Source organism: Malaclemys terrapin, chromosome 1 (assembly GCF_027887155.1).
Source record: "Malaclemys terrapin pileata isolate rMalTer1 chromosome 1, rMalTer1.hap1, whole genome shotgun sequence".
Lineage (NCBI taxonomy): Eukaryota > Metazoa > Chordata > Testudines > Emydidae > Malaclemys > Malaclemys terrapin.
Genome location: NC_071505.1, coordinates 319,264,784 through 319,841,499, shown reverse-complemented (window position 1 = coordinate 319,841,499; position 576,716 = coordinate 319,264,784). Strand labels below are relative to the sequence as shown.

General features: G+C 42.0%; 5 protein-coding genes and 1 long non-coding RNA gene across 10 annotated transcripts; 3 read left to right on the top strand and 3 right to left on the bottom strand.

The window, feature by feature from the left end:
• Nucleotides 1-46,028: 46,028 nt before the first annotated feature.
• LOC128829994 (collagenase 3-like) lies at nt 46,029-66,704 on the bottom strand. 3 transcript variants are annotated; one of them, XM_054015574.1, is made up of 15 exons: nt 66,634-66,704; nt 65,463-65,590; nt 64,029-64,144; nt 62,835-63,074; nt 62,479-62,582; nt 61,813-61,943; nt 54,444-54,685; nt 53,441-53,589; nt 53,217-53,342; nt 51,841-52,002; nt 51,094-51,211; nt 50,134-50,267; nt 49,611-49,770; nt 48,136-48,239; nt 46,029-47,178 (listed from the first exon to the last, which is right to left on the bottom strand). In XM_054015574.1, exons 7-15 carry the CDS (start codon nt 54,593-54,595, stop codon nt 47,078-47,080), a joined length of 1,206 nt encoding a protein of 401 aa, XP_053871549.1. In that variant the 5' UTR covers nt 54,596-54,685; nt 61,813-61,943; nt 62,479-62,582; nt 62,835-63,074; nt 64,029-64,144; nt 65,463-65,590; nt 66,634-66,704; the 3' UTR covers nt 46,029-47,077. The 3 variants fall into 3 exon arrangements, with proteins under 3 accessions (XP_053871549.1, XP_053871550.1, XP_053871548.1); XM_054015575.1 differs by having other exon boundaries at nt 62,904-63,074; XM_054015573.1 differs by lacking the exons at nt 61,813-61,943; nt 62,479-62,582; nt 62,835-63,074; ... (1 more) ...; nt 65,463-65,590; nt 66,634-66,704 and adding an exon at nt 54,786-60,571.
• LOC128841041 (collagenase 3-like) lies at nt 61,867-88,255 on the bottom strand. The gene is made up of 9 exons (XM_054035751.1): nt 88,127-88,255; nt 72,169-72,410; nt 68,804-68,952; nt 68,498-68,623; nt 67,029-67,190; nt 66,846-66,974; nt 65,463-65,531; nt 62,904-63,074; nt 61,867-61,943 (listed from the first exon to the last, which is right to left on the bottom strand). Exons 1-9 carry the CDS (start codon nt 88,172-88,174, stop codon nt 61,867-61,869), a joined length of 1,173 nt encoding a protein of 390 aa, XP_053891726.1. The 5' UTR covers nt 88,175-88,255.
• Nucleotides 88,256-125,361: 37,106 nt separating this feature from the next.
• DCUN1D5 (defective in cullin neddylation 1 domain containing 5) lies at nt 125,362-143,155 on the bottom strand. 3 transcript variants are annotated; one of them, XM_054015570.1, is made up of 8 exons: nt 142,800-143,153; nt 140,325-140,416; nt 137,351-137,421; nt 136,748-136,839; nt 131,038-131,146; nt 130,850-130,954; nt 129,980-130,082; nt 125,362-129,171 (listed from the first exon to the last, which is right to left on the bottom strand). In XM_054015570.1, the coding sequence occupies exons 1-8, from the start codon at nt 142,877-142,879 to the stop codon at nt 129,116-129,118; spliced, it is 708 nt and encodes a 235-aa protein (XP_053871545.1). In that variant the 5' UTR covers nt 142,880-143,153; the 3' UTR covers nt 125,362-129,115. The 3 variants fall into 3 exon arrangements, with proteins under 3 accessions (XP_053871545.1, XP_053871546.1, XP_053871547.1); XM_054015571.1 differs by lacking the exon at nt 129,980-130,082 and having other exon boundaries at nt 142,800-143,155; XM_054015572.1 differs by lacking the exon at nt 140,325-140,416 and having other exon boundaries at nt 142,800-143,150.
• Nucleotides 143,156-148,350: 5,195 nt separating this feature from the next.
• On the top strand, nt 148,351-540,815 carry DYNC2H1 (dynein cytoplasmic 2 heavy chain 1). Its single transcript, XM_054015569.1, has 89 exons — nt 148,351-148,728; nt 152,385-152,555; nt 153,692-153,827; nt 154,199-154,317; nt 155,150-155,294; nt 157,647-157,879; nt 158,208-158,342; nt 158,438-158,551; nt 158,741-158,852; nt 159,055-159,179; nt 168,606-168,781; nt 170,406-170,601; nt 171,193-171,288; nt 182,613-182,765; nt 182,882-182,980; nt 186,746-186,885; nt 186,972-187,200; nt 187,862-187,989; nt 189,940-190,055; nt 192,347-192,474; nt 194,048-194,197; nt 195,148-195,353; nt 195,982-196,137; nt 196,229-196,343; nt 196,781-196,951; nt 197,136-197,518; nt 200,902-201,034; nt 201,124-201,241; nt 201,663-201,775; nt 201,878-201,997; nt 204,271-204,421; nt 207,109-207,311; nt 208,044-208,226; nt 208,456-208,638; nt 211,559-211,782; nt 213,062-213,177; nt 214,168-214,367; nt 214,661-214,925; nt 215,305-215,512; nt 221,337-221,466; nt 222,570-222,725; nt 224,904-225,163; nt 228,645-228,891; nt 230,292-230,443; nt 231,027-231,171; nt 234,560-234,662; nt 239,228-239,395; nt 239,503-239,633; nt 241,541-241,789; nt 243,010-243,118; nt 255,330-255,443; nt 256,191-256,333; nt 257,935-258,016; nt 259,994-260,148; nt 263,273-263,410; nt 268,808-268,921; nt 276,845-277,005; nt 285,865-285,988; nt 290,960-291,081; nt 291,966-292,052; nt 304,562-304,688; nt 310,580-310,721; nt 312,190-312,299; nt 314,927-315,025; nt 317,358-317,481; nt 318,652-318,815; nt 320,213-320,332; nt 331,098-331,232; nt 332,132-332,275; nt 338,848-338,937; nt 349,372-349,437; nt 354,546-354,596; nt 362,237-362,314; nt 363,243-363,374; nt 371,210-371,282; nt 385,999-386,159; nt 388,817-388,942; nt 389,674-389,784; nt 395,857-396,012; nt 400,509-400,584; nt 402,299-402,510; nt 405,874-405,978; nt 452,472-452,588; nt 461,371-461,580; nt 469,827-469,916; nt 525,980-526,089; nt 526,448-526,529; nt 535,103-535,219; nt 540,217-540,815. Exons 1-89 carry the CDS (start codon nt 148,522-148,524, stop codon nt 540,373-540,375), a joined length of 12,933 nt encoding a protein of 4,310 aa, XP_053871544.1. The 5' UTR covers nt 148,351-148,521; the 3' UTR covers nt 540,376-540,815.
• LOC128829991 (uncharacterized) lies at nt 520,968-522,687 on the top strand. Its single transcript, XR_008443520.1, has 2 exons — nt 520,968-521,006; nt 522,040-522,687. It is a non-coding gene; the product is annotated as an uncharacterized LOC128829991 (long non-coding RNA).
• An 8,138-nt stretch (nt 540,816-548,953) lies between the features above and the next one.
• Nucleotides 548,954-552,746, top strand: LOC128840972 (uncharacterized). The gene is made up of 3 exons (XM_054035623.1): nt 548,954-548,987; nt 549,962-550,448; nt 552,593-552,746. Exons 2-3 carry the CDS (start codon nt 549,973-549,975, stop codon nt 552,744-552,746), a joined length of 630 nt encoding a protein of 209 aa, XP_053891598.1. The 5' UTR covers nt 548,954-548,987; nt 549,962-549,972.
• Nucleotides 552,747-576,716: the final 23,970 nt, after the last annotated feature.

Sequence of the window (576,716 nt, the reverse complement as noted above, 5' to 3'; positions counted from 1 at the left end):
TATGATTCTATGATCATGATCATCTCTGACCGCCTGTACATCACAGGCCACAGAATCTCAGCCACGCAGTTCTGTAATAGACACATAACCTCTGGCTGCATTACTGAACTTATTAAATCTTGGTTTAAAGACTTCAAGTTTCAGAGAATCCACCATTTACTCTAGGTCAAACTAGCAAGTGACCCAGCCCCCCTGCTGCAGAGGAAGGCACAAAAGCTTTGTATAACACTGATAAGAGCAGGTTCCATAGAAAGTTACATTGATTAGGTGCTAGCTGACTTGCATTTATGTAGTGAAATAGCAGCTTAAAAAGCCAGCCTAGGGTCTTAAACTGGGCAATAAAACAGCTGGAGGAAATTAAAGCTAAGCAGTGTGGGAAATCTACAGGCCATATATCATTAAAAATGTAGTTCACACATAATCCCATTAATGTTTTAGTTATTAATTAGGGCTATCAATTAATCGCAGTTAACTCACGCGATTAACTCAAAAAAAGTAATCACGATGAATCGCATTTTTAATCACACTGTTAAAAATTGAATACCAATTGAAATGTATTAAATATTTTGGATGTTTTACTACATTTTCATATATATTGTATTCTATGCTGTAACTGAAATCAGAAAGTGTACAAAAACAAAACAATGTTAAAATCCAGAGCCTACAAGTCTACTCAGTCCTCCTTATTCAGCCAATCAGTAAGACAAAGAAGTTTGTTTACCTTTACAGGAGATAATGCTGCCCTCTTCTTAGAATCATAAAAAATTAGGGTTGGAAGAGACCTCAGGAGGTCATCTAGTCCAACCCCCTGCTCAAAGCAGGACCAACAACAACTAAATCATCCCAGCCAGGGCTTTGTCAAGCCATCCCTCCCTAGGTAACCAATTCTAGTGCTTCACCACCCTCCTAGTGATAATTTTTCCTAATATCCAACGTAGACCTCCCCCACTGTAACTTGAGACCATTGCTCCTTGTTCTGTCATCTGCCACCACTGAGGATAGCCGAGCTCCATCCTCTTTGGAACCCACCCTTTGTACTAGTAGGATTTTATGTTTGTATTTTCTATAATTTAGAATGAAGGATAAAGAATAATAAGATAATAACGTAGCAAGTATTAATGTATGATTTGACCATATCCTGCCAGCCACCCTTTTTGAGTAGTAGAAAGGATTGGCCTAATATGCCATTGGTAGAGATGCATCAGCCAGAATTTCTTTGTGCCTGGACTGATTTCAAGGCATTAACAGACCTTTGAGGATCACCGCTTTGTTGTAGGTTTAGCATTGTAAAATAAGTAAAAGAATGCCACGATTGTTTTTCTTTTGCATGCAATTTGATGTTCCTGTTCAAAATGTTCTGTTTAAATTAATTCTGTTTTGTGTGTGAATGAGGAATGTGTGTTAAGAGATAAGTGTGAAGGCCATCACTGAACCAAATGTTCTAGGGAGGAACTGGAGACAGATGCAAGGGTGCCAGAAGGCTGCAACATGCCCCTATTGAAATGTCAGAGGAGGGCAGATTGAAGTTATAAAAGGGTAGACAGGCACCTATCGATGGGAACATGATAGTTGTGATCAAAACCAGCATGGGATAACTCCCTGAGAGACTTGATGAAAGAACAAGATAAAGGATGAGAAGGGCAATTTAAGAAAACAAGCATTTGTCAAACAATAATTGATTACAGCATGATGGTGCAAAATTCATTGGACCAAATGAAGGAAAATCACTATATAAACAGGGTACTTTGCCATGAAACTTTGGGTTCGTCCTGCCAAGACTTCCCCAGAGCATCGTGTCGCAACTGACAGAACCTGGCTCCTACCTACCCATGATCAACCTAGCTGGCTACTAGATTGATCCGAACTCTGGTCTTGTAACTATAACATCAACTGGCGGGACAGTGTGTGTATGTGTGTGTGTGTGTGTGTGTGATTGAATGCATATGCTAATTGTTGTATCTTCAATAATTGCGGCATATTGCCTTTTCCCCCGAAAAAGAACCCATGTGCTTCTTATAAGTATAACATTTTTGGTGGAGAATTGTGAAAGGGGGAAACTATGCACTGTAACTGTTGAACATGCTGCTGAATATTTCTAAAAAGTATACCATTCGTATGAAGTGATCAATCATTCAGGTGTGTACACCCCCAGTCGTAGAAGTGTTGGGCAATAGGGGGAGGATTAGAGTCCTTGCTCCGACCTGTCTGTCGGGGAAAACTATACACATGATATATGCAAACTATCTAGGTATGTACACCCCCAGTCATAGAAGTGCTGGGCCATAAGGGGGAGGGTTAGAGTCCTCGCTCCTACCTGTCTGTCGGGGGGAAATTGCATAGGTGAATATACCCTCAGTCATAGCAGGATCGAGCCCAAAAGGTAGGGGGCTTAGCGTTTTCCCCTCCTGCTCTGTCAGGCAGAGTTTTTTTAAGTGGGTATAGACTTTTGTGTTTTGTAAGTCCCAGCCCGAGCGTGGGCATGAAAGAGTTATAAACGTAAAAGGGATTCATAAAGAAATATGTTCAGGTGGTATTTTCTACGTGAGACCCAACTCTGAAGGATATAGGAGTGTGGGCAAATAGTGGTAGCCCCTGTGTAAGAAATGTTTAAAAGGAAGCAATCCAAGGTTGATACTTTATTCAAGAGATTACTCCTTTTAAACAAATCTTGCTCTGTTAAACCAAACTCTGAAGGATATAGGAGTTTGGGCAGTGTAATATTTTTTGTGAGTGATATTGTGGTGATTTCACAATTTTGAGAAACGTTTAAGGAAAGGGACCAGGAGAGGTGGGGGATAGTTAAGGAGCACACCTTCCTTGCTAAATTGCTAGTGGAACAAAGCCTGTGTCCATGAAAGGAACGGTTCAGTGAGGAAAGCAGGATCGGGCCCAGACAAGCAGGCAGGCAATAGAAAAAGAGATTGGAAAACAGGTTGGGAGCCCTGTGGGGCATAGTGGCAGGAGTAAGGGAAGCAGTAAGTAGAGGCATGGAGAACTCAGATCCCTGGAACAATACTTGGAATGGTGAAATCTGAGTTAATGAAGGTGTCATTTTGGGAGATAAGCAAGTGATTTAAGGAAAGAGAGGGAGAAGTTAATTCTGCAGAGGCTGGAGGGAATTAAGCAGTTGAATGTTGTAAAAATGTTAAAAAGGAAAAGTGTTATAGAAAGAGAATTCTTGGTTTCTTTGCAGCCATTCTGAAGGGAAAATGGGCCCTTTTCCCAAAGAAATACCTGTAAATAATCCAGGCAAAGAGACAATCTAATTTAAATAATTTGACTATGGACAATTTAGTCAAATTTGCTAAAAGAACATAAGGGGTTTCTATTGGAACTTAACTGCCCCCAAATGTATAAAAGAAGATGTAACCTATGTACAGCTGTGTAAAAATTATTAGACCAGCATAAGGGATGTTGAGGGAAAAAATATCTCTCTCTCTGTGTGTGGTGGAGAATAGAGTTTTAAGGACCTAAATCAATACTCCTGGTTTGTAAAACTCTTGTTTTGTAGGTTTAAAATAAATTGGTTTTGTTTTGTTTTTAAATAATACCACTGCAAATCCATTTGGATCTTATATTCAAAGTTGCAAAACTAACAGACTTTTTGCCAGACATAGGTAGCTAGTGTTGTTTGGCTTTGGTATTTAGCATTTAACCCTTAAGGTACCTCAATGCTCTATAAAGTTCAATATCTTTTTAAAGACCAAAGTCGTGGCTGCAGCAGGGCAGTCAAACCCAGGAGAATGGGGAGATATGTTGGGTCCTTTTTTGTTTGTCTGTTTGTTTGTTTTGTTTGTTTTTGGTAACAAAATAGCAGATAAGAGCTGTAGTAAAGGAATAAAAAATTTAAAAAGACAGTGGCCCTCTGGAGCAACAGCAGGGGTGAGGTGCACAAAACAAAAAGAAGCAATATTAGGAACAGTGAGCCTTAAGGTGGCTCTGAGTAATCAGACTGTCACTTTGATAAGGGTTCTTGAAAACTCTGGGAGCACAAAAGAAACTGTTACACCTTATGTAAAAATTGATATGGCTAATATAATGTTATAAAAGTTAAACTATGAAAGGAATGTGCATTTTTCCCAGAACATGTGCAGTGTATATTGTGGAAGGGGTAAAATAAAAGCAAAAGCATACCATACCATTTAATTAAAATCCTATTAGGGTTCCAAAGGGAGCCACAATAGGTTGTGTTTTCTTTTTCAGATAGCTGTGTGTTTTGGAAGCAGGAGTTGAAAGTGGAAAGAAATCAAAACTCTGGTGAAAGTTAATTGTGCCCCTTTTAAGACAGAGTCTCTGAGCTGCTGATGGCTTTGGATCCAAAAGCAAGCCAGAAAGGGTCTGGGTTGATACAAATTACCTAACTGGTAGAGGAAGGAGAGAACTGCCCATAAACAGCAGCACAAAGGAGTCAAACCTAAGAATAAGAGAGGGATAGATTAACCCTAAGTAGAAAAAAAAAAAAATATATATATATATATATATATATATATATACTTTCTGTGTGTGTATGCAGAGCTGAAATCTGAAGACAGGTACAAAAGGGGTCTGCTTATATGCATGATACCCCTACCTTTTAATTCACCAAAACCCCAAGGATATAATTTCATAAAAAAACCTATGCAAAAATTTCAAGAGAACATTGAACACACTGGCCTCAAAAACAAATAGTCTAAATAAAAACAAACAAACATGGTATAACAAGATACTTTTAATAGATTTGATGTTAATATTAAACATTGGGATAAACTTAATGTTAATAAGTACCCCTGTAACAATGAATAGTGTGTATGATTGGAAAGGATCTTTATGGTCATATGGTAATAATGCTTCTCAGCTATTACCTGTGAATAAACTTAAAGCTTAGCACAGCAGAAAAAAAACATTACAAACTTGGTCTGCTGTATAAGAAGGAAAACTGAGGTACACTACCTCATGAATTTAGTAACTGAACAGTGGGATAATTCACCCTTAAAAGGTAGAAGCCATTGAAACCTGGCCTGCCAATAGAACAAAAACACAGGAAAGTATGGGGGTAATTCCTCTGCTTTGCCTGCAATTAGACTATCCCTTGTAAAGGAAAGGGATAGTCTAAGCAATAATCTGCCACCCCAAAAGGGGTAGAAACATGTTGGTTTTGTCTTTCAGAAAATCGGGAAAAGCTGGTACCAGTTGAAAAGCAACCCAGAATACCGTGAATTTACTGTCGCGACAAAGATTGTGTTTTGTGTTTTATGTTTTGTCTTGTGTTGTTTGGCTTGTTGCTAACATTGTTGTGTGTTGTGTTACAAAAGAAAAAAAAAGAAAATACTGCATTAGGCAGAAAAGGATTAATAAGCGTTTTAACTGTATTTACAGAAACCAATGCTGCAGAAGGGCTGAGGTCAAGGAATGCCAGTCTGTTAACAGGGAAACATCCTTAGGTAGCAGACACCATATTAGGAGGGATTGGTTTTGGAGCAGGGATTATGAATACTGTAGACCTGAAGGTAATTAAGAATAAATTGAGTTCCTTGTTTCAACTGCAAAATAGTCTCATTCGCATACTGTGGACTTGGTACAAATAGGTTTGGGAAATCTAAAAGCAACATGGAATATTGAACATGAACACTACCTCCTGGCTGCTGTATAAACAACAAATAGAGTTAAGAAATAACTGGGAATGTTAGGGTATTAACGCATCTTTTAAAACAAAGAAAGAGGTCCTTGTTTGACACCTACAAATATGAACATATGGATGTAATATGTTTCCAACATGATTAAGCCTGATTTGTTATTAGGTGGGATTATTGTTAAAATTGCTCACCAACAGTCTGTGGAGACAGAAATATGGAAAGTGAGCCTGCTCCTAAAATTGGCCTGGGATCCTTTTGGCTACGCCGGATTATGAGAGAGTGGGTTGGGAAAAAAGAGAAATTATTGGACAGCTGAAGGTGTACGGAGTGGAGCCCTCAGAAATGGGTGTGCTTGTCCCTACCTGTTACCACAGAACCATGCAGCAAGGACACATCATTAGGAACATGTGTATGGGACAAACTAGAAAATGTGACGCGTGTTTTGTACAACAGCCAATGTGTATGTGTTACATCTGGGGAAACAGTATTTTGGGAAAATGCAAGTATCAGCCACCCCCCAGTGGATGAATATGCATGTAATGCCCATGTATTATATACTAGCAATCACACGTTCTATTTACCAAGGACAGAAGAAGCACAGAGCACTATAACCGCCACCCCTGTTAATTTCTCTGTTATTCTTGGCCTGGATTGGCACGATCTAACTGATCACTAGTTGTCAAAAACAAAGCTGACTCAGTTTTTACAACAGACACAGAGGGATATAGGGAAGTGTGTCATTCAAATATTACGTGCAAATGGAGACATGCTAAAAATTGCTAAGCCTGAAAAAGAACTGACAGCCTATCATTGGTACGATGTTTTTACAGCATGGACCCCGACCCCTAAGGGCATATTGTCTATTATGTTTCACCCATTACTAGTTGTGTTAATATTGTCCTGTGTTTGCTTGCTAGGAATGTGTTTTATGTGCTGTTGGACAAAAAGAATTTTTGTTAAATTACAACCACTAGCTCAAATTGTCTCTCAGTATATTGCTATAAAACAATTGTATCAAATATGACCCACTCAAGAATTTTTCTTGAGGGATCAAAAGGGGAACATGAAGTCTTAAAACTTTCAGAAGTCTTAAAACAGCATCACTCCAATGTGGAAACTACAGAACCCGAACCACCAAAAAAGAAAATCAATCTTCTGCTGGTGACATCTGACTCAGATAATGAAAATGAACAGGTGTCGGTCCCCATTGCTTTGGATTGTTATCAAGTAGAACCTGTCATTAGCATGGATGCATTTGCCCTGGAAGGGTGGTTGAAGCATGAAGGGAAATATAAACCTTTATCACATCCTGCACGTAAATATCTTGCGACGCCAGCTACAACAGTGCCATGAGAACGCCTGCTCTCACTGTCAGGTGACATTGTAAACAAGAAGTAGGCAGCATTATCTCCTGCAAATGTAAACAAACTTTTTTGTTGGCGTGATTGGCTGACCAAGAAGTAGGACTGAGTGGACTTGCAGGCTCTACAATTTTACATTGCTTTATTTTTGAATGCAGTTTATTTCGTACATAATTCTACATTCATAAATTCAACTTTCATGGTAAAGAGCTTGCAGTACAGTACTTGTATTAGGTGAATTGCAAAATACTATTTCTTTTGTTTTTTTTACAGTGCAAATACTTGTAATCAAAGATAAATATTTGGTGAGCACTGTACACTTTCTATTCTGTGTTGTAATTGAAATCAATATATTTGAAATGTAGAAAACATCCAAAAATATTTAAATAAATAGTATTCTATTATTGGCTAACAAAGCGATTAATCACGATTGATTTTTTTAATCGCTTGACAGTCCTATTATTAATGTCTTCATTCTGAGATGGGGTTGGAAGAGAGCAATAGACTTTGTCCAGGCTGCTGTTGAGTTAATTCTACCAAAAGGCAAGGAATCCTCCGTACTGGTAGGTTTATGCGAGACCAGTCTTGTGTCCAGCAGCGACAGAAGAATCTTTGGGAAAAGCTTAAACAACGAGGAGTCCTTGTGGCACCTTAGAGACTAACAAATTTATTTGGGCATAAGCTTTCCTGGGCTAGAACCCACTTCATCAGATGCATGGAGAGGAAAGTACAGGAGCAGGTATAAATACATGAAAGGATGGGAGTTGCCTTACCAAGTGTGAAGTGAGTCTAATGAGATAATTCAATTAACAGCAGGATACTAAGGGAGGAAAAATAACTTATGTAGTGGTAATGAGAGTGGCTCATTTCAAACAGTTGATAAGAAGGTGTGAGTAACAATGGGGGAAACTAGTATTGGGGAAATTAGGTTTAGGTTTTGTAATGACAGTATTTTGACCCAATACTTGTGGGACTCGGGCTGCACGGCTACAAATCGCTGTGTAGACATTTGGGCTGAGGCTGGAGCCTGCGCTCTGGGACCTTCCACCCTCATATGGTCCCAGAGCTTGGGCTCCAGCCTGAGCCCAAATGTCTACACAACATTTTTTCAGCCCCAGAGCTGAGCCCCAAGAGCTTGAGTCAGTCGACCTGGACAAACCATGGGATTTTTATCCCTGTGTAGACATTGTCTAAGGCGTCTCTTCATTCCCCGATCCTGCCCATATTAATCCTTCGTCATCACATCCCCTATACTGAGTTGGGGGAATGGGTGGCATAAAACCAACCCTGTCTACACAGTGATTTGTAGCCCTGCAGCCCAAGCCCCACAAGCCTGAGCCATCTGACCTGGGCCAGCCATGGGTCTTTTATCCCTGTGTAGATGAACCCCTAGGGGCCAAAGAACATTCAAATAGAAAGGGTGGAAATGCATTCCATGTTCACTGTAGGATCTTGTTTATATTATAACAATATAGTCTACAATAACAGGGAGGGGCTGATCTTCAATTACTGGAGAAGTGAGTACTGGCCCCAGCTGTGTGACAGGGATATTGTGACTTTAGGGGCTGTTTTTCTCGTGAGACCTGGCAAAAACTTAGAATTTCCGCTTCTCAGGAAATTTTGACATTCTGAAATTTCCCAGAAAGAGGAAATTTTAAAAAAATCCATTTTGAATCACTGACACACAGTGCTTCCAAAACAAATTATGTTTCTCGGGACACCAGCGGCTGCTGCCTGAAACTGACGTGATTCTTTTCAATTTCACTACCGTCAACCAGTCTGCAGGAGCCAGAGAGCCCAAGGATCCCCCCAGATGGGCAGAGCTGCCCCGAGTCACATAGTCTAGAAGACGTGAAGTCCCTGGCGCCAGACCAGAACCTGGCTTGTGATTCAATTAATGTTCATGAAACCCAACTTGTTTCTATGAAATATTTCAGGATTGGTGAACCAGCATTTTCCCAGAAAACAGGGAAAACTTCTGAGCAGCTCTAGTTCTGGTGTACTGGTGACACTGGACCACTGAAGTCAATGGGGGTTTTGCCATTCATTTTTAAGTGGCTCAGGAGCAGGCCCTTATTGGCAGTCTGAGCAGAAGGCATTACTAAACATGGTAAATTAATTCTCACACCACAGATGCTGTGTGCTTATATCCTGATTAGATTCACAGTTTGTTCACACAGAGTCATCAGAGACAGAGGAAGTTAGGCTTGTTCTGTGGTTACAATATACATACAAGGGGATGTTTTCCCAAGGGAAGTGATCTAGCAAATGATTTCAGTAATCAGTTTTTAACAACAAATTACCCGGCTTGGAAACATCAAAAACTGCTCTGATTCTATCATCTCATAGTCCAAACATTATGTTGAATTTATATATAGCGGTGCCATTTCTGTAACTGTTGTTAAGGTTATATAAAACCATTGATCTGGACTGAAGTTTGGTGCATTATGGCCTAATCGGTAAGGTGATGCACGGTTTAATCTCTCAGTGAAACTGAGGGTGCTCAGTTCGTCATAGAATCCAGGCCCAGCTCCTCAAAGGTGTTTAGACCAGTAACTTCCATTGAAATCAACGGTAGTTAGGAGTCTAAATACCTTTCTGGTTCTGGCTTCTGGACCTTAGTTTCCATGGGTGGCGCATATTTTTTTTCAAAAATTGGTTTGGCACTTCTCACCGATGGAGTTTTGCTTCTGTAAGGGTACAAGTGTTGAGAAGCCCAGCATTGGCAAAGCTTGCTAGTGAACACAGCACCCCCATTTTCTCTTGAGGCCACACCTCATCCCTGTGCTGGAGTCTGGACACCCTCTAAATCTGCACATGAACTGGAGCTTATTTCCAAAGGGCTCCACTGCTTGCCATGTGTCCTTTCAGACACGATTATCTTCTTTTCCTCTTCCTTTTCGTGAGAGCATCAAGTCAAAATCCGGTTTCACTGAGCCTCAGTAAGTTTGAGCTATCCTGCCTATGTGTCTGTCTGTCTGTCCAGGAAGTTCTGCCATTTCCTATATCTTTATCATAGTCTTATTTCAGCAAGATAAACCAAGGGATAGAGCCATCAGTATGTTAATGGCCCTGGAAGACACTCTGTCTTTTGTCTTATGGTAATATACACCTACTGTCCTTTTTTTCATTCTGCTTTGTTACATTTCACATAGTGGCTGGATTTTTCTGTTGACTCACCCTATTATCAGGTGTTGGAACCTGCAGGAAGATGCTGATTGGTTCATCTTGGCTCATTGTGGCAAGTGTAGCTGGTTAACTCCATCCCTGATATAAAGGAGGTGGTGTGGATGTCTCAGCAGAGGGAACTAGGCAGTCTGGGATTTATGTTGTGTTCTTAGTTACCTTGTTTGGGAAAAACAGCTGAACCCCAAGAGGTGTGTGAGTTTGACCGTTTACAGCATGCACAAACATTACTGAGAGCAGAGTGGGAATACCACCTGCTTTTACACATGTACACAAGACAGATATATGGTATATGAAATAGCAAGGTTGATATAAGGAAAATGATACTACTCCCTAGGTTGCCCCATAATTTATAAGCAGGCAAAGAAAAAATTCTTGGAGAGCAGAAACTAGGGGAATTGTTCTCTTAAGCCAGTTGGGAATTAATTTCAATTATTTATGGTCACAGAATGTGAAGAAGTTGTCATTTCAGTGGGACAAAAGTATCTAATAAATCCTCTAGTATTCCCACCATGCAGGTACTGAGCTACAGGAAAAAGACCAGCTCTCAATATTTCTATTTCATAATTTCTTACCTGAGACATTAAACAGGCTGTAAACCATGTAAACTCAAACATAAGAATCACAATGCCTAGAAACTGCACACCGCCCTATTTGAGGAGAAATGCCACATGGAAATTTTAACTTTAAGGTGATCACAAAGTCTTTTCTAAAGAAAAATGCAAAACTATTTAGGAAGAGCTAAAATTGTTATTTAAAAACAAATATTTAAAAATCATGTGATCTTCAATTCACTTGCTGAGACCCGAGTTCAGGATTCTATTAGCGGTTTTCTGTATGTAACCCACACACCTCCTGGGTGTGATGCTCTGTCCCATCTAATGACAACAAGACCACTTCTTAGAGATTAATGAGTCTACTACAGCCTTAGCTAAAAGCCATATGTCTTTTAGATAACGCAGTAGAGGCTCAAGCATGAAGTTTCAGAAGTCCGACATTCAATCCTGCCCGCTGACGACTGGGGTCTGTTGGGGTTACATGCTCAACAACCAGTTCCCCATTCTTGCCACATGAAGGATGGCAGAACACTGCCTTACTTAGAGCTACACTTATTTTTCCCTAACAACTCACAGTTCAGTTGCTGTTTTTACTGTCTACTTTAAAAGGTGATAATTAATGTTTAGTATTTATTCCAATTAAGATTGGCATTTATTCCATTCTCTTATTTCCTTACACACAGGTTAAATGTGTCATTGATTTTTAATAAGCCAATAACAAATTCTCTAAGTAATATAGGTCATCTACTTGCCTGTCATTTGTTGATCTGTTATTGTAGATGAGTATCCAGCACCCTGTTCTCCAAGGTAATTTCCTCTCATCAAGTGATATCAACAACAAAGGTTAAAGTCAGTTCCTTAACATATAGCTATTTAGAAACAAACTACAAAGTTATGATGTATAAAGAATGAGGCTGACGATAATATCGGAAATATTATAGGAATGATTCACACTCATCTGGATACTGCGTTTAGTTCTGGTCACAGAATCTCAGTTAAGAGATCAAAAACAGAGGAATCTAAAAGACTGTCAGATAGACATTCTATATGCATCCGAAGAAGTGGGCTGTAGTCCACGAAAGCTTATGCTCTAATAAATTTGTTAGTCTCTAAGGTGCCACAAGTACTCCTGTTCTTCTTTTTGTCAGACAGATAGATAGATAGATATTAGAGGCATGGAAAAAATTTCAGATAATGGAAACAGTTAGATTGGGACAGTTTAGCTTACCGAGGCTGCAAATAAGAGGGGATAGGCTAGAGATATATAAAATAGCAGATAATGTAGAGATAATAGGTGCTCCTACAAGATACTACAAGAACAAGGGAGCATTCAATGAAATAGGACAACAGATTAAAAACTGATAATGGGAATGTATAAATAATCTGTGGGATTCATTGCCACAAGATATTGCATCTATTTGAACTGAGGATACAAAAAGGATGTGGATAATGAAAGCATTGATATTTATTCAAGATAGAAATAAAGAATATAAACCTTGTGCATCAGCAAGCCACGACCAGACAGGTTAGGAAAGAATTTCTCCTATGAACAACTTATTCTCCTATGAGCAACTGTTCATTATGAAGACTTTTGCACCTTACTCTAATTCATCTGGTGGTAGCCACATTCAGGCACAGGTTATTAGTCTAGACACTGGTATAATCTAGTGGGGGCAATTCCTATGTTTCTAAACTTTAATCTTTAGAATTTAGGCTGAAACCGCACACTTCACGCTGTATTGTGCCAAGGTGTATTGTAGCAGCATGACACATAAGTCAATGTTTGGAATCCATCAAAAAATCCAGTGAAGAGAGAACTAAGAATGTGGTGAGACGCAATCTTGGCACTATTATAAATGAGGTTTCCAGGGTTTAAATAATAGAATCATAGAATATCAGGGTTGGAAGGGACCTCAGGAGGTCATCTAGTCCAACCCCCTGTTCATAGCAGGACCAATCCCCAACTAAATCATCCCAGCCAGGGCTTTGTCAAGCCATCCCTTTAAAACCTCTAAGGATGGAGCTTCCACCACCTCCCTACATAACCCATTCCAGTGCTTCACCACTCTCCTAGTGAAAAAGTTTTTCCTAATATCCAACCTAAACCTCCCCCACTGCAACTTGAGACCATTACTCCTTGTTCTGTCATCTGCTACCACTGAGAACAGTCTAGATCCATCCTCTTTGGAACCCCCTTTCAGGTAGTTGAAAGCAGCTATCAAATCCCCTCTCATTCTTCTCTTCTGTAGACTAAGCAATCCCAATTACCTCAGCCTCTCCTCATAAGTCATGTGCTCCAGACCCCTAATCATTTTTGTTGCCCTCCGCTGGACTCTTTCCAATTTTTCCACATCCTTCTTGTAGTGTGGGGCCCAAAACTGGACAGAGTACTCCAGATGAGGCCTCACTAATGTCGAATAGAGGGGAATGATCACGTCCCTCGATCTGCTGGCAATGCCCCTACTTATACAGCCCAAAATGCCTTTTGCCTTCTTGGCAACAAGGACACAGTGTCGACTCATATCCAGCTTCTCGTCCACTGTAACCCCTAGGTTCTTTTCTGCAGAACTGCTGCCTAGCCATTCGGTCCCTAGTCTGTAGCAATGCATGGGATTCTTCCGTCCTAAGTGCAGGACTCTGCACTTGTCCTTGTTGAACCTCCTCAGATTTCTTTTGGCCCAATCCTCTAATTAGTCTAGGTCCCTCTGTATCCTATCTCTACCCTCCAGCATATCTACCACTCCTCCCAGTTTAGTGTCATCTGCAAACTTGCTGAGGGTGCAGTCCATGCCATCCTCCAGATCATTGTGAGCCTGGCTAGCTGCATTTACTTAGGGCTGAGTCCACAGCACTGCATTTGTCAAGACTGATTTTCAGAAAGTATTTCTGTTCTTTAGTTAATGCTTGTGCAGTCTCGTATACACGTGTTAAACCCACATCCGATATTTATTTTGTATGGCATGTGAATCACTTTTGGAGTCTGTAACTCATAATGCTAAGTCCAAAGTACATCATGCAGAAAATTCCCAAATGCAAAGTAGTGAGATATAAGTTTCCTTAGTTGTGTCCAACGTAATGCTGCCAACCTGCCTCTGATTTCATCTGTTGGGGATACTTATATGTCTAATGGGAACAGTGGCATTGCTGCATGGCATGCCAACAAAATCCATACAACCTGGTGACATTCCTCATCAATCTGCTATTAAAGGTGAGGCTGCCCATCTGCAAGGAATGACCTCCCCGTCACTGTCTGCAAGGCTAGCAACCTATTCTCACTCACCACTGAACCAAAGCTCACTGAAGTCAATGAAAAGACCACCCCAGTGACTTCAGTAGGCTTGGAGCAGGCTTATAGATGCCTCCTAGATTATAAGTTCTTGCATAGGGCCTAGAAGGTTAGCTGTTCAGGATAGTCATCACCTTGATCAATCAGTCCTTCAGGCCTCGTATAGATTACGCAGATCATAACTCCTCTTCCACTGCAGGGACGTGCTGGCTGCCGCTTCCCGCAGGTCCCATTGGCTGGGAGCTGTGGGGGGCCATGGCTGTGGATGGTCAATGTAAACAAAATGTCTTATGGCGGCCAGCAGATAATCCTGATGGGCCACGTGCGGCCCGCGGGCTGTAGGTTGCCCACCACTGATTTAGAGCATTTACAATTTAAAAACCAGTGTTGCACCTACCAAATAATAGTAATTACATAGTAATATAATTAATATAACATATGAAGATGATTCTGCCATGGCAGAAGGGTGGGACACTGGCTATGGTTCTAACGTAGGACTTAAGGAACCGAGGTTGAGTTCTGTGTTCTGTTACAAACGTCCTGTGTGACCTTGACCTCATCACATAGGCCCAGATCCTCAAAGATATTTAGGGGCCTGAGTCCCACTTGAATCAATAGCACTAGGCACCTAAATACCTTTTGAAAATCTGGGCTGTAGCCTCTCTGTGCTTCTGTTCCCTGTCTGTAAAATTTAAATTACAGTACTTGGCTATTGTGAGAGAATGAATACAACCAAGATTGCGAGGAGCCCTGATGCTATGGTAATGGGGACAACCTTGGATAGATAGCATATAAGTAAGAAAATGTTTTTCTCAGTTGCCTTGCCTTGAAATATTTCTCTTAGACAAAAATGCTCCTCCATCCAGGGCCGGCTCCAGGCACCACCCTCAAAGCATGTGCTTGGGGCGGCACCTGGAGGGGGGCGGCGCTCACCCGGGGAGAGCGGGGCAGCGGCCAGGCTCGCCGCCCTCCCCCAGCGCTCCGGCCGGCTGGGAAGAGCGGGGCCACCCTCCCCCGGCGCTCCGGCCGGTCGGGGAGAGCGGGGCCGCGGCCGGGCTCTCCGCCCTCCTCCCGGCACTCCGGGAGCGGCAAAAAAGCCAGAGCCGGCCCTGCCTCCATCCATCTTCTGTGTAGAAGGCTGTAAATTAGCGTGAAAGGCCCAGTTAGCATCATTTGTAGAAGATTCTGTAACTTCTGCTCGGCCAATAAAGAGCTGCAAAAGGAATAATGATCTATGCTTCCATGCGTATAGCAGCAATAGGCTGGGTGATGTAAATGTTCTTCTGCTTTATTTTCCAGAGTCTGCTCCCTGGACTGGTTAATTTTAATCTTTTCTGAAGACATGAGGCTTGCAGCCTACACACTCTGCCACACTGTCCTGTAGCCATGGACTTGGAATATTTGTCTGTCTATGGCTAATGGGGTTAAATTCAGAGATTATGATATTCTTGATACTGCTTAGGAAATACATTGTTTACAACTGCCTGGCACTGGTGTTGAAAAAGGAAGGGATATTAATGGATTGAAAAACTAAATGGACTTGCCAGTCCTTTAACGCATCTGACAGCTGCTGCCTAGACATCCCCCCTCATTCCCTCAGACGTCCGCTTGCAGCCCTTCATGTAGATCCACTCTCCAGCAGAATGTAGCCATTATATCATATCCATTGCGGTTGTTTAGTAGCTTCACTAAACTCAGGCAGTTTTCCTTGCTGGAGCCCATAAAAGACCATCTCTCTCTAGGAATGAGCAGTAATTGTCTAATCAGCTGCACCACTCTTACCAACACATGCATTTTATTGGTTTTTACAACACTCCCACTTAGTATTTCTGTGCCTTGTCTGCTGAGAAAAGGTACCACCACTGCCATCTACTGGCTCTTTAGAAGTTTTACATTTAGTACATTAACTGTAAAGACTCCTTTAAATTAAAATTATTTTCTTTCTTAATAACTAGTCCATATATCAGACCACAACTCAGCAGTTACCCAGTTGTTGCCTTTCCAGAATGTTGCTGATTTTCAAAGAGTCCAGTATATTTGTTATATCAGTTCTATTTCTCTCAGTTTTATTTTGTGAGTGGAACTGTGCTGCAAACAGTTATGTTTCTCATGTAATTATCTCTCTCTCTTTTCACTGGCTCTAGTATGCATTAGATCTATAGATATTTGTCTAATGATAAATGGTTTTACAGAATATAGTCACTGTCAAGTCCGAATCCCCACTTTGTCACTTTGAATACAAAAGATGGGGGCCCGCAAGGATTTTAAAAATTAATACTTGCCACTCCAGGCTTGTATTAAACTCCCAAGATTACAGCTTTTCTCTGACCTTGGCTTGGTAAATGTTGCCACCACCCAAATGCAAAAAAAAACTCCTTGGACCCACAAAGGAGCACTTAGAAATTCCTCCCTATGGGGTACCCTCAAGCCCTTTCACCCCCGCTTTTGGGGAAGAGCTGAGAAAGAAAACAAAGGAAATTAGCTGTTGCTACCAGCTAATCGAACAACATGCACAAACCTCTTAGGACATCAAAAATCCAATCCTGTTCTTAAAAATAGTAAATTTTATTAAAAACAAAAGGAAAGGAAATACATCTGAAACATAGGCTTTTGCTAGATTTTAAAAGAGCAATTCCAAAAATTAAGCCCCCAAAATAGCTTTCTTGGGATTTAGCTTAAAGGTTACAAGCAAACAAAAGCATCTGGGGTTAGCACAGAGGAGTCCACAAGCCTTAAAAAATAAACAGAAATAAACCTAATTGCGTCTATTTAAACATGTCCTGTCCAAAGATTTCTTCTAGGTATGGAAGATGAATTCTTATACCTGGTTCAAGTCTCACACACCATTCCTGCTTATAGCATTGCTGCTTCCTGTCTCCTTCTCCAGAGACCAACAGACACAGGGAAAGTTTCTTTCACAATTTTAAAAAATTCTACCTTCCCATTGGCTCTTTTGGTCAGATGCCCACTTTTTTTCTTTACCTGGGGGACTTTTTAACCCTTGTCAAGGCTGTATCCCCACTTTGAACTTTAGGGTACAAATGTAGGGGCCTGCATGAAAACTTCTAAGCTTAACTACCAGCTTAGCTCTGGTCCGCTGCCACCATTTCCCAATTGGATTCCCTCCCTGGGAAGCCTTGAGAAACCTTTCACCAATTCCCTGGTGAATACAGATCCAAACCCCTTGGATCTTAAAACAAGGAGAAATTAACCATCCCCCCTCCTTCCTCCCACCAACTCCGGGTGAATACAGATCCAACCCCCTTGGATCTAAAACAAGGAAAAATCAATCAGGTTCTTAAAAGAAGGCTTTTAATTAAAGAAAAAGGTAAAAATCATCTTTGTAAAATCAGTATGAAAATTAACCTTACAGGGTAATCAAACTTAAAGAGCTCAGAGGACTCCCCTCTAGTCTTGGGTTCAAAGTACAGCAAACAAAGATAAACACTCTAGTAAAAGGTACATTTACAAGTTGAGAAAACAAAGGAAAACTAACACGCCTTGCCTGGCTATTTACTTACAAGTTTGAAATAGGAGAGACTTGTTTAGAAAGATGTGGAGAACCTGGATTGATGTCTGGTCCCTCTCATTCCCCGAGAACGAACACACTCCCAAACAAAGAACACAAACAAAAGCCTTCCCCCCCCAAGATTTGAAAGTATCTTGTCCCCTTATTGGTCCTTTAGGTCAGATGCCAGCCAGGTTACCTGAGCTTCTTAACCCTTTACAGGGAAAAGGATTTTGGAGTCTCTGGCCAGGAGGGATTTTATAGTACTGTACACAGGACAGCTGTTACCCTTCCCTTTATAGTTATGACAACCCTTTACAGGTAAAGCAAGTATAGAACTGCTACTAAGAGGGATTTTACAGCTAACTGGCTGGCTGGGTGTCCATCAAAGAGAGCTACCCCCCACACTTCATTTATCACACTCACCATGAGCCTAACCCTGTTCTATTGACATTGCTACTCTAATAGGTCATTCTATAAGAAGAGTATTTGAGCTTCAATGTTTATGGTGCTAAAGTGATTTCCAGGCCCTATCAAATATTCCCAGTTTGCAGGGTAAAGGATGGTTTTTCTAACTGCAGGACCTGAAAACTCAATGTAACCTTGACTCAATCAGTGAAAGCTGGGTTCTCTCTGGCACATGGATGATGTAACTTGCCCTGGTCTTCCTCTTCACCCAACAATAGCTTGAGCACAGCAGTGGTCCCCCCACGCACAATTTCCCTGGCTACACCCCCAATTCCCCAGGATGGTGTGAGTAGTGGTATCAGAGAGGCAGTGGAATGGCTCTGTGCTATCCAAGGAAGGGTATGAAAGGGGGGATTTCCTTGTACCTCCAATCTTTAGATTTCCTACCTTCTTTACGCTGCCAGAGCAGTACAAAGGGGCCATAGCACTAAGGGGAATCAGGTCATGAAACGCAGCCAACAAGATATGTTCAAAGAGCAGCATCTAACTGGGCCTTGAATGGATCAAGAACCTTTATGACTCAAGAGAACATGTCCTCACTGTCTTTTGAGGTTATTGAGGTGAAATTTAATTATATTAGAAGACTGAAGTCTTTGTATACAGAGCGCTGAATTTTCTCGGAGTGCCATGTTTTGAAAACTTCTCTATGCCATTGTGCACTGCATGAATAAAAATCATGTACCCACACTGACTGCTGAATGTTCTTCATATTTAAGGTGCTTGGGTCATTGTATTTGGTGGATGAGATAATATGCAATTCCTGTGCAGTGCTGCAATGCATTTTGTTCTTTACAGATATTTGTTTGCATAATAGGTCAAATTCAGTGCTAGCTGCAGGTGCAGCTCCAGCCGAATTCACCTGAGGGCTATAATTGGCCCTATGGCTATTATTTTGCAGCTATAAATAGATCAAAAGTGTGGTCTAACGGTTAGCACCGATGGGTGAGTCAAAGCTAATAGGATCTGTGCCCAGAGGAAAAGAAAAAAATCAGCAGCAGCTTCTCCTCTCCCCCCCAAAGCGCTGCTGCGAGCAGGCCAAAAAGCCAGTGGTGGAAATGGCTGGTGGAGTCTGGAGAGAAGCTGCACAGTGCTGGGAGAGAAAGGCCAGAAGCAAGTGAGGCAGCAACTGGCACTAGAAAAGAAGGGACACAGAAGGAGGGCAGTGAATAGGGACCCCGGCAGCTGAGTTGTGGTGTTGGAGAGGCTGAAAGGGAGAAAGTCCATGTCAGAAGGGACAGGAAAAACAGAAATAATAGAAACAGTAGGGATAGTAGGAAAAGGGACTGTAGGTAGAAAGAGGAAAAGCAGTGATATAAGGGAAAAGGGATAAGTTAAAGGAAGAACAGTACAGTTAAACAAGAGAAAAAATAACTAGTGTTTTACATTATATGCAGTGTTGTTGTAGCTGTGTTGGTACCAGGATATTAGAGAGAGAAGGTGGGTGAGGTAATATCTTCTATTGGACCAACTTCTGTTGGTTAGAGAGACAAGCTTTCAAGCATACAGAGAGCTCTTCTTCAATCTGGGAAAGGTAATCAGCGTGTCACAGCTAAATACAAGGTGGAACAGATTTTTTAGCATAATTAGTTAACACATATTTCAAGGAACCATTCAAGGTTAAGTGTTAGTATCAGTTATTTGTTCTTTATTTATCATTCAAGCTAGAAGGAAATAATATACACTTCAGGTAATTTACTAGGAATTGTCATTCTCCACACACAGCGTCCATGCCCAATACGCAGGCGATTAAGTTATTATAGCCCCTAGCTATAGTTTTACCTCAAGCTGTACCAGTTCATGCTTTTAGCTGTGGAGGTCCCCTATTCAGTCTCTCATTTGTTGGTCAAAAGGGATGCTGTCACATATGCAAATTGGAGATTTATCAATTCAGACCTATATACTGCCTGGGACTACAATGTTCTTTTCTTCTTTCCCGTGTATTATTCATTTCATATCTTCTGATCAACTATGCTCAGAAAGTTTTCTCTCTTGCAGTACACTGCTGAATTTCAATAGTTCCCATCTGGATCTTATCCTTGTGGGTGAGACTCATCTATAATCTCAAAATGCGATCCAGGATAGGTCTCCACATACTCATACAGGAAGTTCCTACATTCAGTAGTACACCACTATGATTTTTCATATGAAGCAATAACTGCTAATGCTTCAATCCAGGGTGGTTCATTATCTATCCAATGTCTATGAATGACTATTTTGGCCACCCATTAACAATATTAATATCATCTAGCATTTATATTATTTGTTCAGCCTTGTCAACTGGGGCCCACTGGTATCATCTGTCTAGTTATTACTTCTAAATTATCCTCTAATATTGAATGTGAGTATGTGACCAGGTCTATCAGGCTTTCATAAAATCATAGAATCAGAGAATATTAGGCTTGGAAGAGACCTCAGGAGGTCATCTAGTCCAAGCCCCTGCTCAAAGCAGGACCAACCCCAACTAAATCATCCCAGCCAGGGCTTTATCAAGCTTGACCTTAATAACCTCTAAGGAAGGAGATTCCACCACCTCCTTAGGTAAGACGATCTAGCCAGCTTTCTATCCACCTTATAGTCCATTCATCCAATCCATACGTTTTTAACTTGCTGGCAAGTATACTGTGGGAGACGGTATCAAAAGCTTTGCTAACATCAAGATATATCATGTCCACTGCTTTTCCCATATCCACAAAGCCAGTTATCTCATCATAGAAGGCAATCAGGTTGGTCAGGCATGACTTGCCCTTGGTGAATCCATGTTGACTGTTCCTGATCACCTTCCTCTCCTCCAAGTGCTTCAGTATGGTTTCCTTGAGGACCTGCTCCATGATTTTTCCAGGGACTGAGGTGAGGCTGACCGGTCTGTAGTTCCCCGGGTTCTCCTTCTTCCCTTTTTTAAAGATGGGCACTATATTTGCCTTTTTCCAATTGTCTGGGACCTCCCCCGATTGCCATAAGTTTTCAAAGATAATGGCCAATGGTTCTGCAATCACATCAGCCAATTCCCTCAGCACCCTCGAATGCATTAGATCTGAACCCATGGATTTGTGCATGTCCAGCTTTTCTAAATAGTCCTTAACCTGTTCTTTCACCACTGAGGGCTTCTCACCTCCTCCCCTTACTGTGTTGCCCAGAGCAGCAGTCTGGGAGCTGACCTTGTCTGTGAAGACAAAAAAAGCATTGAGTACTTCAGCTTTTTCCACATCATCTGTCACTAGGTTGCTTCCCCCATTCATTAAGGGTCCTACACTTTCCCTGACCTTTTTCTTGTTGCTAACATACCTGTAGAAACTCTTCTTGTTACCCTTCACATCCCTTGCTAGCTGCAACTCCAGTTGTATTTTGGCCTTCCTGATTACACGCCTGCATGCTCAAACAATATTTTTATACTCCTCCCTAGACATCTGTCCAAGTTTCCACTTCTTGTAAGCTTCCTTTTTGTGTTTAAGCTCATTGAAGATTTCACTGTTAAGCCAAGCTGGTCGCCTGCCATATTTGCTATTCTTTCTGCACATTGGGATGGTTTGTTCCTGCACCATCAATAAGGCTTCTTTAAAATACAGCCAACTTTCCTGGACTCCTTCCCCACTCATGTTAGCCTCCCAGGGGATCCTGCCCATCAATTCCCTAAGGGAGTCTAAGTCTGCTTTTCTGAAGTCCAGGGTCCATATTTTACTACTCTTCTTTCTTCTTTTTATCAGGATCCTGAACTCAACCATCTCATGGTCACTGCTGCCCAGGATGCCACCCACTTCTACTTCCCCTACCAATTCTTCCCTGTTTGTAAGCAGCAGGTCAAGAGGAGAATGGCCCCTGATTGGTTCCTCCAGTAGTTGCACCAGGAAGTTGTCCCCAATGCTCTCCAAAAACTTCCTGGATTGTCTGTGCACTGCTGTATTGATCTCCCAGCAGATGTCAGGGTGCTTGAAGTCCCCCATTAGAACCAGGGCTTGTGTTCTGGAAACAGGGCCAGCTCTAGGATTTTTGCCACCCCAAGCAAAAACAATTTTGGCCGCCGCTCCCCCCCCCCGTTTTTTTCTTACCCCACCCCCGGCCCCGCCTCAACTCCGCCCCTTCCCCAAATCCCCAGCCCTGCCTCCTCCCGCCAGGCTCTCAAGCCTAGGAGGGAGGGAGGGAGGGGGAGATCCCGAGCGGCCGCAGCGTGCGAATCAGCTGTTTCGCGCACCACGGCCGCTTGGGATCTCCCCCTTCCTCCCGGGTTTGAGAGCCTGGGAGGGAGGGCGAGCAGCGGCGTGCGAGCGGCAGCAGTGGAGGTGAGTTAGGGTGGCTGGGACATATTTTTAGGGGCGGCATGGCCCGCACCAGAATGCCGCACCTAAAAATGTGCCGCCCCAAGCACCAGCTTGTTTTGCTGGTGCCTAGAGCCGGCCCTGTCTGGAAACTTCAGTTAATTGTCTAAAGAAAGCCTCGTCTACCTCATCCTTCTGGTCCGGTGGTCTATAGCACAAGCCCACCACGACAGCATCCTTGTTGCTCTCGCTTCTAAACTTAACCCAAAGATTCTCAACAGGCTTTTCTCCAGTTTCATACTGGAGCTTTGAGCAATCATACCACTCTCTTACATACAGTGCAACTCCTCCACCTTTCCTCCCTTGCCTATCCTTCCTGAACAGTTTATACCCATCCATGACAGTGCTCCAGTCATGTGAGCTACCCCACCAAGTCTCTGTTATTCCAATCATACCATAGTTCTTTGACTGTGCCAGGACTTCTAATTCTTTCTGCTTGTTTCTGAGGCTTCTTGCATTTGTGTACATGCACCTAAGATAACTACCCGATAGCCCTGCTTTCTCAGTATGCCTCAGGAGCCCCCCCCCCCCATTGCACCCTCCTCCTTGTGTTTCCTCCTGGTATCCCATTTCCGCACTTACCTCAAGGCTTAGGTCACCATCCCCTGGCAAACCTAGTTTAAAGCCCTCCTCACTAGGTTAGCAAGCCTGCCTGCGAAGATACTCTTCCCTCTCTTTGTTAGGTGGATCCCATCTCATCCTAGCAATCCTTCCCGGAACAACATCCCATGGTCGAAGAATTCAAAACCCTCTCTCCAACACCACCTGCGTAACCACGCATTTACCTCCACAATTCGACAGTGCCTACCTGGGCCTTTTCCAGGGAGGATGGACGAGAACATGACTTGCACCTCAAACTCCTTTATCCTTCTTCCCAGAGCCACGTAGTCTGCAGTGACCCGCTCAAGGTCATTCTATATTCTTTTCCTGTGCCCAGCTTACCAAGAAATCCAGATTGTTCATATCAGTGACCTGTTCTCGTGATTGCCCCAATCTTTGTGTCATCTGCAACTCTGTCAGTATTTATTTATGTCATTTTCCACATTATTGATTTAAAACATTAAATAGCATAAGGCTAAGAGACAATTTGTGAGGAAGCCCAGCTCCTTGGTGATAATTCTCCATTTAGAATTACATATTGAGACTTCTTATTTCACTAGTTTTTAATCCATTTAATATATGCCATGTTGATTTTTGTTTATTAATCATCATTGTCATGCAAGTTAAATGCCTTAAGGAAGTCTAGGTATATAACACTGGCACATTTACCTTTATCAACCAAATGTATAATCTCATAAAAAAAAGATATCAAGTTAAATTTGTCAGGTCCTATTTTCCACATACCCATGGTGATTGGCATTAATTATATTACCATCCTTTAATTTTTTATCAACTGAGTCCTCTATCAGCTGTTCCAGTATTTTGGCTGACAGGCCTGCAGTTGCACAGATCATCCCATTTATCCTTTTCAAATAATAACACAACATTAGTTTGTTTGTTTTTTCCAGTTCTTTGGAACTTCCCTAGTGTTCCAAGACTTAATGAAAAGCAACATTAATGGTCCAGAGAGCTCCTAGGCCAATGTATCATGTCGGAATGTAACATTAAAGATGATAACTAACATGCTCCAAAGTCAAGAAACCAAAAGTTAAGCTCTCTGCCACATCCTGCTAATGCAGCCACAAGCATTTTGGGCTCTTGTTTGCCTTTTGTTATTTCATAGATACCAATGAGTATAAATGCCATGCAGTGTGACTGTGTTAACAACGCAGAAGATACCTTAATTTTTAGAATGTTCTGACTTTGGGTGCTTGATTTCTCAACCTGAATGTGTTGCAGTAGCATTAGTTGGACTGGATGTAGGCCTGATTGTGTCAGGGACCAAAAATTCCCTCTGAAGTCAGTGCCAGGCCTTTACTGTAGATATTGAGCAATGTTCTTCCTTTGTTTCAGAGTAACAGCCGTGTTAGTCTGTATCCGCAAAAAGAAGAACAGGAGTACTTGTGGCACCTTAGAGACTAACAAATTTATTAGAGCATAAATTTGTTAGTCTCTAAGGTGCCACAAGTACTCCTGTTCTTCCTTTGGTTATACACGTGCAACTCCATTGCCAATGTTGTTACATACATGCAAATGAGAGCAGAATTTGGCCCATTTTATTTACTCTAAAGCAGCGGTTGTCAACCTGTGGGTACGGACCCCCCAAAGTGGGTTGCAATCCACTTTTAATGGGGTCACAAGGGGTGGTGTTAGACTTGCTGGGGCCTGTGGCCGAAACCTAAGCCCCACTGCCCGGGGCCAAATCACAAGGGCTTCAGCCCTGGGTGGCAGGGCTCAGGCTTCGGCTTCAGGCCTGGGTGGCGGGGCTCAGGTTACAACCCCCCGGGGCTGAAGCCTTTGGGGTTCTGCTTTGACCACACACCTTCCTCCCCAGCTGGGGCAGTGGGGTTTGGGCAGACTCAGGCTTCAGTCCCCCCTCCTCGGGTGTTGTAGTAATTTTTGTTGTCAGAAGGGGGTCACGGTGGAATGAAATTTGAGAACCCCTGCTCTAGAGGAAAATGTCCCAATTGCCTTTTTCTCTTTAAGACGATGGTTTTTAAGATATAAGTAATTTGTAAAGCACCAGAAATAACTTGCACCATACCTTTCTCACAAAAAATGTACTATGAACAGTCGCCGCTTTCCAGCTGCCCAGCTCTGAAGGCAGCGCTGCCGTCAGCAGTAGCACAGAAGTAAGGGTAGCAGTACTGCAACCTGCCCTAAAATAACCTTGCGACTCCCCCACAGCTCATTTTTGGGTCAGACTCCTACAATTACAACACTGTGCAATTTCAGATTTAAATAGCAGAAATCATGAAATTTATGATTTTTAAAATCCTACAACCGTGAAATTGACTAAAATGGACTAAAATGGACTGTGAATTTGGTAGGGCCCTACAGAGAGCCCTTAATTCAGACCAGGTATGCCAGCCTAGACTGTGTACAATCAACAATTAAGTGTGGGGTTGACTGTACACAGTCCAGGCTGGCATACTGTGCTGGCATATCCTGAAAGAGCTAACCACATGTCCTTGATTGCATATGTGACCTAGATACATTTTAAAAGCCCTGTAGGAACAAAAAATTCTGTACTGCAAGGCTGACTCACTTTTAAATTGATGCTGTTATATTTGTGGTGGAAAACATTGACGTACAGTGCCAGATCTTCAACTGCTCAAAATCAGCATGGACTTCAGTGGAGCCACACTGATTTAGAGCAGCTGAGGATCTGGCCAATAACTGCTCATGGACAGGAAGTGATAGATTCTTGATATGTTTCCCTCTTTGGAACAATTCTCAAGAGGTATTCATCAATGACAGACACTTGAAATACTGTGCTAAATGTACTGAGTAATCACAGTCTTGAACAAACATCCATTTCTTAGCCCTTCCTATGGTTTCCTCTTTTTGTTTTCCTGAGACGGTGTCACAGAGAGTCATGGTAATAATTCAGATGAAAGACAAAAAGAGTACGACTGTTTCTAGGTATACAGTGTCATACTTCATGGAGAAGCTGAGATCTTGAGCATGGCATACCAAGCACTGGAACAGGTTCCTTCTTGTACAGTATTTTATACAAATAACAGAGAAAGTGCCTAAGTTCAGAGTAAATGTATACAGAAAATAGCTTTGCAACCACAGACATAGTCAGTACAGTTAATATCATTTGCCTCTGTTCTCATGTACTGTTGTGTATGGTGCTATTTGTGCCTTAGATTCAGCTATTCTAAAACAGCTTCCTATGGAGTTGTTTTGTATATTGAAAATGGATGGTATGGTAAGAAATGTGAATATAAATATGTATAGGGAATATTTTTCTAATAGAGTTATATGTTCAATCTAGGCCTAATCCCGCAGTCCTTCTTCAAAACTCTGACTGAAGTCAATGAGAATCAACCAGAGTCAGTCTTGCAGATTTGGACGACTGTTGACTTGGTGATGCAAACGATTCATGACTACAGGAAATTACACCTGCTGTGGGAAGTATTTAGTAGCCACTGTTGTTTGCACTATAATAATCACTCATTCATGTGCCATAGCTGTGCTCAGTCTCACCTCACAATCTCACCTGTTTACAAATGGCTACACCCTTCCAAAGAGAAGGGAAGCTCTTGGGATAGTATTGCATCCGGCATCATGATAGTATTGACATTTCTGAACTTCCCGGGTAAAATCCTGGCTCTGTTAAGTTAATGGCAAAACTTCCATTGGCTTCAAAAGCGCCAAGATTTTACCTTATTTTCTCTATACAGAGTCAGGGGACTGAGGGGGTGGGGGAATGTAAACTAAGTGCTAACATTTGGATTGGTTTTCAAAACTGGAGGTTGTAAGCAATTCTGCTGCACTAAGGTGCCAGAGACAGACAAAATCCTTGTTCCTAATATCAAACTCAGTTGATCATCCTGGATTCAGACATTTGACTCTAACTCTAACACTATTGGGTTGGCATCCTGCTAAAAATACACTATGAACAAAATGAACAAAGAGCCAGAAAAAATGGTCCAGAGACTAGGCAGAAAGAACAGATGCAGGGAGACTGTGGCAATAGCTGTAGAGATGGCGAGAGAGAAAATGTAATTAAACAAATAAATACAGCTCCTCAGTCGATGCAACTCAGAGGAGCTCATGAAATGGAGCAATGCCAGTTTACACCAGCTGAGGCTCAGGCCCACTGTGTATAATGTACATGAAGGACCCAGCTGTGGTAGCCTCACTTGGGGGATTCAGCTATTCCCCATCACAAAGCACCTTCTTCTCTTTTGGTAAAAAGACATGGGAGACAGAAGTGCCTAGCAAAAAATTGATTCTCCCTTCAAAAAAATCCCATAAACCAGCCTGATTCTGATCCAGCTTACAACAATGTAAACTATTGCAAAACTGGGTTAACTGAGAAAAGAATTAAACCGTATAGGTTAAACTCACTCCAAAGGTTTTGTAATCAAACGCTGAGAACCCTAGATGTAGTCTGAGAGATTTTACAAACCCTTGAATAGCTTGAGGCTAATCCTCAGTCTTCAGTGTATACCGGGGTCCCCAACACGGTGCCCGTGGGCACCATGGCGCCCACCAGAGCATCCATGTGCACCCACCTACTGGCATCCGGAGAAGCAGCCGCCGAAACGTCAAGAAGCGTTACCGACGAAATGCCGCCAAATTTCGGCAGCATTTCGGCAGCGACGCCTCTTGACGTTGCCGCTTCACAGCAGCATTTTGGCGGCTGCTCGTCCGGCGGCCACAGTCCTCGGCGGCTAGTCGTCAGGCGACCGCCCCATGGAAAATGTTGGGGACCGCTGATGCATAGAAATGTTTTATTTTTTGAAATTATTTGTGAGGGTCCAGTTCAACCAGCATTCCTCACATCAGCTCAAAGGAACTACTCACGGAGTATGGTATTAACTCAGGGCTTATCTACACTACTGCTTCAGTCGATGTCAGTTACATTGCTCACGGGTGTGAAAAGGCCACACACACACACACCCTTGAGTGACATAAATTACATCGATTTAAAGCAGTGGCTTCACCGTACTATGTCGTCGTATTTTTTACCTCCCAGGTGAGAACCTCCATGCTGTAGGCTATTCTTGGGTAGATCTTTCGCAGTCTCTCCGGGTTGAAGCTGATCCACTTTGTACAAAATAGCTTAATATTCATGGGAGCAGGAACTGGAACCTGGGTCTCCCAGGTGAGTGAACTAACCACTTGGCTCTAGAGTAATTTTTACTCTCTCAGCTGGTGAAAATTGAAGTATTTCGTACAAAATGAAACAATTTCAACAGGAGCGAGCAAGTGAGCTCCACCACAGATGACTGGGTATTCACCTTGGAGGTAGGAGACCCAAGTTCAAGTCCCTGCTCTGAAACGGACAGAGTGATGACTTGAATGTGGGTCTCCCACATCCGGGGTGAGTGCTCTGGGCATAAGGGGACACGACCACTCTCACGGCAACAAATTCCGCCAGGATTTAGGAGGCTTTGTGCATGTCCACTGGTAGAAATTTAGGCACCCTGGAACTTTACAGGCAGAAACATAGGTGCCTACAAGGCTAGGTAGCAGCTGAGCAGAAGTTTTGAGGACCTAAATTTTGGACTTAGGCCCTTAAATCCCTTTGTGGATCTACCCCATTGTAGTTGCAGGACAAGAGCAATGTTAAGTCTCCAGAACTCTAAGACAGTGAGTGAAGAATGAGGTGGCTACAGAGCGAAGGGAGGTTATATGTAAAACAGGCCTGGCAAACATGCACCATTATGGTAGTGTCCAGGGACCCCACTCAGGATCAGGATCCTATTCTGTTACACCTTGTCCAAACACAGTTCCTGCCCCAAAAAGCTAAGAATCTAGGGCAGAAAAATGTTCACCCTGAGCAGAGTAGTTATTCTTTCCTCTCAGCACTGAGACGGTCTTATCAGTGTGCTCCCCTAATTGCTGTGCAAGTTTTAGCAAGTGTTGCTTCCTGTTACATAATAGCCTAATGCTCTACTACATCTTTTCTTTTACTGGGTGGTGTCAGGGCTCTCACGGTCCTAGTTCCTTAAACCTTTCCTCTTGAGCAGGGAATAACTGCAAGTGAAGAACACTGACCGTCCTTCCCTGATATCAGATGGGATGCCTTAAAGGTGGTCATTTGAGGGGAATGTTTTTCATTTACATGCCATCTAAAAGAGGATTGCCTGACAAAGTGAATGGCAGGAGATTCCTGGGTTAGCAAGAGACCAAAGAGATGAGAAATGGAAGAGACTGGAACTATAGCAACTTCTAAGCAGCCTGAAGAAAATAACTAATGATTCAAACTAAGGAAGTGGACACATCAATTGGATCATTCTAAACGGATACAACACCCACAGGGACAAAGCTGGGATATTCCCTGCATACAAGTTGAAAGCAATAGTTGCTAATGCAGGTCTCCAGTATTAGAAATCATTTAGGAAAAGTAGAGAGGAATCTACTTGGTGTTTAAGTCTATAAGACTTAGACTCAGAGTGTAAGGCCAGTAAGGACCATCTAGATAATGGATGGTCTAGATAATACTTAGTCCAGCCTAGCTCCATCCTCTTTGGAACCCCCATTCAGGTAGTTGAAAGCTGCTATCAAATCCCCCCTCACTCTTCTCTTCTGCAGCCTAAATAAGCCCAGTTCACTCAGCCTCTCCTCATAAGTCATGTGCCCCAGCCCCCTAATCATTTTCGTTGCCCTCTGCTGGACTCTCTCCAATTTGTCCACATCCTTTCTGTCGTGGGGGGCCCAAAACTGGACGCAATGCTCCAGATGTGGCCTCACCAGTGCCGAATAGAGGAGAATAATCACTTCCCTCAATGCTCCTACTTTTGTAGCTGGCATTGCAAGGTACTTATGTGCCAGATATGCTAAACATCCATTTGCCCCTTTGTGCTTCTGCCACCATTCCAGAGGAAGATGCTTCCATGCTGATGACGCTCATTAAAAAAATAATGCGTTAATTAAATTTGTAACTGAACTCCTTGGGGGAGAATTGTATGTCCCCTGCTCTGTTTTACCTGCATTCTGACATATATTTCATGTTATATATATCATGTTGCCTCTATATAAATACATGGTATGCCCACATCTTGAATACTGTGTGCAGATGTGGTCACCCCATCTCAAAAAAGATATATTGGAATTGGAACAGGTTCAGAAAAGGGCAAAAAAATGATTAGGGGTATGGAACAGCTTCCGTATGAGGAGAGATTAATAAGACAGGGATTTTTCAGCTTGGAAAAGAGACGGCTAAGGCGAGATATGATTGAGGTCTATAAAATCGTAACTGGTGTAGAGAAAGTAGATAAGGAAGTGTTGTTTATTACTTCTCGTAACACAAGAACTAGGGGTCAGCAAATGAAATTAATAGGCAGCAGGTTTAAAACAAATAAAAGGAAGTATTTCTTCATACAATGCACAGTCAACCTGTGGCACTCCTTGCCAGAGGATGTTGTGAAGGCCAAGACTATAACAGGGTTCAAAAAAGAACTAGATAACTTCATGGAGGATAGGTCCATCAATGGCTATTAGCCAGGATAGGCAAGAATGGTGTTCCTAGCCTATGTTTCCCAGAGGCTGGGAATGAGCAACAGGGGATGGATCACTCAATGATTACCTGTTCTATTCATTCCCTCTGGGGCACCTGGCATTGGCCACTGTCGGAAGACAGGATACTGGGCTAGATGGACCTTTGGTCTGACCCAGTAGGGCCATTCTTATGTTCTTACAGCAGTCTCAGATGATGACCCAGCACATGTGGTTCATTTTAAGAACACTTTCACTGCAGAGCTGACAAAACACAAAGAAGGTACCAATGTGAGATTTCTAAAGATAGCTACAGCACACGATCCAAGATTTGAGAATCTCAAGTGCCTTCCAAAATCTAATCAGGACGGGGTCTGGAGCATGTTTTCAGAAGTCTTAAAAGAGCAACACTCCAATATGAAAACTACAGAACCTGAACCACCAAAAAAAGAAAATCAACCTTCTGCTGGTGGCATCTGACTCAGATAATGAAAACAAACATGTATCGGTTCACATTGCTTTAGATTGTTATTGAGTAGAACCCATCTTCAGCATGGACGAATGTGCCCTGGAATGGTGGTTGAAGCATGAAGGAACATATGAAAGTTTAGCACATCTGGCACGTAAATATCTTGCGATGCCGTCTATGACAGTGCAATGAGAACACCTGTTCTCACTTTTAGGTGACATTGTAAACAAGAAATAGGCAGCATTATCTCCCGCAAATGTAAACAAACTTTTTTGTCTGAGCGATTGGATGAACAAGAAGTAGGACTGAGTGGACTTGCAGGCTCTACAATTTTACATTGCATTTATTTTTGAATGCAGTTTATTTTGTACATAAGTCTACATTCATAAGTTCAACTTTCATGGTAAAGAGATTGCACTACAGTACTTGTATTAGGTGAATTGCAAAATACTATTTTTTTTGTTTTTTTACAGTGCAAATACTTGTAATCAAAAATAAATATTAAGTGAGCACTGTACACTTTGTATTCTGTGTTGTAATTGAAATCAATATATTTGAAAATGTAGAAAACATCCAAAAATATTTAAATAAATAGTATTCTATTATTGGTTAATAGTGCGATTAATCAAGATTGATTTTTTTAATTGCTTGACAGCCCTATTATTAATGTCTTCATTCTGGGATGGGGTTGGAAGAGAGCAATAGACTTTGCCCAGGCTGCTGCTGAGTTAATTCTACTGAAAGGCAAGGAATCCTCCATACTGGTAGGTTTATGCGAGACCAGTCTTGTGTCGAGCAGTGACCGAAGAATCTTTGGGAAAAGCTTGTTATCTTAAACTTGAACTAGTAACACCCTTCCTTTGTAAACCACGGAATGCGATTATGGGTAAAGGGACGAAACTGTGCAGTCAACTCATGGAAAAATCCTTCACTTTGTTTTATCACAAAAGTTATCATGCCACCGCCTCTCATCTCCATGCAGGAGAAGATCAGTCAGAATCGTTTCAGGTTTGCCGAATCAGCATTTTCCAATGAATCCATGTTTTATTGGAAAAATCCCAACCAGTTCTAGTTCTGGGATATTGATGACATTGTAGGTAAAATATAATAAAATTATAGATTGGAGGGGGGGGGAAATGTTGGGCCTTGATCCTGGACTGCTGAAGCCTATCAGTGTTTTGCCCTTGATATTAATAGGAGCAGGAGTGGGCTCTTATTGTCAGTCTCAACATGGTGTTATTAAATATGGTAAATTAATTCTCGTACAGCATATGCTTCCTTCTTGTATCCTGATTAGACAGACACACAGTTTGTTGTCACACAGTCATCAGAGACAGAGGAAGAAAGGCTAGTTTTGCAGTTATGGTGTGTATACAAAGGGCTGCTTTGCCAAGGGAAGTGATCTCATGAATGATTTTAGAAATCAGTTCTCAATGACAAATTGCCTTCTTGGAGACATCAGCAACAGTTCTGATTATATCATCTCATCACAGCGCAAGGATGGTGTTGAGTTTATACTGTTGTTCTGATGATGTGTTTAGGGGGTTATAACTCAATGCACTTAAAGATCTGAAAGAATAAGTAGGTGTACTGAGCTGGACAATCTCCATTTTAAAAAAATTCTCTGAGATGAGCCTGATGGCTGTTTTCTTTGTAAAAGGTGCGCTATCATCCTATGCTTTTGCAAAAGAACTCATTCACCAAGTCAGCGTTGACATCAAGTTTTGGGACTATTTTGGTGCACTACCCAGTATGACATGAATTACAGAGAGCTCAGGGCACTCAAACATCTGGTTAGTCACTCCTCCTGCCTTTCATACCCCCTCCTTCGTCCCCTCCCTCTTCCACCGTACCTTTCGCCCCACATTCCCTTTTCTCTAAGGTCCCTCTCACTTCCTTTGTCTTTCTGTCTATCTAATCCCCTCCCAATAAAACCGGATCCAAACATTTTTTTAAATAATCATGACACTACCATGACATTTGCAGGCCATCACTATTCACTTTGTATGTGTGTTATATCTGATTCCCCAATCCTGTGACTGTCATGTCTAATTAGGCTGTAAACTCTTCAGAACAGGGACTGTCTAATGCTCTGTTTGTATAATGGGGGCCCCAATCTTGGTTGGTCCTAGACACTACCATAATCAACTGAGTAAATACATTATGATACCAGTAACTATGAACATGGAATGCATTTCAACCCTTTAGATTTGAATGTTCTTTGGCCCCTAAGGGTTCATCTACACTGGGATAAAAGACCCATGGCTGGCCCAGGTCAGATGACTCAGGCTTGTGGGACTCGGGCTGCAGGGCTACAAATCATTATGGAGATATTTGGGCTCAGGCTGGAGCCTCCGCTCTGGGACCTTCCACCCTCATGTGGTCCCAGAGCTTGGGATCCAGATTGAGCCCAAACGTCTACACAACAATTTTTCAGCCCCACAGCTGAGCCCCAATTGCTTGAATCAGTCGACCTGGGCCAACCATGGGATTTTTATCCCTGTGTAGACATTGTCTAAGGCCTCCAGTCCTTCCCCTGTCATGCCCCTAATAAGCCTTCCTCATCTCATCTGCTACACTAAGTTGGGGGAGTGGGTGGCATAAACCAATCTTGTCTATACAATCCTGCAGCCCAAGCCTCACAAGCCTGAGCCTTCTGACCTGGGCCAGCCATGGATCTTTTATACCTGTGTAGATGAATCCTTAGGGGCCAAAGAACATTCAAATATAAAGGGTGGAAATGCATTCCATGTTCATTGTAGGATCCAGACCTTGTTTATATTATCACAGATATAGTCTACAATAACTGACAGGAGCTGATCTTCAACTACTGGAGTCAGTGAGTACTGGCCCCAGCTGTGTGACAGGGATATTGTGACTTTAGGGGCTGTTTTTCTTGTGAGACCTGGCAAAAACTTAGAATTTCCGCTTCTCAGGAAATTTTGACATTCTGAAATTTCCCAGAAAGAGGAAATTTTAAAAAAATCCATTTTGGAATCAGTGACACACAGTGTTTCCAAAACATATTATGTTCCTCAGGACACCAGCAGCTGCTTCCTGAAATGGACGTGATTCTTTTCAGTTTCACTACTGTCAACCAGTCTGCAGGAGCCAGAGACCAGGGATCCGCCTCCCAGTCATCCCGAGTCACATACTCTAGAAGATGTGAAGTCCCTGGCCCCAGACCAGAACCTGACCTGTGATTCAATTAATGTTCATCAACTGAATTGGGGGAGGGATAGCTCAGTGGTTTGAGCATTGGTCTTCTAAACCCAGGGTTGTGAGTTCACTTCTTAAGGGGGCCATTTAGGGACCTGGGGCAAAAATCTGTCTGGGGATTGGTCCTGCTTTGAGCAGGGGATTAGACTAGATGATCTCTGAAGTCAGAGAATGTAGAGATAGAGTGAGAAAGGCCAAAGGCCGTGTAGAGTTGGACCTAGCGAGGGGAATTAAAAACAATAGTAAGAGGTTTTACAGCCATATAAATAGGAAGAAAGCAAAGAAAGAAGAAGTGGGACCGCTGAAGACTATAGCCAGAGAGGAGATTAAAGATAATCTAGGCATGGCGCAATATCTCAATGAATATTTTGCATCGGTGTTTAATGAGGCCAATGAAGGTATTAGGGATACTAGCACCGTTACAGAGGGGCATACACGATGGGGGATTACCGCATCCGAGGTAGAAACAAAACTTGAATGCCTTAATGGGACTAAGTCGGGAGGACCGGACGATCTTCACCCGAGAATATTGAAGGAATTGGCACGGGAAATAGCAGGCCCATTAGCGATAATATTTAATGAATCTGTAAACTCGGGGGTAGTCCCGTTAGACTGGAGAATAGCCAATGTGGTTCCTATTTTCAAGAAAGGGAAAAAAAGTGATCCGGGTAACTACAGGCCTGTTAGTTTAACATCTGTAGTGTGCAAGGTGCTGGAGAAGATTCTGAAAGAGAAACTAGTTGAGGACCTGGAGGTTAATGGCAATTGCGATAAATTACAGCATGGTTTTACGAAGGGCAGATCGTGCCAAACGAATCTGATCTCCTTCTTCGAGAAAGTAACGGACTTATTAGATAAGGGAAATGCGGTGGACCTAATATACCTGGATTTCAGTAAAGCGTTTGATACTGTACCCCATGAGGAATTATTGGTTAAACTGGAAAACATGGGGATCGATATGAAAATCCAGAGGTGGATAAGGAATTGGTTAATGGGGAGAATGCAGCGGGTCGTATTAAAGGGTGAACTGTCGGGTTGGAGGGAGGTTACTAGTGGAGTCCCTCAAGGGTCGGTTTTGGGACCCATTTTATTTAATCTATTTATCACTGACCTCGGAACCGATTGCAAGAGTGGGCTGATAAAGTTTGCGGATGATACGAAGGTGGGAGGAGTTGCAAATTCGGAGGAGGATAGGGATATTCTGCAGGGAGACTTGAATGAGCTTGTGAATTGGAGTATCAGAAATAAGATGAAATTTAATAGTGAAAAGTGTAAGGTGATGCACTTGGGGATGACTAATAACAATTTTAGTTACAAGATGGGGACGCATTGGTTAGAAGTAACGGAAGAGGAGAAGGACCTAGGGGTCCTTGTAGACCACAGGATGACTATGAGTCGACAATGTGACGTGGCAGTGAAAAAAGCCAATGCGGTCTTGGGATGTATTAGGCGAGGTATATCTAGTAGGGATAAGGAGGTCCTGCTTCCGTTGTATAAGGCGCTGGTGAGACCTCATTTGGAGTACTGTGTGCAGTTCTGGTCTCCCATGTTTAAAAAAGATGAACTCAAACTGGAACGGGTGCAGAGAAGGGCGACCAGGATGATCAGAGGAATGGAAAACCTGTCATATGAAAAGAGATTAGAGGAGCTTGGCTTGTTTAGTCTGACAAAACGAAGGCTGAGGGGGGATATGATTGCTATCTTTAAATATATAAGAGGGATAAATACAAGGGAGGGAGAGGAATTATTCCAGCTTAGTACTAATGTGGACACAAGAACGAATGGATATAAACTGGCCGTGGGGAAGTTCAGGCTTGAAATTAGACGAAGGTTTCTGACCGTCAGAGGGGTGAAATATTGGAACGGCCTTCCGAGGGAAACGGTGGGGGCGACGGACCTGTCTGGTTTTAAGATTAAGTTAGATAAGTTTATGGAGGGAATGGTTTAATGGTAAAACACAGTAGCCAAGGAAAACCAAGCAATGGTACGTAAATAGCATAATGGCCAACAAGGGTCAGGCTAGAGACTCTTGCCTATATGCTCGGGGTATTACTGATCGCCATATTTGGGGTCGGGAAGGAATTTTCCTCCAGGGTAGATTGGCTGAGCCTCTGGAGGTTTTTCGCCTTCCTCCGCAGCATGGGGCAGGGATCACTAGCAGGAGGGTCTCTGCCGATTGAAGTCACTAAAACATAGGATTGGGGACTTCAACGGCAGAGTCCAGGGAAGGGTCTTGTGGCCTGCAGCATTCAGGGGGTCAGACCAGATGATCATAATGGTCCCTTCTGACCTTAAAGTCTATGAGTCTATGAGTCTATGAATCTCCTGAGGTCCCTTCCAACCCTGATATTCTATGATGCTATGAAACATGTTTCTGTGAAATATTTCAGGATTGATGAACCAGCATTTTCCCAGAAAATAGGGAAAACTCTTGAGCAGCTCTAGTTCTGGTGTACTGGTGACACTGGACCACTGAAGTCAATGGGGGTTTTGCCATTCATTTTTAAGTGGCTCAGGAGCAGGCCCTTATTGGCAGTCTGAGCAGAAGGCATTACTAAACATGGTAAATTAATTCTCACACCACAGATGCTGTGTGCTTATATCCTGATTAGATTCACAGTTTGTTCACACGGAGTCATCAGAGACAGAGGAAGTTAGGCTAGTTCTGTGGTTACAATATACATACAAGGGGATGTTTTCCCAAGGGAAGTGATCTAGCAAATGATTTCAGTAATCAGTTTTTAACAACAAATTACCCGACTTGGAAACATCAAAAACTGCTCTGATTCTATCATCTCATAGTCCAAACATTATGTTGAATTTATATATAGCGGTGCCATTTCTGCAACTGTTGTTAAGGTTATATAAAACTATTGATCTGGACTGACGTTTGATGCATCATGGCCTAATCCGGGAGGTGATGCACGGTTTAATCTCTCATTGAAACTGAGGGTTCTCAGTTCTTCATAGAATCCAGGCCCAGCTCCTCAAAAGGTATTTAGACCCCTAACTTCCATTGAAATCAACGGTAGTTAGGAGTCTAAATACCTTTCTGGTTCTGGCTTCTGGACCTTAGTTTCCATGGGTGGCACATATTTTTTTTCAAAAATTGGTTTGGCACTTCTCACCGATGGAGTTTTGCTTCTGTAAGGGTACAAGTATTGTATCAGTTGAGGAGCCCAGCATTGGCAAAGCTTCCTAGGGAACACAGTACCACCATTTCTCCTGAGGCCACACCTCATTCCTGTGCTGCACCCGAAAACCTGCAGTCTGGACACCCTCTAAATTTGCACCCCATCATGAACTAGTGCTTATTTCCAAAGGGCTCCACTGCTTGCCATGTGTCCTTTCTTTTTTTTTCCTTTTCATGGGAGCATCAAGTCAAAATCCGGTTTCACTGAGGCTCAGTAAGTTTGAGCTATCCTGCCTATGTGTCTGTCTGTCTGTCCAGGAAGTTCTGCCATTTCCTATATCTTTATCATATTCTTATTTCAGCAAGATAAACCAAGGGATAGAGCCATCAGTATGTTAATGGCCCTGGAAGACACACTGTCTTTTGTCTTATGGTAATATACACCTACTGTCCTTTTTTCATTCTACTTTGTTACATTTCACATAGTGGCTGGATTTTTCTATTGACTCACCCTATTATCAGGTGTTGGAACCTACAGGAAGATGCTGATTGGTTCATCTTGCCTCACTGTGGCAAGTGTAGCTGGTTAACTCCATCCCGGATATAAAGGGGTGGTGTGGATATCTCAGCAGAGGGAATTAGGCGCCTGGGAATAGAGGGTGGAACAGCCTAGTCTGGGATTTATGTTGTGTTCTTAGTTACCTTGTTTGGAAAAAACAGCTGAACCCCAGGATGTGGGTGAGTTTGACCATTTACAGCATGTGCAGACATTACTGAGAGCAGAGTGGGAATACCACCTGCTTTCACACATACACACAAGATAGATATATGGTATATGAAACAGCATGGTTGATATAAAGAAAATTATACTACTCCCTAGGTTGCCCCACACTTTATAAGCAGGCACACAAAAAATTCTTGGAAAGCAGAAACTAGGGGAATTGTTCTCTTAAGCCAGTTAGGAATTAACTTCAATTATTGATGGTTACAGAATGATAAAGGGAATGTATAAAGCCATGCAAGCCACCACCTGACAGGTTAGGAAAGAATTTCTCCTATGAACAACTTATTCTGCAACTGTTCATTATGAAGACTTTTGCACCTTACTCTATTTCATCTGGTGCTAACCACAGTCAGTCACAGGTTATTAGTCTAGATGGACCACTGGTATAATCTAGTGGGGGCAATTCCTATGTTTCTAAACTTTAATCTTTAGCATTAAGGCTGAAACTGCACACTTCACACTGTATTGTGCCAAGATGTATTGTAGCAGCATGACACATAAGTCAATGTTTGGAATCCATCAAAAAATCCAGTGCAGAGAGAACTAAGAATGTAGTGAGAGGCAATCTTGGCACTATTATAAATGAGGTTTCCAGGGTTTACTTAGGGCTGAGTACACAGCACTGCATTTGTCAAGACTGATTTTCAGAAAGTATTTCTGTTCTTTAGTTAATGCTTGTGCAGTCTCGTATACACGCGTTAAACCCACATCCGATATTTATTTTGTATGGTATGTGAATCACTTTTGGAGTCTGTAACTCATAATGCTAAGTCCAAAGTACATCATGCAGAAAATTCCCAAATGCAAAGTAGTGAGATATAAGTTTCCTTAGTTGTGTCCAACGTAATGCTGCCAACCTGCCTCTGATTTCATCTGTTGGGGATACTTATATGTCTAATGGGAACAGTGGCATTGCTGCATGGCATGCCAACAAAATCCATACAACCTGGTGACATTCCTCATCAATCTGCTGTTAAAGGTGAGGCTGCCCATCTGCAAGGAATGACCTCCCAGTCACAGTCTGCAAGGCCAGCAACCTATTCTCACTCACCACTGAACCAAAACTCACTGAAGTCAATGAAAAGGCCCCACAATGATTTCAGTGGGTTTGTATCAGGCCCATAGATGCCTCCTAGATAATTGGTTTTTGCATAGTGCCTAGAAGGTTAAATGTTCAGGATAGTCATCACCTTGATCCATTGGTCCTTCAGGCCTCGTATAGATTGCGCCAATCACAACACCTCTTCCATTCTTCTTGTATCTTGGCCTTCCTTCTCCATGTGCAGCTAGGTCTTTTCACAATAAAATCTTCCCATCTCTTTGGAGGTTGGCCGAGTGGTCGTTTCAGTGCCCGTGGGTACCACTCAGCGACAGCTGCAGTTCATCAATTGTCAGTGAGCCTTGTTATATGCCTGGCCCATCGCATTTGTCATGCCTGCTCTTTACAACGTCCTGCACTCCACTCTGCTGTCGATCACTTCATTGGGGACTCAGTCGCGGATTGAAATCCCCAGAATTCTTCTTTCCATTGGCCTCTCCATGATAGATAGTTGCTGCGCCTCTGTCTTCGTCAGTGCCCATGTTTCACTGCTATACAACATTGCTAGCAATACTGCTGAGTTGAAGAAGCTGGCGCGTGTTGCCTTGTTGATTTTTTTTTTGAGGACATCCTTGATAGAATTGAATGCGTGCCAACCTGCTTTCTTTCTTTGCAAGAGTTCACCTTCCTGATTGTGGCACATGTTAATTTCTTTGGCCAAAATAGGCATTTTTCTCAACTTCTTCTATTTGTTCTCTCTTGATTGTTATTTGGGCTTTTGGCCAGGTATATGACCACATAAATTTTGACTTGGCTGCTTTTTGTGTCGAGTTCTCGCAGTATTTTCTGTAGTTTGATTGTATTTTCGGCAATCAACCCAATATTGTCCACAAATCTCTACCCTGTCAAATGCTTTTTCATAGTCAATGAAGGCAATACATAAAGGGAATTTGTATTCCCTTGAGCGTTCCAATATATAGATGGTTTATAGAGAAAATATGGTCAATTGTGCTGAAATTCCTTCGAAAGCTTGCCTGCTCGCTTGGCTGCTGCTGGTCCAGACTCTGTGAGAGTCAGTTTGTTATTATTTTGGTGAACATCTTGTAGACATGTGAGAGCAGGCATATTGGATGATAGTTTTTAGATCTTCATGATTGCCCTTCTTATACAGCAGAACGATGTTGGACTCCTTCCAGCTAGATGGTATCTTCTGCATTTCCAAGTAATGGCTAAAGCTCTGAGCAAGGGTTTCCCAGAGGTCTTGGCCTCCAGCTTTTATCATTTTGATTGTCACTCCATCTTTACCAGGGGCTTTTTCTTCCTTCATTTGGTGAACTGCATGTCGAACTTCGCTGACAAGGACTGGGAGTACATGCTCACTGGTCTGTTGAAGTGTTGGTACTGGGACATTTATCTGAGACACGAACAGTTCCATAGCATAATTAATTGAAAATAAACTATCTTAAGTTATTCCCTCCTCTAGGTTTCCCCCCTGTTCACATTTAGATTACAAGCTCTTTGGGGCAGAGACTGCTCTTATTTTGGGGGGGTTTACGTCACTGAGCACATTTATTTAGAGCAGTCATGGGCAACAGGCGGCACATCAGGGTAATCTGCTGGTGAGCCGCAAGATATTTTGTTTACGTTGACCATCCACAGCCACAGCCCCCACAGCTCCCAGTGGCTGCGGTTCACCATACCTGGCCAATGGGAGCTGCAGGAAGAGGTGGGCTGAGGGATGTGCTGGCTGCCACTTCCTGTGGCTCCCATTGGCCAGGAACAGCGAACCATAGCCACAGGGAGCTGCGGGGGAGGGGGGGGGCATGCCTGCAGATGGTCAATGTAAACAAAATGTTCCGTGGCCCGCCAGCAGATTATCCTGAGGGGCCATGTGCGGCCCACGGGCTGCAGGTTGCCCACCATTGATTTAGAGCATTTACAATTTAAAAACCAGTGTTGCACTTACCAAATAATAGTAATATAATTAATATAACATATGAAGATGATTCTGCCATGGCTATAGTTTTAACTTAGGACTTAAGGAACCCAGGTTGAATTCTGTGTTCATCACTAGGCCCAGATCCTCAAAGATATTCAGAGGTCTGACTCCCACTTAAATCAATAGCACTAGGCACCTAAATACCTTTTGAAGATCTGGGCTGTAGCCTCTCTGTGCTTCTGTTCCCTGTCTGTAAAATTCAGATTACAGCACTTGGCTATTGTGAGACAATGAATACAACCAAGATTGCGAGGAGCCCTGATGCTATGGTAATGGGGACATATAAGTACCTTGGATAGATAGCATATAAGTAAGAAAATGACATGTTTTACTCAGTTGCCTTGCCTTGAAATATTTCTCTTAGAGCAAAATACTCCTCCATCCATCTTCTGTGTGGAAGGGTATAAATTAGCGCGAAAGGCCCAGTTAGCATTATTTGTAGAAGATTCTGTAACTTCTGCTCGGCCAATAAAGAGCTGCAAAAGGAATAATGGCCTACGCTTCCATGTGTATAGCAGCAATGGGCTGGGTGATGTAAATTTTGGGAGGGTTTCTCTTAACAGAGCAGTCAATGTCCTTCTGCTCCCTGGACTGGTTAATTTTAATCTTTTCTGTAGACATGAGGCTTGCAGCCTACACACTGTCGCGCCCTCCTGTAGCTATGGACTTGGAACATTTGTCTATGTGTGCGTAATGGGGTTCAATTCAGAGATTATGATATTCCTGATACTACTTAGGAAATACATTGTTTACAACTGCCTGGCACTGGTGTTGAAAAAGGAAGGGATATTAATGGATTGAAAAACTAAATGGACTTGCCAGTCCTTTAACGCGTCTGACAGCTGCTGCCTAGACATCCCCTCTCATTCCCTCAGACGTCCGCTTTCAGCCCTTCATGTAGATCCACTCTCCAGCAGACTGTAGCCACTATATCATATCCATTGTGGTTGTTTAGTAGCTTCACTAAAGACCATCTCTCTCTAGGAATGAGCAGTAATTGTCTAATCAGCTGCACCACTCTTACCAACACATGCATTTTATTGGTTTCACAACACTCCCACTTACTATTTCTGTCCCTTGTCCTCTGAGAAAAAGAACCACCACTGCCATCTACTGGCTCTGTAGCAGTTTTGCATTTAGTATATTAACTGTAAAATCTCCTTTAAATTAAAATTATTTTCTTTCTTAATAACTGGTCCATATATCAGACCACAACTTAGCAGTTACCCAGTTGTTGCCTTTCCAGAACGTTGCTGATTTTCAATGAGTCCAGTATATTTGTTATATCAGTTCTATTTGTCTCAGTTTTATTTTGTGAGTGGAACTGTGCTGCAAACAGTTATGTTTCTCATGTAATTATATCTCTCTGTTCACTGGCTCTAGTATGCATTAGATCTATAGAACAGAACCTTTGTCTAGTGATACATGGTTTTACAGAGTATACTCACTGTCAAGGCTGAATCCCCACTCTGTCACTTTGAGTGCAGAAGTGGGGGGCCCACAAGGATTTTAAAAATTAATACTTGCCACTCCAGGCTTGTATTAAACTCCCAAGATTACAGCTTTTCTCTGACCTTGGCTTGGTAAATGTTGCCACCACCCAAATGCAAAAAAACCCTTGGACCCAGGAAGGAGCACTTGGGAGTTCCACCCTGTGGGGTACCCTCAAGCCCTTTCACTCCGGCTTTTATGGAAGAGCTGAGAAAGAAAACAAAGGAAATTAGCTTTTGCTACCAGCTAATCGAACAACATGCACAAACCACTTAGGACACCAAAAATCCAATCCTGTTCTTTAAAAAAGTAAATTTTATTAAAATCAAAAAGGAAGAAAATACATCTGGAACTTAGGCTTTTGCTAGATTTTAAAAGAGCAATTCCAAAAATTAAGCCCCCAAAATAGCTTTCTTGGGATTTAGCTTAAAGGTTACCAGCAAACAAAAGCATCTGGGGTTAGCACAGAGGAGTCCACAAGCCTTAAAAAATAAACAGAAATAAACCTAATCGCGTCTATTTAAACATGCCCTGTCCAATGATTTCTTCTAGGTATGGAAGATGAATTCTTTTACCTGGTTCAAGTTTTACACAGCATTCCTGCTTATAGTATTGCTGCTCCCTGTCTCCTTCTCCAGAGACAAACAGACAAAGGGAAAGTTTCTTTCCCAATTTTAAAAAGTTCTACCTTCCCATTGGCTCTTTTGGTCAGGTGCCCACTTTTTTTCTTTACCTGGGGGACTTTTTAACCCTTTACAGGTAAAGCAAGTAGAGAATAGCTACCAAGAGGGATTTTACAGCTAACTGGCTGGCTGGGTGTCCATCAAAGGGAACTAAGCACCCCCTCATTCCAGTCTCTTCAGGTGTTGTCATTCTGAATCTTGGCCACTTTTGGGGTTCTCCTTTTAGGGTCCTGTTTCTGAATCATGTCCACCAGTCAGTGTTTTTCCCAAATAAGGAACATTGAGGCACTAATAGGAAGTGATGACTCTATCAAGATGATCTCAACCCTGTGTGCTTAGCTGAACAGCTGAGACTTTTCAGTGGTCTCTTGACTATCAGGGCCTGTCATCTTCCTGGTCACAACTCATGTCCTTTGTCCTTTGACTTACAAAAGTACAAAGTACTTCCTCACCCATTCAGACGTCTCCTTCTTACACTTCCTCAAGATGGACAAGGCCTCTTAAATAATATAAGAATTTGCAGAACTGTCACCGCATCTGGGAACCTGGGTGAAAGGTTACTTCACTCTATCAAGGCTCAAAGTCAAGCTGCATCAAAGCTATTTATTAATACCATTAACATAAAGCTAAAGTTTACACTCAGTGTCTCCATGACTATATAGCTATATGTCCTGCACTGGTCTTCTACGTGGCAGTAAAGAGCATGCTGCTAGGTCACTAGGCCAGGGCAGTCTTTCGTCACATTATCCTAACAACTCTATGGTTGCTGTTAACATGGGGCTATGGTTGTCTCTGATCCTCTCAAGTCATGAACTCCCATTTGTGATTTTTATGGAATGGGGGACAGAGATTTTTATGGGATGGGATGTCCTTAATTGTTTGCTGTTTATTGTAAGCAGTTAACTAGATATCCTTTTTCTAAGGGGGTTTACTGATATTTCAGATTTATGTGGGGGGGACTGATTTTTTTTAACTGAATTTTTTGTTTGTTTTTGGCATCTATCATGCTTCAATCTGATCTTTTCTTGTGCTTCCTTTAAGTATTTGACTTTGTCCTTTTCCCAAGCATTGCTTTTCATATTTAATTCTGGTAAGATTGGGCCTAGTGTGTGGAAAAAGGGCCTGCTCTTCATAGATTCATAGATTTTAAAGTTAGAAAAGACCATTACGTCATCTAATCTGACTTCCTGTACAACACAGGCCATAGAATTTCACCCAGTAACCCCTGTATTGAGCCCAATAACTTGTGTCTGACTAAACTATATCTTCCAGAAAGACATTCCGTCTTGAGATGAAGACTCTCCCACTTCTGTAATGCCCCAGCTGTTCTGGAGGCTGTTGGATCAGGAGAACAAAGGAAGGAAGCAGCATAAATTGGCTGCTCAGAAGCAGCCTTATGGTGTTTACAATGTGTGTGTGGAAGAGGGGGAGTAAAAATGTGGGAAGTCTGAAACAGGTGCTCTGGGAGCAAGGGGTCTGGAGAACTCCAAGGACTCAGAGACTGTTGAAGCAGGCTGAGCTTGAGCCCGGGATGGTTTTGGGGGGAAAGAGGAAAAGAAAAAATCAGCAGCAGCTTCTCCTCTCCCCCCCAAAGTGCTGCTGCGAGCAGGCCAAAAAGCCAGTGGTGGAAATGGCTGGTGGAGTCTGGAGAGAAGCTGCACAGTGCTGGGAGAGAAAGGCCAGAAGCAAGTGAGGCAGCAACTGGCACTAGAAAAGAAGGGACACAGAAGGAGGGCAGTGAATAGGGACCCCGGCAGCTGAGTTGTGGTGTTGGAGAGGCTGAAAGGGAGAAAGTCCATGTCAGAAGGGACAGGAAAAACAAAAATAATAGAAACAGTAGGGATAGTAGGAAAAGGGACTGTAGCTAGAAAGAGGAAAAGCAGTGGTATGAGGGAAAAGGGATAAGTTAAAGGAAGAACAGTACAGTTAAACAAGAGAAAAAATAACTAGTGTTTTACATTATATGCACTGTTGTAGCTGAGTTGATCCCAGTATATTAGAGAGACAAGGTGGGTGAGGTAATATCTTCAATTGCACCAACTTCTGTTGGTGAGAGAGACAAGCTTTCAAGCATTCAGAGAGCTCTTCTTCAATCTGGGAAAGGTAATCAGCATGTCACAGCTAAATACAAGGTGGAACAGATTGTTTAACATGAGTAGTTAACACATATTTCAAGGGACCATTGAAGGTAAAGTGTTAGTAACAGTTATTTGTTCTTTATTTATCATTCAAGCTAGAAGGTAATTTACTAGTAATTGTCATTGCTTGTATTCTGTGCAATCAATCAATTTATACATGGTTCTTGTTCTACTTATTTTGGGGCCAACACTGAATATTTTTTGCACAATAAAGAAAACTGTTTTAATAAATTGTGAAGGGAAAACGGAATTCTACTGAAAAATCAAATTATGGGTAAAAAAAGTAATTATTAAAAACCACAAGTTCTGTTACCTGATTTCTTTTGTAAATTCCCTGTACAGTAGAACCTCAGAGTTACAAACACTTCGGAAATGGAGGTTGTTCATAACTCTGAAATATTCATAACTCCAAACAAAATGTTGTGGTTGTTCTGTCAAAAGTTTATAACTTACTACAGATTTTAAACTTTATTATGAAGAATGCTGCTTTCCCTTTCATTTTTAGTAGTTTACATTTAACAAAATACTGGATTGTATTTGCCTTTTTTTTTTTTTCTTGTCTCTTCTGCTGCCTGGTTTTGTACTTCCAGTTCCAAGTGAGGTGTGTGTTTGACTGGTCAGTTCATAACTGGTGTTCATAACTCCGAGGTTCTACTGTAATACTCTTTTGCCTTTTTTGGCATGCGCTAGTCCATATTACTGAATAAGACTCAAAATTCACTTTAATTCATTCCGTTTATTTAATACCTTTTAAAGTTGAAAAGTAAACATAGTCATGCATTGTTTGTGTTGACTGAAAAAACAGTGGACTCGTAAGGCACTGGAACAATTGAAATAAATATAAAATGGGTGAAAAACTTTGACTTTATAACACCAAAAGGCATCATTTTAACATTATTTTGAAATGGATGGTCATATTCTCAGCTGTTGTAAATCGGCATCACTCCAATGAACATCAGTGGAGCTGCATCAGTTTACAGCAGGGGTGGATCAGGCCTGGGGTGCTCTCAATTGATCTATATTAGTGCTAGATCACAGCCTCCTTCCCTGAGTATCTCATAACTCTTGGTGTTTGCCATCTCTTCCTGGCTTCTACAGTGTCATTCAGGCTAATGGTTTCCTCTGAGCATAGTTTAGGCATCTTGCTGTTTCGCCATCCTCACTCGGGCTTGTTGTAAAGATGCCATGGTCAGTGGTTTCCATGGGGACATGCCAGTATGAAAACATTTTCATATTCCATAACTCCAATATCTTAAGCTGGTGTCTCCACACTCCTGGTATCAATCCTGCTGTCCTGACCCATTCTTTACACCTATGAAATCCCAATGATCTAATGGATTTTTTCCTAAGGTAAGGACTGCAAGATTAGCCCTAATTACTTAAATAGCAGTCACCACTGGTCTGTTCCTGAGAGGTGCCGAGAACCTCTTGCAAGATGCTAAGCACCCTCAAATGATTGGAGTTGTTTGTACTTGCAATCTCACAGGATGCATTCAGCATCTTGTAGGGGGGATCTGGTTTAGTTCTGCATTGATTTTAAATGGTCTAATGTCCCTTGAAATGCTAATCATTTTCTTCTCTCTCCTCCTATTAAATTAATTCAGTTCCAGACTGACATAAGCGATATAGTTCACATATATACAGTATAGCTTTGGTGGTAGATAAACAGAGTTTGTTCACAGAATCATTCTCTATAAATCCCTATTCCCACAATAATATTTCCATTTGCTGTAGGCTGTTCTACAGCCTGCAGCATGGTACCCAAGTAGAAAGCGATTAGCACCAGAACATGGAGTTAGTTTTCAAGACACGAACAATTCTTTTACTCCAGATGCTATATTGAAACTGCAGTGGTCCGTTGAAAAAGTAGATGTAACCTATGGGGGAAAAGACTTGTTAAAAGGAATTGCAATCAGAAATTAATATCATTTGGAGGTTTGTTAAAAGTATTACTTCAAATAAAAAGAAATCCTGGATTTTCAGACTAAATCTATTCAGCTGAATGATTTGCTATTTGAAACTGAGCTAAATTTTCAAATTGGCCTCATTCTGGCTCGTAAATTGGTCCTACCGGTCAATATTTTGGATGCTCAGAAACTCAGTTCTTCTCTTTTTACATAGCATATGCCTGTGAAAATCATGTGGTTACTCATTTATTTAATTCCCTGATTTTCAAATGCTATTTAGAGACAATATAGTCTGGTCTCAGAAACATGGACACATTGTGTAGAGTTATGATGCTGAGTTCTGACCCAGGGTTCTACCAGAGATCTGTTGGGTGGTTCTGGAAAAGATACTTCACCTTCCTTTCTGAGTTTCTCTCTTACAAAATCCTAAAACCTGCCCACCAAACTCACTCTTTTGAATATATTAAAGCACTGTACAATTAAAAAGGAAGAAAACAATTTAAAATATCAGGAAATAATACATGGTGATTACAGCTGGCTGAAAATTTTCAAATGGAACACTTTTCCATCAGAAGATGTTGAATGACTATCACGAGAACATATTGATTGCATTGAAAATTTTGACAGAATCATTGAAACATTTCCTTTCTATAAGATCAAAGTGCTTTGTTTCAACTTTATTGGTCTGATTTTTATATATTATGTTACTTGAAATTTAACGTTTCTATAAGATCAAAATGAAATATTTTTAAACAATATGGGATAAGGTTGTTTCAAAATTTCCAAAATGATTTTTTTTTTCAGAAATTTCATTTCACAGGAAAACTTCAACTTTTTGTTTTGATTTGGGATGGAAGGAAATTTGTATATGCTGGAAATTCTGAATTTGGACCAGCTCTATTGATAGTAATGAAAGGGAAAAAATACCATTTTTTTGGTAGACTGCATCCACTCTATTGCCAATTCCTGGGAATTCTTCCTCTATCAGTCTGGGGTAGCCTTTTTCCATAACTTGGTTTTCTTCATCATAGCTATGTTAAACATGGAAAAAATACAAATTCAATGAACTTGCATGACTTGCAATCTGACAAATGTCCTATCGCCTTTAGGTACTGAAGGGTTAAAATCCATGTGCATTTTATATAACAACCTGGTATATGGATTGGGCCAGCTCTCTTTCAGACCCAAAGTCCAGAGTTTGGTTAAGAGACCAGAGGCCTAGCTAATAGTGATTAGCTAAGAGAAAGCAGAATAAACAAGACAACATTGCCTTTGCTAAGATATGCTTGGTCAGTAAAAATGCCAGATGTTGAAGCAATAACTGAATAATTATGTTTCATCCAATGTTTCAAATTGAACAAAGGATCCCTGTTCCTATTGTGTTTCTCCTGAAGGGAAAACAGTCTTCCCACAGATCCAACCTTGAGTTTATGAAAATTGGCACATCAGTATAATGATATGGCATCCTTCCACCTCCCTTCCCAGTGACCAATGCCCTGCCTTAAGACATAAAGGAGACAATCGGTATTACCATATCCTTTCACTGTTTCTTTGCTTTAACCCCTAGGAATGTACCTGTTGGACAATCAAATGAGTTGCTCCATTCCTATGGACCCCAAATCAGAATTCAACATATATATTTTATACTAATAACATTTATCAAAGTATTAATTAAATGTTAACTTGCTAACTTGAGACCATGGGCGGAGACATTATGTAACCGTTTAAACATTGGCTAATATGCTATCTTGTTTTGCTGCAAAACCTATCCCGGGGTGTGGAACTGCCTACCCCGTCACTTTCCCCCGCCCATGGAAAATCTATATATTTCATTGTAATCAATTGATTGACAGTGTCTCTAAGCCTAATAAGCCAGGTGACACTCCGCCAGCACTGTGTGTAATAAACCCCTATGCTTTGACCTCTACACGGTGTGGATTTATGTCCTTCAGTTTGTTCAAAGATACTCAAGTTGTGAGTGGCTGGAAGTCACTAGATTGTCTATGCCAAATGAAATGGTGAGTATGAGTTCAATTCTCCAGGCTCCTTATACCAGAAACACAACCTCAGCTGGTACAAGAACAATAAAGGTAAATTTTTAAAGGTTGGGTAATAAACTACAGAATTGAAAAGCTAGATTGTACCTAGGTATATAGGGGCGATGGTGCTGCATGTCTGTCATTGGAGCAGGTAGGCAGAAAGTGTCAGGGGATGGATGGAACATTGGCTCTACGCCCGACTCACTGGCCAGCACAAGAAAACTAGAACCAAGTGGGTCAAATCTGCTGCTGGTTTAGGGCAGCAATAACTTACAACCCTTTGCCACACACAAAAATTGGCCCTTTTGTATACAATTAAACTTGGCAGAATTGAAAATAAGAACTAGTAATTCTCTAACATACCTCCAGTACTTGTCTCCAGTAAAAAAGAGAGTCTTGCCAGTGTCTTGAATGTGGACAGCCCCATCTATTGTTTTCATCTCTCTGGGGAATCCCAATTCATATATTTTTTTAGGGTAACCTTCAACTATGTCATAGCCATTCAGAGCCCAGAATTTCTTGCCTGTAAATAATGATGACAAAATGTTAATCTTTTATAAGCATCAATGGAAAGGTATTAGAAGAGTAAACCCCAGCAATAATGATTACATTGTTATTATTTGACATTATTAGTTTTATGTGACTTAGATCATATGGGGCCAGATCCTCACCTGGTGTAAAATGAAGCCATTACACCAGATGAGGACCTAACCTTCTAGTCTAAATTCTGCACTCTCCAGTCCATTGAAGATCTTGTAGTGTTGCGTGGGCTGAAACCAATGGAAGTTTTGCTTGAGTGAGGACTATAGGATTTAACCCTAATTAGCTTTATTAGATTAGACTGATTAAGATACTTCTACTTTTCTGCCATTTGCAAAAGGCTTACCCCTAAATATGAACACATGATCTTTCATGGGGTTTTCATAGGCAGCATCAATCTTGTTTGGAAGTTCTGGCCAAAATGACTTAATTAACACCAGTTCTGCGTCAACCATCTGAGGATGTAGGCGCCAGAAGAACCTAATTTAGAAAGAGAAAATGGACTTTTTATCATCTTCTTCGTGGTATGGCATGGTATTGTTTTCAAAGTGTTTCACAAATATTAACTAATTTGGGGTTCTCAGTTTTTTCTATAATGTGGAGCACATTTTAATTCAAGGAGAATCTTATAGACCTCCATCTCCTCTCTTAGCCATGATGGTTCAAACTACCTAGCTCATTCATAACATGAACACTTTCATAGGAAAGAAAAAACTGATATCTTGATTTCATTTTGTCCAACTTTCTTCCCTTAAGAAGAGAAAATACAGATAAACGTGGCAGTGCACCATGTAAGATTGCTGTGTGCAGTGCAATTTTGCACAGAAAATTAAATCGTTTCTGAATTTTGGCGAAAATCCAGTGCAATCCTATGAAACAGTAAATATGTCTGCTTGATCATGTGGAGACTGACCCCCATTCACACCAGTTTCACATCAATATAACTGCATTGACTTCCAGGAATTCTTGATTTTCACCAGTGTGACAGGGAATCAAGCCCATATTTATGTTATAAAGGCTGCTTAAATGTGATATGCTATATAGCTCTTACAGTCATTTCTGTTGATTTCACAACCTATTTTAGTTGTGCTTAGTAAAAGAGATTAACCTCCAAGGGAGAAAGTTAGCAGATTTCTTGGAAGATAGAAAAAGAACTAATCAATTATATTTTCAGAAACAAATGATAAAGTAATGGAAATTAAAAATGTTGTACCAAGTGTAGTTCTAGTAGTGAGTTGGCTGGGGCCTATACAGCAAAAGAAGCATATGTGTAAACCATACACTGCATCATTTATTGTTGTCTCACCTGTCCTTGAAGATCACCATTTCTCCTCGAAGTTCTGTTATTGCATCAAGTGACAAATTTTCATCACATTTCTCTGGAGTTTTGGGGTGTTTGGGGTTGGGATCTCTGTCTCCTGCGCCTGTAACCATAAATTATAACTTAGCTTTGACTGCTTTTGTACTTCTTCCATGTAAGATAACTCTGTACTAAATGGGACACTGAAGAGTCCACCAGTGCCAGAATGAATACAACCATCAAGGACAAACTGTCTGGACTAATGATATTTGCTTTCCCTTCTTATTCTTCCTCTGGCAAATCATGTCCCTATGTTTTGGGGTTTAGTTATGTTGCAAAGATATCTGTGGTTAAAACTAAATGGGTGCCATTGACACCATGTCTTTAGGGCCTCTGAGAAGATTGCTTCCTCCCAAGGTTTCTCATATGGGCATTTCTGTTTCTCCTACTTCATAGTCTTCAATCATCCTCCCATGGGAGACAGCTCAGGGACCTTAAGTCCACTATAACAGGTAATCAGTTAGCAGCAATCACCTGTGCACTTGACACTGCTTGCTTCAGTTTCTGCCTGACTGTTAAATGTGGGTGTCTTCTGACCCTGAGGCCTGGTTCCCAGGATCCAGGGTTTCTATCTTAATTTACCATGGTACTGACCATTGAGCAATAGGAACACCAGCAGCAGATTGCTAGCCCTAAGCTAAATTGCAGTGCAGCATGTACATTCTAGGATAAAATGGCAAGAGGAAGACAAACCATAGAGAGCTTGGATCCCTTGCACATCATCGTCAGGAAGTAAGAACCCAGTGTTGCCAGTGTAGGTGTAAATAGGGAACATCAGAGCTCCCGGGTCTCTGGAGTGCTCAAGTCCCAAAGAGTGACCAAACTCATGGGCAGCCACAAGAAACAAGTTGTATCCTATAAGAAAGCAAAGCAAAAGCAAAAATACTATATACCTGTATCTGAATGCAGTTTATTGCCTGATCCTCTTTCACAATGGCTTTTTTGCACTGACGATACAAAACAATTATATAGATCTCTGCATCTTCTAAGAAGTGAACATACATGAAATAATTAACCCTAAATATTATTACTCCTTTTTACAGATGGGGATGCTGAGATACACAATCCAATCCCGCTGTCTTCATTCAAGACAATGGGAATTTTGTTTGAGTAAAGACCTAATAGCCTGAGCCCTTTACGTTTTTTCTTACACTAAATTGTATTTGAAAATTTTCCTACTATCACCAACCCCAGTTCAACTCAACCATCTTAGCAATGTTTGAAGTTGTAGGGTGAAATCCTGGTCCAATGAAGTTAATGGAAGTTTTGCCAGGATTCCATCCCTAGTGTAGATAGTCCATTGACCATCAATGCTATTTCCAGCATTGGATCAATTAAATCTGTTCCCAGCAAAGCTAGATGACACGGTGCTGAAAAACAGTGTCTGCAGTTGAAAAAATGTTAGTGACAACTGGATCCATTTTTCAAAAATGGCTCTTTGTGCAGACAAGGGCAAATATTTTCAAACTTCATAAAAGTGGCCTGATTTTCAGATATGGTGAGTATCTACAACTCCCACTGGCTCTACTGGGGGTCACACCATCTGTCTGAGATCCAAGCTGGACACCCTCAAATTGCAAGTGAAACAATGAGATGTTTGAATAGTAAAAAACCCAAACAGCCTTGTTTCTCTAGGTTCATGGGTCATGTGATTCATTATTCTGTTGTATTCAGACAACTGACAGGTATTCTAGAAGAGAGTTGCAAATTCCAAATTTTAACACAAATAATTGTTTTGTCCATAATTCATGCAAGACGTGTACCATGCTCCTATCTACAATATGGGATTAAAAACAGCTCCCTGTGACTTCAGTAACCAGTCACACAACATGAATAATAAAAAACAAATAGGGAGCAGTCAACGCAAACCATTCACAAACAACATATAGGGTGAAAATTATCTATCCAAAGTATCTGGCAAATATTCTGAATAGCAAATACATTTTATGAAATCAGGATGTGATTGTGAATGATTTGCTAACCAAAAGGGACAAAATTCATAACCAATATTATTTGAAACAAATAGTGCACCCAGCTCTAGTTAAAGTGATCTTTAGAACTTATGTTACCTCTGGAATCAGCTGACCAGGTTTCATCATCATCAAAATGGGCATCTCCTCCATAATTTGGTCCAGGAGGAAAAGCATGAGCCAGTAATCCAGAAGGTCCATCAAAGGGATAAAAGTCACCATGTTCTACAAAGCAACATTTAAAATACCGACAGCATTTACATCTAATTTTTAAACAGGTGAAAATATAATTAAATTGCCAAAAAGTAATCTTTCTCTGTTACCTTTAGTTCCAAAGGAAATCATGATATCAGCAGTGCCACTACGAATTCTAGTAAAGTTCAGTGGTGTCACTTCAGACCAAACCTTGAATGCCTTTTTGAATGCTCTGTCCACTTCAGCACGTGTCAGATCTCGAGTGTAATTCACAATTCTATCAATCAGATAAAATATCTTCAATTAACCTTTCTGCAGGACCAAAGAACTTTTCAATGTACCTCCAGGAAAACCTACTTTTGACTGGGAGACAGCCATTTCTCAAAAGCTGGATTATTAATGTATAGTGCTCCAAAAATAAAAATGTACATTTCCATCCATCAGTATCATTCAGAAAGATAATGACCTAATAGTTTGGGATTTTTGTTTGTTTGTTTGTTTGTTGCCATTATTATATGCACTAGAGAAACCCCAGGAAACTAAAAGTATGTTCTTTATTAAGATATTTTGTATAGATAATATGGGACTTTATTCAGTATATTTTTATAAGTATTTTGAAGAGATATGAAATATCTCATGCACCTGACCATTCTGGAGAGACAATACATGATCGAGGGGACATTAAAGAGATACAGTGGTCATCATTAAAAACAATGTTTGTTAACAGCTTACTACATAGCATTATCAGAGATACCACTTTTATTTCCATATTCAATACATAGGGAAAATAGCCCTCTCTCTTTCTCTCTTGTTTACCACTCTTTGGTTTCTGGCAAATAGTGACTTTTTAATGGCATCATAGTGTGATAACTGAGTTCATTAACGAAATTTAGGTAGAGCCTGATCCAAAGCCCACTAAAGTTAATGGTAAGACTCACATTGACTTCTATGAGCTATCTATCAGGGCCATATAGATTTTAAAACTGCAACATGAGATTTTTACAAAGTCTAGACTATCCTTTCTTCTTGCTGAGCTTGTCAACCTAATATACAATATAATGGCTGTTGAACAACTATATAGCAGGATAACTTGAAAATAAGAAACAATAACACTAAATATTATAATTTTACCTGTATGTTAAATTATTTTTTGACCATTTTAGTTTTCTAGGGAAAAAGTTGTATTCCCCCACATCAGGGACACCACATCTTGGCTGTTGCATCAGCTCGTATGTTTCTTCATCTAATATGCCAGTCACCTCCAGCCCAAAAAAAGACTGCATTTCTCGAAGTTTGGCTGCCACTGAGTTGGCATTCTTCTTCCTTATGCCAGCAGGACTGGAACGTAGGTTGTAATGTGTCTTTAGATAGCGCTAGGGAAAAAAATAAAATAATATTTCCAGTTTCCAAACATAAGAACAAAGGCAATCAAACAGCCAACCTTAATATGTGAAGATTGATTTTATACTGTACCTCTGCAAACTGGAGGTCTTCTGTTGTGAATTCATCACTGTCTTCATGGGGAATAGGCAGTGTCAAACAATATGACAAGCCCAGCAAGAAAAGGAAGGCAGCTGCAAGGCTTGGATGCATCATGCTGAATTCTTGGGTTCTGAAACTCTGATTTTTAGAGTGTAAATACCTTTACTTTTATAGACCTAAACTGGTGAGTCATCTCTTGTGGACAAGTCAGAATGTCCTTGTCATTGCAAAGTAAACATGCTTACACAGCTGGTTTATTTCTTCATTCCAAGAAGTCCTGGTTTGGGCATCTGTGGTCCCACTAAGGGCTTAGAAACTATATCTTTATATAAACATGCTCTCAGCATATTTACAGATGCTGTGGGAAGTATTGTGAAGAAGCAACTCAGCATTATTTCATTACTTTGCAATAACTTACACTGACCTACTTTTTTCGCCTTTGATAGGATAATTACTTTCCTTTTATTTTGTCAGAGAAAGCGACACTAAAGGACAAGCTCTGAGAACAGATGGATTGTCTTAAAGTAAAATAATTTTAATGTCTATACTAATTCATTAGCACATCAATTGTTTAGCAAACTTACCATCTTGATTCATAAGACAACAACAATGTGGAGTATATTATTTTACTAACATGTTCCTGTTTTGGGTTTCTTTATTCGTTTTAATTTTTAGTCTAAAACTGTAACAACAATTTTGTTGCTGGGATCGTGATAGTAGTGGGTCTCAGTACAGATCAGAATTATTTACAGACACATTTTCAGAAATGGATTTGGATCCCAGGTTTTGGCTACCAAGTTGAGATGTACCTGAAAACACAGCAACTGAAAACCAGTTGAAAATGCTGGCCTTAGAGAAGTATTTGATCAATGGCAAATATGAGCCTGTAAAATGGCCACTTCATGGAATCTGACTTCCCTTAAAAACAATAAGATAATTCATGTGGGATACCATCATAGGTCCATTAGGCACACAGTTACTACTGTCATGTGGGCGATGTGAAACCTTAAATAGGTAGATTCTGTTTGTATACAAAGCATGATAGAAGCATGTGACTACGATAATTTACAAAGCACAAGATGTAGTGAAACTGGTAATAGGACAGCAGCGAATGCTACGGAATTTTTGAGTTTGAGGCTACTCCTTTTCTCCATAAAGTCAACTCAATCTCAGCTCATTCTGCGCTTTGGAAAATACAGACTGGCTACCATCACTGATTCTGTCCACGTCACACTTGCCTGTATGCCAGATCAAGGTTTTGTCATGTTGAAATTCCCCCACCACCTTCATTTAGTCTGATCTTCCATCAGAGACTTTACACTACACAACATGTCTCAGCCTAATTCAGCCTGTTGATGAAACAGGACCCAGTGAAGCTAAATGGGTAAAAATTCAGCCAGTTGCCCAAATGACAAATAATGTTTTATCAAGAGATGACAAATCGCAAAAATAGATGAAAGTGGGTGGAATTTTGTGCTGGATTATTTGGCCAAGTTTTTAATTTAACTGTAAGTTTGAATCAGTGCTAAATGTAGTCAGAGCAATTAGAAATGGAAAACACCTATTAAATCATCTTGTCCATTCGCCTACAAATGCAGGATTTTCCCTTTCTAATATGCTGATGTGGACACTGAAGCGAGACACATATGTCAGAGTATAGTTAAATGTGGAGGCCTCTGTTTTTTTAAACTATTAGGCAATGAGGAACACCTCCCTGGACTACCCAGCAGGGCTGTTCTAGTGTGGAATTTAGCTGGGCCCTGGATTCTACAAAGCTTAGGATGGGTCTGAGGGCAATTCCCCTTCTACATGCCCAGGCCTGCCCTGGAGGGCAATTAGAGTCCCAACCCATTCCTCTCCTCCATGCTGGAGCTAGGAGAGATGAGCCATGAAGGCTTACTTCCTTACCATGCAATGTTGTGCTCTGAGCCCATTGGGTTACAGAGACCTCACATCAGACCCTTTCTTAACACACCAACCACACTGGAGCTTGCCAACATTGTGACAAATGTAATGTAAATCCCTAAATCAGATGTCCAAGATGCCAGATGGAAGGTGAAAAAATCCCACAGTCATTTCTCAATTTTCCCATATGGGGGAAAAAAAATCCCTTTCAGACCCTCCATAAAAATCTGGTGATCAGTATAGTCCCCAGCAGCCCAACAACTCCAGAAATAAAGGTGTGAAAGGGTGGTGCTGGAACAAAGCTAAAATGGCTACAAGCCAGCAATGGGCAAAAACAACCTCTGCTTCCTTCCCCTGCCTCTGGAAGTGGGAGCCAGTCAGTCGGTCTGTCATGACCCCAGTCATCCAATTGCAGTGGGAACAGGTAGGAGAGGCTCAGGGCTCAGACCTAGTTAAAGCCAAACCCCTGTCCCAGGGAGGGAGGGGGAAGGGAAATCAAGAGGAGCCAAATTCCCCTCCCTTTCTCTCTCTCCCTCTCCCATCACCCACAGGGGAAGGGAAGGCGAGGGGTGTCGGCATCCTCGCCACTCCATGGCTCTCTAGTTACACGCCCCAGTTAGCAGGTGAGTGTTCTCCAGTCCACCTTTAGATCCTTCCACGTGCACTCAGATACAGTGGTGGTAGAAAGGTAAATTCTCATCTCTTCTTAAATTACAGTTCTACTCTGAGAAGGAACTTTGACATAATAGGATTGTGGGGTTTCACGTTCTTGTGTTTCATTCATTCCTTGTCAAACTCATTCAGTTTGCCAATAAAAAGATAATTTTTCTAACTGCAGCATCTGCAAACTCCCCCTGGGTTGTGACAATTACACTAATTTCTTTTCCTCTCATGCATCAACATCCGCAACAAGTAGCTACGTTCTTTTGCTTTGCTCATCCCCTCTCTCCTGCCCCTTCTCACCTGGCTGTGACTGGCAGCTCAGTTCTGGTGCTCTGCCCAGCCCCTACTCCTCACCCTACACTGATGAATCTCAGGTCATTGCTGCATTCCCACTCAGACCGCATATCATATAGCTGGCAACTCAATGCACAGGCAAATCACAGGTAATTACATGGTAAATTCTGGCATATAATCTTTCTAATAATAGATCCAATAATGATTTATTCATCTCCTATTTCCTTCCCTCTAAAAAAAAATGCACCCTGAGTCAGTCAATTCTCAATATTGCATTACTGACATATGTGGTATTGCTTTTAACCGGATTAAATGGTAGTGGCAGATCCTCAGTAAGTATTAATTGTCATAGCTCCACTGCCCTCAGAAGAGCTATGACAATTAACCCCACCTGAATATCTGCCTTGTCATGTTTAAAATAACCTTCCAAAGTAACCCTTTACTAAATTCAATCCCAACTGTTGTTGTGAAGTTCTGAGCATCACTGCTGTGTGGAACAGCAGCAAATCTGAGTCCTAAGCAGTCTCAAAGATGCGTGTTAGTATCCAGGAATAATTTAAACTCCTGTGGGTTTAAGATTTAAACTCCTGTGAATCCCAGATGCGCTGAAATTAGCTTCCTCTAACTAAGGCAGCATGTAATAGAACAGCTAGTGTGTTTGTGCTCCACTGCCCACTACAGGCTGGAATTGTGTGTCTTAGGCTCTATGCTACTAATATCAACTCTTTTCTTACTCAGGTGGTAGGAGCAGTGCTTAATTTGTTTTGAAAGAGTTGCTGGGGCTCAAGCAATTTTTTTACTTTCTTAAGTGACATGGCAAGCCTAGAGGTGCCAGGACTAGGAACTGCCAAACCTAGAGGTGCCAGGGCTCAGCCCCTGCAAGCCCTGGCACAAATCAAGCACTGGGTAGGAGTCTGTGCTTTTGGAATAGAAGGCTACAATTTCTATGCTCATTGTCATAGTGAAGTTCTGAGTGGCCATGGTGTGCAACACAGTGACACCGGGAAATTCCTAGGTGGTCACAGAGTAGGGTGACAAGATAGCAAATGTAAAAAATTGGGACAGGAGGAGGGGGGTAATAGGTGCTTGCATAAGACAAAGCCCCGAATATCAGGCCTGTCCCTATAAAATCAGGACATCTGATCACCCTATCATAGAGTTATTACAATAAGTATAGATTGGCTAAGTGATGATTAAAGGTGAGGATGGATAACCACCTACAAACATTTGAAGGTTATAAACATAGGAGGCAGAGTAATTATTTAGGGACAAATGGGCAAAATTAAGAAAAGGGAACAGTGTTAAGACTGTAGTATCATTCCCCCAAGGAAACGGTTTGAAAGCCCTGAACTTTATTTAAGGTGAGACTAGTCAAAACACCAATAAATATACTGCCAAGGACTGCCCTGCACTAGGAGGAGGATGGACCAGATAGCCAAAAAGTCCTCTTCCATCTCTAAGTTCTATGATTTAATGAGTGTTTTAAAGCTACTGTATTCAGGCTCTTGAGTACCTCGAAGTCCATAATGAAAGCACTCTTCTAAAGCCTCTGTTTGTAGTGTCTTTTCCATAATTACCCTGAGGCCCCATGGCCCAAAGACACAGACATTTTATTTGTAGAAAAAAATTACATTGGGAATGATTTTTTTTTCTAGGCAAACACCTTAACTTATTCAGACATGTATTAAAAGTTAAAGTTAAATATAGAAGGAAAAGGGGTAGCTTTTTGAACTTTAAATGTTAAAAGAAAATAGAAAAACAATCCACCCAACAGAAGATTCTGCATAATAAATGTTGGTCCTTTTCTATTTAAAGGCAATGTCCACAAATGAAAAGCAACTCCAGTAGTTTGTTTGCTGGTGGGTAGAAAGACCTATACCAAAGAAAAAGGATAGGCTGAAAGGTTGTTTGCGTACATAATTATTTTATCACAAACACTAAAGAAAAATTTCTCAAAACATTAAAATAGAAGTTGATTCATGAAAGATCATTTATAAAAGCCACCTTATGTGCAGGTGATGGGCTGAATCCTGCATTCCACACACACCCAGTTGTTTTCATTAGGGAGTTTTGGACATACAAGGAATGCAGGCACGGATTGTATTACTATAATTATTTCTATTACACTCGTGGCTCAAGGCCCCAAGAGAGATGCAGGCCCCTTTTGCTAGACACTAATGGGAAAACACTATCTAAATGAAAAAGGCAGACAAGGGATAGGAGGAACTGGAAGTGAGAATAGAGAGATCACATGACTTAAGCTGAGAGAGAAATTCCATGGCAGAGCTGGGAATTGAACCCAGCTCTCCTGAGTCCCAGGCCAGTTCCTTAACCTGAAACAGCAGTAAAGCATGTAGTTATTAGCTGATGTTTCCAACTGGCAATTATCTGCAATGATACCAAAGCGGTCTGACAATGTCCAATGGTCTGAAGTATGAAATACTATCCACACAGGTTCAGCTGATAACAGATGGCACCACTATTAATGTTAAAAACATCCTGTGCAGAGGATTGTGAAATAAAGCTTAAGCTGGGTACTGAGTGTGTCATAGGCCTTGTGCTGATCCTTTGAACATAGGTAAATTTCACCCAGTACAAACACGCCAGCACAAACTGTTACAGAGACAAACACCTGTCAGGAATGGTCTAGTTTTACTTAGACCTGCCTTGAGTGCAGGGGACTGGACTAGATGACCTGTTGAGGTCCCTTCCAGTCCTACACTTCTGTGATTCTATGATTTTGCAAGTGTGCAAGTCTGCCAAATTGCTGAACAATATGCTAACAACCAATATGCTAACAACAATTTCTGCAATTCTCGTATTTTGGGGTCATGTGTAAGGTAAGTGAAATTGATGGTCATTTTCCAGGGAGCTGAGAGGTAGGAGTTTTCACAAAGAATTTTTCTTCCCCCCAGAAAGACACAGACAGAGAGGAAGAGAGGTGGTGAGAGTGATTAACCCCAAACAAGCACTGAAGTGCTAATCATTCAAAAACAAAGACTGTGCCAAGAAAATGGTTTCAAAACAAAATAAACAAATGAAAATAATTGAAGCTGTGTCATATTTTGATTTATTCCAAACCTTCAGTGCCCAAAATAGCATTAGAAGGCATTTTTTTAATGTGACCCTAAGCTGGCAAACAGTGAACTTTAGAAAATCAAATAGTGAATAGGCCACTTTGTCAATCTCTGCTATAGCAAGTTAACTTTAAAATAGAAACATCTCTAATACTTAGGGATAGCTCACTATAGTCAGTAACACTTTGCTTCTTAACATCCCTGTGCGATAGGAAAGTATTAAAAGGCCTATTTTACAGCTGAATAAAGTAAGAACTGGAGCAGTTAAGTAGCCTGCCCAAGGTCACACATAAGGGCCGTGCTCCTGCAACTATACAGGCAGACAGCTGCATCTGTAACATTTTAATGGGGCTCCACCCACTTCTGGGAATCCAGTTGCAGCACCATGGCCAAGGAAAGTTGGGAATAGAACCAAGGACTCTTGGATTCTAGTGTCCTGGTCTAAGCACTGCATCCTCATTTCACATACCAACAGTTGCCAGGGGTATCTAATAGAGCTGGTTAGGAAACGGTTTTCCTGTCCCTGGCAAACATTTGAGATTTCGAAAAATGTTCCCATCACGAATCAGAACAAAAATTTTTGCACATTGACAAACCATAAACATTTCAGTTTGGATCAATCGAAATGCTTTGTTTCGATCATTTTTGGCCATTTTTTATTTTATACAAGTTATTTTTTTTACTATAATTAATTCCCAGTTCAACACAAGAAGTTGTTTTGAGCTGGGACACCAGAATTTTTCATTCTGAAAATGTCAAAACAGGCTGATTCAACAATTTTGAAACTTTTTTTAAAAAAAAATTGAGTTGAGAAATTCATCAGAACTGACTGTTTTGGTTTAGACAATTTGACTTAAAAAAAAACAGGAAAACAGTTCATCAAAAAATTCCTGTCCATTCTAGTATCTGAGCTACTATGGTTTTTATTTTGCTTCAGCAGTGAAGGTATTGTGCTAGCTATGTGGTATCTCTTGGCCATTGTTGACTTTTTAATGGCAATCACAGTACATACATGTAGACTTTGTCATTAAGAACTAGAACCCATAGGACTAGTAGTTTGACATGTTCAACTGACTCACTTGTCGTGCCTACTGACTGAGATGTGGGTTAACAGCACAATATGCAGTTTGCACTCAAAGTACGAAGAACACGCTTATGGCAGATGATTTATATTCAAATTGCTTTGATCCATGGAAGAAACAGATGGAACCTACAAGAAAAGAAAATCAGTTTAAGAATCATCGCAGCCATCATGTTACTTATTCTTTAAGAAGGTAGAAATATTGTTTTATTTCATTCCAGTAGGTTTATCAGTTTACTAGTTTGAACAATGTAGCTACAAAATATCCAATGATCTCTCTGGCTGTCACAATATTGGAAAACAACCACCTTGTAGTCCAGCCAACCTCAGCTCACCCTTCTTCAAAATGGGAAGGAATTGGTTTGGTTTATAGTATTTTTTTTTTTAAAGGAAAACAAAAAGCCAGAGGATACAGTAATAGTGCAAAACTTAATTTTCTGTATTGTTTTTGAGATTTCTAACACATTACATTTCTATTTTAAAGAATTCTAATATTTACATTAATACAAAAATCTATTTCAACAGTATGTTGGTAGTAGTAGGCCTCTTTTACATAATTACATAATTAGATCTTGTTATGTTTTAATGCACTAATTTCTGTATGTCAGTCTATGGGCACATCCAATCATTATTGCAAAGCATTTTTACAAGCATGAAAATTTACCATTTTCTTGGTATGCTGCATCAATTTTATTTTCAATTCCTGGGAAATCTTTCTCTATTAGTTTTGGATAACAATTTTCCACAGAATGGCGTTGTTCATCCTAGCTGTAATAAAAATAAACAGGAAAAACAAATTGAAACAGATTATCTAATTGATGGTGATTCAACAGTTCTTTTAAGCTGAGACAGCTTAGGGTGGAGACATATTAGTGGGAAGGAAGGGAAAACATTGCACATCTGATGCCTGTGCTGTATCTGTTCTGTGGATAAATTGAGGACTTTGATCTCCAAGTCTATGTATTCTACACCTTCCACAAACTCTAAAATAGAGATATTAAATATAGAGCCAGCACTAACCTTGCTGAACTCAAATATTTGGATTGAATTTACAACACAAGCGGGTCACCCAACTTCTTTATCTCTCACCAATACTATGCCTCCAGTACTTGTCTTCTACGAAAAACTTGGTCTTTCCAGTCTTTGTATCATGAAATGCAGCATCTACCTTCTGGAGGGTTCTTGGAAATCCAAGTTCATAAAGTTTCTTGGGGTAGCCCTCAAGTATGATATGTCCTTTTAGAGCCCAAAATTTCTTTCCTGCATGAAGTATTGATGGAAGGAAAAACACTGTATAAATTTAGTGATACTAAATCAATAGGGGAATTTTCAAAAAAGCAGAGGTGAGCATCGAGAGCAACCCCTACACTTTTCCATCACATCTAAGTTTTTATATCACACATACTATTGCAGAATCTGAGCAACTGAGAGAAGCCTGCCAGGGTGTCACATGATTCTGTCCTTTTTCAAACCAACCTCAGGCACTATGGCCATTAACTCCTCTTGATGGGATGCATTAGATGGTACCAAGGATTCAAGTGGTCTTTGTAAAAATATAAATTCATCTATTTTAATATGAAGAAATTGCCAAAAATAGATTAAGGACACAATCCTGTGGGATCTTGTCCTTAGTCTACTTTTGGAAACTTCTTTGTATTAAAAGAGGTGAGCTTGCACTTGTCTAAATTTAAGCCAGTGGGTAGTGCCACTGGCACTACATACATGCATAAGTGTTTGCAGGATTGTGGTCTTAATTAGGACAGCGGTTTATTCAGGGTAATAGAATTCCTCTACCCTTACCCTCTGCTCCCATAGTCTCAGAGGTGGGAAGCCTTTGTCTGGATCAGCAGGAGAAAGAAAACCCTTGGCCCTTTTAAGGATTGCACCCTCCTTTTTTCCTCCTCTCTTTGTGGGCACTCACCACTACTTGTGGGTTTGAAGGGTGGAGTAAGGAGGCGCTGTGTCTAATTGGTTGGACAGAAGGGTACAGAGAAATCCTATGGCTCCTGCACACAGAAGAGGAGGGTTTATAAGCCCTTCCCACTGCCTCAGGGTGCCATTCTGTGCTGGGAAGAAATACTCCTGTGTCCCTCATGTCTGTTAGGATTGGAGATTTGGGCTTTGCTATGGGTATTCTGCTAGTCACCTTTTCAGGGCTGGGAAGGAATTTTTCCCACACTTTCAGATTGGCCTAGGCAATGTGGGTTTTCTCACCTTCCTCTCAGCAGCACAGGAACAGACATGGTGAGCAGGGTAAGGTTGTAAAATTCATTTGTTGCAACTTAGCAGGTGCCCAGTGCAGATACTTGTTCAGTAGTAAGCCTGATTCCCTGATAAACCAGAATTGGAAGTGGATTAGGAAAAGGCATCTCCTAAAGAAGGTGGGGGATGGGGTTGGGCCTTGTAATGTCAGATACAGCAAGAAGACAAACCCCTTCCCTCCCCACTACCTTTGTATGAGGGTGTTGGGGTGCCAGTGGTTTTGTGGGACCAGATTAACTGTGTGGAGGGGGAGGAAGCTGATGACAGCCCTCCCCCAGGTGGTACAGATGACAGAAGGAAGGATAACCTGCACTGGATGAGTTGTTGCTGGGTAGTTCCCAGGTGTATAACATCATAAAGTTGTGGCCTAATTAAACCACATTCCTGGTGTCTTGTCCTTCATTCTTTGCAGAGCCAAAGCCTGCCATTGACTTCAATGGGAGTTGTGAGGTGCACAAGTAATTCAGGATAATGTCAAAAGATTCTACTGAATCACACTAACATTGAAAATTAAGGCTATCATCAGTGCAGACTGAAGACAACAAGCTGTCCTTAAAAAAAAAAATAAGCTGGAAAAAAGTAGCTGTTGAAGTGAGGGCTACTGTAAATGTTTGTTTTCAGGAATTTTGAGAAACAAGAACAATATTTTGTTAAAGCATTTACATAAAGGAAAAAGAATGGTTCAAGCCTGGTTTTTGTTTGCCAACCACAGTTATGTTGTATATTCAGCCGCTATTTTGAAAATAAACTTTCAACTCCATTGTAAAATCTCTTCAGACAAACATTTTAGGAAGAAAGAAATAGAAATTCTCACAGAACATCTGGTGCATTAAGTTTTCAATGGAAAAATTACAAGCAAGTAGTAAACTTACCATTTAGGATTTTAATTACTGGTAAATTATTGCCCAAATGAGGATTTAAGAAAACTCCTAATGCTGCCTGTAGCGTGAATGTTTTCAGCCTGCAGAGATGATCTTTATCACAGATGGCATACAAATAAGTATTTGATATTTCTCTATCACAGTGAGGAACTGTGTTGAATGTTTATTTACTTTTTCAAAAGTTCAGTCCTTCACATCTTGAAAATAAGTTATTGATCATTTGTATACAAATTACATAGCTAATTTTCCAAGTCAAGAAGGTCTATACAAATCTAAGCAGAGACCCAAGCATTGGACAAATCATTCATATGATTATTTGTTGTTTTTTATGTGGCACCTAACCTTCAGTCATGGACCACTGTGCTAGGAACTGTACAAATATTTAACAAAGAGACAGTCTCTGCTCTGAATGGCCACATTTACACTTTGGATGGTTACATGAATGCAATATAAGAAGTAAAATAAAATATAATTCTAGTCTGAAGGCAATGGAAAAGTTACTTACCTCTAAACATCAACACAATGCCCGGGCATTCGTAAGCTTCATCAATCTGGTTTGGAAGATCTGGCCAAACTGAATTAATAACAGTTGCATTTTCTCCTGTCATCTGAGAGGTTTGATGCCAGAAAAATCTAATTTAAAAAGCAAAAATATATACTTATATCGATATTCATTTATTTATGTAAATGATCTTCAGATTAAAGAGGGAAAAGATAGCGGAAGACATATGCAGAGAATGCAAAAGAGCTTGATACTAACATGACGCCAGGGATAGGTTAAGAGTAAGGAATGTCCTGTGGAATGACAATAACTAGCACTGTGAGAACATTTCCAAGTTCTCTTCATGAAGGGTTTGTGACTATTTTGTGACCATTCATGAACTAGTCTGAATGGGTTTGTTGGCTCTGAAGCTTATAAAGTTTGGGTATGAATGAACCCAGTTTTCCCAGGCTTGAATGTCATTGTAAGCCAAGGTTCAATGGGTTCTTGCATGTTCACACTGGGTTTGATGGTTCATCCTGAACCAGAAGCAGGAATGGTGGCCACACTGAGAGAATGTCATGTGACCTCCTCATGTGACTTCTCCTAGTAAACAAAGTTCAAACTCAAAATTCATTGATGAACAACAGCCCAAGTGTGTCAGTAGCTCTCCAGTTGGGGCCAAATTTGGCACCTAGTTTTTGGTGAACAATTCATGAAAAGTAAAAGGTTCGGATTTACAAATGCAGGTCAAATTTCAACTAATGCTGATTCTGAATAGGTCAGTCTGATTAAGGCCTCTAGGTGTTACCATTGTACAAATAAATAACTAAATAATGATTCAAGCATTTTGCACAGGGCCACTTTAATCTAATGCTATAAAGCACCATACACACCGACAGGATAGTTCTAGTGCAGTTAATGGATTCTGCTATATGTAAATAAAAGTTATAAAAAGATACATTTCCTTCATTCTTCCTTCCCTCTCTTCTTTTACACTCAACACAAAAATAGGTGCATAGGTGCAATAATAAATGGCAGTACTTTGGGGATAAAGTTTGGAAGGCTTTGTTCCCCTCATGGTTCCTCAGTAGGATGTGCTCACCATCTCGTTTTGGGGCCTTAAAAGTAATTAAGCGGATAGCTGTGGAATGAAATGCAAATGGTAGGGATGAATTTCGTTGGCATTACTTACATGTCCTTAACTGATTACACACATAATAGTTGGTATGGCAACACCCATTTTTTTCATGTTCTTTGTGTGTGTATCTATATCTATATCTATATCTATATCTATATCTTCATCTGCTGAGAAGTTTGGATCACCTCCCTGGGGCTTTGGCATTCACAGTTCTTTCTTCTGGACCTGTAAATATTGAGATGTGACATTGTTCACTCAGCCGTTACCTTTGGCACAGTGCTTCTGTTTCATTTCTGTGATAAAGACCATCTGCTGGTAAGCAGGATTAGTTGCGGAGGTTAAGGTGTCATAGAGAAATAGTTTGGAATGATGTTGGTAGGCAGACATGATAGAAACTGCAAAACCAACATGAGCTTCCTCAGAAATGCTAGTTAACTTTCACACAATACCATAAAGAGCTTGGATGCCTTCCATATCGTCTTCAGGAAGAACAAAGTCCCTAGTTCTAGTGTAGGTGTAAATAGGGTACATTAGAGCTTCGGGATTGCTGGAGTGGTCTAGTCCCAAAGCATGGCCAATCTCATGGGCAGCAACTGTAAACACATTAAAGGCTGCAAGACAGCAAAGCCAAATCAGAATTAGTCAAAGCAATTCAGTTTACAATCTATACTACAAAAGTGGCTGGGAGGGTCACTGCCTTTCACTGAATTAGATGTGCTCCCGTCAAAGCACACATACACCTATGCTGAAACACTCCCTCTTTCATAATGGACCCATGAACAAAAACTCTCCTTTTAATTGGCACATAAATGACCTCCACACTCCTCTGTGCTCCTAGATGGGCTCTCTCCAAGATTCCCTGTAAGGGGGTCCTGGCAGCTTCCTCACTTTCTCCTTATTGGGATATTTATGCTGCTCTTTTTTTTCTTTCTTATGCTGTTTCTCCAGGAAACCAGGCAGCACCGGTGCAGTGCACATCAGAACACTGAATTAACAGATCCAACAGAACATAAGAATGACCATACTGGGTCAGATCAAAGTTCCATCTAGCCCAGTATCCAGTCTTACGACAGTGACTAAAGCCAGGTGCCCCAGAGGGAATGAACAGAACAGGTAATCATCAAGTGATCCATCCCCTGTTGCTCATTCCCACCATCTGGCAAACAGAGGCTAGGGACTCCATCCCTGCCCATCCTGGCTAATTGTCATTGATGGACCTATCCTCCATTGTTATAGTCTTGGCCTTCAGAACATCCTCTGGCAAAGAGTTCCACAGGTTGACTGTGCATTGTGTGAAGAAATACTTCCTTTTGTTTGTTTTAAACCTGCTGCCTATTAACTTCATTTGGTGAGCCCTAGTTCTTGTGTTATGAGAAGGAATAAATAACACTTCCTTATTTACTTTCTCTACACCAGTCATGATTTTATAGACCTTTATCATATCACCCCAGTTGTCTCTTTTCCAAGCTGAAAAGTCCCAGTCTTATTAATCTCTCCTCATATGGAAGCCATTCCATACCCCTAATCATTTTTGTTGCCCTTTTCTGAACCTTTTTCCAATTCCAATATATCTTTTTTGAGATAGGGTGACCAGATTGTTGCTCAGTTTGTCAACATCCAGGCACCTGATACTTCCATTAAAGGGCCCAGGCTCACAAAGTGTTAATCAACCTATATCCCCACTGATTCATTAAGGGCACACGACACATTAAAGGCAGCCATTAGCACATCATAATGCAGGGCCCAAGTCACTGAAAGTTGCAAGATTTGGCCAACAGAGTTTGTAAAGTGCTTTAAAACAGAAAATGCTATAAAATGTAAGATGTTATTACTAGATCGCACAATGGGGCCCCAATTCCGACTGGAGCCTCTGGTTGTTATTGTATTATAAATAATAATATTGAATAGTTATTACCACCTCTGGTATCATTAGTCCAGGTTTCATCGTTATCAAAATGGATATCGCCTCCAAAGTTTTCTCTGGGTGAGAAAGCATGAGCCAGTTGATTGAAAGGTCCATCAAAAGGGAAAAAGTCACCATGCTCTATAAAGCAAACAGAATGCCAAATGCCCCATAAAACAGCTGATGAGATTAATGTAATAGGCCAAGTTCTAACCTGACATGTAACCAGGTCAAACCACTCTGGAGTGGTGCAGGGTCTAAATCAAAGCAGAATGTAGCCCATAGAATTTTAAAACACTAATAGCAACTTCCCACAGTCACCTTTTGTTCCAAAAGAGATCGTGATGTCAGCAGTGCCAAAGGAGAGTCTGAAGAAGTTAAGAGGAGTCACGTCAGTCCAGATTTTGAATGCCTCCTGGATTGCTTGGTCCACCTCTTCCTGGGTCAGATCAGGAGTGTATTTCACAATTCTGTTCATTAGCACATGCATGGCTTAGAAAACCTTTCTGTCTACTCATGGCAGAATATTTGAAATGAGTGAGATGCACAGCCTCACAATTTTTCTGATGCTTGTCCTAAAGTGTAAAATATAATGTCCTGAATAAAGGTCATACTGCAAGGAATGTTTACAAGTACAATAAAACCTTTGTTGTCTCTTTGTTTTGCTTCATAGCAAAATTATTTATTAAACGTGTTCAAGGCTGATGAAGAAAGTACTGACTATTAAAAACAGCTGTGATATCATTTAACAACAAGACTATTAAAATTCCAGACATAGATAAATGTTAGAAATAGAGCTTGTTGTAGAAAAAAAATTGAGGGAACAGGGAGAGGGAAGATTTGAAAAAAAAAAAGATGAAAACCAGAGGTGAAAGTAAGCCGGTACGGTACGGTATGGTGTACTGGCAAGAGCTGGTTCACCGTGCTGGACTGGACCGGCTTCTCTGGGGGTGATTTAAAGGCCCCAGGGCTCCAGCCACTGCGGAGAGCCCCGGGCCCTTCAAATCACCGCCGGACCTCCGGCAGCCGGGTTTGGGCGGGGATTTAAAGGGCCCGGAGCTCCGGCCCCTGCAGTGGCCAGAGCACCGGGCCCTTTAAATTCCCATCTGAGCCCTGGGTAGCGGCGGCCAGAGCCCCGAGCCCTCTAATTCGCCCCTGAGCACTGGGGCTCCCAGCCGCCTCTGCAGCTGGTAGATCCGGGGTGATTTAAAGGCCCTGGGGCTCCCAGCCACAGCCGGAGCCCCAGGGCTTTTAAATCTTTAAAGGCCACGCCTCTTCCCGTTGAGGCCATGCCCCCGCTCAGGACTCCGGCGTACCGGTAAGTCCATTAAGTTACTTTCACCCCTGATGAAAACCAAAACCTTTTAGTTTTGTTAAAGATTCTTAACAAAAAAAAAACAAAATAATTTAAGGAAAATGGAGAGTTTCTGTGAAAATTTTGTTGCTCCAAAATAGCTATAAATAAAAAATTTCTGAATGAAAAGTGTTGAACAGTTCCAGTTACACACCATAAAATACATCTATTTCCCTCTCCTCCTGTCCTGGAGGAAAAAGTGTTGTGTCTATGCAATACATTAGTCCACACTGCTTTCCAGTGACAGAAGGCCCAATTCTGCTATCCTTGCTCAAAGTAAGTAGAACCTTACTCTGTGAGTAGGCCAAATAATGTACATCACATGCAATTATTTGACAACCTTAATGGGGTGGTCTTTAAGCTCCCCCCACCTTTTTAAAATTAAAGTAAGTTCTGCTCAGTAAATACAATACCTATGTATCAAAGACAATGTTAGCAATCTGAATATTACAAAGTCAACTTTGACATTTTCAACCCAAAGAAGCCCAAACTGAATTAATCTGGCAACATTTACCATCTAAAAATGATTCCCCCATCTCTAAAGTTTGCCCAACTTCATCAACTTCACCAAAACCTATTAAACATTTTTGTGCTGGGACTCTGCCAATAATTTTAATATATGTATGTACGGCACCTAGCACAATGGGGCCCTGAACTCACTTGGCACCTTTTGGAGCTACCATAATACAATTAATAATACTAATGCATAATGTAAACTGAGATCAGTGGGCTTCAAAGGGACTCTTGCATGTAGTGAACAAACAGGAATGAGTTTCCATTGCAGATAAGTAAAAACCATTTTGAACCTAATTTTGCAGCATTAGACATTCTGAATGACTATGAAGAAAGAGAGAAGAAAGATCTAGGCATAAGAAGATGACAACCTGAGAGATTTTAAGCACATATGTATACAGATGTCATGGTCTGTAATGCTGGAAAGGACCACTGGATCTAGTTTTGAATTTATCGAACTTCAATTTCCACCCACTTATGCCTTGTTCTGTAAGGCTGAAAAGCCTCCCACCTTCAGATATCTTTTCCATGTGTTATTTACCTATACACCAGGGGTGGGCAAACCTTTTGGCCCTAGGGCCACATCGGGTACAGAAATTGTATGGAGGGCTGGGAGGGAAGGCTGGGGGAAGCTATGCCTCCCCAAACAACAAGGCGTGGCCTCTATCCAGCCCCCCAGAACTCCCACCCCCATCCAACCCCCCCTGCTCCCTACCCCTGACTGCCCCCCGGGACTCCCGCATCCTATCCAAACACCCCTGCTCTCTGCCCCCGACCATCCCACCAGGACACCCGTCCCCTATCCAATCCCTCCTGCTCCCCACCCCCGACCACCTCCGGGACTCCCACCCCTATCCAATCTCCCCTGCTCCCTATCCCCGACTGTCCCCCTGGGGCTCCCCTGCCCCTATCTAACCCTCCCTGCTCTCCACGCCCCATGTTACCTGTGGGGTGGGGGGAAGAGGGGCTTAGTCCTTTCCCTGTGTGTTTCCCCTGTTTGTTTGGCTGCTCTCTCTGGCAGTCGGGCAGTGCTCGCTCCCTGTCTGAGCTGGGCTGCTGGGGACAGGGCAAAAGTATGCTGGGAGTGGAGGGGGGCTGAAGGGGAGGGGCCAGGGGCTAGCATCCACCCTGCTCCACTGCGCTGCTGGGGAGTTGGGCTGGCTCCTCCGCAAGCCTGTCCTGACCCCACTCGCTGGCAGGAGCTCGGGGGCCAGAGAGAAGGGTCCTGCGGGCCGGATGTGGCCCGCGGGCCGTAGTTTGCCCCCCTCTGCTATAAACAGTGACTAAGTCATTTTTCAGACTTCTCTTCAATAAGCTGGATAGATTGAGCTCCTTAAGCCTCACATTGTATGGCTTGTTTTCCAGTCCCTGGATCATTTTTGTGGCCCTCCTTTGAACTCTCTCCAGTATTTCCACATCCTTCTTGAAGTGTGGAGAACTGGAGATGGTATTCTAATGGTGGTCTTACCAGTGTAGTATACAGAGGCAAGATCACTTCCCTACTTCTACTTGATATTCCCCTTTTTATATATCCAAGGATGATGTTAGCCCTTTTTGCCACAGCATTGTACTGAGACCTCATGCTCAAGTCATTATCCATAAAAACCTTTAAATATTTTTGGATTATTATAGGTATATTGTAAATATATGCACGCAAATTATATAGCACTGATTTTTAGCAATATCATCAGCAGCAGAGAAGCAAGAGAACCTTTTTTTTTTTTTTTTGAAGAGCTATAGAAATCAATGGAAAGTATTGCCCAGCAAAAACAAAGAACTAAAAGGGGGGGAAATGCAAAATATAGCAGACTCCTTTTACCTGTATGTCAAGTTATAAGATGGCCATTTGATTTTCCTGGGGAAAAAGTTGTACTCTGCCACATCAGGGACACCACATTTTGGTTGTTTCATGAGATCTAAAGTTTCTGAATCCAGCCAGCCATTTATCTCCTGGCCAAAGAATGACTGCATATGCTGGAGTCGACATGCCAGGCAGTCTACGCTTCTTTTCTGCACAACGTCTGGATTAAAGAGAGCTTTGTAGAAGGCATCCAGATAACTCTGAAAGAATATGAGAAACACGGCACTTTGTGAAACAAAAATATGATGAATGAAGAAGAAAGTGGGTTAGATGAGCTAGATACCTCTGCAAAGTCTAGGTCACTATCCGTGATGGCATCAGTTTTGAATGTTGCCATTCTAGGAATTGGCAATGGCAAACAATGTGCCAGACAACAGAGTAGGAAAGTAATGGAAACAGACATCTTCATCTTTATCATGTATGATTACCGAATACTGTTGAGCACCCTTTTATAGGGAAATAGCCTTTTATAATGAAAAATATTGAGCATTTGACTCATCTCCTATCCACATGATACTGGTACATCCTCCCTCTAATTCAAGGACACAAATGGTCTGTATCACATTCTTTTACAAAAAGTCAAAGCCTGTTGTTTAAAAGTTAAAAATAGTGTAATCTCTCTTTTTCCTTCAGGGCTCTGTCTCATGGAAGGTAACTTTTTTTCTACAGAACCGGTGTAACACAAGCAGTGAGTGACAATTGTAAGCACACACAGCGTACCTCATTCTAAACTGGAGAGACCACCTCTACGGTAAAATGATATTAAAGTGCCAGTTCTTCTTTGGTCTCTCTGCTGACTGACCCAGGAAGCCGTTTAGAGTTACACTGAGGTGTGTATTTAGATGAGGACTGACACCACCCACTAATTTCACACAGGACCACTGAACATCTCTGACACCGATCGTTAATTTTAATGACACACCCTGCCCAGATCCCACAACGGATTTTTTGTGGGCGCAGGGATCTGTACAGGAGAAAAGACAGGCAGTGCAGATTAAATAATTAGAGCTTTAAAAAGCTGGACTTGATCATGCTTTTGTGAATAAAAGCATCTCGTTTAGTTTGCTATTATTTATTGGAATCGGGTTATTTGTTACTTCCCAGGATCCACCAAAATGCTCATGAACTCCAAGAGTTCCATGACTTCTGGCACAAATGATTATCCATAATGGAAGTGCATTATTTGTCAGCCATTGTTCACTACTCTTTATTCCCCCATTTATAATATACCAGTCATCCAATAAGGGATGAGAAACAAAACCATATGATTGAAGTGATCGGCCCTATACTTCAAACAGTAAAACACTGCAGTAAACAGCTTCTGAAAGATACATGGGCCTCAGTACAGGAAAGACTTAGGCATGTATGCACAGTGAGTAGTTCTATTGGAAACAGTGGATCTTAGTTTGAAAAGTATTCCTTCAAACTATTTTGTGACACACTGAAACATTTTTAAGAATATCTAGCAAGGTTTGCAAATGATTCACCTTGATCACCTTGATCCATCGGTCTTTCAGCCCTCATTTAGATTGTGTCAATTACAACATATCTTCCATTCTTCTCTTATCTTGGTCTTCCTTCTCTATGTGTGGCCATGCCTCTTCATGATAAAATCTTCCCATCTCTTTGGAGGTCATCCGAGTGGTCATTTCAGTTCCCGTGAGTACCACTTGGTAACAGCTGCAGTCCATCGACTGTCAGTGTTCCTAGCTATATGCCCAGTCCATCGCATTTTATTGTACCTGCTTTCAACAACGACATCCTGCACTCCACTCTGTAGTCTGATCACTTCTTTGGGGACTCCGTCATGGATTGAAATCCTCAGAATTCTTCTTTCCATCGCACTCTCTGGGACAGACAGGTGTTGCTCCTCTATCTTCGTCAGTGCCCAGGTTTCGCTGCCATACATCATTGCCAGCAGTACTGTTGAGTTGAAGAGGTTGGCGCGTGTTGCCTTGTTGGTTTTTCCTTTGAGGACAACCTTGATAGAACTGAATGAACACCAACCTGCTTTCTTTCTTTGCGAGAGTTCACCTTCCTAATCATGGCGCATGTTAATTTCTTGGCCCTAATAGACATATTACTCAACTTCTTCTATTTGTTCTCCCTTGACTATTATTTGCGCTTTTGGAAAGGCATCAGACCATATAAATTTTGTTTTAGAGCAGTTCATTTTCAGTCTGACTTGGCTGATTTTTGGGTCGAGTTCTCGTAGTATTTTCTGTAGTTTGGTAGTTTTTTCGATGATCAACACGATATTGTCCGCGAATCTGAGGTGGTTTAACTGCTCTCCGTTGATACTGATTCCACCCTTCCAGTTCATCTGCCTCATTACCATTTCGAGGCAGGCTGTGAAGAGTTTTGGTGAAACTGTGTTTCCTTGCTTCACGCCTTTTTTGATTCGGATGCAAAGGGGAGTGTCGAACAGAGTTATAGCCATAGTGCAGTGAGAGTTTGCTTCCTTTAGTAGTTTGATGTAGTTTGTAGCATCACTCTCCAAAAAAGGGGTTGAATTTGTAAAGAATGGTATTTGTAACAAATAGTTTGACCAGATCTAGTCTATGTAATAGAGATGAAACCAAACTGCAACATTTGGATCTGTATCCTAGTTTCAAATCTCCAGAGTTTCTGGGGATCTGCGATTGAGATCATTATAGACATAGAGGTCAGCCATGAAATTAAGATCTAGATGTAAATTCAGATGCTATCCTTCCCCCCACCCCCAATATTTGAAGGTGTTCAAGGTCAGTGGGGTTTGGTGTGGGCCAGTTGCTTGTCCAAATGGTAGCAAATTCATAATTTTAGGGATAAAGATTTAAAAAGCATGTAAGTCTCATTTTAGGAGCCAAAGTCTCAGGGCTGGTCTACACTGGGGGGGGGAGGGGTGTCGATGTAAGATACACAACTTCAGCTACGGGAATAGCGTAGCTGAAGTCGACGTATCTTATTTCGACTTACCTTGGGTCCTCCCGGCACGGGATCAACGTCCGCGGCTCCCCGGTCGACTCCACTACCGCCGCTCACCCTGGTGGAGTTCCAGAGTTGACGGGAGCGCGTTCGGGGATTGATATATCGCGTCTAGATGAGACGCGATATATCGATCCCCAATCGATCGATTACTACCCGCCGATTCGGCAGGTACTCTGGACGTACCCTTAGGTGCCTAAGTGCCTAGGGGGCAGATTTTCAAATGTGTTTAGGTGCCTACAGATCCAGAATGGCACCCAGCAGGATTTACAAAAGCCCCTGAGCAGGTTAGGGGCCTAACTCACATTGGAATCTATGAGAGTTAGTCACATAACTTGTTCCGATGCTTTTGTAAATACCATTAGAAGCCTATCTGCATCTTTAGGCGCTGTAAATATCTTTAAAACTCTGGCCCTAAGTCGCTGTTGAAAATGGGACTTATGTTCCTATGTCACTTAGACACACTTGAAAACATTGCCTTAGAAGACTAGATGTCTGACAGAGACAGCACCACTTTAAAAAAAACAGATTGCTATTCAAATTATTATACATAATAACCTGAGCAGGAAAGGAAGAACAGAACACCAAGAATGCAGCTTTCTCCATGCAGTTTCCAAACACAAGGGTTGTTTTACCTTGTTGGGCAATTCTAACTACAGTGTGTCATCATTATCTCTGGCAGGAAAAGAATAAATAACAGGAAGAAGTGATAAATTTCATGCTCAAAGCTGAGACTCCAAAAAAACCATACATGACAAAGTAAACTGTCAATGACTCAATTTACAGGATATATGGTTCAGTGGCCACCAGTTAAGCAACATGCAAGTGTTTGTTGCTTTCTTAGAAATGTTAGTAATAAAACAGTGGGGAAAAAATACTAGTACTTAGCACTTATAGAAGGTCTTACAGCTTCAAAGGGCTTTACAAGCATTAAGTAATCTTCAGACAGCCCAGTCAGCTAATTAAGTGATTATTATTATAGAGAAAAATGTAAAATTTGGAAACCTGAGGTAGTGAGATTAAGGCCCAAAATTTCAAAAGTGGCCTTTATTTTGGGTGCATTAATTTATGGCTGTCCAGCTTTACACATGTCGGGTCTGATTCTCAGAGAAGCTAACCACCCCCAACTCCCTTTGAAGTCATTGCGTGGTTTGGGTGCTGATGCTTTTGTAAATACCATTAGGAGCCTATTTGCATTTTAAGCACCATAAATATCTTTAAAACTCTGGTCTGAAATCAGGCCCCAAAACTGAGCCACCCAAAATTACAGAGCGCTTTTGAAAATGTGAGCCTAAATGACTTGATCAAGGCCTCAGAGAAAGTTAGCTGAAAGCTCAAGGACAAGAACTGGCTTAGTGACTATGGTGGCAAGCTTGCAATCCCAAACAGCTGGCAATTGTCTTCCCTGTTTATAACTAGGCCTGGCAGAATTTTTATTGTTTTATGATTTTCATGGAAAATATCAAAATTAATTTTTTATTGATTTAAATTTTTACAATTGTGGATAATTATGCGGGGGCAGACAATTATTTAATGACAGTAGCCATTCAGATTCAGTAAGTTACAGCTTTAGAACCATTAAAACACAAATTGTCAGCATCACAGATCAAAATACACAAGGTAATTATCCTTAAATAAAACTCTAAGACATTCTCAAGGAGCATTTTTTCTTACTTTGTCTATTTGTAAATTTCAGTTATTGTTAATTAAAATATTTTTTCATCTGTTTGTGTGTGTGTGGTGAAATTGACGTTTATTGACATTTACTGATAAAAATCTAATCCTTCCAAGCCTATTTATAATATTTCTAAAACAAATTAGGGCAAAATGTTCTTTGCAGTCCAATCCCCCAGCCAATACATCTAACAAAGTAATGTCTACTAGCACTGGTCTTCCACACCAAATCACTATCTGATCTCTCCTTGCCACCTGCCTAGGTCCAACCAGATGTCCCCATGATGGCGACCCAATACAGAAAAGAAAAAATGTGTAGGTTCCTTCCTCTTGAACCACAAGCAATGCACAGTAGTGATCAATATGCTTAGAAACAGGAATATGAAGAGGGAGAAAAGTTCCAGGTGATTAAATGACTATCTAATGCTATCTGCAAAATGCTACTTGTAAGAAGCTGAACATTTGATAGTGACTTGGATCTAGTGTTTCAGTTGGGCCCATCTCTAATTCTTTCATTAGGGGATTCAGAGCTACAAGTCAGTACCAAGTCAATAAAAGTAACAAACTGCCTGTGAGACCCCAAACAAGCATTTGTGTTGCATGCAGCTTATGTGCACAGTTGTACAGGATTAATTAATTTTATGCTTACTATGATTGAAGTGAACTAAATCTAATCTCTTATGAACTGATAAGATTCAGTACAAGGCCCTGTGAGTCATATGAATACTGTGAGTCAAGCCCTGGTCTCAAACTCAAACAATACTTGTGGTTTATTAAAGAATGGGAAGACAAATGATGTGGGGAACTTCCTTGTCCTGTTCTCTGGAAAAAGAGAGAGGAAGGTGTTGCATACCTTTCACAAACATTTTAAAGCTGGTATTTTTCAGTGAATCACCATTTCCACAGCTAGTAATAAATAATAGCCCAAAAGCACAAAAACAAACTGTTGGCGTGCAAAATGGTTTCATGTTAAACAAGGGCCAAACTTCATTGCAGAAAGTGAAGAAAACAATTAGAGGGACAGCCATTTTAGACTTGATTCTTGATTCTACATATTTTTAAACACCTATATATATTTGCCACTATATGGCCAAACCCTGCTAGGAAAAATATAGAGGGTATTTCCTCATCTCCCAGTCTTCAGGCACATGATCCATTTTTAATGTATGTTACACTGCTATGAACTTTTGTGCTGCAGCTCTCTTTTACCAGTCACTAACTGCACTGGCCACCTCTTCCAACAACTGCAGCTGGTTCTTTGTAGAGTTAACCACCTCTATTTGAAACATTCTAGTTAATATATTTGACTTGCTTACATCAGTATTTCCACATAACCTATAATGTTTCAAGTTTCTGAATACTGGGTACATATGGTAAAGTGCAACCAGAGTCTTCTAGCCATTAATCTGAATTGCTGTATGCTGCGGGGGCTGGGATAGGTAGAGAAGGTAGTTAAATTCTAATGTAGTGATGACCATCTTGATCACCACCAGGAATTGATGGGACTTCCAGAACTAGAATCATGGGCTGCAACAGCTTGAGCTAGATGTCTAATTCCCAAAACTGATGTTTGTAACCATCCATATCTTCTTTGGAACGGACACTGGGGAGGATGCGTAACACACAGTGAAGTAGGTTACTCCTACATGGCCTGAGTTCATCACATTTTGGACAGCAAATATCTGGGTTTGGAGGAGGGCACAGCTTGCCAGAAGCAGTTAAGATTTCTTCCTAATGAAAAATGACTAACCATGCACCCACATGAAGGAGAATGAAATGGATTTGCATTAAAGCTTAATGTGTCATTTGGATTCCAATTACAGAATAAAATGTTTGTGTATGTCATTTTGTGAACATCCTTATGATTGTTACCGGTGAAAAAGCTGCTGACTGATTCTTGTCTCACTTACACTCCAGTGCAACTCCGTTGAAGTCGGAGGAGCTACGCTGAATTGACACCAGGGTAAATTGATTAAACTCTGGCCCATTATTGTCTTCACATCTTGGAAACAGCAATGTTGTTATGCACCTGAATTATGACAACAAATGAAAAGAAATGTAGTGGCTTTAAACACCTATAGCCAGATTCTTTATACAATGCATTCCTGTTCTCGTTTGCCATACATGTCCCTTCTACCCACAGAATCTGATTCTTGCCTTGGAGACAATGCACTTCTCAGGGGTTGTGGGGTGGGGGAAGAAGGGGAATTCTCACTCCTTGTGGGCACACTGTCAAATTTTCTTAATTCCTGAGATTTACCCTCCTCCAGACATGCCCGATTAATGAAGGATTGTTCCCCACAATTTGATTTCAGGTACTTTGCCCTGACAAGCTTTACACCTCTCAATCAGTGGGGTTTCTGACATTTTCTTCCAGTCAGAGAATCACCTTAAGGAAACTGTTCCTGATATGAATTTTAATTGACCTTAGTTTCATGCTATTATCCCTAGGAATGCAAAGAGGCCCATGAACCCTAACCTGCTCACATCTACCTCCTTATATTAGGGTCTGACCCTGTTAAAGTACATCTACACTGCAATGCAAAACCTGTGGCATCAAGTCTCAGAGCCTGGGTCCACTGACTCGGGTTCACGGGGCTCAGGATGCAGGCCTGAAAACTTCAGTGTAGACATTCAGGCTGCAGGACAAGACTATAACAGGGTTCAAAAAAGAATTAGATAAATTCATGGAGGATAGGTCCATCAATGGCTATTAGCCAGGATGGGCAGGGATGGTGTCCCTAGCCTCTGTTTGCCAGAAGCTGGGAATGGGTGACAGGGGATGGATCACTTGATGATTTCCTGTTCTGTTCATTCCCTCTGGGGCACCTGGCATTGGCCACTGTCGGAAGACAGGATCCTGGGCTAGATGGACCTTTGGTCTGATCCAGTATGGCCGTTCTTATGTTCTCATGCTGGAGCCTTGGCTCTGAGACCCTCCCCCTCACAAGGCTTCAGAGCTTGGGCTCCAGCCCACGTCCAAATGTCTATACAGCCATTTTTAGCCCCGCGAGCCGTACTCAGCTGAGCTTGGCCAGCCATTCCATGACACCGGACTTTTATTGCAGCGTAGAAAATACCCTGAGATTCTGAGTACCAGGTGCAAGGGCGCTGTCTGCTCCGAAAGGGGTCAATGGGTGTGGCGGATTCTCAGCAATTCACAAGATCAGGCTCTTATTGAAAAGAAGAACATTAAAAAATTTGAAAAATTGTAGAACTGACAACACGTGTGCTTAACTTTTCCATTTCTTCACCTAGCCCTTAATTACTCACCCATCCCCTCTTTTGTTTGTAATATGGGGGTTGGACTAGATGACCTCCTGAGGTCCCTTCCAACCCTGATATTCTATGATTCTATGATTCTGTGTTCATTCTGATTCTTCAGGGCAGGGACCTGGTCTCACAGATGTCTATAAGGCACCTGGCATGCTGTGGGAGCTCTGCAAATAAAATAAATAACAGAACTGTCACTGGAACTGTCCAATCTAATCTAATAGTTACCTAATTTCCAATCCAGGCCGAAGCACTGGGTGAAGAGTGACCAGCTATGCAAGTTGAACAGTAACCACCATGTATAACTTCATAGTTTTCCTCACCCTTTTATGAAGGATTACCATGTTCTCCCACATCTCCTCATCATGTTAAGGAAAGGGATGGCATTCCTCCTAATGTCCTCTGGGCATCCCTTCACACCTCTATGCGTCTCACACCTATGCAATGGTAGTCCTGTTCCATCCAGTGTTGCCAACTCTCGTGATTTTATAGCAAGTCTTGTGATGTTCAGTGTTTTTCTCAAAGCTTTTGGAGTCACATGGCTACTCGCATGAGTTAAATTTCTCAGGTGTATAAATCTTTGCAGCATCAAACCCTTACACAGGAATCCTGATGAGACTATACATTTGGGAGGGAGCAAGAAACTTTTTCTTGTATATGCATCATTACTTAATACAGTGTTTATAAACAATATTCTCTAAAGCAGAGCAAAAATGGGGAAGAGCCATGTTTTATATGAGAAAAATACTAAATTGGGAAATATTTTGAAAAATGTACAAAGATACATTTTGCAAACATGTGTTTTCCCCTCATACTGGAAGGAGCTTGTTCTCAGGGACCGAGTAAGGTAGTATCCTTGGATCTGGGCACCATGAGCAAGTTGGTTTCAGATGAAGCAGTGAATCAGAGGTAGAACAATGGAGAAGCACATGCACCAGAATTGGGCCCTCCTCCATTTGTTTTCATAGAGTACTCGAAGATTGGATCTCAGACTCAAATGGTGAATGTGACATTTATACAGCACTGGTTTGATTTGATCAGTCTGTTGCCTTTTCTCAGATTGGTCAGTTGCATCAATTTGGCATTCAGTGTGTGTGCAATATGTGGGTGAATTTAGTGGATGCACATGTCAAATGGGAAGAGCATGTTCGTGTCTTATTTTGCTGTATGTTATGCTACTTTGCCACTTTACATCCATTTTCTGGTCAATTTACATGCAACTTACACTGACATTTATGTCACTGCTGCATTTGGCCCATAGACTTCCGTGGGAGTTGCCTCCTCTCATTCTAGGCTTTCTCCAGAATGAATTTGCATGGAGAGCAGAGAGGCCTTTCCTGCTGTTAGGTTTCCGTCAGGAGTCAAGGTTTGGCCATAAATCCTCTTCTGTACAGTGTGTGGTAAAGCAAAAGAAGTAAGTTTGTGTTGGAACCTTATGAAGGATATGGCTGGCCTTAACCGAAAGTAGGCAAGCAGCTGTATTTATTCTTCTAGCAATGTAACTAAATGGAGAAGCAATTCATAGCTTGACACTTTGTTCCCGAAATTTCTCTTCTTCCTTTGCCCCAACCCCTATTGCTAAAGGACCCACAAATTGCAAGGCTGGCCAGAGTTAAGCAAATTATTTATGCTGCAACTGGGATTCCTGTTGGAGGAGTGCATTAAAATTAAAAGGGAAGTTTCCCTTAGAAAAAAGTATGGGCCTTCCTGAGGCCTAGTTTTCCTTAGTTACATGCATTGTGCCTGGTTTGTAATCCATTTGACTGGAAAAAGAAGGAAGTTAAATGCTTATCCAAGCAACCCCAAAACTTTTCCATACTGGTGAGAACTATAATAGTGTAAAGTTTTACTGTGTTGTACAACTAAAGCCTGAGTAAAGAAGGACTAGTAGCGAGTAGGCGGCAGGTTAGAAATGTGAAGCAGTTAAATTCAGTGAGGAGGTAAAATGCGTGGGTGAAGGAGACTGTGGCTGATAGCAGATGTGGAAAAGTAAATGTATTTGTAATCTTAGCTGTCTCAGGGCTCACCCTCTTGTATTGTAATGTCACAAAAATGATGAATGAAGCCTAATAAACAAAACATCTGAGTCATATTCTGGCATCAAACTCAGACAGCAGCTAATAATTAGGTCAATAAAAGTGTGCAGGGGAATACCTGCTGCTTATCTTGAAGTTTAATTTTTGTACCTGAGAGGGAGAATTTGTACTTCATTGAGGAAATATTTGCTGCCTATTAGCAAACAAGTTCATATGAAATGCTAGATGTGAAATAATAACAATATCTCACACATAACATCATTCATTCCAAAAGATCCCAAAAGAACTTCGGAGATTATAAACAACAAAATAATCCTTTCCTTCATCAATGCAACAGGGCCAGCTTTGACGTGGCACAGCAGCTGTATACTACTGCATGTCAACCCGTGATACGTATGAACATATTTAAAACCTGAGATCTATTTATTTCAACTTCTGCCTTGAATAGCTGTAAACATAATAGATCCTACAGGTGTAAACCACACTCACTCAGTGTGGCACTATGTCCCCCTCTAGTTGTAGCTGAGATATATAGGGGTTGATGAATATGTTTCCTATAGGCAACAGGTGGAAGTCTTTTAGCTCATTCAATAGCGGTTCATACCTCAAGATCCAGAGGTACCAAGTTCACTCCCCCCAGCCAATGACCCACAGTTGTGTTACAAAGACAATAAATAACATATTCTAGAAACGATAAACACTGAAATCCAATACAATAAGAAATTCATGCCAATGCCCTACAGTTAGTTTTATATGTACAGTACTTAACACTAGCCAAAATAAAGATTTCAAAGAAAACCATTTTCTATTTGATTACCTGATGATAAGCTGAAATGTTTATTTTTAAAATACTTACTAATATCATATTTTTATGCCTCCAGGGCAAAAGTTAATACCGACAATAAAACAGAATGAACATTTGCACAAGCCTGAGACCTGTTTTTTCATAGCATTGCACAATACCTGATCTCACTATGTATGTTGTTTCTGTTATTTTAAGTTAGTCATGGATGGAAAATGCCAACTTGCAATTAAAACCACATAGTGTCCAATCCTGTTGGTTTTGTACAGACAAAATTTAGGGCAAGATCTAAAATATAGGATAAGTTCACTACTTATTACACAGATGCCTATTATGTACATTAACTACCAAACGTTAAGAAAAATAAGTTTTATATTTAAATAACACCTTATGCAAAGGATAGGCCACAATGTGGCACTAGGAGAAATTCACACATAATTATTACATGGAAATGTAGTCTTCCCTTTTAGATATAGGTGGCAGATTTTTAGGCTATCCTTTATTTTGTTAACAAAATTAAACAAATATAGAAAGTTATAGTCGCTGTTTGCATTTCTGATATTTGGGATTGAGGGTTTCATATTGGAGTCTGTCTGGATCTGTAATATGAGATAAATAATTGGAGATTTTATAAGAAAAATATCTGTCTGTTGTCATGTTTGTAAGCTAACATTTTGGAATATTTCAGTGAGTCTGGCACTTATTTGTAAATGAGACCTTGAACAAGTTCAGAGAACTACATCAGAACCTGGTCAGGACCATATCCTCCACTTCGAATAGAAGAGTTATTTTCCCCAAAACAGATGAAAAGCTGTGATCATAAGGACTGAGCAAAACACCATAAGATTTTTAGGTCAAATTAATTGCTAGTGTAATTCCATTGGTTGCTATAAAGTTACACAAGAGATGAATTTGGTCCGGTGTTTTGGACTTCTCATCATATAATTATAGGGGCAAAATGAGCATGAGAAGTGGTTTTCTGGCTTTCCCATCAATGTAGTGAGTGATCATTTTGGGAACTAAAACAACAGCAGGCTACATTTATATTGTTGTTTAGTATTTTCTTTTTCATTAAATGCTTAGGCAAATCTTCCCTTTCCTCTGACTCTTTCTTGGCCTGAATAGCTATGAGTGATTTTTGGAAATAATATCCTGAATCAACTGAAATGATTAAAAAAGTCCTGTTCATTGAATCATACTGACAGAACTTTTCCCCACATTCTCCTTGGCTTGTAGAAGCCGTTGAACTTTTACCGTATCCTTTACAGATCTCAGGTGAAACTAAATAAAAAGTACTTGTTTTGGGACAGAACAGCCACATACATAAGAACAGCCATGTTAGTGACCCTGCCAGCAGGTAGGGGATCTTGGGGGACAACTACTGCACTGGTGGGGTGCAAAATAAACTTTATTAAGAAAATGCAAAAACAGGGAAAATTCAATAGTTAGGGGTACGGGGTTTGTTAAGGTAGACAATTGGGGAGGGGTTTCTTTTAGTAAATAGGATAGGGGGCTTCAATAGTTGGGTCCAATACAGTGGGGTCCAATACAGTTGGTAACCAATTAACACTGAAGTATAAATGTAACAGGTAGCTAACAGTTCCTATGTAAACGGTGTGTCACAGCAGCATATAACTAACTAACAGTTATGGGTAAAATGTGTAAAATAACCAACAACTATAGGTAAGTATCAGAGGGGTAGCCGTGTTAGTCTGAATCTGTAAAAAGCAACAGAGGGTCCTGTGGCACCTTTGAGACTAACAGAAGTACTGGGAGCATAAGCTTTCGTGGTTAAGAACCTCACTTCTTCAGATGCAAGTAATGGAAATCTCCAGAGGCAGGTATAAATCAGTGTGGAGATAACGAGGTTAGTTCAATCAGGGAGGGTGAGGTGCTCTGCTAGCAGTTGAGGTGTGAACACCAAGGGAGGAGAAACTGTTTCTGTAGATGGATAGCCATTCACAGTCTTTGTTTAATCCTGATCTGATGGTGTCAAATTTGCAAATGAACTGGAGCTCAGCAGTTTCTCTTTGGAGTCTGGTCCTGAAGTTTTTTTGCTGTAAGATGGCAACCTTTACATCTGCTATTGTGTGGCCAGGGAGGTTGAAGTGTTCTCCTACAGGTTTTTGTGTATTGCCATTCCTGATATCTGACTTGTGTCTATTTATCCTCTTGTGTAGTGACTGTCCAGTTTGGCCAATGTACATAGCAGAGGGGCATTGCTGGCATATGATGGCATATATAACATTGGTGGACGTGCAGGTGAATGAGCCGGTGATGTTGTAGCTGATCTGGTTAGGTCCTGTGATGGTGTTGCTGGTGTAGATATGTGGGCAGAGTTGGCATCGAGGTTTGTTGCATGGGTTGGTTCCTGAGTTAGAGTTGTTATGGTGCAGTGCGTGGTTGCTGGTGAGAATATGCTTAAGGTTGGCAGGTTGTCTGTGGGCGAGGACTGGCCTGCCTCCCGAGGTCTGTGAAAGTGAGGGATCATTGTCCAGGATGGGTTGTAGATCACTGATGATGCGTTGGAGAGGTTTAAGCTGAGGACTGTAGGTGATGGCCAGTGGAGTTCTGTTGGTTTCTCTTCTGGGCCTGTCTTGTAGCAGGAGGCTTCTGGGTACACGTTTGGCTCTGTTGATTTGTTTCTTTATTTCCTTGTGTGGTTATCGTAGTTTTGAGAATGCTTGGTGAAGATCTTGTAGGTGTTGGTCTCTGTCTGAGGGGTTGGAGCAGATGCGATTGTACCTCAGTGCTTGGCTGTAGATGATGGATTGTCTACACCACACAACACCACACGATCCACCTAACCAGATCAGCTACAACATCACCGGCTCATTCACCTGCACGTCCACCAATGTTATATATGCCATCATATACCAGCAATGCCCCTCTGCTATGTACATTGGCCAAACTGGACAGTCACTACGCAAGAGGATAAATGGACACAAGTCAGATATCAGGAATGGCAATACACAAAAACCTGTAGGAGAACACTTCAACCTCCCTGGCCACACAATAGCAGATGTAAAGGTTGCCATCTTACAGCAAAAAAACTTCAGGACCAGACTCCAAAGAGAAACTGCTGAGCTCCAGTTCATTTGCAAATTTGACACCATCAGATCAGGATTAAACAAAGACTGTGAATGGCTATCCATCTACAGAAACAGTTTCTCCTCCCTTGGTGTTCACACCTCAACTGCTAGCAGAGCACCTCACCCTCCCTGATTGAACTAACCTCGTTATCTCCACACTGATTTATACCTGCCTCTGGAGATTTCCATCACTTGCATCTGAAGAAGTGAGGTTCTTACCCACGAAAGCTTATGCTCCCAGTACTTCTGTTAGTCTCAAAGGTGCCACAGGACCCTCTGTTGCTTTTAACTCTAGGTAAAAATATGTCACAGTGGTGTAAATGTAAAATGTGAGGTGTGTTAGAGAGAAAAAGGGTAACCAATGGGGTTTTATGCTAGACTTCAGTAATACAATTGAGGTTTGAGAGCAGCAGGAGCGGGGTGAACACGTGGGGGAAGGGATTAAAAGAGAGAGAGAGAGAGAGAGAAAGACAGTGGTAGAGGAGTGAGGTTGGGGGATGGGGGAAGAGGAGCACGTGGTGGAGCAGAGACCAAAGGCAGAGGCGCTGCGGAGGGAGATTTAAACTCAGGGAGATACAGAGAGCAGACAGGCTGCAAGTTTAAACAGCAGAGAGACTGCAACGAGGGTAGGGATCGGATACAGAGGGACCTAGACAAATTAGAGGATTGGGCCAAAAAAAACCTGATGAGGTTCAACAAGGACAAGTGCAGAGTCCTGCACTTAGGACGGAAGAATCCCATGCACTGCTACAGACTAGGGACTGAATGGCTAGGTAGCAGTTCTGCAGAAAAGGACCTAGGGGTCACAGTGGACGAGAAGCTGGATATGAGTCAACAGTGTGCTCTTGTTGTCAAGAAGGCTAACGGCATTTTGGGCTGTATAAGTAGGGGCATTGCCAGCAGATTGAGGAACGTGATCGTTCCCCTTTATTCGACATTGGTGAGGCCTCATCTGAAATACTGTGTCCAGTTTTGGGCCCCACACTACAAGAAGGATGTGGAAAAATTGGAAAGAGTCCAGCGGAGGACAACAAAAATGATTAGGGGTCTGGAGCACATGACTTATGAGGAGAGGCTGAGGGAACTGGGATTGTTTAGTCTCCAGAAGAGAAGAATGAGGGGGGATTTGATAGCAGCCTTCAACTACCTGAAGGGGGGTTCCAAAGAGGATGGAGCTCGGCTGTTCTCAGTGGAGGCAGATGACAGAACAAGGAGCAATGGTCTCAAGTTGCAGTGGGGGAGGTCCATGTTGGATATTGGGAAACACTATTTCACTAGGAGGGTGGTGAAGCACTGGAATGCATTATCTAGGGAGGTGGTGGAGTCTCCTTCCTTGGAGGTTTTTAAGGCCCGGCTTGACAAAGCCCTGGCTGGGATGATTTAGTTGGGAATTGGTCTTGCTTTGAGCAGGGGGTTGGACTAGATGACCTCCTGAGGTCCCTTCCAACCCTGATATTCTATGACTGGGGAGCTCGGGGGGAGACACGGGCAAGCTCGGGGGGTGGGATTAGGGCAGTGGGAAGACAGACTTAACCACAATTATACAGAACACAGTAAAATCTTATCTATGATCTAACTTAACCAAGACTACACAAATTAGCAAGTAACAGAACACAATGCAACAATTTTTTTAAACCTAACTTACAGAGCACAATACAAACAATTCTTTAAATCTAACTTAACCACAGCTATGCAAAATGAAATTACAATTTATCTAGACTAAGAACCTGATTCTAATAGGTGCACCTTACACTATGCCGCTTCTTTGATTGGGAGGGGGAGCAGTTCCGGAGGGCAGAGTGGTGTGTGCCCAGGGTACAGCCCCGGGCGGGGGGAGAGGGGGGAGTTAACTAGTGGTGGCTGCAGCAGTGGGGTGGCTGCAAGCCAGCAGCCCAGGATACAGTCCAGGAAGGCACAGCCTAGCAGCAGCACAGGCTTATTTCCAGCAGCAAAGGCGCTGCGGAGCAAGAAACAGATTACAGATACAGACCAAGGAGTTAGCTTGGGTCTGTCTGCTAGGGAAACAAGGCCAGCAGCTAGGACAAGGGAAGTTTGCAAGAGGTAGTTCTTACCAATCCCCAGGACAGCAGCAAGCACAGAGACAGGAACGGCAGTAGCATCGGAGGATGGAGAGAGGACTCGATTCGCTTACAATAATCAGGAGATCTCCAGGCACAAATTTGTTGTTCATGGGAGGGGAGTTTAAAAACGGGGGTACGCTCAAAAACAAACAAGAGCAGGGAGTGGGCCCCCCAAAGACCCCTAGCTGATCAGACCAGGTGGCAAAGCAAGGACCTTCTCCGAGGTCTGATCAGAAAATGTCCGTTTCCCACCAATACTTTTGATTGGCTCCTCTTGATACAGGGGAGGACAGAAGGCAAGGAAAGGCTGCAGGTAAGCATAGGCATGCCTGGGCATGTTCTGAGCCACAGGTATGACTTATATGCTTAATTAGTTGGCCACTTCAGATCTTGCATTTCTGGGCAGCGCCCCCCACACCGAGCCCTGGTCTGAACAAAGGAGCCAAACAAAGAAGGAAGAAGCCCCCTCCCTAGGCAGAGCAATGGTTCCAGTTAGTCTGTACAAGCCATTCCTATGAATAGGGCTGTGACTTTAGTTAGCACAATGGCCGGGAGGGGCGGCCACACAGGACAAACAGAAAGGAGAGGGGGAAAAGGAATGCAGCAGGGGACAGCTGTAACAGACAGTTAGATCAGACGAATGGTCCATCTAGCTCAGTATCTTGTCCCTGGCAGTGGCAGTGCCAGATGCTTTTGGCAATTGGAGGTTTAGGACACCTGGAGCATGGATTGCATCCCTGACCGTCTTGGCTAATAGTCATTGATGGATTTATCCTCCATGAATTTACCTATTCTTTTCCGCAGGTTGACAGTGTGGAGAAGCACTTCCTTTTGTTTTTTTAAACCTGCTGCCTATTAATTTCATCAGGCGACTGCTAGTTCTTGTGTAATGTGAAGGGATAAATAACACTTCTCTATTCACTTTCTCCACACCATTCATGATTGTATAGGCGTCTATCATAATCCCCCTTAGTCATCTCTTTTCTAAGCTGAACAGTCCCAGTCTTTTTAATCTCTCCTAGTATAGAAGTTGTTCCATACCCCTAATCATTTTTGTTGCCCTTCTCTGCACCTTTTCCAATTCTAATATATCTTTTTTTGAGATGAGGTGACCAGACCTGCTGCAGTGTACAAGTTGTGGGAGTACCGTGTGTTTATACAGTGGCATTATGATATATTTTGGTTTTTTATCTATCCCTTTCTTAATGGTTCCTAACATTCTCCTAGCTTTTTGACTGCCGCTGCACACTGAGCAGATGTTTTCAGAGAACTTCAGTAGCTATATTAGAATCTGGCTAATTTACACTTGCTACAAATGATGGGAAGTTACAGATCACTAGGGGCTAGATCTTCACTGCCCGTAGGACTTGTGCAAGGGAGTGAGCGGGTGTACAGCACCACCAGTTGTACTCTATCGATTGAGCTACCTGTACTGTGGGTTGCAGCATGGCAGGGCACACAGGCTCTTCCTCACTTCCACTTCCCTCCAACTCACAGGTTGCTTCAACGCATCAAATGGTGTAGCTATGTCATGGTGGCGCGTGATGTACACTCGGTATAGGCACAATGCAGCTTACTTCCTCCCCAAAGTGCAGGGGAGGGGAAGACAGGGAGTTAGACAGTGATTCTCAAATCACAACCTGCATCTCATGCTGCTCCTGGGGCAGTTCAGCGACCCACTGCCTCTTCCTCTGGGCATTTTACAAAGTGACCTTGTATCCCTGAGTAAGTAAAAAAAACAGGTGATGCTGCAACACGAAATGTACCTTATTCATCTATTTGATGAGTGTAACTTATGCCTGATTATTTATGACCCTTCATAGTATCCTATTAAATGCACTGAGGTAGATTTTGTAGAAGTAACAAAGTCTTAGCAGTATGAAACATTGCCAGCGCACTCAGCTAGTAAATCTTGGCTGAGATGTGATGAGCAGCTGCTGATGGCAGCATGTGAATTATAGGGTGTGTGGATTGGTGAAGTCCCACTGCAGTATGCAGTCATCTCAAATTATGGAGAATGAACAATCACTTGTGTTGCCTCAGAGGCTGACCGCCAAAGCTAATTCAGAATCAAATAGATGATTTCCCTGTTTATTTATACACAGGAGTTTTCCCAAGGGAATCGTGACATTGATTATCTCGCAGCATAATCTAACCTTTATTGCCTGTTTATAGTAGGATAATACAATTTTTAGGGCCAGATCTTGCTTGCATTGAAATTGTTTGGGGTTTTACTATTGATTCCCATGAGAGTAATATAGGTCTCCTGGGCCCTGATCCAGCAAAGCACTGAAATGTTCTTAATTTCAAACATTAGTCTTATTGCCATGATTTCAATGGACTTTGAGGGACTTTCCCATTCCCCTCCCCATAAGAGAGGTTCATTTTTGCCTCTGTCACAATAACAGAAGCAAGATATTGCAAAAGTTCTTTCTTCTGGAGGACCTTGCTGCAATATTCCATTTAGCCATTTACTCTCCGAGCTTTTTAACCATGAAACGCTAATGAGCTCTTATTGCATTACTTCACAGCTAGCTGTGTGCAACAGTATTTCCTGTGGACCACAAACAGATTGTTATATTTCAAGTGACGTGGAGTATGATTCTGGTCTCAAATATAAGCCTATGCACCTGACATCTGAATTGACTGAATAATTTCAGGACACTCATAGCAGAGACTGGTCTATTCATCCAAATCAAATATATGACAGTGTTAGGCAATGTACATACAGCAAATCTTAGAATGAAGATAACACTTGATAAAGCTGGATTAATCTGGTTCTTCCAGAATGATATTGTATTTGTCAAAAATGGTTGGTTATTGAAAATTTCAATAAAGTTTTAAAATAGATCAATTAAATTTCAGTTTTGGGAGAAAATGGGGAATATGGGTAGTTATAATAATAATATATAGCACTTATATGGGATTTTTTGTCAGTAGTTCAAAATTCTTTATCTCACCCCCAATTTATAAATGGGGAAACTGAGGCACAGAGGGAGTGGGACTTGCCCAAGGTCACTGAGCAGACCAGTGGCAGAGCAAAGATTAGAACCCAGCTCTTTTGAAGCCCAGGCTAGGGTGTAATCTACCAAAGATGTTATTCTAGTGTAAAGCTAGTGTAGCTGATGTGAGAACAATTGAGCCCAAAGAACATAAGGATGTCACCTGGGCTTCACTCCCTTTCCATATTGTTACACCACATGTTTTAAAAACTAAAAGTCAGGAAAGGGGACAGCCAAGGTTCAAGAAGGAGGAATTTTCAATACGATGAGATGTTACAGGAACTAGCATATACTGTACACTGGACAACATCTGTTAGTCAATGAGGCAAGCAAAGCAGGGCCTCAGCAGTTTTGTGAGAAGCCTGGACCTCAAGCTGCTCAGGCTAGTAAAAAGTCAGACAAAGCCACTCACCACAAACAGCTCGGAATTGAGAGGGGGCCCTAACCAAGGACACAGATATTCCCAATGGACACATCAAGCTCTCTGAGATCTAATTATGTCCTGTGGACAGGGCCAGGCAAAGACAAACTGGAGATTGACCTCTGGCAAACAAGTATTTAATATGATCCAAAGTCTGTGGTCAGCGTGGTTAGGAGACTTACTGCTTCCCAGTAGAGGTGGGTTGTACAGGTTTTACAACACAGGCCATGCCGAGGGCAGGGAGAGCATCCAACACAGAGGCCTCTGGAAGGACAGCAGCCGTGCAGACTAGAAGGGGAGAGGAGAAGGGTCACTGCAGGGGCTGAGCATAATTGCACCACGCCTCAACTATTTGCTTTCATAAGTGCTTGTATGCACAAGACAGCGACCTTTTTTTTTTTACTACACCACAACTCATAAATATATCTTCTACCTGGCTTTCGAGACTCAGCCATGAGCAGCATTTCTCACCACTTTTGTTGTCCAGCACCAGCAACTCTTGAATTGACCATAGTGACCCGCTGCTCTCCCACATTTCTGATTGGCTGTTTATGAACGCTCCAGCATGCCCAGACCACTACTAGCCAGCAATTACTGTATCTCAAGAACAATGTAAGTCAAATTCAGCTTTCTCAAGGTTACCAGCATAATGAATACACCTCATCCAATTGCCATCAGACACAGACCTTTAATATTTATATTCATTAACATCCCTCGGCTGCACTCTCTCCAAGGCAGTAATAGACTTCTAAATAACACAGCTCTCTCCAGAAGGGTCAGTTGGCATTTCTTTACTTTTTAGCTGTTGTTTTACTGTTTGTAGCTGGAGCGGATCTAAATCAGCATAGCCACACTGCTAATCAAATGCTAGTTGTTATTCTGGCTGGAAGTAATTAGTGCCACCTGACATAACTAATGCAGAATATTTAAAACTACAACTAATAAATATTTTTGCTCCACTTAGAAGCCCCAAGGTTCTAGGTGCTGTACATACACTGTCCTGAAAAGCTTACAGTAAAATTACACAAAAGGTGGAAGGGAAATGACTGATATAAGGTCACAGAGTAGGTCAGTAGCACAGACAGGATTAGCACCAACTATCCTGAGTCCCAATTTAGTTCTCTCTCCACTGAACCATGGTGCTGCTGAACATGCACATGATGACTATGTCTTTGATTTTTACATTAGTTTAGTTGGATAGAAGAAGCTTACCAAGGACGAAAAATCCAGAGTTAAACATAAATGTTTGCCATATTGAAATAGCCTGGTTATAGGAACAGTATATTAAGGAAGGTATAGTAAAGAGGTAATCTAGTCTACCCAGAGTACTAGGGCATGTTGGCAGGCTCCACCCCTTCCTACTTCCTGTTTGTTCACGGAAGTCTCCCTCCTCATCAGCTCAGGTTGTGGTGCAGTTGAATAAAGCAGCATGTCTGCAGTCTGGTGAGTATAGTGTTATTTTTGTTGCACTGAGTCTCTTTACAAGGAGAGAAGCAAAACAGAAAGAACTGTTTGCTCTGAACAGTGTAATTAATGCTGAATGTGATTTGCTCCAGTTCTAGCTAGCCCTTTAACTGAAATGTAACCCACAGCTAGGGTGACCAGATAGCAAGTGTAAAAAATCGGGATGGGGGTTGGGGGCATAATAGGTTGCCTATGTAAGACAAAGCCCCTAATATCGGGACATCTGGTCACCCTACCCAGCTCAGTGTGTGTGTTATATCCCCACTCTTTGGCTAATCCATACAGTGGTAGCCACCGCTACTTCTCCCCTGCTAATGGATACGGTCCTTTAGCTCAAACAGCAGAGCTAGTCTGTCTGTGTTGCAATGCTGAAGGTCCCTGGTTCAAAAATCCCTGGTGGCCTATGGGGGAGGATTACTACATGAACATACAATGTAACAAAAGTGAACCCTCATTTCTTAACATAGTCATACACAATAAACTGAGGTTCACACTATAAGTGTCCATCTTTCAGATAAGACATAAAACTGAGGTCCTGGTTTCTAAAGGGTAACAGATGAGGTACTAACCCTCAATGATCTGGCATAAATTCCCCCTGAAGTTGTTTTTGTATGTTCTTCTTTACTTCCCCTCTAAAAGTGGTACATAACAAAGCCATGCACTGTTCAGCAACGTGCCACAATCTCCTCTTAGGTAGGGTGACCCAATAGCAACTGTGAAAAAATGGGACAGGGGGTGGGGGGTAATAGGCGCCTATATAAGAAAAAATCCCCAAAAACGGGACTGTCCCTTTACAAATGGGACATCTGGTCACCCTACTCTTAGGACAGTTTAGCTCTCCCCTTCCTCTTTCTCAGCTCAGTGGTTACCAGACACAATTTACTCTTCTGTGTAAGTAAAAGCAATGACACAGTTTTGAAGTGCAGCTGGAACCAGGCAGATGAAGTCTGATCAGCTGTGACCTATTCACTGGCAGAGTTCTGCCTGAGTTTAGAGAGAGCGTGGAAACCCACAGCTGAAACTGGAACTCCCAGCCGGAGATAGTTTCTGACTATGCCTTTTACCAGACATTTGAATTAATGGTACTATTTGTCAAAATTCACTTAGAAGGTTCTTTCTCCTTCCTGGCTCCTCCCCTTTCCAAAATCACAGTTACTACTATGACTCAAGTTCGGGGTCAATGCTAGAGCACAAAGTGCATTGGTGGGCCCTGATTCTGCAAAGAGGAGACTGCCTCCAGAGCGGGGCAAAGCACCATCACTTGGCACTGAAGTTATTAAGGGAAGGAGGAACACTCTCAGTGCCTCTTGAGACCAGGCTCTTTCATTTAACCATACCGCATAAGAAAGATAAGCATGGGATCCCACTTCACATTCTCTTTCCTATCTCAATTCTAGCAGAATTTTATAGGCATTGGTCCAGATTCTGCTGTCAATTACACTAGTGATATCAGAAGATTTACTCAGATTTGTACTAAGAACATTGACCCATTATGTTTAGACCCCCTTTCCCCCTAACAAAGCAGTTTCAGGACGCCTTTAAGTAGAATCTGCTTGCGTTAGCTGCCTAAGAGCTGTTACACTGGTTAGGGATTGCCAGAGTGCAGGATGTTTCATATGGGGAGAGTCCCTAGCCACCCCATTAGGGCAGTTTTTCATTTCCTTTGCATTGCTGACAAGGCACAAATGGGCTGGCACAGAGGCCAAGATCAGGCCCTCTAACTCTTTATTTCCTGTTTATCATTCTAGAAAATTGTACAACTAATCAGGTTCAGTAGGGCTTTTTTAAATGACAGCACTTGGTTCTTATTAATTTCAGCTCCATACAGCACCGATGCTGTAAAATAAACTAACCTGGGGCTGGCCCTGACAGCTCATTCCCAAAACCGCTGATTTTTGCCAGGAATGGTAACCACAAAAATTGCCATTTGGATTATGAAAGCCGTTGGGACAGACAACAAGTCCCTTCCTTGTTAGAGTGTGGAAAAGGAAACAAGAGGCCTAAGGCTCCATCGGCTAAAAGGTGACATGCTCTGAACTAGCATAGCAGGACAACACAACAGGAAATATAACACTAACAGTGGTTTTGTTGCTGCCCATAAGATTTGAATAGTGAATAAAACACAACATTTTGGAACTGCTGCTGCTTTTTGTTGTTGTTCTTTTTTTGTTTTGTTTTTTTGTTACAGGTCAAGTCTTGCCTCCAAACCAAACCCCCCCTCACACAACTGGTGCCTATAGTAAAACCAATTAGTATTTATGCTTCATAGGTTACACAGCTCTAAACAAGAGACTATAATTCCAGGGAAATGAGGAAGCATGTTTCCCCTGAAAAATATTTGCAACTTTTGATCAAAATGAAGGCAATGTGCAGATATGTACAAGAAAATATTAATGAGCATAACACTGAACTCTGAAATTAGAAACAAAAGGTAGGAGGGGCCAGCACATTTCCCCAAAAATATTTTAAAATAAGAATCACACCAGTTTCAGTTATTTTTGGTCATCTATTTCAAAATACCTGTCAGCAAGTACGTCTGTAACAATACAGACAACAAAAAAGATTCAGAAAATGTTTTTTGACAGATAGATTCCTTACTAGGCATATTAATACAGAACTCTGAGTAATAATTCATTTAAATTAAAATATAGAACCATATTCCTGGCACCCCTCAGAAGCAGTGCAAAGGCTTGGGGGAGTCAGGGGTAATGGAGAAGCTGAGGGAGAGAGAAGTAAATTGCTGGGAAAGAGCCTGGGTGTGAACTTGGAGCAGAGCTGGCTCTAGGCACTAGCGCCCCAAGCATGTTCTTGGAGTGGCACTTTTCAAGGGGCGGCATTTGAGCGCTTGGGGCGGCACTCCGTGATTTGTTAGTTGTTAGGCTTCGGTTAGTCTATAAGGTGCCACAGGACTCTTTGTCGCTTTTTACAGATCCAGACTAACACGGCTACCCCTCTGATACTTCTTTGTTGTTTTTTTGCTTCGGCGGCAGCACTCTGGCTTTTTTTTTTTTGCTTGGGGCGGCAAAAAACCTAGAGCCGGCTCTGACTGAGTGAGTTGCTGGGTATGGGTGGGAAAAGTATGGAACAGGGGTTTTTTTGGGGGGTGGGGCGGGGAGGGATTGTTAGGGAGCTTCCCCCATGCAGATTCTGGCTGACCCCTAGCCTCTCCCTTCAGTCAGGCACATCTGCCCCTGTCCCCATGATTTCCTGCACCCCATGTGTCCTTGTGTAACCCAAACACCTTCTGGGTGTGGTGTTCCATCCCATCTAGTGGCACTGAGACCACTTAGAGAGAGAGCGAGATTAATGAGTTTGCTCTACAGCCTTAGCTAACAGGCAGTTGGCTTTTTGCTCATGCGGTAGAGGCTCATGCACTAAGCTCCAGAAGCCCCTAGGTTCAATCCCGCCTTCCAATGACCAGGGTCTGTCGGCATTACACTTGCACCCCCTGTCCACATGTGTCCCCACTCAGACACCCACTTCCCCAAACACGATATGCCCCTGCACCCCTGTCCCCATGTGGCTCTGTGTCCCCCACCCAGCGTGTCCCTGTACCCCTGCCCCCATGTGTCTCTGTGCCCCCAACCAGCCATGCCCCTATGTGGCTCTGCACCTCCTCCCCCATCACCATGTGGCCCTGCACCTCTCTCCCCTCTGGGGCCCTGTGCCTCCATTCCCATTCAGCCCCTGCCCCAGTCTGTCCTTCCCCACTAGCCTTTATGAGCCCCTCTGCAGGCTCACAGCTGGCTGGGAGCTGTTGTGTTCTATTGCCACAGCGCCTTCTGGTGGGCAAAAGGCAGAACTGCAGCAACATTTTGGCAAAAGCTTTTTTCTGCACACAAAATTAAAAATATGCCCAGCTCATTAATTATGCGCACATGCAGTAGTGCAGAGTAATTACACGTGACATATTCTTGTCAGCATGCCATAGAATGCTAGAGTCCCTTCTGGTTCTTTTGAGCCTAACTTCTTGACAACGGTAAACATGAATTCTTAGAAGGTCTAGCACAAGAGCTACATGGTCTTTGGCTTATAAATAAGGCTCTGTGTTTGTCACAGAGGTCATGGAAGTCATGGATTCCATGACTTTACGTGACCTCCGTGACTTCTGTTGCGGCTGGTGTGCCTGGCACTGGGGCTGCCTTAGCAGCTCGGGCAGCCCCTGGACCAGGCACACCGGCTGCTGATGGGGCAATCTTGGGCCCCCTTGTCCCTCAGCAGCCGGAGTTTGGGGGGGGACTCAAGGCTGGGGATTGGGGTGTGGTCAGTGCTTACCTAGAGGGGGTGGCTCCCCTCCTTCAGCTCCTAGCTCCACGTGCTTCCTTTGCTGGCAGGCACCACCACCGCAGCTCCCATTGGCTGAGGTTCTCAGCCAATGGGAGCTACAGAACTGGGGCTTGGGGCAGAGCAGAGGCAGCATGTGCAGCTCAGGACCTGGGTAGGGAGCCTTCCGCAGCTCTGCCAACCCTCCCCCCAAGCACCCGTGGCGCCCCAGGGCCATCCCCCGAACTCTCCTCCCCCCCCCAAGTTTTAGTCAAGGTTATATAGTAAAAGTCATGGACAGGCCATGGGCTGTGAATTTTTCTTTACTGCCCCTGACCTGTCCATGACTTGTACTAATAATACCCATGACTAAAACATAGCCTTACTTATAAGTGACATCAAATACTTTCTGTAAAACAGAGATTAAATACATTTGGGGTTTTACCATTGCAACCCTAGTCTATGTGTTGGGATAATGTTAGTCCTAGTCAGAGTTATGTTCTGTGTACAGTTGGCTGAGGTAGAATTAAGGAACTTGGTCTGAAAAAGGGACCTTGAGCCAATTACATATGTTTAAATCTAGCCCCAGCTTAGACATAGGGCAAGCTATTGTGGAACACTGACTGTGTGCAGAAGAGTGGGCCTGGAAACCGGATCCAAAATACAGGAGAACCCCATTCATCCAATCTAATTGGGACTGGGGCCAGATCAAATAATCAAAAATTCAGATAATCTGGAGAATGGGAATGTGCAAGGCTGCAGAACCATCTAGTGGCCACAGGAGAGATTGTCCACTTCTGGACCTGTGTGCTCTGATTGTTTGGTTAATACAGAGAGCTGGATAAACGGGTTATACTGTACTGTACTGGCAGAGCTCACAGGCAATGGAGAGTTCTACCTGTGGATCTCCTTACCAAGATGATTTCCCCCTAACTAACTAAACAACCACTTCACCACCTTCTTCAGTATATTACAGAATGATGGAAAATCCTTAGTTTTGCAATTTGTGAATATTCAGAAAGGTATTTGGAGAAGTTCTGATGAAATCATGTGCAGATGCAGTTTGGTTTATTGGATTTTTTAGAAGTCTTTACAAATACTGGCCGCTACTCACAAGTCATCAATTATGTTCAAAAATATGCCCTTACATATCTTGCCAGTATAAACTAAAGACCACATGAAATGATTGCTCTCAAGCTCCACATTTAAATGAACTGAAGGTTATTTGCCATGTTTTTAGAAGCACTCCTCGGCTTCCATTTTCTTGCACTTGCAGTCAGCTCTGTTGCATGATGATCTCAGCAGTCTCTTATTGCAGCATGCTTTCTTTATCTTTCATATTACATTGTGACTTCCACCATGCAAGCCAGAATTTAGCAAAATAATTCCATAACGTAAAATTGCCTTCACTTTCCTTATTGGCCCAGGTTGCATATAAGATTTAATTGATTAAATTACTCACATTAATAAATTCAAATCATATTAACAATCTGGGCCAATTAAAATACATATTGGTTTAGTTTATAATTATCAGTGTGGACTCATTTTTCATTCTTTTTAGAACTTCAGATTTACTGCCACGTACTTCAACAGCTCTTGATTCCTATTCATTGTAAATAAGACATTCTCACTAACCAACCAACCAAATAGACCCTATTAGTCAGGTGAGGGATTCACAAAAGGAACAATCTCATGCAGAGGTCTTCCTTAATATATTTGTATTGTATCTTATGATGATTAGTTATAAAGATGACACATTTATTTGAAATGCAGTATATATAAAATCTTCAGTGATAAACACATTTATAAGCATCTTAATTTGAAATAGCTGAAACGTAGGGTAAAGCAAGAATGGAGAGTTATTTTTTCTCTGAAAAGGATTCTGTGGTGTTATGCAAGTAGGTAAGAATCACATTGAGCCCTATATTTTCAGCACTAGGTGGTGCAAGCAGATTTTACTTTGGCTGTAGCGTGTATCATGTGAGAGCTTTTTTTTGTTCTGTCCCTTCTCTGGAGTACTCCTCCATCACATATTCAAATATTTACTTTCTGAGCAAGTTCAAGCATTACAGAACAACCATTCACCAAGTTTTGACATAAGAATAACACTGAAAAATATTAAAATGTGTTTATAGGATTGCTTAGTGGGCCTAGTATTAATACTATGGCCTATGATGTGAGATTATCAATGAATTCCACAGGAATCCATATGTATGATTCTGTTTGCAGGATCAGTCTCTTAGATGGTAATATCTTTGGATAGTAACAAAGGACCAAATTCTGATCTCATTTACATCAGTATAAAGCTAGAGTAAGTCTATGGAGTTGTTCTGGTTTTACACTGGTGTAACTGAGAGCAAATTCTGGTGCTGTGTTTTACCCTATATGCTATTCCATGTCAAGCAGAAAGTTGGTACTCCACAAATAATAAATAGTATTTATATGTTTTTATTATTAGATTTCAGTAGCAACCACAGTATGATAGGAGCTGTATAAACATGAAGTAAGGTGTACTCCATGCAATGAAGAGTTTATAATCTCAGGCGCCAATCCTGCAATTGATAGTATGGGTAGGTTGTTGTGCCATTACATCTATAAGATTGGGGCCTAGAAAGATAATAGGTACAAGAGTAAGGGGACAATATACAATTCAATTAGTCAAGTGATGAGTGGCCATGCTTTGATAGTATATTTTTTATATTGGATATTCAGTAAATATTGGGGGTCACTAATAATAGAAACTATAAATCCTCCTGCACAAAACAAGAAAAATAGAGCAGTAAATCAGGCATTCTGCCTGATTATATCTACATACAGAAGTGTCATTTGCTGCTATATTGAGTTCAGAAGCTGAATATTTCTCCAATTAAATATGTAAAGACAAGTCAGCTATTAGGCAGTTTCACAATCTTTCTGAAATTTCCAGCCATTCCTAAATTGACACTGGAACTGGCAGGATATCAAGTGGCTACATGCTAGGGTTGCCAACTTTCTAATTGCACAAAACCGAACACCCTTGCCCCACCCCTGCCCTGCCCCTTCTCTCAGCCGCCCCCCCCCCACACACACACTTACTCCAACCTCCCCCCCACACCCCCGTGGTTCACTCTCCCCCAATCTCACTCACTTTCACTGGGCTGGGGCAGAGGTATGATGTGCAGGAGGGGGTGAGAGCTCCAGCTGGGGGTGTGGGCTCCTGGGTGGGGCCAGAAATGAGGGGTTTAGAGTGCAGGAGAGGGCTCAGGGTTGGGGCAGGGGTTTGGGGTGCAGGAGGGGATGCAGGATACAGTCTCCGGGAGGGAGTTAGGGTGCGGTAGAGAGTTCCGACCTAGGGCAGGGGGGTGGGTTGGAGAGAATTAAGAGGTTGCTTAATATATAATGCAGTCTAATGTAGATTTCTCTGAATGGTGAAGTAGGCTACATAAACTTTAATATTTTGAGGTACAAGGAGACCTCTAGTGGTAACAGCTTGGTACATATCATTGTCTTTTGAATTTTAAAACGTGTCATCTAAGTACTATGTTACAGTTTTCTAACTGGGCTCTAAGGGTAATCTTCTGCCTTAGTTGCCTTCACAGGACCTGATTTTTACAATGTTACGAGGCACAATATGTAACTGTGTTTACTGAAAAAATATTCAATACACTTTCAACATTGAACCTCAGATTATAATAACTAATATTAAGTGCTACTAACATGTACTGCTGGAGAAAGAAATAATACTCTCTACAGCAGGAGTTATTGGGTGAAATTCTCTGGTTCCAAATTCTTTGGAATGCTATCACACTGCCTGTGGAGCGATAGGGGCATCAAAATAAGCAGTAAACTAAATGGCTATTGGGCAGTCGTGCTTACAATGCTTCTATATGGTTGTGAGACATAACCAGTTCCATATGTGCTGTCTTCAGTCTGTTTTCAGGGTCAAATAGTGAGACAAGATTCCCAGTATTGAAATCCTTAACTTTGTCGGATGTCTGGCATTCAAAGCATGCTCATAAAAGCTCAGCTTAGGGTTATTACTTAAGGGCTATTAGAAGAGCTCAAGGTGGAGCAATGTGGACCAGGGAGCCATTAAAAGAGCACTTTCACAGTGAGCCACAGTAATGCATTGTGATATACTGTGCTCTACCTGGCCCTGCTGCAGTTTGTGGGCTGTTAGGAATTGTGTGGTGTTTGGTGAACCTATTAATTTTGCAGACTGTACAGAGAAGGACAGAGCTGCCAGGAAGAAAAGCACAGAAAAAGGAGAAGATGCTGCAGATGCTTATGGACCTACAGGTTCAACAATCCTGGGGTTGTCTTCCTTTGCAGTCCAAGGAGAACTTGCATCTGAAGAAGTGAGGTTCTGACCCACGAAAGCTTATGCTCCCAGTACTTCTGTTAGTCTCAAAGGTGCCACAGGACCCTCTGTTGCTTTTTACAGATTCAGACTAACACGGCTACCCCTCTGATATTAATTTTGTGTTGCTTGCTGTACTGATCCTATGAGTTGTGTCACACTGTACAATAACAGGTAAGTGGGTGTTTTCAATACCACTTGGCATTCTGCAGCATATTTGGGGATCTAATGAAGATGAATTATTTTCCAAACAATAGAATTGTATTGAGTAATGAAAACACTTCAGAAATTGTGTGCAAGTTAATAGCAAGGACGTTAAAAACTTAATAAAGTTAAGGAACAGAGCTTAAGAAGGGGAAAGAACATTCATGTCCATTTTAGCTACACATGCATTGACCATGGCTTTCACAAGTCAGTGTATGTGAAGCTGTGCTTGTCCTTACTGTCCCCTGAGGTGAAGTGGTAGGAGTATGTGGCCCCCTGATGCCACGTGGAATGCTGGTGGAGAAGGTGTGAGGGATGCTATGATGGAGTTCTCCTTGGACTGCAAAGGAAGACAACCCCAGGATTGTTGAACCTGTAGGTCCATAAGCATCTGCAGCATCTTCTCTTTTTTCTGTGCCTTTCTTCCTGGCAGCTCTGTCCTTCTCTGTACAGTCTGCAATATTCCCTCTCCAGGCCTTCTGCTCACGGGCCAATGCAGGACTGGCTTGCAGGATCTTGCTGAACATGTCATCCTAAGTCCTCTTCTTTCTCCTCTTTATCTGGCTCAGGCATTCAGCAGGTATGGATGGGGAGCCCCTCAAGGCCACAATGCAGCAGCTACAGATAAAACACACAATGGTGTCATTGTCAGTATAGTCACAACGGAATGGGAAAGTTAAGATTCAGAACTTCCTTCCTTTGCTCCCCTGAAGTTTTACACAAGACCTACTTATTGATTCTTCTGCTTGGGATTGCTTGTGCGCAGCACCACTCACAGCACCAGCCATGGTAAGTATGCCCCTCCGGGGGTGAGGGAAATATGGAGAGAATTGTTCGGTTGCATGAAACTATGAGTATAACACAATGACACTGAATATTGGCAGGCTTTTCCACAGGCAGTGGTGATTTTAGCTGGTATCTCACTCCTGAGGGTAACAAAGATACAAAGAACACAGCTGCTGCTGACATCCCAAAGCCACCCAGGTCAATACACTGCTAGCCTGTTTAGTGCAATGGTCCCTCCCAAAGTTATCACCGACTGGCATGGGCAAGTGTCCTACGGCATAGGAAGAAATAAGACTGCCATCTCTCAAAACTGTTGGCAGAGGATTGCAGAGTGCCTCCAGGAAAGTTTCATTGAGATCTCTGAGGAGGATTCAAGGGACATCCCTGTGTCCATAAACAAACTGCTCTGCAGCCTCCCTCCAGGGCTGTCCTTAGGCATACGCAGCTGCGTAGGGCACCATGAAATTTGGGGCACCAAATTGCCCCAAATTTCATAGTGCCTTAGGCAGCTGCGTGCTACATACCGCCCATGGGCTGCGCCCACTGCAAAGGGCAGAGCCATCCCTAGGGCGGATGTGGGGCCCCGGACAATTCCCTCTGCCCTGCCTTTTACCCTTCCCCCCTGCTCCGCCCCCAGCCCGCCCCCATTCCACCTCTTCTCCCAGCGACCCTGCACTCACCGGCAGCAGCGGGAAGTGGAGCAGCCCAGCCTCAGCCAGCTCTACTCCACCAGCTCCCAGCCATGGCGCTCTGCTTCCAGCTGCCGGCGATTCGGGGGGGACCTTTCCCTAACTTCCCCCCCTGAACGACACGGCCAAGACCGGGGCCAGAGCAAGGGCAAGGGAAGTGGAGTGGGCTGGGGCCGCATCGCTCCGCTTCCCGCCATCGGCGAGTGCAGGGGGCGTCCTTTTCCCAACCTCCCCGCACTCACCGGCGGTGGGAAGCAGAGCGCCATAGCTGGGAGCTGGCGGAGTAGAGCGGGCTGAGGCCTGGTTGCTTCGCTTCCCGCCGCTGCCAGTGAGTGTGTGTGGGGGGAGATCCCTTCCCCCAAGCTCCCTTCCCCGAGCAACATGGCTGGGGCTGGGACAAGGGAAGCGGAGCGGGCTGCTCCCGGCCCCCCTCCCCCACTAATCCCCCAGGCCACTCTGGGCCTGTGGGGCCCCCAAAAGTCCCCTCCCACAGCTCCTGCCTCCCAGACCCTTGGTGCCCCACTCAGCATAGAGCACCCAAATGGCTAGGGATGGCCCTGCCTCCCTCCCCCGCATCTAACTGTACACGTGAAGGAAAAGCAGATAATAAACGCTACCTCTCTGTGTTGTACTGCTACCTCTTCTAGTACAAGTAAATTAATGAGAAATCAAGAGCTGTTTCCTGTTAAGTTGGGGGCACCATCACTGTAATGGGAAATAAATTTACCAGAGGTTCCTTTCCCTGCAGCAAGCTCACCTGTGCTCAACTGCTAGGACTGACTAGACTGCAGTGGAGGCTCAAACAGGTCCAGGCTCATGGCATAGCTAGATTCCCCGGTCACATGTCCCCCCTCCTCCTCCTCACTGTTCACACCAGGGGCCTGTGACTCAGGCTCCTCAGAGGTACCCGCAGTGGTGAGTGGGGTGCTGGTGGAGTCTGCATCAAGAATGGCATGCGGCTCTTTGTAAAAGCGGCAGGTCTGCAGCTTGGCACCAGGTTGACCATTGGCCTCCCTGGCCTTTTGATATGCTTGACGAAGTTCCTTTGCTTTTATGCAGTACTGCTGCTGATCCCCATCATACCCCTTTTCCTACATCCCCATGCAATCTGCTCATAGATGTCCACATTTCTATGGCTGATCCATAGCTTTGCTTGCACTGCCTCTTTTTCCTACAGGCCCAGGAGAGCCAATATCTCCTATCTACTCCAGGCCGCAGTGTGACTGGAACGTGTAGCTTGCATGGTCAGCTGGGCAGTTGCACAGAACAATGGAGAGCTGCTAGGTATGTTCCCCAACATGAACAACCAGAAAAAGGCATTTCAAAAATTTGCAGGGTTTTAAGGCTTGGGAGAGGCTTCTGGCCTCTGTGACCCCTGACCGGTGGAGTTCACAACTGTGACCAGAGTGGTCAGTGTTGGGCACTGTGGGACAGCTGCTGGGGAACTGTTAGTGTCAACATTGGTTGACATTAGTGTCTACATTTGCATTGCGTCAACCTCAGTATATCAACCATTGCTCAACGCCGCTCAGGGAAGTGGTGTTACTATGTTGGCATAATGGAGCACTTACATCGCTGGGAGACATATTTAAGTGCAGACACATACACAGCTAGTTTGACACAGGGTTGACCTAACTTTGGTAGCATTCACCAGGCCTTCGTCTGACCTCCTGTATAACACAGGCCATAGAGTGTCACACTGTGATTTCTGCATTGAGCCCAACAACTTGTGGTTGAGCTAGGCTAGAGCATCTCTTTTGGAAGAATCTGAATATCATATAATAAATTATATGTATTGTATTATTAACATAGCAGACTTTAAATGTTTGTAATAGTATTGTGCCAAGGAGGTATGTTGAAAACTTTTATTATTTAATGTATAAATCTCCTTTCATAATCTTGGAATTTTTTCTCACCAAACCACAACTTTGGGGGTTTTCTGGGCTTGACTATCATTGAGCTGATGCATCATAACCACTTAAACAACACACCCCTTGACATAATATGCAGTAAAAACAAAGGCAGATGTGGCACATCAACACTAAGAAACATCAAGCTGTGGCGGGAAGAGGGGGAAGATGGGGAGGAACGGTTAGTTTGCCAGTAAAACCTCTACAAGTGAAACAGTTTTAATATATTAAATTTAGAAGATTGTATTTAAAATAATACCCAGCATTTAACAAATGATCGTATTTCTTTTTCACAGTGGCCTATTATATATTCTTTAATTTAATTAAGATTTTGTTTTGTTTTGCAGTTTCAGACAAACATTAGTAAAATTCGTAATAGGATGGAGGAATTCTGGAAACCAGCATAAAGTGCAAGTGATCAGGCTTCATGTGGGTATACTGCATGGTGAATGGGAAGATAAGGGAGGAAAGTTCACTCAAAACCCAGTAACAGGCCATCGGACCAGAATAATGGCTGTCACCCCTCCATGCTCAGGGGTTCCTGACCACTGAAGACAGAGGCCCCTACTCCAGCCCTCCAGTGGACTGCATCCAATGCTCTCCTCTACACAGACCAGAAAGAATAAAAATTCACCTCAGTAACAGAAAACTGGAATTTCACTTTAATGTAGCTACTCTGTGGTGTGTTAGAGAGAGAATCCATTATTACCAATAGAGGATAAGCTACTTGTGCTTTCAAAAATTATTTTTGGTGAGGAACATTGTAAGTGAAATGCTCTTAGAGTTTTCAGGAGGGTAAAGGGGGGGTTGACATGAAATCAAAATTCCTTTTACACTGAAATCAGCTCATTACTATTCAATAATATGGGGATGTCATAGGACTATTTATCACATCATCTTACCTGGATAGCAAGTAAAATTCACACTTACCCTGGTTTACTCTCATTATTGTCTTCCATAAGCCATAGAAAAATAAGATAAAGAGCCTGAAGGCTTTTTTTGAATATTTTAAAAAGTATTAGAAAGAGAACTTCACACTGGAATTAAACTTAAAAAGATTAATACAGAGGGAAATGTATCTAGCCAAGCTCTTTTTGCTATTATTAAAAACCCCAATGCCTTCTCCCTAACAGCCTAGCTTCTCCGTCCATTATTCCTGCAGTGCCAGTGTATTGTTTGCTGCCTTAATCTGCTATTCCTGTTTTTATAACAATTTATGAATTCCTACCAGCAATTCTAAAGCCTCAGGCTGTCATCTCTTAAATTACAGTAAACTGTGTTGGGCTGGGCCAGACCTCCAGGAATTCCAGGTGCTTAATGAAGTGACTGTACAGGGCTTTCTTCTGAGTCAGTGCTGACCCAAGGGCTCCGGCCTACTGTGCTCCTAGAGGTGACATCTTTCAGATATATATAAAACTGCTCTCCTGTGTGTGATGTCTCTAAATTCTGGTGAATTTTCAATGTCACTGATTTACATCTTGTCCACTCACTTGAGCAAGAGACTAGATTGAATCAGTCTGTAGTTATCCATATTACTCCTCTTACACATTCTGGGCCACATTAAGAGATGAGTTTAGTTTATAGGGAGTCAAAGTTGAAATTGAAATGAAATTAATGGAGATATCCTATCTCCTAGAACTGGAAGGGACCTTGAAAGGTCATTGAGTCCAGCTCCCTGCCTTCACTAGCAGGACCAAGTACTAATTTTGCCCCAGATCCCCAAGTGGCCCCCTCAAGGATTGAACTCACAACCCTGGGTTTATCAGGCCAATGCGCAAACCACTGAGCTATCCCTGCCCCCCCATTTTCTTATGGTCTCCTCAATGTGAATGTTATGCCAGTTAGGACCATTTCCAGACTCACTTAGATTTACTTAGATACACAGAAACAGATTAGCTGCTGCGCTCAGCATCCCCTGGCGTACAGCAGAGCAGGGGACATCAGGGGCCTGGTAATAGCATCCTGATTCTCTGCCCTAGCCCTTGTCATGGTGCCTTGGGCCTACCTTACTCCAGCTGGCAACTGTCTACCAGCTGCGTATAGCCAGGACTCAGTGTACTCCAGCCACTTCTCTCCCCTCCCCCTCTTGATGTGTTTCCTGTGCTGGGGGCTGTGGGGAGGTAGAGTAGGAAGCTGAGAGACAAAGGGGATGGAGTGGCTCAGAGAATCTGTCCCTTGCATGCTCTTACACTCAGAAAGCCAAATTTGGAGGTGCTATGTTGCCCTTACACTAACTTAGACTCTATAGATCACTTATGTTCATTCTGTTGATGTCTAATAAACCCTACGTTGTTCTAACTTGTCTACCAAGGAACCAGAGGAAGTTGTAAAAATGTTTTGGTTGCAAATACTGCAGGGAAAGATCTTTGTTTCATTTTGTTCTTTTAAATTTTTCCAAGCAGCTATAGCACTATGCAGACAGGACTAGTATTTCAAAGTGGCATCATCTCAGCCTCTACAGATGTACATTCAAATTGGGTACTTAGCCATGATCTGCAGATTTAAAGGCTAATTTTGAAAAATTTCATCCACAACATATCCAGGATTTGTGATTTAATTAAACCTATTTGCTGGTAGCAAGGGTAGGACTTTGTCTGATCTCCTTTGGAAAGAGTGCTAGCTGCTGCTAGCTCTGGTGGCTCCCAGGAGAAGAGACATTCCTGAAGACAGACTGAATCTATTTAATATGGAGATTTGTAGATCAGAACCTTGGTATGAATCCAGTAGTTAATGAGGCCTAATCACAATCATATGGCACCAGAAAAAAATGCAGTGGGACATATCTTGCTGTTCATTCTCAGGCAAAATTCTCATTGAATTAAGTTACTTAATCATTCAATCAATTGGGAAGGGGAAGAGGGTGTTCATTCCAATTTTATCATCAGATTTTTTTGCAGATACTCTAGCTATGTTTGGCTGTTAACGGAGCCTAATCATCCATTTTGGTTAATACTGCGAAGAACCTGTTATGTTTTATTCATCTAAAATATGGACCATTTGTTTTGACTGCATCCATTACAGAAAGAGAAAATATGGAGAGTTATATATAGTTTAGTGCTAGTGTTGGGTTGCACTGATGTCAGAAATAATAAATGCCAGATGCAGAATTCAAGGTAGTAGTATTGGGCCAGATTCCTCCCTTGTGTACCACTGAGTTCACTAGAGTTACACCAAAGATTAGTTTAGCCTCTATGCATAGATTATGAGGCCTAGTTATAATATTTGTCAAAACAAGAGAAATAGTCAAGATTTTTTAAAAGTTGACAGCATTTTGATAAGTGACTTTAATATCCAATGTTAATGCACCAAATGTTGAAGCTGGATTCAAACTAATACATAAGTGTGGCCAAAAAAAAAAATAAAAGGCAACACATTAGTAATGGAAGGGTAAGAATCACCAACTCTGACTCCGCAGTTACTGTAATGAAGTATCATAACATTCTCAAGCAAAATGGCCTGCATTAATAGGCCACAAAATGGGCATTAAGAAACCTAGCTGTTAAAGACTTGTTATTGGAATCTTTTACAATGATGTGAGAGGCATTCAGCTGCTACATCTGTGAGTGCTTTAAGGGGATAATTTTCTGATTGATAGTCTCTCTAGTAACCCAGCTCACACATCCTTTTCAGGAAAGAATGAGGTTTATGTAGACACTCTGGAGGATCTTGTTGATTTGTGCTTTTTCATATACACTCTCTCTCTCTCTGGGTGATTTATTGTGGCTAGGGTTTGTTTTTGATTCATGTTGATTACATCAGAAATTAACTTTTGAACATTATTATTTAAGTGTATTTCATCAAAACTTGCTAAGTGCTATACAGATGAATATAAAACTAGGCCCGTCTCCCAGGATCTTGCCATCTAAGCCCCAATCCTGCAAGCTTCTCCATGCAAGCAGACCCGTTTACAGGATCAGCCCCTAAGGTAGGGTTGCCAGGTGTCCGGTTTTCAGCCAGAACACCCGGTCGAAAAGGGACCCAGGCAGCTCCAGTCAGCACCGCCTACCAGGCTGTTAAAAGTTTGGTCGGCGGTGCAGCAGGGGCCTGGGGCTAAGGCAGGCTCCCTGCCTGCTCTGGCTCCATGCTGCTCCCGGAAGCAGCTGCCACGTCCCTGCAGCCCTTAGGTGCTGGGGCATCCAGGGACTGGGAGGCTCCACACACTGCCCCTGCCCCAAGTATTGGCTCCACAGCTCCCATTGGCCATGAACCGTGACCAATGGGAGCTGCAGGGGGCAGTGCCTGCGGGCGCGAAGGCAGCACACACCAGTCAGAGCTGCCCGGCTGTGCCTTCACCTGGATGCCGCAGGGACCTGTCAGCCACTTCCCCCCGCGGTAAGTGCCACCGGGATCCCACATCCCCCCACACACACCCCAACCCCCTGGCCCAGCCCGGAGCCCTCCCCCTTTACCCCAAACCCCTCATCCCCAGCCCCACCCCCAGCTGGAGACCTCACCCCCCACCGCATCCCAACCCCCTGCCCCAACCCGGAATCCCCTCCCACACCCCAAACCCCTCATCCCTGGCCCCACCCCAAAGCCCACACCCCCAGCCAGAGCCCTCACCTCCTTCCACACCCCACCACCTGCCCCAGCCTGGTGAAAGTGAGTGAGGGTGGGAAAGAGTGAGCAGTGGACAGAGGGGGGATGGAGTGAGCAGGGGGTGCAGCCTCAGAGAAGGGGCGAGGTGGGGGGCCGGGGCAGGGGTGTTCATTTTTTTGTGATTAGAAAGTTGGCAACCCTAAAACAATGTATATGTGGTGTATTGAGAACTGTGTTGGAACTAGAAGAACAGGAGTACTTGTGGCACCTTAGAGACTAACAAATTTATTAGAGCATAAGCTTTCGTGGACTACAGCCCACTTCTTCGGAAGAAGTGGGCTGTAGTCCACGAAAGCTTATGCTCTAATAAATTTGTTAGTCTCTAAGGTGCCACAAGTACTCCTGTTCTTCTTTTTGCAGATACAGACTAACACGGCTGTTACTCTGAAACTTGTGTTGGAACTGCATGCTATCATGTTAAGAGTGGGGGGAGGAGATTTCCTGGGGCCCTGCTTATACACTAGTGGACTCTATTAGGGTGACCAGATGTCCTGATTTTATAGGGACCATCCCAATATTTGGGGCTTTTTTTATATGGGCTCCTATTGCCCCACACCCCTGTCCCGATTTTTCACACTTGCTATCTGGTCACCCTAGACTCTATAGGGAAACGTGCAATCAAAGTCAGTCTGGAGAAAACCAGCTTAGAGTAAGGTGAGTTGAACTGTGCTTCTGTTTTATGGGCCAGTCTGCTTTGTCTCTTTCTTTTTATGGGTTCTTTTGTGTTATTGTTCTGAATTCGAAGAAATAATGTAGTGTTACATTGCAGTCTTCCCGCAAGTGTATTTTATGATTTTATCTAATTTCTCTCTGTGTCCTGTGAACACAACAGCATTGATGAAAGTCAAGAACAAGTGGTGGTGAAGTGTAGCATGAATTGTGTTAGTATCAAAAGTGACAGTTTTGTTTTATTTTCCTTTTTATCATTTACAGTATTTTTTTAGCACTTTGAGGGGACAAAAGTTCATAGGCCTCAAGTGAAAAGTGTGCTGTGAGTAGGGACTTGATGGAGAGGATCTGGAGGAGTGATTCAGGCACTGGGGAAGAAAGGAAGAAGTTATGGAAAGGAGATTGGGATATTAAATGTTCAGGATGGGCTGGTGTGATGAGGTGACATGAGGGATAAAAAGAGATGAGAGCTGGTAGGCAAGAGCTAAACTGTACTACGTTTTGAAGCCAAGGATAAGGAGTTTAAATTTGGTGTGAAAGATGAGGGGAAGCTAATGATGGGGTTTGAAGAGTTTTCAGGCATGGCTGGAGCTGAGTAGCTGAACTGAATGGGGGAGAGGTCAGAGGAAGGAAGGAAGGAAGGTGAAAAGAAAACTAAAAACTAACACAGAAGTTTCTAAATTTATACTGCCTCCTATGTTTGGAACTTGGCTTTTGCTTTCTACTGACCAAGCATCCTCCACATCCTTAAATTATTCGGGTGGAAAGTTTTTCCAGTGAAAAATACAATTTCATCAACATTTTCATGGGAAAATGTCAATTCCAGTGAAAAAAATTCAGATTTCCTGCAGGAAGTTTTTTAAATTAAAACTTTCATTTTGAATCAACATTTTTAAATTTAACAATTTTTTTCTTTTTGTCTTAAAATGTCAGTTCATTTTTTGTTGTTTAAAAACATGAAACCAAATGCCTCTAAGATGAAATGTCATTTGGGAACAAAAAATTATATTTGTTTTAACTTAAAATATCATTTTGTTTCAGTTGTTTTGAAATGATGATTTGGAACAGAAAATTTTGCTTTACATCCATTCAAAATTTCCTTTGTGGAAACTAACAGCTTTTGACTGAAAAGTCTCACATGTAGACTTTCAGTTCAAAATTTCTTGCAGGAAAATTTTTGGTTTTCTCACTTCCTCTACTTAAAACCCACTTCTTTCACTCTGCTTTCCATTTCTGGCTTGCAACAGCTGTCTCTGTTCCCTCACACTTGAGGTATCTTCAGTTAAACTGTATCCATGCAATTTGGATAGAAAATTCCAAGACAAGATTTGTCTGCGATCTTTGGGGCAATACAATCATTTTGTTCTGGATTTGTACTTCTGCAATCGGTTTCTGGGTCACTGAGAAGTAGGAAGAAAAACAGATCTATGCTGAGGTCATGTTTCTGCTGAAACATTTGTTTTTCTTTTCTTCTCTTCCTGCTTTTGTAATTAGTTTGAATTCAGACCTTTACTTACAAGGAATAGGGTATAGTAGGGTCTTCTACTGACTATTTCCTGGTTGGAAACACAACAGAATTTTCCAGATTCTCTTTACATGTCTAACTTTCAATAGAGCTCTACAGCATACTGAAGTGCGATATTGGTTGTAATGTTGTAGCTCTGATTCACTCTGATAACTTTCTGAAGGCTGGTTTGAAAGTACATTATTTTCCAATTGAGTCACATAGTGAAATGATAAACAAAATAAAATCCTCCTGTCATGAGTTGATGTTTCTCTTGTTTCTGCACTTCTTGCGTGCTTCTTTGTTATTTTTTCCATTCTGCTGCAGCTACATATCTGAAAGCTGCAAACATTCTAAAACTTTATATTTTTTTGTATTAATTTCCTGTGTTTTGCAGAATTTTTTTTCCTGTTCTCTGTCTCAAAACTTCAGTAAAAAGAAAGCTTGAATAATAACAGTAGATAATATTGCAAAGCCTCATGTTTAGATTCAAGCATTAATTTACTTTCAGGAAGTAAGTGATATATTTTAACTTTTAAAAAGGTAATATGGATTTTTTTTTTTTTTTTTTTTTTTTTTTGAGAAATCACTAATTCACCAAGGCTGGGACTTTGCAGTGTTTATGCTGGTGACACAAATGTAATGAAATATAATAACAACAATAATAAATATATACTTGGTATCATATTTCACCCAAGGATCTCCAAGTTTAAAGCTCCCATTTACTTTCTGAAGAGATAAGAAGATACATTTAGTGTCGTGGCCCCAATCCCTTCTCAGGTTTCAGAGTAACAGCCGTGTTAGTCTGTATCCGCAAAAAGAAGAACAGGAGTACTTGTGGCACCTTAGAGACTAACAAATTTATTAGAGCATAAGCTTTCGTGGACTACAGCCCACTTCTTCGGATGCATATAGAATGGAACATATATTGAGGAGATATATATACACACATACAGAGAGCATAAACAGGTGGGAGTTGTCTTACCAACTCTGAGAGGCCAATTAATTAAGAGAAAAAAAACTTTTGAAGTGATAATCAAGCTAGCCCAGTACAGACAGTTTTAGTTCCCTTGGCTTTTTGGTGTTGCCTTAAGCATTGCTTCAATCATTTCAAAAGGTCCAGTTGTGCAACTCTTATTCACACTGGTGAGCATTGACAGAATTAGCTTCAGTGGGGTGGCTCACCAACATGAGTTATGGTTTTACAGTAAGGTTAAAACATAAGCTCAAACAAGTTTGACCACTCGTGAGCCACACTCTATGACAAAGACAGTTTTGGACGGATGAATGCATCTGTTTCCCAAAGCATGTATTTCACAGACACTGTCTTGCTAATTGAAGCTCTGAGCACTACATTGTTTACAAAGTGAGTCATAACAGAAACATTTACAGTTAAAACAATTTAGCTAACTTTATAAAAACATAACTACATGGGCAATGTGTACTATAGCTGCTAAATGACAATTTAGACACATAAGCTTGTTAAAGTCTATTAAAACTGGATAAATCTAATCTCTAATCATTCCATCAGGATCTTTAAGCAGCCACATATTCTACGTCCAATTTGAAATGACTTTTGTAATTTTCCCCCTACTGATTAGCTCCAAATGTTAAAGTTTCACATTCCCACACTTTCTGTACACATTCTGGGATGGTTTCTGCTGGGTGCATAGCTCCTTGATTCCCTACCCCAGCCCTGGATCTGGCACTGGTTTAAAGGCTATTCTAAATTCTGCCAGTTGGCTGTAGTCCCCTAGGAACCATATGCCAGCTGGAGGTAGCCGGGGTGTATCATACTCTGGCCACTCCCACTCCATGATCCCTGTAATGGGTTTGCAAGAAGGGAGGTATAGGTGATTGCGCTATTGATCCCACACCCATTGTGGACTCCCTCACACTGGAGAATCTCCAGCAAGGGGCTTGTGAGTGGTATTCCCTTCCTTAGAGCATCCAGAACAGCACAAAATGACTAGAATGGGACAAAGAATGTGCCACTTGAAGTGACTGAACTCATGAGCAGTGGAAGTTAAGAAGAAATTTAAGTATCATTAAGATCAGAAAGAAAGAAATGTAGACCAACATTTTCAAAGGTAACCTCTAGTTATGGATGTCTTAAGCTTTGGGTCCCCAGCTTGAGAGACATGTGACATATTGGAAAAATGTGGATCATTTTTGTAATTTGTGATCCTGATGCCTGATTTTCAGTGGAGCCTCCACCAGTAACCCCAGCTGTAGTCAGTGGGAGTGGCAGGTGCTCAGCACTTCTGACATACAATCCCTAGGTTTAGCACATTGGGCACACAAATACCGAACCACCCAAAATTAGAGGCCACTTTTGAAAATTTGGACCTGACAATTTTGTTGTGAGATTCCAGTCAAAAGTCTAAAAATATCCCAGACACCACTGTAGATTTCCTCACATTTCTTTGCAGCCTGTTATACAAACTACCCCCATCAACTCTAACTCTTTCCAGATGGTTCATATATAGCATGCAGCAATCTTTACTTCCCACTATCCACATTAAAACAAAAAACTGCTCACTTAGCAAAAATACAGCCAAGTTCACAGACTAGGATTTAAAAACTGTATACTAAACAAGTGACATGCACATAGACTGAGAGGGGAAGTATTGCCTTTCAGAGTAATTTTCTCAGGTTACTGGGTGGAGGCTCGAGCCGGTTCTGTGTTGTGTTGATGAAAAGGAGCCCTTAGATATTGAAGCTGGCCCTGGTTGCTGCTGGCTCCACTTGGCAGAAGGGTTACAACAGTCATGCTAGAAGGGCATAATGAGTGGGATCCCACAGGGATCAGTTCTGGGTCTGGTTCTGTTCAATAACTTCATCAATGATTTAGATAATGGCATACAGAGTACACTTATAATCAGGGCCGGCTCTAACTTTTTTGCCACCTCAAGCAAAAAAAAAGAGTGCCGCCCTCCATAACACACACCCTCATCACCGCGATGCCACCCCCCCCCCGCGGAGCACCGCCGAGCACCCCCCCCCCGCAGATTGCTGCGCTGCCAAACCCCCCCAACCCCCCGCGGAGCGCCATGCAGCCGAACAGCCCCCAGACTCCACGGAGCGCCGCCGAACACCCCCCCCCGCAGAGCGCCGCGCCGCCGAACCCCCCCGCCGCCACACACACCTCCCGCTGAGCGCCGCACCGCCAAACATCCCCACCGCCGAGCCGCGCTGCCAAACCCCCACCCCACGGAGCGTACCGCCGTGCTGCCACAGACCCCTCCCCCAGTGCCACTGCCAAATCCCACCCCCCAGTGCCCCCCGCGTGCCCAGCTGATGAAACAAAAACAACCCACCCCCAGCGCTGCCCGACCAACCCCCCCCAAAAAAGCCCTGAGCACCCCCCGCCACCCCAAGATTGGCCGCCCCTTACCAGGTGCCGCCCCAAGCATGTGCTTGGTTGGCTGGTGCCTGGAGCCAACCCTGCTTATAATGTTTGCAGATGATACCAAGCTGAGAGGGATTGCAAGTGCTTTGGAGGATAGGATTAGAATTCAAAATGATCTGGACAAACTGGAGAAATGGTCTGAAGTAAATAGGATGAAATTCAATAAGGACAAATGCAAAGTACTCCATTTAGGAAGGACCAATCAGTTGCACAGAAACAAAATGATGAATGACTGCAAAGGACGGAGTAGTGTGGAAAGGGATCTGGGGGGTCAGAGCGGACTACAAGCTAAATGTGAGTCAACAGTGTAACACTGTTGCAAAAAAAGCAAACATCATTCTGGGAAGTATTATCAGGAATGTTGTAAACAAGATACAAGAAGTAACTCTTCCGCTCTGCTCCACGCTGATTAAGCCTCAACTGGAGTATTGTGTCCAGTTCTGGGCGTCATATTTCAGGAAGGATGTGGACAAATTGGAGAAAGTCCAGAGAAGAGCAACAAAAATGATTAAAGGTCTAGAAAACATGACCTATGAGGGAAGATTGAAAAAATTGGGTTTGTTTAGTCTGGAGAAGAGAAGACTGAGAGGGGACATAATAACAGTTTTCAAGTACATAAAAGGTTGTTAAAAGGAGGAGGAAGAAAAATTGTTCTTCTTAACTGCTGAGGATAGGACAAGAAGCAATGGGAAGTTTAGGTTGGACATCAGGAACAACTTCCTATCTATCAGGGTGCTTAAGCAGTGGAATAAATTGCCTAGGGAGGTTGTGGAATATTCATCATTGGAGATTTTAAGAGCAGGTTAGATAAACACCTAATACATAATAGTCCTGCCTTGCGTGCAGGGGACTGGGCTAGATGACCTCTCAAGGTCCCTTCCAGTCCTATGATTCTATGTTTAAACAGGGGAGCAGTGAGTAGGATTAGGGAATTGACTTTAGCTCTGTCTGTGATATTGGTGAGACCAATATGGGAATACTGTGTCCAGTTCTGGTGTCCACATTTTAAAAAGGATATTGAAAAACTGGAGAGTGTGCAGAAAAGAGCCACAAAAATGATCTTTTACAATATTTTACAGTTAGAGACTTAAAGAGATCAATCTGTTTCATTTATCAAAAGAACATTGGCAGGTGTTTTAATTATGGTGTTTAAGTATCTTAACTGAGAGAAAATACCAGGCAATTTAGGTCTCTTTAATCTAATAGTGAACGGCATATCAAGAACCAATTGCTGGAAGTTAAAGCCAGACAAATTCAAATTGGAAATAAGGCATAAATTTTTAACAGTGAGGGTGGTTAACCATTGGAACAAACCACTAAGGGAAGTAGTGGATTCTCCATCTCTTGCTGTCTTCAAATCAAGACTGGACGGCTTTCCAGAAGATATGCGTTAGTCAAACACAAGTAATTGAGGTCAATACAGGAAAAACGGAATGGAATTGAGTGGCGCTATATAGGAGGCCAGATTAGATGATCTAATGGTTTCTTCTGGCCTCAAAACATATTAATCTATTAATCAGGATCTGTACTTCTCCAGGTTGGGCACGGTGGGCCCAGGGCTCTACAGTTTCACAGAGCATTCTCTGTGTTGGGTGCTTGGCTGCCTGGTTCTTGCTGACTTGTTCAGGGTGTAAATGATTGCCTGTGTGGGGTCAGGAAGGAATTTCCCACCAGGTCAAATAGATAGTGAACATGGGGGTTTGCATCTTTCTCTGCAGCATGTGGGTATGGGTCACTTGCCAGGATTATCTGGGTATATCAACAACAACAATACACTTAGACAGTGGAGATCTGTAGCGCTGAGTGTCCCTGACCACACTGTATGGTCCCCTTCTGACCTCAAGTCCAATCTTCAGAGCTCAAAGTAGGGGGCCTTTGTCTCTAAGGCGGGCAACATGGCCAAAAAGGGCTAGCCAGCAGTGGCCAATGATGACTTCAGTCCTCTCAAGGCTACTTCTCAATGATACATCCCTATTACTGATAAAATCAAACTATCTTATACCCAATAGTCGCTACTAGCAATGCTTTTGAAATGCCTCCAGCCTCCTGATGTGTTGTTTAAGCAACATCCATGTTTCAGATCCATATAAGAAGATCAGAATTATGCAGGTTTGAGAAATGTGTACTACTGAATATAGTTTCACCTTCTTTTGACTCCAGACCCTCTGCAGGTCCTCCATGGCTAAGGCTGCTAAACCAGTTCTCCTTAGGATGTCTGACTGGCCGTTCCTATTTGATGACAGTTTATTCCCTAAATAGATTAAAGCATCCACTATTTATATGGTTTATATGACTCTGGAAGCACTGATGTCTTATACCAGCACTTTTGCACCTACACTCTCTTTTTTATTTTTACCCAAGAAACCCTTAGCCCTGGGGCAGCTACCTTCTGCTGGAAGGTCTCTAGTGTACCTTTGAGATTGCATGTGCCCTGACCAAAGAGAACAACATCTCTCTTACCTTCATGGGTTTATCTCACTTAATCATTTCCCTGCCACTGTGGAGGCCTCAGGCACAGGTGCACCTTAGTTTCTCCTAATCTCTGCCTGCGGCCCATAATTGCCTACTCTCTTGTGAGCTATCTAATTTTGGTTATTGGGTTTAGTGTGCGAGTGCTGGATGATTATGGTGGCCTGTGATATAAAGAGGGTCAGACTATATGGTCTAGTAGTCCCTGCCGGCTTCAAACTCTATGACTAAGAATCTGTTCAGTTGTGCTAGGTGGTTAGGGCACCCCCATGGGAGATCCAGGGTCCAGTCTCCCTGCTCCAGTGACTTTTTATCTATTTATCCACAGTGGAACAGCTTCTGCAGAAGAGACAGAGGGCGCCCCACATAAGAATGTCCCATAGCCCTGTGATTAGAGCAATCTCCCTGTTCAAATCATTTCTTCCCCTCAGGGAGATGAGGGGAATTGAAGCTGGGTCTCCCACATCCAGGCGAATGCTCTACCCAATGAACTAAAAATTATTAGGTGACTGCCGCCCCTGCTACTGCCATTAACACCTACTGTTCCAGCCAAATTTTGAATGGGGCCCAATCTGGTCGTCAGCCTCTGAGCACGCCTACCAGAATGGGCCCTGTATGTGAGAGAGGTGGGTGAGTGCCTGTCATCTCCCAGATTGCAGATTACTCTGGCAATTTGACAGGAGCTAGCAGTCTGATGCCGAGAGTGAGGAAGTGGTGCACATTCCCAGAGGCAGAAACTTAGGCAACTAGGGAAATTTTATCCTGAAAATTTAAGCACCAGGTGAGTGTAGGTGCCTACAGGGTTTGGTGGGGGGTTTGTGGATTGCAATGGCGCCTAAAACTGCAACTTAGGTGCCTAAGCACCTTTTTGAATCCCACCCTAAGCACAGATGCTTTCGTTCCCAAAGGGGAATTTTTTGAAAGTTTTGAGCATGGGAAATCAGGATATTAAACTGACACTGTTTTGTAAACTTAACCTATTTGCTGTTCACACAAGCGGCTAATTACACTGGTCTACAATTTTTGAGAAGTCGTCTGCTTCAGAGATAAAATGTGCTATTTATTATGTATTTTGATGTGCTAAATTCAAATATGACAATTAAAACAACTGATTGGCTACTGTTTCTAAGATAGTTAAGTTTTTACATTTTATGTCTATGTATATTAGTGTAGATAGTAGAGTTTTAATCATAAATTGTAAACCTAGGTCTTTTCATGTGTTTATGGTTGCTTTACATGATAATATTTCACCTGTCCTGTTTATGTAACACTTTAAAAATCAGCAAAAGGGTTATATAAATAAAATTTATTATGAAACAAAAGGCAAAAAACTATTCTGTACATAGTTTAGTCCTATTCAGTGTCTACTCGGCGCTTCTTGGCTTGTCTCTTGTATTCATTAAATGGAGCATCTCTTGTTCACTGTCCAGCAATAGTCTGCAAGCATTAATGAGCTCCATTTGCCTGATAGCATTTCTCCACTGTTGCAATGGCCTGGTGAAATCGCTCGCCGTGCTCATTGCTCACTGCTCCGCAGTTTGGTGGAAAAAAATCTAGATGAGAGTGTAAAAAAATGTATCTTTAGTGACATGTTGCAACCAAGGCTTTTCTATGCCTTGAGGAGGTTTTCCACCAACAACCTGTAGTTATCTGCCTTGTTGTTTCCGAGAAAATTTATTGCCACTAACTGGAAGGCTTTCCATGCTGTCTTTTTCTTGCAATACAGTGCATGGTCAAATGCATCATCTCGAAGAAGTTCACGAATCTGAGGACCAACAAAGACACCTTCCTTTATCTTAGCTTCACTTAACCTTGGAAATTTTCCACGGAGGTACTTGAAAGCTGCTTGTGTTTTGTCAATGGCCTTGACAAAGTTCTTCATCAGACCCAGCTTGATGTGTAAGGGTGGTAACAAAATCTTCCTTGATTCAACAAGTGGTGGATGCTGAACATTTTTCCTCCCAGGCTCCAATGACTGTCGGAATGGCCAAGCTTTCTGGATGTAGTGGGAATCTCTTGCACGACTATCCCATTCGCAGAGAAAACAGCAGTACTTTGTGTATCCAGTCTGCAGACCAAGCAAGAGAGCAACAACCTTCAAATCGCCACAAAGCTGCCACTGATTTTGGTCATAGTTTATGCACCTCAAAAGTTGTTTCATGTTGTCATAGGTTTCCTTCATATGGACTGCATGATCAACTGGAATTGATGGCAAAACATTGCCATTATGTAGTAAAACAGCTTTAAGACTCGTCTTCGATGAATCAATGAACAGTCTCCACTCATCTGGATCGTGAAGGATGTTGAGGGCTGCCATCACACCATCGATGTTGTTGCAGGCTACAAGATCACCTTCCATGAAGACGAATGGGACAAGATCCTTTTGACGGTCACGGAAACCCTAACATCACCTGCCAGGAGATTCCACTGCTGTAGTCTGGAGCCCAACAGCTCTGCCTTACTCTTGGGTAGTTCCAAATCCCTGACAAGGTCATTCGGTTCACCTTGTGTTATGAAGTGTGGTTCAGAGGAGGAGGATGGGAGAAAATGTGGGTCGTGTGACACTGATGGTTCAGGACCAGAAGTGTCATCCTCTTCCTCTTCCTCGTCTGACTCAAGTGAGAATGATTCTGGTGCATCAGGAACCGGCAGTCCTTCTCCGTGGGGTACTGGGCGTATAGCTGATGGAATGTTTGGATAATGCACAGTCCACTTTTTCTTCTTTGACACACCTTTCCCAACTGGAGGCACTATGCAGAAGTAACAATTGCTGGTATGATCTGTTGGCTCTCTCCAAATCATTGGCACTGCAAAAGGCATAGATTTCCTTTTCCTGGTCAACCACTGGCGAAGATTTGTTGCACAAGTGTTGCAGCATATGTGTGGGGCCCACCTCTTGTCCTGATCTCCAATTTTGCAGCCAAAATAGGCTTTCTTAACCATAGTGATTATACTGCGTTTTTGTGATGCAAAAGTCACTTCACCACAAACAAGCAGAAGTTATCTGCACTGTTCACACAAGTACGAGGCATCTCTGCTCACTTTGGCTAAACAGAAATGTGTCCCTTTGCAAAATCAAACACTGACAAATAAGAGAGCACGACACTGTATGATTTCTAGAGCTGATATAGGGCAATTTGTTCAGCAGAGTGATGTAAGCTTCGTTATGATTGCATCATCCATGACTTCTAGGAATAACATGATGCAATTCATATCATGTATGACTCAATACCAGCTTCAGATTGCATCATTCATTGTTTTGCCTAAAAAGCAAGTACTGTCCAAATCCAGTCATAGATTTATTCATAGATCCAGTCAAAGATGTATTTTAGTCATTTCTGGTTTAAATTGAGATCCCTTCCCTTTATAACTCACTTATCCTCCGCCATTCCCAAGTCAAGGGTCGTATATACTGACCTAATAGCATATCTTGAAAACTTGACTACATTTATTTCAGAAGCATTTTGGCTGTAGAGCAGTGTTACTGATCAATTCACTATGGCAATTCAGAAAGCACTTGCAGTATCTTGTTGTGGTTTCTCATTCCCGGAGAGGTTTTCCACTTAGCTACAGCATTGTAGCCACTGTGTTTCAAAACATAGTATACACTGTGTTCTTCACTCCAGTTGCTTTACATTAACACCTGGAGAAAGTTTGTGCCTTTTCTCCTGTGCCCTTTAGTGAGAAAACATGCCCTTGATTTTAAATATATTTAATATAATGCATTTCAGTTTAAAACATGTTTGATTTTAGAGGACATTCACTGTTGTTCTGCGTATGATTAATGTGTGCCCTTACATGAACTATGTCTCTACAAGATCCTATATAGATGTAAGCAGAGTCTGAATGAACTCTGCCCTGACGTAGTGGTGAGCTGTGGAAAAGGACTTCAGGGGCTTATCTCATTTGCATGGACACACCCACCCTGCCTAGGTGCTCGGCATGATGGGATTGCTTGCCCAAATGATCACTTGTGGCTGGTGTTGGATCCCTAGTCTCCTTGTTATCAGGGTAGGAGTAATAAAGAGTTGTTATCCTTGTTGTGTGAACCGAGGGCAGCAGAACTATACTTGGCATGCCCTGATGGAGGGACTCATCCCCAACTGAATGGCACTCGCTAGGCAGGGAACATGGGTTCCAAAGCCCAGTGAGTTGAGAGAGGGTGGGGATGGGTATGTATATGTGGTGACGGTGGCAATGTTTAAGGGTCCTAGACACAATTTCACCCTTTCCATGGTATAATAAAAAAGCTAATTTAGGCTCAATTGAGAATCTTGTTACATGCTGCAGAGCTGAAATCACTGATACTTACTTAGTTCTACTTTGAGAGAGTGTCTCTATTGCAAGAGACTGCCCAGTATGCACCAGCAGTGAGGCTCCCCACTAACAGCTGAAATCACTGAGATTTGTGTTAAGTGATGGGCCCTGAAGATATCTTGGCGAGTGGCCAGTCCAAGGGGGGCTGGTGGAGAGCAAAGCCCTGCAGAGAGCCGTGCCAATTGGTTGGTGGCCCAACGAGCAAGTGCCCAAGCAGTGGAGCATGTAAAGTGCTTCCTTACCCTCCCCATTCCACCCAGGGTGGGAGGTGAACTCTGCGGATGAACCTCTGAACTCTGGGGCTGCACTGGCCAAGGACAGCAATTGTGAGTGGGGTGCAGAGAAGGGACGGGCACGTTAAAGGGACTTTTGGGTTGCTGGACTTAAGACCTGAGGGGAAAAGGACACTGCCCAACTTAGTTGGGGGTTGGTCTTTTGTTCATGGTTTATGTTTATGAAACCTAGTTGTGGTGTTTTCCCAAATTAATGCAGAGTTACTTCCCTCCTTTTAGTAAAAGTTTTTGCTTCACTTAGACTCTGTGCTTGTGAAAGGGGAAGTATTGCCTCTTCGAGGCGCCGAGGGGGTGGTGTATAATTGTCCCAGGTCACTGGGTAGGGGCTCGAGCCAGTTTTGTGTGGTATTGTTGAAAAGGAACCCCTAGATACTGAACCTGGCCCTTGTTGCTGCTGGCTCCACCTGGCAGAAAGGTTACATATATATTTAAAAAAACAACAACCCCCTCAACCCTGGACTAATAAATTCTTTCATGAAGCAGAAACATTGGTAAAGGGCTTTGGCATGTAAATATCTTGGTAGTTCATTCCATGTCAGTAATAATTATTAACTCCCTAAGAGAATTGTTATGTTTGGCATTACTGGTTCCATGGCAACATTTTCCACAGCTCAATGTGTAGTCCTTATATCGGAGAGCCGCATCTGAGCAAAAAAGGCATTTTAAGTCAGGGGTTAGAGAATGAACATCACAAAATACTATCAAAGCCCTAAACCAGATCTTATTACAGAACCATTCAAATACAGGGAAAGTACCATTTTGCATTAAGGGGCAAATGCACAAGGTCCATTTGGGCCCTGGGAAGATCCAGGGGAAGGAATCTCCCTTTCCCTCTCAGGCTACATAGATGGCTAGGGCAGCCTCTGCATCTAGTGTGCTACTTTTATAGGGGGAAGAAGGAACATTCACATAATGCAAATCCCCTGACCTCATTTCTTGCTCTCCCCACCTTCAAACACCCCATGTGTTGTTCCCCTTGCAGCTAAACTCTGTATAGGACAGGGACCGGCAACCTTTGGCATGCAGCTCGCCAGGGTAAGCACCCTGGCAGGCAAGGGCCAGTTTGTTTACTTGCTGCGTCCGCAGCTTCGGCCGATCGCGGCTCCCACTGGCCGCAGTTTGCCACTCCGGGTCAATGGAGGCTGTGGGAAGCGGTGCGGGCCAAGGGATGTGCTGGCCACTGCTTCCCACAGCCCCCATTTATTTTTCATCCCTCCACCCTGGATAGAGCACTTCAGGCTCCTGTGCTATTAGTACTGCACAATGAAAGTTAAACTTCTAAAACCCTAGGACTAAGTTATTCGACCTTGATTTTTGATAGTTTTCCCTACACCATTATACTATTATTTCTACTATTTCTGATACTGTGTCATAGTTTAATGCTGTTTTCAATTAAAATATTTGGTAAATTTAGCTAAATTAAGAAATGTATTGATTAGAGAATTTCTTTCAGTGGTATTGTTTAAAGTTCTTATGTGTTTCACAAAAGGGATAACACTTCCTTTACTAAATTTAGCTGCGAAACAATTCTTTCAGCTGAAATTTCTTGAGTATTGGAGCTGTTTGTGTTCTTTTCACAGTACGAAGCTTCCTGCGAACAGAATTCCACTTTAAAAATTATGTACTTTTTTTTTCCCCCTCAAATCCTTAATAACTACAAACCATACTGGCTGTTGCAATTATTGTACATTTGAATGTTGCTGAATTCAACCTATGGAATAATCCCCATTAGAAGGCTTACCCATATGTAGGAGATGAACAGAAATAAATGCCTCAGTATTATATGAGACAGAATTCAAACCAGCTGGAAATAATATATTCTTTAAATATTTGACTAGATTAAAATTATATATGTTTTCAATTTCCTACCCTCCTTTTTTTGAACATCAATAATTTGAGGGAGAGATGTAGATCCAGTCCAAAAAAAAGAAAAAATATTTAACAAACTTATTTCAAAAAATGTTTACCTGTTGTTTTTTTTAAAATCTGAAATTCAATCAAATGAAAGTTACATGCATGTATTGAAAGAATAATAGATACCCTCCCTACACACACTACATTTTAAATGTAAGAAGCAAATGTTATTCCTCCTCTGGTAATCTTTAACCCTAACATGAATGGCTGAAGAAATACTTCAATTTCAATTTGGATAGGGTGCCAGGGGATGGGAGGCAGTAGTGTACTTGATGCCCACAATTTGTCAAAATTATTGAGCTGTGCAGGATTTTCTCTAAAAGTCAATATATTAGTGTATGTCTAGCCCCAGCCATGTCCTATTACCTTAAGCAATATGCAAGTGTCTATTGTAAGATAGAATGAAGGTGCCAACGTAACATACAGCAGGAATTAATGTGCTAGTCATGCAAGATCTTTGTTGTCCTAAAGGTTGTTTTTGAAACTATATGTACAAATTGGTCAGAATCTTGAGGAGGCAGATAATCAAATGTTTCTAACTCAGCCAGATGGCTGGATCCTTGTTTCAATTCCTCCCTGGAGTAGACACTAAAAGGGTACATGGGAAAGTGCACTGAAAAACATGGCATGATAGAATGGTAATCAGATGAAGTGTTCCTTTTCCAGGGTGGAAGCTGGGGCTGCTTGTTGCAAAAGGTATCTGGTCCAGAAAGTGATACATATGGGATGATTATTAGCAGCACTTGTAGAGACAATAATTGTTGTCTAGTAACAGTTTACTCTGATTAAGTGCCTGCTACAGAAGTTGACATGTCACTTTGGTGCTCTTATTTGAGAGCAAATCTCTATTCTCCAGCAATTCAGGCAGAGACAGAAGTTATTCAGTAAAGCTGTGTTTTAGCACGATGTTGTACATTTGATTTTAAACACAGTGGAATATACACAAATGAATAACTGATAAAGAGGCACCATGACAGAAGCAGGAACAGATTTTCTGCCCTACTACGTAAGTTATCTTTATTCTTTATTTTTAACAAGGCCAAACTTAGACAAGTTTGTACATTTTGCACAAAACTATTCACTAGCTTTGAAAACAAAATACATCAGAAACATTAGTTAAATTTATGGTCCCTGTTGAAAATTGCATGTTGTCATCACTACCAGTAATTCTACTTAAAGACTTTGGAAAGGTGAAACAAGGATATCCAAGAAATAACAAACAGTTCAAATATGGACTATGACATACCCCCTTCTAACAATGTGACCTATAACAAGTTTGTATCTATATTAATCAAATCCTAATGTAAACAATTCCACCATATAAACAAGTGAAATTACAAAGTCATATTAGGAAAGGAGTAGATGCTTAAATGGTAAAGTTAAATACGATACAAAGAGCTAACATAGGTCCCAATTTTGCAAACACATATGCATGTTTAACTTTATGCTTAAGTAAGTGAACTTTATGCACAAGCATAAAGTTAGGCATGTGAATAAGTGTTTGCATTATATGAATATATAGCTAACCCTTTAATTACTAAGACTTTTAAATGGGTCAAATCTTTAAATAGATGAACTATTAACCTCCTCACTCTGAACATTTCTTTTTAAAAAAAAATAAATATGAACTGTTATGAAATAAGAAAATTATACATTACCCACACAAGGCATATAAAAAGGAACTATCTGAAAACATAAGAACTGAGGGGGAGTTTTCTATTTAGAATACCACAGAAGAGACACCATTATCATCAGGTTTTGGAAGACACAATATATTTTATTCCACTTACATTTCTTTGCTTTTATTGTCATAAATGTGACAATGCATTTTACTTGTGAACTCTTTTTTTAATATAATGAAAACATTGTTGTAGATTTTTAATCCATTGATTGAAATGCTCCTGAGCAAAGCAAAACTAAATTCTGAGGCTAAAGCATTCAGATAGACTCAGATTTGGCTTGTGGACATGGACATACAGGTGAGGAAATACATTAGTAGCCTTTTTGGCACTTATCTGCAATAAGATGTAGAGAGGTTTAAGTACTCTCCCCTCCAACAAAACAGATAAAGTGACAAGTCCACATTTAAACTGTGTAAGCCAGTAGTTCACATTTAAAGAACAAGCCCGACTGCAGTTATGAGCACAAAAACATACCTTTAAAAACCTGCTTCTGTTTTATTCAATTTGAAAAATTATACTGATTTTTTTAAAAGTCTAAATACATTCATTCCCAGGCTAAGTAGTTATACATTAATTCATATGATTTTTAATCACACACAATCAAGTTATAAATCCCTGAAATATGGATTTATTAGAGGAATACTGACAAAAACTTCAGAGATATAAAGACACTCTGATATATCAATTTGTATCGCAACATTAAGTATTTAAACACCTGGGCATTGGCAGATGCACCACTCTGTTTCACACTATTACCACCTCCTAGGACCATCTTGTTTAAACAGAATTCACAATAGTTCTCAATTACTTACAAGGATAATTTTTTTTACACTACAAACAGTTAATGTCTTAACCTATATTCCAAGACTTTTGGAAAAAAGAGTTAAATCTTTCTGAGCCTCACAGGGTCTGAACACTCTCCCGGCAATGATATCCTTGCTTAACTTCAAGAATTCATTTCATGTTTTGCTTCTTCCAACAGTTCAAGGCACCCACATAGCAGTTTTTGTTCTTCCTTAGAACTTTTTCTGGTGCATACTGCTCCCACATACCTTATAACTCTTGCTCTGTCAATGCATTCTGGGACTGCTGAAATAACTCTCAAAGGACTTGGCACTGCTTCTCTGCAGGAGATATAGGGTAATTTGCAAACAAAAGGCACGGTGTTGTGGATGAAATTAGAAGTACCAGCAAATACAGAATGTGTGGCTTTCATATTTGGGAGACAACGTTGTAGACTGCACACATCAGCTGGACTTAAGCAAAGGTCTTTTTTCTAAAAGGCCTGAAAAATGCTTAGGACAACTGTAGTGTGTGTGTGGAGATGAGCTACTGTATAAGCATAGCAAGCTCAAAGTGTTTCAATGTCTTTTGCAATGCTTCTTCACTTGGACAGAGCCATAAAAGAAGTGTAAATCTACAGTATAAAGTGACCCCTATAAGACTGCTCATGGGACAGCATTGGCTGTCATTGTCTCCTGCACCTTGAACAATAGGTAAATCTAGAAAGAGTAGTAACATTTCTCTACTGTAGAACAACAAGAACATGGAGACACTATTTCCCCCCCTTTTGTCTACTGTAAATTATTTACTGAAGCCAGGAAAAAAAGTTACATCAGGTATGAGTTTTCCTGGTCTTTCCTGAGCCTGGATAGAATGTGTGCAAAACAGTTATCACTTCCCTGAGGCAAAGATCTTCAAGTCACAGCTAGCGTAGTCCCTGCCCCAAGGAGCACACTATGTTTTTTATTTTTTGCATTTACAGCATTTGGCACAATGGGGCCTTGATCACTGATTGGAGTTGTGTGGTTCTACTACAGTATAAGTAATAATATAATAAGGCAGGGGTCACAAATGCTTCATTCCCTCACTCATCCCAGACTTCCACATTTTCTCACTAAATTCCTCTCCCTCTTCTTCACGAGTATGCCAAGACTTCAATGTGGCATCCATCTTCACTGATAGGAAAGTATAGTGATACCATTCCCCCAGATTTAAATGCTGTGAGCTGGTATCAGATGCCAAAATGAGGCAATGGAAAGCAGTTATAGGGATCAATACAGGAGTAACTGGGGGAAATGTAATGGTTTGCGATATACAGGAGGTCAAATTAGATGATCTAATGGTCCCTTCTGGCCTTAAATATATTTAAAAAAAAACCTTCAGGGAGCAACAGTTAAGAGGATCACCTTTGTGAATGCGTCTAGTCCACTGTATAAGAATCTAAATTAGCCTTGTAGCCAAGTCATCAGGTGTTCCCAGCTTTCCCTTTTAAAATATAAATTGCACTTTTCACTCAAAGCAATCCAGAGACTAAACTGTGGTAAGAATGTCCAGCTGCCTTGTTGTACCAAACAGTATTAACGTTAGTACCGTTTGATATACAAGTGACTATTTTCTAGCTATACAGCATATGGAGCCATGCACATTTGACTTTTTTAAAATGGCCATGCCTTTAAATGATACAGCCCTGACTGAGTAGTGGAGAAAAATGAATTTTTAAGGCCTTTGTCTCCACCTGGAGATGAATGTTGTGGCACAACCCATGTCTGATACTAGTATGCAAACGAATAATACACCACCTGGAGCTTAAGATCAACAGTCATTCCGTCTAACTTGTATCACACAAGACAATCATACCATCAGCATACTACAGTGCCAGTTAAAAAAAACCCACACAACTCAGAGCAAAGGGCATTTCTGAGAAAATAAAATCTGAAAAGTTTTGAATTTCAAAAATAGACACCACACTCATGGGACATCCTTCACTTTTAGGCCTTTGTCACAAATCTGGATCTTTATTGTTCTGAAATAAATGCTATAAACATAAGACTCAAAAACAAACTCCAACTTTCAGTCTCAGAAGAGGTGTGGTTCAATGCCCATATCACATGTAACAAGAAAACTTCCTTTAAAAAAAAAAGGAAAAAAAAAAATCACTGTAAAGTCTTTCATAAGCATGAAAATGCAACCCTTGGTTTTGTCTCATTAGTTTGTATAGAGGTGGGCATCAAAAAATTCTGCATTTTCTTCAAAGTTCTTGCTATGACACTTGACGAACTTTTTGCCACTCAACAAATTCATCAAGGAGAACGGGCCCTGGAAATAGCAATGTTCAAAGTTACACAATGCAAAGCCTTTAAAAACTACTTTTTAGTCTCCTCTTGAACTATAAAGGCTAAATCATTTAGTCTAGGTAGTGTTCAGTGTCAATTATTATGATCAAATGTTTATGAAGAATTTAAGATAACTAAAATTATACCACACCAAAAACTGATGAATGAGAGTTGTATTTAGGGGCTGGAGAAGGTGAAGTTTTGTTTGTTTGTTTTTTAAAATAAAGCATTTGACAGTTTGAGTAGATTTTATTAAATTAGTAAGATGATATTAAATTAACATCTTAATAGAGCTATGCTACAAACCAGGCTAAAGAATTCCCTTTTGCTAAAGATTTCAAAATTGCATGCTGTTGTCTAGAATAAGGAGCAATATGCCTTATTCAATAAAAATGTAATATACTTGACTGTACTTTAGCTCTGGCTGGAAGAAAACCACAGATCATTCCCCAAGGATGGGAAACTATGTTGCCTCAGTTTAACTGGAGCCCAGCATTCATTGGCTCAAAAGAGAGGTTGTGTCCAAACCCTGGTTGTCATGTAGCAGCTGAACACAATGGATCAGATCCTCAGCTCCTGTAAATTGGTACAGCTGCGTGTGCTTCAAGGGAGTTACAGCAATTAACAACTGCTGATGATCTGGCCTGTTGCTTGTAAGCCATTGGGCCAGTTTTTCTTTAGGTTTATTCTAAATTATAAGTTTCCTTTCATGGAATTTAAATTTATTCCTCCATTCTGGGAACTGGAAATATTGAAACTACACCTGAATAAACAATGTTATGAACACTTACATGCACCATCTTCATCGTAGTTGCTAAGATCTGCATGCACAGTTCTGCTGAATTCTAACACATTGTACCACTGATCCTTGTTCATAACTCTATACTTTGATTGCTAAGAAAAATAAAAAAATATTTAATCAGGGAATCTGATAAAAATATGTCTAATTTTTAGTATTTCTAGAGTCGTCTTGAGTTATTTCCCAATGTATGCAATTCCATTACTGGATACTAACATCCATTATTTCATCAATTCACAAGATGCCCATCAAATTGGTATCTAAGGGCATATAACACCAGCTGAAAAAACAAATAGAAGATTAGGGGGGATATATTCTGCAACCCTCTGCAGAAGCCAGAGAGTTTCTCTGAGGAAACTGGTTGTGAATAGTATCCAGAAGATAAAATATCAGGAGAATCTAGTGGCTGTTATTGAGAAGCGTGGACAATAGGGTATATTTTACATCTTGCCCTGAATCAAATTCAACAAGGGATTCTCCTTCCCTCCAGGCTATGAGCTAAAGTAGAGTCCCCAAAGATACTCACTTTGGGTCATGTAGTGGCTTAAGTGGTAGAGAGGCACATTTAACTCCAAGTTTACCTTTTCGATATGAGAAGAAAGAAATTTCAGCTACTTATATTACAGCTCACTTTGGCTTGGGAGGGTGCAGAGGATAGGAAAAAGAAGTTCTCCTTTGAAATATACAGAAGCTATTACTGTTTCATTATGTGTCAATCAAGGTGCAATGGAGGAGCAATATAGCTGTACCCTCACACAGAGGTGCACAATCCTCAAAACCTCTTCTTACAGCAGCACACTGTAATGTCACCCTCCAGACAGCTGAGACAATTTATTTTTTAAAACAATAACAGAGTGCATACCTCCAAGTACTGATAAAATACTGAGAACAGTGGCCATGTTCTTCCAAGCAAAAGCGCTAACATAGATTTTGCAGTATCAATATCAAGACTTCGCTGGTCTTTATCCTAAAATTACAAAGAAAGGAGCACTTAGGAAAAATTGATAAAGGAACTTGTACTCAAATGTTCTAATGATCAGACAGACTTACCCTTGCAAAATCAAAGGCATATCTGTAGATATTCTTAAAGGATGAAATGTCATTCAGTTGTGACCGCAAAAAATCAAACTTACTCTGTAACTTTTCTGTGCAGTCACACCTTAAACAAAACCAAATAAATAATGTTAAATAAATAATAAATAATAAATAATAATAAAAAAAACATTATATGCAAGGGTCAAGTTTGCGCCTATTATAAATATGCTTGCAGAGGGTAATATAGACCTGTTTTTCAGAAGCATTCACCATTCACAAATCACTGACATTCCGGATGCTCAGGCCATGTAAAAGGACTTTCGTTTACCAAGTACACAGTTTAAATTCACTTCTTGTACTATTCAAAGTACAACCTTTTAAATTACCAAGGACCAGATTCTGCCAGCTTACTTGTTTAGTATCATAGAATATCAGGGCTGGAAGGGACCTCAGGAGGTCATCTAGTCCAACCCCCTGCTCAAAGCAGGAATAATCCCCAGACAGATTTTTGCCCCGATCCCTAAGTGGCCCCCTCAAGGATTGAACTCACAACCCTGGGTTTAGCAAGCCAATGCTTACTCTGCAAGTATTTCAAGCCTTATGGAGTAAGGTACCGTTCAGTGTCAGTAAGTGCAAAATCTAGCTGTAAGTAAAGACTTTATGCTGCACAACTTGCATATACAAAATTTTCATTAGTTATACATATGTAAGAGTTGCAGGATTGCTCAAGCACTATGCAAAATATCCTAGAGCCTCTTTTATATGACTTAACTGAAAGCTGAGAGCAAATACCACAGCATGAACTGCTCAGTGCCCATTAAACTGGGACTGGCAGAAAAAAGTGGTTCACAAATTACAGAACAGAATTTACAAGTATAAAAATTATTGCTCATGAAATTGGCTCCGTCAAAAATGGCACAGAATGGGTAATTTTCACCTGTGGATCCCACTGTAGGGATTCACTTCAAAGAAGAGCAGTTGGTTATATTAACTCTGCACTCCATTGGGGTTCTATTGCAGGGGTTATATCTGAAAGAGAGGCCATTAGGAATCTTGCAGTGCATGTTGCTGAGATGATGTGCCTCCTTCCCAACCAGCATCTCCTACTTTGGGTTGTGTTGGCTCACTCTATGCCTCCCAGGGGAAGAATACTGCTGACATTTTGCTCTGTCACAACTTCTACCTGGCAGACTTTTTGCTGCTGGTGGAGGGCACTAGCAACTACACAAAATGGCACAGGCCCTGGGCCAAATCTGTAGAGTGCAAAGAAGATCAGTCCTCACTAAATAATAAAATAATTAAATTGTACATACACATTACAAAAATTATTAGTTTTACACTTAACACTTAACCTCAACCCTGCCTTATTTGTTTTGTAAAATATGGTGAGCCTCTACATAAATAATAACAAGATCTAAATTAGTTCAGTTTTTATTTATCCTCCCAGGAAAGCCTGAACCATGTATTTGTCAACTTTCACTCTGGACACTTGTCCCTAAATTTGAATACAATAGAGTTAAATTTAAAATAAAACCAAGTTGCATACACAACAAGCCTGTCTCTTTCATTGTTGGAACCTTTGTCCTGACATTAACTGAAATATAACAAATATGTCTGCAATACATATAGGTATGCAATATGTAAGCCAATATAATGCCAAGAATGAGTGGTACTTTGACTTCTATTTTGGGGTCTACGTAAGGCAGACTCCACATAGAAAATGCCATAATAATCATTGTCCATCGGCTGAGTATCCTGCCTTTAATGATACCTGATGTGTCAGAGGAAAGTAGACACCTTGCACGGAGATGAGAACCTGGATTTTTGGACAAAAGCAGTCTGTCACCAAGTTCTCATTGGTTACTTATCTACCAGATTTTTTAAAAAAAGAACAAAAAATAAAGCTTTATGCTAGTGTGTCCAGTACTCCCACAAAACGAAATACCACCACCCATATCATAAAACTCCAAGGTTTAAATGGTACTGACATATATATGCTTTATTTGAGACATTTTTTTTCCACCTGCAAGGGAGAGAGAAGGCCTCTCTGCAGCTCCCACCTCCAATTGATGATCAACTCCAATGGCTGATTCAACTGAACAGAAGTGCACTGAGGACTGAATCCATGCTGCCTGTTTCTCCAGTCATGTAAAGAAGCAGTCCCTTCAACTTCTTCCAAATTATTAGTGGGAGTAGCAGAGAAGCACATCTTTGTTGCACTAGAGGTCCCACAATGTCAGATGATCAACTGAATGAAATAACTGGTGGAAGGTTTCATTTACGGTACATTAAACTTACTACTTCCTGTTGGGCTTTAGAAGAAGGGAAGGAGAGGTGATGATGCGGAGGAATTAAGCAGGAAGGAAAGTTAAATGATGCTCATAAGAACATAAGAATGGCCATAATGGGTCAGACCTATTGTCCATCTAGCCCAGTACACAGTACCCTGGCTTCGGACAGTGGCTAGTGCCAGATACTTCAGAGGGAATGAACAGAACAGAGCAATTTCAATTGATCCGTCTTCTGTCATCCAATCCTAGTTTCTGGCAGTTGGAGGTTAAGGGGCACACAGACCATGGGGCTGTCTTGCTGAACCATCTTGACTAATAGCTATTGATGTAGCTATCCTCCATGAACTTAACTAATTTTTTTTTTTAAAACAGTTATACTTTCACAACATCCCCTGGCAATAAATTCCCTAAGTTGACTGTACGTTGTGTGAAGAAGTACTTCCTTATATTTGTTTTAAACCTGCTGCCTATTAATTTCATTTGGTGACCACAGATTCTTATGGTATGTGAAGGGGTAAACAACACTTTTTAATTCATTTTCTCCACACCATTCATGATGTTATAGAGGTCTATCATATCACCCCTTAGTCATATCTTCTCTAGGCTGAAGAGTTCCTGTCTTTTTTCGTCTCTACTCATATGGAAGCTACTCCATACCCCAATCATTTTTGTAGCTCTTCTTTGTACCTTTTCCACTTTTAATATATATATATTTTTGAGATGGAATGATCAGAACTGCACACAGTATTCAGGGTGTGGGTGTATCATGGATTTATATAGTGGCATGATGATATTTTCTGTCTTATTATCTATCCCTTTCCTAATGGCTCCTAACATGCTCTTAGCTTTTTTTGACTGCTGCTGCACACTGAGCGGATGTTTTTAAAGAACTATCCACAATGACTCTAAGATCTCTTTCTTGAGTGGTAACAGCTAATTTAGACCCCCATCATGTTGTAAATTCAGTTGGGATTATGTTTTCCAATGTACATTACTTTGCACTTAACATGGAATTTCCTCTGCCATTTTGTTGCCCAGTCACCCAGTTTTGTGAGATTCCTTTGCAACTCTTTGAAGTCAATTTTGGATTTAACGATCTTGAGTAATTTTGTATCATCTGCAAACTTTGCCATCTCACTGTTTACCTGCTTTTCCAGATCATTTATGAATCTGTTGAACAGTTCAGGTCCCAGTACTGATCCTTGCAGGATGCCACTATTTACCATTTTCCATTGTGAAAACGGACCATTTATTCCTACCCTTTGGATCCTATCTTTTAACCAATTACTGATCCATGAGAGGGCCCTTCCCTCTTATCCCATGACTGCTTAGTTTGCTTAAGAGCCTTCGGTGTAGGACCCTGTCAAAGACTTTCTGAAAGTCCAAGTACACTACATCAACTGGATCACCATTTTCCACATGCTTGTTGACACCCTCAAAGAATTCTAACAGGCATGATTTCTCTTTATAAATTATTAACTCTTCCCCAACATATTTTGTTATCTGGGTCTGATTGTTCAGTTCTTTACTATAGTTTTAACCAATTTTCTTGGTACTGAAATTAGTCTTACTAGCCTATAATTGCCAGGATTGCCCCGGAGCCTTTTTTAAAAATCAGTTTTACATTATCTATCTTCCAATCATCTCGTACAGAGACTGATTTAAGAGATAAGTTACATATCACAGTTAGTAGTTCTGATTACCACCTGGTCCTGGTGACTTCTTATTGTTTTATTTATAAAGGAAAAAAGGAGAACCAACGATTCAAAGGAAAGGAGTTGTCAATAAGTTTCCGTTAAAACAACAATCGAAGTATTAAAAAGGGAAGGACTAAAATAACTATGGTTAAAAACAAAGAAAAGAGACAGAGTTAAAAAGGGTGAAAGTTACATACGGAATTAAATTTAATTAAAATCCCAGATTTTAATTCCTCTTCTTCCATGTAAATTTCTAGGTAGAATATAAGATCTCTGAGGCAAGAAACCGTCGTCTTGCACATCTACAAAGCCCACTTTTGGACAAAATATAAGTAATTGCATACAAAAAACCTAGTATGTTAAAATTATTATTTAGGTTGCATAGTAAATCACTCCAAAGTTAGGAAATGTTAGATGTATAGTTGCACAAGTAACCTTAATTTTGCCCTCTTGTGCGTCCATCCTGTGCACTGACTGAGGCAGAGGTCCTGTGAAAAAAATAGTATGTAATCATGTAATTAAAGACTGTATCAAAATACATATACACAAGGGATTGAATTAAGGTTGAAGAGGCAACTGTAAGTCTGGCATTTCCTAACTTTGGAGTGCTTGACTTTGCAACCTAAATAACATTCTTTTGACAGTTTTTTGTATGTAATTTCTTAAAAAGTTCTTTAAAAAAAATTAAACAAAAAGAGGGGAAGCTAGGGGGGTTCCTGCCCCATGGGATGCCCTTCGAGGTCCAGTGGGAAAATGAGCTGCTGGGTCCAGGTGGATTTACAGAGTGGACCCCCATCTGACTCTCTCTTCCCCAGCACTCACTGGGAAGTGGAGAATCCTGTCCCATGTGACACCCTTGCAGGGAGCATAGGCTACTGGGGTCATGTGCCAGATCAGGGGGGTGAGCCCAGCTTTCTTTTCCCCAAACTACAGCTGCTCTGGCACCTTCCTAGCATCTCCATTACAGTGTGTGCTGTTGTTGCCGTAGCAGCCCAGCCTTAGAATGTTCACATTTAGTTATTATCTTGGCATGTTGTCAAAAGTTTCCTGAGCAACAGAGAGAAAGAAAGGAAACCCTGATTTCACTAGTATCTCGGCAAAAAGCTGGATGGAATTTCATGAGAGAAAGGAAAGACATCTCTAGCCTCAGGATTTTTCCACTGACAATATCAAAGACCTGCGAACAATGGAGATATGAGAGCTTCTCAAAGAATGGTCCCAAGAATCCTTTACAATGGAAAGCATTAGGCAATGTAAACATAGGTGTCATTTCCAGCCCCTCGCCTATAATAATAAAGATGACTGACAGCAATAGAGACTGGATATTGAAATCCTCTATCCACTGAGTTGGTGTAGGATGCAATAATGCAAATTTCCCCATATTGCCCACCAATATACCTCAACACTGGTATATCTCCATATCCACTCACTCGTGTGTCTGCTGACTAGGATGACATTTCAAGGTATGATTTTTGCTAAGTGAACATTAGTTTATTAGGGTCTGAAACAAGACCACCAATTCATTTCAGAGAAATCATTAAATTGCTGATTTGATGGCATATGTCTAGTACTCCCAGGGACTGACTGGGGCCAGGTTTGAATTGGAGACCTATGTGCAAAAGGTGCTATATTTTATCATCAGTCCTGCATACTATCTAGAAATTGAAAGAAGGGCAATTAATAGCTGCTTCCTCAAACACAAATTTGAACATGCTATCATGTATAAAAAACTCTTACTGTAACGAGGTCATCCCCTTTAACCATTCTTCCTTGGTAAAAAATCCCATGCTTTCAGCCTCTAATTTCCAGGCTAAAACTAACATAATAATCTGAGGGAAAAAAGAAAGGAAAATGTTAGTATACAAAGAAGACAATATTTACAACTATAATTTACAAATGGATATCTAGATGTTTATGAAGAACATCTAAAACATTCAAATAATTAAGTGATTGTGCTACAGACTTAAAGGATTCCAAAATGTGAAATGTAGGTAAATTAGTTGAATTCTGTGTGACAATCTTTCCCTAATCCTACATTTCAGAAAATAAAGTATATCTATTCTTTTTAAAATAAACTTAGTTGACACACTTAAAAAAAAACAAACAACAACAAAAAAAACCAAAAAAAAAAAAAAAAAAACCCAAAACAAAACAAAAAAAAAACCAAAAAACCACAAACCTCCCTAATTGTAACCTTGAGAATACAGGAAAAAGCCCCCATAATTAAGAAGCCACAACACTTTCCCCTTTCACTTATTGAAGTTTAAATTTAGTCTTATGCAAAAAAGTTCATCAATTTATTTACTTAAATTTCCATTAATGTTCAGCAGTAAAACCTACGTTTTCAGGTTCAACACCAATGTCTTCACAGAACTTTTCCATTCCCTCTGGCCCTACAACTTCATCAGGACCTTCAAAACCAAAAAGAAATCAGTCTAAGTTATATAACATTCAAATTACAATCATTGCTAATTTTGGTTACATACATAAAAACAAGAGATATTAAATAAAAGATTACATTTGAGAACTGACACAGAATTACAGCATTACTTGTATCTATAGCCTTTGTGGTAGAAAATGACCCTATCTGTATCGCAGGGGGAAGATGAAAAGTAAAGAGTACCAGTTATCACTTACAAAGTATCCTCAAAGGCTATTTGATAACTCAGCCATCTTCAACATGCTTTGACCTACTCAACAAAGCCCTACAACAGCTATTTTGTCAAGGAAAGCATTCACTGAGGCCAAGTAGCTATTGTTTTTATTATTATTTTTTAAGTACTGCTGAGATGGTTTAAGACTAAATTTTCAGGGGAGGAATCAAGTTATATGAAATTAATTATTTACCAATTAATAACTGTCCATAGCCTCAGTTTAGCTGATAATTTAGCATTTTGGATGTAATTTTATAATAAATAACAATAGTGTGATAACATTAAATGTATTACATAGCATCTAAGGATGAACTTGCTGGGATTGTTATGCTTGGTTTTATGCTATATGCTGCCCCTTTGTATAATAAAGCCTCTGACAAGCAGCAAACTTGGCATCGTATTAAAAAAACCACATACAGACATATTCTGGGGTTTATCCATTGCATTGTTGCTATGATCCTCTTCCTGATACTTCAGATATTTCTGATGAGTTTGTTCCAACAATTACTCCAACCGGGCTATTAACAAAGCTGGATGGACACATGTTGTTGGAATGTCTATTTACTTTACATACCATTTTGCTAGGTCCTGGATAATTACTTAGGTATCTGCTAAAACAGCATGTTACCAAACTACAAAAGGGTGCATGTTATGTTTTTGGGACAACTATGGTAATTTTGCAAATTACTACTTTTTGGGGTACACGGTTGGCGTTGGAGGGGATGAGAGAGACCTATACTTTTCCATGCATTATAGCCATCTTAAATTAGCAGTATCATGGCTATGATCCTGAATCAGAACTCATTTTAAAAAACTGGTAATTCTGCTGATTAATGGAATTAGAGCCATAGTCAATTCTGAATATTAAAAGTTATTTCCTTTTCAGGTAATGCGTGCTATTGGCAGACAGGAAAGTGAATCTGGTTTGCAGAGCACAACCACTGGTTTATGGATCTAGTACAAGGTAGCACACTGCTGTCCAAGTACATGGTTTTCTTGAGCATGGAATATATTTAATAGTTGAGCATTCAATCCTGAAACTGTTACAAATATGAGGAACTTTCCTTTACAATTAACAGCCCCATTGACTTCAATGGAACTACTTAGTGTGTTTGCACGATCAGACACTTAGCACTTTGTAAAGGACACTATGTGTGAAATCCATTCAATGGGTTGCAACTTCATTGTTGTTACAGTTTTTTCCTCTCTACATAATATATTTTTAAAAAAGATTACATGTTTAGATTAGAAGAGAAATCATTTAATTGTATCCTTAAAAACATTTAGTCCACTGGTTAATATGCAATGATAAATAAATTAATTTTTTTTAAATATAGAAGATAAATTCACATAGTTCAAGACCCTATAAAATAAAACTGCAAATTGTACATCAATTTAGATTTCATAAAAGCACTATGAATTTAATGACCAAAAGTCCTTGAGATTGAAATCCTCTACTTTTCCACTGGAAAAATGTGGCAGAGCCCAGGCTAATCTGCCTCAAATGTAGTTTGGAGAGGCCACTGCTAGGGGTGAGAAGGTAGTTCACTTCTAAGCTTCTCAGCTGAGACTATCAAAAAAAGTGTTAATTGGTATCAGTTGTGATATGGATACTCGATCCAATTCCTAGTGGACAAAACCAACTCATTTCACATGTGCTAGCGAACAGTAATGACTTAAACCATTTAGGATGAATTTTAATCAGTAATGTAGAGAAGTTGTCAAGTATGGGAGGTAGTTGTGTTAGTCTGTATCCACAAAAACAAGAAGGAGTCTGGTGGCAACTTAAAGACTAACAGATTTATTTGGGAATAAGCTTTCATGGATCTGAAGAAGTGGTTTTTTACCCATGAAAGCTTATGCCCAAATAAATGTTAGTCTTTAAGGTTCCACCGGACTCCTTGTTGTTTTTCTAGAGAAGAAGGGCTCTGTAAACATTAACAATTTCCTAAGGCCCAATTTCTAACTGTTTAGTAGTAAATAAGCAGCAAAAAGTGCTTAACAAATTACACAAAACACACTGAGGTTTTTGTTAAACTGAGTGATCAGCTGCACAGCAGGCTTAATGTATAAAAAGGTAACTTTCTTTAACGTTTAAAACAAATCTTTTCTGTTTGTGGGGTCCGTTTGTTGTCATAAATTAAAGCAAAAATTTAGGGTACAGTATTATGAACTAATGCACAGTGTTACTGAATGACCCTCCCCATTATGTTTTAAACAACAAAATTTAGTCATGCAAAAGATAATTAGATGTTATTTCACTGTCTGGAGAATCTTTTCGTTTTTACTGTGTTTTGTTTTCCCCGAATCAATAGGAAGGACACTTGTTTGGCTTCTGGATAACCACTGTGTACAATGCAACACAGCTGCATTATTTTAAATAAGGCCACAGTAAGTAATAAGCCTTAGGAGTACTGATCAAGTAGAAGAGGAGGAGGAGGAGATGGGAAAGAGATGTGGGTTCTAAAGAAGTTAGAGGGATACTTTTTAGCTGGAAACATAATTGTACAAGAAACACCAATTCATGTGTCTTATGGCCTATTTATTCAGAAAACATTAAATGGGAAAAAACAAGTGTTAATTTTTTAAAATTTATTATTAGCTTGTTAATTTCAAACAAACCCATATGATTTTAAACATGTCTGTAGTTACTTCCATACCTGCATATTCATAAAACCAAGCCAGGCACTTCTTGCTTGAAAAATGCTCCTCTCCACTTATCACTTTACCAGAGGCTTGCGATCTGCAATAGCTTATAAAAATACACATGCCTAAAATGTTACATCCACTGTTCCTCATTTTTTAGAAATGACTATTTTCTATTAAGTTCCAAATACTTTATTACTAGTCAGAACTAAACCAAAAAATGTCTTCATGAACAATCAGCATATATGGAATTTGTTTTAGTGGTAGCAGTTTGATACAGTACTTCACATAAATTCTATGCATTGATAAGAGTTGTAGTTAGTTCTCTCACACTGCCAAATTTATGACAAATATTCCTTGTCCAATATTTAAAAATACTACTAGTTTGCAAGAGCACAAAATATGTGGTCTGTCAAAATATCAATGCAACAGCAATAGCTTTTATGTTGTCAGCCAAATATTTAAACCTGAGTGCCTAGTTAGGCTTCAAAATCCATAATTAAATATCCTAATGTAAGTGGCCTGATTTTTCAGAAGTGTTGAGCACCCACAAATTCCACGTAAGGGGAACCACAGAGTTCCGCACCTTTGAGAGTCACACTATTTTTATTTACATATAGTAATTTGAAAAAATTTGTTCTCTTTTTCTAATGTAAACATGTTTATATCATCACATATCCTATAAATGGGCATGCACAGTGTGTCTGGATGCCAGAGAAAATAATAACAATAAACAATCCATGGTAAATCCATTAATTTTACACACACACAATATGTAGACAGTAAAGATCAGGTTCTGCTCTTGCGTATGTGCACTAAACCCCAATGACTTCATTGTGACGTGCAAATGTGTATGAGGTAAAATCTGTACAGTCCATCATTCTACATAGATTACACTTTATAACCTACATTTCTTTCAATTAAAAGTGGTCACATAATCTTTAACAAACTATAACACCTTTAGAAAGTCTTCTTTCAAACTTAGAAGACATCCTTTTACATTATTAAAATTATTAGTTTATGTACTAATGAGGTAAAAACTGACATTAAAAGAGGATTTGGAATTATGCAATTCCTTCATGGCAACTTTAAAATGAGACGTGTTAAACGAGAAAAGAAGGTTCCAATGCTCTGAGGTGCTGGGCACATTTATCACCTAATAAAACACTGCAAAATTCACTGGGAGTTCAGGACATTCAGCACTTTGTAAATCAGGTCTTAAATGACAAGCTCCATTTAACGCTATGCTGAAGAAAAGCATCTATCAATTTGAGATTAAAAATGTAAATAATTAGGAAGAAACAAAGCCATACAGTGAGTTTTGGTTATTTTCCCCCTAGTTTAATAACTTTTTTAAAACACTGGACCTGATACAGAACATTAGAGCATTCCACTGCTAACCTTTTGCCATGGTGAAAACTGACTACTCCATTCATATTCTTTGTTTTCTGTCTTTTAGCAAATTGCTAATCCATGACAATCCTTTGCTTTTCACCCCATAGCTACTAAATTTCCTCTTGTGAGAAACTTGTCAAAGGCTTCTTGGAAGTCCTGATAACTTCAGTCAGTTGGTTCTCTTCCACTCACTATTTTACTGAAATGCTCAAATAATTCTAACAGATTAGAGAGGCACAATTTCCCTTTACAGAAACTATACTGGTTAGTTCCTATTATATTTTGTTCAGATGGGTGTATTATAACGTTTAATTGTTGCTCTAATCTGTTTATCTGGTAGTGAAGCACAAGTGGCCTTTGAAGCAGATCTCTGGTATATTCATTCATTTTAATGAGATGCTTCTCACTTGTTTTGAGTATTCTAGGCTTCCTTGTTTTGTTGTGAATCCTGCTGCCCTACTCCCATTCTGCTACACATACTGTAACCTAACCTAGAGATTATGGGTACTATGAAACCCAGCCTCCCAGATCTACAGAACAGCAAGTGTGATGCAGTGGGTTTGAACAAGGAGACAGATATTGGGAGCAACCCAAGCTCCATAGTAAATGGCACAGTTATGCAAAATAGAACAGGAAAGAGAGGCAGGGTTGTAAGCTAGTCCCCTCAAGCTTGTTGAACAAGCCAAACATGGAGGCCATGCCACAACATGCAAGATGTGTCTGTGACCCCATTATGTTATGTCAAGCTGTCACTGTACTATGTGCTGCACTGAATGGCTGGGCCGCCCTGCTCCGATACAACACCCCGTATCAGAGCAACAGGACGGCATGTGTCAATATGCCAACACGCCATGACACCATGGGATGTCGCAGCCAACTGATGTCGCGACGTGAGGACACGTGTCGCCAAGCCACAGCACGTTTCAGATCCACTCTGAGCTGTGACAGCAGGTCTCGGTGTCACCCGCCCTGGGGCACCAACACGTGCCCAGGGGCACCGTGCAGCGCTGACACCCCGCTGCCCAGCAACGCCGCCCCCACGCCGCAGCCTAGCGACGCCGCAGCAGGGACCACGGGGGGCGGGGATACGGTACCTGCCCAGTTTACATTTCTTGAGGCCGGTCTCATCCGCTGCCGCCGCCGCCGCGGATTTTCTTTTCTTCTTCACCGGCATCTTCCTGCCTCGGGGAGCGGGAGGGGCCGCCCCGCTGCAGGCAGCCGGGGCCCTCAGGCGCGTCCCCCCAGGGCACAGCCCCAGGCGCCTCGTGGGGACGAGGAGAGGAGCCCCGTGTTCCCCTCCCCGCACAAGCCGCCCGGGCCTCGCCGCTGGCGGCTGCTTCTGCCCCGGCAGGGAAAGTGCGTGTCCCGCTACGGGCGGGTAAGGAGGGACCCGGCGGCGCGACCCGGACGCAGACGGCAGGACGAGAGCAGGAAGTGACAGAATCGCGGGGGGCGGGACTAACAGCGAGGGGCGGGTCCAATGCTGGTGCCTGACACACCCACCCCCGCGCGCACACACTCCTCTTAGCGCCCCACGCGGGCCGGGGCGGGGCGGGGCGGGGCTGAGCGTAGCGAGCTGCGCTGCGGGCGCTATGTCCGCGCGCGCGAAGCTGCATAACTGACCCGTCCGGGCCGCCTTCCCCCGCTGCCCGGCCTCAGAGGTGCTCCCCGCACGCCGGACCCGTGAGACAGTCCCTTTCTCTGGACGTTCCCCGGCCCATGATGAGTCTTTTTGCCTTGTTCACCCTCCCGGCCAGCAGCGGTAGCCAGTTCCATGCATGGACCCCTCCCCTTAAACACACACATCAAGTTCTCCAACAGTCAGCAGGTCCCTGTCCTGAACCCTGAACTGCTTCCCTTTCCCAGGTAGCGTCCCTCCCGGGATCTACCATCCTGCCCTGATACCCAGCAGCGATCTCCTGGAATACTCATCGCCCGGGGCAGCTCCTCCTCAGACAGCTTCCCTGGCTGGACAACTTTCCCACACTCAGGACATCGCCCCACCCTGGGCTGTATGTGTGAGACACCAGACTAGTCGCAGCCTCTGCTTTTCCCTGCATCTATCACCAGCAGCCTGCTGACTCCTTGATGGATAGCGCTGTCAATGGAGCAGTCCCCTGGTGGTTTTGGCTAGCTGGTGGTGCGGCGGAGGGGAGTGGCTGTGCAAGAGAGGTGGGGCAAAGTGGAGACACGTGATGTTGAAGGGGCACAGTAGAATGTAACAGTAAACAGTGGAGTTACATTGTGAGTGGGGGTTAAGAAATAAAGTTGTTCAGTTTCACAGCAACACTCATGTATGTCACAGCCTTATAATATAGGGTCAGAAGTAAACTAAACCTTTCACAAAACCAAAGCAAAGGAAGTTCCTAAATCCTTCAGCCTGGATGGGAGTTGGACAAAGACAGGATAAAATGTTTCCAAACTTTTCTGAAAGCCTATAGAGTTACTGAGAAACTGGAAAGGGTGAAATCCTTCATATTGCTACATGTGATAGCCCTATAGGCACTGGGGGTCTACTAGTGCAGTGGTTTTCAAACTTTGTTTTTATTTGCAGACCCCTAAAAATTTTTGAATGGAGGTGTGGACCTCTTTAGAGATCTTAGCCATAGTCTTCAGATCCTCAGGGGGTCTGCGGACCACAGGTTGAAAACCACTTTTCTGTGGTAACGACAGCCTTTTGCGGACTCCTTAGACCTACTTTCTGGACTTCCAGGAGTCCACAGTCCACAGGTTGAAAACCACTGTGCTAGTGGTAAGATTTAAGGGAATGGGAAACCGCTAGACCAGTGGTTCTAAACCCAATCAGCACACAGCTGAGGCCCATGTGACATTCTCAGGGCCATAGAGGGAGTATATATATTGTGTTGCTCACATAACATATAGAGAGCTGCATATGTGGCCCACAATGGTAAATAGGTTAAGAACCACTAGGTGCTAGACAAAGTCATGCAAAAATTTCAAGAATACTGTGATACATCCAAGAATGTCACAGAGGAAAGTAACATTTTCTTTACAAGAAACTAGTTTCTGGGTCAGATTATACAGTATTATTAATGTATTTACGTTTTAATATGCATGCTTTGATTTATGTCTATGTGGTATCTTGTATTATTTACCTGGAAAATGGTAATGTAAAAATTTGTTAAAATCGCCATCTTGAATGGTGTCTAGTTGTTTGGCAGCCATGTTGACTACTCTTCTCTTTGGAACTTTGGTGCCCTTTTGTTTGAGTTTGGCGATCTTTTGTGGAAAAGCGGGAAAAGGACTGGTCAGGTAGTCACTAATCTGCTTAGAGACTAGAGGATATAAAAGCCCCCCCACAGGCTCTAGGGTGCTGTCCTCCCTAGCGGCAGCCCGCGCTCGCATAGTCAGATCAAGAACCACCATAAGATCTCTGAGAGAAACCACCACAGTTACTTACCTGAGAAGTAATTTTGATGCTGATCCTGATCCTAATCCTGGTTCAGTAGTTATCAAAGGTCCGAGTCCCCCCTGTGCCGCTTGTCATCTCCAAGCGCAGTGGTAGGTCCGGATCCAACATCTCGAGGCTGAGGCAGACAATCAGACAAACTTTGTTCTGTAAAGTATAAATACCTTTGTCCCTCATTTGTAGAGGGTGAGGGTTTGGGGCTTCATACCTATGCAAGCCACTGAGATATTTTGTCCATATACTTACCTTATGTTAAATAAAGCACTTTTTTAGTTTACCTTTTCTTGTCCCTTATCCTTATTTACACTGAGATCAATTAGTTGATAGATCCTAATTCAGGGACAGCCGTACCTGTGATTTCTTAGCAAGGGTCAATAACATCCTTAATTTTTTTCCCCCACATTGATGCACTGTAACAAGATAACAGTTACAGGTCTACATAACAAAGCTAAGTCATGTTAGTATGAATATTTAACACATATGGTTCATTAGAGTCTGAATTATTTGTGGTGTAACTGATAACCAAGTCAAAGCAAGGTTATTGAGATAAATTGACTTTCCATTAGAAAGAAAAGTGGATATTACAGAAATTGTAAAAACTGTGCTTTCCAAAGGAAAGTGTTAGCAAAAAGTGAATAAACAGGAGAGTACCTAATTAAAAATGCATATTAATTGACAATGAAAACATCAGAAGCAGCAGCAAACAGGCTCCAGATGGTGAAAGCATGGTAACAATTGAACAGGCCACTGCAGAAGGCACTGTTTGAACAAGATGAAATGGCCATGTGATCAGAAAGTTATCAAGATTCAGAGACTATCATTCTGAAAAAAAATCGTTTGTGATTTGTATTGTTGTTTATTATAACAGTATTATTAATATTTATTTGTTTGACACCTGCACTGAGAGGCTTCAGTCAAATTCAGAACCCCATTCTGCTGTAAAAATACAGTAAGCAGTCTCTTCCCTGGGAATTTAAGTCTAGATTAAAGACAGGATACAACAGTTGACTGTAGTAGACGGGGATAGGAAGATGAGACCAACATTAATGATAATGAATAATTGCACAAATTAGATATCTACATAATTTGTAGATGTCAAGGAAGATATTTTTAAATCAACAGAAGAAATAAATGTCTCTCTATTTGTCATTTACCTAGCTTAGCCATTATTATTAAATCTCATCACATTTTTCAGAGGTAAAAGTTTTTTTGTTGGAAAATGGAGTTTTGTGAAAAATGAAGGTTATTTTGTTTTTGCAAAAATAAATACATTTCTGTTTTTGTTGAAAACTTATTTTTGTTTTATGAATTTTTTTTCCAACCCTCACCCCCTCATTTTTCTTGTGGAATATTTTAAACAAAAAAATAAAAATGTTTTCATCAGAATTTTTTGCAGGAAAAATATTTCCTAACCAGTTTTATTTTTTTTTAAATATGGTTTTGTGCGTTATTTTTCATTTGAGTAGTAATCACAACATTAACAAAAGTGGGAAGATGTAAAAGTAATGTCATTTGGTGTTAGACAAGATGGGTGAGTTAATATCTTTAATTGACCCAACTTCTGTTGGTGAGAGAGACAAGTTTTCAAGGCACACAGACCTCTTCTTCACATTTGGGAAAGGTACTCCAAGCATCACTGCTAAATGCAAGGTGGAATAGATTGTTTAGCATAAGTAGTTAGCACATATTCTGAGGGACCATTCAAGGCAGAGTGGCCCATTAACACCTCTTCAGTCATCAGACAAAAAGAGAGGATTAATGGGTTACAAAAACGAGGAGGAGTCCAGTGGCACTTTACAGACTAAGGGTATGTCTACACTGGAAACTTCAAAGCGCTGCTGTGGGAACGGTCCCCGGCAGTGCTTTGAACTGGTAGTGTGGTTGCGAGCAAGCACTGGGAGAGAGTTCTCCCAGCGCTCCTGGTAATCCACCTCCACAAGGGGATTATCTCAGAGCCTGTCTACACTAGTGCTTTAAAGCACTCAGACTTGTGCTCAGGAGGGTGATTTTTCACATGCCTGAACCAGCAAGTTAGAGCACTATAAAATGGAAGAAGTGTAGACAAGCCCTAACGGATTTATTTGGGCAGAAGCCGAAGTAAAAAACACACTTCCTCAGGGTTACAGATTGTTGTAATAAGCAGTGTGGCTATGTCTAAGGCTTTGTGTACACTGGCACTTCCTCAGGAAAACTTTTGTCCTTCAAGGGTGTTAAAAAAACATTCCCGCTCCCTCCCAGAACAACAAAAATTATACTGAGGAAAAGTGCCAGTGTGAACAGCTCTTGAAGTTTCCAGTGTACCTTAAGGTATGTCTTTACGGTGTCACCGGACTCCTCCTTGTTTTTGTAACCCACTAACCCTCTCTTTTTGTCTGATAACTGCAGAGGTGTTAATGGGATACTCTACCTTGACTGGTCCCTTAGCATATGCGCTAATTACTTATGCTAAACGATCTGTTCCACCTTGCATTTAACTGTGACAGTCAGGGTATCTTTCCCAGACCTGAAGAAGTGCTCTGTATCGTTCCAAAGTTTGTGTCTCTCACCTAGGGTGACCAGATAGCAACTGTGAAAAAACAGGACAGGGGGTGGGGGGTAACAGGCGCCTATATAAGAAAAAGCCCCCCAAAATGGGACTGTCCCTTTAAAAACGGGACATCTGGTCACCCTACTCTCACCCACAGAACTTGGTCTAATAAAAGATAGTAAAAAGAAGAACAGGAGTACTTGTGGCACCTTAGAGACTAACAAATTTATTAGAGCATAAGCTTTCGTGGAGATAGTAAGTACCTCATCTCCCTAACACCCTGGGACTGACTTGACTTGGTGTTGTTGTAAAACCAAGTCAGGTAGGGTTACAGGGGCTAGGTAATCACTCCTGCACGTAACACTTTTGTGACAGAGGCGCGGGGGCGGTAAGCGGGGGCGGGGGGGAGAGAGCGAGACTGGAGCTAGCGAGACCTCCAAGACCGCCCGGACAGCGGGGCGGCAGATCTACGTGCGCGCGCTGCGCCTGGGTCACAGTAGGGCGAACCCCTCCTCAGGCTCCCCACCCTTGCCCCTCCCGTGAGGAGCCGGGGCGGGGATTGCATCGATGCTAGCGGGGAGTGGCTAGCGAGTGCCTATCTTCTCTTCGATCCTCCCCTTCCCCCAATGGCCACGGCAGGCGCAGCGCGTTCCCGACATCCCAGCCGAGCGCGAGAGCGTTCCGCGGTACCGCGGCCGCCATCTTCGGTCGCCATAGTGACGGCTCCTGGCAACCCGGGGACGCCAGACGGTGTTCGGGCCTTTCACTGAGCCTGTGGATGAGCCCCCCTCAGTTACCTGCCCCCCCGGGGTGAGCTCTCCTGCCCCGAAGCCCCACCCCCGGCGGACACCCCGCCATCATGTCTCTGGCTGGGGAGGGAGACAAGAGGAAACGCTTCATATCGGTCACCGCAGCAAATTATTTCGGCCTGGCAGCGTCGGCCGATCCCACCGACCCGTCCAGTGCGCTCGTTGCCAGCCCCCAACTGGCCAACTTCCTGGACGACGGCAACGAGTTCCTCCTCACTGTGCAGCACTCGGGCACGCAGCTCACCGTGTCCAACAAGGTACGTCCATGGAGTGAGCGTCCATGCAGACCCTGGGGCCTGGTGTGCAATACGCCCTCCTGGTGAGAGTGTCAGACCATGGGCTTTGTGATGTGTGAAGTGCCAGCCTGGTGCCAGAAAGCCTTTGACGAGGTCCCTTATCTCTTAAGCAAACTAAGCTGTCACCCAATAGGATGGAAGGTCCTCTCATGGATCAGTAGTTAAAAGCTAGGAACAAAGGGTAAGAATAAATGGTCAGTTTTCACAATGGAGAGAGGTAAATAGTGGGGACCTGCAAGAATTTGTATTTGGACCTGTGCTGTTCAACATAGTCATAAATTATGTGGAAAAGGAGGTGAACAGTGAGATAGCAAAATTTGCAGACAATAGTTACTCAAGATAGTTAAGATGAAAGCTGACAGCAAGGAATTACAAAAGGATCTTGCTAAACAGGGTGACTGGGTGACAAAATTGCATATGAAATTCAGTGTAGATCACTGCAAAGTAATACATACTGGAAAATATAATCCCAACTATTTATACAAAATTAGTCTAATTTAGCTGTTACCACTCAAGAAAGAAATGTTGGGATCATCCTGGATAGTTCTCTCAAAACATCTGGTCAGAGTGCTGTGGTAGTCATCTCATAAAAGATAACAATAGAATTGGAAAAGGCGCAGAGAAAGAAGGGCAAGAAAAAATATTAAGAGTATGGAACAACTTCCATGTGGGAAGACATTAAAAAGATGGGGACTTTCAGTTTGAAAATGAGATGACAAAAAAGGCGATATGATAGAAGTCTATACAATCATGAATGGTATGGAGAAAGTGAATAGGGAAGTGTTATTTATCCCTTCACATAGCATATGAACGGGGGGTCACCGATGAAATTAATAGGGAGCAGGTTTAAAACAAACAAAAGGAAGTACTTCTTCACACAACGCACAGTCAACCTGTGGAACTAGTTGCCAGGGGATGTTGTGAAGGCCAAAAGTATAACTGGGTTCAAAAAGGAATTAGATAAGTTCACAGAGGATAGGTCTATTGGTGGCAATTAGCCAAGATGATCAGGGATGCAACCACATGCTCTGGGTGTCCCTAACCCTGCAACTCCCAGATGCTGTCACTGGACAACAGAAGATGGATCACTTGAAATTGCCCTGTTCTGCTCATTCCCTCTGAAGCATGTGGCACCAGCCACTGCAGGATACTGGGCTAGATGGACCATTGGTCTGACCCAGTATGGCTGTTCTTATGTTTTTATATTTATATAGACTATGGTCTCTGATATGTGACACACCATTCTGGTGTCTGTGTCCCTGCACACCATGGGCTCTGGTGTGTGACATGCTGCCCCAGTACTAGTGTGTATGGAGACCAGGCGGTCTGGTGTGTTACATGCTATTTCCCTTCGAGTTCTAGCAGAGTCTCAGGTCCTAATGTGTGACATATATACATTCTGTCTCATTGTGAGTGAGTTTGCAAACCACTAGATCTGGTGTGTGACACGCTGTCTCAGTGTGTTCACAAATCATGAGACCCACTGTACAGTGTTCTGTCTCAGAGGAAACATCTACGGCGGGAGGGGCATTTTATTATCTCTGCATAGATCATGGGGCTTGGTATGAAGTGTACTGTCCAGGTGGAAGTGCATGCAGACTCTATGATTCAGTATGCGACTCATTACTCCTACGGCTTGTGTATACCTCTGAGCCCAGTGTGTGGCATGCTAACTAATGGAAAGCAACTGTGCAGACCAGGGTGCCCAGTACATTCTGTGTCCATGTGGTATGGAGAGTGCTCTGTTTTATGTAAATTAGGTGAAGTTCCTGCTAACATTGAACTATTGGTGAATTGTGTTTGTTGTCCTCAGTTGCAGAAAATTTGGGTACCACTGACAGAGCATTTAAAGTTAATTTTATCAAAAACATTGCGCACCATAATATCTTGAGAAATAAGTAACATACATGATTGTGTAAAAAGGGTGTCTGCTGTACTTGAGGAAAATAAAATGGGGTGATATAGAGTTTTCTGCTATATGCAGAATGTCAGTGTTTTGCATGTTATTGCTAACCCTTCATTCTTCAGTTTGATTGTAGACCTTTCCCCCCTGTTCCATGATAAGATTTTAGAATAGACTGTCAGTTTTATCTCTTGTTGTCTTGTTTTGGTTGGATTGATAGAAACTTTATGTTATTTAAACACAGGAGTTTCTGGCAAGTGGGATGGATTGGGGACTTGGGGAAGGTTCTCCTCAGTGCAGAGGGAACCATAGCATGTGAGTTGAAAATTCTAGTTATTAGACAAAAGATTGAACTTACTATAGCCAGAGGCCAACATGAAATATGAGGTGAGGGCCCACTACTGGAGTCCAGAGGCAAACTCCATTTTGTCAGTGGATCCTGCTGAGATGCTCCATTTTTCATTTTAACCTCTGTCTAGTAAGTGTCTGATAAATTTGAAACCTCCTTCCCATGATCCTCCTCTGCCTGTTGGAAGGGAGAAAAAGATTCCTTTTCCCTCCTAAACCTAGGCTCTTGGCCGCTGTGCAGAAGCTGGGATCTCTGCTAGTCTACTTTTCCCCAGCCTCTGTTTTATGTGTCTTCTTCCTTGAATAGCTTCAGTGCTTGCCTCTGCTACTTGTAGTTTTGCCAACAAGCTGCACTGTGAAATTGACATGACTCTTCTGTTTCTACTGCTGCCCATCCCGTACTGGGCCACAACGTTGAAACTGATGAAATTCATATCAATTTCACTCTGCCATTGTTTGAGGTGTCTATGAGCAGCTGCAGAGGTTTTGGAGCTAGCTGTCTGCAGGAGTGGCGCCAGGGTTTTTGCCGCCCTAGGCGGCAGTGCTCCTCCTCTGAGCATTCAGGGGGGCTGTGGTCTTCGGTGGCGGGGGTCCTTCCACTCCGCGTCTTCGGGGTACTTTGGCGGCGGGTCCTGGAGCGAGTGAAGGACCCGCCGCCGAATTTCCGCCGAAGACCCAGAGCAGAAGGAACCCCCGCAGCCGAATTTCCGCCGAGGACGGCAAAATGCCGCCCCCCAAATCCTGCCGCCCTAGGCGACCGCCTAGGGTTGCCTAGTGGAAGCACCGGCCCTGGCCGTCTCCAGACCATGAAGATTGTATAGATTCACATTTGGAAAGTTATCTTCAAAACCTGAAGGGTAGAAACTAATTTTTTAAAATGAAAGCTTAAATTCTGCAGCATGTGATATTTTACACTCCATCACTTGCACTCCACCTGCTTGACCCTGGAAGGTGGGGGAGTGTAATTTTCAATGCCAGCATAGTATAAGTAAAATGGTTACTTGACATTAGAACGGGTTGTGGGTTTTTTGGCAAAATGGTTTTTTATCCACTCAAACCATTTTTTGCCCAGCTCTACTTATAATGCAGAGGCCATTTTAAATATTTGATTTTGTATTACATTTCAGATTCCTATTCAGCCCAATATAAATATCACATGAAGTTTTGAATTTATTACAAATCAGATATGAACAGAATGTTTGTCACAAGTCAAGTAGCATGAAATTTTGTAATTAATTATTTCCTTACTCCAAATTGTATAGAAAGTGCATTTGGGGGGAAAAACATCTTGTGATTTGCAGTATCTTTCTTTCTTTCTTTCTTTCTTTCTTTCTTTCTTTCACCTTGTGTTTTTTTATCATTATAGGTTGAAGCTGGTGATTCAAAAGATAAAGTATTGGTATTCTTTAAACTGCGACCTGATGTTATTACAGAAGATAATCTTCATAGTAATATTCTTGTGTCATCTATGTTAGATTCACCTATTAATACACTTTATCAAGCAGTACGACAGGTATTTGCACCAGTTTTATTAAAGGTGAGTAATACACTATTACAGATATTTTTATACATTAAAAAGTGTGTACTTACAGATTACTTTCCTCTCTTTTCATTATAAATCTTCCCCATCTCATGTTAATTGTTCTCTGAGATTTATTGTAATTTGCTTTTCTGTTAGCTTTAAAATTAAAATATTTATATAGGTTAAGGAATGAACAATTTATTTCATTTTCAAGTTAAAGGAGACACTTTACAGCAACCTTTACATAAGTCTGTGTCATTTTTTCAAATGTGTATCAGATATTGTCTCAACTTCAATGGCAGGACTGCACAAACCAGTATAGCTATTTTATATGGTAAATAGGTGTGCTGGATTCCTAAACTGACTTATTTGACTATGTTTTCCATTGTGCTGATGGGTTTTGCCTGCTTAAATTTCACCGTGTGTCAATAGGAGAATTGATCACAGAGGGCTAAATTCTGAGAGTTTTGCTTAATTGAGGAGTGCAGAATTTGGCACAGGGATTGGAGAGGGTGGCAGTGTATCTTACATGTGAAAATGTAAAAGCTAAACTGAGGATTAATATCTTCTAAAATGATACCTCCTTTTCTTATTTTGTGATAAGGAAGATATTTGCTTTATTCATTTTTTCATGAACAAAATAAAATCATGGCTACATTTCTTTATCTTAGCAAAAGAAATTTCATTGTTTCATAGTTTCCAAGCTCCAATTTATTTTCTGTCATACTTTTAGAGTGATTCCAGAAGATCACAATAACCTTCATTATTCATTTTAACCAGTAATTTTCAGCACTGAAGTAAATTCCATACCTGGTTGCCTTAATAGAGAATAATGAAAGAATATCTGTTTGCAGCATCCTTTTGCAAATATTAATCCATGTCTTGCAATCAATTTTTGAGCTGTAGGCCATGTTGAAATTAGTAAGGAGTTTTTTCAAAAAATTATTGGCCTGATATGGTTCAATGTTTTGATTTATCCAACTTGTAAAAGAATAAGATGCCCTTCCCTGAATTTACAGTACATTCCCTGTTCTCTTCCCCCATCAAATGAATAATTGTTATTCATCAATTATTTATTTTTGAAAAAACAGATAATAGAAAATGATAAAGAGTTCTAACATGATTTTTATTGCTTGGAATCTTTGTTGTAGGATGAGAAATGGAGTAAGGAGTTCGATCCCAAACTCCAGAGTCTTCTGAGTGAGCTACAGATTGGTTTGGGCACTGTCCTCAGAAGATCAGATCCTAATTACTCAGGAACCAAATTCCGTGAAGATGATGTGCGTGGTGTGTACCACAATTATTTCTTTTACAACACAATTTAAATTAAAAATTGAATATTTCATTAGATTTGTGAATTCATGTCTCTATCACTGTGATGTGAGTGGTTGAAGAACTTAAATAAAACAGAATAGACCTTGAAAGGTTGTGAATACTCTTATGAGTTAGGAATTGAGGGCACCCACTGTCTATCAGGATTGAGTGTATGGTGCCTTAATATTAAGCTGATATTACACCTAGACCCAAAAGTTGAAGCAGAATTATATAACCCAAAAGTAAAATTTTCCATTTTGAAGTGTGTTTTGGCTAAAGATGTTTTGTTATTATGCATTGTATCTGAATAATGTATTTAAGTGCTTTCTGTTTTGTATTTGCAGCAATACTTACACCAAATGATGAGTTTCAGTTCTGGATAGAGCGTGCTCATCGTGGAAGTAAATCATGTAGCAAAGAGAGAGCCTCTCATTTTAAAGATCTGTTTGAAGCAATTGCAAGAGTATGTTTTTTCTTTTATTTATTCAGTGATGTATTTATATCAAACATAGTAAAGAATTTACTCAACTTGTGAAATTGTATGAGATGTTCAGAAGTACAAAATCTTGGGCAAAATTCTTCTTGCAGTTTCTCTTCTGCATCTCCCACTGACTTTAATGGGGGTTGCTCAAGTTTGATTCAGAGCAGAATATGGTCCCTTCAATCCTAAAATTAGTCTTAAAGAGATTAATATTTATAAAGGAATGGTAAGAAGATTGTCAGCTGAAAATGGAATGATGATAGTTTATTTTTTTATTATTTAACACACAAGATCAGTGTTCTCAAACTTTTGTACTGGTGACCCCTTTCACATAGCAAACCGCTGAGTGTGACCTCCCCCTTATGAATTGAAAACACTTTTTTATATATTTAACACCATTATAAATGCTCGAGGCAAAGCGGGGTTTGGGGTGGAAGCTGACAGCTCACGACCCCCATGTAATAACCTCACAACCCCCTGAGGGGTTCCCACCGCCAGTTTGAGAACCCCTGCCGACAAGATGATGATTGTGGACTCTGCCCTGCAAAGTATTAAGCACTTGAATCATTTTATTCACATGAATAGTTCCACAGAAGTCAGTGAGACTATTCACATGAATAAAGTTACTCACATCCTTATTTTTTTGGCCGGATTGTGCCTTATATTTTTAAGTGTTAAAATAAAGACCTGACGTATCTGTAAACAAGAAAATGCCTCAGTTAATTAAAATATTTGAATATATTCTAAAGAATTTAAATATTTCTAATCCATCAGTAGCACAATCATGTTATTTTAAAATGTATTTTATTTCTAGGATTATTGCAATTTGGATAGTCTCTCTTTATTTGAAGTTGTGGACTTAGTGGAGACTACTCGGGATACTGTTGACGATGTATGGAGACAAACAGAATATGATCCCTTTCCACAACCACGCATGCAAAATCTTTTGGATGTCATAGGTAAAGCTTCTGGTAGAAATGATCATACATTTTCAAATCAACAGGTCTGGATAACTTGCACCCAGGAGACTTAAAGGAACTAGCTGAGGAGCTCTCTGAACCACTAATGTTAATTTTAACAAACCTTGGAAAATTGGGGAAAATCCAAAGGATTGGAGGACTGGCAAAATAGCTCCACCATTTAAAAAGAGTAAAAGGGATGACCCATGGAACTGTTGACTCATTAATCTGACATCATTCCCAGACAAAATAATCTGGACTATCAACAAAGAATTGCAACAATTTACAGATCCAGACTAACACGGCTACCCCTCTGAACAAAGAATTGGAGGCTAAAAATATAATTAATACCAGTCAATATCTTTTCCTGATATGTAGGTATTGTCAGACCTGTTATCTTGGCAACTGTGTTGATATAGTATACTTGGATTTCTCCAAGGCATTTGACTCAGTATCACATGAAATTTTGACTAAAAAACTTGCATTATATGGAACCAACGGGGCACACATTGGATGGATTAAAACCTGGGTCACTGACAGCTCTCAAAATGTGGTTGTTAATGGGGAGACATCAGTGAGCGGCGCCACTTCTAGTGGGGTCTCTGAGGGATAAGTTCTTGGTCCAATGCTATTTAATATTTTTTATCAAAGATTTAGATGATGATATAAAATCTTTGCTGGTAAACTTTACAGATGACATGAAGACTGGTGGGGTAGTAAATCATGAGAAAGGCAGCTTATGGTTACAGAGTTATCTGAGTCTCCTTAAATGGTCACAGTCCAACAAAATGCATTTTAAAACAGCTAAATGCAAGGTAATACATCTGGGAGCAAAGCATGAAGACAATATCTGCAGGATGGGAGACTGGTTTGGAAAGCAGTGAAGGACTTAGAGAGCATTGTGGATATCCATGTCATCATGAGTTGTTAGTGCAATACTGTGGCAAAAAGGGCTGTTGTGATCATTGGTTTTATAAACAGGAGAATATCAAGTAGAAATAGGAAAGTGACCTTGCCTCTGTACACACAGCATTAGTAAGACCAATACTAGACTACTGTGTTCAGTTCTCCACACTTCAAGAAAGATGTGGAAATATTGGAGAGTCTTACAGAAAAAGGCATAACAAGATCCATTGGGTAGAAGTTGAAGTTAGGCAACTTCAACCTTGAAATAAGTCTCAATTTCCTAACAGGGTAAATAAACATTGGAACAACTTATCCAGGGAAGTGGTGGACTCACCATTGCTTGGAGTCCTTGAAACTAGGGTTACCATATTTAAAAATTAAAAAAAGAGGACACTCCACAGGGCCCTGGCCCCAGCCTCGCCCCTTCCCCGCCTGGCCCCGCCCCAACTCCGCCCCTTCCCCAAATTCTCCGCCCCAACTCAGCCCCTTCTCCTGAGCGCCCCGCATTCCCCCTCCTCCCTCCCAGCCATGCGAAACAGCTGCCCGAGCGCTACCGGCTTCACGGTTTGCCAGGCAGCCCCCAGACCTCCAGACCCTGCGCCCCCGGCCGGGCGCTTCCCCAGCGCAGCCGGAGCCCGAGAGGGGAAGCGCCCAGCCGGGGGCGCAGGGTCTGGAGGTCTGGGGGCTGCTCGGCAAACTGTGTAGCTGGTAGCGCTCGGGCAGCTCGGCTCTTCAGCTACACAAAGCTGAGGTGTCTGGACGGAGCAGCAGCAGCCGCCGCCGCGGGGGAATCCGCCTGCAGCTCGCAGCCTGCTGGAGCCGCTCTAAGGTAAGCAGGGGACTAGTATTTTCCCGGACATGTTTGGCTTTTTGGCAATTCCCCCCGGACGGGGATTTGAGGACCAAAAAGCCGGACACGTCCGGGGAAATCCAGACGTATGGTAACCCTATTGAAACGAGATTAGATATCTTTCTAAAATGTGTGCTTTAATTCAGCTTCTGGGAAAAATTCTATAGCCTGTGCATGTAGGGGGTCAGGCTGGATGGTCATGGTGGTCTCTTTTGGCCTGGCAGTCTATGAATCCTCATTTCATTCCTCCCTTCATAGGCCATGGAGAGGATGGGAAGCTCTGCATTGTCCTCAACATGCTCATAACACATGCAACTGTGTATTAAGACTTTTATTTTTAAATATGTTGTCTTACACAATATGTATATAATTTAATTTATTAAGGATTCCAGTTCTGTAGCTCTTACTTGTGAGCAAAGGATTGCAGAATCAGGCCCTAAGTGAATAGTTGTTTGTTTATGAGATTTGCATTTAGTATCAAAATATCTCCTCAATAGCTTTTAAAAATGTAAATGCACAGTGCTGTGGAATATAAAGAAAGGATTTTAAACATACTTGTTATATTTGGGTCTGTGTATGTTTTTGTGCTGTTTTAGGTGGCTCTCTTGGTAGGTTTGTTCAGAAAAAAATGGGAACTTTGAATCTGTGGGAGGATGCTTTTCACATTGTGAAAGAAAATCTGAAGGCTGGTATCATGATTTGTGAACAGTGGGTAGCTGCCTGTGATCACCTAACTGGACAACTATGGCAACGATATACACCGCATCTATGGAAAAGTGAGAAATATGTTCCTGAATCATTAGACAAACTTGGAAAACGTCTTGATGAGGTATTCGTTTGGTGAATTTTGATTTGTTTTTGTTGGAAACAAAACTACAGAGGATTTTTTTAGTTGTAAATAAAACTGTGTAATATTTTCCCATCATTTTTATAATCAGAGCATGGTTTAATACACATATTTGGGTTCAATGTTTACTTGACTTTAGCTCATTGCTAGGGAAGTATTATTTGTGATGGGGTGGTATGGTACAGATGAGGGAGTTTGTGCTGTGTATTGCATTTCTTGCTTTTAATGTAAGTTATGTGCCCAGGCATCATAATAATGGACACATAAAAATCCCATTACAATAAATAAAAATATTACTTTTTTGTTTTAGGTGCTGACTATTAGAACACTTCATGAAAAACTTGCATATTTTTTACCAGTGGGGGAACAACAAACATTGCACCTTGCTCAGGTGTTTGAACCCTTTGCTGGCCTGAATCCTGTGCACTATAACCCCTACACAGAGGTATAATGTTTATTTTATTTTCTATACATAATTTCTGTGACTTTATTGTGAGTATTAACATATCTCAAACTAACACAGCTGTTCATTATCTCCAGCCTTTATGGAGAGCTGCAGTGTCTCAATATGAGAGAATTGTTGCACCAGTGGAACAGAAAATAGCAAGCAAATTGAAAACATTTATTTCAGAAATTCAAGACAGTCCGCAACAGGTAAAAATATTTTTATATCACAAAGGCTTTACTATGTATCAGGCTGCAGAATTCTCAAATAGTTATTTTAAGTCAAAGAAATAGTTATTTATGATTACATATAGGATTTATGAACAGTGGTGCCTAAGAATGTGTTTCATTTTATTGAGTAGAAATAATCTTTTTTCTTTACATTATTTCTTATGCTAGCTGTTTCAAGCATTTCAGAAATATAAGGAACTGGTAAAACGCCCAAGCATTAGCAAAGAGTTGCTTTTGGAAAGAGAAACTTTGCTAGCAAGACTTCAGGACTCTGTCAAAGGTAAAAGTGAATTATAGACAATTCAAAATCAATTTGGAAATGTTTTAATTGATCTCTACTTTGTCTTTTTTCTTTTGGAAGTAGTATTTTGCAACACATTTTTTTTTTAAAAAGTCTAGTATGTTGTTTGTAGCTATAATTCTTTATTGCTAACTGGTTCTGTTGCTTTGTGGGTCTAATATGAACAGTTTGTTTGATACAGATTTTCGAACAGACTTTGAAGCTCGATGCCATGGTGTTCCTGGTGATGTATCTGGGCCACTTTCAGGCAAAAATCTTTCTGAAGTTGTCAATAATATTGTTTGGGTGCGGCAACTGCAGTTGAAGGTAATAGTTTAAATTCTTGTTGATACACTGCATACTGACTTCCAATTAAAAAATGTGGCATAAAAGACCTCAAAGGTACTCAACATCTGCAACACTTGTTGACTTCACTGGAGTTAAAGGTTAAAAGCTCCTCTTCAGTAGGACTCTTGCTAAATAGTTTTTCATTTATTCAACATGCAAAAATTATCTCTTGGATAAATAATACATTGAAAAATTACTTATGTTAAACGAGGTTTATTAAAAATATTTTAGAGTATTACAAAAACTGGGAAAGACTAGAATTCTACAGTGGTGGTAGACACTCTGGCTTAGATTGCTTCCTCAAGTATGCACATGTGGTTCCCATAAAAGGTTTACAATGAGCCAGATTGTGACCCACTTACTCTCAGTAGCGAGTAGTAACTCATGAGTAGTCCTTCAGAAATCAGTGTATTTCTCATGTGAGTAAGTGCCCACAAGGGCAAGCAAGGGGTTCCCAGTATCATATTAAAAAGCAGAATTGTTGGTTCTTTGTAGTAAAGTTAGGGTGTGGTACATTAGTGTTTTCTGTTTCACAACAGGATGGGTTAAAGGTATTTGCTCAGTTATAATTCCCTGCCTTTGATTAGTTTGTATTCAAACAATAATATCAAACAATATCTGTGCCTTGCTATCATCACATTTATAATTTGTTATATAAATTGGTTTCTGAGATTAAAGAAATGCATGTGAGGTGTACAGTATGTAACATATTTAAGTGTGTGGAATAAGGAAAAGGCAGGTAGAAATGAATTAATTGAATGGAAAGATTTTTACAGATTCATACACTAGATTCACATGTCCTGATGAATTTGACCTTTAGAGGAAACATTTCAAATTTTTAGACATTCTAAAATCCAACTCAGAAGGTAGCATCTGCTATAACATATGCACCATCACTTCTTTATACATACACTTATGTTTGTGCCAATGGCATACTTTTGGTTTTTGAGAAAGGCTTTACTTGCTCTGCTTTCCTTCTAAAAACGCCAGAGGCATTTTAGTATTTTAAACTTTTTACTTAAATTGCAGTTTGTGACAGAGTTATGAGAATAGGCACATTTTTAAACATACATGCCATAAAAAGGTATTTTGAAAAGTGATGGAAAAAGTGTTCAGACCTTCTGAATATTTCCTTATGCTTTTGACATTCAGTTGAAATTCATCTTCTCGTTTTCTTAAGATCCTGGGAGAAACACTGCTTCCTAATATATTTGACTGTATAATAGAGACCTCATTCTGGCTTACTGAGGTGAATCTATCAACATAATTATCTTGAGAGAGAGAATTTATACTGATTTACCAAATTCAGATTAATCAAAGCTTTGTAATGTCCTCTGTGATTGTATTGTAATCTTCTTTGTGCTCCAGGTCCCCCAAGTCTAGGGCACACTAACTAACAAGGCACCAGCTGGCTTCAAAGAGGCTGTGTTCTATTCTAGCCAAAAAGCACAGTAAGGAGGATGCTAGATAGCTTTTTGGACTATCCAGTTGAAGATCTGCTGGCCTATCTCCCCCAACCCAAGAAGGACTCATGCCACACCCAAAAGTCTATTCAGGTCCTTCCTTCAGGGCAGTTTTATTCTTCAAATAAAAAAACTTGCAAAGTTACACACAATTTTTCAAGTATCCTCTGCATAGTGCCATTCCTGGGACTTTTGCTGATTAGTGAAGCAAGATGGTAGAAGCTTCTAGTAGCAGTGCTGGTTAGGTGCCCATGCTCCCTGTTTGGCACTTGAGGGCGTTCTAAGAGCATGAATATATAGGAGCTGTGGTGCCACTGCAGCCTCAGTTCTTTCCAACAGCAACAGCGAAAGGATATGAACCATTGGATCTCAAAGATGTATTGATTGATAGTGCCTTCATATTAGTTCATTGCTGTTAGTAGTTAATATTTTTTATAGTTAGTAGTCTATACTTAGTTTTAGGATAAATTAGGCCAGATTTAGATTACATCATAGTTTTAAGGTATAGTTTTATAATTCAGTACGGATAATCCCAGTATGAAGAAACATGGATTCAGGTGGTGCACATCTTTCCCAGCAATCCTCTTTGCATTTGACATACATATTCAGTGTCTAAAGTGTTTGGGGGAGAACCTTTCACCAGCATGTTGTGTTGCCTGTAATACTTTCACACCTTGGGCCCAGAAGGAAAGACAAAATAGACTTCAGGCCCAGTGCTTAATTTGTAATGAAAGAGGTGCTGTGGCTCAAGTGATTTTTTTACATTCATAACTGATGTGGCAAGTCCAGAGGTGCTGGGGCTATGAACCCTCAAGCCTAGTGGTGCCAGGGCTCAGCCCTGGCAATCCCTGGCACAAATTAAGCACTGTTCAGGCCCTTTTATTACAGGAGGTTTTGTCTGTCAAGCCTCTGGGATCTGAGAACACTGACGGATCTGAAAATAAGGATAGGAGGCCTGAATCAGCTCTGAGTACATCTAGATCCAAGAAAATTGCAACAATGAAGTCTTCCATCTTGGCACTGAGCTCCAGTTCCAGATTGGTGGATCTGACTGTTCCTAAGCCTTTGGATCTGCCTCCAAAATTAATACATTTATTATTAATTGTGGAACCCGTTTCGGACAGTCATCCTAAGGGTCCAAATAACTTATTGGAACTGGCTGCCTCGTTTCAGAGGAAACGGAAAGCTAAATTAAAACATCCCTGGTAGTTCATCAGACTGTTCACATGCGAATCTGAGACCAAAGGATAGTAGATCTGTAGATCCATTCTAGAGATACAGATCCTAAGGAAAGGTCATCAGATCTGAACACATCAGCTCAGCAACATACTTTAACTGTCATGGTACAGATTCACATCTACTAATGGATCTGGCTATTTCTCATGGTTCTTGTGATAAAAGACTGAGATGGGACATGGAGATATTCCAGTATCTCTTCCACCACCTAAGATCCCAATTTTAAGAAGAGGTTTGTCACCATGCTACATGACCCAGATCCCCACAGCGGTCATTTCACCTGCGGCTTCAGTATTGGATCTGGGATGGGATCTGCAATCAGATATAGAGCTGGATCCAACAAGCAAGACTATGACCTGACCATTTACAGATGAGAATTTCCCTCCATGGCACCCTACGTTCCAAACAAGGTATGTAAGACAGGATTGGGGTGACTGGCAGGATTGGCATATACTGCCTTGGATGTCTGGGACATATTGGCCAACTTCTACTTACCATTATCACTCCAGGAAGCATGAGTCTTCGTACCCACTACATCTTTCACAGGAACTGATGGATCTGAGGGTTGCGGATCTGAGGGGTAAGGATCCGACGCTTAGAGAATGTTCCCTATCCTTACTACAGGAGACAATGAGGAGGAGCATCAGAGAACATTTCCTCTACAGGAATTTCAACAACAAAAAATGGAAAATGTGGATGTAGCTACAGCATTTTCTCCTTCTGAGGACACAGTTCAGTTTCATAAGCTAGTGGATAGGATGTCATCAACTTTAATATTGCATCAGTAGCTTTGAAAGAAGCCACATGTGACGTTGCACTCCATATGCTTGGAATGTGAATATAATGTAACTGGAATATGCTTTATGCAAAAAGTCTCTTGTAAGGTATCATTACAAAGCTTATAATCTACTGAGCGTGTTCATCCTATTTGTATGTATGTATCATTCTTGTATCTGAAGTTAGAAATATAAAGTATTACTCTGAAGTCCTATTGTAACTATGCAAAGTGTGGGCCATTAACTAGGACAATTGGTTGTAAATGGCTCTGTTTACTTGTAAGCCTTCCTGTATATGTGGATGCCAGCGAGTAAGTAGTGAAGTCTCACAGGACATGTGAACATGTCACATGATACTGGAATCCATCTTAAAGCTGGTGCTTTTACATTTAGAAGGAAGGGTGGGAACCCAGAGAGAGAGACAGAGGATTCCCGCCTTGTGCCAAAGATATAAAAGGGGGTGGAACAGAACAAAGGAGGCTTCCAGTCATGAGAAATCCCCTAGTTACCACCTGAGCTGGAACTAACAAGAACTGTACCAGGGGAAAGGATTGGGCCCAGACTACGAAGGAGTCTAGTCTGTGAAAGAAGCATATTGGAACATCTCTGAGGGTGAGATTTACCTGTATACAGTTTCTTAATGTGTTAGGCTTAGACTTGTGTGTTTTATTTTGCTTGGTAACTTACTTTGTGGTGTCTGTTATTTCTTGAAACCACTTACATCCTACTTTTTATTCTTAATAAAATCACTTTTGTTTATTATTGAACCCAGAGTAAGGGATTAATACCTGGGCGAGCGAACAGCTGTGCATATCTCTCTATCAGTGTTATAGAGCGTGGACAATTTATAAGTTTACCCTGTATAAGCTTTATACAGAGTAAAACAGATTTATTTGGGGTTTGGATCCCATTGGGAACTGGGTGTCTGGGTGCTGGACATAGGTGACTTGCTGAGCAGTTTTTGGTTAACGTCTGCAGCTTTAGGGGCGTGGACCAGACCTGGGTCTGTGATGCAGCAGACTAGCGTGTCTGGCTCAATAAGGCAGGGTTCTGGAGTCCCAAGCTGGCAGTGGAAAATGGGTTTAGAGGTAATTCCAGCACATCAGGTGACAGTCCCTAAGGGGTCTCTGTGACCGAACCCGTCACACCACACATACAATATTTTGTGTTCTATTGCAAAGAATAAGGTATCATTGCCTATATTGGAAGGTCTCTGGCAACCAGCAAAATCTTCTTGGTCAAATCCATCTTCATTTCAGTCAGTTTAAAAAACGGCAGATAAATTATCTCAGATCCCACAGGAAGGGTTTTTCTGTTTTCATGTGCACCCTCAAACCAATTCTCTTGTGGTAGCAGCATCAGGTCAAAGATCCAGGTCAGGTCTTCAGCACTTGACTCCTTATGACAAAGAAGGAAAAAAGTTGGACTCTCTAAGAAGAATTTTTTTCATCGCTTTCTTTAAATATGTGTATGGTTGATATCAAGCAGTAATGGCCAGATATCAATTTCACTTGTGGGAGAAGATCTGTCTTAACCAAGAACCTCCCAGAGCACCAGAGGAGATTAACAACAGGTCTCATTATGAAAGGCTAACATGTGGCAAAACATGTCCTGAGGCCATCATTTGATGTTTTTGACACCGCATTAAGATCTGTGGTTTTAGCAATCACTCTCCACAGACATACATTTTCTAACCCCCCTAAAAAGAATGGAGGCCTCAGACCAATTCTAGACCTCAGAGCTTTAAACAAGTTCATCAGGAAATTTCAATTCAGGATGGTGAGTATGACATTAATTATTCCCTCCCTGTCCACTTTTGAATTGGTTTGATGATCTCAATCTCAAAGATTCATCTTTCAGTAAGACCCTCACATTGAAAATATCTCTGTTTTTCTGATGGTTCAGACCATTTCCAGTACAGAGTCCTACTGTTTGGCCTTTCAACCACACCCAAAGTCTTTACCAAATGCATGGCTCTGGTTGCAGCATACCTGAGAAGACAGGCATTTTTTGTATTCCTGTACTGAGACAATGGGCTTCTGAAGGCTCCCTCAGAAGAAGAATTACAGAAAGCCATTTTGGTCACTCATTCTTTATTTGGAACCTTTGGTCTTCTCGTAAACTAAAACGAGTCTCTTCTCACACAGTCACAAAAGATTCCATTCATTGGTGTGATTCTCAACTCCATAAAAGGAAGAGACTTTAAAAATTAAAAACTACCATATGCTTCAATATCCCTGTGAAAAGGTAGTTTATTTAATGGCATCCATGACCTATGTGACTCCATATGCCAGGCTCAGAATGAGACCTCTTCAGCACTGACTACTTAGGAATTTCAGACCCATTATGAACAGTATGCAGAAAGTACTCTCTGTTTTGAAGGTTTTTTTCTCTCTAAGATGGTGACTGGAACTTCAAAATGTCCTCCATGGAGTTTTGTTCAACCCACCTTCTCCTTTTTTAATAATACATACACGATGGGGAGCACATCTTTGCAATTTGTACATTCAAGGCCTTTGGAACGACAAAGAATCTCTGTTGTACATAAATGTATTCAAAACTGAGGGCAGTCCGACTCAAAGCAGCATACCATAATCATGTAATTGTCAAATCTGTTTTTACGTATATGCTGGTTAAGAACTTTTTGAAAGGACGTTGAACCTGTGTCCCCCTGTGTGAAACCCTGTTCCTCCATGGAATCGGAATTTAGTTTTGATTCAATTCGTCACAACCATTTTAACCTATAGTGAGCTACTCTTTGTTCCATTTATCTGTGAAGATGGCCTTTATAATAGCAGTTACTTCATCCAGAAGAATTAGTGAACTACATGCATTGGTGATAGATCGCCCTTTTAGTACTTTTTGTAAGGACAAGATGGTTGTGATGGGTTCCCCGTGGTGCAGTCTGGAACTGGGATACTGCTGAGACCTCTGGCTTACCAACCTGGGCTCCCTCTCATACTGATATGTTGTGACAAGCTGCAAACCTCTCCCTAGTACTGCACTCACACAGACACCCACAGGCAGGGATACACCCAGCTGAGTTATTTGAATGCTATCATGAAGCATCAACAGAGAGGCTCCAGCCAGTTTCCCACAGCTCCCCAGCTTAGGGCTCCAGAGCCATACTACTGTCCTACTTTGATCAGAAGTCTGAGAAGTGTAAGTTTGTAACCCAATCCATCTCCCCACCCCCAATGTGGAGAAGACATGCACCAGCTTTTGTTCCTGAGCTGAAGTTTCCCAAGCAAGATATACTGTTTTAAATAAAATATAGAACAGGTTTATTTACTAAAGAAAGATAGATTTTAAGTGGTTAAAAGTGGTAGGCATAAAAGAACAGAGATGGTCACCAAAGAAAATAAAAATGTGCATCTAATCTATATATTAAACAGGATTTGAATCAGGCACTATTCTCACCCCACTGGATGTTATAGTCCTTAATGCACAGACTTCCCTCCTGAAGTCTGGACAAGACTCTTCAGATGATCTTAATCTTCTTGGCATCCCAGTTGTTTCCAGTGTAGGTGGTTAGAGGAGAAAGGGCTCTGTCTGCTTCAACTGTCCTTTATTTTATACCCTTGGCCCATAATATGGAGATATACCTATTTCATAGAACTGAAAGGGACCCTGAAAGGTCATCAAGTCCAGCCTCCTGCCTTCATTAGCAGGACCAAGTACTGATTTTGCCCCAGATCCCCAAGTGGCCCCCTCAAGGATTGAACTCACAACCCTTGGTTTAGCAGGCCAATGCTCAAACCACTGAGCTATCCCTCCCCCATAAAAGAGGCGGCTGCTTCCCACACCGGGAGTCGAACCCGGGCTGCCTGGGTGAAAACCAGGAATCCTAACCGCTAGACACTAGCCCAGGCATGCCCTGGTGGGCTTTGCTGAGTCACAGTGAAAAATGACAAAGTCACAGTGAAAGATCAGTTCCCTTTGTGTGGTGCTTGCATAGTTGAGTCACACAGTGTGGTCAGCACCCCACCTGGGCAGGGATCTTTTGCATGCCACTAGCAAACTTCAGCATATTTCAATAACAACCATACAGCACAATCTCATAACTTTTTATACACACTAATGATATGCATATTGAGACAGAACAAGCAGTTTTATCAGATCATGACCTTTCATATGATACTTTACACGGCATGCTTTGGATGAAATATCACAACCACATATGAATAATGAATATGGGGGTTACAGGGTGTCATTATGAGGTACAGTGTGCCACAGTGGCTCTTAGGCCACACCCTAAATTTTTTCTTAAAATAGTTTCTGAGATTCATGTAAATCAAACTATTAATATACTGGTGTTCTTTCCAAAGCCTCATTCATCTAAAACAGAGGCCAGGTTACATTTGTTGGATGTCAAGACAGTACTATCGTACTACTTAGATAGAACAAAGAGTTTTAAGTCTTCTAAGTTATTTGTTTCATATGCTGGTAACTCAAAGGGAAAGACATTTCATCTCAGTTCCTGTCTAGGTGGATTAGACAGTGCATTGAAGAGTGTTATAGACTGAGGAGCTTCTCTTCCCATTCCTTCTCTGCTTAGAGTTCATTCTACTAGGGCAGTAGCTATATCTACAGCTTTTATAAACACATTCCCTTGAGATATGCAAAGCTGCTAGGTCGATTACTATTTACACATTCGCGAAGCCTTGCACTTTGGATATGGCATCCAAGTTGGATGCCCAGTTTGGTAGAGCGTTACTCTTGTTTAATTAGAACTCTTCACCCCTCCATCCAATTTACTGTACTGCTTGCCAAACTACCCCAAGAGTGGGAATATGCAGAGAATACTCAAAGAAGAAATGAAGGTTACCTATTTGTAACCGGAGTTCTTTGAGATGGACTCTGCATATTCATAGCCCCTCCACCTTCTCTACTCCTCCAGAGTCCAAATTAAAATATCAGTAGTGGAAGAAACTGAGGTGGTAACAGTGCCCACCCCCTTTATACTCATATGCTCAAAACACGCTTGAGTGCTAGACAGGGAGCGTGAGGGAGCATGGTCACCTAGTGGTCACTGCTACTAATTTCTACCATCCTGCTGCACGGGTTGGTGCAGGTCCCCAGAGAGTGAATATGCAGAGTTCACTTGAAGAACTCTGTTACCTTCATTTATTCTCCTGACCAAAACAAGCTGCAGGGGCCCAAAGGCCTTTCCCCTTGTGTCTCATTCCACCTGTTCTAGGACCAGCCCCAGGAACCAAATTTCCTTCCTGAAGCTCCCCTCCAACTACGCCATCTCAGTTCTTTATAGGAATCACCCACCCTTCCTAGATGGATCTGATAATCAATTAGGGGTAGATCACCATGTTCCACCAATATTAAAGGGCTTGTACTAGCCTTCCTTACAGTCTGTCATCTGCACCACTTCACTGTACTCTGTGCTTGGGCCTGTAGTGCAGATTTCAAAGCCTACTGGCAGGTTCCCTTGATTTTGACAAAATCCTGTTCCTTAAGATTTTGAGTGTTCATTGAGGTCTTTAGGTAACTGCAGCTGTGCCCTTTTTTAAAATTTGTAAATGTAAGTTTTGTATGTAGTGTTGATATCTTTTCATGTTTGGTTTTTAATGGTCAGTGTTTGGAGTTTATTCTAGAGTAAGTGACTACAGTATGTTCATGTTAGATTCAAAAAGAACTAATGTAAAGGGTGAAAAGGACCCTGTGGGTACGGACTGTGACATATAATATCTGGCTCTTAAAGAGGGAACACAAATGTTCCTTGAAAACAATGTGCTTTACCAAAAGTTCCCTTTCTTTGAGAACTCAACTTATAACAATTTGTCTTTAGATGTTTTGTGTTTTGCAAATAATGATCTTTGTAGTTATTATGATTATGATATATATTATTTCTAAAATAAAAATACAATCCAGAAGTTATGCCCCTTTCATCGTTGACAAATGGGATTGTGTTTAAGGTTGATGATGCCATCAAGATTGCAGAGGCTCTTCTTTCTGACTTATCTGGATTTCAAACATTCCGTCAAAATGCAGATGATCTTTTAGAACAGTTTAAGGTTTACGAACAAGAACAATTTGATGGTTGGTCCAGGGACATTCAGTCAGGTTTGTCGAATCCCCGGTCAGGACTTTGGTAAGTATAAAATATTGTATGCAGTAAGAACTATTACCAAAGTCTGTATTACAGTGTAATCTAAAAAGAGCTGATGAAGACCTATACAGTGAAGCTCTGGTGTAGAAGAGAGAATAAATAAGAGAAATAAAATAGGGCAGTTCACAGCCACTTCATTGTTGTGGATTGTATCAGACTTGATTGGTAAAGCAAAATGAAATACGTTTGGGAATATTTTATTATTTTTTTTATTTGTTATTTGTATTTCAGTAGTTCTTAGAGACTGAATGAGATTGGAGTCCCATTGTGCTAGCTACTAGACAAATACAGGATAACAGGTCGTCAGTATCCCTTAGAGCTCACAATCTAGATAGACAAGGCAGATAGAAGTTGGATTGAGGAAAGCAGTTAAAATACTCATTCCTGAGATTATCTTTAAAATCATGAGATTTAAAAAAATGTGGGGGTGGGCAGTTCTTTTTATTTACCTTTTGTTTTTTGAACCCTTAAGACACACTTGGATTACTCTTTCAAGCTTTCCTCTGTAAACATGAGGGCTACCAACTTAATCTGAAAAAAAAAATGAAAGATGAGATTCTCACATTTCACATGAGAGTTGGCAACAGTGAAGAGTTACAACAAACAAGCCAAATGAACAATGTGATGCCTGGCAAACATCTTGTTTCTTAGCTTCACAAGGTTTTGCTTTTTGTTAGGCTTTTTTTTTAAATGGGTTTGTTGTGAGAGGATTAGCTAGATTGAAAACGAGAGAGCAGGCATTGAAGAGAGGATGGCAAGGGTAATGAGGCAGAGGAAAGAGGGTGGGAAAAGGAGGAAGGGGAGCATGGAGGGCAAAAGGAATAAAGCTGAAGAGAAATGACCTGAAGCGCGCTGGGAGAGGGTCGATACATACAGCCAGTTAGCACAGGAGTGAGATTATCAAATCCAAAAACTGAAGATAGTCTGATGACATTATTAGTGTCTGAGAGTATGCTGCAAATGCTTCTTCTAGCTTGAGTCTATGCCCCTTGGCTGGTTCTAATAGAATAATAGACTTTCCATGAGCAAAAATGACTGAGGAACCCTTGTGTCCCTAGAGGTGGGGAGTCCTCTCTGCACAGTTCTAGGTGTAGGTGATTTTTTGGGGAAAAATAGATCTCATCTTTTCTTCCCCCATCAGTGTTGCTGTGTCTGATGCAAATGTTCCTGTATCTGCTGCTGCTGGTGCGAGTCTCTGACCCTCAGGCTGGCTCTGCCCTGATGTTTCTCTCTTCCTCCATCTCACATGGTTGAGTGGAGGGGTAGTGTCACATTCAGACGAAGTCCCTTGCATGGTTCTGAATCCAAAGAGTGCTCAGAGTAGCCCTGGCTGGGAACTAAAGAAACAGGGTGTATTATAACATGCCTGACAATCTTCTGAGTAAAAACAAATGTTAAAATGGAGTTCTGTTATGTGTTGCCCTTGTTGCTAGTCTTCAGAAGTTTTGGATAGAGGTTACCGGATTAACACATAGAATCATAGAATGAACAACTTTAAAATAAAAAATAGTCAGAAAAAAAGTAAATGTTATCCAGTATTTTGGAATTTTGGAAAGGATCCTGGACAAATCATACTAGGTAATTTTTAATATTAATTTTGGTTTAGCTTGCAAGCTAGCAGTCCTATTATGGAGCTGGATCATTGTGATGGAGAATTAAAAATACATTATTCAGATCGTTTGGTGACTCTCCTAAGAGAAGTGCGTCAGTTATCTGCACTTGGCTTTGTTATTCCTGCTAAAATACAGCAAGTTGCAAACACTGCACAAAAATTCTGCAAGCAAGCAGTTATCCTCAAGCAGGTATGAGATAATAAACCATAACCACTATCTGTACTGATTTCTATGCATTAATGGTAGAGTATTTCCAGACCATTATATTATCATTATGATTATCAGGCTAATAAGCTTTCTGCTGTTAACCTTTATCTTTATTAAAGCTACAATGTGTTTCTTGAACAATTTAATAACATTGAATGATGATAATATTGGAAATAAATTTAATCCTAAAAACTGAACAAAAATAAAGAAATAGTCACACACAAATGTTTAGCGCAGTATTAAAAATTAACCTGTTTTTGAAATTGACTATGAGATGTTACAATAAAGAGAGCCATTAGCAATTTTCCACTTAAGGTAAATATAAGCTCTTTAGGTACAAACTTATAATTGCTAGGGCCAGCCACTAAAGGGAGACATGATCACATGTTCTAAAATGGCGTATTATATATACTCGTTAAATATCTTATTAACAATCATATTGCTAAAATGTAAGTCTTGAAAATATTGGAATTGGCAATATTCTTAGGAATATATTACAAGTATTAAAAACTATTGGCATATAAATGGAAATATGCTGCTTATATGTAATAGTAAATCCTGTCTGTTTTATAGGTGGCACATTTTTACAATTCAATTGATCAACAAATGATTCAGAGTCAGAAGCCAATGATGTTACAGTCTGCCTTAGCATTTGAACAGATAATTAAGGTAAAGGAATCCTTCTTTGTCGCTTTAAGCTTTGGCAATGTATTTCCTGAGCTGTTATCTTTTTGTGAATATTTATTAGCCTATTGATCTTATAACTGCAGAACATCTCTGCAGAACAGATTTTATAACTGACCGAGAACATCTCTTTCATCTGCATTTAGCTAGACAATTATGACCATTTATTTCAGATACGGTTCTTTCCACAGTTACTTATGCCTCTTTTACCTCCATATTTGATTATTTTAATGTGCTTTTTACCTTTAAAGTCCAGTTGGAAGCTACAGATGGGGCAGAATGTGGCTGTGTGCTTCAGTAATGGTGGTGATATCAAAAATAATACAGTAGTTCTCAGAAATTTTCACTTGTTTCCTATTTATTTTCAGGTGTGTCAGGGTTCCTTCCCCACTCTAAACTCTAGGGTACAGATGGGGGGGACCCACATGAAAGACCCCCTAAGCTTATTTTTACCAGGTTAGGTTAAAACTTTCCCAAGGCACAAATTCCACCTTGTTCTTGAACAGTATGCTGCCACCACCAAGTGAGTTAGACAAAGATTCAGGAAAAGGACCACTTGGACTTCCTGTTTCCCCAAAATATCCCCCCAAGCCCTTCACCCCCTTTCCTGGGGAGGCTTGAGAATACTCTACCAACCAGATAGGTAACAAGGTGAGCAAAGACCAGACCCTTGGGTTTTAGGACACTAAAACACAACCAGATTCTAAAAAAAACAGACTTTATTATAAAGAAAGAAAAGGTAAAAGAATCACCTCTGTAGAATCAGGATGGTAAGTACTTTACAGAATAACAAAAGATTCAAAAACACAGAGGATTTCCCCTCTAGGCAAAACTTTAAAGTTACAAAAGCAGGGATAAACCTCCCTCTTAGCACAGGGAAAATACACAAGCTAAAACAAAAGATAATCTAACACATTTCTTTGCTATTACTTACTATTTCTGCAATACTAGTAAGCATCTTACTTACTAGATGCTTAGTCCAGATATGCTTAAGGAGATGTTTTTTTCCTGCCCTGGTTCCTTGCTGACAAAGACACAAACAAAAACCTTTCCCCACAGATTTGAAAATATCTTCTCCCCTTATTGGTCCTTTTGATCAGGTGCCAACCAGATTATCTGAGCTTCTTAATCTTTTACAGGTAAAAGAGGAAGTAACCCTTTACAGGGTAAAAGGGATTTTTTGCTACCCTTAGCTGTATGTTTATGACAAGGTGCAATTCAAGATTGGTATTGAACTATAAAGCACTACAGTATATTATTTGGGTCCTAGTTTTCCAAGAGGCTCTCTATTTATCACTATGACTATTGAGGTCAACTGGGGACAGGCCACAGATTTGAACATTTTGGGGCTGGAGGCAGATTACTCTTCTTGAAGGGCTCATGAGTGCTCTTCCTCTAAGCACAAAATAGCTTGATTTTGTTTCCCTTTAGGGCATTTTGTCAGGTCCACATAGTTACTGAGGCCTTTGCTTGGTGTGTATGTGTGCGGTGGGCTTGCAGGTGATGCCTATAAGGACCAACTTGGGGTAAATTTGTAATTTGTTATGTCTTGACAAATCATGTATATTATTTTAATTTTTATGAACATATGTCCAGAGAATGCGTGGTATATATTTTACACATATAAAAATAAGTAAGATGTATCTTGTGCATGTCCTTTCAACCTTTTGCTGTTTTTGAGAATAGAGAGATACACACACACACACACACACACACACACACACACACACACACACACACACACAACTAAAATTAATCAATTTAAAGTTTTATTGGGGATAATTACAAGGGGTAAGGGAGCAGCGTTTGATTAGCTAATAGAGTTAATGAAACTTAAAACACACAATGACTAAAATATCTACTAACAATATTTATAAACAAAGATGCAGCATTTAGTAATAACTGATACTTACAAATACAAACCAACGCATAACGACCGCAAACGTAGAAACTCTGTTTGAAACATGTGAGCTGAGAGAGAGGCTTCGAGGTGATCAGGCTCGGTTACGGGTGTACACAGGATACACAGGATTCGTTTTTCTTTCTCCTCTCCCTGCCTGCACATGGCAGGCAGGCCCATAAAGTACCAACTATGACATCATAGAAGTGTCATAGGGGATGGGGCCCAAAACCTGTTTGTGTTTGTTTCTGATTGGCACAAGCAAAGTTTACACCAAGTAGGGGAGCAGGTGCCTCAAAGTCTGGCTTCGCCCCCAAAAGGTAAGGAAATGCATATTGTTTTAGAATGCGTGCAACACTGAATGACAAAAGAAGAGGCCAGGGCAATACTGGTATGGGCAAGTTTTACAGGATGCAGATGGGAACTCATCTCAACATGCCCCCGTGCCCTGGCCGAAATAGTTAGGCCGAAAACCTAAACTTCCGAGTCCGACTCCTCATTCCAACCTACGAGGGGATGTGCTTCGGGGGTGGAAGCGATGTAGGCCGAGGCAACAAACTTGTGAATGCAGGCTTTAATGAAGGTACATCTGAGACAGAGAAGAGCGAGCCCAACTAGAAGGGACACAAACAGGGATTGGAAATAGGATTTGTAGGGCGCAAGGCCAAGCCAATCGAGCCATGACCAAAACTGGAAGGACTCTCGTGACTCTTGGACAGTAGAGCTCAACGTTTGCAGGTCTTTAACAATTGAGGACAAATTAGGAGAAATAGAAGGCAAAGAAACGCAGCATTTATCAGCAAAGTCGGTATATACTTCAGCAAATTTAGTACAAAATGAGGAAGATTGTAACAAATATTGAATCATTAATCTATTTTGAATACTATACTGAACAAGGGAATTTAACTGCTGATTAATTAAGGAGAGGCCCTTGCCCGTAGTATTAGCAAGCATTTCAATAGCAAGGGATTGAAACAGCACTTGATCACGTAACATCATATAACCAACAGGGTTAAAACTACAATAGAGAAGGTGAGGGAGGAAGTTGCTGTTTGCAAACGAGTCCAAAAAGAGTGGGTACTACGATGGTGTCGGTGGCTAGATGGCAAGGTATAAATACCTCCGCCCTGTAGATACAGGGTGCCAATGGTGCATATACCCTGGGGATTGGGAGGAAGCACAGCAAATGCAACATTACCGCAAATTCAAAAATGACCGGATCTTAAGGAAGAAACTGTGGTATGGCTCCACCCATTGTTGGTTACAGAATAAAAGCTGGATGCAGCCTCAGCATGATGCATGTGCTGGGCATGAAACAGATACGGATGTGTTATGGAAGTATAGAAGGTTCCAAAAAAATATTATAATTAAGACGATAAGAACAATTAATGGGAGGGGGATCGGTAAAATTAAGAGTGGGTTTTGTTAGGGAGGTATTAGCATAAGAGAAACTCCACATAGAACAATTAGAATAAGTACCAACCCAAGTAGGGGCTGTGGTTAAACTATTACCAACAAAAACCCAACAATGAGATGCTGGAACTCTAATACTCTCAATTAAAGGAAAGCTATGATCACTTCGACCTGAAGCATTAAGAACAGGAAACACATAAGAATTAAATTGTGAAGAACAATTATTCCAAACACTAGAAGCAGCCCAATGCACATAGGGGGAAGAACAATTCACACTAGAAATATTAAATGAAGAAAAATTATAAACTATTGGTACAAATTGAAAGGGTAATGGATATTTAGGTGAGAACTGAGTGGAGCAAACAAGACAATCTTCTGGACTCAGCGCTGACAGGGACTGGTTTCCGCTGACCTCCTGCACCCAGTAGGCCGCGAACCAGGTTTGTAGTCCACCTTATCCTAAGGGCTCCGTGGGCAAAGATGTTGTGAGGGAGAGCAGCATAACCTGTAAAACAGAATAATACGAGCCCTGCTCAGGGGCATTAGTTAGTTTATTAAGAACTACATTTGCTGAGCCAGTTATGATGAACTAGCTTGTCACCGGGGGTACTTGTAGCCACTAAGTAGGTGTTAGGGTACTTGCCGGCCTGGAGAATGGTGGCTTTTATAGGTTCTCGATGGCCAGAGACTTGGGGTTCTGTAAGCCAAACTAGTTGGCCGGTGTTAAACATGGGGGACCAAGGCGGCTTAGGTGTAGGTGAAATGTGAGGCCAGCCAGAGTAACTTTTGTTGAGTGCGATAATTACCTGCGGTAAAAATGAGCTCCAGTTTTTAAAATCAGGGTTGGGGTTTGCTGTTCGCAGCATAGTCTTAAGGACTGCGATTTTTTGCTCCACCACACCATTGCTTTGAGGATGATATTTAGTATGGATGTGAAGGGAAGCGCCCGATCCAAAAATGAGCTGTTCAATGCTTTTGCTGGTAAAGGGTGGCCCACCATCTGCTTGGACTTCAGTGGGAGTGCCCCAGGCAGCTGCTGTTTGCTTAAGAGCCACAGTGTCAGAAGCAGCATTGGTTTTAGTAAGAGGGACACAAAAAGTTTGCCGAGACCCCAGATCGACAGTAACTAAGGCTTTTGGAAAATGACGAGCACCTGGCAGGGGTCCTATTAAGTCAATTTGCCACGTACTACCTGGGTGCAAAGTGTTCTGCAGCGTATGCAGAGTGCTCATATCGGGGACGATTCATAGTTTTTACCTGCACACACTGCAAGCAGGACTGAACAATGAGCTCGCACTGACTGCGGCTAATGTCAGGCTTTTGGTCGGAAAAGCCAGATAACAGGCCGTACAGTTTTGTGGGTGGTAAGTGTCCCCATTCTTCGTGGAGCCAAGGCAACAGCGGGTCAGCCTGTGGGGCGGGATTTGCCATATGAACTTGGGAGACCTCTCTCATTCTTTGATCAAGACTGAAATGCAGGGGGTTAGAGTCTGGTTGATGAGAGGGACAGTGCGTAACGAACCAAGAGTGAGAGGATTTACCAATTAGGGCAAAAATTTGGTCCCACATTTTAACAAAAGCTGAGGGAGAGGCTTGCTCAATTAAAATATCTAAACAAAATTGAGAATCGATACCTAAAACAACTTGCTTGTTGGCAGAGTGGGCATTAGCAACATGCTGGGCAGCTAAAAGAACGCCCTGCACTTCGCATTCTTGTGCGGAGCAGGAGGGGGGCAGTAACTGCACATTAAAGTAATTACATGTGGAACAAAGAACTCCCGCCCTAGGGGATGGTGAGGTGCCCCCGTCAGACACAACCCAGGGATCATATTTTGCTTCAATGCATAACGGTTGGTGAGATGGGGGGGCTAAATGTTATCGCTGGGAGTTAGGGTCCATGCCTGCCAAGCTACCTTAACCTGGAAACATAGAAGCTGCCAGGTGCGAGTAGTGCCATGAAACTCGGGTGGAGGGGTACTTGTAAGCCACGGGATTAAATGAACACGTGGTCCAGACAAGGTACCTGGGATAGGGACTTGGGACCAGTGACGAGCACTGGACACAGCCAGTAGCATTTTTCCCACCAGACCATAGTTATACTGGGGTCCAGACAGGCGATGGGCCCAATTGTAAATGGCATTACTATGTTGCAATACAGTGAACCCTACAAGGTGTTTTGTGATAAACAAATTAATGTTGAGGGGTTCTTGGGAATTAAAATGGGCGAGGGCGGGGGTTAGAGGCGAACCAGCCAGCTAGCTTCTCTAAGCTTTGTTGTGCTGATGCATTCCACACTTCTTGGGAGCGTTTAGAAGAGAGAGAGCTTTGTAGGATTTCTAGGTTAGAAATTAATTGCACCGGAATATATTGGCGGTGATAATTAAGGAGACCTAGTAGCTGCTGAAGCTCTCGTTTATTTTTTGGAGGGGCTTCTGTCCAAGGGTCTAATACGCTGGCTGGGGCTTGTGTGTGAGTGGTGGGAGTGAAATGGAGTCCCAAGAATGAGAATTGCTGGCTGGCCTGCAGGTGGCTCTTTGTTTTGTTAATTTGCCACCCATCTGCTTCTAATGCATCTATTATCATTTGGGTGGTACTTTGAACTGCTTGTGGATTGGGCCCACAAATGACAATGTCATCTACATAGGCTAACACGGACACATCCTGTAGGGGTTTTACCTTTTGTAATGTGATATTGAGATGGGACGATGCAAGTGCAGGTGAATTACAGAACCCCTGTGGGCAGACTTTCCATTTATATTGGACGCCCTTAAAAGCAAAATTTAAGATTCCTTGTGTGTCCTGGAGTGGGATTTGGTAAAACATATCTTTTAAATCAAGAGTACATGCCCACTGATTACTTGCATCACTTAGTTGCCGCTGTATTTCTGGAATGGTGACAGAGCTGTAAAATGTGATAGGCTTTACACGGCTGTTAGCTTGTCTATAATCAATGACAAGGCGATATTTAGAGGGATCGCCGGGCTTGGGAATACCCCAACCTGCGGACAGAAAGGTGGATGCAGTAACCCTTTCTGTCTTTTTCTCTTCTAGAAGCTGAGTGAGCAAAGCTTCAATAAGGGGAAGTCCTTCAGATTTTGTGGGGATAGGGGAAAATTTCCATGGCTGGGAGTTAACTACTTCGGGGGTATAGGGGGAATGATCGCCTACGGTTATAGGGAGGGCTTGCAGAATTTGATTATGCAGTTTAAATTTTTTAATATCTGAGACACCTAGCAGATATTTTGATCCTAACAAGACTTTTATTTTTCTTACGTATTTTTCATGGACAATTTTAACCCAAACCACGGGATTTTTTTGTACTGCATTGAGGCCTGGAACAAACATAAAGGAGCCAGTAGGACAGTGGGGAACGTTGGGCTCAATAATGCTAACTTGAGTTCCAGTGTCTAATAAAAAGGAGGTGGGGGTGTCACCGTTAACTAACAGGGTGGCGTGGGCGTTCATCGGTGGGATCTTTAATTTGGGCCGGGCAGCATCCGGCCCCTATTCGTTTTTTGACCTAACATAGTCCTCCCAATTTTTCCAGCCTAGCTGTTCAGCTATATTTTGCTGCTTTTGGTCTGACATTTTACGCTGGGCTTCTTTGAGGATTCCTTTGTTAAGAAGGAAGCCAAATCGTGCCCGTTCAGCTTTAGTTCGCTCAGGATATTTTTGGGGATTAAACTGACTCTTCGGAGGGTCTTTTGGTGGCGAATCAACTGGGAGGACAACAGGCGGGGGCGGCAGTGACAACTTAATTTTACTAACTACTTCAAATAACGTTAAGATGGATCTGCGAACAGCCGCATGCAAGTGCAGCATGGCACCGGTGTCAGCTCCAGGGGCAGCTTCTAATGCTAAATCAACTGCCTCTGCTGAGACAGGAATTTGGGTGGGATCAGTAACATGTATAAAGGGTGTGGCCACCAATTGCTGTTGAACAGTTAAATTAAGTGGGTTTTGTAGTGGATCCCACAGGGCTATGGAAGCTCCTGCGATTGCCCATATTAAATCGTGTGGAGTAACTAAGGCTCCTGGGGGGATATACAATCCTTTAAAACTGCCTTGCATTGCTAAAACGGCAACTGCCGGGGTGGTAAGTGGCCAAATGCGATTATTTAATAAAGCATGACCCGGGAAGCCTTGTGCCCAATTGGCCGTTTTGGCTAAGATGCCAGCCTCCTCACGGTCCACCAATTCTGCTTCGTGTTCTAAGGCTAGCCGCCCGACCCAAACCATTGGTGCCTCATCGGCTTTTCGTTGCATTTCCTTTAAAAAATTCTTTAAGTTCGGCCTTAGTTCGTGTTCGCAGTTCAGTAACCTGCGTGGTGTTGCCTGTTTGTGCATCTATTTTAGTTTTAGTTATCGCAATAGGCAAAGCTTCTGCTGCAGTTTCAGATTCAGTACATTCTGGGGCTATTGGCAGAGCTGGATCCACAGGAGTTTTAGGAGCTTCATATGGGGGTGGCAAAATTTTCTGAGAGGGATTTGGGGAGGGGGAGGTAGGGATGGGCTCTACCTTTTCTGTCTTCTCCTCATTATCATCTTTAGGAGAGCCTGGGGCTGCCTGTTTAGCTGCAAACATTGTGCCCCCGTGGAGGACAGAGCACAGATCGAGGGCCTTACATATCATGCTAAACAGGACGGTGGAAACATCCTCAGATTTATATTCATCGGGTCGCAATTTTTTGGTTTTCTTAATTAAATCTAATTCTTTTATCATCTGGCATAATAATCTGTGTGCCGGATCAGCAGGTATTACCCGAGGTGGGGGAATCAATTTGGAAATGGTACCTCCAGTTTTTCTAACAATGCGGCTACACTCTCTCCAAAGCTGAGAGGGATCTGCAGCACCGAGGTTCTCCACAGTCTCCGTGCACTGAGGCTGTAGGGAACAATCGGCTGGCTATCACCTAAAGCTCGGGTGGCACTGAAGGAGGCATCCCGTATCTGCCAGGGTCAATGGTACAGTATAGCCTTTTAGAGTTTTACCTGAGCCAAGGGAACAGATCCATTCTATTTTTGGATCAGTCAAATTTTGGCTAGTAAAACTGCAAATGTTGGAACTGTTCAGTTTCATCATCTGCGCAGTCTGCAGGGTGCCACGGTCATGGCCCAACTCCCTTGCATCCTGTTCGTGACGCCATGTGGATTGCCACGGGCACGCAGGGGCGAAAGAAAATGCAGGCCTGTTATTTACCAGGCTGCACGTGGCAATAGACTATATTGGTAAGGGATGCAAGGAGAGTATGGGTCACGATGCAAACTGCAGACACACACACACACACACACACACACACACACACACACACACACACACACACACAACTAAAATTAATCAATTTAAAGTTTTATTGGGGATAATTACAAGGGGTAAGGGAGCAGCGTTTGATTAGCTAATAGAGTTAATGAAACTTAAAACACACAATGACTAAAATATCTACTAACAATATTTATAAACAAAGATGCAGCATTTAGTAATAACAATAATAATAACAAATACAAACCAACTTATAACGACCAGCAAACGTAGAAACTCTGTTTGAAACACGTGAGCTGAGAGAGAGGCTTCGAGGTGATCAGGCTCGGTTACAGGTGTACACAGGATACACAGGATTCGTTTTTCTTTCTCCTCTCCCTGCCTGCACATGGCAGGCAGGCCCATAAAGTACCAACTATGACATCATAGAAGTGTCATAGGGGACGGGGCCCAAAACCTGCTTGTGTTCGTTTCTGATTGGCACAAGCAAAGTTTACACCAAGTAGGGGAGCAGGTGCCTCAAAGTCTGGCTTCGCCCCCAAAAGGTGAGGAAATGCATATTGTTTTAGAATGCGTGCAACACTGAATGACAAAAGAAGAGGCCAGGGCAATACCGGTATGGGCAAGTTTTATAGGATGCAGACAGGAACTCATCTCAACAGTGCATGTCCTTTCAACCTTTTGCTGTTTTTGAGAATAGAGAGATACGTGAGCCTCTACCTTCTGTGGAGTATTGCAGAATGCAACCCCTTTCTTCTTTAACAGTTTTTGTCTATTTAGTACATATGATACATATATGTGTTATTTATTCTTTAAATGAAATTAATTAAAAGGAATAGTTTAGCTCTTATGTCTCTAAAAACGTAGATCATCAAAAAATGTGGCTTTTGGAATTCTCTCCATCTTTAGGTTTATTATTTCTGAGACTATTTTGGACTGTTTGAAAATAAACAGCTTATAATTTTAGATGAAAAATTAAAAATTCTCTATGTGCATTTCTTTTTTCACGTATGGATACTATTGTTACTGTGGGTTAATGGTCAAAGACTTAAATATTTTTGTTTTGTGAACAAGGTGTTGGTTTACAGTTGTTTAAGAAGAAGCTCACCATTTTTTTAAAGGACGTACTAGAACCTTATTTTAAGGAGTTTGAAATATAGAGAGATTTTTAGAAAGTGTCCAAATTAGTGACATTCATGTATTTTTTTTTCCTTTTCTTCCTTCCCATTCCCTACTTTAAAGGGACATTATCACTTTAAAACTTTACCCTACTCTCTGAATTTATTTAACATAGCACTGGTACAGATAACTCTTGAGATTACTATAAGGGAAAGGCTGAAGAATTTTTTCCTCTATTTTTGCTGTGCATTTACTTTATTCATTGACATGCATTTTGTACGTCATGAGTTTCACTGTTTCCTAGGAATAGTCTGGTATGATCCTCTGTTTTGCTTGGTCCCCTTTATGCTGTGAAAAGGGCCTGAGAGCTGCAAAGAGGCTCTAAGAGCCCCATATCTAATTAAGGAAGGTTCCCCAGTGCAAGCACTGTTGAAGGCAGCTGGAGTGCTGCCTCCAGAGAACCCCTCACAAGCCCTGGCAAAGCTGGGGACGGGAGGGACATGTCAGGGGTGGGGTTACAGCATGAAGTATTGCGGAGATTGGAGGCCACTGTGGCTCATAAGGCAGTCTGGGGAGGCTGCTGTAACTTAGGGTACATCTACACTACAGCAGGGAGTCGATTTAAGATACGCAAATTCAGCTATGTGAATAGCGTAGCTGAATTCGACGTATTGCAGCCGACTTATCCCGTTGTGAGGACGGCGGCAAAATCAACTTCTGCCGCTTTTTGTCGGCGGCGCTTACTACCACCTGCGCTGGTGGAGTTAGAGCGCCGATTCGGGGATCGATTGTCGCGTCCCGACGGGACGCGATAAATCGATCCCCGAGAGGTCGATTTCTACCCGCCGATTCAGGCGGGTAGTATAGACCAGACCTTAGTCTTCCAGGACTAGCTATAGGTTGCACTGGAGGTCTCTCCAGCCCCCAAAATGGCCCAGGATTGGAGGGCACAAAGGTGGCTTAAAGCCATTATGGCCCCCCTTCCCTGGGCTGCAGATCGTGTGCTGCATCTCTTAAGTCAGGAATGTATTCAAAATCTCATGCAAACGTGGCCCTTCTTCTATAATTTTTAAAATATAACCTTAGCAAGACATGTTCCAAAAAACAAGGAAAACTACAAAAATGCCTACATCATCCACGAAAACTGCAAGTCAGATTGTCTGAAAATATAATTTTTTACAATGTACTTTTGGACAGTTACTATTTTCATGGAGAACGTGTAAATTTGGAGAAGTAAGTAGTTGTGGATCAGTTCATGGTTTACTCTGAGCAAAGATGCAAGGGAGCAGAGGGGATGTGTGGCATCTCTGTGGCATTCCAGGCTGGGCATATTGGCTAGGTCCTCCATCTCTGTCAGGCTGCTGGGGAGTGGGCAGAGCCTTGATTCCTCCCCCCTTAAGCCACTCACTAGTTTAGTTACAGTGGTGTGTTACAGAGCATATGCTGCGACAATATACTCCTTCCTGGAGCTGTAGGGAGACAGTGAGAGAGATTGACTCAAAGTCACAATCTCCTTCTGAAGCTGTCCCTTACTATGGGCTAGATTGCAAACTGATGATTTAGCTCTATATTTGTCATTAAACCTTAATATATTTTCTTTTTTCTTTTTTCCTCCAGCATTCGAAAGCTGGCTCTGGGGGAAAGACACAAATAACATGGGATAACCCTAAAGAATTAGAAGCTTATATTCAAAAACTACAAGCTGCTGCTGAACGGCTTTCCACTGAAAACAGAAAACTAAGGAAGTGGCATACTAACTTCATTGAAAAGGTATGTTTTAATAATAAAACTGAAATAACATTTTCTGGACCGTGCTTTCTTCCATTTTCACTGATGACAAATAAATAGTACAATATTTAGCACATTTAAACTTCTTTTTTTTACAGGTTGTAGTTCTCATGAACATTGATCTACTGCGGCAGCAGCAGCGTTGGAAGGATGGACTACAGGAACTTAGAACTGGTTTCGCCAGCCTTGAGTCACAGGCATGGTTTCATTATTGTATTGTAGGCTATGAAGTAATTTTAAATGGAATTTTCAGTAACGAAGAATTAATAATAAAAATGCAAAGGTTCCAAAAATCTCTGATCCCAAGGCAGCATAGGATATATGTGTAGACTTTAAATTTAGACGTGCATTTACTTTTTAAATCAGTGGTCTCCAACCTTTTTACACCCAAGATCATTTTTTGAATTTAAGGACAACCCAGGATCTACTCCGCCCCTTCCCTGAGGCCCTCCCCCTTCCCCAAAGCCCCGCCCCACTCACTCCATCCCCCCCTTTCTCTGTCACTCGCTCTCCCCCACCCTCACTCACTTTCACTGGGCTAGGGTAAGGGTTTGGGGTTTCGGATGGGGTGCGGGCTCTGGGTTGGGGCCGAGGGGTTTGTAGTATGGTAGGGGGCTCTGGGCTGAGCCTGGGCAGGGGGTTGGGGTGCAGGAGGGGGTGAGGGGTACAAGCTCTGGGAGGGAGTTTGGGTGCAGGAGGGGGCTCCGGAGTGGGGCAGTGTTGGGGTGCAGGAGGGGGTACAGGGTGCTGGCTCTGGGAGTGGGATCAGGGCTGGGGCAGGGGGTTGGGTGCATGAGGGGGTATGGGTGCTGGTTCTGGGAGGGGGTCAGGGCTGGGGCTTGGGGTGCAGAAGGGGGCATGGGGTGCTGGCTCCAGGAGGGGTCACAGAATTGATTTGGGGTTCTGGCTCTGGGAGGGGGCTCAGGGCTGGGCTTGGGGTACAGGAAGGCATATGGGGTGCTGGCTCTGGGAAGGGCTCAGGGCTGGGGTGCAGGACGGGATTCAGGGTGCAGGAGGGGGTTCGGGATGCTGGCTCTGGGAGAGGGTTCAGGGCTGGGGGTTGGGGGTGGCCTCTTGCCGGGCAGCACTTACTCCAGCGGCTCCCAGTCAGTGGTGCAGCGTGGCTGCCACTAAGGCAGGCTCCTGCCTACCTTGGCCCCACACCACTCCTGGAAAGTGCCAGCGCGCCCCTGCGGCCCCTGGGAGTGGGCAGGCAGTACATGGATCTGTGCGCTGCCCCTCTCTCAAGCACCATCCCCACAGCTCCCATTCGCCACTACTTCCCATTCCCGGCCAATGGGAGCTGTGGGGGCGGTGCTTAGAGGTAGGAGCAGTGTACTGAGGTGCGGAGGGAGACCCCTGCCTCTCCTCCCCTCCCCCCGGCGGGGCCGTGCTGACTGCTTCTGGGAGTGGCATGGGGCCGAGGCAGGCCAGGAGCCTGTCTTAGTGGCAGCCCCACTGCGCAGCCAGATATCATGATGGACTGGGAGATCCTTCAGGATCGACTAGTCGATCACAATCGACCGGTTGGTGACCACTGTTTTAAATAATGATGAGTTTTTTTTTTTCCTTCCTTACCTGCCAAGTACTAATTACACAGTACTATATTTTAACAATAAGAGTTAGTGACACTGCTATTACATAAGCCAAAGCAAGGAATGCTCTTTTGAGATACCATTTAAGTCAATGGGAGTTTTTCTATTGACATCAGCAGTTATGGGATTATACCCTTAAATGGTTGTGCGCAGTGGGATTCTGGCATCTAGATGTTACCATAATACTAGTAAATAATTAAAATAATCAGAAAGTTCTGGTGACCTCAGCTGCACTAGAGTTCCTCCAGGATATTTGATGGGGGTCCTAAAACCAAACATCATAACAGGATAATGGTGAGACAGGCATATCAGACTCCCCAACTGAGTATCACATGTCAAAATTAATCAGATTGATAGATTAGACCCTTTGGCAGCCTTTTTAGTTGCCATTACCTCCAAAAGACAGGTTTTGAAATTAGTTCAATTATCTATATAAGAGCCAAACTGCTGTTGTCATGAGAAAATGTCTCACCGCTCCAGAAACCTTTCTGCCCAAGGTAAATTCTTCTTTCCACCGTCCCTGGGAAATAGTTTTCCTATCATTTGTTCCAAACGTTGGCACTCTCTTGGAAAGGTTGTGGCATAAATGGGAATTGCTAGAGCTCTAAAGCATACAGAGTATGCACATCAATTTCCCCTGTTCATCTTATTCCATCCAAAATGGCAGGGTCTTAGGGCCTCTATGGAAGCAAGATGTTAAAATCCTGTACCAGTTGACATGCTGTGCATTTGGGAAGCCATTCATGGAGAGAATAGGGATTCCCTTTACAAGGTACTTAATTACATTGTGAGAAGAAATAGTCTGAGCCTCATCCAAGGAAGATTTGCCAAGTGGGTTTCCTTTCCTCTGCAAAACCATCCTTTAGTAGAAAGGTGCTGCAAATAATTCCTTAAATTACAAAGCTTTTGTATCATGTGGGGGGAACTTCCATTTCTGCTTATTATTATGCTGTAATAATAATTACAATTCTGCTTTGTTCTCTCCTTCCACTTCTGTGAATTACTGTTCACTACTTCTCATTTATTATGTATGAGGAGAGTAGCTATGCAGCAGAATGAGAAATTTCTTATCTGATAATAACAAAGAGTCTGGTGGCACCTTAAAGACTAACAGATTTATTTGGGCATAAGCTTTCGTGAGTATAAACCTCACTTCTTCGGATGCATAGAGTGAAAGCTTTCACTCTATGCATCCGAAGAAGTGAGGTTTATACTCACGAAAGCTTATGCCCAAATAAATCTGTTAGTCTTTAAGGTGCCACCAGACTCTTTGTTGTTTTTGTAGATACAGACTAACACGGCTACCCCCTGATACTTATCTGATAATGTTCTTCCGGTTAACAACTCTCCTCATTCACCCCACCCTGGTAGTCTGGTAAATGACCAGAATGCAATTTGTAACATGTGAACATTTTTCTCTAAGGAGGGACTTAAACACAATTGCCTCCTTAAGGTTACCTTATACCATTTTAAATTGGTTTCTTAATTGATGGAGTGTTTCTAGAGCTTTGGAAGAACTCTTCTGGGGGCCTTAGTTCAAGAGCTGGGCTCAGACCTGGAGACTCCAGCAACAACATTAGACTGTCTGAATTCCACAGGTGAGAGGAATAATCCATTTGTGATGAATGAGGAGAGAAACTGCTAACAGAAAAAGAATCATCAGTTAAGAAATTTATCATTCCTTTTGTCCTTTGAAAATTTGCTGCAGTAGTGTAATTGGTTTACAAAGTAACTTTTTACTGATTTTGAACTACATGTTATAGCTGTAGACTTCCTCACAGTGCAATACAACAGATTCCAGTAAAATTCTCTTTAATCACTCCTGCTAATGTGCTTTCATCCTGTAGAGACTGTCTTCAGTGACTAATGTCCTTGCTTTGAGAGACAAGATCTAAAATGTATTTATTAAGTAATACTAATTCTTCAAATCACACAGGATTTTCAAAAACAGGTACCTAAAGATAGGCTTCTAAATCATAGGAACATAGGTATTTTCATACCAGATCAGACCCCTGGCTCATCTAGTCCAGTATCCTGTCTCCAACTGTGGTCAGTACCAGATGCTTCAGAGGAAGGTGCAGGCACTCCACAGTAGACAGATGTGGGACAATCTGCTTCCATAAAGACCTCATCCTAACATGTAATAGAGTTTGTCTTAAGCCCTGAAGCATGAGATATTTTTATCCCTAACAACTCTTTGTTTGCACTAAGTGTTATAACTTTTTCTTATTATCCATATAAACATCTAGTCCCTCTTTGAATCTTACTAAGTTCCTGGGCTCAGTGACATCTTGTGGCACTAGTTCCACAGTCTCATCATGCACTGAGGAAAGATATGTAAATGAAATAAATGTTATTACATTTTAGGGTTTCCTTCCTCGTGATATGAAAGCATGGAGACAACACTGGAATCATCAACTCTATAAAGCTCTGGAGCATCAATATCAAATGGGTTTGGAGGCACTCAATGAGAATCTACCGGAAATAAATATTGATTTAACTTATAAGTAAGATATTTTTTCCTACTGTTAAAATATTGTAGCTGGAAATTGTCTAAAATATTAATTTTTATATGGTTTGTTTCACTTTCTAGACAAGGAAGATTACAATTCAAACCCCCTTTTGAAGAAGTACGAGCTAGATACTACAGAGAAATGAAGAGATTCATCTCCATTCCAAATCAGTTTAGAGGAGTGAGTGAAACAGAAGAAGAGTCCATCTTCACTATTATGACTGAAAGAAATGCACGTGGATTTCTGACTACTTTCAATAAAGCAGAGGATTTGTTCAGAAGACTGGCAGAAGTTTCAAACCAATTTAAGGTTTGTACGGTATTTTGATTGAGTCAGACTTTTTGTTTTAGACCTAATTACAATTATTTTTAGGGATGAATCGTTTTAGAAGAAGAGGAGCATTGATTTTTGTTAGTCTCTGTTGTAGGTGCTGGAACTGCACCCCCTGGCTTGAAGTAGTTTCCATTATATACAGGGTTCACAATGTTGGTCAATGGCTCTCAGCACTCCCACTATAAAAATTGTTCCAGCACCCCTGGTCTCTGAACATTCTGGTCCTGATTTAGCAAAGCACTTAACATATGCTTAATTTTAAGCATATGAGTAAGTCCATGCCTAGTCAACAAAACCCTTAAGCACATGCCTACCTTGAAGCATATTTGTAGTTCCCGTTGAAACCTTAATATTGTAAGAGACCGTCACCCCTTGTTCAAGGTTTGTTTTACGTATCATTAAAAAGTGTGACCATGTTATACCAGTCTATGCCTTCTGATTTGAGCACTGACTAATGTAAAGTATCTTTGTGTGATGAAGAGAACCTCCAGTTATCGTTAAAATGATTGAGTTGAAAGGGTGATAGATTAAGAACATAAAAATAGATTACTCTTTTTATTAATATTAACGTCAAGTAATGCTTCATAATCTTAACATTTTACTTATTTTTTTCATAATCAAATACAATATTGAAAAGGAATGGATTATAATTGGGCAAGTAGATATGGAAACTCTGGTGGAAAAACATCTTTCCAGTGAACAAGATTGGGAAAAAAACTTTAAAGCATTAAAAGGGAAAGGGAAAGAAGTGGAATGCCTTCCAAGGTACAGTTTACCTAAACATTTTTGTGTGTGAACAATGGATGCTTTCACTGGCCAATCACTGTACTGTAAATAGCGTAACAGAAATACACATTCTATATGAAAAAAATCAGGCAGAATTTCAGCAGTGCTTTTTAACATCTGTGTACCTTTATACTTTTTTTAACTCCTCATTCTTCAGATTAGTGTTACAGAACTTTATGACTTTGAGTCCAAACCAACTCCCATTGAAATCAATTGCAAGACTCCCATTGACTTCATGGGAATTGAGTCAGGCCCTTATAGATTAAGGCAGGGGTAGGCAACCTATGGCACATGTGCCAAAGGCGGCACGTGAGCTCATTTTCAGTGGCACTCACACTGCCTGGGTCCTGGCCACCGGTCTGGGGGGCTCTGCATTTTAATTTAATTTTTAAATTAAGCTTCTTAAACATTTTAAAAACCTTATTTACTTTACATACAACAATAGTTTAGTTATATATTCTAGACTTATAGAAAGAGACCTTCTAAAAACGTTAAAATGTATGACTGGCACGCGAAACCTTAAATTAGAGTGAATAAATGAAGACTCGGCACACCACTTCTGAAAGGTTGCCGACCCCTGGATTAAGGCCTGATCAAACACATACACTAGGCATAGTGCTTGCAGCTCTTAACAGTTGAATTGACTAAGTACTGTTCCAGTTAATAAGTACTTGGGACCTTTAGGGCCTGATGTTGCAAACACTTATGCTCATGAGTAATTCATGCCTAAATATTTGTAGGATTGGGCCCTGAGGCCTTGATCCCACATTGCGATATGCCAGTGTGGACCCTTGTACCTGTGAATTCCCATCCACATGGATGTCAGTGCACTGCCAGAGTGCAGAAGTCTGGGTTGCAGATACTGTTGCAGGATCAAGATCTAAAGCTCCAAACCTGCCAGTACTTAAGTATGTACTTTACTTTACTCATGTGTAGTTGATCCTTTGACTTTAGTGACAGTATTCATGTGTAAAGTTAAGTACATGCAGGGTCAGGGTCTTAGTGCTTCCAGTAAAACTGTATATACAGTGATTGTAGTATTTGAACATAATTACATATTGTGACAGACCCAGACCAGAGTCTGGTAGAGGGCAAATATACTGGTCACTGGATGAGTAGTTTTCTGTTCCCTGAGTGACCAGAGCAGGGGCTGCACTAGAGTAATCAGGAACCTGCTAGAACCAGTTAAGGCAGGCAGGCTAATTAGGACACCTGGAGCCAATTAAGAAGAAGCTGCTAGAATCAATTAAGGCAGGCTAATCAGGGCACCTGGGTTTTAAAAGGAGCTGACTTCAGTTTGTGGTGTGAGTGTGAGGAGCTGGGAGCAAGAGGCGCAAGGAGCAGCGAGTGAGAGGGTGTGCTGCTGGAGGACTGAGGAGCACAAGCGTTATCAGACACCAGGAGGAAGATCCTGTGGTGAGAATAAGGACGGTGTTTGGAGGAGGCCATGGGGAAATAGCCCAGGGAGTTGTAGCTGTCATGCAGCTGTTACAGGAGGCACTATAGACAGCTGCAGTCCACAGGGCCCTGGGCTGGAACCCGGAGTAGAGGGTGGGCCCGGGTTCCCCCCAAGCTCCCCAATTTACCTGGACTGTGGGTTCTTCCAGAGGGGAAGGTCTCTGGGCTGTTCCCCAACCCACATGGTGAATCTCTGAAGCAAGAAAATCTGCCAATAAGCGCAGGACCCACCAAGATAGAGGAGGAACTTTGTCACAATATACACACATTAAGCCACATTTATTTGTGCACTTCTATATGAACAATTTTCTGAGTAAAATATTAAACTGAAAATATTAAAGATAATTTATAAAGTATTGAACTGACAGTTTTTAAAGTTTATTATGTAGTATGTATCATAATTAGCATATTGCCGCTACACTTTTCTCTTTTTCTTCTATATTTTGGAATCTTTCATATTGAATCTTGAAGCACCATCAAGATAGATTGTTTAATTGTTAATTGCAATCCTGTGAAGACTGTGATTGATGATCTTATTCAGAAGCTTTATGATGTTCTTGTTCTATCTTTGAGAAAGTCCATACAAGGTAAATAATTTTGAGATACAGTGGTGCCTGGTTGGTGGGCTTTTTGTTTTGGTTTTTTTTGCTTTTGCTTTTGTTGTTTGTTACATATAGTAATCTTTTTATTTAAAAAAAAAATCTTTTATCCTTGGGAATACTGAAGTGCCAAAGTTATTTTGGAGCAAAAGTAGTATGTTTTTAGTTTTCCATTAAGAGCCTGATACAAAACCATTCAAGTCAATGTTTGTCTTTTCCATGTCTTCTTTGAGTTTTGGATAAGATGCTGTAAACTTAATTTGGCCAAAACTATGCTAGAAATAATCACATCTATATTAAATTTCTTGTGTATTCCTCTTCTAGAAAAGATTTCTTGAAAGTTTGAGAGTAGTTGAGGATAGGGAATGGACAGAACTCCTGCTCCATCCTTACAATGGTACAGGGGAATGGTATATGCCAGCAGCAAATTACTGCCCACCGTGGAGCAAGAGGGATGGGAGAGGGAACTGTATCTCGAAGGGATGTCTTTGAGGCACAGTGTCTAATGATGTTGCTCTTACAGACAGTGCTGCTTACACATCACCAAATGCGGAGTACTGTGCCTTAAGGCACAATCTAGCCCAGGGGTTCTCATAACAAATTTTTTGGTGGCCTCAGGGTGCGGTCACCAACCAAATTCAACACCAACTTGGTGGCCACTCTGACAATTTTATATTTATATTTATATACCTAATTAACTTTAGGAAAAACAAATAAATATGCACATACATGTGTCCAAATCATTGTAATTTATTTATGTAGGATTTTTTTGTTTTTATTTGCAGACTCAATAATAAAAATGTACAATTGTCTCTATTCTTTACTGCACCTGAACAGAATAGAAACACAAATAAGGTGCTTTGCACGCTCTTGTCTTTTTTGTTGTTTCTTTTGCTTTTTTGGTTGCTTTTTAAAAAAGACTTGCTAGCTAGTAGAAGTCTCCTTCTGTGAAAAGTGATACTTGTATGTTAACATCACTTTTCACAGCCTCCCAGCTAGCTACTAAGTCTGCTGTGAAAAGTAATATTAACAAGTACAAATACCCCAAATTACAGCAGGTTTACTCAGCCCTGGAAGGCCAGGGACAAATTAAGTCCTGGATGGGGAGGTAGACAACATGGGCCTGGGGAAATGGGGGCAGGGAGTTGCACCTAGGGGACGGAAGCCTGAAGCCCCGTGCCTGGGGGATGGAGCTCAAAGCCCCAGGGCTAAAGCATGACCCCAGCACCTCTGGAAAGGTGGGGAATTCATTGGGCTGCCTGCTTCTCCAGTGTTTGTGTCTCCAGAGGGGGCCTCGGTGGGAGGGGCCACTGCTTTGCCCCCCAGTCACCGCCAGAGGCTGTGGCTGAAAGAAAAGCCTCTGGTGGCTGCATGTGGCTGCAGTGGCCGCATTTGAGAAACACTGATCTAGCCCATAAGTCTGTTGGGATTTATAAACTCTGCAATACCGATATTATGAAGTATGTATTTCGATTGCCAGAGTATCATCGAGCGGTTAGGTTGTCCACAGCGACAGGCTGCAGTCTTTGTAGTTTGCAGTGACACAGACTGGCATAGCCTATTAGCCCTGCTTGGACAGTTTATTTTTTTAAAACAATAATAGACTTAGTTTCCAATTATTCCACCCTGACTCATATTGAGTAGCACCTCACTGTGGGCAAAATTGTATCCTTTAGACACAGCTATAAGTAAAGGGTGCTACATAAACTACACTACCTCAGCAGTACGCCTCTACTGGCAGCAAATTACATGACAGCTTAGCCATGTTGGCTGCTGTGTTTTGGAGGCAGAGCCAAGTCTCTACGCATCTCCCACTCCTTCCTTCTCACCTGCTCTGGGAGAGCAAGGAGTATGTGACTGGACCCATAGTCTAGGTACCTGTGCAGAGGTAATTCTTATTCCCCCTTATTGCCCTGTTATTCATCTATTTATGGTGTTTACATGACTTTTATTGATTTAATATCTGAAAAAACAATGAGGAGTCCTTGTGGCACCTTAGAGACTAACACATTTATTTGGGCATAAGTATCCTCACAACAGCTCTGTGAGGTAGGGAAGTGCTATTGTCCCCATTTTATGGTTGGAAAACTGGAGTACAGAGTAAGTGGAATAGGGAATTAAGCCTGGGTCTCCACGGTCCCAGGTTAATCCTGTAACAACTGGACCATCTTTCATGTAGTCCAAGTGACTGTCTTGCACACATATTTATCTGATTTTAAGCCTGATATCATCGATATTTTTATTTGTAATAAATTTGTTTTCCAATATTCTTTACATAGCTCATCTACATGATATTTCATCGTTTCTTACTGATGCCATGGAAGCATTAATAGTTAGGCCCCAGACTGTAGATGAAATTGGAGAAGATAACTTAAAGTATGGAAATTTACAAGAAAAAAAAGCAGAGGTAGGATTTTATTTGATCATAGTCAGGAAAATATCTAGTCGAAAAGTTTAGTCATGTTTTAGTATGCCTGAGCAAAATACTTTTCAAAGTATTATTAGTAGAGTTTGTTACAACATTTTGTTGTTGTTGCTTTTAATGTTTTTCTTGCTTCTTCCTTGTGTTTTCTGCCATTTATTGTACTATTTGTTATACTGGTTCATAACACCAAACCTTACTAACACAGCAAATTCAAAACCAGAGTGGTTTCCCAGACCTTTAGACTATGATGATAACAATTGGCTTCTATTAAAATGTGGGAGGGGAAGATCTTAAAATCCTTTGATTAAATTTTAGCTTCATCTTTAAAAATCCCTGCTTCTTTAATATGATGCATATTTAGGCCAGGTACCAATGGAAAGCCTAGTGGCAGCTGAGTTTTCTTCTGCAGACCACACTTATGCAGGGAATGAACTCACCAGGAAGGTACCAAGTTGCTGAGAGTCAGAGAGAAAGCAAGTGAACTATATTGCAAGGCATTGCTACTCAAAAAAGAACGTTTTTTAAAAAAAATGATGGGAGGATCACCTCCCATTTACATTTGCTACTGCATCTAAGAACTCTGGATAAATTTGTTTCTGCTGAAGTGATTGTCAGTGAATTAATTACAAATATTTACACTGAATTGTCATTATTAGTCTTCAATACCAAACACTTAATTGCAATGAATGGGCACTTCACCCTTCTCTTACAGCTATTATTTCAGTCACTTTGTCTGCATACTCAGTAAGATAACACTGTATTGGTTTAACTTTGTTGTAACAACTAGAAATGTGTGTGTGTGTATATGTACATATATATTTTTTCAAATGAATGCATAAATTCTGTACAAATTGTTTTGTGGAGGTGGTGGGTATTGGAGGGGATTAAGCCTCCATAATCCACAGAGCAATACTGTGCCTCAGTCTCAGTACATGTTGTCTTCACTTCATTGTGAAAAGAATGCACACAAAACAGGGCATTTTGGGACATATTCTTTAATGTCTTCTTTTACTTCAATTTTTCTGACTTTTGTAGTGTTACTTACTCATAATTTTTGTAGTGATTTTTAACTGATTGGGCTTTTTTAGTGTATGAAAAAATAATCTCTGAAACAATCAGGTGACATAATTTTTTCCCTTATTTTCAGACTCTAAATGCATTCTTCGTCTAATATATCAATAGATTTTCCATTTGTTCTCAACTTCTCTCCTCCTGCTTGCTGTTTTCATACATATATTATTTTTTTTAAAGCTTTGATCCACGTGAGTGGATGCCTGTACCTGTGAGTAGTCCAATTGACTGATTTGGTGTAAGCTCTGACTTGTATTTCACACATTTCAGGATCAAGAGCCCCTATAATTGCTCTGTATGGTCTCCCATGTTTACCTTTGTATAGTTTTACTTTGATAAATATTCAAATAATTAAATATAAATATGAAAATATATAAATATTCTTGATTAATGACCATTGTGTCTTTATTTAAATGTTTGCATAAAAATGCCACATTTTATTGAAATTCTTTCATACATGTATAAAATGTCTTTTCAACTTTAGATTTTTCTCCAGTTTCAAGAAGCTGAAGATAAAAACAAGCTTTTGCGGACCGTGGCTGGTGGGGGTTTAGACACAATCAGCAACCTGAGAGCTATGTGGGATAAATTTGAATTAATGATGGAAAGTCATCAGCTTATGATTAAAGAACAGGTGAGAATCAAGATTTAGTAATTCACTCAAATTCACTGATCTCATTTTGAATTAGTCAGAAGACGCATTTTTTTCTCCTGGATTAACTCCCCCCCCCCCCCCCCCAAGATGTAGCAGTTTAGTATTGGCACCAAGGTTAATGGTGTGAATGAGAGCCTTTATAGAAAGAACATCTAAACTATTGGAAAGATTACTAGCATCAGCTGATACTGCTGTAGGACCCGATCTTGAAATGATCTCTGAGCCCCTACAAAGTACCAGTGAAGTCAGCTAGGGTACTGTGCAGGTGCAGGAGCTCACTCTAGAATCACGACTAGGTTTCACCTCATGTATTTCTTTTTATTAACTGAAATGAAAAGAATATAGTAGTTTAAAAATGAACATTTGTCAACTTTACAATGTTACTACAAATGTTATTAAAATTATTGCATAATATTTTTAATTTTTCTGAAAATGCATGCTAAATATTATGTCCACAATCCTGCAATGGACAACATGCAGGTGAATTGCTGGGGCTCAATGGAGCCAATGCAGCCACAGTACTTTTCCTGTGTGCTGCTGATTCCATGATCATCACCCATATTTTGAACCTGTAGATGGTTTTAAAAATGATAGTCATTGTCTATTTATTACCATTAAGACCTGTAATAAAAGATGTGGGTATAAGGAAAAACTGTTTATCAGACCAAGGTAGCTGACAAACCAGTGAGGAGCAGATGTAAATATTATATGTAACTACAGTGGATATAAAATTATATAAGATCAGGAAATGCATATCCATACCAGATTCTCTTAAAATTTGAAATATTTTAAGGGGAAGAGTAAAAAAATAGTACTCCATTTTGAAAACAAGTGGAAAGCTTGTTGTTTTTTTTTATCTTGATTAGCTATAACTTTGTAGATATGAATTACTGAAGGAATACATTTTATTTTTTTAAACTCGTTTGTAGATTGAAGTGATGAAAGGAAATGTGATGTCACGTGTTAATGTGTATCTTCAAGAACTAGAAAAGTTTAAAGCTCGCTGGGATCAGCTAAAGCCCAGTGATGATATCATCGAAACAGGTCATCAGGATATGCTTGAGAAAAGTGCTCAGACCATAAAGGAAAAGAAAATTGAGTTTGATGAACTTGAAGCCACAAAGAAAAAACTGATGTATGTGTATTTCTTTGTATATAGCACATTATTTTATGGATGTTCTGCAGTAAATCATGCAGCAGCAGCTTTTTGGTGGGTCAGAAAATATGAACAAATAGTTAACTAAATATGAACACAACAGATAATTTAATAAATCTTATTTTAATTGTATTTCAATGTATAGTTTAATCTTCAGGGACTTACTTCATTGTTTTATATAACTTGACTCTTCTGAACTGACACTTGAGAAGTGGAAGTTCTGAAAATCTGTTAGGCTTTGAAGCATCTGAATTTATGCACTAAATGGCAGGTGATTCTATATAGGATACTACTTATAGAGAAACACAATTAAAGATCATTTATTTTTTCCTTTATGTTTTTGGGAGACAAATTAGTACTCTTTTCTTAATACAAAAGAATGGAAAAAAAGAAGAAAGCTGTGAATGCTAGGGAAAGTTATTGCATATAATAATTGTCTCTTATGCTACTTTTTTTTCTGCTTGGGGAATGCAACATAATATGTTCTGCTGGACAGTGAAGTCAATGGACTTCCTCACATTGGTAAAGTTAAGCATGTATGACAGCATGTCCAGGATCATAGCGTCAATATGCAATATTATAACAATGCAATGATCTTTTTATTCAGCGAGGACTGCCATCATTTTGAATTAGAAGAGCCTGATTTCTCTTTGGCAACAGCTGTATGGAGAGATATTGAGAGCTGTGCAGAAGTATGGGCACTATATGAAGAATTTCATCAAGGTTTTCAGGAAAAAGCCAAAGAAGACTGGATTACTTTTAGGTCTGATTTTGTTTTTAAACTTTTATGCATAATTATTGGTTATTGCAGTACTGTGTTATTGTGCTCTTTTTAAAATTTAATTTTTGTATAGGAGTAAGACTTACTTGTTTGAGGAATTCTTGTTGAACTGGCATGACAAGCTTAGGAAGATGGAAGAACACACTGTAATGACTGTGAAGTTGCAAAAAGAAGTGGACAAATACAAAGTAAGATCCTCATTATACAAGGGGAAATCAAAGCAAATGCTTTCTGGTATTACTGGGTAATATGCTTCACTCTTATATTTACATGGAGGTCTGTTTGTGTATTAAAGTGAGCCTTAAGGATATTTTGTGCTCAAAGAATCAAATAATTCATTTCAAAGTACATTTGAGCTTCTTTCAGTGAACAGGACAATCATTACAGTTTTTTCTCAATTTGTTTGAGACACATTTAGTAATAAAACAACCTTAATGGAATTATACCAAATACTAAAATTAGTGTATTGAAAATACAAAGTAGATCTCAATTTAAACAGATTTATTTTCAATACATAGTGGGAAAATGTATTTTTGTTATGTTTTGACAGTACATGACAGTAGGACTGAACAGATATAGTTATTGTAAAAAACTTGGTATATTCCAATTTGCATTATTCCCTTAGATGACACTTCCTGTCCTGAAATATGTTAGAGGAGAACATCTGTCTCCAGATCATTGGCTGGACCTCTTTCGTCTTCTTGGTTTCCCTAGAGGCACTAGTCTAGAGAATTTGTTGTTTGGAGATCTACTCAAAGTGTCAGATGTAATTGTAGAAAAAGCAGCAGCACTTAAGGTATGAATTATTTCACAAGTAATGCTATTAATTTTTTATACCAAGTCATATGTTCTATATGTTTTTATTCCTTTTTCGAAACTGAAGTTGTGTATTTTTCTAATAAAGCTGTTTTCCTCTGTTCATTTATATGTTTTCTATTATATAAGTAGTAATTTTTTGTGTGTTTTATATTTTAAAATAGGATTTGAATAGTCGGGCACAAGGTGAAGTCACAATCAGAGAGGCCTTACGTGAACTTGAGCTCTGGGGTGTTGGAGCAGTCTTCACATTAACAGATTATGAAGACAGCCAGAGCAGGACTATCAAACTAATTAAAGACTGGAAAGACATAGTTAACCAGGTTGGAGATAATCGCTGTCTTCTTCAGTCCCTAAAGGACTCTCCATATTACAAAGGCTTTGAGGATAAAGTGTCTATCTGGGAAAAAAAACTTGCTGAACTGGATGAGTACCTGCAGAATTTAAACCAGATTCAAAGGAAGTGGGTGTATTTGGAACCCATTTTTGGTCGTGGAGCTCTACCCAAAGAGCAGGCACGCTTTAATAGAGTTGATGAAGACTTCAGGTCAGGGTTATTAAACACAACTTTATTTTGTATAACGTCCTTCGCACAGCTGTAAGCCAAGATTCAAAATGAATTGATACAAAACAAACAGGATGTACAGGGAGATGAAGGCATGCATAAGGATTTCAGCAAAGGTTGCATTGAGGCAATGATATAGAAAGAATTAGTGTTGCAAAAGAGATGATTGATGAGAAGATTTATTGATATGGGATATGTAGAAAGAGAAGGAAGGTTCTGAGTCAAGTATGATGGCCAGGGTTATGAACAATGCAGGCAAATAGAAGGTCTTATTTGAGAAAGGAAGTAGAGGAGATGTTGAATTTTGAAAAAATATTTCTTGCCAAAGAAAAGCACTTCTCTTTCCAAAATAATTACACTGAAGGAATTTGAGATGAAACAACTTTACTTGATCAAGACATGCAGAGAGGATTACACTGCTCTAGAGCCAAAATGCTTCTGAAATAAATGTAGTGAAACGTTACTAATTCTGGGTCACTGAGAACAAAAATGATGCTTAAAATTGTTGATTGGCTCTAGTTTTCAAGATATGCTATTGGGTCAGTATATATGACCCTTGACTTGGGAATGGCGGAGGATATGTGAGTTATAAAGGGAAGGGATCTCAATTTAAACCAGAAATGACTAAAATACATCTTTGACTGGATCTATGAATAAATCTATGACTGGGTTTGGACAGTACTTGGTTTTTAGGCAAAACAATGAATGATGCAATCTGAAGCTGGTATTGCATCATACATGATATGAATTGCATCATGTTATTCCTAGAAGTCATGGATGATGCAATCATAACGAAGTTTACATCACTCTGCTGAACAAATTACCCTATATCAGCTCTAGAAATCATACAGTGTCGTGCTCTCTTATTTGTTAGTGTTTGATTTTGCAAAGGGATACATTTCTGTTTAGCCAAAGTGAGCAGAGATGCCTCGTACTTGTGTGAACAGTGCAGATAACTTCTGCTATGTTTGTGGTGAAGTGACTTTTGCATCACAAAAGCACAGTATAAACCACTCCGGTTAAGAGAGCCTATTTTGGCTGCAAAATTGGAGATCAGGACAAGAGGTGGGCCCCACACATATGCTGCAACACTTGTGCAACAAATCTTCACCAGTGGTTGACCAGGAAAAGGAAATCTATGCCTTTTGCAGTGCCAATGATTTGGAGAGAGCCAACAGATCATACCAGCAATTGTTACTTCTGCATGGTGCCTCCAGTTGGGAAAGGTGTGTCAAAGAAGAAAAAGTGGACTGTGCGTTATCCAAACATTCCATCAGCTATACGCCCAGTACCCCACGGAGAAGGACTGCCGGTTCCTGATGCACCAGAATCATTCTAACTTGAGTCAGACGAGGAAGAGGATGAAACTTCTGGTCCTGAACCATCAGTGTCACAGGACCCACATTTTCTCCCATCCTCCTCCTCTGAACCACACCTCATAACACAAGGTGAACTGAATGACCTTGTCAGGGATTTGGAACTACCCAAGAGTAAGGCAGAGCTGTTGGGCTCCAGACTACAGCAGTGGAATCTCCTGGCAGGTGATGTTAGGGTTTCCATGTTCCGTGACCGTCAAAAGGATCTTGTCCCAGTCTTCTTCATGGAAGGTGATCTTGTAGCCTGCAACAACATCGATGGCGTGATGGCAGCCCTCAACATCGTTCACGATCCAGATGAGTGGAGACTGTTCATTGATTCATCGAAGACGAGTCTTAGAGCTGTTTTACTGCATAATGGCAATGTTTTGCTATCAATTCCAGTTGGTCATGCAGTCCATATGAAGGAAACCTATGACAACATGAAACAACTTTTGAGGTGCATAAAGTATGACCAACATCAGTGTCAGCTTTGTGGCGATTTGAAGATTGTTGCTCTCTTGCTTGGTCTGCAGACTGGATACACAAAGTATTGCTGTTTTCTCTGCGAATGGGATAGTCGTGCAAGAGATTCCCACTACATCCAGAAAGCTTGGCCACTCCAACAGTCATTGGAGCCTGGGAGGAAATGTGTTCAGCATCCACCACTTGTTGAATCAAGGAAGATTTTGTTACCACCCTTACACATCAAGCTGGGTCTGATGAAGAACTTTGTCAAGGCCATTGACAAAACACAAGCAGCTTTCAAGTACCTCCGTGGAAAATTTCCAAGGTTAAGTGAAGCTAAGATAAAGGAAGGTGTCTTTGTTGGTCCTCAGATTCGTGAACTTCTTCGAGATGATGCATTTGACCATGCACTGCGTGGCAAGGAGAAGACAGCATGGAAAGCCTTCCAGTAAGTGGCAATAAATTTCCTCAGAAACAACAAGGCAGACAACTACAGGTTGTTGGTGGAAAACCTCCTCAAGGCATACAAAAGCCTTGGTTGCAACATGTCACTAAGGATACATGTTTTGCACTCTTGTCTAGATTTTTTTTCCCACCGAACTGTGGAGCAGTGAGCGATGAGCACGGCGAGCGATTTCACCAGGACATTGCAACAATGGAGAAACGCTATCAGGGCAAATGGAGCCCATCAATGCTTGCAGACTATTGCTGGACAGTGACAAGAGATGCTCCATTTAATGAATACAAGAGACAAGCCAAGAAGCGCCAAGTAGACACTGAATAGGACTAAACTATGTACATAATAGTTTTTTGCCTTTTGTTTCATAATACATTTTATTTATATAAGCCTTTTGCTGATTTTTAAAGTGTTACATAAACAGAACAGGTGAAATATTATCATGTAAAGCAACCATAAACACATGAAAAGACCTAGGTTTACAATTTATGATTAAAACTCTACTATCTACACAATATACATAGACATAAAATGTAAAAACTTAACTATCTTAGAAACAGTAGCCAATCAGTTGTTTTAATTGTCATATTTGAATTCAGCACATCAAAATACATAATAAATAGCACATTTTATCTCTGAAGCAGATGACTTCTCAAAAATTGTAGATCAGTGTTATCAGAGAGTAGATTTTAGAGGTGTCCAAAGATACATACAACTGAGTTTCTTTAGATATGGTAGTTGAGTTTAAAAATAGAGCTGAAATGACAGAGATGGAGGCTCTTAGCAGAAAAAATGGTCAAAATTGTAACTTAATGGGACTTCTTGGATAGAGGGGTCTTGATGTAAAGGAAGAGTCATGATCAGAAACAGTATGATAGGTATAATAAGAGGAGAATCATGACAGATCTAGCTAATGTTTAACTGGAAGAAATTTAACATAAATTTTGCAATTTTTATATTCAGATATTGACTGCTGAATATTACTTATCTGTGTCTTGAGTTTTAATCAGATGTTTAAACGAGATATATTTGGACAAAATGCAGTGGTAGATTTACAAACAATTAAGATTATATTTTTTTTAAAGATCCATAATGATAGATATCAAGAGTGACAATAGAATAACATCACTGAATGCTCGGACAGGAATGAGGAATGCCTTGATTACCCTACTTGACCAGCTTCAGAGATGTCAAAAATCCTTGAATGAATTTCTGGAGGTACAACTGCTTATCTTAATATATAATTTTATAAAAAGGCAATACTTCAGTGCTTAAAACAACAATTTTTTTTTTTTTTTTTAAAACAGGAAAAGCGTTCAGCATTCCCTAGATTCTATTTCATTGGAGATGATGATTTATTAGAAATCTTGGGACAGTCCACTAATCCTTCAGTGATTCAGTCTCACCTTAAGAAACTTTTTGCTGGTAAACTAAATTAGTATTTTCATAATACATTAGTCATCATTTGTAAAATGTACTTATTCAGAAGTACAGTCATTTGATGCTGAAGAACCTATTCTAGAAATTGTTTCTTTACTTTCTGTTACCATAACATAGCTTAGAAAAGGAAAATGTTTTTGATATTTCACCATTTATTTGGCAAAAAAAGAAAAAAATATTTCAAAATATCTCTGACTTTTGAGGGACTTTTTATGTTGAGCTACTTAATTATCATAAATATTGTATTACGTATACAAAAAGAATTGATTTAACTTTTTTGACTATTTCCCAAGTAAATGCTCTATCAAGAAACAAATGTTTAAGAATTCTACAGTAAATCATCTAGATTGTATTTAATCACTTGCTGAGCTTAATTAAAGAGATATTGTTATTTTCTGATTAACAGGCATTAATAGCGTCGGCTTTGATGGGGACTTTAAAAACATAATTGCAATGAAATCTTTAGAGGGAGAAGTTGTGCCTTTTAAAAATAAAATTCTTCTCTCAAATGATGTTGAGGTAAGGGAACCAGGTCCAAATGCATTACCAGCAATTGTGGTAAATATGTTTGCTATGTGATTTGTGATTTTTTTTTTCTTCCCTCTATATTTTATTTGCCAGGTTTGGTTAAATCGTTTGGCTTTGGAGATGAAGGACACATTGAAACAATTATTGCTTGACTGTGTTACTGCTGGAAGACGTTCACAAGGTTCAATTGATCCATCACTCTTTCCTTCCCAGGTAGTGAGTGATACAGTCTCATCTTGATTTAGTCTCAGCATTGAAATATAAGTAACTCAATTTCTGAATGATCCTAAGGACAGGTCTGTTTGGGAAATATATACAGACTTCAAAAACCAGTTGATTTGCTGTATGCCTTGATTTTAGGTAGATAGAAATTATTCAGAATGTGCAATGTTATAAGCATCTGTAGACTGGAACTCTTTGCTCACTTGGGAGATTGATTCAGTGCCCATTTAAATAAATGAGAGTCTTTCCACTGATTTAAATTGATGTTGAATCAGGTCCCTGGCTAATCAGTGATGCAGAAACTGTTTCCTGCTATTGATTCAAAACAGCATTATTAGACTAGTTTCTGAAGTTCATGCATAACTTGGGTAGAAAATGCTAGTGAAAGAGAATGTACTATTGACAGGTTGAAGAAAAATATAATATAAATACTAGCTAACACTATTAATTTGAATTTATATTGCTTGAACCAATCCTTACTTAATAAATATTTGCAAATAATATATACAGTTTTTTAAAATGTAAAAATCATAGACACAGTGAGTTATTATCAATATGACCCTAAGAATGTATATTCATTCAGACTAACCTTTTGTAATGATTTAGGCGTGATCCTGCTGACTGATATGTGTGGGCAGATCCTTGTGTCCATGTGAAACCCCGTTGATGTTAATGGAGTCCATGTGCGTGCAGTGAGCTGCCTGTGTGGGCTTTTTAGTTGAAATAAATCTTCCCTTCATGAGTGTATACCACTGCAATCTACTTCCTTCCTTCATCATGCTGAGAATATGGGAGTGCTGTGCACCACAGTCTGACTCTCTCCTTATGTCATCGATGTTTAACTTTTCCTGCTTTACCTGAATCACATGGCCAAAGCAAAGAGTGGAATTTTGATGAGAAGAGAATTCCTATTCTGTTTAACGTATGGAAGTGGAACCCGTAGTTCAGCATGTGTTATGTGTGAATCCATTACAGCTCTTTTTTCTCAAATGCGGCCACTGTAGCCTCATGCAGCCATCAGGGGCTTTTCTTGCGGCCACAGCCTTCTAGACTGTGATGGGGTTGGGGAGGGAAAGTAGCACCCCCCCCCTTTCCTGTTGCTCCTGGATGCACTGCCTTGGTGTTGGTTGCTGGGGCCACCAGCAGGAGTTTGGCCCTGCCTCCCTCTGCAGTCACCTGGGGCACAATGCTGTAGGACCAGGCAGCCAGTGAGTTCCCCACCTTCCCAGGGACAGTGGGGCTCAGGCTCCGGGCTTCAGCCCTGGCGTAGCAGGGCTGCAGACTCAGGCCACAGGGCTTCAGGCTCCAGCCCCCCATTGCCTATCCTACCCACTCACCCTCATCTCCCCTGGCCCCCATTGCCTCCCCTGACTCTCCATCCAGGGCTTAATTTGTTCCCAGGCTTGGCAGGGCTAAGTAAGTCTGCTGTGAAAAGTGATACCTGTATGTTTGCTAATATCACTTTTGACAACAGACTTACTCGCTAGCAATAAAGAAATTACAATGATTTGGACGTGTATATGTACATATTTATTTGGCTTTCCTAAAGCTAATTAAGTATTTTAGGAAAAAGTGTGAGAGAGGCCACCAGCAAGAATTGGTGGCCGCACTCTGAGGCCACCAAAAAATTTGTCTTGAGAACCCCCATGCTTTTAGTCGAGGAAGTGCCTGGTTTAATACCAAGTTTTGGCCAAGATGTTGATTCTCTATTCTTCTGATTATTACTAAGCTCCTCACTCTGAGCATATGTTCAGAGGACATCGAAATTTGGTGTGAATAAGGGGAGAATATTGTACTGGCAGTGAATAGCTCTCTTTCACCTCTGTCATATTTTTCGGGAGTGGAATCGAAGGGAGGGAAGGAAAGAGATAGACACACCGATTTACAAAGTATTAGTGAAATTGGTGAAACAAATCCACATTTCTTCCTATTCATGAACAGTTGTTCTTCAGTACTGTGGAGATATTGGACCTAAGGGAATAGCTATACTAAATTATTTTGCAGCTGTTTGTTACATTTTAGTAAGTTTTTAAATACAATTATATTTGCTCCGGGGGCACCTTTAGAGTAACTGTGTTTGTTTTTTTTTAAAGGGATAGTGGAGTATTGGCATGATAACATTTAATATGCTAAAATTTAATACACTAAATAAAACAATTTATTTAAACAGTAAGCTTTCATGAGAATTTATAAATGAGTTGAAAATCTTTTGTCCCTCATGGTTACCTATTTTTAAAACTTTACTTTACTCTTTCTGTCAATAGATTCTTTCCTTGGCAGAACAAATTCAGTTCACTGAAGATGTTGAAACTGCTATCAAAGAACATAACCTGCATCAGATAGAGTTAGAACTTATGGCTAAACTGGAACATTATACCAGCATAGATACTAGTATGGAAGATCCAGGGAGAGTAGGTATGAAAAATGATCATAAGTGTATAATTCCTTAAAATAAATTTAAAGTGCTAAGCAATCCAATCCTCTGAGCTAGAAATGATATTGAGTGACCTACCAGTAATGGCCAGGTTGGGGATATTTAAAATTTCACAGTGAATGTCCTTTCTTTTCCAAGTTTCAGAGTAACAGCCGTGTTAGTCTGTATCCGCAAAAAGAAGAACAGGAGTACTTGTGGCACCTTAGAGACTAACAAATTTATTAGAGCATAAGCTTTCGTGGACTACAGCCCACTTCTTCGGATGCATATAGAATGGAACATATAATGAGGAGATATATATACACACATACAGAGAGCATAAACAGGTGGGAGTTGTCTTACTAACTCTGAGAGGCCAATTAATTAAGAGAAAAAAAAAAAAAAAAAAAAAAAAACTTTTGAAGTGATAATCAAGCTAGCCGAGTACAGACAGTGTGATAAGAAGTGTGAGAGTACTTACAAGGGGAGATAGTCAACGTTTGTAATGGCTCAGCCATTCCCAGTCCTTATTCAAACCGGAGTTAATTGTGTCTAGTTTGCATATCAATTCTAGCTCTGCAGTCTCTCTTTGGAGTCTGTTTTTGAAGTTTTTCTGTTGTAATATAGCCACCCGCAGGTCTGTCACTGAATGACCAGACAGGTTAAAGTGTTCTCCCACTGGTTTTTGAGTATTTTGATTCCTGATGTCAGATTTGTGTCCATTAATTCTTTTGCGTAGAGACTGTCCGGTTTGGCCAATGTACATGGCAGAGGGGCATTGCTGGCACATGATGGCATAGATCACATTGGTAGATGTGCAGGTGAACGAGCCCCTGATGGTATGGCTGATGTGATTAGGTCCTATGATGATGTCACTTGAATAGATATGTGGACAGAGTTGGCATCGGGGTTTGTTACAAGGATAGGTTCCTGGGTTAGTGGTTTTGTTCAGTGATGTGTGGTTGCTGGTGAGTATTTGCTTTAGGTTGGGGGGTTGTCTGTAAGCGAGGACAGGTCTGTCTCCCAAGATCTGTGAGAGTAAAGGATCATCTTTCAGGATAGGTTGTAGATCTCTGATGATGCGCTGGAGAGGTTTTAGTTGGGGGCTGAAGGTGACAGCTAGTGGTGTTCTGTTATTTTCTTTGTTGGGCCTGTCTTGTAGGAGGTGACTTCTGGGTACTCGTCTGGCTCTGTCAATCTGTTTTTTCACTTCAGCAGGTGGGTATTGTAGTTTTAAGAATGCTTGATAGAGATCTTGTAGGTGCTTGTCTCTATCCGAGGGATTGGAGCAAATGCGGTTATATCTTAGAGCTTGGCTGTAGACAATGGATCGTGTGGTGTGTCCTGGATGGAAGCTGGAGGCATGTAGGTAAGTGTAGCGGTCAGTAGGTTTCCGGTATAGGGTGGTATTGATGTGACCATCGCTTATTAGCACAGTAGTGTCCAGGAAATGGATTAATGGACACAAATCTGACATCAGGAATCAAAATACTCAAAAACCAGTGGGAGAACACTTTAACCTGTCTGGTCATTCAGTGACAGACCTGCGGGTGGCTATATTACAACAGAAAAACTTCAAAAACAGACTCCAAAGAGAGACTGCAGAGCTAGAATTGATATGCAAACTAGACACAATTAACTCCGGTTTGAATAAGGACTGGGAATGGCTGAGCCATTACAAACGTTGACTATCTCCCCTTGTAAGTACTCTCACACTTCTTATCACACTGTCTGTACTCGGCTAGCTTGATTATCACTTCAAAAGTTTTTTTTTTTTTTTTTTTTTTTTTTTTTTTTTTTCTCTTAATTAATTGGCCTCTCAGAGTTAGTAAGACAACTCCCACCTGTTTATGCTCTCTGTATGTGTGTATATATATCTCCTCATTATATGTTCCATTCTATATGCATCCGAAGAAGTGGGCTGTAGTCCACGAAAGCTTATGCTCTAATAAATTTGTTAGTCTCTAAGGTGCCACAAGTACTCCTGTTCTTCTTTCTTTTCCAGATGTTTATTCTATATTTAACATTATTAGGTAGTCTGAATCTGTTTCCTTTTCAATTTTTATCCACTTCCTTTATCTTGATGTTTTTGTTATTTAATATATTTACTAATAATTTGTCACTACAAAATCTGCTTCTATATTGTTGTCTTCATCTACTGATCTCTAACATTATTTTTCATTGGAACTGGCTAGATACTATTGGATAAACATGGTACTATGGCAACACATTCTCTATAAGTGCAGGTGTTTTTTTCCCCCTGGTAATATGATATTTGATTGGATTCTGGAGTTATTTCTTGACTTAAATGTAACATCACAAACCTATAGAACACCAATATGATGTTCAGATTGTAATGTGTACTGTGCATCAATACTTATCCTTGTGCATCTGGTCACTCTGTTGAATTCTAGATTAAAGTTTATTGGCTGTTAAGCTTTTATCTAGTAACTATATCAACCTCTGATTTGTATGTTGATTGCTTTAGTTTTTTTAGCTATTTCAAAAGGAGGGTGGATAGCCATCTGTCTTGGATGGTTTAGACCCAACCAATCCTGCATCTTGGTAGGGGGTTAGACTAGATGACCCCCTTATGATTCTATGATTGTAAACAGCAACATAAACTACTTGAAAGTGGCTAAAGGCAATCTTCTTTGATGTTTTTGTGAATAATTTTATTTATTTACAGAATCTGGAATCCTTGAGCTCAAGCTTAAAGCACTGATTCTTGATATTATTCATAACATCGATGTGGTGAAGCAGCTAAATCAAGCCCAGATTAATAGTGTTGATGACTGGGCTTGGAAGAAACAACTCAGGTTCTATCTGAAAGACCAAAAATGTTACATTCAAATGGTAGATGCTGAGCTCCAGTATACCTATGAATATCAGGTATGGGTTTTTTAAATTCTATTTTTGTTGGCTTTTAAATGTGTGTGATGCTCACCTTTCAGTTCCGGGATGCAGCTTTATCTCCATAATTGCTTCCACATGGCTTCCATTTTGTCAGTTGCCATTTTACGATCCTGTTTTGCAGAAAATATTGAAAAGTGGTGTAGTGGTGTTTCTTCAATCTTGAGATGCTCCTTATCTCCAAATACCCATGATACTGAGTTTATTGCTGAATTGGTGGATTTATACGGCTTTTATATTAAAGTGCAGAGCATAGTATGATTCTTACTTTCTCATTTATGCCAATGCTAGGTAAAATGCCAAATATGGACAAAATGATAACTTGAAAGAAATTTTGAAATGTATTTAAATTGAATAAAATGTTTTATTAACAATATGGAACAAATTATGCTCTTGGGTATATGAAGGCAATGTTTGTTGAAGTCTATGAGGGAGAGAATATAGCAGGTGTTTCCCTTTATTGAGCCTCTATCTGTGGTGCATAAAGGATTGCGTAACACTTCGGGAGTAGTTCTAACAGATTTTATGAATCTGTATGAATCTATACAAAAAATTGTATGGCCCCAAGTGTAGTCCTCAAACTTGGGCAGCTTGTAATCTGGACTTCTGTGCTTCTGTGTTATATTCATTATGTCCAAACTGAGTGAAATGCTAATTTATTGACCTTATTTCTGTGTATTAATACATACAATATATCTTTTGTTTCTACAGGGTAATTCCCCAAAACTTGTTTATACACCATTGACCGATAAGTGCTACTTAACTCTTACTCAGGCTATGAAGATGGGCCTCGGAGGAAATCCTTATGGCCCAGCTGGAACTGGAAAAACAGAATCAGTAAAGGCTTTGGGTGGACTTCTTGGAAGACAAGTTTTAGTTTTTAATTGCGATGAGGTGAAGTAATGTACATATTTATATATTTTAGGCAATGAGTATCTATGCAATATGGATTTAAAGAACAATTTAAAACAAAACTTTTAGTGTAATTTAACAGAGTTTTTCATTTATAATCAAATAGAAATTTTAGAATCTTTGCAATGGCCTCATAGTGGAACTACGAAGAAAATCTTCATTGATTGATTTCATGGTATTTAACATATAAACAATGTTCTTTTATTTTAAGGGCATTGATGTGAAGTCGATGGGGCGTATTTTTGTTGGTTTGGTGAAGTGTGGTGCCTGGGGATGTTTTGATGAGTTCAATAGACTGGAGGAGGCAGTATTGTCTGCAGTGTCCATGCAAATTCAGACAATTCAGCATGCTTTGAAGAAGCATAGACCTGTATGTGAACTGCTTGGCAAGGAGGTATAGAACAGCATTTTGTTGTTGTTGTTGTTGTTGAAAACTGTTCAAATACTGTCACTAATATCAAGTGTCTTCTAAAAACCCAGTAAACCCTTGTATTATTAACAAGTATACGCCTCTACCCCGATCTAACGTGACCCAATATAACACAAATTCGGATATAACGCGGTAAAACAGTGCTCCGGGGGGGCGGGGCTGCGCACTCTGGTGGATCAAAGCAAGTTCGATATAACGCGGTTTCACCTATAACGCGGTAAGATTTTTTGGCTCCCGAGGACAGCGTTATATCGAGGTAGAGGTGTACCATTTTTAGGTCCAATATATAAATCCCACATACATAAGGAAGATCTTTGCCCAACATTTCTGATATTTTATAGCGAGACAAGGAGGGTAATATCTTTTATTGTACCAACTTCTATTGGTGAGTGAGACAAGCTTTTGAGTTACACAGAGCTCTTCCTGGGAAAGGTACTTAGAGTGTCACAGCTAAATACAAGGTTGAACAGATAGATTAGCAGAAGTAGTTAACACATATTCTAAGGCAGGGTTTCTCAATCTGTGTGTCTGGACCCAAAATTGGGTCGCTAGAATGTTTCAAAGGGTTGCGTGGCAGCTTCTGTGGCTCCTGTCTGACAGGGCTGGGTGGGCTCCCCATCCTGCTCCAAGCACTGCAATAATCTCGGGGGTCCCAGCACCACTCAGGTTTGGCCCAGCCGCCATGAGGATGGAAGTCTGGGTAGGCCAAATTTGTGTGAATGACATTGCAATCGCATGAGCTGGGTCACAACTCCACTCACACAACTTTGGTCCAGTCAAGGGACGGGACCAAACCTGAGCAGTGCTGCAACCCCAGAGAGCCAAGGTCAGTCAGCTCCATAGCACAGGAGCTGCAGGAACTGCCACTGTGGGCTGAGTGTGGGCAGGATCCAACCGAAATCACCCAAGGCAGGGCCATAACCAGAGTGGGGCAGTCACCCAGGGTGCAAAGCCATGGGGGTGGCTCAGGTAAGCCCTGTGAGGCAGGGCTTGGTGAGGCCAGCCCAGCATGGCAGCGCTCAAAGAGGGAGTGCCACCTCCACCCTCTGACTCATCTTAATGGGCTACCCAGCCTGTTTGGGTTGGGAAGCACACCCAAGAAACCTGGCTGGGGGGCATGTGACCCCATGTGATTCTCCCTCTTCCCCCACGTTCCGCCTCTGGTAGGGGGTGCAAATATGCTTGCTTGCCCCGGGAACTAAAATGCCTAGTTATGTCTGTGTCCCAGGGTCTCCATTTATTGGGTCATGACAGGCCATAAGCATTTACAAATGGGTCCTGAGTCCAAAAAGGTTGAGAACCACTGTTCTAAAGGATCATTAAAGGTGAAGTGCCTGTTAACATCCCCGTAATCATAGGATAAATTATTGTAAAAAGCCATGAATCCAGTGTCTTTATTACGACCATGATTTTTAGCGTCTATCAAAGTTATGAATTTAAGCTCCCAGGCTTGTCTTTTTAAATTAAATTAATGGAGATATCCTATCTCCTAGAACTGGAAGGGACCTTGAAAGGTTATCGAATCCAGCCCCCTGCCTTCACTAGCAGGACCAAGTACTGATTTTGCCCCAGATCCCTAAGTGGCCCCCTCAAGGATTGAACTCACAACCCTGGGTTTAACAGGCCAATGCTCAAACCACTGAGCTATCCCTCCCCCCAACACTTTTGAAAGTGTTGTGCAGGTTTCTTTTGAGAATGAGGATGGACAGGTCAGCTATAGAGTGAATGCTTTATGAAGTCGGGGTTGTAGTTGTTTATACACCATACACAAACAAACAACTACAACCCAGACTCGATGGGAACCCCATCCTGAAAGAAATCTTTCCTGAATCCCCTCTTCTGGCCTTCAAACAACCTCCCAGCCTCTCCAACCTCATCAGAAGCAAGCTTCTCATAGACCAGGACACACCAACTCAAACCAGACCCTGCCAGAACAACAGATGCAAAACCTGCAGACATATCTCCACTTCTACAATGATCAACAGCCCCCACAGCACACTTTTCAAGATCCCTGGGTACACATGCCTCATCCAGTGCACTAAATGCCCCAATAACAACTCTGGGTGGAAACAGACAATCACTACGCTCTCAAATGAACTCACATAGGAAAATGATAAAAAGACAAAATACCATATCACTTGTGGGGAAGCACTTTGCTAGACACTAAAAATCATGGTTTTAATAAAGACACTGGATTCATGGCTTATTACAACAGTTTGTAACCCGCTAACCCTCCTTTTTGTCCTATGACTACAGGGATGTTAATTGGCCATTTCACCTTGAATGACCCCTTAGCACATCATCTAACTACTTATGTCAAACTATCTGTTTGATCATATATTTAGCTGTGACACTCTGAGGGCTTGTCTACACTACCTGTCGGATCGGCAGGCAGCGATCGATCCAGCGGGGGTCGATTTATCGCGTCTAGTATAGATGCGATAAATCGACCCTTGAGCGCTCTCCCGTCGACTCCGGTTTTCCACCAGAACGAGAAGCGTAAACGTAGTCGACGGGAGAGCATCAGCTGTCGACTTTCCACAGTGAAGTTATGGCAGTAAGTAGATCCAAGTATGTCGACTTCAGCTACGCTATTCATGTAGCTGAAGAGCGACCCTATGTGGTAGTGTAGACAAGCCATGAGTAACTTTCCTAGACCTGAGGAAGAGCTCTTGACAGTTTGTCTCTCTCAACCAACAGAAGTTGGTCCAATAAAAGATATAACCTCACCCACCTTATCTCTACTATTCTGGGACTGACAAAGCTACACCACCACAGCATACAGTGGTATTTTATAGTGTGCTAATTACATGAGTTATCTCATACCTAAGGACATAAAGATGAAAATATTAACTTTATGACAATATATTTATTTTAATGCCAGGTTGAAATGGATCATAATTCTGGAATTTTCATCACTATGAATCCTGCTGGAAAAGGTTATGGAGGAAGACAAAAACTGCCCGATAACCTCAAACAGCTTTTTAGGCCAGTTGCTATGACTCATCCAGATAATGAACTCATTGCGGAAGTTATTCTGTATTCAGAAGGTTTTAAAGAGGCTAAAACCCTTGGCAGAAAGTTGGTGGCTATTTTTAATCTAGCCAGGTAAGCACATTTTGTTCCATTAATCATGTTTCTGTCAATATATATCTTTTGTCTTTTGCGATCTATAGTACTTCCCCCTCATGTTATGTCACTTTACCTTCCTTCCATTTCAGTCCATTCAATATCAAACCTCGACAAGATTGATATAGAAATCTTTTAAACATTATTCCTGTATGTTTTCTGTGATCTTTATGAAATGGACACTCCAGAAATCACCCTCATAAAGCTATATACCATAAACAACATAGAGCTGCTGTCTCATGGCTGTAGTCTCCTTAAGCTGTTTTACATTGAACAAGAATATCTTATATTTGAATGCTGCCAAACACAGTTCTCCAAAATTAGTAATATGTAAATCTGTCAGAATAAAACACAGGTTGAATTTTATTGAGATGCACTGCTTTGTATTTAAGTAAAAATGTAAGAATACAGGAACTGCAGTTATAATCCCATGATGGGAAAATATTGCTTTCTTAAGACCCTGACTATTTCCTTCCTTTATGTTGGCATCTTGAATATAAATGTAATTTTCTCTTTAATAGGTAAGAAAAGTATTAAAATAAATATTTTCAAGTTCATATATGATACTTTTTATTAATTTCTCTCTGCCACATAGACTTTTATTTTCTTTTTTCTTCTTCTGCTTCCCATTTGTTTGTCTGAATGGGAGCACATAGTTATTTTCCTGAGTGTGGAGCGCCTCCATAAAAATTTTTTTTTTTTGTGGAGATATCCCATCTCCTAGAACTGGAAGGGACCTTGAAAGGTCATCGAGTCCAGCCCCCTGCCTTCACTACAGGACCAAGTACTGATTTTGCCCCAGATCCCCAAGTGGCCCCCTCAAGGATTGAACTCACAACCCTGGGTTTAGCAGGCCAATGCTCAAACCACTGAGCTATCCCTCCCCCCTGAGCTATCCCTCCCCCCGATTTTTTCGGGGAGTAGCTGACATCCAAGTAACCACAATGGCACTTTTTCATTTGTGTGCCTCTTGGAAAAACCAAGGGAGGGAACTATTAGAGGTCCTATTTTAAAAAAAAATATTATTATTATCTAGCTTTTGAAGAAACTGCCTTTCTGAAAGTTTGGAAACATGCAACTTCATGTGTATCTATATCTGAAGTTCAAGAAAAATGGTATTGCACGTGGCCAGTATATTATTTTCTAATGGCTCTGATTTTCAGAAAAATGTATAATGTCAATTCCTCAATGATCAACTACAAGTACTGGAGTTGCAACTGTTACAGCCTATTACAATATTAATATTTTAAAAACATAGGGAGCTTTTGACACCCCAGCAACACTATGACTGGGGCTTAAGAGCACTGAAGACTGCTCTGAGAGGATGTGGCAATCTCCTTCGTCACCTGAAGAAAAATGGAATGAAGGAAAAAAGTAAGATTGACTATGCCAAGGGTTGTTTCGCTTTTGATCAATCAAGATGTTATATTGAAATAAATATCTACAGCCTTCTTGTTCATTCAAGTACCAAGTTATATGTCCTGGAACTGTAGGAAGCCAAACTATTCAAAAGAAGGATAAGCCTCTGTGAAAGCCCTTCTGAATCAAAGCCTTCCCAAATAAAAATAAATAACTAAATAACCCACAGAAACTCAGTGCACATAATTTGTGGAGTTGGCAAGTTGAAGAGAGAGCTCTTGCATATGAAGTCTCAATTTCTCTTGGGCTACCATATCTGATTCTGACTGAGTACTGCTAACTAGAGCACCGATACTGGGTGGTATTTTATGGGATGGGAATGTTGTGTATTATTAAAAAGTGTGTTTGAGTGGGTGGTGATTTTCTCTCTATGTTTGTGGGAGATTTGGGGGCAGAGGTTTAGGGTGGGTGAGGAGTTTAAATGTTTGGGACATGAATATTGCTTCTTTGATGCTTTAAGAAATGACAGATCTGCTCTGACTGTTCCTGGGGTTATTAGAGACAACCCTTGTTTTCCCATTAGATATAAAAAGCAAATAGCTAATAAACAACTCTTAATCGACTTCAGGAATTCATCTGTCAGTTGAAAACACACCGACAACATATTTTAGGGTATATCCCCTTCAAAGTTCCTTCTTAGCTCACTACTATCTAGTCAGGATAGACACACCCTGCATATTAGGACATCTAGAAATTCCCATAGTATATAATCAGTCTGGCATGAATTATCATTTTCAAGAACCCAATTATATACAAAAGTTGTGATGGGTGCACTTAGAGTCTGTCCCTTTGTAACCAAAGACTCAGAAGTTCTATATGCTACTAATGCTAATTTCCCACCTAAAATCATAATCCCTTGTGATTCCAAAAAACAATTCCCATTATGACCTCAGGTGGTGATATCTCAACTGTGGAAATAAATGTAAACTGAACTTTCTTTTGCAGTTAATGAAAGCCATATTGTGGTCCAAGCTTTGCGCCTCAATACCATGTCAAAGCTTACATTTGCAGACTGTGCACGGTTTGATGCATTGGTTAAAGATGTGTTCCCTGGCATTGGTTTTAAGGATGTAGAATATGCTGAATTAACCACTTCTTTACAACAAGTCTTTGAGGAAGCCAATTTGGAAATTATAAACACCCAGGTAAATATGAAATATAAGCATAGACCAAGTTTAGATGTTCTGAATTAAGAGCCTCAGTGAGGCTTGAGTTGCTAATCTATTAATTTTTATTTAGTTACCTTCAACCTTTTAATGGTTATAATGTGAGCCCTTGATTTGCTTGAATACAAACATTTTTTTACTCTTTGCTTCTGCACCTACAAGTCCTAAAACAAATTTAAATTAAGGGAAACAGGAATGTGTGAACTTAGGGTTAGAGAACAAGTTTGATTTAATGCTTAACCTCCTATAACCACTATTTCTTTTTTATGCAGATCAAGAAAGCTTTGGAATTGTATGAACAGCTACGTCAGAGAATGGGTGTGGTTATTGTAGGTCCAAGTGGTGCAGGTAAATCAACACTTTGGCAGATGTTAAGGACAGCGCTTGGTAAAACTGGCAAAGTGGTGAAACAGTATACTATGAATCCCAAAGCTATGCCTCGACATCAGTTACTAGGTCACATTGACATGGATACCAGGGAGTGGTCTGATGGTGTGCTTACAAGCAGTGCTCGACAAGTGGTACGAGAACCGCAAGGTATGTCTATCAAGAAGTCTGTGTTGTGCTCAACATACTGAAATAAACTTTATTTTTGTTGTTCATATTTTGACAATATGCTAATTTAAAATTGTTGAAAGTGGCCAGTGTAAGGTCAAAAAGACTTATGGCAATACCATTGTCAAGAACCTCAGTTTGTAATTTCCAAATCAGTGTAATATGAAAATAAATGGAATGCAAATATGCATCAGAAGGTGAAGAATGTAAGGAATATTTAAAGAGGTTATATGTAAAGCATATAAAACTAATATATTATAATTGTCATAGAGAATGAAAAATGGTTAGAAATTTAGCAAGCCTTCATATTCTTTAAGTTTTTCCAGTAGATTTGTTGTTTTGTATTTTTATTTGTAAGTAGATGTTAACTCATGGATAATCTGTGATGGTGACATCGACCCTGAATGGATTGAGTCTTTGAATTCTGTCTTGGATGACAATCGATTACTCACTATGCCCAGTGGAGAAAGAATTCAGTTTGGCCCAAATGTAAACTTTGTATTTGAAACGCATGATCTGAGTTGTGCCTCTCCTGCCACAATTTCACGAATGGGAATGATCTTCCTGAGGTGAGAGACAAGGGTGAAATTTACATAACTTATTTGTCATCGTGAATAGTTATTAACTTTTTAAAACCCTATTGTGTCAACTGTGTTTGGCTGTGATAGGTTAGTGTATGACTATATATATATATATAGTCCCTTTATAGAGTTTCAGCAACATGCTTAAACTTCTTCCAAATTGTCTTTTTTTTCTTCTAGTTTTGCACCTTTTTGTGCTTATTCATTTGTTTATAGATATTATCATAGAAATGTGGGGTTGGAAGGGACCTCAAGAGGTCATCGAGCCCAACCCCCTGTGCTGAGACAGGACCAAATAGACCTAGACTATCCCTGACAGGTGTTTGTCTAACCTGTTCTTAAAAACCTACATTGATGGGGATTCAGCAACCTCCCTTGAAGCCTATTCCACTACAAATAAAAGTGTTTCCTAATATCTAACCTAAATCTCCTGTGCTGCAGAATAAGCCCATTACTTCATTTCCTAACTCCAGTGGACATGGAAAATGTTTATCCCCATTCTCATTATAACATTCCTTAATATATTTGAAGACTGTTAGGTCCCCCCTCAGTCATCTTTTTTCAAGACTAAATGTGCCAAGTTTTTTTAACCTTTCTTCATATGCCAGGTTTTAAAACCTTTTTATCATTTTTGCCGCTCTCTTCTGGACTCTTTCCAGTTTGTCCACAACTTTCCTAAAGCGTGGCACCCAGAATGAACACAGTACTCGAGCTGAGGTCTCACAAGTACTAAGTAGAGTTCAACAGTTACTTCTCCTGTCTTACATATAACAGTCCTGTTAATGCACCACTGAATAACATTAGCCTTTTTTGCAGCTGCATCACATGGTTGATTCACATTCAATTTGTGATCCATTCCATTATACTCCCAAGATTCTTTTCAGCTGTAGTACCACCTAGCCAGTTATTCCCCATTTTGTAGTTGTGTGTTTGAGTCTTCTTTCTTGAATGTAGTTATTTACACTTATCTTTATTGAATTTCATCTTGTTGATTTCAGTCCAATTTGTCAAAGGACTAATTCTGTCCTCCAAAGTGCTTGCAAGCCCTCCCAGCCTGATGTCATTTGCAAATTTTATAAGCATACACTTCACTCCATTATCCAAGTCATTAATGAAAATATTGAATAGTACCAAACCCAGGACTGATCCCTGCGGGACCCCACTAGATACACTCTCCCAGTTTGACAGCATTAATAATTACTTTTTGAGTATGGTCTTGCAACCAGTTGTGCACCCACATTATAGTAATTTCACCTAGATCACATTTCACTACTTTGTTTATGAGAATGTCATGTGGGACTGCAACAGAGGGTCCTGTTTCAGAGTAACAGCCGTGTTAGTCTGTATCCGCAAAAAGAAGAACAGGAGTACTTGTGGCACCTTAGAGACTAACAAATTTATTAGAGCATAAGCTTTCGTGGACTACAGCCCACTTCTTCGGATGCATATAGAATGGAACATATATTGAGGAGATATATATACACACATACAGAGAGCATAAACAGGTGGGAGTTGTCTTACCAAGTCTGAGAGGCCAATTAATTAAGAGAGAAAAAACTTTTGAAGTGATAATCAAGCTAGCCCAGTACAGACAGTTTGACAATAAGTGTGAGAATACTTACAAGGGGAGATAGAGTCAATGTTTGTAATGGCTCAGCCATTCCCAGTCCTTATTCAAACCGGAGTTGATTGTGTCTAGTTTGCATATCAATTCTAGCTCAGCAGTCTCTCGTTGGAGTCTGTTTTTGAAGTTTTTCTGTTGTAATATAGCCACCCGCAGGTCTGTCACTGAATGACCAGACAGGTTAAAGTGTTCTCCCACTGGTTTTTGAGTATTTTGATTCCTGATGTCAGATTTGTGTCCATTAATTCTTTTGCGTAGAGACTGTCCGGTTTGGCCAATGTACATGGCAGAGGGGCATTGCTGGCACATGATGGCATATATCACATTGGTAGATGTGCAGGTGAACGAGCCCCTGATGGTATGGCTGATGTGATTAGGTCCTATGATGAGGTCACTTGAATAGATATGTGGACAGAGTTGGCATCGGGGTTTGTTACAAGGATAGGTTCCTGGGTTAGCGGTTTTGTTCAGTGATGTGTGGTTGCTGGTGAGTATTTGCTTTAGGTTGGGGGGTTGTCTGTAAGCGAGGACAGGTCTGTCTCCCAAGATCTGTGAGAGTAAAGGATCATCTTTCAGGATAGGTTGTAGATCTCTGATGATGCGCTGGAGAGGTTTTAGTTGGGGGCTGAAGGTGACAGCTAGTGGTGTTCTGTTATTTTCCTTGTTGGGCCTGTCTTGTAGGAGGTGACTTCTGGGTACTCGTCTGGCTCTGTCAATCTGTTTTTTCACTTCAGCAGGTGGGTATTGTGGTTTTAAGAATGCTTGATAGAGATCTTGTAGGTGCTTGTCTCTATCCGAGGGATTGGAGCAAATGCGGTTATATCTTAGAGCTTGGCTGTAGACAATGGATCGTGTGGTGTGTCCTGGATGGAAGCTGGAGGCATGTAGGTAAGTGTAGCGGTCAGTAGGTTTCCGGTATAGAGTGGTATTGATGTGACCATCGTTTATTAGCACAGTAGTGTCCAGGAAATGGACCGCTTGTGTGGATTGATCTAGGCTGAGGTTGATGGTGGGATGGAAATTATTGAAATCATGGTGAAATTCCTCAAGGGCTTCTTTTCCATGGGTCCAGATGATGAAGATGTCATCAATGTAGCGCAAGTAGAGTAGGGGCGTTAGGGGGCGAGAGCTAAGGAAGCGTTGTTCTAAGTCAGCCATAAAAATGTTGGCATATTGTGAGGCCATGCGGGTACCCATAGCAGTGCCGCTGACTTGAAGGTATATATTGTTCCCAAATGTGAAATAGTTGTGGGTGAGGACAAAATCACAAAGTTCAGCCACCTGGTTAGCTGTGACATTATCAGGGATACTGTTCCTGATAGCTTGTAGTCCATCTTTGTGTGGAATATTGGTGTAGAGGGCTTCTACGTCCATAGTGGCCAGGATGGTGTTTTCTGGAAGATCACCGATGGATTGTAGTTTCCTCAGGAAGTCAGTGGTGTCTCGAAGATAGCTGGGGGTGCTGGTAGCGTAGGGTCTGAGGAGAGAGTCTACATAACCAGACAAGCCTGATGTTAGGGTGCCAATGCCTGAGATGATGGGGCGTCCAGGATATCCAGGTTTATGGATCTTGGGTAGCAAATAGAATACCCCTGGTCGGGGTTCTAGGCATGTGTCTGTACGGATTTGTTCCTGTGCTTTGTCAGGGAGTTTTTTTAGCAGGTGGTGTAGTTTCTTTAGGTAATCCTCAGTGGGATCAGAGGATAATGGCCTGTAGAATGTGGTGTTAGAGAGCTGTCTAGCAGCCTCCTGGTCATATTCCAATTTATTCATGATGACGACAGCACCTCCTTTGTCAGCCTTTTTGATTATGATGTCAGGGTTGTTTCTGAGGCTGTAGATGGCGTTGTGTTCAGCATGGCTGAGGTTATGTGGCAAGTGATGTTGCTTTTCCACAATTTCAGCCTTTGCACGTCGACGGAAGCAATCTATGTAGAAATCCAGTCTGTTGTTTCGACCGTCCGGAGGAGTCCATGCAGAATCCTTTTTTTTTTGTAGTGCTGGTAGGGAGGATTCTGTGGGTTAGTATGCTGTTCAGAGGTATGTTGGAAATATTCTTTGAGTCGGAGACGTCGAAAGTAGGATTCTAGGTCACCGCAGAACTGTATCATATTCATGGGTCTGGAGGGACAAAAGGAGAGGCCCCGAGATAGGACAGACTCTTCTGCTGGGCTAAGAGTATAGCTGGAAAGATTAACAATATTGCTGGGTGGGTTAAGGGAACTACTGTTGTGGCTGCTTGTGGCATGTAGCAGTTTAGATAGTGTAGCGGTCAGAGGGTCCTGTGGTACCTTTAAGACTAACAGACAACCTGCCAACCTTAAGCATATTCTCACCAGCAACCACGCACCGCACCATAACAACTCTAACTCAGGAACCAAGCCATGCAACAAACCTCGATGCCAACTCTGTCCACATATCTACACCAGCAACACCATCACAGGACCTAACCAGATCAGCTACAACATCACCAGCTCATTCACCTGCACGTCCACCAATGTTATATATGCCATCATATGCCAGCAATGCCCCTCTGCTATGTACATTGGCCAAACCGGACAATCATTATGCAAGAGGATAAAAGGACACAAGTCAGATATCAGGAATGGCAATATACAAAAACCTGTAGGAGAACACTTCAACCTCCCTGGCCACACAATAGCAGATGTAAAGGTAGCCATCTTACAGCAAAAAAACTTCAGGACCAGACTCCAAAGAGAAACTGCTGAGCTCCAGTTCATTTGCAAATTTGACACCATCAGATCAGGATTAAACAAAGACTGTGAATGGCTATCCAACTACAGAAGCAGTTTCTCTTCCCTTGGTGTTCACACCTCAACTGCTAGCAGAGCACCTCACCCTCCCTGATTGAACTAACCTCGTTATCTCCATACTGATTTATACCTGCCTCTGGAGATTTCCATTACTTGCATCTGAAGAAGTGAGGTTCTTACCCACGAAAGCTTATGCTCCCAATACTTCTGTTAGTCTTAAAGGTGCCACAGGACCCTCTGTTGCTTTTTACAGATTCAGACTAACACGGCTACCCCTCTGATACTTGACATCATGTGGGACTGTATCTGAAGCCTTAATAAAATCAAGCTATATCATGTCTACTGCTTCTCCCCCTATTCTCTAGGCCAGTAACCCAGTCAAAGAAGGAAATGAGGTTGATTTGGCATGATTTGTTCTTGACAAATCCATACTGGGTATTCCTTGTAACCATATAATCCTCATGATGCTTACAGATTGATTGTTTAATGATTTATTCCAGTATATCTTTCCAGGTATAAAAGTTACGCTGACAAGTCTGTAATTTCCTTTTTTAAGTTAATTTTTATGAATGGTATTTTATTTTATTTTATTATTATAAAACTGATGATTTCATTGTAATGCTAACCTCTGAAAATGTTAATTTACTCTGAGTAGGTGGAGTTGTCTGTATAGATGTTACCCGTATTTGCCTATTTATCTCTGAAGTCAAGTTTTTCATCTGTTACCTTGTAACCTACCACTGTACTTGTGACTCCTAAATGTCTCCAGTCAGTCTCTTTGCACTTTACTGACTATGGTCAGTAAAGCCTTGTAGGGAAGGGCTGTTTTTTGCCCTACACCTTTCACCAAGGACCCAATGTCATATCTTTTGCTCCTTTCTTTCTCTCACCAAAGGTCAGAAGTTTGTTTTCCCTGACTCAGAGAATGGATTGCTTTAAATTGCCTCTAAACACTATAAGACCCCCAAATATTTTAAAGAAAGCAAAGTTTATTAGAAAAAATGTAAGAAAATTGCACTGAATCAAAATTAAACCATTGTCCATTTCTTGTAATTACAGAAATCAGAAAGTAAATGCTCACATCTACTCATAGTACTAGAGCCTTATTTTGACATTTGACAGTAATAATAAAGATACTCCATTTCTAGTTTACATCTTTTTTCTACATATCTTAATGCTTTTTATTCAAGAGCATACATTTTCTGACCCCTTTTTTACTGAAAGGCAAATTTAAATATAGAGAGGTTAAATGACTGGCCTAAAGTCATACAGTGGATCATTGGGAGAGCTGAGAACACAACCCAGGCCTCTTAACTCAGTCATCCTGCTTGAGCCTTTAGATCATACCGCATCCATTTGCATGGATACATGACTATTTTGTTTTTGTTTTAATCTGAAGTATGTCTTATTCTAGTGATGAAGATACAGATCTTAATTCTTTGTTAAAATCTTGGCTAAGAAACCAGCCTGAAGAATGCAGACATAATCTTGAAAATTGGATTGGGGACTATTTTGAAAAGGCGTTAAACTGGGTTCTAAAACAGGTGAGTAACTCACAAAGTCTTAATAACTTTCTGGCTTTTATTCAAACTTATGAACTTGGTGTAGATGTCAACCAGAATTTTTAAATGTGGTCTCTAAAGTTAGGCATCTAAATAAGGGGTCTGATTTTTCAGAGATGCCCAGTTCCCAGAGCTTCCATTAACTAATCATGGATTTAGGTATCTAAATTTAGGCTCAGAAAATTTGAAATTTCTGCCCAAAATCCTTATCAAGAAGGCATGTGCTTTGCTAGGTTTGAGGAAAAATTAACAATGTTATAAGTCATTAAATAATTCTATGTTGGCGGGAACCTCTGCAAGCTGTGCTTTACAGACATTTCCCTTCACTTGTGCTATCTGGGGGAAAGGGATGTGTGCAGGATGTCCTGAAAACCCATGGATCCCAGATTGGAGTCTGTTACTATGCATATAGACTGCTTGTGTCTCTGTGCTTGCTTTGTGCTTCCTATGGCTCCAGTACTCCTCCCTGGCTTCATATGCCTCACAATGGAGCCATGCAGGCCTTGTGCAGCTGGGCCTCTGTTCCATGGAACTTCGTTTAAGAGGGATCCCCAGTGCTGAGAGGCAATCTTGTTGTATTTCCTTGGAAAATCTACATAGCCTGATGGGGATTAAGATGTGTTTCTCCCATAGCTGTTTCTTTCCTCCGTGCAGATGTCTACGCTTGTGTGGGATCTAGGAAAAGGGGGACACAGTTGCAGAAGCAGTTGTTTACCCACCCCATTCTATGGGGGAGAGTGAGATCCACACATGGAGGGTCCCTTCTGGGCACATATCTCCATTTGTGCACATTTCTTTGCAGTCAGTAGCCTCATAACCTCTAAAATAGAAGGATGACTGAACATGAGAACTGATAAATAATAAGTAGGTTTGGTATAAGAGTCAAAAGTAAATATTTAAAAAGCATGTGATTGCAAATGGATCACATTTTCTACCAATTTTAAAAGTCTAAAAGTGGCTCCTAATAGCAACAAAACTGCCATATTTACTTGCACCATAACTCATTTATTTTATTGCTAGAAATTTGTTTAAAGTTATATTATTATTATAAATTATTATATACTATTATATATTCCAATTTACAGAATGACTATGTGGTAGAAACAAGTCTAGTTGGCACTGTGATGAATGGGTTGTCTCATCTCCGTGGGTGCACTGATCGTGGACAATTTATTATTAGCTTAATGCGGGGTCTTGGTGGAAATCTCAACATGAAATCACGACTAGAATTTACAAAAGAGGTAATAATCATTTTCTATCTTATCTCAAACTACGAGATGAATGAAACAGAAATTTTGATTTTGCTATGGTTTCAGAGTATAAAAGTACAATAAGAGTTAGTCCCTGCCTCAGTGAGTTTATAATCTAATTTGAGATTAGATGGAGGGAAATAGGTCAACCATAGGGAGGCAGATTTGTGTGTCATTGGTAGATAGATGGTAGTCAAATCCATGAGAGTGGTCAAGATCACTTATAGATAAGGTCCAAAGAGAGAAGGGGACAAAGGATGGAGCCCTGTGGGAAGCCCATGGAAAGGGGGAGAAGGGAAGAGGAGGAGACCTCATCCAATGAGACTTTGAAGGTGCCATCACTAAGGTAGAGTGAGAATTGTGAGAGGATGAGATCACAAAAGCCAAAGGGTTATAGGTTATCAAGAACTAGGGAGTGATCAAGTGTGTTGAATGCCACTGAGAGGTTAAGCAGGATGAGTAAGGAACACAGGTTCTGGAATTTAGCCGTGGATGCACATGAGTAACTTAACTCACGTGAGTTGTCCCATTGGTGTTAATTAGACTACTCATATTATTAAAGCTTCTTATGTGTATAAGGGCTTGCAAAATTGGGCCCTAAATTAATTCTGACGATATCATATTGTTTTGTTACAAATGATGCATTTGTATTTTTTGGAAGATAATGGAAGGTTTTTAGTCAGGAGCATTTTTAGTCAGGAGCATAGGGTATCAGACTGCTGATTAAATACTTCATTCCTCCCAGCCCTTCAACATGTGGAGACAATCATAATTTCTTAAAAAAAAAAAAAAAAAAAAAAGTGGGTATACTGTTGCCTCCCAAAAGTGTTTATTCACATGTACATACTTCAGAACATTCTTAGTCCCATCCCTCCTTAAATTTCCATTTCTTTGATCACAAACGTATTCCATTTTATTATAGGTGGTGCTGGTTCTATCACCTATCCTTAAAGTTGCCTAACATTTTCTATTACAGAACTCAGGTTTCAGTTGTTTTTATCTTTGACAAACATCACCTGTTCATGCTGAAATTTTCAGTATTGGGTGTTTGCCTAAGGCTGATTTCTTTTGGGAAAGTTTCAGCTAAAACAATTTAGTCATTTCTGAGGATATTATGTGTCTTTTTCCACGTTAAAAACATTCTTACAATTGTTTCATTCAGGTCTAATGCCGCTAAACTTACTACTTCCATGACTTGAAATTTGTCAGGAGGCATCACCCTGATGAGATGGATGTGCCTTTTGTCATCCCCATGAAAATTTGCCCAAATTTGGCCAAACTGTAAGCCTCCAAATATCTCAGTTCTCACATGTTCCATAGAGACTTGCTGGAATTTGGCAGATACGTTCTCTGAAGACTCTCTGTACTGGGCATGCTGCAGCCCAAGGCTGTGGCACTAATCAGGACTTCTCTTAATAACCCATAATTTCCCTTGACAGCATAGTTTGTGCAGCCACACTTTTTTAGCCCAGGATAACATGAAGTGATTTAAGATTGTATAAATTCTAAGTAAATCCTCACACACAGTTTCATTCATATCTTAAAAGTGTTAGAAAAAGGAAAAAGATGACTGTGCATGGTAGGTATTCCTACCAGACCACAAAATAGGAAAAAGAAAAAAGTTACTTATAAAGAAAAATACAGTTATCTCTTTAGGCAGCCTTAATTCTGGAATTTCGTAACTTTTAACTTTTGTTTACAGTTGACTACTAATTGTGTGTCCCTCATTTTCTCTCTACTCAGTGTGAGAAGTCTGTGGCTACATTTGTGTGCTCATGAGTGCTACATGAGTGCTCATGACTGTGAGTAGGAGCTGTACTTTGAACCTACTAAGTACTTTGTAAAGTCAGGCCCTCAGTGACTCAAGGAAATGAATGAGGACATTTATTCCATGAGGTCTGGCACCACGCATCGAATGAAAAATAAATATTGGATAACTACCCACTCATTCACTCACTACCCAATGTATTTGCACAACAGGATTGAATTAAAGTTGCATAGGCAACCTTAATTCTTGCATTTCCTAATTTTTGAGTGCTTGACTTTGCAAATTTAATATTCTTTTAACATAGTTTTTTTGGATGTACTTATAATTATAGTTATTGTGTTGTTATTAGGAATGCAGATTTTTAACAGCTTAATTGTTATTCTTTTAAAATTTTTGTAAAGATTTTTAATTGGGCACGAGAATCTCCGCCAGATCCCAGGAAGCCACTGGACACATATTATGACCCTGACACTGGACATTTAATGTCATATCAGCTGAGAAAACCTATACATTTGACTGCTGATGACTTTAGTAATCTCCGAACACTTCCTGTCATTCAAACCCCTGACATGCAGAGAGGTTTAGATTACTTCAGACCATGGCTAGACTTTGACAATAAGCAGCCATTTCTTCTTGTTGGGCCTGAAGGATGTGGAAAGGGGTAAGTTTGTTTTTGTTTTTTATTTTAACTGTTTTAATCTAACTTTTCTAAGTTTGGTGATAAAGTTTTGGAACATTTTTGCATAGTGAAGATTTCTGCTCCATTGATAAAGTTGTTTCTTTAGATGAAATACTAATAGAACCATTTGAAATGTTCTTTGACACATCTGTCACTAAAAAATTAGTAACATCAGTCTCAGTCTGTGTGTGTGTTTGTCCAGCATCTATTACAATGGGATGCTGTTTCTGATTGGAACTTTGGTGCTAATGGAATGCAAATAGTAAATTATACATACTTGTGCTTGGTGGGGGCCCCTTTAGTCACTACCAGAACATTGTTTGAGTTACTTCCTTCTCTGACCCTAACAGAGTCCTTCCTCTGCTCGGGGTGTATTCGGGGTGTGCAAGGGTCTCTCTCTCTCTCTCTCTCTCTCTTTTTCTCTCTAAATAAGAATTCCTTTCCCCTGCTCCTTGTGACTAACAAAACATTATTACCCCTGTTTGTGTATCTCTTTGAGCTCGGTACAGGTGCTCTTTCTCGAGCACAAAGTGTGGATACTGCTTGACCAGATGAGGCTCCATTACTTCCCCTTTACAGAGACCAGTTGGTCATACGCATGGTTCAGTGTAGGGTCACTTTTCTATGCCTGCACAAAATTCCCATCCTGTAGGAGTGCTTCCACATCCAGATAACCTCTTCCTCACTTGCAGGGGCTGACAGTTCTTTTCCTCATGACATTCCCTCCTTAGGGTCTTCCAATTCCCCAAGGTTTACCAGGCTTTCAGGTCATTCTGCAATGATCAACCAGGATGCCTGTTTGCCAAAAAAAATGGCCAGTATCAGTCTCCCATTATGGGATACTCCAATTTCTCCACCAGTGGTACAGCTGTCACCTTGGTACATGTCCCCACAATCAGTTGTAAACATTGGCTGGGATAGGTTTTCACTTTGCCATGTATACACTGTAGATGAAATCAGCCTTTTGGGGGTGTTGTCATCTCTTGTGAAGGAGACTTGGACCACTGTCTAACTACAGACAGAGTCCAAGTCCTTGAACTCTTTTCTCTTGGACCATCACCAGCGCCATCAACTTGGGAAGTGCTGTTTTCCATGCATGGGTTTCTACACTCCAGCCCTGGGCATAATCACATTCGTTAAGAGGGCATTCTTTTTTTTATGGGTTCTGTGTGGCCACAGGAGCAGCAAGTCACTGGGCTGGCACTGACGGTATCTTTTCTAGTTGGGGGCGAACTCAGCTGTGGAGTAGTGGCTGGCCCCTGTTCTGCAGGTCCGACTTCAGTTGCTTGAGATGCTTGGTAGTCCCACTGGTAGTGTCATTGACGTGAGTTTCCTCAGAAATGTCCAAATTGTCCAAGATGGCTGACTTTACTTGTTTATAATTCTTAGACTTCTCCAGGTCTAGGTTATGGTAGGCCATCTGTGCCAGACCCATCAAGTATGGAGCCAAAATCAAAGGCTACTCCATCAGGAGATTAGTGCTCTGCTCTGAAAGGTAATTAAAAAGGCCTTAGGGTATTGTCTGGCCCCATCTTGGTTAAGTTCCTGGGTACTGACAGAAGGTGAGCATAAGGTGAGCACTATCTGTTGTATCATCTCCTTGTGGAACTCCTGCTGGTGGATCATCAACTCCCTCAGCAGCTGTTGCTGTTGTTGCATTGTTTGAACTTGCTAGTGGGTGGTTCACTGCTGCAGCAATTGTTGCTGTAACTGCTGTTGCTGAGTGCTTGCTGCTGCTGCATATCAGCTAGCCATTCACACCACCGCTCAGATACTATAAGAACATACGAATGGTCATACTGAGTAAGACCAATGGTCCACCTTGCCTGATATCCTGTATCTGCCAGTGGACAGTGCCAGATACTTCAGAGGGAATGAACAGGGTGGTTAAATACTGGAATAAACACTGGTTATTCTTGTCAGGGTGGTTAAACACTGGAATAAATTGCCTAGGGAGGTTGTGGAATCTCCATCTCTGGAGATATTTAAGAGTAGGTTAGATAAATGTCTATCAGGGATGGTCTAGACAGTATTTGGTCCTGCCATGCGGGCAGGGGACTGGACTCGATGACTTTGTATCTCTTCTTTTATATGAATTTACACATTACACAAATTGAATGTAAAGCAAATGCAATGTAATGTGTAAATTTAAGAATATATGTTTTTGGATTGGCTTGGTTACTGTGCAGGAACCAATCCCTGTACAGCATGCTCTGTGCATGTCCATGTCCATGTCTGTTCACGTGGAACCTGATCTTTACCTTCAAGGTTTATCTTGTCCATAGTCCTTAGCATTACACCAGCATACTGTTTGGCGACCCCCTATTTACAACTTGACCTTCCATTCACCTTTCCAATTATGCCTACTAAGAAATGAGACAAGTTACTTATGTCAAACCTGGCCTACACACTTATCGACATTGAATTTCATCTGCAACAAAATCCCTTTGTAACTCTTCAAAGTGCTCTTTGGAATTAACTATTTTAGTAATTCTGTATCATTTGCATATCTTGCCACATTCCTGTTCACCCTTTTTTTCCAGATAATTTATTAATATATTGAACAGCACAAGTTCCACTACAGGGAACTCTCCCACTATTGACCTATCTCCATTGTGAAAACAGTTTATTCCTACCCTTTGTTTCCATTCCCATCTTTTAACCAGCTACTGATCAATGAGAGGACCTTCCCCCTTATCACATGACTCCTTACTTTGATTAAGAGCCTTTGGTGAGGGACCTCATCAGAGGCCTTCTTAAAGTCCTAGTGCACTGCATCGACTGAATCACCCTTATCCATATGCTTGTTGATTCCCTCAAAGAGCAAGCCATACAGCTGTGTCTAGTTAGTGCTCGCTGAGCCCTGAAGAGCTCATTAACTTCTCCCTTAATAGGGTGAGGGCATACCCCTCACATAATAATGGTAATAAGTGTGAATCCAGTTTTTTTCCCCTGTGTCTCTGTTGATTTGCAAATAGATTATATTATTTTTTTTACTGGTTTCTTAACAATCTAATGCTATTTCCACTGTTTAAAATTCAGTCATAAATATGATTCCTAAAAAAAAAAAAGATACATAACATTCCTTTTTATTTTCTTTATTCTCATGTGCATAGGCTCTTACCCTGCAATGTATACCGCATGAGAGGACTAATGAATTTTTGCAGAGCCCTATTGACTTCCATTGTCCATATGTTGTAAATAGCTGGTTTGGGGCCATATTTCATTGTTCACTAACTAGCTATTTCTTACACAAATCTGTATAAGTACTTTTCTGGAACTTCATAAATGTGAAATGATACAATTTGATTTTATAATCAAGAATATTTAGTTCAACAAAACTGATCCAGTACATTATATGCAGAACGTTAAACAGTGTGCTGGCAGTTTTAAAGGTGTTCAAATTGTTTTTTAAAAATTTCTGTGTATATAAAATATATATTTATATATTTTATTTTGTTAGAATGTTGCTTCGTTATGCCTTTTCCCAACTCCGATCCACTCAGATTGCTACAGTTCACTGCAGTGCACAAACTACATCTCGACATCTTCTCCAAAAGTTAAATCAGACTTGCATGGTAATTAGTACAAATACTGGGAGAGTATACAGACCGAAAGACTGTGAAAGGCTGGTTTTATACTTAAAGGAGATCAACCTTCCCAAACCTGATAAATGGGGAACCAGCACTCTAGTGGCTTTCCTGCAACAGGTGAACGTATATGGCTTTGATAATAATTATATTTAGAATTATAGACTATAAATGATTTATTATGATTCAGTAAATACATATTAAAGTCCTGTTTCCAATCATTTGATATACAGGCAGAGTATTTTGAATTGAACACCTTACAATATGCTGGTGATCTTAATAGTTAACATCCTACATGTTTATTATCATTATGTTTATGTGTAGTGTGGTAGCATGTAGAGATGCCAACCGGTATCAAGGTTACATTTGTGCTAAGCACTAAACACATGTACAGGGCCGGGTCCAGGCACCAGCGAACCAAGCAGGTGCTTGGGGCAGCCAATGGAAAGGGGTCTTCGGCGGCAATTCGGCAACGGGTCCCTTAGTACCTCTCCTCCTCTTTGAGCTGCCGCCGAAGTGCCGCCGAAGAGGAAGAGGGAGCGAAGGACCCGCCACCGAACTGCCGCAGAAGAAGGAAGCGGCGTAATTGAGCTGCCGCTGAAGTGCCGCCGATCGGCTTTTTTTTTTTTTTTTTTTTTCCTGCTTCGCTGTTTGGGGTGGCCAAAAAGCTGGAGCCGGCCCTGCATATATAATCAAAAGACAGTCCCTGTCCCCAAAAGCTTATAGTGATTAACAAAGTAAGTTTAGGGGTTTGCATAATTCTTCTCTCCTCAAAGATTGGAAATTGAAATGTAATGCTTACAGTATTTTAAAAATAACTTTTTCCTCATTTTTACATTCTGTCCTTCATGCATTCTTTCTCCTTCTCCAAATTCCTTCTTAAAATCCTCTTCCCCACCTTCACCCCACAAATCTGTTGTGTTGTTGGTTGATTTTTAACAATGAATTTACTACATTCTCCCTTTTACTGAAATATTTCCCCCTTTGGTTTAATTTTCTCTTACATTGCAAGCTATCTGGGACAAAGACTGTGGGCTAAGGGCTGCCCTAACTTATTTCAGCTGCTCATGGTCTCTAAGGGACCACTCAGGAGCTGAGAATTGGCAGAGTGAAGCTCCAGTATGCCCCCTTCCACGCCTGATTTGCCCTTTACTCTGGTGGAGGTTATGGAAGGAGCCATCTCTTTTGGCTTTACTGTAGCTGAGAGCTACCTCCCTCCAGGAGGAATTGTCAGCTGTCCAGTTACACCTGGAATGTAGCTCCTTTGTGCTCTTGGTTCACAGAGGAGAATCTGGCCTGATTTATGATTTTATAAAGTGCCATATACATTTTTGTTTATAGTGCTGCACAGTTGCTTAAGTATAATATATTAGACACTTTTGAGGAAAATTTTAGTGATGGGTACATTGTTGGTATTTAACAAATAATAGTAATCAGAGACTCATCATTAATCTATTGTTTTCATTAGGCACCTTGCTATTTTTCACTTAATTTTACTAAAATATTTTGTTTTGTTAAAGATTCTGACGTACCAAGGATTTTACGATGAAAATCTTGAATGGGTTGGTTTAGAAAGTATCCAAATTGTGGCATCCATGTCTGCTGGGGGAACATTAGGAAGGCATAAACTTACATCCAGATTTACTTCTATTGTTCGTCTTTGTGCAATTGAGTAAGTGTCTGCAAGAACCTACTTGACTTTAAGATCTTAGATTCAGATTGCAGGTCTGTTTGCCTCTGCCTGTCCTTCTTGATGTGAGACTTTTGAAAACATGGAATGTGATTGTGTCTGGCAAGACAAGCCTCTAATCTTTCCTAATAATGTAGAATCTTCATATATAGTATCATTGTTGCTACCTTTTGGTGTTTCAAACCAGTTAAAGAGCAATATATAATTATTTTAATGTACCTTGTTGTGCCTATGTATCTGAAATAAAATTTCAAGTAGGATTACTTTGCTTCTAGTAGGTTACAGCTTTACAGCCTTATTTTAAAATGCTGGTTGGCTAGTAGATTAAATACACTGTGAGGAAGGGTTTATAAATTGGAACATATTTAAAGATGCACATGGAAAGTCTCTGAGGATTGCATATTCAGATAAAACCAAAATGTATTTAAGTTACTGCTGGACTAAGGTTCTATGTATTGAAGATTCAGAGTAAATTATAGATATAAATCTAAACCCATTTTTGGTATGGAAATTAAGAATGTTGATACATCACAATTTCCTTGGACTCTTCTTTTTTTTCCTCTAGCTATCCAGAAAGAGACCAACTGCAAACAATTTATAGTGCATATTTAGAGCCTGTGCTTCACAAAAACCTAAAGAATCACTCTGTTTGGGGTTCCTTACCAAAAATACATCAGCTGGCAGGATCTATGGTTCAAGTATATGAGCAGGTACAGTGCTTTGATTTCTTTTTTGGGAAATGGAGATGAAAAATTGAGACGCAGCCATGTCTTTTAATCTCTGACTTTAGACAGTAACAATAGATTATACAGTGTTTCACCATATTTAAAATCTAAATGCAAGTAATTTTTTTATGTTGATCTCAGAATTAAAGTGAAGGGTACATGCATGTGGTTATGGACATGAAAGGATGGTCCAGTGATTAGGGCACTAATCTAGGATTTGTGAGACTTGGGTTCAGTTCCCTGCTGCATCACAGACTTTCTGTGTGTGCTTGGACAAGTCACTTAGGGACTCATGGAATTTAAGGCTAGACGGGACCATCATGATCATCTGGTCTGATCTCCTGCACATTGCAGGCCACAGAACCTCATCAACCCACTCCTATAATAGACCCATAACCTCTGGCTGAGTTACTGAAGTCCTCAAATCATGATTTCAAGTTCCAGAGAATCTATCATTTACACTAGTAAATGGTGGATTCCGCCTCTTTGTGCCTCCATACTCCATCTGTAAAATGAGGATAACTCTGCTTCACACTGAAGATTGCAAGTTGCTCAGATACTATGATTTTGTATGATGATGGGGGCCATACTTAGATAGGACTAAGTATTCCAAATAGTGTGCATATAAAACATGACATTTAGGCACACAAATACATTTTTAACTTCCCACTCAAAATTGTAGGGTCCCAGCCAAGTATGTAATCACTTTAAGCATTTAAGCATAGTCTCACTGGATTTAGTAGGACTGATTACATGGATTAGGACCCAAGTGCTTAACACACATCTAGGTAGAATGATCACATCCTTAAAAGCAGATAGAGCATGGGCACAGCCTCCAACTAGTCACATAATTGAAATCTTCAAAGAAATATGTGCAAGTGTCATTCTGGTAAGGCAAGATTATTAGATGTTCGAAAATCTTGATTAAGGAAACTTAGCTTAGCCAAAAGTTTTCCATTAGTGGAAGGCTGAATCTTTATGATGATAAATGGTTGTGGTGGAGGTAGAGCCAAGTTTACAGAATGTAATAAGTAGGCCATTTCTCACCATGCAGACAATTGTATTATTGATAAACCATTTCAGACCTCAATTGACAGGTTTAATAGAACAAACACACTAAAGAAACACTACTGTGTATTGAATAGTAACAACATTTCTATTCTTTGAAATTCTACACATTTTGAACATCAATAGCTTACATATAGTAGTCTAAGGAGAATCAGATCAAAATATTTGTTATCCTTTTGGTAAACAGTTGCACTCTCATGCCTTGCATGCTTTTCATATGGCTTATTCTTTATCTGTATATTTGTTGAGTTACACCTCTACCCTGTTATAACGTGACCCAATATAACACGAATTCTGATATAATGCGGTAAAGCAGTGCTCTGTGGGGGCGGGGCTGCGCACTCCAGCGGATCAAAGCAAGTTCAATATAACGCGGTTTCACCTATAATGCGGGAAGATTTTTTGGCTCCCGAGGACAGCGTTATATCGAAGTAGAGGTATATTAGTATAAATCTGTGTAGATTGTCTCATCCTCAAAGAGAGCTATGCAGTTATTCCATGAGTTAAAAATCAAGGTGTGTTTTCAGATATAAATAATAGTTAATATTTCCATTATCAGTCGGCCAAATTATGATATGCATTGTTGTTAGTTTATTTTATTCATTATACCTTACATTTATATAGCATCTTCTGTCCAGAAATGTACCTCCGCCCCACACAAATCATGTACCATACATAAGGAACACTATACAAATACAGTCATATTTAATACATGTGATTTGTCTGATCACAGATCCTTTGAAAGCATGTGTTATATACATATCAAATGTGTTTGGGATGTCCTCCTAACCTTGCACAGGCCTTTCACCCTCTTGGTCTATCTGACGTTCCCCTGGTGTTATCTGGATCAGTGATCTGCTAGGTCACTCCAATCATCGACTCAGGGAGGCAGTCTTACCCTGCTCTGCTGTGAGAACCCCCATTCCTGGGCTGTTCACGCACAGCTTCTAGCATGTAAGCTGCTCCCAGCTATGTGAATGAGCACTTTTAGCCAGCTGCTGCTTGGATTGTGCATCCGAATGACACTAGCTAATATCTCTGGTCCCAGACACAACCCTAGGAACCTCCGTCTTGCAGTCTATGCCCCTGGACACTGCAAGCTTATATGAGTTTGTCAATTTAACAAAGAAATTGATATGTATCAGGCTTGTTAACCCAAGGGGAGTCTCTGACAGCTTCAGACAAAATGCGCCGGTTCAGGTAGAATAAACAAACAAATTTATTAACCACAAAAGATAGATTTTAAGTGATTGTAAGTCAAAACACAAGAAGTCAGATTTGGTCAAATGAAATAAAAGCAAAACACATACTAAGCTGATCTTAACACTTTCAGTGCCCTTACAAACTTAGATGCTTTTCACCACAGGCTGACTGTTTGCCATTCAGCCAGGCTCACCACTTTGATCAGTGCTTCAGTTGCCTGGTGGTGGTGTCTGTAGATGTAGGTGGAAGAGAGAGGAAGAGCATGGCAAACGTCTCTCCCTTTTATCATGTTCTTTCTTCCCCCTTGGCTTTGCCCCCCACTTCAGAGTCAGGTGAGCATTACCTAATCGTAGTCCCAAACTGACCAAAGGAAACGGGGTGGCTCACTCCAGAGTCCAACAGATCCTTTGTTGCTGCCTAGGCCAGTGTCATTTGTTCCTGTGAGGCTGGGTTTGTCCCATACATGCCCTGATGGGGTGTGAACTGCCCATCTGCTCCTGGAGAGTTTTGCCTGGGCTTGTTTTAAGCCATGAGGTCACATTTTCAGCCTCATAACTATATACATGAAATTACAACCTATAGCATTACATTACTATAACAACAATGCTCAGTGCATCATGAGCCTGCCAAAGACACCGACATGACAAACTTTGCATTGGATACCACACAAACATATTATAAGGATGAACATGGGGCTGCAGGGTGTTCCCCTGAGGTACAGAGTATCACAGTCTATCCAAAAATTTGGACAAAATTCTTCTCCTGGTGCCAAACTACAAAAATCAACCCACTATAGATGTTTTAGACTGGAAGAGAGATCGTTCCCATGAAAGAAACAGGGAACTAATTTTCCAACATAAACTTTTTCTCAGAAATAATATGGAATAAATATTTTAGAAATGAGATATTTTGCTTTTTTGGTCTGAAAGCAAAATGTAAACAATCCAAGCTGTGTATTTTTCAGATGAATTAACAAAATATATGAACCTGTACAGTTGAAGTAAATCCACTTGGTGAAAGCACAGAAAATTGTTGAACTAAATTGTCAAGAAATCTTTGCAATTAAAATATAAATTGTGTTGTGAATAACTTATGTTTTCAGGTACGAGCAAAATTCACAGTTGATGATCATAGTCATTACCTCTTTACACCATACATTCTTACTCAGTGGGTTCTTGGCTTATTCAGATATGATTTAACAGGAGGTGAGTTACTCTGATTTGTTCCAAAAGAGAAAACATTTTTAGAATGTTCAAATATTTTGTGATGTGTTTCTTATTATTTATCTATCCTGCAAACTCTCCATATCATAGAATATCAGGGTTGGAAGGGACCTCAGGAGATCATCTAGCCCAACCTCCTTCTCAAAGCAGGACCAATCCCCAGGTAGATTTTTGTGCCCCAGATCCCTGAATGGCCCCCTCAAGGATTGCACTCACAACCCTGGGTTTAGCAGGCCAATGCTCAAACCACTGAGCTATCCCTCCCCCCTTGAATCCCCATTGAAACCTGGAAAATCTGTAGGACTGGCCCTAATGTCAGTTGAAAAAAAAAAGTTCCATTGCATGAAAAGTTATGTTTTTAATTTTGAAAAATAGTGTGAAATTTTAAAATATAGATAGTAAATATTCTGAGTTTAAAGAAAATAAATAAGTCTGGGCTGCTCACTTCAGTCATTTTGATTATGAAATCTGTGGACTCCGCTTTCTGCAATTGATCTGGTTTTTGATGAGAATGTCTCAGGGTATGTCTACACTTCAAGGTAAGTGAAGTAGAACTCGAGTTAGCATACCTCAGGTTTGTTTAATGTAGGGCTTGAATGTTTACACTTATTTGTAACCCCAGTTTAGGAATTTTTGAATCTTGGGTCCCAACCTGGGGTGCCAACATTTACACTGCATTATGTGGGCCCAAGTTCAACCACCCATATCCCAGACTTCCTAGTGCCCTCCCAAAATGTGGCAGCTCTAGCCCTTTGTTTATAGTGCAGTGTGGAAAAACTTGACTGTCCACCAAAATTGACTGTCCAGAGGACAAAGAAAGCTGGCCCATAGAATTTTTGGAGTACTTTTGGTGGACTCCCAGAACATGAGTCCTGTGGAGCTGCATCTACACTGAAAAAGCAATAGGACTTGATCTCTGGGTCCATTTCCGGGATGTCCTGGGTCCAAGCCCTGGGCTGGAGTGATTTGCGTATAGATGAAAGGGGGGTTAAGCTTGAACCTGAGTTCGAACCTTGGGCTTACATTGAGGTGTAGACATATCCACAGCAGCTTGCCACAAATTACTTTAGTTGTATCAGTTGCTTAAAGTGTGTGTGTGGGGGGGGGGGGGGAGGAGGGGTGTAGCAGTATTGCCACTACTGAGGGGCATTATTCTTATACTGCTTAACAAAAGAAGGGTGTAACCAATCCTTCTCATGATGTTGAAGTGCTTTCTAATGACCACTTATTCTCAAACTTTTCCTTTTCCTCAAACTTTTCCTTTTTAGCCGAATGGAATTTAGTTTTAGGTACTCTTGGAAACTGACAGCTTAGGCTGGTTTCCAGTCTGACTTTTATCCTTCCTTTGGAGTTGATATTTTACTGGGTCACAATACGATTATTATAAGATTATTCATATTTGTTTTGTGCTAATGATTGTGAACTTTTATGGGATCATTTACAGACCTGTGTTTTTTTTACATGGTCTTCCTGAAAAGTGACAGTTAGGTTTTAAATTGGCATTAGTGGAGATGTAGTCGATTGGCTAAATTTGAGACATGCTTTGGTAGCATTGAACTGATAAGCATCTGTACTCACAATCCACTCATTGGGTTGGATCCTCATGGAGGTGTAAATCAGCATAGCTCCACTTAAGTCAATGAAGGTACACTGACTTACACCAAGTGGGGATTTCTCCCTGTTTAAGGATTCCACTATTATATCTGAAGCTGGTGGATGACTGTGCTTTTTCTGTGATGAGCAATTTGTTCCACCTGAAACCCATCTCATCTTGTCCCTTCTCCACTTGTAAGGAGCAGGTTAAAGCTTTATTTTCCCCAAAGATAACCACTATCTGTTCTTGGATTTATTTTTTGCCTTGGCTAGTTAAACAGAAATTAAAAGGTTTGGTCACAAAAGTGAAATGCATGCAAGCTGCATGGAAACTTTTTAAAAACACCATAATAGAGGCTCAAATTAAATGTATACCCCAAATTAAAAAACCTAGTAAGAGGACCAAAACGTGCCACCATGGCTAAACAACAAAGTAAAAGTAGTGATTAGAGGCAAAAAGGTGTCCTTTAAAAATTGGACATTAAACCCTACTGAGAAAAATAGGAAGGAGCATAAGTGGTAGCAAATCAAGTGTAAATGTATAATTAGGTAGGCCAAAAAAGAATTTTAAGAGCAACTAGCCAAAGACTCAAAAACTAAGCCAAAAAAAAAATCCTTTAAAGCAGGGAGCTTGCCAAACAGCCAGTGGACCACTGGATGATCGAGGTGCTAAAGGAACACTCAAGGAAGATAAGGCTTTGCAGAGATGCTAAATGAATTCTTATGTATTGGTCTTCACTGCAGAGAATGTGAGGGAGATGCCCACACCTGAGCCATTCTTTTTAGGTGACAAATCTGAGGAACTGACCCAGCTTGAGTGGTCAGTAGAGGAGATTTTGGAACAAATTGATAAATTAAACAGTTATAAGTCACCAGAACCAGATGGTATTCACCCAAGAGTTCTGAAGGAGTTCAAATATGAAACAGAACTACTACTGCAGTATGTAACCTTTCCTTTAAATCCGCTTCTGTACCAGACGACTAGAGAATAGCTAATGTGACACCAGTTTTTAAAAAGGCTCCAGAGGTGATCCTGATAATTACAGGCTGGTAAGCTTAACTTCAGTACAGTACCAGACAAATTGGTTGAAACTGTAGTAAAGAACAGAATTCTCTGACACACGATGAACACAATTTGTTGGGAAAGGCTCAACACGGCTTTTCTAAAGGGAAATCATGCCTCACCAGTCTATTAGAATTCTTGCCAGAAAGCATGTGACAAAGGTGATCCAGTGAAAATAGTGTACTTGACTTTCAGAAAGCCTTTGACAAGGTCCCTCACCAAATGCTCTTAAGCAAAGTAAGGAGTCATGGGATAAGAGAGAAAGTCTTCTCATGGATCAGTAACTGGTTAAAAGACAGGAAACAAAGGAAAGGAATAAATGGTCATTTTTCAGAATGGAGAGAGGTAAATAGGGTTCTATACTGGGACCAGTGCCGTTCAACATTTTCATAAATGATCTGGAAAAAGGGGTACACATTGAGTTGGCAAAATGTGCAGATGGTACAAAATTACTCAAGATAGTTGAGTCCAAAGCAGACTGTGAAGTGTTAAAAAGGGATCTCACTAGGCTGGGTGACTGGGCAACACAATGCAGATAAAATTCAATGCTGATAAATGCAAAGTAGTGCACACTGGAAAATATAATCCCAACTATATATACAAAATGATTATCTAAATTAGCTGTTACTACTCAATGAAGAGATCTTGGAGTCATTGTGGATAGTTCTGTGAAAACATGCGCTCAGTGTGACAAAGAACCAACAGTGTTAGGAACCATTAGGAAAGGGATAGAGAATAAGACAGAAAATATCATCATGCCACTATGTAAATCCATGTTACGCCCGCACCTTGAATACTGTGTGCAGTTCTGGTCATCCCATCTCAAAAAAGACATATTAGAATGGGAAAAGGTACAGAGAAGGATAACAAAAATGATTAAGGGTATGGAACAGCTTTCATATGGGGAGAGATAAAAAAGACTGGTGCTTTTTGTCTTAGAAAAGAGACGTCTAAAAGGGAATATGATAGAGGTCTATAAAATCATGAATGGTGTAGAGAAAGTGAATAAGGAAGTGATATGTACTCCTTTGCATAACACAGAAACCAGGGGACACCCAATGAAATTAATAGGCAGCAGGTTTAAAGCAAACAAAAGGAAGTACTTTTTCACACAATGCACTGCCAACCTGTGGAACTTGTTGCCAGGGGATGTTGTGAAGGCCAAAAGAATAATGGGATTAAAAAAATAATTATATAAGTTCCTGGAGGATAGATCCATCAATGGCTATTAGCTAAGATGGTCGGGGATGCAACCCCAGGCTCTGGGTGTCCTTAGCCTCTGATTGCCAGAAGCTGGGGGTGGACGACGGGATGGATCACTCGATGATTGCCTCTTCTGCTCATTCCCTCTGAAGCACCAGGTATTGGCCACTGTCGGAAGGCAAGATACTGGGCTAGAGGATCCATTGGTCTGATCCAGTATGGCCATTCTTATGTTTTTGTGTTTTTTATTACCAGTTCCTTTCTGTTCCCCCTTTAAAACTGGATCTCCAGGTTTTTTTATAGGATTCTATTTTAAAAGGGTAGTATTTTATTATTTTTATTACAACATATTTGTTTTTATTCTGTGTTCAGCACCTTGAGCACACTAAACAATTATTAAACAATAGTGTACTTTGCAGAAAACTTGTTTTTAAAGTATTTATTTCTCTATGTGCTTTTGTAATTTTACCTTGTTTGTACCCATAAGATTTTAAAAAATATTTTATAATGCTTGTTTTTTCTTTTATTTCTTCCCTCTTGATGTGTTCATGCTGGTATGTAATCTGATTTACTCTTTTTCAATTTGGCTGTATTTTGAAATGCAAAATTTCAAATCTTTGAAATTGTTATCTATCTATCTATCCTTTGTTGGGTCATCAACACACACACATTTATATATATTTTGCAGGGTCATCAACACACACACTAGATTACGTTTTGGAAATTGTTGCTTATGAAGCCCGTCGCCTCTTCCGTGACAAGATTGTCGGTGCTAAAGAACTTCTTATGTTTGATAATATTTTAATGAAAGTGTTTCAAGGAGACTGGGGCTCAGATATCTTGGAGAATATGGCAGGTAAAACATATAAAATGTATTACGTGAGATTTGTTGAAATACCTCATAATGTGCTTTATCACTTGAGAATGTAGACTCCTATCACATTTATGGTTATATTTTCACAGATAGCTTCTATGTAACATGGGGAGCTCATCATGAGGTGGGAACATTCAGAGCACCAGAGCAGGCATTACCACCTCATGGGAAGCCACTTGGCAAATTAAATTCAGAAGACCTAAAAGATGTTATCAAAAAGGTGCGTCAACAATAAGGAATAAAAACAAAAGAAAAGACTTTCAAAAGTCTATAGTTATATTTGTACATTGTTTAAAGTAACCAGAACTATGTAGCCAGGCATTTTTCTTTTGGTTAGAATAATAGAATGTAATTTGTATTCTAAAAGGGAGATATAGTTATTTTAGAAACAGAAGTTGGCATGCTTTTAAGCAATAAAGGACAAATCCAGAACATGTGGAGGAAGGGACACTGTTCTGGCTCTGAATTGGTCTAACTGATTTTGAGGATAGTCAGGCCATAGTGGAAGTAAACGTGGCTTGGTTCCACACCTACTTGAGTAGTAGGCTCTGGAGTTGGGAAACTCATGCAAGTCAACTCCCCACAACTCCAAGTAGTCCTCAGTAGCTCTTTCTCCCTTACTCTGCCCATGTGGGGCCCATGAAGAATAGTGAATAGGGACAAGGTTTGGTGGCCTGAGAACTCTGTGAGTTTCTTTGTCAGCTGTGTAGTGCTCCACGACTGCACAGCAATGCTGGATTTCAAAGCTGTGGCCAGCTCAGTACTGTGAAGTATGATGGGGCCAGAATTTAGTTCTAACTTGCAGTCAGATTGGGCTGGGTAGGTGATATAATTTATAGGAGCCTAAAGGCTGTTCTAAGTTATGCCAGTGGCCAATTTGGTCATTGGTGAGGGCCAAGGATCAGATGAGGGAGATAAGGGAGAAAATCTGGGTCCGGTTCTGTTCAATATCTTCATCAATGATTTAGATAATGGCAAACTAATAAAGGTTGCGGATGATACCAAGCTAGGAGGGGTTGTAAGTGCTTTGGAGGATAGGATTAAAATTCAAAATGATCTGGACAAACTGGAGAAATTGTCTGAAGTAAATAGTATGACATTCAATAAGGACAAACGCAAAGTACTCCATTTAGGAAGGAACAATCAGTTGCACTCATTTCCCATTTTGTATGTGTGCCTAGGAAGGAGTACTGCGGAAAGGGATCTGGGGGTCATAGTGGACCACAAGCTAAATATGAGTCAACAATGTAATGCTGTTGCAAAAAAACCAAACATCATTCTGGCATGTATTAGAAGGAGTGTTGTAAGCAAGACATGAGAAGTAATTCTTCTGCTTTGCTCTGTGCAGATTAGGCCTCAACTGGAGTATTGTGCCCAGTTCTGGGTGCCAAAATTCAGGAAGGATGTGGACAAATTGGAGAACGTCTAGAGAAGAGCGACAAAAATGATTAAAGGTCTAGAAAACATGACCTATGAGGGAAGATTGAAAAAATTGGGTTTGTTTAGTATGGAAAAGAGAAGACTGAGGGGGGACAAGATAACAGTTTTCAAGTACTTAAAAGGTTGTTACAAGGAGGAGAGAGAAAAATTGGAGATTTTTAAAAGCAGGTTAGACAAACACCTGTCGGGGATGGTCTAGATAATACTTAGTCCTGCCTTGAGTTCATGGGACTGGACTAGATGATCTCTTAAGGTCCCTTCCAGTCCTATGATTCGATGACTAAAAAAGGTGGCTTGGAGCACAGTTTGGCTGGACCTGTCGCTCTGGCCTATTATGTATTTTAAATTCATCCATTGGTATGTTCTTTTATTCTTGTTTCAATATATTTTAGTCTGTAAGCATTACTCCAGGGTATACCATATTTGGGTCTGTGCTACACTGAACCTTGGGTTTAAGTGACTTCTTTACTAGGACTCTGAAGTCTATCCACTGCTGGAACAGAGACAGCAAGGTAACAAAATTCCACTGCGTTAAATAGTTCAGTTTGTAAAGAACATCAGTGTCATCTCTTAAGTTTTCTTATCCTCTGTTTCTTAACTTTGTAAAATGTTGGACATTATCACATTCTATAGTTACATTTGCATTTATCATTAACACAAATATTAATTTATCTCATTTTTATATAGGGTATTATTCATTATGGACGAGATAACAAGGAAATAGAGATTTTACTTTTCCAAGAAGTCCTCGATTATGTGTCCAGGATAGACAGAGTGCTGAGTTTTCCTGGAGGATCACTTCTTTTAGCAGGACGTAGTGGTGTCGGTCGTCGGACAGTTACCTCTTTAGTTAGTCACATGAATGGATCGATTCTGATTACTCCCAAGATTTCCAGAGGTTATGAACTGAAGCAGTTCAAAAATGATCTTAAACAGGTGTGTCACTCACATTCTTCTATTTTGCAGTTTATTTAAATTAAGTTTGTGTGGAAAAAAATGGAATAGTTAAGGGAACTTTGAAAGACACAAAATAAAAATGTTTCCTGCAGGTAAGACTTTCAGAAGAGTTCAGCACCCATTTAGGAACTTAAATGAAGTAGCCAAAGTTTCAAAAGAGCTCAGCAATCAGTAGCTCCTGTTGTTCTCAGGGAGAGCAGGATGGTGCACAGATTTTTTTGAAAATCTGGCCCCAGTTGTGGTGCTGATCACGTTATATAATCTTTCCTTATTAATTTTATTTTTGACAGTTATATATATTATTCGTATCAGTGCCTCATTGTATGAGGGCTCGCCTTGACTACTGGGGTAAGTCGACCTAAGTTACGTTGCTTAGGTTGACTTATCCTGATGTCTTCACTGCGCTGTGTTGATAGGAGATGTTCTCTGGTCGACTTACTTTACCCTTCTCGGGAAACTGGCATACCAGAGTTGACCAGCGAGCGCTCTGTCATCGATTTAGCGGGTCTTCACTAGACCCGCTAAATTGACACCCGCTGCATTGATTGCAGCAGCATTGATCTCCCCGGTAGTGAAGACAAGCCTTTAGGCACTGTAAAGAGACAGATACAGTCTCCTTCTCAGGTCCAGATCTTGCAAGCTGTTCTCTGTGTGTAGACACCTACACTTACTTAGAGCCCCACTGATTTTTTTAGGGTTCTCTCCAAGTGCAAGTATGGACCATGTGGGCTCATTATAATATGCTTTATCAAGCAAAAATCTTGTGATTTACGAAGATATACACATTAAATTAAAACAGACAACAAAACTTTTAGGGTCAAAATTCCCAAAGTGGCCTCCAAAATTGCACAAGAAAACTCCATGTTATAGTGCACACAACAAAGGGAGTACCAACTGCATAGTTCTGTGGGTACAGTTTGAGGTCCTATTTGGAAAAATTGGTCCTTAATTTCATGTAAGCATCAAAGTATTTGTTAATTGTTTTCTAATTAGAAATCAGTTCTTCCATGTAGACTGTTCCTTAGCTTTATATTTGACAGATGACCAAAATCATTTGTTGAGAATATACAAATGTAGTAATACAGAATGGGGGGGGGGGATAGATAAATATATAAAATAAATTTAAGGATTTATTATTCTATTATAAAAGAATGTACACATTCTGTTCAATTAGATTAAAATTACTTCCCGGCTATTAGGTGATGCAGCTTGCTGGAATTGAAGCACAACAGGTTGTATTGCTGCTCGAAGACTATCAGTTTGTCCATTCCACATTCCTTGAGATGGTCAACAGTCTATTGTCATCAGGTGAGATGAGTACAAAAAACTTATGGGTCCCCAGGACCCTCCCTTAATTCAGGGCATAGGGTGGGCATACAATAGGGCAAAATTGACATTGCAGGGGCAACCATATAACTGCCATTTCCTGATTTTGCAACCTAAATAACTTTCTTTTAAAGAAGTTTTAAGTAGAAGTATGCTATATTATGTTTTCTACTGCAGTGTTTCTCTCCTAATTCATCACAAATGGGTAATGCTTCTTACTTGTGGAATTCAGAAGCAGTCCATTGTTGCTGGGGGCTCCAGGACAACGCCCCATCTTTGAACACAGACCAGCAGAATTTCTGCCTCTAGCGGAAACAAGTTACATTTCAGTTTCTCCCGACCACTTTGTTTTATTCATTTTCATGTAGCAGCGACTTTATTTCAATATCTAGCTTTGCTTTCCTGAGCTGAGGAATCACTGGAGCATTGAGGGACTAACCTCTTGAGTACTTCTCAACTGGGCTTTCTCTGCCCTTCACCACAGCAGCAGAAAAGCTGTGCAAGCTTCAACCCAAGACCAAGAGATGCTATACACAGCTTTTCTGAAGCCTTCCACCACAAGCCACTGTCCCTTGCTCCGGCAGGGCATTGGACTCTCATTTGGCAACATATAGGGTGGGCCTTATCTCACTGACCAAAGCCATTACTTCATTGTAGAAAAGCTCAACTGGGGCATGATGATTCCCAAGGATAGAGGATCCCTTCACAGCCTACTGAGGAGTAAGTCTTGCAAACTCCAGAGGCTTGAGGTTCCAAAAAGAGAGAAGCAAACATCCCCTTTGTAAGGAAGTAATCTGAATGGTTAATGTGTAAGTGGCATAAAAAACAAGGTTTAAACCCTTTCTCCTTTTCCTTCCCACTCTGAGGGAGAACTCTTCAGAATTCTCTGCTTCCAAATGGCACACCTGGCGGACTTCAGGTCTCCCTCTGTAGAAGAGCTTTCACATGGAACTAGGGTTACAATTTTCAAAGCCTTCCTTCCTCTCCCCTCGGCACAGGTCCTCTATACCCACAGCTTGCAGACAAACCAATAACCACAACATAGAAAGTACCCACAAGGTTGTTGATATTTTACAGACATAACAGGCAGAGTTGCACTGCCTGTTTATGAGGCGTTATTAGATCCTGCCAGAATCCTGTGGCAGACTTTAGCTAGCCTCACATTGATGGCAAAAAGACTTGATAGATGCTATAAGTTCCCTTCTCTGTGTTCTGAGTAGTTCTGTTCACATCCCAGCATAGGCTCCCTGCTAGTCACAGGTGTGTGAATGATCACGCCAGGGATGCTTTTGCACCACACCAAAAGAAAAAGAGCCAAAGAAACCAGACTTATTTTGCAGAAAAACATACTCTACTTCAAATTTACAGATACACATTTTCAACCACCCCAGCCACTTCTGTCTAAATACGACTATATCAACTGGTACTCAATGCATAAATTTGTGGACAAGCTCCCAGAAGATATGAAGGATGAATTTAAGACTTTGGTGTCTGAAGGTCATCTTGTAGCTAGATCTAATCTTCAGGTCACTTTGCAGTTAGGATAAGGGCCATAGTGGTCACCCTGAGGAGAGCTTTGTAGCATCAGAACTCTGACATACCTACGGAGGTTGAACAGACTATTGAGGACCTGCACTTCGAGGGATGAAATCTTTTTTTGCTTAAGAAAGAAGGGGCACTGCATTCCCTCATCTCCCTGCTGAAGGAAGCAGTGCAAGCTGCTGCAACAACCATAGCAAAGTTACTATGAGCCTAGATGGCCTGACCCTTCCAAAAAAATAATGTCTCTGAGGAGAAGGCATATCTCTTATGCCTCTTCTAAACAATAGCCATTAGTTTCTAAACAGTCCACTTGACTGCCCATTTGTGAGGAACATTCCAGTTGTGCTAGACCTACCCACTCTTTCCCCTACAATTCCTTGGAGCTTGGGAGTCCATCATCTCAGATCAGTAGGTTCTAAGCCAGGGCCACCCGGGGGAGAGGGGGCAAGTGGGGCAATATGTCGGAGGCTCCCCCCGCCTCCATCTTCCCCCATTCACCGGTGTCTCAGCTGGTAAGGGGGCGGGGCTGCGAGCTGCAGCTGAGCAGTGGGAGCTCAGGCCCCACTGGAAACACCACGCCGCTGCAGCACTGGACACGGCGCGCTGAGGCTCCGGGAGAGGGGGTAAGCGGCATGGTAAGGGGCTGGGGCTGGGCACCCCCCCCCGACCCCATCCCCCACAGCCCTGACCCCAGCTCTGAGCCGGGCACCCCCACAACTCCATCCCCCACAACCCAGACCCCCAGCTCCAAGCCCAGCCCCTCTGAGCTGGGCACCCCCCGACCCCATCCCCCCCACAGCCCTGACCCCCAGCTCTGAACCAGGCACCCCCCGACCCCATCCCCTCCACAGCCCTGACTCCCAGTTCCGAGCCCAGCCCCTCTGAGGCTGGCACCCCCAACCCCATCCCCCCCACAGCCCTGACCCCCAGCTCCGAGCCCAGCCCCTCTGAACCGAACACCCCCCTGATCCCATCTCCCCACAGCCCTGCCCCCCAACTCTGAGCCCAGCCCCTCTGAGCCGGCCACACCCCGACCCCATCTCTCCACCGCCCTGAGCCCAGCCCCTCTGAGCCTGACACCCCCCGATCCCATCCCCCCACAGCCCTGACCCCCAGCTCCGAGCCCAGCCCCTCTGAGCCAGATACCCTTCTGACCCCATCCCCCCACAGCCCTGCCCCCCAGCTCCGAGCCCAGCCCCTCTGAGCCGGACACCTCCTGACCCCATCCCCCCCACAGCCCTGACCCCCAGCTCTGAGCCTAGCCCCTCTGAGCCGGGCACCCCCTGACCCCATCCCCTTACAGCCCTGGCTCCCAGCTCCGAGTCCAGCCCCTGTGAGCCGGACACCCCCCTGATCCCATCCCCCCCACAGCCCTGATCCCTAGCTGCGAGCCCAGCTCCTCTGAGCCGGACACCCCCCGACCCCATCTCCCCACAGCCCTGAGTCCAGCCCCTGTGAGCCGGGCACCCCCCAACCCAGAGCCTAGCTCCCCACCCAGCCCTGGGCAACAGCAGCACGACCCCCATGCAGCGACAGCCCATTGGCACCAACCATCACCATCACCCAGCAACAGCCCGTTATGTAACTGCAAATGTATACATACCATTAAAGCATTTAATGTTTTTAAATAATGTATTTAGTGTATTTTCAAATTATTACAAATTAATTTTTGAATGTATTTCACTAGTTTTTTTTTTTTTACATTTCCAAATACATGTTACTATAGTATTGCAACTTTTTTTTATGGACAGGGCCCCCGAAATTGCTTTGCCGCCTCTGGGCGGCCCTGTTCTAAGCACAGTCCAAGTGGATTATACAATCCAGTTTCAGTCTATACTTTGCCTCCACTCACCTTCCCCATCCCTTTTCAAGGACCCCTCTTATGAGTTTGCACTTAAACAAGAAGAGCAGCTCTTCTTCATATAGAAGCTATGAAAAGTTCCCCTCCATCCCTAGAAAAGGGGTTTTATTCTCACTACTTCCTCATTTTACAAAAGAAGGCAGAGGGGGAAGGAGGTCTAAGGCAGAAGTTAATTTCATCAGAAAGATCAAGTTCTGCATGGTTTCCTTGGCAGCAACCATCCCATCTCTATATCCCAGCAACTGATATGCTGCTCTTGATATCTAGGATGCCTACATTCATGTGGCAATCCACCTGAACCACAGAAAATATCTGAGATTTCTAGTTGTGGACCAGTATTACCAATACATTGTCTTCCTTTTCAACCTGTCGTCTTCCCCAAAGGTGTTTACCAAATGCATTGCAGTGGTAGTGGCTCACCTCAGGAGGGTTGGTATCCAGTTGTTCCTTTACTTGGATGACTGATTGGTCTGTGGTTGTTCTAGGCATCAAGTGGAGATCAGTATTCAGCAGATTCACTCCTTATTTGCTCAGTTGGGCCTAGTAATCGCAGAATCACAGAAATGTAGGGCTGGAAGGGACCTCGAGATGTCATCAAGTCCAGCCTCCTGCACTGTGGCAGGACAAAGTAAACCTATACCATCAGGTGTTAGTCCAACCTATTCTTAAAACCCTCCAGTGATGGAGGTTCCATAACCTCACTTGGAAGCCTACTGCACCTTTACAATTTAGTTAGAAAGTTTTTCCTAATATCGAACCTAAATCTCCCTTGCCACAGATTAAGTCCATTACCTCTTGTCCTACCTTCAGTGGACATAGAGGACAACTGAACATGCAGCTCTTTACATCAACACTTACCAATGGTCAGGGAGGGTGAGGGAAACAATCAGGCAGGTAGAGCCCTTGATTCCAGTGCTTTCCATTAGGGAATCTGTTGTCCCTTCACTGGTGCCTCTGTGAGGACTAGGAGTGAAAGGAGTAACTCTCTGTGATGGCTGGTCTATATTCTATCTTCAGGGCCCTTAGTGGGGAAGGGAGAAGACTGTTTGGATTTTTCCACATTGTCAGCCATCACCTTATCCAACTTTTCTCTGAAAAGGAGGAGCTTGTAAACTTAGCCAAGTATAGGACCTCCTTAGAGTGAGTATCCAGATTTCAGCTACTGAGCTGGAAGCCAGTAGCCTCGTTGCATCCATTAAGATGTCAGCTACAAATGTGGTAGGGAGACCTTCTTTAAAGTGGAGCCAAAGCCTCTACGATGTCCTCCCTGTCCTGGGGGACCTTCTTGACTTAAGTAAATGTAATGGACGCATATCATATCCTCAACAGACCCGTGCCACTGCAGACTTATGAGGTTTTTTTTTACCTCAGGAAACATTATCTGTACTGAACACTCCTGTTTGGCATGTCCTCAGCCTCCAGATTTTTTACAAAAATATTGGTGGTGATAATAGCCAGACACAAGTTACAGGGAACTCACCTATACACTTCCTGGATGACATCCTGATTAGACTCCATCACAGTCAGCAGCGCACAGGGCCATGTCTTGGATGCTGAATCTTCTCCAGGCACACGGTTTCATCATCATTACCAAGAAAAGTTCTCTAGTTCCATCCAAAAACTTATTTTCTTACTCCAAAGCTGCAGGAGGCCTACTATAGCACTATGCCTTCCAACTGCTAGTACTTCAGCTATCCTACATGGGAATCACTGCATGGGCAAAATCACACATCAGAAGTCTTCAAGCCTCCATACTAAACGTGTGGGACCACTCCCCGGAATACATGAACAATCAAGTAGGGGTTCTAATACAGATGTTCAACTACTTAAAATGTTGATCAGCCCACAACAATATCTTGAAAGGCATGCCTATCTGCCTTCCAGATCGTTTAGTTCTCACAACCAATGCCAGCATTGAGGGCTAGGGAGCTAACTTGGAGACCCAAACAACCCAGGGCCTCTGGAGTGAGGAGGAAAAGGCTCACAGTGTAAACGTCCTAGAGTTTAGAGCGATCAAATTAGCTCTGTGAAGGTTGCAGCCCAACCTAAGGGGGAACCATGCCCTGTGTTCAATCAGACAATACAACTATGGTCACATATTTAAACAACCAAAGGGGGAACTAAGGGTCTGGTGCTCCTTGTGGAAGCAGTGTAAATAATGAGGCGGATGAAATGCTCCTCCTTTCTTTCAGAGTGATCCACATCAAAGGGGAGCTGAACCAAAAAGCAGACTGACTCAGCAGGCGCTGGTTCAAGAATGCTGAGTGGTGTCAGAATCAGAAGGTTTTCTATCTCATCATTTAGATGTTCAGTCTCCCTTCAACCGACCTGTTCATGAATTTTACAAATGCAAAGAGGCCAAAATACTTCACAAAGTCTGGCACCCCTTAGAGGTCAGAAGAGATTGAAAAACTATCTCAAGCATACAGAATCCATGAGAAGATTGGGCTCCCTATTTGTGTCCTTCCAAATGAAATGCCAGGAATTCAGAGTTTCCAAGTCCTCCATCACTAGATGGATTAGACTATGTATTGTGGAAGCCTACATATCATCAGAGGTCCTGTCCAAGAGGGCACACTCCATGAGATCCTTAGCAGCCTCATGGGGGGGGGGGGGAGGAATGAGAAAGGGCATCCACTTTGGAAATTTGCAAAGTGGCCATGTCACTGGGCAGCTGCTCTTTATGGGGAGCTAGGGCCACTCTGCCTATGACTGTCTTATGAATGCCTCATGGAGGTGTAATTGATTGCCTCAGCTGGCTGATTAGTTAACAAGTACCTGGACCTAATAAAGGTTACCCAAGCTTAGTTAGGCCATATCTACACTACAGAGTTAAGTTGACTTATGTTGACAATCATAAGTTGCTTTAATAACAGGACAAAACACAATTTTTGGTCAAACAGGAGACATGATAATGAGGAACAGTTTCGCATTTAGGGCTCTCACAGCTGTAACTCCAGCTTTTGTTGGGAAACCAGTGCCTAGGCGTGGAGTGCGCGGGGTACTGTGAGAGACCGGGTACATGCGAGGTCTTCGGTGGGGGCGTTTGAGGATGGCATGGACTGGTGTTCTGTAGTGGCTGCAGGGGGAGTCATGCATGGATATGCTCAGATTGCAGGGTAATGAGGGAGTTCATCATCTCTGTCTGGCCCTAGAGGAGCTTTATCATCCACTCCTGCCCCCGAGTCCTTTCCGGGCTATCCAGTTTCAGTCTTTCATTGATTGTCTCCCTCCATGCTCTTGTTTCTCTATGTGCTGCCTTTGTGCACTGCAGCACTTCACAAAACATATCCTCCTTACCAAAGAAACAAAGAACAGAAACAGTATTGTAAGTGCACTCACAGCTGTGAGTCACAAAAAATTACACACACCTCTTTCTCACTGTCCCTGGGCTAGCACACAGGTTGGCGCGAGGTCCAAATATGATGAGTTCAGCGGCGGTGGTGGCAAAGGCAGTAGGCAAGAAGGGACAAAGGGTGGTTCACGAAGGGGGTTACTACAAGCAGCTAGGGAGACTATTGTGAATATTGGTACCCTTTTCCACAGGATAGGGTAATTGAACCCAATATCTCACTTCTAAGGGTAACCTAGGATGTAAGTGGGCATCTCCTGCACTCATGTGGCTTCAGACCAGCTCTGTATGCTGCTCGCCTGTGTGCTGCTCTGGTCCCTGCAGAAATAATTGCCGGGTGACGCTGCAAAGTTTCCTACAGCCGGGGGAGAAACAAGAACGCTCTGCTAAGGAACCTTCGGCAGAGGATTGCAGAATACCTACTGGAAAGTTTCCTGAGAGAACACTGTAGAGGATTCCAGGGATATCCCCACCAACATTAACAAACTTTTCCGCCGTGGACCCACAGTGTAAATGGACAGGCTCTGATGTTAATTTCTGTCCATTTTCTCTCCTCTACCATATAACAAAATACGTGCTCAAACTCCACTCACCAAAGCAAAATGAGCACTTACCGGAGTTTCCCTCTCCTGCATCCTGTGCACCAGAGCTGGAGTGCTGGGATTGGCTAGACATATCCGGAGTGGAAAAGAGGTCCTGACTCGTCGCACCACCAGTTGACCCTGCCATTTGTTCCACATTGTCCTCCAGATCCACTTCCTCATCACCACTTCATCACTGAGGTTGAGTCCGCTGGCTGCTGCCTTCAGTTGCTGACTGAAGTATCCATGGGGCTCTTGGCAGTGGAGGTGGGGTCGCTGCTGAGGATAGCATGCAGCTCCTTATAGAAATGGCATGTCTTCGGCACTGCACCAGAGCAACGGTTGGCCTCCCTTGTCTTCTGGTACACCTGCCTCAGCTCCTTGATCTAGGCATGACACTGCTGTATGTCCCTCTCATGCCCCTTCTCCTGCATGCCACTAGCAATCAGCCCATAGGTATCCTATGGCTGGAGTGAAGCTGAGACTGCACAGCCTCTTCTCCCCATAGACTCAGCATATCCAAGAGCTCCAGTGTGCTCCATGCGGGACAGCATCTGCTGCAGAAAGTCGGCATGGTCAGCTGGGAAGATGCTGTGTGAATTGTACACACTGAGCAAACAGGAAGAGGAATTTCAAAAATTCCGGTGCCTTTAAATGGGGGCGGAGCGCATACCCGAGTACCTTCAGGGCAGTGGAGTTCAAAGTGCTTACCAGAGTAGTCAGGATGGGCATTGTGGGATACCTACTGGAGACCGCTTAGGGCGAAATAACCAAGTGCAGTGTCAACACTGACGCTGCACCGCTCTAACTGCGTTGCAAAAAGCTCCATGCCGCTCGTCGAGGTGGTTTTATTATGTTGGCAAACGGGAGTCACATCGGCAGGAGGAGCATTTCAGTATGTACACCTCCACTATTTTGTCAATGAAAGGTGACTTTTGTCGACAAAACTGTGTAGTGTAGACAAGGCCTTAGAGGGAACTCCAAAGGGAGACAGGAGGCTCATGTAGAGGGGAGCTCCCAAGCGAAACCAGAGCCTGAACAGGGAATCCAGAAGATAGGTCTCTGGGGTACCTACCAGTACTGAGAGCCTGTAAGAGGAGCTCCTGGAGAGGGCAGCCTTCTAAATAGTAGGCTGCAGCCAGCCGGCATTCAAGAGGACCTGGTCTCAGTCAGAGGTCCCTGAGATACTGGCTAGAAGCCCAGCCTGCAAAGAATCACCCTCTGCCCCTGGAGAAGAGTTTCAGTGGAGAGACCTCTCCAGACCTCAGACTCCAGAGGAGGAAGTACTCCAGTAGGGCAAGAGGCATAACATCAGACTGGAACTAAGAGAACCTTGGAGGAAAAGCCTGAATAGAGGTGAACAGTGGACTCAGAAGGGGACATGAACTAGGAATGACCTAGTCGGCATGCTGTAATGTTGGGGTGAAAGTTTTGTTTATATTCTATTTTGGTTTCTCCATTAATAAAGGAGACCCACCACAAGGAGGTGCTCTTTAGAACTTAACTGGCAGTTTGGACTTGTTGACATCCTGGGCAAGGGAAAATCAAGTAAGGGTTCATTGGCAATACTATGCCTGCCTTCAAGGCGGTGCGTTGGGTCAGACTGGAATGGCGGCAAGCTAATTGGTCTACAGCTAACACCTTCATTGAGCACGACAAGTTGGACCTGTCTTCTACAGAGACCTCCTTTGGCAGGAAGTTGCCACAGGCAGTGGGCAGAAATAATACATACTTGAATAAGTTGACCAAACGGGGGAGAGGGGGTTCTTTCCTACCAAAGTTTTGTTTCATATCCCTCCCTACATCCTGTTCATGGCTTGCTACTTCCAAGATGTGTAGAATTGTGGGAGATGCTGGGCTGCAGAATGGAAATTTCTTACCAATAATTTCCTTTCTGCTAGCAGTGTCTATCACAATTCTTCCCACCCTGAGTGGCTCATGAGTCGGATATTAAGTGGAGATGTTACTATTTGACTGTCTTCCTTGGTCTAATGTACAAAATGCTGATCCACATTCTTGAGCTCCAGAGAGAGGAGAGCAGTCCAGACATCCAGAATTGTGGAAAACACGGCTAGCAGAAAGGAAATTATCAATAAGAATTTTTCCGTTCAAACATACATAGTATGCATGCCAGTTGTACCCTATTCATCTAATTCCATCCAAAAGGCCCAGGGCCTTAGGGCCTCAAAATTGCTGCAGGCAAGATGTTAAAATCTTGCAGAAGTTGCCATATTAAGCATCCAGGAAACCATTCCTGGAGGTAATCAAAGGTCCCTCTACACAGTGGTTCTCAAACTTTTTTTTGTGGACCACTTGAAAATTGCTGAGGGTCTTGGGGGACCACTTAATGATCTTTCCAAATGTTGTTTGTACCGTTAGCTAACTATTGTAAAGTGCTTTGGATAAAAGTGCTATATAAATAAACCTTAATAATAATTAAGTTTTTTTTGTTCTACAAATAAAAGCACACAACTCATATTTTAATATCAGTAGTCTTATCTTTCTAATGCACTGGATGTGCCCTCTCTCCCCCTCCGCGGCAGCCCCCGAACTGGGGCTGGGAAGGAGGGGTGTCTCTCCCTCTCTCCTCCACCGCAGCAGCCCCCGAGCTGGGGCTGGGAAGGAGGGCTCTCTCTTCCCAGCAGCTGCAGTCCTGGAGCTGGGGAAAGTTGCCTCTTTCTCTGGCCGCCGCAGCCCTGCACATCCCAAATTTCCCCCATCCCCACTTCTCACCCCACTGCCCCCTCCCACTTACCCCCATTTCTCCCAAGAGCACCACCTCACCTTACATGTGCGTCTTCTCCAGGGTCCAGGCACCTAATTAGTGGAGCAATGCCTGCGTGGCTCCACTAATTAGGTGGGTGGCCCTTCATTCTCTCGTGTGTGGCCGCCCAGGCACGCACCTTAGAGGGAACTATCTATCCATGGACCACAGTTTGAGAACCTCTGCTCTACAACATACTTAATGGCATTGTAGAAAGAAAAGGTCTGAGCCTCATTTGTAGGGTCCTACCAAATTCACGGCCATGAAAAACATGTCACAGACTGTGAAATCTGGTCTCCCCCTGTGAAATCTGCTCTGGTCTCTTGTGTGCTTTTACCCTATAATATACAGATTTCATGGGGAGCCCAGCATTTCTCAAATTGGGGGTCCTGATCCAAAAGGGTATTCCATGGGAGTCGCAAGGTTATTTTAGGGGGGATCAAGGTATCGCCACCTCTACTTTGCGACCTTCAGAGCTGGGCAGCTGGAGAGTGGCGGCTGTTGGCTGGTCGCTCAGCTCTGAAGGCAGAGCCGCAGCAGTTGCAGCACAGAAGTAAGGGTGGCAATACCATACCATGCCACCCTTAGTTCTGCACTGCTGCCTTCAGAGCTGGGCAGCCAGACAGTGGCGGCTGCTGACTGTGAGGGCCCAGCTCTGCAGGCAGCACTGCAGAAGTAAGGATTGCAATACCATACCATGCCATCCTTATTTCTGTGCTGATGCTGGTGGCGGCTCTGCCTTCAGAGCGGGGCTCCTGGCCAGCAGCTGCCGTTCTCCAGCAGCGCAGAAGTAAGGGTAGCAGTACTGCAACTCCCACTACAATAACCTTGTGATGCCCTCCTCCCCCAATTCTTTTTTGGGTCAGGATCCCTACAATTACATTACTCTGACATTTCAGATTTAAAGCTGAAATAATGAAATTAATGATTTTTAAAAATCCTGTGACCGTGAAATTGACCAAAATGGACTGTGAATTTGTTAGGGCCCTATTCATTTGAGGAACATCTGTAAAGTAGATTCCAATTCCTCTGCAAATGTATCTTTTGGTAGGAAAAATGCTACTGGGTTGGTTCCCAAATAATTCCTTAAATTACAAAACTTTTGCTTTATATAGGTGGAACGTCCATTTTCTACATATCAACTGTAATAATAATTACAATTCTGCATTTTCCTCCCATTCTCTTCCTCCCTGAATTCTGAGACTCACTTCTCACAACTTCCCATTCATTATGAACGAGGAGAGAAGCTGTGCAACAGAATGAGTAATTTTTCACCTGATAATTTTTTTTCTGTTAGTAGCTTCTCTCCTTATTCAACCCATCCTGGTAGTGTGGCAAATGACCAGAAAATGTTAGTGCTAATAATCTGTATGCTAGAGTGTTTCATCATGTTGAGAAGAACTCTTGTTCTGAGTTGAAGGGCAGGGCTTACTCCTGGGGCCTCCAGCAACATTTTTAGACTGTCACTTAATTCCATCCATTTGTGGAGATATTACCCATTTGTGATGAAGGAGAGAAGCTGCTAACAAAAAGAGAATCATCAGGTAAGAAATATCTAATCCTTGTAGCATACAGGGAAATAGCTCTAAGTTTCTCCAGGTGACAGGGTTTCCATCTGGAGGCCTGTATACCACTAGAATTCCTAAGTTTCTCTTGTCCTTTGGCTCACAGATCATATGTATGCACTCAAATATTTTTGTTTCTGAAGTGGATACTCTTCTGTATCTGAGTTGGAGGGGAACAGGATTTGTATTCTGCCTCCTCTTTCTATTTTCTGGTGCGTTCTGGAGTCAGTTTTGGCTTGTGATGTATAGGGTATATACTGTAGTGACTATCTGTGGATAGGATTGGAGGAGGCACCGAATCATGTCTCAGTGATGCAAGCAAGACTGGGTGCTTCATCCAAAATGAGATTGTGAACAGTACTGGTTTTGTTGTTTTGAAAAGGAAGGTCATATAAGTATGTTGATATGTAGATAGATTCTGTATCACTCAAATTCACCAAACAAAATGTTTAGAGGTATTTTATCAATTTTATTTCGATTAATTCATTTTACACATTTTAAAGCTGATTGAAACTGTTCCTGACATAGGTGAGGTTCCTGGACTGTACACTATAGAAGAATTAGAACCATTACTGTCTCCTCTGAAGGATCAAGCTTCCCAAGATGGATTTACAGGACCAGTCTTCAACTATTTTACATACAGTAAGTGAATTGGACTACATAATTTGTAATTGATTAAAGGCTATCAAAGTGAGTAAAATAATAAAAATATGCAAAGGAGTGGTACTTTTCAAGTACATTTTGAATCATGCAGTTATTTAAAAAACAGGAACAATCAGTACTTCGGTTTAATTAAAGGAACACAACATAAAATCACGTTCTGTCTAAAATTGCATTCACACTCATGGTTTCAAATAACATCTAAGAATCCTATAACTGAAAGAGATTACAGGAAAGAAAATGTTTGTCTCATTTTTCAGCTTGTTTACTTTGTGCATATGATAGCACATTCCAGTATTTCCCTTTTTACAGTCAGTTAACTCCAATCTTACAAACACTTATGCACGTGAAGAACTTTCCACACATGAGTGAGTAGTTGTAATAAAGTTCATGTTTGCAAGATAGGGGCTTTAGTTATTAGTTTGTGTGGGTCTTTCACATAGAAACAAGGAAATACAATTGGAAAACATGATTGAAAAAACACCGAAATTGGAAGGCAGACTCCAGGGCACTAAAATTACTTCTGATTTGTTTTAGAATTGGTTACATTTTAAGATAATTGTATCCTTTATGTATTTTGATTGTTATTGTCCCTTTCTGGAAATAGGTCTGTAAGACAATGTATGAAGGACAGTCAAAAATTATACTGTATTGGATCTGCAATAAATTTATCATTGGGTAGTTAGAATTCAATTGGCTTAATTTTTTAATATATTGTATTTCCTTTAGGGATTCAGCAGAACTTGCACATTGTCTTGATTATGGATTCTGCCAATTTAAATTTCACAATAAATTGTGAGAGTAATCCAGCACTGCACAAAAAATGTCAGGTGTTGTGGATGGAAAGCTGGTCTGAAAGCAGTATGAAAAAGGTAGGTATAGGAGACAAACAAAACAAAATTTAAAAGTGAGCATTAATTCATTTATTTTGTAAATGTCATTGTACGGCTTTCCCTCCTGTTCTATAAAGTTATTTTTTGCTTCTTTATCAGACCAAACTGTCATGCTGATGTAATCTTCTCTTAGCCAAATATTCAGTTTTTTATAAAGCCAAGGAAAGCTAGCAATCACATTTTTTCAGTCCAATGTACTTCCCTTGCATCATGTTTGAATAACATTTATTTGTTTAGATTATCAGTAATTCAAAAGTGCTGCATTCGGAAAATGCCATTTGTTCATGTTAAATGACTCAATTCCAAATTACTCAGCTCTAAAAAAGAGACGCAAAGTTGGTTTTAATTAAAGTGTTTAAGGAACCTCTGACATATCTTGCTTTTTTAGATTAATATTTGTACAGTGCTTTAAAAGTACGAAGTGCTTTGGAAAAGTAAAATATTATTATCATTTGATAATTCACCAACAGTAACATGTTAGTATCTCTCTATGGGCTGATCACTCTTCCTTTGATGAAACACAGAATTTAAATTTTGATTTTAGTGGGATTATGCACATGCTTAAGTGCTTTGCTGGATTGAGGCCAGGGAACTGAGCACCTTACAGCATCAAGCTATCCCTATTTCAGAATGTTAGTGGCATCATTTTGAGAAAGATATATAGGACTGTACGTAGAGCTGCCAGAGGATGACAATTCTGTTCTGTCAAACAGAATTGTGTCAAACATCTGTTTTCAGATTAAAGAAACCTCAAGTTTTTGATTCAGGTCTCTCTCTTTTTCATTCCTTTCTGGATCAGAAATTATCAGGGTCCTGGACCTTAAAAATTTTCCAGACAAAAACATTGTCACAATCCATATGTCTCTGCAAAATGTTTCGGCTTTAATGAAACGGCATTTTTTGATGAAATGTTAATTGTCTAAGTTTGAAAAAAAATTTTTTAGGATATTTTTGTGACCTCGGTAGGATTTGTTTGAGTGTGGATTGAATAAGGACCCAGGATTTGGTTCTGTAGTCATATTTCCAAACATACTGTACATATAGTGTTTATTGTCTACCATTGTGAAATTCATGAGATAAACTATCATGCCCACCAGCCATCTGTGACCGTGTAGAAGACTTGAAAATCTTACTGTAGATCAAGGTTAAGAAAGTTTGCACAGCATGAGGGAAGCTCATTCCCATGGTGCCTCCTTAAACAAGGCATTTTATTAGGTCATCTGAATTCATGTTGAATTTTAGAATAAGGCTGTATACCTTGATACTTCCTTGGTATTTATATAAATGTAAAGTTCCTCAGTGATATTATCTGCTGTTTCCTTAGAGTTGGTGAAAGATTGTTCTGCTTGGAGAGAACAGGGAATCATCAGTACTAACAACTGAGATTCATTTATTATTAATTATTATTACTATTTATTATTTATCATTATTCAGTAAAGGGCTCTTGAACAAAGCTGTTGATTTTAAATCCTTTTTACATTTATAACTGATGTTGCCATTTTATTAATAGTTTCTTTGCTTTTATCTTTACTTGAAAGTTCAGTGTATGCACTTTTTGACAAAAATGTTTTTTATTTTAGATACCTGAAATGTTATTTGCTGATTTGGATGAACAAGAAAAGACTGGTACAGCACATAAAGAACCTAAGAAAAAATATTCTGGTAATATTTTGGTGAATTTGATTAAAGTTGTGTTTTTAACATGATTATTTTATTATTATTCATTTGTCTATTTATTTAGTTAGTCTTGTTAATTACTTTGCTCAGCATTGTACAAAGCACAAATAATGGTCTGGATTCTGCAAATAGATCTAGGAACAGGCAAACTTCCGTTCTGTGGAAGAGCTTCATTCATTTCAGTGAGGCTTTGCAAGGGCAGAGCAGAGCACCCCTGCACAATGAATTTCAGGATTGGCATCAAATATACAGTGTGGGAGTGGTGCTGGAGAAAGAAACAAAGAGAATGGTGACACATCATAAGTGGTGCAAGGAGTTGAGGGATACATGAGATGAACAGAGACATAGGTAGGGTGGGGTGGGTGTTTCTTAGAACCTTGAAGGTAAGGATGAAGATCTTAAACTTGATTAGGTGGACAAAGGGGAAAATAGTGGAGGAATTCAAGAAGTGTGAGATGGTGGAAGCATAAAACAGAAAGTGAGTTAAGCTGCTTCATTACTAGATATACTGGAATGGGGCTAAGATGGGAAATTGAAAGTTCAGAGAGAAGGAAGTATGCACTTTAGCTGTCACATTGACATTTAGTGAGAAAGGATCAGATTTTAAATATGTTGTAGATAAAGGAATGGCAGTGACAACCAGGTTTGTGAGAATAGAAGGGAGGAGCCTGGATGATGGGAAGGATGGTGTTTTGTAGACAGCTCTGAAGAAGGCAGGAAGAGGACAGGATTTGGGAAATATAAGAACTAATAGTTTGTATGTTGAGCTTGTAAAGCTTGTTGAGCTAGTAGAACAGCCACGATTGTACATCAGAAAGATGAGTGGTGTTAGCTTTGCCATATTGGAATGAATTGAGTGAAGATGTAAATTTAAGCCACCGCTGTATAAATAAGAATTGAAGTTGTGTAGAGTGGATGAGATAGAGGAGTAAGAGGAAAGAGTCTGGTGGTAAAGAGTTGAGAGAGAGAGAGAGTTGAGAGGAAGAGGAAAAGGAGGAACGGTTATAATATAAGAAGTAGAAAGATTATATAGAACTGCCTGTAATAGTTAAAAATAATATAATGTGTTTTCAGAACAGGAAATTATTAAGTGATTAGATCAGATTATGTGCTAAAACTGCACATTTGTCCATTAAAAAAAATTGTAGCGAGAATAGTCTAAATCACAAAATCAGCACTCATCCTGGTTTGAAAAATGATTTTTTCTCAAATTACTATATAAAAACAAAATTTAAATAAGATTATATGCATAAATCCTAGTGATAAGGAGAAAACCAAATGTTAAATGCTTCCTGCTAGAATTCTTATGTTGCCTCACTTTTTAATATAAAAATACTCAAACCTTTAAAGTGATACTCTGATTACAGTGTTAAGATCCATGCAATGACTCATAATTCTAGATACCTTTATATGTTTACCTTGATGCTGCTTCCAGACATTCCTTCACATATACGTATCTTAGTGTAGTGTTGCATAGCTTATTTCATGTCTTCTTGAGTTCATTTACAAAAACTCCATTTAGCAAGCTGTAGAATCTGTAATGTCCAGAAAAAATATGTATTGTATGCAGCACCAGTGACACCAAAAGCACGCAAGCCTAGGTTCTGCAAGGTTCTGAGCACCCTCAAGTTCTGTTGACATCAGTGGGAAATGAAGGTACTCAGCACCTTTTAGGATCAAGCCCTCAGTGATGTGGAACTAATTCTGACAATGCTCATATGCCTTTTCAATTCAGTATAAAACTTTTAACGCTTTAAAACAAGAACAGAATGTTGCCTTCTGAAGGGCAAATCTTTAGAGTGGAATGCTACTGTGTTTCTCCCATGGAATCCTGCAAAACTCTGCCTGTACTATGTCCTCCATTCATGATTTAAAAAGTGTATCACATTGCTCATCCTAAATTATTCTGGATGCAGTAGGAATGATAAAGTTGTTTCATAAATAATGTATTTTGCTATATAGGTGATTCTGATTTTTTGAAATCTTTTTTGGTGATCCATGAGTCGTGTAAAGCATATGGAGCAACTCCAAGCAGATATATGACTTTCCTGCGTGTGTATAGTGCCATCAATAGCAGCAAAAGAGCAGAGTTGTTAAAAAGGCAAAGCCATTTGCAGGTATGTAATTAATAACATTTTCTACTTATGAGTTGGCAAAATATTTCCATATTTGTGAATCGATTTTCACAGTTGATACTATGACAGGAGCTCTACCTCTTTGTTATCGTATCTTGCATATATGTGATTGGCAGCATGCTATCTTGGTTAGCCCGAGCTTTCACTCCCTTTGTGCATGCTCTCCTACAACATCTTCTCTGGTTTGAGGTGAGGGACACTGGTAGTACTGGTACAGTGACCCCCACTTTCCTCTCCCAAATGACTTCAGAAGTAGGGGGGTTCCCTCATTCCACTCCTGTTTTTCCCAATTGCTGCAAAGTAGATGTGCCCTTTGAAGGGAAAACATACTTCCCAGCACTTCAATATATAGGGTTAGCATTCTAGCTAGAAAAGTTTTGGCTAATGCATGTATGGGTGGGAGAGGGTCTGGAAGCAGAAGCTCTATTCTGACAGATGCATACTGCATATGGGTATGGGTACCGTGACTGTAGCAGGGAGAGCTATAGTTAAAGTAACCAGTGACAATAATTACTCCTTTTTATTTTGGTGTAGAGTCGGAGATTGTTTGACAATGCGATTGTTTGATTTTAAGTGTGTGTGGGTGTGAATTGAACTTTTTTTCCTGTTGACCTTAACTGGACATACTATATACCAGTCACAAACTCATGACCTGTAACTGTTAACAGTGGCTTTGGTTTTTCAAATCTGTCAATTTCTGACCAACTGGATAATTGACAGTTCATGCATGTTTCATACTGGAAAGGCAACTTGTTTACTTTGCACAGCTTTCCTGATCATGAGTAGTGCCCTACCGAATTCACAGTCATGAAAAACGCGTCACGGGCTGTGAAAGCTGGTCTTTTGTGTGCTCTTACTCTATACGACACAGATTTCACAGGGGAGACCAGAGTTTCTCAAATTGGGGGTCTTGACCCAAAAGGGAGTTACAGGGGGATCACAAGGTTATTTTAGGGGGATCGTGGTATTGCCACCCTTACTTCTGTGCTCCCTTCAGAGCTGGGTGGCTGGAGAGTGACAGCTGGTGGCCGGAAAACGGTGGCTGTTGGCCGGACGCCCAGCTCTGAAGGCAGCGCACCACAGCAGCAGCGCAGAAGTAAGAGTGCCTCAATCCTATTTTCTGAACTATCTATCTCACTTCTTCCATGTTTGGTCCCAAATAACATCAGATCGCTGGGTTCTTCGCATGATAGAAGTGGGCTATTATCTCCAGTTCTGCTTCTCTCCTCCCTCCCACCCCCCTTCACCATCCCTCTTCAGGGACCCTTCTCATGAGTAACTCCTTATCCAGGAGGTGCAAACGCTCCTCGCTGCAGGGGCAGTGGAGGAGGTTCCTCAGGAGCTAAGGGGCAAGTGATTCTACTCTTATTTCCTAATCTCCAAAGCCAAACGGGGTCTCAGACCCATTCTAGACCTGCGGGGCCACATGGCATCTTGTACATATGTGGTACAGCATGCCAGGATGCATCTCAGACCTCTCCAGATTTGGCTCGCATCAGCATACCACCCAGGATGCGACAGTTTAGATTCTGTGGTCACTCTTCTGGGTCACATCCTCCAGTCCCTGGGCTGGTGGCTTAACCAACAAGGTGTGTGCAAGGGAATCCCCTTCCACAGACCTCTGCCCTCCCCATCCCTGGTAACAGATGTGTTGGCGCTGGGGTGGGGTACACATCTGGGGGATCTTCAGACACAGGGCTTCTGGTCTCAAGACGAGCTCTCACTCCACATCAACATCAAGGAGCTGAGAGCGATTTGATTAGTGTGCCAGACCTTCCAGGCCCACTTGGGTCAATGTGTGGGAGTCATGACGGACAACACAACTGCAATGTTTTACACAAACAAGCAGGGTGGCGCCCATTCCTCTCCCCTGTGTTGGGAAGCCCTTCAGCTGTGGGAATTTGGAGGCGATGTATCTCTCAGTCCACCAGCTCGTTCTGTGATCCTACCTCAGCAGATCATTCCACAACCTCCCCATCTTCCAGAGTGGGGAACTCCCCAAATCGATATCTTCGACACTCGGAGCAACAGGATGTGCCCGAGGTTCCTTCTGGAACCATAGCCAGGGCTCCCTCGTGGACGCCTTCCTCCTCCCATGGTCGGATCATTTCATGTATATGTTCCCACCGTTTCCTCTTGTACACAAGGTACTGCTCAAAGTCCGCAGGGACAAGGCGGCGATCATCCTGGTCGCTCCGGCATGGCCACGTCAACACCACACTTTTGGACCTCTTGGTAGACTCCCCAATCACTCTACTACTGCTCAGGACCTGATTACCCAAGACCACGTCAGTCTCTCCACCTCACGGCCTTGAAGCTTCATGGCTAACTCCCATGGAGTTCATGTGCTTGGAGTTGCTCCGAGAAGTTCTGCTCGGTACTAGGGTTACCTATCTGGCAAAGTGGAAGTAATTTGTGATCTGGTGCTCCTACAGCTGTACTCCACCTTTGCAGCACCCCATTCCTGTCATCCTGGAGTACCTGTTGCAACTCAAGCAGCAAGGTCTGGCTGCTTCTTCCATTAATGTGCACCTGGCAGCTATGTCTGCATTCCACCTAGGAGCAGCCAGGCGCTCCATCTTTGCCAACCCCATGGTAGGTTGCTTCCTCAAGGGCCTGGAGTGCCTCTACTCACCGGTTCAGCAACCAATCCCTGCATGGGACCTCAAACTGGTTCGTTCCAAACTGATGGGGCCTCTGTTTGAACCATTGGCAACTTGCTCCCTCCTGTATCTATCATGGAAGGTTGCTTTTCTGGTTGCCATTACTTTGGCAAGGACGGTCTTGGAGCTCAAGGCCCTCACCTCTGACCCTTCATACACGGTCTACTTCAAGGATAAGGTGCAGCTCCGGCCTCACCCGGCTTTCCTTCCAAAAGTTTTGTCCCAATTTCAGTCCATTTTCCTGCCTGTGTTTTACCCTAAAACTCATGCATCAAAATAGGTCACTTTTTAGTCCTTCCAAGGTTGTCTGTGCCAAAATAGGTCACTTTTTAATCCTTCCAAAGTTGTCTGTACCAAATTCTCTGATGAAGATATCTTTGTTTACTAATTGTTGCTAAAAACGTGTTTTTTTTTTGTTTTTTTGTTTTTTTTAATATTTGTAGGCAGGAGTGTCTAAGCTGAATGAAGCCAAAGCCCTAGTAGATGAACTGAACAGAAAAGCTGGAGAACAAAGCATATTACTCAAAACTAAGCAAGATGAAGCTGATGCTGCACTCCAAGAAATTACAGTGTCTATGCAGGTAATGTTGATTGTCACAATAGAATCTTAAAAAATAAAACCCCTTCCCCCCCCCTTTTTTTTTCCTATGTGAAATTGTCTCCACAGATTCCCATGCCTGAAGTTGCATATTGAGGGCTGAAAAACCTGAAAATATTTAAAAGCAGTTGGCTTAGGAGGTTACATGAACCTTTGAAACTTGAGGAGGTTAACACTGAGACAGAACATTTTTTATAAGGGAATTTAATTATTTAATCACTGTGTGGGTCGACCAAGCAGGATAGGGGACTTAACAGCTGACTGGTACTTACTACTGCAGTTCAGACCGAAAAGTCCTCCAGATCTTTCTGTATCTAATTGTTCTATTTTATAGAGTTGGTCAGAGAATGAAATTTAAAATTTTCAAAAAAATTTCAACCAGATCTACTGTTTTATCTATTGTATTTTAAGTACCAAATTTCTTCTGTGGCATTTTTGCATTTAGTTGAAAGTAGGGGTTTCCTGATATTTCTGATTTTAAGTAGACAACCTTATTTCTTTAGACCACTCTTTGAACCACTAGCTCTTGACTCTCTCCCCCTTTTTTTTTTTTTTTTTGAGAAGCCATTTTCTTTAGTGACACTTCCCAAGTTAAATGCAAGGTTTCCAATTTCTGTGGAAAGTGGATATTTGTATTTGATATACATGTGATTCTGAAGATCATAAACAGAAGGTAAGCCATAATGGGGTGATCCTACTCTGAGAGGCATCAGAGGGAGTTTTGTCATTGATTTCAATGAGAGCAGATCAAGCACAAATAACACTTCCAACTGTAAATGAAGTCTAAGAGAACAGATTTCCTATGTATAGCAGACCAGGTGGCTGCAGCATCAAAATATTTGGCTTGTGGTGTCAGACAGCTACATACATTATGTTTATCCTATAGAATCTGTGAAACCATGAAGATTTGAGGGAATTTTTATCAAGTCTTTTATGTATTCTGTACCTATTTGGTGTAGATGTACTTGAATGTTAGCCAGGATGATGAATTACCTACGTGTGTTGGCTTCCTGTAGCAAAGATAATTTTTACCCAGTATTCCCCAGGGCAGCTGGAAGATGTTGGAAGCCAGAAGAGATCTGAAAGTCCTTGGCTGTTACCCTATCCATAAATCCCCTTGTATGTTTGTAGGGCATAGAATCATAGGACTGGCAGGGACCTTGCGAGGCCTTCTAGTCCAGTCCCCCCTGCACTCAAGGCAGGAGTAAATATTATCTAGACCATCTGTGACGGGTTGGATTACAGAAACCCCTTTGGGAGCTGCCACCCGATGTGCCAAGACTACTTCTACCCCTGCCTTCCCTACCAGCTCGGGACCCCAGCACCCTGTCTTGCTGAGTGAGACACTCCCGTCTGCTCCAACAAAGACCCAGGGTCTGAATTACTTGCCCCAAAAGCTGCAGGTTTATCTGAAAGCAGCTAACGGAAGTGTGCTTGTCTTTAACACTCAGATGCCCAACTCCCAATGGGTGTAAACCCAGATAAATCCATTTTACCCTGTATAAAGCTTATACAGGGTAAACTCATAAATTGTTCGCCCTCTATAACACTGATAGAGAGATATGCACAGTTGTTTGCTCCCCCAGGTATTAATACATATTCTGAGTTAATCAATAAGTAAAAAGTGATTTTATTAAATACAGAAAGTAGAATTTAAGTGGTTCCAAGTAGTAACAGATAGAACAAAGTAAGTCACCAAGCAAAATAAAATAAAATGCGCAAATCTATGTCTAATCAAACTGAATACAGATAATCTCACCCTTAGAGATGCTTCAGTAAGTTTTTTTTCTCAGACTGGACACCTTTCAGATCTGGGCACAATACTTTCCCCTGGTACAGCTCTTGTTTTATCTCAGGTGGTAGCTAGGGGATTCTTCATGATGCCTCCTCTCCTCTTTGTTCTGTTCCACCCCTTTATATATATTTTGCATAAGGCAGGAATCCTTTGTCCCTCTGGGTTTCCACTCCCCCTTACTGGAAAAGCATCAGGTTAAAGATGGATTCCAGTTCATGTGACATGATCACATGTCACTGTAAGACCCCAAGCCTTCATTCCTCCCAGCCTGACTCACAGGAAGGCTTGCTTGCAAACAGAACAATCCGGTCAGTTGTCCTGGTTGATGGGAGCAATTAAGATTCCGAACCACCATTAATGGCCCACACTTTGCATAATTACAATAGGCCCTCAGAGTTATATTTCATATTTCTTGTTTCAGATACAAGAGTGATACCTTTATACAAATAGGATGACCAAACTCAGTAGATTATAAGCTTTGTAATGATACCTTACAAGAGACCTTTTGCATGAAGCATATTCCAGTTACATTGTATTCACTCATTATCAATTTTTTATAAAATCATATAGATTGCAACGTCACACCATCCCTGACAAGTATTTGTCTAACCTGATCTTAAAAATGTTCAGTGATGGAGAATCCACAACAGCAGTTTATTCCAGTGCTTAACTACCCTTACAGGAAGTTTTTCCTAATGTCCAGCCTAAACTGCCCTTGCTGCAATTTAAGCCCATTGCTACTGATCCTATCCTCAGATTTTTCTCACCTCTCCTTGTAACAACCTTTATGTACTTGAAAACTGTTATCATGCCCCCCCCCCCCAGTCTTCTCTTCTCCAGACTAATCAAACCCAATTTTTTCAATCTTCCCTCAGAGATCATGTTTTCTAGATCTTTAATCATTTTTGTTGCTCTTCTCTGGACTTTCTCCAGTTTGTCCACCTCTTTCCTGAAATGTGGCACCTAGAACTGGACACAATTCTCCAGTTGAGGCCTAATCAGCATGGAGTAAGCAAAAGAATTACTTCTTGTGTCTTGCTTACAACACTCCTGCTAATACATCCCCGAATGATGTTTGGTATTACTGTGTAAGGCTAAAATAGGAGTTGGAACAAAAGCAGTGAAACATGGTATGCTCAGTAGTATCAAAGGTGTGCTAATAGGACTGACAGTTCTGAGGTTAACATCCTGTAAGAAGCACTACAGAAGCATAAAGTCCCTCTGATATTTAAAAAAAAAACTTGAAAAGGAACCAGTTTAGTTGGGGTAGAGGGCTCTAATGAATGCTCACAAGATGCCAATGATGTTCTCTCTGAACAGCGATTTTGACGTGCAACTGAGGTTATAACTTCTTTTTTTAATTACTTGTGATATATTCACATTTGCATTGCATAAAATGCCTGACCTAGTCTTGGATGACTTAATGCTATATCATTATAATGTATTAGTGACCTATCTGTAAATGCTTTCAGGTTAAATGCTATAATGGACAAATCTCATCCTTCATTTCTGCTGCTTATACACAGCCACTGTTTTCTGCTATCACTTCAGCTCAGAGTACAACTGCCTCACTTCTTGGAATCATATCCTGTCACTTCATATATCAACTTTGCTTCACTTAATGCTCATGAATTTGTCTTTTCAATCATCATAACTGGAGATATGAACATCTGTGTTCATAATGCACATGAACCTCTGACCTTTCATTTCTTATGCCTCCTTGTTTACCTCTGTCTCATCAAAGTGATTTCTTCCTTTGTGGACGTATCCTTCACTACTTGTTCTCTAGTTGGGTGTCCATACTCTTTGGCTTTCCACCTCTTTCTCTGTGCAGCATAGGGTAGATTATTCTTCCATGGAGTTTCCAGAATTTTGAACAGTTTCTTTATGTTCAATTTACCCTAACTCTTTCAGATCACTACTTGTTCCCCTTTCCTCTTCTTGACCTATGCCCTGTTTTCCATGCTCAGTCTTCCATCCCAAAATGTGGCCTGCATATTAACCCATGCTATCACATTTATTGTTGCTACTGGTGGGGTGCATGTATTATACATTATTGGCCTGATTTTCAAAGGTGCTAAGCACTGTCAGCTCCCATTAACTTGAATGACAGTTGTGTGTGCTCAATATCTCTAGGCTATATTGTTGTTGTTATTATTGAGTAGTAGTAGTATTACTGTAATGCCTAGGAGACCTACTCATGCATCAGGACCCCATTGTTCTAGGCGCTGCACTAACACAGAACAAAAGGACAGTCAGTGTCCCAAAGAGTTTATAGTCTAAGCATGAGACGAAAGACAACAGATGGATATCAATAGACAGTTGAGGGAATTCAAGGAAACAGTGAGGCAGTATTGGTCAGCATGTTAAGCAGTGGTCACAGCACAAGCTGTCTAACCATTGTAAATTTTTTAAATAGACATCATAGAAAATAAAAGTTTTAAGGAGGGATTTGAAGGAAGATAATGAGGTAGATTTGCAGATGTTTATGGGAAGCTCCACCCAAGCACGGGGGGCAGTATGGGAGAAAACACAAAGGTCCTTTTTGAAATTGAACAAGTGGGTGAAAGAGGCTGGCATCATGGACTGATTGGAGGCGTGAATGGAAGATGACTGGTAGGGTGGAGATGTGTCATGGTGGACTTTGAAAGTGAAGACAAGCAGTTTATGTTTGATTTGATAGAGAAGTCAGAGCCAGTGGAGGGATGCAAAGACAGAAGTGGTGTGGTCAAAGCAGCAGATTATGACAATCATCTTTGCAGCAACATTCTGAATGAACATGAGCAGGGCAAGATTGAATTTGTCAAGGCTAGAGAAAAGGATGTTGCAGTAATTGAGATGCAAGATGATGAGAGCATGGATGAGAGTTTTAGTTCTTTGGATGGATGGGAAAGACCTTATCCTAGAGATGTTATGCAGAAAGAATTGGCAAGATTTAGACATAGCCTGGATGTGAGGAGCTAGAGACAGGTCCAAATCGAACATGATGTCCAGGTTAGAATATACACTTCCTTAATTTAGTCATATCTATTTATTTGTATGTCCTCCACAACCATAGTATCTGAGCGCTTCTCAAATGTTTTAAAATAAACATAGCAATAATAATCTCTCTCTTTTTTCCTTACCAGCCTGTTGAAGTATTTGTATAGCTTACAAAGGCTCCAATTCCAGAAAGTGTTCCTATTTTCAGGAAAGCAGTTAAGTTCATGCTTAAGTCCCATTGAGGTCAATGATAGTTAAAGACCTTTAAAGTTAAACATGCTTAAGTGCCTTCCTGAATCACGGCTATAAACAGTAATTCAGTGTCAAGTCTTTTTTAGAGTAGCAGCCGTGTTAGTCTGTATCCGCAAAAAGAACAGGAGTACTTGTGGCACCTTAGAGACTAACAAATTTATTAGAGCAAAAGCTTTCGTGGACTACAGCCCACTTTTTTAGTACGTTAGTATGAACAATACTATACAAATTAAAATGTATTTTAAAATTAAAATGAAGATTTAAAGAAACGTGAGTATCAAAAGTATGACAATACCACATAAGTTTGGAAAATAAAGTGGGTTCCCTCATTAATAATCTCTCTTCTAACAGGATGCCAGTGAGCAAAAGACAGAGATGGAAAAAATTAAACACAAGATAGCAGAAGAAGTTGTAAAAATTGAAGAAAGAAAAAGAAAAATTGAAGATGAACTAAAAGAGGTTCAGGTGAGCATTGATAAGGAAAATGAATAGATAAAACTGATCTTATTTGACTTGCAGTTTGATCTGCAAGATTTGAAAAGAAAATCACCATGGCGTTTCATATTTATTTTCTCTCAATGATTTATATTAAAAAATATGTTCAGGATACTCTAATTGCCAGCTCTGACAATCAGTCTGGGATTTGGGACTCAAGCTGTTTTATTTTCTGTCTATCACAATGAAGATTTCTCAGGCCAGAGCATGTCCTCAGTTGCTGCCCTTGTGCTAACCTACTGCTTTAAGTGGGTTTGGAGAAATATTTATTGCTCCCTTTATGGCTCTGTGCATGAGGGCTGCAATTGTGGCTGGTACTTGCCCTCAGATGCAGCTGCGTATGAAGAGAAGGCTTTTTGTGGCCCACCACTCCCATATACCTACACAAAGACAGCCTTAATTTGACCCATGGTGTGTAGATCTTCCTTAATAAGATTTATTATGTATTCTTTATAAATCTGAAGCATCCAACAGCAAAAGGAGTCAAAAATATGAGTAAAATGTTTCAGTTTTAATAGCTGTACGATATTTTTGGATGATTGCGCTGAATAAAAATTAAGAGAATGTCAGGATTATAATGTACAGTGTAACATGAAAATAAATTCTTGCCACAGGTAAATACCTGCGTACTTTACCTTTTTTAAATTAAACTTTGAGAAGTTAATACAAATTTAAAAGATAAGTTGGATGTATTGAGGAAAATAAAATTCTAAAGGTGAAACATAAAGCCAGGTTCTGTGAAAACTGAGAGGACATAAATGTTCTGTTGTCTCCTGTTTATAAAACAGTTATTCTTAGAGTGATTGCTAATGTATATTCCATAATAGGTGTGTGTGCTTGCCACGTGCACCGGTGCCAGAAGTTTTTTCCCCTAGAATACCCATAGGGGGGAGCGCCCCCCGCGACCCTTGGAGTAGCGCCTGCCTGGCACAATATAAGGGGAGCTGCGCGCTCCCCCACCTTCAGTTCCTTCTTGCCGCCAGTGAAGGTGTGTCGGAACTGCTCTGCTGCAGCTTTGCTGTAGCTCATCCCCAGAACTGTTCGTTCGTTTAGTACCGTTAGTTTAGTTAGTCAGTGAGCCTGGGCTGGGGCATGCCCCGAGCCCCGGGATTTAAGTCGTGCGGTTCTTGTCGGTGTTCTGTTCTAAGAAGCGACCTGCACACAGACTGTTTGCGCTGCTTGGGAGAAACCCATATCAGCGAGAGGTGCAAGATTTGCAAATCGTTTAAGCCTTGGACCAAAAGAGAAAGGGACAATAGGCTCCGAGCCATTTTGATGGAGTCGGCGCTGACCCCGACCCCGGTACGCTGCTCCGAGCCGGTACCGGGCACCGCGGTGTCAGTACGCGGCGATCTTCCAGTGCCATCGACCAGTCGGCACCGCTTCCTGTCCACGGGGCATGCCAAGAGGGCCAAGAAGACTCCCTCTTTGCAGCAGCACCGAGGGAAGTCTGGGACAGAGGCTAGGCCTGTGACGGGTTGGATCACAGAACCCCCTTGGGAGCTGCCAACAGATGTGCAAAGACTACCCCTGCTCCTGTTTTCCCTGCTAGCTCAGGGCTCCAGCACCCTGTCTTGCTGAGCCAGACACTCCCGTCTGGCTCCAGACACAGATCCAGGGTCTGAATCTCCTGTCCCAAAGCTGCAAGTTACCTGAAAACAGCGTACAGAAGTGCGCTTGTCTTTAGCACTCAGATGCCCAACTCCCAATGGGGTCTAAACCCAGATAAATCCGTTTTACCCTGCATAAAGCTTATGCAGGGCAAACTCATAAATTGTTCGCCCTCTATAACACTGATAGAGAGATATGCACAGTTGTTTGCTCCCCCAGGTATTAATACATACTCTGAGTAAATTACTAAATAAAAAGTGATTTTATTAAATACAGACAGTAGGATTTAAGTGGTTCAAAGTAGTAACAGACAGAACAAAGTAAGTCACCAAGCAAAATAAAATAAAATGCGCAGATCTATGCCTAATCAAACTGAATACAGATAATTTCCTCACCAGTTCCAGAATGCTCCCTTTTACAGGCTAATCTCCTTTTAGCAATCACTCACACCCCCTGTAGTTACTGTCCTTTGTTTCAGTCTCCTTCAAGTATCCTGGGGGGGGGGGGGTGGAGAGGCTCCTTCTTTAGCCAGCTGAAGACAAAATGGAGGGGTCTCCCACAGGTTTAAGTAGACTCTCTCTTGTGGGTGGAGACCTCCCTCCTATGCAAAGCCCAGCTCCAAGATGGAGTTTTGGAGTCACCTGGGCAAGTCACATGCCCCTGCATGACTCAGTCTTTGCAGGCCGACGCCATTGTCCACATGGCATCTTGCATGTCTCCAGGAAGACTTCTCATGTGGATTTGGAGCATTCCAAGATACATTGTTCCCTAAGTGTCTCCTGATCAGGTACTTAACCTGGCGAATTCCTTCCTAAAGAAGCTGACCAAATGCCTCACAAAGCTTACTTAGAAATCAGGCAAGCATACAGCCCATATTCTTAACCTCGAGTAGAAAATGATATATATGTACAAATCGGATGAATAGATATAGTAGATCATAACCCTTACGGAGATATGTTACATGGCACAGGCAGCACAGAACAAATTCCAGTTATGTCATACATACATTTATAAGCACCCCCTCCCCATAAAGCCTTATGGGGTACACTGTCACATGTTGGGCAATCCTCAATCCCCACTGGGCCCTAGGCCTCCGACTCATGTAGAGTGGAGTAGCCCGGCCCCTTCGGAACAGACCTCTCCGGATATCCGGATGCTGTCCATGCCTAAAGCCCTCCAGGAGGCCCACCACGTCTTGTCCATGCCGGTGCCCGGAGCGCTGCCTATGCCGGCCCCATGCTCTAGAGGCAAGCCTCTGCTGGGATCTCTGCAGTCGCCCCCGGCTCGGTACTGGTCTTGGTCGAGGGAACGTTCCCGATGCCGATCACTGCCCAGCGTTCACTCGGGGCAGAGTCCATGTGGATCGCCCTCAACGCTGACCAGACTCTTGGGCTGGGTTCCGTCCGGCCAGGACTCATGGCACCGGTCCTCCTCAGAGAGCGGACATTGATGGGACCGCGGTGGACATCGTCGTCGGTCTTCATTCCGGAGAGGGTACCGCAGTCGGTCATGGCACAGTCGTTGACGCCATTCCCACTTGGGCTCCTGTTCCAAGTCTCCGCCAAGGCACCGCAGCCCCAGGCGTTGATTGCTGTCACCTCGCTGTTGCGTGTCCGCCCGTCGAGGCCATTTGCGGTGCTGCTATTACCATCAGTACCGGTCCTCCACGTTGAGATCGTGGTCCCGTGATCATCACAGATGCCGGCACCACCGCTCCTCCCAGTCGGGAGACAGCAGCGGGCAGCCGGGCAGCCGGCCCTGCCGGTTCCACAACAGGTGCAGTAGCACCGAGCATCGTGGCTGGCCCAGTGGTACCAGTGGGCACCGTGGCCTCCAGTGCAGCACCCGGTGGGAGCTCGCTCGGTGGCTGGAGCTTCGGAAGCACTGTCGGCCTCCCTCTCCAAACCACTGACAAAGGAGTCGGTGGGACACCCGTCCTGAGTACCGTGCCCGGAGTCCGGATCCTCCGGTGCCAGCTGATACACAAAGCACCGCACTGGCCTCTTTGCCCCACCTGGAGGAGGCGATTGTGGCCCCACCTCCCTCCATCCTGCAGGAGGACTTCAGGGCCCACCAAGAGCTCTTAAAGAGGGTGGCAGCAAGCCTTCACCTCCAGGCAGAGGAGATGGAGGAGCCCTCGGACTCCCTGTTCAACGTGTTGTCCCCATCGGCACCGGGTAGGGTGGTCTTGCTGCTCCATGAAGTGGTGGCTAAAATTTCAAATGCCCTGTAGCAAACACTGGTCTCGTTGGCCCCTCTATCAAAAAAGACAGAACGCAAGTACTTTGTACCCACTAAAGGGCATGAGTACCTATATACCCACCCAACGCCCAACTCCCTGGTGATTGAGTCGGTCAACCACAGGGAACGACAGGGTCAGCCAGCCCCAACCCCAAAGAACAAAGACTCTCGGAAACGGGACTCTTTCGGAAGAAAAATGTATTCGTCTTCGAGCTTCCAGTTACGAGTGGCAAACCATCAGGCCCTCTTGGGGCGGTACAAATTTAATTTGTGGGGCTCCCTGCCTAAATTTGAGGTATCCCTCCAGGAGTGCGATAGGAAGGAGTTCAGGGCGCTGGTGGAGGAAGGGGCAACGGCAGCTCGGGCTTCCTTGCAGGCTGCCTCGGATGCTGCGGACACGGCCGCATGTTCAATGGCCTCCGCGGTGTCCATGAGAAGGGCGTCATGGCTCCTGCTCTCCGGGTTCTCCAGCGAGGCGCAATCTTTCATGCAGGATTTCCCGTTTGATGGGAAAGTTCTGTTCGCAGAGGAAACAGATACAAGGCTGCATGGCATGAAGGACTCCCGCATGACCCTCCAGACCCTCGGTCTCTATGTCCTGGCTCCGGCAAAATCTAAGTTCAAGCCGCAGCAGACTCCGACGCCAGCCGCCCTCCCGAAGTACGAGACCGCCCATAAGAAGCATCAGGACTATAAGAGACGCCCTCACAGGCAGTCTTGGCCTGCCCCCTAGCCTGGACCCTCCAAAGGCAAGCAGGCGGGGAAAAGGCGATTTTGATAGGGCCCTTGGGGGCAACACGCCAGTTCTCATCAGGGATCCAACCCCAATAAAGCTTCCCTTCTCCAACTGGTTGTGTGCTTTCCTTCCGGAATGGTCTCGGCTCACTTCGGACCGATGGGTCCTCAACACCATCTCCCGGGGTTACACCCTCCAGTTTACCTCCTCCATGCGCAACCACCCCCCGTCCCTCCTGGGGGACCCCTTGCATGAAGCTCTGTTTGAGCAGGAGGTGGGGTGGCTCCTAGGACTAGGAGCGATTAGAGGCGGTGCCTGAGGAATTCATGGGCAAGGAGTACCCCATTATTTCCTTATCACGAAGGCCAAAGGGGGGGTCTCAGGCCCATACTGGACCTATGGGGTCTGAACCAGCACATGGTGAAGCTCAAGTTCCGCATGGTCTCCCTGGCCTCCATCATCCCCTCCCTGGATCCTGGGGACTGGTATGCTGCCCTCGATCTATAGGACGCGTACTTCCACATCCACATATTCGAGGGGCACAGGCGCTTCCTCCGTTTTGTGGCGGGACAGAATCATTACCAATTTATGGTCCTCCTGTTTGGCTGTCCACTGCCCCCAGAGTGTTTACAAAATGCATGTCGGTAATAGCTGCCTACCTCAAATGACGGGGGGTACAGATATTTCCCTATCTGGTCGATTGGCTTGTCAAGGGCACATCCCAGTCGCAGGCGAGGGATCACGTGGTGCTCCTCCTGTCCACGTGCACCTCCTTGGGCCTATTGGTAAACAACACCAAGTCCACATTAGTCCAGGTCCAATGCATAGAGTTTATCGGAGCGCTCCTGGACGCAGTGTCGGCCAGGGCCTCCCTCCCGCCAGACAGGTTCAAGACCCTGAAAGGTCTCATCGACTCGGTCACAAGGTTCCCGGTGACAACAGCCAAGGTTTGCCTGCAGCTCTTGGGTCATATGTCGGCATGCACGTACGTGGTCTGTCACGCCAGACTCAGGATGAGGTCCCTCCAGCTCTGGTTGGTCTCGAATTTCTCCCAGGCCACGGACAGGATGGACGTTGTGATTACCTCCCTGCGATGGTGGTCCACCCCAAACAGCATACTCCAAAGGGTCCCGTTCAGGGACAGGGCCCCATCGCTGGAGCTGGTGTCCGATGCATCAGACCTAGGTTGGGGGGCCCATGTGGGGAGCTTTCAGACCTAAGGCCTGTGGTCGGCTCAGGACCTGACCATACACATAAATGTCAAGGAGCTCAGAGCGGTGCGGCAGGCCTGTTTGGCCTTCCGCTCGCATCTGGAGGGCAAGGTAGTCAGAGTCCTCACGGACAACACTGCCTCGATGTTCTATATCAACAGGCAAGGCGGGGCCCGCCCCTCTGCTCTCTGCCTCGAAGCCCTTAGGCTGTGGGACTTCTGTATAGCCCATGACATCCACCTGAAGACCTTCCACTTACTGGGCTCCCGCAACGAGAGGGCGGATCGCTTGAGCAGGGACTTCTCCTCGCAACACGAGTAGTCCCTCCACCTGGAAGTGGCCCATCGGCTCTCCCGAAGGTGGGGAACTCTCCAGGTGAACCTATTCGCAACTTGGCAGAACCGGCGATGCCCCCGGTTCTGCTCCAAGGGGGCCTGGGGAGCGGGGCTATCTCCAATGCCTTTCTCCTGTCTTGGTCTCTACGCCTTCCCCCCGTTCCCTCTAATCAGCAGGGTCCTGGAGAAGATAAAGTCAGACAAGGCCCGAGGCCTCCTGATTGCCCCGGCATGGCCCAGGCAGTATTGGTATGGGACCCTCATGGGCTTGGCGGTAGCTCTGCCGTTGCTGCTCCGCCTGGACCTGCTCTCACAGGATTAGGGCCACCTCCTCCATCCCAACCTAGCGGCTCTTCACCTTATGGCGTGGCTGCTCAATGGTTAAGTGGAGAGGAAAGAACGTGCTCAGAGCAAGTTCAGCGCATCCTCCTTGAAAGTAGATGGCTCTCCACTCGCCGCACTTATTTGGCGAAGTGGTCACGGTTTTCTAGGTGGGCGGCAGACCAGGGTGTCTCCCCGGTGACCGCCCCGATCCATCTTATCCTTGATTACCTCCTCCACCTGAGGGCCCAGGGCCTGGCATCCTCGTCCGTCAAGGTGCACCTGGCAGCCATATCGGCCTTCCATCCGCCGGAGCAAGGACACACGGTGTTTTCCCATGCTATGATTGGCCGGTTCCTTAAGGGTCTAGACCGTCTTTTCCTGTATTCTAGACCCCCAGTTCCACAGTGGGCCCTAAACCTGGTGTTGGCTCGTCTCACGGGGCCCCCGTTTGAACCACTGGCTACGTGCTCCTGGTCTCACCTCTCGTGGAAGTGGACTTCCTGGTTGCTATCACGTCGGCCAGGCAAGTCTCGGAGCTCAGGGCCCTGACCTCCGAATTGCCGTACACGGTCTTTCATGAGGACAAGGTCCAGCTCCGCCCACACCCCGCTTTCCTCCCGAAGGTGGTCTCCGCCTACCAGAGGACATTTTTCTACCGGTCCTCTGCCCTAAGCCTCATGCATCCAGTGAGGAATGCCACCTCCACACGCTCGATGTGCGGCAGGTTCTGGCTTTCTACCTCGAGCGGACTAAGCTGTTCAGAAAGTCCTTGCAACTGTTTGTTGCCTCGGCTGAGCGCGCGAGGGGCCAGCCGATTTCCACTCAGTGGCTTTCCAATTAGATCACTTTTTGCATCCGTTCCTGTTATGAGCTGGCGGGTGTTCCCGCGCCACCCATTGTGAGGGCACACTCGACCCGGGCACAGGCCTCGTCGGCTGCCTTCGGGGCCCACGTCCCCATCCAGGACATTTGTAGGGCCGCCATGTGGTCGTCGGTTCACACATTCACCTCACACTCTGCGATCGTCTCCCAAACCAGGGATGACGCCGGGTTCGGCAGGGCTGTCCTCCGTCCTGTGAACTCCTACCCACCTCCAACAGATATATTGGAATCACCTATTGTGGAATACATGAGCAGTCACTCGAAGAAGAAAAAACAGTTACCTTTTCCGTAACTGGTGTTCTTCGAAATGTGTTGCTCATGTCTATTCCACATCCCACCCTCCTTCCCCTCTGTCGGAGTTGTTTGGCAAGAAGGAACTGAGGATGGGGGGAGCGCGCAGCTCCCCTTATACTGCACCAGGCAAGCGCCACTCCAGGGGTCCTTCTGGCACCAGTGCACATGGCGAGCACGCACACCTATTGTGGAATAGACATGAGCAACACATCTCGAAGAACACCAGTTACGGAAAAGATAATTTTTTTTTTTTTTGTAGCCACTGGTTAATGAAGCTAAATTAGCAGTTGGAAATATAAAGCCAGAGTCTTTGTCAGAAATCCGGTCACTACGAATGCCACCTGACATAATAAGAGATATACTAGAGGGTGTTTTACGACTGATGGGGATTTTTGATACATCATGGGTGAGCATGAAGAGGTAAGTTGAGGATTTTATTTAAAGCATTAATGCAGCAATGTATATGGAAAATAGTTTCTGTTGTACTCTCTCGAAAGGTTTGAATGTAATTTTTAATCATCTTCTAGAAGGAAAATAATTTTATTCTTAACAATGAGTAGATAACATATAGCTATTTATGGATAAAATTGATACATTTCCTGAAAAATACTCTTACGACTCTAGTTTCAGAGACCTTGTTAACATTTTTTCTCCTTCGAGTGATTGTCCACATGCAAATTCCACTGATCTGGCCCACATGTCGCATATGCCAGAGGTCAGATTGACGTGCATCACGTATGCTTGCCGCCAAGTTAAAGAAGTATGGGCTGGATGAATGGACTGTAAGGTGGATAGAAAGCTGGCTAGATCGTCGGGCTCAACGGGTAGTGATCAATGGTTCCATGTCTAGTTGGCAGCCGGTTTCAAGCGGAGTGCCCCAAGGGTCGGTCCTGGGGCCGGTTTTGTTTAATATCTTTATTAATGATCTGGAGGATGGTGTGGACTGCACTCTCAGCAAGTTTGCAGATGACACTAAACTAGGAGGCGTGGTAGATACACTAGAGGGTAGGGATCGGATACAGAGGGACCTAGACAAATTAGAGGATTGGGCCGAAAAAAACCTGATGAGGTTCAACAAGGACAAGTGCAGAGTCCTGCACTTAGGACAGAAGAATCCCATGCACTGCTACAGACTAGGGACCGAATGGCTAGGTAGCAGTTCTGCAGAAAAGGACCTAGGGGTCACAGTGGACGAGAAGCTGGATATGAGTCAACAGTGTGCTCTTGTTGCCAAGAAGGCTAACGGCATTTTGGGCTGTATAAGTAGGGGCATTGCCAGTAGATCGAGGAACGTGATCGTTCCCCTTTATTCGACATTGGTGAGGCCTCATCTGGAATACTGTGTCCAGTTTTGGGCCCCACACTACAAGAAGGATGTGGAAAAATTGGAAAGAGTCCAGCGGAGGGCAACAAAAATGATTAGGGGTCTGGAGCACATGACTTATGAGGAGAGGCTGAAGGAACTGGGATTGTTTAGTCTCCAGAACAGAAGAATGAGGGGGGATTTGATAGCAGCCTTCAACTACCTGAAGGGGGGTTCCAAAGTGGATGGAGCTCGGCTGTTCTCAGTGGTGGCAGATGACAGAACAAGGAGCAATGGTCTCAAGTTGCAGTGGGGGAGGTCCAGGTTGGATATCAGGAAAAACTATTTCACTAGGAGGGTGGTGAAACACTGGAATGCGTTACCTAGGGAGGTGGTGGAGTCTCCTTCCTTGGAGGTTTTTAAGGCCCGGCTTGACAAAGCCCTGGCTGGGATGATTTAGCTGGGAATTGGTCCTGCTTTGAGCAGGGGGTTGGACTAGATGACCTCTTGAGGTCCCTTCCAACTCTGATATTCTATGATTCTATGATTCTATGCTAGCAGTACCTATCGGGTATGCATGTGCTCTTCAGTTCTCGTGTTCAACTCTGAGGGCATACAAGGATGAGGTGTGCCTCTGGCAGTTCAGTTTCTCTCATTGCCTCAAAGCCTAGAGAGGGAGCCTGATGATCCGAGAGACCACCAAGCCCTCTGAATGGCTTTAGCTCAGGGGTTCTCAAACGGGGGGTCAGGACCCCTCAGGGGGTCACAAGGTTCTTACATGGGGGGTTGCGAGCTGTCAGCCTCCACCCCAAACCCTGCTTTGCCTCCAGCATTTATAATGGTGTTAAATATATTAAAAGTGTTCTTAATTTATAAGGAGGCGTCACACTCAGAGGTTTTCTATGTGAAAGGGGTCACCAGTACAAAAGTTTGAGACCCACTGTTTTACAGTTATTTATATTTATAGTATAATTTTAGTAATTTTATTTTTTGGTTGCCTGTTGCAACCTTTAGTTGTTAGAACTTTTATTCATCTGGTATGCCGTTTTTTGGTTCTCCTGGATTCAAATTCTGCTTCTCATCCAAGGGAGCTATCCCAGGTTTGAACAGATACTCAAAATGCCTGAACTGCCTGGGAGAATTGCACATTCCAAATAGATTTGCAAGTCTTGAAGCTTTCAATATAGGAAGGATAGGGAGACCCAACTTCAGGTTTTCCTAATGACTAAATCAACAAGACTTCCTTCTGAACTGGGCTTACTTAGAGAACCCTGACTCGATTCACAAGTACAATGTTAGCATCATCCTCAGACAGATCACAAGTGTCAGGCACTGCCATCCAGTAGTCATGCCTAGTGGTTGGAGCAGAGGTCCAAGCCAGACATAGGGTTGGGACTGGGCCGAGGGCAGTGCTGAAACTGGGATCTGGGGACAGGTCCTGGGCGGAACTATAGACAAGCCAAAATAAGTACCATAGCGGGAGTCCAGATGCAGGCCAAAGGTTGAAGCTGGGTGGTCAGAGTCTGAGGGTCCGGTGGGCGGTCAGGAGGCAGAGGTAGGGCTGGAGTGGGTTATCTATAGGGCTGGAGCAAGATCAAAGTAGGGCAAAGACAAACCTGGAGCAGACTGGAATAGGGCTTGGGCAAGGCTGGGGCAGAAACAGGAACTGAATCAAGAGCAGACTGGAAGTCTAGAGAGTGCTGCCAAATGCCTGAAGGCTGAGTCACTGCAGGCTCTGTTGGAAGGGTAAGTCAGTGCAGCTGAGTTGTTGCTGCATGCGTGACTGATGACTCACTATGGTTCTGTTGGAAGGGCAGCTAAGTGAACAGCCTTGGGTTGGCTGTTGGTTTGTCTCACAACAGGGAGCTACAAATCCCAGAGGTAGGTTACCCACCAGAGCTTCCACTAAGAGGAAAACGTACCCATGGCACTGAACATTCTCTGGGACTTTGTATCCCACAGTGGTTCCTGCTGAAGCTCAGTCCCAGATTGCTTCCAACTATATGCTACTGAAGTATCCAGCACTGAAAACCAGAACCTTGGGGTAGAGTATGGCACTAACCCCGGCAGTGTCTATCTCAATGGTGCCAGCACTGATCCTCTTGGCACTGCAACCAAGCCAGTTGGAAATTGCTATACCAACACAAGAAAACCTGGTTCTCACACACCTGTCTATGCTGTCCCACATGGCACTGTTTAGATACTCAGCACCAATGGATCTGCATACACCCCAAACCACAGGGTCTATGGTCTCTGAGAAAGAGGAGAATGTACATCAATCACTTAGAGCTCAGAGCTGTATAGAAGGCCTGCGAGTCCTTTCTCCACCTAACAACAGGACAGTCAGTTCAAATCATGACAAAAACATGACCACTATGTTTTACATCAACAAACAAGGCAGTACCAGGTTTTCCCCACTTTGCCAGGAAGCAGTCAAATTCTGGAACTGGTGCATCAACCAACTGTCAAGTGACTGGGACATGGGCAGTTGTGCCTAGTGGAGCAGGAGTAATGCCTAATGGTTAGAACAGGGGTCACTGGCCAGACGTTGGAGCCCAAGGTCAGAACCAGAGTCAGAGACCAGATGCCAGAGGCAATGGTCAGACCCAGAGTCAGGAGCCAGGAGTTGAAATGCAGGGTCAGAACCAGGTTGCCTGGAGTGAGGCAAGTCAGGGGCAAGGCTGGCACCCCGGCAGGAATGGGGATGGGAACAAATCAGGCACAGGAGCTATGACAGCTGTGGACAAACACTTTGAGCAGCCACTGAATTGCAGCTGCTACTGGGTCAGACCAAAGGTCTATCTAGCCCAGTATCCTGTCTTCCGACAGTGGCCAATGCCAGGTGCCTCAGAGGGAATTCATCAAATGATCCATCCACTGTCACCCATTCCCAGCTTCTGGGAAACAGAGGCTAGGGATACCATCTCTGCCCATCCGGGCTAATAGCCATTGTTGGACCTATCCTCCATGAATTTATCTAGTTCTTTTCAAAACCCTGTTATAGTCCTGACCCTCACAACATCCTCTGGCAAGGAGTTCCATGGGTTGACTGTGCATTGTGTGAATCATAAATACTGGAGCTGTGTTGGTCAGGCAGAGTCACAGTGGGGCAACCTGGCTAGCAGATAAAACTCCTGGCCAGATAATGCCTAGCCAGATAACTGCTTAATTCCTAGCCAGATAATGCCTAGCTAGATAATGCCAAAGAACTGGTAACAGTATGCAGTGTATATATATTAACAATTGATTAACAATTGACCAATCAGTAAAAGCACGAGGGAGTTATTGATAGGCAAATAGATTAACAAATCAGGAATTGTTGCAGGGTAATCAGTAATTGTTGCAGTGCAGAGTAAGATTAGTACCCTTCACATGAATCATAACCATAACAGGACTTTGAGACTCGCACTCCTCAAACCAGAAGTCCCTTCTCAACATGTGCAGATCCACAAAGGTCACACAGTGAATACTGTGATTGACAGCCCTAGGCTGCACTCACTCTACTGGTCCTGTGCTGTTAGTACAGCATACAGGACTGAGCCTGTGGCTGCCAGAATAGAGGGGCCTTCTAATAGTTTGAGGTGAAATGGGATGAAAGCCAAAGTTTGCGAAGAACAGACTTTGCAGGTGGGAGCATGGGTTATGTTACTGTAAACGAATTTGACCAAAGACAACAGGGGAACCCGATCATTTTGGTGAAAATTCATGAAACAGCTGAAGTACTGTTCCAATGTCTGGTTGACTTTTTTGATCTGGTTGCACTGCTCTACAGCCAAAATGCTTCTGAAATAAATGTAGTCAAACTTTACTAATTCTGGGTCACTGAGAATGAAAATGATGCTTAAAATTGTTGATTGGCTCTAGTTTTCAAGATATGCTATTGGGACAGTATATATGACCCTTGACTTGGGAATGGTGGAGGATAAGTGAGTTATAAAGGGAAGGGATCTCAATTTAAACCAGAAATGACTAAAATACATCTTTGACTGGATCTATGAATAAGTCTATGACTGGGTTTGGACAGTACTTGCTTTTTAGGCAAAACAATGAATGATGCAATCTGAAGCTGGTATTGCATCATACATGATATGAATTGCATCATGTTATTCCTAGAAGTCATGGTTGAAGCAATCATAACGAAGCTTACATCACTCTGCTGAATAAATTTCCCTATATCAGCTCTAGAAATCATACAGTGTCGTGCTCTCTTATTTGTCAGTGTTTAATTTTTGCAAAGGGACACATTTCTGTTTAGCCAAAGTGAGCAGAGATGCCTCGTACTTGTGTGAACAGTGCAGATAACTTCTGCTATGTTTGTGGTGAAGTGACTTTTGCATCACAAAAGCACAGTATAACCACTATGGTTAAGAAAGCCTATCACCTTTATTTTGGCTGCAAAATTGGAGATCAGGACAAGAGGTGGGCCCCACACATATGCTGCAACACTTGTGCAACCAATCTTTGCCAGTGGTTGACCAGGAAAAGGAAATCTATGCCTTTTGCAGTGCCAATGATTTGGAGAGAGCCAACAGATCATACCAGCAATTGTTACTTCTGCATGCTGCCTCCAGTTGGGAAAGGTGTGTCAAAGAAGAAAAAGTGGACTGTGCATTATCCAAACATTCCATCAGCTATATGCCCAGTACCCCACGGAGAAGGACTGCTGGTTCCTGATGCACCAGAATCATTCTCACTTGAGTCAGAAGAGGAAGAGGATGAAACTTCTGGTCCTGAACCATCAATGTCACAGGACCCACATTTTTTCCCATTCTCCTCCTCTGAACCACACCTCATAACACAAGGTGAACTGAATGACCTTGTCAGGGATTTGGAACTACCCAAGAGTAAGGCAGAGCTGGTGGGCTCCAGACTACAGCAGTGGAATCTCCTGGCAGGTGATGTTAGAGCTTCCATGTTCCATGACCGTCAAAAGGATCTTGTCCCATTCTTCTTCATGGAAGGTGATCTTGTAGCCTGCAACAACATCGATGGTGTGATGGCAGCCCTCAACATCCTTCACGATCCAGATGAGTGGAGACTGTTCATTGATTCATCGAAGATGAGACTTAGAGCTGTTTTACTGCATAATGGCAATGTTTTGCCATCAATTCCAGTTGGTCATGCAGTCCATATGAAGGAAACCTATGACAACATGAAACAACTTTTGAGGTGCATAAAGTATGATCAACATCAGTGGCAGCTTTGTGGTGATTTGAAGGTTGTTGCTCTCTTGCTTGGTCTGCAGATTGGATACACAAAGTACTGCTGTTTTCTTTGTGAATGGGATAGTCGTGCAAGAGATTCGCACTACATCAAGAAAGATTGGCCACTCCGACAGTCATTGGAACCTGGGAGGAAAAGTGTTCAGCATCCACCACTTGTTGAATCAAGGAAGATTTTGTTACCACCCTTACACATCAAGCTGGGTCTGATGAAGAACTTTGTCAAGGCCATTGACAAAACACAAGCAGCTTTCAAGTACCTCCGTGGAAAATTTCCAAGGTTAAGTGAAGCTAAGATAAAGGAAGGTGTCTTTGTTGGTCCTCAGATTCGTGAACTTCTTCGAGATGATGCATTTGACCATGCACTGCGTGGCAAGGAAAAGACGGCATGGAAAGCCTTCCAGTTAGTGGCAATAAATTTTCTCGGAAACAACAAGGCAGACAACTACAGGTTGTTGGTGGAAAACCTCCTCAAGGCATACAAAAGCCTTGGTTGCAACACGTCACTAAAGATACATTTTTTGCACTCTCGTCTAGATTTTTTCCACTGAACTGCGGAGCAGTGAGCGACGAGCACGGCGAGCGATTTCACCACGACATTGCAACAGTGGAGAAACGCTATCAGGGCAAATGGAGCCCATCAATGCTTGCAGACTATTGCTGGACAGTGACAAGAGATGCTCCATTTAATGAATACAAGAGACAAGCCAAGAAACGCAGAGTAGACACTGAATAGGACTAAACTATGTACATAATAGTTTTTTGCCTTTTGTTTCATAATACATTTTATTTATATAACCCTTTTGCTGATTTTTAAAGTGTTACATAAACAGGACAGGTGAAATATTATCATGTAAAGCAACCATAAACACATGAAAAGACCTAGGTTTACAATTTATGATTAAAACTCTATTATCTACACAATATACATAGACATAAAATGTAAAAACTTAACTATCTTAGAAACAGTAGCCAATCAGTTGTTTTAATTGTCATATTTGAATTCAGCACATCAAAATACATAATAGATAGCACATTTTTATCTCTGAAGCAGACGACTTTTCAAAAATTGTAGACCAGTGTTGTCAGACTGAGGGTGATAGAGTATTGAGAGGAAGGGGCGTGGGTTGAGAAGATAAAGGAATTCCTGCCAAAACAGGGAAGCAAATTGGGTGCCCCAATCAGAAATGATGTGTTCTACCATGCCGTGGTATTGGAAGATGTGTTCCAAGAAAAACCATGCCATTTCACGGCTGATGGAAGAGTACGATAGGGGATGAAATGGAACATTTTCATCAGGAGGTCCAGCACTGTCAGAACGACTGAGTGCCCTTGGAAGAGGGGCTGCTCCACAATGAAGTCCATAGAGAGGGTAGATCAAGGGCGTGGGGATGTGGGAAGGGATGGAGATGGCTCACAAGTCTCATGTGTGGCTTTTGGGGCTTGGCATAGAGTTGCTTAGCCAGAATCAAATTTAGAATGATATGTAAATATATCAACATGGAGAGAGAGCCATCATTCTTGGCTACAAAGAATATAGGTGCACTAGCTGGGGAGAGAGGAATGAATCCTTTCAGAGGTTTTACTCTGGATACTCCTGGAGGGCCTGTAGGTCTTTTTCAAAGAAAGTGTGTCTGAAGGGAATCTCAATCCCTTGGCAGAGTTCAGTGGGGCAGTTGTAACTGTGGTAGGATATCTGCCTTCTGTTTTTTGAACATCCTGGTGAACTTCAGGTATTTGACAGGAATATTAGGTGTCGCTGGACCTGCTACTCTCCTCTCTGGGAGCCTTGAGGGTTAGAGTGCACCACAGAGTGTGGTCAATCGTGAACCAGGATTAAAGAGGCATTCTCATCGGCACTACAGAGAGCGAAAGAGCACTGTCCTTGATTGCCAGCTGATTAAGGGGTTGTGGGTGACAACCAAGGGGTGCCAAGATTGACTGGCAACTGTGAGGAGCAGATCATCCAAAACTGCATGATTTCCTAGTGGCTGCCACTGGTCATGACCTCCAGGGGTGCCATTTGATATGTGATGGGCCCCAAAGAGAGGGGTGACCTGTCAGTCTCAATGCGGGGAGTTTTTGTGGAGGGTAGGAATCTGATGACTCTTGACAAATTCTTGGTCGATGAAGTTACTGGATACATCCTCGTCAACCAATTTCTCAAAGCAGAGGTTAGGCATGGCAGGGTGCCGGAGGTGGAGGGGAAGACAAAGGGGAGTGGTGTGCTGGTTAGGGGTTGTCAGGATTCCGGCAGAGCCATGGCAGAGCAGCTCATTGTGGGGGCAGAGTGGAATACTGACTCAACCCTAGCTCCTCTTCTGGGGCTGGGTCCTGGCATTTCCCAGGCTGAGGGGGTGGCGTTGTTTCTTGGACAGATATGGCACAAATGCCTGGATTCCCCACAATATAAGTGGGGTCCTAGAGCCTGGCACTGGCTCTTTCATTGGTAGAGAGGTGAGCTCAAACTTGATTGATCTGCATTGCCTCGAGGTCTGGTAGATTGCCCAGAATCCCATAAAATGGAAAGCTCTGCCGTATATGCCCTTGCAGCAGAGCATGAGAACCGAAGAGCGTATGTACTCTCCCTAGCTACTGCTGGCCAAAAAGACTCTGATCTCTGACACACGAGGTGCATGCGTACCATCAGTGGAATGTGCCTATGGACAACTCAACTCAAACTCCAGTTACTGTATATTGAGTAACTTTGTTTTATCAATGCTTTGTCATTTAATTATTTAATACTATTTGCAGTTTCCTTGCCAAAAGAGGAGTGAGAGAAGACATTGCAACCTTTGATGCCCGTAACATTCCAAAGGAAATACGAGAGAGTGTAGAAGAACTTCTGTCTAAAAACAAGACATCTTTTGATCCAAAGGTAAGTCTCTTATTGGATTACATTAAAAAAAACGGACTAGCTTCTGTGGTCCACCAGGATCACTGTTCGCTACGGACACAGTGCAAAGTGGACTTAAACTGATAGGAGGTAGCCAGTGGAGAATTCTACCAACAGAGGGGAAGGCTATCAGTAGAAACAGAAAATTTTGCAGAGGAGGCTCTACTGTCTTCTGCCCCAGTTGCCTCCCCATCCTTAGTGTAAGGGGGTTTGTTGGAAGTGGGACATGGATGAGATGAGGAAAAGTGGGTGTGTAATAAACTATAGGCCTCAGGGACCTTATAGCAATGGCATAAATAAGGGTTGTGGCGGAGCCAGGCAGCTCTGAATCTGGGAACCTCAACCTGCTCCCTCTGACCTCCCTGCAGTCAGAACCTTACCTCTAATTTTAATTAACAAAAGAGACTAAGGTAACCTAATGGGTTAATGGCCTTCAAAGCTTAATTTGAATAATCAAGACAGCAATAGTTATATAAAAGAATTCTACAACATTAGTTCCTTATTTTTTAAAAGGAAGAGTATAAGGATGTGACCTTGCAAATAGGAGACTCATGCTAGTGGACTCGGCACTCTCTCCAAACCCAATTGATTTCCCCCGGGCTTGTCATGGGCACACTGGTCCACTCAGGTGTTGTCTCTGCAGAAATGGGGCCTAAAATATAATGTCTTCTCATAACAATTTCCCACCCCTCATTTAAAAGATCAGCTCAATAGCACAAAATGGCAAATTGGTAGTCCCTGATAATAGTGTCTATGATTAAGTTAAGAACATAAAAACGGCCATGCTGGGTCAGAACAAAGGTCCATCTAGCCCAGTATCCTATCTTCTGACTGTGGCCAATGCCAGGTGCCCCAAGAGGGAATGAACAGAACAGGTAATCATCAAGTGATCCATCCCCTGTCGCCCATTCCCATCTTCTGGCAAATAGAGGCTAGGGACACCCACCCACCCATCCTGGCTAATAGCCATTTATGGACCTATCCTCCATAAATTTATCTAGTTATTTTTTGAACCCTATTATAGTCCTGGCCCTCACAACATCCTCTGGCAAGGAGTTCCACATGTTGATTGTGCATTGTGTGAAGAAATACTTCCTTTTAAACCTGCTGCCTATTAATTTCATTTGGTGATCCCCATTTCTTGTGTTATGAGAAGGAGTAGATAACTCTTCCTTATTTACTTTCTCCACACCAGGTTTTATAAACCTCTATCAGATCCCACCTTAGTCGTCTCTTTTCCAAGCTGAAAAGTCCCAGTCTTATTAATCTCTCCTCATACGGAAGCTGTTCCATACCCCTTATCATTTTTGTATCATCTGCAAATTTTGCCACCTCACTGTTTACCCCTTTTTCCAGATCATTTATGAATATATTGAATAGGACTGATCCCAGTACAGACCCCTGGGGAACACCACTATTTACTGCTCTCCATTCTGAAAACCAACCATTCATTCCTACCTTTTGTTTCCTATCTTTTAACCAGTTACTAATCGATGAGAGGACCTTCCCTCTTATTCCATGACAGCTTACTTTGCTTAAGAGCCTTTGGTGACTGACCTTATCAAAGGCTTTCTGAAAATCTAAATATACTATATCAACTGGATGCCCCTTGTCCACATGCTTGTTAACCCCCTCAAAGAATTCTAGTACATTGGTGAGACATGATTTCCCTTTACAAAAACCATGTTGACTCTTCCCCAACAAATTATGTTCATCTATGTGTTTGACAGTTCTGTTCTTAGTTTCAACCAGTTTGCCTAGTACTGAAGTCAGGCTTACTGGCCTGTAATTGCTGGGGTCACTTCTGGAGCCCTTTTTAAAAATTGGTGTTACATTAGCTATCCTCCCGTCATTTGTTACAGAAGCTGATTTAAATGATAGGTTACAAACGACAGTAGTTCTGCAGTTTCACATTTGAATTCCTTCAGAACTCTTGGGTGAATACCATTTGGTCCGGGTGACTCATTACTGTTTAATTTATCAGTTTGTTCCAAAACCTCCTATAATGTCACCTCAATCTTGGACAGTTCCTCAGATTTGTCACTTAAAAAGAATGGCTCAGGTTTGGGAATTTCCCTCACGTCCTCAGCCATGAAGATCAATGAAAAGAATTCATTTAGTTTCTCTGCAATGGCCTAATTGTCATAGAGTGCTCCTTTAGCACAGGGGCAGGCAAACTTTTTGGCTTGAGGGCCGCATCGGGTTTCGGAAATTGTATGGAGGGCCTGTTAGGGGAAGCTGTGCCTCCCCAAACAGCCAGGTGTGGGCCAGCCCCTCTCCCCTATTCTCCCCCCCGTTTGTCGCCATGTGACGGTCCCCCCTGGGATTCCCTGCCCCATCCATCTCCACCCTGCTCCCTGTCCCCTGACTGCCTATGGAATACCCACCCCTGACTGCCCCCTGCTGCCCCATCCAACCCTCTCCTTCCTGACTGCCCCTGGGACCCCTGCACCCATTCAACCCCCCCGTTCCCCGCCTTCTGACCGCCCCGACCCCTATCCACACCCCTGCCCCCTGACCACCACCCCGAACTCCCCTGCCCTCTATCCAACCCCCCCTGCTCCCTGTCCCCTGACCACCCCCGGAAACCTTGTCCCTGACTGCCCCTGCTGACTCATCCAACCTCCCCTTCTTCCTGAGTGCCCCCGGGACCCATGCCCCCATTCAACCCCCCCCATTCCTTGCCCTCTGACCACCCCAACCCCTATCCACACCCCGAACTTTCCTGTCCTCTATCCAACCCCCCTCTGCTCCCTGCTCCCTTAGCATGCTGCCTGGAGAACCGGTAGCTGGCGGCGGTACAGCCATGGTGCCTGGCTGGAGCCAGCCACGCCACAGCGCAGCACAGAGCACCGGGTCAGGCCAGGATCTGAAGCTGCTGTGCCTGGCCGCCTAGAGCATTGTGTTGGCGGCACAGCGTGCTGAGGCTGCGAGGGAGAGGCCGGGGACTAGCATCCCGGGCCAGGAGGGTCCCGCGGGCTGTAGTTTGTCCACCTCTGCTTTAGCATCTTGATCATCCAGTGTCCCAATTGGTTGTTTAGCAAGCATCCTGTTTCTGATATATTTTTTTTTAAATTGCTATTACATTTTGACTCTCTGGCTAGCTGTTCTTCAAAATCTTTTCTGGACTTCCTAATTATATTTTTACACTTCATTTGCCAGAATTTATGCTCCTTTCTATTTTCCTCACCAGGATTTAACTTCCACATTTTAAAGGATGCCTTTTTGTCTCTCACTGCTTTTTACTTTGTTGGTTAGCCCAGGTGGCCCTTTTTTGGTTCTCTTACTGTTTTTTTTAATTTGGGATATACATTTAAGTTGAGCCTCTATTATCTTGTCTTTAAAAAGTTTCTATGCAGCTTGCAGAGCTTTCAGTTTTGGCACTGTACCTTTTAATTTCAGTTTAACTAACTTCCTCATTTTTATGTAGTCCTCCTTTCTGAAATTAAATGCTACTATGTTGGGCTGCTGTGGTGTTTTCCCCGCCACAGAGATGTTAAATTTCATTATATTATGGTCACTATTACCAAGCGGTCCAGCTATATTCATCTCTTGGACCAGATCCTGTGCTCCACTTAGGACTAAATCAAGAATTGCCTCTCTTCTTGTGGATTCCAGGACTAGCTGCTCCAAGAAGCAGTCATTTAAGGTGTCAAAAAACTTTATTTCTGCATCCTGTCCTGAGGTGACATGTACCCAGTCAGTATGGGGATAGTTGAAATCCCCCATTATTATTGAGTTTTTTAGCATTTCACAGTCACTATCACCATCCTGGTCAGGTGGTTGGTAATTTATCCCTACTGCTATATTCTTATTAGTAGAGTATGGAATTACTACCCATAGAGATTCTGTGGTACAGTTTGGTTCATTTAAGTTTTTTACTTCATTTGTTTCTATGCTTTCTTTCACATATAGTGCCACTCCCCCACCAGCACAACCTGTTCTGTCCTTCCGATATATTTTGTACTCTGGTAATATTGTGTCCTATTGATTATCCTCATTTCACCAAGTTCCTGTGATGCCTATTATATCAATATCCTCATTTAATACGAGGCACTCTAGTTTACCCATCTTGTTATTTAGACTTCTAGTATTTATATATAAGCATTTTAAAAACTTTTCACTTTTTAGCAGTCTGTCATTACTTGATGAAATTGAATGGGATTATTTTTCATTTGACTGTTTCTCATCAGGTCCTACCTGTATTTTATCATCTTCCATTCTCTCCTCTTTACTAGGACATACAGAATCTCCATTAATAGATCCTCCCCTAGGGGATGCCTCTGTCCAAACCACATGCTCCTCCATACCTGTCAGCTTTTCCCCAGTCCTTAGTTTAAAAACTGCTGCATGACCTTTTTAATTTTAAGTGCCAGCAATCTGGTTTCATTTTGGTTTAGGTGGAGCCCATCCTTCCTGTATAGGCTCCCTCTTTCCCCAAAAGTTTCCCCAGTTCGTAATAAATCTAAACCCCTCTTCCCTACACCATCGTCTTATCCTCGCATTGAGACCCTGCAGTTCTGCCTGTCTAACTGGCCCTGCACGTGAAACTGAAAGCATTTCAGAGAATCCTTCCATGGAGGTCCTGGATTTCAATCTCTTACCTAACAGCCTAAATTTGGCCTTCAGGACTCGCTCCTATCCTTCTCTATATCATTGGTACCTACATGTACCACGATCACTGGCTCCTCCCCAGCGCTACACATAAGTCTATCTAGATGTCTCGAGAGATCTGCAACCTTTACACCGGTCAGGCAAGTCACCATGCGGTTCTTTCGATCATCGCAAACCCAGCTATCTATGTTTCTAATGATTGAATCCCCCATAACTATTACCAGTCTCTTCCTCATAATTGGAGTTCCCTCCCCTGGAGAGTTATCCACTTTGCAGTATCTCTGGTGTGTGAAATTCAGTAAGGACCTTTTTATAATTTGTACTGATTTTTCTTTTCAGAATGCTAAACGAGCTAGTATTGCAGCTGCTCCACTTGCAGCTTGGGTTAAGGCCAATGTCCAGTATTCCTATGTCTTGGAACGAATTCAGCCTCTGGAAAAAGAACAGGCAGGATTGGAAGCGTGAGTAAGATGCATTTTACTCTGCAGTTGTTCTGCATTCCAAAGATACCTGTAGTGTTATTAATTAAATATTTTTAAAAAGTGATTGCACATAACTTTTGCACAACTTTGCCCAAAAGTGCATCCTGGTTCAATAGCAAAATGATGACAGCAGTGTGTGTATATAAATAAACAAATGGAAAGATGGGGAAATAGGTTATGTATAAATTAGAAGGATAAATATACAGGATTGCAGATTAGATGATCTCATGGTCCCTTCTGGCCTTAAATTCTGTGACTCTATGAAATAACGCAAGTGTCACATACTAGTTCATAATCATTACTTTATTGGATGTAGAAACCTAAACCCAATATAGCCTGTTAGGTGATCTCAATGAAACTCCTGCTACTTTACGAGAGGTGCAGTTTCTTTCTCTGCAGGCAGCTGGTTAGGAGAGATCTTAGGGTGGTTTTAGCACAATCATGGCTACTGGGTCTCTGTAGCAGTGAATTAGTCTTCAGATCACTATAAATTGGGGGACCTGTGGCCATGGTTTTCCAAAGTCCCAAAAGTCAGTCCTGATTGGGTGTTTGGAGAGAGCTGGCATGACCCCTGATCTTCACAAAGAATCACAGTGACAAACTTTCAATATTAGTGTTTGGTTTACATTTTCAAGGCTGTTTTTATAATAAACAGTGCTAGAAACATTTTTTTAAAGTGAAAACTGAGACTATCTTTGACATTTACGGGTCACAAAAATCAAGGAAGGCCTGTGTCTTTGGGTGAGAAGGTCCTAAATGCTATCTCCTCTATTAAATTTTTTAAATATTTTTTATTGTTTTTGCTTTTTGGTTGGTATGAATCTAAATTTACATCAGTAATAAAGTAGAAAATTATTTTTTAGTAACCTAAAGAAAACTGAAGACAGAAAACAGAAGCTAGAAGATCTGCTTAACTCTGTTGGTCAAAAAGTGTCAGAACTAAAAGATAAGTACGTTGGTTTTGCTTACATGTCTTTGGAATGGTTTTCATAATAATTTTGTTGATTGATTTTAATATGTTAATGCTACTTTAACAGAAAAGGCTTCACAGCAAAAATACGGTTGCGTTTGATTACTCCTTATTCTTGAAATGTCTAGAGATGTCTTCCTGAGGCTTAAGAAAAGTTCAGATAGAAGCTGTGTGTCATCCTCTGTCTAAAAGAGGACAACTAGTTTTCTTTCATTTGGTTTTAATCCACTGCTCTATTTTTCTGCAGCCTATGGTCTCCTATGATTCTGGACACATGGTTTGCTCTCCTCTCCCTGCAGCTCAAGAGGCAGATCAGCGTTTTGTAGCTGCATGTTCTGGTTCCCTCCCCCTCCCAGCACCTGCTTGCCGCCAGTTTTCTCTCCCACTGCAGCAGCAGACAGTGGCAATTTCTTTTGTTTCTGCCCTTCCTTCTTCTATTTTAACTTTTTTGCCCAGTTTTTTGGACAGTCAGAAGCAATGTTCTTCCTCTTCGACATTCCTCCTCCTCCCTGGGTTGGTTAACAACTTGGGGTTTAACGCTCCCTGAGCCTCTGCTGCAGCATCTCTTTGCTGGCTCCTCAGAAGAATACCGAGCAGCCAAGAAAGCACTGGGCCAAACCCAAGCATGTATGCCTCGATTGTAGTAAAGCATCTTGCAGAGTCTCAGAGCCTGGGCTCCAGCCTCAGCCCGAATATCTATCCATCGATTTTATAGCTCTGCAGCCCGAGCCTGAGTCAGCTAACACGGCCCAGTCACAGCTGTTTAATTACAGTGTCGACATACTTATATGTGAGGCAGCCTTCCCAGGATCAACAGATGTAGAGTTTGGCCCAGTCTGCACCCAGCCTTCCATTCCTAACTCCATTAGGTCCAGGGGCTGCAGGTCAGATAGGTAGGTTAGGTCCTGTACCCACTTAGGCAGCTGCAACTCCAATGGGGGGAAAATGGACCAGGAACCCCAGTGCAAAGCAGGAAGGGGCTCCAGAAGTGAGGAGGACCCTGACCACTTGACTTGCGATAAAGCCTAGGGGACGTCTTCAAAACAAAGAGGGGAGGCTTGCAGGGCCACAAGTCCCCACCCCCCAAGTCTTAAAGTGGATCCTGAGCACCTTGGAAAAAGAAGCAGCCGTCCTCTCTCACAAACCACCCAGAAGGGCTCTGGCAAAGACTCTGCACCCCTCTCCCAGAAGGAATGGGACCCACTGGGGGGAGGACTGTGAGACAGACCTCTCTAAAGGGCTCTAGGCCCTAAGAAAGACCAGTCACAAAAGTCCTCACCAAAGCCACAGCAGCATTTCTGCACTCCCAAAGCAAGCTAAACATGTTAAAAAATCTGAAAATGCTAAAAAGGGAAAGAAAAAGTACAAAAAATCCAGGAGATATGAGTCCTCTGACTTCTCTTTCTCCATCTCCACTGAGGAAGGTGAGCTATCTGCCTCTGAAATCTGAGCAGGCCCCAAAGAGTAAGCCTCAGAGTAAATGTCTCCCCTCAAAATACTCTCTTGAGGCTGCAGTACTCCTTTGCTTCTCCTTCAAGCAAGTGATTAGGGATGAATGGAACAAGTCTGATAAGGGGAAGCATATTAACAAGAGCAACCTCAGTTTCTGTAACATTTAAGAACCAAAGGGCTCTGTTGCAGAGATAATCAAGATTGATGCCACTGTAGTGTCACTTGCCAAGGATATAGTTATTCCCTCAGAAGGGGAGTTCTACCTTAAGGACCTCATGGATAGAAATATAGAGGCCACCCTCAAAAAGAGCTATGAAGCCGCCTCTACTACCCTCCAAGTGTCCCTGGCAGCTACCTGCTTTGCGGGACCATCTCTCTTAGCTGGAAGACCTTAAAGCCCTTAAGGACAGAGATCACCTGACTTTGGCTCCACTTTAAAGTCTTCCTAGCAACCGTGTTTGAATAGCTGATGACTCAAGGGATGCAATGACATTCTAAGTCCGAGCCAGGGTTTCCAGTTCAGCCAGGCACCATCTATGGCTCTATCCTTGGGAGTTGTTACTGACTCTAAGCAGGTTCTAAAATCAGCTAAGTTTACAGGCTCCTTCCTTTTTGGAGAAAACCTGGATAATGTGGCTGACAATGCAGCAAAATGCAAAGAGTGCCTCTTTTCCCACTGAGAGCCCTCAGGAAAGAATATAGAATGGTCAGACAAATGCACTCCTTTCACTTTTTGTCCTCGCAGAGGTACCAATAAAACGACGACAGATTCTGCAAGGGAAAACAGTGGTATCGAGATCCAGGGAGGAAGTCCTGAGGGACCTCAGCCACCCAACATCCAGTTTATGACAAAGATCTCATAGGCCTTCACCCAAAGCTGAATCTAGGGGGCAGGATTTTCCATTTCCTGGAGGAATGGTTTTCATGGACCACAAACAAGTGGGTCAGGGAAATAGTGAGGGATACTCCCTCGAGCTGCTGTCTGCACCCCATCAGTTCATCATCCAATCACCCAGCTCCAGCAAACCTATAAAACATAATCTGATCCAGAAGGAAATATCTCACACTGAGGATATGGGAGTAATAGAGATGGTTCTCTGGGTTCTACTTCATCTTCATTGTACAGAAGTGCATGAGGACTATCAGAGATATTCTCAACATCAAAAGGCTCAACAAGTGGATGAAGAAAACAAAGTTTCAAATGGAGACCCTGGCCTCTATGGTGTCATCTTTGTTCTAGGGGGACTTCTGGATTTCAGTAGATAGTGTGGATACATATCTCCATATCCCTATCAGACCACGCCACTACAGACTTCTGAGGTTTGCCTACCTTAGGAAACTTTATCAGTACCAAACACTCCTGTTCGACTTGTCTTTGGGCTCCAGGGTTTTTACAAAGATGGTGGTGGTGATAATAGCCAGGCTCAGGTCATAGAGAACTCACTTGTACCACTTCCTGAATGACATCCTGATCAGAGCTCCATCGCAGTCAGCTCACAGGGCCATGTCTTGGATGCTGAATCTTCTCCAGCCACACAGCTTCATCATCAGTGCCAAGAAAAGTTCTTCTTCGAGTGCTTGCTCATATCCATTCCATTAGGTGTGCGCGCGCCGCGTGCACGATCGTCGGAGAATTTTCTACCCTAGCAACACCGGCGGGTCGGCTGTGGAGCCCCCTAGAGTGGCGCCTTCATGGCGCTGAATATATACCCCAGCCGACCCGGCGCCCCCTCAGTTCCTTCTTACCGCCCCTGACGGTTGTTGGAACTGTGGAGCGCGGCGTAGCTGTTCTCCACTCTCCCTAGCTTATCCAGTTATTCACAGTTATAGTTATAGTTCTAGTTGTTTATAGTTAAATAGTTGGTTATTCACTTTGTTTATAGTTGTTATATAGTTGAAGGGGATTAAGGGGGTTATCTCCCCCTTTTTCCCCCGGCCGCGTGGCCGGGCTCATGCCCAAGGCTCCCGGCTTCAAACAGTGCGCCTCCTGCGCTAAGCCTATGCCAACGAGTGACCCGCACGACTCGTGTCTGAAGTGCCTGGGAGAGTCCCATCAAACAGATAAGTGCAAGATCTGTAAGGCCTTCAGACCGAGGACCAAGAAGGAGCGGGACTTTCGGCTCCGGCAACTCCTTATGGAGGCGGCACTTAGCCCGGACGCTCCATCGGCGCGTCAGGCCCCGGCACCTAGCACCTCGGTGCGCAGTGCCCCGGCGGCACCGACCATTCCGACCACGTCGGACAAGCCTCCACGGCACCGGACCTCGTCGGCACCGCACTCACAGCAAGTGCCTCGGCGCCGTTCATTATCCCCGGGACATAAAAAATCCCATAAGACGGGGACCTCAGTGCCGAAGACGCCGGCTCCCCCGGTGCCGGGGGTAGAGCCGCGTCCGCCTGTGGAGCACCGAAAACAGGTGCCTCCAGCACCGTCGACTCCGGCTCCGAGGCCGTTGAGTCCGGTGCAGACAGAGTCACCACCGCGACCGGCAGTGATACAGTGCCTCCCATCGACACCAGAGACCTTCGCGACGGCAAGAGACTTGATCGCCCTCACGGAGCCGGCACCGCCCCAACCACCGGCACCGTCGGCACCGTTGACTCGTCCGGTCCAATCTAGGGGGAAACCTGCCTTGATGCGCCCTCCATCGCAGGGGCTGGAACCACGGCATCGGTCCAGGTCCCGAAGCAGGTCCCCACGCCGCTCGCAGTCCCGGCGCCGGATATCACCTCGGCACCGGTCGTACTCGCGGCCAAGATCATCGCGGCACCGCTCTACGTCTCGGCACCGCTATGATCGTCGACACCGATCAACGTCGAGACGTAGTTCTCGGCACCGGTACGATCGACGCTCGACGTCGAGAGGCCGCTCCCGGCACCGGGCCTACTCCAGGTCATCGTCTAGGTCCAGATCCGACTCCCGGCACCGGCGAGGTCATCGGCACCGATCGCGATCTCGGCACCGATCGCCGGCACCGCGTAGAGATAGAACATCTCCAGACCAGCACCGTGCGGCACCGTATCCCACGGGATTCGTCTCGACGCATTCGGCACCACCATGGCCATCGAGATCGGTGTCTCGCTCCTCTGAGGACATATCGAGATCGGCATACCCCCCTCAGGGGCAAGCCGAGGAGCAAGATATAGGCCATTGGCAAGAGGTAGCAGAGGACCCTGTTCATGGCCCATCTCACTGGTCGTTCTGGACCCCGTGGGCGTACCATCAGGCGCAAGGGGCTCCAATAACTTCAACCTCTCGCTCGGGTCACTCTGATAGAAGGGCCCCAGAGTCCACCATCTCTCGCCCTCCTCCAGGGGGCATGGAGGCCTCCGTGTCTGCACCACCTGACGTCCTGGACCCAAGGGCAGGTGATGCTCCGACCCAGGAACAGGGAGACCAGGATCCTCCCTTGGATCCCTTACCACCGGAGGCATCTTCCTCTTCCTCTCCGGATGAGGCAGTGGCGGGCACGTCGTGCACAGGTCCACCCCCAATAGATCTTCGGGCTCATCAGGACCTCTTACGTAGGATGGCCCGTAATATGGACCTACAGACGGAGGAGATAGTGGAGGTGCAGGACCCCACTGTAAATATCCTCGCGGCGGATGCCCCATCAAGAGTGGCGTTGCCCCTGATCCGCACGATCCAGGCGAACGCCACTATGATATGACAAACTCCTGCCTCTATCCCACCCACAGCGAGAGGGGTGGAAAGAAAGTACTTTGTCCCCTCCAAAGACTACGAGTACTTGTATACCCATCCCCAGCCGTGTTCACTGGTGGTGTCATCAGTGAATGCAAGGGAGCGCCACGGTCAACAGGCCGCAGCGCCCAAATCGAAGGAGGCTAAGCGCCTCGATTTGTTTGGCCGTAAAGTTTATTCAGCTGGAGGGCTGCAACTTAGAGCGGCTAACCAGCAGGCGCTCCTGAGCCGCTACAACTTTAATTCCTGGAACTCTATGGGGAAGTTCAAGGAATTGGTTCCCCAAGAGTCCAGGGAAGAGTTTGGGGCCTTGGTAGAGGAGGGTAAGAAGGTGGCTCGGACCTCCTTACAGGCCTCCCTGGACATAGCGGACTCGGCTGCGAGAACCCTGGCCGCAGGTATCGCTATGCGAAGGACCTCCTGGCTCCAAGTTTCGGGTTTGCCCCCTGAGTTACAGCAAACCCTGCAGGATTTGCCCTTTGAAGGACAGGGGTTGTTCTCGGAGAAGACGGACTCTCGATTGCAGAGCCTCAAGGACTCCAGGACAATCATGCGCTCCCTGGGGATGCATGTTGCGGGTCCCCAGCGCAGACCATTTAGGCCCCAGCCTCAACGTTTTTACCCCCCTCCACCTCGTCAGAGACAGGACTCTGCCAGAAGGCGAGGGCGAGGTGGTAGGAGAAGGTGGACTGGCCCTCAATCCGGTCAGAACCAGGGGCCACCAAGGCCACCTTCAGGCCCTAGGCAGAACTTTTGAAGGTGCGGTCGAGGACGGCGCCCCAGTCATCCCCCAGGATCCAACCCCCTCCTTTCGAGATCGCCTCTCCCACTTCCACCGTGTTTGGTCCCTTATAACTTCGGACCGTTGGGTCCTTCGCACGGTGGAGAGGGGATACGCTATCCAGTTTTCTTCAATCCCTCCCTCCCACCCCCCTTCCCCGTCCCTCTTCAGGGACCCTTCTCACGAGCAACTTCTTATACAGGAGGTTTCCACGCTCCTTGCTATGGGGGCCATAGAGGAGGTTCCAGTAGAGTTAAGGGGCAGGGGATTTTATTCCCATTACTTCCTGATCCCCAAGTCCAAAGGAGGTCTGCGGCCCATCTTGGACTTGCGCGGACTCAACAAATTCGTAGTAAAGTTGAAGTTCCGCATGGTCTCTTTGGGGGCCATTATCCCTTCCCTCGATCCTGGAGACTGGTTCGCCGCCCTCGACATGAAAGACGCATACTTTCATATCGCAATTTACCCGCCTCACAGACGCTTCCTGCGATTCGTGGTAAGCAGAGTGCACTATCAATTTGCAGTCCTTCCCTTCGGCCTATCCTCGGCCCCAAGAGTGTTCACGAAATGTATGGCTGTCGTGGCAGCGTACCTTCGTCGGCAAGGGATACAGGTGTTCCCGTACCTAGACGACTGGCTGGTACGCGGTCGCACCAAAGAGCAAGTTCGAGCTCACGTCCACATAATAGTGCACACATTCAACGAGTTGGGCATCCTTCTCAACAAGGACAAATCCACTCTAGAACCTACCCAGAGAATAGAATTCATCGGCGCAGTCCTAGACTGCAGACGTGCACAAGCCATCCTGCCAGACAACCACTTTTGTACCATCACGAGCCTCATTCAAGGGCTCAGGGCCTTCCCAACTACCACGGTGAGGTCGTGCCTCACCCTGCTGGGTCACATGGCTTCCTGCACGTATGTAACCAGGCATGCCAGACTTCGGCTTCGCCCACTCCAGACCTGGGTGTCATCGATATACCGCCCACATCGGGACAGCCTGAACATGGTGGTCATGATCCCGAACTCGGTCCTGACCTCCCTCACCTGGTGGCTAGATCACAATGTGGTTTGCGAGGGGATGCCATTTCACGCGCCACAACCCTCTCTGCACCTGGTTACAGACGCTTCATCTCTGGGTTGGGGCGCCCACCTCAGCGAACACCATACTCAGGGCCTGTGGACTGCATCCCAGCTAGCCCTGCACATCAATGTTCGGGAACTGATGGCGGTGCGCCTGGCGTGCCAGGCATTTCTCAATCTCCTACGTGGCCGCTGTGTGTTAGTTCTCATCGACAACACCACGGCCATGTTTTACATCAACAAGCAAGGAGGAGCACGTTCGTCAATTCTATGCCAAGAGGCCATTCGCCTGTGGGACTTCTGCATCGCCCACTCAATCCATCTCACGGCATCGTTCCTCCCTGGAGTCCAGAACACTTTAGCGGACCGACTCAGCAGGTCTTTTCAGACGCACGAGTGGTCCATCTGTCCGGACATCATACATTCCATCTTCCAGAAGTGGGGGTTTCCCCAGATAGACCTGTTTGCATCTCGAGACAACAGGAAGTGCCACGTGTTCTGCTCCCTACAAGGTCGAGCTCCGGGCTCCCTCTCGGATGCGTTTCTCCTTCCCTGGAAAGACCACCTGTTTTATGCCTTCCCTCCGTTTCCTCTGGTCCACAAGGTACTGCTCAAATTGCGCAGAGACCAGGCACAGGTAATTCTGATCGCTCCAGCGTGGCCGAGACAACATTGGTACACCACACTGTTGGAGCTCTCGGTTCAGACACCGATCCCGCTTCCATTATGTCCGGATCTCATCTCTCAGGACCACGGCCGGCTGCGTCACCCCGACCTGCAATCTCTTCACCTCACGGCGTGGCTGCTCCATGGTTCACCCAGGCAGAGCAACAATGCTCACTCTCGGTCCAACAGATTCTGTTGAGCAGTAGGAAGCCCTCAACACGAGCCACGTACTTGGCCAAGTGGAAGCGATTCTCCTGTTGGTGCGAACAACGGGCCACGTCCCCGTTACAGGCACCTATTCCTCTCATATTGGAATATCTCCTCTCCCTAAAACAGCAGGGGTTGGCGATATCTTCAATTAGAGTTCACCTGGCCGCTATATCAGCCTTTCACCAGGGGAACTCGCGTCCTCGGTATTCTCTAACCCGATGGTCGTTAGATTCCTCAAGGGCTTAGACCGGATGTACCCACAACAACGTCAGCCCGTCCCGACGTGGGACCTCAACCTGGTTCTCTCCAAGCTCACAGGTCCTCCATTCGAGCCACTGGCCACCTGTTCACTTTTGTACCTATCCTGGAAGACAGCCTTCCTCGTAGCCATCACCTCAGCAAGGCGCGTTTCTGAACTCAGGGCGCTTACATCCGAGCCCCCTTACACAGTTTTCCATAAGGATAAAGTGCAGCTTCGTCCACATCCTGCCTTTCTCCCTAAGGTGGTTTCTCCGTTTCATATAAACCAGGATATATTTCTCCCGGTCTTTCATCCTAAACCACATGCTACTCGCCAGGATCAACGTTTGCATTCTCTGGACGTACGCAGGGCCCTGGCTTTCTATATTGACCGCACAAGGCACTTTAGAAAGACGACGCAACTCTTCGTTGCAGTGGCCGACCGAATGAAAGGCTCACCGGTCTCCTCACAACGCCTATCCTCCTGGATTACGTCTTGCATCCGGACTTGCTATGACCTGGCAGGTGTCTCAGCACCGCACCTCACCGCTCACTCCACGAGGGCCCAAGCTTCCTCGACGGCTTTCCTGGCGCAAGTTCCGATCGAGGACATTTGTAGAGCTGCGGTTTGGTCATCAGTCCACACATTTACAGCTCACTATGCACTAGTGGAGCAGTCCAGGGACGATGCTGCATTCGGATCAGCGGTTTTGCACACAGCAATGTCTCACTCCGACCCCACCACCTAAGTTGGGCTTGGGAGTCACCTAATGGAATGGATATGAGCAAGCACTCGAAGAAGAAAAGACGGTTACTCACCGTTGTAACTGTTGTTCTTCGAGATGTGTTGCTCATATCCATTCCAAACCCGCCCCCCTTCCCCACTGTCAGAGTAGCCGGCAAGAAGGAACTGAGGGGGCGCCGGGTCGGCTGGGGTATATATTCAGCGCCATGAAGGCGCCACTCTAGGGGGCTCCACAGCCGACCCGCCGGTGTTGCTAGGGTAGAAAATTCTCCGACGATCGTGCACGCGGCGCGCGCACACCTAATGGAATGGATATGAGCAACACATCTCGAAGAACAACAGTTACAACGGTGAGTAACCGTCTTTTCTCTAGTTTCATCCAGGAATTTATTTTCTTGATCCAGAGCCAAAAGAGGTCTGCAATAACACTGTGCTTTCCAACTGCTCGGACTCATAGTATCATCCTTAGGAATCACTCCATGGGCACAATCACACATCACAAGTCTTCAAGCCTTCACACTAAAGATGTGGGACCACTCCCCGGAACACATGAACAATCAAGTAGGGGTTCTAATACAGATGTTCAACTCCTTATAATGTTGATCAGACCACAACAATATCTTGAAAGGCATGCTTATCTGCCTTCCACATCTTTTAGTCCTCACAACCAATGCCTGCCTGGAGGGCTAGGGAGCTCCCTTGGAGATTGAAACAACTCAAGGCCTCTGGAGCGAGGAAGAAAAGGCTCACAGCATAAACTTCCTAGAGCTGGGAGCAGTCAAACTAGCTCTGCAAAGCTTGCAGTCCACCCTAAGTGGGAACCACATTCTGGTTCAATCACAAAATATGACTTGGGTTGCATATTTAAACAACTAATTGGGAACAAGGAATCTAGTACTAATGTGGAAGCAATATAAGTAATGAAGTAGGCAGAATAATGAAGTAGGCTGTCTGTCAGAGCGATCCACATCAAAGAGTGTCTGAACCAAAAGAATACTGGTTGAGCAACCACGGGGTTCAAGAACTCTGAGTGGTGTCTGAATCAGGAGGTTTTCTATCCCATCGTTCAGACGTTCAGCCTCCCTTCAAGTGATCTGTTAGCAAATCATATGACTGGAAAGAGGCCAAAATACTTCACAAGGGAGGCAGACCCCATATCCATGGGGACAGATGTCATATCACACAATTGGCCGCAGGGCCTGCTTTATGTGTTTCCACCATATCCATTACTGGGAAGAGTGGTCCAGAAAATAAAATGAGAACAGACAATGGAAATACTGATAACTCCTCATTGGTTGAGGAAACCTTGGTTCTCAGACCTGGTAGAGCTGAAACTGGAGGCCCCCCCATCTACCGTATGTGGAGACTGGATGTCCTCTTGCAGGGTCCTCTTCATCCAGACCTGAAACAGCCTGGCTATTGAGAGGGAAGGACTAAAAGATCTCGTTCTGCTCTCCAGAGTCATTAAGACTTTGCTTTTGTCTAGGAGAGTAATGACACAAAATGTACTTCTGTATCTAGTCTAGTTCTAGCAAGAGCACATTGCAAATCCCTGAAATACTGGAATTTCACCTATTTTGAACTTTCTCCAAGAAGGCATAAACAGAGGCCTTCAGCCCAGTAACATTGCACATCAGGTGTCTTCTTTTAGCAGAGTGCTGTTCACAGGATCCTTGGGCTCCTTAGCAGACAATCCACAGATAGCCAGATTCCTTAACCCTGGTGGTCAGGCCACTCTTCCAAAAATGGGACCTACCACTAGTTTTGAGGGCTCTGACAAGCCATGCCTTTGAGCCTCTGACTTCAGTTTTGGCCTTTCATTTATCCACTAAGACTTGTTTTTTAATAGCTGTCATATCTGCCAGGTGAGTGTTGGAGCTGGCAGCCTTATCTATACAGGAGCCTTACTGCATGTTCCATGAGGACAAGTTGGTGCTCAGGATGCCAGAATCCCTTCATCCTAAAGTAAATTCCTCCTTCCAAACATCCCAAGAAGTTGTGTTTCCTTTGTTCTGTCAAAACCACAAAATCCAAAAGAAAAGCTGTGGCACGCCATAGAGGTCAGAAGAGTATGGAAAATCTATCTCAAACACACAGAATCCACAAGGAGGTTGGGCTCTTTATTCGTGTCCTTCCACCCAAACTGCGAGAACCTCAGAGCTTCCAAGTTCTCCATCACTAGATAGATTAAACTATGTATTGTGGAAGCCTACAAATCATCAGAGGCTCCTGTCCCAGAAGGGACTGAGGTGGAATGAGCAAGTGCATCCACTTCAGAAATTTGAAAAGCAGTCATTTGAAGAGGGATGGGGGTGGGGTGTGGTGATAGAAACTAATATAGATAGAAGGGAATATCCCAGGTCCATTGTGCTTAGGATCCACTGATCTGATGTGATGTGAGTCCAAGCACTGAGAAAGTGGGATGGATGATTGGCAAAGGTATGGATAGGAACAGATTCATCTTCAAGCAGTAGTATGCTGCCCTCAACAAGCCTGTCAAAATGCATGTTTAGAGTTAGCCGTTGGTCAAAGGGATTCTTCTGTCACATATGATGAAGGGGGTGGTGGTCGCCTCCTGTTATTCCTTCCCATTTTTATCAGCAGGTCTTGGAGACAAGGTATTAAGCTCTGATATTTGTGAGCCTGCTGGGGGCTGGAATTGCTTCCTTATTGCAGGTGTATAAATTTCAAGGGACTTCAGTGTTTCCCTGGCATCTTTTAGGCTATGCAGTCTATTGTCCATCTTTTTCTGAGAAGAAGGATGGACCCTCAAATGGCAAATCCTGGATGTCTGCTCTACTTCAGGAGGGAGACCAGAAGATTGGAGCCACAAACTCCTACTCATAGAAATAGCAGATACCATGGAGTAAGCTGCTGAGTCTGCTGTGTCCAACATGTCCTGAAGAGCTGTCCTTGCCATAAGCTTCAGAGACAGGAGAGCAACTTAGAAGTCCAGAATTGTGGGAGATGTTGCTAGCAGAAAGGAAATTTATTAGTAAGACATTTTTCATTATTGGGACCAATCAGTGACAGTATCTCCCTTTCTTCTTTGTGCCATCCCATCAGGTACTGTTATACCACAGAGGCATAGAATGGCCTTTTTTTCTAATCTATGGTGGAATTTCTTTATTCAAATTCATTTTTAACCAAACCTTTTATTATGGTACCCAAAATTGTTCACACAGCTCCAAGCGTAACCAGCACCATGCAAAGAGGGAAAGGGAAATATCTGATGTAAGGGCTTTTATGAAGTTAGTTCCTTCATTTAAAAAAAGGAAAAATAATTGATGCTATTTATGTCCTGTTACATTAAAGTACATTAAAGCGTCACTAATGTGGATGTTACTAAACCACCCACTACATCATTTGCACAAAAATATTGGTGATTTCTGCCAACTACTTAGCACAGATTTAAAACTAGATGATTCAGTGAAGTCTCTCATTTTACAAATAAGTTGTTGTATATTATTTTTCCAAAATATACTGCATTTCATTTACTAGCATATTTGGATGTATAGTAAGCACATATTATGAAGTCCCGATGAATGAACACCTAATTTAAAAATATAGTTAAATTGGCAATAATTTAAAAGTATAGTTTTTTTACAGGTTCCAGAGTAGAACAACTGAAGCAGCTAAACTTGAAGCTGAAGTAGTTAAAGCACAAGAAACACTCAAAGCCGCAGAGGTACTGATTAATCAACTTGATAGGGAGCACAAGAGATGGAACACGCAGGTTTGTTACAGAAATTTTCATAAAATAGATGCCACTGTATAAAAAACTTGACTTAATACTTCACATTCTCTTTTTTAAAAGGCAATTGTTTGATCATAAAATGTGTTTATGGAATATAAACTATGTGGCACTCTATTGCAGCTCTAAATGTTTATTCCATTATATTTAAAAGCTGTTGTCATCACTCAAAAGCTTTATTTTAAATTTCTTCTGAAACTTTCTCCTATTCCATTATTTAGGTTTTCTTGTCAGATAAGGTCTGAATGTGCACAAAATGCATTATTTAATTAATATGATAAAATGTGTTATAATTTCAATGATGTAAAACTGTTATGAGTCTCAGCAGTCATGTGACTGTTTTATGGCCAAGATTATCAAAAGTGTCTAGTGAGTTTGGGTTCCCAATTTTGAGACACCTTGAACAGGCTTGATTTTTCAGAAATCTCTCAAAATCAGCTTTTATGTGTCTCATACTGGGAACTTAGAAATTGAGGCACGCAAAATCATGGATTACTTATGAAATCTTGGCATATGTAATTTATCACAGTTTGGTAACCACTGACACTGGGGAGAAAAAGAATATTTTCTCTCAAGCCATCTCTGCTAATCCTCATTTAAGGAATTGTAAAACTGCAGCTAGCTTCTTTGGAGATGCCCCATCGGCTACACTAAGCAGAAACTGGTCGCTGTAGAGAATCTAGCCCCCCAAATGATCCTGTGGCTTTTCTATTCATGAAAATGTCACATTTTATAGTTGTTCGAGTGATTGCAAGTGTCCATTCCATCGTAAGTGTGTGTATGTGGCTTAGGCACAGTTGTCAGAGATTTTTCCTTTGGCAATACCTGTCGGGGAAGTGTTAACGCCCTCTGGTGCCTTGTGCCACTTCGCACAAGTATAAAGGGCTGCACTGCCCCTGACCCACCACAGTTCTTTCCTACCACTAGTGATGGTTGTTGTTGGAGTGATGATCTTTGTTTCTTCATATTTTCCCTCCCTTACACTATTTGTGTATTTACAGTGTAAATAGTAGCTGTGCAATAGTTTTTAGTCTTGTATAGTATATCTGTAAATGGTTAGTTATAGGATTAAGTTTACAATGTGCTATCTTTTTAGTGTGGGGTTACCGGTGCCTGGTGGGACACTGGACATGACCCTGGACTGATGCCCTGTTTTCCTGGCTTCAAGGCCTGTTTTTCATGTAACAGATCTATGCCAGTGAGTGACCCACATCCCAGATGCCTTAAGTGGCTGGGAGAGGTGCATGTCAGTGACAAATGTCACATTTGTAGTGGGTTCAAATCCCATTCGAAAAGGGTTTCCAGGCTCAGGTACCTACTCATGGAGTCTGCACTTTGTCCGCCATCAGAACCTTCCTGCTCTGAATGGGTACAGAGCAGATCCAAGTCTGTTAGGAGTGCTTCCTCCCATTCTGACAGAGTTCTCAGGCAAATCTACATCGCTGGTGCCTAAGAAGAGACTGCATAAGTCTCCTAAGGACTTGGTACTGGGACCCTCGAAGAAGTTCACAAGGTCTCAGTGGGACGTTCCAAACAGTCATACCCGCCCAAAAGCAATCTGTGAGACAGCAGGGATTGCTGACTTCAGAACCAGGAAGGGCCTGTTGAGAATAATCCCTGAAAGATCAGCACACCTCTCAGTACCGCAGGCTCAGCAGCCCTTTCCAATGCCGTCAACATGCAAGGGTTTTGAGGCAGCCAGAGAGTTGCTTAACTTGTTGGTACTGGCTTCTCCCATGATTCAGGAGCCTTGCATGGAATAGATATTGGAACCACACTCCCGCGGTCCCGGCTCAAGCTCCAGAGCACTACTTGGTACCAGCCACTTCTACTCTTGCAGCATCTCTACAATGTATTGCATCTAGAGGCAAGCCAGCAATGATTTCACTGGTTCCCTCTTCTCCAGGCTTGGAACCCCTTTCCCCCAGTATCAACAAGTTCAGCTCCCCCATGGTCAGAAGAAATGGACTCTACATCAGATTTGGAAGTTGGATCCTTTGTGTTCCAACCTGAGCATGCCCAACAGCCCCAGTAGGGTGCCTGTCTGGTGTGGTACCATTCACAGCCTCAGCATTCTAAGAGTCAGTGGCCTACACAGAGCTGGTTACCTTCTGGACCCTTGGGGCTTCCCTCCACATTCCAGAGCCTCTCTGCTCCATTCCCGCACCTCTACATCAGCCAGGTGCTGGGAGCATCTACAAGAGAGTCACCATCTTTTTTCCCTCGGTACTGGGATTAGTACTGTGCAGAGAGAGCTGCATGCTGGGGACTCCCCTGTAGAGGAGTTAGAGGAGGGACCTCCTCAACAACCTTTAGCCTCTTCTTCTTTGTTTCCCGATGAGGCAGTAGTGGCTGAGTCTACCTCCCCACCTCTTGATGGCTTTAATGCTCATCAAGACTTGTTGCAGAGGGTGTCTGCAACTTTAGCTATCCAGCCAGAAGAGGTACAAGAAAGGTCACATGGGCTTGTGGACGTTTTAGCGTCCGCAGGACCCTCAAGGGTAGCTCTTCCTATAAATGAAGCTATTCTGGAGCCTGTCAGGATTTTATGGAAGACTCCTTTTTCTCTGCCTCCCACTGCCAAAAGAGTGGAGAAGAGATATTATGTCCCGTCACAGGGATTCAAGCACTCTTCCAGATACCCTCTTCCAGTCTCTCTTGTGGTCATAGCTGCCAACAAAAAGGAAAGGTGAGGAAACCAGGCCTTTACTCCAAAGGGAACGGAAGCAAAAAAAAAAAAAAACCTAGATCTGTTTGTCCAGAAATTTTATTCCATGGGAAATTTACAGCCCAGGATTGCAAACCAGCAAACTCTGCTGGGTCGTTATGACTTCAGCCTGTGGGGTAATATCCTGAAATTCAAAGACAAGATTCCTGATGAGGCAAAGCAGGAGTTCTCTGCTTTGGTGGAGGACAGCAAATTAGTTGTCAGAACAGCATTGCTGGTGAGCCTGGATGTGACAGACTCTGCAGCTCGAGCTATTGCCTCCGCCATCATGATGTGATGTTCATCTTGGCTGCAGGAATCAGGCCTCCCGCTGGAGGTGCAACAAACAATTCAAGACCTCCCATTTGAAGGCCTCTTGCTGTTTTCCAGTAAAGCTTGATGAGAGGCTTCAGAACCTTAAGGATTCAAGAGTGACCCTTAAGTCTCTGGGGATCTATGTACCGGTGGCAAAAAGAAAGCCAATCCTTCCACAGCATTCCCAAAAGTGTCAGCCATTCTTGCTGCATTCCCAGGACCTGTCCAAAAAGAGGGTCAGGGTTGCAAGAGGCATCCTTCTCCTCTATTCGTCTCTTCAGCTGCCAACTCTTCTAGGCAATCTGGATCATCTAAGCAGTCATTTTGACCCATTGGTTGAGAGCAGTGTACTGCTCCCCATAGTGCCATTTTTCCCGACCCCTATTATTGCCAACCACCTATCCTGCTTCCTAAGTGCTTGGACCTGCATCAGAGGGGCCTTAAGCATAGCAGAACTGGAATACACCCTTCCATTTATTTCTACTCGCCTTTCCCACTTCTCTTCACCTTCCCATTTCAGGCACCGCTCTCACGGGTGCATGCTACTTCAGGAGGTTCAGTCTCTCCTCCTTGTGGGGGCTATACAGGATGTTCCCATGTTCAGAGGGAAGGGATTTTATTCCCACTACTTCCTAATCCCAAAAGCAAAGGGGGGGGGAGGGGGTTCAGGCCTATTTTAGATCTGAAATTCCAGATGATGAATCTAGTCTATTAACAATTCCTTAGCATCAATAAAAGATGCTTATTTTCACGTGGCAATTCACCAGAGCCTCTGAAAATTTCTCAGGTTCATGGTAAACGGATTCCATTACCAATTCTCAGGGCTGCCTTTCAGACTATCAGCAGCTCTTTTCATTTTCACAAAAATGTATGGCTTTAGTAGTGCCATTCCTGCGAAATTCAGGATTTTAGGTATTCCCTTACTTGGATGACTGGCTAGTCAGGGGCTGATCCAGGTTTCAGGTACTCTCCAGCCATTATTTAATTCACTTTCGTCATGCTGGGGATACTAAGTCCATCCAGAAGTCCATCCTGTCTCCTGTTCAAAGAACAGAATTCATTAAAGCAGTCCTGGACTTTACAAAGGCCAGGGCTTTCCTACCACAGAAGATGTTCCAAATGATGCAACTCATTGCTCTAGATATAAAGGTGCACCCTATCACCACAGTTTGGAACTGTCTCAAACTTCTAGGACACATAGCAGTGTGCACATCTGTGGTGCAGCATGCTAAGACTGCATCTACATCTACATCAGACATCTACGCAGTTGGATAGCCTCAGTGTATTCACCAGCCCGTCGTCATATAGTCATGGTGGTCCAAGTATCCACTCAGGTGTTATCCTTCCTGGATTGGTAGATAGAATCTATGAATATTTGTGAGGGAGTTCACTTTGCTCCTCTGCAACAGGGTCTCACTGTAGTCATAAATACATTGGATCTAGGTTGGGGAGCTCACTTAGGTCACCTTCAGATTTAGGGCCTTTGGACTCCCCAGGCTCTAAGTCTCCATATAAATATCACGGAGCTATGAGCCATCCATCTGGCTTCTCTGGCATTCCTTCCACACATCAGGGGTGGAACTTATTGGTGCTCATGGACAACACAGTAGCTATGTTGTATATCCTCCCTCCAGTTGTATTCCTGCCCAAAGTCTTATCCAAAGTCAAGCAAGATTCTGCTCACCTTATTCTAATAGCCCCAGTGTGGTCCCATTGAGATTGGCTGTCAACCCTACTAGCCCTATTGGTCAGACCTCCACTGTTGCTCCTGAGAGATGTGGATCTCATTTTCCAGGACCACAGCAGCCTTTGTTATCCCAAACTTCAGGCCTTCCACCTGACAGTGTGGATAATTCATAGCTGACACAGACTTGGAGCAGATTTATTCTAAGGAAGTGCCACTGAATAGCAGGAAGCCTTCAAGTAGGTCTAGTTACATTGCTAAGTAGAAGAGATTTTCCATCTGGTCCATATAAAGAGGTATTCCCTCAGACCAAGCTCCAGTTAGACATATCTTGGATTATCTTTTGTTTCTGAAACACCAAGGATTGGCTTAGTTCCATCAGAGTTCATCTGGCAGCTATCTCAGCTTTCCACCCGCCTGGGGATAACCGATCAATTTTTTCGAACTCTATGTCCATCAGGTTTCTAAAGTGTTTGTGTTATATTCATAATCTGGTTCCTCAGTGGAGTTTAAATCTGGTGCTAGCAAAGTTGATGGGTCCTGCCTTTTGAGCTGCTAGCAACTTGTTCTCTGTTTGCACCTGTCAATAAAAGTAGCTTTTCAGGTGAGTAGGGGACCTGTGAGCTTTGCTATCAGAGCTACTCTATACAATTTTCTTTAGGGACAAGGTTTTCCTTCAGCCTCATGCTAAATTCCTGTTTAAAGTGGTTTCCAAATTTCACATGAGTCAAGCGATTTATTTACCAGCATTCTTTCCAAAGCCTCATTTGAGCAAAGGGGACGAAAAATGCCATCAGATTTAAACATCATTTAGATGTTAGAAGAGCTTTGGCTTTTTACCTGGAGCAGACCAAACCATTCAGGTCGTTGTCTCAACTCTTTGTCACATTCTCAGACTGAGTCAAGGGCCACCCAGTCTCTTTCCAGATGATCTCTTCTTGGAATTCCGGTTGTATTTGTTTATGCTACCGATTGACCAATGTTGCACCTCTTAATACAGTGGCGGCTCACAGGGCCAGGTTGGTGATGTCTTCCGCGGCTTTTCTGGCTCGAGTTCCCATTCTGGATATTTGTAGGGTGGCAAGCTGGCCATTGCTCCATACATTTGGCTCTGAAGGTGCCATCTGTCATGAATCCACTACATAGCGTTGGTTTTTTTTTTTTTAGGTTTCAGAGATCACAGATGAACTAACCACTCTGCCTAAAAGAGCTCAGTTGGCTGCTGCTTTCATTACTTATCTTTCTGCTGCTCCAGAGGATCAGCGAAAAATTAGTCTGGATGAATGGACAAAATCATCAGGTCTTGAAAGTACGTATTTTATTTTCTTTGACACGAAAACAAGTGAGAGAGATTGATAATTTTAATACATATTTTTGTTTATAAATCTTGGAAATTCCTAATGCTTTGACAGATTAATAACACTACTTTCATATTGGAAAAAATAATCCCAATTATACATACAAAATGATGGGATCTAAATTAGTTATTGCCACTCAAGAAAGAGATCTTGGAATCATTGTTGATAGTTCTTTGAAAACATCTGCTCAGTGTGCAGCTGCATTCAAAAAAGCTAATAGAATACTAAAGACATTAGGAAAGGGACCAATAATAAGACAGAAAATGTCATCATGCCACTATATAAATCCATGATTTGCCCACACCTTGAATACCAGGTGCAGTTCTGGTAGTCCCATTTCAAAAAATACATAAATATTAGAATTGGAAAAGGAGCCAAGAAGGGCAACAAAAATTATTAGGGGTATGAAACAGCTTCCATATGAGGAGAGAGTAAGAAGACAGGGACTGTCCTTAGAAAAGAGGAGATTAAGGGGGGCTATGATAGAGGTCTTTAAAATCATGAATGGTATAGAGAAAGTGAATAGAAATTATTTACCCCTTCACATAACACAAGAACTAGGGATCAACCGATGAAATTAATAGGCAGCATGTTTAAAAGAAACAAAAGAAAGTACTTTTTCACACAACGCATGGTCAACCTGTAGATCTCGTTGCCATGGGATGCTGTGAAGGCCAAAAGTATAATTAGGTTCAGAAAAGAAGTAAGTTAATAGAGAACAGGTCCATCAAAAGCTATTTACCATGCTCTGGTTGTCACTAAACTTGCAACTTCCAGAAGCTGGGACTGGATAATGGATTGGATCACTCAAAATTGCCTTGTTCTGTTTATTCCCTCTGAAGCATCTGGCACTGTCCACTGTCAGAGACAGGATGCTCGGCTAGATCGACTATTGATTTGACCCCGTATGGCCGTTCTTATGTTCTTATGTATGGTAGCTACATGTAGGCACAGCTTTGGCAATCATCAGTGATCTGAGTTTGCTATCCCTGGATGGGAAAGTGCCAAAAATTGATTCTTCTTCCAGGTGTATGTCTTCCCAAGAACTCACGACGACATAAACCCGAACAGACTGTAACATCTTTTGATTGCATATAGGCACACAATCGCTGCAGAGAAATCAATGGTGGAAAGTATAGATCCCCTTACTTGGAGGAATATGGTTAATTTGCCTATTCCAAAAATGAGGGCTGGTCAGAAGACAATCATTTCTTTATCCTTTATGTATTAACACTCTCCTATAACATCAGAGCTATAGAAAATATCAGTAATTTAAAAAAAAAATTATAAAGGAAATATACAGAACTGTATTGTATACAGCAGAATCTCTTGTAACTAGTGACATGTAACGCAAACAGAATATAAATGTCAGCACAGGTACATGGTATATAATTAATAAATCCATCTTTAATTTGCCAGAATTTGATATGAGGCGGTTTCTGTGCACAGAGAGTGAGCAACTAATTTGGAAAAGTGAAGGTTTACCCTCAGATGACCTTTCAATAGAAAATGCTCTTGTGATCTTGCAGGTAAACAGTTCTGTATTTTTTGTTTCTTTTTTTGGAGACATTTTCTTTGAAACTGGGTGAAGCAGATGGTTTTTCTGGGTTCTTTGATGACCTCATTCAATGTTTATGATCTTGTTAGTACTCCTGAAGGCACAAACATTACAGAAATAAAATATTTATGCTACTTGTTTATATATACAACTCTGATTTCTCTAAAATGAAAGGAACAAAATTGTTCCATCATCTATGCATTTTGCTTTTTTGCATTTATCATTTTTATCTGAAAATTCAAGAGGAAAGGCCCTCTGTCCTTCAAATTAGGCCAAACATGAGTTATCTTTAGCATCATTACAAACTTTTGAGAATTATCCACTGTGTTGTAAATATGTATTTTTGTCATATCAGCCATTCCATTGCCAAGATGTATAAAAAATAGCCACATCCTGCAAACACTTTTACAGATTTATAAATTCATAATTTTAAGGCCAGACGGGACAATTAGATTATCTAGTATGAGACATATGACATAGAATTTCACCCAGTTACTCCTGTATTGAGCCCAATAACTTGTGCTTGACTAAAGCATATCTTCTAAAAAGGTATCCACTGTCTTGATTTGAGGACTTGAAACCCTCTAGAAAAGGAGAATTCTCCACTTACTTTGGTAGTTCCAGTGGTTAATCACCCTCACTGTTAAAAAAATAATAATTCTGTGCCTTATTTCTAATTTGCCTTTGTTTTGCTTTAAATTCCAGCCATCAATTCTTGTTACACCTTTTCCCACTAGGTTAAAAAGCCCTATAGTACCTGTTATTTTCTTCCTGTGAAGGTATTTATTACACTGTAAACATCACACATCTCAGTGTTCTTTTTGATCATATTTACAGAGTAAGCTCTTTAAGCCTCTAAACGTAGGTTTTTTTTCTGGCCCTCAAATAAGTTTTGTGGCTTTTCTCTGTACCTCTCCAGTTTTTCAACATAATTTTTAAAATGTGGACACCAGTACTGGTATTTCAGCAGAGGTAAAATCACGTTCCTGCTCTTAATCATTAGTCCCCTCTTTATACATCCAAGGATCTCATTAGCGATGTTTGCCACAGCATCATACTGGTAGCTCATGTTGAGTTGTTTGTCCACTATGACTCCTGCTTTTTCTCAGAGTTGCTGCTTTTTCAATCACTGTTTTCTAGGATAGTCTCCCACTTATTATCTCTCATGTGTTAAGCTTACTATAGTGAGTAGTTTCATCCCCTTTCATGCAACGTGCATTTCTGCCTCACAGAAGGAACAGTCTCTACAATTGAAATTATGGCTAGCTGTTTTGTGGGCCAAGTAACTGTGGCAAATCTTGCTAGTTCACCTTCCTAGTGACACATGCACCAAGGTCCATTTTCAATCTGGCCTTTTGTTTTTAAGATGAGATACAGGAGCCAAGTATTCTTTCCCTCCCCAAGGCAGAATCCTTGTCTCCCTTTCTTCTTGTTAATTTGTCTCCTTCAAACGCCACATTTCCCACTCCCATCAGATCCCAAAGTGGAATGTAGACAGAGAGCCTCATACTGAAGACTTGTTTTTATACAAACATGTTACCAGCAATATGCTGGATTCTTTCCTACTGTAATCCTGTCTAAAACAGACCAGTCTAAGAAAGGAAGAGTTTTTCGAGCAGGTTGAAATGGGGCTGGTCATGATTTTTTAAAGACAAGAGTCCAAACCTGGCTGTACCTCTCAGCCACAAATTCTCCTTCCACTTAACACAATACCACTCTTTGAATGGTCACTGTATTCTTAGGAAATGACCAGCAATTAAGGTGTTGAACATTTAAGTATAAGACAGTGTAGCAAGGGTGAAAATTTCAGTGTTTGGAATATATCCCATACATTTGTTTGCAGCCTTCTAGCATGGCAGACCTAGTCATAATATACATTCCAGCTTACTAATAGCTAACACAGGTTGATACCATCCTTATACAGATAATGAGGTATGGTTTTCCGTTGGGGCAACAGCTATTACTTAAATGAGTTTTTATTAAAAGGAAAACCTACCACATCATTAATATAAAGGTTATAATGTGATGGTGCCCTAGTGGTACTAATTATAATAAAGAATACTACACATAATAATGTCTTCAGGATTGTGACACTGATTTTCTTTGTGATTATAGGCAAACTACTGTCTTTACCTACTTCCTTGTCTGTAAAATGACCATAATAATACTCCTTTGTAAAGTGCCTTCAGATGTACAGATGAAAAGTGCTATATTTTTGTCAGAGGGAGGAGAAAACTGCGGGGCTGAAAGGAGAAGACATACTTCTAACAAGGCACAAAGTGGTGGTAGTAGTGGATGTAGATGACAATATAGTAATAGTACAGAGAGAGATGGAGCAGATGTGTCCAACTTCAGTGGATCCAACATCTGGGAATATAATTGTATTACAGAATATTAGTCTTTTTCCTGCCAGAATCAGTCGCTGTGGTTCTGTTAGTGGGCTGCCTCCTTTGATCAAGCAGTTCAGTAATAATAACAGTTGTTGAAATTTTTAACTCTTCAGTGTTATTTATATTTTTAGGAAATGAAGAAATTTGTTAGTTTCATATTTTCTTCCTAAAAGCAGATGGTAGCATATAACAATTCTTTTTTTTCCAGAGTCGAATTTGTCCCTTTTTAATAGATCCTTCTTCAAGGGCTACAGAATGGTTGAAGACACATTTGAAAGAATCTCGCTTGGAAGTTATTAACCAACAGGTCCAGTATTTACTCTTAATCCTAGATCTTTAATTCTGGCTGAGCCCTGCTGGCCCCAGGACCCATAGTGTGGGTTGAGGGGAAGTGTGATAGTATTCACTGATGATTTAGCCAGGTTCTTGGGATTATATCATTTCACACAGTGTTCTCAGAAGAAATAACTACATATGCTGGCTCACTCTTTCTAAAACTACTGGGAAGCCCTTTAACTATATATATTGTACCAAAAGATTGTGTAAAATTGGCAAATGCAATTAACATTTTACATACTTTTAACATTAAAAAGTTTACCTGTTTTTACAAATTTTGTGCTCTAGCTAATCTTAAAAATAAAAATTATTGGTATTTACAATTTTAATAGTGATGATAGGTTGACTTGAGTAGCAGAGACATCAGATTATTTAAAATTATAGGGCCAGATCCTTTACCCTATCTCCTGCTTTATATTGCTTCCACACAGAATGATTTCATAGCAGCAAGTTCATATGATGAACTTTTCTCATGCTCTTTTTATTTTTTTAAATAGAGAGAAGGTACTTTGGGACCACACCCACAATTTTTGACTAAAGTAGTCTCAGACTTTAATTGGAATTAATCTCTTCTTTAATAAAGATTTTCCAAAGTCTTATGATTTACCAGATAAAGCCATGTTTCATAGCTTAAATGTAAAAAAGGCTATTGATTGTTACCATGAAGAACTACTTACTGTAAGGCCCTGTGGGTCTAGAACCAAAGCCTGTAGAGCTGCTAACATCCCTATGCTGCCACACAGCAACAGCTGTAATCAGCATGTGCTCCACTGCTCATGACCTGCTGTGGACATAAACCATGGATAGTCTTGCCTCAAGGGGTCTGACAGGCAGCAGCCTCATTGCTCCTGATTGGCTCTTCACCCTATATAAACCCAATGGGCATTCCAGGAATGTCCAGACAACAGTATGGATCTCCTGTAGCTGTCATGACCATTCCTGTTCCTTGCTCTTGAGCTCTTGGCTTGGACCTTGGCTTGATTTGGACTTCGCCTTTTGAACCGGACCCTGAAACCTGACTCAGACTCTGAACCTTGGTATCGACCCTGTCCTGGAACCTGACTATGAACTCCTCCACTACTCCCAGCCTCTGGTTTGACTCAGCTCTGACCCTGTGTCCTGACTGTCCTTGCTAGGATCCTGACAACTATACGCTTCAGAGAGTCTACTTGAAAGCCGCTTTGTGGTGTTGGAGAGAGAACCAAAGACCTTGCTATTTTGGGGCAGAAACTATCTAAGCTTCATCAGATTGTGTGTGCAAGAAGGACTCAGGGTCCATTCTCCTAGAGTAGTAAAGGCTTTACAGTTTGTCTTTACGATATGTCTAAAGATGAAATTTGGAAAGGTGGCATGTGAGGTTCATGTCACTCTTCCATTATTCTTATTCTGAGACATGAGCAGATGCTCATTTTGGGAGAGCAGTGATTATTCTCTTGAATAGATGTAGTATGTCTACTATTCAACAGTGTCAATGTCTGCTAGACTGCTACAGTGGAGACCCACAGATGCAACTTCATAAAGGAGAAAAGAAGACTACATAATAGTTATTCCCAGATACACTGCATCTGCAAATTGGCATAGCCCCTCTCTGCTTTCCACTATTAATAATGTTTCCTGGTTGTGAGCTGGTGTATTGATGCAACAGAACCGCTTTTGGCCAGATGGAGCATTGCCCCAGAGTTCACTCCATCTGGTGGATCAGTCAGTCAGTTCCTGTTTCCTGAGTCTGGGGTATATGGGTTTTCCCCTTATACTTGGTTGGGTCAGCTGGTCCTAGTGCTTAGGGGGTCTGGAAACTCCTTCAGTTCTTAAATCTCTCAGGGGTCGGTAGCAGAAGGCAGGCCTGCTCACTCCACTGGATTCCAAGTCAGTCACCTTAAGCCTGTCTGGCTGTAGTACCTGAATTAACCCCTTGGTTGCTGGGCCTGCATGGGGTATATACTCCATAACACTGGTAGTAGAGAGGTACCAAAATATAGTTAAGTGAAGATGTGTTTTGTGCTCTTGGTTGCAGATCACTTGATCTGATGTCCCTTGCATTTCAGTTTTACTGCTTTAAATTCTTCATTGACTTGCTTGGCAGGACATGCTATTCCTAGAATGTGAATATGCAGAGACAAATATATTTAATGTATAACCATTATGGGTAACTACAATAGTTTTTTGACAAAATAATCTTAGGATGTGCATCCTTAAAGAGATATATTCTTTGCACAATATTTAATGTTTCCACAATTGACTAAGAAATATATTAATATTAAGGAACTAAATAATTTAATAGGCATTAATTTTTATTTACACAGGATGCTACCTTCATTACTGCTCTTGAGCTGGCAGTGAGATTTGGGAAAACACTTATTCTACAGGAGATGGATGGAGTAGAGCCAGTTCTTTATCCACTGTTAAGAAAAGATCTTGTTGCTCAAGGTAAATGCCTGACAGTTTGAGGGAGAGCTGTTTTAGATGTCTGTGAATTAAATCAATGTACGTAGTACAGAATCTAATTTTTAACTTATTGCTTTATAGATACATGAATGTTGGTTAGGATTTTGCTCTTTTATGTTTACCTTCCACTACTCATGTAATGTGTGATCTGTGTTGGAAATATTTAAACATATTTAAAGTTCTCTCAAATAGGATAAAACAAGACATATTGAATCATTCTAAAGTTTAGGTTGACTTCCTAGTCGTACTTTGAAGCACATGCTTTTGTTTGGGATCTCTGACCCTTACAGAGTCCAAAAATGAAGTGCCTTAACTTAGAGCTGGAAATCAGCTTTTTAGATTGTTAGTATTGCAGTTTCTCTTTAATTTTCTTAGAAAACTAAGAAAAAGAGAAACATCAAAATGAGGATGGAGCGAGAAAATAGTTATCCACAGGCTATGAGGTCCAGTGAGCTGATGGGATAAAATGCAATAAAAACTGATATACATTTCATAGTATATTCAGGAAGCTAGCCAAGGCCAAAAAAGAATTTGAAGAACAGCTAGCCAAAGACTCAAAAAGAAATAGCAAGAATTTTTGTAAATCATCAGAAACAGGAAGCCTGCTAAAGAACCAGTGGGGCCACTGGACGATCATGATGCTAAAGGAACAATAAAGGATGATATGGCCATTGCGGAGAAACTAAACGAATTCTTTGCATTGGTCTTCAGAGCTGAGGATGTGAGGGAAATTCCCAAACCTGAGCCATTCTTTTTAGGTGACAAATCTGAGGAACTGTCCCAGATTGAGGTGTCATTAGAGGAGGTTTTGGTACAAATTGTTAATTAATCAATAATAAATCACCAGGACCAGGTGGTATTCACCCAAAAGCAGACTGGTCTGAGTCTTTTTAGTATCTGGTTCTAATGTACTTCTATGATGCTGCTGTATTTTTATTTCCAACAATATAGGGAAAAGTTAATCTCATAAAATCTTTTAATTTATTTTTTATAATATTTATGAAAATGGTTTTGTTAGTTTTATAAGACCATTTCTTTTAAACTAAACCTAACATTTGGTTCTGAAGTTTTTTCACACGGTGGATATTTATTTTCAGACAATTCTGGAATTTTCTAATCAAACTTAGGATAATATGTATGTATTTTTAATAGGACCACGATATGCTGTACAAATAGGTGACAAAATTATTGACTATAATGAAGAATTCCGCCTATTTCTGTCAACGCGAAACCCAAATCCCTTTATTCCACCTGATGCAGCTTCCATTATTACTGAAGTTAACTTTACTACTACAAGAAGTGGTTTAAGAGGACAGGTATGCATTTAACATTTCTTATAATAAAATAATAATTAATAGACATTGGGTTGCATTCATCTCTGGATACACCTTGACTTCTGACCTGGCAGAGGCCCCCATTGACAGAATATAGCTGCAATCTCCAATTTGTTGTGAGGACTAGGGGGATATAATGCAGCATAAAAATTTAAACAATAACATAATTATTAAAATAATTAAATTAAAATAAAAACGGTAACACTTTTTTTAAAATGTACCTTACAATCAAATCATAGATGGCAGGTGTAACAGTTTTCATTTATTTTACACCTACTGAAGTAAGTGGAAGTTCTCCATTGACTTCACCTGAATCAGATTAAACCCTAAATTATTAGTTACATTTGTAAGAGCATTCATGGTGCTTTTAAAATTTTAGCAAAACAGTTCTCCAGACTTCTATCCTTGCCAAACTGTACTGCTGGTCTCAAAATACTTTGCCTTGTGGTCAAGAAGAGATCAATGAAACCTAAAGGCTGAATGTGTTAGGTCTTCCACCAAATTGCTGGGAGCTGCTAAGACTTTGGTCTATGACATTTAGAGAAAAGTGGGACAAATAGAGGGCCACTAGGAAAAAGGAGGAATTAGAAAATAAAAAACCCTCATCATTTCAAAACATTACTCATTGGGAAGCTAGTTTATTCAAAACTAACAAACATACAATTTGACATTGGAGAAAAAGGTAAAACACTAAATGTCTAGCTTAACCAAACATACAACTCATCTTTGCCTGCTGAAAACAGGAAAACAACTGTTAGGAGGACTGTTTGGGTTAGCATTAAGTTGCTGGAAGAAGCCAGATAAACAGGTAAGAAATTACCATTATTTCTTATTGGATCTACTTGTTGGTTACGTCTGTTATGAGCTAGGTGCGTGCTTCCCAGCTCAGATAAACATGCCTGTGCTAGCTCTCATCTGAGCTAGCACAGTAAAAATAATAGTGCAGTTGCAGTAGCACAAGGAGCAGCAGCAGTGGTATGGACTAGCCACCACAAATATGTACCCTTGGGATTCTGGTGGGTTTGTACTTCATCTGACTAGCCCTTGCCACTGCCCCTGTGCTTCAGTAGTTACACTATTATTTTTAGCTTGCTAAATCAGAGAGCTAGTGCGAGTAAATCTACACGAGCTGGGAATCACACCCCCAGCTTGGACTGTAGATGTAGCCTTTGAAGCCCATTCTTTCCCCTGTTCTCATAATGTACTCTATTTATCATCACTGTATTTTACATACACAAGGACTACGATACTGGACTTAAAGAGTCTAGTGTTTAAGCATGTGTTAAAAACGTTGGCTAACATACATGGCCAAAATTGATGCATTCGTATTACTGAGGTTAGTATTCTCCTTCTTGTTGAATATGTTGCTTTCCTCTTAGCTTTTAGCTTTAACTATCCAGCACGAAAAACCAGATTTGGAAGAACAGAAGACAAAACTGTTGCAACAAGAAGAGGACAAGAAGATACAATTAGCTAAACTTGAGGAATCTCTTTTGGAGGTAAAATAAATATGTCCTACTGATTTCAGATTAACATAGTAGATCTAATACTGGTATCTGTTTAAATGCCAGATGCTAAAATTGTTAATAGCAATAATGAGCTTAAGAATTTGTTTGGAGGGATGGGGAAAGGAAATGTGTAAACTCAGGGTGAATTGTAGCATTTCAGGACATTCAAGATTTTCACAGCCACATTAGGGTCAAATATCCAGTTAGTGCTTGAATTTTGTGTCTGGATGTAGGAGAGATTCATATGTCATGCTACCACTTCTTACTGAAGTGGGTTGAAAAAGGAAAATGTTTGTTAGTTTACAAAATATGGATTATACTATTTCTTTTTCTCTTATTTTGAGTGATGAAAAATTGCCATATTTTAGGTCTGGAGGCAGTCACAAAGGATATGTACCCCACTGAATCAAGATATGTATGTTGAAATGGTAGAAATTAAAAAAAAAAAAAAATCCAGTAGGATGTACAGAGACAGAGATGTGTGTTACTTTTGTGCCTTCTGAAAATAAATACAGGAAATGTGTAAGACCTCAAAAAATTAAAATATGAAAACGAATTAGGAAAATGTGATTCTCACTTTTAATACTCTGCCATTAGCATAGAGCAGGGGTTGGCAACGTTTGGCACGCGGCTCGCCAGGGTAAGCACCATAGCGGGCCGGGCCAGTTTATTTACCTGCTGATGCGGCAGGTTCGGCCGATCGCGGCCCCCACTCGCTGCGGTTTGCCGTCCTGGGCCAATAGGGGCGGTGAGAAGCCGCGGCCAGCACATCCCTCGCCCGCACCGCTTCCCGCCGCCCCCATTGGCCCGGGGCAGCGAACCGCGGCCAGTGTGGGCCGCAATCGGCTGAACCTGCCGCGTCAGCAGGTAAATAAACTGTCCCGGCTTACCCTGGCGAGCCGCGTGCCAAACATTGCCGATCCCTGGCATAGAGGTACTCATTGCCTATGAGCCATACTTCTTTTTTGTGTTCTGTTTTCCTTCTGTTATTTTGAAGTTGGTTTTCTAAATATTCTGTCGGTTTTTGATTCTAATGAAATCAATGGGAGTACTCTTGTGAGTATCTGCTTACTATTAGAAGTAAGGGGATCACAGTCTGGTTATATTGCCTTTTATTGTACTAGGCTTGCTGAATATGAGCCTGCTCCATTGCCTATTAAAGTCAAAGAAATCTTTATGTTGCTTTTAAGAGACATTGGATTGGACATTCTGGGTATCATCCTGCACCATTAATTCAATAGGGGCTTTACCGTTTGCTTCAGTGAGAGTAGAATCAGCCCTCTAGTCACTGGTTTTAAGTTCTACTAATTGTGTTACATCCCTACATTCTTTGGTATTCTCTTGATATATTGTTAGAGCTGTTGATAGATTTGAGGAAATCTGCCTAATTATTATTATTCATGAGAATAATTCTGCTATGAATTTTTTTTAAGTCAGCAGAAGCCTTTTACAATGCAATTTGGGAAAAAAAGATGATAAAAAGTGTAGATAAGTAACAGAACCTATTAATTACTTACTTTTTAAACAGTACCATTACATGCAGTCAACCTTTCAAAAAGACATAGGAATGAAAACATTGATAAGTTAACTATGTCACTGCAAGTCCGCCATGTTTCTTATTAAAATTTCGTACTGCAGTAAATACTAACATAATTACTATAGTTGCAGATATATTGTAAGCTGTTAATTAGGTAATTTTAGAAGGGAAGTTAGAACCTTAGAGCAAGTATGTCACACTTGTTCTGTGATGAGGTCTGAATTATGATTTCAGATGGGGGCTAGGAGAAGGGAATAAAAAAGTTAACTGGCAAGAGGCAAATTTTGCAGTATTGTCTGACGAGAGAGTGTGCCAGAAATAGTGAGATTAAATAATGCATTTAGAGATAATTAGACATTCTTATTCGAGGAATGTGTAACAGGTTGGATCACAGAAAACCCCTGGGGAACCGCCAACTGATGTGCTGAGACTACTTCTGCCCCTGCCTTCCCTGCCAGCTTGGGACACCAGCAACAAGCTTGGTTGTGCCAGACATGCTTGCCGGCTACAAACACAGAACCACGTCCCACAAACTGCAGGCTTAACTGAAAGCAGCTTAAGAAGTGTTGCTGTCTTTAACACTGAGATACCCAACTCCCAATGGAGTCCAAACCCCAAATAAATCTGTTTTACCCTGTATAAAGCTTATACAGGGTAAACTCATAAATTGTTCACCCTCTATAACACTAATAGAGAGATATGCACAGCTGTTTGCGCCCTCCCTCCAGGTATTAATGCATACTCTGGGTTAAATAATAAGTAAAAAGTGATTTTATTAAATACAGAAAGTAGGATTTAAGTAGTTCCAAGTAGTAACAGACAGAACAAAGTGAATTACCAAGCAAAATAAAATAGAACACACAAGTCTATGCCTAATACAGTAAGAAAACTGAATACAGACAAAACCTCACCCTCAGCGGTGTTCCAGTAAGCTTTTATTTTACAGACTAGTCTCCTTCTAGTCTGGGTCCAGCAATCACTCACACCCCCGGTGGTTACTGTCCTTTTTTCTAGTTTCTTTCAGGTATCCTTTGGGGGTGGAGAGGCTGTCTCTTGAGCCATCTGAAGACCAAATGGAGGGGTCTCCCAGGGGTTTAAATAGACTTTCTCTTGTGGGTGGACACCCTCCCTCCCCCCGTGTAGAAATGGAGTTTTGGAGTCACATGGGCAAGTTACATGTCCATGCATGACTGAGTTCCTTACCAGCCAAGCCACATTCCTGGGAAAGCTCAGATGTGGATTGGCATCTCCAAGTTCATTGTTGGCTTAAGTGTTTCTTGATTGGGCACTTACTGAGAATAGTCTTTTCTCAGGAAGCTGACCAACTGCTTCACTGAGACTATTTAAAAGTACATAGCCAATATTCATAACTTTGAATACAAAAATGATACATGCATACAAATAGGATGAATGTATTCAGTAGATCATAACCTTTGCAGATACGTTACATGGCATACGTAGCATAAAACATATTCCAGTCATATCATATTTACATTCATAAGCATATTTCCATAAAGCATTATGGGGTGCAACGTCACAGAGTGTCCCTATGGGTGCTCCAAGTTAAGTGTCTTGGCGCCCTGTGTTTGTAATCAGCAATTTGTAGTAATAGTGGTCCGGTTGGCTGCACATGCGTGGCAGCCGTTTTATGCTGCTCCAAGTGGCTACCTAGCGTGCGCAGCCAACCGTCCCTCAGTTCCTTCAGTACCGCCTTTGGCTTGAGTTGGAGCGACAGCAGCGCCCCTTATAACTTTAGATATTATTAGATATTATTATTATTAGATATTATTTTGGGTCCCCCCCCAGCTAATAGCATCTTATTCCTTTATTTCTCCTATTTCTTATTTATCTTATTAAAAAAAATTACTTGTTGTTCCCCTTCCCCGTGAAAAAAAGAAGAGGGACAGAATGGGATTATTCCCATTTCTACTTCAAAACTAATATCCTCTCAAGTATTCCAGGCTCTCCTGGCTTTAAACGCTGCCTGACCTGCAGACTCTCTGTACCGGTCTCTGACGACCACGCGCAGTGTGTCCGGTGCTTAGGGGAGACACACATTGCTCAGAAGTGTCCCCACTGCAAAAAACTGACCGTTAAGACGAGGAAGGTCAGGGATCTCCAGTTAAAACTCCTGATGGAGAAATCCCTCATACCAGCCTCTGAACCCGAGTCCAGGACATCTCCTGGCCAACAGAGGCAGAGGCAGTGTCTGACAGGGGTTCTACCTCCAAAATGACTACTAAAGAGTTTGCTCCTAAAAAGGCTGCAAATAAATGGTCTCAGTCTTTGCCACTGCAAGATTCGCCTCCAAAAAAGCAATCTCGAAGTCAAAATCTGCCCTGGTACCAGGGCACTGAGAGCGCTGGACCGTGAGGCACTGGAAACATCCAGTCCTGAGACTTCCTGAGGGGTTAAAGACCTGGTGCAGGCTAGCTCTCATGCACTCTGTACACTAAAGCCAAGCCTTCCAGCTTGGCACTAATGGAGCCAAAGAGAACCTTGGCACCGAGCAGCGCAATGGCAGCACCTGCTGCCCCTACACAATGCAGCAAGTCAGCGGGACCCACAGCTCTCACCCTGATTCCCAGCCAGAGCATGCTGCTGTCTTTGGTGTTAATCCTCCCAGTGCTACAATAATTCATCAGACTGGTGGACCTCCTTGTTACCTCAACATCTGGTACTCTATTATTCGGCACCAAAGGTACCCCAGCGAGACTGGGACCAACCCTGGTTGCTACTCCCGTCGGCTCAGCTCCTCCTCTCTCCAGCGATGAGGAAGAAGAGGATGAGGCTGAGATCTACACCCCTTGCTATTCCTCACCTAAACTGGGACACTCTCAGCACCGCATGTCTATGGATGCATAAGGCTGGCAGCTTCCACTATTGGTACCGCCTCCCATGGCCTTTCACCCAACTGGGCATACTGGGACCCGGGGGCATTATATAGGGCCCAGAACCTCAGGCCCCCCAATGCACTTAGATCCAGAACAACTTGCTCCCCGTCACCTCCTGCACCAGCTCCTTCGGATGAGGAGGTAGAGGAACCTGAAGATGCGCCTGAGGGTGATACCCTTACACCCACCCACATTTCATCTTCATCGCCAGATGACACAATAATTCCATCCCCCTCACCTCGGGGGATGATTTCAAATCCTTCCAGGACCTCTTTTAACAAGTAGCTGAATCCCTGGACATCTCACTAGTAGAGCTACCAGAGACCTAGCACAAACTCATAGTACAGGTATCCCCATCAGTGAAGATTGCATTGCCTATTAATGCAGCCATAATGGTTTCGGCAAAAATAATCTGTCAGACACCTGCCACAGCCTCACCTTCTTGTAAAAGATCTGACAAGAAGTATTGTGTCCGTACAAAAGGAACTGAGTTTTTATTCACCCACCCTACCTCAAACTCATGATACAAGCAGTTAATCAAAGGGGAAAACAGCATCAATTTAGAAACATCCCTTATGACAAGTACTGGAAAAGGTTAGACCTTTTCAGGTGAAAAGCCTACTCATCAGTTACCCTCCAATTCTGCATAGCCAACTACTCGGCCTAAATGGCAAAATACACATGCAACCTGTTCTCTCAAATGTCAACTTTTATTGAATAGCTTCCAGATAACAAACGAGAACAATATAAGGCTAACATCGTGGAGAGTTCCCTCATCGCCAGAACGTCCCTTGAGGCTTCTCTCAATTCTGCAGACACGGCAGCACGTTCAATAGCTATGTCCGTCATCATGCATCACACTTCCTGGCTACATCTGTCCTGGTTTCCAAGGGAAGTTCAAGCCCCAGTTGAGGACTTACCTTTTGGAGGCCAAAAACTGTTTGTGGACAACACCGACGCGTCCTTGCACACCTTAAAGGACTCTCAGGCAACCTTGAAGACACTTGGAATTTATGTCCCTCCAAATAAACAGAAACAAGGCAGAATTTACAATCCACGATTCCGCACTGCCTCATACACTCAACCCCAATGACACTATGACCAATGCCGGCAGCCCCAAGATCAGCCGTCCACGTCTAAACCATCTACTTCCAGGCAAACATTTTGAAGTGTTGGTTGAGGACACGAGAACCCCACATTCCTTAATTCCGGATTTACATCTTATCTCCAATCCATTTGGAGACCGTCTGTCACCATATTACCCAGTCTGGAAGACCATCACTACAGACAAATGGGTTCTTGAAATTATCCAGCAGGGTTACTCCATCCCCTTTATTTCTATCCCACCTACTCATTCCCCTTCCCTGTCCCTCCTCAGGGACCCCTCTTACGAGCACCTGTTACAACAGGAAATAAACCATCACCTACAATTAGGTGCCATGGAACCTGTACCAGTTCAACACGGAGAGAGGGTTTCATTCCCATTATTTTCTCACTCAGAAAAAAAAACTGGAAGGTGGAGTCCCGTCCTGGATTTATGGAAATTCAACAAGTTAGTGAGAACACAACTTTTCAAAATGGTGACTCTATCCACAATAATTCCGGCATTGGAGAAAGGAGATTGGCTCTTGGCTGTCAACCTACAGGACTCTTACTTTCATGTTACCATCCCCCCGGCGTACAGACGATTTCTTCACTTCACCCTAGGGTAACAACATTTCCAATACAAAGTGCTTTCTTTTGGCCTGTCCACCGCTCCAAGGGTGTTTTCCGAAGTTCTCGCCATTGTGGCTGCTCACCTCTGCAGGCAGGGAGTGATGATCTTTCCCATTTAGATAACTACCTTCTAAAGGCAGCAACGCATCAGGCAGCAACGAGTGCCACTCACATGACAATAACCCTTTTTACGGCCCTGGGCTTACAAATAAATCTTCAGAAGTCCACCCTGATACCTACACAACAGTGAGAGTTTTTAGGGGCACATCTCAACTGTCTCAACGTGACAGCGAGATTACCCCAACAACACTTTCTCACCTTAACCAATCTAATTACAACAGTGAGGGGCGTCCAACAAACATCCACCAGAACATGCTTAAAACTTTTGGGGCACATGGCGACTACATTTGTTGTAAAATATGCCAGGCTCCACATGAGATGTTTACAGGCCTGGCTCCACATAGTCCATTTTCCACACAGACACTCCCTCAAACAGACGTCTCACAATGTCCCGCAGAGTAAAGGACTTGCTCATATGGTGGACATGCTCAGGTGTCCCCTTCCTATAAAAAGCACCATCTATGACCATCACCACAGAGGCTTCCCTCCTGGGTTGGGGGGCACACTTACATGACAATACCATCCAGGGTCACTGGTCACTAGCAGAATCCAATCCCCACATAAACTTACTGGAGTTAAGGGCAGTCCAAAATGCTTGCCAGCACTTTCTTCCTCTAATACGCAACAAGACCATCAAGATTCTCACGGACAATCTAGCAACTATATACTATATAAACTGCCAAGGGGGGTCGATCTTATCTCCTCTGTTCAGAAGCAGTTCGGCTCTGGCAATGGTGCATCACCAACAACATACGCATTCTGGCATCCTATTTGCTCAGACACCAGAACGCAACAATGGATCAACTAAGCAGAGACTTCTCCCAAACCCATGAGTGGAAGATGGTTCCCGGAATCCTCAAAGTTATATTCAGACAATGGGGATTCCCCACAATAGACCTATTTGTTACTGCCCACAATGCCAAGTGTCCACAGTACTGCTCCCGGGCCGGATTGGGGCACCACTCCTGGGGCAACTCCTTCCTTTTGAAATGGGAAGCTCCACTATTGTATGCCTTCCCTCCAATCCCATTGCTGAGTTGCATCCTTCACAAGATTAGGCAAGACAAATCCAGGGTCATTCTCATTGCACCAGCATGGGCCAGACAAACATGATTTCCATAATTGAAACAGATGGCAGTGAAACCAGCATGAACTCTTCCCCTAGTGCCTCATCTGCTGACACAGGATGCGGGACGTATCTGTCACCCCAACATTGCCATACTCCACCTCAAGGCCTGGTTACTCCATGGATGAAAGGGCTCGAGATGGAATGTTCTACTGAAGTACAAGACATACTACTGAACAGCCACAGACTAATGACAAGAAAGATGTATACGCATAAGCTGAACCGATTCTGTACTTGGTGCCAAGACAACCATATTATTCCACAGTTGGCCCCATTACCCTGTAATCCTCGATTATATACTGGCACTTAAAAAATCTGGGTTATCCACCAACTCACTCAGAGTACATTTGGCTGCCATCACCTCCTTCCACACCAAGGTGGATGGATCCACAATATTTGCTCATCCATTGACTAAATGCTTCCTTAAAGGCATAGATAACACCTATCCCACACTAAGTGACCTGACCCCTATGTGGGACTTCAGCCTTGTTCTCCATGCTCTCATGGGCAACTGTTTGAACCAGTTGCAACCTTTTCATTGTTACACTTATCTATGGAGGTGGCCTTCCTAGTAGCCATCACATTAACAAGAAGGGTGGGAGAAATAGGTGTTCTAATTGCACAACCACCTTGCACCACATTCCTCAAAGACAAAGTAATTCTGTGACCACACCCTAAATTCATATCCAAGGTCGCATCGACGTTCCATTTAAATCATCCCATTTACTTACGTGTATTCTTCCCGAAACCACACACAGACAGCAGGGAGGCCTCCCTTCAGACGTTAGATGTCCACAGAGTTCTAGTGTTCTATATAGAAAGAACAAAAACATTTAGAAAATCATCCAGACTCTTTTTCTCCACAACAGAATGATCAGAGGGTCAAACTATATCCAAACAAAGACCATTCAAATCTATATCGACATGTATCCAGTTGTGTTACCACAACCACTGTCTGACAGCTCCCTCTGGAGTATGCACAAACTCCACCAGAGCAATGTCGACATCTGTGGCCTTTCTCAACAATGTGTCCATCATTTAATACTGGACATTTGCAAAGCAGCTACCTGGGCATCAGCCCATACCTTTACTAAACACTATGCTTTAGAACAACAATCAACTGCAGATGCTCAGTTTGGACTCTCAGTGCTATCCACCATACATAAACCAACTCTGAAGCCCCTCCCCTCTACTGAGGGGCACTGCTCAACAGTCACCTTTTTCTCAAAGAAGAGGAGAAGGTAACTCACCTTGTGCAGTAACTGAGGTTCTTCGAGATGGTTGTCCCTGTGGATGCTCCACTATCCCCCCCTCCCCTCTACTTCAGAGTTTCACACTGATCCTATGGATAGAGAAGAAACTGGGGGACGATTGGCTGTGCACACTAGGTAGGCACTCGGGGCGGCGCGAGACAGCTGCCGCACATGAGTGGCCAACCAAGGCACTGCTACTACAAATCTTTGATTAGAAGTGCAGGGCACCAAGACACCTAAAGTGCAGCACCCGCAGAGACAACCATCTCAAAGAACCTCAATTACTGCACAAGGTGAGTAACTTTCTCTTTAAAAAAAGTAAATAATATCCTTCCACTGTCCATTTACTTACCTCTGTAAGCCCGAAAGGGGGATCAGTTTATGAATTTGCTAGTTAGATTTGATATCTAACAAACTTTGTTTGCTAATTGAATAGTATTAATAGAATAACCCCTTTTTATTGAGTCCAGGGAGTGTTGCTACTTTTAATACTGGATTCTTTTAAGTCAACTTTTAACTTGAATAATGTTTCTCAAATCAGGACACTTGCTTATTCTTAATCAACCAACAATATATTAATTCATCCAGAACCACATTAGTATCCAACCACTGTTCACCACTCATGTGTAGATAATACCAATCTTCTAGGCATGTATTACACACTCAGTACAGTCTTGCAAGCAATTACCATAGACTAGAGTTGAGGCTCAGCAGTTATATCAAGGAACAATGCAAATTACCAAGATTTTTTATTACATTTATTTATGATCAGAAATTCTCAATTCTTAACACATTGATCACACTTTCAATGATTCACTTGTCTTTAAGGCACTGTGGTTAGTACTTTTTGACTAGATTGATCCAAAAGTGGACACGTTTAGAATATTAAAAACAATTGCTTACAGTTATTGTTTTCAGTCTCTCTAGGCCAATTTGCTTAGACATATAAAGGAGTTAAAAGCTAATATATGCTTGCTTGAGGTCTCACTAGAGTGTGTGTAGACTTATCAAGATAACCTACAGTTATTTTTATGTTAAAGAATAGAAGGGGAAATAGTCTTTGAAATGAAATCTCACCACTTCTTTTCCTGTTCACCCTGGGATGGGAGAGAGTCCTTTCTGCGCAGCAGTTGCTCTTAAGATTCTGCAGTTTCTTGTTGGGTTCAATCAGTTTTCTTGAGCACATGGTGACCTCAGTTTTATATACAAGAGTTTTATGGGCTCTTTGGAGAGGCCCATCCTCTTATTCCTATGGAACACATGCCAATTGGGTGCTCAGATTTCCGCTTAGGGTATATTTATGCAGCAATGTAAGCCCAGGGTTCAAACTCAGGGTTAATGCCTAACCCCTTCTGTCTACATATAAATCATGCTAACCCAGGGCTTGGACCCAGGCTCCCAGGATCCCACAGGGGTGGAGGGTCTGAGCCTGAGTCAAGCTGGAACCCAGGGTTCAAGCCCTATTGCTTTGCAGTGTAGATGCAGCCTCACTGCACTTGTGCTCTCAGAATCTGCCAAAAGTGTTCCACAATCTCATGCTCTGACTTTCTTAGTTGCTAGTAAATCACAGTAGCTGCAGTTGGGAGAGAGGAGGAGTAAATCTTACAGAGGTTGACACTTGAGTGTCTTTACAGATAAAGGAGCTAGGTAGAAACTTCCTTGGAATCTGCAAGATTATAAAAGCCAGCCAACTGCAGGTTAAAATTATAAAAGGAAAGCTGTTAAATAATTCCTGCATCTGAGTCTCAGATCCGCCTTTTAGGGGGGAGTGGATAAGACTCTGGCTATGAGGCCATCTTTTTTTATAAGCCCAATAAAAGCTAGCAACTCTAACCTGGGCCTCTCGAATTTCTGCAGATTGTTCATATGTTTTATTGCTGCACCAACATAACACTTCAGTTTTCAGATTGACCATCTTATCTCTAATATGCTTTTTATCTGTTCCAAGACTAACAAACATGTTAGAGGCATCTGCAAAGGTAAAAGTAATTTCTCAAGATAAATTCTGGTATTGGTATCAGCATCATATTCCATCTATACACTGCACAGTTTCCTGAAGTGTAAACTTATGAGTTAATTTATTACTCAAGTTTAATTTTAATTTTTTCAGACTCTTGCAACATCACAAGGCAACCTACTTGAAAATAAGGATCTGATTGAATCTTTGAATCAGACCAAAGCAAGTAGTGCACTCATCCAAGAATCTCTTGCTGAGTCTCACAAACTTCAGATTTCTCTTGATCAGGTGATGTCTTTTCTTAAAATGTTTATTTTTATTATTTTTTCAATGTCAGAAATAACATTATTGCTCCTGTGTAATCCTGTTGATGTCCATGGACCAGCCCTGTAATATATAGGGATTATCTCCTACATACATTATTTTCCGCTTTAGTTGATCGGTTCTTATTTTTTGTACTATTCTACTTGCTATTTTGCTACATGTCTAATGCTAAAATGAGAGCACTTATTGTGTCTGATGTTTAAAGATGGACATGAACAAATCAGAGGTGAAATCCTGGTCCCACTGAAGTCAATGGGAGTTTTGCCATTGATTTAAATGGAGCTAAGATTTCATGCATGCATCTACATGTGTTAGGATAATGCTGTGCTTATTTCTTTCTTTGAAGTAAGGGATATTTTCAGATATACAAGCACCAAAAGCATTTTTAATTGTTACACTTTATCTGTTTTACACTTCTTGAATGAATACATAACTGAAACAATCTTTTTAAAATAAAAAAATGTTTAAAATGAAAAGAATAGAAAAGTTATTTTGAACTAACATGTTTTATGCCAGATTTCAAACTGGAATTAATGTAAAGGCCTGGATTATATGCCCTATATATAGGGCTTATAATAAGAGTACAAATAAAATTAAATTAAATTAAAATGTGTTTTAATTCTAGAAACACAAATTAACTTGGTTAATTCATATTTGTATGTGGATTAATTTTTTAGTGTAGTAGAGCTTAAAATATGTTAGGAACCAAAATATCTTTGATTTTAATGCAATTGGTTATGGTACATTCTGAAGTTGTAGAATGCATTTGAGTGGTTTTTTGCTAGGTTGAACAAGTATTTATTCAGTGACCCTTAGATGGCAGTAGAGTACTGATCCTGAGTATTTTTTCTTTTTATCCACAGGAGAGGGATGCCTATCTCCCTCTAGCTGAGAGTGCCAGCAAGATGTACTTTATTATCTCTGACTTGTCCAAAATTAATAACATGTACCGTTTTAGTTTGGCTGCTTTCCTACGACTTTTCCAAAGGGCTTTGCAAAGCAAGCAGGTATGTCCTGTTTTTTTGAAGCTGTGAATGCTGGAGAGGGATCAATATGCTTGTGGTTTTTAAAAATTTGTAAGTGCTTTAGATGTTTAGATTAAACATAACATTAATATGGACATGTTGTACTGCTATACATTATACATTCCAAATATATGTATTTACTTTCAGTATGTAGGAGTCATATCCTTGTTGCAACACTCAAAATCAAGTAACATCCATTCTTCTTTGAGTAGTGTCTTTGTGGGTGCTCCATATCAGATGCGCCTGCCCCCTGTGCCTTTGATCAGAGATTTTCAGTAGCTGTGCCCGTTGGGCCTAGGCATGTGCCTCACACATCCTTGTGCTCCCTGCTGGGACCATGGGTGATCTATGATCAACAATTTGCAATGAGGTCTTCGCAGTGGAAAGGAAAAGAGAAGGGTCCATTCTCCTCAAACTCCTCTTCTGCCACCTATGCCAGAGGTGACCTTCAAGAAGCAAGGCTGAATAAGGAGGTGACACCTCTTACTAATATTTCCTCCTCCTTGCCTGATGAAACTGTGATGCTTCCACCATCTTCTATGATGGATAACTTCAGACAGTTTTGGGACCTGATTAGGCAAATTGCTGACACGCTTAGAGGAGGTTCAAGAGTCCCATCATAAATTTCTAGATATTTTACACACTTTGACATCTATGAGAATTGCCGTTCCAGTCAATGAAGTTTGGCATACCCCAGCCTACCTGCAAGAGGGCAGATAAAATGTATTATGTCCCTGTCATGGAATTGGAGTTTGTATTTTCTCACTTGGCTCTGAATTCCCTAGTAGTTGAGACCATTAATGAACAAGGCAGACAACATAGCTCAAAGTCCGCCCCGTACACTAAGGATCACAGGAAGCTTGATCTTTCAGGACACAAATCTTACCCTCTTTAGCCACACTTCAGAATAGCGAACCATTAGGCACTCGGAGCCATATAAGACTATTTAAATTGCAACAAATTCAATTGCATTATTGAGCACTTGCTAGACGTACATTGTGACCAATTAAAGGCCATTATACAACGTGGTCAGTTCCTGGCAAAGACATTGTTCCAGGCCTCCTTGAATGCTGTAGATACTGAAGCATGGTCTATATTTATCACTCTGGTCATGAGAAGAGTGTCTTGGCTCCAGGTATTAGGCTTCCCCAGAGAGGTCCAGAGTGCCATCAAAGACCTCCCCTTTGCAGTTGCAAGACTTGATGACTAGATCTCTCCACACTTTAAAGGACTTGAGAGCTCTGCTGTGATCCATAAGTATGTATACTCCTGTAAATAAGAGGAGATTGACTAGGTCTCAGATGCCACAAAGAGCACACCCAGCCCCATATGCAACTTATCATAGACCATCTGAACCCGCAACCAAGAGACCAAGATAGTCTAAAAACAAAACCTCTTTCAGCTATAGCTACATCTTCTCAGCCATTTACAACCTCCATGCGACAGTTTTGGTGGCTTGATCAAGAATCACACCCATTCAATCAACAGGGTTTTACAGTTGCAACATCATACCCTCCTCATGGATGCTGCCTCTCCCATTTTTAGGCTGCATGGAGAATGTAACATCAGACAAATGGGTTTTGGAAGTCATAATATCTGATTACACTATTGATTTCAAGTCTATCCCTCCTACCCATTCATCCTCCGCATAGCTCTATCACAATCCATTGCTGGCACTAGAGGTGGCCTCATTTATATGTTTAGGAGCAATAGAACCAATTCCCGTACAGCACAGAAAAGGAGAGTCTATTCAAAATACTTCCTGATTCCCAAAAAGAAGGGAGGGTGAAGGCCAGTTTTAGACCTCAGGTCTCTAAACAGATATGTAAAACAGCAGAAATTCATGATGACGACTCTTGCAGCAATAATTCCCTCATTAGATTTAGGAGATTGGTTCACGACTGTTGACCTAAAAGATGCATATTTTCATGTTGCTATTCACCCTTCACACAAGAGGGTTCCTCGTTTTCTAATCAACAACAAGCACTACTCTCCAAGTTGCGGCCTTTCAGCCTATCTTCTGTCCCATGAGTACTCCCAGAGATTCTGGTAGTAATTGCTGATCACGTGTGTCATTTGGATATAATTCTTGATCAGAGAATGCAAGTGTTAGTGTTAGTAAAATGACATGTTCTCTGTTTCACAGCCTGGGCCTTCAAATCAACCTCAAAAAGTCCTTGTGACTCCACTACAGTGTCTAAACTTCATAGGAACCCCCCTGGATACAGTGACAGGCAGAATGTATCTCTCTTCAAGCAGATTTCTTGCATTAGTGAATTTCATCTCAAAGATTCAGGGCTCTCCTCAAGTAACTTATCTTCAACTGCTGGGATACGTGCCAACTTGCATCTTTGTAGTGCAGCATGCCAGATTACATCTCCGAGGTCTACAGGGATGGCTTCAAACCAAGGAAGTAGCGCCTATGCTAGTTACTGTCTGTTCCCCAATTGGTTTTTACGTTCACTCAGCTGGTGGAAGGACCTGACAAAAACCTGTGCATGTGTTCCATTCTTTCAGAATCCTCCTACCAGAGTGATAATATCTGATGCTTCACTTTTGGTTTGGGGGGCACATCTGGGCCCTCATAAGGTACAGGTCAAATGGTCACTATAAGAGCAGCTTCTCCACATCAATCTTTTGGAATTGAGAGCAGTCAAAAATGCTTGCATACACTTTCTACCTCTAATCAGATCCAAGTCAGTAAGGGTAATGACAGACAATGTGGCTTGCATGTATTATATCAACTGTCAAGGAGGAGAATATTCCCTATCTCCCTGTGCTGAATTGATAAAACTCTGGAATTGGTGCATAGCCAACCAGATAGTCATCTCAGCTTATTACCTCACACATATTTGGGGTTTAGCTGGACAGGGGATTGGACTAGATGACCTCCTGAGGTCTCTTCCAACCCTAATCTTTATGATTCTATGATATTCAGAACACCAGGACAGACAACCTCAACATTCATTTCTTTCTAAATTATGATTGGGAACTGAACTCCCAAATCTTCCACAAGATGTTCTTAGCCTGGGGTTTCCTGGAGATCGCTCTGTTTGCCATGGCAGCCAACGCAAATTGCATCAGGTATTTCTCCAGAGGAGGTCTTAATCCCCAGTCCCTGAGGGATGCTTTTCTCATCTCATGGATGAAGGGACTTCTCTACATGTATCCACCAACACCGTTACTGTTAATGGTTCTCAGCAAGATCAAACAAAATCAGGCCAGAGTCTCATTGATAGCACCAACATGGCCAAGACAAGTTTGGTATTCCTGTCTAGTGAGACTGACCTCTCATTCTTCACAGCAGTTTCCAATTGGTCCTTGCCTACTGACTTAGGATGCCAATTGAACATTTCACCCCCGTTGACAGGATCCTTCTAGGGCTCCAAATATGTTTCCTTGATGGCTCTCAGGAATAGAGATATCCTGTTTGTCAGAGGTACAACACATTGTATTAAATAGCAGAAAAGAATCTATAAGAAATACTTACCTCCAGAAACGAAAACAATATGATCTTTATCAGATTTCGCCAACTCGCTCTCTTCTTCTTAAGATATTGGATTACCAGTTAGAAAACATCCAGTCTTTCTATGAATTCCATTAAGGTTCACTTAATAGCAATAACAGCTTTTCACGCACCCCTAGAGGGTTTTTCACTCTTTGCTCACCCAACTATAGCAAGATTCCTAAGAGGTTTTTCAAATATCTCCCCACAAGTCAGAGATCCTACTCCTAGCTGGGACCTGAACCTAGTCCTTAATTGCCTTGTGAAACATCCTTTTGAGCCATTAGCTATGTGTTTTCTATCAGATTTATCATTTGAAGATACCCCCTTCCTGGTAGCTATCACTTCTCCCTGAAGAGTTGGAGAATTGGGGGCTCTAATGGCAGTACCAATATTTATGTTATTCACCAGACAGAAAGTGTCACTATGGACTCATCCAAGATTTTTACTTAAGGTGTCTTTAGGATTTCATATTAATCAAACTATTCATCTCCTGTATTTTTCCCCAAGCTGCATCAGATTAGTCAAGAAGCCATATTCCATACCTTAGATGTCAGGAGGGCATTAGCCTTCTATCTAGATAGGACTGAACCATTTAGAAGATCTCCTAGATTATTTGCATCCATTGCTGACAGAAACAAGAGTTCAGTAATTTCAAAATAGAGGTTATCAAAGTGGATCTCTGGTTGTATTAAGATCTGTTACAATAGAATTCATGTTCAGCCTCCCCTGAGAGTGATAACACATTTCACGGGAGCACTATCTACATCTGTGGCCATATTAAAGGATGTACCAATTGCAGACATTTGTGGAGTGGCAACTTCCTCTGTTCATACTTTCTCTAACCATTATGCCCTGGTGCCTGGGGAAAGATCAGATGCTGATGTAGGCAATGCAATTCTGCTGTATTGGACTCTGCTTTGAACCTCCCCCTCTTTAGTGGGGAGCTGCTTGGGAATCACCTGAAGGAGCAGTAACTCACTTTTTGCAGTGATGGGAATTTTTTCAGATGGGTGTCTCTGTGGGTGTTCCAATACTTGTCCTCCTTCCCCTCAGTTTCAGAGCCTAGGCCTGGGCCACAAGGATGTGTAAGGCATATGCACGGGCTGAATGGGTACTGCTACCAGAAATCTCTGATCAAAAGCATAGGGCGTAGGTTACACCTGAAGGGAACACATCTTGAAGAACTCTAGTTACTGCACCACCTAAGTAACCTCTTTTTTTGTAGTTTAGGCTCTTTGGCTAAGATTACAGTACATATGAAAAAGCAAGGTTGACTATAGGGAATCTTGAGGTTTTATTTATTTAAATGTAGGCTCTTCAGTGATTAGCTAATCTGTGAATAAAGCAAATTCTACCAGTAAGGGACAGAATAAGGGAAGGAGCAAAGGCTTGGAGTTCTAAAAGTTTCAGTAGTTTAGTAAGAGGAAATGGAACCTTTCACTAGTTTGAATACAACCTAATCTAGCATGACCAAAACATAGTTCTTGTCCCCGCAAGCCCATTCTCTCCCCTGTTTATCATGGTGGATAATACAAACACCCTCCCTGTTGCTCAGGCCGGTAATCTTGGATTCATCTTCAGCTCAGCCTTCTCATTAACCCCACAAATTAAGGCTGTGACTAAATGCTGCCACTTCTTCCTGAACCACATTTTCAAGATCTGACCTTTTCTCTCTGCTCTCTTCCCCCCCGCCACTTCCAAAACTCTTGTCCAAACCTTGAATGTCTCATACCTCTATTTCTGAATCTCTCTGGCCTCGGTGCTTTCAACTTTACCTCCTCCCATCCCTTCAAGGTCATTCAAAATGTTGCTGCTAAGATCATTTTGCTGGCTCATTACTCTGACTATATAAAGCCCTTTCCCTGCAATCCTCCACTGGCCCCACCTCTTTCCATAACATCAAACACTAACTTCTTGTCTTTATTTTCAAAACCTTTCACAATTTAGCACCATATTACCTATCCACCCTAATATCCTATTGTAAAGTTGATTACCTGCTTTTCTACTACTCTGACAAGTGTCTTCAAGCTTTCTCCTGTGTTGCCCTATAGATATGGGAAAACTTCACATTAAGTCAATCCGTAAAGCCACATTATCCTTCTTCGAGTCCTTCCTCATAATGCCTACAGTACACGGCAACCTGATAATGGCTAAGCATGTGCAAATTGTGCTTACTGCTGCTGCTTAGGCAAAAACCGTACAGATATTATTATTTTTATTACACCCCCATCTCCTCAACCCTCACCCTGACACCCTTGTTTGTTTCATCCTCCTGCTATTTTTGTCTTTTAGACAGTAAATGCTTTGGGAGCTAGGTCATTTTCTAGATATTTTGTATAATGCCTGGTACAATGTGGCCCAACCTGGGTTGAGTGTCTAGATGCAACTGCAATTTAAATGTATAATAATAATAATTAATAAGTCAGCAGTGAGGGCAAGCTATCAGCATATGAAGGCTATTGGAGACCAAGGTTTTAATGAGAATGGATAATTAACTATTCTTTCATTCTTAGATGTGGTTCCTTCAAGGCTGGTTTAAAACATGGGTGGGGCAGTGTGGAGAAACTTGTGCTATTGCTTCCTGCAATGTGCCTGGTCTGTGGTTTAGAGACATAGTCTCCTGGGTTGTCAGCTTAGTCTATTTTCCTTGGTGTTGTATCTGAGTAGAGCAGTGGGAAGTGTAATAGTTTATGTGCAAATGGTTGCAGGTTCAGATCCCCTGGAATTTGTCACAGATGTTTTGAATATTCAGCCTATTTTCCATGACTAAAGCCAGAATGTTCATATCTGAGTACTTAAATTTAGACCTCTAAATCTATGTTTTGGGACATTAAATACAGTCATTGGGGGCTGCAGGTGATCTCAGTAGGAAATCTGAGTGCTCAGCAACTCTGAAAATTAGACCACTTATTTAGATGTCTGACTTTAAACACATGGGCTGGATCCTCAGCCCTAAGTGCTCATTGTGCACTCTAAGTATTTGCACATACATACATAAATACATGTTTTTGTCCAGTTGAACTTTTCATGTTCAACTTTTTTTCAGGATTCAGAAAATACTGAAGAAAGAATTATGTCTCTCATCAGCTCATTAAAACACATGGTGTATGAATATGTCTGTCGCTGCTTGTTTAAGGTAAGATTAATTTTCTTTGATCTTTTCTGTACTAAATGTGAGACTCTATTCTCACAGCAACCATAACTTGGCCTGCTTCAGATATGCAGTATTTTGGTTCACTGTATATACTATAATACTAAATTCTGGGTATGTATGAGTAATGGGTGCATTAGCTTTTGTGAGCTGGCTTTGTATCATGTAATTGTTCTTCAGCAGGGTAATACACCAAAACAGAGCATCATTGTGGCTGCTTTAGGAGAAAAAATGAGCTCTGTGCCCCATCAGCAATCTACTACATGTACTGTCACTCTTTTAACCCTATGCAGAGATCATGGGGTTCTTTCAGTGCTGAGGCTGCACTAGCCTCTGCAGAACTGCAGCAGAGGATACAAGTTTGTCCCCATCAAACACATTGTTCTTGTTTAGGAAGTGGCAGAAATGGCTTTGGCTCTCCATCCTTCTTGGATCTTTTTTGTTTTGTGTGTTGGCTTGTACAGTGTCCCGCACAATAGGTCCCTGATCCCTAATTGGAACCTTTCACTCTTCAGCACTACCACAGTAATACCAACAATAACAATAATACACATACAAAATTAAAAAAAACATATACACACACAAAATTCACTGGCTTGAATTTTATTCTTAACAGTATCTCACACAGTGTGGCTTAGAATCAACAATTTAATATTAATAGTTATAAATATTTAGGTTTTTTTAAAAGCACCCTGATGATCAGCAATAAAATGTAGAAATACATTTGGAAATGTAGATGCAACCTAAGATTCTTCTACTGCACACAGGAAAGATAAAGTGGTTGAGTTACTTGAGCATCCTTATGAACTTTTTTGTATATGTGCAGTGTTGTTTTTTCTATTTAGCTTGAATAGTATTTTTCCTCTGTTGTAGATCATTAAAGGAATATTTGCTTAGTACCCAAGGCATGTTTACAATTAGATTGTAACACTTATTTTGTAAAATTAATACTGTTGTGTAAACAGGATTATACATGTGTATATATACCCAATAAGGTGTGAATAGGGAATTAGAAAGCACATTAGTCTTTAAGTGTTGAGCTGCATTTTTCAAGATTTAGCATATGGACCTTTGTTAGAATGAAGCTAGCTCTTTATTTTAATGAAAGCTCTTCTGGGTTATCAGCAATCAACATAGTATTAAACCACATGCCAGAGCGTGCCTCACTGTTAATTTTTGCTGTTGTGTCAATTGACAACAATATGACACCACTGGACTATCTAAGAATAGAGAGAAAGTAGGATTTTATATGTTAGTATGCTAGGCACAGTGGACTGAAAAGGAAGTGAAGAGACACTGAAAAATCATTGACCCCTTTTGTAACAGTAGACTTTTTAATAAAATTGTTTTTTTTTTAAATGGACTAACCAATCTGACAATTTGAACATGGTGAAGTGTTTTAACCTAACTGATGGATTGGTGTATTGATTATTGATTAATCTCTTAAACTACAGTAGTCGATAAGGGTTCAGTCTCCTGAGTGGCTACAGGATCAGGAAGATTATTACCAATATTATTAGAATGAGAGACTTGAGGATCACACAGGAAACACTTGCAATTTATCACCAGTCCATTGATTAACAAATCCACTAAACAGATGAACAATCCCACAAGCCCTGAAATACAACAGCAGATAGAGCAATAGTACCAAATGTTTAGCCCTCACTCACATCTCCTGCTCGGAAACCCCAAAGAATCAGTCATTATCTTCCTCATCATCAACAATGGGTATCTCCCAAGGCATGCAATCTGGAATACACTTTTATAATTTGTTGTGCTGATGCCCATTGAGGTTCATACATATTTATGAAAATTTCAATCCCTTTACCATGCTTCCACACCCCACTAATTTTGGGATGCCTGTTTTTCAAAGGTTAACTTGTTAGTTCCTCTTATACTCATTATCATAGAATATCAGGGTTGGAAGGGACCCCAGGAGGTCATCTAGTCCAACCCCCTGCTCAAATCAGGGACAATCCCCAGATGGATTTTTGCACCAGATCCCTAAATGGCCCCCTCAAGGATTGAGCTCACAACCCTGGGTTTAGCAGGCCAATGCTCAAACCACTGAGCTATCCCTCTCCCCAGTGACATTTATGTCACTCAGTCACCATAACAACTTGTGGTAAATACATTGCTGACACTCTATGTCTGCAATAATCCCAAACGTATTTTTCCTATATGCCACAGTTAACTTTCTTGTTTCTTCCATGTTATCACAGGTATTGTTTCAGTTGGGATGCTTTTGACTCTTTGTACTGTATATGACTGCTTTCTTGTATTCGCTTAGTAAGTTCAGCTGCTGCTCAGAGTCCATGTACTAATTTCTAAGAAAGGACATCAGTTTACATTTGATTTTAATGTAACTCTCCTAGTCTTCATTCCTGAAAAAGTTTCATGCAACTTCCACCTCAGCTGACCTTGATTCTTTTGAAATTAGTTTGATATCCAGTTATTTCTTGAATTGAGTCTCATTGTTGGCTCTTGTCAGTGTCAACAGTTTAAACTCTTTTTTTAGAGCTTTCTTGGGAGGTCCATCAAAACTCTCCTGTTTTTCTTATTTATTTCCACCAAGTCATAGGCCTTTATGTCTGCCCCCAAGCCCTATCTTCAGTACTAGCTCACTGCCTCAGCTGTTTGCCCAGCCACAAGCTTTCAAATAAAGAGCCAGAGGCACACATAGAAACTAGTAATTGTTATTGGTGTTTTTATCCCAGTTGAATGTGGAACACTGTTGTTACTTACTTTCGTCTCTATCTCATTTAGCTATAGAATTTTGCAGTTGTTAAGGAGAAGCTCAGCAAATCATTAATCAAACTTTTTTTTTCCTCATGTGCACATCTCAACCACTTTCCAGCCTGAAAACATACATTCTATAAAATACAATTTGAAAGGGTAGAGTATTTGTAAAATAGCACAGCAAATGACATTCAGTTTTACTTTATCCTGGAATAATTAAAAACCATGCCACAATTTTGTTTTATGTTGTTAATCATCCCACACTTACGGGTATGTGCATAGTTTATCTTCTTTTTGAAAATTTTCACCTTGAGTTCCGCAAAATGGTACTGTGTAGAAGATAAATGGTTGTTTAGGAACATAACCTCAGGATATCAGAATGAATCATTATCATTTACTTTTGATGTAAGATCACTGACGTTACCACATCTGACCCTTTGGTTTGCCAGGGTTTATGGATGAATTTAAAATGCTATATGTTAGAATTAAATGTGAATTTATTGGAAAAACTGGGATTTATATGGTGGCTTGGGGTAGAAATGAACTAGTTCATAAGTTGATTTCCAGCTGAGCTATCGCATTGCCTGATGTTTTAACGTGTAAACTGTTCTATATGAAATGATTTCTAAGTAAAGGATGATTTCAATAAAAATAAAAGCAGTTGCATACTGGGAAATTACATGAGTCAGACATTCTTTGGATTATTTAGTTTTGACTTTTAAAAAATGAACACATACTACATATACATTATTAAAAAGAGGCATACTCAAATAGTATGGACCTGAGACAGGCTGGAATGCAGGTGTACATTCTTTGATTTGAACCACAAGAAGCCTGTTCTCATCCCCTCATAGGAAATGATCCATATGGGCCCCTGATAAACACCAAAAACAGAGAAGGGATTTCTTATAAGAGGAGAGATTACAGAAAGTGGACCAGCTAGTGACACCTGTATTTTGGACCTTGTCACCCTAATGAAATTTGTGCCCTCTCTTTTTGGGTACAATGGTTTGATGCAATGGCCAGGTCCTCTGAGCACAGATTCACTCCAGACCATTCCAGTGGTTCGTGCTCTGAGAGTCAGCCTGGAACAAAGATGTGAATTTATCCTTGTGTTGGCAGCAAAGCCAGCACAACCCGAGGAAGGACAGTAACATGAAAGACTTCACACCATAACCAACATAAGTCTTAGATTTCTTACAGGCAGGATTGATGAGGGATTATCCCCGTTATTCTTTGAATATATGTTCCTTTGGATGCTCCACTGGAGGATTTGTGGGTGCCTGTGGACTCTCAACTGAAGACTGCAAAGTAGTATTTGGGAGCCTGTGCCTGTGCAGAATGGTGCCTCATGCTCTGAAAGAGAGTATATAGGGAGGCACCACTCTGTTCCTTCTCAGTCACCTGCAGCTTGAGATGGATAGTTCTACTGCCTGCTGTTTTCAGCTTCCTTCCTTAACTTGTAAATGACTGTTTTGTTTATTTGGTTTAGTTGTTTCTCTTTTTGCATTAGTTATTTTCATAATACCTTTATTTCACTTTATTTTTTGTGGGTCAAAGAGAGGGGGCAGCTCCTCCTTTTCTCCAAGTTTTGGTGTTGGAGCATAATTGTTATGCTGAAGACCTGTGAGACTTGCTGTAGGTCCTTTTCCCCTGCCAAATGAAAGGTCCGTCTGGGTTTTAAGGGCAGATCCAAAAACAGCAGAGAGGCTAGACTTAAGCTCATACTAATGAGTATGCCCTAGCTCCTGAGGTGTCTGTTTGCCTTCCTCCCCTGTACATCGGCCTTTATGGCACAGACACCCTTGGTCACTGTTGCTGCTTTGTCTGCAACCCCAGACAATAAAACTTCAAAAGAGAGGAAACATGCCTCCTGCAGCAAGGAAATAAAGAAGAGAGGCAGATCATCATATAAGACCCACTCTTGGGAGACCTCTCATCTCTGTAAGGATATAGTAGAGTCTCCTACTGAGTCTGGTACCATAGCATCACTACCAAGGAAGCAGTTCCGCTCGGAGGTGCCTACACAAGAGCAACTACCACAGTGGCACCTTCTGATCCCTCGTGGCACCGTGAGACACTGACAGGGCTGCCATTCATGACCCAGTACAGGTATCTTGCAGTGCCTCTGAAAGGGGATATGCCCCTTCAATCATCTCAGTACCACAACAGCTTCCATCTCACCACCCAAACTATAAGTTCAGGTGAAGGATATCAGAGCCCTCCACCTCTTTCCAGGTTCCTTTCTTCAGAGAATCTCATTACTTCTGACAAACCTGAATCTCCTTATGGGAGGATCTACCAGCAATACAGCGACAAAAGCAGCATGTTGGGACTGGTTTAAAACTCCAGCCTTTGGTACTGATTAGAACATCAGAGTATGTTCTAATTCAGGGGAAGACTCCTCTGACTCATAGATTGGTACTGGGATCCATCCTGGTACCATTCTAGCTTATCCCTCGTATCCCCTTTCATAAAGTTGCTCCTGGGGAACCTACCAGACATCATAGATCCAGAGATTATGATTATCATTGGGGACCCTTCCCTTATACACCTCCTCAGTGAGGTTACAGGGACCCATGGGCCCACTTTGGCAACCAGCTCCATCAGATGCCTAAGAGAAAGCACTGGTAACCACCAGTACTGTACCAACGATCGACTCCTACAGACTATCCTATAATAAAGTGCACACTGGCACCACACACCTCGGTACACACACTTCTCAGGTACTGGAAGATATACACGAGGAACAGGAGACTCAGAGGAGATCTCTCCTCCATCTGGAAAGTCCTGTTCATTTCCAGACAAGATTGTAATGCCACTCCCACCCTTCTAGGTAGATGATACCCCCTTTGATGATGCAGTCCTTTGAACGGTCCTGGACTTGCCTTCTCAGTACCACCTCCTCATTAAGTTACTGCTTAGGAGTCTTCTATGGTGGAGTAGCCCTAGGGATTAGGGCTGTCAAACAATTAAAAAAATGAATCGTGATCATGCGATTAAAAAAATTAATTGTGATTAATCGCATTGTTAAGCAATAATAGAATACCATTTATATAAATATTTTTGGATGTTTTCTACATTTACAAATATATTGATTTCAATTACAACACAGAATACAAAGTTACAGTGCTCACTTTATTTTTTATTATAAATATTTGCCCTGCAAAAATAAAAGAAATAGTATTTTATAATTCATTTAATACAAGTACTGTAGTTCAATCTCTTTATCATGAAAGTTGAACTTACAAATGTAGAATTATGTACAAAAAAATAACTGCATTCAAAAATAAAACAATGTAAAACTTTAGAGCCTACAAGTCCACTCAGTCCTACTTCTTGTTCAGCCAATCACTCAGACAGACAAGTTTGTTTACATTTTCAGGAGATAATGCTGCTCCCTTCTTTTTACGGTGTCACCTGAAAGTGAGAACAGGCGGTCGCATGGCACTGTTGTAGCCAGCGTTGCAAGATATTTACATGCCAGACAGTGGCATAGCTAGGACTGGAAACTTGGGTGGGCCCTGATTTTCGGTGGGGGGGCTGGGGAAGAGGGTGGCAAGAGGGATTGGGGGCCCGCCTCCTCCAATCCTCTCCAACTGGTCTTATAGGGTGGGCAATGGAAGCTCTGGCCAGGGACCCCCAAGCTCCTGCTCGCTCCCAGCTCTGAGAGAAGACACCTCTCTCCAACGTGCACGGCTCCTGGTACCCACCACCCCACACTGGTTCCCTCCAAGGCCTACCTTTTGATGATCTCCTCTTTAGCCACAGCAGGCAGCAGACACCAAGAGTGAGTAAGTGAGTACATGCTGCACTGGCTGGCATCCTACTCTCTGTGCATGCACAAGTGAGGATTCAGCCAATCATGCCCTCTGGTAGGGAATTAAAAAAAAAACAGAAAAGCCCCTAAACCCGCAAATTGGAAGCTACTTAACGCCCCCCCCCCCCCGATTTGCTTTATTGTAAGAGGACTTCGGATAAGGACACTGGCATGGAGAGGCAGAGCCCCTGGCAGGTGAGGGGCAGCGAGCACCCCCTTTGCCTTCCCAGCCCATGGGGCGGCACCAGCCTTGCAGGGGAAAGGTTTCCTCCCACCTTCCATGTCCTCTATGGTGCCTGGATAGAAACGGTTATGCTACATGCTGCAGCCCAGGGACTCAGGCGGCAGCGCCCCTATGGGAGAGGGAGGCCCCGGGTCTCCCCTTGCCCGTGCATCAGGAGGTACCTGTTGCTTCTGGCCCGGCTCTGCAGTGTTTGACTCTCACTAGCAGCTCCTGGCAGGGGCGGCCCTGCTGCTGCTGCCCTGCTGCTCGGCGGCCTATGGTGGCTCCTCCTCTAGCAGGAACCAGATGAGGAGCACGGCTATCAGCCCTATCAGCAGCGCCTGCCACAGATTGGCCAGCGACTCGCCTGTGGCCTGCACCGGGGAGGCAGTGTCCAGCCACAGAGAAGGTTGCTGTGGCAACAGGGAGTCATCTTGGGCTATGGTCGGGATGGCACCTAGGTGCATGACTGGTGCTGGTGCTAGGGTGGGTGTGGATGCTAAGTGGGTGGGCCGTGACCCACCCAGGCCCACTAGTGGCTACGCCCCAGTGCTTGATGCGTTAAAGTTTCATATGTCTCTTCATGCTTCGACCATCATTCCAGAGGACATGCGTCCATGCTGATAACGATCCAAAGCAGTGCAGACCGACGCATGTTCATTTTCATTATCTAAGTCAGTTGCCACCAGCAGAAGGTTGATTTTCTTTTTTGATGGTTTGGGTTCTGTAGCTTCCGCTTTGCAGTATTGCTCTTTTAAGACTTCTGAAAGCATGCTCCACGCCCCTTCCATCTCAGATTTTGGAAGGCACTTCAGAGTCTTAAATATTGGGTCGAGTGCTGTAGATATTTTTAGAAATCTCATATTGGTACCTTTTTTGCGTTTTGTGAAATCTGCAGTGAAAGTGTTCTTAAAACGAACAACATGCTGGGTCATCATCCGAGACTGCTATAACATGAAATATATGGCAAAATGCAGGGAAAACACAGAGCAGGAGATATACAATTCTCCCCCAAGGAGTTCAGTCACAAATTTAATTAATGCATTCTTTTTTTAACGAGAGTCATTAGCATGGAAGCATGTCCTCTGGAATGATGGCCAAAGCATGGAGGGCCATACGAATGTTTAGCATATCTGGCACGTAAATACCTATCAATGCAGGTTACAAAAATGTCATGCAAACGTCTGTTCTCACTTTCAGGTGACATTGTAAATAAGAAGTGGGCAGCATTATCTCCCATTAATGTAAACAAACTTGTTTGTATTAGTGATTTGCTAAACAAGAAGTAGGACTGAGTAGATTTGTGGGCTCTAAAGTGTCACATTGTTTTGGTTTGAGTGCAGTTATGTAACAAAAAAAAATCTACATTTGTAAGTTGAACTTTCATGATAAAGAGATTACACTACAGTACTTGTATGAGGTGAACTGAAAAATACTATTTCTTTTGTTTAACGTTTTTACAGTGCAAATATTTGAAATAAAAATAATATAAAGTGAGTTACTGTACCCTTTGTATTCTGTGTTGTAATTGAAATCAATATATTTGAAAATGTTGAAAAACATCCAAAATATCTAATCAATTTCAATTGGTATTCTGTTGTTTAACTGTGTGATTAAAACTGCGATTAATCACTATTAATTTGTTTAATCACAGTTAATTTTTTTGAGTTAATTGCGTGAGTTAACTGCGATTAATTGACAGCCCCAGTAGGGACATACACTCGAAGAAGATGGAGAGATTACTTACCTTACAGTAACTTGAGTCCTTCAAGATGTTTTGTCCCTATCGGTGTTTCACCTCCTGCAATTCTTGCCCTCTGCAGTTGAGTTATGGTTCATGGAACTGAGTGATGCCTCCCTATATGCACTCGATCAGAGCACAAACACTGTTTTACACAGGCGGGGGCCCTTGAATACTGCTCAACTTTCCGGTTGAGAGTGCACGGGTATGTGCACATGCTTTGGGGGGAGGGATAGCTCACTGGTTTGAGCATTGGCTTGCTAAACCCAGGGTTATGAATTCAGTCCTTGAAGGGGCCATTTAGGGAAGTGGGGTAAAAAAAAACAAAAAACTGTGTGGGGATTGGTCCTGCTTTGAGCAGGGGGTTGGACTAGATGACCTCCTGAGGTCCCTTCCAACCCTGATATTCTGTGATTCTATAGTAGAGCACCCATAGCAACAAAACATCTCAAGTTACTGTAAGGTAAGTAACATTTCCTTTCTTTACCACCCTCTCTGGTGTTCTATAAGGATTCAGTTGTACTCTGTACCTTTCCGGTTCTTCTCCCTAAAGTTTATCCCACTTTCCATCCAGATTAGTACTATTTCCTCACATTTCTTTTCTAGTCTCAATTCCAGGTTAGAATAGAGTGAATCTGGTACACTCTTGAAATCAGGAGAGCCTTAAAATGAATTTAAGCAGGACATGGCCTAATATGCTCTGAACACATTATGTCTGTGGAAGCTATGAACAGGCGTGATGTTTCCAGGAGTGTAGGGCCACATGTTTACCTTTAACATGAGGCGCTTGTGCACTGCATGTTTAGCATGACACTATCCTGCACTGCTTTGGATCTGCTGGTATTGTGTGTAGTCCCCACCTTTGACCTGATTTGGCTCCTTTGGTTTCTAGAGTTATATAGCTGAATTATGGCTACCCACTTCACAGGTGCAAACTGGAGATTAGGGAACAGATTTCTTGTGCCTGCTCCCCTCTCTAGTATAGAAAAACATTATTCATCCCAATGTTTGTCAGACCTGGAAATTTTTGTAGTCTGGTGAAAGGAGTCCTCCAGTTTCCAGGACCAAGATTTTTCAGAATGGGGACCTAGAGGTAGGCTTCTAAGTTCATATTTCGAAACCTAAAGAAATATACACCTCTATCCCGATATAATGCTGTCCTCGGGAGCCAAAAAATCTTACCGCATTATAGGTGAAACCGCGTTATATTGAACTTGCTTTGATCCGCCAGAGCGCACAGTCCCGCCCCCCTCCCCCCCCCGGAGCGCTGCTTTACCGCGTTATATCCGAATTCGTGTTCTATCGGGTCGCGTTATATCGGGGTAGGGGTGTATATGTATTATTTTCAAAAAAGTTGAACTTCCAGCATCTCCCCAATGACTACAGTGGGAGTTGGGTGCTCACAATCTTTGCATATCATACTGCCTATTCAGGAATCTAAATATGACCATAACAACCTTTAGACACCTGTTTTTGAAAATCTTGACTTAGATATCTGCACCCTTTATCCCATTGAGCTACTGGTGGAAGTTCTACCTCCTGCATCAGCAGAGCACGTTATTTCAAACATTTCAAATTTTTATTGTTTCTAAAATAATTTGTGTTTTTTGGTTAAAACGCCATCCCTCTCTTCCTGCAAAATTTGGATGTATTCAAATCTGGAGTTGTGCTTTGAGTCCATCTCTAGTTACACTATATATCGCCCTAAGATAGTTATCTAAGTGATGCTCCATGTCACCAATTACTTGAAACTAAAAATGTTGCTGCTGAACTGATCAGGATAGGTGCTTAGTGACTGAGGTTCTGTTAGCTAGCTTTACTCAGAAGTAAAATTAGAAAAGCTGGATGGTGATGTCTAATGAGTGTATTTATCCATTTATCTTGCTCTTATTTCAGGCTGATCAACTAATGTTTGCTTTGCATTTTGTAAGAGGAATGCACCCTGAACTTTTCCAAGATAACGTAAGTACTGTAAAAAAACAAAGGTTGGAAATATAGGCCATCACTGGAGAGATTGTGGAAAAGTAAATTTTAAAGAGGGGTTTTAAAGAGAAGGCAGCTGTATGGCTTCCAGGATCAAGATGGACATGTGGGAGTGTAGAGAGAATGGAAGAAAGTGCAGTGTGTTTGTTAGAGAAGGCTCTGACAGGAAGGTGATCAGAGTTAGCGTGCAGATCCCAACTAGGAGAGTGCTAGAAAACAACAGACAAGACGTAGGGTGATGGTGCGGATGAGAAGTTTGAATTTGATATGTAAATATATGTTGAGAAGGTTAAGGGATTGAAAGAAGTGAGATGGCCTCTGCAGCAGGAGAGAAAGATGAATTTGGTGATGGCATTTTAGATAAACTGTTAGGCCTTGTCTAGCTTGCGGTGGTATGTAGGGTATGTGTAGTACATGATACAGTGAAAGGCAGGCTGCATCCACACTGCAGTGTGTAGCTAGTTACATGTGACAGGGAAAGGCTTTGGCTAAGGAGAGGCAGCAGGGAAAGGCTCCGGCAGCAGGATAATACACTGCTAAAAAAGGCAGTGTAGATATGGGAGGCACTGTTTGGGCATGCAGAAAGCCATCTAGGGTATGACTTCAGTACCCAGAAAGATAATGGAGCAAATAATTAAGCAATCAATTTGCAGAAGCTAGAATATAATGAGGTGATAAGTAACAGTTAGCAGGGTTTGTCAAAAACAAATCATGTCAAACCAACCTAATAGCTTTCTTGGTAACAAGCCTACTGGAAGCAGTAGATGTGATATATCTGAACTTTAGTAAGGCCTTTGATACTATCTCGCAAAACTGTCTCATAAACAAATTAGGGAAATACAACCTACATGGAGCTACTGTAAGGTAGGTGCATAACTGATTGGAAAACCGTTCCCAGAGAGTAGTTATCAGTGGTTCACCATCAGGCTAGAAAGGCATATTGACTGGGATCCTACAGAGATCAGTCCTGGTCTGGTTCTGTTCAATATCATCTTTGGTGATTTAGATAATGGCATAGAGAGTACACCTATAAAGTTTGTGGACAATACCAGGATGGGAAGGGTTGCAAGTGTTTTGGAGGATTGAAATAGGGTTAAAATTCAAAATGACCAGGACAAACTGGAGAAATTTAATAAGGACAAATACAAAGTATTGCACTTAGGAAGGAACAATCAATTGGACACATATGGGAAATAACTGCCTAGGAAGGAGTACTGCAGTAAGGGATCTGGGGATTATAGTGGATCACAAGCTCAATATGAGTCAACAGTTAACACTGTTGCAAAAAAAGCTATCATCATACATTAGCAGAAGTGTTGTAAACAAGACACAAGAATAGGTTTCAAAGTAGGAGCCGTGTTAGTCTGTATCCGCAAAAAGAACAGGAGTACTTGTGGCACCTTAGAGACTAACAAATTTATTTCAGCATAAGCTTTTGTGGGCTACAGCCCACTTCTTCAGATGCATAGAGTGAAACACACAGACAGAAGATGTATGTATGTATACATACAGACAGCATGAAAAGGTGGAAGTACGCATACCAATTGTAAGAGGCCAATCAATTGAGACGAGATTTCATATTAACTCGAATTAATATACGAATTAGACACAATTAACTTAGGTCTAAACAGAGACTGGGAATGGTTGGGTCATTACACTAATTGAATTTTTTCCCCCCCATGTTAAGTTCTCCTCACACCTTCTATGGGTCATCTCGATTATCACTTCAAAGTTTTTTCTTCTGCTGCTACTGATAGCTCATCTCAATTGATTGGCCTCTTACAATTGGTATGCGTACTTCTACCTTTTCATGTTCTCTGTATGTATAAATATCTTCTGTCTGTGTGTTTCATTCTATGCATCTGAAGAAGTGAGCTGTAGCCCATAAAATTTATGCTGAAATAAATTTGTTAGTCTCTAAGGTGCCACAAGTACTCCTGTTCTTTTTTTTGAAGACACAAGAAGTAATTCTCCCGCTCAACTCTGCGCTGATAAGGCCTCAACTGGAGTATTGTGTCCAGTTCTGGGTGCCACATTTCAGGAAAGATGTGGACAAGTTGGATAAAGTCCACAGGAGAGAGCAACAAAAATGATTAAAGGTCTAGAAACATGACCTATGAGGAAAGATTGAAAAAATTGGGTTTGTTTTATCTGGAGAAGAGAAGACTGAGGGGAAGGGGGGGAGAATGATAACAGTTTTCAAGTACATAAAAGATTATTACAAGGAGGAGGGAGAAAAATTGTTCTCGTTAACCTGTAAGAATAGGACAAGAAGCAATGGGTTTAAATTGCCGCAAAGGAGGGCTAGTTTGGACATTCTTAACTGTCAGGGTAGTTAAGCACTGGAATAAATTGCCTAGGGAGGTTGTGGAATCTCCATCATTGGAGATTTTTAAGAGCAGGTTAGACAAACACGTGTCAGGGATGGTCTAGATAAGTGGTTCTCAACCATGGCCCGCTTGTGGCCCAATCAGCACACCGCTGCAGTGCATATGACATCCTCAGGGCTATAGAGGTAGTATATATACTGTGTGGATGCAGCTGACATAATACACAGAGAGCTTCATATGCGGCCCACAGTAGTAAATATGGTGAGAACCACTGGTCTAGATAATACTTAGTCCTGTCTTGAGTTCAGGGAAGTGGATTAGAAGATCTCTCGAAGTCCCTTCCAGTCTTACATGTCTATGATTCTAAACCCTAGGGTTCTGGCATGTCTGTTACCTGCTCACTTAAGCAGTGCCTCACTGTCTACACTGCTATTTATACCTATACTAACGGGCATACAGTGTTTATACTCTACACGCTGCCATAAGTATATACCTACCCTTACGATGCAAGATGTGACTCAGACCAGAAAGAAAGGAGAAGGTGGAAGATTACCAAGGCAAGAACAAGGGTGTTGGAAGTAGTGAGAGATGAATTATAGAGCTGTTATAAAGAAAGAAATGGGGGGGGGGGAAATCATCCAGGAAAATTGAAAGAGATAGTGGAGACAGCGATTGTACAAAAATTGCAGGATTAGGATACAAAGACTTAAAAGATACACTCACCAATTTCAAGTCCGTGACTCAAATGTATCCCTTTTTCTCAGTTTTTGAGAGTGTTTTGCCTTCTCTGTTTAATCTTTTAGATTGTAAATTCTACAGGGCAAGGATTTGCAAATAGTATTTTTCTGACTAAAGTAAAGCCTGGCTACTCTAAAATGTTTGAGTACTAATTTATATCTTGATTACTTATGTTTTATATGCACTTATATTAGCTGTTAGAATTTCTGACTGTCCAACCTCAGTTCATATACGATGCACATTCCTGTAGTATCTGAGTACTTCCCAAGAATTAAAACAAGTAACTAATATCTATATTTCTCTTATTTCCCTTCAGGTAGAAATTAGTTACTTGATTAGTTGAGTACTTGTTTGTGAGACAAATTTACTGATAGAAATCAAAGTGGAAGAGATGTTTTGTATTTAGCTCTAAAAGTGGCAAAGTTAAAAGTCTCTGTCTCTGTCTCTTGTGCTCATGAGTCTTCCCTTACTGGTCAACAATTTTGTGGTTCAAGAGGAACACACCTATTATGGAAGTGGGGCACGGTTGTAGAGGAAGAAATGGTCCCTCTTAGTCTTTGTATACTGATTCTTGCTGCATCTGGTTTATATGCATTTCTATATTATTACTTTATCATGTTTACATAAATATTTTACATATTTTTCAGTTTTGAGAGCAGGAGTCCTTTTTCATATTTTGTGCGGTAGCAGTATTTTTATAATGTATATGCCTTTTTATGTTTGATTGGTTAATAAATACTTTGCTTCTAATTTGCTAAGTCACTGGCTGTAAAGAATCTTGGGAGAGATGGAATGGCATCAATATTTAACTGGATGGATGGATCCATACAACACTCTGCTATGTTGTTGATGCTGTTGACTTTTGATTGTGTAATGTCACAGACAAAAGTCAAGTGGATGTGTGGATTGCCCTACTTCAAGTCGGAGAAATGCAATTTTCTTTAAATAAGAACAACCTCTATTATCGTTTTTATATATATTTTAAATTATAATAAATTAACCTCTGGCCATAGAATCATAGATATTAGTGATGTAAAATACTTATATATTAAGTTATTTGGTCTACCCCTTTTCTCCTCTACCTGAAGGATTGTGCCCAGCAAAAAAAAAATTAAAAAATTAACCGGCCTAGGCTACAGTGACCCAAAGTACTCATCTTGGATGACTATACTACTGTCTAATAGATCTCGTCGTCAAGAAGTTTTATCTACTTTTTGCTTTCTTAATTTAGTCAGAGTACTCTGTTATATCACAGTGTATGACAGTAAACAATCCCTCTCTTTCTTTGGTGATTACACCTTTCACATACTGCAAAATGGTAATAGGAAGCAGATCAGATCAGGGTCTATCTAGTCTAGTTCTAGCTGCTTCAGAGGAAAATGCAAGAACCCCAAAGGCAGGTAGTTGTGGCAAGATTTTCAAAGGTAATTAGGTTCCTAAAGATGTAGACAGGTGCCTAGTGGGATTTACAAAATTCCCTGAACAGGTTAGGCGCATAACTCCCATTGATTTAAACGCATCTTTAGGTGCCTAAATACCTTTGAAAATAGGTTCCTTATTGAAGAAACCACTCACAGGAAAACTTTCAGTTGGCTTATGTACTGAAGCATGATAACTCTTAGGAGGCTTTTTTGTTGTAGATGTTGTTTTTGTTTTTTAGTCCATGCTGTTGTAATTCTTGATGATCATATTATTCATAGATATATCTAATGCCTGTTTGAATTCTACTAAGCTTTAATGTATATCAGGCTCCCTACATCTATACTTTGCTTAGTCAAGGTATGTGTGTTTAGCTTCTTTTATCTTTTCTCATAAATCCATGCCTCCAACCCCTTATTTGGGATTTATGTCAGCAGGAGCTGGGTGACTCCTTAGACCCCTTTAAAAATCCATTCGTAATTGTTATTCCTATTCTCGGATCACCCTCTACTTTATCTGTAACTATTATATTGTGTGCTTTAAGATATCCCTATGCCGTGTCTAAGTTTTGTTTTTTTGTTTTTGTTTTTTTCCCCATAGGAGTGGGATACTTTTACAGGTGTGATCATTGGAGACATGTTAAGAAAATCAGTAAGATTTATTTATTTATTTATTCTGAAATGAGGAATGCATTGATAAAATCCTAAGATTATTCTCAAATGTATTGTATGTTTGTTATTTACTGTACCTATAGTATACATGTATAGTATGAACAGACTAGCTCTTTTATAGCAATAGAAATATTTAAAAATATGTGAACATAGTAAGTAATTTTTTTACTTTTGATAAAGTTGTATCATTTTTCCTTGTGTGACTGCAGTACTGTCCCCAAATGTAAATTTAACTATATTTAAATGCAGTAAATCCACCCTCTCTAAAATAGGGAATTCTAGATTCTGACCTCTCCCCAGCACAAAATATTTTGAACGCACCTCTTTTCTTGAAAGCATCAGAGGCAATCAGACATGTCCACATTGCTCTGAGACTTTGACAACCCTTCCTCCCGACCTTAGATTTTCTGTCTCTGACTGTGCAGCCAGAAAGGAAACTGAACACTCCAACCTTATCCATTACTACCCTTGGTTTGGGAGCGACATTTTACAGCAGAATAAGCAGTTGAGGAAGATATTTTTTGTGCGGAGAAGAGGAATTATGCTCTTGGTTTTATACCCCTCCCTCCCAGCATGTTGGAGCCAGCCAAAAGGAAAAGATTAAGGGCCAAGTGGTACTACATCTCTGAGGAGGATACCCTCTTGGGAGCCACAGAAGGGAAACTCTGCCATTATTGCTCACAGTCTGCAGAACAGCCTTCCAAGGGGAGCAGTGGAGGAAAAAACAACAACGAACTGGCTTCAAGACTGATCTTGATAAGTTCATGGAGGGGATGGTATGAAGAGGCTGCCTACAATGACATGTAGCCGATCTGTGACTGCTATCAGCAAATGTCGCCAATGGCTGGTGATGGGACACTAGATGGGGGCAGGGGCTCTGAGTTACTACAGAGAATTCTTTCCCAGGTGTCTTGCTTCTGGGTCTTGTACCTCCTCAGGGTCTTACTGATTGCCATATTTCGTGTCGGGAGGGAATTTTGCCCAGGTCACATTAATAAGAGACCTTGGAGGTTAGGGGGCGGGGGCATTCACCTTCCTCTGCAGCATGGGGCACAGGGTCATTTGCAGGTTTAAACTAGTGTATAGAGCAGATTCTCTGTAACTTGAAGTCTTTAAATCATGTTTTGAGGATTTCAGTAACTCAGCCAGGGGTTGTGGGTCTAAATGGGTGGGCGAGGTTCTGTATCCTGCAATGTGCAGGAGGTCAGACTAGATGATCATGATCGTCTTTTCTGTCCTTAAAGTCTGAGTCTAACCTTGCTCTGTGAGGGGAAGGGATTTGGATGGTGAATGGATTTTTGAGGCCTCTGTGTAATCCTCACATCAGTTGAGATTGCTCCAGGGACACCTCTGCAAGGGCTGGTCAGTCAACTTCAGTCCTTGGATTCAGCAAACTGGGCTTACTCACCCATCAAGGACTCTTTAAGGGTAAGTCCAACCCTCCAGACCATTTGGTCCAATCCACCTCTAAAGGAACAATGGCTAAGGTCTTTCCCAGGTTTTTATGTGGATAATTGACTTGTCAAGGAATTTAGTGTCTTTTTGGACTCTCCCTCTTCCTGAGGATTTTTCAGAGACGTTCCTGGGCCACTTCTCTGATTACATATTGGATGATGAAGATGGGGCTCAAGATTCTACCCCATGTAGGCTGTGGGGCAAAACAGAGCGTCGGATGATAAGAGACCAGTCCTTCAATGGAGCAATCACCTCCCAAGGACAGCCCCCCCCCCCCAAAAAAAAACCCAAAAGAAAAAAAAGGTCCCAAAGTATCCAGATCTTCACTTCTTTCCACAGACTCTAGCTCCTCCCCCAAAATTGAGGTGGACTGCCAGGTGTAATATAAAGGCAGAAGCTCTTTTGTTGTTTCTCACAATGATGGATCAAGAGAAGGGTTTTTCTTTTTGCAGGGGTAAGATCTGGCATAGCATAGGGAAGCCCAGATCAGGGAATGCTTTCAGTCTCTCCTTCCAATCCAAGCTATCAGTATGACTGCAGCAGGGCCTGCCTCAGTCCAGAAATAGGCCTAAGTGCAGAATTTCCCAATTTTCAGACATAATTCCAGTTGACTTCAGACAAGTGGTACAGATATTCTCTGGAGTTTCAGGCTCCTCCACATCCCTTTTTTATTCCCTCTTCAGCCTCAAGAGATGATGAGAAGAAAAAAAAATTGTCCTGCAGAAGTTCTCCCATTTCCTAGAGATTTAGATCTTGTCCCTCAATCAAAAGTGCTCAAAGCTTCGTTCCATAATCTTCATAGTAAGAAAAAGATCTGGAGAAGTCTTCATCATCCTAAACCTCAAGAGGCTGGTCAGGTTGATGTAGAAGACAAAATTGAGAATAGTGACTGCAGCTTCTGTTGTTGTTGCTATGTCTCAAGAAGATCTTTTAATGTAGGCGGAACAGGCAGAGACATATTGAAAGTCAAAGTTCAGTCAACAGCAGTTTATTTGTTTTTGTTTATGAAAATCAACACTATCACTATGTGTTGTCCTCCACCAGGATATTTACAAAGCTCTTGAAAATGGTAATAAAGCAGCTGAGCAATCCCGGGATTCATCTACACATGGTCTTAGATGGCACACTTATCAGAGCATCATCCCCAGGGACTTTGTAGCCAGTGACTCACAGGACCCAATCCCATGATTTGTAATAAAGTTAAATAAGAGATTGTTGATCATCTCTCATAGAATCATAGAAATGTAGGTCTGGAAGGGATCTCAAAAGATCATCTTCTCCAGTCCCTCTCCCACCAGGTCCCCCGCTAAAGCAAGACCAAATGTACGTAGACCATTCCTGACAGGTGTTTGGAGGTTTTTAAGGTTAGACAATGACAGGGATTCCACAACCTCCCTTGGAAACCTATTCTAGTACTTAACTATTCTTATAGTTAGCAAGGTTTTCCTAATATCTAACCTAAATTTCCCTTGCTGCAGATTAAGCCCATTACTACTTGGCCTACCTTCAGTGTACACAGAATCATAGAAGATTAGGGTTGGAAGAGATCTCTGGAGGTCATCTAGTTCAACTCCCTGCTCAAAGCAGGACCAACCCCAAATAAATCATCCTAGTCAGGGCTTTGTCAAGCCAGGCCTTAAAAACCTCTAAGGTTGGAGATTCCACCACCTCCCTAGGTAACCCATTCCAGTGCTTCACCACCCTCCTAGTGAAATAGTTTTTTTCTAATATCCAACTTAGAGCTCCCCCAGTGCAACTTGAGACCATTGCTCCTTGTTCTGTCATCTGCTACCATCTGAGAACAGCCTAGCTCCATCCTCTTTGGAACCCCCCTTCAGGTAGTTGAAGACTGCTATCAAATCCCCCCTCACTCTTCTCTTCTGCAAACTAAATAAGCCCAGTTCCTCGATCTGCTGGCAATGTTCCTACTAATGCAGTCAAACCTGGAGAACAGTTAATCAGCATTTTCTTGATAACTGCTCTTAACATATTTGGAGACTGTTATCAGATCTCTACTCAGTCTTCTTTTCAGAAGACTAAACTTACAGCAGATCCCCATTTATCCGGTCTAATTGGGAGCAGGGCCAGATCAGATAATCAAAATTCCAGGTAAACCGGAGAATGGGAAAATGTGATGCTGCAGTGCCATCTAGTGGCCAGAGGAGAGTTTGCTCACTTGTGGCCCTAGAGTCCTGGTTGTTTGGTAAATACGGAGAGATGGATAAGGGAGGGTCAGATCAACAGGGTTGTACTGTACCCATTTTTTTTAACCTTTCTTTTTAGGTCAGATTTTCTAAACCTTTTATAATTTTTGTTAGTCTGTCCACATCTTTCCTGAAACGTGGAGTCCAAAACTGGACACAGTACTCCAGATGAGGCGCCGCTACTGCTGAGTAGAATGGCATAATTACCTCCCATGTCTTACATACAACACTCCTATTAATACACCCCAGAATGATATTAGCCTTTTTCACAACTGCATCACATTTTTGGCTTTTAGTAAATATGTGATCCACTATAACCCCTATATCCTTTTCAGCAACACTAATGCCTAGCCAGTTGTCCCCCATGTTGTAGTCGGGCATTTTATTTTTCTTTCCTACATGTAGTACTTCGCATTTGTCTTTATTGAATTTCATGATATTGATTTCAGACCAATTCTCCAATTTGTCAAGGTCATTTTGAATTCTCATCTGTTCTCCAAAGTCCCTGCAACCTCCCCAAGCTTGGTGTCCTCCACACATTTTATAAACATATTCCTCTCCGTTATTCATGTTATTATTGAAAATCTTTAAAAGTATCAGATCCAGAACAGACCCCTACAGGACCCCTCTAGATATGTTCTACCAGTCTGACAGAGAACCATTGAGAACTATTCTTTGAGTATGATCTTTAAGCCAGTTATGCCCCTACTTTATAATATTTTCATCTATACCACATTTCCCTAGTTTGGTTATGAAAATGTCATGTGGGACTGTGTCAAAAGGCTTACTAAAATCAAGATCTATCACATTGACTGCTTTCCTCCTATCCACTAGGCTAGTATAGGATTTTCATAGGATATTCGAGGAGTTGAGATAAACACAAAGAGAACCAGAGCATTTCCTACACAAGAAAGACTTAAAACAAAGGCACGGGGTGTTATGGAACACAGTATCCTTCATCCATATTTACCTGCTGCTCTTTGGTCATTTAGCTTCAAACATTATTCGTGGACAAGACTGCACATGAGGGAATTTTGGGGATCTCTCTTAAAAACCTGGAACAATTCCAAAATTTGAGATTTAGAGGAAAATAAAGATAACATCCAGCCTATCAGTGGGTGGAAACAGGATGGTATGGTAGCATTCGTACTGCAAAATCTTGAATCCAAAACCCTGACCACAGATGCCAGTCTTCCAGGTTGGAGATTGCACATGGGACAACATCCTCGAACTTGGTCAATGTCAGAAGGACTCTAGAGTATCAACTTCCTAGAGATGGCCAGCATGGCTCATCGAACTTCCAGGAGCCCCTGAGAAAGGAGCACTTTCTTGTTCAATGAGACATCACGATGATCGTGGAATATATAAATCAGGAATAGGGCAGAAGAAGTGCAAATCTAAATGCCAAACAGTAACTTTTTTTTCTTGAGCAGAAGGTCACCTAGCCTAATAATAACGATCAGTATAAAAAGGGCATATTGAAGACACAAGAGGACTAGGTAAGTTTTCAGCAAATAGTCCAAAAAAACTAAATATCTGGTTCTAAAAAGCTGATACCCATGGAGGTAGGCCATCACTAAGCGTTCCTATTTGTGTTCAGTCAAAACACAAAAAAAAACAATGATTTTCTTCACCCAAGATCACTGGAAATATACAGTTTCACTAACAGCTGAATTTGCTTGTCTATGCTTCCCCCCTTCTACTACTAGGACGAGTTTTATGGAAGATTTTAAAGAGGGGGGGGGAGGGAATTGCAATTGTTATTGCCCTAAAATCAGCCAAGAAGTCCATGGTACTTGGACCTAGTGAAGCTGTCATAAACTGTCTCCAGTCCATCTGCTATGTTATTGCTTTCTACTTCATCCTAATCCAGACTGAGAGACATATTGGCTATTTAATGATGGATACTAAACAAGATAATCGATTCCTCCAAAATAATAGTGTTTCATAGCTTCATAGAAATTTTCTATCCCCTTGGCCTGTGCAAGAATTTGGACAGTGTTCTCCCATTGGTGTCAATATAGTCAAGCCCAAGAAAACAAGCATTATAGCTCTTCTGGAATTGTACAGAATGACCTAGTGTGAGACATCCCACCATCATTGCTGATGATCCAACACTAAATAGCATGTTGCACAAGGGCTCATTTAAATCTCTAGTAGATCATCCTGCAATAATAAATGTCCTGTCCTTGTGCAGCATCTGTCCAAACCCAAAGTCCTGTCTTCCCTATCTGGGATCTGTCCAGAGGGCTAAAGTCTGTCAGAACCAGATATTTCAAACTAATGGCTTCTAATACCATGCTTCTTGGTTACAAGCACAACAGTCAGAAATGTCTCCAAAATGTATGCTGTTAAAACGCACTGGCCCATAAAGAGAAGATTCTTCCAACTTCAAAATCATCTGTCACAAGGATAAACTCTGTTCTCCATACATTACTAGGGATTATTTTTCCTTTGGTCTGCCCAAAGTGAAGCTCATCTTCATGTATGTAGAAAGAGACATTAAGATGGAATTTACTTAAACATCAAGTTTACATGGTTGCACAGAAACTAGTCCAAAAAGGGAGCAGAGTCCATTCAGCACACTCTGTGGTGCTATGGTGGGCAGAAAGAGTGTGAGTCACCACAGAGGAAATATCATCCATGATGTTCTGATCATCCATGAACACCTTTGTTGAGTACTACAGTCCCGACTTTCATTCCTCTGGAAAAAAAATCCTTTGGCAGCTAATTGCTCCAAATGGTGTTCTCTGATAGGCTGGATCTTTATCTAGATCACACTCGTGCAGCTTTATAGTCTCTTCCCCTTTAAGAGTCCTTTCCCTGTGTGGGAACTTTATTCCGCCCTTTCTGGGTCCTCCTCCTGTTTAAGGGGCATTCTATAAGGTACCTTATAAAGGTCTGGTGGGCAGCAGAGTCTTGTCAGCTGTTTTCCACTTTGTCATTCTGTAGCAAGGGCCAGCTACTCCTGAGGGACAGCAGCTTTCTTCCTGGTTGCTGCTGTGCCTTCCTGTGACAAGCATCTTCTTTTAAAGCTTGCTTCCTCCAGCTGGAGTAGGCTCTGCAGGTGTGCCTGTCTGGTAACAGTTGAGCACAGAGGAGCTTGTTAGCCTTCTCCTGACTGATATGGGGGTCATATCATTACATGGTCATGTAATAAGAAGAACAGGAGTACTTGTGGCACCTTAGAGACTAACAAATTTATAATGCTCTAATAAATTTGTTAGTCTCTAAGGTGCCACAAGTACTCCTGTTCTTCTTTTTGCGGATACAGACTAACACGGCTGTTACTCTGAAACTGGTCATGTAATGGTGCCCCATTACATGGTCATCTATATGACATTTTAGAAATCTTGTTCCTGTATATTACATGCTTTTTCATCCATATTATTATTATTATTATTATTTATTATTTATTATTTATTTTATTTTATTATTTTTTGCTGCTTTGTATACATCAGATGTCCTAGGGAAAGGTCAGGTTCCAGACTGGAACATTTCTAACTAGATTGTTTACTTTCTCAGTATGACATCTCCTGCAGTCAGCCCTAAATTGAGATAAATCCTGTGGGTTCTTCTACAGTGGCCTCCTAAGGATCCATGTGTGTCATCAATGTGTTTCAGTGAGGCAATAAAACATTATTGTAAAGTTTATTTTAATGTATTAATAAAGTATCTAGATTTCAGTATTTTAGAAGTACTCATCTGCTGCGAAGATGGACGGGGGAGGACTAAATCTAGTCAAGTCTGAGGTGCCTCTTGTATGTAATAACTTTATAAAATAGCAATAATAAACAAACATTGCTACACTATTCATAAATGTATTAATAGAACACCATTGAAAGGTTCCTGTAAAGGATGTTGCCAGTGTTTTCATATCTGTTTTCATTTTGAAACTTTAGTTATTAAACAACTTGTAGGTTTGAATTTTACAAATATATAGCTTATTTTGTTTTATAAGGATTCACAAAGAGGTATCCGTGACCAAATTCCATCTTGGATAGAACAGGAACGAACTTGGGCAGTAGCATCGCTGAAGGTATTGTCTATGTGATGATTTAAATTCAATTTGAAATAGTATTGATTTATTTGGAAGTATTAATATGGAGTGAAAATAAACTAAATATTTTCCAACATGACTACAGTTTTAGTTATTTTAAACTGTATTCAAAATTAATTAAGAACTATTTATTACCTCTTCCAAAAAACAGTGTAATATGTACCCAGTTGAAAGCTATCATCTATGGTTATAAAAATAACCATTATGGGAAGTAGAAAAATTATTTAGCATTTTGACATACAAATTTCTAGAATGCAAGACCGTATTTTCATAAGTAGCCTAAAAATTAGTATCTACAATTTTACATGCATAAATTGGGTAGCTAGATTAAATTTCCATGCCCACATTTAGAGGCCAGTTTGAGGTCTCTAGTGGTCAAATTGGGTTGCTTCATAATAATTTGAAGTCCCAATGTTTTCTTAGGCTGTCGTAAGAGAAATCAGTCCATGTTCCCCTGCTGAAAGGGGTGAAATAAAAGTAACAATCTCTGAAGTACTGATCTAGGGCTACTCTCCTACTGCGTAAAGCTCACCAGCAAGAAGGGAAGGGCTGAGAGTTCATGAGGGAGAGAAATTAACTAGCTTCAGAGCACTAGAACTGTGATACTTCAGTGTTGGTTATTTTTCACTTCCTCCTTTCCGTAGGGACCAAAAGCAACTTGGGGGGAGAGGGGGAGAAGGGGGTGTTATGGGAGCATTTGAGTCAGAGAACAGTTGATGCATTGAGCGAAATAAATTAGCCATGTGTGATAGAAAGGACTGAGGTGGGATGGAGGAAATGGAGGAAGGGGAAGGAACCAAAAAAATTTAAAAAAGAGAGAATAAAAATAATACAGAGAATATGTCAGGCTGGCTATAAGTTGTTGCTATTTTTGTTTACTGTTAAATGTGCACTATTTGCTTTGTAGATCTCTCTCCCAGCTCTATATCAGACACTCTGCTTTGAAGATGCAGATATGTGGCGTACATTCTCTCAGAGCTCTACGTGTGAACAAGATTTTCCATCCATTATTGCAAAGAATATTACCCTATTTCAGCAGGTAATACTTTAATACTGAATTATTTTGAAAATACTTCTACTCTCTGTGTTGAAACTCAATTTTACTTCATGATTAAGAGATTAGGCTCCTATCGTAGTTTAAGAATAATCATTGACTTAAATTATGTTGTCTTCAATGGGAGCACGATTAGTTTAGCTAATTAAAATGTATTAATTTATTTTTAATGTCCATTACCATTTTACCAGGGTCTTTAATGTATGTGTTGGTGGGTTGGTACTCAAACGGAGTATCTGCTTTAGGATAGGAGATTGTTCACTAAAATGTACAAATTTCATTTTCCAAACAGGTGATACGCTCCTTTCCTTGTCACTGGTGCCTTACTGCAGTATTTCTCAGCCTGTCAAGCCGGATATCATTAAATTACCCCAACATTAAACATGAACCCCCCTACATTCATGCAACATTAAGATTGCAAGTTAAGCACTGAAAGGTCAGGAAATGCAACAGTTAAGGTTGAACATGCAACATGAACTCTGCACTTTTTTGCACAAACATCTTTATTTATCCCTCATATTAGGGAGGCAATTCGATCCAGAGAATAGGAGCATGGAATTCACGGTCAAGAGAATTGGGTTTTAGTCCCAACTCCGTCATTGACTCACAATGTCATCTGTCTCTTAACTGTCTCTCCCTCAAGTTTTCCTCTTTGTAAAATGGAGCTGATGATACTTTTTCACCTGCAAAAGTTCTTTGAAGTATGATAAGAAAAATCCCTGTAAGTGCTAAATATTATAATGCTGCTGTCATTATTAGTTTTCAGATGATAAAATAGGATTATATATAACTTTTTCTACAACCTTATATAGAGATTTTTTTATGTATCTACAATAACATACGATCATATTATAATGTACGCACAGAAGAGACAGAGTTAACGTTGCATTAATTTTTACTTTGATTTTTGCTTTTCTAGACTTTTAAATTTTTAATATTTTATTTTAATATTGTATTGAAATAGGAGGTTTTTTGGGTGGGAAGTTGCATTTAATTTCCAAAGATTTTTAAAGGGTGAGGGGAGAGGTAATTATTCACTTCTAGAAATACAATAACAGATATAATCTAGCAAAAGTCAGATGATGCCTATCAACATCATTAATAAAGTGTGCACTTCTAGATTTACCAGGTAGCAGCTGAACAAAGGTTTGCTAAAGTGTTGGTTAGCAGTGTAAATTATTTATTTTCATACCTTCCAATGGGTCTATTCTGGTAGGTGCACAGGTATATGATAAATGCCTCCTGCCCTATAGAAGGTCCTCTCGCTCCCTTTCATTATCTCTCCCCACACCCACTGCATTGTGTTTTTGAAATATTTTTTGTAGCTTAGGTCTGAAGGTTTAATGTTTTAAAATTGCCAAGCTCAATGCTGTGAGATACTGAGCACTGCTAGTGAGGTTCTGAACACATACTAAGGGTGACAAGTACCCAAAGTAAGCTTTCTGGTAGATAGTGTTGGGGTGGACTTGTAGAGGGATAAGGAGTCAGATTGTTATGTGTGATCCCAGAATGAAAATAAGGGGCTTAGCAACCATTTTAGCCTAAAGAAAGGTACACCACTTCCCAATCTATGATAACTCCTTAGGCAAAGTTAGCCACTATGGAGATCACAGGCAGCTGTAACCCTCTGCAAAGAACCATACAGGACACATTCCACATCTCAGCAGTTGCTGATTCCCCAAATATATCAAACATACTTGGCTGCCTGTTGGGCCCCATGTTATTTGTATTGTGGTAGTGTCTGTAGGTGGAGGCTCAAATAGGTATTGAGGTCACATTGTGGTAAATGTTATACAGACATATAGAAAGACATGGCCCTTGCCCTGGGGAGCTTGTCAGTACACTAATGTGCATGACTTCTCTGTGTAATGTATGTTGAGAATATTTTCAAGAGCCAAGGCCATCCCTCCCATCCAGACCGGGGTACAGAAGTCCGCACATAGGGAATCTTGTGTGTCTTAGAAATATACAGGCTGCATATAACACAAATGAAAATAGAAAACTTGATTACAATGGATTTTCTACTTTCAGTTCCTCTAAGTTGTCCTGCCACCAGATGTTGCTATGCACAGTAAACAACAGAAACTGGATTAGCAGGAATGACAAAGGCCTCTCACTTCTCAAAACCCTGGTCGGGTTCTTCTGACAAATTAAACATCCTGCAATTACTGCCAGAGCACATAAATCACACAGCCTTCCCTTGGTATCTCAATAAATTCATCTTTTAAAAAACAGCCAAGTATCTAGCACAAAAAAAAAGAAAAAGAGAGAAAATAAGGGGACTTTTTTAACAACAATCACAGAAATTAGGAATAAACTATAAACAAACCATTTTACAAAAGTTCTTATCTGAATAACATGCTTCATTCTATAATATGCAGAACAATAGTTCATATATCCCCGATGTGTCTTCATCGCAGTTTCTAGAGGATTAAAAAAAAAACTAAAGGAAAAAAAACAACCCATCAAACACCAGTATGATGAGCGTAAAGGGTGTCTTTGTCTTTTAGAACGTAATGAAAATGTATCCCAACAGTGATGGGAGGAAACACTTGCACAGAATTATTTAAGTCCCGCTCAGAGGTTAGCTTCTTGCATGATGTACCCTCTAAGAAGTAGTGTACCCTTCTTAGGGTATGTCTACACTGCAGTTAGACACATGCAGCTGGCCTTTGCCAGCTCACTCAGGCTGACGGGGCTCTGGCTAAGGGGATGTTTAATGGTGGTGTACATATTCGGCCTCGGGTTACAGCCTGAGCTCTGAGACCCTCCCACCTCAGTGAAATAGCCCTTTAGCTTGAACCCCATGAGCCTGGGAAAGCTGGCACAGGCCAGCTGCAGGTGTTTAATTGCAGTGTAGATATATCCTTAGAGCAGAGGTTCCCAAACTTTTCTTATTGTGTACCCCCTTCCAGATCTACCAGCTGCCTGCTTACCCCCTTCCAGATTTACCAGTTGCCTGTGTACCCCTACTCTTCTCATCGCTGATACTTCGTGTGTTCTTCTTAATACTGCCAGTCTTTAGCCATCTGTCTATATTTCACTGTTATGTACAAATATAGTTATAGTGCGACATATACAACTGGGGGCAGGGGGAACACCTGACTAAGTTCTGAGCTCAGCTAAACTGGACAGTTGCTGGGCAACTGAACCTGCGCAGTACGGTGACTGGAGTTGAGGTCTCTGTACGTCAGTGTCTCTGTGTATCTGTGTTTTCATTAATACATTACTACATCTTGAAGTAAATTAACTACCATAGTTTACATAACAAATTCCCAGAATTTTAAAGTGTTGTCTGAACAGCCTATTATGAAAATGCAATAAATGAAATAATAAATAAAATCCACCATTGCACAATTGCTCCCAAGTACCACCCCGAGATATCTCATGTACCCCACATACCACAGTTTGGGAATCCTTGGGGTACATGTAACAGTGAGGTCTGGCCCTTTCAAGGCCTGGGGCTCTAATGAACAGCTGTCCCTGTTCTGGAGGGAATCAGCTGACTCAGCTAAACTGCACCCACTGGTTGGGCCTGATTCCTAGCTGGAAGATATAAATGAGGGCCCCAACTCCACTGGAGGGAGGCGGGGGGAGGGGGTGTGAGAGAAGACAGAGACAAGGAGAAGGCTGCAAGGAGGTCCCAAGGGCCTCCCTAGGCTGGTGTGGTCCAGACGATTTAGTTACCAAAATCCAGAGGGTTCCACCCTCTCAGCCAAGAACAAAGCTATTGCTTTTGTTATTGTTCTGCATTTCCTTTTGTTTTGTGTTGGAGAATAAACAGAGCCCTGAGGAAAGGGACTATAAACTGAACTGGGCATGGCTGACTGTATGTCCCAGAACCACCAATGTATAGAACTTTAAAGCATACATTATGTAGGAAGCTACCTGTGAACGATCCTATGAAGATAGTTAGTAGGGAAGGCTCAGGTCCTCAAAGATATTTAAGCTTCTAACTTCCATTGATTTCATTGGAAGTTAGGAACCTAAAACACCTTTGTCGGTGTGGGCTGAATTGATATGTATCACAGCCTAACTGTGAGAGACAAGGGGAGTGGGTGAATCAACTATATGTGCTGTATAGGGGTGGTTTTAGGGTTTGTTGGTAATAAAAACATTTGTGTAATTTAGAGGTTTAGTTGGAGTAGCTCAGGATAAAGAGATTACAGGTGCTATTTATATTAAACCAAGCAGAGATGCTTTCAAAATTGATTATTTTAGTATAAAAACACATTCAGAACAGGCACATTAGTATAATACTTACAAAGTCAGTGCTGACTAACATACGTAGCTTTATATCTGTTGAAAATTTACCCAACAGATTAGGTGTGCTCCACTAAATTTCAGCTGCAGGAAATGATAGTATAAAGTGATGATAGTAGTGTGTTTTTCATGACAATCACATAGTTCTTCTTCAAGTAATGTCCCTATGGATGCTCCAATTCAGGAGTCCCTGTATCCATTTCAGGTGCGCATGCACCCCATGCATTTGATTGGAGATTTTTTATAGTAGTGCTCATTTGGCCTGCACCCTACACCTCCTCCTGCCCTGTGCCAAGGATATATATGGTTACGTGGGCGATCTGTCCTCAGTTCCTTCTCAACTGCCTTGGCTTGAGACAGAGTATCTACTGTGTCCATTTAACTGTTAAGTTGCCTTCTAGTCTAGTTTAGTTGTTTATTAGTGTGTAGTTTAGTTCAGTATAGTCTTTTGATACTTTTCTTTTATTTGTAGGATATTTATTTTATTTTCCCCCTTGTTCCTAACTTCCCTCCAGAAGGTGTTGTTTTTCTCTCTTGCAGGGGTATTCCTGCATCACTGGATTCAAGCATTGCCTTACTTGCTAGGATGCTATAACGGTCAGCTGTATTAGCTGTCTGGGACACACACTTTTGGGGGTCGGCTGTGTGCTCCAGGCTGACAGTACTAGTTACGGTTCGGGGTAGAGAGTCCAAAGGCCGCCTTGCTCAATGGCTAAGATTCAGGGTAGTGCTGAGACTGGGAAGGTGGTATGGGAACCTGGGCTCACCCTACTCCACCGGGTTCCAGTCCAGGGTCCTATGAAACAGTGGCCCTCACACAGGGCTCAGGGCCTGATACACCTAATCACGCTCCCTGGGTCATTTCCTACCCTTGTTTCAGTTCCTCCAGAGTCATAGAGTTGGATTTGGGGTGCTAGTTGCATTCCCCTCTGATCTGTCTCTTGAGTCTCTTCTGCTGGCCCCAGCTCCACCTCAGCTCCCACAGTAATTGGACTTTCTTGGCTTGGCTATGAGGCTCTGTCCTGGCAGTGTGGAGCTTTGGTTCCTTTCCGGCAGGAAGCTGCTTCATGTGATTGCTCTTCTCCACAGTTGACCCACACTGAACTGAGTCGCCCCCTTTAAAATGCTGCCTAAGGTTGGAGCATGCCCAGCAGAGCTGGACGGGTGTGGTTTCTTGGGCCTAGAGCAACTGTTTAATCAGTGCAGGGTTGGTAAACTCCCTCAAACACACACAAACATTCCTCAAAAAATTAATTTTTGTGCAGCCCTCAAGAGCAGGGCCAGGAAAAATCAAGAGATCAGACTGAAGCTCCTCATCATGGAGTGTTCTCTTTAACTTGCCTTTGATCCAGGCCAGGGGACTTCCCCTATACATCAGCCTCCAAGTGAGTTTAATGTCTTGTCCACCTTAGAATCATAGAAGATTAGGGTTGGAAGAGACCTCAGGAGGTCATCTAGTCCAACCCCATCCGCAAAGCAGGACCAATCCCAACTAAATCATCCCAGCCAGGACTTTGTCAAGCCGGGCCTTAAAAACCTCTAAGGATGGAGATTCCATCACCTCCCTAGGTAACCCGATCCAGTGTTTCACCACCCTCCTAGTGAAATAGTTTTTCCTAATATGCAACCTAGACCTCCCACAGTGCAACTTGAGACCATTGCTCCTTGTTCTGTCATATGCTACCATTGAGAACAGCCGAGCTTCATCCTCTTTGGAACCCCCTTCAGGTAGTTGAAGGCTGCTATCAAATCCCCACTCACTCTTCTCTTCTGCAGACTAAATAAGCCCAGTTTCCTCAGCCTCTCCTCATAAGTTATGTGCCCCAGCCCCCTAACCATTTTTGTTGCCCTCCACTGGACTCTCTCCTATTTGTCCACATCATTTCTGTAGTGGTGGGCCCAAAACTGGATGCAATACTCCAGATGTGGCCTCACCAATGCTAAATAGACGGGAATAATCACTTCTCATCCACTGTAATCCCCAGGTCCTTTTCTGCAGAACTGCCGCTTAGCCAGTCAGTTCCCTGCCTGTAGCAGTGCATGGGATTCTTCCGTCCTAAGTGCAGGACTCTGCACTTGTCCTTGTTGAACCTCATCTGATTTATTTTGGCCCAAGCCTCCAATTTGTCTAGGTCACTCTGGACCCTATCCCTACCCTCTAGCATATCTACCTCTCCCCCCAGTTTAGTGTCATCTGTGAACTTGCTGAGGGTTCAATCTATCCCATCATTCAGATCATTAATGAAGATGTTGAACAAAACTAGCCCCAGGACTGACCACTGGGGCACTCTGCTTGATACCAGCTGCCAACTAGATCATTGAGCTGTTGATCATTATCCGTTGAGCCCGACGATCTAGCCAGCTTTCTATCCACCTTATAGTCCATTCATCCAATCCATAATTCTTTAACTTGTTGTCAAGAATACTGTGGAAGACCATATCAAAAGCTTTGCTAAAGTCAAGGTATATCACGTCCACTGCTTTCCCCATATCCACAGAGTCCGTTGTCTCATCATGGAAGGCAATCAGGTTGGTCAGGTATGACTTGCCCTTCGTGAATCCATGATCACCTTCCTCTCCTCCAAGTGCTTCAGAATGGATTTGGCATGTTTCGTTCATGCTCCAGAATTGCAGTGCTTCTTCTTTGTGACTCAGGATGCGTCCTCTTTGTGGCTTGGCCCTCTAGCCAGCTCACTATAGTTTTCCCCTTCTGCAAAAGTCTCATTGAACTGACTGTTTGGGTATGATTCCCAGTCCTCCAACTCAAGACTATGCCACTTATCCAGTGGCAGGTAGGGACCCTGGGCCTGCCCTCTACTTCGGGTTCCAGCCTAGGGACCCTCAAATCAACGACCAAGGTATGCACTGTCCCAAGCCTTGCTGTCATTTCCCTGGATGTTTTCCTACTATGTCTTTATCTGGCTTTTGCTCCACCACCCCACTGGGTAAACCCTTCATTCAGGGCTAGGATCCTAGGGCTTATAGTGGTTCTCTGGATTTCCTCCTTTCCCTCTCTAAGCCCAGAGTGACTGAAGGCTTCCACACTGCAGCCCCTTCTGTCCTTGCTTCTTGGCCTTATACTAGCCCCGCCTGCATATGCCCAGCTGGGCTCCATTCTCAATGAAAGCTTGCGTATCAACCCTAATTCTCCCTCAGATGTGTCCTCACAGGTTACTTACCCCTTCCTGAGGCTGTTAAGCCTCTCTTGGCTAGTGTGGGGGTGAATATCCCATCACAAAGGAGAATTTAAGTGGTCTATAGTTCTTCTGTGGCTGTCTACATAGGGATGAATTGCACTCAAAAGGAACAGTTATGTTCGCTGTTTATATTTGAATTGGAATTGTTTTACTAGATTATTTATAATTATATACCAAAGTCGACAAACCCATTCTAGAAAAAAGCATTTACAATTCAGTTCTTTTAAGAAGAATCTTCCTTCTCCCCCCAAAGGATTTTATTTTATTGTATTATTGTAAGCTTACTGTTCAGGTTTAGAATTGTTACTAGTACTGCTCTTCTAATATACTTGACTCTTACTGAATATACTTTATCTTAAGGTCCTTGTGGTCCAGGCTGTCAGACCAGACAGACTTCAGAGTTCAATGGCCCTTTTTGCATGTACAGCCCTAGGTAAGTTTGATGGGTTTTGTAGCATGTCTTTTTTTCTGCAGTATAAAATATGTGCTCTTCTTATTTTACAGTTATAATCTATGTCTTAAATCTTAGAATTTAAGAGCACAATAGGATTTGGGTTTGCTTACTTCTTTCTAGTATATAGGGGTTTTTTTAAATACAAAAGGCTACTTACTTTTTTGTTTATACTGTATTTTTAAAACACTAGCAACAAATCTAATTACTCAATTTATTTAAAACACTAGCTACAAATCTAATTACTTAAATTTATTCTGCTCTTCTTTACTATTACTGTACTTCTACAGGTTCTTTGGAGGGGAAGGGAGCTGATTTTGTGTCAGTTTCATTCTGCAGTATTTTCCTGTAGTTTTAATTTTCCAAAACTGCCGGATGTAGCTAGGACAACCTAACCAGGCCTCAGTTATGTCTGAATCTGAGACGTGTCATAGTCATTTTTTGTGACATATGAAACTCATCAAATTCATAGCCTTGCAACACTGCTCACTCAAGACTTGCTTTAGGAGTCTGACAACCAGCCAAGGTATATACACAGAAGAGGAATTATTATTGAGGCTGCCATGCTAGGCACTATATATTTCTGAAAGTCACTGTAGCGGGGCAGTTGCCCTGCTCCTGAAAAGGGTAGGCTGATTGTGTGTGGCTGCAGCTGTGACTGCTTTGCCTATCAGGCCACAGCTGGCTCTGATAAAAGGGCTGAGGGCGGAGCTGGGTCAGTCTCTCTCTCTCTCTCTCTCTCTCTCTCGGGAGAGAGAGGAGGACCTAGCTGCCTGAAGGAGCAAGGGTATCTGAGGTGGAGCAGTGCTGGGGAAGGGCAAAGGAGCTAGGGAGCTCCAGCCTGGCAACTCCCCAGGCTGAGGACTTGGTTAAGGCCTAAGAAGGTACTGGGGCTGCAGAGGGGCAGCCTGGGGCTAGGCAGAGGCAGCTGGTCTGATCCACTCGCCAATGATGAGTAGCCTTTACAGACTGCAGTTTGTCCCAGTGAGCGGGGGCTAGATGACGATTGGCAGTAGCCACTGAGGCAAGGTAAGGGTTGGGGGTTCCCCTGGGAGGGGAGACCCAGAGTAGGGGGGTACTGCGGAGGGCAGAACCCCGAGGTAAAGGGCACCAGGGTCCAGGAGGACATGGGTGCCCTAAGGCAGGCGAGACACCGGTCAGCAGAGGGTGCTCTGGGCTGGACAAGAACTAATTCATAGACGACCAGCAGGAAGTGCCACACTGGTGAGTCTTCGCTCTGCTACAGTCACTCTTTGCCCTAGTAAGCTTAAGGGAAAAGATGCAATATGTGATGTAGAACACAATGATGGGAGTGGTAACAGTAGCAGGAACACAAAATTGCATATAATCTTTAGTGTACAATTTGGGGTCTTCAGAGCTTTCATTAACGAGAAAAGAGGATGAACTACTAATGAATCTCTAACAATCTATTTACTTCCTTAGCCATTATCACTAGGGAGTTTACCTGGGTTTCACAGTACTAGCGGAGAAGGAATTTGAAGGAACACAAGGGCAATGGCGATGCAAACCTGTTTGTGCAGGTTCCACACATAAAAGGCAGCATGGAAAAAAACTGTTTGTGAGAGAAGTAGACAAGCAGATGAAAAAGGCTGCTGTTATTGGTAGGGGAAAGAGAACAGGTTACATCATGGTGGGATAAGAGATTGGATAAATAGCAGGGAGGGGCTAAATTGTGAAAGATTTAAAAATAAGGATTAAAGTTTGTGTCTGATGTGAAGGTAAAAGGGAGCTGATAAAGGGACTCAAAGGCAGAGGTGTGACATGACTGAAATAATGCTGCAATATTTTTGTAGATCGGCATTTTGCATGGATTGGTAGTAAGCAGTTTGGAATGTCAGTCCAGTAGCTGTTGAGCCATATCTAAAACATACAGCAATGCCCTTCACTGTTTTCTGAGTTTCTGTGAAAGGCCTAGCTATTGCCTATTAATATATGTCAACAACAGCTTGTTTCAACCTGTAACATTTTAGATTATGAAGAACAACTTGGCATAGTTAATATACTGCAAAGGTCCCATATTTTGTCGAAAATTAACATTCTTCTTCTCTGTGTGTATAATGTCTCGTCCACTGCACAGTTATGTCTCAGTTCTTTATGCCAGCCCTAGATTTGAGGGAACATGTTCTTGTATTTTGAGTTTGGTAAAACTCATCATTGTGGCTTTCACCAGTATTTTAACAATTTTCATTTTGTTTATTGACCTAGAACTTGAATTTGCTTAGAGTTGGTGGGCCACATTTTGACTAAAAGGTGCAATAGTGATGTCTGAAAAAATGTCTTAATGATCTTGTAAGTCTATTTGCAGGTACAAATGCTGTTTTTGTTTGTTTTTTCACTCTTATGAGCATTTGGCCTTATATGCTTTAGCTTGCTAAACAGTTTAGACTAGACATTGGCTTGCATAAGAGTTGAAAACCCTTAATTCCTTGCTTATATGTCATATTCTTTTGAAAAAGTTATAATTATCATTCTTCTTTAGCATTTTTCATGTCAAAATGTGAAATATCAGCTTATTATTCATACTTATTCTTACACATAAGAAGTAAGTCTCCAGTTTAGAGATTGACTGACTGGGTTAAGCATGCCCACAAAGGTCACAGAAACAGCTAATAAGCCAAAGACCTTCCAGGCGCTTCTCATATAAGCTTGGAAACTCAGATGCAGCCTACATCTGCCACTTCTTTGCCATTGTGAATAACTATTCACACTAGTTTCAGAGTAACAGCCGTATTAGTCTGTATCCGCAAAAAGAAGAAAAGGAGTACTTGTGGCACCTTAGAGACTAACAAATTTATTAGAGCATAAAGTGGGCTGTAGTCCACGAAAGCTTATGCTCTAATAAATTTGTTAGTCTCTAAGGTGCCACAAGTACTCCTTTTCTTCTTTTTATTCACACTAGCTGTGCTATGAGCATAGGAATTTAGGCCTCTGATCCATGCTTGTTGGGTTTTTTATGGTGGCATTATTGTTTTTCTTTGTCTTGCTTCCTCTCTGTGGAGATTAGTCATTCAGTCGAATCCTGATCCAAGAGAGCAAACAATGCCAATATCTTTAATTGGGGGGCACTAGCCTCCCTGTCAGAGGTCACTACTGGCCAAGCAATGTCCATCATGACAGTGAATAGACAGGCTGAAGCCAGCTCCCCAATGAAAGTATCTATGTATGTTGGCAGACGTATCCAGTGTGGTTCTTGGCATGAGTGAGGCAATGTCCACCAGAGACCAGGACAAAAATCAGACGTCAACTTTGACCCAATGTTATCCATCCTGAGCCTGAGAACTGCTGTAAAATTGAATCTGTTGCCTCCACCCTAGTAATTTGGCTGTGCAATTCTTCATGCTGACAAACCGGGGCTCTTCAGGGATGTCTCATCGTGCAGTGGATGGGCATTCTGATGCTGAAATTCCATCTGCATTTAAGTAAGAAAATAAGAACGGCCATACTGGGTCAGACCAAAAGTCCATCAAGCCTAGTATCCTGTCCTCTGACAGTGGCCAATGGCAGGTGCCCCAAAGGGAATGAACCGACAGGTTATCATCAAGTGATCCATACCCTGTCACCCAATCCCAGCTTCTGGCAAACTAGGGACTAGAGGCTAGGGACACCATTTCTGTCCATCTGTCCATCGTGGCTAATAGACATTGATGGACCTATCTTCCAAAAATCCTCCTTTTGAACCCAGTTATAGTATTGGCCTTCACAACACCTTCTGGCAAGCAGTTCCAGAGGTTGACAGTGCATTGCGTGAAAAAATACTTTCTTGTGTTTGTTTTAAACCTGCTACCTTTTAATTTCATTTGGTGGCCTCTTGCTCTTGTATTATGAGAAGGAGTAAATAACACTTCCTTATTTACTTTCTCTATACCACTCATGATTTTAAAGACCTCTATCATATCCCCCCTTAGTCACCTTTTTTCCAAACTGAAAAGTCCCAGTCTTATTAATCTCTCATACGGAAGCCGTTCTATACCCCTAATCATTTTTGTTGCCCCTTTCTGAACCATTTCCAATTCCAATATATCTTTTTTGAGATGGGGCGACCACATCTGCATGCAGTATTCAGGGTGTTGGCATACCATGGATTTATATAGAGGCGATATATTTTCTGTCTTATTATCTATCCCTTTCTTGATGATTCCCAACATTCTGTTCACTTTTTTGACTGCCGCTGCACATTGAGTGGATGATTTCAGAGAACTATCCACAGTGACTCCAAGATCTTTCTTGAGTGTTAACAGCTAATTCAGACCCCATCATTGTATAGGTATAGTTAGGATTATGTTTTCCAATGTGCACTACTTTGCATTTATCAAAATTAAATTTCATCTGCAATTTTGTTGCCCAGTCACCCAGTTTTGTGAGATCCTTTTGTCGCTCTTCCCAGTGTGCCTGGGACTTAACTATCATGAGTAGTTTTGTATCATCTGCAAATTTTGCCACCTCACTGTTTACCCCTTTTTCCAGATCGTTTATGAATATGTTAAATAGGACTTGGCCCAGTACAGATCCCTGGGGGACACCACTATTTACCTCTCTCCATTCTGAAAACTGACCATTTATTCCTACCCTTTGGGTACATCTATATTTCCCTCCGGGTTCGGCGGTAAGCAATCCATCTTCTGGGATTGATTTATCGCGTCTTGTCTAGACGCGATAAATCGATCCCGGAAGTGCTCGCCGTCGACACCGGTACTCCTGCTCCTGCACAATGCAGGCCACAGAATCTCACCCACCCACTCCTGTAACAAACCCCTAATCTATGTCTGAGCTATTGAAGTCCTCAAATCATGGTTTAAAGACTTCAAGGTGCAGAGAATCCTCCAGCAAGTGACCTGTGCCCCACACTGCAGAGGAAGGCGAAAAACCCCCAGGGCCTCTACCAATCTGCCCTGGAGGAACATTCCTTCCCAACCCCAAATATGGCGATCAGCTAAACCCTGAGCATGTGGGCAAGACTCACCAGTCAGATACCCAGGAAAGAATTCTCTGTAGTGTAACTCAGATCCCACCCCATCTAACATCCCATCACAGGCCATTGGGCATATTTACTGCTAATAGTCAAAGATCAATTAATTGCCAAAAATTAGGCTATCCCATCATACCATCCTCTGCATAAACTTATCAAGTTTAGTCTTGAAGACAGATATGTCGTTTGCCTCCACTGCTCCCCTTGGAAGGCTGTTCCAGAACTTCACTCCTCTGATGGTTAGAAACCTTCATCTAATTTTAAGTCTAAACTTCCTTATGGCAAGTTTATATCCATTTTTTCTTATGTCCACATTGGTACTTAGCTTAAATAATTCCTCTCCCTCCCTGGTATTTATCCCTCTGATATATTTATAGAGAGCAATCATATCTCCTCTCAGCCATCTTTTGGTTAGGCTAAACAAGCCGAGCTCTTTGAGTCTCCTTTCATAAGACAGGTTTTCCATTCCTCAGATCATCCTAGTAGCTCTTCTCTGTACCTGTTCCCAGTTTGAATTCATCCTTCTTAAACATGGGAGACCAGAACTGCACACAGTATTCCAGATGAGGTCAAATGAGGCTTACTGGCCTGTAGTTGCCAGAATCACCTCTGGAGCCCTTTTTAAAAATTGGCGTCACATTAGCAATCATCCAGTCATTTGGTACAAAAGTTGATTTAAATGATAGGTTACAGATGATAGTTAGAAGTCCTGCAATTTCACATTTGAGTTCCTTCAGAACTTTTGGGTGAATACCATCAAGTCCTGGAGACTTATTACTCTTTAGTGTATCAGTTTGTTCCAAAACCTCCTCTAATGACACCTCAATTTGGGACAGTTCCTCAGATCTGTCACCCAAAAAGAATGACTCAGGTTTGGGAATCTCACTCATATCCTCAACAGTGAAGACCGATGCAAAGAATTCATTTAGTTTCTCCACAATGGCCTTATCATCTTTGAGTGCTCCTTTAGCATCTCAATCATCCAGTGGCCCCACTGGTTGTTTAGCAGGCTTGTTGACTGAAGTGAATGAAGTAAAAGCAGAACTTCTTCTTTGGATAGTATCCCTATAAGGGTGTTCCACTGTGTATGTATCACTGTGCTGGTGATCGGAGAACTTTGGTAGCAGTCCATCCTGCCCATGCATGTGCTGCTCCCCTCCTGCCAAGAGGCTACCCAGCGTGCAGGGCAATCTCTCCTCAATCCCCTGTAACCGACCCCTGGCTAGAGCTGTCCATTCATGGATCGTTAACTCCCTTTAGAATTGCTAATTTTAGCTTCCCTTGAAGCCTTTTTTCTTTGTTACTTCCTTTGTATTGTTGTTTGGTCCTGCCTTAAATAAATAAATAAATTGAAGAAAGGTCTTTCCTCCTGCCAACCCCTCTCAGGCCCCTCCCCCCGCCCCGGACAAAGGTATGCCTGGCTCCCCAGTCTTCAAAAAGTGCCTCAGTTGCAACTAATCTATCCCAGTGACCAACAGACACTTGCAGTGTGTTCGCTGCCTGGGAGAGAAGCACATTCCACAAAAGTATGGCAACTGAAGCCCAGGTCCAGGAAAGACAAAGAGCAAAGACTCAAAATCCTACTCATGGATTCGGTCCTGCAACCCCCAGAGTCCCGGCGGGAACTCTCACCCACAACCCTCTACTTCAAAGGGAGTTGAGCCCAGAGAGATGAGCCACTCATGCAGGGTCTCTAAGAAAAGGTCTGTGAGACCCCATAACAAGCCCTGATGGAGCCAAAAACGACGTCCAGCTCCATCAGTACTGATGGCACCAATGCCATCTAAAGCTGGTGCCCAGGACATGCACAGTACCGAGCAAGTTGGACTGCCCAAAGATCTGATGGGTCTGGGCAAAGAAGCACCATTACCATGGGGCCATGAAAAACATAGAGGATCTGCCCTGGGGAAGGCTTCGTTGGTACGGACATTGGCGCCAGTACCGACTCTGGTGCACCTGGCACCAACAGACCTCACTGCTAGGTCAACATCTCCGAACCCATCAGTGCAAGTCTTTCGGCCCTGACAACCACCTCCGGTACCAACGCTATCTGTAGCATGGCATTGAAACTGGTGTCGACGGCTGACTTCCCCAGGATGTCATAATGTTCTACAACGTTATGTGCAGATGCCCAGGTAGCTGCTCTGGAGTTTGCTGATATAGAGATACCCTTGGAGAAGGCGACAGAAGAGGAATCCAATCTCATAGAGTGTGTGCGTATTGAAAATAGGGGTGCTACATTACGCATCTGGTAACAGAGCTTGATACAATTCGAGACCCATGAGGTGCGCTTTTGAGCTGAAATCACTGCACCTTTTGATCTATCTGCAACAGAAAGAAAGAGTTTCAGAGATTTTTTTGAATGCTCTTGTTCTGTCCAAATAGAATGCCAGGGCTCTCCTCACATTGAGCATACGTAGGATGGTTTCCCTATTATCTTGATGAGGTTTAGGATAAAAGGATGAAAGTTGAATAAGCTGATTTACATGAAAATCAGAAGTCACCTTGGGAGTGAACTTCGGTTGTGGTCTAAGAGTGACTTTGTCAGGGAAGATCACAGTGAAGGGGCCTCTCTCTCCCCTATCCTTCTTGCTAAGGTCATGGTTATCAGGAACAGGATGAGTTAATGAACAGTTGGGCATGGATTCAAATGGTGGTCTAGTCAGTCCTTTTAACATCAGGTTGAGATCCCATTGAGGAGTGGGAAGTCTGGGTTGGGGAAGGAGGTTCACTATGAGAAAGCCTTTGAGAAACCTCTTTATGGTCAGTTGAGAAAAAAATGATTATCCTTCTACCTGCTGGTTAAAGGTTGCAGTTACTGTTAAGTGAACCTTTAGTGAGACCCTATTTCTTGAGAGTCAACAGATAGTCCAGGACCTCCAATAGGGTGGCCGCATTTGGGGTGACTTCTCATTGGTTTAAAAAAATCTGGCTAAAATGGAAATACAGTTTTTAAAGAGGCTTGACATTAATTATCTACAGCTCCATTTTCTTTAGGAAAGCAGTAATGGTATCCAGAAATAAAATAAAATGTATGCTAAGCAGCACATCAGATTTCTTTCTCACAGGCACTTTCCTAAAACTAAACCACACTTGAATTCATTCAGTCCCTTTGCATCTAGATAAATCATAATTATTTGCCAAAACTGATATAATTAAATCTGCTATTTCTGTTTGCAACTAGAAATAGCATTAGTCTGTTGTATGCTGTTAACATTACTACCCGCAGATCCCTGATACAAGGGGTTAAAAAAAATTGGGCCAGGCTTACTGCTGGCATAAATTGCCATAGCTGCATTAACTTTAAAACAAAGCTGCTGTGAAAAATGTTCACTGACTTCACTAGATCCACACCAATTTCCACCAGCAGAGAATTTGGCTCATTGTATCTGGATGTTGTGCTTAGATGTCAGACTTTTTTCTCCTCCTCTGTTTTTTTCCTTTCTCAGGACAATTTCTCAGAGATAATGGCTCTGTATTCCTGACCTTTTAACTTTTTAATTGCCTCAGCCTGCAATACCACAAGCAGATCTGTATTATGGTTTTGTGTCCCATATGCTACTTTTGCTTCTGTTGTACTTCCTCAGATCATCATACAACTTCACAATGGCTATGTAATCCCTTAGCACCATAGCTCCAAATTCGTTTTTCTTTCCATTTTTGTCACATCTGCAAACTGAGCACTTGAAACTTCTGCAAAGACTTACTAACCTGGTGATGGTCTTGGATTCTGGGTTCCTGGAGTGTCCTTCTCCCCTTCTTGAAACCTATAAAAACTAATACAGTCTTTTTCAATAACACTAACTGTGAATGGGGACAAACTGAGTTCTCTCTAAAGCAACCTCTTATAAGAATCCTGTGAGGTTCCAAAGGTGGATACAAAGGTCATCAGTTCACCTCCAGGTCAGTACCCCCTTCCAACTCTATGACCATTCCTCATAACACCATGAAGATAATTAATTGTACCCTCTGTTGGATGTTTGACATTTTTGCCCAGTTTCTCATGATGATCATTGGCTTAGCCTTCTTTCCAGAACTCTGCAGGTCAACTTGTCACACCCATCTGACACTATAATTTCAGAACTTAGTTCTCACCACAGTGTGATGGGTCACGTATGTTACTTGTTTCAGGTGTCAGTTTTATCTTCTGACTCAGCATTTGATAGTGCTCACATCAAAGTGTTATCTTTTGGTACCTCCATCTTACACTCATCTATTAAAAAGCACTTTGGTGGGCTGTAGGTGTGCCTCCTGGAGTGCATCCTTCTTCCTATCAGGAGACACTGAACTACTTCACAAAGCACATTTCCAAAAGTCACGCACCCTTCCCCGATTCCCATTTCATTAATCTGGTGACTGGTGCAAAAAAGGCTAGAACATTGGATCTGATATGTCCTCTGCAGCCATACAACCTCATCCGGGTCTGTTCCTTGCTGGCTGGGTCACTCTGCAACGTGTGCGGGCATTGCTTTTCTGAGCACAGTTATATAGTATATGTAAAATTTCCTTCTCAACTGGTGAATCAGTCTTCAGTCCTGGTAGGATTCCCTTTGCATTCCCTCCGAGCTCTGGTAATAAATGAGGTGGTGGTCTTTGCACTGCTGTTTGACCAGCTCCTTCAGTTCTTCAGAACCCTGGAATCCAACCCTCAATCCCATAGATGCCAGTCTCCAGGAGCGGGGAGTACATCTAAAGTAACATTTCATGCTGTGACACCTGGTCTTAACAAAAGTAAAAGCATATCTTCAACCATTTGGACCTATCAGGTGGGCTTTTGCAAGGCTGACAAATCACACAGAAGTGGTGTATGTTGTTGGAAAGCAAAAAATGAAAAGCAATTGACTCCTTTTGAAAGGCAAAGCTATATGTTCCTTGGGAGAAATTCAATTACCTTCTCTGAAGATCAACAGCTCAAATGAAGGAAACTGTCAGAATGGATTGTCTTAGCCATGAGTTATTGGCCCCAGGTGAACAGGTTTGAAGTTTTTCACTGAATTTATTATCTGCATGGCATACAGTCAATAGATTTTCTCACATCAAGAAATAATACAAAGCTTCCCTGCATTTCCCTCCCCCCCACCCCCAATTTTGACCCTTCAGCACTGGGCTGGGATGCTTTCTTCTTGAATTGAAAACAGAATATCTATTCCCACTTTCCCCCCTTGTTTCAAGGATTTTGAAGAAGAGCAGACAGTGCCAAGCTTGATAACCCCAGGTGAATATGGATGCCTTGGTTCTCCCAGCTCTTGAACATCGTGGTGGAGCCTTGGCTGGTGTCGTCTTCTTTCCTATTCAGGTAGACTCATTGAAATGTCTACCATTAGGTTAGTTGTTATTTCTGGGGGGGTTGTTTTTGTTTTGTTTTAATTAGCAAAAGTGATTAAATAATATTGAAGGCTAATGATTTGCCAGACATCATTCTTTCACATACTTTTGCATGTTTTACAAGATGAAAACATACAGGATGGGTTAACTTTTTAAGTTTTATTTTTAAATATATATTTTTCTAAGGTTTTTACAATAAGTTGGTGGGAGGGTACACTTTAAATAGATTGGTTCCCTGAATGAGTTTTGTACAGTGTGAATTAGACAGCCTTTGTTTAATATTGAATTATTTTAGTTTATTACAATAGCCTAGGAATTATTATTTATTTAGAGTTTAATTCTCACCTACTCTGAGGAAAGAAGTAGGCTTCCACTTTGAGAAATGAGATAGCTTTGTGTCATTCATTTAAGGTATTCTGATGCTAGTACTTAAGATACCTTCTCAGTTTCTTGTCATCATCTGAACATGAATAGCTGTCACTTACATTCTTTTTCAGTGATTTGTTTAACTTTGTTTCCTAGCAACCTCTTGTTTTTAAAAGCAACACTATCAGAGCCGGTAAGCCTGAAATGATCTTTGCAGCTTTGTTTTGGTACATGTCATGCAGTTGCTTACTTGTGAGCTAGAAGAATAACTGAATCTTACAAGAATGCTTCACTCAAGGCTAAGACATGAGATATTCCCATGATCTAATATGATTTCTAGGAAACTAGGCATATATCCATATTGCACTCTTAGTTCTTCACACTGATTATTACTTCTATTACATTATTGCCCAGTTTGCCTAGGTAGGATCAAGGCTCCATTGTGTTAGGGACTGTACAAACACAGAATAAAACATAGTTCCTGGTCTGAAAGGTAATGTTGGAAAAGTCAGTGTCAAAAGAGAACTGGCTTGAATATTGAAAGCAGAGTGGTTTTTCAAGAAGGGTGGTGATTAGTGGGCTACCACTGATAATTAGGCCTAGTTAAGTTATTGTAGGTATTGAAAACTTGATATAGCATATAGGGAAGAAAGACTATAATTCATTATACTTTTTGAATTTCCGTATGAGTAGATGTGGAGAATATTAACCAGTAGGAATGAGTATACAGTCAGTAGTCATATGCTATAAATCACTGTATAGGAGAAAATTGTGGTGTTTGTCGAATATGGAAATATAACACTTGGACACAGTGCTTATCCAAAGCTTATCCCTGAGGAAGATATTTCCAAATGGATTCACTCCAATGATAAGCCTCTGCTCTATCATTTTCTTATACTGAGCATGCTGCAACTGCAGCTGAGTAGGACTTTCCCTTCAATTGCAGCTCTGGTCTGCTACAAACTAAGTCTTGTCTGGCACCTGAACTGAGACAGCCCGAAGCTGGTGTTAATAGGACCTTCATGTATATTCTGGAGTGTCTAGTAAAATTGCTTTTAACAATTTAAAGCACTATAGAATATAGGCTATTAGACTAAAATGAGGTAAATATGTTTAAAAATTTGCCCCACTCTTTTAAACTCAAATAAATTTTTAAAATGGTTTAATGTTTGACATGGAGCATATCTGTTGATTTGTCATTGTAGGGTTTCTATAGCACCTAACACCTCACTATCTTAGGCTCAGTTCAGTTTTTCTTATCAGATGCAGAACTTTCAAAGCCAATTTGCAGCAGCCTCATTAGCAAAGTGTAGAGCCCTCAGTCCACCATCAAATCTGGTCAGAGGGCAGTCATCACTGATGTGTGGCATTGTCTCTTTGGCAACAGCTGCATGAGGGATCCTTTTGTTGGACCAAAGTGTGCAAGCTGGCTGCATATTAACCCTTACCCAATCAAAATCCGTTAAGAAGTGTTGATGAATGGCATAGCAAATCAAAGCCAGGTACGCATATGGTCAGGACCGTTATAAGAGACTGGTTTCTGACGTCAGCTGCAGACCATTCTTCACACCACATAAACTTCACAGAGAAATCTGGGCAGGACAGGTGGGCCCACAGTGAGTGCCTTGATGACAAGTGCACTCTTGGGTGGTTGAAGATGTCTGTGTACAGTGGTAGGCTCAGGTTTGCCCTGATCTTCTCAACCATTCTGGCTGTCGCACTCTCACAACAGATGTGTGCACATGATTACAACATAGTTATGTGTCAACCAACTTGACGTGAGTTGAATGGAGCTAGATTGGAGCACTGTATTTTGGTGCATAGTAACGGAGGGCTAAACCGGATGATCGGGTAGTTTGAGCGTTTGCTCCCTAAGAAGTGCTGGCCAGTTTGCTTAGAAGGTTGTGTGTCCTCACCTTAGCTGCAGTTTCCCTCAACTGATTAAGATGTGTGAGAGGAAATGCAGTGTTGTCAAGCACAGAATTATCACTGAAGCATGTGGTTAAATCCTTTTTACATAACTTTAAGCATGTACTTAAATGCTTTGCTGAATTAGATCAAAGTGCTCAACATCAAAGTGACGTGCTGCAGCAAATTATGGATGAAATTCATCCTGGTGCAGAAGGCTTGTGCAAGGTCATCCTAGTCACTTAGGCCCTCATCACAAGCAAGACAAGTCCATAAGATTTGTATGGTGGTACTGCCACACTGGAATTAACCTGAGTGAAGGACATAAATCCACACCATGTAGAGGTCAAGCATAGGAGTTTATTACACACAGCGCTGGCGGAGTGTCACCTTGCTTATTAGGCTCAGAGACACCGTCAATCAATTGATTACAATAGAATATATAGATTTTTCCATGGGGCGGGGGAAAATGACGAGGTAAGCAGTTCCACACCCCGAGATAGGTTTTGCAGCAAGACAGGATAACACAGTAGCCAATAGTTAACAGGTTACATAATGTCCCCGCCCATGGTCTCAAGTTAGCAAGTTAACATTTAATTAATACTTTGATAAAATGTTATTAGTATAAAATATATATGTTGAATTCTGATTTGGGGTCCATAGGAATGGAGCAACTCCTTTGATTGTCCAACAGGTACATTCCTAGGGGTTAAAGCAAAGAAACGGTGAAAGTATATGACAATAAAGATTGTCTTCTGTGTGTCTTAAGGCAAGGCATTGGTCCCTGGGAAGGGGAGGTGGAAGGATGCCATATCTTATACTGACATGTGCCAACTTTTCATAAACTCAAGGTTGGATCTGTGGGAAGAACGTCTCCGTACAGAAGAAACTAACACAATAGGAAGAGGGATTCTGTGTTCAATCTGCAACTCTGAATAAGACTCAGTTATTTAGTTCTTAGCTCCAAAACCTGGCAATTTGCTGACTCGTCTTATTTTAGCAAAACAAGATTATCTGTTTACCCCAGCTTTCTCTTAGCTGATCACTATTTGCTAGGCCTCTGGTCTGTCTCTTGACCATACTCTGGACTTTGGGTCTGAAAAAGAGCTGGCACAATCCATATACCAGGTTGTTAAATAAAATGCACATGGATTTTAACCCTTCACTGAGCCTATGTCAAAACTTCCTGTATTCTTTTACTCCAATTCTTCTCTTTCTGTAGATAAGGAGGCACAACATTCTTGTACTTCTCATCGATCCAGTTTAGGAGCATCAATTTTGTGCTTGGATCATATGGGTGGATCATTAGAGCATGGGTGCTTCTACCTGTGCTACCAGATCTTTCTCATTGTAAAATCAAATATTCTCTATCCAAATAACTGAAGAGTCCCTATGCTAGGTGGTGTAGATCATGATAGCTTATTAAATACTGATGTTGAATGCTCTAAGGAAGTGCAGTCTCTCAAAGCTCAGCAAGGAAGTGTTATTCTCTGAAATCAAAGCAGTTTCATTTTGGCCTTGACTAAAGAGTTGTCACTTGTCATCATTTCCTGAGATTGTGAACTTTGAAGAAGTCTTTTCCCAATATTAGGGTGCACTTGGGAGCCGTTTCTGCTTATCATCTACATGTAAATTTAATCTCTCTTTAGTCCTCCTATTGTTACGGTGGGTGGTTTTGTTTTGGTTTTTTAGTTCTGAAGGTTCCAGATTTGATCCCCCAACATATGTGATGTCTGTATAAACATGTAAACAATTGATTGCAATTGAACTAGAATAAATAACGTGGTTCTAACATAGGCGCATTTTTGTGGTCACTAAGATCAGTCACAGCAACTAAGGCAGTCCCATATCCATAATAGCATCTGTCCTATTTGTCTTTCTGTTTAATTTTGCAATATGAATTTGTTGTATTACAGTACCTTATTTATATACCAAAGTGGGTCTTCTGTATGAATCAGAAGTTTAAAAAAAACACGTAGTCTTTTAGGAGCTGATGTTTTGTTCTAGCTATATATGTAGCTGGTTTATCTTTGAGTGGAAGGAGTTTATTTCTAAGGAACATTCTATTTTTTTATTGTTGCTTTATTTTTTTAAATATTTGTCCAATTGCAGGAATAAAAGAGTTGTCCCCACCACCTCTGAATCTAAAACGTCTGTATAAAGAAACATTGGAAATTGAGCCCATCTTGATAATTATTTCTCCCGGTGCTGATCCTTCTCAAGAACTACAAGAACTTGCCAGTGTGGAAAGACCTGGAGAGTGCTACCACCAGGTTGGTCTCAGATATGCATAATGATATAATATAATGTTTGTGTTTAAAATGATACAATGGTCATAGCAGTGTTTTTAATTTCTGTTTTTAACTGAAAAAGTAAAATCAAAGATTAAAGTAATATTCAGTACTACTGATCTTCATTTTCTTTAGGAAATTCTGTAAAATAGTTTGAGAATCTTAAAAACTAAGTATTAATTAATTGATAGCCGATAGTAGTTTTTGTACAGTACTTTGCTCTTTCGGGTCTGCCCAATAGATCATTCAAGATGGCTTCTCTGGGGAAGTACTTAGATTCAAGAGATGCATGTTTTGTGACAGCATGAAGTCTATCACTGACCAGCACTTTCAGATGCTTTCCTGCCTGGGTGAAAGCTGAACTGGTCTCCACATGTTGTTTGCTCTGCACTGCATTTCAGTACAAAAGGTCAATTGATTTGACAAAGGAGTCTGAAGATCATTTTTCAAGAGCAGGTCTCATCAGCACAATATAGCCTGACTCTCTGGATTGCATCTGAAAATCCAGCTATGAATAAACAGAAGACTCCAACCTTCTCTAAGCCTCTCGGTTTCAAGTGCAGAGAATATTTGGTACCATTGAATGCAGCTCTTAAAAAGATGCCCAGTAAGGATGAGAAGGACTCATCTCCAAAAGTCAGCTGCTTAAAGCTGACCAAGATTAGCTACAATTGGGTCCATGATATGTGTGTAACCTGACAGTAATTAACCTTTTAAGGTCTTCCCATAAAACTGATGCACTCATCCCCAATGGGTATTTGAATATGAAGTACTCCACTTTGGATCTGAAGCAATCTTCCTCAACTCCTCTGATAACATAACAACAGGTTAGGGGCAGTTTAATCTTGCCTCTCAGCAGCCTTTGAATTTGTGTCTTTTTCTCAACTGAACACTAGTGTGATCTATCCCTCCTCTTATACTCTAACGATTCAAGTCTTTCTGGGATCCCATCTTGTTATTAATATATACAAGAGCAGCTTTCTCACTCTTCATCTTCTGACACATCTGACATTAGCTCTGTGTGATTGGATCCAAGAATATCCCTCCCCTCTTGGCCATCCCATATAATGTTTTGGAATAATATCTGGACAAAGAGTGACATTCTTATGATAAATCTTCTGGACATTGTCCTATTAAAAAAGATTAGAAGAGAAGCACTAAGTCTCCAAAATTATCTTCCCCAAACATTCCACACAGTAGACAGAATCTCTGTTTTTTTATTTTAATTTATCTCATAAATCATCTCTGTAAACTGACAGAGTAATTTTGAATCAACCGTGAAAGATAGGGAACAGGCCATTGAGGGTTTAGCATCTACTTCCACCTTACCTGATAACTTGGTCACCTTTTCCTTATCTCCTCCTGATTATTCAAAAGCATTCCAAGATAAGGTATCAGATGTTTGGTTTATACACTGGACATCCCTGCATCACCAATCCAAGAGAAGGCCCACAAACTCTTTGATTTATTTGAACTCAGGGATAAAAATCATGACAACTCTTCCATCAATAGATGTCTACTGGAGTTATCCACAGAGTCATGGTTCTCCTTACCTCTGTTTCATCAGTGACAGAGAAGCCAAGACACTTTAGTAGCTCCCTCAGAAGCACTTTGGCATCTTCTTAACCTGTCTTGCACCAAATTCCTTGTTATTTGACAGTCTCTGTTAGATGGTAGGGGAGCTTGGTTGAACATTCGTTAAGAGTAGTATAATAGGAATCTGGCACAGTTTCACTGAGATGGGGAAAGGGAAATCTTGTCTTCATATATCATTCCTCAGAAAGTTCAGTTTAAGATTTGATTTTCCATTTGGAAGTCCTAATTTATTTAGCAGCTGAACAGACAGCACTCTTAAGAAAATGAAGAAGACAAGGTCCTATGCTAGGTCATTTGTATCTCCCCACTCTTCTCATAGAAAGAAAACATGCTTGTTTCTCCTATCCTTTACTAGTTTTACACTGATATAACTCCATTATCTTCAATATAGTTATTCCTAATCTACATCCATGTGAGTAGAAGAGAATCAAGTCCATCTTTTTTGCTACCAAAGGTGGTATCAGTAATCTCAGTACCAGCAGTGTCACACTATCAGAGTTCAGTGTCTAACAAAGCAATTTGTATGTCAACCTGAAAGGGAAACAACGCGGCCATCATCAGCTCTTTCAGTACCCAGCAGCATCAGCTCTTTCAGTACCAAGCACTGATTTTGATATTTTGGCTAGTGAGCTCCAATCCAATCTTTTTCAAAGACCCATCTCCATTTTCATCCTTATGTAGCAACAGACTCCTTTTTAATCCCATCATAATTACATTAGACCAATTGTTCCTGTAGATCATAAAGGATATGCCATCTAGATCAAATCCCTTTCATCTTGTCTAGAATGCTCAATTCTATGTATTGATGCATGTACACTCCCTAACACTCAGATGTTTGCAATGTTTGGGAGATTTATGCGGTTTGTTTTATTCCTACAATGGGGATCTTCAAAGGAAAAAATTTCAGAGAATTCTAGTTAATGATGAATAAGCTTTCTATTTTGCATTTATAATCTAATTTTAAGTAGAGTGTTTTGTTTTCACGGTTGAACAAAATATTAAGGCATAATAAATTCCCAATACAAATGTGTTTCTTTTTGTAGATTGCAATGGGCCAAGGCCAAGCTGACTTAGCCATTCAAACTCTAAAAGAATGTGCACGCAATGGAGGATGGCTTTGTTTGAAGAACTTGCATCTTGTTGTATCTTGGCTTCCTATTTTGGAAAAGGTGAGGATAACTGCATCAGAGTCATCTGCGTCATTTCAGAAACCTCTGGCAACTTCCATGCTAAGTATGCAAAGTTGATGACTGAAAAACAAGGGTCTGGAACAGAAATTTGCAGGTTTCCTAGTCACCAGTGTGATTACATGTTTGAAATCAAAGAGAAACACACCTCGTTTGATGTGTTTTTGACTTTAATTTTCATTGAGTGTAGAAAATGAACTATTTCCTCAGAGCCCTATTCTGTCACCCTTATGATGTATTAGTACTTAATTATTTGAGTAGTCCCACTGTGACTCATACATGCTTGAGAATGTGTACTGCTTAAAGCAACAACGTCCGCTCAGAATCCAGTTTTTTTTAAATTAGTTTTAAGTACTATACCTGCCTCTGAGTCTTCCTGCTGTTTTTTGTTGCTTTGCAATCATATTTTCTTATATTTATAAAAAGATACTCTTCTGTGTTGTGTGAAAGACTCACACAGAGAGGAGAAAACTGACTATAAAGGTGTAATAGTGAAATAGCTATATACTAAGTGCTGTGAAATCTACAAAGTAAACCAACCTGAAAAAATGATTTTCTGTCAGTTCTTGTAATCCCAGATGTTGCTTGCAACAATAGTAGGTGTTTTCAGACAGAAGTATGAATTTAAGTTGATAGTATACCTTTAAACTTTTACTGTGCTGCAAAATCAAATATTCATAATTTTAATATAATACATCTCCTTTTTAAAATAGGAATTGAATACTCTTCAGCCCCAGCCTAATTTTCGTCTGTGGCTTACTGCTGAAGTTCATCCAAAATTTACTCCGATTTTGCTTCAGTCAAGTCTGAAAATAACGTATGAAGTAAGATTTCTAAGAAACATTTTTATTGTATAGCTACAGACAAGTATTAATGCACTCATGAGAGATGAAATAACAGGCATATGTCTTATAGAAGAAAGTTCAGCAAATTGTAACTGTGACGTTGCAGTACATGAAAATATACTAATGAGTGTGAATATAATGTAACTGGAATATGCTTCATGCAAAAGGTCTCTTGTAAAGTATCATTACAAAGCTTATAATCTACTGAGTGTGGTCATCCTATTTGTATGTATGCATCATTCTTGTATCTGAAACTAGAAATATGAAATATAACTCTGAGGGCCTATTGTAGTTACGCAAAGTGTGGGCCATTAATGGTGGTTTGGAATCTTGATGGCTCCCATCAACCAGGACAATTAATTGTGGATGGCTCTGTTTGCTTGCAGGCCTTTCTGTGAGTCAGGCTGGGAGGGATGAAGCCTTGAAGTCTTAGTGACATGTGATCACATCACCTGAATTGGAATCCATCTTTAACCTGGTGCTTTTCCATTTAGAAGGAGGGGTGGGAACCCAGAGAGGGACAAAGGATTCCTGCCTTGTGCAAAAGATACATAAGGGGGTGGAACAGAACAAAGGGGGTAGCAGTCATGAGAAATCCCCTAGCTACCCCCTGTGCTGGAACAAGGGCTGCACCAGGGGAAAGAATTGTGTCCCTACTAGGATGGCGTCCAGTCTGTGATAGAAGCTTATTGAAATATCTCTGAGGGTGAGATTTTATCTGTATTCAGTTTTCTTACTGTATTAGGCTCAGACTTGCATGTTTTATTTTATTTTGCTTGGTAATTCACTTTGTTCTGTCTGTTATTACTTGGAACCACTTAAATCCTACTTTTTGTATTTAATAAAATCACTTTTTACTTTTAATTAACCCAGAATATGTATTGATACCTGGGTGGGCAAACAGCTGTGCATAGCTCTCTATCAGTGTTATGGAGAGCGAACAATTTATGAGTTTATCCTGTATAAGCTTTATACAGGGTAAAACAGATTTATTTGGGGTTTGGACCCCATTGGGAGCTGGGCATCTGAGTGTTGGAGACAGGAACACTTCTTAAGCTGTTTTCAGTTAAGCCTGCAGCTTTTACGGGACATGGTTCAGACCTGGGTCTGTGTTTGCAGCAGGCAAGTGTGTCTGGCTCAAACAAGGCAAGGTTTTCCCAAGCTGGCAGGGAAAACGGGTTAGAAGTAGTCTCAGCACATCAGTTGGCAGTCCCAAAGGGGTTTCTGTGATCCAACCTGTCACAGTAACTAATACAGAATATGTGGGGGTTTTTTTAGATTTTGTCTTTTTTTTAATATGAATGAAACACAAATTGCTATTCATTTACCTTAGGATATTTTTAGAGATCATTTGTATGATCATATATGAGAACTTGCTGATCCATGAAATAAAATAGTTTTTTATAAGACTTCCAGAATTTTTTTTTCCAAATTGGGTTTAGAAAAATTAACTTTATTAAAAGATAGCATAGTGAATCTGTGGTTACAATATTGAATATATGTTTAAAACGTATCTGATTTAAGCAAGCAAAAATGTGGAAATTCAGACTTACGGCTCTTACATAATCCTTATTGCATCCTATTATGCCTGGGTAATGTCATTGCCTCAGAACAGTGCATAATCATACGGAAGTTTCTATAGTGTCTAAGCAGAAATAGAAGTGTTAACAGAATGAACGATTTATTTCTGAATTTCTTGTTTGCTTTTATATTTTATGGCAAGAATGATAACTTCTTAATGTTCCTGCCTCATAAGTTGCTCTTGATACTCTGTATCATGCTCTACATCATTTTGTATAATATGTTTTTTTCTGAGTCTGCAGGCTAGTGGTTTAGTTCCCATTTAGTGATCTTTCAGAGTATCCAGGGATGATAATCTTTTTGTGACTCAGTCTGTGACAGTGCAGACACTGGTTTCTTCTGAATTGGTTCTGTTAGGTAGGATGATGTTTTTTCTCACTCTCTAGGTGTCTCCTCTTCTTAGACTATCAAAAATTACTTAAACATTTATATCCAAAATCTATGAGAATTGGTGGGATTTATGCCTGTTGCAATATCTTAAGTTCTTGCCTCAAGAAAATGTTGTAATGGAAAAAGACAACAATGGCAGCCATACTTAAAGTTAAGAGACTCTGCCTAAGGGTGCATAATTCACCTAAAACTCATCAGGTGGAAAATATAAGTTCCACTCCAACTGCCAGTGCCACAGCTCCCTGTTAAACACTTTTTCAGTTCATTCTTTTCTAATCTCAGTCAGTCAAGGTAGGCTCCACAGGAGTCGCCTGCCATTTGCTTTGCTGCTTCAGCTCTTTTTAGATGCAGTTTGACTTTGGGTAGTTTCACAATATCATTTATTGCTCTCTAGCTTTCAGTCATGCTAAGTAATCAGTTTTCAATTGGTGCTGAACCTTTCGTCTCAGGCTTAACTGGTAGCTTCTTTCAAAGCTTTGGTTGTTTTCTGTGAGCTGGAGTAAATCTGCAGTTCAATGCAGCTCCTTCCTGCTCTTTTCTACCAGTTGAAACACAGAGCAATTCCTTCGTTTTAGAAGTTTATCTGCCTCTGACAGCTTAGGGCGGTTGCTTGCCCTTGATGTATCTGTCTGTCTTTCTGGCCTGAGAGCACTTGCTTTGACAGACAAATTGTACATTAAGTTCTTGAATCTGTTTCTTTTGTGTTTCTCTGATCTTGTTTTTCAAGGGTTCATTTCAAATTAAAATTCCTTTCACCAGTACCTCACTACACAACATTTAAGCTGTTTCCTGTGATACTTTCTGGATGGCAAACTCTTAGGTCCCACCACAAGACTGATAAAGTTTCCAATTCTACTCCTGGCTGGAGTTGTTAAGGCATGCTATCCGGCTTAAGGGCTTGGGAGGGATCTAGAGACTAGATGCTTTATTTTTCTGTGTTGAGGTCAAGATTTGCAGGAACTCTTGAGCCCAGAAACTTGAAGACACAGAAATCTGACATGCAGAAGAGGCATTCCTGCATATCTGACCTGAGGTATGAGCTACAGACAATCAGTTATCTGTGTCTTAATCTTATTACATCAGTATGAGGTGAGAGTGATACTCTACGCTTCTGCACCTCTGCCTGGATTCATTGATGACAGTCAAAGGAGACTCAGATTTAGCTATGCAATGTAGAATAGGCAATCTAATGCATCAGCATCTCTGCCTGGATGCACCAGTGAGGAAAAGTGCCTCAGCATCCCTACCTCAGCACATTGGCACTAATATCTTAGCAATTGGCAGATAAGGCACCCTGGAGCAGCTTTGGTAATAAGGTGCATTGCATATTGATGAGGTGCCTCATCATGCCAGTGCTTTAAACTTGCTGCATGAGTGCCAAGAAGGTGAGGTGTCACTTCACACTGGTGTATAGTTGCCAGAAGGTGAGGTATCTAATCACACAAGCTTCAGAGGTGAGGTCTCAACCATCAGAGCTGTAGATAAGGTCCACCAGAATTTCAGCTCCTTGGCATTGGCATCTTAGACATATCCCAAGTTTTGACTCTTTGGCATGGTTTATATGGTTGTCAAAACCCCTTCATCATCATCTGGCATGGAGCTGCTTTAAAGGTATTGGTATCCCCTCTGTCCTAAGATGCCAAGCAGGCTGGGGTGATATTTGAGCATTAGTTACCCTCCATGATTTGATGGTACTCACTGAAAGGAAATTGCCTGACTGCATCTGTCACAGAAGGGCTCCCTTGATGCTTTGATTTGGAAAGACAGTTCTGAGCACTGGCATCTAATTAGGTTTTTGCCATGAGACTTTATTGCCCAAGTCAGTTCATTGCTGCAAGCTATCCTAGATTAGTAACAAAGATTCCAGTATACTGAGCTATCTTCCAAGGCACCTGTGGGATTGCCATATCTTCAGAGCATGCTTCACTGATGTCTTTGGAAATATTGGAACGGCCTTCCGAGGGAAACGGTGGGGGCGACGGACCTGTCTGGTTTTAAGATTAAGTTAGATAAATTTATGGAGGGAATGGTTTAATGGTAAAACATAGTAGTCAAGGAAAACCAAACAATGGTAGGTAAATCGTATAATGGCTGACAGGGGTCAGGCTGGTGACTCTTGCCTATATGCTCGGGGTCTGACTGATCGCCATTTTTGGGGTCGGGAAGGAATTTTCCTCCAGGGCAGATTGGCCGAGCCTCTGGAGGTTTTTCGCCTTCCTCCGCAGCATGGGGCAGGGATCTCTAGCAGGAGGGTCTCTGCCGATTGAAGTCACCTAAAACAGGATTGGGGACTTCAACAGCAGAGTCCAGGGAAGGGGTAGGGACGGTTTTATGGCCTGCAGCATGCAGGGGGTCAGACTAGATGATCATAATGGTCCCTTCTGACCTTAAAGTCTATGAGTCTATGAGTCTATGATCTAGGGCTACCTACTGGAACATAGCAGTTTGCTGTCCTTGGTGTTTCTTACATTGTTTAGCTCTTCTTCTCTGACAGCAGATGATTCTTTGCCACAAAAAGGTAATTCAAGGGGTGGACAGAGCAGATGCTCTTCTCAGGATCACCTGAATAGGGTGACCAGATGTCCCAGTTTTATAGGGACAGTCCCGATTTTTGGGTCTTTTTCTTATATAGGCTCCTATTACCCCCCATCCCCGTCCTGATTTTTCACACTTGCTGTCTGGTCACCCTACACCTGAACCAACAGTGCTCAGGAGTTAGATCCCAGGAGTTCCATGTTTACAAGGTCTGCTGGCTCTGTGTTCTGCATTCCAAAATGTTGGCAGTTCCATACTGAGTGGAGTTCTTACTTTAGGCACTCAGGGTAGGGACACCTTACCAATGTCGCGTGCCTTAATAACACACTAGCCACAAAGTCCCTTTTCTGATGTTCTAGCTCCTTGGTGTTGTTAGATCCACCACCTCTAAAATCACTGAGGCTCCACAATGATATAACTGCACTGATTCTTTCCCTTCTCTCTTCTTGTAACCCCAACATCTTGTTCTTACTAAGGACACTAGTTGTTCACTTGACTTGTTTTCATTGGTGATTATTATATGGTTATCAAAGCCCCTTAATCATCATCTGGTCAAGATGTACATATTTATTTTAAGGCAAATCATCAACTTATTAAAAAAAATAAGTCAGAAAATATTTTGCTACTGTTACAAGTAACCTTGCTGTAAGTAGGCGAAATTAGCCAAAAACATTCTCTTTTTCAAAGGAGAGGAAAAAAATCTTTACAAATAAGAAAACATGATTTAAATCATAACTCCCCTTTGATATCACCTCTCCACTCGATAATTGCCCTGTTCTGTTCATTCCGTCTGAAGCATCAGGCACTGACAGCCAGCAGAAGACCGGATACTGGGCTAGATGGACCATTGGTCTGAGCCAATATAGCCATTCTTGTGTTCTTATACCTACAAAAAACACTTGATAATGGCTTGGCAACTGTTATGTAATGTTACCTTCTTATTACAGTAATCACAATTTTCTCACTGTTCCCTTGTGCTCTCCACATCTTATGTTTGCGTGTTCTCTTGACTTGTACTTTTGAACAGACACCGTCTCTTCTTATCATATGTATGCACTATGACTATATGCATAGCACAGGGGGTCCTGATCCTTGGTCAAGACCACTAGGCTTTATTGAAATATAAATAATAAGTAGTAATAGTGATTGTAAAACAATAAACTATTTGACTTGTATTTGAACAAATTTGTATTCAGTCTGTTTTTAAATGAACACATTTCAAGCTGATGGTTTTCCCTTAATCTTTCTTATACTGCATTTCAGTCCCTCTAATTTGTTTATTGTTCTGTTCAGAATTCGCTTCAGTGAGTCAACATTATCTCCAGTCTAAGATGATTCTATTATTAGGCCACCTACTATAATTCTTTAATCATCCTTTTCTCTTATTTTCCAAATTGAATTAAGTTAATTTTGAAGATTTAGGAATTAGTGTTAGACATTTAGACATATATATATATATATATAATATGCCGTTGTTGATGTTGTTGTTTAACTATATATATATATATATAAACACACGTATATATGTTGTTTTTGTCTACCTAGGCCCCTCCAGGCCTAAAAAAGAATTTGATGAGAACCTATGAATCTTGGACTCCAGAGCAGATTAGTAAAAAGGGCAATTTGTCTCGAGCCCATGCACTCTTTAGTTTGGCATGGTTTCATGCTGCATGCCAAGAAAGAAGAAATTATATCCCTCAGGTAAGTACTCTAACTTCTTGCCAATATTTTGTTTGTTTACTAAAATATTTTCTTTCATTTCATATGAAATAATTTCATATTTACCAGCTTTTAAGTTTGCTATTTAAAATAAAATATGCACTTTTTTGTATGTTTGGGCATGCAGAAGTGATAAATATTGCTACTGATGTGGAACTTTTTGGTGGCTACTAATTTGGAGATCTTAACAATTGGATATGGCCTCAGTGCAGAACTGGGGCTTAATAGCACAGACACCTACAGCTTTTCAGAGTCCCATTGGTTCCAGTGGCACTCTTCATGGGCTTAGAGGTCTGAGTTAGCTGATTCTGATACAGGTTTGGGGCCCTGTGACAAAGTGTATGTGCGCCCTCCTTGTTTGATTCAAGAAAGCATTAAAAGCCTCTTCACTAAACAGAAAGGTAGAAACTAGCCCTTAAAGATCACCAAGTTGCCAAACCTGGAGGGAGGAACTCGGACCTGTAGAATGTTAGGAAGTAGAATTGACAGTTATGTCTCCTAAGTGGTGGAAGCTATAAAAAAGGAAAAGATACTTTCAAGGGAGAGAGAGTGATATCCGGTCTCCTCCTGAACCTAGATTCTGGGTGGAAGAGGAAAAACTGGGAAATTATTTACCTGGCTTGAACTGAAAAAAATTATACTCAAGCCTAGAGACTATAACCATAGTAAGAACTTGTTTGTTTGTTTTCTAACTGGATCCTTGGTTGAAGGGAGCAGCCCTGCATGGTTTGTGGGTACCTAGACTAGAGAAAAGGAAGCTTCCCTGCATTTGGTTTGTTTTTATTTGGACCCGAGGCTAAATGAACCTGTCCCGTGATTGTTTTATTATGACTGGAAGTTTGGTCTTGAATGCGTCATTCAAACATTAGAACACTTGAGGATATTGTATAACAACATTGAGCAGATGTATACAGAACAGAGACATGGCCAGCCACAAGCAAATAAATCAGCATACTCTCCACTATGGAAATGAAGATATTGAGATGGTCAACTGGTTGGCCACTCCATGAAATAAAATTAGGTTAAGGGCTAATGCAAGTTGCTCCAATTGAAGGGAAGTTGAAGAAGATGAAGGTACTTTGGTGTGGACATATCCAACTGAGACCTGAGTGTTATATTGGTAGGATGGCCTTTGCAATGATCGTAGACAGAAGAGGACCAAGGGAGAGGCCAAAGATTTGGCACATGAACCGGATATCAGCAGACCTTAGATAGACCAATTTGCAGGACAACCAGGCATACAATCATGAGTTTGGGAAGTAGGCTATAAAAATTTCCGACCCAGAACAGGGAAAGTCATAAGAAAAAAGAAAAAAAAATATGATTAACATAGAATATTGTTTCTTGTTAAAAACAGTATAATATAAATTAAGATCACTTAATCATTATGAAATCTCACTCTTGACTGAGCCTTTTCTGATTTTGGCCCCTAAAGCTATAACCTACTGCCTGTTCCTGTCTGCCATGCTTCCACGCTTTCCTCCTTCAAGTCATTTCTCAAAATGTACTTTGTCCATAAAGGCTTCTAAAATTAGACTTCTATGCAGAGATGTGTTAATTTACCAAAGGACTTAAAATTTAACCTCAAATTGGAACAGTCCACACAGAAATCATGGAAATAATAAAAAATATGCTAAACTTCACCACTCAGATTTTAAGGCCAGAAGGACCAGTTATGTTCATCTAGTTTCACTTCCTGCTTGACACAAGCCATTTCCTCCATGATACCTGCATCTTGCCCAAAAATGTGTGGTTGACACTACAGCATATCTTTTCAAAAGAGGGCAGAAGTGGAGTTAAAGATTCAAAATGATGGAGAATTTACCATGTCCTTTAGTAACTTGCTCTGATGACTAGTTAATTACCTTCCTTGTTAAAAATTTGCATCTTTTTCCAGTTTGAATGTTTTTGAATTGAACTTCCAGCCATTGAATTTTGTTATGTCTTTTGCTTGATTAGATCCCTCTAGTAGCAGTTATCTTCTCCCTTTGTGGGTAATATACTGTATCCAAGTCACTTCTCAACCTCTGTGATAGAGCTCCTTTAGCCTTGTATTTTTTAAGCATGTTTTCCAGACACCAAATCATTTTTGTAGCACTTGTCTGAACCTTGTCTGCTTTTTCAGTGTATTTTTTTTTTAAGTGTGGACACTAAAACTGAACAAGTATTCCTATAGTGGTGCTACTAATAAACCATAGAGGTAATATTACCTCCTTATTCTTGCTCAATATTCCTTTTATATGTTGAAAGATTGTTTGCAATGGGAGCTTGTGTTCAGTTTATTTACAATGGCACATTGGACTGCATTAGTAGGAGCATTGCCAGCAGATTGAGGGAAGTGATTATTCCCTTCTATTCGGCACTGGTGAGGCCACATCTGGATTATTGCATCCAGTTTTGGGCCCCCCACTACAGAAAGGATGTGGACAAATTGGAGAGTCCAGCAGAGGGCAATGGAAATGATCAGGGGGCTGGGGCACATGAAGCTCAGCTGTTCTCAGTGGTGACAGATGACAGAACAAGAAGCAATGATCTCAAGTTGCACTGGGGGAGGTCTAGGTTGGATATTACGAAAAATCATTTCACTAGGACGGTGGTGAAGCACTGGAATGAGTTACTTAGGGAGGTGGTAGAATCTCCATCCTTAGAGGTTTTTAAGGCCCAGCTTGACAAAGCCGTGGCTGGGATGATTTAGTTGGGATCGGTCCTGCTTTGAGCAGGGGGTTAGACTAGGTGACCTCCTAAGGTCTCTTCCAACCCTAATCTTCTATGATTCTAATGATCTCTAAGTCCTTTTCAGAGTTCTTGTTTCAGGATGGGGGATTGCATTCTGGAAACTATGGCTTACAGTATTTGTGCCTATAAATAAATGAAGATATACGTATCTCATAGAACTGGAAGGGACCCTGAAAGGTCATTGAGTCCAGCCCCCTTCATTCACTAGCAGGACCAAGTACTGATTTTGCCCTAGATCCCTAAGTGGCCCCCTCAAGGATTGAACTTACAACCCTGAGTTTAGGAGGCTAATGCTCAAACCACTGAACTATCCCTCCCCCCTAGACGTAGGGTATTGCATTTCCAGTATTTAAATGCATGTTATTTGATTGCCCCATTTTAGCAGGTAATCTAGGTCAGTGGTTCTCAAAGCCAGTCCACTCCTTGTTCAGGGACAGCCCCTGGCGGGCTGGGCCGGTTTGTTTACATGCTACATCCATAGGTTCGGCTGATTGCGGCTCCCAGTGGCCGCAGTTCACCACTCCAGGCCAATGGGGGCTGCGGGAAGGGCAGTGGGAGCCGTGATCGGCCGAACCTGCAGATGCAGCAGGTAAACAAATCGGCCCCGCCTGCCAGGGGCTTCCCTGAACAAGCGGCGGACCGGCTTTGAGAACCACTGATCTAAGTCGCTCTGTGTCTATGACCCATTGTCATCATTATTTGCCATCCCACCTATCTCTGTTTCATCTACAAATTTTATCAGTAATGATTTTATATTTTCTTCCAGATACTTTAATTTAGAAATTTTAATAGTCTTGAGGTGAGAACAGTTCCTTGCAGAACCCCCACCAGAAACACTGCTATTTGCTGGTGATCTCCATTAACAATTTATGTTTTGAGATTTACCAGTCAGCTAGTTTAATGTATTTAATATATGGTGCATATCCCCCTTTGTGCCTATATACCTCTTTGTCTTGTAAATATTTTGGGACAGGTACTTTTTGTCTTTATACCTGTTTGTAAATTATTTAGTGTATGTTAATACTATACAAAGAATAATACAATCACCAACAAATATGGATCCAGGTACTGTGCCAGCGATTAAGAATGTACATGTTGCAGGCATCAATGCTTGCTTGCTGATGGCTTGCTGCATTGGTTTTTTCTGGTTTTTTTTTTTTTTTTAATATAGAGGTAAAATAAGATGAGGAGTAAAATGGTTGGCATGTGTTGTAGGCAGTGGTTAAAAGAAGCAGACATACTTATCAAAGTCCGAAAGGAAACTGAAATTCAAAAAAGCCATTGAGAGTAAGGAAGTGAGTTGTCTAGTCATAGTTATCAATGAGTCATTGTTGCAACAAGCGCTGTTATGGAAGGGAGAGAGTTGCATGCTCATGTGCATCATTTTCAAGAAGCCTTGCTGATTAGTCTAGGATTTTTAAAATATATTTATTTTTATAGAAAAACTGTCAGTTGCTACAGAAGTTGGCATACGCCTGATGGCATCTAGCCTGCATGCCTATGTAAAATTAAACACATTGATGGAGATGTTTGTCATATTGTCTCTCTGCTGCCTGTTTGTGTATCTCTGAGCAGCAGCCTAGAAAAGATGGCTTCAAACCAGTGATGTAGATTTTTCCCCCGGGTTTTACGTGTTATATATGTTCTATAAGCAGCTATTTTTGTTTACTTTTTTCATGTTCATTTAATTCTCATTGATTTATAACTCATATTAACTTTTTGTTTGTTTGTTTTAATGATAGGGTTGGACCAAGTTTTATGAATTTTCTTTATCTGATCTCCGTGCGGGGTATGATGTTATTGATGGACTCTTTGATGGTAAGTTACTCCTTAAGGATTGCTGATTCCTTTCTTTGCCTAGTCTAGTATTTCTGAGTGTCTTCCATTTCAAATCTTTATAAAATTAGCAGATCATAGAATGATATTTTTTAAAATAATTTGGCTATTTCAATTACCACAAATCATTTCAATTAGAGCTGATTGGCGGATGACAATTCTGTTTCCTGACAACTGTTGAGGTTTTTAAATTTGTTTTTGTTCTGTTTCTGGATCAAAATCAAAATCTTTTGAACATTATCACAGAAGTAAGTGTGCGTACTTGTATGTGGCCTGGTGGGTTCAGTCACTGGCCTGGGATGTGGGAGACCCAAAATCAGGCAAAGCCGGGACTTGAATCTGGGTGTCTCACATACCAGGCCAGTGCCCTAACTACCAGACTATAGTGTGTGTGCATCTTTTTTTCACCCCTCTGCCTTGGTTGAATGATACACATCCACAAAACAGCATATTTCAGCAAAATTTCATTGTGTTGAAAATGTTCCAACCAGCTCTTATTTGGATCCTCTGTTTATCTCACTTAAATGAAAACCATAAGGATTTTTTTGGTAAGGCCTTTAAGTTCCAAATCCCAATAAAACTAGTGACCCAATATTGAAAAGGGTTCAATATCTCTAGCTCCTATTGATTTAAATTGGGTTTATATGTGGTTAGTACTTTTGAAATTCAATCCATGTACATGCAGACTTAACAGTTTGAATATATTACCAAGAGACTTTGGACCCCGGATATTAACTGTTGTGGTGAGGGCAGTTTTTCCTGCAGTAATTGGAATGTGAGTGTGAACACTAATAACTTAAATGTAATACCAAACCTTTTCATTTGAAGAATCTCAAAGTTCTTTTCCACCATAATTACTTCACCCATGCCGAAAAATCACATATTGGGTGAAACGTGGCATTGATTTAACCCTCCTCTGTAGTTTGGGACAAGAAGTGAGGGGGAAAGACATTTTATTTGAAAGTGTAGGATATAAGCAAGTAGGCAGAATGTAATTTATTGAATACAATTTGATCAGAACACCAATGTTAACATCCTTAATTTTAAACACAGTGCCATATGATCTTTTATGATCACAGATAACCTGGACCTCCTTTTACATCACATCAGACAGCCAGAATCTCAGTAACAATGTCTTCCTTTGGCATGATTGGGTATTATTCAATCACCCTGCTTATTTTATGAGGCCTGATGAGATCACCGCACAAAGTGATATGGCTGTAACACTCTTAAAGATCCATTCGAGGTAGGGGAGTTGAGCAGGCTGATGACAAAGGATTAGGAGATAGGAGGCCACAATTGAATATGGAATGGCTTCTAGTGAGAAGGTACTTTTATTCTCTAACTAAATAGGGTTGATTGATGTGTGAGATCTACAATAAAAAGTTCCTCAAGACATCTGAAATATTTATGTCACTCAGTAGGATTTAAAACACATTAATTACACTCTTATCACAGGAAAAAATATTTGCAAACATTTGCAATACAGCTGTTGGAACATTTGATATTTTACATTTTACAGTTATTTTATTTTATTTTTTGATTACAGTTAAGAAATTGCTTAGTAATGATTGTATTACTTTACTGGGTTTCTTTGTATTTCCTTGTTTCTCTGAAGGATAACTATAATAAGAGGAAATGTTCATCACACAATGCAAAAAAAGTCAATGTGACAGTAATATTTTGTAACTTACAGGTTCCAAAGATTTTCAGTGGGAATTTGTGCATGGCCTGTTCGAAAATGCTATTTATGGAGGCCGCATAGATAATTACTTTGATATGAGAGTCCTTCGGACCTATCTGGAACAGCTTTTTAATTCCAGAGTCATTGGAGGTCTAAATCTTAGGGGCAAGAAGATGACCAGCTTCCCATATTCCATTTCTCTCCCTAATTCCTGCAGCATTTTGGTACGTATGCTTGCCTTATCAGACATGGAAACCAAATCTTGTTCTTTTTCTTACAGTATTAAATTAGCAAATGAACGTACTAATTAAAGGCAGATTCCTGCAAGTTTCTGAGTACACTTCAATCCCACTAAAATTAATGGGAGCTTGAAGGCTATTCAATCCCTGTAGAACTATGCCCTATAACACGAATAGTAATCAATAATAATGCTAATGCTTAACAGGGAAAAGCACTTAAATATGTATTCCTGCACACTTCATTTTTTGCAGATTTTGAAATTTGATATTGATGAAAATGTATGAAAAGTCCCAAATATTAAACAAAGATCGAAAATAAGAGACACAAAAATAATAGAATGGTAAAAATAACTTTGGAAACTTGAAATAACAAAGGGTTAACTTATGATGTTTTCTTGATTAAAGTTTTTTTGTATGTGCTGTACAATAATGAACAGTGGGAAGAAACAGATCTGTGTGAAAAATGTATTTGGCTAACAAATCATCCTTCATAATGGGACCTATGAGAAGTGTAACATGTTATCTTTGTTTGCAGATATTTAAGAAACAAGTTTGCATCAATTTGTATTGTTATATTTTGTATTGTATTGTTGTCTTGCTGTTCTTGATTTCATTGCTTGGCCCTTACATTAATTTATGAAAAATGAATCTCACCTTAAATTCCAGCTGTGTGTGTGGTAGAGTAACAGGTTGTAATTGATTGGAGTGAGAGCTGGCAAAGCCAGTGGTTCAGTATGTAGAAACTGAAAGATGGCACTGAGAGAACAGATGTAAAGGCCAGATGGGATATAGAACAGGCAGGCTGAGAAGGAGTATGTTATGTCAAAGGATTTCAGTTCCCTATGATAGAGTAGGGTTACCATATTTCTACAAGCAAAAAAGAGGACACTGGGGGGGGGGAGGAGCCCCGCTCTAGCCCCGCCCCAGCTCCACCCCCATCCACTCCCTCCCACTTCCCACCCCCTGATTGCCCCCCTCAGAACTCCCAACCCCCCGCTCCTTGTCCCCTGACTGCCCCCTCCTGGGACCCCTGCCACTAACTGCCCCCTAGGATCCCACCGCTTATCTAAGCCCCCCTGCTTCTTGTCCCCTGACTGCCCCCTCCTGAAAATGCCCTACTACCCTACCTGTCCCCTGACTGCCCCGACCCTTATCCACACTCCCACCCCATATTCAAACCCCTGCCCCCAGGCAGACCCCTGGTGACTCCCATGCCCTATCCAACTGCTCCCTGCCCCCGACAGGACCCCCAGAACTCCTGACCCATCCAACCCCCTCTGCTACCTGCCTGCCTCGACCACTCTCCACACCCCTGCCCCCTGACAGCCCTCCCAGAACCCCAGACCCATCTAACCCCCCCTGCTCCCTGTCCCTGACTGTCGCAACCCCTCTCCACACCCTTGCCCCCCTGGTAGCCCCCCCCAAAAAACTCCCGACCCATCCAACCCCCCCTCCCTGTCCCCTGACCAGGGCCAGCTTTAAAGAGCCCAGGAATCGGGCTGCGCTCCGGCCGGGGTTGCAGGGCTTGGGGTCGGGCCGGAGGTGCTCAGCCGGCGCTGCTGGGGCCCGGGCCGGGTCCGGGCCGGGGGTGCTGGGGCCCGAGCCGGGCCGGGGGTGCTGGGGCCCGAGCTGGGCCGGGGGTGCTGGGGTGCTGGGGCCCGGGCCGGGCGTGCTGGGGGCCGGGCCGGCGCTGCTGGGGCCGGCGCTGCTGGGGCCCGGGCCAGGCTGGCGCTGCTGGGGCCTGGGCCGGGCCGGGTCCGGGGGTGCTGGGGCCGGCGCTGCTGGGGCCCGGCCCGGGCCGGCGGTGCTGGGGCCGGCGCTGCTGGGGCCCGGCCCGGGCCGGCGGTGCTGGGGCCGGCGCTGCTGGGGCCTGGGCCGGGTCCGGGCCGGCGCTGCTGGGGCCCGGCCCGGGCCGGCGGTGTTGGGGCCGGCGCTGCTGGGGCCTGGGCCGGGCCGGGTCCGGGGGTGCTGGGGCGCGGGCCGGGTCCTGGCCGGTGCTGCTGGGGCCGCCGGGCGCCGCTTGGCCAGGGCTGCGCCTCCCCGGAGCTCTCCTCCTCCTCCCCCCCAGCTTACCTGCTGCTGCCGCCGGCCTGCCCCTGCTTCATTTCGAGCTTCGCGGGAATCAGGGGAGCAGGGGGCGGAGCGTTCAGGGGAGGGGAGGAGGGGGAAGATAGCTGCGGGGCCAGCGGAGTGGTAAGGCTGCAGGGGTGGGGGGAGCCGGGAAGGGGCTTTGGCTGCCCAGCGGCACTTAGCCGCTGCTTTTCAATCTATAAATAGCCGACTGGGGAAATCCCGGACATTTTTAGATTTTTAAAAATCCCCCCCGGACGGCTATTTATAGAACGAAAAGCCGGACATGTCCGGGGAAATCCGGACATATGGTAGCCCTATGATAGAGAGTAGTCATGACTGTACCATGTAGAGTGACATGCTGGCATCAGAGGTAAATTTGACTCTGAGAAAACTCTGAGAAATAGTTTGTGTGCCAAAGACCCTTTATGATTCAATATTTAGGAGATGGCCTATTCACAGTAGTAAAGTTAAGCATGTGTGTAAGTGTTTGCAGGATCAGGGCCCAACCCAAGTGCAAATGGTCTGCTTGATAATAGGATACAGACAGGCCTCCAGACACCTGGTTTGCATGCTTTTGGAGGGGTAGTAAGAGAGACCCTGTTTCATGTTCCTTCCACCAGAACAGTAGCTTGAGTGTCTTTTAGACACCGAGCTGGTTCTACTCTACCCCTCCTATCACCATGTAGCCATATCTTTTAATACCACATATTTCATACTATGTATAATAAATGGTAGCTTGTCAAAGATTTAAATGTAAGTGGAAGCAACTTGCATTGAACTACAACATGAAGGAGGAAGTGACTAATAGTTCCAAATTCAAATTCCAAATTGTGAAAAACTTTAAACGTGGTGTTAATAGCAATATAAGATATATATCAAACTGATCTGTTGATATCTTGTAATAGTACTGCAGAGAACCTTTATATGGTGAAGTCACAACTTCTCTATTATCGGAGTTGTTGTTTGCCAATTGTAAACTGAAGCAATTTGGGATTTCTGTTCTACTTCATTACAGTGTTTCAATATTAGCAGCTTCTATGGTATATCATGTCATATGTTGGTATGCTTAAGTCATTACTCCATTTAGTTGCTGGTACTGTTTTAGTGATGTCCACAAAATGCTGTTATTCAATTAATAATAAATCCTATGAAATGAGAGTTTGTTTTGAAAATATATTGCTGGCATTCTTTTGACCATATACTATTGATTTTCATGAGCTGTGATTGCAGAGAAAACTTTTACAATTATCTATACTCTTCTACCTTTTTTTGTAGGATTACCGTGATATTATTGAAAGCCTTCCAGAAAATGATAAACCCGATTTCTTTGGCCTGCCTGCCAATATTGCACGCTCTTCTCAACGCATGATCAGTTCCCTGGTAAGTTTTAAATTTTGCACTGCTTGTTAATATCATCTGAAATATGACCAGTCCAGGAGACCAGACATCTGTTCATAAATATGCATAAGAAAATCAGATCACACTGAGACATTTTTAGTTTGTTGCCTGTTACATGTTGAAAACTTTTGTGTAGTGTTCGTTATAAATTCAGAATGTTGAAAGTATTTTAAAATAACTTATGCAGTTATTTCCATCAGTAATATAAGTAAAATGTTTATTTGGGTCACTTCACATATTTTGAGTTCTATTCTGCTGTGGGAGTTAATTGTGAGACATTACTTAATGTTTTAAATAGTGTAAATATTTGAAATAATACATTTGAAATAATACTTACTTAGAATGAATAACTTGCTTTGATGGCCAAGCATCTCCTACAATTCTCTGAAGTAGGGTCTTTTCCCCTCTCTGCAACTCTGGAGGCAGTTCAGCATTACAGCATAGCCCATACTGGCTATCCCTCTTCTTCCACTTGCCACCAGAACTTCTGCCTCCACGGTAGTAGTTGGTCAGGAGCAAAGCAAACAGACACTGTTTCCTTTGCCAACTTTACTTTTAATTTCTTTTTCAGATAATAGTGAGCAATGAAGCTATTTTCCTCCTCCTTCTCCACCAGATTGGGTAATTGGCACCATGGTGTCTGTAGGGGGCCAGGGTGGCTGCCCTCCGAACCTGAGGGTAAAGGGCCTTTCCCTCAGCCTGAGTGGGCGGGGCCAGCCCAAGCTTGCTCCACCCCCCGGAAGGGGAGGGGTGGAACAGGAAGTATAAAGGGCGGGGCCCTTAGCTCAGTTAGGGCAGCACCAGGGAGGGAGGCAGACACAGACTGTGGGCTGCTCCCTTCAGAGCCTGCTGCCACACCAGGGGAGGCCCTGGACCCATGGAAACCTCACCCGGAGGACGGACTGGGGCTGCCAGGACTGCCCGCTGCCGAGTACCCAGAGGAACTGGAGGAGTCGGAGGGGGAGCAGGAGCTGCCAGCAGCCGAGTACCCAGAAGAGCTGGAGGAGCCTGAGCCTGAGGGGGAGCCGGAGCTGCCAGCAGCGGACTACCCCGACGCACTCACGGGACCAGAGGGATTCGGGCGAGCAATCGGGTAGGAAGTAGCCCAGGGACAGAGCTGCACAGTGGTGAGTCTATGTAGCGGGACGACCCCGCTGACCCAGTGGTGGGACCCCCGTTCTGCCACTGTCAGGGCCCTGGGCTGGAGCGCAGTGGTGTAGGGTGGGCCTGCGCTCCCCTACCCGGCAGAGCCACGCCGGGACCTTAGCCGGCGCTCCCCTGCCTGAGGGGCGCGCTACTGACCTTAGCCGGCGCTCCCCTGCCTGAGGGGCGCGCTACTGACCTTAGCCGGCGCTCCCCTGCCTGAGGGGCGCGCTACTGACCTTAGCCGGCGCTCCCCTGCCTGAGGGGCGCGCTACTGACCTTAGCCGGCGCTCCCCTGCCTGAGGGGCGCGCTACTGACCTTTGCCGGCGCTCCCCTGCCTGAGGGGCGCGCTACTGACCTTTGCCGGCGCTCCCCTGCCTGAGGGGCGCGCTACTGACCTTTGCCGGCGCTCCCCTGCCTGAGGGGCGCGCTGCTGACCTTTGCCGGCGCTCCCCTGCCTGAGGGGCGCGCTGCTGACCTTTGCCGGCGCTCCCCTGCCTGAGGGGCGCGCTGCTGACCTTAGCCGGCGCTCCCCTGCCTGAGGGGCGCGCTGCTGACCTTAGCCGGCGCTCCCCTGCCTGAGGGGCGCGCTGCTGACCTTAGCCGGCGCTCCCCTGCCTGAGGGGCGCGCTGCTGACCTTAGCCGGCGCTCCCCTGCCTGAGGGGCGCGCTACTGACCTTTGCCGGCGCTCCCCTGCCTGAGGGGCGCGCTACTGACCTTTGCCGGCGCTCCCCTCCCTGAGGGGCGCGCTACAGACTCTGGCTGGCGGCCGCCCCGCCGCTAATTCCCCGCTGACGGAGGCGTGACCCAGGCCGGCCAGTGATCTCATAGCTCCCCACCGCCCCCTAGCGGGTAGGTGGGCCAACGCCGATCACAAGTGGTGGAGAATGCGGGCAGCGCCCCCAATCCCTGCCGGAAGGGATTAGAGCAAGGAGGCAGCGACAGCCCCTAAACAGAAGATGGAGATGGAAAGGCTCATCAAGGTACTGGCCGAGACTCAGCAGCAGCAGCAGCAACAACTCATACAGCAGCTGGGTACCCACCAGCAGCAGTTGCTTCAAACCTTGGGGGCCCAGCACCGCGAACAACAGACCCAATGTTTCCAGCAACTTGCCGCCCTGTGGCCAAGCCCCGGTGGAGCCCAGCCAGGTGGGGTGACCACCCCCAACCCGCCTGCTCCACCAATCCGTCTGGCCAAGATGGGGCCTGAGGATGACCCAGAGGCTTACCTGGTGACCTTCGAGCGGGTTGCTGCAGTAGCTGGTTGGGCGCCGGACCAATGGGCCACCCTGCTTGCCCCCTATCTAACGGGGCCGGCCCAGAAGGCTTACCGGAGGCTACCAGATGATGAAGCCTGTGTTTACGCCAGAGTAAAAACGGCTATCCTGGATGCTTTCGACGTCACCCCGGAAACTTTTCGGCGACGGTTTCGGGGAAAGCTTTACCCCCCGGGTGCCCGGCCCCGGGCTGTGGCACAGGAATTAAAGGATGCAGCGTGCCGATGGCTACAACCTGAGCATCGAACTGTGGCTGAGGTGACAGAGCAGATCATCCTCGAGCAATTCGTGCACATCCTTCCGACTCCAGGGAGGGCATGGGTGTTGCGGCACCGACCTCAAACTCTAAGTGCAGCGGTCACACTTATGGAGAACTTTCTAGAGGCTGAGGCCCCGATAGCACCGACCTCCCGACCCCCAAGCTCGGGACCCGGCGCTCAGAAGCCGGAAAGGGGGTCCACCCCCAAAGTCAATGTGCCCGCTCGAGCCAGACGACCAAACGGCAGCGGCACTACTTTTCCCCGACGGCCCGAGGCCCCACAACCCGCACCGTCCGGACGTCTGGCCCGTCCATCGGGCCCCGGCCAACCCCGCGGCCACCCGGGTGACCCTGCACGGCCGGGGCGCACAGAGGTAGGACCTTGCTTTCAGTGTGGTGAGTACGGCCACCTGCAACGAGACCGTACGGCGATGGAATGCGATTTTGGCCAGGTGTACACCGGGGAGCGCCGGGCCCGCCCACCATCCACGGCCAAACTGACGGCCCCCATGAGCATCGCCGGGACACCTGTTGTGGGTCTAGTTGATTCGGGCTGTGGACAGACTCTTGTCCGCCAGTCCCTCCTCCCGGACACCGAGCAGATCATCGGGGAGGTACGGATACAGTGCATACATGGAGATGTGAAACCGTACCCCACGGTGCAGGTCCCTCTCACGGTAGACGGGGCAACTCAGTTAATGAACGTGGCTGTGGCCCCATCCCTTGCCTACCCAATCATCCTGGGCCGGGACTGGCCAGAATTCGTTGAGGTGCTCCGGTCCCTGTCTCCGGAAGAGGCTTTTGAGGGAGACCCCTCTGCGACGGACCCAGGCCCCGGCCGGAGCCCCGACCCCGGCGTTGACCCATCCCTTTCACCCAGGCAGGATGGCCAGGAAACAGGGGGGGGCCCCCCGGTGGACATTAGGGACTTTAGCCGAGACCAAAGGGAGGACCCTACACTCCGGTTTGCCTATGAACAGCTGGCACGGGTAGAGGGGAAGGTCGTGGAGGCCCAGCGGGCGACCCAATGGCCTAGATTTGAACTTGATCGGGATCGTCTCTACCGCGTAGAGCGGGACCCGCAAACTCAAGAGGTCCGGACCCAACTCGTGGTTCCCCGCATTCATCGACGGGCGGTCCTAAAACTAGCCCATGACATCCCAGCCGCAGGCCATTTAGGACCAGAGAAAACCGCGGCTAGGGTCCTGGCCAAGTTCTTCTGGCCCGGCATCCACCGCGAGGTGAAGGATTATTGTGGGTCATGCCCGGACTGCCAACGCGCCGCCCCGGCCGGGGTCCGGAAGGCCCCCCTGGTTCCGTTGCCAACAGTGGGCGTTCCGTTTGAACGAGTAGCGATGGACCTGGTCGGACCCTTCCCGAAAAGTCAGGCAGGCTACCAGTATATCCTTGTCTTGATGGACTACGCCACCCGCTTCCCTGAGGCTATCCCCTTAAGGAGTATCACTGCCCGCACTATCGCGGCAGAGCTCGTGAAGATCTTCGCCAGGGTAGGCCTCCCTCGAGAGTTACTTACTGACCAAGGGACCAACTTCACCTCTAAGTTGTTCCGTCAAGTATGTGCCCTGCTGGGGATTAAGAAACTGCAGGCCTCAGTTTACCATCCCCAGACAGATGGGTTAGTCGAACATTTTAACCGAACCCTGAAGGGAATGTTGCGACGTTTCCCCACCCAGGACCTCCGTCAGTGGGATCAACTACTTCCCCCTTTACTACTGGCGGTCCGGGAAGTTCCACAGGCTTCCACGAAGTTCTCTCCATTTGAGCTCCTCTATGGGCGACGGCCCCGCGGAGTGATGGACCTCCTGAGAGAAACCTGGGAACATACACCATCCTCAACGCAGGGCCTTTTACAATACGTCCTGCAGCTGCAGGAGCGGCTGGCCCGGGCAGGTGAACTCGCAAGGGAAAACTTAAAAACGGCCCAAAGGGGCCAGGAGCAGCAATATAATCGGGACACCCAGGTCCGATTATTTGCCCCCGGGGACCGAGTTCTCCTCTTGCTCCCCTCGGAGGAATCAAAGCTGTTGGCCCGCTGGCAGGGTCCGTATGAAGTCCTTCGCCAAGTGGGGCCTGTCAATTACGAAATCCGGCAGCCTGATCACCGAAAGGGAAAGCAGATTTATCATGTAAATCTTTTAAAACCCTGGCGGGAACGGGAAGGACTACTAATTGCCCCGTACCCACCTGAACCAGACCTTGGGCCACAACCCCCCGAAGACTCTGATAATGGGGAACCCCAGCTGGCCGAGACGCTCACTGCTGAGCAGCGGGAACAGGCCCTCTGCTTAGTGAAGGCATTCCCCAGGACCTTCACCACGAAGCCCGGACAGACTACGCTCGCATACCATGCAATCCAGACCGACCCCGGGGTGGTGGTCCGAGAGACGACCCGGCCATTGCCTAGGCGAATGCGAGAGGCTGTGGAGGAGGAAGTCCAGGCCATGTTGGAACTGGGGGTTATAGAGCATTCCCAGAGCGAATGGCGGAGCCCCGTCGTCCTCGTTCCAAAGCCAGATGGGAGCCGGCGGTTTTGTATTGACTTTCGGAGAGTCAACGCCATTTCAAAGTTTGATGCGTATCCAATGCCCCGCGTCGATGAGCTCCTTGACCGGCTGGGAGAAGCCTGCTATATCACCACCTTAGATCTCACCAAGGGGTACTGGCAGATCCCCTTGGAACCCCGATCCAAGGAGAAGACCGCATTTGCCACCCCTTCAGGCCTGTACCAGTTTACTCGGATGCCTTTCGGCCTCCATGGGGCCCCAGCAACCTTCCAGCGCTTGATGGACCGGCTTTTGCAACCTCACACCAAGTACGCCGCCGCCTACCTGGATGATGTGGTCATCTATGGCAGTAACTGGGAGGAACATCTCAACCAAGTGGCAGCTGTCCTCAGGGACCTCCGCGCCGCCGGCCTCACAGCCAATCCCAAGAAATGCCGAATCGGGCGAGAAGAAACCACTTATCTGGGGTACACCCTGGGGCGGGGACAGGTACGCCCCCTCATCGGAAAGGTTCAAGCACTCCAGGGATATCAGGCGCCAACCACGAAGAGGCAGGTGCGTCAATTCTTGGGCCTAGCCGGCTATTACCGGCGGTTCGTACCCCACTTTGCGACCATTACGGCCCCTCTGACAGAACTCCTGACCAAAGATAGCCCCCGCAGAGTGTGCTGGTCTGCGGACTGCGAGAGGGCCTTTCAAACTGTCAAAGACCGCCTGTGTAGTGAGCCCGTACTCTTCAGCCCGGACTTCGATCGTGACTTCATTGTCCAGACCGATGCCTCCGGCGTGGGGCTTGGGGCTGTCCTCTCGCAGGAGGTGGACGGGGAGGAGCATCCTATTGTTTACATCAGTCGGAAACTGTTTCCCCGGGAGCGGAACTACTCCGTCCTGGAGAAGGAGGCCCTAGCTGTTAAGTGGGCGGTTGATGCTCTCCGCTACTACCTCCTCGGGGCCCCCTTTACACTGGTCACAGATCATGCACCCCTGAAGTGGCTCAACCGGATGAAGGACGCGAATGCCCGCCTGCAGCGGTGGTATCTCACGCTACAAACCTACGCCTTCACGATCCGCCATCGGGCGGGACGGGACAACGCCAATGCGGACTTTTTCTCCCGTCTGGGGGAGGCGGGGGACACCAGCTCCGAGGTTTGGGAGCTGGATTTGAGGGGTGGGGTATGTAGGGGGCCAGGGTGGCTGCCCTCCGAACCTGAGGGTAAAGGGCCTTTCCCTCAGCCTGAGTGGGCGGGGCCAGCCCAAGCTTGCTCCACCCCCCGGAAGGGGAGGGGTGGAACAGGAAGTATAAAGGGCGGGGCCCTTAGCTCAGTTAGGGCAGCACCAGGGAGGGAGGCAGACACAGACTGTGGGCTGCTCCCTTCAGAGCCTGCTGCCACACCAGGGGAGGCCCTGGACCCATGGAAACCTCACCCGGAGGACGGACTGGGGCTGCCAGGACTGCCCGCTGCCGAGTACCCAGAGGAACTGGAGGAGTCGGAGGGGGAGCAGGAGCTGCCAGCAGCCGAGTACCCAGAAGAGCTGGAGGAGCCTGAGCCTGAGGGGGAGCCGGAGCTGCCAGCAGCGGACTACCCCGACGCACTCACGGGACCAGAGGGATTCGGGCGAGCAATCGGGTAGGAAGTAGCCCAGGGACAGAGCTGCACAGTGGTGAGTCTATGTAGCGGGACGACCCCGCTGACCCAGTGGTGGGACCCCCGTTCTGCCACTGTCAGGGCCCTGGGCTGGAGCGCAGTGGTGTAGGGTGGGCCTGCGCTCCCCTACCCGGCAGAGCCACGCCGGGACCTTAGCCGGCGCTCCCCTGCCTGAGGGGCGCGCTACTGACCTTAGCCGGCGCTCCCCTGCCTGAGGGGCGCGCTACTGACCTTAGCCGGCGCTCCCCTGCCTGAGGGGCGCGCTACTGACCTTAGCCGGCGCTCCCCTGCCTGAGGGGCGCGCTACTGACCTTAGCCGGCGCTCCCCTGCCTGAGGGGCGCGCTACTGACCTTTGCCGGCGCTCCCCTGCCTGAGGGGCGCGCTACTGACCTTTGCCGGCGCTCCCCTGCCTGAGGGGCGCGCTACTGACCTTTGCCGGCGCTCCCCTGCCTGAGGGGCGCGCTACTGACCTTTGCCGGCGCTCCCCTGCCTGAGGGGCGCGCTACTGACCTTTGCCGGCGCTCCCCTGCCTGAGGGGCGCGCTACTGACCTTTGCCGGCGCTCCCCTGCCTGAGGGGCGCGCTGCTGACCTTTGCCGGCGCTCCCCTGCCTGAGGGGCGCGCTGCTGACCTTAGCCGGCGCTCCCCTGCCTGAGGGGCGCGCTGCTGACCTTAGCCGGCGCTCCCCTGCCTGAGGGGCGCGCTGCTGACCTTAGCCGGCGCTCCCCTGCCTGAGGGGCGCGCTGCTGACCTTAGCCGGCGCTCCCCTGCCTGAGGGGCGCGCTGCTGACCTTAGCCGGCGCTCCCCTGCCTGAGGGGCGCGCTACTGACCTTTGCCGGCGCTCCCCTGCCTGAGGGGCGCGCTACTGACCTTTGCCGGCGCTCCCCTCCCTGAGGGGCGCGCTACAGACTCTGGCTGGCGGCCGCCCCGCCGCTAATTCCCCGCTGACGGAGGCGTGACCCAGGCCGGCCAGTGATCTCATAGCTCCCCACCGCCCCCTAGCGGGTAGGTGGGCCAACGCCGATCACAGTGTCTCAGCCTCCCAGATCCACCGCTGCAGTGTTATCCATCTTGGGGATCCTCTATCACCCCACTCTCAGGTTGTGGCAAGGCTGTCCCACAAACACTGGCTAAATCAAAGCAGTGCTCTATATGCACAGCTACATTTACAGGCTCTTCAGAGGGTGATCTGTGTCCTAGCTGTTCACAGCAAGCTGACCTCACACTACCAGGGCACAGGGCTCAGAGACAGACTGGCATGTCAGATTCCCTCTTCCCTACCCTGAAGACCTGATCCAGAAGAAAAAAATCTCTTAAGTGATCCAACTTTAAGCCCTTAAAGTTGGTCCTGAGCTCCCTGGGGGAAAAAGTAGGGGTCCTACACAGCTTCCCTAATTCCTAGTGTGAATTGGGATTCCAAAAGTAGTGGCACTGGGACTCAGAGTGTGAGGACACAGAAGGAAGAATATCTAGAGGACTCAAGGCTTTTTATAAAAAGGGATGCAACACACCCTATCATGGCTACACTCATGCAGGGACTCCTGTAAAGCAGACCCCCCCACACACACTGCAAAAAAAAAAAAAACAACAACAACAAAAACAAACCACACACCACAGGAAGCACAAAAAGGGGAAGAAAAATATATAAAGTCTAAGAGAGAGTCATCCTCAGATGAAGACTTTTCTACTGAGAAAGGAAAGAGTTCGGATTTAGGCTTTGTGCCGGCCACAAATTTGTCATTCTCGTAGTCAAACTGTTTGGCAACTTCCTGTTCTTGCGAATGGCAAAGTAGCAGGGAAGCTATCCCAGGTCACTGGGAAGGATGCTCTTGCACACAGGTGGCCAAAGGGCTTGCTTTATACATTCCCACCACATCGACTTCTAGAGATGGTGATTCAGAAGATAAGGTGAGGAGAAGCAAAGCTGATAGTTCTAGCTCCATGCTAGCAGAGGACATCATCGTTTTTGGACTTAATAGATATGGCATTGGTGCCTCCAATATATGTACCAGTGACAATGGACATTCTTCACCAAGGCCCCATTCTCCATCCAGATCCAAGCTTTCTCCAACCCACAGGTTGGCTATTGAGAGTGAAGCATTAATTGCACTTGGATTATCCTCCAAAGTGATTGGGACTCCGCTGACCTCCACACAGACTTCCACACTAAAAGCCTTCTCAATCTGGTCATGGTTCAGCTCATGGTGCCAAAAAGAAAACATGCCCCAACGACTCTGGAATTCCAACTATTCTGGATTTTCTTCAGGATAGTTTGGACAAGGGTCTTCAGCCCAGCACCATAAAGTGTTAAACAGTCATAAGCAGTGACTTACAAGCAGGATTCTGAGGGTCTTAGCCAAATATCCTCAAGTCTCAAGATTTATCAGAGCAATCAGACTGGCTAGACCTGAAGGCAGACCAATCTTTCCTAAGTGGGATCTGCTATTGGTACTAAAAACCCTAACAACCCACCCTGTAGGCAATGGTCATACCAAAATCTACTTTGTGGTCACTGTTGTGTTAGCTAGATGAATCTGAGTTAGCAGCTGTATCCATGCAAGAGCCACATGATGTGCTTCATCATGACATAATGGTTCTAAGGACTCCCACAGTCTTTCTTACCAAAGGTGAATTCCTCTTTCCATTTCTTGCATGATTCTTCTATCATTATGTCCAAATCCACAGCATCCGTCTGAAAACATGTACCATCATGTGGGAGTATGTACAGCACTAAAGATTTACCTTAGGCTACACTGAATTGATGAGACGATCAGGCTCTTTATTTGTGCCCTTTCACCAAAAGTGCCACGGTCTTTGGGCATCCAAACTATCTCTGGCCAAATGAATTAAGTTGTGCATAGTGGAGGCATTCAAGCCATCAAACTGGCCTACAGTAACTCTTCACTTAACGTTGTCCCGGTTAACGTTGTTTTGTTGTTACGTTGTCTGATCTATTAGGGAACAAGCTCGTTTAAAGTTGTGCAATGCTCCCTTATAATGTCGTTTGGCAGCTGCCTGCTTTGTCCACTGTTTGCAGGATTTTCTGGAAGAGCAGCCCCTCCTTGTGGGGATTAGAACCAGGGGGGCTGGCAGCCCCCCCATCAGATCCCCTAAATTCCCTGTAAGGTATGTGGCTTGGTAGCTACCCAGCAGCCATTCAACTGCCCCTCCGCCCGTGCCATGCTGCTCCTGCCCTGCCCTCTGCCTTGGAGCTGCTCCCAGGAGCTTCCTGCTTGCTGCAGGAGTCGGGGAGAGGGGTGGTGATATCAGGATGTCCCCCTGCTCCTGCCCTCCCCCCCCCCCCCCCGCTCCATAAAGCAGAGGAGAGGGACAGGGCTCAGGAACAGAAAGGAGGGAGCTTGCTGGAAGCTGTTTCCTATCTGAACTGGCTGATCTGCTTAAAATGGCAATATACTTGAAGTGGGGTCAGCATACTTAAAGGGGCAATGCACGTCTCTCTCTCTCTCACTCATGCATGCACCCCCAGGACTTTGGAAAGTCAGCACCTGTGCAGCTGTGCATGTGCTGTCAGGAGGAGGGAGTTGTGCACTCTAGCTGGATAGCGTGGGCTCTTGATCATGTTCAGTTTTTGCAGGGAAGTGTAATCTGCATTTATTGTGTTTTTCCCCCCCGCCTGCCTCAGTCCATGCTGCCTTGTAGAGTGTGAGGCTACATTAACAACAGCGTATTAACCCTTGAGGACTCAGCTGAGTGCTAGTTCATCATTTAGCAGCAAGGCATTCCCTGGGAAATATTCTACCCTCTTACTCCACCACCTCAACCAAGCGTCACAATCATTCATTGCTTTGTACAATATTAAACTGTTTGTTTAAAATGGTTTAAAACGTACACTGTATATGTATAGAATATGTTTTGTATGGCGAAAAAAATTTCTCTGGAACCTAACCCCCCCATTTACATTAATTTTTGTGTGTAAATTGGATTCGCTTAACATTGTTTCACATAAAGTCACATTTTTCAAGAACATAACTACAATGCTAAGTGAGGAGTTACCGTATTCTAAAAGGAATCAAGGCACACTACACAAGATCTCTGGTGATATCATGGGCAGAACAAACCTGTGTTTCAGCTGAAGAAATCTGTAAGGGAACAAGCTCGTTTAAAGTTGTGCAATGCTTCCTTATAACGTCGTTTGGCAGCTGCCTGCTTGCAGCTGCCTGCAACATGATCTTCAAGCAATACCTTTTATTAAACATTACAAAGTGGATTTTCTATCCTCTGCAGATGCTTCTTTCTGAAAGAAGGTGCTGCATGCACTATTGCAAAAGTAACTTGTCATTCAGGCATTTACTTTCAAGGGGAAATTTCTCTATTTATCTTTCTTTATCCCTCCCTGCTTAATATTTACTGCTCACTACTTCCCATGCATCACAGAACTGTGGGAGACAGTTAGTTGTAGTATGGAAAATTTCCTTTCTGCTAGCAGTATCTCTCAAAATTCTACTCAACCTGGAATGGCTTCATTAGCCAAGGAACAACATTATTTTTAAATGTCTCCAGTTTGTTGGCTGCATAGCTTACTGCACATAGTTCACTTGTTGACTTTAATGTTATTGGTATTATCATATTCTAAGAGTTTTTGCATATTATATGAATTGTTCTTGTGGCAAGCTGGAGAAGGGTGTGTGGCCAAAATGAGCTGTGTTGCAACAGTGAACAGACTCTAGAACTGCAGAGAGGAGGGGAACAGTCCAGGTATCACAGAATTGTATGAGACATAGCTAGAAGAAAAGAAATTACAGGGTAAGAAATTTCCCATTTCATTATCACCATAATGGGACAAGGTGACTGAGCAGATTTTGTATCTGGGTTGGTAAATTTTCATAATACATTTGCAAGACAATTCTAAATTAACACTAATTATTCACAATAGTAGAGATATTTGGTATTGCATCATATTTAGAGGCACTATTCTGTGCTATTTAATTACTGTTGGTAATGCATTCAAACTTGAAAGTAAAATATATTTTCTTATCATTATTATTACTACCTATTGTAGTACTATCACTCTACTAAGCACCACACACACAGAGAACATTTCACCCAGCATTTGTTCTGTTATTAAGCATATGTCAACAAAATTTTCATGAGTATCACTGACATAGAGGATTGTGCACAACTGAGTCGAAAGTGATTGTTTTTAACTGCAGCTTCAGAGATAACCAGACGTTTTTAGGGTCGACATAAAAGCAAAATTCTTGTGCTTCTCTTACTCTTAGTGCCCAATTATGCAATTCTTATTCATGTTGAAAAGTAGTTACTTAGTAATCCCACTAGTACTGTGAATAATTACTCAGTGTTCATTTACAGTAGGCTTGCAAATGCATCATGAAAATGGTGAGGAACTTTTAGTCTTACTTATGAGCTCTTCATTTCCAGGCTTCAATGTACCATATAGGAACTAAATTAAGGGACTGTTGCATGCACTCTGAAACACACTATTAACAGCAGAAAAGCAGACTGGTGTAAGCAATGGTGTTCGATTATTCCTTCTCAAATATTTGTTATAGATATCTAAGTACTTATGTTGCAGTATGTATAATTTGGCTTTCATTTTATTTTACATTACATCTCTAAAGGACCATAAAACAGCTTTTTTTCCATAATAGAGTACTATCAGATATTTAAATGTTCACTTTTTAAAAGTTCAGGCCTAAAATTTGACCTATCTTTTATCTGCCATATAATTGCGGTAGAATTCAGAGCCCAATTCTACAACCTTTACTCACAAAGAATAGTATTTACAAGAGTAGTCCCATTGGTTGAAATGGAAGCAATTAAGCAACCAAATCTCAGCTGAAAATTATATCCTAGGTTATTTACCTGCTAAATTGGATTTAACTCCACCACAAAAACTTTGGTTCTTGAGAGCTGCAATGATCACCAAATGCATGATTTTACAAAAATGGAATAGTAGACTTACGTCCAGTATAGAGCAGTGGTATTTGGACCTGTCTGCATTAGCAACCAAAGAAAGAATAGCTTATCACCGTAGAGAGCAGTTATATGAATTCAGAGAAATTTGGACTCCTTTCCTAGATACATTTGGATTAAAAATGTTGAGATGGCTCAAATAATACCAGACCTCCATTCCACCTAACCTTCCACCTTTTCCCTCCCCTGTCCCCTCTTTCGTTCTTCTCCCTATTCATGTAAGACTTCCCCTATTTTATTAGCATTACCCCTACACTAACATGTTATGTCTGTGTGGCATTGTCTTGTCTAGTCTTGCATCTTTGACATGTTGTAAGATGGTATAATTCTATTGGATATCCTGTAAAAGATGCTGTATTTGGAAATTTATACAAGCTGCAAGTCATTTACTTTTCACTATTTCTTTATGAAAATCAATATACAATTTATCTTTTTAAAAAAGTAAACACCTATTCATTTTGAGTAACTCACTGGTTATTTCATTGTCTCATTTATTGAGAAGCCTGTGGCTAGAGCTGTGAAATATTTTTTTAGCGTACATTACATTTACTGAAAAGTGCTTTTTTTTCAGGGCACTGAAACTATTCTTGAGTTTGGGACAAATTCAGAAGTATTTTTGGCTGAAAAGAAAACCTGGGGAAAAGAATTTGAGGGGAAAAAAGCCCTTTGACATGTAGTTTCAAATCAACACTTTTGAAATGATGTGTCAAAATGGTTTGTTCAATCTGAATGAAATTTTCACAGATTGATGGATTCGAAAACCAGAATGGACGATTGTAATCTAATCTGGCTTCCTGTATAATGCAGACCATAGAACTTCCCCAAAATAATACCTAGAGCATATGTTTTAGAAAAACATCCAATCTTGATGATCAGTGGTGGTGAATCCACCACCACCTTTGGTAAATTGTTCCAGAGGTCATTCAACCTCACTGTTAAAAATGCCCCCTGGATTTCCAGTCTGAATTTGTCTAGCTTCAGTTTCCAGCCAGTGGATTGTTATATCTTTTTCTGCTATATTGAATATTAAATATTTGTTCCCTCTGTAGATACTTGTAGACTGTAATCAAGTCACTCCTTAACTTCCTCTTTGGTAAGTTAAATAGATTGAGCTCTTTAGTCTGTCACTATAAGGCATGTTTTCTAATTAGCCTGGGAGCATAATGTAGTGAAGTCTCATTCTATGGACATGTTAGTGAGAGAAAGGTAAGGGTGGTGAGCATCTGGTCTTTGCACACAAGCATTTGATTAGCTAAAGGACTGATTCGGGAGCACATGGTATTTCAGACATAACTGGTGTGATCAGTCCATCTTCCAAGAACCATCCATGCCTGATAGGGGAGGGAGTTATGGAGTGCTTGATCATTACAGAGCGATTCCATTGCTATACATTTTTTAAATGCACCCCTTGTCGGTTTTTATTTTCTTATTTGAAATCGTCCATTAACATAGCTCTGCAAGTGTCATAATGTTGGTGTTTAAGTGGTAAACTCAGCACATGAATGCCTCCAATGCATTTGTGACCTCATAAGTGACTGTCTCCGCTGTTCTGAGCACCTTCATATTAAGGAATTAGTCTTCGGAGGCTAAATCAAATGCCTCTCAGTAAGATAATTTGATCTTTGCAGCCAGCCTTCTAATAGTATCACATTCTGAAAGGGCATAGAAACCTGGAGTATGGCAGCTTTTAGTGGTCTGAATGATAGGAACACATCTCTGAGGGATATACAACAATTCTGTTCCCTAGAAGCAGGCACAAAAACAGAATCGTGAGGAAGTCTTGGATAGCATCTCACAGAGACCACTAGAACATCTGAGTCCAGTGTAAAAATCTGGAGTTTAGTAGCACCTCTCTCTTTGGGATTGATGGTATGCAAGATAATATTAGTGTCAGCCTTCTCTTGGGCACAACCAGGAAACTCCACTGAACAGTGAAAGACCAGCTTCATTATGCCATGCAACGACAAAATTCTTTGAGCAATTCTTTGCATGCTAGAGTATTTTTCCTGCAAAGTATGTGGTTAACTCACTCTTCAAGAAAGAATGAGACAGTAACTTCATTGTGACATTGGAGATGTTTGTGGAGTCAGTGATTTTGTATTCGACAGATGCAGTACCATGAAGCTGCTTCTTTCTCATAATACTTTTAACTGATTTCTCTGCATATGTGTCAAATGCAAGGTGGACTTCATCATAGGCCCCGTATTTTCTCTGTAGTCTCATAATAAAGTGTTCGGTCAAATCTTGGTAGGTGTTACAGTTTCTGGTTTAAGAGCTTGTACGTCAGCCTTACAATCTATGATTGCTACACTGAAAGGCCTCTGCTGGCATAAGGTACAGGTCATGTTGTCAGTAGGTGCTGGCTTAGGAAGACCATACAAGATGTGCATTGGTTTGCTTTTTGCCTGGCACACAAGCATTGTTCCATCACATTCAAACATCGATCATAGTACTATGGTGAACTCGTACCTTCCCAAAGTCTCACGTAGATCAACATCACACTGAGCTCTGGACACGACCAGGAGATGAGCAAACAATTACTTGTCTGTGTTTGTTTAGCTCTGTAATAGTTTCTGTCATCTTCACTCTGACTTTCTTCTTTGCATTCAAGTCCATCTTTAGTCTGTTCTTCATGACTGAAACCCATAGATTGATGGTGCCTTGGATAATTCTTTAGTTTTGAAGGCTGCATACAAGTCATTACCCACAGTAGCCATTTGAGTGACATCTTTAGCTATCTCATCACTGAAGACTATTTTCATCATGATATCAATGAGCTCTGGTCCATCATACGCAAATGGGTTGCCGGTGCGAGTAAACTCATGCTGTAGCTTTAAAATTTTTCCTTCTTGGCATTTATCAACACCTAATGAGTCTAGATGGTACTTGGTTATTTCTGGGGAAATTATCTCAGCCATGCTTAATGTTTGTTCAAAATTCAGTGGCGTCAGGAAAAACCTACAAGATCTTCACCAAGCATTCTCAAAACTACGATACCCACACAAGGAAATAAAGAAACAAACAGAGCCAGACGTGTACCCAGAAGCCTCCTGCTACAAGACAGGCCCAAAAAAGAAACCAACAGAACTCCACTGGCCATCACCTACAGTCCTCAGCTTAAACCTCTCCAATGCATCATCGGTGATCTACAACCCATCCTGGACAATGATCCCTCACTTTCACAGACCTTGGGAGGCAGGCCACTCCTCGCCCACAGACAACCTGCCAACCTTAAGCATATTCTCACCAGCAACCACACACCGCACCATAACAACTCTAACTCAGGAACCAACCCATGAAACAAACCTCGATGTCAACTCTGCCCACATATCTACAACAGCAACACCATCACAGGACCTAACCAGATCAGCTACAACATCACCGGCTCATTCACCTGCACGTCCACCAATGTTATATATGCCATCATATGCCAGCAATGTCCCTCTGCTATGTACATTGGCCAAACTGGACAGTCACTACGCAAGAGGTTAAATGGACACAAGTCAGATATCAGGAATGGCAATATACAAAAACCTGTAGGAGAACACTTCAACCTCCCTGGCCACACAATAGCAGACGTAAAGGTAGCCATCTTACAGCAAAAAAACTTTAGGACCAGACTCCAAAGAGAAACTGCTGAGCTCCAGTTCATTTGCAAATTTGACACCATCAGATCAGGATTAAACAAAGACTGTGAATGGCTATCCAACTACAGAAGCAGTTTCTCTTCCTTTGGTGTTCACACCTCAACTGCTAGCAGAGCACCTCACCCTCCCTGATTGAACTAACCTAGTTATCTCCATACTGATTTATACCTGCCTCTGGAGATTTCCATTACTTGTGTCTGAAGAAGTGAGGTTCTTACCCATGAAAGCTTATGCTCCCAATACTTCTGTTAGTCTTAAAGGTGCTACAGGACCCTCTGTTACTTCTATCAGTCTAGTTTCAGGTTTGGATACATCTTAGCTTCTGAACTGGACTTTTGGTCAATTATGTCCTAGTTATCAACAAAGATCAAATATCTATTACTTATTTTTTAATACAGTAGTGCCTATAGTCCCTATTATGCTAGGTGTGGTACAAACACTACTTCTTTTAGATCTGTCAGTTGCCTGTAACATTGTCAACAACAACAAGATATTGGTGCTATACCTGTAGTTAAAAGTAGCATTAGCAGTTTCTCCCAAATGGCCCTGGTTGGTTTGTTGGTTGGTTGGTTTGTTTGTTTTCTGAGGAACTAGAGCATAGAAATATGTGTGTGTCTGCCCTGAGGTTTCTCTCATGGAATAATAGAATCATAGGGTTAGAAGGGACTGCAAGGGTCATCTAGTTTAACACCCTGACAAGATGTAGGATTTGTCTGAACCATTCAAGACAGATGGCTATCCAGCCTCCTTTTGAAAACCTCCAATGAAGAAGCTTCCACAACATCCCAAAGCAGTCTGTTCCTAACTGTAAATTTACTGTGCTGTAGTTTGAACCCATTGCCTCATGTCCTGTCCCCTATGGCAAAAGAGAACAACTTTTCTCCATCTTTTTTATGACAGCATTTCAAGTATCTGAAAACCGCTATCATATCCCCCTTAATCTCCTCTTTTCCAAACTAAACATACCCAGTTTCTTAAGCATTTGTGTATATGGTTTGCATTCCATCCCATTGATCATCTTTGTTGCTCAACTCTGGATCCTTTCCAGTTTCTCTACATCCTTTCTATACATTGGTGACCAAATTTGGACACAGTACTGCATCTGAGGCTTAACCAGCACCGAGTAGTGTGGTACTATCACCTCTTGTGACTTGCATGCTACACCTCTGCTAATGCAATCTAAAATTGTATTTACTTTTTTTGCAATAGCATCGCATTGCTGACTCATGTTGAGGTTGTGATCCACCACAACTCCCAGATCCTTCTCTGCAGTGCTGCTGCGAAGCCAGTTTTCCCCTGTTCTGACTTTGTGCATTTGGTTTTTCTTTTCTAAGTGTAGCACTTTACATTTGTCTTTGTTGAATTTCATTTTGTTGTTTATAGCCCAGTTCTCCAATTTATCAAGATCCCTCTGAATGTTAGCTCTATCCTTCAAAGTATTGGCAACCACTCTACCCCCCAAATTTGGTGTCATCTGCAAACTTGATCAGTCTGCTCTCTTATACCTAGCTAGAGAAAGAACAACAAAGTTCTGTTTTGTTAGACTACTAAGGGAGATAGAGAAGTGGTGTGGGCTTGCTACCTGCAGTGTGTGGCTGATGATCATTACTTTATAATTAATTGGAGCACTTTTTCCCAGTGTCTGCTGGAATGAAGCTTTGGATGAGAGCTGGCTGTACCTCAACCTGGATTGAAAGGAGAATATGCTGGTAGACAGGGGGTAATTTTGGGCAGGACTGGATTAGCCCATCACTGAACCCTAAGCAAAACCCCTCATTTCCACCTCCCTTGTGACAGCTCCCTTGTGCAGGCACTCACCGCAGCTCCCCATACTTGTAGCAAGTCTTGAGGCTGTCATTGAGCAAGTCCTGTGGACGGAGGAGAGGAGATACAGGCTGAGGTGAGGCCAGGCAGGTCCCAGGGAAGAGTGGAGAGAGCCCCATGGCTGTGGAAAGGAAGAGCAGCACTGGTTGTTTCACTGCCCACACTGGTTTGGCCCTGACATCTCTCCATCATGATGAGGGGCAGAGCCAAATTTGAGTGAGTGTCATTGTTACCTGGCACACAGGGTAGTGGTGCCACTCAGGATGCTCCCTCCTCTCCCCCACCCAAGACGTGGGCCCTAGGCATGTGCCTAGGTTGATTATTCCTTAATCTGGTTCCAAATATGGGGTGCCCATATCCATCATCTCTGAAGGCATGGATCAAATTGGTTTTATCTCACAAGTGGAATCAATTTGGTGGTGTCAACCTAATCATTAGAGGTAATTTTTGGTCCTAATCTGCATTTTTGTTGTTTTAGCATTCAAAAACAAATATTTGGATGAGAAGTCAGACATTAGAATGCAATACACAGTTTTGGGGTTAACTGCATCTTACACACACACACACACACACACACACGCCTCCTCGAGGGCACCCACTTCAGATCTCAGACCTGTAACCTTCACCTCTCTATGGGCAGGGACTCATATCCCCTCTTAAGTATGCAGTTCACTATGATTAGTCCAGCAGATCTGACAACCACCAGCCCTCTGCTCTCTCTAGCTTCTCTCCAAAAACAAGGACAGTGTTCTTGCCAGTGATCACACAGCTCTTTCTAAGCAGAATGAATTCATTCAATACAAAAGCATATGAAGACAATAAAAATAATAAATGTATATGCACACTAAACTTAAGAGAAGTTGCCCGTCTTCCACCTGCAGTTGTGATAGGCTCTACTCCTTCCAACCCTTCAAGCAGAATTGGGTTCCCTGTGGACAAAAGGGTCCTATTAGTCTGCTGAATCAAAAAGATCCTGAGTCTGTTTGAATTCAGTCTTTATATCCCCAAAACCTTTTCTTCTAAGACTCTTGAAAACAGGTAAAACTGTCACTCTCCCTATTCTCCTGATGGTCAGGCTTCAAAAGCTAGGTATCTGTGTAGCCAGCCTTGGGATTTTGCGTTAATCACCCCTTCATGATCCCATTTTCTGCAGAAAGTCCCCCAGTATGTCAGGAACATACAAAGAGATATAACCTACATTCGTACAAAGGGCTATGAATATTTCTGTGGCTTATACCGTCTGGCCCATCTCTCTCTCTCTCTCTCTCTCTCTCTCTCTCTCTCTCTCTCTGTATGTGTGTATATATAAAAAGGGTGTGTGTGTGTGTATATATATATATATATATATATATATATATATAAAAGGGATTAAACAAAAATTCGTAGGTTTTAAAGACAGAAGGGACTATTACAATCATCTAGGTCTGTAATATATATACATACACACACACACACATCCTTTTTATATATACACACATACAGAGAGAGAGAGAGAGAGAGAGAGAGATGGGCCAGACGGTATAAGCCACAGAAATATTCATAGCCCTTTGTACGAATGCAGGTTATACACACACACACACACACACACACCCCTACCTCTACCCCCATATAACGCTGTCCTCGGGAGCCAAAAAATCTTACCGCGTTATATCAAGCTTGCTTTGATCTGCCGGAGCGCACAGCCCCACCCTCCCAGAGCGCTGCTTTACTGCGTTACATCCAAATTCGTGTTATATCAGGTCGCGTTATATCGGGGTAGAGGGGTGTGTGTGTGTGTATATATATATATATATATATATATAATATATATATATATATATAGGTTTAATGCTTTAAACATAAAATACAATATTGTCCCCAAAGATGCTGCATATGGTTGCAATATTTGTCACAACTTCAGTTTTTTAAAACAATCAATGATTTCTGGTAAAGTTGGCAGATAAAAAGAATTAGTAGAGTGGTAAATAATGACAGGTCAGATTTGCAGAGAGATAAGGATCATATGGTAAACTGGATTCATTTGAATAGCATCTCTACTATGCCTTAAAGTGCCTAGCACACTGCTGTCCCATGCTCAGCTCGCCCCTATGTAGTACCGTAATTCATATATTAGTACTAATAATATGTGTTGTAATGCAGCTATATATGAAGATATACATGTAGGAACCAAGAACTTAGGTCCCCACTTACATATGAAGGATACTGTGCTTTGGAAAGTAGTGACTCAAAAAAGGACGTAGGGGTTATGGTAGGTAATCAGTTGAACATTGCCTTTCCATGCAGTGTGGTGACTATGATGTATAAGAAGGGGAATATGGATGTGTGGAGGTGTTATTAACATTATATCTGGCATTAGTGAGATGTCTAATGGAAAACTGAGTCCAGTTCTGGTGTCTGCCCTTTAAAAAAAGGATGTTAACCATTTGAAGAGGGTTCAGAAAAAGCTACAAGAAAGATTTGGAAACCAGGTGAGGGATGAAAAATGCCCAATGTAGTCCGTTTATCTACAAGGACGTTAAAAGGTGACTTGATCATGGTCTGTAAGATTTCTGATATTGGAGGGCATAACAAGATCCAGTGCCTGGTAGCTGAAACTAGAAAAATTCAGAGTAGAATAAGACACATTTTTAACAGTAATCAACTATTGGAACAATTTACCTGGGCATGTTGTGAATTCTCTATAATCTGAAGTCTTTAAATCAGGATTGCATGTCTTTCTAAAGATGTGCAGTATCTTAGCTAGAAGTTATGGGCTTGATGCAGGAATCATTTGGTGATCTATGGCCTATTCTGCAGGAAGTCAGACCTAGATGATTGTAATAGTCCCTTCTGTCTTTAAAACCTACGAATTTTTGTTTAATCCCTTTTCTGATCACATCTAGGCATACATACATTTTAAAGCAGTTCTTTTTATTGTAAGAATGTTACAAGCAATAAAATGCAAAAGAGTGCTTTAATAGGTATATGAGAAGTGTATAATCTAGTGGATTGAGCTCAGGAATTCCCAAATTATAATATCATATTTTCCAAATTGTTGTGTCCAAATTATGTATCGATGTTAACTTGCACCAGGACTGAATTTGGCTCTGTGTCTTTTCCTGACCTATAAGTGGAAATAATTATATTTTTGAAATCAAAAAACATATCTTGTAAAATATCCATGTTTGAAATACAGTTCTTTCAAAATGTCATGAATATTCACAGCATAATTGGGTCTTTGCTAGAAATCTGTTCCCATTCTACAGGAAGCAGAATATGGTAGTCTTATTTTTAGCACACTTGAGGAAAGATGTGCAAACATAAGATTGTTTTCCCCCCAGGTTTACTACATTCTAATTATAGTATTGATTCTGAACAGTTTGTTCAATGTCACTTTATGACAACAGAACCTTTTGAATATCCTGTGTTGGCAGATCTTACAACCAGAGCTTTTCAGAATAGTTGTGGCATCTTTGGCTGAGCCACTGAATATAGGGAATTTCTAACAATTGTATATCTTATCGGAAAAAAGATTTTCCTCGACTGCATATTGATTAACATATAATTGTTCCTCATTATATTGGCTCCCCTAGTTTGGGAAGTGCAAGTACACCGCTACCTCGATATAACACGAATTCGGATATAACGCGGTAAAGCAGTGCTCCGGGAGGGGGGACTATGCACTTCGGTGGATCAAAGCAATTTCAATATAATGCGGTTTCACCTAAAACGCGGTAAGATATTTTGGCTCCCGAGGATAGCGTTATATCGAAGTAGAGGTGTAGTCCAAATAGGAGTTTTTATTAAAAAGGGATGTTATCACACTGACTCAAATCCTATCCAATTTCTATAACTAGCAGCTGTGAAGTTAGCTGCTGGTTGTATGCCTACCAAACTGAAAGTGACCGCTAGTACAGCCTCTTTTCTGTAATCACTCCAGAGTTAAAATATGGAGTAAGAGAGGCATAAGTGAGGAAGTTGGGAAGATGCTGCCACCATCTGGATTAGCCATTTTGCCATTACCATCAACTGCAGAAAGATGAAAGTCTCTTAACCTCATCTGCACTGCAAAAATGAGTTGGAGTTTCACATACATTTCCTTTACCCTTATGCTGAGTAGTGGTTTCTAACACTCCTGCTCTGCTGCTTAGTTTGCTTTTTTTCACCAACATCTCTCTGCCCTGCTGTGAAGAGAGTCACAGTGTGAGTCTACTTAAGTGGGGGGGGGGGGCAGAATTTTTCTTAAATGAGGTAGTTTGTAATCCCTTAGACTTAATAGAAGAGAAATGTCAAAATTGTTGCCAATTGATTTAAGTAACAGATTTTATGTCTTCATTCTAGGCTGATTTTGAAATCAGAAATTGTTAAATCCCATGCTTCATTGTTTCAGAGCTGTTTTAAACAAGTATTTAAGACAGTATAGTATTGTAATTTATTAAATAAACAGTAAATATTGAAGTGAATCTGTGCGCTAATTGGTATCTAATTGTATTTTATAAAATTTTCATTCTAACAAAAGCCAGGACACGTAGGAGATTAATAAAAGTGTTGGCTTTATGTTGGCTTTCTGTGAATATCACTCAGTCATTTTTAGAATGTTTACACCTCAGTATATTTTAGTTTAGAAAGTTCTTAGTGCTGCAGCATGACTTTGTGATGTAGAAGATAGAGATTTGCTGCAGCACAATGCAGCATACCGCAGAGTCAAGGGATCTTCACTGTAAATGTCCTACTATATTACTAATGCTTATATAAGAAAGTGACTTATAGGGCATTAAGCAGCTTTACTTCAAAAGCAAAGGCTGTATTTTTGCATAAACATTAAATTTCTCTTTTCTAAGGTATATGAGTAGTTTTGATCATATTCAATATTGCTAGTCAAACTGAGCATTTAATAGTTTTTATAACCTCTTTCTCATTCCCTTTATTGGCAAGGACCAGTAGTGCTGCATAGGGAATGCTCTCAGCTCCTGAGATGAGGAAATGTTCATATTAATTTAAGGAATGGATTGATGGGCTCAAAAGGAAGCCATGTGTAGTTCTGATAATGTATAACATCCTCCAAGGGTAAGCAGTGTAGCATCTGTGTATGTTGGGGGAAGGGAAAATAAAGGGGATTATTTGGACATCAGCAATGTTACAGAGTTAAAATGAACACCATAAAAGGCTTTTTATAATAAAGAAATAATAATGAAGACACTGAAAATCTGTATTGTCTAAGTATTGCTGTTTTACTGCAAATGAATTTCACTTCTACTTCCACAATGACCCCTTCATAAAAAAGTTTTAGACGGACATTAAGGTTATAAATAATACAATTCAGAACACAAGTATTTTATACAATGTTACATTGCTATAAACTGATAAATCCACAAGTTTGTAAATCAAACGTCAGTACCGGGCAAATTAGTTGAAACAATAGTAAAGAATAAAATTGTCAGACACCTAGAAGAACATAAATTGTTGGGCAAAAGTCAACATGGTTTCTCTAAAGGGAAATCGTGTCTTACTAATCTATTAGAGTTCTTTGAAGAGGTCAACAAACATGTGGACAAGGGGGATCCAGTGGACATAGTGTACTTAGATTTCCAGAAAGCCTTTGACAAGGTCTCTGACCAAAGGCTCTTACATAAATTAAGTTGTCATGGGATAAGAGGGAAGCTCCTTACATGGATTGAGAACTGGTTAAAAGACAGGGAACAAAGGGTAGGAATAAATAGTAAATTCTCAGGATGGAGAGGGGTAACAAGTGGTGTCCCCCAAGGGTCAGTCCTAGGACCAATCCTATTCAACTTATTCATAAATGATCTGGAGAAAGGGGTAAAAAGTGAGGTGGCAAAGTTTACAGATAGTTAAGACCAAAGCAGACTGTGAAGAACTTCAAAAAGATCTCACAAAATTAAGTGATTGGGCAACAAAATGGCAAATGAAATTTAGTGTGGATAAATGTAAAGTAATGCACATTGGAAGAAATAACCTCAACTATACATACAATATGATGGGGGCTAATTTAGCCACGACGAATCAGGAAAAAGATCTAAGAGTCATTGTGGATAGTTCTCTGAAGACGTCCATGCAGTATGCAGCGGCGGTCAAAAAAGCAAACAGGATGTTAGGAATCATTAAAAAGGGGATAGAAAATAAGACAGAGAGTATCTTATTGCCCTTGTATAAATCCATGGTACACCCACATCTTGAATACTGCATACAGATGTGGTCTCCTCATCTCAAAAAAGATATACTGGCATGGTCAAATGCATCATCTCGAAGAAGTTCACGAATCTGAGGACCAACAAAGACACCTTCCTTTATCTTAGCTTCACTTAACCTTGAAAATTTTCCACGGAGGTACTTGAAAGCTGCTTGTGTTTTGTCAATGGCCTTGACAAAGTTCTTCATCAGACCCAGCTTGATGTGTAAGGGTGGTAACAAAATCTTCCTTGATTCAACAAGTTGTGGATGCTGAACACTTTTCCTCCCAGGCTCCAATGACTGTCGGAGTGGCCAAGCTTTCTTGATGTAGTGGGAATCTCTTGCACGACTATCCCATTTGCAGAGAAAACAGCAGTACTTTGTGTATCCAGTCTGCAGACCAAGCAAGAGAGCAACAACCTTCAAATCACCACAAAGCTGCCACTGATGTTGGTCATAGTTTATGCACCTCAAAAGTTGTTTTATGTTGTCATAGGTTTCCTTCATATGGACTGCATGACCAACTGGAATTGATGGCAAAACATTGCCATTATGCAGTAAAACAGCTTTAAGACTCATCTTCGATGAATCAATGAACAGTCTCCACTCATCTGGATAGTGAATGATGTTGAGGGCTGCCATCACACCATCGATGTTGTTGCAGGCTACAAGATCACCTTCAATGAAGAAGAATGGGACAAGATCCTTTTGACGGTCACGGAACATGGAAACCCTAACATCACCTGCCAGGAGATTCCACTGCTGTAGTCTGGAGCCCAACAGCTCTGCCTTACTCTTGGGTAGTTCCAAATCCCTGACAAGGTCATTCAGTTCACCTTGTGTTATGAGGTGTGGTTCAGAGGAGGAGGATGGGAAAAAATGTGGGTGTTGTGACATTGATGGTTAAGGACCAGAAGTTTCATCCTCTTCCTCTTCCTCGTCTGATTCAAGTGAGAATGATTCTGGTGCATCAGGAACCGGCAGTCCTTCTCCATGGAGTACTGGGCGTATAACTGATGGAATGTTTGGATAATGCACAGTCCACTTTTTCTTCTTTGACACACCTTTCCCAACTGGAGGCAGCATGCAGAAGTAACAATTGCTGGTATGATCTGTTGGCTCTCTCCAAATCATTGGCACTGCAAAAGGCATAGATTTCCTTTTCCTGTTCAACCACTGGCGAAGATTTGTTGCACAAGTGTTGCAGCATATGTGTGGGGCCCACCTCTTGTCCTGATCTCCAATTTTGCAGCCAAAATAAAGGTGATAGGCTTTCTTAACCATAGTGGTTATACTGCCGTTTTGTGATGCAAAAGTCACTTCACCACAAACATAGCAGAAGTTATCTGCACTGTTCACACAAGTACGAGGCATCTCTGCTCACTTTGGCTAAACAGAAATGTGTCCCTTTGCAAAATCAAACACTGACAAATAAGAGAGCACGACATTGTGTGATTTCTAGAGCTGATATAGGGCAATTTGTTCAGCAGAGTGATGTAAGATTCGTTATGATTTCATCATCCATGACTTCTAGGAATAACATGATGCAATTCATATCATGTATGATGCAATACCAGCTTCAGATTGCATCATTCATTGTTTTGTCTAAAAAACAAGTACTGTCCAAACCCAGTCATAGATTTATTCATAGATCCAGTCAAAGATGTATTTTAGTCATTTCTGGTTTAAATTGAGATCCCTTCCCTTTATAACTCACTTATCCTCCGCCATTCCCAAGTCAAGGGTCGTATATACTGACCCAATAGCATATCTTGAAAACTAGAGCCAATCAACAATTTTAAGCATCATTTTCGTTCTCAGTGACCCAGAATTAGTAAAGTTTGACTACATTTATTTCAGAAGCATTTTGGCTGTAGAGCAGTGTTATACACTGCGGTTACTGGGATTATTTCTTCTGCTCCTAGGATGGGTTTTACTACTAGGTGGCCCTGTTCTGACTTCCCCAGCAATAGGGGAGGGCACTGAGCCCCCAGGATGGGGAGGAAGGGTTCCTTCAACCCTGCTAGAGTCTGAGAGGGGCGGAATGTTCTAGCTGAGTCTCTCCGGGCTCCTGCTGCTGTGTCTACTGCTCCCAACTGTTCCTGTGTTGCTCTCAGAGACTTGAATTATTAGAATTAACTGATGGTGTAAGCAGGTGCTTTTGTCTAATTTCATTGTTTCTCAACCCATGGACATGACCCAAAATTAGAATGCTAGTGGCTGATTGCTGTCTCTCTCTATCCCCTTATGCAGTACCTCCAATACACCAGGCACTGTTCATGGGCAATTTAGCTCTTCAGCATACTGTGAAAATGATTGTTGCACCATTTTAAAGTGGAAACATTTTTACTTCTTCCCTCCCCCAAACCTTGAGCTGAGTACAGTATATGAGGAAGTGAGAGGGAAAAGCACCCAGCACACCCCACAACCCTATGTGTCATCGAAGGATTTTGAATCCTGGATAGAAGATATTCTAAGAGTGCCCATCACCATGTTATGTAAATCAGTGGAGATGCTCCCATGTACACCAGTGGTGAATTTGGCCATCAGTTACTTTACTGTATTACTAATATACTGAGGTATATGGCCTTTTCACACACAAATAAGTAGCACGCGTAGTTTTGAAATTTGAAGACACATTGACAGATGGTAATAAGAGAATATACTTCAGTGATGGAGAGGTTCACTCTTAATTTGATTAAGTTAAAATTGCATAACCTAACAGGTCTCATATGGTTTGCATTCAAGCTTTTAAGATTTAATTCCCTTGAAAAATATGTGGATGTGGTTCCATTACAATTCAGTGGTTCTCAAACTTTTGTATTGATGACCCCTTTCACACAGCAAGCCTCTGAGTGCTACCCCCCTCCCTTATAAATTAAAAACACTTTTTTTTATATTTAGCACTATTATAATTGCTGGAGGCGAAGCGGGGTTTGTGGGTAGAGACTGACAGCACGCGACCCTCCCATGTAATAACCTCGCGACCCACATCAGGTCACGATCCCCAGTTTGAGAACCCCTGCTTTACATAGTATAGAGCAGTGGTCTCCAAAGTGCTTCTTCAGTTCAGGTGGCAGTCCGAGCAGCTTTTTTTTTTTTTTTTTTGGTAGAGCTGGCGCAACAAGGGGTGCGTACTCAAATTTTTTTTACTGACGGGGTGCGTGATCAAAAAAGTTTGGAGACCACAGGTATAGAGTGATAGAGTGTGCACATTTTACTTCTGATACGTAGTAAAAATCTTATCTTGCAAATCACGACCACACAGGGCCGGCTCCAGGCACCAGCCCACCAAGCTTGTGCTTGGGGTGGCACCTGGAGGGGGGCGGCGCGGTGCTCCGACTCCGGCCGCCAGGGAGAGCGGAGCCGCAGCGGGCTCGCCGCCCTCCCCCCGGTGCTCTGGCCGCCGGGGAGAGCGGAGCCCCAGCAGGGCTCGCCGCCCTCCCCCCGGCGCTCTGGCCGCCGGGGAGCGTGGAGCCGCGGCGGGCTCGCCGTCCTCCCCCCGGTGCTCTGGCCGCTGGGGAGAGCGGAGCCGCGGTGGGCTCGCCGCCCTCCCCCCGGCGCTCTGGCCGCCGGAGAGCGCGGAGCCCCGACTGGCTCGCCACCGGGGAGAGCAGAGCTGCAGCGGGCTTGCCGCCGGGGACAGCAGAACCGCGGCGGGCCCTCCGCCCTCCCCCCCAGCACTCTGGCCACTGGGGAGAGCGGAGCCCCGGCAGGTCTCGCCGCTCTGGCTGCTGGGGAGAGCGGAGCTCCAGCCAGGCTCTGCGCCCTCCTCCCGGGGCTCCGGCCGCCAGCAGAGCCGCGGCGGGCTCGCCACCCTCCCTCCGGCGCTCTGGCCGGTCAGGGAGAGCGAGGCCGGGCTCGGCGCCCTCCCCTGCCGCACTGGAAGCGGCAAAAAAGCCAGAGCCGGCCCTGCCACCACAAATTACAATTTGGACATGTGCAAGACTAGAATGCATATTTTTAGAAAGAGTATTTAAAAGCAAGTAGAAGTAATCTTTGTCCTTATCCTGCGTCTGCATTTTGTGTCTTTATGCCATGAGTAGCAGCTAAACAGTTTGGAAATTTGTATTGTTGCCTTTGCTAACATCAACTTGATACTGACACCAATAGCATTCATATATTACAGCAAGGTGACTTAAGTAAATAATGATAAATGAAAAAGAATTTGTCAATGAGAGCTTGGTGCACAAAATCAGTCAAGAATATGCTGCTTAATTTTACACATAATGCAAACTTTACAACTACAAAGAGCTGTATATTAGATACATTCTTTTTATAAATGTTGTTGCTTAAAGGAAAACTGAAATTTATTTTATAAAATATATAATCACTTTAGATGTCAAAAAGGATAGATCTTTAATATAGCTACTAAGTAGAGATCAGAGTTAAAATTACTTAGCAGATAGGAAGCCTGTCAGAAAGTGGTACAGTACTTAGCATTTGTATCCATGCATTTTACATCATAAAACAGGCTGGAGATTTTTATAGTAATTTTAACTAGTTATTTATTAGCATGAATTGTTTGGTAAACTTACTACTGCTTTATTATGAATACTATTTGTATAGTAAATAATTATTTTAGTCAAATGAATACTGGATGTCTTAAAGCAACAGGGTAAGACAGAGTGGTTTAGTGCTCAGGGCACTGAAAGGAGTATCAGGAAACCTGGGGTGAAAGCTTGGCCCATTCAAGTCAATGGAGTATTGCCACTGACTTCAGTAGGGACAGAATTATAACCTGGAGTTCTATTTCCACCTCTGTCACTGACTTGCTGTATGACTTTCCGCAAGTCACTCACCTCTGTATTTTTTGTTTTCCTTCCCATTCTTTGTCTGTCTTGTCTATTTAAATTGTAAACTCTTTGGTTCAGGAGCTGCCTCTCACTATGTGTTTGTATAGTGCTAAACTTTGTGGGACCCCATTTTTTGAGCTTCTCTCGGTGTTATTGTAATATAGATAGTAAGTCTATAGTCTCTTATTTATTTTTCTGCAGACTAGAATTTCCTTTTTCAAAATTATGGGTCCAATCCAACAAACACTCATTAGTGGGTGTAGTGCTTATTCCTGTGAGTAGTTCCAACATTGCGTCCCAATGATGGGACTACTCAGGGGAATAAGCACTGCCTCTGGTATTAAGAGTTTATAGGATCAAGTCCAGTGTTGGAGTTGAGCACTTCCTGGTTAGAATTACTATAGCAAAAAAATAGAAGCTTTTACTGAAAGACAGTGTTCTTCACAATTATGAAGACACTAAAACAGTAACAGGTATTTTTTAAAGTGCGCAATTTAAAAACATTCATATATCTTGTTAAGTAAATATTGATATCACTATTGACAGTATTATAACTAAGAAATGCACTATTCCTTTAAAAGGAATTTAGCCTGCATGTTACCCTTATGTAAATTGCACAGAATCTTTCATTAGAAATAATATTCACTGATGACATGTATTTAATAAATCTGCCATCACGTACATACGATTAATAGGCTTTAGTAGAGCTAGATGGGTTGTGAAATATCCAGCTGTGGGTACCGTTAATCAGTTGATGAGCAACCTGAATATTTCTACCGAGCTAGCATCCTAAAAATGCAGAAAGTATTCCATACCTAGTTTTCATACTCCACCAGTACAACATAAAAGAAATTCACCATACCACAGTAGTCCTGGTAACACTAGTAGGCTATAATGGAGAATTCAGTCTGTTTTGTGGCTGAACTGTCACCAAGCAGCACTTCAAATATCCTTTGTAATTTTCATTAGAATGATGCTGTTCACCTGAGGGTAGTGAATTAGCCCTCCTCCCAGAAAAGGCTGCAGTTTATCCCCAAAAACCTCTTGAATTTCCCAGGATTCACAGTTGGCCAAGGTTATCCACGCCTTTGGCCTCTTCATCAATGCTGGGACCTCCTGCTAACCCTGCTCCCTGGTAGGGTGTATTCATTAGAACTGCGCTGTCAATGCTTCTCCAGCCAACAGCTGTCCTGATGATCTCTGTAATGGAGGATCCTTAATACAGATGTGGTCCTTGGAAAGAGAATGCAGCTAGAATCCAAACAAGGCCAGTGCAGAGATAATGTATGGCACCCCGGGCCCATCTGTTCTTTATCCTTTCCAACTGTGCAGATCCCAAGATCCTTAAAGAGTCCTCCCTGAGATCAAGGGAAAGTGCACTGCGGAGTGGGAGGATCATCCCTTTTCCCTGCAGAAGAAATGTATGGCTGAAAGGGCCCTTTCTCCCCACCCCCTTTCTCCATGCATGGATTAGGGAGACACTTACTAAGTGATATATACTAGAATTTTAATTATAGAAATAGTAAATGAGACCATTGTGAGAGTGTCATATTTTAGTTAGAGCGGTAAAACTGTGTCAAAACAACATGGTAAAGAGATTTACAGTTTCTTTTCGAGGTACTAAATCTGTAGGAAGAGCTTTCCTGTGCTAAAGATATATATTTGTACATTAAATCTGGTAGATGGCAGTAGAGTACCTGCCTGTATATGTTTCTGTAGATTTACAGATTTTAAAAGGTTATTAATTTTTGTAGCTCAGAATAAAAATCCCTCTTCTTTCTCTCCTAGTTTTGAAAAAGTTTGCAGAGGGGTTTTGAGAAAATTGTCCTTTATAAGCTCTAATGAAACATAATTTTAGCTTTTTTTTTTTGGTAGATGCTAATGTCATAGTATGTATGCAGTGTTGTTGAAGCTGTATTGGTCCCAGGATATTAGAGAGACAAGGTGGATGAGGACAATATCTTTTATTGTTGGTGAGAGAGACCAGCTTTTGTAGGTCTGAAGAAAACTGCCCTCCAATACCACTCCTGCCTCGAGTTTTGCGCATGATTCAGCTGGACAGGACACAAGTTATTCTTTTTGCCTCCAACTGGCCCAGACAGTTATGGTTTCTGAACCTCCTACACATGTCAACTCAGGCACCAATAATTATTCCTATGTTTCTTGATCTCCTGACTCAGGAGAATGGCACGATCAGACATTGCAACCCACAACCGTTTCACATCGAGCCTAATGGGCATCATCCTTAGAGCAGTCATGTTCTGAAGATGTACAGAACATCCTTTCTAATAGGAGGAAGGTGGAAGCATTTCTTTATCTGGGCACATTGAAGATGTGTTTCTCTAGAAGCCACAAATATTCCTTTCATTCTGGACTGTATTCTTTCCTTGAAGACTATAGGTTTATCTGTCATTTCCTTACAGGTCCACTTGGCAGCAATCAGTGCATGCTATCTACCATCTTCACACACCCTCTGACTAGCAGATTCTGGAAATGCCTAATCAGAACCTTTCCCCCTATAAAAAAGCTTACTCCTCAATGGGACTTGCACCTTGTTCTCTCAGTACTCACTGAGGGTATGTCTACACTAAGAAATTAGGTCAAATTTATAGAAGTTGATTTTTTAGGAAGCGATTTTATACAGTTGACGCATTAAGTCGGCGGAGTGCGTCCACAATACCGAGGCTACCGTCGTCTCTCGGAGCGTTGCACGGTGGGTAGCTATCCCATAGTTCCCACAGTCTCCGCCACCCATTGGAATTCTGGCTTGAGCTCCCACTGCCTGATGAGGCAAAAACATTGTCATGGGTGATTTTGGGTACATGTTGTCAGTCACTCCTCCCTCCGTGAGAGCAACGGTAGACAATCATTTCACACCTTTTTTCCGCACAGACACCATACCACGGCAAGCGTGCAGCCCGCTCAGCTCAGCCGCCGCTGTTGTGTCCTGGGTGCTGCTGGCAGCAGACGGTGCAGTAGGGCTGCAAACCATCATCACGCTTCCGCTGCCACTCTGCTCTCCTGCTCTGGCAGCAGACAGTGCAATAGGCTGCAAACCATCATCATCGAACGACTGAATGACCACTTCCGCTGCCACTCTGCTCTCCTGCTCTGGCAGCAGATGGTGCAATAGGGCTGCAAACCATTGTCACGCTTCCGCTGCCACTCTGCTCTCCTGCAGATGCCATACCATGGCAAGCATGGAGCCCGCTCAGATCACCGCGGCAGTTATGAGCACTGTAAACACCTCGCACATTATCCTGCAGCATATGCAGCACCAGAACCTGCAAAAGCAGGTGAGGAGGCGACGGCAGTGCTGTGACGAGAGTGATGAGGACATGGACACAAACTTCTTTCAAAGCACGGTCCCTGGCAATTTGGACATCATGGTGGTAATGGGGCAGGTTCATGCCATGGAACGCCGATTCTGGGCCAGGGAAACAAGCACAGACTGGTGGGACCGCATAGTGTTGCAGGTCTGGGATGATTCCCAGTGGCTGCGAAACTTTCGCATGCATAAGGGCACTTTCATGGAACTTTGTGACTTGCTTTCCCCTGCCCTGAAGTGCAAGAATACCAAGATGAGAGCAGCCCTCACAGTTCACAAGTGAGTGGTGATAGCCCTCTGGAAGCTTGCAACGCCAGACAGCTACTGGTCAGTTGGGAATCAATTTGGAGTGGGCAAATCTACTGTGGGAACTGCTGTGATCCAAGTAGCCAGCGCAATCATTGAACTGCTGCTATCAAGGGTAGTGACTCTGGGAAATGTGCAGGTCATAGTGGATGGCTTTGCTGCAATGGGATTCCCTAACTGTGGTAGGGCGATAGATGGAACGCATATCCCTATCTTGGGATCGGAGCACCAAGGCAGCCAGTACATAAACTGAAAGCGGTACTTTTCAATGGTGATGCAAGCTTCTTGCTTCATGTCACTCCTTCATGCATTCCTGGTAGCCATCATCTCAGCCAGAAGGGTTAGTGAGCTTGGGGAATTTGTGGCAGATCCTTCTTACACTATATTCAGTAAGGGCAAGGTTTCATTATGCTTATATCCTAACTTCACCCTCAAAGTAGTCTCTCAGTTTAATCAGAACCAGCCTATCCACTTATCTGTGTTCTTCCAAAACCTCACACATCCTCAGTAGAAAGTCTCTTTTCCCTCAACATTCAGCAAGCCTTAGCCGTTTACCTGCAGGGAATGAAAACAATCAGGAAGTCCCTAGACTATTTGTTGCTATAGTGGAAAGGGTCAGGAGTCAGGCCATATCTCAAAGAATCTTGACATGGATCTCAGGCTGTATTTTACTGTGCTATCAGTCTAATCTTTCCCCTTCTCATGGGGTAGGAACTCATTCCAGAAGAGCACAAGCAACATCTATGGTGATGCTTCAAGAGGTCCCTCTACTTGATATTTGTAAGGCAGCTACGTGGAACTCAGTCCACACTTTTGCTAGACACTATGTCTTGGTACAGGACTCTTCTGCTGATGAATCTTTTGGAACTGTAATCCTTCATTTTGCTCTGCCATCTATGACCTCTCAACCTCCTCTGTTTGAGTACTACTTGTCAATCACCCACAGTGGAATACACACAGGGACCAACACTTGAATAAAAAGAGAGTTACTTACCTTACTATAGTAACTGGAGGTTCTTCGAGATGCGTGGTCCCTATCAGTATTCCACTAACCACCCTCTTTCCCCTCTGCTTTGTATTTTCTGTGATTTGAGGTGGAGAAGGAATTGGAGGGGCAGTTAATCTCCTTGCTCAGAGGCATGAGATGAGTCAGAACACATGTGCAGACTAACGGACACCGTTTTCAAAATTCTCTGACTCTGGGCACATGGAGTGCATGTGTACGCACAGTGGAATACAGGTAGGGACCACACATCTCAAAGAACTTCCTGTTACCATATGGTAAGTAACTTTCTCTTATATTCATCAGCTTGGGGTTGGTGTTTGGATAGATGGATTTTGTTTTTGGAGGGATGGATGACGAAGATGTCACACCCTCAGAGGCCTCTCTTTGCTCCTTTTAAAGGGAGAGGAAGAAAGGCAGCAGAAGACCTAATACAATGTGGAGTGGCTTTGATCCAGTGGAGTGGCTCTGATTCAGAGCAGAGGCGCAGGAAAAACCTGCCCTGAATCTGGAGCCCTCCACACAACCCAGGGTACTTTAGAGGTGCTGCTCAGCTGAATATAGGAGTAACCTCATTTTGGATCCACATCTAGGAAATTTAGTTTTGTGCGGTGGAAGGCATTTGACTAGAAGGATTACCTGTTAGGTCAGCACTTCGACTAAATGCCATTCTTTGTTACAATGATATACATTGTGCATTGATCATAAAACTATCCCCTTGGTCATTTGAAAAACTACTTCAGCAGACTAAGTAATTTAATTGCTATCCTCTGTATGAAAAACCACTGGCCATCTTGGGCATAAATTCTGTGATGTGGCTATAAATCTGTTTTAACCGTCAGAATTTCAATTGTGATTAACTGCTGGAGATTGTGCAACTTTCCATCAAGAGGCAGTCACTCAACATTATTTTGTAAAGAGTTTTCAGTCAGTTTGTATTTCAGCTCATTTTAATTGTCTGCATTTTTTATAATGTTTGTGTACATTATAGATGAGCATTGCATGACCATTTAGAAACAGAACAGCCGCTAAAGTCAATGGGAGTCACTTAGGTAAACTCTATGCAACACTTAGAAAACGTACTGCTATGAATGAATATTCTTATTATATCTGTTGAGATAATTTCTTGTTGTTTAATCCAAACATAGATTAGGGATAATAATATTGTGGAGTCAGTGGAGAATGTTGTAATTCAATAGATGTAGAAATGGTCCCTCCCTTCAAATATCAAGCTGCCACTGTTCTTCCTAAAAATACTAAAGATACTGATCTTTAGTATTTCAGAATGGAAACTATCCTGCAGTCCCCAGCCCCCTTAGCTAATCATCAGGAGCATGGATTGAAAGAAGAAGTGATGTTTGAGCCTCATTGTTTATTTGTTGAAGTTTTGCTACTGCCAGTAAATTGTAGGGAGTGGAATCGCAGCCAGTTCCTTTTTAAGATACACTTAGGACATAGACCTACTGAACATCTCTGTGACGTCCGTCACTCTTGATAGCCCCACTCAGATTACTGGGATATGTCTGCGGAGTTAGCCCAGGTAAATAGCCATACAGGAAAAGCCTTCCCAATTTACTGGATCCTCACTGTGTGTCATTAGGACTTCTCGGGGCATATCCCTGGTTATTTGAGCTTCTCTGATCTTTTCCAGTGAATTATGGGGGAACTTATCAGTCCTTTCGCACACAGAGGGAATTGCAGGAAGACACAGAAGGACTGTCAGACTTGAGTCACTGAGCCTGTGTCTGCACTGCAGAGCAGGTTACCAGCCCGAGTGAAAACAGAACCCACACTCTAACAACCAAGCCAATTAGCATGGGTTGAAAACTCCATTAAATTTGGGTTAGAGGTTTTTGAGTGTAGACAGGAGGGTGGGGAGTTAGGGGCAAAACCAAGGCTTAAATTCTCATCAAGTATTTCCCAGAGCCCCCACTCTGACATGCTACAAACACTCCATTGGGTTTGAAAATATTTATCAGAGCTCCGCTCCAGACAGCTCTGGCTGAAATTAAGCCCTGGGGAATACCCAAGTGAGAGCCTGGGCTAACTCTGTTTAAAGTTATGGTAAGGAATATAACATTCTTTTTTTAATTTTTTTTTACTGTTTTTATGAATATTTGATATAAGTTGTCATGTAGAAGAGTGGCCTAAATAGGAAAAAGGCTTTTATAGCCCTGACAGTGGTATTCATTATGGACCTGGTTGAAGAAAGCATTTAAGCATGGCCTTAAGTCTATCCCTATTAAGTATGTGCTTAAATGCTGTACTATATTGGGAAGCTTTACTGAATGGGGCCTAGGTGTGTTGCAAGCATCTTCAACTATATCAGAGTGCCACTTAGATCCAAACTATTTCATTACATACATTATTACTTAAGCCCCATTTCAGTACAGAACAGTCACTGGAGTACAAAATATCATTTCTTTGCTTAGTTCATGGACTTTATTTTAGTAATATGTCTTTTGAAAAGAGTATTATAGTGTCTGTTTTCATGAGCACTTCAGTAAAATACAAAAGGCACAAACAGATGTCATTGCTTTAATTAACAAAAATAAAAGTATTTTTGAATATGCTTTGCATGGTAAACTCAGCAATCAAAATTTTATAATCAAAAATTGCAACTGGACTGCAATGAATAACACAATAGGAAAGTGCTTCCACTACCTTTTAATATTTGACCACCCAGACACTAGACCCTCATAATATTAGTTTTTCTTCAAATGATTGCATATGTCCATTCTACTTCAGGTGTATACATGCCTAGTGCATTAGCAGCAGAGATTTTTCTCTTAGCGATACCCATCAGGGTGGCACATGAGTGTTCTGCTGCCAAGCGATGGTATAAAGGGCAGAGCTGCCACCTAACCCCCCTCTGTTCCTTCTTACCAGGTGTGGGAGTGTGCTGCTTTGCTGCTGCAAGTATTTTCTTCTTTCTTAGTTTTTTCTGTTGTATATATTTGGTACTATTTAATAGTTCATAGTCTTAGAGTAGTATTTTACTAATAGCATACATTTCGGTTCCCCCGGGTTCTGGGTACCAGTGATATGTCTTGGTCCCCAGGCTTCAAACCTTGTGATGAACACAAGAAGCTGATGCTGGTCAGTAACCCACACGCCAGGTGCCTAAAGTACCTCGGAGAAGTTCACATCAGGAACATGTGCCAAATCTGCAAGGACTTTAAGTCCGGGACTAAAAAGGACAGGGAAGTCAGACTAAACCATCTTCTTATGGAGGCAGCCCTGCATCAACCCTCACAACCTTCCCACTTGGGACAGACACCGAGCACCTCTACTTGGGTTAGAAGCACCCCTCCTGACATGGCAGACCTCGGCACCAGTCGTCTTCTCCATTACTGAGGAAGAAACTCAAGAAGACTGTATCGAGGAACTAATTGTCCAGGAGATTAAGGTCCCTAGAATCAACATACAGTAAATGAAGTGCAGAGCAAGTTAGAGTGTGTTCAATGCCAAGACACTCCCTGCTGCAGATAGCATCTCAGATGAGTGCTGGTAGTGCCATTGAGACTGACCTCTAAGGGAGCTCCAATCAGAGGTGCCATCCTCTGAGGCTCAGCAGCAGCAGGAGAATCTCTTGGTGTCATCAACAGATGCCACAACATGTGATCTGCTGAGTCTTTCGGTGTCTGCTTCGCTGACGGTTCAAGAGATGTCTCTCTCAGTACCAGTACAGACTTACCAGCTGGTAGAGTTCAGCACCTGATAGTGTGGGCATCTCCAGACACTCAGGTACCCCCTCATACAGTGCCTTCTAGAGGCTATCTCTGATGCCAACTTCTCCAGATTGCTGTCATAGCTTCCAGGCACTACACCTCTCTCATCAGATAATTTGAGTTTGTCTGAATTGGAAGCTGACTCCTACGTCCTGGTCATCACATAAGCCATCACTCTCCTCAGAGGGGTTTTTACTGTTGATATCCAGCAGCGGGTCTGTATTAGTCGGCTAGTAGGGATCCTGGATCTGGCAGTAATTGGGCTCCGGTGCCATATCAATGCTCGTATTGGAATCCATGTGGTTTTCTCCTGCTTCCAGATCCTCTGCACACCCTCCCCTCTCTACAGTCTCCAGTAGGCATCACAAAGCTGCATGTCAAGAGCCGCAAGAAGCTACTCCCGGTACTGAGCTTGGTGCCAAACATGAGCAATCTGCCCTAGTGAATCCACCTTTGGAGAAATTGGGGAAAGCTCCACTTCAGCCAGCCTTGGCTTCCTCATCCTTGCTGCCCAGCAAGGTGGTAGTGTCTGCTGTTTCCTCATGTGACAAAGTTCTGTCCTTAACTCCGTGGGTCCTGTGTTTCCTGACGGGTTTTGTTAGCCTCAGAGGCTCACTGTGACCCTCCACATAGCCCTTCTCTCTCTAGAGGCAAGGGTCACAGTCTACTGAGCCATTTTCATCATAAGCCAGCAAGGGAGGTGAGGAGAAGCAACCGTACCTCACACAGTCTCTGTTGTCTCCCAGTATCAGTGATTAATCAGGGAGGGGGGAGCCCGGGCCCGCCCTCTACTCTGGCTCCAGCCCAGGGACCCTAAAATTAGCAGCTATGGAAGCTGATTTTTTGGAAATAGACATGTACAATTTCCTGGGTCACTTCCTCACAGCAGCCCCCCACTCAATATCTTCTTCACAATTACCTCAGGGCCTCCTTCCTTGCACCTGATATAGATTTGTTCTGGTTCATTCCTCCAATAGCGCAGCTCCCTCCTATAGCTCCTAACACCCGCACCTCACTGACTAACTGGGAGGCTTTTAACTACTTCCAGCCAATCCTTGATTGGCTTCAGGTGTCCCAATCAATCTAGCTGTCTCCACTGCCTTCTAGAAGGATCTTAATTGGCCCAGGTGTCTTGATTAACCTGGAGCAATTGCCATTTTGTTACTATGGCACCATGATTTGTTTAGTCTGGGGCTAACATACCTGTTCCTCACTACTTTACTGTAATCATCTGGCCTTGCCCCATCACACTCACCTCCCCCAGATTATTACAGGGCTCACAAGGACCTCCTAGAGAGGGTAGTTTTCTCCTTAGATATATAGATGGAAGTAATTCAGGAGAGCTCACATAGATGATTAATATATTGTGATCTGTGGAGCCTTCTTGAGTGGCACTCGCCATAAATAAAGCTATTCTGGGGCCCACAAAATTATGGTGGCAAACACCATCTTCCCTGCCTCCTACAGCTAAAAGGACTGAATGGAGGTATTATGTTCCCTCACAGGGTTTTGAATTTTTTTATATCCACCCCAGGGTTCAGATGTTAACAAAAAAAGAACACTAGGGTCAGCAGGCATTTACCCCAAAATCAAAAGGTGCAAAGAAGCTCAATCTCCTTGGGAGAAAAGTTTATTCTGCATGTGGACTGCAACTCCATATTTCTAATCAGCAAGCATTGCTGCCAGAGGAGGCCAGACAAGAGTTTCTTGCACTGGTAGTTGAGGGTTTTATATGGTAGCCAGGACCTTACTTCATGCTGTATTGGATGCTGAAATTCTGCTGCCAGATCCATGGCATTGACCATTACATTGCATAGTTGGTCATAGCTCCAACCCTCAGATCTTCCTCAGGAGATCCAAGAGACCATTCAGAATCTCCCTTTTGAAGGGCTCCACTTCTTTGCAGAAGACCAAGGATGAGCTTCATAGCCTTAAAGACTCTATGGCTATGGTGAATTCTTTGGGTATTTACATTCCTCTCCCAAAGAAGCAGCAGTTTCATTCACATTGATCCCACCATTATGCTTTCTTGGTGCCTCACCAGCAGGACCAATCTAGGAGGAAGGGGAAAGTTATAGGAGGAGACGATCTCTGCCCACTTTTTCATCCATTGCAAACTTGTCCAGACATCTTGGGAACACCAGTCATTTTAACATTCTTGTCAAGGACAGCTTATCAGTTTGCCAACTTCTCCTATATATTTTTTCCAACTACCTAGCCTATTTGCTACATTCTTGGACCCATTTCACTACAGACCAGTGGGTCTTCAGCACGTGGAATTGGGATACACTCTTCAGTTTATTTCTAACCCCTCCACATCTCCCTTCCACATCCGTTCTCAAGGACCACTCATGAGAAAATTCTCCTTTGGGAGGTACAATCTCTCTGTCTGTTTGGAGCCATAGAAGAAGTTTCTCCTTTACATAGGGGAAATGGATTTTATTCATGTTACTTCCTAATTCCAAAAGGAAATGGGGAGGTCTCAGATTCAAACTAGACCTGCAAGGGCTGAACAAACACACAAAGAAAATAAAGCTTTGCATGGTCACTCTGGTTTCAATTATCCCTTTCCTGGATCCTATTGATTGGTATGCTGCCCTTGACTTGAAGGACTCATATTTCCATGTGGCAATACATAAAAGACACAGGAGATTTCTTGGATTTATGGTCAACCAATCTCACCGTCAGTTTTCAGTCCTGCCATTTGGCCTTTCTGTGGCCCCATGTGTTTTTACAAAATGCATGGCAGTGGTGGCTGTGTTCCTGAGGAAATCAGAAGTTCAAGTGTTTCTGTACCTGGATGACTAGTTGGTGAAAGTCCAATCCAAGAGCCAGGTTTTATCCAGTGTGGCTAAGATACAGTCCACTTTCAGCTCACTGGGATTGCTAATCAGTGAGGGAAAGTTTATCCGCTCACATGTTCAGAGAATAGGGTTTATAGAAGCGGTTTTAGATTCTACAGAAGCCTGGCAATCATTCTGAAAACCAGCTTCTAGACAGTGCTGGCTATTTCATCAGCTCTGAAGTCCCATCCTAGCATGACAGCATATAATTGCTTCAGTCATCTGTGTCACATGGCCTCACGTACTTATGTGGTTCTGCATGCCAGGCAGCAACTGGGAAGCTGCAGAGATGGCAGAGCTTGGTGTAGTCCCTGATTCATCATCCACTGATTATGTTGCTTTAAGTGCCCACTCAAGTCCTCTTGGACTGGTGAATGGACCCATCCAATGTAGGAGTTGGTGTTCCTTTTGTTCCTCCACAACTTACTTTGACTCTGGTTATAGATGCTTCCACCTGAGGTTGGATAGCCCACCGGGGAACTCTGCAGACTTAAGATCTCTGGTCTGTCTAGGATTTAGCTCTCCATATAAATGTAAGATAGTTGAAAGCCATTCATCTAACTCGTCACACTTTCCCCTCCCCCCATCAAGGGAGCATTATGATCTTCTATGGCTTGTGTTATACAGGAGGTCAGATTAGATGATCATAATGGTCCCTTCTGGCCTTAATCTATGAAAAGGGAAAGAATTTACTAGTTCTTATGGACAACACAGCAATGATATTCTATGTGTTGGGGAGGCTGTTTTGCCATTAGCTCCATCAGGATGCACCTAGCCACTATTTCTGTCTTCCACTCTCCAATTGATAATCCAATCCCACGTCACTGAGATTGTTGAAGGGTCTGGACTAGTTATATGCCCAAGTAGAGAATCCTATTTCCCCTTGGGACTTAAGCCTGGTGTTAGCAAAGCTCATGGGTCCACCCTTTCAACCAATGGCTTACCTGATTTTGTGGCAATTACCTTTGCAAGGAATGTAGGAGAATTGAGAGCCCTGGTATCTGACATGCTTTATACAGTCTTCTATAAGGACAAGTTACACTTACAGCCTCATCCAAAATTTCTCACTTCAATATCAATCAGGCAATGTAGTTACTAACTTTCTTCTCTAAGCCTCATGCTCATAATGATGAGGAGAGACTACACACAGGTTGTTAGAAGAGCATAAACATTTTATTTCGATGAGACCAAACTGTTTAGGTCCTCCTCACAACTGTTTGGGATGAGATTGGAAGGCTCTTCATCCTGTCTGCAACTACCACAAAGAATCTCATCATGGATTTCCTCGTGTATATGTTTTTGCTCTGACATGGTCAATGTAATTCCACTGCACAGAGTGCTAGCATATTCATCGAGCTCACATGCAGCCTCTGCAGCCTTTCTAGCTCTAGTTCCTATACTGAATAGTTGTAGAGCTGTAATTTGGCTTTCAGTACATACTTTTGTTTCTCAATATGCCATTTCTCAGCAGTCTAGAGATGATGCCAGATTTGGACATGTAGCCCTTCAGTCGTTATTCAAACACCAGTCCCACCTCCAGATTGAATTGCTTTTGAGTCACCTCAAATAGAATGAACATGTGCACTCACTGGAAGAAGAAAGAACAGTTACTAACCTGTTCCATAACTGTTGTTCTTCGAGATGTGTTACACATGCCCATTCCATGCCCCAGCCTCCATCCCCTCTGTATTGCAGTCTGTCCAGTAAGAAAGAAGCAAGGGGGCTCAGGAGTGGCTCTACTCTTTTATAGAGGATGCATGCGGCGCCTCCATTGGATACTGCTAAGGGAAAAATCTCTGAAGGAAGTGCACTGGGCGCACACACACACACACAGTGGAATGCACATGTGCAACATGTTGAATAACAATAGTTACAGAACAGGTTAGCAACAGATTTTTCCCCCCAAATAGTTGAAGCTGAACATTTATATTAATCAAATTATTTGAATTACAACGAAACATTGGGTTTTGTTAACGTGATTGACAAAATAATCACATATGTTTGTGCAACTTTGAAGAAAAAGTATGCAATGCTCATATGAAGTGCTACCTGAACTGTCAGGTTACAAGTGAATTTGACAAAAATCTTTTAGTTCATTGTACATGCTCTGAGACAGCCATACAAAAACAAATTATAGAACGAGAATTATAGCTAGAGCAAATTATAGCTAGAAGGCACAAAATTATGGTTATGAACTTTATTCACTATCAGAATGTTTGTATGTGTTCAGAATGACATGAGCAACACACATTGTAAACACACTATGATCAAAAGATTATACAGTAAAAGCTGTTTTATCTGGCACTTCACCAACCAGAAAGCTCTATAAACCAGCATTTATGATCTTCATTGAAATTCCGGTTTATAGTCTGTTTGGCACAGGGCCAGCAGGGGGTTGGGGCATGGGAGGGGGTGTGGAGCATGGGCTCTGGGAGAGAGTCTGGGTGTGGGAGGGGACTTGGGGCAGTGGGTTGGGGCATGGGAGGGAGTGCGGGGTGCCGGATCTGGGGGGCACTCACCTCGGGTGGCTCCCCGCAAGCAGTGACCTGTCCCAGCTGCTCCTAGGTGAAGATGCAGCAGGCAGCTCTGCATGCTGCCTCCACCCACAGGCACTGCCCCCACAGCTCTCATTGGCCATGGTTCCCAGCCAATGGGAGCTGCGGAGCTAGCACATGGGGCAGGGGTAGCATGCAGAGCCGCCTGCCGCACCTCCGCCTAGGAGCAGCTGGGACAGGTCGCTGCTTGCGGGGAGCCACGGGTGAGCGCCCCCCAGATCTGGCACCCTGCACTCACTCCCGTGCCCCAACCTGCTGCCCGGAGCCCTCTCCTGCACCCAAACTCCCTCCCAGAGCCCGCACCCCCTCCGCCTCCCCCATCCCGAGCCCCGCAGCCCCCCCCCCACACACACACCCAAACTCCCTCCATCCAGTTAACTGAAAATTTTCACCCCCCATTCATAGAATCATAGAAGATTAGCGTTGGAGGAGACCTCAGGAAGTCATCTAGTCCAACCCCCTGCTGAAAGCAGGAACAACCCCAACTAAATCATCCCAGCCAGGGCTTTATCAAGCTGGGCGTTAAAAACCTCTAAGAATGGAGATTCCACCACCACCACCACCCCCCTAGGTAACCCATTCCAGTGCTTCACCACCCTCCTAGTGAAATAGTGTTTCTTAATATCCAACCTAGACCTCCCACATTGCGACTTGAGACCATTGCTTCTTGTTCTGTCAGTTGCCACCACTGCGTACAGCCTAGCTCCATCCTCTTTGGAATCCCCCTTCAGGTAGTTGAAGGCTGCTATCAAATCCCCCCTCACTCTTCTCTTCTGCAGACTAAATAAACCCAGTTCCCTCAGCCTCTCCTTGTAAGTCATGTGCCCTAGCCCCCTAATCATATTCGTTGCCCTCTGCTGTACTCTCTCCAATTTGTCCACATCCTTTCTGTAGTGGGGGGCCCAAAACTGGACACAATACTCCAGATTGGCCTCACCCAGTGCCGAATAGAGGGGAATAATCACTTCCCTCAATCTGCTGGCAATGCTCCTACTAACTAGACATTGAGCCATTGATCACTACCCATTGATCACTACCCATTGAGCCCGACGATCTAGCCAGCTTTCTATCTACCTTATAGTCCATTCATTCAATCCATACTTTTTTAACTTGCTGGCAAGAATACTGTGGTAGATGATATCAAAAGCTTTGCTAAAGTCAAGATATATCACATCCGCCTCTTTCCCCATATCCACAGAGCCAGTTGTCTCATCATAGAAGGCAATCAGGTTGGTCAGGCATGGCTTGCCCTTGGTGAATCCATGTTGACTCTTCCTGATCACCTTCCTCTCCTCCAAGTGTTTCAAAATGGATTCCTTGAGGACCTGATTTTTCCAGGGACTGAGGTGAGGCTGACCGGTCAGTAGTTCCCCGGATTCTCCTTCTTCCCTTTTTCACAGATGGGCACTATATTTGCATTTTTCCAATCATCTGGGACCTCTCCTGATGGCCACAAGTTTTCAAAGATAATGGCCAATGGCTCTGCAATCACATCAGCCAAACTCCGTCCGCAAATTAGCAAAAATAGGGAATTCCTGTAAAGATGGAAGTGATGAAAAATAGGAACAGACAATTTTCAAGAATATTTAATTAAATAAGGTTCTTGGTTAGGTACATACTCCTTGAATTTGAAAACATATTGATAATTTCAGTTAAAAGAATTAAGAACAAAGTGATAGTTTTCAGTTCTGTACTTTTTCAGATACATTTAATCAAGCCATTTACCCTAAGTATTAAATGTAGGCAAGCAGTAAGAGGTGAGCACTGTAGTGTGCTTTTTGCAGGCAGACTTCTGTGCCTGAGTAAAAGTCTCTTTTCCACTATAAGATGCAGGATCAGGACCAATGTATTTTATTGTGACATTCTCTGACCCAAGTCAGATAACAATGTTCCTTAGGACTTTGTGTTGTTACAATTCCTTATCAAGGTAATAATGAAACAAAAACAATTTTTCCTCATTTATGCTTTCTACTGTACAGTCCAAAAGGATAACACGTTGTTTTGATTTACTTTTCTTCAAAAATTTTGAGGAACTAAAACATTAATATTAAATAAAATGGGGAATTTTCCACAAAAATTTAAAGCCTTTTTTAGCCTAATTAAAAACATATGAAGCCTTTGCCACTCTGTGTATGTTTCTCTGAAGTTCTTACTCATTTTCTGTCATGTTTGGCAAATTTAAAACAAGAATAAATGATAGTCAATATTTTAAAAGTTAAAACGACACTTCCATGCTCTACCAATTAATGATGCCTCATGCTGTAGCAAGGCTGATAAATTAGATGCTGATGTTTTGGTTCAGCCAAAGCAAATGAAAATAATTTATCAGGGAAACAAAAGAAAATGAAACACTGCATCATTACACATTTTTCAAGATTAGAAAATCAATCAAAAATGCAGAAACAACTTGACTTCAAGTGCATGATTGTGAATGCAACAATTAAATAGTCCAATCCTTTTGAAAGATTAATGTACTTTTTATTACAAACTTTAGTTCTTTGAAGTCAAAGACAAGAATCACATGATTTGGAAACAATAAAGGAATTGACTGTCTAAACTAACATATCAACAGAAGATCATCTGGCATATTCAGCAAAACTGTTACCTTACGTGTAGTGTCAGAGGCATACTGCATTGCCATCGAGGAAGATTAATTACAAAAATATCTTTAAAGGGAATTCAACAGCTGTGCTGTAAAAGTGAAGAATCCTGAACGTTGGGATGAAATATTGGCCCCACTGACATTCATGTGTGTTCTGCTATTGACTTCAGTGGGACCAAGAGTTCACCCTAGATATTTACAAACACAGAAGGACTAAGGGTGAATTTCCCAGCACTCCATTACATTATTCCTGTGCTAAATTATAACTCCAATTCATCATCCATATTGTCATAAACATTTTTATTTTTCTCTTTCCTTCAAATAAATGGAGAATAGTTTGAGCAGGCATGGGTAGCTAAGTAAACAACAGAGTCCAACTGCAAAATAAGAATAAATGAGTTTTAATTGACTATGTCCCTTCAGAGATGTGCATACCTAAAGTTGTGCCTTCATTTGTACAGAGCGCTGTTTGACTTTTGAATACAGAATTTTGAACCTTGTTGTATATTTTAGGAAAAAGAGGTTTCAGAGTAAAAGAGACGCTTTAATTAATTACAAACCTCATTGGTGTTTAAGTTTATAACTGGACACTAGGAATGTGACAGAGGTAAGGACAATGCCAAGATTTTTTTTAAATGAATAGGGCTCAAATAATTAGCAGAACTGGGTCTAGGGATGACTTAGATCACAATATTAAAAATTAATTGTACACAAAATTGTACAAAACTGGACAAATTTCAGTTCATTTGCTTCTGTGTTGTATTTTTATAAAGGAGGAAGTTTGTGTTTCTCTTATTTCTAATCCTGTTCAAGATTTGCATATATATGGCCTTCCCCTTATATTATCTTCTCATTTTTCAGGTCATTTCACAGCTTCGAATCCTGAGCAGGTCAGTAACTGCTGGCTGCAAATTTGACAGAGAAATCTGGTCTAATGAGCTTTCTCCTGTTCTCAACTTATGGAAGAAACTTAATCAGGTAAGAAAACAGCTTGTTAAAAAGACTACTATTTCTCTTCAGAAGTACATACTAATTTTTAAGATTTTTTTTAATAATGGGACACTACAACAATAATGTAAAATGTATTTGAAATAAGAAGTATCATGAGGAATACATACAGTTGGATTAGAGATAAAGTCCACATTCAGGATGATAATCATCTTCACTGTCAATCTTTTCTTCATATTGATGTGACTGCACAGTCCCAACGTTTGTGAATCAGATCTCCTATGTGGCTTTGAAACCTACAGTAAAATGTGTAAGTCTCAAACTCCATCTGCTCATTTTCTGTGGCATCTGGTAGAGATTATTTTAGATTTTAAAACATTGCAATTATAATTAAGAAACCACTGACTCTTTGTGCAACTGTTCCCCACTCATCTCCCATGTGTCTCAAGTTCAAGGTATAATTATTAAAATTTATTTGAGATGTATGTAAATGAAATGCTTGTAGAGCACTGACACTGATTTTTCTGTGTAATATTGCCATAGTACAGAACGGTAGTTCCTGTAAGGAATTAGTAATTTATTAAAAAATCATAATTGAAGTTGTAAATAATGCTATTTATTTCTATAATCTGGGAAAAGATTAGGGGCCAGATTCACCAGTATACTCTGACTATTTTGAATCACACCTGAAGTGCAGGAGCTATAAACATCGGTTAGCTGGCCAGCTAAAATGGGTTTACAGCACAATCAGCCTGAGCAAGCAAGAGCATACTGGTGAATCTGGCCCTAGATCTGTATTGCCTTCAAACGTATCAACATTACACACAATGCTCTTTTGCATGAAACTGGCAAATCACCTCACTACCACTCATTAATATTGAATTAATTGTGATACTAGTTATGACTATATGAAAATCGTTGTGATCACTCTAGGGGAGGGAAAGGATTTTTCTTAGCATTTCAAAAGTCTGATAGTTTTCACCTGCCAAGCACTTAAAAAAATCATTTACATCTACAGTATGTTCTATTCAAAAATGTAATATCTGAAAACACTGTACACATAACAGTGAAATAAATAGATGCAATTTACATTATTGTTTATGCTAATATTTACATGACACATGGACAATTAAAAGTTCTGGGTTTTCTTTTTAATTACATTATTCATGTAACAGATATGTCAGTGTTTTTGTATATTTTAGCATAGCACTTTCTAACTTTTTTGTACTAGAGGGGTTTTTTTAGTCATGTTTATATTAAGGTATTTTTTTTTCCAAATACTTGATCAATATCTTGGGAATCTTAATTGTCTTGAAAGATACTCTAATTCAAACTTATAACAAATCCCAACATTTATTATGAATACTGTATTCTAAATGATGTCTCAGGACTAAACATGCAACTCCTAATCCATGAAATACCTCGGTCTATGATCTTTTAGACAGCAAAATTGTTTAACCTAGAGCTGTTTTAAGCATATGAGGAATTATTCTCTAGATGCTGTTCTCAGATAAGTTCTGTGGGTTCTAGTCACCCATACTCCTGCATTGTATATGTGTGTGTGTGTGTGTGTATATATATATATATATATATATATATATACACACACACACACACACCCCCGCTGGAGTTAAAATCAAGTGCAAGAATGCTGAGCGAGAGACATCCCTCTACTAATAATGGATTGGTTAGCAGAATAAAACTCAAAAGGTTGATACTTATGCAGAATGGTTGTTGTGAGTAGCCAGTGACGGGGCTGGATATCACAGGGGAATGCTTCAAAGGGGCTCTGAGACTGGGATGCACCTATGGTTAACCAGCAGGAAAATGTAAGGCCTGGCATAGCCTAGAGGAGATTTTTTGGGTGGTGAGTAAACTGGAGGTGTCAGGGAGTTGACACCCAGTTAAGCACTATCAAGACTCCCTCTCACTGGAGGCAGTGATGGGGGAAACGTGACTTAGTAATGGTGACCCTGATAATCATCGCATCCTTCTTTGAAAAGTTATTGGATGGGGGATGCAGTAGATGAGATGTATATTGATTTCAGAAAGGCTTTTGATACAGTCCCACATGACATTCTCATAAGCAAACTAGAAAAATGTGATCTAGATGAAATTCCTATAAGGTGGGAGTACAACTGATTGAAAGGCCATACTCAAAGAGTAGTTATCCATGGTTTGCTGTCAGACTGGGAGGATGTATCTAGTGAGTTGCTGCAGGGATTGTCCTGGGTCAGATACTTTTAATCATTTTCATTAATGACTTGGATAATGAAGTACAGAATATGCTTATTAAATTTACAGATGACACCAAGCTGCGAGGAAGCAAGCACTTTTAAGGACAGGAATAGAAGGGGAAAAGGACCTTGATAAATTAGAGAATTGATCAGAAATCAACAAGATGAAATTCAATAAAAACCAAGTGCAAAGTACTACACTTAGGAAAGACACATCAAATGTGCCTCTACAACAGGGGATGGTTAGATGATAGTACTGTTGAAAAGAATCTGGGTGGATCACAAATTGAATATGAGCGAACCAACAATGGGATGCAGTTGCAAAAAAAGGGTAATATTCTGGGGTGTATTAACAGGAGTCTTTTATGTAAGACATGGGAAGTGATTATCCCACTTTTCTCTGCCCTGGTGAGCTATCAGTGGAGTAGTGTGGCCATTTCAGGGTACCCAGGCATGTTTAGTCTTGAGAAAAGATCATAGAAGGTCAGGGATCTCAGGAGGTCATCTAGTCCAACCCCCTGCTCAAAGCAGGACTAATTCCCAACTAAATCATCCCAGCCAGAGCTTTGTCTAGTCTGACCTTAAAAACCTCTAAGGAAGGAGATTCCACCACCTCCGTAGGTAACCCATTCCAGTGCTTCACTACCCTCCTAGTGAAAAAGTTTTTTCCTAATATGACTGGGGGGACCTAGTAACAGTCTTCAAATATCTTAAAGACGGTTATAAAGAGAGTGATCAGTTGTTCTCCATGTCCAGTGAAAGTAGGACAAGAAATAATTGGCTTAATCTTCAGAGAGTGAGATTTAGGTTAGATATTAGTAAAATCATTCTAACTATAAAGTTAGTTAAGAACTGGAATAGGCTTCCAAGGGAAGTTGTGGAATCCCCATCACTGGAGGTTAGACGACACCTGACAGGGATGGTCTTGGGCAGCCTCAGCACCAAGGGCTGGACTAGGCAATCTCCTGAGGTCCCTTCCTGCCCTGTTTTTCTAAGATTGTATGAGTTTTTGCTACCAAAACTCATTCACAGACTTTGCAAATGCACAATAAACTCATTTTCAGTTTTAAATAGAATTATTCAAAACACATACATCCAATTCCTGGCAACAGCTTTGAAATGCAAAATCCTAACTCTAATATCCTCTTTCCTTTTGGATTTTCAAACTACACCTATGTCTTTTAATCACAATGTTATTTGGCTGGGGTGGATGTAAAGTTTTTGCATTTGACTGTGTTTGTTATGAATTGTACGCGTGTGTATTTTGTGGTGGTTCTGTGTTTGAATTAGGGTTGCCAAGTGTCCATTTTTCAACCGCTAAAAGTCCAGTCAGTGGCGCAGTGGGGGTAAGGCAGCTCCCTGCCTGCTCTGGCACCGCACAGCTACTGGCATGTCCAGCTCCTAGGCACTGGAGCAGCCCGCACCGCACCGCCCAAACCCCCAGAGTGCCGGGCCGCGCCACTGAAGACCCCGCCCACACTGCCGAAACACCCCCCCTTCGCTGCCCAGCCAAAACAAAAAAGAACCCCTCGAGCGCCGCTCCTCCGAGCAAAAAATAAAAAAAACTAAAACACCGCGAACACCCCCGGCCACCGCAACATTGACTGCCCCTTCTAAGGTGCTGCCCCAAGCACGTGGTTGGTTGGCTGGTGCCTGGAGCCAGCCGTGTCTGCAGCAAAGGAGATGTAGGTTAGATATTAGGAAAAACTTTCTAACTATAATGGTAGTTCACCTCTGGAATTGGCTTCCAAGGAAGGTTGTGGAATCCCCATCATTAGAAGTTTTTGAAAACAGGTTGGACAAATGCCTGTCAGGGATGGCCTAGGTTTACTTGGTCCTGCCACAGTTCAGGAGGCTGAACTTTGATGACTTTTCGAGGTACCTTCCAACCCTACATTTCTATGTATTCTATGACTTAACATTGACATATTATAAGTTATGAAAACAAGAAAAAAATATAAATTGGATCTTGAAGCCAATGCAGAGCCAGTGAAGTTATTTGGGTAGGGAAGCAATTTTATTATCCTACTTCATACGTATCTGGAAAAGCATAGCTGAAGGGAGGTGATAAAGGAGTTGGAATAGTTTAGATGAAAGGATATGGAGTCTAGGTGGATGTTAGGAGTGCTAGTAATAACGTAAGATTCAGGCCTGTATTTTTTCTTGAGATAGAATTTTGGGTTTTCCCATTTATTTTTGATATTTTTATGTTTATATACTTTTATATTTTATACTAAGATGTGTGAACAAAAGACAAAGACATTGTGTATGTTGGTTTTGCCTGGCTAGATGGGTTTCTTAGTATAATGGGAACAGATAAGAACAGTTAAAGTGTTACTAGACATGGTGGAAGGGTAATATATGAGCATACACTGAAAGGCTGCTTGGCTTCTCTGTCAAGCCAAGGTCAAGCAACCAGTTAGGAGGGGCAAGGAGGTGGGGGAGGGGAGGCATAAAAAACACTAAAAGCCAAAGAAAACCCTGTCCTTGGCCAGTACACAACCTCACTCCTTACCCCTCCCATGGGATACAAAAGAGGTGGTATAAAGACCCCAGACTCTCAACCTCCCAAAACGGAACCATTTATGGCCATAAATTGAAAGAGGTAGGACCAGGGGTGTGTATATTTATGCCTGTTGGGGGGAGGGGAGGGTGAACGGTACACTGGGAAACAAGGCTCTGCGGCATTAGAGCTATGGATATGCTTGCTTGAAACTAATCCCAATAAACATCACATTGCCTTCATTGGGCTTCTGATCTTCTGCTTTCTGTCTGCGTGACAAGAACCAGGGGAGAGGGTGATGGGAAAGCCCTCTAACTGTGGAGATTTCAGCAAAGGCGAAATAGAGGCAATGTTGCAGGTATCAAAGATGGACAGAAAGATTGATGAAAGAGTTCAAAATTATGCTCAGTTGGATATGAGACACACAAAAATGGTATTTGAGGTTAAAGGTACAAATATACCCTAATTTTGGATTAGAAAGAGCACATTTAACTTCAGCAGTTCTTTACAAGTTGCTCCACTTGCCCACTTCACTCTCATGTCTAATTTTCACATGCATTTCTGACTCTTCCCCATGTGAGTAGTATTAAAGAACACAAAATTCAAAGGGAAAACAGGTTACTCACACTATTTTCTTTTGGTGAGCTGTTTAGTTCTCAGACATGGCTGCTGTAAATTCACCAGTGATGCAGTACAATAGGGACAGAATAGATGTGATAACAAGTTGGTTTTGGGATTCCTGGGGAATCCCAGAGCCCAGGAGACGAATGATGTGGGGAAAAAGGGAATCTTTTGGCAGGGAATAGTAGAAGATTGTTATGCTAGACACACCCTTTGTTGGGAAGCTTAGAGTATGCTTTGAATTGGGTAATGTCTAGGAACTTAGAGAACTTACTTTTAGGAAGTGCTTGATAAGATAGGATCCTATATGGGAAGGAAGCAATAGAGCCTGAATGTAACACTGCCTTGGCTGTGTCTCTTCTTATGCTTGAATATTGAATAAAGACAAAGAACTATGTTAAGCCAGAGAGTCCAGAAGCATTTATTCATCATGCACAATCTTGGATCATGAACATTCATATAAGTCTAGATTTATAGATTCAGTAGGTTGGGCTGCACAAAATAAATTAAAGTTAAAAAGTAAACTACAATATGCATTGAGTAATAATCTGCATGTACAATAATATTTACAAACTGGTAATATCCCTCAAGTTAATAGGTCAAGTGATGAATACATTTGAATTGTGAATAGCTCTAAAATAAACTGAAAACAAACGTGTGAAATAAAGATGAGTGGGTATTTGAAAACATGAATACCTCTAAGATTTTTTCACCCATTTTACATTTAAATTGTGAAAAACTAATACCAGAATATTAGCTCTCCTTCTGTGTTTCATAGGGAAGGTCAGTGTGAAATAAAGTTTAGTTTGCGTACTTTTTCATCTTCTAGGAGAGAGATAAGTACTTGGAAATGTAACTTAGTTTGTGCCTCATTCCATAAAACACAGCACAACAAATATTTCAGCATAATGTAGTAGGTAGATTGTATGCATCATAGCACAGGATAAACTATAAAACTGAAACTGTTTAAGATAAAAATAAAATATTATTATTATTATTCATTAGAGTTGTATTTATAGCAAGATTGATATATCTTCTAAAATCAAGCAGTAAATATACTGGAAAGGAAAACTACTTTTTCATATGGTATATAACTGATCTTGAGAACTCAATAAACCTAATTGTATTTCCTTATTTTAGTGCCCAAGCACAATGAAAATCAGAATATGTCCTCTAGAGCTATCACACACTATACCAGCTAGTTAAATGTCTGATCTTATTCCATGCCTACATACTGAATGATAAATTCTGATTGATATACAGTAATGGTTTAAGTAGAGTCTTTTATTCTTGCGGGTTCCATTTTCTATTTCAATATCTATTAGTAATATGATTGAACTGCATCATTTTTAAACAATCAAGATCTTTAGAAAATTATGTCAGAAGTAATTGTCTGTTAATGACTTTACTTAAGAGTGATTTGCAGAGTTGTGAAAAGTTAAGAACATTCATTATTGAAGAGGAAGAGATAATTAGTTGCTTTAAAACTAGAGCATTAAAACCTTGTTTTAGTAAAATCTGTATTACAGATTTACACAGTGTAATTCTCTTACTGTAGCCTATTTGAATTTCAATTTTCTCACTTTCCTCACAGAGGCGGAATTTTCTGATTCTGATAATTCAAGGCCAAACATGATCTTTAGAGATAGACCTACATCAAAATCCCAATTGCAAATACCAGAGAATTTTGAGGATACTCAAATTCTGAAAATGGACCTGAACTTTGCAAGTGGCTTCTATAGTTAAAATAATCCAAACCCAAAAACTCAGATCCAAGCATCCCCCAAAGTATGTTATATTTAATACCATGATCATCTTGAACACATCATCAAGGCTGAGAATCAGTACCTATCAGCCCAGCCTATACCCTTTCTTTCCCCAACATACAGTTAAATACTGTTAAGTATATTTACAGCACTGTACTAAGAAATAGACTGGCAATATTTAATAGCAATACCTCTATTTTTTTACCTGTTATCCTTATAAATACACTTTCATATATGTTCCCCTTGTCTTATTTTATCCCTCCTAGTTTTAATTCCTTTGTTGCTTGATTGATACCCTCCCCAAGAAGCTTTTCTTACAATGGAGGGTCAATTGATACCATTACCACTTCTTAGTCATGTGAAAGGGGTTTCTGCTTCACAAGGCATGACTGAAAGTTCCACTTTCATAAGATGTAAAAGTTCTGGGCCTAAAACTCAGCTTGTGTAAATCAGCCTAGTTTAATTAACTTCACTTTAGCTAATAGACTCAAGGAGCTCAATCTATTTAGTTTAACAAGGAGAAGGGGTGCCTTGATTACAGTCTATCAGTATCTACATGGGGAAAAATATTTAATAATAGGATCTTCAGTTTAGCAGAGAAAGGTATAACATGAGTTTCTTCTGGCAGTGTCATTTGCCTCTGAGCTGCTTTCTGTTGAAAATGAAAATCAGAGGGAGAGGGGCAGAAGAGAGGGAGAAGCGAGCATGGACAGGGAAGGTGAAAAGAAAGAATAAGAACAATGAAAACAGTATTTTCGTTATTATTTAGTAGAAAGGTTAATGTCCTAATGGGGAGGAAATTGGTTGTCTGGCAGAAAAAATGCTATAAACAATTTAGCAAAATAAAGCTTCATATACTGTCATTGTGTATATATATAACAACTATATTAAATAAAAGACAGTGCTTCAGTGAGGGGCACATATGGGCCAGTGAGCACTAGAAATTGTATTACTGGAATCAGGACTCACTACTGCACTATTGACTTTGAATTCTATAAAAGAAGTGACCATATGCCTGAAATTGCAAGTTTTATTTGATTGAAATGGCAGCTGTCTAAAATAATGTATTAAAAAAAACCTGGAAAGCGAGGATCTGCACAATGATCTTTACTTAACAGAACAGTCTCACTACTTATATAATTAATTTTTAAACACGGAGTCCATATTCCATTCCTAATTAGTGCTTCCACTTTAACATAGTCATAAAGAATCTCCATAGTAAAACTTTTCATTGTATTATAAAAAGTAAAGATACAATGACAGAGAAAAATACTGAAGAGAAAAATATTAATAGGACTGTATATACACAATGGAATATATGTCCTGTACATCCTGTCTCACATTAAAAAGACACAAACGTCCAGTGGATAGGACCTTGGACTTACAGTCAGGAGACTAAAGTTGTATGCCTGGCTTGGCCACTGACCTGCTGTAACTTTAGGCAAGTTATTTTATGCTTCTGTTTCTCTTTCCACTCTTTGTCTTCCTTGTCTCTTTAGATTGTAAGCTCTTCAGTGCAGGGACTGTTCTTACTATTGTGTTTGTGCAACTCCTAGCACAATGCTACTATGGACTTCTATACTACAAATAGTAAATGATCGTGAATGAGAGTATAAAGAAAACAATATGTAGTATAATAATATAGTTGTCACTTAGTTATTAAGCATTCTACATTCTTCTTTTAGAACTCCAACATGATTCATCAGAAGGTGTCTCCTCCTACTGAGCAACAAGGATCCCCAATCTTATCATTCATTATTCTTGAACAATTCAATGCCATTCTCCTAGTGCAAAGTGTCCATCAGTCACTTGCAGCTCTCAGTAAAGTCATCAGAGGCACCTCACTATTGAGTTCTGAAGTACAAAGTCTAGCGAGTGCTTTATTAAACCAGAAGGTAAGTTAATATTTGAAAAAAGAAATTATACATTTAACTAACCATTATAAATCCTTACTCTGTAACTATGACATTGAACAGAAGTCGGCTAAATTCAGACACGTATATACATTTCACCTTTTGTTTGGTTTGTTTGTTTAAAATTGTCACAAGAGTAGATCAGATGCTTCAGGGGATTCCTAATCAAATAGGGAACCCTACACCATCATGTGTCAGCAATGCCCCTCTGCTATGTACATAGGCCAAACTGGACAATCCCTATGTAAAAGGATAAATGGACACAAATCAGATATTAGGAATGGCAATATACAAAAACCTGTAGGAGAACACTTCAACCTCCCTGGACACACAATAGCAGATTTAAAGGTAGCCATCCTGCAGCAAAAAAACTTCAGGACTAGACTCCAAAGAGAAACTGCTGAACTTCAGTTCATTTGCAAATTTGACACCATCAGCTCAGGATTAAACAAAGACTGTGAATGGCTAGCCAACTACAAAAGCAGTTTCTCCTCCCTTGGTGTTCACACCTCAACTGCTAGAAGAGGGCCTCATCCTCCCTGATTGAACTAACCTCGTTATATCTAGACTGATTCTTGCCTGCATATTTATACCTGCCTCTGGAAATTTCCACCACATGCATCTGGCGAAGTGGGTATTTACCAGGGCCGGCTCCAGGCACCAGCCGAGCAAGCTGGTGCTTGGGGTGGCAGCTTGTAGGAGGCGGCATTCCGCCCAATCCTAGGGCGGCATGGCTGCTTTTTTGTTGTTGTTGTTCCGCTGTAGGGGGCAGCGGCATGGAGGACGGGAGCACCCTGCAGCAAGCCTGCAGGGCAGCCCCTGTCCTTCCCTCCCAGCCGACCGGAGCGGTACGGCGCCCTCCCGGCAGGGTGCATGGTGGGAGGGGCCACGTGGCAGTGCCCTGCTGAAGCCCTGGCCGCCCCCCTTCTCTCTCTCCCCCCCGCTAGCCAGGGCACATCTGCAGGGCAGGGAGTCCCCCTGCACCCTGGCTCTGGCCGCGCCACAGTTTTTTTTTTGTTTTTTTTTTTTGCTTTGCTGTTCTGGCCACCGCGGTTTTTTGTTTGTTTGTTTCGCTTGGGGCGGCCAGAAAGCCAGAACCGGCCCTGGTATTCACCCATGAAAGCTTATGCTCTAATACGTCTGTTATTTTATAAGGTGCCACAGGACTCTTTGTCGCTTTTCACCTTAAGGTAACTTATAGTTCAATACTGATTCAGAGTTTTAGCACCAACTGTTGTTACCATCTAAAGGCTGTTAGTGGCCTTTGTGCTAAACTGTCGATCTGTTGCTTAGTGGTTAGCTATCTGTCTTACAAACAACTGCTATGTTAATTGGTTTTCTTAAGTAGTAGGATAAGGAGAGAGTCCAAGAATTAAAACAGAGCTTCTTTCTTATACCTAGAAGTTTAAAGACATTGGCAGTGCAGCCATCATGCCCAGAAAAACTGCTGATCGTCCTGTTGTACATTTTATGTGGATAAACAAATTCTACCTTTAATGCTATCATTCTGGCACCTTTGATGAGTACTAAGACCTGAGAGGTGCTGAGTATGCACAATACTTTATTGACCATTAGTATAAATAGTAAAACAAAACCCCCAAACCACTCAACTATCCTGAAATATACAAATATTACTATTTTAAGGAAAACTTAACTATGGCTTTTCAGAATGAAAACTAAAAAAAATATTGGCTTTAAGAATCAGTGGGGGCTTCTGAGCATATTATGCACATTAGCTGAACGTTCTCTATGAAGGATATACAAAGCTGGTAGAATTAATGATGCTGGAATAGCATTTCCAACTCAAATCCCATAAAATCTCGCAAGCTAAATCATTCATGTTATCCCTTAAAATTATATGAATAGTTTCTCACCCCTCCACCCCCATCAACATGCTCAGTGGGTCACAGCTGAGGATGCCACCTGCAGTTCAAACTGCTGAGAAATAGGACAGACTCACCCCCGGCTGAAGGCTATTCTATGATTAGATGTACCAAGCCAGTAACAAAAGTAAACTTCTGTCTCATCGCACTGGTTAACAAGAAGTCAAAAATGCAGTCTCTTTAGGCATTCCAGTAGGTATTTCACCATATAGACACTAGACTTTATGATGAGTGGTTATTGAAAATGAATTTAATCAAACAAAGGTTTTTCTGATCTCAAGAGATCAGCCACATAGCCAGGTCAATATATAACTTAGATCTTATTCAATAATCACGCTGCTGCCAATCTTTTAGTAACTAAAATCTAAAAGTTTATAAGAGAAAAGAAGACAGTTAAAATGGTTAATAAATCATATACATACAATAATTGCAAAGTTCTTATCTCAGGTTTGTAGCAGTGATGTTACAGACTGTTGGCTTCTAAAGTCTCTGGTAACTTCCAAAAGCTTGGAAGGTCCTCCGTTCATAGATTTGAATGCTCCTTTTAGTTGTAAGTCCATAGTCTAGAGAATCTGAGCAGAAAAGAGGCAACATGGAGATGATTCAAGGGTCTTTTATATCCTCTGCCATGTGGATGGAATTTTACTGTCCCAAACAAAGCTCACAGTCAATTTGTGGAAGGTCACAGGCACAAGATGGAGTGCACAGTCACATGAGCAAGTCACATGCCCTTACATGGCTTGCTGACTCCCAGAGGCAGCCATTGGCCACTTGCAGGCCAAGATGTCTGCAGGAAGAGCCATCTTGGGTGGAATGAGTTTCTTCTATGAACCATTGTGAGAGTCAATTGCCTTTCATGGGCCATCAATACAAAGCTGTCTGGCTTCACTGTAGATTTTACATGGTGAGTGTTACCCTAGAAACAAACACATTTGGGATACAGATCTATAGCCAATATTCATAACTTCAGCTACAGTGATGATACATGGATTTAAACAGGATAATTTTATTTAGAAAATCATCTCTTCTGTTGACACCTTACATGATATACTTTGTACAAATTTTGTTGCAGTTGTCTAACAGTGACAATATTAATGATTTAAATGGTCATATTTCAGTCATACAGCATCGCACCCCTTTTAGCGAAACTTGCATTTACAAATGAAACATATTGGAAATAATTTTGATAATAGGATATCCTAGAAAATATGTTTTAGTATAAAATGCTGCCTCTTTTCTCTATTTTTTTGCTGTTTCACAGTGGTAAACACAACAGTTCTTTCTATATATCGGCACCCTTTCCCAGATTAGTGCAACTCAAACCAAATAAGGCTTGCATTGCTGTCCATAAGCAGTAAGATGAATGTATTAACACATCATATATTTTTAAAATATTTTTTTAATCTAGAGCAATTTCTAATGCTCAGTACAAACTTCAGCCAACTTTGTCAGGCATTTTGCATTACAATGTACAGTCCATTAATATTCAAAATATTTAGAATTACTGCTTGGTGAAATGAATTCCTGTACATTGGGGGAGTCTGCGCCCTACTCCAACAAAAGGCAACGCATACTTTGTATAAGTTGAACATTACCCCCTTTCTGAGATTTGGTTTTATGATCAGAAGTATTAAACAGAACATAAACTCTATTCCAGTCTTAAATGCCTTAGGATCCATCTGTCTCCCCAAATGCACATATTAAACTATCACTACCTCAGTGCCAATTGAGCATGGATTATCAGACCAAGGAACATAATTTAGTCTTTGTCTTTTCCACAAGACATTTTGGGAACTTTATGGTCGTAATGGTTACTTTTTGTCTTCTTTTGGAGGTTCTGTGTTCCCAACAGTCTTCATCAACACAAATAGTCCAGGATGGATTTGGGCTAGGTTGGATGGCTTATTTAGATCAACTGACAGTTCACTTTCCTCAATGTTTTGAAGCTGCTTGGTTTGTTTGTGAATTAAGGGAAGTCATTACAAGATAAACTTAAACCAATTTTAATTTAAACCAATTCCCACACAGGGTAGGCACTGATTTAACTACATTGATTTAGAAACTAGCTGTCAAGGTGTCACCCCCACTCTGAACTTTAGGGTATAGATGTGGGGACCTGCATGAGATAACCCCTAAGATTATTTACCAGTTTAGATCTAGTAGCTGCCACCACCAAATAGTTTAAACAAACATTTATGGGAGAGTCATTTGGAAACGCTGTCTTCCCCCCAAATATTTCCCCAGCTTTATCCCCCTTTTCCTGGCAGGATTGAGACTGATTCACCTCCCACCAATTCCTGGTGAGCCCAGATCCAAAAAACCCTTGGATCTTAAAACAAGGAAAAATCAATCAGGTTCTTAAAAGAAGACTTTTAATTAAAGAAAAAGGATGAAAGGAATATCGCTGTGAGATTAGCATGCAAGCTACTCTCACAGATTCAAAACACAGAGGATGTCCCTCTGGGCAAAACCTCAGTACACAAAGAAACCCAATTGGATTCTCCCTCTATGCAAAAAGAAGTCACAAAAGAAAATAAACATAATCTAATACATTCCTTCTCTAAACACTTATTACTTTTAAGAAATGTAGATGGCTGATTCCTGGATCCTTCACTCCAGCACAAACTTTTCTGAACAGACAAAAGACTGATTTCCCTCCTCCCTCTTTGAAAATATCTTGTCCCCCCATTGGTTCCTCTGGTCAGGTGTCAGCTAGGCTATGTGAACTTCTTAACCCTTTACAGGTAAAAGAGGAATTAACCCTTAACTATCTGTTTATGACACTAGTATAGTTAAATAGGTTCAATTTCTATACATAGACATCCCAAATTACTTTTTTGTCATCAGTTTTTTTTGTGATATATAGTATCTTGTTTTGTAAAGAGAACTGTAAAGTATAGGTGCTTAGTACATGTGCCAAAGCAGATAGAGAAGAATTTTCACTCCATAAGGTTTTTAAAATGACTCTTGAAACCTGTGCATATTATTATGTTCTACTGTAACAGCTGCATAAGGTCTGTTATCTGTTGGATAAATAGTGAGCATTCACAAATCGTCAACATACCATACTAACACAGGAAAGTTACATTGGCCCCACATTCAGAATTGTAGGTGTCTGACATTTAGATTTTGCCACTTTTATTTGCAAGCAGCTTGGTTTTAAAAACAGCATAAAATCAGGACAGTAATAAAGAACATAGTGTAGAAAAAATTGTAAGGAGAACCAGAAACAGTTGGTTGCCCTAACTTAAGTACTGAGCTGACTAGCTGTTGATGTTTCTGTACTGGCTTAGCTACCTACCTGAGACCCTTTCCTCACCTTTATGTTCAGTTGTGTAATTAAAAGGCATATATCTTCTAAAACTCATGAAGATTGGGTATGGGGATATGATAGGGTGTGCTTCCCACACTGGCCCTGCAAGAGCTGACTTGGGCCAGGTGGGCCCAATCAGCTAATTAAGCTGAAAATGGCAGAGGCATTTTAGGTTGGAGGCAGCTAATTAGAGAGAGGCTCACCTGTGAGGGACAGACAGGGCTTCTACAAAAGATAGGAAATTGGAAACAGAAGGGGCTTCAGGGAAGGAGTCTGCAGTCACTCCCTGGGAAAAGGGAGTTGTGTTTTGGGAGCTGCAGAGATGCCTAAAGTTACTCCCTGGGAGGAGGGAGTGAGCAGATTCACCAGAGGAGTGGGGAAGGCCAGGAGGTATGGAAGCAGCTCAAGGAAAGGCAGCAAGTTGCAAGGAATGGACCTTAGCTGTTGTGTAGAGGGTCGCTATCCCAGAGTAGAGGGTAGGTCCAGGTTCCCCTGCTAGCCACTGTGGGAGTGGTACTGTAAGACAGTGAAGCAGAAGACTGCCTGAGAGACTGCTGGAGAGCAGGAACCTTGATACACTCCCCCAGGATGGAAAACTACAATAATGACCTGGCCGGAGGGCTGAGTCACAAAGAGGAAAGCTGCAACTCCTGAGAGCGAGAGAGGGACTGCAGGGGAGAAACTGATGGGACATAATCCCGGGATGGGATGATTGCCTGACGGAGCTAATCGCCAGAAGGTGGCCTATCCAGTGGTAAGTAGAGCAACCCGTCATGCGGGGGGGAAAAGCAGGTTGTACATAGTTATGACGTGATGAAATCAAAGAATATGAAACCAGAAAGAACTACAAAGATTCATCATACCACAAAAAACTATGAGGCAAATAAAGAAGTCAAGAAAAGAATTGAGCTGCATTGAAACTAAAGATGGCAGATTGTGCTATGAAAACATCACCGTTCTGGAAATGTGGATGGAATACATGAAGGAACTTTTTGATGATTTTGAAAAATTAGAAGATACAGACTTGAAAAGAGGAGAAGAAAAAGCAACACATATTAAAATATGCTGTCAATTCTGTTCTTAATTAGGTCATATTCCAGATTTACCAACGCATTTCTTCTGTGGTGGGGACCAAGTCTCATGTATGCATTTTTCCCTATTCTGCTCATCCCACAGGTGATCCTCAAGTTGAAGCAGTACCAGGCCAGAAGAGTGGGTGAACTTCAGGTTCTCATGGCAAGAACACCATAAGCCAGGGGTGGCCAAACTGTGGCTTGCGAACCACATTCGGCTCTTTTACAGTTAAAGTGCGGCTTGCGGAGTCCCCAGTGACCCCCAATTCTCCACCTACCAGATTGGGGGAGGGGATCTTGGGGCTTCTGCCCTGCAGTGGGATGGTGGGGCTAAACCAGAGTAGTATCAGTTATTCATTTGACCCAGACAATATACTTACCATGTTTTATTCCCATAATCACACTCGCATAAGGATGGACAATGTCTACATACTTTGTATGAAATGTAAGCATTAACCTTTTATCTGGACAGGACTACACCTTTCAGGCTTTCTCCCTGGCTATTTATTTTTTTATGGTGATAGAACGAGAGGTCAAGCAGTTACTGCACAGACAATTTCTGGATGGATTAATTCCTGTATTACCATGGCAAACACCCCTCTGCTACAGACATTATTGGTTCGGTCAATGAGCACTCATGCTACATTGGTGGCTTTTCTAAAGGATGTTTGAATACTGGATGTTTGTAGGGCTGCCACTTGGTCCTCTGTGCCTTCACTCATCATTATATCATCACAACTGCTTCAAAGATTGATTCAAATTTTGGGAAGGCCATGTTAAAGTAGACACTGAGCCCCACCACCTAACGGTACTGCTTGTGAGTCACCTGAGTGGAACAAACTTGTGCAACCACTTGAAGAAGAAATAAGACAGATAAGTAACCCTTTCAACTGTTGTTCTTAGAGATGCTGTAGCATACAGGTATTTCATGACCCATCCTCCATCCCCTCTGGATCCCGTTCTGCTATGTTTCGATGTGAAGGATCTGAGGCCAGGTTAGGGCATTGCCACCTTTATATAATCTTGGCAGGGACCACAGCAATGTGCAGGGCACATATGCTGCGCTGACTGGTTCTGCTGCAGAAAACTCTCTGGCTCTAGCACACTAGACACATACACATCTGAGTGGAATACATGCGTGCAATCACATCTCGAAGAACAACAGTTACAATACGTGCAAGTAACCGTTTTTTATAACTCTCTTTCAGAAGTCATGCTTTTTAAACATAAGGAAAAGAGTCCACAGAGTTAATGTTTTTTTCTTTATTTGCTTTGTCTTGTTTTTGTTTATTGGTCTATTTAAATGTTACCAAAGTCTCTAGACCCAAAGTTTTTCTATTATTTGTATTAAGATGAAGTGTATTCAGTGAAAGTTAGCACTGTTTAGTTCACTTTGAATGTCATCCTTTCTTATATGCTTTAATGGCCAGACTTTCAAATGTCGTCAGCGTGCAGTAGCTGCTGCTGTTCTCAATGAGAGCTGTTGGATGCTGAGCTCTTTTGAAAATCTGGCCCTTAATCTTCAAGGGCATGATCCTTCAAGGTGCTCAGCACCTCCTGTGTGATGCCAAGGGCCCTCAACTCCCATTTAATTAAGGGGGAGCACCTTGCAGAATCAGGACCCACAGCGCTTTACAGGCATTGGTTAATACTAACCTCACAACCTGTTAATGATTTTTGTCCTGACTGTAAAGCTAATGCTAGTGTTAGGTCCCATTTGTCTGTTAAACAGAGGCTCTGTATGGCCTCTGTCACCATTGTGTCTGTGCACTACGTAAGGAGTTTGCATTAGAGCTGGGAATTCATGGTTGTATGCTCAGATCGTGACACTCGCTCTCTTTTTAAACTACATTCAGTCTCCAGCTCATTAAATGTAATATGAATAGTTGCATTAAAACAGTAGTAATACCTGTAGTTTTGAATTGTACTGCACAGCCAATTAATCTATTTTTATTTCAGTGTCCCCTCACATGGCAGAGTAAGTGGGAAGGTCCAGAAGATCCTTTACAATATCTCAGAGGGCTTGTAGCTCGAACACTTGCTATCCAGGTAAAGTAGAAGACGCGGTTAACTTCAGGACATTACTATTTTTTATACCACAATATACTGTGTACTTCTCTATAGTAGGGCTTTCCAAGCTGCTGTCTGAGAGAGATTTAGAACTTGTGTGTAAATAATTAAATATTAAAAACCATAAACATGGAGGTACAACATAAGGACCTCAATTTTTTGTCCCAGTAAACCCTGTCAGAGTGCAGTAACATTGCTGTTCACTTTTACAGCAGTTTTAACTTGCCCTAAATTTCAATCAAAGTTTTAACTCAGGATCTGTGGAGAAGGAAGGAAGATCTTTGTTTTTCTTACTGTCTTTGTAGAACTCCTGTTATTTTTCTAAATGACATGCTCTCTGAAATAAAACTGAACCTTTATATGTAGAAAGGATGGTCCCTTATGAGACTTCATTATAGTTGCCAGTGAAACTAGAGTATGGTTTGATATGCAGTTTTACCAAATTCTTGAAAAATAGTCAACTTTTATGTTTGGAGGTGGCATTCCTATGTTAGAATGCAAATTATAATTCCTTCACAAGCTTAGAACTAGGTGAATGAGCTGGGGGAAAGGAGTCTGGGACAGGAAGATAAAAAAGTAAAATTAGACAATCATATCAAAGCATGAAATAGATTTCACAACCCAAGAATCTTTTTTTTTAAACGCAGTTTGTTTCTGAAGACACGCTGTTTTATTCAGTGGAATAGGGTGGATGATTACATCTGTTTATCCTAGGGTGTGCTCCTAAAAGAATTATTTAGTTGCAAATTTGTCTTTAATTTCTGTGCTACTTACTCTGAAAGAAGCAGCAAGGAAAAAATATAATTGGACAATAAATGCTGTTCTTCAGTCTGTTGAATTAATGCTTGTTATGAGATGACTTTAGAGAATTTGTTTTCTAAAGGACTGTACCATATGGTCTAGCATGTATTTGAAATGGCACATGGCTGTAGAGAAGTGCCTTCAGACTGAAATGCTAACATGAATTACTCCACTTTCATGTCTCATGCGAAAAGCAGATATGGCTGTTGTCTGTTCAGGTAGCAGATGACTGAGATATCATTTATTTAGAAGGAGCAGTGTAAAAATTAGATTCAAATCTGTAAGTCTAAGAAAACAGAAATATATGTGTGTATACACAGGTATGTATGTTTATGTCTATTTATGTGTATATATGGAGAAAAGCATCTTCCCACTGTCAGTAATTATTGCCTGTCTTGTTTTGCGGTTTAGAGATATTGTATAAATCTCCGGCAGAATGTTTACTATTACTCATACTCCATAAGTTTTTTTTGATAAATTATTCTTGTTGTCTAGATGGTTGGTATGTTTAGGCATTGTTGCTTTTGTTCAAATACTTCATAAGGCTAGGTAGGGCATTAACAATATTGTTCATATTTAGAGCCCCATGCTTTTTTCAAGTATGAAGTAACATGAAATACAACTAAAAACAATAAATAAAACAAAAGAAAAAGAAAAGCAATTAATAAAATTTAATAAAATGCACCCATCCCGCAACCGCAGCTCCTGTCCTGCAGGGCTGGCCCTGGATTCTTGCTCCAGGCATTGTGATCTGGCACATGGGGTCACAGCACTACTCAAGTTTGGCCTTGCCTCTCCTCCTAGGGTTACCACACGTCCGTATTTTCCCGGACATGTCCGGCTTTTTAGTTCTTAAATCACCATCCGGGAGGAATTTTTAAATATCTAAAAACGTCCATGAAAATACGGACATATGATAACCCTAAGTCCAAAGTCCCGGGGCTGGCGGCGCTTCCTGGGGCAGCTCCCGGCGCCCGCCCACCGGCAGGAGCCTGCAATGTGGGCAGCCCCTAGGCACAGAGGCGAAGGGGCTCTCCGCGTGCTGCACTGGCTCTCTCCTGCCCAATCAGAGCTGTGGGGCCGGGGCTTGCAGGAGTTCGCAGCGGGCAGAGAGCCCTCCACCCCCCAACCCGACCTGACCCTAGGAGCCAGAGGGACCTGCCGCATGCTCCCCGGGAGCCACCCAAGGTAAGCACCGCCGGGACTCCCCACCTCGCCCCCCGGCAGGTCCCTCTGGCTCTTAGGGTCGGGTCAGGGGGTGAGGAGGGGTGTGGTGGCGGGGCCGAGCGGGGAGGGGATGGGACTTGGGGTGGAGCGGGGCTGGACTGACACCCCCCAGGGAGTGTTTTCTTTTTTGAATGTTCAAATATGGTAACCCTAACTCCTCCGTGATAAAAGAGGGGTGGCCAGGCCAAATTTTAGTGACTAGCTTTGCAACTTGGTACACAGCATTGCAGAGCTGCTCAAATTTGGCCTAGTAGCCCCATGATGATAGAAAGATGGCAGGATCAAACTTGAGCTGTACTGCAACCCCATGCACCAGGTTGCAATGCCCAGAGCAGGAAGCCAGGCCACGACCAGAGGTATAGGAACCACCACTGCGGGGTGAGTGTAGGGCAGACTTGCTCGCCAACACTCTCCATCCTTGGGGCCTGCCCTCCTCACGGGGTCGGGGTGGATTTACTCTTGAGGATCCCACCCAGGGACTCCCATCTCCTGGGGACAGGACCTAACCCCCTCCCACAGGGGATAAAACAAAATGAAATGAAATTCCAAAAAAATAAAATGAAAAATTATAAAGATTTTTCACTGAGCTCTATTTATGGTATCTCGATGTATGATAGCATTGCCTAAAGCATTAATAAGCACATTGAGTTCTGTTACATAAATTATTAATAACAATCCTAAGAGGAGAAGTGAAATAATACTAATCCAAATGAAGAAGCTGACACAACATGTGCTTGGGCATTCATTGTTTCCAGTTGTAGCACTCTTGAAATCAATAGTGGTGTCAATATATAAAGTTCATTTCCATATACATTTATTTGTATATGTCATGTCAACTTAATAAGAATTAGTTGCTGATTCATACTTGATGTATCATATTTGATATCTTTTTGCCACCTACTAATACTATACATGGATCTACTAAGCTGTTTGAGCTTCAACCTCTCTCAAATTGCGACAAAAAGTACTAAGGGTATAATTTACAGTTGTATAATTGCATATACCTTATATTGCTATTCAAACTTATAATAAACACTTCATAAAATTAAAGGTATAAATCCATATCTTGGCCAAATTCCAGTGAAATTCCTCCTGTGGTTTCAGTTTCTAGTTTAAACTGTAGTATGGCTGGACATTTTTGAAAAACACCTTCTAGAGGTAGCTGGTGGAGAAAGTATTGCTTTTTGGGAGAGATTTTTCTCAAATGGTGAAGGGATTTAGAAGAATATGCGCCATTGATGTTCAGGAGGGCTTGTGCTCCTTAATCTTATGTGCTTTGGAAAATCCTACCCTTTATGCCTACATAAGTTTTTTTCAGACGCTTAGGGATGAAAGCAATATCATATATAAAAGTAAGGTTGTCAACCAGATTTTTTTAAAATGAGAACCTAGATTTGGATGCCTACATTCACCCTTTTTGAAAAGTGCATAGCACCATCTGGTGCCATTACAGTCAATGGATACATGTACATGAATATTTTTAGGACATGTGACCCCCAGCAGTTAAACAATCAAATAGAAAATACTCCCAAGAAAAAGCTGCTTCAGCAAGAAGTTCTTCAAAGAGACACCAAGCAAAGTAAATATTTCCTTTCCTGTGAGGATTTCTTTTATTGAAAGTGCCTCAATAAAATGCAATTGTACATTCTTTAATAAAAGGGAACTCTCTTTTGAAACTATCCCAATAATTGTAATGTTAGCATTCCATAATTAATTGTAAACAAATTAAGTTGAAGAATATTATGAAAATACTTGAAACCTTATATAATCCATTCAAATAATTCAGGTTTCTTTGAAAACAAAAGTCTAGCAAACCTTTTCAAAGTTTAAAAGTGGAAATAGTGAAAGAGCCTTTCCCTAGCTATCAAACTGAGTTCCTTATCAGAATTTTATCTCTTAAGCTTTTATAACTGTGGTCTGAATGTCTGGGGATATTTTTATACCTATTATAAAGCACATAAAATGTTCTTCCTTATGTTTTTTGGAGACAAATATTAAGGCCAAGAAAAATGAGGGTAAGTCAGTTTGGACAAGGGGCCTTAGAGTAGAAGTATAAGTTTATTGCAATACTGAGAAAACACGGATGGTTTCACTGGCTTTTGTCCCCACCTTTGTCATGTCACCATACAACCTTTCTAATATTAAGTATAGTGTTCTAGACCAATATTTCTCTAGCTCTTTTTCTCAAACAAACCAGCACATCTCATACTTACAGGGTTGCTTTCTAAGTGAAACTAGGTCATGCAGTTTTAAAGAAAAGTATCACACTGATACGTTCTTAGATTTCAGTGACGACTACAGAGAAACCAGAGAAAATTGCACTGACTCTTCTTCCTGTCCCATATCTACTGATATCCTGACAGAGCTGTAATCTAGATTCATGCTTTCTATTATCTTCTGTCATTTAAGTTTTAATAAGTGTTGTGGGTTACATTTATCCTGATGAAATTGCATTGAACTAATCCATGATCGCAGGTGATACAGAAACCATAGTCACAAGCATTCAGCACTAGTAATCAGTTAACTATTTCAAGGGTATCTTTGCGATGAACCAGGCTAAAAATGTAATTCTTATATTTAAATGACAACTAACAATCCCCTTAGAGGAGGGCATAGACAGGCATACCTTGGAATCTTCCTTTTCTTGGACAGGTTAAAAAGTGTGTGTATGGAGATCCTAGAAATGTAGGACTGGAAGAGACCTTGATAGGTCATTTAGTCCAGTCCCCTGCACTGAGGCAGGACTAAGTATTATCTAGACCAGTCCTGACAGGTACTTTGGCTAACTTGTTCTTAAAAGGCTCCAGTGATGGAGATTCCACATCCACCCTAGGTAATGAGTTCCAGTGTTTAACTTCTCTGACAGTTAGGAAGTTTTTCCTAATGTCTAACTTAAATTTCCCTGGCTGCAATTTAAGCTCAGTACTTCTTGTCCTGTCCTCAGTGCTTAAGAAGAACAATTTATCACCCTCCTCTTTATAACAACTCTTCACATACATGAAGACTGTTATGTCCCCTGTCAGTCTTCTCTTCTTCAGACTAAACAAACCCGATTTTTTTTTTCAAATCTTTCCTCCAAGTTCATGATTTCTAGACCTTTAATCATTTTTGTTGCTGTCCTCTATACTTCCTTCAATTTGTCCAAAAAATATTATTCTTTCCTGAAGTGTGTTGCCCAGTTCCAGACACAATAATCCAGTTAAGGCCTTATCAGTGCTGAGTAGAGTGGAAGAATTACTTCTCATGTCTTGCTTACAATACTCCTATTAATACATGATGGTTGCTTTTTTGCACCAGATCTTTTTCAGCACTACTCTTTCCTAGGCAGTCATTTCTCATTTTGTACTTTTGCAATTGATTTCACAATGTACTAAGTGTAATACTTTGCATTTGTCTTTGAGTTTCATCCTAGTCATTTCTCTAGCTTGCCAAGATCATTTTGAATTCTAATCCTATTCTCCAAAGTGCTTGCATCCCCTCCCAGCTTGGTATCATCTGTAAACTTTATAAGCATACTCTCTATTTCCATTATCCAAGTTATTTATGAAGATACTGAATAGAACCGGACCCAGAATAAATCCCTGCAAGGCCTCACTCAACATGCCCTTCCAGCTTGACTGGGTACTATTCATAACTACTCTCTGAGTACAGTTTTCCAACCATCCTGGCTAACAGCCATTGATGGACCTATCCTCGAACTTATCTAATTCTTTTTTGAACCCTGTTATGGTCTTGGCCTTCACAACATCCTCTGGCAAGAAGTTCCACAGATTGCCTGTGTGTTGTGTGAAAAAAATACTTCCTTTTGTTTAAAACAAACATGCTGCCTATTAATTTCATTTGGTGACTCCTAGTTCTTGTTTTATGAGAACGAGTAAATACCACTTCCTTATTTACTTTCTCCACCCCCGTCATGATTTTATAGACCTCTATCATATCCGCCTCACATAGTCATCTCTTTTCCAAGCTGAAAAGTTCCAGTCTTATTAATTTCTCCTCTTATGGAAGACATTCCATACCGGTAATCATTTTTATTGCCCTTTACTGAATCTTTTCCAATTCCAATATATCTTTTCTGAGATGGGGCAACCACATCTGTATGCAGTATTCAAGATGTGGGCATACTATGGATTTATATAGAGGCAATATTATATTTTCTGTATTATTATCTATCCCTTTCTTAATGATTTCCAGCATTCTATTCGCTTTTTTGACTGCCGCTGCACATTGAGTGGATGTTTTCAGAGAACTATCCACAATGACACCAAGATCTTTTTCTTGAGTGGTAACAGCTAATTTAGACCCCATCATTTTATATGTATAGTTGGGATTATGTTTTCCAATGTGCATTACTTTGCATTTATCAACATTAAATTTCATCTGCCATTTTGGTGCCCAGTCACCCAGTTTTGTGAGATCCTTTTGTAGCTCTTCTCAGTCTGCTTTGGACTTAACTATCTTGACTAGTTTTGTATCCTCTGCAAATCTTGCCACCGTTTACCCCTTTTTCCAGATCATTTATGACTATGTTGAATAGGACTGGTCCCAGTACAGTCTACTGGGGGACACACTATTTACCTCTCCATTTGGAAAACTGACCATTTATTCCTATCATTTGTTTTCTGTCTTTTTAACCAGTTACCAATCCATGAGAGGACCTTCCCTCTTATCCTATGACAGCTTACTTTGGTTAAGAGCCTTTGGTGAGGGACCTTGTCAAAGGCTTTCTGAAAGTCTAAGTACATTATATCCACTGGATCCCCCTTTTCCACATGCTTGTTGACTCCCTCAAAGAATTCTAGTAGATTGGTGAGGCATGATTTCCGTTTACAAAAACCATGTTAACTCTTCCCAACAAATTATGGTCATCTATTCTTCTGACAATTCTGTTCTTTACTATAGTTTCAACCAGTTTGCCCAGTACTGAAGTCAGGCCTATAATTGCTGGGATTGCCTCTGGAGCCCTTTTTAAAAATTGGTGTCACATTAGCTATCCTCCAGTCTTTTGGTACAGAAGCTGATTTAAATGATAGGTTACAAACTACACTTAGTAGTTCTGCAATTTCACATTTGATTTCCTTCAGAACTCTTGGGTCAATACCATCTGGCCATGGTCTCCTTGTCCTGGGAATTGACTGGCAGTTAAAACATATTGGCAGTAGGCAAACCTCTTTTATCTGTTGGCAAAACCAGGTGGCATTTCTTGAAATATGCAGATTCATTCTTGATATCCAGACTCAGCAGTGCAATATTTTTGATCTTGCTTATCAGCCCACAGTCCATATTATACTAGTCTCTTTAATTTCCTGAGTCTGTTGTGAGCTTGTCTTTTGCTTTCTTCAAGCTGTAGGCTAGTCCCTATATTTTGCAGTTAAATATCAATTATGGAGAGTTTAAGAACTCCCACTTTAATATGAAGAGCTTGGACCATGCTTTACAGAATGAATTGCTTTTTATCTGCTTTCTGAAGCTGCCATCAGTTCACTAATGGTATGAGGAGAGGAAGTATCTTGTGCTTAGTGACCTAGCACATTCAGAAGCTGAAGCTTAATTGTTAGCCTTCGTTCTTTTGTCTTTCCCCATTCTCAGACATCTCTAGCAGTTTATAGCATCATCTGAATTTGGTATAAACAGAGTTCAGTTTTTTAAAAATAAACAGACCTAGAATGCTGTGTGTATGTATATTTTTAAAGTTTTAGCAATTAGGCAAGGTGTCTGGGGTTATAGTGGGTCACAAATTAAATAGGAGTGAACAGTATGATGTAGTTTAGGGGGAAAGGCAAATGTCATTCTGGAATGTATTAACAGGAGTTTTGTATGCAAGACACAGGAGGTAATTTTTCTGCTCTGCTCTGCACTGATGAGGTATCAGATGGAATAGGTTTTGGGCACCACACTTTAAGAAAGATGTGAACAAACTGGAGAGAGTCTGTGGGAGAGCAACCAAAAATAAGTTTAGAAAACATGATGTGTGGGAAATGGTTGAAAGAAGTGCATATGTTAGTCTAGAGATGAGTAGGCCAAGGGGAGACATCTTAACAGTCTTCAACTATGTAAAATCTTGTTATAAAGAGGACAGTGATCAAATCCACTAAGGGTAGGACAAGAAGTCATTGGCTAAGTTTGCAGCCAGGGAGATTTAGGTTACATATTAGGAAAATCTTGCTAACTATAAGGATAGTTAAGCATTGGAACAGGTTACCTAGAGAGGCTGTGGAAACCATCATTGGAGGTTTTTAAGACCAGGTTAGAGAATACTTGTCGAGATAGTCTAGGTATACTTAATCCTTCTTCAGCACAATGGGGATGGACTAGATGACATCTTGAGGTCCCTTCCATTCTTACATTTCTATTATTCTAATATGGTATCTGTTAACATTTGCTACATTTCGTTCAGTTAACCTGAAAGAGTCATCCTGGGATCAGTTATTACTAATTTAGAAATTCATTTTGGTAAAATCTTAGAAATAGAAGTATCCTGGATATTTTGCTAAACATTTGTCCAATATTATTTGTGATATTCATCTTGAGTTCTTGTTCCCGTTTCAAATCTTATGTCTAAAGACTTGAGCCATCGGTTATGTTCCCTCCTAGATTGACTTAATTTGCCAACTTTTTAAAATTAATACTCTCTTAGAATTAGAGAATAATTTACTGTGAGTCATTGCTTCCTTACTTCATACTAATAATTCTAACTGTTGCTACATTTGGAGAACTGGGTGCAGTTTTTTGTTTAACCTGACTACCATCTTCATTGCGTAGGAACCCAATTTTCACCATATGCTCAGATGTGCTCTAGCACATCAATAATATTATTACTTCTTGCAAAGATAATTGTTTACATCTCAAATATGGAACCACCTTTCACAATCCACATTAAATTTCAGTCCATTTTGAAAGATAGTTATTTTATCATTGATATACCTAACTGATATACCAGAAGAAACTGACAAACAGATGTTAGACATAGCTAATGAAAGAATAAACAGATGTGATATAGCTAAGTGCAGGTACATAGTTATAGAGACATACATACAGATTAATGGACACACACACACACACACACACACACACACACACACACACACACACACACACACAGATAAATAAATGGGCAGTGGAGAGAAAAGAGAGAGGCAATTCTGATGAGAGAAATGTATGAGAATAGAAAATTGTCCTTTGCTTTGAAACAGAGAAAATGTATTCATATTCTCTAATCTTATTCATAATCTCTAATTCTAAAAGGCTATGTGAAAGAGGGCCTGGGGTCTGACAATAACATATATTTCATGGTAAAAGAAAATTGATTAGAGGAATTTTAAAAGAGATAAATCCAGGCTATTCTTTGGTCAGCTAAAATAGAAACTGTATATATCCATCTTACCAGGGGAGGTGGTGTGCTCAACATCGCTTGAAGTCTTTAAAATGAGATTATATGTCTTTTTAAAAGATATGCTTTAATGCAGCTTCTGGAAGAAATTTTATGAGCGAGGTGGGGGAAGTGCTGGATGGTCATTCTGTACTTCTGTACTTGGAATCTGTGGGCAGACCTGTTATCCTCAGCTCTCAAAGCACAGCAGAGAGCCAAACTATCTTTGGTTACCTGTGAGCAGAACGTGGTAGGATAGGTGGCTGGAGAATCTGGGTAGGACAGAGAAACTGGCTCTGCTCTTTATTTCCATAAATTTAGTTTCCTTTCCTTCAATACGTTGAGAACTGGGACTAGAAGCTGGGCCCCAGGCAGAATCCCCACCCTGCTGAGAATATGAGCCCCTTGAGGGGAAGGTGGGCCAATGCAGGAAGTAGCCCAGGGAAGAACCAGGTGATTTGACCACACAGATCTTAACCACTTGCTACAAGGATCCTTGGGCTGAGGGTAGAGGGAAAGACTGGATTTCCCTATAGCCTCATCTGGTAGATGAGCAGCAAGACCCCAGATGCAAAGTGCCAGAAGGTTTATTGGGCTTGCACTGGGGCTATTGACCTGGTGTAAGGTCCTGGAACTACTAGATGAAAACCCTGGATTCCCTCAAAAGGGGTGAGACCAAAGTTGACCCGTCCAGAGGGCCAAGTCAGAAGGTAGGTTGGCAGGACTACAGAGAATGAAACTTTGCAACACCATTCCTGGCCAAAAAGCAACACACCAACTAGTGAATCACTTTGTCACAGAAAGATTTCTCTGGACGTCATGGTGTGGCTGTCAGGCTGAACAGGAAATGTTTGGAGACAGACTTGATTTCTAGAGACATACAATTTCTTTCTTTCTTTTTCGTAATAAAGCTAAGGGATGCTTATGTCACTGGGTTTTGCAAGGTATTCAGAAGAGGTTTGTTATGCAAACCATGTATTTTGATTCACTACCATTTTCTCTCTAATTTAAATTAGTTTAACTACCTAATTCATATGTTGTCTTTTTATAGCCAAGATTTATGTTTGTGTGAAATTACCCAATCCCACAGTAGTCAGACTGCCCCAAATGAGATGAGAATTCCTCATCCTCTAGAGAGAGGTTCTGAAGGGTAAGGAGATTGTGAAGCCTAGTGTCACACTCAGGGTCTCAGTCAGATGGGATGGACAGAGTTGTATCCTACTAAACAGTATTGGAAAGGGCTGCAGTGGGTGAACACAAGGGAAAACCTGAAGACCCTACACGAGGAGGCAAGAATGTGTGTGACAGGAGACAATGCAAGGAAAACTAAACTTCCTTGAGCAGTTACTGTGCTGTAGGGAGAAAAATTGGAAATGCAGATTAGATAATATCTATCTGAATATCTATTTTGAACTGTGCCTGGTCTTCAGGTGCATGTAGGAAAAACTGAAGTTAAAGGGAAATGGCGTAGTACATTGAAATTGTGGTTTTATTTAATAGTTTCTATTATGAGAGGGGAGGCAGGTCTGAGAGAATGTGTGAAATACCTCAATTTAATATCCTTTCATAACCTTAATTTAATAACCTTTCATAATCTTAAAATAGCCATTATTAAAATGAAAGGTTTGTTATTTTTAGAAAGAGAAAAGATGTTTCTACCTTTAATATCGGAATAAGTTTTATTAGCAGAGGATACAATGTAAAAATTTGAGTTCCACAAAGCTGTACTCTATGTACAGACATAACTTGTGTCTTGAACTAGACAGGGTTGGTCCTTATCATTAGTCAGAGTTATCAAAGGGACTTTACATTTAAAATAGAGATAATATGCAACTTTGTTTTGGGCAGAAGTAGTAGACTACCTGCTTTTTCCAGTAAATGTATCAAAAAAGTTTCTGTTTCAGTATATCACCATGGTCTATCACTGGCTAAAGTGCTAGGTTGTTATGTCAAAGCTGTGGTCAGGGTGTAAGGAGATCAGAGTAGATGATCCCAGGGGTTTCTTCTAGTTTTAGAATCTGTTAATCTATTTAATTATTTATTTTTGGCAGATACTACCTCTCATTATATGTGCTTGTGATGTGTAACAACCGTTGGAAATGCAAAAATGCTTAATTTAACATGGAAGAGAGACAAACTTGTTTAAATTTTTTCCTAGGGTTTAGGCCAGAACGTTAATGCAGAGATCCAACTACAACATCCCCCAGTAAAGTCAGTAGACACAAACATATGCCATAATTCTTTGAGCAGTGGTCCCTATGTGTATTCCACACATGGATACGCATGCGCACTATGCATCTGAGTCTGGAAATTTTTAAACAGGAGCTGTTGGTCCACACACATGCAGTTGTCCTCCTCGTGCTCTGAACGAAGTCTGTAAAGGGCAGTGCAGACTAGCGTCTCTCCAGTTATTTCTTACCACTGTATGGCCCCTGAGTCAGAATTCTATGTCCACTTCAATCTTTCTCTAGTTTAATACCTGCAAATATAAATTGTAAATAGTTTTTAGAGTATAAACTTAGTGTTTTTATAGTCAGCATAATTAGTTTAGTTCTCTGCCTTGAGAGGCTTCTGCTCATGGAGAGAGACTAAGGAAGAGGAAGAGGGGTTTAAGAACTGCTCATGGAGAGAGACTAAGGAAGAGTCCTGGGGTTTAAGAACTGTGTCTCCTGCCCCCATTGTGTCTCCATCAGCAACGAATACCAGCACTACCTTTTTTTGCTTTGGGGAGCCTCATGTCGCCACAAAGTGCTGTATCTGCTGCTCCTTCCCTCTGAACACACGAGGGATGAGAGTTCTGTCTGCAGAAGCACCTTATGAAGCAGGCCATGAGGCCCCATTTGGATCTAGGTCACGGAGAAACCCCCTCTACAGTATCCTCAGACTGCAAGCACCACCCTCCAAGCACAAACTCTAGAATAAAACACTTAAACCATCTCCCTCCTAGCCTGACAACTACAGGCAGTACTAGGAGCTGTTACAGAGAGTAGCAGTCAAGCTCCACCTATCTCTTGAGGAGGTCCAGGGCACACAATGTGATCTATTAGACGTCCTTCAGCCCTCTGGTCCTTCTAGGGCAGCCCTTCCAACTGACCAGGCCATTTTGGAGCCCACCAAATGTGTGACGCTATGTGTGACATAGCACTGCCTCCCATGACCCTACCCTGAAGAGGGCTTCAAAATGATATTTCATGCCAGCCGAAGGGTTAGAGCCTTTATTTACTCATCCAGCACCCAACTCCTTAGAAGTGCAAGTGGCTACAAAAAGGTCCAGGACACAGCACCCCAAGACTACCTCAACTGATAAAAGCAGTAAACACCTTGACCTCTTGGAAAGGAAAATATTTTCATCAGTTAGTCTCCGATTCAGAGTTGCTAATTACTAGGTGCTGTTGGCAAAATAATATTTCCCGGTTAATTTAAAATTTCTAGACATTAAAGACAAACTTCCTCAGGCAGAGAGGACCCAGATCCAAGCCCTCATAGAGGAAGGCAGGCTGGTGGCTAAAAAATCACTCCAAGTGGCAGTAGACACAGCTGACACTGACTGTAGAGCCATCTTCAAAGCTAAAGTCGTGAGGCATGATTTGTGGCTGAAATCTTTGGAGTTCCCCAGCGGAGTACCAGAATACCATTGAGGACATTCTCTTTGATTCTAATGGCTTTAATGAAAAGATAGGGTCTCTACATTCTCTTAAAGACTCTAGGACAACCCTCCACTCTCTGGCATTTACATTCCAGTCCTGAAGAGGAAAGACCATAAGCAAACATACAGGTTCAGACCTCCATGCAAACAACAAAGGGTTCAAAGACCCTCCAACTCTTCCTCCACCTCTACAACTGCCACCCAGCCCCACCCATTATCCAAAGGGTTCTGATGGCATGCTCAAGGACCATATTCTGAAAATGCCATGCCTTATTGGCCCCCAAAACTTTGATGGCTGCCTTTCCCACTTTGCTCATAACTGGGGGGCAGTGACAGACAAGAGAGTACTAGAGATCATCCACTTTGGCTACACATTCAAATTTATTTCACCTTTCCATCAGAGAGCCCTTCCTGGTCCCGTCTCAATAGGTGAATTACCTTCTCCAGAAAGGGTGCATAGAACTGGTGTCACCTGAGCATCAAGGGAAGGAATTATACTCCCCATATTCCTTGTTCCCAGAAAGAACAGGGGATGGGCACTGATCCTCAGTCTATGCCAACCAAATGTATTCACCTGAAAATTAAAATTCCACGTGGTCACAATGGCATCAGTAATCCCTTCTATAGAAGAGGGCACATGGTTCATGGCTCTTGATGTGAAAGATGCTTACTTTCACATAGACATTCATCCATCCCAAAGAAGGTTTCTCAGGTTCCTTACTGAGCAAGATCACTACCAATTCAGAGTCCTTCCATTCAGACTAGCTACAGCACCAATGGTCTTTACAAAAGTCCTTCCAGTGGTGGCTTGCATGAGAAGAAACTGCTTTACTATCTTTCCATATCTCGACAACTGGCTCCTGACAGGCAGACCCAGCATGCTAGGTGGGCGGTGTGGCTGGAGCTTTCCCAGCCCCAGCACTGGGCAGGCGGCGCGACCAGAGTGCCTCCAGCTGCAGCACTGGGTGAGCAGTGAAGCCAAAGCTCCCCCAGCGCTGGGAGGGCGGGCCGTGCGTCTGGAGTGCCCCTAGCCTTGGAGCGCCCCCAGCAGTGTGGTCCCAGTGCCCCCAGCACTGGGCGAATGGGTGGCGCAGCATGGCCTCAGCCCCAGTGCCCCCAGCCCTGGACCTTATCTGCACCAGCCCCAGCCTGCATGCCCGCCCCAGCCTCTTGGCCATGGAAGAGCGCCAGTGGGAAGAGAACTGAAGTGGGGACTAGGGGCAGAGTATGGGCGGGGCACACCAGGCTGTTTGGGGAGGCACAGCCTTCCCCTGCCTATGATACCCTCTGCCCATGCTTACTTATTCTACGATGACTGGATTCCTGAAGGGACTTATTAGAACTTTCTCACCAGTGGTGAAACCAACACCACAATGGGATCTCAATCTCATCCTTCAGGTTCTCACCAAAGCTCCCTTCAAACCATTAGCCATCTGTTCTATATCCAATCTCTTGATGACTCACCATCACATCAGCCAGGAGGGTGAGTGAGCAGGAAGCCCTGAGGGCAGATCAGCCATATACCATCTTTCATCTTTCTTCGCCTACACCAGAAATTTATCCCTAAAGTAATTTTGGAGTTTCACATGAATCAAACCATCCACTTACAGTATTTTTTTTTTTCAAAACATCATGCTTCTGATGAGGAGAGAAGGCTTTCCTCTTTAAATGTCCAACAGGCACTGGCATTTTGTCTATCTTCACAAAGACTCTCTAAGTTAATCTCGGGCTGCATCATCCTTTGTTACTAACTAGCTCACATTCTCCCTAGAGAGGATGAGAACCTACTCCACCAAAGAGCAAGCAACCTCTACAATATCTCTGTGAAATGTACCTTTACTAGATATATACAGAATGGTGACTTGGAGCTCCATACGCACTTCTACAAGACATTATGCATTGTTCCAGTCTTCTACAGATAAAGCTTTGGGGATGGCAGTACTACAGATATCCATACTATCTGCATCCTCACACTCACCTCTTGTTTAGTAAGCAATAATCAATCTCTCAAATGTGAAATACACCTAGGGACCATAACTCAAAGAAGAAATGGAGGTTCTTTGAGATGTGTGGTCCATATCTGTATTCCACTGACCACTTTCCATCCCTTCTGCTGCAGATCATGATCAGATTCGCAGCCAGAAAAGGAATTTGAGAGGCTGTGATATACCAGGGTATAATCCAGACTAATGAATGACTCTGTCACTGCCCTCTAATCTGGAGTGCCCTTTACAATGCTTTGTTGCTGTAGCCTCCAGCCTAGATTGCTCACAAACAGCCTATAGCATGCAAGTCACTCCCAGCTATATCTGTATGCGTGCAGCACCAAGTCAGCCACACCAAGGCTCTGCCTTGGTGATACTACAGGATACCCCCAACACTTTCCCAGTCTTAGATTTTTTCACCCAGATGCATATATCTTATGCTAACCAGCTCTCTTCTGGACAATATAAATTTATATAAAGTCCATTATTTCTTTAATAGAAATAATATGCACACAACTTGCCACCCCAAATGAAGTTTCCCAGATCCTTCAATTTAAATACCCCGAATTAGATAAAACAATAAAACAACGTGTTTATTAAGTACAAAGAGAGAGATTTTAAGTAAGTACAAGTAGTGAGGCATAAAAATCAGAAATGGTCACAAGAAGAGTAAAGATAAAATGCAACTGGTGCCTACCTTAACAAAATGTTAAATTGAAAGCAAAGTTTTCTCACCATATGCTTTTATAGCAGTCTTACTGTACGAACTTCTTAGGTCAGGTCATCTCCCAGAATCCAATGAATTCTTCCTTTGTTGCTTCAGGTGCGGTGAATGTGATGGGCAGGGAGGAGGGGTGTCATGGGGTATTTGCCCCTCCTCTCTATAGTTTCAGTCCCCCTTTTGAAAAACATTCCCAGTTAGGTATCAGGAGACACAAAGTCTGTGTGGAAGGATGTTTCCTGCTGCTTTTTTCTCACCTGTTTGAGCTTCCTTTGTCCCTCCTTCCTGCTTGATGACTCTGTTTACTGCTTAAATGTAAATTAAGCAGAGCACACATTCCTTTATTTAGGACAGACCTATTTGCTTACTTCTGCTTGGGTAGGCTGTGGTTTGGAACATATGTTAATAACATCATACAGGAAAATCTTATAATTTCCATACAGTGTTGCCACACACATTTTACCAGGACAATAATTACCAGCAAATCATGAGTTTTCAAATAATACCTCACAAGGCATTCTTTGTACAAAGATTATTACACTCGTGTGTAGAGTGTGAACACAGGTACATTCTATCACAGAGGTGTCGCGCTGCCCTTTATACCTTCAATTCAGAGCACAAGGAAAACAGCTATGCATGTGCGGACATAAGGACCACACATCTCGAAGAACCTGCAGCTACAGATAAGTAACCTGCATTTGTTTTGTCAATGATTGTAGAGAATAGTGATGGAGTACAGAATATTGGATAATATTAACTTTTATTAAAATGACATTGGAATGTTAAATATAAATTATTCTTGTATTTGGAATATGGCTAAATAACAATACAGAAAGACACGCTTGTTCCCCAGGATCCTAGTGAGAACCCCTCCACAAATGCTACTCCAGTTAACTTTTGTTTATTTTTTATGAAATTGTAACAGAAATTTATTATTTGCAAGTATGCATTTCACTTTGCACATATTTATCCTCAACTTTGACCCCAATGTGTGCTTATGCATATTACGCTGAGACTCTGATTAGCCTTAAATGATTTTTTAATTAACTTTCCTTCGCTGTAAATTTTCATTACTAATTAAATAAAATTAGCTCATCATTGGTTCCTTCCATCTGCAAACTGTCACGGATTTAATAAAGGTTCATAGATTTCCATCATCAGCTCTGAGGAAAATAATCTTCAGATTTATACTTTAATAAAGGTGGTGTTTTGTTATGGTTTTGTTTAATATGCACACCTCTGTCTTACTACTCAATTTTTCCCGTGCCTCTCTGGCATCCTTCTGTTCTGCTGACTTGGCCCTCTGGTTTGGTATTCTGGTGAAAAAAAATTTTGGTTTGCTCTTTAACTTTTTTTTATTACTGTAATTTAATTATTTGTATCGGTCTGGCTTCAGATTTTTTAGTTGACAAAAGCCGCTTTGATTGAGGTATTCTTCAAGAGGAGGATTGAGATATTGTAAAATCGGATTCCTACTAAAAAAAATATGTATACTCAGGATACAGGCTCAATTGTATCCTTAGGAGATTTGCTGCCAAAACTATTGGTTATGCACTAACTAGTAAAGACAACCCACTTTACATAGATATATTTTACAAGAATCCTATTAGGAAAAGAACCATAGGCGTGATGGTGGAGGTGGTATGGTCACAATCAGGATGGATTTACACAAACATGACAAAGTTTGGAGAGCGGTGCACAACAACAAAAACCTAGATAAAGAATTTGACTAAGGTAATGTTTTCATTTTCTCTAATCTGAATGCACTCACTGAATGCCAAAGTAAAATACCCATGCCAATTGAAAGAATTTATCAACCAAGACATTATGGAGTGAGTAGAGCTGATCAAAATGCACATTATTTTTGTCTTGACGTGGGGCAAAAAATCAATATATTGAAAAAATGTAATGTGGCATGATGAAAATGATAGACATTTTCACTCAAAACAAAACATTACAAAATACCCAAATCAAACCTTTTTTTCAGTTTATTGACCTGAAATATTTGTGTTGGGTCAACATAAAAGGATGTATCTGCCTGAGCTGTAACAGTTAGTTGTGAGAGTTGTAGTTGAGCCCCTTGTGCCCCCCGCCTCCCCAGTCTCCCATATGGGTGTAGCTCCCCAGCTGTACTATATCTCCCATGATTAAGAAAAAGTCAATGTTCATTTTTTTATAATTTTGAGACCTAACGTCGATGTTTATTTTTTCTAATTTTTGTCATTTTAAATTTTCAGTTGCAGGAAATGAAGTTGGGTCAGATAATTATTTAATGATATTGAGATTGAAAAAGTTAAATCTTTATAACCATTAAAACAGAAATTGTCCAGCCTGTGTCAAAATATACTAAGTAAATCAAATGCTAAGAAGTTTTTAGGCATCATTTTTTCTTATTTTTCCTATGTGTACATTTTGATTATTATCAATGGAAACATTTTTTCATCAGTTTGTGTGTATATGGTGAAATCAACATTAAAAAAAAAACCTAATCCTTTCAAGCCTACCCATTATGCATCACAATCTTTCCCTGTCATAAAGCATCATGGCAACTCAGCAACAGATATCGGTGCACCATGGGAAATGTAGTCCCTCTGGGGAGATGCCCATAAAGCAGGATGGGAGGAGGAAGGACCAGAATTTCAGCTTTCACGAGGCATTGCAGCAACTCAGCCAAAGATTAATGTTGGCATGAAGCAAAATGTTTCATTGAGGGTCAGCAGACTGAAACAAAAAATTTTGATTCAGGTTGACCGAAAACTAAATGGGTTTTCCCAATGGAAAACCTGATTTCAACAAAACTCCTCTTTCTGACAATAAAATATTTCATTCAATTTTTTTGACCATTCCAGCTTCGGAGCAACTTATAAAACAGAGCATGCATTTTTTTGGAATAGTGTTTTTGGTCAGATGACTGTTTAAAAATTAATCCCCATTGACAATCAAGAGACAACTTTAGATATGGTGGACATCTGGAACATAAAGATTATTTTCAGAGTCCTGGACCATGAAGTGTTTAATGAATACTGGTTGTATGCAGGCTTCAGCTAAAAATAATTATACCAATTGTTACAAATCTTTGTTTGGTCACGTTTCATATTGCACTTCTAAATGTGTTCTGTATTCCTTTATCCCCTTTTATCTTTTCTGGGAATAAAGCACATGTGACGCTACACAGGGTTGTGAAGCACCTTGCTACCACCTGCCCTTAGCGTGATGAAGTCTTGTCTGTGCCTGCTGTGGATCAGCTCCCTGACTCCACCAGCCTCTGGCAGTACAAGCACTTGGTTCCAGGCTTCTGCATGCCTTCCTCTCTCGGTACAGGTTCTGAATAGGCACACATCAACTCCCAAGTCCTCTGAACATCCATCTGGGGTCCCCAGCCCCTAATTCATTGCACATTCACAGAACGCTGATTCTCTGCTCCCAAAGGAATAGCACACACCAGTTTACTAGTTTTAACTTAGGATCACCACTCCACTTAACACAAAGAACAATGAAAACAATAAGTTTATTGTGAAAGAAGAGTGATTCAAATGATAGTAAATAAGATGATTGAAGTGGGCTGTAGTCCACGAAAGCTTATGCTCTAATAAATTTGTTAGTCTCTAAGGTGCCACAAGTACTCCTGTTCTTTTTGTGAAACTGGTGGTTACAGACTTCTGCTATAAAGCACACAATACACAACAGTGAGCTAAGGAGATGGGTGTCTCCCACCTCCTGTCTGGAGAAGTTTTTCTCAAGGCACACTGCTATTGAGTGACCTGCCTTTAACTACAAGGCCTTAAGAACATAATTTCTAATATATAAACATATCTTCTCACGCATTATCCACACATACATCTTGCAATGTTTATAATGACCAGTGTGACACAGGCTTTCATTAGAGACCTTACATTACAGTCTTCGGCAGACTAGTATGTAGACTGCAGACCCTTATGTACACTTGTGCCCTCTGCCAGGTGGCACAAACAGGCCCCTGGGTCAGAACATGAAGACTGCTTTTATCCCTTAACCCAGTCTATTTCCTTCTGAGTATTTTTCTTTCTCCCCAATCCTCCTTATCCTACCCCTATCACAACTGGAAGCCAGATTAACACTGTATTTTAATAGTGTTTGAATACTAACTCATAAAAATCATTTTCAAAACCTTTCAACATATAACATCTGCTCAAAGACAATATGTACAAATAGTTTGGAACCAAAAGAGAGTATAGAAATTGGATCAAAGTTAAAGAACTTAGGGATCTAAACCAGTCATTTCAGAGACAATAGTTTTCAGGATTCAAGTGTAGCTTGTTTAAGCCCCATTCCTCAAAGAACATATGCAAATGCTTATCTTCAAGTCCTTGAATAGTTCCTTTGATTTCAGTGGAACTACTCGGGTGCTTATAGATCAAGCACATATATAAATATTTGTAGGAATGGGCCTGTGATGGGGTGTACAAGCCACAGACTTGCAAGGAAGGGGTGAAAGAGCTGCTCTGGGTCAAGGTGGTCCATCCCACTGCACCAGCACAGGTTGGAGGAGGAGCATGAAAAGGGAAACAGAGTAGCTATGTGGTGGGTAAACAGTGGAGCTTTTGCTGCCTGAAGCCTGCTTATAGTGACCTGACAGAGCCTAAAAAGAAGGGACCTGTGACTCTCATAACTGTGGTGTTATGTTTTTGTTTTAGTTCTTTACTTTACCTTGTGAGAAGAGAGGGGACTGCTAGGAAGTGAGGGAGGCAGCCACATAGCACCTATAGATGCAGGACTTAGTTGCCTACCATTGGTGCTGGATTGGAATATGATGGAGAGGGTGACCTGGGTTCCCCTACTAGCCCCTAAAGAGCAACTACAGTAAATCAAGTAGCAGAGAAGACACTGAAGATTAAAGGGTCTGGGATATGAGATCTCGACCCAAAAGGGAAAGCCCTAAGGCCCCCACTAAATCCTGAAGGCTGCCCCATTGTAGGACTCTTTTATACATACTTTGAAAGGAGCAGATTTGAATACATTAACTGGCTGAAGAGCAGAGCCAGGGGAAGGACAGACCAATCGTAGCTCAAAAGTGGCAGTAAGAAAGGTGTCACCCAAGAGGAAGGCAACCTACTGCACCTCTGCCTGACCACTAAGTGGCATTGCTGGTGAGCATACCCTTTCCCAGAGCTATAAAAATGGAGAAACATCATTCAAAAGAATTAATATTAGAAATAAACTCAGCCAGTAAAAGTTCTTGTAAAGTAAATAGATAGAGTAGGGTTAGATATTCAGAGAGAGCAAGCAGGATAAGGACCTATTCCAGTCACGGTGCCAAACACTAATTTTATTTTATTTTCAAAATTCATATAGAATCGTAGAATAGAATCATAGATATCAGGGTTGGAAGCGACCTCAGGAGGTCATCTAGTCCAACCCCCTGCTCAAAGCAGGACCAATTCCCAACTAAATCATCCCAGCCAGGGCTTTGTCTAGCCTGACCTTAAAAACCTCCAAGGAAGGAGATTCCACCACCTCCCTAGGTAACCCATTCCAGTGCTTCACCACTTTCCTAGTGAAAAAGTTTTTCCTAATATCCAACCTAAACCTCCCCCACTGCAACTTGAGACCATTACTCCTTGTTCTGTCACCAGGTACCACTGAGAACAGTCTAGATCCATCTTCTTTGGAACCCCCTTTCAGGTAGTTGAAAGCAGCTATCAAATCCCCCCTCATTCTTCTCTTCTGCAGACTAAACAATCCCAGTTCCCTCAGCCTCTCCTCATAAGTCATGTGCTCCAGACCCCTAATCATTTTTGTTGCCCTCCGCTGGACTCTTTCAAATTTTTCCACGTCCTTCTTGTAGTGTGGGGCCCAAAACTGGACACAGTACTCCAAATGAGGCCTCGCCAATGTCGAATAGAGGGGAATGATCATGTCCCTCGATCTGCAGGCAATGCCCCTACTTATACAGCCCAAAATGCTGTTCGCCTTCTTGGCAACAAGGGCACACTGTTGACTCATATCCAGCTTCTCGTCCACTGTAACCCCTAGGTCCTTTTCTGCAGAACTGCTGCCTAGCCATTCGGTCCCTAGTCTGTAGCAGTGCATGGGATTCTTCCGTCCTAAGTGCAGGACTCTGCACTTGTCCTTGTTGAACCTCATCAGGTTTCTTTTGACCCAATCCTCTAATTTGTCTAGGCCCCTCTGTATTCTATCCCTACCCTCCAGCATATCTACCGCTCCTCCCAGTTTAGTGTCATCTGCAAACTTCCTGAGAGTGCAGTCTACTCCATCCTCCAGATCATTAATGAGTAGGTAATAGAATAGGTCTAATTAGATTCTATAGGAAATCCTATATCACCAGTGCCCAAATACTTTGGAGATCAATTGAAAGCTTAACCAAGCAGATACAGCTTACACTTAGCCCTGAAGATGGTCATAAACGGGCTCTGGCAGACTATTGGAAGGAGCAAGGTCTAGAAGTGTGGGTCCTTTACTAAGAATGCCCTGCAGCTAGTTCTGGTGTATTCAGCTGCAAGACCTAGCAGCAAGAGTTCCATAAACTTCTTTCTAAAGAGCCTTTTAGCCAACTGAAAGGTTGCATTTTTGTCAGCAGTATAGTATTTTTCTTACATTTTTGTTTAAATTAGTCCTTGGTTAGAGACACTTTTATCAGTATTCATCGTACGGTACTTCAATGTTTAATACTAGATTATTGGAAATGTTACCATTTTATTGAATGTGCTAGAAATAGAATGCTACCCACTAATGTAACCTTTAAATAGTGTCTATTGTATACTTGTTTGACTGTATTATATGAACTATTAGGCTTATTTCGTCTTTCATCTGTGATGCTTTCTTATAATACTCACTGACATTTATAAAGGAGTCTTCTCTCCATTATCACCTTTCAGCTGTTTCTCAATGTCAGCCCAGTAGTGTTGCAATACCTAGGTGGGTCATGCAGTTTTTCTTATTTTATTAATGCCATGGATGTGCTTAGTACTTTGCACGTGGGAGCTTCTGCTTCTTGTTATTCATTGTTCTGTGTAGAGTGTAATTTATGGTTACCATTTTTCAAGGGCTAAGTATCCTTAATTCCCACTAAACACAGCACCTCACATAGTGTGAGAGGAAAAGATTGGGAAGACAGGATTCCATGTGGAATCTTTTTAATTTTCTTTGTTTGTAGTTGTGTATTTAAAATTTAGGCAGTGTTTGGTGGGGCCAGCAATGGGAGGCTGTCACATTCTGGGGTGCAATCTAGATCAATGAGTGGTTGTCGCCACCTACGCTGCAACCTTGGGTGCCTCACAATGCTTTGCTGTTGTTGCTCCCAACCTAGGCAGCTCACAAACAGCCTACCAGCATGAAGGTCACACCCTGAGTCTCTGTGTATATCTGCATCCTGCTCCACTCTCTTTGACCCCAGCAACCTGTCAGCAACACTCCAGTCACACTCTGGCAGGGTGACCTAATACACTCCAGGTCCAGAATTGCCCCCAAAATGTGTGGTCTGCACTGTCGAGCCCTTTCCTGGACAGATCAGGTATGAAAGGTTCATTGTCTCTGAAAAGGGTCAATAGTCAACTGTTTGCTTCTTTAACTGGAGTTGCCAAATAATTCAGTTTAAACACAGAACTGGATTGATTTAGATTAAAAAATAAAACAAGTGTATTAACAAAAGAAGATAGAATATTTGAGCTGAAACAATATATTCAGTTTTTTCATTCGATTCCTATCCTGGCCAAATAAAATGGCACCCAATGTTTTTGTAAGATGTTAATAAGAATCATGCAGCAAATTATACCTAACCCCTGAAGAATGTTTGTAAAATACAAATTCACACTAACATTCTAAATTAATGGAAATGCCATAATATTCTTTCCAATTAATTGTGAATATTTATGGATAGAAAGACAGAAAATCTTACATACAATCTGTGGAATTTAAGGTCTCTGGGTCCTGCAACAGAAAATCATATTTAAGAAGTACAAAACCTATACACATACAAAAATAATCCATAGTAAATATATGTTGGGGATTGTCAAGGTTGTATCCCCACTTTGAACTTTAGGGTACAAATGTAGGGGCCTGCATGAAAACTTCTAAGCTTAACTACCAGCTTAGCTCTGGTCCGCTGCCACCATCCCAAGGCTAATTTCCTTCCCTGGATAGCCTTGAGAGACCTTCACCAATTCCCTGGTGAATACAGATCCAAACCTCTTGGATCTTAAAACAAGGAGAAATTAACCATCCCCCCTCCTTCCTCCCACCAACTCCTGGTGAACACAGATCCAAACCCCTTGGATCTTAAACAAGGAAAAATCAATCAGGTTCTTAAAAAGAAGGTTTTTAATTAAAGAAAAAGGTAAAAATCATCTCTGTAAAATCAGTATGGAAATTAACCTTACAGGGTAATCAAACTTAAGGAGCTCAGAGGACTCCCCTCTAGTCTTAGGTTCAAAGTACAGCAAACAAAGATAAACACTCTAGTAAAAGGTACATTTACAAGTTGAGAAAACAAAGGAAAACTAACACGCCTTGCCTGGCTATTTACTTACAAGTTTGAAATAGGAGAGACTTGTTTAGTAAGATGTGGAGAACCTGGATTGATGTCTGGTCCCTCTCAGTCCTGAGAGTGAACACACTCACAAACAAAGAACACAAACAAAAACCTTCCCCTCCCCCCCCCCTTATTGGTCCTTTAGGTCAGATGCCAGCCAGGTTACCTGAGCTTCTTAACCCTTTACAGGGAAAAGGATTTTGGAGTCTCTGGCCAGGAGGGATTTTATAGTACTGTACACAGGACAGCTGTTACCCTTCCCTTTATAGTTATGACAGGGATGGTCAGTCTCAAACTTTGCTCCGTTTAATTCTGTCCTGAGAAGTTTCTCCCAGAAATTGTTCCACTTGATAAACATAAATAAAAGGGATAAAAAATTTAAAAGCAAAAACAGGCTTCCTAAAAGTATAGTTATAAACAAATCTGCCTTGTGTACATGGTTAAGTTTTTTTCAGAATAACTTTAGTACTTTGAGGATAAAATGCCTTGTATCCACACACAAAAATACTTTATCTGTCATCTTATTCTGTATTAATTATTCCTCTTTGTAAGTGAAATAACTCTGTTCTGGAGTAAGTTTCTCAGGATAAGGTATGTGTGACTGTATTTGTATTTCATATTAAATATTCTTCTTCTGGCTGTCCTCTCGTGGCTCTCCCACACTGCATAGCTTCACACCTGGATCAGCATGACTGTTTACTTGTATGCCTCTATTTCTCATCCTGACTGGATATCACCTCCCTATTTAAATGCTTGCCCACTCCCAGGGGCACCTCTTTGCTATTCCAGCTCATGGTGAGTTCAAACACCCAGAGCAGTGATCCCAGAAAAAGAAGTGTGATTCCACCCTTAACGCAGTTGTTGCGACCAAGTTTTGGCCTTTGTAATGCACATTGAGGCTGGATTCCAGAGGAAATTGAAGACCAGCATAGCCTTTGTAGACCTGTCATTGGCCTACAATATGATCTGGATTAAAGGCTTGATGCTGAACCTTGCAAGGATCACCTCCTGCCGCAAAACACTATGCCTGCTATGGACGATGCTGAGCAATAGGTGTCTACGTGAGCTGTTAAAGAGGGTGGCCTAATGCCTGGGGATCCAGGTGGAGAAGAGGAAAGAATCCTTTCACCACCTTGTAGACATTTTGACCACAGCAGGTCCTTCAAGAGTGTCCTTCTCTATTAATGAGGCAAGTATGGACCCCATTAAGGCTCTCTGACAGACCTCTTTGTCTCTTTCCCCCACCTCTAAAATGGCTGAAAGCAATTACAATGTTCCATCACAGGGGTCTTCTCTTATTTCCCTCCCCCAGCCCAGGCTCTCTAATGGTGTCAGTAGCCTATGAGAGGTGGCAACAAGGGGTGACCCCCGAATCAAAATGCAAAAAAAAAAATAGACCAATTTGGTAGAAAAGTCTATTCTTCTGGGGGCTTACAACTCATGGCTGCCAACCAGCATGTAGTTTTGGGCTGGTATAATTTTAATGTGTGGGACTCCATACTAAAGTTTAGAGAATGCTGCCAGAGGACTCTAGATGGGCATTCTCCTCATTGACAAGGGAAAATCTGTGGTGATATCTGCTTTGCAAGTTGCACTGGATGCAGTGGACTCAGGAGCCGGATTTATGGCTTCTGCAGTGGCCATAAGTAGGAGCTCCTGGCTGCAGTCCTCAGGGCTTCCACGGGAGGTCCAACAAATTTTATGGGACTGTTTTTGGAACATACTGACTCTAAGCTCCATGGCTTGAAAAACTCCAGGACAATCTTAAAGTCTTTGGGGTTGCACACACCCTGAACACCCCATCCAGGAAGCAGTTCTACCTGCAGCAGAACCACCGATATTTAACTGGATCTGCAGAGAAAGAAGAGTAGGGGGTTATAGACGTAGACCACCACCTCCTTCTGTATCTGCATCAATGCCTGCCTCCCCTAGGTATCCAGGGGGTTCTAAGCAGGTATTTTGATGGGACTCTCGAGGACACCATATCAGTTCCCAAGATGACAGACCCCTTTTTCCTGTATTTCCAAACCACCTTTCCCATTTCCTCAGTGCTTAATCCCGTATCACCACAGACTGTGGGTTGTTGAGCATTGTAGAAGTGGGATACACCCTCCAGTTTATTTCTACTCCTCATTCCCACCCTCCCTCGCTATCCCTCTTCAGGAACCCCTCTCATGAAGAACTTCTGGTCCAGGAGGTTCAATCTCTTCTTCTGGTGGAAGCCATAGAGGATGTTCCACTGAATTTAAGAGGGAGGGATTTCTACTCCTGTTATTTCCTAATCCCAAAAGCAAAGGGAGCTCTGAGACCTATTTTAGACCTGCATCTTAACAAGCATCTCCAAAGGATAAAGTTTTGCATGGTCACCCATGGCTTCCATTATTTCTCCCCCCCACAATGATCCTGGAGACTGGTATGCCACCCTTGATTTAAGAGGTGCCCCTGCATGGCATTGCCAACACTTGTTTTCCCCTCTACTAGACCTATGAGTTTCGCTCCCGTTACACCCGGAATTAATCTCCCAAGATCATGGCCGGCTGCTCCATCCAAACCTGCAATCCCTTCACTTAATGGCCTGGAGACTCCATGACTAAATCCCAGGGGATTAAATAGTAGGAAGCCCTCCATCAAAGTGGTTTACCAGTCAAAATAGAGATGTTTGTATGGGCTCATCAAACCAGCGTCTCACCAGTGCAATCCTCTGTCCAACATATACTGGACTATTTATAGCACCTAAAGCAGCAGAGATCAGCAGTTTCTTCTATCAAGGTGCACCTGGCAGCAGCAATATCAGCTTTCCATCCTCATGTAGATAACTGTTCTATATTCTCTAATGGCATGACAGTTAAGCTTGTGAAGGGCCTTGAAAGGTTGTACCTTCACATAAGAGAACCTATCCCCCTTGGGATTTGAACCTGGTTTTGTCAGAGTTTATGAGGTCACTACTTGAGCCTCTAGCAAAGTGCTCCTTGCTACATCTTTCTCTGAAGGTGGCTTTCCTGGTAGCTCTCAGTTTGTCCAGGAGGGTAACCAATTTGGGTGCTCTGACATCTGAATCACCTTATGCATTCATATGCATAAAATATGCTGACACTCTCGTCCGAGATTTCTCTTTAAAGTAGTATCAAACTTTCATATTAACCAGTCAATTTACTCACCTGCATTTTACCAAAAACTACATGCCTGTAAAGAAGAGCAACAGCTGCACACATTAGATCTCAGAAGGGCATTGGCATTCTACACTGATAGGACAAAACAGTTTCAAATTATCAACTCACTATTCATGGCCGTGGCAAGCAGAATGAAAGATCTCCCAGTTTCTTCACAAAGAATTTGTTTTGGGTAACTTCCTGTATTTGTGTTTGTTATAATCCAGCATTTCCTCACCTGGCAAACTGACAAGCACATTCCACAAGATTACAGATGGTGTCAGAGGCGGTTCCATGCACAAGTTCCTATCCAGGATATTTGGAGAGCAGCAACCTGGTCTTCTGTTCACACCTTCGCATCCCATTATGCCATTGCTCAGCACTCAAGAGATTATGCTAAATTTGGACGAGTTGTACCCCAGTCTGTGTGTACATGAATTCCAATCCCTCCTTGTACATTACTGTTTGTGAGTTGCCAAGAGTGGAATGCACATGTGCAATCACGTGAAGCAGAAAAAAACGTTATTAACCTTTTGCAACAGTTGTTCTTTGAGATGTGTTGCACAGGTCCATTGCATGACCTGCCCTCCAGCCCCCTGCATCAGAGTTACCTGGCAAGAAGGAACTGAAGGGACTTGGGGTTGGCGAGGCCCTTGATACTGCTGTGCAGCAGTGTGTGGTAGCAGAAGGCGCTCGAGCTGCCTCGACAGGTACCACTGAGGGAAAAATTTCCAATGATGATGCACACACGCACACCAAGAATGGAATGGACATGTGGAACACATCTCAAAAAACAACCGTTAGGAAATGTTAGTAACCGTTTTTTTCTTTTTCAATCTGCAAACTCAGTTTTTGTTTCAAAAAAGAAAAATTGGGTTTCAATTAAACCCCATTTTACAATTAGAAGTTCTGGCTGAAAAAATTTCAAACAGCTCTATTTAGCTCCCTTTGACTTTAATCTGCAGTATTGGAAGCTCAGCACCTCTGACAATTAGGCCCTAGGTGCCTCAGAAACTGAGGCATTCACAAGTTATGGACATTTCTGAAAACTTGAGCCTTAATGTTCTATGAAATGTAACCATTTGTACAGACCTCACTCCCCATTGATTCAAGCCTCAAAATTCTAGACATAGCTTTTGACAATGGCTATTTTTGTATTTAATTCAATCCCATTTCAGAAACAGAAGTTAGACTAAAGCGTGTCTTTTCTGCTAATGTCTCCAAACCCACAATTGCCAACCATGTGACTTCAAGAAATTTATTGCAAAGGATGATCCCTTTCAGTGTTCTAGGGGAAAATTGGAATAAAAGCCAAAGCCACTGTTAGTATGTGCATTCTTAGAAAACATCTTCACTTGAAACCCATTTTGTGTGTGCCAACAAAGAGATTTAGTGTTCTGTATTTCATCTGGGGGGTTAACTTACTATATATAAACTCAATAATGCAGAGGTTCTCAAACTGTGGTCCGCAAGCTCCATTCAGGTGGTCCGCAGATAGTTCCCTCTAAGCTGCACGCCTGGGCGGCCGCACACAAGAAAATGAAGGGCCACCCATCTAATTAGTGCCTGGACCCTAGAGAAGACACACATGTAAGGTGCGGCAGTGGCCTTCGGGGAGATAGGAGATAGGTTGGAGGGGGCAGTAGGGTGACAAGAGAGAGTGGTGGGAATTTGGGACATGCAGGGCTGCAGCGGCCAGAGAAAGGTGACTTTCCACAGCTCCAGGGCTGCAGCTGCTGGGGAGAGACTCCCCTCCTTCCTAACCCCAGCTCAGGGGCTGCCGCAGCGGGGGAGAGAGGGCACATCCATCGCATTAGAAAGGTAAGACTACTTATATTAAATTATGAGTTGTGTGCTTTTATTTGTAGAACAAAAAATGTTAATTTAAGTTTTTTTTGTATATATAGCGCTTTTATCAAAAGTGCTTTACAGTAGTTAGCTCTTGGTACAAACAACATTTGGAAAGATCATTAAGTGGTCCGCCGAGACCCTCAGCAATGTTCAAGTGGTCCGTGGGGAAAAAAAAAGTTTGAGAACCACTGCAATAATGTATTAGAAATTTTACTATATATGTCTGTATAATACAGACATACAGTGCAGTTGCTGTATTTTATTTAATCCAATAAGAACATAAGAATGGTCCTACTGCGTCAGACCAAAGGTCCATCTAACCTGATATCCTGTCTTCCGACAGTAGCAAGTGCCAGGTGCCCCAGAGGGAATGAACAGAACAGGTAATCATCAAGTGATCCATCTCTTGTCGCTCATTCCCAGCTTCTGGGAAACAGAGGCTAGGGACACCATTCTTGCCCATCCTGGCTAATAGCCATTGATGGACCTATCCTCCATAAATTTATCTAGGTTTTTTTTTAAACCCTGTTATGGTCTTGGTCTTCACAATATCCTCTGGCAAGGAGTTCCACAGTTTGACTCTGTGTTGTGTGAAGAAATATTTCCTTTTATTTGTTTTAAACCTGCTGCCTATTAATTTCATTTGGTGACCCCTAGTTCTTGCGTTATGAGAAGTAGTAAACAGCACTTCCTTATCTACTTTCTCTACACCTGTCATAATTTTATAGACCTCAATCATATCTCCCCTCAGCCATCTCTTTTCCAAGCTGAAAAGTCCCAGTCTTATTAATCTCTCCTCATACAGAAGCCGTTCCATACCCCTAATCATTTTTGTTGCCCTTTTCTGAAACTTTTCCAAGTCCAATATATCTTTTATGATCTGCACACAGTATTCAAGATGTGGGCATACCATGGATTTATATAGAGGCAATATGATATTTTCTGTCCTATTATCTATCCCTTTCTTAATTATTCCCAGCATTTTTTGACTGCTGCTGCACACTGAATGGATATTTTCACTGAACTATCCACAATGACTCCAAGATCTCTTTCTTGAGTGGTAACAGCTAATTTAGACCCCATCATTTTATATGTATAGTTGGGATTATACTTTCCAATGTGCATTACTTTGCATTTATCAATATTAAATTTAATTTGCCATTTTGGTGCCCAATCACTCAGTTTTGAGAGATCCTTTTGTAGCTCTTCACAGTCTGCCTGTGTCTTAACTTTTTTTAGTAATTTTGTATCATCTGCAAATTTTGCCACCTCACTGTTTACCCCTTTTTCCAGATCATTTATGAATATGTTGAATTGGACTGCTCCCAGAACAGACCCCGGGGGGGACACCATTTACCTCTCTCCATTCTGAAAACTGACCATTTATTCCTACCCTTTGTTTCCTATCTTTTAACCAGTTACCAATCCATGAGAGCACCTTCCCTCTTATCCCGTGGCAGCTCACTTTGCGTAAGAGCCTTTGGTGAGGGACCTTGTCAAAGGCTTTCTGAAAATCTAAGTACACTATATCCACTGGATCCCCTTGGCCCACATACTTGTTGACCCCCTCAAAGAATTTTAGTAGATTGATGAGGCATGATTTCCCTTTACTAAAACCATGTTGATTCTGCCTCAACAAATTATGTTCATCTTTATGTCTAACAACATTGTTCTTTATTATAGTTTCAACCAGTTTGTCCGGTACTTGCAGGCATGTAACTGCCGGGATTACCTCTGGTGCCCTTTTTAAAAATTGGTGTCACATTAGCTATCCTCCAGTCATCTGGTACAGAAGCTGATTTAAAGAATCATAGCATTCTTACATGCAGCTGCTAGATACATTTCACTTTAAAGTAATAAATCTGAAAAGATGTCATGATAAAATATTAATAAAAGTTGTGCATTTAAATTGTTAAAATTTAATGTGCAGATTTTTCAGTTTTGAATAACAGATATTTTTCATGACATCTATATCCTTCATTGTGGAACAATGATCCAGAAGAACTATTGTTGGGAATAAAATTGTAGCCTGAATTAATAATAATTCTTATATCTCATATTACTTTCAACTCTTTCTAGCTGAGGCGAAGTCCTTTCAAGCTGGCAAACAATAGAAAAGCACTCATGAGAAATAGGGCAATCTCATCTGTCTCCCTTCTTCTGGACCTAGCAGTCCTCAGACTGATGATGAAACTGGGAATTCATCCCCGCTTCAGAATGCTAACTTGTATTCTTGCCCTTTTGAAGACTGCTGCTCCTGTCTCCCCTGTGGCATAGAGTGAAATTTCTTCTGACTGTTAAAGGTCATTCAATCCAGTACCACTCCATGCAGCCATCCAGCCCATCTTCCCCATCCGCTTAGTGTATGTGTTAGCAACTGCACGTATTCAATCATTACTAAATTCTGTTTTGATACTTTAAATAAATGTTCTTCCACTCAAGAAATGCAAACAGCCTCTGAAATGCCTCAGTGAATACTGGAATTTTGCCCATGTTTTTGTGACTACCCACGATAAATTTTGTTAGGAAAAATATCAGTATTGAAAATAGGGTGCTATGATGAGCTGCACTAGATAAGGCACAATATAAAACTGATAGTGTTCTCTGACAAAAGCTGAAATGATAAGTGAATTTTAATATATGCGGTAGAAAGGGATTATGTGCCATCTGCATATGAAAATGATACCTCTTATGTTATGTTTTCAGATCCTTTGCCAATGTTAAATTCCAACCTCTAGATACTGCAAAAGTGGCAGGAAAGCATACTAATGTAACAAACTGCAAATACAATCCACCAATCTTTTCATTTTACAATATACATTGATTACTGTAACTTTAATTCTTCCTGCCTCTAATTACATTGAGTTTGATGCTAGTAGTGGGTCTATTAATGACTGCCAATTTATTCAAAATCATTTGTGATAAAGGAAGTTATTGTGCTTAATTTATTCCTTTATTTTCATAATCAGACATGCCTGTCAACAGATATTCTTTATTTTTAGAGTAGTGAGTCAGTTTATTGCTAAAGAGAAACCGTTTTTCTTGATTTTATGTTTTGTACCATGGACACTTTTGTGGGAATTGGATGGATTGGGGGAATTGGCAATGGTCAAACAAACATTTTACTCCTTGGCCACTGGTTATAATTTCCCCAAGTCAGAGGTGATTCAAAGTTACCATCATTTGACAGCTGTTTGTTTGAAAACAAGACAGACATCCAGTTTGTAATAGAAATAAGTTTCCCTACTACAAACAAATACTAGTGCTAGTTGGCATTCTTGTTGTTAGCCTCATCAGAGAGGACAGGGATTTAATAATATAAAAAGAGAACATAAGAACGGCCATACTGGGCCAGACCAAAGGTCCATCAACCCCAGTATCCTGTCTTCCGACAGTGGCCAATGCCAGGTGCTCCAGAGGGAATTAACAGAATAGGTAATCATCAAGTGGTCCATTCCCTGTCACTCATTCCCAGCTTCTGGCAAAACCAATCTATGCTCTCCTCTGTGGAGAAGTTCCCTTCTAGGGGAATTTGAGTCATGTAGGAGAGTGTATAGAAAGCTTGCACTGCCACTACTTGTATGGTACCTTTTTTGCAGATAAAGAGAAGTCTTCAGTTTCCAGGACTGTCATCTAGCACCTTACACTAGCACAAAATCATCTAAGTACCTGTTTGGTCCTGTTTAGTCTTTTCTTAAAAGTGGGACCTCTAGGGAGAATAGTTTGGGATGGATATTTTGAGCTCTTATGAATAGAAGGTGAATGTAGATAACTTTAGAACATGAATGTCAGAAGCAGAGTCCCTGATTTAGTATTCGTTGTTTGGCTTTATACATGTTCTTGGGTAAATCAAAACATACTTATTATACAGCATGGAGGTCCTTGTGGAAATCAAACCCTCATTTCTAAGTTCATTGATCAAAGAACTCAAAACATTCTTTCCAGATGTTGCATGCAATACTCAAATAAGAGGAGACCAAGGACTAATGAAGATGGAGTACTCTTTGAGAGCATTGACCTTACTTACATTGGATGAACAGAATATTTATTTAACCCACGAAAGGTTGTAACTAGGGCTGTTAATTGCAGTTAACTCAAGCGATTCACTAAAAACAATCACAATTAAAAAAATAATCACGATTAATCACAGTTTTAATTACACTGTTGAACCAAGAATACCAATTGCAATTTATTAACTATTTTTGGACGTTTTTCTACATTTTCAAATATATTGATTTCAATAACAACAGAGGATACGAAGTGTACAGTGCTCACTTTATATTATTTTTATTACAAATATTTGCACTGTAAAAACAATAAAAGAAATAATATTTTTCATTTCACCTCATACAAGTACTGTAGTGCAATCTCTTTATCATGAAAGTGCAACTTACAAATGTAGGTTTTTTTACATAAGTGCACTCAAAAACAAAACAATGTAAAACTGTAGAGCCTACAAGTCCACTCAGTCCTACTTCTTGTTCAGCCAATCACTCCAACAAACAAGTTTGTTTACATTTGCAGGAAATAATTCTGCCTGCTTCTTATTTACAGTGTCACCTGAAAATGAAAATGAGAACAGGCATTCACATGGCACTTTTGTAGCCCTCATTGCAAGGTATTTATGTTCCAGATATGCTAAACATTCATATGCCCCTTCATACTTCGGCCACCTTTCCAGAGGACATGCTTCCATGCTGCTGGCGCTCATTAAAAAAATGTGTTCATTAAATTTGTGACTCAACTCTTTGGGGAAAATTGTATGTCGCCTTCTCTATTTTACCCACATTCTGCCATATATTTCATGTTATAGCAGTCTCAGATGATGACCCAGCAGATGTTCATTTTAAGAACACTTTCACTGCAGATTTGACAAAACACAAAGGTACCAATGTGAGATTTCTAAAGATAGCTACAGCACTCAAACCAAGGTTCAAGAATCTGAAGTGCCTTCCAAAATCTAAGAGGGACGAGATGTGGAGCATGCTTTCAGACGTCTTAAAAGAGCAACACTCCAATGCGGAAACTACAGAACCTGAATCACCAAAAAAGAAAATCAACTTTCTGCCAGTGGCATCTGACTCAGGTGATGAAAGTGAACATGCGTCAGTCCGCACTGCTTTGGATTGTTATCGAGCAGAACCCATCATCAGCATGGAGATGTCCTCTGGAATGGAGGTTGAAGCATGAAAGGACATATGAATCTTTAGCACGTCTGGCACCTAAACATTTTGCAACGCCTGCTACAACAGCGCCATACAAACAACTGTTCTCACTTTCAGGTGACGTTGTAAATAAGAAGCGGGCAGCATTATCTCCCGTAAATGTAAACAAACTTGTTTGTCTGAGCGATTGGCTGAACAAGAAGTAGGACTGAGTGGAAATGTAGGCTCTAAAGTTTTACATTGTTTTATTTTTGAGTGCAGTTATTTTTTTGTACATAATTCTACATTTGTAAATTCAACTTTCATGATAAAGAGCTTGCACTACAATACTTGTATTAGATGAATTGAAAAATACTATTTATTTTGTTTTTTACAGTGAAAATATTTGTAATAAAAATAAATATTAAATGAGCACTGTAAACCTTGCATTCTGTGTTGTAATTGAAATCAATATATTTGAAAATGTAGAAAACATCCAAAAATATTTAAATAAATGATATTCTATTTTTGTTAACAGCAAAATTAATCACACGATTAATTGCTATTAATTCTTGGATGTTTTTTCTACATTTTCAAATATATTGATTTGGATTATAACAGAATACAAAGTGTACAGTACTCACTTTATATTATTATTTTTTATTACACATTTTTTTAAATTTTATTAATCGCTTGACAGCCCTAGTTGTAACTTGAATTTCAACAAAGGATGCATGAATTGAAAAATTCTGAAGACTATATCTGTGAAAACATTTTTAAAAGCAAATATAGTTTTGTAAGTTGGTCTTACAAAATGTAGACTTGAGGGGATCTAGAGAAAGGAAATCAGCTGTGATAATAAGTACTGTAATTGAAAGGCAGTAAGGCATCATAGAATTTCATATGGATAAGTCATACTGCATTATCAATATCTATAATTAGAAGTATTTTAATTTTTCATTTACAGGTATTTGTTTATGAATAATTTTACTCTTGGGAATTCACATTAAAATGAAGACTGCTCGGAACACATTAACATTTTAGCATGCCTCAGATCTTTGGTGCATTAAGCTACTTTGAACCTGCCTTAAACCCTGAGTAGGCTCTGTGATGAGGCATAGTGTGCAGTGGTCTGAATCTCTACCTGTGTAGAATTCTTCATAGTGCAGTCAACGCTAGTGAGTTATTCAGCAAGCAGCACAGTGGAGAAAAGGGGCATAGCCATAGGGAAATAAGATGCTGTGGGTGATCCTACAGTTATGATTATTCTGACTGACCTGCTTGTAAAGAGGACAGAAAAACAGTGTAATTCATACTACTCAAAGGTTGCTCTGTATGACAGTGGCACCCGTCACATCTAGAATGACCTGGGGAAGCCCACTCCAGATCAACAGTTTCAGCTGCTTTTGTGCCTCTCTGGGCCTATTTTTAACCCATCAGTCAGTCTCAGGCTAGAGTTCTCTGTTAAGGAAAACACATGTGAGGTAAGATGAGATTGTTTATTTAATCTTATCCAACTGAATAATGTAAACAGTCAAGTGAATAGTCCTTTTGCATTTTTATGAAGGCGCATGCATAAAAGCATGTTTACGGATCTGATCTTTTTGGTATATTGAGTACACTTTATTCACCTATGAGCTCAGGGTATTATTGTGAGCAGCGGAAGTCCACTGTGAATATCTGTGCTGTTCATCTGTGGTTGTGTTTCAAAATATCCCTCAGGGGCTAGGTTCACAAAAGGATTAGGCTCCTAAATGTCATATCATCTAGGGGCCAGAAGGGTGGGAACCATGGAATCTCTCCAGCCAGGCACCAGCTCTTGCTGCTGGAGAAGAAGGCGCTTTAGGGAAACTGCCCTCCTTCGGAGTTATTCACTCTCTTCTCTTAACAGAGAACAAGGAGCTGATCTCCCTGCTGCTTCCTCCTTATTTTAAACCTTGTTCAACAGCATGTAGGGTAATTGCACAAAATGGATTTGATGTGCATCATAGGGGAAAGGGAAGCACTTCATATTTCAACTACTGCAAAAGAAGTCAGTATGACTGTGGTTGTTTTAATTTCTCCCAGGGAGCATGGTATGCCGTATTTACCAGTAATCCTGTAAGAACCGAGTAATTTGTGTTCACAACTGCACTCTTGCTGGTGTTGGGGCTGAGAAGCAGGAACATGGCCCTTTCTGGGGGCCACTTAAGTTGCTAGAAGAGTTTGCCATTCCTTCCTCCCTTCACTCTTTAGCACCTGCAACTGTTAAGGAAAAATACAGGGGTGTCTTTTTCTCCTCACTACCCTTTCTTTCCACTTCCCCCTTGCAGACACAGTCTAGTCCTGTATGTCTAGTGTATTTAGCTTCAAAGAAAATAAAACATAGGGTAAGAATGCTGTTTGGATGCATTGTCCGATGACAATAAATGGAGGAAATATCCCAAAGTATATTTTTAGAGGCATATTCCAATCTGCAACTTGTTTTAGGAGGTTTAAAATGAATGTGCTAACTAACATTTAGAGTTTATTCCTGTATTCAGCATTCTGCTATTCTTATTAAATGTCAGAAAACAGTAACCCGTGGAAAGTTGACTCTGGTTTGATAAAAGTAAATTACCACTGCAACTGAAATTAGATCATATTTGCTAATGCTTTCCTCAGCTATGCCTTGTTGCATATCTGCTTCTGGCACATTGTTACCTAGCATGTTGATCCTAATGAACTCAGAAATTTTATGCTCAAACTCTGTGCTATTATTCAGACTTACTGAAAAAACATGTGGTTTCTGGGGCATGTCAAAGTGAAATGGGGAAATGGTATTTGTTTGAAAGAAGTGAATAGTAATTTTGGTCTCTAGACACTAAAAAATCAAAGACAAAATTGGAAAGTAGATAAAAAAAAAATTACATTGTCTTATGTCTCAAAATATAATTAGTACATGATTTGACCTCAGGGAAGGCCTTTTGCCTAAAGATTAGTATTCTGTGTGTGTTCCTTCTAGCTCATATAGACTCCGACAGATGACATTGAGTGAGCAATTGATATCTCAGTTAGTAAATCCCTTTGTATAAGGCAGTCATATTAAAGATTTAATTCATGTAGTTTAAGAACCATACCCATTTGTTCACATATGACAGAAGCCCAGATTTTCAAACCCGGATCCCTTAAATCCATATTTAGGCAGCTAAGTAAAACAGACTTAATCCTCAGGGACGCACATGTGTCTAACTTTGGTCACCCAGGTTTAAAAATGGCAACCCTATATACTATACATATTTACCTAAATTATTGGCTTCCTTGTGGTTAGACCAGTGTTGGGTGTGCAGGGGTGGAGAGGTGCACCCACCTGTGTCCCTGTATAGAGGTGAGTGCATGGAGTGCTTCCTGCACTCCCTCCAATGTATATTCAAAAAGAGTACACTTTTTCAGGAAACTCTAATGGCAAGTTTAGTGGTTGCCATTAAAGAGTTATTTTCCAACAGTTTATCATATATCTGAAATATTTCATGTTTCTATATATTTAGAGAAGGAAATAACAGAAGTATCTCAGAGTCTGAGAGTAAATATTGACTTTTAAACTGTTGTATATTTATCCTTTCTGAAATTTGCATTTTGAAGAAAAAGGAAATACAGTATAACTGCTTAATTGACCGTCTCTTAACCTAAGCTCCTGCACAGGTGGATATCCACCCTGTCCTCCGACAGCAGTGTTTATCATTCATTGCTGCCTTGCTTACCCAAATTCCTGTTTTTCTAAAGGCTTTGAATTTCTCTGAAACCACCGGAAAAACAGAATTGTATTGTATATAGTTTTCAGCTTTGCAGTTGCCAGTGTTAACAAAAAATTGCTTCACTTCCTCTGGGCTTGTCTTCACATGAAAGCTAATCAGGAATAAAATAGGGTGTGAATTTAAAGCAGATTAGCTACTGCTGCTTAATTCTATGTGTGGATGCTCTTATTCTGGAATAAGAGTGCCTCATTCCTCAATAAGAGCCTCCGTTCATGGAGTTAATCAGTAATATATATTCCAGAATAACTCCCAGTGTAGATGAGCCTGTAGTTTTATATCATTTTCTACTTCAATAGAAGACTCCTTTGGGGATCAGACAAAGGGTAAAAATACTATAGTAGGGAATACATTTGTAATTAATCAAAACTTAAGAGGGGAAGTGCTTGATTCATATTGTAAAGGAGTTATATGAACCTAAAGTTGTATCAATGATAATGTGCAAATCTGGTGGCCTCTGTTCATTTCTTCTCTCTGCAGTTCAGTATAATGTGCTCAGTTTGTTGGGGATTATAGAAGATAAGGAGAATTTTTTCTTTAAAATGGAAAATACACATTTTGGATGTTAACTTGAACCAACTGAGACTATCCTAGCAGATTTATTTTGGAAAAAAGAAAATCTTATATTTATAATATAAAGAAAGTGGTGCTTTGCTAACTCGCATTAATGAAAATTTTAAAAATATTCTACTAGGAATTGCTTTGCAAAACTCTTTTGATATGTTTGCCAAGTTATTTTTCGTACTATATTTGTAATCCTCATATGCAAAATTAATCTACAACAGGTTTTAACATTTTAAAAGCTGTTTTGACCACAGCAGTAAGAGATCTAACACTGTTTTAGAAAATATTAAAGTAGTGCTTAGCTCAACAATTGTATAGAGTTGTGTTACAACTTTTTATTTTTGTGGGGAATGTGTTTGGGTATGTGGGAGATTCAAAGTTGCAAGTGTCATTCTTGCTATGATAGAGAGAGAGGAAGGTACTTCAACATTTCTAAAGATGTTTTTGTCTCCAGAGTCACCTAATATACTCTGGAATTTTATTCCATAGTCAGATGCTGTCAACCAATAATGATTTGACCCCCAGTTCTCATATACTTCATCCTAGGCTTTATAAACTGTATTGTCTGTCCCAGAGGAAAAAAATGTGTAAGTAGTTTATAGATAGAAGAACATAAGAATGGCCCTACTGGGTCAGACCAAAGGTCCACCTAGCCCAGTATCCTATCTTCCAACATTGGCCAATGCCAGGTGCCACAGACGGAATGAACAGAGGAGGTAATCATCAAGTGATCCATCCCCTGTCACCCATTCCAAGCTTCTGGCAAACAGAGGCTAGGGTCACCATCCCTGCCCTTCCTGGCTAATAGCCATTGATGGACCTATCATCCAGGAATGTATCTAGTTCTTTTTTGAACCTTGTTCTAGTCTTGGCCTTCACAACATCCTCTGGCAAAGAGTTCCACAGATTGATTGTGCATTGTGTGAAGAAATACTTCCTTTTGTTTGTTTTAAACCTGTTGTCTATTACTTTAATTTGTTGTCCTCTAGTTCTTGTGTTATGAGAACACACCAGTCATGAAATTTGGTCTTTAATGTAGCTGGGGCTTGATCCATTAAATGTTTTAAAGATTAAGACGAAATCTTAAATAGCATCTGAAACTGACTAGGAACCAGTGGAGGGACTTGAACATAGGCCTGATGTGCTCCTTGTGGCCTAAGTCATGGAGGAGGAGTCAGGCAACCAGATTATGTACCAACTGGAGCACTGTGAGAGGCCAAGATGGCTGCATCAGGAATTCTTTAGTGACCTGAAAATCAAAAAAGGAATCCTACTGAAAAGTGGAAATATAGACATGTTGCGAAGGATGAGAATAAAAGAATAGCACTAGCACGGAGGGACAAAATCAGGAAGGCTAAGGCACCAAATGAGTTATACCTAGCAAGGAACACAAAAGGCAACAGGATGTTCTATTAATACATTAGGCGCAAGAGAAAGACAAAGGAAAGTGTACGTTCTCTACTTAGCAGGGAAGGACAGCTAATAACAGGCGAGACCAAGATGCTGTTTTGTTTAAGTCTTGACTAAAGGTTAATTGTCACAAGATGCTTAACACAATTAATATTTATGGCAAGGGGTAAGGAACACAAGTCAGAAAGAACAGGTGAAGGAATATTTAGATAAGTTAAATGTATTCAGATAGCACCTGATGAAATTCACCCGAGGGTACTTAAGGAATTACCTAAAGCAATCTTGGTACTTTGGTAGCTAGCTAAAGCAAATATCCTTGAGAATTCTTGGAGAACAGGTGAGGCCCTAGGGGACAAGAGAAGTGCAAACATAATATCTATCTTTAAAAAAAAAAGGACCCGGGGAATTATAGACCAGTCATCCTAACTTTGATACCTGGAAAGATACTGGAACAAAGTATTAAAAAATCAATTTGTAAGCACCTAGAAGTTAATAGGGTTTTAAGAAATAACCAATATGTATTTGACAAGAACAAATTGTGCCAAACCATTCTAATTTCCTTCTTTGACAGGGTTACTAGTCTAGTGGACAGGGCTGTTGTATTAATTTAGATGGAATATATGGGCTAAAGGTGTTAACATAGCCCAGTCATTGTCTAACATTAAATAGTGTCTGGGGTTTGGTATACAGAGACCTCCGCCTGCTTAGAACCATGATGCAAACACCATTAAAAGTCCTTTTAACCTTTTATTAAAGATAAAAAAGAAGGAAAAAAGAGCATTTGAATTGTTAAGCATTAAATAAGGCTTTCATTTTAACAACATTCCTTTTTCCCTTTATCTGTAGATTGTTTTTAGAAGGAAAATCCCACTATTTGACAGTCTGTTAGATGGTATAACTGTCCCTTTTGGAGAAAAGAGAAAAAGTTAGTTGAGATGGGCTGAAGCCATTGATATTGCTGCTGCTGTTAAGGTCAGATTCTGTTTCCTAAAGGACAAAACAAGACAAACATATACAAGAGGGAAGAAAAAAAGAATAGTAAAGATAGAAACGTGCAGCTTCTCCCTCTGGTATTGATTTTCATTAGATATCTCACTGCTGGAAAAACACAGGTACAGCATGTTGTCTTATAAGCCACTCTGAGACCTGGCAAACTTGTACCAGCATTGGGCTGTTTAGGGCACTGCTTTTAGCTTCCTCTTTTGAGTCACAGGCTCACAGCAGAGTTGCAAAATATACTGTCTTGGTGGGTGAACCAGACTTTTATTAGACAGAAGGAAAAAGGAGAGGGCTAGGAAAGAAAAGAAATAAGGTAGGGAAGGAAAAGAACACACTGAGAGGGGGAAAGAGGAGGTGACAAAGCTGCACATTCCAGGTGGTGTTTGGGAATTAGCCAGAGTCTGTGGAGGTGACAATGTCATCTGTGCCCCGTCTCTGGTCTGGTGTGGTCAGAACATTTCTCAGGATCAGGACGGCAAAGGCACAACATTGTCATGTTCTATCCCGGGGTCCCAGGATACTGTGGCAGAGGCCACAATGGTTGAAGATCACTTCTTTTCCCTTCTTTCAGTTGGCCAGCATCACAGTAGCCAGCTTTTTGCCCCACAAGGGGAGTGACCCCAAAAGGGGAGTGATGTGTGGAATAGCCCATCCCCTCATTATTTTGTCCACCAATTAGGCCTAATTTCTAACACACCAGTTTTTGGTCCATTAATTTCCAGTCCCACACTTGTTTACCAGGCATGATCTCAACACAGTCCTTGAATTATATAAGTAGGCCATTCTTTTTGGGACTAATTTAGTCTCTGTTTTTCTTTTGTACTGTTTCCCATCAACATCTGTTCTTAAAGGTATTGTGACATTTTATCAATTATCATTCACCTATTACAAGTGAAATTACACATAGGTTAATTTTGTAAGCCCAGTTATTACAACAGGGGGAAGGGGCAGGGGGATAACTCAGTGGTTTGAGCATTAGCCTGCTAAACCCAGGGTTGTGAGTTCAATCCTTGAGGGGGCCATTTAGGGATCTGGGGCAAAATCAGTACTTGGTCCTGCTAGTGAAGGCAGGGGGCTGGACTCAATGACCTTTCAAGGTCCCTTCCAGTTCTAGGAGATCGGATATCATTATTTATTATTATTATATATCTTAATTTTGACACAGTCCCACACAGCATTCTAATATGCAATCTAGGGAAATGTGGACTAAATTAAATTACTATAAAATGGGGTCACAACTGGTTGAAAAAATATTCTCAAAAAGTACTTATCAATGATTCACTCTCAAACTGGAAGGCATCTAGTTGGGTCCTGTAGGGGCCTGTCCTGGGTGCAGTACTTTCAATATTTTCATTAATGATTTAGATAATGCAGTCGAGAGTACACTCCTAAAATTTGCAGAGTATGCCACACTGGGAGGAGTTGCATGCACTTTGGAGGACAGAATGAGAAATTAAAGTGACTTTAATAAACTGGAGAATTGGTCTGAAATCAACAACATAAAATCAAAAAAAGACAAATGTAAATTATTGCTGAAAAGGATCTGAGGGTTACAGTGAATCCCAAATCGAATTTGAACCAACAATATAATGCAATTGCAAAAAAAGCTAATGTCATTCTGGAGAGTATTAACAGGAGTGTTGTATGGAAGACATGAGGGGTAATTGTTTGTTCTACCCTGCACTGGTGAGGCCTCAGGGAAGTAGTGTGTCCAGTTTTGGGTGCTACACTTCTAGAAAGAAGTGGATAACTTGCAGAGAGAACAGAGGAAAGCCACAAAAATAATAAAAGGTTTAGAAAACCTGACCAATGAGGAGATGTTAAAAGAACCTGGGCATATTTAGTTTTGAGGAGAAGACTCGGTGGGGACATCATAACAGCCTTCAAATATGTAAGCACTGTTATAAGGAGGATGGTGATCAGTTTTTCTCCATGTCTACTGAAGGAAGGAAAAGAAGTACTCAACAGTGTGCTCTTGTTGCCAAGAAGGCTAACGGCATTTTGGGCTGTATAAGTAGGGGCATTGCCAGCAGATCGAGGAATGTGATCGTTCCCCTTTATTTGACATTGGTGAGGCCTCATCTGGAGTACTGTGTCCAGTTTTGGGCCCCACACTACAAGAAGGATGTGGAAAAATTGGAAAGAGTCCAGCGGAGGGCAACAAAAATGATTAGGGGGGAGCACATGACTTATGAGGAGAGGCTGAGGGAACTGGGATTGTTTAGTCTCCAGAAGAGAAGAATGAGGGGGGATTTGATAGCAGCCTTCAACTACCTGAAGGGGGGTTCCAAAGAGGATGGAGCTCGGCTGTTCTCAGTGGTGACAGATGACAGAACAAGGAGCAATGGTCTCAAGTTGCAGTTGGGGAGGTCCAGGTTGGATATTAGGAAACACTATTTCACTAGGAGGGTGGTGAAGCACTGGAATGCGTTACCTAGGGAGGTGGTGGAGTCTCCTTCCTTGGAGGTTTTTAAGGCCCGGCTTGACAAAGCCCTGGCTGGGATGATTTAGTTGGGAATTGGTCCTGCTTTGAGCAGGGGGTTGGACTAGATGACCTCCTGAGGTCCCTTCTAACCCTGATATTCTATGATTCTATGATAAGTACTCATTTTAATCTTCAGCAAAGGAGATTTAGGTTAGATGTTAGGAAAAACTTTCTGATTATAAGGATAGTTAGGTACTGGAATAGGTTACTGAGGGAGATTGTGAAATTCCTGTCACTGAAATTTTTAAAGAACAGTTTGGACAGACATCTTTCAGGTATGGTCGAGGTATACTTGGTCCTGCCTCAGTGCAGGGGGCTAAACTAGATGACCTCCTAAGATCCTTTCCAGCCCTACACTTCTATGATTTAATAATTGTGTTCACATTCAGTTTCAGATATACTCATTTGCAGTATTCCAGCCTATAGGTGATAAATGCATAGATCACCATGCCCAAGTTTTCGTCCAGGAGGGAGGGGCAAAGGCTTCTAGCAAGCTGAAGGTGAAAGAAGGCATTTTCAGAAACTGTTGTTACTTGGTCATCCATGCATAGTGAGGAGTCAGACAGGCTCCAAAGGTTTCATACCAGTTTAACAATTGGGGTTGTATGCCGTAAGTGGAAGGTGGGGACAAAAAATATCTCAGCTAGTTCATCATAGTGTTTCCCCCTTTCCAATAGAATTGGTTTGGTCTTTTCTGGGTTCAGTTTGAATCAGCTTCTCTTCATTCAGGAGCTGGTCCCTCCTAGTCATTCTGTAAGTTTAATAGTGGTAGTGGTTGTATCAGTGGTGAATGAGTTATATATGAGTGTGTCATATGTATGTTGCTGACATTTGAGCCAATCATGTCTCACTCTCTCCCAATAGTCTCATGTAGATATTAATAAGGGGGGATAAATATGAATATTTAAAATGTATTTACACTTGTAGCGTAGTAGATGCCTTTATGAATTATAAATAGGGCTGTCAATTAATTGCAGTTAACTCACGTGATTAACTCAAAAAAAAATCATGATTTAAAAAAAATAATCATGATTAATCACAGTTTTAATCACAGTTTTAAACAACAAAACACAAATTGAAATTTATTAAATATTTTAGATGTTTTTCTACATTTTCAAATATATTGATTTCAGTTACAACACAGGATACAAATTGTACAGTACTCACCTTATTTTTATTACAAATATTTGCACTGTAAAATGATTTTTAAAAATACTATTTTTCAGTTCGCCCCTACAAGTACCACAGTGCAATCTCTTTATCATGAAAGCGCAACTTACAAATGTAGATTTTTTTTATTTATTTTTTTTTACATAATTGCACTCTCTGACATTCTGTACCTCGGGGGAACACCCTACACCTCCATGTTCATCCTTATAAAATGATTGTGTGGTATCCAATACAAAGTTTGTCATGTCAGGTGTCTTTGGAAGGCTTATGATGCACTGAGCATTGTTGTTATAGTGATGTTATAGTAATTCTTGTTACAGTGATATTATAGGTTATAATTTCATGTGTATAGTTATGAGGCTGAAAATGTATCCTCATGGCTTAAAGCAAGCCCAGGCAATAACTCTCCAAAAGCAGAGGGGCAGTTCATGCCTCATCAGGACATGTATGGGAGAAACCCAGCCCAGCCTCACAGGAACAAAGGACACTGGCCTAGGCAACAACAAAGGATCTGTTGGACTCTTGAGTGTGTCACCCCCCTTTCTTTGGTCAGTTTGGGACTGCAATGAGGTAATGCTCACCTGACTCTGAAGGGGGGGGGGGAGGCAAACCCAAGAAGGAAGAAAGGACATGATGAAAGGGAGAGACATTTGCCATGCTCTTCCTCTCTCTTCCACCTAACATCTACAGACACCATCACCACCAAGCGACTGAAGGGCCCACCAAAGGGGAGAGCCTAGCTGAAGGGCAACCAGCCAGCCTGTGGTGAGAAGCATCTAAGTTTTTAAGGGCATTAAAAGTGTTAAGATCAGCTTAGAATGCATTTTGCTTTTATTTCATTTGACTAAATCTGACTTGTTATGCTTTGACTTAAAATCACTTAAAATCTATCTTTGTAGTTAATAAATCTGTTTGTTTATTCTACCTGAAGCAGTGTGTTTGGTTTGAAGCATGTTAGAGATTCCTCTTGGGATAACAAGCCTGGTACATAGCAATCTCTTTGTTAAATTGACGAACTCATATAAGCTTGCAGCGTCCAGCGGGCATAACTGGACACTGAAAGATGGAGGTACCTAGGGTCATCTCTGGGGCCGGAGATATTGGCTAGTGTCATTTGATTGCACAATCCAAGGAGCAGCTTACATGCCAGAGGCTGTGTGTGAACAGCCTAGGAGTGGAGATTCTCACAGCAGAGCAGGGTAAGGCTGGCTCCCAGAGTCAAGGATTGCAGGACCTAGCAGATTACCAGTCAGATAACACCAGAGGGGAACATCACACACTCAAAAACAAAACAATGTAAAACTTTAGCACCTACAAGTCCACTTAGTCCTACTTCTTGTTCAGCCAACTGCTAAGAGAAACAAATTTGTTTACATTTACGGGAGATAATGCTACACACTTATTTACAATGTCACTTGAAAGTGAGAATTGACATTCGCATGACTTTTGTAGTCAACATTGCAAGGTATTTATGTGCCAAATATGCTAAACATTTGTATGCCCCTTCATGCTTTGGCCACCATTCCAGAGGACATGTTTCCATGCTGATGATGCTCATTAAAAAAATAATGCATTAATTAAATTTGTGAATGAACTTCTTGGGAGAGAATTGTATGTCTCCTGCTCTGTGTTTTACCTACATTCTGCCATATATTTCATGTTATAGCAGTCTCAGATGATGACCCAGTGTGCTGTTCGTTTTAACGACACTTTCACTGCAGATTTGACAAAACACAAAGAAGGTACCAATGTGAGATTTCTAAAGATAGCTATAGCAGTCAATCCAGGATTTAAGAATCTGAAGTGCCTTCCAAAATCCAGTCAGAACAGGGTGTGGACCATGCTTTCAGAAGTTTTAAAAAAGCAACACTCCGATGCAGAAACTACAGAACCCAAACCACCAAAAAGGAAAATCAACCTTGTGCCTGTGGCATCTGACTCAGATGATGAAATATGAATCTGCACTGCTTTGGATCGTTATCGAGCAGAACCCATCATCAGCATGGACGCATGTCCTCTGGAATGGTGGTTGAAGCATGAAGGGACATATGAATCTTTAGCGCATCTGGCACATAAATATCTTGCAATGCTGGCTACAACAGTGCCATGAGGATGCCTGTTTTCACTTTCAAGTGACATTGTAAACAAGAAGCGGGCAGTATTATCTCCTGCAAATGTAAACTAACTTGTTTGAGCGATTGGCTGAACAAGGAATCGGAGTGAGTGGACTTATAGGCTCTAAAGTTTTACATTGTTTTATTTTTGAATGCTGTTATTGTTTGTACATAATTTGTAAGTTCAACTTTCATGATAAAGAGATTGCACTACAGTACTTGTATTAAGTGAATTGAAAAATACTATTTTATTTTTTCAGTGCAAATTTTTATAATAAAAATAACTATAAAGTGAGCTCTGTACACTTTGTATTCTGTGTTGTAATTGAAATCAATGTATTTGAAAATGTGAAAAACATCCAAAAGTATTTGTATAAATACTATTCTATTAGAATAAATAGTATTCTATTATTGTTTAACAGCGTGATTAATCACGATTAATTTTTTTAATCACTTGACAGCCGTAATTATAAGTGTATTTTATTTAAAAGTTTAAAGGATATCCTTCTCCCATGCTGTACTGTACACCAAGGCAAGTATCAATTTCATGTTTATTTCTATGATCTCATGAAAACTTTTTGGGACTGCAATCTTCCCAACCATGATTAATTATATTAATTCAGACATTAATGGGGTGAAATCTGATTGTCAACTGTGCTGGCCTTTTTAGCTAGATTAAACATATGCATCTATATTCCTGCCAATATCTCTCTTTAACAGTTAAAAGTTTATTTGAAAACACTAATAAAATGAATTTATTAAATATAAATTGAAATAATTGTGTGGCCTCTTATAGTATGCTAAGCGATTTAAAGTCTGTCCTAATCCTCATTGACAATTATTATTGTACAATAAAAGGGATTACTGTTATTTAGAGTCAGTAAAAGAAGTGTGCAGACAAGAGCAATTAACTGCATATCTTTAGCTAATGAAAATGGAAAGAAAAAAAGCTAACTTGTCATAATTGCTTGGAATGAGAGCTCAGAATCTATGTTGTGACAGATTTAAAGGTCACTGAATTAAATGTTTGAGTGTGGTAGAAACATGATGGAGATCTCTTTTGACACTTTGACAGAAAAAACTACAATTAATTAAGTGATAATTTATATGTATTTTAAATGGCTTTCCCATTTCTAAGCTAATTTTATGGAAGCAGCCTATTAGCAATTTAAAGAAATCAGAGAAGTATGCTTTTTTCAGCAAGATGTGGGTGTTTGGTAAGTGCTACCTGCAATTATAAAAATTACATAGCTTCACATCTTTTTTTATTCCCTCAGAATCTGGAATAGACTAATAGGCACAGGAACACAGATTATGGTACTTAGCAAAGAGCACAACTTGTTATCCTTTCTATATGGTGATAACATAAAGAATTTTTGAGCTGGTATTTATTGGTTTAGTATTAGGCATTAACTTTTCTGTATACAAATATGTGACCTGCGACTATTTATAGAATTGTGCCACTAAACTACATTTAGAAGTGTATGCTGTTTAATATTTATATAACTGTAAAATGGAGAAGCCACAGTCAGAAATGAGGCCCTGTTGTGTAAACAAATATGAAGATATCTTCTCTGTCCTGAAGGGTTTGCAATCTAAGGCCCAGAGTTTAAAAAATGGGATCTTAAAAATTAAGGCTCTTAAATCCTAATTCAGACACCTAAACAACTATCATGATTTTTTCAAAAGTGCTGAGCACCCAGAAACACCCACTGACATCAGTGGAAACTGCTGGGTTCTCATTACTTTCAAGAATTGGGCCTTTCATTCAGGAGCTTAACTTTAGGATCCTGTTTTTGGAAATTTTGGGCCAAGACTCATTTACATTCCACAGCATTGTGACCAAGTTGAGTAAAGTTTAAATCTGAAAGATCACAGTTCAGCAGGTATTTATTTTACAGTTCATATCTACATTTTGAGGATATCGGATTCCTCGATTTCAAATTGTTGTTAATGTATGTTTTAGCATTAAAATTGCAGAGGGAAAGGGTCTGGGAGTGCTCAACATGAACAAGTGCTAAGTGATTAAGCATTTTTGTACTGAACAGAACAAAAGCTTAAAACCAAAAAACCCTAAACTGAAATATAATATTTATATAAATAAATTGCTATTCCTTTGTCAGAGACAAGCAATACTAGAATAACTGCAGACAGCAGATAGGTGCCTGATGCTCAGGCTCCAGTCCTGCAAACACTTAGGCACTTGCTTAACTTTATGAATATGAGTAGTCCCATTATTTTCTGATCAAGGATATGTTCAGTCATGAAGGAAAAATAATTCCACCTGGTTCATGTATAGTGAGCTGTTTTCACTGAAAATGTTTTTTAGTTTGCTAGATTTTGGCAAGAGTCTTACACCTTTTCAGTAAGTGATTAAAGTGGGAGTAAAATGTTCAAGAGATGTCTACTGTGGCAAAATATCTAGAAGAGTAGTTAATAGCCTATGTTTTTTTAAGATTGGAGACACCTTTTGTATTTGTGTCTTTTAACAACAAAGAGTGCATTTGGGGTAAAATAATGGAAAGTATAGGAGACACAGCTCAGCAGTTCACTATAATTAATAATGAAAAAAGCAGTTGTAAAGATTGAAAAGTAAGACACACAGATTGTGTCTTGCATCTTAATGGCATGTTATTGATATAATGGTGGGAAGTTCAGAGAATGTATCTCAGAAAGAGATGGCTCATTTCTTCAGCTAACTGATCATAAACGAGTATCTCTGGTTGAATGGTCTAAGAACACAATAAATGTAAAACCAACATTTTCAAACTCGGATGCCCACAGTTACATATCTGCATGTTTACTTAGGCACCTAAATAAACCTCCTGAGATTTAGAGGTGCGGTAACTACTATTAATTTTAAATAAATGCTATAATGACGGAGACTATGAAGTTTAATTTTCATTTCGTGTCCCTAGTCCAGTTATCAAAGTATCTGGAGTTGCCCTCACCAATTACATTGAGAAGACATATCTAAGAAGTTTAGAGCTTAACCTGCAGTTGAAAATGCCGAATCTGCAATTCTCAAGGAAATCATGAGCCATATGTTACCCTGAGTCATACACATGCAAACTTATTTCGTCAGTGGGGATGAACCTATGTGTGTAACTGTGGCAATACTTTACCTCATTACATTTTGTTCTCAGAGCAATCATTTACTAATCGAGATAAAGGAGAAATCATGACCAATCATGTCTCAGCGAAACACCAACTCAGGCCTGGTCTACACTACGACTTTAATTCGGTTTTATCAGCGTTAATTCGAATTTACTCTGCAACCGTCCACACAACGACGCCATTTATTTCGAAATAAAGGGCCCTTTAAATCAATTTCTGTACTCCACCCCGACGAGCGGAGTAGCGCCAAAATCGATTTTAACATTTCGAATTAGGGATAGTGTGGCCGCAATTCGATGGTATTGGCCTCCGGGAGCTATCCCACAGTGCATCATTGTGACCGCTCTGGACAGCACTCTCAGCTCGGATGCACTGGCCAGGTAGACAGGAAAAGCCCTGCGAACATTTGAATTTCATTTCCTGTTTGCCCAGCGTGGAGAGCACAGGTGACCACAGATAGCTCATCAGCACAGGTAACCATGCAGGCCGATAATCGAAAAAGAGCACCAGCATGGACCGTGAGGGAGGTACTGGATCTGATCGCTATATGGGGAGAGGATTCAGTGCTAGCAGAACTTTGTTCTAAAAGACGAAATGCCAAAACTTTTGAAAAAATCTCCAAGGGCATGATGGAGAGAGGCCACAATAGGGACTCAGATCAGTGCCGTGTGAAAGTCAAGGAGCTCAGACAAGCCTATCAAAAAACAAAGGAGGCAAACGGTCGCTCTGGGTCAGAGCCGCGGACATGCCGCTTCTACGCCGAGCTGCATGCAATTCTAGGGGGGGCAGCCACCACTACCCCACCTGTGATCATGGATTCCAGGTCGGGGATAGTCTCATCAGCTACACCTGAGGATTCTGCCGATGGGGGAGAGGAGGAGGAGGAGGAGGAGGAGGATGAGCTTGCAGAGAGCACACAGCACTCCGTTCTCCCCAACAGCCAGGATCTTTTTCTCAGCCTGACTGAAGTACCCTCCCAAGCCAGTATCCAAGACCCTGACCCCATGGAAGGGACCTCAGGTGAGTTTACCTTTTAAAATATAAAACTTGTTTTAAAAGCAAACGGTTTTTAATGATTACTTTGCCCTGAGGACTTGGGATGCATTCGCGGTCAGTTCAGCTACTGGAAAAGTCTGTTAACGTGTCTGGGGATGGAGCGGAAATCCTCCAGGGACATCTCCATGAAGCTCTCCTGGAGGTACTCCAAAAGCCTTGCCACAAGGTTTCTGGGCAGTGCATCCTTATTCCGTCCTCCATGGTAGGACACTTGACCACGCCATGCTTGCAGCAAGTAATCTGGTATCATTGCCTGACAAAGCCTGGCAGCATATGGTCCCGGTGTTTGCTGGCCGTTCTTTATCTTGTTGTGTAATCCTCAGGAGAGTGATATCACTCATGGTAACCTGGTTGAAATACGGGAACTTAATTAAGGTGACAGAGGTGGCCGTTCCTACTGGGCTGTTTGCCTATGGCTGAAAATAAATCCTTCCCTGCAGTTAGCCAAGCGCAGATTGGAAATTGGCCCTGAGCTTTTCGCGTTTGGCTAGCAGGGATCTTCCCTGTTACCAGCCACGCGGTGGGGGGAGGGGTACCGTGATCATCCCAGAGAATTTATGGCAGGAGGGGGGGGTTAGTTTGGTTCCTGCAGGGATCTTCCCTGATACCAGCCACGCGGTTGGGGGAGGGGTACAGCGATCATCCCAGAGAATTCATGGCGGGGGGGGGTGGTTAGTTTGTTTTCTGCTGCTGCTGAATGTTAACAGAAAAACCGCAGCATTCTATGGGCTTTGCTTGGTATGTGGGAAAGGAGGGCGCAGAAGCCATAAGACAATAGCTTACCATGGCCGCATGCAAGCCGAATTCTGTTTCCCGGACCTGTGATCTCTAGCAGCAAAGCCACAGGCACTCAGTATTAAGAGGCAAAATGCGACCTTGCACAGAAATCACATGTGCTATGTAATGTGAATAGTGTTGGTCACCGTGAAAGAGTATAAGCATTGTTCTGCAAAATGTATCTTTTTAAACAATTCTCTCTTTTTTCCCCTCCCTACAGCAGCTGCAAATTCCTCAAGCCTCCCTCCTCCATCCCGAAGGCTATCACAGATAAGGCGTCGTAAAAAGAAGATGTGAGACGAGATGTTTGCAGAAATTATGGAATCCAGCTGCAGTGACAGAGCTCATCTGAATGAGTGGAAGGAAACGGTTTCAAAGTATAGGAAAGAAGCCAGTGAACGTGAGGACAGGAGGGACCAATGTGAGGACATGAGGGACCAACGTGAGGACAGGAGGGACCAACGTGAGGAGAGGAGAGACGCTCGAGATGAGAGGTGGCGGCAGGAAGATCAGAGGAGGCAGGATGCAACGCTGGGGCTGCTGCGTGAGCAAACAGACATGCTCCGGCGTCTGGTGGAGCTTCAGGAACGGCTGCAGGAAAACAGACTGCCGCTACAGCCCCTGTACCCCCCTCCCCCCTCCCCATGTTCCATGTCCTCCTCACCCAGACGTGTAAGAACGCGGGGGGGGGGGAGGCTCCGTACACCTTCCCATTCCACCCCAGTGGACAGCCCAAGCAAAAGGCTGTCATTTTTTAAACCTTTTTTTAGTGGCCTTTTCCTTCCCACCGATCCTCCTCCCAAATCCCACCCGGGTTCCCTCCCTCTTTTTCTAATCTATTAATAAAGAATAAATGATTTTTAAATGATAGTGACTTTATTTGGTTTGAAAGCAAGCTGGGGGAAGGGGAAGGGTGGGTTCCTTACAGAAAATGAGTCAATAAAGGGGGCAAAAAGAAGAACAGGAGTACTTGTGGCACCTTAGAGACTAACAAATTTATTAGAGCATAAGCTTTCGTGGACTACAGCCCACTTCTTCGGATGCATATAGAATGGAACATATATTGAGGAGATATATATACACACATACAGAGAGCATAAACAGGTGGGAGTTGTCTTACCAACTCTGAGAGGCCAATTAATTAAGAGAAAAAAAACTTTTGAAGTGATAATCAAGCTAGCCCAGTACAGACAGTTTGATAATAAGTGTGAGAATACTTACAAGGGGAGATAGAGTCAATGTTTGTAATGGCTCAGCCATTCCCAGTCCTTATTCAAACCGGAGTTGATTGTGTCTAGTTTGCATATCAATTAGTCCACGAAAGCTTATGCTCTAATAAATTTGTTAGTCTCTAAGGTGCCACAAGTACTCCTGTTCTTCTTTTTGCGGATACAGACTAACACGGCTGTTACTCTGAAATAAAGGGGGCAGGTTTTCATGAAGGAGAAACAAACAGATATTTCACACTGTAGCCTGGCCAGTCATGAAACTGGTTTTCAAAGCTTCTCTGATGCACAGCGCTTCCTGGTGTGCTCTTCTAATTGCCCTGGTGTCTGGCTGCGCGTAATCAGCAGCCAGGCGATTTGCCTCAGCCTCCCACCCAGCCATAAAGGTCTCCCCCTTATTTTCACAGAGATTGTGGAGCACGCAGCAAGCAGAAATAACAATGGGGAGATTTCTTTGGCTGAGGTCAGAGCGAGTCAATAATGAATGCCAGCGACCTTTTAAACGGCCAAATGCACATTCTACCACCATTCTGCACTTGCTCAGCCTGTAGTTGAACAGCTCCTGACTCCTGTCCAGGCTGCCTGTGTACGGCTTCATGAGCCATGGCATTAAGGGGTAGGCTGGGTCCCCAAGAATAACTATTGGCATTTCAACATCCCCAACGGTTATTTTCTGGTCCGGAAAGTAAGTCCTTTGCTGCAGCCCTTTAAACAGAGTAGTGTTCCTGAAGACGCGAGCGTCATGAACCCTTCCTGCCCAGCCCGCGTTGATGTTGGTGAAACGTCCCTTGTGTTCCACAAGTGCTTGCAGCACCATTGAAAAGTACCCCTTGCGGTTTATGTACTCGGTGGCTTGGTACTCCGGTGCCAAGATAGGGATATGGGTTCCATCTATCGCCCCACCACAGTTAGGGAATCCCATTGCAGCAAAGCCATCCACTATGGCCTGCACATTTCCCAGAGTCACTAACTTTCGTAGCAGCACCTGAGTGATTGCTTTGGCTACTTGCATCACAGCAGCCCCCACAGTAGATTTGCCCACTCCAAATTGATTCCCAACTGACCGGTAGCTGTCTGGCGTTGCAAGCTTCCACAGGGCTATCGCCATGCGCTTCTCAACTGTGAGGGCTGCTCTCATCTTGGTATTCTGGCGTTTCAGAGCAGGGGACAGCAAGTCACAAAGTTCCATGAAAGTGCCCTTACGCGTGCGAAAGTTCCGCAGCCACTGGGAATCATCCCACACCTGCAACACTATGCGGTCCCACCAGTCTGTGCTTGTTTCCCTTGCCCAGAATCGGCGTTCCATGGATAGAACCTGCCCCATTAACAACATGATCTCCAAAGCACCGGGGCCCGTGGTTTCACAGAATTCTGTGTCCATGTCCATGTCCTCATCATGCTTGTCGCTGCGCTGCCGCCACCGCTGCCTCCTTGCCTCGTTTTTCTGGTCCTGGCTCAGCATAAACTCCACGAGAATGCGCGAGGTGTTTACAATGTTCATGACTGCTGTCTTGAGCTGAGCGGGCTCCATGCTTGCCGTGGTATGGAGTCTGCAGTGTTCACCCAGGAAAAAAGGCGCGAAATGGTTGTCTGCCGTCCGTTGCTTTCATGCAGGGAGGGAGGGAGGGAGGGAGGAGGTGAGGCTGTACCCAGAACCACCTGCGACGATGTTTTTTGTCCCATCAGGCACTGGGATCTCAACCCAGAATTCCAATGGCCGCGGGAGACTGTGGGAACTATGGGATAGCTATGGGATAGCTACCCACAGTGCAACGCTGCAGAAATCGACGCTAGCCCTGGTACTTGGACGCACACCGCCGAATTAATGTGCTTAGTGTGGCCGCATACATTTCGACTTTATACAATCTGTTTCCCAAATTCAAATTATATAAATTCGGATTAATCCCGTAGTGTAGACATACCCTCAGAAACACCTTTATAAGCCTCAAACGCTCCAATAGAAAGTATCATAGAAACAAAGGGGCCTTGCAAGGATTTATGACCAAAATAATTGTGCAATTATGTCATTCAGTAGTTCAAGAATCCTTGAAGAAAGTGCTGAATGTAGCATTGAGGAAACTACCATTTTTAATAACTAGAGGTATTCAAGAGTAGATTAGTTATGAAATTAAGAGATTCAGAGTAAAGGGAAACTCTGGATAGGGGATGGATTGGAGGACCAAGGAGATCTTTTCCAGCACTATCTCCTGTAACTCTGTTTTATAATATAGATGTAATCTAATTCCTATCAAAATTACATACGCTTCATATAATTGTACCAGATATTTTGAAGGGAAATTACTGGAATATACTTTAAAATACTTCTTTCACACTGCAGCATGAAAATCAAACTTTCTGAATTTAAAAGGTGATTTTCACAAAAGAAAATCAGTGGTCATAAATTGAAAGAAATTCAGTAATCTATCTAACCTAAATAAACTAATAACAGTAATGGTGATGACAGTTTTGTGGGACACATCCCCATTTGGAAATAATTTTAATTAGAAATTATGGTTACCAAAGGTGAAATAGGAATGCTAGAGAACACCCTAAAAAACCAGTGTTGGTATGCAAAGAGCTGAGTTCTGCAAGTGGGCTGCATTGTACAAAGGTTGGAGGGTTTTTTAAGTTTATTCATATTGGCGAGTCACTTCAGAGACATACAAAATAAACTACTGTCTTCAAAATGTTAAATGCTGCTCAGTTTTGTTTATTTTCTGATTGCCAGTTCCAAATAGTAGGAATCAATGTTCCTCTTTAAGATTATAGTACATTTATACTAACACATTTACCATTAATCATTTATACGAACACATTTAGCATTAAAGATAGCCGTCAAATTTGCACCAACTCAAAGTGCTAGAAGATAAAGCAATAAGTTACTCGTTTAATTGTTCTCCCAATTAATGGGCAATACATTTTTTTTTTTTTTAGAACTGGGTGGATAAAGCAGAAAAAAAGACACTGCTCTCAGAAACCCTTGACCTCTCAGAGCTCTTCCATCCAGATACATTTCTTAATGCCTTACGCCAGGAAACTGCAAGGTAGGTGACATGAAGCAGCCTATTTACACATTTCTCATTTCTCATATTCCCCTTTCCCCTTTATATTCACTTTCTATTTCTGTGCTTTCATTGTCGATAAGCACACTTCATATCTTATGCTTCAAAATAGTGTCCTTAATCATCTTATTTTCTTATTATTTACACTGGGGTAAAATAGCTACTTTGTTAATTCAATGCTAAAAAAATCCTTTACTTTGTTGTAAAATTCTACATGTGTTTTTCTTTTAATCTTTATTATGTGATGCAATAAACAGTGTGAACAACTTATTCCTGTTTTTATATTTGAATTTCCTATTACATGTATGTGGTATTTAGGGTATATTTGTTTATCTTTTAGGGCAATGAGCTGTTCGGTGGACAACCTTAAATTTGTAGCATCCTGGAAAGGTCAAATACAAGAAGCAAAACTCCAAGTTAAGGTACTGTGCCCACTCAGATTTCCAGCTGAATTTCTGGATTATACATAACAGAAGAATAGTGGTTAGAATCACAATATGGGTATTACAAAAGTGTTGCTGGAATGTCTTATTGTGGCAATCAAAAGCCAGGTGTTTCACTGAATCGAGGGACCTTTCCAACAAAGGTCACTGCCAGATGAAGTACTGTACCTGAAATACAAAGTATCTTCAGTAATTTACAGGTACAAAAATATTATTACAGTAGAATATTATTATTAATGTTCTTCAGAGGTAAAGGGGAGGATGGGGACAATTTTGGTTTTTGGTTTTAGTTTTGGGGTGTCTTTTTTTAGTTATAATTATCATCTTAGAACTGTTCTTCCTCTGTTCTCTTCACGGTCGTTCACACAAGAATTTAAACTATAATCCTGTCTGATAATCTCTAACAGTTGTCCAGACAATACTTACAGACCTTGTGGCATTTAACAAGACATGTAAAGGGACATAAAAATAACTAACTTTAGCATCATGGTGAACATTTCCGTTTTTAGTAAAACAGGCTCTAATGACCAAGACTGTGTGTAAGGAATTGCTTAACTTCTGAACTGGGATTTTTAAAGGAGTTAGGTCTCCAAACGCCATTGACTTTTCAGTATCTATGATATGACCCAATCTCATTGATTTTTAATGGGCAGCTAACTCTAAGTCCTCTTTAAAATCCAAACTCTAATCACTGTACATTACCAGCACAATCTGTACACCATCAGTATCTAAGACATTCTTTTGTAAAAGAATCTCATATATTGTGAATTAAACACGATATATAAAATATGATGATGTATAGAATCCAGAATACATATTATATCACATAATTAAAGATTAAATACTTTATACCAGACTATAGCTGTAATAAGTGAGACTCAGAATCTTCTTCTTCATCATTGTGTGCAGAATTATAGTAGCTGAAAGGAGGTCATGCAAATCTAATATTCAAGTGACAAGTTGGACAAGTTCTATAAACTTTGGGCTAAATTGACATTGAGTCTCCTTAATTATGCCACCAAATGTGGACATCTGTTTTCATGTATAGAAATCCCACAAACTCAAAAACAGGCATTTTCATGTGCAAAATTTTCAGAGGCTCCTTTGAAAATTTTGTCTTGTATGTTAAAATAACAATTAGAAACTTCTTTCTAAAGAAGGTGCTTGTGAATTTAGTGTTCATAGAAAGAAGCTGAACTGACAGCCTTGGGCAACAAAATCCTGTATTAACACATAAAACTTGTAAAGCAAGGCAGCAGCAATGCAGGCCACCTGAAATCATTCCACCAGTGTGCTCAACCTTGCCTTGGAAAGACTACTGTTGTGCCTTTTAATTTCTATAATTCAGGTTCCAGGTGTCTGTCCTGAAACGCAGTATTTCCCATGGAATTGACCCGAACTATCTGAGAGATTGCTGCTCCCAAGGCTACATTCCTTTGGAACAATGAAACTTCTAACCAACAGGGAGAGGCTTATGAGCGTGGGAGACAGAACTCTCACAAGCGTTAGTTCAAGATTATGGAGGATTATGGCACTCTCTCCGTCTTTACAGATAAGAAGAATCGCAGACCTTACTTTCAAAATTCTTTCTTCTACTTAGCTTTCTCCTTCATAAATTCTTTATACACACACTAACACAGACGCAAAGACCCTATAATCTAACCAAGTTCATTTTTCTACAATTGAGAAAACAGAAAGAAGGATACTGTTACTTTTATTTCAAAATGCTGTTGTTTTTATTTTGAAATTCTATGTAAAGTGGATGGATGGATGGATGATAGGTAGATAAGATCATAGGTAGGTAAGATTAGATGAATAAAACGGAAATGGAAAGACCTGAGAATCACACCAACACCAGGAGGAGGCTGATTTGTATAATTGGAGCTCCTTAATAAGAACAAATAGGCCTGTCACCAGAGCTGATCAAGAGAACAGAAAGGTGTGTTGTCTACCAGGAGCTAAGATATGGGATGTGGACCTCAGGCTGAAGAGGATCCTGATGGGAGCAGGAAAGAATTCACTGATTTTCCTTCACATGGGAAAAAATGACACTGCTAGATTCTCACTGGGATGCATCGAGAAAGACTACGCCAGGCTGGGAAGATGCTTAAAGAAATGGAAGCTCAGGTGATCTTCAGTGGGATTCTACATGTCCCTAGACAGGGAGAATGAAGGTGAGACCATACTATGATGATCAACAGATGGCTCAGGCAATGGTTCTATAAGGGGAGATTTGGGATGCTGGACTACTAGTAGGCATTCACAGACAGAGGACACTTCTGGGATAGATTGCACCTGAGCAGGGAGGGTAATAGATTTCTGGAATGGAAGTTGGCACAACTGATCAAAAGAGCTTTACATTAGGAATGTGGGGCAGATGGTTGGGAGATGTTCATATATTTTCCACCACTGATTTTAATATTCAGCTGGAGGAAAATCAAGTGAAAGAGGATACAGCAATGGAGAAAGGAACAACAGAGAATAGGAGAATGGACAACAAGAGTAAACAGAGTACAAACACCAATAACAGTAACAGTCAGGAGGCAATACTAGCAATGAAATGAATATACCTAATCTGGCAAGGAAATTGGATGATGCTAAGCAGAAACAACTAAGATTTTGGTACTGTATACCAATGACTGAGTAACAAAATGGAGGAACTAGAATACTGGTGCAAGGGGAAAAAAGAGATATTATAGCGATAATGGAAATATGGTGCAATTGTAGTCATGACTGGTGGCCAGGTATTGAAGGTGTATATGCTGTTCAGGAAATAAAGGCAAAGGTGGTAAAGTAGCATTGCATATTAACTGCTACAGATTCCACAGGATCTGATTTGGATAGAGATAGAGACCTCTTTAATATTTGAATGAAATAAGTGCTACTGAGAATTATGTGATTATGATTTTATTTTCTCAGACACAGATTTGAGGACAAATGCTACTAATAATGGTAGGGTCCTGATATTCCTGGATGTGATAGATGACAGATTTCTTTACCATATAGTCACTGAACTAACAAGAGATGATTCCATTTTAGATTGTAGTATTGGTAAGTAGTGAGGGACCCCACAGAAGAACTGGTATTAGAGGACAATTTTGGTTTGAGTGATCATGAGTTAATTCAGTTAAAGATAAATAGAAGGATAAACCAAAATAGGTCTGCAATTAGGGTCCTTGATTTCAAAAGGGCAAATTTTAAAAAAATTAAGGGAATTTGTTAAGGAAGTTAACTGGACTGAAGAACTCAAGTATCTGAATGTGAAGGAGTTTTAGAATTATTTTAAGTCAAAGTTGCAGAAACTATCTGGAGCCTGTATCCCAAAGAAAGGCAAAAACTCATAAGGAAGGGTCGCAGACCACACTGGATGAACAAGCATCTCAAATAGGCTATTAAGAGAGAGCCTACAAAGAATGGGAAAAAGGATGCTGAAAGGACAGGAGACACTTGATATGAATTTAATCAGGCCACAACTTTATTGAATAGATATCTGGGACTACTCGGCAGATAAAGTGTACAAGGCAGGCAAATCCATGTTTATTCAAATAACTACCTGGGGCTTCCACCAGCACCCCCTTCATTTTCCATCCAGGTCCCCCAACCAACCCATGGCTTTCACCTTACCATCCTCCCCACCTCCTGAAGGGTTAAGATGGGCTATAAGAAAGGGGGGGTTGGCTCCCTGCCGTACCAATCATAGGAGTCCCCAACCCTCCACCCCCGTTCCATTCCTTTATCCAGCACCTCATTTCAAGTCCTTTACCAGGCCATTTATCTAGCCACTGAATGCCTTCCCTCTGGAGTATCTGTACTAGACATCCGCCCCTCACTTACAAAATAAGTTGTGACATATAGCCTTCCTTCCACCTTTTCTCCTCACCAGAAAAGGTCCTCTCTGACAGCCACTATGGGGAAGGCAAAAAAACCTCACTCCATGGTGGTGAGGTAAAAATTCCTTCCCAGCCTCCTTACAAAGGAGTGACTATAGCAGTGCCCACAGCAGGTCCTAACCCAACCAGATATTAAAATCTCGAAGGGAAGGAGTGTGGGTGCTGCCTTACCTGCTGCATGGAGAAAGGGCTTTCAACGACCAAGGCTTGCACCTTTAAAGCCTTCCGCCCTCACATTCCCAGGGGGTGAGTCAGCGCCACAAAGCTCACCACCACTCACATTTTGCAGCAGATTCTAACCACCTCCCCCGCCACCTCCATAAAGCCTTTCTTCGGCAAGCCCGGACAACATTCCCCCCACTTCAGGTGAGGTGCAGTCATTTTTAGGGCTGTCAAACGATTTAAAAAAAAACTGTGATTAATCGCGAGATTAAAAAATATAATTGCGATTAATCACAATTTTAATCACACTGTTAAATAATAGAATACCATTTATTTAAATATTTTTGGATTTTTTCTACATTTTCTAATATGTGTATTTCAATTACAACACAGAATGCAAAGTGTACAGTGCTTACTTTATATTATTATTTTTTATTAAAAACATTTGCACTGTAAAATGTTCAACAAAAGAAACAGTATTTTTCAATTCACCTGATACAAGTACTGTAGTGCAATCTCTTTATCATAAAAGTGCAACTTACAAATGTAGATTTTTTTTGTTACAAAACTGCACTCAAAAGTAAAACAATGTAAAACTTTAGAGCCTGCAAGCCCACTCGGTCCTACTGCTTGTCCAGCCAAACGTTAAGACAAACAAGTTTGTTTACATTTACGGGAGATAATGCTGCCATTGGGCCAGGGTCTTTTAGGCTCTAAAGTTTTACATTGTTTTGTTTTTGAATGCAGTTATGTAACAAAAAAAATCTGCATTTGTAAGTTGCACTCTCACGATAAAGCGAATGCGCTACGGTACTTTTATGAGGTGAATTGAAAAATACCATTTCTTTTGTTGATCTTTTTTCTAGTGTAAATATTTGTAATAAAAAATAATATAAGGGAGCTCTGTACACTTTGTATTCGGTATTGTAATTGAAATCAATATATTTGAAAAGCTAGAAAAACCTCCAAAAATATTCATAATACATTTAAATTGGTATTCTATTATTGTTTAACAGTGCGATTAAAACTGTGATTAATCGCGATTTATTTTTTTAATTGTTCATTTGTTTTGAGTTAATTGCTTGAATTAACTGCAATTAATTGGCAGGCCTACTAATTTTCTAGACAAAGGAAATACGGTATATCTAATCAACCTGAATTTCAGTAAAGCAGTTGATACAGTCCCACATGGGAAATTATTAGTTAAACTGGAGAAGATGAGGATTAATATGAGAATCAGAAAAGATGGGTAAGGAACTGGTTAAAGGGGTGACTACAACAAATCATGCTGAAAGGTGACTTGTCAGGCTGTAGGAGGTTACTAGTGACATTCCTCAAGGATCACACTTGGGATCAGTCTTTTTAACATTTTCATTAATGACCTTAAGACAAAAATTGGGAGTGTGCTAATAAAATTTGCAGATGGCACAGAGCTGGGAGGTATTGCCAATACTGAAGAGGACTGAAAAATCATGCAACAAGATTTGGATAACCTTGAAAACTGGATAATAGAAATGGGACTAGATTTCATAGTGCAAAGTTCAAGAGCATTCATAAGAATTTTTGAATAAGAGGAGGATTTATCAGGTGGAAGAGACAGAAGAGGAGAAATCAGTTTTACCAACTCTGAAATGGATGATTAATTTGTCAGATGACAAAAAGGCATGATTAGTAGCAGTTCCTTCCTAGTGGGGATGTGAAGAATACCTGATTCAGAATCAATTTGTATATAATGGCACCTTCTTTAATGGCACTTAGAATTGCTTGGACAGAGATTCTGAAAATGTCTGGCTCTCTCCTGACAATCACCATTGCTATGCACATATACCTGCCCTATTCGCTGTTTGCACTGATTGGTCTGTCAACATCTGAAGTCAGCTGGTCTTATCCCTTTTGACATAAGTCCTCCATTTTCAATCATTTTGGAACCAAATGCATGACAAGAACAGAAGAAGCACAGTAAAGGACATTTTGACATTAAATGCTGTGAACTCAGGTAAAGCTGAATGTAAATTCTGTAAAACAAAATATTATTGCAAGAATGTTATATACAGCCACTCAAGAGAAGCTATCAAATACATATTGAAGTTAAGTTTCCAGATGTTTATCTAGATATCATTAAAAGAGTTCATAGGAAGCACTTTTTACACAGAATGCCTCTATCAAGCACCAAGAATCATGCAGCCTGTGGAGGAAGTGAAATTTGGTTTCCTGTAGGCTGCTAAGATCTGTATTGTCCTGTGGGAAATGATGGCACTTAATAGACAGGAAATGTTTATTGTGGAGAACATGGTCTTATGGAGACAGAGTGTCTTTGAACCTTGATATTAGCTCACTTCCCATAAATTCATTTAAAATAACATGAACCCTAATATGCAAGAGCAAATTTGCCAGAAAGTAATAAAATGCAAAAGATTGCAAGGTGCTATTCATTTATGGTGAAATCTGCTCCACTTGTAAAGAACACAAGTAACTCAAGCTTTGTGTGAGTGAAATGCCAGTAGATTATGGAGGTAAAATCCACAGTATCCTCCTCCCATTGGCCTAAATCCAGATTGCAGAGGTACAGTGAACCCCTCCTCTGACTGCTATTCCAGTCCATGAGCTGGTGTACTAATTGCAACTCCTCTGCACTACTTTTGTGTGGTGTACTGGAGTCTCAGTTCAGAACATCACAGACTATTTGTTTAACAATACTGACCTCTGAAAGTGCATTACTCCCAATGGGCTGCTTTCGTCAGTGGCTTCCCACTGTAGATTTAGTCAAATTCAAGGTTTTGGTGTTCATCCTCAAAGTACTTCCTGGGATTGGTCCAAATTCCCAGAGGGACACATTTATTATTTTACATGACTATGAACACAAAGGAACTGTCAAGCTCAAGAGTGAAACTTGAGTGCGGTAGATAGAGCTTTCTCAGCAGCTAGTTCACTGCTGTGGAACTCGCTTCCATGGGTGTTCCAGCATGACCATGAACTTGAGCACCTTCAGAATAAAACCTAAAATCCACTTCCTCAAATTAGTCTACCGTCTTTCAGTAAACCTACCAAAATCACACATTTAACAAACAAACAGCCACACAAGAGAGAATATTTGATGCCTTGGTTGAGAGGGCCCGAGGAGTTGAGTATTCTTTCTGCATGTTGATTAGCAGGGGCAATTGGCCTAGTTCTGTTCTGAAGCTGTTGTTGCTGGAGTTTTTGTATTCATGGAGCATTTGTTTGCAGAACTGCAAGTGCTGAGTTTTTATTGTGGTTTTATCCCAGTCACTGTAATAACCTATTAAGATGAGCCAAACTTCATTCTTACACAATAAAATGACTTAATTATACCGTTGAATTAGCAGTAGTTATATTGGTGTAGTTGTAGCTACTTAGTGGCGTAGCTTCTTTACTGCATAGAGGCCTGCAGAGCTTTTTCTTGTCGTGGTAATACAGCCAGTCTGAATCCCACAATGGATTTTTATGAGGCCCAGGGTATGTGTAATTTAGAATCAATCTCCATGTCTCTGTAATACAATTTTACTCTGTTTTGGTTAACTTCATTGTTTGAGGGGGAGAGTTTTCTGCAATATCATTAATTTTGTTTTTTCACGTTGACTTGTAGTTGCCCATGTGTTGCAGTAAAGGAAAGTACCTGACTCCAAGACTATAGATCTTCAAAGGGAATGTTTTTAGAAGAACTGCTGTTACACACACACTGGGTCTCCTTTGTCATTGATCAATGCAGAGCTTAAATTCCGTTTAAAGCAGGAAAAATACTTTTTCTTAGTTCAGAAGTTGAAAGTGCTGATGTGATCATTGTTGTTAAAATCATTCATTTAAAATATGTTACAAGTAGAACAATATGGAGACAGTTACTTTTGCATTCAACGCATTAAATTTGTTTTACTCAATAGCAATTTAACCTAAAATCTTATTTCATATTGCTTAACATTTATTTTTTTTCATCCCCCTTTCTCCCCCCCGCCCCCATATTATTTCTGAATGGAGTATAAGTAGAAAATGATCTTATTTCCTTCTGTAGAAAACATACAGGAGCTTATTCTATTTGTTGAAAGCTTAGGTCAAACTTCCAAGCAAGAAGCCTTCCCTTTTCAGTTATTGTTGTATTTTTTGTTGTTGTGTAGTTTTATTTTTTTGTAATTTTGTTTTATGACATTGTTAATAAATGTTTACTTGGCTGTTGCCACTATATGTATATTAATCTAATGCCAGGGCACCTGCAGTTTCATAAATGATGACATTTACAGGTATTGTTCTCTAGCATTTTCAAAGAATGTTAAACCAAACCAGAGGAAATTCACTCTGAAGAATAGTCTAGATCTTTTTAAATCCTATTTCTCTTTCTCCCATGCAATGTTATGATAATTAGTTTCCTTTTATTTAGAACTTGGTCACAATACAGAGGACTATCCATGCCTTTGTTAGGGCACAGTATAATCATTATTGACATTTTAAGCTCTAATATATATCTGAATATTTTGTGTGTTTCCATTACAGATAAGTGGCCTGCAACTGGAAGGTTGCAGTTTTGATGGACATCGACTTTCAGAAAACCAGCATGACTCTCCCAGTGTGTCATCAGTTCTCCCTTGTTACATGGGTTGGATTCCACAGGTACTAAATTATTAAAGGACCTACACTTTTATAGTTTCCTTTCTTCTGTGTAATAGCTTTCCAGTATGATGTTGTTGATCTGTTTGTTTCTTCTTTTAAAAAATTATCAACTCCCAGTTTTTATAGAACAAGCAGTCATGTATAATATGGCAGATTTATTAACATTTTGGCCAATATTTTTTAAATAGTAACAAACAAATGAAGAGAAAGCCGCTGTAAAGAGGAAATGTATTCAAATCAAAGTTTTTATTATTTTTATTTTCTCTGCTTTAAATATATGATCATACATTTTCAAAATTATATTTATTAAAACTTATAAAAGTATTTGGAAGTTCTTAATAAAAGATTTTTTCCATTAGAGTTTTAACACCATATAATGTAAAAATTGACTTAAAGTAAAGAACATCTTACGAGCGGCAGGGAAAAAAATAAAACCCTTGCCCCTTCTTATACCTAATGAAAAATGAATTCCAGTGATTATTGAAGTGAATTAGATTAAAGCAAAATAAGTAATCCAAACAGTAAGAATTGTAACCTGTACAACTTTTCAATTATAGTAATAATCTTTGTTAAATACTGGAATCAGAAGCTGCAAAGAAATGTGTCTTACATAGCAATTTCTCAAAGCATGGGGTAGCATAATAAAATCACAAGCTTATAAAAGCTGTAGCTAAAAAGCAAACTAAAAAGCTTAACAGAACTATGGAAAATATATAGAAATATAAATACAGAAAAGCAAGAATTACGGTATATAGGTAGGGAGGGATGTTTTTTCCACTTCTGTATTACAGTAGATTCATTAGCTGTACATTATTTTCCATTGTTTTGTGTCACTTTTTCTCCCATCCTGCAAACAAGGGCCTGTACAACAAATGAAAGTGGCAAATGGTGGTTTTTGGTATGTGTCAACCTGGTGAACTCTTCAGACAAAGTTAGCTTTTTGGGATAATAAATTTAGCCAGTACTAAGTAATAAAACGTGTTGAGGATCACATTAGATATTTCATTGTTATTGCTGTACCCTTTCCTGACCCAGAAGTAACAGTGCCTCTAATTGAATATCTAAACAGACATTAGGGGCTCTGTAGCTGAGACATATTAACTGCACCTACACTAGACTTTTTTCTTAAAATGTCCCAATTCTTTGCTACCACCAGTGCTGCCAAACTAGTGATGCCCATGGTGAAAGCATTAATATAGACTAATCGCCACGTCAAGATTTAGTTTGACAACACAGTGGGTAAAACACTAGCAGCTGGTCTACACTGGATCTCCCACCATTGCTATCATCAATGAACCTACGATGATTGAAAACATGAAGAAAAAATGTAGACAAGGCTAATGAAGCAGTTTTCAGTTCACTAAGTAAAAAATGCTTACAAATCCTTATTTTGTTAATGGAAATGAACAGATTCCTAAACTTTCCAAAATGTGCTGTTTTCGCTAAATATGGTTATTCTAGACTTAGGAGTTACTGGGTCGAGGGAAAATATAAATTGTTTTACACTGAGGCTCTGATTCAGCAAAGCACATACCCAACATGCTTAACCTTAAGCGGTATAGTGAGTAATCCCATTCCTATTCAGCAAAGCACTCAACCATGTGTTAAAGTTAAGCCTGTGCTGAAGTATCTGAAATTGGGCACCCAGAAAACAAGGAACACACAATTAGCGGCCACTGGGTAAAAAAAAAAAAGAGGGGGGTTTAAATGAGTTGCTCAGCATCATGTTGTGGCAGAAGCAGAAATAGAATCTAGTTGTTCAGGGTGTAATTCATCTGTCTTAACCATGAGATGATCCCTTTTCTTTCTGCACTCCACTGCCTCATTCACTACACACCTTCCATCTTCTGTATGAATGAGTCTGGGATACTACGGACAACATCCTTATTAACTGCATAATCCTGATTCATTCCCTTTGCACTACCCATCCTGTGACAGACTGAATTGGGGGCCCTGTAGAAAAAATAGCATGTGATCATGTAATTAAATACTGTAGCATAATGCATACACACAGTGGGCCTTATTAAGATTGCAATATTTAAGTTGATGGAGAAACAGATGCAGTTATCAGAAAAGATAAGACAAATATGGTTTAAAGACCTAGGCAAAGAATACAGTTCTCATGTGTCAGTTCTTCAATCTATTATAGTTTGTTTAAAGTCTTACAACACACCCATCACCGTGGTATCTTCCCAGTGCACACCAACATTCAGTTTGTGTGCCACTGTGTATGTGTGAGCATACTACATTTTGTTATTCTAATTAGGCATATCTTCTTTCTTCCATCATTGCTATGAAATTTAAGCCTGAGAAACAAGATATACGGGTAGACATCTCAAAATTAAGAAGCTCTTGTCTATGAATGGAAAGTATCTGCAGACTACTTGGTCATTGCTTTGTTCAAAAGAACTTATTTTGAGAGTAGGCTTTCAAAATTAGAATTGCCAGTGTTTGGGAACATAACAGAGGTGACCTATTTAGCCTCAGAAAGTGGAAAGGTAAATTCATATCAACCTTGTACAGTTACTGGTAGAGCCAAAACATAGCATTAATATTATCTTTAAAGGGGACCATTCTCTTCTAGCTATTGCAGGAGCCATGAACACAGATAGATATTCTGCATGCATTATGCTCTGTTAATCAGACATGTAATGACAACAAAACAGGGCAAGAGGCAAACAATATTATCTCCAGAAGAGGAAAGTACGAGTGATATGTTTGTCCCATAAAGTTAATAGAACTTAAAGCTGTGGGATGCATTCCCAGCCTCGTTGAAGGTAATGGCAAAACTCACACTGACTTCATTGGAGATAAGATTTCACTCCTGGTGTTGAAAAGATGAGGGAAGTTGACTTACAACAGCAATAAAATCTTCAAAAATGGCTAGACATTCAGGTCTAAGACACAGTGCTGAAAACAATCATTGTTTGCATTTTAACTTCTTTCCTGTTTTGAGATATTATATGGTTTCTAATAATGAAACTTTACTCACTCATGCTTGTTTGATTTGCACTAAAAGAACCCTTTGGTTTTGTTCCATTTCCTTACTGACAGAAGTCAAATGGGCTTGTTGTTTGTTTCACAAAAATCTTTGACACTTCTCTGAGAATATAAAATGAGACTTTGAGTGTTGTGAGGAGTCTGGTTTTCTGACCACACTTATTGCCCCGAATTCTATCAAAGTATTGTATCATGTTTTAAAGGCTGGTTAAATATTGCAGAAGAGTAAGGGCTAGAATGAGCCTTTAAACTCAGTCCTTTATAGTTGCAGTGCACCAGGAGGAGCCCTCAGAGGAAACAGTGCGTCAGCCACAATTCTCCCTAGCTCCCTCTTGCTCTCGGAGTGGGGAGGGAATATTTCACTTTTCAGGCTACATCCAGATCTACTGGTCATTGTGGGGCAAGTGGAGGCAGAGCCGTGGCTCCCTCAGCCCCTGGCTCACTTGTTCCTCCATAACAAAATGTAGCAGATAATTGTAATCCTCATGTAACAGCATTGCTGCTAATAGTGCACAGTAATGAAGTAAGTATATGCATATCTGAATATCTAATTATAAATAAATTTGGCCAAACTGTTTAAACATGGGTGCCTAAAGTTAACTTGCTAAATCCCTTTTTAAGCACCTAATGGAAATGGTTTATTTTCCAGAGGTGCCAAACACCACCACCTGCCACTGTAGTGAATATTGCTGTAAAGAGTTAATGCATTTCCCTGTATATGACTAGTGAAAGCATTCACCCTTCTTGTTTTAACTAATATTCAATCATTTTAAATATTTTTACATGTTTTTGATTGCTAAAATTGCATGTAAGGTTTTTTTTGTTTTATACTTGTGATTGATTCCCTTTCTATCTAAGCTCTTGTCTGTCAGTTATAAAGAGAGCATGGAAGAGGCAGTAGGCAGGTTTTATGCTGTGGGTCAGATCCTTTGGTCTGGCTGAGCTTACGAACTTTGTGATCCCTTTGTCCTGCTGCTGGCTGGGGACCATGTCAGTCCCTGGGATAAGTTAGAGCAGCTCCCTGTGGCCTGGAGAGCCCTCCTAGTAACAGTATTCATTGTTTGAACAATGCCCTAATAAACACCAAAAAATCCTCAAAGTAGTCTGCAACAATGGGGAAGGGGAATGTGTGTGGAGTAGTGTTCTGTCTGTCTGCCCCAGGGCAGAACTAAATAGAATTTTTTTATACATAAACAATGGCTGCTGCTTATCAGTTTGTGCATCTCAGGATGTGTGACAAGTCGTATCCTCCAGGACACCCCATTCTCCTTCATAACCATTTCCCTTTTGCAGCAGCTCTTGTTCTACTTCAGAGGCCCAATCATACTCCGGCTGAAACTGCTGTAGACAATTCCTTCAGTGAGTACAAGGATGAGTAAGAACTCAGTCATTTAAAAACCCTGCACATCAATCCTGCACAGACTGACTTATATGTCAGAATTTAGAAATGACTATTCTGGAATTTTAAAACAAGACTACTTTGTCTTGGTCTCTTTCTACTCACTGCAGGTCAAAACCCAAGAATATTTCTTTATAATGATTCCAGTTAAAATATGTAAATGTTTCTTTGGACAATAATGGCTTAAATAAGAGTAACTTGGTTGGCAGGAGACTTTAAAAATCCTTGAAGTGGAAAGTGTTGGAGCTGTGCTCATGGGAGCTAATTCAACCTGCTTTAGATTTCTGGTCCAGGTGTTATATGATGTCAGATGTTATCATTTTACCCTTCAAAACTGACAGACACAGTAAAGAGAATTCAAATGCTGAGTTATGTCAGAAGTCTAGAGAAAATTACTTTTTCTGAAACCTTTGCTTTCTCTTCCCTCTTCCCAGTCTTAGCCAACAGATTATTCTTCTGACACCTACCAAAGGTTGCACTTATCACATTATAACTTCTGACTCTTCTTTGGATACCGTGTCATCCAAGACTGTTCTTGTGTCATGTTAATATACCTACTGTATTTTTAAATTATAACTAATGGGTGGTTTGTTGACAGGATGCATACGGTCCATATTCTCCGGAGGAGTGCATATCCCTGCCAGTCTATACTAGTGCTGAGAGGGACTGTGTGGTGACGAATATTGATGTGCCCTGTGGAGGAAACCAAGACCAGTGGATCCAATGTGGAGCTGCATTATTTTTAAAAAATCAGTAAGATGAAAGTACACTAACTTTGTGCAGTCAGGTTTTTTTAACAGCTGAGCTGTTTGCTGTGAGATGGCTTTGGTTTCATTATATGTTAAATATTAGTTTTAAAACAGAGGTGTATAAATCCCCAAAATGTTTACAACTTTTAAAAAAAAATGACCTGGGATTGGAATACATTGCATCTTTGTGAGGTGATGTAAAAATGATCCACAGTACTATAATGCCAGACACACAAGTGGCAGTTTCTCAAGATTGTACTGGAATTTATTTTCTGTTCTAATTTCTTGCAATCTCATATTTTGACTATTGCAGTCCCACAGAGATTGAACAGAAAGGAAAATCAAACATGTTTTCTTTGTTCTGCTTCTTTTTGTATCTTCTATCTGTATTCTGTCTGATATGTTATATTTACAATTATTATGTAATAAAAGTAGCTGATGAGCCTTATTATGATTAAGCCATCTTTTCTATGCACAAATTCAACATTTTTTGTATTTTTTTTAATGTAATGATTTTAACTGTTCACATTTTACTTGAGCATGAGCTGTAAATTACATAAGATTCATGCAGTACTTGTGTGCTATGGTCCAGTTGGGACCTCTGTCCGTTGCAGTTATCACACAGAAATAGCTGAACACAGAATTATGAAACCAGACAGAATTCAAACAATGTAGATATAAAAGAACAAATTAATGTGAATGCTAATGGTTTCAAAATTAGAATTTTCCTTATCTATTAATATGCCTAAAAGAGGGACTGCCAGTGATGTCAATAAAATACCAACTCAGATTGAAGAGACCTTCACCATGCACTGGGCTGACATGAGAAACATAATTGTGCTTATGGGCTCCTGGCATCAAGTGAGTCCAGTTCAGGATACTCTGTGTTGGAGCACACTGATTCACTCCAAGCAATATGACACAAGATGGTGTGTCACATTGGGATAGTGCCATACTTTGGGTATGCTGTTAGATACAGTGCCAAATGAGATGAGCCAAAACCATCCAAGAATAACAAAATCCCATCATGATGCTCATCTTAGTATCTAATTGTGGTTGTACAATGGCTTTATGAAGATAATTTTAGAAAACAAGAAAAGAATGAATTTATTGCATTATTAAACATAGTTCCCAAAGAAAAGTGTAAGGACTGACTGGTCTCTTTTATATTGGTGTAAATCAGGAGGCAATGCAGATACACCAAAGCAGAATTGGCATAAGCGCGTACCGATTTTTTTCAGTTAAGGCCATATTTCTCTTAACTGATGTTTGTTTGGGGGTGGGGAAGGGTTGGCCATATTTGCAGTTTGTTTTTCTTAAGAAAGTGGCTTTCCCTCTCCTCTTCCTTCAAACCTGCCCCACACCCATAAACCCCCTACATCCTGCCTTTTGTTTGTTGCCTAGGAAACTTTTCAACTTTAATGTTACTATTATAAGATGAATCAGAAGTTCTAAAATATTCTGATTCAACTGCAGTTATACATTTAAAACGGAGTCGTGTATAACTACTGAATGGATTTACAAAAACAACAAGGAGTCTGGTGGCACCTTAAAGACTAACAGATTTATTTGGGCATAAGCTTTCATGGGTAAAAACCTCACTTCTTGGGATGCAAGTGAGGTTTTTACCCACGAAAGCTTATGCCCAAATAAATCTGTTAGTCTTTAAGGTGCCAACAGACTCTTTGTTGTTTTTGTAGATACAGACTAACACGGCTACCCCCTGATACTTGAATGGATTTACTTACAACATTTCAGAAAATTTACTTCTAGTCTAAGTGTCATAAATTTGGGGCCGATATACATTTTTCAGTTAGAACAAAGGTATTGAATCCCCATTGGAACAACAAATCTTCTTAACGATAAAGTTTTTAGGGACTCCTCCATAAAAGGTGGTGACATGAAAATGGAGCACTGCATCCTAGGTACTGAACCCTGCCCCACAGACAACAAATAAAGGGTAAAAATGCAGAGCATTTGCCAAAAAATTGACTTTATTAGGAGGACACAGTGCTATCATACCATTTCTTGGGACAACAGAAGTTCTCTTGTAATGTACACGCTCTGTGAGGATTTATGAGGGGAACCCTCCAGAGCTGATATTGTTCCATTCCAGGCTTGCTTGGTAAAATACCTGTGGGGCAGGAAATATGGTTATCAAGTGAGCTCTGTGGTCTCAGTGAAGTCCTCTGCAGTTTAAGAAGATGACAGTGTTGCTGACCCTAACTTTAGAGACTGAAAGTAAAGTTCCATAAAGCAGGTTGGGCTGAAACTTCCCTGAGAGATGAGGGATCAGCTGGCTCCTGGTAGTTTCAGTTTCTCTTTCTCAGAACCAGGAAGGCAAGGCAGACTGAGAAAAGTAGTCTACCAGGGTAATTGTAGTAGTCCTAGCCTGGGACAAGGCAGGCTGGGAAATAAGGGAGTATATTAACTTCATTCTGCTCAGGGAGAGAGCTGGAAGGCAGTAGACTGTGCTGACAACTTCTCCTGTAAGTTATGGGCAAGTAAGTTCTTTCTTTCTTTCTTTCTTTCTTTCGCTTTGCAATCATTTCTGAAACAAACACTGCTAACACATCAGAAACCGCTTCTGTTACTTTGTGCAGATGTTTTACTGCCCTTTGGGATAAACTGAAGTACAAATCCTTGCAGAGGAGTCTGGGTTTTTTTGAATGGAGGGGAGCAGTTGTTTTTGTTTCCTTCCCTGTTAATGAGTTGCACAGACATCTTTCTGTCTGTCCTGCCAAATTTTGTAACATCTACATATATAAAATGTATTTAAGAGCCTAGGGGCTTGATGCCGCAATCCTTCTTCAAGCAGGTAGTGTTTACACAGACAGTTACTCTCACTGAAGACAATAAGGACTACATACCTGTGTAAGGACTACCTGTGTAAATCGTTAAAGGACTGCACCAAATATAATTAAGGGCTGGATTGTGGCACTTATGCCACTATGCTGAAAAGGGAACAGTGCAGAGTTGTACCAGCAGAGAAGGATCACCAGAGATCACACCTCAGGGGATGAAAGGTTTGCTCCATCTATTGACATGGAGCAGATTACTCTGCCAGGGCATCAGCCCTATTCCACAGGCCCTACCCTTCTCACTGTCTTTTTAGACTTGCTGTCTGGTGAGGTGCAGAAGCAGGCCGTTCCTGTGTTCCATAGAGCACTGGGACTGGTATTTAAATGGTCCTTGCACAGCCACACAAGTGTAAGGAAGCTCTTTTCCTCATCTGTATGCCTGTGCAAGGGCCATTCACAGGCTGGCCCTAACCAATTACATGGAAAGACTTAAGCTTAAGTCCACAATATGCACCATTGCACAAGCAGTCACGGTGTCTGCATATCCAGATGATTAGTTGTGGGTTGGTCACGTGCTCTCACAAATAACATGAATGCACATGCAGTCACAACAAATGTAAGTGCAAATTAAGCATACACAGGTGCATGCCTGAACTTCTGAAAATTAAGTCTAGTTATCTTATGTAACTTCCTATTATACCAATAAAGTGGAGTTTTGTGTATAAGCCTGCAATTATTTTAAAGACATATTTCTGGTAAAATTGACATTACACCCAAAGATTTGACCAAAATCAATGTGTAAATGTATTAAACAGAGATGAGACTGAACAGGTTGGTCATATTTTTCCTTCCACATGATAAATAATAATAATTAATAAAGTTTGGGATTTTAAAAAAACATTTGAATATAGTTGTCCTAAATCTGAAATTAACAGAACATAACAGAGCCATGAGCTATTAAAGAATTCTTTAAATATTCTGGGGTCAACATTGGGCTGTTGCTATACATATTTTTGTAATAATTCGTGCTTTACTAAATTCACGGCACATTCTTAAAGCTGCAAAATTTTCCTGAAAGCAAATTAAGATTCCAATCTTAATTACAAAAAAAAGACAATGTTAGGCCTTGATCCTGCAATGTGATGCTCATGAGCAGAGCCCAGCACCCGTATGTGCTTGATTCAAGTCAGTGGGGCTCTTCACAGGTGCAAGGATCTGACCACATTGTGGGAATGTAGCCTAACATTGTCTGATAATTCTATTGTTAGTCCTATATTAACTCTGACTATCCATGTAGATTGTAACTGGCTTTGAAGTAACGCCAGATGCAATGTGAACTAAGTTGTTGAGGTGCATGTTATGAGAACCATTGTTCTTACAGGGAGCTGAAAAAGGTACATGTAGTGGGTAAATACAAATAAGTATAATTATAAATCTAAATATCAATGGAAAAGCTTTGAAGGAATGAATGCAGAAGCCTTGAAAAGAATCTCAATTCACATAATTCATGGATAGACTTAAATTACAAATAAATGCATTATAAAATTATAAAAACTCATTTCATATGTTTAAAGGAAAATGTTACAACCTCATGGCAGTCAAGGGTTTTTTTGGTGCTGTCAACTGTCAGAAAACACAGCATTTGGTGCACTGAGGAAGTTAAAGGCAAGTCTGCTGTCAGAGAAGATGTTACATTCTCAGACAGAAGAATAAATGTTTGTTGAAGAGTCAAACCCACTGCAGTCTTTTTGTTGCTCTGGTGTGAGGTGAATTGGCTTTCAGAAACAAGAAGTATGTTTTAGTTGTTTTGAAATGCCACCATTGTTTTACAAAAGAAGAGAGATATTTGCTCTTTGTAACTGTATTTCCAATCTGTAAGTCTCAGCATTGACTATGGAATTGTAAGTTATAATGATGTATTTAAAAACAGAACAAGCCATAAGTTTATAAGAGGCAATAGCAGCCTTGAATACTAATTACTATAGGCTCATGTGACTACAGTTGAGATAATGATGGGATAACCTAGAGACTGGCTGTGGTATGGGGAAAGCTTGAAGTGTGTATTGGTTCAAGAAGTTTTGCAAAACATTATTTAGAACTTCACCAAAATGTATTAAAAGGGATATTATTCTGACTACAAATAGAATTGCCACGATGTTGGTCTTTTCCTCCAACTTTCCATACTGCCAGCTTTCAGAGAATGCTTTGTGGACTAGAGGTTATATCTTCTAAGGCAACAATATCATTTTTGGAGGTGATGAGGAGAGATGATCCTGACGCAGAATATAATTATCTGAACCCCAACCTCCAAATTATCATAGTCTAATGTATAACATCCTAAGATGTTAAGATCAAGCCTTTCATCCAGAAGAATGGCTTACAGGCAGTATATATCATAGCTATATTTAGGCCTGGTCTAACCTCCACAGTTAGGTTGACATATGTCACGTTAGGTCAAGTTAATAATGCATATGTCTACCCTACTGAGTCCCTTTCGCCGACCTAAAGGGCTTGTAAAGTTGACTTCTGTACTCCATCTCCATGAGAGGCGTAGCGCTTCAGTCGACATCCACGCATCGACATGGGGATAGTGTAGACACTGCGCTGTGTAATTCGAATGAATTGGCCTCCAGGAGGTGTCCCTCAGTGCTCCACTGTCACCGCTCTGGAGAGCACTTTCAGCTCCATTGCACTTCAGCCAAATACACAGGAAACAGCCGCTCACCTGTTAAAGCCCCAGGAACTTTGGAATGTTCATTTCCTGTTTGATCGGCATGGAGAGCTCGTCAGCATAGCTGACCATGGATACTCAAGGCCGCAAATGTGCTCCCACATGGAGCACACAGGAGGTGGTGGATCTTATTGCTGTGTGGGGAGAAGAGTCTGCAGGCAGAGCTTTGAACCAGCAGAAGAAATGCTGACATCTATGCCAAAATTGCACAGGGTATGGGGGAGAAAGGGCTACATCAGGGACACACAGAGAAACTAAATGAATTCTTTGTATGGGTCTTCACTGTTGAGGATGTGAGGGAGATTCCCAAACCTGAGCCATTCTTTTGGGGTGACAGATCTGAGGAACTCTCCCAAATTGAGGTGTCATTAGAAGAAGTTTTGGAACAAATTGATAAACTAAACAGTAATAAGTCTCCAGGACCTGATTGTATTCATCCAAGAGTTCTGAAGCAACTCAAATGTGAAATTGCAGGTCTACTAACTGTCATCTGTAACCTACAATTTAAATCAGCTTCTGTACCAAATGACTGGAGGATAACTAATGTGACGCAAAATTTTAAAATTGCCAGAGTTGACCCTGGCAACTACAGGCCAGTAAGCCTCACTTCAGTATCGGGCAAATTGGTTGAAACTATCATAAAGAACAAAATTGTCAGACACATAGATGAACATAATTTGTTGGGAAATAGTCAACATGGTTTTTGTAAAGGGAAATCATGCCTCACCAATCTACTAGAATTCTTTGAGGGGGTCAACAAGCATGCGGACAAAGGAGATCCAGTGGATATAGTGTATTGAGATTTTCAGAAAGCCTTTGACAAGGTCCCTCACCAAAGGCCCTTAAGCAAAATAAGCAGTCATGGGATATGAGGGAAGGTTCTCTCATGGTAACTGGTTAAAAGATAGGAAACAAAGGGTAGGAATAAATGGTCATTTTTCAGAATGGAGAGAGGTAACTAGTGGTGTCCCCCAGGGATCTGTACTGGGCCCAGTCCTATTTAACATATTCATAAACAATCTGGAAAAGGGGATAAACAGTGAGGTGGCAAAATTTGCAGATGATACAGAAATACTCAAGATAGTTGAGTCCCAGGCAGACTGTGAAGACCTACAAAACGATCTCACAAAACTGGGTAACTGGGCACCAAAATGGCGGATGAAATTTAATGTTGATAAATGCAAAGTAATGCACATTGGAAAACATAATCCTAACTCAGGGCAGGCAAACTTTTTGAAGGCCGCATCGGGTTTAGTAAATTGTATGGAGGGTCGGTTAGGGGAGGGGGTTGTGCCCCCCCCGAGGCCCCTGCCCCATCCACACACTCCCACTCTCTGTCACCTGACCACCCCTGGACTACCGCTGCCCTATCCAACCCCTCCTCTCATTCCTGACGCCCCCCCCCACCTCCCGGGACTCCTGCTCCATCCAACCACCCCTTCTCCCTGTCCCCTGACTGCCCCCTGCTGCCCCATCCTTCCTGAATGCCCCCCCACCGCTGTCCCCATTCAACACCCCTGTTCCCCGCTCTCTGACCGCCCCGACCCATCCCCATCCCCCCAAAGTCCCCTGCCCTCTATCCAGCTCCCCCGCTCCCTTACTGCACTGCCTGGAGCACCGGTGGCTGGCGGCGCTACAGCCATGCCACCACCGCCACCACCACGCAGCACAGAGCACTGGGTCAGGCCGGGCTCTGCAGCTGCACTGCCCCAGGAGCTCACAGCCCTGCCGCCTAGAGCATTGCAGCGGAGTGAGCGAGCTGAGGCTGCGGGGGGGGGGGGGGGGGGAAGTCAGCAGGGGAGGGGCCGGGGGTTAGCCTCCTGGGACAGGAGCTCAGGAGCCGGGCAGGATGGTCCCGCGGGCCAGACGTGGCCCACGGGCTGTAGTTTGCGTGCCTCTGTCCTAAATATATATATACGATGGGATCTAAATTAGCTGTTACCACTCAAGAAAGAGATCTTGGAGTCAGTGTGGATAGTTCTCTGAAATCATCCACTCAATGTGCAGCAGCAGTCAAAAAAGTGAACAGAATGTTGGGAATCATTAAGATAATAAGAGAAAATATCATATTGCCTCTATATAAATCCATGGTACGCCCACACCTTGAATACTGTGTGCAGATGTCGTCACCCCATCTCAGAAACGATATATTGGAATTGAAAAAGGTTCAGAAAAGAACAACAAAAATGATTAGGGGTATAGAACAGCTTCCGTATGAGGAGAGATTAATAAGACTGGGACTTTTCAGCTTGGAAAAGAGGCGACTAAGGGGGATATGATAGAGGTCTATAGAATCATGACTGGTGGGGAGAAAGTAAATAAGGAAGTGTTATTTACTTCTTCTCAGAATACAAGAACAAGGGGCCACCAAATGAAATTAATAGGTAGCAGGTTTAAAACAAACACAAGAAAGTATTTTTTCATGCAACACACTGTCAACCTCTGGAACTCCTTGCCAGAGGGTGTTGTGAAGGCCAACTATAACAGGGTTCAAAAGGGAGCTAGATAGATTCAGGAAGGATAGGTCCATCAATGGCTGTTAGCCAGGATGGGCAGGAATGGTGTCACTAGCGTCTGTTTGCCAGAAGCTGGGATAGGGTGACAGGGCATGGAGCACTTGATGATAACCTGTCTGTTCATTCACTTTGGGGCACCTGCCATTGGCCACTGTCAGAGGACAGGATACTGGGCTTGATGGACCTTTGGTCTGACCCAGTATGGCCGTTCTTATGTTCAGTGCTGCAGGGAAATAAAGGAGCTTCAGCGACCATACCAGAAGACAAGGGTGGCAAACAGTTGCTCTGGTTCTAAGCCACAGACATGCCACTTCTATGAGGAGCTGCATGCAATTCTAGGCAGTGACCCCACCACTACCCCAAAATGCTCCGTAGATATCTCCCAGGAGCCCGGGTGACCTCTGGCAACAACAAGGAGGACATTGTTGATGACGAAGAGGAGGAGGAGAATGCGGTGCAAGCAAGCGGAGGATCCATTCTCCCCGACAGCCAAGACCTTTTTTTAACTCTGCAGCCCATCCTCTCATAGGACCAGTTGGCGACGGAGCGTGATGCCGGGGAAGACACATCTGGTGAGTAACGTTTTCAGTCACACTGGGGGGGTTACATGCTATTATTTTTAATGTTGAATCTGAATTAAAAAATTGGGATAGCGATTATCGGTGGCCACTCCAGCTATGCAGAGGGTGCTCTCTGAAAAAGACTGATTATGTGCCCGGGAATCCTCCATGGAGATCTCTAGGAAGCTTTCATGGCGGTACTCTGGAATCCTTTGCAGAAGGTTTCTGGGAAGGGCTGCCTTATTTCGTCCACCATGGTAGGACACTTTCCTGCGCCACTCCAGTATTAACTCTTCTGGCATCATTGCGGCACACAGCATTGCATCATAAGGACCAGGTCTTGCAGCATCTGCTCCCTTTCCGCCTCTGTTACCATCAGGAGAATGATATCACATAGGGTTACCTCGGGGAAACGGGGAAGTTTTCAATGCTAGCCCTTAAACTGCAAGCAATTTGATAAGTAATCCGCCCCTGTTTGGTGAATTCTGGGTCATGCAACCACACTTTCCCGATCGTGCCCTGGTCGTGGTTGGAAGGGATCACCCCATATTGCAGCCAGCATTTAATGAAGGGCGGGTGGGGGAACGACACTTCCTGTTCGTCTCCCTTCCACCCCAACCCGGTGCCACTTTTGTAACAATCAAACTATTTGCAGGGCTGTACGCTGCTGCCTGTCCTCAAGCACCGTCCGGTTGCTATGGGAAAGGGGGTTGTGCTGAGGTCAGAACCATTAATCCAAAGGGTGTCTTAACAAAAGCTGCAGCACAAGACCTCTCACCCATGCCTCATGGCCTTACCATGGCTAGAGCAGCAAACCGACTCTTGCAGTAGCCTGCAATTCTGCTTACGTTGTGGCTTGCAGGGAAGTGCATTGAGGGTGCTTCTTTTATAAAAAAGATTTAACCTTGCACCAGAAACAATGTATGCACTGTCAGTGCTATCCTAGTGCTTTGTATTCTTTCCAGCTTAAATCTTGTCCCCCATAGGCGCATCCTCCATGCCGGGACAAAGACTTTCCCAGATTAGAAGGCGGAAAAAGAAGACTTGGGAGGACATGTTCAATGAGTTAATGCACGCCTCCGAGAGTGACAAAACCGAGTTCAGTGCATGGAGGATTATACTGCCCAACAGCCTGCACAATGATCGCGAGGACAGGAGAGCAAGCAGGGAACACGAGCATGACATGCAGGATGAGATGGTGCAGATTATGAAGGTGCAATCAGACATGTTGAGGCATCTGGTTGAGGTTCAAAAAAGGCAGCTGGATGCTAGAGACCAGCTGCAGCCTATGCTGTACCTGCTGCCATTGTCGCCAAGTTCCACATCCTCCTCTCCCAGACGTCCTAGGATGTGCGGGGGAGGGAAGTCCGGTATCCCTTGCACTCAACTCCAGGGGAGGGTATATGAACCAGAAGGTGCCCATTCCCACACCTTTTATTGTTATTGCAGTGCAGTTGTAAGCAAGCTGTCCTTGTTTCTCCCACCCTCCCCCCACCAGCGTTATCAGCCCCAGGTTATCTTACTTTTCTTGGCTGTCTCTGTGTGTTTGTGAGCATAATAAAAATAAATGGATTGAGGAGAAAAGGCTCTTTATTCATTCAGCACATTGTGGTTAGCAGGGGTGTAGAAGGGGACAGCTTGGTAAGGAACACACATAAGTGTCACATTACTGTGGGTCATTGATGAAACTAGTTTTCAAAGCCCCATGGAGACGCAGTGCACCTCAATGTGCTCTTCTTATTGCCCTGGTGTCTGGCTGCTCAAAATTGGCTGCCAGGCGATCTGCCTCAACCCCTCACCCCACCAGAAACTTTTCTCCCTTTGTTTCACAGATATTATGGAGCACACAACACGCAGTAACAACAATGGGGATATTACTTTCACTGAGGTCTAACCTAGTAAGCAAACTACACCAGCGGGCTTTTCAACGTCCAAAGGCACATTCCACCACCATTCTGCACTTGCTCTACCTATGGTTGAACCTCTCCTTACTGCTGTCCAGGCTGCCTGTGTACAGCTTCATGAGCCATGGGAGCAAAGGGTAGGATGGGTCTCCCAGGATCACAATTGGCATTTCAACATCACCAACGGTTATTTTGGAGTCTGGAAAGAAAGTTCCTGCTTGCAGCTTTCTGAACAGACTGGAGTTCCTAAAAATCCATATGTCATGCACCTTCCCCAACCATCCCACGCTGATGTTGGTGAAACAGCCCTTGTGATCCACCAGTGCTTGCAACACCATTGAGAAGTACCCCTTGCGGTTTATGTACTCTTTGGCAAAGTGGTCTGGTGCCAAGATAGGGATATGCGTTCCATCTATCGCCCTATCGTAGTTAGGGAACCCCATCATGGCAAAACTATTCACTATGTCCTGCACGTTGCCCAGAGTCACTATCCTTCTAAGCAGGAGTCTATTATTGCCCTGGCAACTTGGATCACAGCAGACCCCACAGTGGATTTACCCACTCCGAATTGATTCCCCACTGACTGGTAGCAGTCTGGCGTTGCAAGCTTCCACAGAGCTATTGCCACTCACTTCTCAACTGTCACAGCAGCTCTCATTTTAGTATTGCTGTGCTTCAGGACTGGGGAAAGCTCTTCACACAGTTCTATGAAAGTGGCTTTAGAATCATAGAAGATTAGGGTTGGAAGAGACCTCATGAGGTCATCTAGTCCAACCCCCTGCTCAAAGCAGGACCAACCACCAACTAAATCATCCCAGACAGGGTTTTGTCAAGCTGGGCCTTAAAAACCTCTAAGGATGGAAATGCCACCACCTCCCTAGGTAACCCATTCCAGTGCTTCACCACCCTCCTAGTGAAATAGTGTTTCCTAATATTCAACCTAGACCTCCCCCACTGCAACTTGAGACCTTTGCTCCTTGTTCTGTCATTGTGCATTCAAATGTTCTGCAGCCATTGCTTGTCATCCCATAGCTGAACAACCATGCGGTCCCACCAGTCAGTGCTTGTTTACATGGCCCATGGCTTTTAGCAGGGCTGCTTGCATGACATCACATTGTTTCATGTGGCAGCTCCTGCAGCAGCTGAGCAAACACTGTAGGATAAGATGCGAGATGTTTGTAATGCTAACAACAACAGTGTACTGCTGAGCAGGGTCCATGCTTGCCATGCTATGGCATCTGCGGAGATAACCCAAGCTTAGGGAAAAAGGCGCAGAAAAGGCTTGGTTTATTTGCCATTGATTTCAGGGAGGGATGGAGGGAGGTAAGTGCATCATGGGAGACTAATGCCATGTTCCCATAACCACGCGCACAAATGTTTTGGTCCCATGAGGCATTGCAAGCCCAACCCAACATTCCATGTGGCTCTATGCACTGTGGGACAGCTACCCATCGTGCAGCACTCTGTGAGTGGATTCAAGCCCTGCTAGTGAGGATTCGCTTTGCCGACACAATGATCATAGTAGGGACATGCAAAATCGACTTGCTTAAATCGGAGGCTCAATGTCAACTTATATAAAATCAATCTAATTTTGTAGTGTAGACATACCCTTAGTTGCATAATGAAGGCTGATAGTGTGCACACCAATATTTTCTGTTGCTTATTGTTTTCTTTAAAAGATGTACCTTTGGGACTAATATTTCTTATTCTTAGTCTCAGCCAAGCACTGAATATTTGGAAAGTTTCACAACATTCTGTTCAAGACTTTGCATTATCACATGGGAACAAGAGAAGAGATGTGAATGAGAAGCCAGATATAGACGACAGACTCAAACTACATGCAAAGACTGTCACAGCTGAAGAATAATCTCGTTGAACAAGTGAGAACGTTGGCCCAGCAGGTCCTAACTATAAATGAGTCCTTGATAAAACTCAGTTCTCCTCTGAATGCTTTCAGTACAGATCCCCACTCTTGGAATGCACCTGCATGCTCCACACAAGCCTGCAACTCTCTGGGAAGTTGTAGCAGGTCGAGCACTCACCGGCGCGGCGCCTCCTGCTGGTCATCTGGGAATTACCATAGAATATCAGGGTTGGAAGGGACCTCAGGAGGTCATCTAGTCCAACTCCCTGCTCAAAGCAGGACCAATTCCCAACTAAATCATCCCAGCCAGGGCTTTGTCAAGCCTGACCTTAAAAACCTCTAAGGAAGGAGATTCCACCACCTCCCTAGGTAACCCATTCCAGTGTTTCACCACCCTCCCAGTGAAAAAGTTTTTCCTAATATCCAACCTAAACCTCCCCCACTGCAACTTGAGACCATTACTCCTTGTTTTGTCATCTGGTACCACTGAGAACAGTCTAGATCCATCCTCTTTGGAACCCCCTTTCAGGTAGTTGAAAGCAGCTATCAAATCCCCCCTCATTCTTCTCTTCTGCAGACTAAACAATCCCAGTTCCCTCAGCCTCTCCTCATAAGTCATGTGTTCCAGCCCCCTAATTAACTCGATTCCAGCACTCGGAGCACCCCCTATTGGCCAGCGTCTCCTGCCTCAGGCCCCCATGTCACTCCTGAACCCCAGTGCCCCTTACCCTGGGGTTCTGCCCCGCAGCAGTCCCCATGCTCTGGGTCTCCCCTCCCAGGGAAACCCCCAACCCTCTAAGCCCACCTTGCCTCAGTGGCTACTTACTGCCAGAAGGACCCGCCGCTGAAATGCTGCTGAAGACCTGGAGCACCGCCGGGTGAGTAAAAATTAAAAAAGCATCTAAGTTAGCCACTCTTCTTTAGAGCGCGGGGCCCTCTTAGGCGCGGGGCCTGATTCGGGGGAATCAGCCTAAAGCTGGTTCTGCCCAGCTGTCTCCCTGCAGCCCCAGTACTTCCTTTGGCCTTCAGCAAGGCCTCAGCCTGGGACTCGCCAGGCCAGAGCTCCCCACCTCTGCCTGCCCTTCCCCAGCATTGCTCTGCTTCAGTTACCCTGTGCTCCTTCAGGCAGCTAGGGCCTTCCCATTCCAAGGCTGGAGTGAGATTGACCCAGCTCCTCCTTTAGCCCTTATATCAGGGCTAGCTGTGGCCTAATTGGGTGTGGCCACAGCTGTGGCCAACTACCTCACCAGCAGAGGCGGATTTACAGTAAAACACAGAGTGCCCTGGCATGGGCAGCTGCGGGGGCAGAAGCTTGGTCATGATGGCTCCTGGGGCTCCTGCTGCAGGCTCCTCCCCCACCAACAGCCAAGCTTCCCCCTGCCCCGACTCTTCCCTGCTTCCTCCCCTGAGCATGCCGTGTTCCCACCCTTCCCTCCCAGTGCTTCCCCCGCCGCCAAACAGCTGTTTGCCGGCACTCAGGTCACTCCGGGAGGGAGGGGGAGGAGTGGGGCCACAGCGCACTCAGGGGAGGAGGCAGAGAATAGGCAGGGGCGGGGCCTTGGGGAAGATGGCGGAATCAGGGCAGGACGGAGCAAAGGCAAGGTCCCCGCACTCCCCTACACATACACCCCACAGCTGGGGGGCTGGGAGCACCCCCACGACCCCAACCCCCATCCTCAGCCCCCTGCCCTGACTCCTGCACCCCCCTCACACACCTCCAGCCACCTGACCTCCCTGAGTCCTGCAATCCCCCACACCCCTGCCCCAGCCCTGAGCCCCCTCCTGCATCCTAACTCCTGGTCAGACCCTGCACTCCAACCTCCAGCCTGCTCCTGCACCCTAACTTCCTCCCAGACCCTGCACCCCCAGCCCTGAGCCCCCTCCCGCACCCTGAGTCCTGGCCAGACCCCGCACACCAATAGTTTTTTACATTTTTTTTTATAAATCGTGCTTATCCAAAGTGCTTTACAATTGTTAGCTAATGGTACAAACAATATTTGGAAGGATCATTAAGTGGTCTGCCGAGACCCTCAGCAATTTTCAATTCTGTGGAAAAATAAGTTAGACTACAAAAACAATCAAAGTATCTCCCTTTATTTTCATTTACTTCCTATTCTTATAAGAGGAGGATGAAGAAAAAAAGAATGAACAATGGGGAAAGAGGGGAGATAAGAAAGAATGTTCTTTTTCTTGGCTGGGTCTCAAGGAGGGGCCCCAAAAATGAAGCTGAGCACAGGGCCCCACTAACTCTAAATCCACCATTGCTAGCCAGCCTCCCTCAGCTGCTCTTAATCCCTTTTCTAATTGGGTCCCAGCCACAGCCCTCTCCAAGGGCTGCTTTTAACTCCTTCTCTCCTGGAGTGGTGCAGCCACCCCACTACAGAAGCTCTAAGTATTGGGGGGCTGTGCATCCCTGTGCCAAGCCCCGAACTATCATGCAAAGTTATTCGATGAAGCATAGCTCCCTGTAGGTGGTGTCCTCAGCTCCTTCCAGCCACCCAAGCACCAATTCCTTGTCTCCTTCTTCCTTAGCTTTTCAGCTGTTGTTTATTCCTCTAGTTTAGGGTTTTCATTTTGTAAATAGTTCCTTTATTGTCTTTGGTTTTGTTTTATAGTGAAGTGTAGTTATTAGAAGGAAGACATTCCAATAAAATGTTTTCTATCTGCTAAATACAGGAGAAGCCACAAAAAGATGGCATTTTGGACATCCTCTCCTGCATCTTTAAATTCTTAATTGCTAATCCATGCCCCCTACTTAAGATGTTTGAGTGAGGACCATAAAACAGAATGTTATTTGCGTTGCCTATATATAAAGCCCAGAAAACACAAAGACTTACATTTCTTTATAATCACTAAGTTGATTTGGAAGGTCAAAGAATAAAAGTCATTGTTCCTCTTTTTTGAACAGCACCAGAGCCTCAACAATTTGGTGCAATTTGGCAGAGAGAGCGTCCTTCGGTCACAGATGTACCTTTCATTGTCCTGTTGAAAAATTGTTTTGATTTGCCAAGTTACAATGTTTTAAAAATCTCTATAGCACATGTTCAGGATCTTTGCGCAGCTTGGTTCTAAAATGGCTTTTATGTGTAAAATAGATGCCTAGAGACCATTTACTGCAACAAATGTTGACAATTAAATAATATTAAAACATGTATAATTGGCTATTACATTCTTGTAGTCAAAAACATTTCCATTGCTCTGTCTCTGATGAAGACATAAGTTAACTGAGAAGATTCAGTTATAGTGCAAAAACATTGTGGTGGCATAATTACAGTTTGATGGTCCCATCTAGGAATTTATCCAAATAGAAATAACCAGTTATGCATAAAGTGAAGTCCACTCCTGGCATCTCATATTTTTGGGATCAGCTTCTAAGTAAAAGCCTGTCAGAAGAGTCACTCACTCGTCATCTCTCAGGGAAAAGTCAAAAGCTGGAGTCAAGTGAAAAAGAAATATTAGGAGCAGAGGTGGAAAGTTCCTTCATCTCCTTTTCCGTTGTTAGGTTCACTACTTTTCTCCATTTCTTGTGGACAGCAGCATTTAAGAATTTTCTCATCAGTTTCACACTTCTTCAGAAAAGGCAATCTACAATATAGTGCTTGTGAAGTGTTCTAGCTAGACAGCTCTGCCAAACAAATTACCTAAGGCACATCAGTCAGTGGCAGCAGAGCTCCCTGCACACTACCCCATCAACATGGTTAAGCTCTGACATAGAGAGACCACCTCTAAGGGTAAGAGATTAGTTCACTCTCTACGTCCATTCCATCCATTACATCTCTGCTGAGATTGCCAACCATTTCCACAAGATATTAAGAATTTTTGTGATGAGGCATGTAATATTATTGCATGCCACTAGATGGTACTATGACATAGAGCCTTATAATGGCTTGAGCAGGGCTAGTCAGAAAATGGGGGGGAAAATGGAAAAATTATATAAAATGTTTCCATCTTTGCATCAAAATTTTGTTTCAAGAGGAATTTTCTGACCAGTTCTACTGCATAGGCAGATGAATCTTGGAGCAATGCTTACAGTTAGTTGCGATGTAGCTCTTTTTAGAAGCAAAACAGTTTATTGCCTTTCCCTTGCTTCCTGAATCATTTCTTAGCTGCAGCTGCTGCCTAGAGCAGAAATTCCCAAATTGTGATCCATAGTCCACAGGGAGCTGACTGATCACATAGTGCTGGGACTCTTACCTGTTTCCAGCTGCTCCTATAAGTCTTCAGTCTCTGTTGCAAAGAAGCAACAAAGAGTCCTGTGGCACCTTAAAGACTAACAGATGTATTCGATCATAAGCTTTCGTGTTAGTCTTTAAGGTGCCACAGGACTCTTTGTTGCTTTTTACAGATCCAGACTAACATGGCTACCCCTCTGATACTTGTTGCAAAGAAGAATCAGGTGGGCTATAAACGTAACTGGAAACAAGGAGGAACTAGCCAAACTATCTCTACTAGGGTTTACACTTCCCTGAAAGATGAAGCAGGAACCCCGCCTCCGATACTGGACCTGCCTAGCCAATTAGCAACTGTAGCAGTAACGTTCTGCTCTTAGTGTCATAAGCATTCAGGTGTGTGTGAGAAAGGAAGAACAAACAGTGAGCCCTGAGCAGGTACATGCAGCAATGGAGAGGGGGTTAATTTTAACTTCAGCAGTTTCAACCCATACCTGTCATTTTTCAGAGAGTTTATTGCTTTGTCAGTGGGATTTCTTCATTGGGAGCTGTTCTTCGAAGGGAGAAGCTACATTTAATCTTGGTGCACTCAAGTTGGAAAGCACAAAATGAATGTTACAAGAGTTTCCCTGACTATCATCCATCTAGGAGGAATTTTCCTTCATTAACTGGAATACAGCTCTGCATGCTGGTGTTTATAGCAGAGCCCATATGGAGAAGACCCAAGTTCCAGGAACACTCAGCTGGTGCAAGGAAGTTGTCTTCTGCAGAGTTAGGGAATGGTATGGGAAAACACCCAGCAGCAGGAGGAATCAGACATCCTAATGATGACCCCAACCATTCTGACAACTGGCCATCCCCACTGATTTCAGTGGGTGTAAATCAGGGCAGATACTGGCCTATTCTGTCTAGTTCTACTCTTTTGCAGGTAGCTTAGGGGAACTGACAGCACTAACAAGAAGAGTATGACACATAAGGGTTTGACCTTTATTGCCACTGGGGCTTAGCACAGTGTGTCCCAGGATATACTCTTCCTCCAGGGCCCTCTCTCCTTCCTGTCTTCTTGCATCCCTTTGTGTCCAGTCTGCTTCCTTCTTTCTCTCTCCTGTATGAAGAGAACAGTGGCTACTCCCACAACGGCACCACTCCCTTCTCAGGCCTGCAGTTTGACCCTTATTGTTGAAAAGGACATTGGCAAGAAAGCAGGATCTTTGTGTCTCACTAGTTCATCTCCTCTTGTGAAATCACAGTCCCCTGAGGAATAAGCAGCAGGATCAGATGAGCACATACACACTGTAATCATGTTTTCAGCCCTTTATAATAAAAGTACAGCACCTCATCCACCTGGTTATCTCCTTTAATGCCAATCTCCATACGAGTTTTGATGGACAGGCCTGGGTTCATCCGGATCCCACACCCAGCTCAGCAGGGTGTAACTTCCTAATTTTCTTCCCATATGAATTTATTTGGCAGTGCCACCAGCGTCCTCACTTCTCCCTGGCAGGGTCACCAGAGCAGCTTGGAAGGAAAATTCTAACCACAGAGTAACCCCATTTATTTGCAGGTAAGTGGAGACTTCCAAGATATAACAGAAGCACATACAATATATTCAACACAGTTATTATATTAAACAGAAAGTAAATATAACATAACAGGTAAAATGCCACTCTGAGTCACTGTGCCCACACTGATAATACCCATGAATTCCACCCAGACCTGATAAAGCAAGAGTAAAATTTAGTGTCCCATTGGTTTGCATTCTTCACAGGAGCCCATGATGACCTGTGACAATAATATCTTCTGGAGCAGCAAAGCAACTTGGCTGGCTGGGTTCAGAACAGCTCACAAAACTCACAAGTGGGATAAGATGGTAAGTCCCTCCACAGATTTAATAGGCAGCAGGTAATAAAATCCCCAAACCCTTATCTCCTGGCACAGTTCAGGGGGGCTCCCAAACAATTTCCCTGACTAGCTAACTAAAAAATGGTGCTCTCACACTCTGTGAATGATGCTCAGGTTCAGAGCTGAATCTGGACACCTCAACAACTGCAGAGGGGCTGATGAACCCTGCCGGCAGGCATGCTCTTCATGCAGGCATCAGGCTGCTTCTGTTCCCAAGATTTCCCATCACCACAATGGGATGCAGGGCTCAAGGAGAAAATTATAATAACTCGACTAAAATCCCAACTTTCATCTCCTACGCTAGAGCTCGGATACAGTCACAGCAGGTGGGCAGCCCTGAGCTAGCAGCAAGAACAGTACTTGTCACTTGGTAACTAATTTCATTGAGGGAGCTGAAAGCTAGTTCAATGGGCTAACCCAGCCTGAGAGGGTGAGGCGTTTTCCTAACCAAATTCTATAGCCTGGGGAGTTACCTTGAAGAGGGAAAGAAAGGACCAAGCAGAGGGATTTTGCTTCCATGTACCCGAGGCCAGTTTTTAGGGGGAGCCCTGCATGCAGGCTAGGGATTCACCGGCTGCCCACACATAGCCAATCCTTCCTTTTCAGTGCCTGGCTCCAGATTCCTCCAAAATAGCTCCTGGGGGCAGGCATTTCACTTCCTATTGGTTAGGATAGCTCTTCTTCCCAGGCTTTTACTTGTTAATCATTTGACTCTACCGCTCTCCCTTTCTCTCAGACACTGCCCGGCCCCTCCTCTGAACAGGCATGCTGGTGGCCACCCAGGCACACCAGCTATTCTCCCCCAACAGACAGGGGCCATCATCACTCAAAAAAGTGGCTCTCCCTCTAGATAGCCTAGCTGTCCCTAAATCTGTCCTTGGTCCCCCTTCTTCCGAGGGAGAGAACCTCTCGTGAGTTACAAGCTGTCACAGGTCTTTGATGTGGTCTTTCAGGGGATCTCTACTTCCCCTAGACTGATTTTCTTTGGCTAGCACCTGGTCAGGACAGTTCTTGGCTCCAGCCTCTAATTAGGCCTAGTGGTCTGCTTCAAACCCTTTGGGCCATGTTTCTGGAGGCAGCCTTGTGCAGAAGTGTTGCCCATTCATTGTCCCTGGGAGCTTTCTCCTTTCATAGCAAGCCTTGTTTCCCCTATTAGTTGAAGCTGAGGGGGCCTGTCTCTATGATTGGCAGTTGTGGCAGCTACGTGTGGTCAGTCTACTTGCCTGTAGGCAGGAAAGCCTCCCCTCCCCCTTCTGCCTGTGCTCAGTGAGGGGTTTGTAGACCCCCATTATGTATCTTCACCCACAAGGCTGAGGCACCACGTTCGCTGGCATACGCTATTTCTCTGGACAGGAAATCGGCATTACGGTGCAACTTTTCCACCTGGTGTTGTACCCGAAAGGCATAAGGCTGAAGTGACAGGTACCACCTCATGATCCCTGGGTTTGACTACTTCATCACATTTAGCCAGCAGAAGAGTGTGTGGTCTGTAACTAGCATGAACTGATTTCCTAGGAGGTAGTACCATAGGCTCTCTATTGCTCATTTGGCAGCCAATCACTCTTTCTCTGGGGTGTAGGGAGAGGTAGTACCTTTGAGCGATTTGGACTGCCACTCTCCTTGAGAGATTCTTTTCCTCTCTGCAAAAAGAAGAACAGGAGTACTTGTGGCACCTTAGAGACTAACAAATTTATTAGAGCATAAGCTTTCGTGGACTACAGCCCACTTCTTCGGATGCATATAGAATGGAACATATAATGAGGAGATATATATACACACATACAGAGAGCATAAACAGGTGGGAGTTGTCTTACCAACTCTGAGAGGCCAATTAATTAAGAGAAAAAAAAAAACTTTTGAAGTGATAATCAAGCTAGCCGAGTACAGACAGTGTGATAAGAAGTGTGAGAGTACTTACAAGGGGAGATAGAGTCAACGTTTGTAATGGCTCAGCCATTCCCAGTCCTTATTCAAACCGGAGTTGATTGTGTCTAGTTTGCATATCAATTCTAGCTCTGCAGTCTCTCTTTGGAGTCTGTTTTTGAAGTTTTTCTGTTGTAATATAGCCACCCGCAGGTCTGTCACTGAATGACCAGACAGGTTAAAGTGTTCTCCCACTGGTTTTTGAGTATTTTGATTCCTGATGTCAGATTTGTGTCCATTAATTCTTTTGCCATTACAAATGTTGACTCTATCTCCCCTTGTAAGTACTCTCACACTTCTTATCACACTGTCTGTACTCGGCTAGCTTGATTATCACTTCAAAAGTTTTTTTTCTCTTAATTAATTGGCCTCTCAGAGTTGGTAAGACAACTCCCACCTGTTTATGCTCTCTGTATGTGTGTATATATATCTCCTCATTATATGTTCCATTCTATATGCATCCGAAGAAGTGGGCTGTAGTCCACGAAAGCTTATGCTCTAATAAATTTGTTAGTCTCTAAGGTGCCACAAGTACTCCTGTTCTTCTTTTTGCGGATACAGACTAACACGGCTGTTACTCTGAAACTTTTCCTCTCTGGTCCTTACTGTACATCCAGCTCTCAGCTGTGGCTCCAAGTAGCTGTAAGTATGTGACAGCAGCCAAACTCTGGTAAACTGCCTTGGCAGGTGGGCTAAACCAGGTGAGGGTAACTAGAAGTTTTGGAAACTGATGGTGATTTAGGGATTGCCTGCCCAAGCACATGAAGACTGTTCTGGTAGCTAAGGTGGAAGAGACCATATATTGGTCCAATGGCTTGAAAAGCAGGGCAGCAACGTATTGTGGATGGGAAAAGGCATGACAGGGCACTACAGAAGTCATGGCTATCCAGTACAGCTAAAGACGCCTCCAGTTGTAACAGCCGTTGTGCCACTGGGCCAAGCTTCAGCAGCTGAGAGAATGGGATTGTCCCAGTACAACGACTCTCCCATTTTAATCAACCTCACACACATGTCATTCATGCACATCTCTCTTCAAAAGTCCTGTGGTGATGGGGAGTGGCAAAGCGACAGGTGAAGATGATTATTGGCAGTCATAGGCACAAGCCTGCATGCGGGAGGCCTGGGACATTGGTCACCCATCCCTGGGCAGCAGGGAAGCTCAGCAACACTCCAGGCAACAGAACAGCCCGTTTTAGGATTGTGCTGCTCTCCCTTTGTAAGGGAAGGGACTAGTAAAGGTGCCTCAAACATTGCCTGCCCAAATCAAATCTGGTCAGTTTACCATGGCTGGCAGATCATCCTCAATGAAGTCGAAAATCAAAGATAACTAAAAAAGCACTAAAAATTGCTGCTTGGAACATCAGGACTATGATAGACAAAGATGATACCTCTCGATCTGAAAGAAGAACAACTCTCCTTTCAAAAGAGCTGGCCCGGTATGACATTGACATTGCAGTGCTCAGTGAAACTAGATTGGCAGACAAGGGCATTATTCAGAACCGACTGGGGGTTACGCTTTCTTTTGGAAGAGAAAAGAACCACACACAGATAGAATCTGTGATGTGGAAATTGCCATCAAGAACAAACTCTTGCAATGTCTTGAAGACTTCCCAATAGGCATCAACAAAAGACTCACAAAACTCCAGTTACCATTAAATAAGTAATGATTTGCTATCATCATCAGTGCGTATATGCCCACCTTAACAAGCCCTGACGATGCTAAGGAACGTTCTACTCTGATCTCAACTCTCTCATCAAGTCAACACCGAAAAGTGACAGACTAATCATCCTAGGAGATTTCAATGTAAGAGTAGGTAAAGATAACAACAACTGGCCAGGTGTCACTGGAAAACATGGCATTGGAAAAATGAATGAAAATGGTTCCTACTTCTAAGCAAGAGTGCAGAACATAGCCTGACAATTACAAATACCGTCTTCAGACAGGCAGACTAATATAAAACTACATGGATGCACCCCAGATCCAAACAATGGCATCTAATGGTTACATCATTGTCCGAGAATGTGACATAAGAGATGTCAGGATCACACAAGCCATGCATGGAGCAGAATGTTGGACAGATCATAGAATGATTAGGTCAATACTGAATCTACACATTACACCCACACACCCGAAATGCCCCAAAACAATCAAGACATCCCCTGATTTTGCTAAACTAAACCATGCATCCTATTGAGACAAGCTACAAAGTGCACTAGAAACCAACCTTGGTGATAACCATCTCATGGGAGGAATTCAGAGACACAGTACAAAAAACTGCAACTGACATCCTCGAATGGAAGAAAGGGGCTCAACATGACTGGTTAGATGAAAACAATGAGGAAATCACAGTACTCTTGAAAGAAAAAAATGAGGCTTTCCAAAACTGGCAAATGTTACTCAGTCCAACTCAAAGAGAGACAGATTCAAACACCCGCAGAGCAAGACACAAAGAAAACTACGCTTACTACTAGATAAATGGTGGGAAAATGTAACAGAAAACTCTCAAATGTATATGGAAACAAATGAAACAAAGGAGTTATATGACTCCTTGAAGCTAGTTTATGGACCTTCAAAGGTGGCATCGGTTCACTCATGATGGCTGATAGCAGGACAGTCAAAGACAAACATGGCATGGAACAGAGATGGGTTGAACACTTCAGCTAACTACTGAACAGACCATCCTCAATTGAAACAAATGCTATTAACCAGATACCTCAAAATCTTATTCAACACCACCTTGACTCACCACCCTCACTTGAAGAAATAGAAAAGGCAATCAATATGATGAGCTCTGGAAAGTCCTCAGGCAGAGATGGAATACTGGCAGAAATATATAAATCTGCTGGTCCAAAGATGGTAACAACATTCCAGAAGAAAGATGCCACGATTATTTCTTTGCTTAAAAATAAAGGCAGCAAAACAGTCTGTGATAATTACTGTGGGATATCTCTTTTATCTGTCTGTGATAAATGAAGTGGGAGGAGTAGCTCCCTTTGATGAATACCCAGCCAGCCAGTTAGCTGAAAAATCCCTCTTGGTAGCTGTTCTCTACTTGCTTTACCTGTAGAGGGTTAAAAAGTACCCAAGGTAAAGAAAAAAAAAGTGGGCACCTGACCAAAAGAGCCAATGGGAAGGTAGAACTTTTTAAAATTGGGAAAGAAACTTTCCCTTTGTCTGTTGTTCTCCAGAGAAGGAGCAGCAATGCTATAAGCAGGAATGCTGTGTAAGGCTTGAAACAGGTATAAGAATTCATCTTCCATACCTAGAAGAAATCATTGGACAGGGCGTGTCCAATTAGGTTTATTTCTTCATTTTGGCTTGTGGATCTCCTCTGTGCTAACCCCAGATGCTTTTGTTTTGCTTGTAACCTTGAAGCTGAACCTCAAGAGAGCTATCTTGATACTTAATTTTTGTAATTGTTTCTTTTAAGATCTAGCAAAAGCCTAAGTTCCAAATGTATTTCCTTTCTTTTTGTTTTTAATAAATTTTACTTTTTTTAAGAACAGGATTGTATTTTTGGTGTTCTAATAGGTTTGTGCATGTTGTTTGATTAGATAGTAGCAACAGCTAATTTCCTTTGTTTTCTTTCTCAGCTCTTCTCCAGGGTTGAGGAGTGAAAGGGCTTGAGGGTACCCCACAGGAGGAATTCCCAAGTGCTCCTTCCTGGGTCCAAGGGTTTTTTGTTTGTTTGTTTGTTTGTTTGCATTTGGTTGGTGGCAGTGTTTACCGAGCCAAGGTCAGAGAAAAGCTGTAACCTTGAAAGTTTAATACCAGCCTAGAGTGGCAAGTATTAATTTTTAAAATCCTTGTGGGCCCCCACCTTCTGTACTCAAAGTGAGAGAGTGGGGATTCAGCCTTGACACTATCGCTAGAAAATCTTTGCTTGTGTCCTCCTCAATTGACTGCTATCATCTGTTTCAGAAGCCAATCTACCTGAGGCTCAATGCAGATTCAGACCTCGTCGTAGCACCATAGACGTAATTTTCAATATCAGGCAAATACAAGAAAAACGTATTGAACAAAACATGGATCTGTTCAGCATCTTCATTGACCTGACAAAAGCATTTGATACAGTCAGTAAAGAAGGATTATGGATGATCCTCAGCAAACTCAGTTGCCAACCAAAACTGGTAAAGATCATTCATTTATTCTATGAGGGAATGCAAGCTCAGGTACTTTTTAATGGAGATCTCACTGACTTCTTTCCCATTTCAAATGGAGTCAAACAAGGCGGTGTCCTTGCCCCTGAACTGTTCAACCTATTCGTCACCCAAGTTCTCAACGATGTTACAAACAAGCTCAACAAAGGCAAATACATCAGATACAGACACGGCAGCTCAGTCTTCAATCTTATAAGGCTTAAAGCAAAACAAAAATAACAGAACTACTAATAAGAGAAGCACTCTTTGCGGATGATTGTGCCTTCCTAACACACACAGAGGGAGATCCAGTGCACCTTAGTTCACTTTGCTGTCACATTCCTGCTTCTGCAGTACCACTATTTGAGCTGCCCGCAGTCTTGATATTTCTTTGTCCTTTTTAATTTTCTCTTTCTTTAACTCCTTTATTTCTGTCTTTAATTCTACCATCTTCTTACAAAGCTTCAGGAATGCTCCAGGACTGGTACAGCTTCCAGGATTCCAAAAACCATTATCATGCACCTGCATGAAATCTGCCTAGTTCTTATCCAAATCTACTTCTAGCTTTTCTTTCTCTCCAGGTGTTCCCTGTCCTTCTGACATATCTTTTTACTCAACCAGGCTTTTCAGCCTGAGCCTGTAAATCAACAACAGCATGTGACCATAAATCAACTCACAGGCTTAGGCATGGAGAATTACAGGTTGTTACCCTGTTCCACTGCCCCCTTCACCTATTGGAACAAACAAACCAACCACTCTCATTGATCGTTCCCGTCCTTACACCGTTCTTGGCTGGCTCACCAAAATCTGGTACCCAGGGTTTTCAGAACCCCCAATAGGGGCAACTTAACTATTTCACTTTAGGTGGTGTCAGGAATAAATTATTAGGAACACAGTAATTCTGTTTGATCAAGGATTAATTGCAAATAAATATGCTCTTATTTAACACTGACGTTTATTAGATTTAAACACGCACATAAATAAGCAATAAGTTTAGAACATTTTAGATATTTACCTAACATTTGGAACAGTATTGAGTAATTAACAGCAGGTTTGGAGTGGCCAGTTTCTCACCCGCTGGGGAGAAAGGGTGTCAGGAAAAATGTTTTTTTAATATGGCTTTAGAGGACTGCTCCCAAGTACACTTTATTAGCTAATTTTTTATAACTAACTTTTACAAAATACATAGGTTATAATGACCCTGACTGGATTTTACTTGTTTAATTTTTAATAAATTTTTTAATATTAAAAACATCTAAACTTAAGGGTTTTTTTAACCACCAAGGTTTTTAGTTTTAGTTGTTTACTTGTTTGTTTCCTTTTTTTATTTTAATTCGCAAAAACTGCTAGCTACATATAATCTTGCTTCTAAAAGCCTGTCTTGAAATTAACCATTAACTATGCAGCATTTTATTTTATTAATTTATGGTAGCTAAATACACATAATATGGTTGCAATTAGCTTAATCACATTCTAAAATATACACACCCCTTACTTCCAGGGCAATAGTCCCAGTGTCTGGGGTCCTGGGCAATGAACTTCTTGAGCATCCTCTTAAGTGTCTGGTTGAATCTTTCTACTAGGCCATCCGTCTGCGGGTGATACACGTATGGGTGTGAAATGCCTTGATTTTTAATAGTTCCTACACTTCCTTCATCAGCCAGGATGTGAAATTTGTCTCCTGGTCTGTCAGGACCTCTTTAGAAAATGCAACCTGTGCAAAGACCTTTAGCAGCTCATTGGCGATAGTGTTAGCATTCATAAAACATAGTGGTACGGCCTCTGGATACCTGGTGGCATAGTCCACAATGACGAGTATGTCCTGATACCCCAAGGTGCTTTTTTCTACAGGACCTATAAAGGTTGACTCCCACTCTTTCAAAGGGAGTCTCCACCAAAGGGAGAGGTATTAGTGGAGCCTGTGGGATTCTCTTGGGGGCCAGAACTGGCATTTGGGACAGAACGCACAGAAATTCTCCACTTCCTTGAAGACTCCTGGCCAAAAGTATCAGGCCAGGATCATAGACTGCATCCTGTTTTTCCCGAGATGCCCTGTACATGGGGTCACATGTATCAGGTGCAGCAACTGGCAGCAATATATCTGAGTTACTAGTACTTGCATCCATATCTTTTCAACTGCTTATCTTGGTTTATGTGGTATAATGTCTTCCTTGAGGGCAAAGTGTGGATACTGCTGGGCCTTTAGGGCGTCTACCTCTTCACATCATCCACCACGGCTACCTGCTCAAAGACTCAGCTCAAGGTCTTGTCATTCCTTTGTTCCATGCGGAACTCCGAGAATCCAGTTTACATCTCTGGACCAAGCTGGAGTGGGGGCAGTGTATGTAGTCCCATGGATGGTCCTTCTCCAGGGTCATTGGCATCAATGTAATCAGCTTCAGTGTCTGTGGTCCCTTTTACAGCCATGGAAGGGACCATCTCTGCCACCTCCCTCCACTTTCTCCTTGCTACGCATTTTTCATTTTCAGATTTTCTTTCCTTGGGTCAGGAGGTAAGGAGGCCAGGGTCCTTAAAGGGAAACAGGACACCTAACACCTCTTCTGGGGTGTCTTCCTTGAGTTCCTGGGCTAAGGGAATCTTCTGTAAGAGTCCAGGGAAATGTGGCCAGTCTCAGCCTAATATTATGGGGTAGGGTAGGTCGGTAGAGACACATACCTTCATCTGGTTTTGGTGCCCATAGACCAAGGGTGGGCAAACATTTTGGCCTGAGGACCACATCAGGTATGGAAATTATATGGCGGGCCATGAATGCTCATGAAGTTGGAGGTATGGGTGCCTGGAGGGGGTGAGGGCTCCGGCTGGGGGTGTGGGCTCTGGGGTGGGGCTGGAGATGAGGGGTTTGGAGTGCAGGAGGGGGCTCCAGGCTTGGACCAAGGGGTTCAGAGGGCGGGAGAGGGATCAGGGATGGGGCAGGAAATTGGGGCAGGCTCAGGGGTGCAGGCTCTGGGCAGTGCTTACCACAAGCAGCTCCTGGAAGCATGTCCCTGCTCTGGCTCCGAGGCATGGCCAGGCGGTTCTGCATGCTGCCCCGTCCGCAGGTGCAACCTCTGCAGCACCCATTGGCCAGGAACCGCGGCCAATGGGAGCTGTGGGGGTAGCGCCTGCGGACAGGGCAGTGCCACAGCTTTGGCATATACAGGAGAAGAAAGAAAGATGAAAAAAAATTATAAGGTTTTTTGTTGTTGTTGTTGTTGTTGTTGCTTCCCTGCAGAGAAGGGAAGCAACAACAACAACAACTCTACAGTCTGATGCACAACCCTATTTCTGGTACCACGTTGTCACCGGTCCTTGATGTGATCTTTCAGGTGGTCTCTACTGCCTCCTGACTGGCTTTCTTTGGCTAGCCCCTGGTCAGCACAGTTCTTGGTCTCTAATTAGACCTACTGGTCTGCTTCAGTCCCTTTGGGCCATGTTTCTAAAGGCAGCCTGGTGCAGATGTGTTGGTTGCCCCTTTGCTGTCCCAGGCCTTTCTGCCCTCCTCCTTCTCTGAGCTTTCTCCTTTTATAGCAGGCCTTGTTTCCCATTTCGGTTGCAGCTGAGGGTGCCTGCCTCCATGATTGGCAGTTGCGGCAGCTGTGTGGAGCTGTGGTCAGGCTGCTTGCCTGTAAGCAAGAGGGGCTCCCCTCCCCCTTTTGCCTGTGCTCAATATGTGGTTTGTAGATCCCATTACACAATCACACAGAACCCAGGAACCAAGGTAAACTCCTTGGCAGAAGCAAAAGAGAAATAGAAAACATATTAGCAGAATTACCTCGGGAAGGTTCTTTACATTTGCCAGTGGTTCTTTAAGGGTGCTTTATGGTAGTCTTTCATCTTTCATGTTTAGTATGTTATGGTAGAAGATGCTAATGACTTGCCCATTGATGAAAATTCTCTGTAGAAGTATGACAGGTTTCAGAGTAGCAGCCATGTTAGTCTGTATCCGCAAAAAGAACAGGAGTACTTGTGGAACCATAGAGACTAACAAATTTATTAGAGCATAAGCTTTCGTGGACTACAGCCCACTTCTTCGGATGCATATATATATATATATGAAGGGGGCGGAAAGTGCAGGAACTGAGGGAGGAAAAGACGTACAGTCTTAAGCAGTTAAACTTGTGCGAGGCCCTGGAGAGAGATGGGGGTGCAGGACAGCTGCTTCTGGGGAGAGGGCAGAAGTGTCTGGCTGGAGGCTTCTGCAGGAGGGAAGGGTGTGTTTGAGGTGTGTAACCACCTCTGCTCAAGGAAGCAGGGCTTGGGTATATTCTGCAAATTAACAAATTACATTGTGAAAATCCCCTGACTCTGCATCACTGATACTGCTCCAAATGGAAAACTGGTCTGCAAGGCCCTGAATCATGGTAGCACTCAGCCAAGGGGCAACAATACATTAAGGGGCGTAGTGGGGCGGGTTTCCCCACTCGGTGAGAATTTAGGCTGCAGCAGGCCAGTGGGCCTGTGCAGACGGGCAGCCAATTGAGAAGGGCTTATTGGGAGCCAATCAAGGCCTGGCTCAGCCCTATAAAAAGGCTGCTCAGGAAGGGAGCAGTCAGTCTGTCCCAGGCCTTTGAAAGGGGAAGGTCTGTCTCCAGAGCAGGGAGACTAGCATCTGGGACAGCGCAGTGCTGGGCAGGCCCGGGGGAGCAGAAGGGAACTCCAGCTGCCAGGCTGCAGGCCCTGAGGGGAAGGGCCAAGCCAGTGCAAGGGGCCAAAGGGGAAGCGGCCCAGGGACAAGGACAGACGGAGGGAGAGAAGGAGGGCAGGATGGCTGCCACCAGAGGGTCCCTGGGTTGGGACCCAGAATAGTGGGTGGGCCTGGGTTCCTGCTTGCCTTACACCCGGCCAACGGGACTGGCCATCTTGGGCTGCACCAACCCCCTGCCAAGAGGGGTGTGACTTCGGGGGTGCAGTTGCCCACATTGGCCGGGGCATAGAGAGACAGCTGATTGACCCTACCCCCCCCCAGAAGGGGCGAGGATGGATTAAGGGGCACTGCCGGAGGGCAGTGGCTTAAAGAGGATGCTGCGAACTTGGGAGCAACGCAGGTCCAGACACGCCAACCAAGGGTGAGACGACGGATGGGACACCACCAGGAGAGGGCGCTCCACTGGACTGAGCTAATTCCTGGAGTCACCTGCGGGAAGCGCTATGGTGGTGAGTCCCAACCTTGTCCCAAGGTGGTAGTTCACTTGAAAAGAAACCAGCTCACCCAACTTTTGCGTGCGTTGTATGCATATGCAATAACCGAACTCGGGAGTGGGCACTCATCAGCTGAATGGTTCTGAATGTCATCAGAGTTCATCTTCCCCAAAGCTGTACGTCTGTAATCAGTCAATTCATAATGCTGCAGTGAATGTGTAAGGCTATTTCTAAAGAAAGGTTTAGTCTTTGCTTTCAGCATGACTTGACTTAAATATTCCTTATGAGGGAGACCAGCCAGGTTCATATCAAACAAATTTGGTCAGTCACTGCACTTGTTATCATTTATATTGCCAATCAGGCAAAGAATGTGATACTGGGGTCTGACATTGTCAGAATCACTGAGTGGGCAGCTGAAGAAGGATCAGATGCAGTGACTAGTGTAAAAACAGGCACAGATGGAAGCTGGTGCAAACTGTCAGAACTACTCGGCAAAGGAAATGTTCTCAGGCAGGTAGTGACATTGAGCAGACTAGAGAGACTGTGTCCCTTAGGACACCTGAGTGGGATCACCTGGGTGGGTCCTTGCCTATGTATTTGCTGAAACCTGCTCGAATAGTGTAGGACCTATCACAAGACTTGTAGGTATAAGTAATTGCCTCTGCTGATTCATCCCATCTCTGGCTCAGGATGACGCCTCAGGGTTAAGCAGGCTCAGCAGTAACTCCGGGATGACTCACCACACTCATGCATAGGAGTGATTATCATTCAATGGATGATAGGAGGAGTCGCTATCAGTTCTAGTTTTATCTCTGCAGACTCTGGCTAGTCCCCAAGTAGGTGTGTTTAACACCTTTGGGCCATTCAGTGTCTAGTGTATAGGGGTGGGCAGTTGGTGGGGGAAGAGGTACAGGGTGCTAGGAGGTGATACTGTGGTGGGCTTCGGGAGAGGAGGAAGTTCTGTGACTGCCCCTTGCCAGAAATCCTCATCTCTTTGCCTCTGAGGTGACCTGTATCCAGTTCCCAACTCCTCCATAAGTCTAGGGACCAGCAGAGGAAAGTGAGCAACATTGGGAGCCAGGGTCAAGAAGAACAGCCATACAGAAGAGTGGGGAAGAGATGAGAGAGCAACTGTCTCTCTCTAACCACACGGTGGGGTGGGCACTTTCAGAACCCAGCTGGGTGGCTAGGGAGCTGGGAAATACCATATTTGATTTCAGGGTGGGAGACTGGGTTCCCAGTATGAGGTTTGGTGGCTAATTTAGAAAATGCCAGTAAATCAAGTGACCGTCAACCATTTTTAATATTTGTATAAATTCTTGAAAAGCTTTGCAGTGAGCCAAGAAGGCCAAATCCTGAGCTGGTGTGAATCATTATAGCGCCATTGAAGTTAGTAGAGGTATGACAATTTACAGCAGCTGTGGATCTGTTCCAAATGTGCTTTATCCAACTTTGACAAAATACAAATTCCAAGCAAAACATATTGTCACCATTTAGAAAAATGTCAGACTACATCCAGCAGAAACCTACATTAATTGTACTATCTTTGCCAGATCATCCAGTCAGAGCCACGAGTCCAGATCCTCAAATCACCATTGTGCCATCAACTTCATTGACTTAAAGCTGATCAGCAACTTTTTGAGCTTTTATGATGGGAGAGCCAAGTAACTTGCTGGAATTCTGCTCCAGTGTTTCCAAAGGGATATTGGTTATCTTGTTACCTCTCCTTGTCTCCCGTGTGCCTGTGTGGTATCTCAAACACTGAGATATTGATCCTCCTAGAAGGTGGAAAAGAAATGATTTTCAGAAAGCCTTTGACCTGGTCCCTCAGCAAAGGCTCTTAAGCCAATTAAGCTGTCCTGGGATAAGAGGGAAGGTTCTCTCATGGATCGGTAACTGGTTAAAAGATAGGGAACAAAGGGTAGGAATAAATGGTCAGTTTTCAGAATGGAGAGAGGTAAATAGTGGTGTCCCCCAGGGGTCTGTACTGGGCCCAATCCTATTCATTTCATAAATGATCTGGGAAAAGAGGTAAACAGTGAGGTGGCAAAATTTGCAGATGATACAAAACTACTCAAGATAGTTAAGTCCAAAGCAGACTGAGAAGAGCTACAAAAGGATCTCACAAAACAGGGTGACTGGGCAACAAAATGGCAGATGAAATTCAATGTTGATAAATGAAAAGTAAGGCACATTGGAAAATATAATTCTAACTATACATATAAAATGATGGGGTCTAAATTAGCTGTTACCTTTCAAGAAAAAGATCTTGGAGTCATTGTGGATAGTTGTCTAAAACATCTACTCAATGTGCAGCGGCAGTCAAAAAAGTGCACAGAATATTGGAAATCATTAAGAAGGGGATAGATAATAAGACAGAAAATATCATATTGCCTCTATATAAATCCATAGTATGCCCACATCTTGAATACTGCGTGCAGATGTGGTCACCCCATCTCAGAAAAGATATATTGGAATTGGAAAAGGTTCAGAAAAGGACCACAAAAATGATTAGGGATATGGAATGGCTGCTGTATGAGGAGAGATTATTGAGACTAGGACTTTTCATCTTGGAAAAGAGATGACTAAGGGGGGATATGATAGAGGTCTATAAAATCATGACTGGTGGGGAGAAAGTAAATAAGGAAGTGTTATTTTCTCCTTCTCATAACACAAGAACTAGGGGTCACCAAAAGAAATTAATAGGCAGCAGGTTTAAAACAAACAAAAGGAAGTATTTTTTCACACAATGCATAGTCAACCTGTGGAACTCTTTGCCAGAGGATGTTGCGAAGGCCAAGACTATAACAGGGTTCAAAAAAGAACTAGATAAGTTCATGGAGGATAGGTCAATCAATGGCTAGGATTGCAGGGATGGTCTCCTTAGTCTCTGGCTTCAGAGTGGTAGCCGTGTTAGTCTGTATCAGCAAAAACCACGAGGAGTCCTTGTGGCACCTTAGAGACTAAAATTTATTTGGGCATAAACTTTCATGGGCTAGCTAGTCTCTGCTTGCCAGAAGCTGGGAATGAGCAATAGGGGATGGATCACTTGATGATTGCCTGCTCTGTTCATTCCCTCTGGGACACCTGGCATTTGCCACTGTCGAAAGACAGGATACTGGGATAGATGTTCTTATGTTTAATAAATGACTGATTTGACTCACAGATAACATTGCTTTTCTTTCTCAAGTAATCAATACAAAGACATGACATTTTCAGTAAGATAAGGTGAGATTCATATGCCTCCATATTACTGCTACCTCTGGCTGGGAGTTGTTAAAGTGAGGTAGCAGTTACATGTGGAGAATGAAGTGTCTTTTTTATCTTGGCAGATGTAATCCTATTCACATAAAAGAATAGCTTGTACATCCCAGCTGCTTCCCGGGTTGCCTGCGGCAGCGAGGACATCTCTCTAGGAAATAATGCGAACAATGATATTTTGACAACACTTCTTGATGGGCTCCTGGAACCACAAGAAAAAGACCAGAGGATTCAAAGCTGGCCACTTTTCATGTGAATGTCTGTCCCTAAGGATGTACTGATGAGATCTGAAACTCTTGTTCTACCATGGGGCAATCTGATTGACCCTCTTATGTGTCTGAAGTGCCAAAGTAATTAATCCCAGTGTAGCACATTTTAAATATAACTTGCTCTACCTGTTTAGAAAGTCAAATACTTTTTAATTTTTTCCTCTCTCTCTCTTTTTTTTTTTTGGTCAGGACTCAACAACTGTATTTGATGGAACTGAAAAAGTCTGAGCCTTTGAAATTGAAGGGGATCTAAAAATGCATTGGATTGAAGTTTTGAAGTTAAATAAAAACCAAGTGACAACTGAAAGCCAAGAAACCATAAACAGCGGAAAGTCAAGAAGGGTCAGAATAAAACACAGAAAGCTAAAATAGAAGGAAAACAAAATGAAGGAAAGAGTTCCACCGTCTAATTACATGTTGTGTGAAAAAGTAGTTCCTTTATCAGTTTTGAATTTGCTACCTTTCAACTTTGTTCTTGTGTTATGAGACAGGGAGAACAGGAGCTCCTGACTTCTTTATATAGTGTTGTAGCCATGTTGGTTCCAGGATATGGGAAAAGACAAGGTAGGAGAGGTAAACATTTTTATTGGATCAACTTCTGTTGGTGAAATGGACAAGCTTTTGAGCTTCACAGAGCTCTTCCTCAGGTTTGGAGGAGATAGTGTCCAGCAGATTTATGTATTTAAGTTTCCAGGCTTGTTTTTTGAAGGTGATTTTTTAGTTTCCTTTGATGACAAAGAGTGAGAGGTCAGATATGGAGTTAAAACTTTGTGAAAAGTGTTCACCTGCAGGTCATAGGGTGGTTCTGTCTTATTATTTTTATGTGTGAGTTCATTTGAGAGTGTAGTGACTGTCTGGTTTCACCCCCATAGTTGTTATTGGGGTATTTGATGTACTGGATGAGGTATATGACATGTTGTGATAAACATGTGTAGGATCCAGGAATCTTGAAAGGTGTGAAGTTTCTGGAGGAAGTCGGTAGTGTCTTGGAGGAAGCTGGCCCTTTGTGTATTGAGTGGTTTCAAGATGGTTTCTATGATTCTTGATATTCTTTCAGTAAGAGTGCCATGGCCAGTATGATGGGTCTGCCTAGGTTCCCTTGGTTTTTTTGGTCAGAGAATACCAATTTGTCAAAACTAAAACTGTTCTTGGAAAAGGTCAGTTTTGATGAATCTCCTGAAATAATTTTGAAAAATGTTTCAAAATTGTCCCATTTTGCATTTGACATTTTCAAATGAATTTTTATTTTTTTCAGTTTGAAATACTTTTGGGTTTAGAAATTTTAGTTAATTTATATTTTTAAAGGTTAAAAGAATTTAAAAGATTAAAATCCAAACAAATGTTTCAAAATTATTGAAAGGAAACATTTTGACTGACCTAATCCAAAATTTATTCCAGATTGTCACTTCAAACATTTTTGAAAATTCAACATTTTGTTCCAATTCAGGAGAGGAAAATTTTCTGAAATCTTGAAAACTCATGGGACTGGAAAACCGTTTCCCATCCTGTTCTAGTTTGAATGGTGAATGAGAGCAAGGCTTTCATAACAATCTACTCTTAAGGCTTGTCTACACTGCCTTGCAGGTTGGAGTTCATGAATGTGAATAGCAGTGCACGCTGAAAGCCTGTCTGTAACTTCCCTGATAGAATGCTGTGGGTGTGAACTAAAAGCTTCCTAGTTTGCATTAATGTAATCCTCATCACAGGATCACATTAATGTGAAATAGGAAACTTTTCATTCTTCTTTGAGTAGTGTCTCTTTGGGTGATCCACTGTAGGTGTGTCTGCATCCCTGCACCTCTGATTGGAGACTTTAGATAGCTTGCACATGCACTTTTTCTTGAAACTATCTAGTGCTGCTCGGATGAACCGCCCTCAGTTCCTTCTTAACTGTCCTTGGGCCGAGATGGAGCGATTATTAGTCTGATTCAAATTCCTGTTTGCTTTCTATTTTGACAGTTGACTGTGTTTCTGATTTTTCCTTTCCCGGCTTTCTTCTTTCCTAAAAAAGAAAAAAAATATTTGAAATTCCTATACCTTCCCTTTCTCCCTGTCATTGTTGACAAATTTTTCTCCCCCCACTTACTGGTGACCTTCCCCTATCAAGGGGTATGCCCAGCTCCCTCAGGTTCAAATGTACCAGTCAGTGTTGGACACTCACACATTTGATGCCTAGGAGAGGCTCACATCACTCAAAAGTGTATCTTTTGTCAGAAACTCAAGGATAGAACTAGGAAAAGCCAGGAGTTAAAATTTAAACTCCTAGTGATGGAGAGTTCCCTCAGATTGGCCTTAGATGCCAGTCCTGGAACTCCTGACCTTAAAGTCTATGAGTCTATGAGAAGGAACTGGGACCATCATGATCATCTAGGCTGATCTCTTGTCCATTGCAGGCTACAGAACCTCACCCACTTCTGAAATAGACTCCTAACCTCTAACTGAGTTATTGAAGTCCTCAAATCATGGTTTAAAGACTTCAAGTTACAGAGACTCCACCATTTACAGTAGTTTAAAACTTCATGTGACCCATGCTCTATGCTACAGAGGAAGGCAAACTCCCCTCCCCCCACCAGGGTCTCGGCCAATCTGAGCCAGGGGAAAATTCCTTCCTGACCCCACATATGGCGATCAGTTAGACCCTGAGCATGTGGTTACCACAGAGACCCTCAACTTCCAAGGAAGGGGAGGCTAAGAGAAAATCCACTAAGTCCCCTCAGAAGACTTCTAAGCTCCTGATCTGAATGCTTGTCTAGCCAATGGAGACCCTGGCAAGATCCATCATTTCCACACTGTTGGTATCGACGGCACTGTGGCATGGCACCCATAGCTCCCGGTTTCTTGAGTGCAGGCACCACCATAAGCCATAAGACCCCCAGGGAATTGGCTCAAAACCGTCGGCACTGCCAGAAAAGATTACAGACTACTGTCTCTATAAAATTGGCACTGATGTGGCACATATCGGTACTGAGTGCCTCCAGAGGGCCCTCTTCTGGCCACCCCATGCCTGACAGACTATCTCTGTGGTACCACAGGAATTTTGCTTTTCCAGGGATCTGTTGGTAACCAAGATGACAGAATCACCACTGCTTGGTACCGGCGCTCCAATTCTGACTACTTCCCAATCCCTGGGATCAAACTTGGCACTGAAACACTCACCACCAGCTTTCCTG

Excerpts from the sequence above, each read along its gene's own strand:
- LOC128829994 (XM_054015573.1), bottom strand. The coding sequence starts at position 54,908 with ATGATGCATCCAAGCCTTGCAGCTGCCTTCCTTTTCTTGCTGGGCTTG. Across the intron at positions 53,343-53,440 it reads GATTTCCTTTGGAACTAAAG|AACATGGTGACTTTTATCCC; the intron begins GTAACAGAGAAA and ends GTTGCTTTGTAG. Across the intron at positions 47,179-48,135 it reads TGCAGTCTACCAAAAAAATG|GTTACATCTACTTTTTCAAC; the intron begins GTATTTTTTCCC and ends TTTCCCCCATAG.
- LOC128841041 (XM_054035751.1), bottom strand. The coding sequence starts at position 88,174 with ATGCTACTGCCGTTCCTGTCTCTGTGCTTGCTGCTGTCCTGGGGATTG. Across the intron at positions 72,411-88,126 it reads TGCTGCTGTCCTGGGGATTG|AGTTATCTGGATGCCTTCTA; the intron begins GTAAGAACTACC and ends ATATTCTTTCAG. Across the intron at positions 61,944-62,903 it reads GTACTGGAGGCATAGTATTG|GTTCCATCTGTTTCTTCCAT; the intron begins GTGAGAGATAAA and ends CTTTTCTTGTAG.
- DCUN1D5 (XM_054015570.1), bottom strand. The coding sequence starts at position 142,879 with ATGCCGGTGAAGAAGAAAAGAAAATCCGCGGCGGCGGCGGCAGCGGAT. Across the intron at positions 136,840-137,350 it reads TTGGTGTTGAACCTGAAAAC|ATTATTATGTTAGTTTTAGC; the intron begins GTAGGTTTTACT and ends TTTTTCCCTCAG. Across the intron at positions 129,172-129,979 it reads CTACGATGAAGATGGTGCAT|GGCCCGTTCTCCTTGATGAA; the intron begins GTAAGTGTTCAT and ends TGCTATTTCCAG.
- DYNC2H1 (XM_054015569.1), top strand. The coding sequence starts at position 148,522 with ATGTCTCTGGCTGGGGAGGGAGACAAGAGGAAACGCTTCATATCGGTC. Across the intron at positions 204,422-207,108 it reads GGAAGATCCAGGGAGAGTAG|AATCTGGAATCCTTGAGCTC; the intron begins GTATGAAAAATG and ends ATTTATTTACAG. Across the intron at positions 208,639-211,558 it reads GTGAACTGCTTGGCAAGGAG|GTTGAAATGGATCATAATTC; the intron begins GTATAGAACAGC and ends TTTTAATGCCAG.
- LOC128840972 (XM_054035623.1), top strand. The coding sequence starts at position 549,973 with ATGCCGGGACAAAGACTTTCCCAGATTAGAAGGCGGAAAAAGAAGACT. Across the intron at positions 550,449-552,592 it reads GTTGTAAGCAAGCTGTCCTT|TCTCAGCCAAGCACTGAATA; the intron begins GTTTCTCCCACC and ends TCTTATTCTTAG.